This window comes from Haliotis cracherodii, unplaced genomic scaffold (genome assembly GCF_022045235.1).
Source record: "Haliotis cracherodii isolate W230 unplaced genomic scaffold, xgHalCrac1.p SCAF_5, whole genome shotgun sequence".
Lineage (NCBI taxonomy): Eukaryota > Metazoa > Mollusca > Gastropoda > Lepetellida > Haliotidae > Haliotis > Haliotis cracherodii.
Genome location: NW_027266308.1, coordinates 51,434,278 through 51,859,236, shown reverse-complemented (window position 1 = coordinate 51,859,236; position 424,959 = coordinate 51,434,278). Strand labels below are relative to the sequence as shown.

The 424,959-nt window shown below is 40.3% G+C and overlaps 8 protein-coding genes and 1 pseudogene across 12 annotated transcripts; 8 read left to right on the top strand and 1 right to left on the bottom strand.

Moving 5' to 3' along the window:
* Positions 1–30,162: 30,162 nt before the first annotated feature.
* Positions 30,163–50,708, bottom strand: LOC139443735 (nucleolar and spindle-associated protein 1-like). Its single transcript, XM_071224663.1, has 14 exons — positions 50,538–50,708; positions 47,625–47,729; positions 44,760–44,870; positions 43,606–43,824; positions 43,012–43,234; positions 41,726–41,845; positions 40,315–40,508; positions 39,771–40,032; positions 39,089–39,290; positions 38,392–38,474; positions 33,761–33,954; positions 33,213–33,474; positions 32,454–32,655; positions 30,163–31,825 (listed from the first exon to the last, which is right to left on the bottom strand). Exons 1-14 carry the CDS (start codon positions 50,625–50,627, stop codon positions 31,741–31,743), a joined length of 2,352 nt encoding a protein of 783 aa, XP_071080764.1. The 5' UTR covers positions 50,628–50,708; the 3' UTR covers positions 30,163–31,740.
* A 1,730-nt stretch (positions 50,709–52,438) lies between these two features.
* On the top strand, positions 52,439–125,706 carry LOC139444212 (uncharacterized). 3 transcript variants are annotated; one of them, XM_071225123.1, is made up of 29 exons: positions 52,439–52,833; positions 65,766–65,851; positions 84,952–85,115; positions 87,230–87,306; positions 88,804–88,932; positions 89,482–89,588; positions 90,008–90,145; positions 90,489–90,616; positions 91,927–92,024; positions 92,309–92,430; positions 92,836–92,942; positions 93,500–93,583; positions 94,633–94,722; positions 95,492–95,627; positions 96,521–96,600; positions 100,855–100,896; positions 104,540–104,591; positions 105,235–105,297; positions 106,674–106,813; positions 107,540–107,626; positions 108,268–108,351; positions 110,989–111,057; positions 112,122–112,390; positions 113,281–113,333; positions 113,733–113,759; positions 117,512–117,620; positions 118,755–118,857; positions 119,450–119,561; positions 120,999–125,706. In XM_071225123.1, exons 1-29 carry the CDS (start codon positions 52,511–52,513, stop codon positions 121,145–121,147), a joined length of 3,228 nt encoding a protein of 1,075 aa, XP_071081224.1. In that variant the 5' UTR covers positions 52,439–52,510; the 3' UTR covers positions 121,148–125,706. The 3 variants fall into 3 exon arrangements, with proteins under 3 accessions (XP_071081224.1, XP_071081226.1, XP_071081225.1); XM_071225125.1 differs by lacking the exon at positions 110,989–111,057; XM_071225124.1 differs by lacking the exon at positions 113,733–113,759.
* Positions 125,707–136,983: 11,277 nt separating this feature from the next.
* LOC139442648 (BTB/POZ domain-containing protein 7-like) lies at positions 136,984–170,792 on the top strand. The gene is made up of 8 exons (XM_071223505.1): positions 136,984–137,072; positions 159,930–161,121; positions 165,745–165,953; positions 166,361–166,436; positions 166,867–167,174; positions 168,011–168,185; positions 168,811–169,115; positions 169,647–170,792. Exons 2-8 carry the CDS (start codon positions 159,975–159,977, stop codon positions 169,791–169,793), a joined length of 2,367 nt encoding a protein of 788 aa, XP_071079606.1. The 5' UTR covers positions 136,984–137,072; positions 159,930–159,974; the 3' UTR covers positions 169,794–170,792.
* A 14,113-nt stretch (positions 170,793–184,905) lies between these two features.
* Positions 184,906–216,006, top strand: LOC139442932 (glutamate receptor 3-like). Of its 3 annotated transcripts, none has more exons than XM_071223854.1 (6): positions 184,906–185,218; positions 205,711–205,740; positions 206,613–206,813; positions 207,192–207,546; positions 208,849–209,585; positions 213,988–216,006. In XM_071223854.1, the coding sequence occupies exons 1-6, from the start codon at positions 185,150–185,152 to the stop codon at positions 214,030–214,032; spliced, it is 1,437 nt and encodes a 478-aa protein (XP_071079955.1). In that variant the 5' UTR covers positions 184,906–185,149; the 3' UTR covers positions 214,033–216,006. The 3 variants fall into 3 exon arrangements, with proteins under 3 accessions (XP_071079955.1, XP_071079954.1, XP_071079956.1); XM_071223853.1 differs by having other exon boundaries at positions 184,908–185,218; positions 211,389–216,006; XM_071223855.1 differs by lacking the exon at positions 184,906–185,218 and adding an exon at positions 198,967–198,995 and having other exon boundaries at positions 211,389–216,006.
* Positions 216,007–221,414: 5,408 nt separating this feature from the next.
* LOC139444130 (macrophage mannose receptor 1-like) lies at positions 221,415–227,087 on the top strand. Its single transcript, XM_071225032.1, has 5 exons — positions 221,415–221,501; positions 224,031–224,181; positions 225,055–225,263; positions 226,253–226,345; positions 226,871–227,087. Exons 1-5 carry the CDS (start codon positions 221,444–221,446, stop codon positions 227,050–227,052), a joined length of 693 nt encoding a protein of 230 aa, XP_071081133.1. The 5' UTR covers positions 221,415–221,443; the 3' UTR covers positions 227,053–227,087.
* Positions 227,088–230,591: 3,504 nt separating this feature from the next.
* Positions 230,592–236,966, top strand: LOC139444129 (macrophage mannose receptor 1-like). The gene is made up of 5 exons (XM_071225031.1): positions 230,592–230,660; positions 231,037–231,187; positions 232,360–232,565; positions 234,269–234,361; positions 236,386–236,966. The coding sequence occupies exons 1-5, from the start codon at positions 230,603–230,605 to the stop codon at positions 236,565–236,567; spliced, it is 690 nt and encodes a 229-aa protein (XP_071081132.1). The 5' UTR covers positions 230,592–230,602; the 3' UTR covers positions 236,568–236,966.
* A 1,186-nt stretch (positions 236,967–238,152) lies between these two features.
* On the top strand, positions 238,153–320,569 carry LOC139443184 (protein cappuccino-like). Its single transcript, XM_071224144.1, has 21 exons — positions 238,153–238,175; positions 241,506–243,579; positions 243,918–244,087; positions 269,978–270,122; positions 274,416–274,477; positions 283,095–283,764; positions 286,547–286,640; positions 288,161–288,302; positions 288,601–288,688; positions 289,049–289,110; positions 289,375–289,454; positions 290,478–290,607; positions 291,027–291,099; positions 291,880–291,953; positions 293,466–293,649; positions 295,051–295,146; positions 295,563–295,614; positions 296,169–296,318; positions 296,566–296,656; positions 301,079–301,122; positions 320,511–320,569. Exons 2-20 carry the CDS (start codon positions 241,653–241,655, stop codon positions 301,112–301,114), a joined length of 4,326 nt encoding a protein of 1,441 aa, XP_071080245.1. The 5' UTR covers positions 238,153–238,175; positions 241,506–241,652; the 3' UTR covers positions 301,115–301,122; positions 320,511–320,569.
* On the top strand, positions 311,926–312,660 carry LOC139443734 (uncharacterized). The gene has a single exon (XM_071224662.1). It carries the CDS (start codon positions 311,926–311,928, stop codon positions 312,658–312,660), a length of 735 nt encoding a protein of 244 aa, XP_071080763.1.
* A 49,397-nt stretch (positions 320,570–369,966) lies between the features above and the next one.
* Positions 369,967–385,023, top strand: LOC139443733 (octapeptide-repeat protein T2-like; annotated as a pseudogene).
* Positions 385,024–424,959: the final 39,936 nt, after the last annotated feature.

The window sequence follows — 424,959 nt, the reverse complement described above, 5'->3', positions numbered from 1 at the left end:
GTAGTCAGTCAACCTAGCTCTTGACTATTAGCTAAACATTAAACTGCATTTGTGTCAAATTTAACTTTAGAATGTTATAGAATCAGATCTTTTGTTATTCAATAACTGTTACTTCACAGTATGAAATTTGATAGCTATGTACTGGAATTCAAGAAGAAAGTTTACATATCATTACAAGACAAAGTTTTACCTTTAAAATTTTTTTTTATCTTTTTTAAATTCAAATTTCAGTAATAGGTCTGATACAAACTGATTTTGCATCTTGTTTGAGGTAATATTATACTTGATCATGATCCGCAAAATAATCCTTGCACTACAGTGATCGTAGATCTATGTTAAAAGTAAAGCTGTTATGGTCATTATGGTCTGTCTTACAGACCCTGATACAAATATATATCAAATACAGCCCATGCAAGTCTATAATGTTTGGCAAGTCTAGATTACTGCAGTATCAGGAGAGTCACTGGGCTCCCTTTTATTATATTTTTATTAAGATAACTGAACAACTGTTTTTTCTGTACTATATGTTCATTTCAGAGACTAGATGTTAGTCTATGGTCGTCATAGCGCTATGATTGCTTCGTGCAACAGGGCCCTAGTGAGTAGGTTGAATGACTGCCAATCGCTGATCCACAGAGCCAAATGTACTAGTATGGTTTGTGGAAGAGGGAGCCTTAGACTGAGGCTGCTGTCTCTCTGTCTCCATCACCCAGACACCCAGGAGACTACCAGGCCAAAACTTTCATACACCAGATTGTTGTATCATGACTTATGTGCTTAAAATAAACATGTATAAAATCTCCTGCAGAAAATAAATCTGTGATATATATCATGTTTTGTATGTTATACTTTCTTAGTACACTTTGTATATCACTATGAGGGGCCCAGTCGTCTAAGGCGCCGCAAAGTTGTGCAGAGTTGCGTCCGTTGGGCACGCCAGAAACCTATAATTGTGGGTTTGAATCCCGTTTAGCCCCGATTATGTTTCTAGATTTGTCAGCACCATACCCGTGCTCACCATACGTGGATCGATGCTCATGATGTCAATCACTGGATTATGTCTGGTCCAGACTCGATTATTTACATACTGCCGACATATAGCTGGAATACTGCTGAGTGCAGCGTTAATCAACAAACAAACAAACAAACTGGGGGAAAAAGTAACTGTGCTTCATATTAATGTTAGGTTCTTGAACGTAATACATGTTTTTGCTCAATTTGTTCAATGTTTTATCATAAATTCATTGACAAAACCCATACTTGCTAACAGGACAGTGCACCACGACCAATCAACCAAGGGAGACCACTCATGCCAGACTATTTCTCCCCGTGTATTAATGGAGATGCCTGTCCTTCCGCAGTAATAAGTGCACCAGTCCCGGCAACCCTAAAGACAACCGCGTGCTACACACCAGCAAACAGTTTTCAGTTAAGACGAACGGTCCTTATATGTACTAGCAAACGGCTTCATAATTTAGCTAGTATACTCAGGGACAAAACAGACTCAACCGACCCTTCTTTTCATCACCGACGGAAACCGCAGCAACGGAAGCCACATCATTACCTGGTACCTCTCGTTTAGTCAATTACTTATAAACTATCCTAAAACGGGAGCTGTAGACTTAGTCTTTTCATGACTGCATAAATACGTGTTGATTCATCTTTCTTATTAGTACTAATATTAACAGCGCTTTAGCGAGTGTTTTTTTTCGTTACTTCACACTTGCCCACTTTTGTTCCCTTCGCGCTCACTTATAAACGATTGCCTTTTTTAAAATAGCTGCATGACACCACTCCGCCATTAACATGCTAACATTCAGTCAGAATATCTGTCTTGTACCGTCATAGCATATGTAACCTGTGTATCCCTCCGACTTTCTTCTGTACATTCCTCTAAGTATTTCGCCCAACTGACCCTTCTTTCAATAAAATATTTTGTGAACAGGATGGTCAAATCAAACACTTTATAAGTTATAAGATTTTCTTCAAAGCCAAAATTAATAAATTCTGCTGAAAGATATAGATTATGAATGTGTCCACATTTGTCATTTTTCCAGCTCATAAACTGTTACCGGAAATTCTGCACAATATCACACTCCCACAATGAGATGGACGATCGTTTCTCTATCATCACTGCAAAAAGCACATTGATCACTGTCCACATTCTTGATATAAAATAGAAAAGAGTTGGTTGTAAGTATCCTATGAATTATCCTGAACTGAAACCACCGAAGCTTTGTATCTTTGGTTATTTTGAAAGGTTTTATAAAAATGGATTTCCAACAACTTAATTCTCCAAAAATAAATTCCCATTTCTGTCTGGCTTTCCAACTAACAAAAGGTCCGAAAAGTGTATAATAGAGATGGTTTTTTTTAATGTGTGTTTGGTAGTAAGTTTATATTTGCTAGAAGATGTGTTTTGCATGTGTGTTTGGCTCCAGGTAAGTCTGCATGTGTGAGAGGATGTGTTTTGGAAGTGTGTTTGTGTCAGAGGATGTGGTAATAAAGCATTTCTCCCCTTGGACTGTTTTGGCTATACCTTTTCGATTCGTTTTTGGACACACCCTTTCGATATTTTCAAATTTGTTTTGGCTCATCCTTTGGCTAATACATGAAATGGAACGTGGGCCTTAGACGTGCTGAGACAATACCTTAACCCATCAGCTACACCCCGCTCCCTTATGTCATCTATGTTTGTTTGTTTGTTGTTTAACGCCGCACTCAGCAATAGTCCAGCTATATGACGGCGGTCTGTAAATAATCGAGTCTGGACCAGACAATCGATTGACATCATGAGCATCGATCCACGCAATTGAGATACGATAACATGCATCAGCCAAGTCAGCGAGCCCTGACCATCCGATCCCGTTAGTCGCTTTTTACGATAAGAAAGGGTTGCTGAAGACCTGTTCTACCCCGCGGATCTACACGTATACTTGTACAAATACTCTCTACTGCTACACGAACGTTCACCTTCATACAGAATGACCAGAAACCTATGATTGTGGGTTCGAATCCCGGTTCGTCCCGATTATGTTCCTATGTTTGTCAGCACCATACCCGTGCTCGTGGGTTTCACCGAAGTGGTAAACGTCTGAGACCTGCGTCACTGTAATACTGTTAAAAGCGGCGTTAAACCCAACTAACTCATACAGAATGATGTGCATGCACATTTATCTGAATGATCATTAACTTTCATATAGATGTTGATATTGAACGGATCCTAATAAACTGACTGACTGAGTATGGTTTTACGCCGCTTTTAGCAATATTCCAGCAATATCACGGCGGGGGACACCAGAAATGGACTTCACACATTGTACCTATGTCGGGAACCGAACCCGGGTCTCCGGCGTGACGAGCGAACGCTTTAACCACTAGGCTACCCGACCGCCCCCCTAATATACGTATATTATAGTGTACCGGCTTATTCTGGTCCTGTCGTAGGCGTCGTTCAATCCAAGACATGTTCTATGGGGGACAGGTCTTAAGAAATTAGCTGGTCATGGCAGTACAGCATTGTTATGCTGCCGCAAAAACATCTGTTACAACCACAGAAAGTTAACTGCTTGATTGTACCAGGGAGTCTTATTCTTTGTATAATCTCCCTGACTGTATCGTTCCTCTTCTTCTTTTTAAGGTATAATCAGATGCCAAAGCACGGGTCGAAACCTGATTATACAATGATGAGTTGTGTTCTCCCATGCCACCCCATGCCATTACACTTCCACCCCAAACTGACGACGTTGACGTCGCTAAAACGTTCTCCAGGACAAGTGGACCATTGCATGACCATCATAGCTGTCCAGATGAAACCCGGACTCATCTGTGAACAGTATGTTGTCCCTGTCTTGTCTTCTGATGCTGTCTACGTCAAGCTAGACATGGAAGCAAAATTGAACGTGTCGCTGGATGTCGGGGTCGATTGTTGTGCGCCCTCAACCGGTTGCGCCTCTGCCACTAATTTGTCTGAACCCAGGAATTGTCCGAGATATCAATGTGGCAGTTACGCGTTTGGTATCGATTCGGTAGATGCACCAACCGAATACGGTCGTCTTGCTGACGTGACGTCACCGGTGGACGATCGACCCGTGGCAAGTTATGAGTGTTGCCCTAGCTGCTGTAGATATTGTCTTCAAAGTGATGATATTGTGTTTTGATGAAAATTAAAATGTCTGGCAACTTCGTTTTGCGCCATTCCTGGCACGGCGTGTATAGACGTTGATCTTCAGCAAGCCGTTTGTGGCATTCCGTCAGCAATATTTACGGTTATATAAAGGAGTTTTTTTGAGCACCTGATAGCTAAACAAATATGTGTGCTGTTCACATACACAAGGCACGTGTGTGAGTATCATGTTCCCCGCAAACATGCAAATTGTGCGCCGTGCATGAACATGCACGACCATATTGTGAAATAGACCTTAAAGACAAGGAGATGTCTTTTTGGACATGTTTTGAATTATGCATTATTCAATTTCAGAATACATGTATTTTTATTGAACTGTATATGAATCAGTTACCTTTTCCCCGTTTGTATATTAAATCTTTTCGATGCGATAAGTCTGTGACTGAAGCAAACCGTTTGAGGGATTGTTAGAAACGTGTCACAGTACAAAGAAAGGTCAATACTCAAAGTATGGCAAATAAAAGACCGTAACTGTTTAACCGTTTCATAATACACATATATAAATACGTAATTTTCCAACACTGTTCGTCTGTGCCATGGTCATTCGGGACCTCTTGGGACAAATGTTGGTGGTATTATTGTTTGAAATATGCCTTAGAAATGCGAGATCACTGTTCCTATGGTTGACCATAACACCCAGAACCAATTTGTCTGATGACCAAGTCGTCTAGGGCCCAGGAAATCGATGTGCAGAGTTGAGTCCCTCGGGCGTGCGAGGAACTTGTGATCGGGTTTCTCATCCCATTTTGCCCCGATTATGTCAGCATGTAGATTAACACTTTGTCCCAGCAATATAGCTGTTTTATTTTAAAATATTTATCTTTAAAATATAAACAATAAAATCCAAATGGAGTCCAGAACAATGCTTAATTTCAGAGCTGAGGCTATCTAGACTATAGTTGGACTCCTTTTTCAATTTATTCTCCAGGGTCTGGGAGACCGGCGAGTCAGCATCATAGCCCTGCTGGTGGGTTAGACTGCCACAGTAAACGTCTGAGCAAGATCGTAGTTAGCTTTTTTGACAGGGGAGGCAAACATTTGTACAAGTATCACTTGACCCCAACATGATTAAATCTAGGGGGGCAACTGCTGGCTACGGCACTGCTGAGGACTGCATCACGTCGGTAGTTCCTCCCTCCACTCTCTGGCCCAGGATGGGATTATTTAGTCTGTCTTACAGACCCTGATACAAATATATATCAAATACAGCCCATGCAAGTCTATAATGTTTGGCAAGTCTAGATCACTGCAGTATCAGGAGAAAATGAAGAGAGTCACTGGGCTCCTTTTTATTATATTTCTATTAAGATAACTGAACAACTGTTTTTTTATGTACGATATGTTCATTTCAGAGACTAGATGTTAGTCTAGGGATTATTTACAGGCCGCCTTTATACAACTGGAATATTGCTGACTACGACAAACAAGCTAGACTAACACATATATACGAGGGGTGTTCATTAAAGATTTCCCCTAAAGCACTTAGGGTTATCTTATTTGGTTGAAATTTCACATGTGTAATGATACATGTATCTATGGGTTATGTCTGAATTTGCGGCACCGAACTATTAATCTTACCACTTTTACAGGTGTTATGCTCGAGTAGGGTGTGACCATGGAGCCAGTAGAATACCGAGCAGTGATTAGGTTTTTATATTTGAAAGGTTGCACACCAAAAGAAACTTTCGATGAAATGAAAGCAACTTATGGGGAAGATGCCCCATCATATGACGTTGTTAAACACTGGCATCGCCAGTTCAAGTGTGGTCGGACTTCTGTGGAAACAGCTGCCATTCCTGGTCGCCCCCATTCAGCCATTGATGAGGACACTATCCATCAAGTGGAGACCGCCATTTTGGCAGACCGACGTATAACTGTTAGCACAAAATGTCAAGATCAGTGTAGGGTCTGTGGAAAAAATCATCCATAACAATTTGAACATGCATAAGGTGTCTGCACGATGGATTCCCAGGTTGCTCACACCTTTCCAAAAGCAGGAACGAGTCAATTGCTCAAAGGATCTTTTGGACATGTGCCAAAAAAAACAGGCAAACTTTTTTGACAGACTTATCACACTGGATGAAACATGGGTCCATCACTATGATCCTGAGACTAAAGTTCAGTCGATGCAAAGGAAGCATGTGGAGTCACCACCCCCAAAGAAGGCACGTGTCCAACCCTCTGCAGGAAAGGTCATGCTCACGGTGTTTTGTGACCAGCACGGAGTAGTGATGATGGATTTCTTGGCAAAGGGTGACACAATTACAGGAGCTTATTATGCTTCACTGCTGTGGAAATTGCGGGACGCTATCAAGCTTAAGAGGCGTGGCATGCTGACCAAGGGTGTCCGTCTCCTGCAAGACAATGCTCCAGTACACAACCCTCATGTTGCCTAGACAGAAGCGCGGTCCTGTGGCTATGAAATCCTTCCACATCCTCCTTACTCTCCTGACCTTGCACCATCTGACTTCCACCTCTTTCCAACCTTGCATGAAGTCATTTTTGAAGGGAAAACGTTTCACAGATGATGAAACACTGATTTCTGAAGTCAAGTCCTGGTTTGAGACGCAAAATGAGGGCTTTTACAAGCGAGGTCTCCATAGTTGCATAGAACGATGGGAGAAGTGTGTAACTCTTGGTGGTTCCTTTGTGGAGAAAGACTAATAGCTATGCCAAGTTTCATTCCACTAGGTCCATCGGAAGTGGGTCAGGGGAAATCTTTAATGAACACCCCCGTACCTGGAGGTTTTGCACATACACGCGTATATTTCATTTACATAAACAACAGGAGCTATATGGAATAGCATTACCTGACTTCATGGTTTGGGGACCATACATCACTATTATAGTATGTGTTTAGTGACGAAATACTGTATCTATCTCCAAATATAGAATACATATCTCACTCAGTGAAATAACACTTCATGCCGGAACTACTTTCAGTCTACCTCAACGACACTAAGAATTTGACAGCAAGATCACAATACATCAAGCATGGAAATACTTAATAACTGGTTGACTGGCATTTGAGAAGTTGTCGAGTAAATAAAAAACATACAACTTTTTGGATCACAATCTCTGGTTAATTATTGCATGTTGCGACATTTCGATGAAGATTCTTACACCGTTGTCAAGCTGGAGTGATACATAATAAATAAAACATATGTTCTTTTCTTGTCAAATATCATTTAGTGACCTGCTAACTCGTCGCTAATGAAAATATCAACCTTCCAGGTCACACGGTGAACTAAACATGTTATTTGACAAAAAAAGAACTGTCCCATTTTTAATCAAAGCAACTATAACAGCTGTTGCCATTGGACAAAAGGTCACTGTTACATAAATATATTCCAGAGTTTATATATCATCGATGATCCGGTGTCGTCGGTACGATATGACATGGTCACTCAAAATGTACAAATCAGGTTTCATCGATGAACAAATTATTTGAAGCACCCCACAAATACTTTCCAATAGCAGAAGAAGAAGAATCTTTATTGCACAAAACACCCACAGGGGGCAGGGTAGAAAACATGAACATGACTAATTAAAACATTGACATACAATACAATGACCTGGTAAATTGGCAACGTGCTTTAATGCGCTCGTGCTTCTGTTTTCGTCCTCAGGTTAAAAAATTGGGTCGTAAGTTCATTTAGAAATAAATCACATGATAAACTGAAATACAATTCTTTCACCGTTCTTATGGTAGAGCTAGAAGTATGCGTATATTGTTTAACGCCGCACTGTGGAGTCTGGAACAGACGGTCGGACGCTGAAGAAGATGCGAGTACTTCAAAAGAGAACTTATCTCACAATTCTTGTATTTCACAATTTCAGTTTCTTCTGTTTGTTGTTTTGTGTCTTCAATGAAAACACGGGAGCTGGATCAAAGTTATCCTGTTAAAATACTTTATTATATATTGATTGAGAGCAGAAGACAGAAATACATGTACATGGAAAAATCATCAGTCATATCATAGATTCATTAAAAGACAGTATATGAACACATATATATACTAGTAATTCTTTAGAATCATTATCATAATCAAACAAAAATAGCATATATCTATGGTATACTTGTAACGCATCTAGCAACTGCTCTCGCGAACATATTTAAAGTGGTTCTGAACAACTTTCCTAGACACCAAAATCCTGACACCACTTATTCCCCTTTGTGTACAATCTGAGTCATAAAGTATTCGTACTTTATCAGCAACTGTTCATGGCCGATTGGTCACATGACCTAGCTGGAGCCATTCTAACGAAACATCGCGCGTCCTGGGATAGCATTTGTCGCTTTCTGTAAGTAGCCGTTATAGACTTGCCACATACTATAGATAGACACACATTCTAGTATGAATTTTCACGCTAGATTGGTGTTTAGAAGGTGAAGGATGCCCTCCCGAGTTCATTGATAGCCAGGTTCAACCACAGTGCCGACTCGACTGTTTCCACTCGTGCAATAACTAGCTTGAGTTAGTATACTACACGACATGTCCACAATGAAGCCGTGTATATTTAGGCTACAGTTACCTCTGTGAAACTGTCTCCGTTGGACGTGTAATAACTGCATGTTCAATTTGAACGACATAGTCCAACATTGTACTATTTCAAGTGAATCTGTGTTATAAATTCTATATTTCACGTCACTCAAAGTTCTACATGGTCTGATTATTGATGTATTCACGGCTGAATAACAGGAAAATGACTGTTTATCTGATAATATGTCAAAGTAGTTAAAAATCAATACTGTTCAGTATTTTAACAATGTTTAAACCAGTTTACAAATTTTGTAACATTTTAAAGGGAGACTTTGTTCTTTGGAATATTGTACCTCTGTCGGTTATCTAAATATCTGTGGCCCTACATATCTGTGAAATGGAGACCCAGATACCTGGTTGTTGCCGGTTTGAGCTGGAGTCATGATGTGGTGTACATGGTGTATGAATAGGGAAATCCCAACATTGTTGTGTTCTAAAAATAGAGTATTGGATGCGTCAGTTATGCTTATTTGTTGTTTAATGTCACCCCCAGAAATATTCCAGCAATGTAACAGCAGTCTATCAATAATTGAGTCGGGACCACACAATCCAGTGATTGACATCATGAGATTCAATCTACGCAATTGGGATACAAAGACATGCATCAAACAAAGTCTGGAAGCCTAACCATTCGATCCTGTTAGTATCACGCTTTACCCACGTATCGGAAGTACCGGTACTGTGCTGTCTTAGCAATGTTACTAGTAGATGAAAAGTCATTTGAATAGACTAATATCAGTGGCATGTAATAAAAATCCTGTCTGATTAACTGGATATATCCAAGAATTTGACAAGTCATTGTCAATTTTGACTGGTGAAGATCCAGGGTAGAATAAGTGTTCTGCAACCAATGCTTTTCGTAGATGGCCACTATGCTTGTCATAAGAGGCGACCTCACAGGATTGGGTGGTCAGGCTGTTTGATGCATGTCATTGTATCCCAATTGCATAGATCGATGCTCATGATGTCAGTCAGTGGGTTGTCTGGTCCAGACTCGATTATTTAAACCGCTGTCATATAGCTGCAGTGTTAAACAACAAACAAACAAAACAAACATTATTATTTTTATCTGGCCACAGACTGACTAGATCATGTAGACAGCACAGGTGTCACAATCTGAAGTCCAGGCATCACTTCTGGATGCAACTTTGTGCCTTACACATACTAAATTATGAAGTGGTGCACCATACGCACACTGAAACACAAAGTGGTGCATTCACATAAGCAACACGCCCTGAATCGCAGATGACGCAATACATGTTATAATCAGGGCCTTCAAACTATCTAAATTGTACTTGGTTTGCTTATTTAGATTGGGGTCATGTCACTGAGTGTTTACATGAGAAGTGGCTTCAGTTATCTGCTCTTTAAAGTCGAGAAGAAACAAAAGCACTCTAGTGTTGTTTTCTCTATGTTATATAGATGAGGAAATAGCTCAAACTTGTCCACCCCGAAAGACAATCGCTTCTGGTTAGGTAATGTGCTCAACACACATGCCGTATGTCCCCAAAGAAAGTTATCATGTGGGAAAATCATGTTCATTTTAAAAATGTAATGACGAATCTGGTCATACTGTAGCCAAGAAATTCAAAGGAAATAGCTGAGTAGCAACCACTGGTTTTGATTCTGATGATGCTAAGGACAAGATGTTTTTATAAATTTCCACTGGGTAGTCCTGCACCATGACTGTGGAATATGTGTATTTGATGAAAACAAAACCAATCTTGCATTTCCATAAAAGTAAGTCTAGAAATCAGCATCAGGAAAATTATTTGTTATAATTGAGGAGAGAAATGTATTGTGTAATGAAAGATTTCATAGACTATGTGTTACTCACTGGGTAGTAGAAGTATTTACAACCAGGAGGAATTTCCTGACGTGAATCACTTGTCCATGTGGGCTCTCACTCGTCCTGTTCACAGCAGACTGTGAGCCTGCATCAGCTCACAGAACCTACAAAGATTGACTTTATCGAGTCCCTCACAGAGTGGAGGAATGCGAAAACTAGAGGTGATTTCATGAATCCTGAGAATATAGCTCCTGTTTAAAGATTGCCCAACTGACTTGATGAGTTGCTGGTTTAAACTTCATTTCTGACACTTCATGAATTATTTAATAATTATGGTTCTGCAAACTTTTCATGAAATATGTTTATGATAAATTATGACTGTCCTTAAAAAGAATGATTAAATCTTTATAAAAACTATTTTCATGAAAACCCTCAGATGCCACCAAGTATCACTTATAAATGCAAATGGGAAAGCATATGGGAAAGCATGACAACTTTGTTGTTGGGTGGGACCTCTGTTCTTGGTCCTGATGAGAAGATAATGGGACATTGAAAGTTAACAACAGGGGACCAAGGCTCATTTACATTATTTTCTAAAGTTCCATAGACATTTATTATTTGTGCCTAGACATTATTCATCTTTACTATGCAAATCATTACACCATTTAGATATGAAATGCCACATGTGGAACAATTAAATAATCCTATCACCATGATAAATGGATAAATTACAACATGCAAGCTGTGTATCTACAAACTCGATAGAGCTGCTGATGCTGAGTGCTGCTTTATCCTGCGGGGGCAGTGAGTCATGCATCACATCAACATCAATAACACCAGGTCAACTCAGAGAATGTGTTACACCATACACGGACATTAACCATTTTGTTGTGCATTCTCTCAAGTTTACTGAGGGGCGGTCTGGTAGCCTAGTGGTTAAAGCGTTCGCTCGTCACGCCGAAGACCCAGGTTCAATTCCCAACATGGGTACAATGTGTGAAGCCCATTTCTGGTGTCCCCCGCCGTGATATTGCTGGAATATTGCTAACAGCGGCGTAAAACCAAACTCACTCACTCACTCACTCAAGTTTACTGGCATTGGTACAATTCCCCCAAATCCTTTGCAAAGTTACCAGACCAGATAAAATGTTGCCAGTCCACAATTTTCTTGACAAAGGAACAAAAGTAACAACAGGGTAAACATAAGATAGTACTGTTCAATGTTTGAGTTCAGAAAACAACAATACGCAGGTGGATTGTCAACTTATACCCCGTTCACATGCACAACATTTACTAACGTAAGTAATTTTGCACGTGTGTAACTATGCATACGTGTGTATGTGTAAATTTACAATGCGTTCACTTAGGTGTGTAAATAAGGTATGTAAATTGTGTAAGGCGCACATATTTGTCGGTCAGTTCACGACTTTCAACACAAAACAGGTTGTTTTCCAATCAAAGTTGAATGAGAAGAGAGTTACTTCACAGAAAATTTTCGTGTGAAGCAACATGCGTTTGATTTAGTTTGTACACAAAGTTTTGACTCCTTGAAACCAAAAGAAAACACAGTCCGCTCAACTCTGTATATACGCATAAAAGTTGGCAACTGTTGACACTTTGTTTGGTGTTGGACAGATATTAGTTAGATCATCCTCTTACGTTAACATAAACGTTCACATTGCAACATATACACACGGTGCAAATTTACATTCACATTTGCACCTGGTGTAAATATGCACACATGAGTAAACACGTTCACATGACAAGCATACTCACGTATGTATTTCTACACACGTATGCACATATACACACATATGTAAAGAGGCGCATGTGACGGTGTATTAGTAACTTAAACGCCTGATTTTTGGGAGTGCAACTTGTCACAACTGACTGTCCCTCAGCAAAATAGACCATCTCTGACTGTAAGGGTGGGTATTTTAAACACTGATACTGGCCATTTTCGATCAAAAGGATTCATGAAACTTGTAAAGCACAATACCAGATACAGGGCTCCATGGCTGAACATTTCTGAATAAACCTGTGTGCATGGTCCCAACACAGCTGGGATCAAAATCCTTATTGGCCTCCTCAAACCTCCCACCCCTCACCTCACATAATCTAGTACAGTTTCATTTGGTCCTTGATAAAACGTGTACGTAAACGCCCAATTCAGTCATGTTCTTTCTCCTGGAATGAAATTGAAAATAATATGTTTTTTTTCCTTCATGCTCTAATAATTTTAATATATAATTTGTTCCAGCATTACTGCTGGCACATTTAACCTAGTCTGTCTCCTAGACCCTAGACAATAAATTAATAAAAGAGTTCAACTCGAGTCTAGCATGATTTGGCAAGTCTAGATTGCTCAGAAATTTAGGATTGTTGTGGGCTCTATTTGGAAATTATTTATTTTGTAGGTACATATTTTTGTATAAGATCATTTTATTCCTGGGACTAAATGTCAGTCTATATTAAGCCTTATGTTGAACTGTACAAACGTTTGTGATCAGAAAATAATTCAACCATATTTCCATGATAAGGATCAAAGATTTGTCTGAGGAGTCATTACCTCAGTTCGTAATCTGTTGGAAAACGGTTGATGAGGTAGCCTGGTGGTTAAAGCATCAGCTCATCGCACCAAAGAACTGGGTTTGATTCCCCACATAGTTACAATGTGTGAAGCACATTTCTGGTGTCCCCTGCATGATATTGCTGGAATATTGCTAAGAGCGGCATAAGACCATACTCGCTCTCTCTTGTGGGATAGATAATTCAAGCATGTTGTCGCACTTAGATTAACATTTATTCCCAGAAATATATTTATCTTATCATGCTCATGTACATGATGTACTAATATATATCTACAAAATAAGTAAAATCATGCTTTAATTCCTACAGCTGAAGCAATCTGGATCATTCTAGACTTGGGTTGGATTAAAATTTAATTCTCTAGGTCTGGGAGACTGGCTCTTTACTCACTATAAAGCATAAAGCATGACTGGATTGTGTGGGTTGTCGCTGATACAGCTGTTGACCTACAGAGGAAGAGATCCTCCACAATCAGCTGACATTACTCCAGGACTGAGCATTGTGACCCAGGGTCTGTCCTCAGTCAAATATTACACTCCACCCTGTGATGCTCATGACATTGTGTGCATAGTCTTGAGTTTTTGTGTCAGCAATGCTGTTTACTGTGTGATGGAGCTTGTGCCATCCTGGCCTACATTTATAGCGTCCGTAACTGTTTTGCTGTTGATACTTATCCTAGTTGTGTCTGGTAATACCATTACAATGGTGAGCAGCAATAAAAACAATTCTTCTTATACTGGGTTTATAAACAAAACTATGATCATGATGATATACTTGTTGCTATACTGTTAATCAATGACAGATTTTTATATGCTATTATAAATGTAAGTCATAGTCTAGTCACAACATGGCTGAAATATTGCTGATTTGACGATTAATTTTTTAAGTTACACACTCATGCACTCACCCGTGAGTTAGAATAGGTCTTCAGCAACCCACGCTTGCCATAAATGGCGACTCTGCTTGTCATAATAGGTGACTAACAGGATCAGGTGGTCAGGTGTTGATTGATGCTCATGATGTCAATCACTGGATTTTCTGGCCCAGACTCGATTATTTACAGACCGCCATCATGTAGCTGGAATATTGCTGTGTGCAGCGTTAGACAACAAACAAACAAACACTCACTCAGAAACATAACTGTTTCGTCACTGGTCCTTCTACTGGTGTCTTGTCCAAATGTCTGTTATTTCTGCCAGTCCTGTGGGATAATACATTCCTCAAGAAAAACTATGAAATTGTGCCAGTTTCTATTCAAGCTAATGCTGGGTTATGACAATAATTTATCTTTACATCTTTATGATATGCTAATGAGAGATCCATGGGCGGTGTTTTGTCTTTCCCGAAATTGATCTAATGCATGTTCCGTAGAATACGAAAGTTTATTTAGAATTTCACTTGGTGGATCATTGATTTCTGATATAAATTAGCTATGAAGAATGCTACTGAATCTAAAATGTACACTGCTGGCCTGTTTGAGAATATAAACTGTCATTGATTTTAGCTGTATGTTCATACTTATTCTTGCTGGGGAGAATTCAATAAAACATTTCGTATTTGCATTTAGCATGAATATAAACTATTCAGCCAAATATTTGTGATTACAAGAAATTGTTTCCTAGGAGTTATGGCATAGTAAAAATCCTCAACATAAATGCTTTTTCTTTTGTTTTTGGTGAATATTTTCAAAGAGAACTAAAACTTGTTAGGCATGTTCAGACTTACATCGCCATCCCTCATGGAAATTCCAGGTGAGAGGTGATGGTTGTGGTTACTTATATCGCCATCCCTCATGGAAATTCCAGGTGAGAGGTGATGGTTGTGATCCCTCATGGAAATTCCAGGTGAGAGGTGCTGGTTGTGGTGACTTACATCACCATCCCTCATGGAAATTCCAGGTGAGAGGTGCTGGTTGTGGTTACTTATATCACCATCCCTCATGGAAATTCCAGGTGAGAGGTGTTGGTTGTGGTGACTTACATCACCATCCCTCATGGAAATTCCAGGTGAGAGGTGATGGTTGTGGTGACTTACATCACCATCCCTCATGGAAATTCCAGGTGAGAGGTGATGGTTGTGGTGACTTACATCACCATCCCTCATGGAAATTCCAGGTGAGAGGTGCTGGTTGTGGTGACTTACATCACCATCCCTCATGGAAATTCCAGGTGAGAGGTGATGGTTGTGGTGACTTACATCACCATCCCTCATGGAAATTCCAGGTGAGAGGTGCTGGTTGTGGTGACTTACATCGCCATCCCTCATGGAAATTCCAGGTGAGAGGTGCTGGTTGTGGTTACTTATATCGCCATCCCTCATGGAAATTCCAGGTGAGAGGTGATGGTTGTGGTGACTTACATCACCATCCCTCATGGAAATTCCAGGTGAGAGGTGCTGGTTGTGGTTACTTATATCGCCATCCCTCATGGAAATTCCAGGTGAGAGGTGCTTGTGGTGGTGACTTATATGGCCATCCCTCATGGAAATTCCAGGTGAGAGGTGATGGTTGTGGTTACTTATATGGCCATCCCTCATGGAAATTCCAGGTGAGAGGTGATGGTTGTGGTTACTTATATGGCCATCCCTCATGGAAATTCCAGGTGAGAGGTGCTGGTTGTGGTTACTTATATGGCCATCCCTCATGGAAATTCCAGGTGAGAGGTGATGGTTGTGGTTACTTATATCGCCATCCCTCATGGAAATTCCAGGTGAGAGGTGATGGTTGTGGTTACTTACATCGCCATCCCTCATGGAAATTCCAGGTGAGAGGTGATGGTTGTGGTTACTTACATCGCCATCCCTCATGGAAATTCCAGGTGAGAGAGGTGCTGGTGGTGGGGTGACTAAATGAACCAGGGTTCAGGGTGCAGGACCTGGTTGATTCCGTGTCATCATACCTGAGAGCATGGGACATTGCTCATAATATACAGCATCCGTGGTAGAGCAAACCTTCTAATGTATTTATCATCCAAACCTGGCTCCCACAGGAGATATCGCTTGGGTGAGATCAAGCGATATCTACACTGTAGATATCGCTGCAATGAAATTGCATCACAATGCTTTGCAGACCATTGTGACATCATTGGTTACCATGATGTCACAATCAAATGACATCACTAATGGCACTGCTACTGAAGCTGTTAGCAGTACTTTTTACACATAAGACACTGCTTATTACTGTCTGCAAACTGAAAAAGTTGGAAGAATGATGTTGGATGATAAATAAAATCTCACCCTTGTGTCTTTTGATATCAAATATATCAACACTCGTTGATAAAAGTGGAAAAAATCCTCGGCAAGCCTCAGAGTTTTTGCACTTTTATCAACTCGTGTTGATATATTTGATATCAAAAGACACTCTGGTGAGATTCTCTATTTATACAAATCATAAGACTTTTATGAACAACTTTTAAGCAGAAGATGTTTCCTGAGTTCTAAGACAGGGAAGGAAGTCTTTATGCTAGATGTTCCGGTTGTATGTGCCGAGTACTGGGAATATTGCTGTTTGTTTAAATCATGAAAGAAAAGTGTCATTTGATTGGATATCTATTGTAAGTGTCATGTCATTCAACCTGGCCTCAAACCGAAGCTTTGTTGGCAGATGGGTTCAGTGTATGTGTGATTAACACCTTCCTGAAGGAAGGGAGTATACAACTATACAAGTCCAGTTTCCACCCTTGCCGAAACTTGGCTGGAATTATGGAGTTAAATTTTGGCTGGACTAACGAGTTAATGCATAGTCCAATCAAAATTGACATCCGGTTCATCAACTTCCCTGCACATATCAGTCGATTGCAGGATTTGTAAAGCATGTGTACCACCAACTTGGTGTCCACAGATATTTTCCAAATCCTTTCATGTTTCTAATCAAGTTGCTGACTTGATTTGATGCACTTCACAAAGTAATACCCGTTTTATTACAGTATAGATCTTCATTTTTTATTTGATCATCTTGACTGGGCGCAGCCATTTTGTTTGAAGCAAATGCAAGTGATATCAGAGGTGGAATCTGATTGGTCTTGAGGGGGAACATAGAAGGGACTTAACTCATAATACTTAGTGGTGGCGCTGTGATTGAGCCCAGAAATTTCAAACTAGTTCAGCAAGGGTGGATGGTATCATAATAGAATGGCACTACATGTATCTTTAACTTGTTTTCACACCAAAATATGCTGAAAGAAAGAAATGACTCAAGTGATTATTGAAGTATGCTTGGTCCGAAAATAACAAATTCGTTTTGGGTTAGCAGTACACTGGAGTAGTTTATGTGGATTGAAGATAATATGTGAACTAGATCAAAGGCGTGTCAAGATTATGCTATTGTACGTTCTCACCGTTCAGTGACTTGTAGACGTACATGTCTTCCTGACTTTTCCATCGAGAGCTGTCACCAGTTATGCACATCTTTATAATGCATGAGTCAGTCGGCTAGCCTAGTGGGTAAAGCGTATTTGGTCCCACCGAAAACCAAGGTTCAACTCCCCACATGGGAATATACAGCAATGTGAACCTATCTATGGTGTCCACTGTCACCAAATTGCTGGAATATTGCTGATGGCGTCAAAAATTGACTCACTGTCATGAAACTAGTTTCATATGTATGTCATTCAGATTACAATGGTGTGCGATTCTGGAACATTTTTTATTTAATAAATTCTATTGACAACTTGTAGATACACTTTGACTGTAAACATGTCATTTATGTAAGACTTGACAAAGGTAGGTGTGACTTTTGCATGAATTATTTTCAAAAATTCTTATGACGGGGACTGTGATTAATGTGACTGTTAGACTGGTGCTGGATGTTATTGGACATTACTGCCCGTCTGTGTGTATCACGTGTGGTATAGACTCATATGTCACAGACTGGCAAGCACAAATGCATAATTATTGGTGAAATATTGATTGATAATGGCGTTTCTAGACTGTGATGTTCATGTATGGGGTGTAATTATCATTTGTGAATGGTCTAGAAGCACTTATATTTCCGGGTCAGGTTGAACTTATGTTATATTGAAATGAAACTTTGACATGTAACATTCTTTATTATCTCAAAATATGTAAACAATAATTTAAGGTACTTTAAGTTTGTGGTTCGTTGTATACAAAATTGTAGTGTGGACAGTTGATCAGTCTTTTAGTTCAGACATACATGTACAGTCCATGTACTCCCATCAGTCTAGTCTTAATTTATTTGTCATCTTCCCAAGGCAACGAAGTTAACTTACTTTATAAGTCCAGTTTCCACCCTTGCCAAACTAGGCTGGAATTCAGTGACTCGATTGTAGCGCCACCAGTGGCTATTACAAGTTATGTCCCTTCTATGTCCTCCTGTTGACCAATCAGATTCCACCTATGATATTACTTGCATTTGCTTCAAACAAAATGGTGGCACCCAGTCAAGGTGATCTGATCGATAATAAAATATCGATACTGTTATTAAATGGGTCTTGCCTCGCAAATTGCATCAAATTACTTTAGCACTCTGATTTAAAACATGAAAAGATTTGGAAAATATCTGTAGATGCACAGCTGATGATACACAAATCCTACAATCAACCTAAATCTGCATGGCAGTTTACGAATGTGATGTCAATTTCATTATTCTAATTTTATTGGACTATGCATACCGGTAGACTCGTTAATCCAGCTAAAACATAACTCCTAATTTCCTGCCTAGTTTGGCAAGGGTGGAAACTGGACTTTTAAAGAAAGTTAATTTCCTTGCCTCAGGAGGATATAATTTCATATAAACACAATTATTTTTGCATGTTAAAAAAAATAATTTCCTTTTACTTTCTGTGGTTTTCAACTTAAGAGTAACAAGTCACTCTACAAAGTCTTAACATGAGTCACAGGAAAACTTTTGATGCATCAACACACCGGCAAACTCTTTGTTCATCAAATTATGTTCACAGTAATATAATTTCCCCAAAATAAAAACAGGCATGTTTAAATAATGAACAATATTGTTTTTTAATTCATTTCTTGTTTTACATCTTGAACCACGTTTGTGACTGCTATGCAATTACCTCACTTACATCATCGTAATCAGATAAGCAGTATGTGAGTGAACAAGCCGACTCGGGCCAAAATTGGGTCAAGCTGCATTCTGCTTGTGATGAAGCAGCACTGTCTCCCTCTCATTACTGCGGCAAACTTCCCAACAAATGTCATGCATTTCAGGGTTTAAATAAAACTTAAACTGAACAGGGGTTTTACGTGACACACAAAGTACACACAAATGTAGAGAATAGATGCATAAAAAATATATACTGTATCCCCGAGGGACGCACAATAACATTCATTGTACCACAACGCACCAAGAGCAGTTATGGGTGTCTGTTATTTCATACATCAATCATGACGACCACCCACGTGAGGCACCAGGTAATTTTCCCAATGTACAGGACCCGTGATGATTCCAGGGTAGAATAGGTCTTCAGCAACCCATGCTAGCCGTAAAAGGTGACTATGCTTGTCGTAAAAGGCGACTAACGGGATCGGGTGGTCAGGCACGCTGACTTGGTTGATGCATGTCATCGATCCCAATTGCGTGGATCGATGCTCATGATATTAATTACTAGATTGACTGGTCCAGACTCGATTTTTTACAGACCGCCGTCATATAGCTGGAATATTGCTGAGTGCGGCGTAAAACAAACAAACCAACCAACCCAATGTACAGTACACTATACCATTTCATTACTATACAGGACCCTCATATTGCCTGCAAGGATTCTAAAAATTAATTATTGGTGGCCTCCAGAACCCCCACTCTTGTAAGTCAAGGTAAACCCCTGAAACAGCTTACAAAGTATCAACTACAAGACCACATTGTGTGACATGTTATAAACAATTGTTTAGACAAATAGAAATGCATGTACTTTCTATTCAATTTCCCATAAGGCCATATTTCATTTACCATATGTCCCTGAAATTTTTCAGAAAGCTATTACAAATAGACAAAAATATTCAGAATGTTATATCAACAGAGACACAATTAGAAAAAGAAAATAATATTCATACAAATGTTTTATTCATTCGCTAGTTCCACTGTTATATGTTTCAATATTCAGACTGTCAAGTTGCGACCAATTTGGTCTTATTTGCGACCTAAATTACCATGTTGCAACCTGCATTTATTGCTAGGTTGCAAGTTGGCTTCCATTAATAAAATTAGTTTGGCAAACATATATTTTCGCATTTTTAAAGAAACTGCAGCCCAACATAGCTTGTCTGTCGACATCATGACTTCCTTGTTTATAGGGTGGAGTGTAACTCCTTACAGCAAATCTTGCTTCGGATGCTATCTATGTTCAAATCATAGAAGAATATATCAACATGATTTCAAGAGCCATCTCAAGTCAAACTGTCCATCATAGAATGGTGCCATGAATGACAAAACTATGGCTATTACTGCCAGCAGTCCTAAAAGATGGTTACCGTATATGACCGTAGATAAGCCAATCTCATAGATAAGCCCAGGTATTAACTTGGTCCTTGAAATCTGTATCTAAATGTTATGAGCCGTAGATAAGCTGGACTGCCAACCAAAAATTTTGTCATCGGAAATAGAAATCAATAATATTTCCTGGCTTAGTTTACGAGACAGTACACATGGTAATCTTTATCTCTGCATATGAAACAATGCCTCGCATAACAAGAAATACAATCAAAATGGTAAATCATCATGTCTAGTGATGTTTAATCACAAATTTCACATTTTCATTGACAAAGTTTGTTATATTGTTGCTCATTCACCTGAAGCAATGCAATGTAGTTTTTTTTTTACCAACCGAAAAAGAGGTTGATGAAAGTGTACCCATCGGACCATCATTCAGGCGATGTTTCGGACAGATCACGATTTGAAAAATACTATGATGAAAGTGTATCCTGTGGATAAGCCGACCCCTTTCTACGGAATATTTTTTCTGGTTCTCAAAATTTGTCTTTTCTAAGGTCATATATAGTATTAGATGCAGATGTGGGTGGACATAGCAGAATCAGAGAATTCAGCGATCGGATGTTAGACAACTGAGATTACTTCTGCTATGAATGTGTCTGATAGTAATAAATGAATCGGAAATGTAAGTGAATGCATAAAACAAACATTAGAATAAAGTGAAAGGCAGCAGTAGTATTGTTTCAGGTAATTGACTCAGCGAAGTCCAGTGATGGTCTATCTACATGTGTGGTTGTTCAGTGACCTGTCTTTATTTCAGCAAGTTTTCAAAGTTTGTTGTTCAGACACATTTGTAACAATTGGAATGTTTTCAATCTTGACTTCTTTAATTATTTGATTTCTAAAATATTAATTTGTTTGTAAGCCTATCAGTGTGGCTCCTTTAATTTTAATGTGGTTCCTTAAAGTTTGAAATGGCTCCCAGCAAAATATCTGAGCTCGGTGTGCTGTTTTTGTTTTGCCTCGTATATGGTTACCTCCTGTACTTAGCAAATCTATGAACTCTGTTGGAACTTTGTAAACTTTGTGGTGCAGGTCCCGTTCCACAAGGCGATCGATCGTATTGTAGCGCAGCGACAGTCATCGCAAGTTCCTGTTAAAGTACCGTATGTGAGTTACGATAACCCCGTGGAATAACCGCAGTAGACTATTCAGGTCATGGGTGACCCTTTCAGTATTGTGATAAACACATTTCTAACATATTTTATGAATTTAGGGGTTTCGTTAAAATAAAACTGAACAACTAACAACATAAAGAGAATGTGTAAAAGACGTACCATAATAAATTGTCACAGACAATTGTATATTAGAAATGCATGAATTTACTATACAATTACCCATAAACCCCCATTTCCCTACAGACTTTTACAGAGCTATTATAAATAGATACATATATTTATTACTTGCCCGTGAAGACATCACCTGTTTAATAAACACATTGTGTAATACCGACGCGTGTGCTTATGTACTGCGGCAACAAGTTATACGAACAAACATTGAAAGCTCTCAGCATCTCTTGGCTTATTCAACGACATTGCATGAGAAGATGATAGATCACTGACAGGAGCTTATGGACGCTCAATGACCCCAGCAACCCCGTTGCTAGGCTGACGTCACATGACATCACTATCCCTACCCAATGACGTCACCTAACATGGGAGTGAGAATGGCCCATCATTAAGCAATATCCGGGCATTGTGGATCGTGTTGGTGTCTGCCTATTCATACACGACAGCGAAATTCTAAAAAAAAGTTATAAATGGCAAGTAATAAATAAAATACAAAACTCGCTCCGTGTAATACCAATTTTATGAAACTCGTGAATAGATCTGGTATCTGACTCCCTTTAGCTTGTAAAATACCAGAACTATTCACTTGTTTCATAAAATTGGTATACCTCGGGAGCTTGTTTAGTATTCTATATACATGCATGGATAACACTGGTGCAGAACGCTTCTTCCAAGTAGTGTAAAACGTTCTCCAAAGCATAATGTTTGCCAGAAAGCTCTTCCAATAAATGTGGAAAAGGTGGAAATCGGTGCCACACCTGGCGAATGGCATGTTGAGCTGTCTTCCTGGTCTTGGCTCTCCTTTGCCCTCTTGAACCCCGCCGCCCACCTCTTAACACTGGCAACGGAAGGGGCATCATCCCCTAAAATTGACACATCCCTGATTGCTGTTGGGGTTTTATAGTTGATGACAGAGTGGTAGCCAAGTTTGTCCATGCTCAGCAGCAGATAATACCAAGTCACTTTGATGCTTGCAGAAACATTCTGCCTGGTTGAGTACATGGTTTAAGTGCAGCCAGTAAACTTGGAAAGTATTGTATTGTAAGGGTGTACTATACATCCTTTCGTCTTCAGGCTCAATACCTTTCAGCCTCATATGCCTAGAGTATAAACTCCTGGAAATAGTAAATTCTGGGGAAAAGTAATTGTTCTTTTAAGTGAGTATTGTTTTACGCCGCGTTTAGCAATATTCCAGCAATATCATGGTGGGGAACAACAGAAATAGGCCCTTACACCCATGTGGGGAATTGAACCCAGGCCGTGTGGAGTGAATGCTTTAACCACTTGGCTACCCACCCGCCCCTGTTCTTTTAACCAGGCATCAAAACAAAACAAAACAAACAAACAATAAGTAAGTAAGTAAGTAAGTAAGTTAATTAATTAATTAATTAATTAATTAATTAATTAATTAATTAATTAATACAATTTGTACTGGGATGCCATGTCAGATAAATGAGGTAGGCCTACAAATTGTTTTACCTATTTAGATTCATAGATAAGAGCCTCTTATCATGCCTCAACTGACAAGGACTGAACCTTTATCTTTAATCAAACATTTAAATGTCAGACGGAATGTGTTTATAGTCAGAATTTTTTTACTGCATGGGAACTTACATAGTGACTTCTGTAATCATAGAGGAAATTTCCTTTTCCATTGTTAAAATTTACTGATTTATTATTCAATATATCACTTGACTAAACATGGGTAGGGACAGTCCTGTTGGTATCCAGGTCTACTCAGGACACACCCGGGTCGGGTGCTAGAGTTACCTTTCAGCCCTAGTGTCAGGGCCCGATGACACACAGTCTGCTGGGTCATAGAGTAACAGCTGAAATATCTGGTCTATCTTCGTGATCAACAACCCTATTCATAGCTGGAATATTGCTGAGTGCGATGTTAAACAACAAACAAACAAACTCCATCCAAATATGTCACAGCTTTTAAATATAGTATATATATAGCCTTCATGGACATGACTATTGTTCATATCTTCCTTGTTAATAAGCAATAATTGTTATACCACACCCCTTCATGCATGTCCTGCTACTTAGTGTAACATTGTGGTAGTTGGGCGATGACTGATGAATGCAGGGTCAGTAGTCTCTGTGCCACTTGTTGACATGGCTGATAATATAGCATCTGTATACAACTGTAGCTCATTATTCGATAAGCATGACTTAAGTCGGTGACTCTCCTTAGAAGTATTGGAGTATAGGTATGCAAGGATGGGACAAGCTACCCCCATTGGTTTTCATGACATTTGAAACCATCCCAGGGTTTTACACAAGGGGAAATGTTTTATCTTCCTTACAAACCAAATGAAAAATCTGAAACAACATCTATAAGATTTTATGTTTCAAACATATTTTCTGTGAATGTTAGGACACGGACATAGATATCTATTGCTGGCATACGTTGCCTTGGGTCAGGGGGTCAATGTGTGTCTGTGTGGATTGTGTTTAAATGCAAAGTAAATCTCTGCAGGGTTTGCCCTGATGCAGAAGACCTGAGTATTTCACACAATCTAAGTAGAAAATACGCAATATGATTTCTCCATTGCAACAGTCATGACGCAGATCATTCAGACTTTCAAAATCAATTAATTGCACTATACTGCCAGAACGTTGAAATTTGAAATGCACATATACCTTGATAATAAAATACAACTGATATCAGCTTGTTCTAATGTGGGGAAAACCTAGTGTAAAAAAATCAAACAGCCTGACTCTCGGTGGAAGCCAATCAGAATTGAGTTTCAATACTTGCCTTGTCGGGTGCTTGTATTTGCTAGAATTCCCTGTCAAGATTCAGTTACTCCACATTTTGAAAAGTCATCGTATTATGGCCTTTAAAAAACAAGGTGGTCTTTCACCCTTTTTCCAACAAGTTGGCAGTGGTACATCTGTTGATTCGACAGCAGTCTCAAATGATTCTGACAAAAGTACCAGCGACTGTTCAAATGAAGCACAATCATTAATACCGTGGGCTTTTCGGGAAATTCAAGCAAAACATGGTTGTTGTTTTTTACTGTAAGAATCAGCATGTGCATAGTACCTCGAAGTGCGACATAACATTTTCATGTAAAGAATTATTACATTATATAGCAGTTGCCTTATCAGCCTATATCAGTCTGTTATCTGCAAATATTATACCAAATATTGGATGATACGATTTAATTAGATTAACAATTGAGTAAAGAGTAGATAAATATCTAAAACAAGATTTAAGCAGCAGGATTAGAGATACAAGATAATATTTATGGGATTAAAAATTGAATTTATTTCAAAATCTCATGAAAGGCCTATGATTCCCTTTAGTACATCTAAGGGATCAAAATGACCCCTAGCTTTAAGAGGCCAGGGCAAACCCTGTCTTTGGTACAAGGACTTGCGATAGAATATCCATAGGTTAGTGGGACTTTATGGAGGATATCCCTGGGACAGAGGGATATTCTGTAGAACATCCCTGCTTAGAACAAAAGGATGACATCACTAGAGGTTTTTCAAAGATATAAGTAGGATAATGGGATGACACCACTAGAGGATCACTTTAAAAGGACAAATATTGCTAGCAGTAGAAGAGCATCAGCTTCCATTGGGTGTATAAGATATGTTATCATATACCTATCAATGACATGAAGCATTTTGTATGTGCTACAGAGCCAGTATAGAGACAGTCATATCACAGGGGGTGTAATAACCAGACTTGTATTATACTCTCTGCCAGGCTGATATGGCTTTTCATTGCATTTTGAATGGATGATTAATATCAGCCCGGGTGGTAAAAAGGTGGAGTTGTGTCCCTTAGTGTGTCGTCTGCTCGTCTGCCCCGCTAGCTTTCCTGAATATAGTCTACTTTCATTTGATTCAGTAAACACTGGTAAATATCAGAAATAAATTTTAAATGTTTCGCAGAAGTGCGTAAAATGAATTGATGATACCTTTTCTGTACTTACAGGTGAATTACCTCCCTTGATCAAAGATGGCTAATTGTGGGTGGCTGTGGAGTTTCATCTGGTTCATTATCCTGATCGTCTTTGGTTGGCCAATCGGATTCTTCTGTGCCGTCTTCTACGTTCTGCTTAGTCCCTGTGCAGCCTGCTGTTCTGGATGTGTAGAACTTATAAATTTATTAGAGAGGGGTGTTAAACTGCCCCTCACATGCGCACAGAACATGGTCAGTGGGAAGTCCATGTGTTGAGCTGGATCACCAGGGCATAATGTGGCAATTCGTAGAAGGATGCTCACGTCGGTAGTCAAATGACTTTCTTCAACCAAGCAAGACAGCTACAAACACAACACCCAACACCATTGACCACTCCAATCACCAATGACATCATCATTAGCATGTTGAAGCGATGAAGGAAGGAATTGCAATTTGACCGGAGGGACCACCCAACTACAGCCTTAGTGAATATTAGTTATCAGTGTAGTCAAAGGTCCAGTGTACCCATATGGATCGCTGTTACTGTTGTAGCTCCTGTTGGTTATATATGCATGTCCTGCAAGTAGAGCGGTAGTGTAGTGGGCTGATTTCAGGATTCTGAGGGATTGGACTGTTATCTAATGTTTATATTATATTTTATTAAGAAATTTTAACTCTTTCAAGTTTGAATCCATGGAAGGAGATTATTGGGAATTAAGTATGTCTTATATTCTGATATGTCTTCCTATGTCGTTATGATGATGCCTGTAAAAAACAGATAAATATTAAAATTTTTACATTAGGTCATTTTTTGGGATAGAGCATTTTCGGCTTTTATCCAATCAGGGTGATTCATTACGTTCTGTCATCCATAAGTAATTGATATTAAGTGTTATACACTATCATGTAGTCAGGCACAGCTTGATTAATCACTAATAATCAGTAGCTTTTCTTAGATTGAACAGCTGTTATTATGTACAGTGTATTTTCTTTATGCAAATATGAGCCTGTTTGCAATATTTTTATATATCTGTGCCTTTTAAAATGAATAAGGATTGTTTTAGCCAAACATTTATGCATTTAATAACTTGTACTAGTTTTGATATTAATGGTGCTAAGTATGCTGCCGGTATGTTACTGATTCATTGTTACAGATCTATTTCAATAATTAACAAGTCTTTCAAATCTTAAATATGTTTCCTCGATTCGATGGAAACACTTTACCTCAGCCATTGTTGCATAAAACTAGTAGTTGATGTTTATTGTTAGTGTAAAGCATGTGCATTGCTAATGTGATTATAGTACTTAGGGGTGCAACATTAGTGAAGACCATTGTTTAGTATGTATGCATATGTCCCGGCTCACAATATGATCCGTATACGCTGGGAACAAAAAATTATACATCACAAATCTTAAACCCACTTTAGAGACTCCCTTTGAAGTGGTCAAAGTTTTGCCATGAAATTGCTGGCCTATTTATGATTGGCTATTTGAACAGCATGATGTAGTCTGTTATCCAATGAAACAGCATGTTAGATAAAGCTGAGCTGATGAATTTATGAATTGACAGCTGCAATGAGGAACAATCTGCTGGATGACTGTTTGTTGGCACTGTATCATGACATGTCGTGAGTCGAGGATCATTGCAATTGTGACCCATTCCACCACTCATACTTTTACACAAGCATGTATTTTAAATTGCCTACTGAAGTAGTTTTACACATTTCGATTGCTGTAGTTTAGATAAAAGTATGTTACCCCGACATAATTGGTGATCATGTGTGATTGTACATTTGACATCATTTATTGACTCCAGTGTATTTTGTTTTCAACTGTAATGTAATGCCGGTTGATATATTTCACTGCTTTATGTGTTCTGGTTAGTTGCTCAATGTGCATTTAGATGAAGATATCTAGAACCTTTCAACAAATTGGGATGTGGAATTTACATAAACGTGTAAAGAGCTAATTTCAAGATACTGTTTACATTCAACATCTAAATTGTTTTTATTCAAATTTCAGGGTGCCAAATATGTTTGTTATCAGCTTGGTTCATTTCCACTGAAAAGGGGTGATGGGGTGTCCTTGTGGTTTAAGCCTCCGCTTGTCACACAAACCTGGGTTCTATTCCCCGCATGTGAAGCCCATTTCTGGTGTCCCCCGATGTGATGTTGCTAGAATATTGCTAAAAGCGGCGTAAAAACATACCCCCCCTCCCCTGAAAATACCAATCTGTATGTGTACACCCTTCATACTCAAGTTGAAGTGTATTTCCTCACCTGGTATTGGGCATTCTTGTCTAGCTCTTCAACGTGTTGACAGACGTAAATCTGATTGTGAAGGATGATGTCTTGTAGTGTTGATTGCTCAGTGACAATGCACTACCTTTCTATATGCTGCACTTACTCAAGCATGTCTTGTTCTTTGTGGCTTGCTGGGTTTTTTTAATATTGATCCGGGGGGTAATCGTTTGAGTTCAGACCAGTGAAGATTCAGGTAGAGAATAGGTCTTCAGCAACCCATGCTTGCCGTAAAAGGCGACTAAGCTTGTCGTAAGAGGCGACTAATGGGATCGGGTGGTCAGGCTCGCTGACTTGGTTGATGCATGTCATCATATCCCAATTGTTTGGATCAATGCTTGTGATGTCAGTCACTGGATTGTCTGGTCCAGACTCAATTATTTACAGACCACCATCATGTCGCTTGAATATTGCTGAATACAGCATTAAACAACAAACAAAACATTTGAGTTCAACTGTTATACAGACTGCTGGAGATAAAACAGAATTACTTGTATTCAGGTATACTTGTCTTGTATCACTCTTGAAATGATATATACCCCAGATTGGTTGATATTCATCTGTTGGACTTCCTTGTCCCAAACAGCCACAGGAAAGCAAATATTGAATAATATGCACTCCCTCCCCTGTCATGTATATATTCTCTTTAGCTGTCCACTATTCGCTACAGAGTTGATCAGGCTGAAGATACTTGCACTCCAGTGACACCCTTGCTCCAGATATTGCTGCTATCCGCTCAGCTTGTTTTAAATGTGAAATCTCACCAGAAAACTCTTGTTTGTTTTCTGTATGTTATGTGATGATTTTAACCGATTTGTCCAGTGATTGCTTTTACACATCTTTTTTTTTAAAAATTGATATTGTGTAATCTGTCTACATGTTTATACTGCTTCAAATAAAATCATTTATCTGATTCCGTTTTTGCGTTTTTGTATTTTGGTGGGGTTAACCGATTTCCAGATCAGCATACCACTGTATGGTCAGGAGTAAAGATGGCCGACACTCATGTTGGGAGAGGGGACATGGGTGGCTCTTGTCAAATATGCCACAATTCTCTCGGCAGAATTTGACTTGCATCTCTTATACACCATCACACAAACTGACAGGCTGTGATTAAACTTAAATATTGTTCCAAGCAGTGTTAAAACCAAACTCCCTCAAACTGGGAGACAAAACTAAACGTACAACTGATGCCTTTGTGAATGTCTTATGACCATTCATTTGTCCAGCAAGAGTTATTCCCCTTACATATTTCATCAATAACCTGTGAGGTGTGAAATGGGGGTTATTGTCATGTCCAAGATTATTGCACTCACATAGCGACGTGCATGCATGTGTGTGTGTGTGTGGCTGCTTGTACTAGTCTGGACTAATGCCGATTTTATAGTACTAGCCCACTGACATACCATGCCGCAGTTTAACATGAACACCCGACTCAGACACAGTATACTGACTCTGAGCCAACCAGTCCTTGTTTTATCCCTCAATGCAAAGCGCCAGATAGGGTAACAAGTACCATCTCTTAACGGTTGAGGGTCAAACCAGTTAAAAGTATATGTCAAAGGAAGACGAGACAAAAAAATAGGATCAGAATAGGATATTTTATTTCCTCCCAGAACTTAAAATGTTTCCGTTTTAAAAGTTTCTGGAATGACAAACTATTACATTACTACACATAAAATCTCAACAAACAATGACATTAAGTCTGCAACAAATTTTGGCATGTACAAAACATACATAATAAACAGTAGTTGAGGTCAAGATGTTTTTTTCTTTCTTTTTAAAGCAATTAGTTAAAATGATGTCAGTATCTTTCGAAAACTTACATAAATGTAAAGCTTAACAACATTGAACTGGATGGAGTGAATGTTTCACCTCCACTTCAAGAATGATTGTTTCCACCTATGTTTCCCCGGTATTCATATCCTGACATAATATGCTAGAAAGAAGTTAAGGACCCTTTTCATATTACTATCTGTTGTAGTATGAATGAGTAACAATACTAATATGAAAGAATAGGGTGGTCCTTAACTTCTTTTGAGTATAAACACAAATGGGCATCAATTGTCGAATTTTGTAGATAGGTTTCTTTTCACTTGTTTCACCCAAATATAATTCTTGAAAGGTGGTTATCCTATGCATCCTGTGAAGTGAGCTGGGCGCTCTGGGCGCTCTATAAAGTGTCCAAGCAAGTACTTTGTCTTAAAGTCAGCAATCAGTTTTTTGGAATGATGAGATGGGTAAAAACATATTTGGAGTTGTTGATAATATATAGTAGCAGTAGGGGCCAAAATCTGAAGATACTAAGACTTGACATTAGCTACAAATGATGTACACATTACTTTACTTCTTTCATTACATTACTTTACTTAGGATGAATAGATGTGAAGTGTTGAATTCCAACAGTGTCTTCTTTCTGTATGATGGCTTTTAGAAAAACGTTCACTACATGTATAACAAAAGAAACTATTGCACAATGAAGTAGAATAATATGTGTCAGGGAAGAAATATTTAACATAATTCAGCAATTCATTTCATTAGCTTCAGTATGCTAACTACATATCCTTACAATTTCCCACCGATTTCAGACTAGCAGACCCTGGCCATGCCTGTCGAGGAGCCTGGGGTTCTTGGGAGGAGAACTGTGAACCTCTTCCGGTTTAAACCGAACCAGAGCAGTTCTGTCTTTGAAATAATGACAATGACTTATCACAAACAGACTTGCACCAAAGATTAACGAAAAAGTTATGGACATGTTTGACAGAACACAAATACTTTGAAGAAGTATATTTGAAAGAATCAGGTGGTCCTAAATGTTTTTGAGTAGTAGTCAAACACTGTTGTGTCGAACTTTCGGCTGTCTCGAGGTAAAAGCTTGGTCCCTGCATATTCCTTCTTCATTCGTAATCTTTTGAGTGTGTCGAACCTCGGATAACTTCAACACAACAGTGTTTGACTGTATAATGTAGTGAGGCACAGAGAAAAGACCTGTATATGGCAAGAACTAGTCTGCCAGAAGATGTCAATTGTCATGCTGCATAAGATGTAGAAAATGCTTCCGTCACAGCAGTCACACTTGAGACAATATCGAGGACTAAAACATGAAAGTGCCTATATACAAGGCAGCGAATACATGCCTATATTACACCATGCTTCTGATCTACAGATTCAGATATAGATAGGAATGGAGCTGAATATGATGTGATAAGATAGTTATGTCACAGAGTGTCCTGTATGCAGAGGCTAAGTATATACATAGAGATGTATGACTGGGTGTACAGAGATAATGTATGTTGAATGAATGTTAAGACATGTTAGGCTGTTATGAGAGTATGAAGGTGAATGTCTACCACACAAAAGAAGTTAAGAACACCCACTTTTTTCATATGACTAAAGTTAATCAGTCATGGCAGATTAACTATAGTCATATGAAAACATGGGGGGTTCTTAACTTCCCTTGAGTAGTATATATGTACGATATGGATGCCTGACATAGATGTGATGATGAAGAGCTCGAGAGGATGTGCTTGTGACAGACAGAAGATGATCTATGTTAGCACTTGTGAGGGAAACCGCTCAAGTTGCCCTCTGACCAGCCAGCTGACATTGTATGGTGACTTGATGTTCGTGATGGATGAGTTGAGATCCTGTACTTAGGTGTTGATTCCCCGTCTATGCATCTGGCTACTGAACTTCTTGTTGGCTCTGTGTTGTGCCATGGCTGCTCGTCTGTCGTCTCTAGCAGAAGAGATAGAGGTTACAATTTGTTACTTATGGAATAAAGCTAAACATTCTAAATATCTCTAACACATACATTAGATTATATAAGAAAAACAAATTCAAACACTATAAGTTGAAGCAGTATCATGAGACTCTCCGGCTCGTATATAGCCTATGAGCCTCTCTGGCTCGTATATAGCCTTACGAGGGACATGAGCCTCGCTGGCTCGTATATAGCCTATGAGCCTCTCTGGCTCGTATATAGCCTAACGAAGGATATGAGCCTCTCTGGCTTGTATATAGCCTAACGTAGGATTTAGCCTCTCTGGCTCGTATATAGCCTAACAAGGGACACATAAAAACTACATATACTCCTCATGATACTGCTACATCAAATTTATCCAACCAGCATGTTTCAAAATGCCATTGTAAAAGAATTAAAACAAATTGAAAAATAATAATAAAAGAAAACAGAGGTTAAAAACCAACTCATTCCCTCACTCTTTACATACAATGCTACACTTGGCACACACACTTGACACCTCCCTGTATATAGACTAATTACATACAATGTAACAAGGGTGTCACAGGGTATCCTGTTTCACCTCCATCTTGTGTTGCCAATATCACTGCCTGATGTACCAACCTAGAGGCAACTTTTGGAGCTTTCATCCCTGAATTGAGTTGTCCGGCGTAGGAAGTATCCCCTACTGGCTTCAGCTTGCCCTTGTGGGCCCTCCATGTCACGGGCCTGGCTAGACTGGCTTTCAAATCAAAGCTGGCCTTCTTGGACGACTTGCCATCAGGCATGGTGGTGTTCAGAGAACCAGTGAACTTGAAAGGAGTGACTGAAGACAAAATGTAGTGATTTAAGAATGAGAAAGAAGGTGTTTGGGCATCTTGTATCAGCAGGATCACAGCAGGTGAGATGAAGGAGAGGCCTAAACAATGTCTTGTAGCCATCCTTGGGAATAGAACCTGTTCTGGATCGGACACTGACTTGCACCTTGGCTCTTCTAATATATTTGGGGATAAGTTGTGAAAGTTTGATTAAATATCATCTTATTTGTGATGCAGATTGTAGACTTGCACTGTTATTGAACCATCAACCAAGGAATAGAATCATAGTGAATCATGGATTCAAACCCATGACCAAGGAACACTGAAATGGGTGCAACAGAGCTGCGACTCCCTGGACCACTGGGCCACCCATCCCCACTTTAAACAGTTAGTGTTACTGAATTACACTGAGACAATGTCCAAGTTTCACACATAGCATAGACCTGGACTGGAATGGAGCAGTCCTATAGATTGTCAGATCTTAAAAAGATGTCTCTTTAATTCATTCTGAGTCTGACTGGGCAGATATCCTGTTGTATCTTGTATATATCTAAATCTATCTCACCTCCAGTTGTCTTCTTGGTGGACACGACTCCCAGTGACTTTCTCTCAGGCTTCCTCTCAACCGTGCCTCCTGCTTTAGGTGTCGTCTTCTTGCCAGCCCCCTGTGTGACTGGAGTCTTAGCTCCTGGGTTGGAGTTTGGTGTCTTGGCACCAAAATTGGTATTAATGTTTTTGGTCTTAAACACAGTCGGCTTGAAAGGAGTAGGTCCCGATGGGGACTTGAACAGATTGGTCTTGGCATCTGTCTTTGGTTTGGGCTTCAACTGAAAACAGACAAACAAATAACCCTACACTACAAGAAAATCTTTTTACATAATTAGAAGTTCCAACTTTCATCACTGATCACTGGTTCCATGTGACTGTAATACTGAAATATCCAATGGCTGGTTAATGCTGGCCATGTAGAAAGTTTGGCTCCAATGTTTGAGGAAATCATTTCTACCCAATCCCTCAACCAGTGATCATGTTTCTGAAGGTGCTGCAGAAAGACTCTGTTAACTTGAAAATAAATGTTTGAGAAAAGCTGTCATCTTCCCTGCGCTTGCTCACCCTGTTTTCATTGTTTGGAGTCTTCTGGTTTCTCAGACTGTTGATGGTCTTCTTGGACTCCTCCAGAATCTGGTTGACCTTGGTAACAGACTTTGTGATAGACTTTGTTCTCTGTCTCTTCTTCTCTAAGTACACATCAATAGAGTCAAATCTGTCGAACTCCTTCTGGTGGACTCGTGTCCAATCCTTGTTACCTGTAAACAATATCCTGTGTATTTAAGAAATAAAAGACGAGTGGGAGTTGTTTATCGTACAATAAAACACTGCAGGGAGAGTGAGTGAGTGAGTTTGATTTTACGCCGCTTTTAGCAATATTCCAGCAATATCACGGCGGGGGACACCAGAAATGGGCTTCACACATTGTACCCATGTCGGGAATCGAACCCGGGTCTTCGGCGTGACGAGCGAACGCTTTAACCACTAGGCTACCCAACCGCCCCCACTGCAGGGAGAATAAACCATGAGTACCCATATTTAATTAATGATGACTCCCTCAATAGAATCCAACATCGGCAATGTTGGACAAGTCCATTTCATGCACAGGTGGGTATTTCCCGCATATTCTCACAATCCTCACTTTCCTGTATCTTTTCTCCCAATACCGATTGTCATATCTCTCCTGGTTTGGGATGCGATCGTTCGTCCATCCCATTCATTTGTGTTGCCCAGCTACATCTATGGGGAACAACTCACTAGACACTCTCCCCTCAAAAATAACGATGTCAAACATATGACGTCGATCATGTTCGAATCTCCAGAAATGATGTCATGATCGAACAATGTTTTATCGTGAAATAAACCACGCTTCGTTCTTCATTGTTCTTTGCAACTTATCGCGTAGCTATCTTATATTAACTAACACATGTTTGTTAAGTAGTAGCTTACAGGTTTTCCCTCTTTCAAACTGACATGGGGTAATTCAGTGCAAGAGTTAGGTTTTACACAGCTTAACAATATTCCTGCAATACACGGTGGACACCAGAAATAGGCCTCACGGTGTACACATGTTGGGTAATGAACAGAGGCCTTCGACATGGCAAGCAAGGGCTTTAACCATTAGGTTACCCAACTGCCAAACAGATGGGAGCAATTGAGCGTTGGAGACAAAATGTATTTTCTTAGCTCTTTTAAGCAGGTAGCAATTGATATGTTTACTCAAAATTGGAGGTCGTCACTAGATAACAGTACACGCTACGACATTTATAAAACCTTTAAATATTGTCTAACACCAGAGGTTTACCTGCATACTATAACAGAGAGAAAAATTAGAGACACATTTATTAAACTTAGGCTAGGGTTAAATGATCTGATGTGCAACAGGGGTCGCTTCTCCTCTATTCCTAAGGATATGCGTTTTTGTCCATTCTGCGAAAACCATATTGAAAATGAATTACACTTTTTGTTTATATGTCCAATTTACGACTGCTGGAGATTAAACAGAATTACTTGTATTCAGGTATACTTGTCTTGTATCACTCTTGAAATGATATGTACCCCAGATTGGTTGATATTCATCTGTTGGACTTCCTTGTCCCAAACAGCCACAGGAACATGAGGAAAGCAAATATTGAATAATATGCACTCCCTCCCCTGTCATGTATATATTCTCTTTTGCTGTCCACTATTCGCTACAGAGCTGATCAGGCTGAAGATACATGCACTCCAGTGACACCCTTGCTCCAGATATTGCTGCTATCCGCTCAGCTTGTTTTAAATGTGAAATCTCACCAGAAAACTTTGTTTTCTATATGTTATGTGATGATTTTAACCGATTTGTCCAGTGATTGCTTTTACACATCTTTTTTTTTTTTTTAAATTGATATTGTGTAATCTGTCTACATGTTTATACTGCTTCAAATAAAATCATTTATCTGATTCCGTTTTTGCGTTTTTGTATTTTGGTGGGGTTAAACGATTTCCAGATCGGCATCCCACTGTATGGTCAGGAGTAAAGATAGCCGACACTCATGCTGGGAGAGGGGACATGGGTGGCTCTTGTCAAATATGCCACAATTCTCTCGGCAGAATTTGACCGGCATCTCTTATACACCATCACACAAACTGACAGGCTGTGATTAAACTTAAATATTGTTCCAAGCAGTGTTAAAACCAAACTCCCTCAAACTGGGAGACAAAACTAAACATACAACTGATGCCTTTGTGAATGTTTTATGACCATTCATTTGTCCAGCAAGAGTTATTCCCCTTACATATTTCATCAAGTACCTGTGAGGTGTTGTGAAATGGGGTTTAATGTCAAAGATTATTGCACTCACATTGCGACGTGCATGCACGTGTGTGTGTGTGTTTGTGTGGCTGCTTGTACTAGTCTGGACTAATGCCGATTTTATAGTACTAGCCCACTGACATACCATGCCGCAGTTTAACATGAAAACTCGACTCAGACACAGTATACTGACTCAGAGCCAACCAGTCCTTGTTTTATCCCTCAATGCAAAGCGCCAGACAGGGTAACAAGTACCATCTCTTAACGGCTGAGGTTCAAACCAGTTAAAAGTATATGTCAAAGGAAGACGAGACAAAAAAATAGGATCAGAATAGGATATTTTATTTCCTCCCAGAACTTAAAATGTTTCCGTTTTAAAAGTTTCTGGAATGACAAACTATTACATTACTACACATAAAATCTCAACAAACAATGACATTAAGTCTGCAACAAATTTTGGCATGTACAAAACATACATAATAAACAGTAGTTGAGGTCAAGATGTTTTTTTCTTTCTTTTTAAAGCAATTAGTTAAAATGATGTCAGTATCTTTCGAAAACTTACATAAATGTAAAGCTTAACAACATTGAACTGGATGGAGTGAATGTTTCACCTCCACTTCAAGAATGATTGTTTCCACCTATGAATCCCCGGTATTCATATCCTGACATAATATGCTAAAAAGAAGTTAAGGACCCCTTTCATATTACTATCTGTTGTAGTATGAATGAGTAACAATACTAATATGAAAGAATAGGGTGGTCCTTAACTTCTTTTGAGTATAAACACAAATGGGCATCAATTGTCGGCTACTGTGCAGAGTTTTGTAGATAGGTTTCTTTTCACTTGTTTCACCCAAATATAATTCTTGAAAGGTGGTTATCCTATGCATCCTGTGAAGTGAGCTGGGCGCTCTGGGCGCTCTATAAAGTGTCCAAGCAAGTACTTTGTCTTAAAGTCAGCAATCAGTTTTTTGGAATGATGAGATGGGTAAAAACGTATTTGGAGTTGTTGATAATATATAGTAGCAGTAGGGGCCAAAATCTGAAGATACTAAGACTTGACATTAGCTACAAATGATGTACACATTACTTTACTTCTTTCATTACATTACTTTACTTAGGATGAATAGATGTGAAGTGTTGAATTCCAACAGTGTCTTCTTTCTGTATGATGGCTTTTAGAAAAACGTTCACTACATGTATAACAAAAGAAACTATTGCACAATGAAGTAGAATAATGTGTCAGGGAAGAAATATTTAACATAATTCAGCAATTCATTTCATTAGCTTCAGTATGCTAACTACATATCCTTACAATTTCCCACCGATTTCAGACTAGAAGACCCTGACCATGCCTGTTGAGGAGCCTGGGGTTCTTGGAAGGAGAACTGTGAACCTCTTCCGGTTTAAACCGAACCAGAGCAGTTCTGTCTTTGAAATAATGACAATGACTTATCACAAACAGACTTGCACCAAAGATTAACGAAAAAGTTATGGACATGTTTGACAGAACACAAATACTTTGAAGAAGTATATTTGAAAGAATCAGGTGGTCCTAAATGTTTTTGAGTAGTAGTCAAACACTGTTGTGTCGAACTTTCGGCTGTCTCGAGGTAAAAGCTCGGTCCCTGCATATTCCTTCTTCATTTGTAATCTTTTGAGTGTGTCGAACCTCGGATGACTTCAACACAACAGTGTTTGACTGTATAATGTAGTGAGGCACAGAGAAAAGACCTGTATATGGCAAGAACTAGTCTGCCAGAAGATGTCAATTGTCATGCTGCATAAGATGTAGAAAACGCTTCTGTTACAGCAGTCACACTTGAGACAATATCGAGGACTAAAACATGAAAGTGCCTATATACAAGGCAGCGAATACATGCCTATATTACACCATGCTTCTGATCTACAGATTCAGATATAGATAGGAATGGAGATGAATATGATGTGATAAGATAGTTATGTCACAGAGTGTCCTGTATGCAGAGGTTAAGTATATACATAGAGATGTATGACTGGGTGTACAGAGATAATGTAAGTTGCATGAATGTTAAGACATGTTAGGCTGTTATGAGAGTATGAAGGTGTATGTCTACCACTCAAAAGAAGTTAAGAACACCCACTTTTTTCATATGACTATAGTTAATCAGTCATGGCAGATTAACTATAGTCATATGAAAACATGGGGGGTTCTTAACTTCCCTTGAGTAGTATATATGTATGATGTGCATGCCTGACATAGATGTGACGATGAAGAGCTCGAGAGGATGTGCTTGTGACAGACAGGAGATGATCTATGTTAGCACTTGTGAGGGAAACCGCTCAAGTTGCCCTCTGACCAGCCAGCTGACATTGTATGGTGACTTGATGTTCGTGATGGATGAGTTGAGATCCTGTACTTAGGTGTTGATCCCTCGTCTATGCATCTGGCTACTGAACTTCTTGTTGGCTCTGTGTTGTGCCATGGCTGCTCGTCTGTCGTCTCTAGCAGAAGAGATAGAGGTTACAATTTGTTACTTATGGAATAAAGCTAAACATTCTAAATATCAAATAAACCATTCTTTTACAGTCTCTAACACATACATTAGATAATATAAGAAAAACAAATTCAAACACTATAAGTTGAAGCAGTATCATGAGACTCTCCGGCTCGTATATAGCCTATGAGCCTTTCTGGCTCGTATATAGCCTTATGAGGGACATGAGCCTCGCTGGCTCGTATATAGCCTATGAGCCTCTCTGGCTTGTATATAGCCTAACGAAGGATATGAGCCTCTCTGGCTTGTATATAGCCTAACAAGGGACACATAAAAACTACATATACTCCTCACGATACTGCTACATCAAATTTATCCAACCAGCATGTTTCAATCTGCCATTGTAAAAGAATTAAAACAAATTGAAAAATAATAATAAAAGAAAACAGAGGTTAAAAACCAACTCATTCCCTCACTCTTTACATACAATGCTACACTTGGCACACACACTTGACACCTCCCTGTATATAGACTAATTACATACAATGTAACAAGGGTGTCACAGGGTATCCTGTGTCACACCCCTCATGTGTTGGCAATATCACTGCCTGATGTACCAACCTAGAGGCAACTTTTGGAGCTTTCATCCCTGAATTGAGTTGTCCAGCGTAGGAAGTATCCCCTACTGGCTTCAGCTTGCCCTTGTGGGCCCTCCATGTCACGGGCCTGGCTAGACTGGCTTTCAAATCAAAGCTGGCCTTCTTGGACGACTTGCCATCAGGCATGGTGGTGTTCAGAGAACCAGTGAACTTGAAAGGAGTGACTGAAGACAAAATGTTGTGATTTAAGAATGAGAAAGAAGGTGTTTGGGCATCTTGTATCAGCAGGATATAATAATATATTTGGGGATAAGTTGTGAAAGTTTGATTAAATATCATCTTAGTTGTGATGCAGATTGTAGACTTGCACTGTTATTGAACCATCAACCAAGGAATAGAATCATAGTGAATCATGGATTCAAACCCATGACCAAGGAACACTGAAACAGTAAATGGGTGCAACAGAGCTGCGACTCCCTGGACCACTGGGCCACCCATCCCCACTTTAAACAGTTAGTGTTACTGAATTACACTGAGACAATGTCCAAGTTTCACACATACTACTAATTACATAGCATAGACCTGGACTGGAATGGAGCAGTCCTATAGATTGTCAGATCTTAAAACGATGTCTCTTTAATTCATTCTGAGTCTGACTGGGCAGATATCCTGTTGTATCTTGTATATATCTAAATCTATCTCACCTCCAGTTGTCTTCTTGGTGGACACGACTCCCAGTGACTTTCTCTCAGGCTTCCTCTCAACCGTGCCTCCTGCTTTAGGTGTCGTCTTCTTGCCAGTCCCCTGTGTGACTGGAGTCTTACCTCCTGGGTTGGAGTTCGGTGTCTTGGCACCAAAATTGGTATTAATGTTTTTGGTCTTAAACACAGTCGGCTTGAAAGGAGTAGGCCCCGATGGGGACTTGAACAGATTGGTCTTGGCATCTGTCTTTGGTTTGGGCTTCAACTGAAAACAGACAAACAAATAACCCTACACTACAAGAAAATCTTTTAACATAATTATAAGTTCAGACTTTCATCACTGATCACTGGTTCCATGTGACTGTAATACTGAAATATCCGACGGCTGGTTAATGCTGGCCATGTTGAAAGTTTTGCTCCAATGTTTGAGGAAATCATTTCTACCCAATCCCTCAACCAGTGATCATGTACCTGAAGATGCTGAAGAGAAAGACTGTTAACTGTTAAATGTTTGAGAAAAGCTGTCATCTTCCCTGCGCTTGCTCACCCTGTTTTCATTATTTGGAGTCTTCTGGTTTCTCAGACTGTTGATGGTCCTCTTGGACTCCTCCAGAATCTGGTTGACCTTGGTAACAGACTTTGTGATAGACTTTGTTCTCTGTCTCTTCTTCTCTAAGTACACATCAATAGAGTCGAATCTGTCGAACTCCTTCTGGTGGACTCGTGTCCAATCCTTGTTACCTGGATACAACGAAGAAGAGAGTGACAAAGTAACTACACAGAAACAATATCCTGTGTATATAAGAAATAAACGACGAGTGGGAGTTGTTTATCATACAATAAAACACTGCAGGGAGAATAAACCATGAGTACCCATATTTAATTAATGATGACTCCCTCAATAGAATCCAACCTCGGCAATGTCGGACAAGTCCATTTCATGCACAGGTGGGTATTTCCCGCATATTCTCACAATCCTCACTTTCCTGTATCTTTCTCCCAATACCGATTGTCATATCTCTCTCAGTTTGGGATGCGATCGATCGTCCATCCCATTCATCTGTGTTGCCCAGCTACATCTATGGGGAACAACTCACTAGACACTGCCCTCTCAAAAACAATGATGTCAAACATATGACATCGATCATGTTCGAATCTCCAGAAATGATTTCATGATAGAACAATGTTTTATCGTGAAATAAACCAGGCTTCGTTCTTCATTGTTCTTTGCAACTTATCGCGTAGCTATCTTATATTAACTAACACATGTTTGTTAAGTAGTAGCTTACAGGTTTTCCCTCTTTCAAACTGACATGGGGTAATTCAGTGCAAGAGTTAGGTTTTACACAGCTTAACAATATTCCTGCAATACACGGTGGACACCAGAAATAGGCCTCACGGTGTACACATGTTGGGTAATGAACAGAGGCCTTCGACATGGCAAGCAAGGGCTTTAACCATTAGGTTACCCAACTGCCAAACAGATGGGAGCAATTGATTACATCCAGTGTATATGATATTCACAAGTTCAGGTAATATATTGTAGCAGTCTAGTGCTGGTAATCGCCCTGAATATTTTTCATCACAATCCTGGCTCAATTGGCAGTCATGACACGTCATTTGTTTCCAATTCATTATAAACATGACGCAGGGCTTCACACATGGTGCTACTTATGACACATAGAAGACAGTCTTGTGACATCATTATTTCATTTATTTTCAAGGACGTATGTTTAGTTCAAAAGTGTACCTTCGGTTTAAGATGATTTTTCTTGTTGACAAATCGAAGTACTAATTACTTGTGAATAATACGCACTTGTGTAAAATACGCACCCCTAATTATGGGCAATTTAATCCAGGAAAATTAATCTCTTGTGTATAATACACACTGACTGGGCCTCAAGACAAGTATCTGTAAGCATGGAAAGGTCTGTGGGGCAGGCAGTGTCCAGACTTACCAGGAGTTATGGCCTTCTGAGATTCCTGCTTCTTCTTGGCCAGGAATGCAGCAAACCTTGGGATCTGTGTACTGCTAGGTGGCTTCTCATCACCTCGAGTAGGGGTGCCAGTTTTCTTGGCTGTGTGAATATAAACCATGAGATAACTGTAATTTAGAACATAGAATAAACGATATATTGTAACTAGGATCACTGGTTTAATCAGGGCTGGAGTGAGTGGCTTACATGGAATCTTTCTCTCTTTTCTTTTATTGTTGTTTAATGCCACACTGCGAGTCTGTAAATAATCAAGACCAGACCAGACAATCCAGTGACTGATATCATGAGCATTGATCCACGCAATTGGGATACGATGACATGCATTAACCAAGTCAGCCAGCCTGATCACCCAATCCCGTCAGAAGCTTCTTACGACAAGCATAGTCGCCTTTTAATGCAAGCATGGGTTTCTGAAGACCTATTCTGTCTTATATTGAATCAGCAACACAGAAAAACTCATGGTAAGTAAGGGTGAGTGAGTGAGCGAGTGTTGTTTTAAGGCCACTGACGGCAATAATCTAGCCACATCAGCTGTACCTAGCAGCTTGTCAATAATCGAACACACTATCACGATAACCCACAATTGATCGCAAAGGATGAGACAAAATACTGATAATTTGTACATACTGTGAGCAACAATTTGTTCTGTTAAAGTAACATAAGGTAAAGGGTTGCAGGGGTAGAAACTAACTATTTAGTTCACTTGTCCTTCTAATAACATATAGCAAAACCCTAAAAAATGGCAAATTTCTACTAGTCCTTATGATACCTTAACTATTGGGCAGTTTGGCAAGGACTACAGGACTAGTGCTAATTTCTAACGCTGGGGTTGCATTCCTTGAGAGCCATGCATCAATCACTATTGATTCCAAACAACCATCATGACTAGTAAATGAAAAGTGTAGACTGCTCTTGCCATGAATGTAAAAGTGAGCTACAAATTTATGTAATGAGAATATTCTGACCATAAAGCTGACCATAACAGAATGTGATACTGTGGAGAGAGGACCAACCAGGATACAAAACGGTCCGCTGAATACATATGTCTGCCATGGAAGAATTCACATGACAAAGCAGGAGGCTGCTTATGAGGATACCAAGCTAGCTAGTTCAGTCCAGTTTGATATTCCAAAAGGAAATTCCAAATGCTGTGAAAGCGGATGGTTCACCTTAACCATTTAACATGTATGTGCATTGAAGCTGACATGGAAAGGGCTTGCCCGCACATCTGGTTTTGAGTTACTTACCTTTTTGCACCTTCTCGTCTAGTGCCTGGAGTAAAGTAGCCTTCCGCTCAGCACTGTTCATCTCCGGCTTCATCACCCCAAGGATGGCCTTCACGCCTGGACTGGTGTCCTTCACCCCCTGGGATGATGGGGTCAAGTTCATGTCATCCTTCTTCTCAAATGTGCTTCTGCGAATTCTCTTGTTGCTATGCTCAGCTACAGGTGTAGATGGTTTACGGTCAGCCTAAAAAAATGTATGAGAATGTTTTTTTCAAATAAATACAACCAATGAAAGTTCGCTGGGGTTTGAGGGACTATATTATTAAGGTGTACATTATAATGGCATGTGTCACAAAAGTGACCCATGACGTAACTAAATCTGGGGGATAATAAACTTTTTGAATAAAACATTCAGATCAGATTTCTGTGACATTTTGGGGGACATTGCTGTGAGCATCAGTATTGTTGCTGAGGAGATTGCTGAAATGCTAAAGTCATAATACTCATAGAATGAAAGAATGATAGATGGATGGACAACACAGACTATAATTCCAGTTCAAGTGAGCTAAGAAATGGACACAGTCATCTAAGTAGACAGTGACAGTGATATATTACCTGTGGTTTGGGCAAAGACCCTGACCGTTTCCTTTTCTGCGACATAGGTGTTTTGGTCTGCTTGAGGTTCGTGACAGCCTTCATCTGAGGAGTCATGGGTGATGGCCTGACCTGAGCCTCTACCTTGGGGGGTTCCGGGGTACGAGGTGTTGTCTTCCTGGACCCTGCCTTGACTGCAGCTACAGGAGTTGCACACAGCTTGACTTCAGGCTTGGGGTCCTGGAACAGTGGCAGGAGTCAGATTGTGCACAGGGAGAGTTAGTGAGTGGGTTTAATGCCGCTTTTAACAGTATTTCAGTCATCATGTCTACATGTAGGAGAAGACCCTGAAGTTATCCAAGTCTTGGACACTTACGACTTTTTTGAAGACCACGAGCCTGGAAATACTAAGGACCATTATCAGAGCTGGCTTTTGAAACCATGACCATAGGAATAAAGATCCTGACATGCATAAGGGACACAACTCTGTACATTAAATTTCATCGCCTTAGACAAATTAGACGACTGCACACTTCCATGTTCGCAATTATCAACAAATTTAAAACAGGGGCAAACATGAATGTAGGATTTAGAAATTTGTCTACAAGTACCAAGTGGGAAGTATGAACCCATATACACTCACACTGCAATGAAATCTGCAGCAGTTGGAGGATGGACCGTCAGGGCACCGTTTCACAAAGCGATCTTAGAGCTACGATTGTCGTAAGCCAGTATTAAAGTATAGGTGTTGCGATCACCTTAGCGCTAAGATGGCTTTGTGGAACGGGGCCCTGACACTTACTTCATGTGCCGAACTTACTGAATTTGGAGATGACAGATGATGCACAAATTAGGAGTAAGGAGGTAACCCATCACTGCATCAGTGTGCATGGTGTATCAGGCCACTGGTTTCTCCACTACACATGAACACTCATCAACTATTTGGATGATTAGGATTCCAATAAAAACCTATTGTGAAAGCCTGCTAATAGTGTACTATGTTTATATGAATACTTGCCACATGACAAATACCTTATTGTGTGAGAGAACAGGTATTATGAGTATCACTAAATGCTGACTGGTTACACTCCTTGTCAAACTACAGCACACACTGTGATAAACCCTGTCTGTTACACAACTTGCTACTTTAGATCATCGGTCAAAAGGGCCACTACCTCCTCTACAGTCTTCTTGGCTGCCTTCTTCCCCCTCCCTCGTCTCTTGGCCTTCTTGGTGACACGCCCGGCCTGCTTCGTCTCCACTTCATCTGTGTCCATACTGTCACTCTGAAACAATGGGACACAGCATTTAGGACACAATATCCCCATGACAGGAAATTATCTTGGATTCTAAAATAAGTGCCCTCGGTAGGCAATTTGGAAAAAAAATAAAATAATACCCTTAACCATGTTAACCATGGACCTAAATTATTTAGGATCAAGTGTAGCTTATATAGCTTTTCAACACATCTATGTGCATTTATGGTGATTTTCAATGCTGATTGTTTATTTGAACTTGTTAAAGCAATATGATGTCCTGCCCTCTGAGTCCTTTTCATTGGAAAGCCAAGTAGCTCCTAACCTTCGTTTATAGGAGCCAAACCTTCGTTTATAGGAGCCAACCTTTTATTCCAAGGAGCCTGACTGAGAATCTGAGATAGGACATATATTCACCCAAGTTTCATTTGAGGTAGGACATATGTTCACCCAGGTTTCATTTGAGATAGGACATATATTCACCCAAGTTTCATTTGAGGTAGGACATATATTCACCCAAGTTTCATTAGAGGTAGGACATATGTTCACCCGGGTTTCATTTGAGATAGGACATATATTCACCCAAGTTTCATTTGAGGTAGGACATATGTTTGCAGGGGCTTCAATGCGTGAAATCTAAAGATGGGTATTCTATTGTTATAGACATAAATAATAATGTAAATTGCATTTCCTTTTGGTACAATATCACTTGTGTCCATGTCTATGTAACAGGGTACAAAATATCCTAGCTATTAATGAAACACCTCTAATTGCATTAACTATAAATAAACAAGACGAAAAGTGAGCTGGGCTCACTAATGCCCCCTACTTTGATTCCAACATATTTATAAGTACAAAACACAAAAAAAGAAATGTTTCTCAGAAAATCTGCTTATCAAAATAAAACTTTACACTGCACCTCTCCTATTGGTAAAGTAATTGTACCCCCCAATTGGAAGAGAATCCATGAAGTAGTTTTTTTAAGTTATAGGTCACACAAATGTTCAAGTAAAAAAAATATTCTGAGTTAAAAACATGAAAAACATCATTTCCCCCCCAGAAAATACACATATCAAAATTAAACTTTGCACTGAAGCTCTTCTATTAGTATGGAAAACTATTCCTTAAATTTGAAAAGAATCCATGAAGCAGTTTTCTAGTTAAAGGTCACACAAATGTTTCAGTAAAAAAATCTAAGTGAAACATACCTGTATTTGTTCAGAAAATCCTACCATTGAAAACAAACTTAGCATTGCACCTCTCCTATTGGTATAAATACTGTACCCCCAATTGGAAAAGAATCCATGAAGTAGTTTTCAAATGATAGATTGCTCAAATGTTCAAGTAAAAAAAAGAAAGAAAAAAACCTAACTTTTTTAAAAGCTGTATTTTTCGAGAAGATCCAAATATTGCAAACAAACTTCACACTGCACCTCTCCTATAGGTACAAAAAGTGTTCCCTAAGTTTGAAAAGAATCTATGCACCAGTTTTCACTTTATAGGCAACACAAAAAAAATGTCCTTGCGGACGGAATTACCTCCGCCCTATTAAGGTCGGGGTATCTTCATGATAAAAAAAATCATGAAATGACACATTTATAATTATTATGTGTATGACACTGGCCTTGCAAACATGAGTTAGTTAACATGATCTGGAGTTACTATCTATTCATAGTTTAAATAGATATTGTTGCCAGTTATGTTTACTTTTAGGAAGGCAAGTGGCAAGCAGAAGATAAATTTAAGTCGCCAATAATACATTTAAGTCGAATTGGAAACCAAAATGGTCACTACTTCGGGGGATGATGTCACATGTCTCCTTTGTTGTTGAGAACAGTATTTCACATCTTCCCAAGGCAAGGGAGTTAACTGACTGTAAAAGGTAAGACCCCTTTATTATAATGTAGATCTTGATCATCGATCAGATCATCTTGACTTGGTGTTTGAAGCAAATGCAAGTGTTATGGGAAGGTGGAATCTGATTGGTGAATAGGAGGGCAAAGAAGGGACAACTCAAAATAACTACTGGTGGTGCCAGGAGTTAGATTAGAAATTCCAGAAAGGGTGGAAACTGGACTTTTAGAGTTAACTCCCTTGCTTCGATAAGATGAGTACATGATTGTTGCCATCACAAATTTATAACACTGCACATTCCGACTGTCACTTTCATGATCTGGTAAGCAACGCTCTGATTGGTTGGATGAAAGGTCGTTCTGACGTGACCCTTAATGGGCTGTCCTCAGATCTTTGTTTAGCAATAGAGAGAACTAAGAACTAAGATCTGATTTTAATGAGACTGGTTGCCATCACAAATTTATAACACGGCCATGATTGCATCATGAATCCGAATAATAGGTATCCCATCAGGGTTGACATGTCATACATTTTTCTTAATTTTCTTTCTTAAAATGACAATGAGTAAGATGCTGAATAGCCTACTCAGAATTATAGATCACCCTTCACCTGTTAACAAAGTACCTTGCCAAAGGCTCAGGGCTTATGCCATATTCATCTGCAATTCCACATAGATCATTGGTAGTCTGTGGAAGAACACTACCTGGTATGTCAGGAGATTAAGGATTAGTTGGTGGATAACAAAAATCAGGGAAATATGTATCTTTAATGTTAACACGTTAAAATCTTTAACCATGTGTTAACATTTTTGACAGTGTTTTAACAGACACAACCAAAGACATAAGAGAACAATCAACAATGATCAAGAAAATCCAGCAATGCATGTTGCAGTGAAATGTATATTGAGGAGTCCGTTCTTATCATGCTTACAGTTACACTTTCTTCTTGTCTCTGTTGATCATTTTTGGTCTTGGCGTCTCCAGGTTCAGCTTGCTGAGTGTAGTATTCTCTTAAAGCCTTCTGGAGCTTGTCAATCTGAAACACAGCAATCATGAACTGAATAGAACTGCACACAGTTGTCATTCCTTGGCTGTACTCTATGCATGAGTCAACTGTTAAAACATGAAGACATAAGTACTATGTTTCTATGGTTGAAATTCTAGGCTGTGTCGTGACTATGTACACCAGTGTTTACTTTTTTCCAGGTCTTCCATGCTTAACATGTCATAACCGGAATGTTAAAAATAAAGGTGAGGTGGGGTGAAATTGGGTTTAACGTCGCGTCCAAGATTATTGCACTTATATAGCAATGTGCGTGCATACACTAGTCCGATTTATAGCGCTGGCTCACTGAGATACCATGCCACAGTTTAACATGAATATCCTAATCAGACACAGTATACTGACTCGGAGCCGACCAGTCCTTGTTTTAGCCCCTTAATGCCGAGCGCCAGACAGGGTAACAACAAATACCATCTTGTAACGTCTTTTGGTATGATGTGGCCGGGGGCAATAGATTCAGATACTACAAAATCCTAGGATCCACTCTTAATCCTAACCCACTACACTGTTATGTCCAGAAGTACTTATGTGTCATCATTGTCATGGGTTGTAGTCAAAACAGCCTCATGTCAGAACGCCTCAAAACTCAAAACGGCCATAAAAAGTCAAAACGGCCACAACAAAAATAATGGCCAGAAAAAAGTCAAATTGTCCAGGATAATAATAAATGAATATCTAATGTGAGCAGGATGTGTACAGAGTATACATGTTAGATGTTGTTTACAATGTAATATCTTCCAGTAGAGTTCATGTGTTGTTTTTACCAATCTCATCACTTTGCTTTGATCTCTGTACTGTGTTCAAGAGTTCAGAACAGCCCCTTGGCAACAAGAACAAATCTTTGCGGCCTGCAGATTGTACAAGTGAGGCGACATAACACCATCTGAGCTGCTTAACATAAGCGCTTCAAACCATGGACTAAGGGTTTAGGGGATAGGGATGTGTGATATGTGATGTTTAGTGCTGAGTTATTGCTGAATTAACATCTGTGTGTATATCATGCACATTGTGTTATCAACTGTTATACAATGTATATAATACACAATACTTGAGTTTTGTCTTCTTTATTTTCTGTGTGGCGTTATGATTTTTTGTGTGTGGCCGCTATGACTTTTTATGGTGGCCATTTTGACATTGGATGGTGGCCGTTTCGACTTTACCTTTTGAGGCAGTTCTGACATGAGGCCGTTTTCACCTGCTCCCAATTGTCATGACAACTATCTGCACTGAACAAGATGAATACAAAACAGTATCTAAATCATTCCTATTGGTCTGCAAACATTAAAAGTACTAAGCCTAAGGAAGGATAAACCAGAATACTAGGGCTGGCTATCGGTACTGATCATAGAGAGAGATAATCATCATTACATATTGATCAATTATCAATAAATATCAGTGAGGTAAGTTTGAGCAAATTTGCAAAACAGTCTGAAAGAAATCAGCACACTTCATGACACTGGTGAGTGGTAACACATTCATGGTTTATGCATGGATTACTCGTGGTTTATGTGAGATATTATTGATGACAAATTTTATATCGATAATCATTAATATTTCTTCCCATCAATGATACTTGCAATTATTGATTGTTTTCAGCCAGCTCTACAGTATACTACTTGCTATTGAGGATATAGTGTACATAATGCAGGTTGGCCATAACAGCAGGGTAAACACAAAAATAACATGCATATAATCAGTCTGACTGAGACTAAATGTGTAAGTTTACTCCAAAAATGAACATAGGGCCTCTACATAATATATTCATTTGCAATCACTGGAAATTGATCAATTATTTACTCTTGGGAGTTGTGTACATGGTCGTAGTTGATTCTACCCCCATATAAGGTAATACTGTTCGATATCAAGGTTAGGTTATCAAGTGATCAAGGGAGGGACCATGAAGTAGATGTCAACAGTCATTATCATGATTATCAATGATTATGTAATGCAATATTTGGATTGATTTGGGAAAATTGCTTTGGACGCTTGTATTTGGAGTGATCAGGGTTCAAAATTAGTCTGAGCCTAGATAACTTCAGGTAAACTGGTGACATTTCCTTGTGGAGGCATCTGGACAACCATTCTGCCATTGGCAGATGACAACTCTGTAGCAAATCCTGTTGCTGAATAGTTAAAATATGCTCATGCAATCTATTGTTTATTGTTAACATGGTAAATAGGTGTCCAAACAATTCGCACACATATAATTCTCCATACCAAACAATATTTTGCTTTTAATGTCACCTTATTGTAAGAGTACTTCAATAAAAAACAGATTATGTTTCTAGTAAATTATCGGAGTAAATTGGCTTTGGAATGGATTAGGAAGGCTTACTATTGTTAAAACAAATGTTCATAAACAGGAATCTTGAGGGATCTCATCTCTAAAACCTTCTCGTACTATTATCAATGGACTTATTTGTTTGTTTTGAATATATGTTTAAATCAATGAAAATAAAATATAATAAAATAAAATAATAATGTTTTATGTTATTTGGCTACCTCTTGTTGTATGTTGTAGGCCTAGGCCTCATACAGAAAATATTGGAGAGAATAGGCCTACATCTGGGGAATTGTCTGTGCGGGTTTGTGTGCTGAACTTGTTGACGATTTAACTTTATCATCATATTTACTCCACGAGATTTTCGAAAGTCTTGATATCACGATATATTTGAAATCCAACAAACGTCAGTCGGAATTTACATACGAAGCCATTTCATCAAACATCGCAAACTCTCATCAGCTGACATTTCAATTTCAAGGACAACAAAATATACAAACCTTTACATTGGCTTTTATGCCAACACCTTTAGCTATCTTTTGCAATTCACTATATTTCATATCATCTATATTCTTCAACATTTGTTCCATTTTGTTAGATTATATTAATCCTGTCCCGAAGCGGAAATCACACACATCAACACTGGCAACATCCACATTCGAAAACTGTGTCGCTTCTTTTGATTGGTCAGGAGAAACGTTGTCAACCACGTTATTTATTACCTCCCCTTGTGTTGAGTATTTTGTGTTCCTACTTACAAAAAGTGTTCATCGTTCACGCTTCAAATTAAGTATTCTCTAAAAAGCATTCCAATTTGATATCACAACATTATGTGACTCTTCGAAGTTGAGTAATATGAATATCCACTTAACAGTGTTTGAAACTGAAACTTGTACGATGTACGTTTCAAGTTTGTTACCTTTTGTTCAGAGGGTAACATATATCATTACACCGGTATTACCGAAGTCATTGAAACGCGTGAATGATAGAGCTGACGCAAAAGTTGTACCAGATGCACTGACAGCTAAATATCGACTCTGCCTTAAGGTTTTGGTCATGCGTATATGTAACAAGGATACTGTGGACATAATATTTCGTGAAGCTTGTGGCGCGAGATGGAAATAAACAAACTCTATTGTCAAATTCTGCTTTCCACGAAACCTATTATATTCAAATATATTAGCGTGAGCTTCAAACGGGTGCGATACGTACAATTTATTATTGACTCAGTTATGCCTTCTGCGTGATATGAATTTTGTTTATGATATTTATGAGTCAACGGAAAGTGTCATTTTCCCTCCATAATTTCCAAACCTTTTGACACTGTTCCTACCTGGCAATCATAAATATTTTGAATGAGGTCAATGAAGCAGCACTTCATTGTTCATGACCATACTATATTCATAAGCGTTTGACACATAAGTATAAAAAAATGGAAAAGTAACATCTCATTCAAGTTATGGACCATTGTTGTCTTTAGAAAATGACTTATTATCCAGCACAATACATGCATGCCTTTACATATAAATCAACCCGGGACAAATACGTTTCTTGGCTTTGATATGTGTGTATATTGTTTCGCCGCACTCATCAGGCGGTGGTCAATTTATTGTTTTCATATATTTATGAGAAACGATCCAAACCGTTTGTGTACGATGACAAGCGTTCAACCAATTTAGTCACCCGATCAGTAGAATCGCCACTTAGGCTCCGTGGTCTAGTGGATAGAGCATCTACCCGGTGTGTGGAAGGTCGGTGGTTCGAACCCCTAGCCGTGTCATACGAAAAATAGACGGTACTTGTTGTTGCCCTGCCTGGCGCTCGTCATTAAGGCAATGAAGCAAGAACCCACGGGCTCAAAGTCTGTATATTGTGTCTCAGTGGGTTAAACTGCAGCATGGTATCGCAGTTGGCTAGCACTATAAAACCTGCAGAAGATTAGCCCCGACTTACCCTTAGTTAGTCATGCGCTCGCATGTGTGTAATATTGATTTTACGAAACTCGTGTAAGCTCTCTCGTTTTGTCTATTTCATGCATAATATCTCGTAATTCCTTTATGGATGTATGTATATTTTATGTGTTGAGTATCTTGAATGTTATATGAAAATTGTACTGTACACACATTGTTCTTAGACACCTGTTTGTCTATATGTCTGTTGACTTGCGACGATCGCCACGCCCTTTTTAAAGTCATTAGCCCATTGGTCAGTAAAGTAATAGTCACACTTAGTGTTGGTATCTCCATAAGTGTTGGGTCCGCGTTAGATTTAGAAAGAGTAATTCCCCCTGTGAAAACCCCGTAACCATGCACCAAGCTATGCTCCAGTAGACGACTCAAATAAGTCTTAACATGTTAACAAGTCGTTGCGAAAATACTTTATCGCTGTGAGGTCAAATGTTAGTCAGGAACCGATTGGACATGTCAACATGGTACACTAGACGGTGGTAACCGTAGTAAGCGGTAAATTCAGGATGGCGACGAAAGTTGCAAATGGTGATGTAAAAAATGTGGACATAAAAGCAGCCAGGGATGGACAGAAAGAGGCTGTGACAAGCCTCACTGGAATGTATATTCTGGTTGCAGCCTTGGTTGCTATTGCATGGGGGCTCGGCTGCTATGGATGTTCATTCCTGTGGGTATTCTTTCTAGTTTCTTGTTTATTTGTGATATGGAGAGCTAAGATCAGTCGGATTATCAAAAGACACTTGGATTTTGAAGAGGCTACTTTACACAGAAAAAGAGCATTGCGACAGAGCGAGACTGTGGAATGGCTTAACTTTCTGCTGAATAGATGGTAAGTTCATGTTTTGTCTTAACAGGTGTGAGTTCGGACGCGTGGCGTTAGCATTCGATGTCAACATTGGATATTGACAGGTGGGATTTGCAATGTGACAGCTTCATTAGAACTCAGTAAAAAGCATCAGTTAACATATCATGAAATATCTAACACTCTTGGTTGATCTATGACACTTTTATTGTTTTTGTCATGTATTGTTCGACTATGAAATCAATATTTGTCTTTTTGTATCACACTGATAGACAAATTTAGACTTCTAAAAGAATTGTCAGGCTCCCCAAAGTGCATGTAGCCTGCAGAAGCAGCTTGTGTTTCCTGCTTGAACAGTTGCCCTTGATATTCGTCCCAGCATGAACTGCTGAAATGTACACGCTTGACTGCTTAGCCAGCAGAGCGTCACTTATTGACATACAGTGAAGGCGAATATCTCTGTGAACAGTATATTCCCACCTGTAATCCGGTCAGCATATTACCTTGATGCAGCACAGCTGACAATGAGAACTGACATTATTCCTCTGCACCTTTGTTGATCTCACATGTGAACGAATAAATTTTCAGTGCAATGACAAGTCAAAGAGTGTTAGTTCTACTTGAGTCTTAATTAGGTATTAATAGAGCAGGAAACGAGACCAGAAAGTGATGATCATTTTGCCCCGGGAAGAGGTATAGTCATATTATATATCAAATGAAAGCTTGAAACATATGGATTACAAAAATGCATGTCGTAATAAAAACGATGTGGACAGTTTTTTTTTATCAGGCATTTGAATGTAGGTAAATTTCAGTCAATTTTCTATGCTATTCCGAAATAAAATGACGGCAATACATACTTCATTGCTTGTAAATTATTTCATAGCGAGTCATTATGACTTGATGGCCACAGAATCTTTAAAGATATAGATTCTGAAGAACAGCTTGTACAATAAGTCATCCAAATAGGTATTGTACTTATATTGTACTTAAGTATCAGTGTAATCCTGTGCGAAGACAGTTAAAAGTGAATAATTCCTTAACTACTAACATGGCTTTATCCATGAAGCTATAGCTACTACCCTTTATGGTATGTTACATTGTTAGACAATTTCGCGCAGTATAAACAAATATTTTAACAGTTTCAACGAGATACCTTCACAGCGTTCACAGCGTTCGCAGCGTTCACAACAATCACAACGTCGTTCACAGCGTTCACACAAGTCCATCAGCATTGTTTTTGCATTTCTCCTGAGCCCCACAAGAACATAATTCAACATATGTCAAATTATTTTGTCTGCATGTGCATCTGGTGTGACAGATACCACGTACACAGTGGCACACAAGGCTCTCAAGCAGCTCTGATGCAGATTGCCCTTCAAAGAAGTTCGGTACAAGCGACATGTTCACAGTTTTTGTCCACCCAAAGTCTAAAGGACTTCCAAGGTCAGACAGTGCTTCATGTGACTTCATCCAAATTTGGGGGCGGCCGTGTAACCTAGTGGTTAAGGCGTTCACTCGTCATGCTGAAGACCCGGGTTCGAATCCCGACATGGGTACAATGTGTGAAGCCCATTTATGGTGTCTCCCGCCGTGATATTGCTGGAATATTGCTAAAAGCGGCGTAAAACCAAACTCACTCACTCACTCACTCCAAATTTGTGTTTGCCCCATGCACGTTTTACGTGCTGTTCAAACCCGGACTCACAAGGAGGAGGGAAAGAGAGGTCTGTATTTCTTCTCATGCACATCCTAGCTCTCGTGAGGTTGAGGTCATGGTGAATGGGTTTCATGCTTTCTTTGGGGTCATACAAATATGCAGTAAGCCGTCTTGCAGCATTAGCTGCGTGGATTACATCAGCCAGAGTTATGGAACTGCTGGGTAACATGTTTGGTGACCCCTTGCCAGCAATACTCCACACTGATATTCTGTCGCCGAAAAAAGACAGAGTCTCGTTTTAAGTTTGTCACTTTTGTAGTTGCTGTTGTTTGAGGACTGATTTGTTATGAGTTCATTATATCTTGTGGTGAATTTTGCCATTGATAGAGCTTTTCCTTCTGTGAAAAGATCGATTTCTATCTCCTCCACTAGTTGCAAATGCCTCATCATACACAGATTTCTCAGAAATCGTGTGATCATCGTCATTGTCATTCATATGTTGTACTTGATTGGCTGCTCTCAGAAATCGTCTCATACAAGTCTCATGATATAAACCTTCTCGCCGTGATATTGCTGGAATATTGCTAAAAGCGGCTTAAAACCATACTCACTCACTCACTTCACCTTTTATCCTCCCAATTACACCCATGTCCCCCAATCCTATTGCTGCTGCATTTAGGTCAACAGCTCGTTCAAAAGACTGAATTGTGAGTAGTTTGTTGTAACCACGATGCTTTTTGAAGCCAGAGATTAAACAAGACGACCACTTTATTGATTTGACAGATCTAGGTATGATAATGTCAGTGAATCATCATGCTTGACGTTTATGATGCGACTCAATACTTCATCTTGACGACTGTGTGCAGCTGAGACTACACATTTTGAACCATGGATTGTTCCTAATGTGATGTCCCCGTCCTGTCGCCCACAAATCAGACACTGTTCGTGTACATCATTAAAAGAGAACTTTATTTTTTCTTACTGGTTCCGGCTTTAGAGGGCTGGGGTCGCTTGAATTGCAAGGTTCCTTCATTAATCTGTAAATAAATCTTTGCTTGTGTTTTTCTTACAGAAAATATTCAACTTGCTTTCTTTGTGTTTTCTAGTATTAGAACGTGTAAACCGACAGACGCCTTTGTAATCATTATTAGCGGGGAGGAAAGCAGTATTAACCTTTGGCAGTGCGGCACGGTGTAGCCATGTCTAGGCCTAACTCATACCACTAGCACTTTTGTTTTTGGTCTTATTAAATAAGAAAAATATATATATTACACAACGTTTGTCGTCATTACGATCATTTAGCCAAAATATTTAATTTATCCTACTAGTATAATAAAGATACACATGGCAAGTGGCACGCTGCTAACAATGAAATGTGTGGGTCGGCATTTCCCGAAGCATATTCACTGTATATTTTGATAAATCTTTATAATTTGAATTTATATTCGCTACAATACCAACTTTAACTGTGTGATATGTCTTGCATGAGCAGTATTTATCTCATTAACTATTTCCTGTGACCATTGTGCGTTTGTGTTTACGTTTAGTGACAACAAGGGAGATCACTCCCAGCTGAGGATGTATGGACAACTACTTTTATATATACAGACATGTCGGTGTTTCCGATGCATATTTTGTTCCAAATTTCTAGATTAACGTCCATGTGAAATCCATTACGACAAATTTATTTTGATTCTACATCATTAAACTTTATCAAAATGCATACAAAAGGTATACCTCTTTCAGGGGCATAATAATATACGTTTCAATGGGAAATCCGGGAACGTTTGCTCGGCTATAACAATATTCCACCTAGGTCGAGGTTTGCAGCTCTGCTTTCTCAAGGGAGTCACTGTGACATTGCTTGTATAAAATGATTTTGTGAAGATATATATCTAGCGTATCTGGTTAAATCCTTTTGTGCTCTGTGTGCAATCCAAAATGGACAGTTATTTTAAGGGCCATGCATATTATACATCAAACCACAATGAATCATTTGATACCCCATAATATCATTTGGCTCTTGGTACAAACTACAAGATTACTAAAGTTAGTAACACCCATGCAAAGTAGCTGGATACATAAACCAGATTAAAATGGGCAAATACCGTATTCGACGTAATAAGCGCCCAGGGCGCTCTAAAAATTAGAAATAGGGGGCTCTTAGAAATTATTTTGGTGAAAAAACTAGAGTTGAAAGACAAATTTCGTGATTTATGACAGCTGAAATGTTTATGTACAACAGATTTATTTTTTCCAGAATTTAATTGCCATTAACATGATTAATTAAGGGTGCATATAACTAACGAGTGTGTATTGTACACGCATAAATAAGTCTTGTGTACATTGATCAATCGGAAGGGGTGCTAATTGGGATTGTCCATTAGCCAATATATTAGCAAATATCGCCATGTGAGCTTATTAGAGCGGGGCGCTTATCACGTTGAATACGGTATGCTATAAGAAAGCTTAAGGATAGCTAAGGATGTTTTTATTATAAAAATGTTGAAAAAACCTGGTAATATCAGGTAGACAGATCTAAGGAGAACCAAGATGACAAAAGGAGTATCAGGATGGGACTCATACAATTTCTGATGATGAAAAAAATGCTCTTTTATTTGTTCAGATGTGTTTCTACATTTTCATATGCCTACATGCCCTTGTGATGTCGGTGGTAAAGTTTTCCAACTGAGATGGCTGTCAAGCCTGTCATGGGTTTATCTTCAGTTTACAGATCACAAGTTGTGTATGTGTGTGTGTATATATATATATATAATAAAATAATAAAGTCCACGTTAGTCCATCATCTTCTTTATATCAGTTTCATATACATAGTACTTTCGCTGTCTCATGACAGCTCTTCAGTGAATTTGTAACACTGAAGAGCTGTCATGAGACAGCGAAAGTACTATGTATATGAAACTGATATAAAGAAGATGATGGACTAACGTGGACTTTATTATTTTATTATATATTACATGTACACCGAGTGAACATTTACCTCATTTTTGTATATATATATATATATATATATATATATATATATATATATATATATATATATATATACAAATTGCTCTCATCATCAGTCAGTGTCTGGCAGACGTCTCGAAATATCTTCATCAGCTTTTTGCACCTTGCAAGACAGGTTATTTGAACATTTTGCATGATCAGTTTCTAACAGTGGCTGCACATGCACACAGTAAATATTTGCGTAGGAAATATGATATATTCTTAAACAGGATGTTTGTTGTAGCTCCAGCTTGTTAAACGGGTGTTGGTTTCTTAAGGTATATTATTTGGTACATGTTAAAGCTGAAAATTAATATTGCAGAAGAAAGTTTACGTGTGTTTTCAATAAAAATGCTTCTTAAGCATGGTATGTTGATATTTGGTATGTCACCTCTTTGCTAAAACATGGTGGTAATCTTAAAAGGATTAATTGGACATAATTTTGTACTTTGACAAAAATTGTTCCACATATGTTTGTCCCTCTATATCCTTCAATAAGTAGAGTTTAATATCAACTTTTTTGTTGTTGTTGTTCGTTTCTTGTTTAACGTCGCACTGACCAATATTCCGGCTATATGACAGCAGTCTGTAAATAATCAAGTCTGGACCAGACCGTCCAGTGATTGACATCATGAGCATCGATCCATGCAATTGAGAAACGATGACATGCATAAACCATGTCAGCGAGCCTGACTACCCGATCCCGTTAGTCGCCTTTTAAGACAAGCATAGTCGCCTTTCACGGCAAGCATGGGTTGCTGAAGACCTGTTCTACCCAGGATCTTCACGGTTGATATCCAGCTGTAACTCTGTGAATATGTTAGTCACTAGTCCTTTTAGCATGTTCAGTGAAACTGTTGACTCAGCAGGGTTTGAACTTAGGCCTGAAAGTCAAGTGGGTCTTTGTCATTACCATGGTTACCCCTAATGTTTAAAGTATAACTTAAGGGGGTCTATTACTTCAAATGGTCCAGTACTTTAGCAGTTGACCTCAAGGACCAGGATCCTTCATGTGGGTCACTGCATTGGGTAATCTTTCAAAAAAACATGATTTCAATTTGTTTTTGATATGGATTGCTTGACAACTGAACATGCTGTTTTAGTTACATGAGGCTATAGTGCTCTTTACCGAGCATGTATCCATGATATAATATATTAAAATGTTCATTTAGTAAAAAGTTGTCCACTTTTGTGCAGAAACACTCAAACGTTTGTTGCTATTATAACAGAAGCCTAAATCAAGCACATTTGAATAGGATAAAAATTGCCTTAACATCTGTTACATATTGTAACGGTAGTTGTCAATGACATGAAGGTTGACTGTTTTGAATGAATAGTCATCACAATGTATTTGGAAAATACATCTATATTAGTTATTGACTGAACCGCTCTGTTGTTTTGTTTTTGCAAAGAATATATTTTGGGTGCAAAATGGTACAGAGAAAAAATGCCAGTTTTAAGTCATGAGTGTAGCATAATACACAGTTATGCTTATTTCAGTTTTCTCTTTCACAATTCAGTCGGTCGGGTAGCCTAGTGGTTAAAGCGTTCGCTCATCACGCCGAAGACCCAGGTTCGATTCCCAACATGGCTACAATGTGTGAAGCCCATTTCTGGTGTCCCCCGCCGTGATATTGCTGGAATATTGCTAAAAGTGGCGTAAAACCATACTCACTCACTCACTCACTCTTTCACAATTCAGGTGGGAAGTCCATTGTCCAGTTGTATTGAAGCATTGACAGATTCTGAAGATGATAGCAATGTTTAGGTGGCCTAGTGGTTAAAGCGTTCACTTGTTATGCCAAAGTTGGGGTTTGATTCCTCACATGGGTAAAATATGTGAAGCCTATTTCTGGTGTCCCCTTGCTAAGATATTGTTGAAAGCAGGATAAAACTATACTCACTCACACTGTCAAGACAGGACAATACTCTCAGGAAAGCATGAACTGAAATACTGCCGAAGCAGGTGGACACTTAACATGTCCATCAGTTGTAGGCGTTTTTTTTCAAATTGTATATTTAAAATAATTCTCAAACAATGTGGTCTGTAGGGCTTGGACAGGTAACTCAGGTGCTCGTGTCCGGTGGGTACTGAGTGGGTACCCACAGGACTACCCGGACCCGTGGTTAGTCATGTGATATATTGATATTGTTTAATGACAAAAATTAACTGGAACTTGATTGTTACACTACAAGTCACCAATGTTCGCATTATATTCTGACTGTGCACTCATTCCTTCTGAAATTTATATGTTTGAATAAAGATAAAACTTCAGTAAACTTCAGTGTATGCATTGCCAGATTGTTTTATACGTGTATCTAATACATTTTTCCATGGCGATGGTCAAAGAATTCCCAATCAGTACCCAACTCTTGAGACCTACAGTGGATACCCAGGTATGGTCGGGTAATCGTGGTAATAGAGAGTAGGTCCTCTGGTAGTATATTTGGACCTGTCCCAGCCCTAGAGGTCTGTGATGCTGAAAGGTTGATTGTTTTTTTAAAGCTATATTGCTCTGAAAGCTGTCAACAGACTTCAGGTCCCATTTTAGACAGGGCATCCATAGCAGCCATATTGAAAATGTAATTTTTGCCATGTGCTAAGGCATTTTTAGAATTATCATGAAATGAAATTTGAAATGCAGTAAGATTGTGGTATGCAACATAGCATATAATATGATTTATACTATGGCATATGATTAAATATTCATACATTTTTGTTGCTGGCATATTCTTGTTTGCCCCCTTTTAAGTATGACCTTTAACATCTTCGAATATTGTGTTGCAAATATTCCAGTAAAATTCAGGTGAGCTGAAGAGCCATCTTTCTCAATCTTTGTGGAGATCAAATCCAGGTGTTTACTGGAAATGAATAAAGAAAACTAAACAGCTAAATGTACACATACTATATATATTCACTTTCAGGCATCTTATGTTACTATGAACTCACAATGCCATTTAGAAAGTGGGATTCGAACCCACACTGCCAGAATAAGGCACCTAATCGCCAGCACACAAAGTCAGCTTTTGGCCAATGGGAGCCGTGCCAATTTACACTTGTTGGTTGTTTGTTGTTTGTTTGTCGTTTAGAGCCGCACTCAGCAATATTCCAGCTATATGACGGCAGTCTGTAAATATTCGAGTCTGGACCAGGCAATCCATTGATTGACATCATGAGCATCAATCAACGCTATTTGATTTACGCTTGTTAGAGGGGTACACAAAGTACATGATCCAGACTACCGGTTGTCAGACTTTCATTTTGTGGAAGCCTTGGTGGCTGAGTGCATTAGATCGCTGACTTTGTGTGTTGGCGATTAGGTGCTTCACTCTGGCAGTGAGGGTTTAAATCCTGCATGGGACTCGACCCCTCCCCCACCAAAAAAAAAAGTTCGAGAATCTGTACTTTACTGGGAAAGTGATATCCCAAATATAACATTTGTTAGCATATGTTACTGTTCAGGCTGAAAAACACACCCAGGATCACCTGAACTTTGTATGGGAATTGTGAATTATTTGTAACCCAATTGCACTTGCATGCCGCTGAGGGATTGTGAGTACTGTGTCATTGTGCGATGAGGTGTGTCAGGACAGAAGTTGTGAGTGGTGTGCTCGGTGGTGTGTGACATGTCTATCACATAGGGCAGGCAGGGCTGCTTCACATTCCTGTCTTGCTGCCTTTGGCTAGTTCATCACTGAAAATATGGTGATGGCATCACTTGGCAAGCTATGTTGTTGTTTGTCACTCAAAATATGGTGATGGCATCACTTTGCAAGCTATGTTGTTGTTTGTCACTGCAAATATGGTGATGGCATCACTTTGCAAGCTATGTTGTTGTTTGTCACTGAAAGTATGGTGATGGCATCACTTTGCAAGCTATGTTGTTGTTTGTCACTGCAAATATGGTGATGGCATCACTTGGCAAGCTATGTTGTTGTTTGTCACTGAAAGTATGGTGATGGCATCACTTTTCAAGCTAAATGATTTTGTATCATGTTGTATAGCAGATTTAATGTGTACTGGTGTTTAGCTGGGTTGACCTCATGTATTTTCTAAAAATTTAGAATTTGAACAAATTCAAATTCTTTCTTGCAATTTAGTTTGCACTTTCTCCAAGTTATGGTGAAATGACTGTGGTATTGTCATTTTCATTGGTACAGCATTTTGAAAGAGAAAGAAATTTTGAGACACATAGCATTAGTACATTCTCAGTACACTTTTGACAGGACGGTCTTCGATGTCATTCCCAAATTGGAAAATAATCTTTATGATGTTGTGGATGACAGTCTTGATGTCCTAGAAAATCAACCAATCTGAAACCCTGGGACTCTTTTCATTTGGACTACATCAAGCTACCCTATTGATCAAGGACGATCAATCTGGTAAACCATAGACACCCGTGACTACATCATCATTACTTGTTTCACCCGTGAAGATCCGGGGTAGAATAGGTCTTCAGCAACCCATGCTTGTCTCCCCCCGTGAAGATCCGGAGGAGAATAGGTCTTCAGCAACCCATGCTTGTCTCCCCCCGTGAAGATCCGGAGTAGAATAGGTCTTCAGCATCCAATGCTTGTCTCCCCCTGTGAAGACCCAGGTAGAATAGGTCTTCAGCATCCCATGCTTGTCTCCCCCTGTGAAGACCCGGGTAGAATAGGTCTTCAGCATCCCATGCTTGTCTCCCCCTGTGAAGACCCGGGTAGAATAGGTCTTCAGCATCCCATGCTTGTCTTCCCCCGTGAAGATCTGGGGTAGAATAGGTCTTCAGCAACCCATACTTGTCATAACAGGCAACTTTGTTTGTCGTAAGAGGCGACTAACAGGATCGGGTGGTAAGGCTCGCGGAGATGGTTGATGCATGTCATTGTATCCCAGTTTTTGAAAATCGATGATCAATTACTGAATTGTCTAGGCCAGACTTGATTGTTTACAGACCGCTGTATATATAGCTGGAATATTGCTGAGAGTGGCATTAAACAAACAGACAAACATTATTTGTTTGTTATTAGTAAACACCTATGGTAGGTTCTTTTTTTTTTAAATTTCAAAGATCATCCAGGTCATGTAGATGGCATGTCTAGTTACTGTAAACGTCCAAAAACTGGAGTGAATATTTTAGTTTAAGTAAAACAAAGACAGCTGAAGACACATGATTGCCATGGTTGCTTGGTTTGCAAGAAGACGCTATTCACCCTTAACCTCTGGAATAAGTGATCTTATCTTTAATGCTGGTGTTAATTATTCATGGAGATAAATATTTGATGACAACTCTGATCACATTAAACAGTAAAGGAATAATGATTGGCCTTCAGCTGTCGAAGATACAACATTTTTCTTGATTATCGTCAAAATTAGCCTCCTACACCTGGTTTGGTAGATTGTACCCACACTCCTATCTGAGGCTAGACCTAGATTGGTAGATGGTATATCCTTTGAGATATATTGACATGATCACATCGACCTAAGAACATATTTGCAGGACTGCAAGTATTATATCTTTTATACATATGGTAGGTGCTATTGTACATGATATAAATACTAAAATGATATGAATATCAAAAACAATAGGAAGACAATATAAAACATTCCTAAATAATGCATGCAGTTGAACACTGATTATGTGGTTTGAATGAGACAAGAGTTTCCCAGTGCATGGGGTGTTTTCTCAGTGTGTTTAGTTGGATGGGATCCCCACTGAGAAGTTTTCAAGTGTTTGAGTTAGCCGTGTTCCCGCGTTGCTTCAACACAAAGGTGCGTCAGTCTGGATGTGCAGTTGAATGCATTGAAGCACATTTCAGCTTTATTGCTTGTGTTAGAAAGTGAAGGATCTGCTCCTGCTGGTACTGTGTGGTGGGTTATTGACGGCTGTGATCGCCCACAATGGCTTCTATAGTTAACCGCAGTATTGTATGAAGATACATTGAATACATTGTACGTCACATGCTGTATACCAGAGCTTGTCTCTAGAGCACCCTAAAATGGGTCCCCTGTGCCCCATGCTTGTCTCAAGAGCACCCTAAAATGGATCCACAGTGCCCTGTGCTTGTCTCTAGAGCACCTTAAAATGGATCCCCTGTGCCCCATGCTTGTCTGAAGAGCTCCCTATAATGGGTCCCCAGTGTCCGATGCTTGTCTCAAGAGCACCTTAAAATGGGTCCCTGGTGCCACATGCTTGTCTCAAGTCCCCTAAAATGGGTCCCTGGTGCCCCATGCTTGTCTGTCTGAAGAGCTCCCTAAAATGGGTCCCTGGTGCCCCATGCTTGTCTGTCTGAAGAGCTCCTTATAATGGGTCCCTGGTGCCCCATACTTGTCTGAAGAGCTCCCTTTTATGGGTCCCTGTTGCCCCATACTTGTCTGAAGAGCTCCCTTTTATGGGTCCCTGTTGCCCCATACTTGTCTGAAGAGCTCCCTTTAATGGGTCCCTGGTGCCCCATGCTTGTCTGAAGAGCTCCCTTTAATGGGTCCCTGTTGCCCCATGCTTGTCTGTCAGAAGAGCATCCTAAAATTGGTTTTCTGGGTTCCACACTTGTCTTAAGGACACCCTAAAATAGGTCTCCAGTGCCCCATTCTTGTCTATGGAACACTCTAAAATGAGTCCCCAGTGTCCCATGCTTTTCTCAAGAGGACCCTAAAAGGGGATCGGTTGGTCATACACTATGATGTAGCCGTTTGTGTGTCACTGTACATACCCCAGTGGCTTGGATTGTTGCTCAAGCTCTGTTGGTGTCATGCTGTGGTATATACATGGAAATTTACAGGTCACAGTGATATGGCTGGAATATTGCTGACTGAGAAGTTCAATAATATTCATTCCCCTACTTCTGTCCATGAAACCCCTCAGAACCCCCACGTATATGCAAGTTCCACAGCACTTTCATGGGAAATGATAAAGTGCATGGTCCCAAGCTACATATGCTTATTGTAAGAGGCGATGATATGGATCTGGTGGTCAGGCTCGGTGACTTGGTTCATAGTCACTGTATCCCAATGGCATGGATCAATTAATGTCCATGATGTCAATTACTGGATTGCATGGCCCAGACACACTTGTCATAAGCTGGAATATTGCTGAGTGCTGCGTTAAACACCGAACAATCAATCAGACAATGACACCAAGAAACCAAGACTCATGCTGGGTGCTTCTCTCCTTATACTGAACAAAAAAAACTGGGGGATCATGAATGATTTTGGGAATATTTTTTGTAGTGAAGACTGCGCACACAATTTCATAAAACTGCTCATATCCCAAAAGATATTCATGATCCCTAACTTTTTTGTTCAGTATATATGCAGGAATAGAAATTAATTTATATTTTTATTAGTTCGTAAAAATGATCTGCATGAGTTGCATCTTTGATTAAGTGAGAGTGGTTGTCCTCAAGGAAATGTCACTAGTCCTTCCTGAATTTTACTAGTCTCCGACTAGTGGACATATACCATGGAGCATATATATCTGATCTTTCAGTTGAGAGGGACGAACTGTTGGCCATGTGTGCCATGGTGTCAAGGATGATTGGGCTTGTGAGGTAGTTCAGTGACTGGTGTATGTGGTCAATATTCGGAATATCTTGGTTTGATTCTCGAACAGTTAAGACATACATTTGCCGTACTTGATGACCATGACTGAAATACAGCCCCGAGAGAGATGTGAGGCCTAAGTGCTCTCTTGCCATGCTTGCTGGCCCCTCCTCAAAACTGTCATTCCTGTTTCTGGAAATGCTTCAAAAGTCTGTGTATTTATGAACCAAGGTAAAAGGTTATCTTGGGTTAAGGATAGACTATTTCTATTTCCTTTTCAGGTTGGCACGAGGAATGTTTGTTTGGGACAGATCAATTTCACGTTAACACATGTAGACTATTTTAGCAACTGTAAGTGACAATTTTACCCATTATACACTTATAATCCCTGCTTTCCTCTTGCTGCTTATTATTCTCAGGGTGGGGCTGAATAAATTTCTTTATTTTTTCTCAATGCATATTTTGGTTCAAACAAATGTCATAAGAGCACCACAGATGATGACATTGTTGACCCCTTATCTATATTAAGGTCAAGGTCATTGAGGTGAGATGTTTCTTGGTGTTTGTAGAAGAGCTTTATAAAGTCTGAAAAACCTCTCATGGGCAGATCCATGTCTATGATACGCCCACCTACCTTCACTTTCCATGAAACATTATACAAGCAGAGGCACTAATACATTTGGAGGAAAAATGGGCCCTATGTCGTCTTATCCATCTTATTCTTTATCCAAACATCAGGCTGTATGTCGCTCAATTTATATATTTCAGGTGGGTGTTTAGCTCCTCGACAATAGAAGATTTAGTCAAGAAGAGGTTGGATGACCGACTGCTTGCCATCAAACCTACATTTTTAGGTGAGTTGACGGCCTTGCAGCTTGTACCATGTTGTCCTTGAATATGTGGTAAACTGGATACATGCATACATACAGCCCACTTGCTCTACTTTTACAACACTTAGTGAATATACACAGGTTTTAGTTATACACAGCTGCAAACCTGCTTATGTAGTTTCTCATACAATCCCTGAAACGAATATCCGAAAACTCCAAGTCTATATTTCTTCAGTCTGAAAATGAAGAGCTTTTTCTGGCTCTATTTTTATTGTATATACTACTCCAAAAAGCTAAGGAACACTCAATTCTTACAGAATTCGTGTGTTCTTAACTTATTTTGAGTAGTACTGTATTTGATCTATTAAACGTCCTGCTCCAATATGTACCTCCTGACGAACTTTTAGACTAATCTGTAAGTAATCTTTATAAGCACCCCCTACTAAGACTGAAACATTACATGACTGAGTATATTTACTTGTGTATAATAAGGATTTGTTTTCATAAAACAGAAGAGCATATAGGGCTATATAATTGCCTTGTTACTATTATTGATAAGTTTTACTTACATCAACGTTTGAACAAAGTTTTTTAACTATCGTTCAAACTCTGAAAACTTAACATTGCCTTGCAGTCACTTACTGCAGTTCAAGCATTCAGTGTTTCTTGAATCTGCATCGTAACCATGGTGATGAGGATGAACAAACATTTCAGCCCAGGTCTATCAGCATGTAAACCTGTAGTCACTCCAACATGTATGTAATGTTGATAGCAGCTGACCCAGGCTGTTGCTGGTGGTGGCAGAAGACCACTTGAGAGGTTATCTCCAGATACACACAAACATGGTGGTGCTGATACTACGAGTCTGTGTCAGAGTGACCCGAGAGGGGGAGAGCAGCACATGTGTATGTCATTCACTTTATTGGGATACAAGTGTGCCACAGTTACATTATAAAGCAGGTCCTTGAGGTATACTCCTACAGGAATCTTGGGACCCTCTCAATTCCTTACATTAGAGTGAAGGTCTGATGTTTTATATTTGCTATTCAGGGGGTAGGGAGGAAGAGCCTGAGATTATTGAAGAAAAAACATGTCCTGGAAAATACTGTTGGAAATTTAGTTTTCCACAAGTTATTCCAGAAAAAATACATTGTTCGCTGGAAAAGCTGGATGTCTTGAATAGAAATGTTTTGTGAAGCCAAAATGTTAACTTCTTCTTTTGGAGAGAAAACAGTTATATTTCTTGGAGCAGTGGCCAAACACATACTCTGTCACAACCAACATCCCACGTAACATGTCTTTTTTCATATATACATGGACCCTTTCTCATCGATACATTTTCCTTACCGCTTGGCTTTATTCAAGATCATGATCTGAACTCCAGAGCGTTGCAATGCACCAGTATTCTACAAGCAATCCTCTATACTCAGTTTAGATGGAGGAGGAGGTTTGCTGTCATTGGGGAACTGTAATTTGTTTGAAGAGAAAATGTTTATTTGAGAATATTATGAAGGATTATTCCAAATGTTGCTTGTGAGCAGTACTGAAGAACTGTTGGCAGTGTAAGGTTTTACATACACAGGGGATATAATTTAAACAGGAAATACAGCAGGGTTGTGAATGCTAAGTAGACATTTATTCATTAAGTTGATACAAAAATTCAATTGTCTCTCCAATTGTGTTGGTGGCATCACCAGCTGATTGCTTGGTTTGTTTTTGGAGAAAACAGCACAAGTTAATTCCTTCTTGTATAACAGATCAAGTCACCAACATTTACAAACTCAGAGGAAAATTATTTGTATATGGCATGTGTATTAAACTATGTATAATCTTGCTTTCAAATATTGATCGAGATAAGTTGTATGCAAGCAGTACATACTGGAAGGTATGATAAGCATATTGTCTTTGAAGTGGACCATATATTTATCACTGACATAGTAGGTGGACATATTCAAGTGGAGAATCATTCTTGGTTGAAAGTGTGCTGTCTTAAAACTGACAACAGAGATTAAGTTGAAAGTGAAGTGCAGATATGACTGCAGTCACATAAACTTGGAGATATCCGTTACCTATATGAATGTGTAGAGCTGTCAGATTACTTGATAAGACATGCTTCCAAAGAACATATGTTCATGAATAGTGAATGTTTACATGGCTCTTCAGTTATATTTCTTAGTACTGTCAACCCTTGTTAAGCAGATTCTACTGATCTAGAAAAATTGCTCTCAAGGTACAAAAAGAACTCATTAGTTTGGATCCTGCTAGTCTGGAAACTGCCCTTTGGAGATTTCAAGATAGGTCTGGTCCCCAGTAGTTGACTACCAGTAGTTAAAGGGTCTGGTGGTCGGGCTTGGTGAAGTTTTCAGAATGTGTCATTGTACCCTTACCACATGTGATGATGCTTATAATATAACGACTGGTTGTCAAGAGCTAGACAAGAGTTATGACGGGTAGATAAGAAGGACCCATGTCACAGTGCCTGATCCGGACTCAGGTACCAAATTTCATCTGTAATCAGCCACACAATCAACATTTTGTCTTTTTGTCTCAGCATCATCTTTGTTCAAATATAACCAGATACTAGTGGTGTAACGATACAGCGATACAGTATTGTATCCCGATGCACAGCCCACGATACGATGCATCGATTTGGAAAGCATGTATCGCGATACATACGATATTTTCATACCACAGTTTTACTTACCGTATTTTCTTGAGTATAGTGAGCACTTTTTAAAAAAAAACACAGCTGTGTGGAAGGGGGTGTGCATTATACAAGAATTAATGAGTTTTGATGTTTTTTCCCCCCATGGAAAGACATTACCATTACCGTGTGCAAGTAACACCGGAAATACCATGTCAACAAATCCATACTGAAGTTCGCAAATTATTTATGTAATTACACTGTCTGGCTATAAAAAGTGTTCTTTGTATATCTGGACTTATGTTTGTAACTTATTTCTATAATTTTATTCAAAATTCCTTTTAATATTGTTTTAATTAATTTCGGCGAAATCATGTGTGAAGCGATCGGAAGATCGCACAACTCACCGTTATTAACAGCAACCACGGTCAGATTACTGCTATTGACGCCTTGAAACGAGTGAGTGAGTGAGTATGGTTTTACGCCGCTTTTAGCAATATTCCAGCAATATCACGGCGGGGGACACCAGAAATGGGCTTCACACATTGTACCCATGTCGGGAATCGAACCCGGGTCTTAGGCGTGAAGAGCGAACGCTTAAACCACTAGGCTACCCGACCGCCCCTCCTTGAAACGAACTTTAGTTGACAGAGAATGGATACATGTAACATAAATGCCATACTTTGATTTGTTAAAAGTCATATTTGTTTTTGTTGGACGATTCTATGTCAACACGTAATTCTCGCGATCACGCGATCACGTGCAAGGGAGCCTTGACGGTGACTGGTCAGACTGGTTCCATGTAAAAATTAAAACCCGGCAAGAGCGATCAGCTGCTTCGCTTAGGGTTATTATTATTTTAAATATGTTTAGTAAAATCTGCATATAGATTAACAAGATATTGGAATATATTATTCCTGATAAAAGAATAGTTTCAGATACAACTTTTGCTGATCCTTGCATTAAAATCCTGTAAAGTTATATCATTGGGTGTGTCTTGACCGAATCACCAGTAGATTCCAAGAAAACGTGTGTACAGCTGATTGCTGTGTCCGGCTTAGTTTACGAGAAAATACACAAGGTAATCTTAATCCCTGGATATAAAACAATGCCTAGATGAACAAAAAATACAATTTAAACGGTAAATCAACATGTCTGGTGATTTTTTATCTCAAATTTCGAATTTGTACTGACAAAGTTTCTCATCACCCGTTCGTTTGCCGGATTTCGCTGAAGGGGTATGGTGTAATTTTTTTCTGCGCATAATATTCAAATTTCTTTTTTTCCAAAATATTGAACCCGCTAGAGGGGGGTGAGCTTTATACATGGGTGCGCACTATACTCAAGAAAATACAGTACTTTTAAACATGAAATACGTTTAACAGTTTCAAAGCCAGTTTGTTGTTTCAGTAAAACATACTGTATTGCTGACAATTTGCTATAACAGTAAAAAAACACCTTATATCTTCTTCAACTGTACTTGTCACATCTCTTAGAGAGCAGAAAGACATCAACTTGGTTTAGCTTGTACCAGTAAACACTGTATCGTGATAAGTATCGTATCGCAACCCTCCTGTATCGTTACACCTCTACCAGATACTGTACTGTTTGTCTTTGTCTGAAATTGAAGAGAACTGAAGATGTGAGTTACCTCCCCTGGTAAGGTATTCAAGTCCTTGACATTGGGCTCAATTCCATCTCAGCCTTACCCCGCTCTCATACTCAAGTTTCTGTCTGAGCCCAATTAAAGACCTGGTTATAGTCTGTGAGCCAGATTAGTGGACATATGTCCATCTTTGCATGGTGTTAAATGATACTGCTTCAGATTTGCTGTGCAGCTTTCAACAACCCCAACTCTTGAACAATATGTACATCTAGATAAACTATCCTTACGGAATGTAGTGCTTATTGTTTACCATGGTCAGATTTTGAGAACTTGTATTAAAGGTGTATCCAGAATGTCAATCACACTGTTTTATGTCAAGTTAATTGTATGGATTTGCACGATATATATCACTTATCAACTCAAACCCATAGGCCACTTCACAAGTAACTTTATGCCAAAGGAGTTCCCTTATTGACAAAAGGTAACTAATAAGTGTCATGTCTCATGACTATATTGAATGACCCTTCAGAGCAGGGGCAGTGGGGCTTGATAGTAACGTAGTGACACGCCTGGGGACAGACAGCGATGTTGAATAGTCTATAGAAACATGTCCTGTGTAGCTGATACTGTGTAGCCACAGACTGCAAAACCACACAATATGGCGACCTAGACCATTTGTCTAGACTGATTTGTAGAACTGAAGCTTTTATGGATAACAACTTCTTTATTGTTGAAAAAGTTGATATCTTGATGTTCTCCAAACTTTTATTTTATTTGAAAAGATAAGGGAGTATTCAGAGAATTTCAGAAGATGTTTCCTGTTGTGTTTTATTATAAGTACTGCATATTAATACAACAAGGCACATTGTGAAATAACAGTACTGTAAACACATGATATCTACATCATGTACATGCAGCATATTGTCACAAATAAATATTTGTTCTGGTATTGTTCCTAATATTTACATGTACGATTACTCTCTTCACATAAATTAGAAAAAGTTAAAACTTCTGTTTTTGCATGCAGCAGTATTTCAGCTATTGGACATCGGCCTTCTAATAATTTAGTCTGGAGCAAACAATCCAGTGTTTGATAAAGTAAACAACAATGATAATGATAATATGCAATCACACTAAGTCACCAAGACTGACCACCCAATCCATTTGGTCGCCATTTACCAAAGCATAGGTTGGGACCTATTCTAATCTGGAATCCCAATGCAGTCATCATCCACCATGACAAGTTGGTAAGGATGTACAAACATCTTTCTTTGTCTATCCTTGAGTGCCTTGGTTATGTTGTGTTTCGGGATCACACTCAGCAACATTTAACTTGCCTGCAGGGTTGATGTTTGAAGGTAGATAATATATATGGATGTTTTTCTGGAAAATGTACAGAAAAATTACATACTTTTGAAAAAGAAATCTCACCGAACCTGTCTCTAGGTCATGATTAGCATGTGAACCTTGTGTTGTATTTCAGTAGAGATCAAACTGTTCCGATCATAAACCTCAAGGTTGTCACATTGGACCAATGCAGTGCTAGCAGATTTATGAGAACATTCACTCCAGCCTCAATCTCATCTGTAGAGAACAAAAAATACAATACCAGGTTTAGTGGCCTGATACAGGGCTGTTAATGTTGCATTATGGTTTTTCTCAGGCATAAGGTGAGATTTGTTGTCAGTTCGTGCACCATTTGCCTGTCTGGCTTTGACCTGGCTTTCATGAGCTGTCAGACAGATTTCAACATGGTCGCCAGGACTTGCATCAGAACATAATTAGAACGAATTAATTGTGTATTGGGTTCAACTGATTTTCTAGTCAAGAATAGAACAATAAAGCCTCAAGCCATCTGGATAATGTTATGTACTGGATCACATTACCCTGGTGTGCAATCGGTTGATTCCTATCTTTAATCTTATGATTCATGGACATGCTCCTTCTGTGCTGTTGGGATGACAACTGTCTATCATGAAATATTGAGTTATTTCTTTAGCTTTGTCCACAATTTCTATTTGAAATGACAATTAATTGCTGTATGTTTTTAACATGTTTAAGGCAGATTTAGTTTAAAATAAATACTTCCATATTTTGTGTTTTTATGTAGGAATAAACGTAAAAACCTGTGTGCATACTGTGTAAATCTGTTTAGCGTAGTAGATTTACGCAAAGTGTGCACACATATTGAAGTCGTTATTGTTAAATCCTGCAATGATATAGGTGGTATTTTGATTATTGTGGAGTAAAACTACATTCTATCCCCCGAAAAGAAATCTTGAAACATGTTAAAATGGTCTCTATGTAAGGTTTAGAAAAGATTGGTTGAATGACTATGTTTGACTGTTTTTCTAATTCCCTAAGGGGGAAGAAATGTTAAACCTTTGTATATTGTTTTTGTGGAACTTTGTGTATCAGGATATATTGTATTGATTCATGAACAATGCACAGCCTATGTGTTGTGATAATGAACCAAAGTACATGTTAGTGGTGGCAGCAACTTGAGCATACATTGACTAAACAGGCACTAGTTGTTTGGGATGGTGGGCTGGACTGGTGGTGAAAGCATTTGCTTGTCATGTTGAAAATAAGGGTTCAATTCCGTGTGGGTATCATGTGATCGCGTGAAGCCCATTTCTGGTGTCCCCCACCGTGATATTGCTGGAATATTGCGAAAAAGCAGGGTAAAACCATCCTCACACTAGTAGTTTGATTATGTTTGGATTATAATTGTACCAGGTGTTTGGACATTTGTAACAGTAATGGTAGCTCAGCGACAGATGGTCAGTTACAAACTTGATACATCATTAAATTCAGTAAAAGTTTGTGATTGTAGACCAAGTTGGATTTCTGCCTTGTGTTGTTTGATGCTGGATCTCTGCCTAGATCAGGCTGGTTTGTGAGGACAAACCCCACTTGTAACGTGGCTGTTTGTGTCAGTTTTGTCTGTTCATTTATATAAATATTTTCCTGAGTTTATGCATGGCATGTGTGGGCAACACTAAACACATTTCACCAACATTACTGTATAGATTTATCTGTTTTATGTTAACCTAAATTGGCTTTCAAATATTCATTGCCCCTTAGTGAAAACTTAAAAGGGTGCAATATTGCCATGAGCTCTGTGTAGGTCCCAACGTGGTGCTGTTACAGCTTAAAATTATATAGTGGATGATGATGGTGATGTTGGTGATGACGATGTTGCTATGAGCTCTGCATAGGTCCCAACATGGTGCTATTACAGTATATAATTATATAGTGAATGATGATCGATGATGGTGATGATGATGATGTCGGCGATGACGATGTTTGCCATGAGCTCTGCGTAGGTCCCTACAGTATATACTTATATAGTGGATGATGATGATGATGATGATGATGATGATGATGATTTTTCTTATATTCAAGATGTATACCTGCTCACTTTCGGGTGTGTATGTACAATAACATTACCTTAATTTCTTTTTAAACAAAAAAATGAGAAGCTTTTAAATGTTGTGAGGGAGCCAAAGAAGAATTGAATTAAGAATTAATTGTAAGTAAGGTGTAAATTATGCTTTAGCATCACAGTAAGGTCCTGCTGTCGACAACATGAATGTACTTAATATGTGATGTTCGTGTGGTCTGGGTCCCTAAGGCCACACTACATGCCAACTAACCCTCCATCCATGTATACCGCCGCCATGGTCTAGTGGTAGAGCATCTGCCCGGAGAGTGGAAGGAGTTGGGAACTCATTTCAGTATTTTAGTAGGTGACAAAAGGCAAGTATTGAAAGTCTTGCAGGCAGTTTATTTGAAGTAAGGTATTCTGGTAAACATGGTATAGGGCCAGAATAATTGAGCTTCTTGTGTTTGTATTGGTTAAGATATCAAGAGAAAGGGTGCAAAATATATTCAAACATGTTGTCACGTTTAATTTGTAATATAATTTAACCAAAATACAAAGAATGTTGCAGAAAATCCAATTTTTTACTCTAATGCAATTTATTAATATTTTTAAATCTGTGAAACAAGAAAGTAAGATGGGCAGATCTGAGGAATGCCAAGACTTTCCTGTCAGATTATTGCCACAAACCAAAGAGGAACCAACTGTAAGACTACAGGCACTACCAGTGGCTGCAATGGCTAACACATGTTATATTACTCTGTCTTACACAGGGCCAGGGTTTATGGCTGCAAGTGTGATACGTTACGCCTGTGCTATACAGGGTTAGGACACGCTGCTAATGTGGTGTAAACATGTCCCACCTCAGCACAAATAATGTGTATTATCCAGTGATGTTGACACAAAAAATGCTGTTTACGATTTGCTGTGGAATGTTATTCCTGAAGTCAGTGTGGGCAAAGTTAGTCTGGTATGGAAACAAGACCGAAACAATATATTCATGAACTGTGATGCATTAAAGTGTTTACCAACCTGGATGCAGATGCTATTCTGAGAGTTTGATAATCATGGGGATTGGAGTGAGTGATTTAGTGAGGATGGTTTAACACAGACTTTAGCAATATACCAGCAATATCGAGGTTGGGGACACCAGAAATGAGTTCATGCATTGTGCCCATGTGGGGAATTGAACCTGGGTCTTCAGTGTGAGGGGAGGTCGGGTAGTCTAGTGGTTAAAGTGTTCGCTCATCACGCCGAAAACCCGGGTTCGATTCCCGACATGGGTACAGTGTGTGAAGCCCATTTCTGGTGATCCCCGCCATGATATTGCTGGAATATTGCTAAAAGCGGCGTAAAACCATACTCACTCACTCACTCTTCAGTGTGATGAGTGAATGCTTTATCCTCTGGGCAGACCCACTGCCCCCTCATGAGGATTTGAACCTTAACCACTAGATCTGTAGGCAATAGAATAAACTGGGTATCAGTAATGCCGTTGTGTTGTGATCTACATGTGGAAACTTAGACCTGTGTAGTACCCTAGGATACAGCAAATATAAGTGGAGACAAGAGTTGGAATATATTGTGTCGGAGTGGCTGTGATTTAAATAATTTAAATGCCATGTGTTGGAACATTTATCTGTAGTGTGACATACCGGAGATGAAGGTAGAGTGTAACATCTGCAGCAGACCAGGTAACTGTAGCGTGACCAGATAACTGTAGCGTGACCTACCAGAGATGAAGGTAGAGCGTAACACCTGCAGCAGACCAGGTAACTGTAGCATGAGATACCAGAGATGAAGGTAGAGCGTAACACCTGAAGCAGACCAGGTATCTGTAGCGTGACCAGATAACTGTAGCATGACCTACCAGAGATGAACGTAGGGTGGAAGACCTGTAGCAGACCAGGTAACTGTACCGTGACCAGATAACTGAAGATGACCTACCAGAGATGAAGGTAGAGCGTAACACCTGAAGCAGACCAGGTATCTGTAGCATGACCAGGTAACTGTAGCATGACCTACCAGAGATGAAGGTAGACTGTAACTCCTGTAGCAGACCAGGTAACTGTAGCGTGACCTACCAGATATGAAGATAAGGTGTAACATCTGTAGCGGACCAGGTATCTATAGCGTGACCTACCAGAGATGAAGGTAGAGCGTAACACCTGTAGCGTGACCAGGTATCTGTAGCGTGACATACCAGAGATGAAGGTAGAGTGTAACACCTGTAGCAGACCAGGTATCTGTAGCATGACATACCAGAGATGAAGGTAGGGTGTAACACCTGTAGCAGACCAGGTATCTGTAGCGTGACCTACCAGAGATGAAGGTAGAGCATAACACCTGTAGCAGACCAGGTATCTGTAGCGTGACCTACCAGAGATGAAGGTAGAATGTAACACCTGTAGCAGACCAGGTATCTGTAGCGTGACATACCAGAGATGAAGGTAGGGTGTAACACCTGTAGCAGACCAGGTATCTGTAGCGTGACCTACCAGAGATGAAGGTAGAGCATAACACCTGTAACAGACCAGGTATCTGTAGCGTGACCTACCAGAGATGAAGGTAGAATGTAACACCTGTAGCAGACCAGGTATCTGTAGCGTGACCTACCAGAGATGAAGGTAGGGTGTAACACCTGTAGCAGACCAGGTATCTGTAGCGTGACCTACCAGAGATGAAGGTAGAGCATAACACCTGTAGCAGACCAGGTATCTGTAGCGTGACCTACCAGAGATGAAGGTAGAGCATAACACCTGTAGCAGACCAGGTATCTGTAGCGTGACCTACCAGAGATGAAGGTAGAGCATAACACCTGTAGCAGACCAGGTATCTGTAGCGTGACATACCGGCAAGTCTGACAGGTAGTTTGCTGATGGATATCTTCAACATATCTGCTGTGTGTTGAGCTGTGAAAGTGTAGGAAGTGTTCCCTACTGTGTCAAGGATAAATACTCCTGGAGGCATATGGACTAATGTATGGATCCCAAACACTGAACACAACATTGTTTCTTGATATATTGGATATACGATTCCGTCAGTTCTGAATGATCAGTTGTCTACAAAGCCTTTTTGTGAGCTGAACTTACCAATACTGTTCTAACACTCATAACATGTATCTGGTGAAGCATGCAGATCTAGTGTATATTATCTCTATATTACCATGAGAGAATATCATCGTTGCTTGTGTTTGTTACTCAATGATAGGGGGCAGTTGTCTTAATAATATATTATATTCTACTCCACTTTTGAAAAAAGTTCCTTTTACTCCAGCGTGGCCAGTCGAGACAGTGACAGTTCCACTTTTATGACACTGTGTGTATATGACTCATTATGAAGCTTAATGTAGCCGAACATTTTTTTAAGATTTGCAAGTCTGACTTTAAGAGTTATGATCGCGACATGAACCTGTGAAGTACAGTAAAAGCGTGTGAGGACTTACAAAGCTTGTTTGACTAGTAATTTAGAAAAAAAGACAATAAATCAGTCACTGCATGCTTTTTTATGGTGTCTTTCTTTGAACTTTGGAACGTATTATTTTGTCCATGTGAAAAAGCCTCTCACTTTTTTTTTTTTGTTATTACTGTTTGTGGTTGATTATGTTGATACTAACAAAATTGTTTTCCAGTCGAGATTTGATATGCACTTCCTGCTGGAAAGAACTAGATTCAAGCAAAATAGTAATACCATATTCGACGTAATAAGAGCCCGCTCACGGCAATATTTGCTAATATATTGGCTAGTGAACAATCCCAATTAGCACACCTTCCGATTTATCAACGTACACAAGACTTATTTAATGGCGTATATTATACACACTTGTATGTTATATGCACCCTTAATTATGGTCAGTTAAATTCTGGAAAAATATATCTGTCATATATAAACAATTCAGGCTGTCAGCATAAACCACGAAATTTATCTTTCAACTCTGTCTGTTTCACCAAAATAATATTCTAATAAGAGCCCCCTATTTCTAATTTTGAGAGTTCCCAGGGTGCTTATTATGTCGAATACGGTAATTCTCATTTAGGAAAAGAAGCTTTAGTGGTGATTGGGTCCAGTGCATTTTTCACATAATGGTACATCTTAGACCAGTTGTTTATTCGCTATCTGCTAGTTATTAAAACTGTCAACACATGCTTTTGTCTTTTGGTTTAAGAATGTCCATAAATAATTTGTCCTAAATAAAAAAAATAAGACCTATGAGTTGGCATGTCGTTCCATACCTCTACCACTGTTGTAAGAGGTTGCGAAATACTGGTCATGTACTAGGTTTGATTTTGGTAAATCAAGGCACGAAGTATTTTATATCTCTGTAAAAAGGTCAGGTTATAGTGCTGTAAGTAAACACATCCACACTCGGTATATGTATTGGTTAGCAAAGTGGGTCACCCCGAGGTGGCAGTTGGTATATGGAGTATGTGCCTTTTGCCTCATGGGCTGTGCTGATTGTCCCACTGTTGCAATAGTAGGCTTGTCTCAGTGTGATGACGGCCAAATGCGGGGGATCACTGTGAGTGTGGGTGTTTGTTGCAGGTAGTGCTGATATGTTAGGGGCCCCCTGAGGTAAAATGATCACCCTCTGCAATAATGATAACATACTGGCAAACAGGAAAATATTTAAGGATAGCTGTCACATTTGTTTGAGTGAGCTTGCAAGTACAGTAAACTATGTTTATAGTGAACACATTTATAACGAACTGACGGATATAACAAACTAGATTTTTGTCTCCTCAATTTGCTGTGTAGATGCTGTATATATGGTTATAATGAACAACGGTTATATTATAACAAACTGAAATTAGTGGTCCCTCTGAGTTCGTTATAACCATAGTTTACTGTAGTTTATTGTGGCAGATAATTTTGTTATAAAACCATCAGAATAAAGTCCATGTTTCTGAATTTGTTTCATTATATCTGCCTTCCTTATGCAGTCTTTGGCTTGATGCATGGTACGCAAAATTATTGCTCTAGTTAATTTATGATGGAAAGTAATGGGGAACCCTTATTAACCTATTAAATATTTCATGCGCAAACTGTTTCTTATTCTTTGTTCAACTTTTAGGACACATCAATTAGGATTGATTGATTTTCTTGACGGAGTTCGGAAAACAAAGTACCTGTCATTAGCGAGTCAAGGGCAGACAATAATAATAGTGTAGCGCCATGAGCATCTACTTGGTGAATGGAATCAGGCGCATTATAAATGCACTTATTATTGTTACTGACTTGCGTTATCACTATTTTGTGGTGTGATATGTGTGGATTATGTGGTTTACATCACTTCCTGTTTTGGATCATGCATAATCAGTATGCCTACGACTTAGCTTGGGCCAAGGAACATTGTCCAAACAAATGGGCTCTTTTCTGACCATTTACGAATGGAGGTAGAGGTAATTCCTCTTATAAAAAACTTTCCAGAAACTATCATTTAAAGTTAACGTGTATAGTTACAAGAAGCCGTGACATACCGCAAGGAGTCCTGTATTCAATCAAATGATGAAATATCGTGCTTAGATAGTGAAAGCTCAGGGTATGTGGATTTTGAGATTTATCGATACAGTGATTATATAGAGCCTGCGATAATAGAGTCATACTATACACTAGTCCGAAATCTGATTAGGTCAGCTCATAACGATGCATGTTTACTTAAAATGAGGGGCGGTCGGGTAGCCTAGTGGTCAGAGTGTTCACTCGTCACGCCAAAGATCGGTATTCGATTCCCGACATGGGTACAATGTGTGAAGTCCATTTCTGGTGAAATATTGCTAGAATATTTCTAAAAGCGGCGTAAAACCATACTCACTCACTCACTCACTCACTTAAAATGATATCCAAAGAACAGCTGGGATGAGAAGATTCAAAAGACCACTAAATTAATGTTGTTAACCATTGGCAGGAATGTTTAGCATAAGGTAAGAAAGTAGAATTAGTTGTGTTAAAAGACAGGTAAAAGTTGAGGTAAAAAGTAATTTAATTTTTTGAATGAGTAGTTACTGTTGTTCATGGATAAATGTTCAAAATTAATGGTATGACCAGGTGACTTTTATCATGGTTTTTCCTTTGTATGCAGTTTGAATCTATAGAAGAAAGTGAAGAAAACAGTGATTTAAATATACAGAGCCACTCAGCATAAAGCCACAGCCTAGTACAGTTCTTACTGTCCATACATTAACATTCAAGCCTATGAAGATGTTGCATATGGACAAGTTGAGCTAGTCAACTCAACAGAGTGACCACCTCCTTTATCACATCTTTGTATAAGGTTAATGTCCTTCCAGGTCAAATTATGAAACATGGATCAAATTAAACAACATTTCGGATTAATTCAAATATACACGTTTCCCAATTATTGGGGAGAGCTGGAGTAGATACATGAAATGTTGAAAGTAGGACAGTATTGCACATGATGGATACTAATGGCTGCCTTGAATACAGCTGACATGCTAGTTTCCTGAAACAACTATTAATAGTACTATGTTGCAGCATACATCAGCTGTTCTGTACCTGCACATTCTATTCAGCCTTGTGTGGCTGCATCAATTGAAAATGATTATATAATACCTTCATTGTCACATCTTGACAGCATATGGGCTATTGTTCCATTTTCCATTTGGCAATTTAGTTGTGATGTTTTCTCTGTATCTGATATCATCAATCATTTGATGTAATTTGCTGTAGACGTATTGATTGAATGAGTGAACACAGTTTGACAATGAGTGAATGAGAGTGGGTTGTTCTACATTGCAGTAAGCAATATTCCAGCATTGTCATGATAACTCCAACATTTCAGATACAACTACTGGTGCACATGGTCAGTGTTCCAAATAAGCGCCTACTGTAGGGTTGTGGCAGGTACATCTTGTGTTAAGCTTGTAGTTTCAAATTTGTATGTGTAGGATAAAGTACGATTGAGTGTTTTTATCATATTGAAAACCCACATCTGTGGGTTAAAGTTTTTAAATAACATAAATACCCAAGGAAAAATGTTTTATCTAACTTATAAACCGAAAAAACCCAACTTAAAACAATATTTATCCAAATTTTTATGTTTCAAACATACTTTCCACAAATATTAGAAAACAGACATAAAATATCTGTTGCTGGCATGCGGTACTATCCTCGGGAATATTTAGAAAACATTTGTCATTTGATTCTACATTTCATTACATTGTGTTCAAATTCAAAATAAGTTTCCAACGAGAAACATTCTTATGTTACAATCTAAACGGAAGTTGTATTATATAAAATCCCAAGGATATTATAACAAATCCTGGGGATATTATAACATCCCTGTTTGTGAGATATAACCCGACTAGAACAATAGGCTGATGTCACATGAGGTTTATAAGGTTCCTTATCACCGGCAGTAAGTTTATGTGTTGATTTATTTGTCACAGTAAGCTGCAGTGTTTCGAATGAGGGCCTAAAGAACTTAGTTTGGGCCTGCAGCTTCTAAAGTCTGTGGGTCCAGATGGCAGCATGGCATTTTCTTTTATATCCAACACTATATAGTATAGGTTGTAGAAAGTCAGGTGTATACTTTTATCTGTGTAAGCAGTCTGTGCCAAAATCTTTTAATCTACTTGTGCAAACATGGCTCATAACATCATTTGCTGTAGACTTTAGTGTTATTATATGAACTATTATTAGCTCAGCTTGCTAGACTGATCTGACTTTTACTAGACTCAGGCTTCGTACTAGTGGATTCATCTTGTGCGTTTTGTGTAAAATGTAAAATAAATGTAAAAAGTTATATAAATCCATGTGCATGTGTTAAAGTAGTTGGTTCCTGATTCATATACATGTGTATATAAATATATATATATATATAGTGATATATATAGTGTATATATAGTGATGGATATTTTAATTTATGGATTATTAATCATGTTAATCATGAAAGAATTTCAGTCAGCCAAATTGGTCAATATGAATGAGCTGAGAGGTCACATGAAAGTTATTAAAACTTTTTAGAAGTTTTAAAAACAATATCTATGACAAATGTTAATGGATTTCTGCCATCCACGCCAGAAACCTATGATTGTGGGTTAGAATCCCAGTTCGCCCCGATTATGTTTCTAGGTTGTCAGCACCATACCTGTGTTTGTGGGTTTCAATGAAGTGGTAAGCATCGGGGACCTGCATCTCTTCGGGCTTTCCTTCCACGTCAAGCTGATACACTATGATATGACTGGAATACTGTTAAAAGTGGTATTAAACCCAACTCACTCACTCAAATAATTTGTTATTCTTATTAAGCAGGTCCCTGTACCGCCGCTGCAATTGGTTTCCTTAACTGTGAGCTAGTGATGGATGTTACATTACATGCCTGAAATACCTCTCATATACCCCTGGGGAATTCTGATTTTACGACATTGAAGGTCAAGGTCACGAGTGACAAAAATAGACATTGTAAAAGCATGTGGACCCGAGAATGTGTGTATTTATGAATGGAATTTAATGAAATTTGGTAATCATGATTTCTCAGGCAGGTTCTTGATCCCCTTTTAGTGACATATGTGTGAGGTCAAGGTCACCAGGATTCGGGGTAGAATAGGGCTTCCAGAACCCATGCTTCTCGTAAGAGGCGACTAACTAATCTGTACATTTTCCAATCATTTATGACAGACTATCAATATGAACTCCATGCCTGTAATATGTCATGGTTGTGTCAAATGTAAAGGTCACTTTGAAGGTCAATCACTCATGAAATTACCTTTAAATTGTTTTATTCAGAAAGTTTTATCAGTGTGGTATAGAGACTTTATATTTGTAATACAATCTAAGTGTGCAACAAGTTATGTTTTTGCATGTGATTAGATGGCATTTAAGGTCAAGGTCACTTAGTGTGAACTGGCGATTATTAAAAAAGTATGATTGGCTTTTGATCAGGTGTGGTCTGAATTGTATCAAAGTTTTGGTAATTTTTTACATAAGGTCATTGTTACTAGAGGTCAGATTTTAAAACATGGTTTAAAATACATGGATTTTTAACCAGACAACCAGGAAGGGCTTATAATTTTGTTGTTAATTAACTGCTGATTACAGTGGGGTGTTGCATCTGTTTTTGCATCTAGTGCTATCACTGTTCCAGCTCTCTATATATTAGCTACTTGCCTATCACTTTGATGTTTATAAATATGGTTTAAAATATCTGTTGACATACTGGAAGGGTTTGATGGGGTATTTTAGACAACACAGTTATGTCAACACAAAGTCAGCTGTTTTTGTGTGCGGTCTGGGTTTGCTTTGACAATTTTATCACATGTGTTATGGTAGTGCAGTTGGACATGGATAATTGTCCTTTGGGGATTCTGGGGCAGAATAACTTCCTGGTGTCCACTCCAGGTGTCCACTCCCCAGTGTCCCATGCATGAAGTCGGAACTGTCTTGCTGGCATTTGGTAGCTGAGATAATGTGCAATGCTTGTGAAATCAACCAATGGTTTGCCTCGCCCAGATTTGATTATTTACAGGCCATCTTATTATGACTGAAATATTGATGACTAATGCGTTAATTCTCTGAAATATTGTTGACTAATGCATTAATTCTCTCATCAGGTGACTATGCTTGTCGTAATAGGCGACTAATGGGATTGGGTGGTCAGGCTCGCTGCCTTGGTTGATGCATGCCATCGATCCAAATTGCGTGGATCGATGCTCTTGATATCAATCACTGGATTGTCTTGTCCAGATTCGATTATTTTACAGACCGCCATCATATAGCTGGAATATTGCTTAGGGCGGCGTTAAACCCAGTGATTGATATCATGAGCATCTATGCAATTGGGATACGATGTCATATATCAACCAAGTCAGCAAGCCTGAACACCTGATCCCGTTAGTCGCCTCTTACGACAAGCATAGTCCCCTTTTACGACAAGCATAGTCCCCTTTTATGGCAAGCATGGGTTGCTGAAGACCTATTCTACCCATAACATTAATCATGTAAGGAATGCTGATTATGCTAACAGACTGCAGAAACTGTTCACATGTAACAGGGAGGAGTATAGTTAGTTTGGTCTGTTCAGTTCATGTCATTCCACTGTCATATCAAGGGTAATGCAGCAATGGCTTCTTCTTCAGCTGTCACAACATGTCTGCACACAGCAAGACTCAAACCAAATGAACTATACACAATGCAACACCCCACATAGTTTGGGCATTCCTTAGATGTTGACGGATGACAAAGAAGACACAATTTATGGAGAACACTTCTTTAATGTACACCATAATTCCTTGCTTGACAAGGGCATAAGGGTCCATACCGAAATGTATAGTACATTAAAGAAAGAAATTGTTATCCATCAGTTGTGTCTACTTTGTCACCACCTAGTGCATATGGATGACTTTAACACATACAATGAGTGAGTGAGTGACAGAAAGATTATTGCACATCTTGTAATGAATTGAGAGCCTGAGCTATAATACATGTAATCGGTGATTGACGGCAACCATCCAGGCCTCACAATGTATTTTAGTGGATTACAGCTAATATTTGAATTACATGCTGATTTGTTTGGTTTGTTTGTCACCATGGTTACGATCTATACCAAAATATCGTGTGCAGAGTTGGGTCCTTTGGTTTTGCGTGTATCATGGGTTTGATTTCACATTCGCCCTGATTATGATCCTAGGTTTGTCAGCACCATACTTTAGCTCAGTGGGGTTGTCTACGATCAGCGTCACTTCAGGCTTTCCTCAATCAATAGCTGTCATGCCATGATAGTACTGAAATCCTGTTCAGAGTGGAGGAACACTCAACTGTTATATCTATAGATGATGAGTGAGTGAATGACGGAAAGTTGTTTGTAGTCACCATTATTACAGTTGCGTAATGTATGGGTGGCCATTTGGTAAAAAAATAGAAAGTTGAAATAAGGGACAGAAGTATGCAATACAATAGTCAAATGTTAAGTAAAGACATCATATGAAAAGAAAGAACAATGTGTACTAAAGAACGTCGGTGCGCACCAAAGGACACTAAACTTCTAAACCTATGATTGTGGGTTTGAGTCCTGGTTCGCCCCAATTATGTTCCTAGGTTTATCAGCACCATACCCGGGCTCGTGGGTTTCACCGAAGTGGTAAACGTCTGAGACCTGCATCACTTCAGGCTTTCCTCCCACACTAAGTTGACATGCCGTGATATAAATGGAATACTGTTATATGTGGCTTTAACCCAACTCACTCACTCACTCACTCACTCACTCACTCACTCACTATGTTAGAGTTATGGCAGTTGTAGCACTAGGATTGGATTGCGGAATGAGGCCATGGACCAAACAAACCTTGGGAAACTACAGAATCAGTCAGCAACACATTGTAAACACAGTGTTTTAGTGGACTTTAATGACAAACCTGGGCACTTTGGTTCCTCTCTGCGCCAGTAAATTCATGTTTGGTATTGAGCAACTAAACATGAGTAATATCAGTACTTGTTGTCTGCAGTGATGTCATGCCTGTATGCTTGTGTTTCAGAAAGCCTTGCCTTAACAACCTTTAACGTGGGCGAGCAGACACCGCACATCCGCAATGTCCGAGTGTTTGAGTTTTCGGAGGGAGTCCCTGGAGGGCACAAGCCTTGTACCTGGTTCAACGTCAACCAACCACCCAAAGGACTGGACAATATGTCCACCTACCAGGTCAGTGGGCATTAAGTCTAGTGGAGAGAAGCTCAGCGGAGAGTGGCAGGAACAAGTGTCTACCGTGGGATACTCGAGAATCTCACGCAAGTGTCTTCCGAGATCAAATATATCATGATGAGTTGGTAGAATATCTGAAGCTGCCTGAGGATATTGTTACTTTTTATCAACAAGTCTTCGTATATTTGAGCTTGTAATATATGAGGGTGAGATTCTATTTATCATCCAAAATCATTTTCCAGCTGTTTCGGTTTGTAAACTGTAGTATCCTGTGTCTTGAGTGTAACTAGTCCAGCCAACTAGTTTCAGTAGCAGAGAGATTAGTGGTGTCATTTGATTGTGACATCATGATAATGATGATGTCACAATGGTTTGCAAAGCATTGTGATGCAATTTCATTGTTGCCATATCTCTTTGGAGATATTGCTTTATCATATAATAAATAGTTTTCTTAGCAGGATAAAGCCAATGGATAAAAACTATATCAATATGGGTTATATAGGATAAAGATTTCATGTTGTGAAAGGTCATGTAGGTACTACTTTCAAGCAAAATGGTGTTGCCCTTGTCAACTGGCCATGGAGTCAGAATTAACCATCAGGAATCTGGAGAAACTACTGGGATAATAATAATTGTTATCAAAACAATAGTCCAAAATACTGAAAATCAGTGTCTAAGTGGCACGCGGCTGAGGCATTTAACAAGATTTGGCAACTTTAGAGATATGTATTTTGAAATATTTCTGAACTGTTACCTTGCTTCATTTTGTCACTGTGTGTACATCTTCGTAACGTTATGACAGACCAGGCAGATTCTAAACCAACATGATTTCTCATAGCCTAAGGTTAGAGTAGATTCCCTTTGATAAAAGGCAGTTACTCTTTCCGACGGGCGTTGAATTACTTTTTAGATCTCATCCAGATATTTAGAAAATGTGAGACAGCCTGAGCATGAGTATAAATATTTTTTTATGATATGATTGTTTTTTAAAAAAAGGGAATCTGAGTACGTTAACTGTGAATGATGTGATTCACGTGATCCACCTATGAATCTTAGGATGATTGTTTAAATATGTATTTTGTATAAGATATTTTTGTGAATAAGAATATTCCCGTTTCCTCTTCCAAGAGTCATAAATTACTTTAAGTGCTCATGAAGTTAATCCATTGATGAGGTTATTAATACTTGCAGTGATAATTTGAAGAAAACCTATTAAGGTGTGTTACAGGGACATGCAGTTCATGTCTTTCTTTGTTGGAGGAGCCGTAGATCAGTGGTATTTCTAGACCTGTTCAAATGTGTTCCCATAGCACACCTCACTGCAGCTGTATGGGGGTCGTGATGGGCGTCAGTGATAAACACCTAACAAACTAAGTATAGTGTTTTTCTGCTTGGGATCATATGTCATGTCATGAGTTGTGTTGTGAGTCTCGAGTGTAAGTGATGGATAAGGTTTTAGCACACATGCAGTGGTGCAGTTGACTGATGAAGGCTTATGGTTGGGACATTATTCAGTGACTTTGCTTGTCGTAAGAGGCGACTTATGGGATCGGGTCGTTAGGCTTGCTGACTTGGTTGATGCTTGTCATCGTATCCCAATCGTGTAGATTGATGCTCATGATGTCAATCACTGGATTGTCTGGCCCAGATTCGATTATTTACAGACCACCATCATATGGCTGGAATATTGCTGAGTGTGGTGTTAAACAGCAAACAAACAAACAAACAGTGAGCAAAGACTCGCCCACATTAACAACATATCCTGTTATATTCTCTGTTTCTTATGGAAAACTAAATGCTCATCATAACTTTGCCAGAATCAGAGCCCTGTTCCACTAGGGTATCGGAGTTACGATACATCTTTATGCTAGGCTCATGCAGTACAACAGCCTTCGAGTCCATCAGAATCATCAAAATTTTGTTGGAAAACAGCACTTAAGAAAGTGCTAGCCCGAGACAGTGGGTCCTAGAATGTTTACAATATCTGCTTAGAGGTGGATGCAAGTATTGTATTGGTCCTGACTCGTTTGAATTCTCTTTTTCTGTACTTAAAGTTCAATTTATGCAATATTGAGAAAAGCAGTGGAATAGCAGTTTGTGTTTGTGATCCTCAGGTCGTGGTTGAGTCTGACGTGACGATGCATTGTGAGGACTTCAAGATGATCTTTCGTGGACGTGTAGGCAGCAAGAGGTAAGGTCAAGGTTACATGGAGCCAAGGTCGCCTGTGAATCTTCGCAATTAACAAACCATATTATTAATCTTTATAATTTACAAGTTGATGCAAGCTTATCTTTACAAGTCATCATATCTTTAGTGTACATTATCTTTGTACAAAAATTCATTATATTTGCATTTATGACATCTTGCTTATTGGAACTATTTTCAAAATACAATTATTATTTCTATAATTTCCATAATTGTTTATCAATATCAGTCATTTGTTTAAAAAAAATTATTAGCTTTCATGAATTCAAAAGATAAGGCAAAAATTCAAATTAGATTTCTGTTATTGTTAATGTAGATGTTATTGCTTAGATTAGTAGGGGTTTATGGTAAGTGGTGAGGCTATCAGTATCTGGAGCTCATGAGTTTACTGGGAGCTTAATTGCTGATCCATTTTGTCCTCTATCACATTGGCTGTACATCCTGCTCATGTGATAAATGGTCACATCGTGACCTGTTACAGATATTGATTGTTGTCCCCGGCAACTGCTGATGCATACTGATTCTCTGGGATATAACACAGGATGTTCCACATCGCTGCATTGACTGATTTACATACAGGGATGCTATAGCTTGTTTACCATCCACATCTGTGCAATACACCTGGGAGGAAGCCTGCACAGTAGGGACAAAACATTCAGTATAGTCAGCTGAATAAGTACTTAGCTGATAAAGATAAAGAAGAAGCAGTAAATATGTTTAGCATGGTCAGTTGAATATGTCAATACTGAGTGAGTGAGTGAGTATGGTTTTACCCTGAATTTAGCAATATTCCAGCAATATCACGGCAGGGGACACCAGAAATGGGTTTCACGCATTGTACCCATGTCGGGAATCGAACCCGGGTCTTTGGCATGACGAGTGAACGCTTTAACCACTAGGCTCAGATTGTGATGAAAGTGATACTCATGCATAATATGAAACCCTGGTGTGAAATTATTAGCTTGAACATGCATCTAGTCTAAATTTGGAGGGCTGCATTAAAAATAGAAGCAAAATTATGTTTAGGCCATCCAATCACCAATATTTGTTTCCATGGAAAGCCCTTTTATCAAAGGCGATGCAATTTACTGTGAAGAGTTGTGCCCCTTGGCCCATATGATTGTGGGTTTAAATCCCAGATTTGCCCTGATTATGATTTTGGGTTTGTCAGCACCATACCATTGTTGTTGGGTTTCACTAAAACAGTGAATGTCTAAGACCTGCAACACTTTCGGCTTTCCTCAAACATTAAACTGACTTGCTGTGATATTACTAAAGTACTGTTCAAAGTGATGGTAAATTCTACTTGCTAACTCAAGGGGTATCCTGATATATGTTATCACTATTCGGGCTAGTAAATGATTTAGGTAAATTTGCACTGCTGTGAACATGAGCTCATATTGCAGGAATATCCCTCCATGACAGGGTGAAAACTCTAATACTTAGCTCCAGGACTGTATACAGTGTTTCTCTCCATGGCAGGGTGAATGTTGGCTTTGACATGGTCATACAGGAACTGGTTCTGTCTGGCACGGTGCAGGCCATCATCCAGTTCTCTATGGACGTCCCCTTCCCTCACATCGCCAAGGCAACCGTCTGCTTCACAGACAAGTAAGGAACTATGTTTTATTTTAGCAAAGAAAGGGACTGTTAATAACTGCCCATTGAATCTTGCTTTACCTGCAGACTTAATATGTGGTAAGAGTTTCATTTATGCAAATGTATTCAAGAATTATGAAGTGAATTATTAATTTTGTTGTTATCATGCTTATAGAATGATAGATGATAAAGGTTGCATTTGTGACACCCTAGCTCACCATAGTAGATAGAAGATGCACCTTTGTCTCATACATTGTGCTGACCTTTCATGATTATTTATAGCCTAAAATACCACATTGCTACAATTAACTACAAGTGTTTTCATCGGTCACAGGTTGTTTAAGGGTATTGAATCAAACTTGTTAGAGCTGCCAAATGGCCTGGGCCTACTTGCACAAAGCAATCTTAGCGTTAAGATGATCGTAACTGCCATACTGTTACATAGGCTGACGATAGTCTTAAGCTAAGACTGCTTTGTGCAAGTGGGCTCTGATCTTAGTCCCTTCAGATGACTGTATTGTATCCACAGCATGAGTGTCATTTCTATCCTCCATATTGTAGACCTGATGTGACCTTCAACATCAGCCTGCTGCGTGCAATACAGATGATGGAGGTGCCGTTACTGAAGAGCTGGATACACACCAACGTCATGGAGAGCTTGACCAAAGGTACCTAAGTGTGTAGGGAGGTGGGAGGCCCTGGTGGGTTGGGTTGAGGCAGGCAGGCAGGCAGGTATGTTCTTACTGACGATCTGCAGAAAGGCTGGTACCTTGATGGGATGACACCCGTGAAGATCCCGGGTAGAATAGGTCTTCAGCAACTCATGCTTGCAGTAAGAGGCGACTAACGGGATCAAGTGGTCAGACTCGCTGACTTGGTTGATGCATGTCATCGTATCCCAGCTGCGTGGATTGATGCTCATGATGTCAATCACTGGATTGTCTGGTCCAGATTTGATTATTTAATGATTATGTCCATCATATAGCTGGAATATTCCTGAGTGCAGTGTTAAACAACAAATATGATGGAATGAGCATTAGTGGTTTGTATCTGAGCCTGTGTGGTGACGCTTGTGTTTGTGTTCCAGCTCTGGTGGACCCTGCGTCAGTGGATATCCACTTTGCCAAGATCGGACCAATCCAGATCAACCGTGGCAAGCCCAAGAAGAACGCAGCAGAGGGTGTACTTACAATACAGTTGAAGGGGGTGCCTGTCAAGGGTGCTGGTATGTATAGGTAGACTCACTTTGCAGACAGAGGTCCTTGGGTGTAACGATTAATTGTGTGATGTCACTGTCAAGATCAACTTCACTCACCAGATAGCACAGTGCAACAATGTTCTCTTGAATGCTTGAAACATGTTGTTAGCTGATGATTACTCTTTATTTCCCAATCATCGTGTGATGTTTCCATAGGCTATTTGTGGTTTACGTGTCAGGTCCGGCTGCCAATGTGAGGAATTATTTGTGAAACTCCTTTTGAAGTAATGATGTGATAATAAGTGGTGTAATCTTGCTAAAACATAGAAAAACTTGCTCTGTCACGCAGTCCCATGTTTGTGTATTCCAGCATCCGATGAGATCCGATACAGCGTACTTCGTGTGGGTGAAAACAAACGTGAGACATTGGAGGTTCCAGCATCAGAGGAGTGGGAGGATGTCTGCTCTTTCTTCATCTACAGCCTCTCCAATGAGAAGGTATTGTCTACTGCAGCAGACGGCAAACACATCTGTTATATATGTACTTCAGTCTGTAGTCAGTGACATCTAAGGCTAGGATAATATTGTGTTGCCTAGCAACTGCTTGAGTGAGAAGTACATGGACATATCCAAATTACAAAAATATATGCGATTCTGCCTATCAGTACAAATGCACTTAATAGCTAAAGAGCTGCTCCAGGTTGTTGATTATGACCCCCGACACACATTGTTTTATTCTCAGACTTAAATTAAAATACCGTATATCGCTGTGTATAAGGCGAGTTTTTTGTACCTAAAATGAGGGGGTTAAGAAGGGGGGTCGTCTTAAACACGGAGTCGAAGATCTCACATTTTTTTCCACTGGCGATGTCAACCCGCGTCCGATAGCCAGCCCAGCATTTGACAATAAAACTTCGCATTTCGTCCTAAATAACTGTTCCAATAACTATTTCCATACATAAACATGATTTGTATCTCTTTTTCTTGAATAAAGTTTAATAATTTCTACAAATAAAGTTGAAATGACCCTCGCCTCGATGCAGATTGTCAAACCAGCTGACATGGTAAAACAATCACCATCCGTGAGTAGAGAGCCGGAAGTACTGGTAAGCATTTGCATATTGCACATGTGACCTAACATGTGATAACCGGTGAAGCTGAAATCAATTCCCGCTGTTTTTACAGTTGTATTAACAACTGTTGGAGACAGTGTGAATAAGTGATTGTGGAATAAACACGCTGAATGTGAAGCAGATATAAGCCTAGTTAGTTACAAAATAGTTAATTGGCGATTAAATTACTCACCATTGTCTCTTATATGTTATTACTTCATAAATGAATTTTATTTTACGGGCACCAATTTGTAAACACAAAATGGCAACATGTGCTGGAGTTACACACGCGACCATTCATCGTAGAAAAAACAACACAAGATAAACAAATTTTTATTGCATATATAAGGTTTGTGTGCGCACTTGTGATGTGCTTCATTCCAGGTCATCTTATACACGGAGTATAGGATTTTGGGCTGATATTGAAGGCGTGTACAGGGGGGTCGTCTTATACGTGGGGTCGCCTTATACACAGCGATATACGGTACTGCTCAGAGCTGCTCAAACCCTTGCTCACTATGACACAGAACAAAGACAATGCCAGGGTGTAGCATTAATGATCTTTTCAGAGATTTGTGAAAGCACTGTGCCCCTGTGATGTTTAAATGTTGGGTTTGGTGGATGTAATATTGAAGAGTGAAGTATTTGATGTGTAACCTGGTAATTTTTGCTTCATGACCTTGACCTTGATTGCAGCTCCAGATCAAGAACAAGTGTAAGCGTCTGCTGACATCCACGGTTCTGGAGAAACATGAATGCTACCTGTCTTCATTCCCCTTCAAAGTGCGAGAATTGTAAGTCTTGTAGATAGTTATTTCATGAGATACATCCAATTTAGGCCCTATTCTTGTTATGTTTTTGTTTTTTTGTCAAAGAAATATGATTCATCCTTTGTAAGCTAGGTACTGGTGCTTGAGTCATGTTGGTGAAAAGCATTTTGATATGACACATATAGTGGAAGAACATACTTTACCCTTTTACAAGTATCTATACTCTAAGGAACTTTCCTCTAGGGTGTCGGGGGCGGTGGGGTAGCCCTTTGAATGTTGCTGGATTAACACACTTTCCCTGTTTCCAGTGCGGACAAGGAGATCAAGAACAAGGACGGGTCCCTGCTGTCCATGAAGATGCAGTACACCGCCCTCCCTGCCCTCAACCTGGAGACTCTCCTGGAATCAAAGAGAGACAAAGTCACAGAAAGTGAGACCATAATCAATATCTGTACAGGAAGTGTTGCCAGAAACTGGTCCTATAGTCCCAAACAGAACTCAAAATGGTAGAGCAATAACTTTTGAAGAAATTGCTGACATCTCAGTGGTTATATTTGTTACTTAGATCTGCCACTTAACCACTGCAGCTTGATAGTGAAAATATGAATGATTATTCCATGCCCCTTTATTTCTAAGGACACCAGATTCTACATACTGAAACCTATATCTATCAATTAACAGAACAAAAGTTATCCAGACGTTGGTCATCTGAAATCACTTGGCCATCGGAGATTATCACTTAGATTATCACTTTATTGTACAACCTTTGCTTAATGTTAGCATATATCTGTTATTCATACTAAAGTTCCCTGACCTTGACCTCCTGACCTTGCAGCTGCTGGGGTGATGTACATCTGTATCCATGGTGCTGTGAATGTGTTGGTGGCAGACAAGACTGGAGCGTCAGATCCGTACTGTGTCCTCTTCTGTGACAGGCGCAGGGTAAGGCCATTGAGAGATGCATTGAACATATTACCACCATTATATTATACAAATATTTACTCTTGATGAGGTCAGTGTGCAAAATTAAGGACCTGAAGAACCGACCCCTGAGGTGGTCTGACCAGACTGAGGTTGCATATTGACCATATTAAAAACAATGCACAAAAAAAATTTGAAAGTGGAAACAAAAACGAAATGTGCAGTGAACTTTATGATGATGTGGGCAGTGCCTGAGAACCATGACTATTAGTTATTTTAGCCTAATAGAGGTGTAACAAACTGTGTTAATGACACATGTCAGTAAGCCTGTTCTAGCACATTTATAAGCCTGTTCTAGCAAATATTTCTTACACGTTCCTCTCCTTTCTGCTGATTGTGCAGTTCTCCTATTCCTATGCTCCTGTGTGTGACACTAAAACAACCAGACACAGTGTTATTGAGTCACATTTTGAAGTGTTTATCTCAAAATTGAACATGTGCTATTGATGTGAAGTCCTTACGTTGCCTTTAAAGACGTTATCAATGATACTTTGATGACACGTCCTGTGTTTGTTCAGGTGCTGACCACACCCTACATTCCACACACTCGGAACCCACGCTGGGAATCTTCCGTGGAGTTTTTTGTGTCGGACTACACCAAGGTTTGTATAATGTCACCACTTATATATTAAAATATAATTCAATTTTGTGTATGTTCATTGTAACTCCAAGAAGCTGAGGCAGAATGGGTCAATTTCTGTAATTTAATTTCCTAATGAATTAAAACAAATGTGTTGCACCATAGAGACGGACTGAATTTACCGTAATGGAACGTTGGGGAATCCCAATATAAGTTCAGGGATTCCCCTGCCTCCTTCTTCCTGGGCCAAAATGTACAGCTGGTCTGGATGAACCTTAGTATCTAAAATCATTTTTGTGCCTTAACATCCTTGACAAGAGAGGGTCTGTTTGAAGTAAACAGTCTGCTTTACCTTCAAATACGTCATTCATTTTGTTAAACTTTGCGATTCTAAACGATAAACGAACAAAGCATCATAGGTTTCAGGTCAGAAATATTGTTAATTGTGATAGTGATCCAGATGACTGACAACATGCCTTTAATATGAAATGTGGGAAGGATAAAGCTATTGTCTGCAGTGTTTATGACCTTTCTTATAACGCAGGGGCAGCTAATCTTAGTCCATACTGTAGAAGAGAGTTGTTTGCCTTTGTATATGACTTGCCTGACAGGCTTTATGTGTTTGACTGGCAAATGACTTGGGAGTCATACCCATTTATGTCAATGAATTAAGCAGTCACCTGATTCATGTTACACCACAAACTGTAATCCTAAGCCAGAAATGTTTATCTATAGCATAATGTGTACCTGTTTTGATTTATGTGATTGTTTGTTGTTAAACTATTTTTGAGAACATGTCCTTTTGTCGTGAAATTTAATTGTAAGGTTTGACTGTGTATTATTTGGGTTCACTGAGGTATGAATCAGAAAACCGACATGCAAACTTTTGTAAAAATCCGAAACAAATACAGAGTCAGTCCTTAAGTTAAAATATTAAATGTGTACAGTAAAACGCTACCATGGACATTAACAAAGTTTCACTGTAGTAAAACAGGAATATCAAACAAAATGTATGTTTTTATCATGTTAATAGTTAATGGTGTCATAGAAATTACGCTCCTTTTTTTTCAGAGTTCTTTGTCATTTTTTGTGTTTGACTGGGACGGAACAAACGTCATTGATGATGATTTCCTGGGTTCAACTCATCTGCAGCTGTCCACGGTAATGTGAAAAAGGAAAACATTATTTTATATCTGCAATTATATTTATGTCAATTCCATTGGTTGATGTTTCTCTTTTAGCAGTGAATGATTAAATATAAATTCAATGCAAGGTTTTGATAGTGTTATGCTCATTAAAGTGCTGTAACTGCCGTTCTATATATACTCTGAATAAGTTTTTATTTTGTATTAAAAATAACTGTGGACTAAAATGTGAGAGTACTTAAAAGATTATTTTGTAAAGGAATAGTTTCCTAAATATACATGCTTATCATGGAGGTTACCAAAATGGAGATCTGGTGGTCCAGTGGACCCATTACCTACACAAAGGCCCAGCATCAGATATATGGGGCCAGGATAACATTTTAGTCAGAAATAGGGGGGACATTTGTTGTTTGTTTATTTTGGGGGGGTGTTCGGGGTCGGGGTGTGGTGAGGGGGGTGGTTGGCCTGGCGGCTCTGGACCTGAAACTCTTTCGAGGACCATCATTCTGATGTGACCAGCTGGTTATCCAGTTCCAGGTGGGATGATAGTGTTTAAACAATTATGATGATGTCCCGCTATTGTTGTGGCAGTTGATTCTGAGCCGGGACTTCTCTGGCCATTTTGGATGTGCATTTTATGCCAGTAAAACTGATGGAAGTAGAATCTACTTCTGGAAACAACAGATTCTCATGCTTTCATGATTACGGAAAGTTTGATAAAGCTAGAAGTCAGTTGCCTTATTAGTCTGGTTCACTCACTCACTCTGGTTCCTTCCTCTACACAGGAGGAAACATGTATTGTGAAGAAGACTCTGACGCTGGGCTACAACAAGCCGTCCGAGGGATATGTTGTTGACAAGTCCTGTGGAATGATCACTGTCTCAGTGGTCTTCCGACCTGTCTCATCGGTGGCAAAGTCAGGTAGGTAGTCCCATGTCACATCCTTACCATGTCAAAAGTTTATTGAAAAGAAGGTGATGAAATGCTGTTGTGCTTGTTCCTTCAATAGTATGTGCTGTTTAGAAATGCTGTTGTGCTTGTTCCTTCAATAATATGTGCTGTTTAGAAATGCTGTTGTGCTTGTTCCTTCAATAATATGTGCTGTTTAGAAATGCTGTTGTGCTTGTTCCTTCAATAGTATGTGCTGTTTAGAAATGCTGTTGTGCTTGTTCCTTCAATAGTATGCGCTGTTTAGAAATACTGTTGTGCTTGTTCCTTCAATAGTATGTGCTGTTTAGAAATACTGTTGTGCTTGTTCCTTCAATAGTATGTGCTGTTTAGAAATACTGTTGTGCTTGTTACTTCAATAATATGTGCTGTTTAGAAATACTGTTGTGCTTGTTCCTTCAATAGTTTGTGCTGTTTTAGTTTTGTAGAGGTAAGGAACTCATTTCCCAAACAAAATACCATTCATCTAGAGCACAACAATTAGCTGTGCAGAGTGGGGTCCCTTGTGCATGCCAGAATCCTGTGATCTTAGGTTTGAATCCCAGATACACCCTGATTAAGATTGTAGATTTGTCAGCACCATACTCATCTCTAAGGGTTTCATCATAGTGGTCAATGTCTAAGATCTACATCACTTTGGGATTTCCATCTATTACTGAAATTCTTTTCAAAGCAGCATTGAACACAACTTATTTGGATTTCAAACATTTCCATCAGCATGTGTATTATATATTGTTTTTTCTGTAAGCATTAACATTTCCAGAACAGTTCCTGTCTTATCCATTTAACATTTTGTATTTGCTGAGTGTCCAGTTACAGTCTCAATAGCTGTTCAGGAAGTTGAATGAAACCAATGGATATTTCAGAGAAGTTTCGGCAGCTGACTGAGAGCATCAACAATACAGACTTCCTGTACAATGAAGACATGGTGTCCCCTGCATCTGTGGTGAGTAGACATGAAGCTAGATCCACAGTTGTATATCTGTCTCTGCTGCTAGACATCATATCAAATCTGCTGTCTCTTACATTCTTTAATATGTGTAGACAAGCCAGAATGTCTGTTTCAGTTCGCCACCATATTTAGAGTTATCCCCCCTGCCTTCACATGATGCATACTTTCAAGCTTCTTAAAAGTTCATTTATTTTAATTTTTTCATTACATGTTAAATTTTGTTAAGTTAATTCATCATGTTCACCTTTATCATAGCCAATGATGAATATTTGTCTCTTGTATAAACCTTTATAGCTCCTGGCACTAATGAATTATGGAAGCAATTGCCATTGGACACCTTAGGACATAGGACTTCTATAAGGAACAACTGTCTTTGTCATTTCTCTTTGTTTTTAATAACATTCGTCAATGGCCTAATATAATTAATTATGCAATTGAAATGTTGGTCACATTTATTGAGTACGGATTTGAATCACTTGACAAAGATTCTACCGTAGATGCTCTAGGTCAGAAGGATGTATTTTTTTTGTTTTCGTACATGTTTTTGTGCCTAATAAATAAAGAGATATGTAAGTGTTCTTAGATGTTTGGATAAAAGATAATTTGTGCTCTTAACAGAAATGGAAACAATAATGTTGTTCCAGCTTTTCTAGTAAAGGGCCCATGTAATTGATGTTTGTGTGTTTTGTTTTAGCTACAGGTAAGATGATAGTATCACTGTCATTCCCAGCTAAGTATCATCTTCATCATTATCTTGCAGCCATTCATAGTCTTGTATGTCTATTGTGCTTCTAGATGTAGAATCTCCCCTAGCTGTAGGTGTATCATAGAAGGAGTTAAAAAATGTAAAGACTTCTTTATGAAATATTTTGACTGTCTTTATGTTTTGAAACTTATTGCATAATACAATATTCACTGCTTTCTTAAATTAATTATTACAAGGTTATATTTGACATATCGGCTATTGTATAATATGCTGACTAAGTAGTTTTGAGTTCAATGGCCTTGAAATGTTACAAGGAAATATCGGATAATGTGTTACAATGAGTTTCTTTTCAATAATTAAAGACTTTTTGTATGTTTTTTTAAATGAATGAATTATTCACTCAAAGCCTGCTTTACACAAACATACAAAATTAACTTTAGTTAATTGTATGCCTAATTACCACAAAAGTTATTTCTTGTTATTCCTTTCTTTTTAGTATGTTTCAGTTGGTAATATATTTCATATTCTTGCAAAATTATTTGATTTCTTTGTACGTTTTAAAAGTTTCACTTGTGTAATAAACAAGTCACTCTGTTTTTATGGAAGAAACTCTCCTATTGCTCCGGTCTAACTCGGCATGCACTAATACTGATACCGGCATGTATATATGTTATCCAATATTTATACTCTGAGCTTTAACTTGAATTGAACATAAGAAAGATTTCTTTATATATATACTAACATAGTTCAGTAGATGTTTGATACAGTGTTTCTCTAGATAACTGATACATTGTATTTGCTTTCAGAAATATAAGTATTCAAACGAGACATGAATGAACAATATTTCTTGATTTTTGTCTGAAATTAAAACAAGTTTAGGAAGTTCTGTACAAAAAAGGAAATAAAAACCTTCTTGATGACATAAAGCTAAATATTTTGGTGTAAGAATATTTATTGCCCTTGTTTGCCAAGTGGCCACTCCTGATATCTGTAGAGTATGTGTTCATAAGACCTACTGGGGGCACAGGTGGTCCTGTGGGGAGTTGCATCCCTTAGGCATGCCAGGAACCTATGATCATGGGTTTTAATCACAGAATGACCCTTATAATGTTTTTCAAGTTGTAAGCCTCATACTGTTATTTATGGTATTTACTGGGGTAATAAGCATCTAAGACCATCGCTTCTCACTGACATACTGTGACATAACTAAAACAGTGTTCAAAGCCGCTTGAAACCAAATACACTCACTCACTCACTCATCAGACCTACTAATGTTGCATTATGTGTTAAGGGCTGTTCTACAGTAATCCGTTTGGGCCTCACTATTTCTTGGTTTACAGATCCGGAAACCCTAAAATTTGGAAAATAATATTTAGGTTCATGCTACCCTGTTAAATGGAAAATAAGAATATAATAATTACAATTGGGTTTTTTTATGAGGTGATGGTGTGTCATCATACACCAACACTGCAGCATTGCTCATGATATCAACCACTGGTTTGTCTGGTCCAGATTGAACCATTGAAAGGCTGTCATGCAGCTGTAATATTGCTGAATGCAGTGTATAGCACAATTCACTGTTATTGATAAGAACAAGCTGTTTGTCGAACTATATTCTATCCATACAACAGAATGTTAGTCAGCACCGCCTCCTTGGTCTAGTCTTAGAGCGTCCGCCTGGAGAGCGGAAGGTCCGGGGTTGGATTTCCGGCCGCGTCATAGCAAAAGACGTTAAAAGATGGTACTTGTTGTTACCCAGTCTATCGCTCGGCATTAAAGGGCTAAAACAAGGACTGGTCGGCTCGGAGTCAGTATACTGTGTCTGAGTGGGGTATCCATGTTAAACTATATCCATGATATCTCAGTGAGCTAGCACTATAAATTGGCATCTGTCCGGACTAGTATAAGCAGCCACACACACATGTGCATACACGTCGCTATATAAGTGCAATAATCTTGGACACGATGTTAAACCCAATTTCACCTCACCTCACCAATGTTAGTCAGCTAGTACTAGCATATTTTAAAAGTACAGTATTCCATGATTTGGAGCAGGTTGCTTAAAATGTTTAATGTGGTAATGTTGTAATACCAGCCCTCTTCTGCATGAGAATATGTGAGCAAATGATGAATCATATAACAATAGCCTAATTTGCCGGTCTATATTTATTGCTATCACTGTTTATACCCCATGAAGATCCAGGTTAATATTGGTCCTTCAGCAGTCTATACTTGTCGTAAAAGGATCGGGTAGTTACGCTCCCAGACTTGGTTGATTGCATGTCATCATGTCCCAGTTGTGTAGACTGATGCTCATGATGTATGTCACTGGATCTTCTGGTCCAGACTTGCTTGATAGCATGTCACCCTACCCTGACAACATGGATTGATGCTTACAATTTCAACCACAGGATTGTCCGGTCCAGACTAGATTATTTAGAGACTGCTTTCGTATAGCTGGAATATTGCTGAGTACAGCGTTAAACAAACAAATTTTATCAAATGATACAAAGATCATGTGTCATCTATGAATCAACAGGACTTTTTGTGAGGTCCCTCAAGCATGAACATGTCTATGCATCAGTTTCTGTCACTTCATGTATTGCACGGCAAAGAAACTCTCAGTTATGGTAGATATTGAGTAATTTGGTTTGTTATGTGTACTTTCTGTTTCCTGTAAGAATGTTTTATCATATTTGTCTTTGAACATAAGGAACATTTTTCATATATATCTTCAAACATTGCAGGTCACAAATCTATCTATCTATCTATCTATCTATCTATCTATCTATCTATCTATCCATTCATCCATCCATCCATCCATCCATCCATCCATTCATCCATCCATCCATCCATCCATCCATCCATCCATCCATCTGAGCTCCACTAACTTTGTTCATGGCCAGCCGCTTGGGTTACCCACAGTGGCCCTGGCTGTATCAGTATCTGTTCACACTCCAATGAATCACCGACTGTCAGATGTAGTCTAACTGCTCCCAACTCTACTCCCTCTCGCCCGCTCTGACTGTGAGCGTAGTCACATGCTTCATCTGTTCCTCACATTCACAACTGTAATCACCCACATCCACCCATGTCCTTAATCAACCATTTTTCATATCATATACTATATACATAACAGTGTTTGGTCTTATATGATACCATTTCCTTGTGTTTTTTGTTTCTTTTGTAGATCTTGAATTTGTAAGAATATATTTTACTCTATGGATATGGTATCATGAATAAATATACATATACATTGAAAACAAAGTCTTGGATCAGCAGTGTACAAATTCATAAAATATGAGAAATTTGTTTTGAAGTTGTAATCATATTATTTTTGTCAAGATGGTCATCGTCTGATCGAAGACTGTTGTGTTTAGTGTTATGAACTAGACTTCAGTTTTAGATCGACCTCAGTGTGTTTTCTCCATATTTCTCTTAACTAATACATGTTCTCTTCCAGATTAGAAGACTTAACATGCCCTATGATTTCTTAATAAGTAGTTGTTGATCTTTCTGTTTTACTGAATTCTTTATCCCAGAACATGGCATATCTCCGCCTACCTAAACGAGAAGATGACCAGGTACAATATCCGCCATTTTGTTGTCGTCTGCTAGTCTCTGGCTTCTAGTCACTTGCATGATTGTACTGCCTTCGTTAGGTAGTGGCGGCTCAAGGGTCAAGCATACAACTAACACTGTACATGCACCTAGACACAACCAATTATATACTGGATCAATAGATTTCCCCAAACAGTCAATTAAATGTTTACCATTAATCCTCGATCAAGAGCTAATATATTATCTTTCCAGTTTTGGGATGAAGAAGGAGCCTGCATTATAAAATATCAATATATTTTCAGGACAAAAAACTAATTATGGAAGTTTGGCCCTGGGCAACCTAATGTAAAATTCCCTTACCTTACTTGATTCAAACAACATTTGCAATTAAGAATACTTAAAAAAGCGATGATATGAAAATCTTACAATTCATTTTTGTGACCTTATCATTGGCATTGTGGGGCCTGGCCTCTGTATTGTCCTATCTCCAATTGATACTTATTCTCTTTTTGAGGATTAATGGTACTAACGGTATGGAAACTTCAATACTGAAGTTAAAATTTTCACACTACATGGCATATATGTTTGTTTTTTTCAATCTGCTATTAATGCTACTTGATACATGAGCTCACTTTGACCCTTTGGACAACTGTAACAACTAATCTTGATGACATGTATGGCTAACACATAACATATGTCTATGGGATTGGGCCTTGTAATAGATATAGTTTTACTTGGGGGTCTTGTTCAAATTGAAATGAAGCAAAAATAAGTAATTTGATTTAATTTCTGTTGTGCCACCACTTTAAGATGAAGTTTCAGATACATTGGAAAGCACCGACTACGTGCTAACTCAAGGATGTGGTTAACATAGCATCCATAGCAGGACTACACAATATTCATTTGTTCTTAAAAAATCAAGCAAACATAATTACAAGTTTTGAATTGTCGTACACAGCACATTTCTGTGACTTGAATTCAATGTAAATAATAAAACTTAATTGTCTTACACCACAGCTACAATCAGACAAAATAACTTTCCATTTTGCATTTTAGCTTCATCATTCTTTTGACAAGACCCATTACATGTAGCTGTAGAAGAATCTAACATGAACTTACATTACCGACGCCAAGAAGATCCCTACTTTTTGCTTCGATCAATATTATTGATGAATGGACCGAATAACATCTATGTGAAATGAAAAGAGTTCATTCATCAATGTTCATGAAAAACGGTATATACTGAGTCGTATTACTGACCTAGTAGTCCCATGTATCTGTATTACCTATTATGAGTCCAGTATGTTATACCACCAGTTGGGGTGAGATACGAACAGATAATCCAGTCAGGGTAACTGTAATCACTGATGCTATTGCTGACTGACCCAGTAGTCCCATGTATCTGTATTACCTATTATGAGTCCAGCATGTTATACCACCAGTTGGGGTGAGATACGGACAGATAATCCAGTCAGGGTAACTGTAATCATTGGTGCTAGTGCTGACTGACCCAGTAGTCCCATGTATCTGTATTACCTATTATGAGTCCAGCATGTTATACCACCAGTTGGGGTGAGATACGGACAGATAATCCAGTCAGGGTAACTGTAATCATTGGTGCTAGTGCTGACTGACCCAGTAGGCCCATGTATCTGTATATCGTAGATGGAAGTAAAATATATCATTCTTTATGGTTCCCAAGTCACATTTTATTGGCTCTCCTTTCTCCTTGTAAACTGAATGAATTTCTTTCTCTCTGAGTCATCATGTCTGAGAGACTTCATGCTGAGTGGGGTGTTTTTGTTTCTGGGACCAGGTGTATAGTTTGTGCCAAGACTTTCTCTTTTGTAAGAGTATAGGATCTCTATCTGACATCTTTCTGAGGAAATAGATCTCTGTTTCCATCTATCACTATCTCACTTCCTTCCAGAGTGTTTGTCCGTGTCTAGAGAGGAGGTTCTTTCTTTCCTTTATTTGACATGACACTGTATAGAACTTCCCAATTAACACTGTCCCAGAATAGTGCAGTACTCCATGTAGACCATGCTCCTCCATATATTCTGTACTCGACACTGTCACCCTCGAGCTACCATGTATTCCTTTCATTAAAAAGACACCAGTGGTCAAAGGTGCTGTGATTCCCTATGCTGGAACCACTGGTTTGGGTGTTTGAATCCCAAATTCTCCCCGCTTGTGATCTCCTCCTTGCCTTGTCAGTGCCAAACCCACCCTAGTTGGTTTCACCATTTCAACATTTCAACATCCTCTCTTGTTAATCTGACATGCTGAGCTATGATTGAAATACTCACAAAGAAACATTCAGTTCCAATTGAAATGGTTTCCATGAGTGCCAACACCAAAAATCAGAATTTGTGTATTATCAATTGTCAGGGTATGGTTTTTGCTTGAGTCATCATAGCCTTGACTAATGTACTACTTGAGGTGTCAGGGACATCACACAGAAAATATTCAATTCATTTACATTGTATTATTTTTTAAATCTTGTGGGAAAAAGTTATGAATTCTATTTCTTGTTTTTGACATAATGATAAAAAAAATAATTCTCTCTACAGTCATGGAAAGCATGTTGTTATTTGTTCATGCCCTGTACAACCCAACATTTGAAGAGGGGAAATATGAGAGAATTCTGGATATTGTGTACAATAAATAAATATCTATTACCTTTTGTTTTTTTAAATAAAAAATGAAGTTTAGCTGGAAAGATGATATTTTAGAATTCCAAATAATGACCCGAACTCAGTTGCCTATGGGGTTTCCAGGGCAGGATAGATTGCTCAGCTACTTACATGTTACTGTGATAAGCTGTAATATTGCTCACTGTAGTTTCAAACAATATTATTGCTTATACCAACTCTGATCCCCTCCAACCTCTGATGTCAGGGGTGACTTAAGCCTACCTAAGGCCTGCTTGTGGCTAATGTCAAATGCAGTAATACTCAAGAGTTATGTCCCTTTATATTTGTGCCGTCTGCTCCTGTCTCATATTTCGAACTTGACGTAAAAAAAACCCTTCCTTGGATCTATGTTGTTAACCTGAGTGCTGTGTGAAATAAAGCAACTCTGTGAAATCAGAGCGGAGTAATAGCCTCAAGCTTTTTTAAGTCACTCTCACACATTCATGTCATACTCCCATTCGTGCATTTACATCTTTCATTCACAAAATGCCATTTTCATCCTGGCATTAATAATTCGTATTCATAAAGTCTGTCACCTATACTTCACTGATGTTGCATGGGTAATTAATGTACATGTGATTTTATTTTGTAGCTGTTTAGCGTATGTATTGTTGCATGATTTGTATTAAGTTTATCATTCAGATGTTGCCTGATGTTATTTTAATCCCAACAGGAAAAAATGTGAATAGCGTAAAGTGATGTTGTTTTCATTGATTAAGGCTGTTCAGTGACAGTTTATTTGGTTTTATGTACATGCATTTTTATTCAGATCGACTAGAAATGTGCTCATTCATATTTTGGTTGCAGGCATTTTTAGATTTCTGTGATGCATTTTCAGATAATTTTTAGTCTTTAGTAGTTACAGATCATACTGCTTTAATGAAAAGAAAAGTGTTGCAGTGGCATTAGAAATCAAGACACCTGAAGATGTTCTGTAATAATTGTGGTCAATGATGTTGTTTTGTGATAGGCTGCCAGAGCTTCAACAAGTGCTTCGGCTTACATTGAGGAATACCTAGAAGGTATGTTGTCATGGAAACACTAAAAAAACAATTTTTTCAAGATATAATTTATTTAAAATATTTTTTGTTTTGAAAACATGAAGTACCCTTTTGATCTGGACAGTATCATTTACAGAGCAATGTCCGGATTATCAAATCTCTTCATAAGAAAAAAAGAAATGTTATTTCCTTTATATATATGTAGATGTTTTGAACTGTAATTGTCTGAAAGCAGGTTTTTTTTGATTGGGTTATAGTGTATTTGCTGCTAGTAAAGGGAACAGTAATTTTATTTGACTTTACAATAAATCTACTTTAAATCTTTTAAGTCCTCATGTGTCTTCCGAGTTAGAATAGGTACCTGCTAGCATATGCTTGTCATAAGAGACAACCAGGTTGGTGAGGTGGTCAGGGTTGGTGACTTGGTTGATTGTGGGAGACGTGTGATGATGCCCACTCTATCAACCACTGGTTGTTCTAGCCCAGACTCGGTTGTCAACAGGTTGCTGGAATATTGGCTGGAATATTGCTGAAAGTGGTATTAGACATCATTCTGGAAGGGTTTACTCAGTGAAGCATTGTGTTTGGATCAAGTATAGTGGTGGTTAGAGACATTTATAATCCTGATAAAGATTCCAGTGTGATCTCCTTGTGTTTGTTTCAGGGAAGACAATTGTAGAGCTGACGCTTCTACAGGCCAAGGATCTGGTTGCTATGGACAGAAATGGTATGTCTCAGTTGACAACGACTTATAACTATGACAGTGTGTAGGACATGGTTCATTCTACCTTGGCAAATGGCTAGGGAATGGTTTTGGTATATGGTAAAATAAAGTGAATATAAATTACTCTAAATTACGGAGGATGGCATTTAAGGGGTGAATTCATCTCTCAAAAGTCTTGTGCTTGCAAATCCCTATGTGGATATGACCAGCCTGAGATTTTAGCCACTAGTCCAAAGGCTGAGTCAGGTAAAATTCTGTTCGGTCAAGTAAACTCAGCTATTTATAGTCCATATAATAACACTAAAATCTATATAAAATGATGTTAAGAGCCATATTCTGTCTGGTAGACTCATAGGTTTTTGGCTCAGACAATAATGTATGACATGTGGTGCCTATAAAATAGAGGCCATAAAATTTCCGAGTCCCGTGATGGGATTCGAACCACAGACCTTCTGATCAGAGGTCGGACGCCTTGTCCACATGACCAAAGAGGTTAACCCCATCAGCAAGCTGACAAGGTAAGGATGTCATCTGTGGGAAGACTCCACGCCCTGCTACATCTGCATCCCACAAATGGCATTTCAGGCCCAGGTGGCGATGGTTCTTCAGCTTACTGGACAGAGTTACTCCCCCTTGGCCTACCAGAACCAGTTTTATCATTCTATTTCCATGCTTTTTGCCTTCACCAAAACCAAAAGTGATAAACGCCTACTGCCTGTATGATTTCGAAATTACCAACACTACACAGCTTACTGATCATGAAGTTGTTTATGCAAATTTAAGGGTTGGGCTAGGGCTCGCAGATGGGCCTATATTCTAGACTCTACGGTAATCTGACAAATCTTGATACAACTAATATGTTGTTCAAAGCAATGTTAAACCCAAATAACTATGGTATGACAACAGTTTTCCTGAAGTACCAAAATATCACTCAATCATAAGAAATTAAGATCTGGACTTAATCAGTGAGCACAGAGGATTAATATATGGGCTGTCTGGAACATCAACAGTGTATTGACCCAGTAATGGCTTGAGGAAGGCGCAGTGGGGTAGCCTAATGGTTAAAGTGCTCGCTCGTCATGTCAGAGACCCAGGTTCTATTCCCCGGAAGGTTACAATGTGTGAAGGTCATTTCTAGTGTCTCTCACTGTGATATTGCTGGAATATTTCTGAAAGCGGCTTAAAACTTGCCAAACTGCCCAATATTAAAGGTATCATAAGGACTAGTAGAAATTTGCCATTTTTAAGGGTTTTGCTATATGTTATCATTAGAAGGACTAGTGGACTAAAAATATTAGTGTCTACCGCTGGTAAAACCATACTTGCTCACTAATCACTGACTCACTGATTAAGGGGATATTTATGTGTTTCTGTTGTAGGTTACAGTGACCCATTCTGTGTTGTGCTGAAGAATGGGAAGAAAGTGTTCACCACAGGTGTGAAGAAGAAGACATTGTTCCCTAAGTGGAACGAGACGGTGACAGTGGAACTCGAGGGAGATGATGCCATGCTTACCATTGTGAGTTGAACAGGAACAGGAGCAGGGAGATTACTGCTGGAGATATTAAATACTTTTGGAACAGAACAACAATGTTTAGTGTTTTAGGAACAGGGGAAGAGGACAAGAATGTTTAGTGTTTTAGGAATAGGGACAAGAATGTTTAGCATTTTAGGACATGTGACCTAAACTATTATTTATTTTACAACTGTACTAAGGGCTGTGTGGCCTGAATTACGAAATGAACTTGATCATAGTGTTTTAGGAACAGGGACAAGAATGTTTCTTTTTTAGGAGCAGGGACAAGAATGTTTAGTGTTTTAGGAACAGGACAGGAATGTTCAGTGTTTTAGGAGCAGGAACAAGAATGTTTAGTGTTTTAGGAACAGGACAGGAATGTTCAGTGTTTTAGGAGCAGGGACAAGAATGTTTAGTGTTTTAGGAACAGGACAGGAATGTTCAGTGTTTTAGGAGCAGGAACAAGAATGTTTCATGTTATAGGAGCAGGGACAAGTGAGTTTAGTGTTTTAGGAACAGGACAGGAATGTTCAGTGTTTTAGGAACAGGGTAGTAGAGTTTAGTGCTATTGTTTTGCGGTAGTTTATGTTGGTCAGTATAACTATAATAAACCTGAGAATATTTTGCATGATATTGTTACAGCCTCATTGTCCAATACCATGTACATTTGCTGTATGTTTCGAAGGAAAGGTGTGTAAATATTATGAAGCAAATGTGGTTTCATTACAGGAAATGTATGACAATGATATGATCGGAAAGGACTTCATGGGCAAGATACCGCTGACTGTAGAGAAACTCAAGGAACTGTCTGTCAAGGTAATATCTGGTGGCTTCTGGCTTGTTGAGGCCAGATCATTCCTGCTAAACGTGCAACGTCAGATTTGTTATGTTCTGATTTGAGAATAGAAATGCCTAAATATAGTATTTATTATCAACCTATTATCAGATGATAAGCATTAAGTGAAATTGTAATCCCAACATGGCCTTCACCTAAAACTAGATTTGTCAGAAAAGATCACAGTGATAATCTGTCTTCACACAAGGAGATGAGTACAGAATACAGGAACCAGTCTATGTGGGAAGGGCTTTTAGTCCTGGCCATTTGCTGTATATATGCTGTATATATTCTTATAGCGAACTACGGTTACAGTGAACTAAAATTGGAGTTCCTTTTAGTTCGTATTAACCATAGTTTACTGTATATGTCTGATATTGCACCTAGTGATTTAAGGATATCAAATCAAAGTAGTAATTGCAGCAATAAAGTTCAAGTTTAATGATTACACAATTTCTCATTGTATGTGTATGAAACTGCAATACAATTGTTAATTCACACCTGGATTACATGTACTTTACATGCCACTGTAGATGATGGTATCTTCCTGACAACTCCTTTCTTCGTATGTATTCTCATGGGTTGGATTCTCAACAACTTATTTTCTGTCTGACCACCTCAGGGCACTGCAGACTGGTTCCCTCTACAGAGGACGAAGAGCGGGAAGCTACAGCTGAAATGTCAGGTCACCTGCAAAGATAATATGGTATGTTGTAAGGAGACACCTATTTGCCAGTTGTTTGGTTGGTCTGCATGCTATGTATGTTGTACAGTGTAGTGCTGGAGGGTGGTAGTTTCTGAGGAACAAGTAGGAACATGGTGTACAAGTAGTAGTCTGGACCCTGTTCCTCAACGTGAATGTAGCGCTAGGATGATCGTAACTCCCATACTTTAACATAGCTTTATGACAGTCATGGTGCTGCAGTCACTTTGTGGAACGGAGCCCAAGAGTTGAGATTTCTCTGAGGAGTGGTACCTATTTTGCACTATCCTGAACTATCCTAATCAGTTAGATGCAGGGGTCCGGAAACCGTCATATGCGCCGGACATGTCCTATTGGGAATCTCAAATGTCCGGTTTAAAATATTGCTTACCGGACATTTAAATTTTTCTGTCCGGACATTTTAAAGAGTATTGTCCGGACATTCTTAAATTTTGACCGGACATGATCAACAGTTAGGACTAAGCAATTTCTGTCTGCAATTGTAACACAATGAAAATTATCTACACTGACAAGCTTTGTTTGTTTTGATTGCTTTAAATACATCGTACCTAGAATGATAGTCCAATCGGTCAATCACTGTAATAGGCAATAAACTGAGTTGACACTGACTTAGATGATTCATGTAGAATCACTGTATTTGGAATGAGTTCTTACAAAGTACCAGTGATCACCTTGCCAGGAAATGTGTTCATTTCCATTAAAGATTTCAGATAATGTATTGCCTGTTAAGTTTCATTTTCAAACAATGAACCCTTTTTTTGCTGCTTGAATGTAGATTTTTGATAATGAATATTTTTATCATGTTACACAATCCTTGTTTACAGTTTATGACTTCTGATACACCGTATTCGACGTAATAAACGCCCCACTCTAAAAGGCACTCTCAGCAAATATTTGCTAATTTTTGGGCAAGTGAACAATCCAAATAAGTGCCCCTTCAGATTGATAAATGTACACAAAATGTATTTATTTGTGTATAGTACGCACTCGTGTGTTACACGCACCCTTAATTAAGGGCAATTAATTTTTGGAAAAAGATATCTCTCGTAAATAATACGCACAGACTTCTTATACTATCATTTCAGGCTGGCGTATATATAAACTATGACTGTCATGTTCCATCATCGTAAATAGAAAATCAACAAATCTGTATTTAATTAAGCAGGTTAACCCTTTTGTTCCACTGTCTGAGTGTTCATTGTATATCTGGACTTATGTTTGTAATCTTTTTTATTAATTTTTATTCAAAATTTCATTCAATAATGTTTACATTATAACTTTGGTGAAATGGTGTCCCTATGCTACTTACAACTTTCGTTAACCCCATTCCATTTGTCATGGTTAACTTTCATTGAGAAAACATCTCAAAATGTGAAAAACTATTTCCATTTGTATAGTTTTGATTTAAGTACTACACGTGCTGTCATCAAAGACAGAGAGGTAGCGATATGAGTGGCAAATAATTATGCAAAACAATATGTAAAGTGTCAGTCTGTTCTGATTTGTTTAAAAACGAGAGAAAAGTTTGGTCATGTGATATGCAAATTGGCAGTGCTGTTATGCAAAGTTGTGTCACTTCTGAAAACAATGATTAATTAAAAACTAGATGTACTTTTAAGGATATTTGAAAATGTTTATGAATTATTCTCAGGTAGGTGGTTTTAGTATTTTCATTCACAAAGCTAGATATATCAATTGTTGAACTGGTGACCTGTCATGGCCAGCATCATAGCCGACACAACACGTTTTGACAAAAAATATTTAAGTTAATATTACAAATGAGTCGCTGAAACAAAGAAGTGGTTATAAACTTTAAATCCGTCATCATTATCACTGAAAAATATAGGTAAGTAATATTTGAAAATCACAAACACTAAGCAGATGTTTATAGTCTATTTTTCAACTTTACCTGCTGATTACCGTTACTTCCTGTTTAGAACAGTGGGCGTCGACGATCATTTTTACTCATTGTTACTGTAGAGTTGCGTTTCACTAATATGTAGATATGTAAGTTAATAAGTGCAAGCATGCACATTGTATTATTTGTAAGAGACATATACATCTAAAGGTTTAAAATACTCTGAGCGATTGTTTCTGCGTTCACAAAACCACGAAATTTACGATCTCAATTCTTTTCTTTTTTTCCACCAAAATGATATTCTAATAAGCAACCCTATTTCTAATTTGAGAATGCCCTGGGCATTTATTATGTCGCATTCGGTATGTGCCTGCATGTTAAGTTGTAGTTTTGTTCTAGATATGTGTATTTTATTTACGTTTTTATTGTGCTGCTTCCAAACATGGCTTCTAAACTACTTCATTACCAGCATTTCACTCCCATTTTTTGAACTCATACAAAACACAGAGTAATTACTAGAGGACTAGTGTCTGTGTACTTCCAATTTGAGACAAGTAGAAAATTAAGTGTACTAGTTGTCGTGCAAAATATCACGCTTTAGTTTGTTGTGGCTGAGTCGTATTTTGTACGTCTACCCCAAAGGGTAGTGATGATGTAATTGGGAGGTGTTAGGGCAGTAGTATAGGTGTGTGTGATGATTTGGCAGCCATGTTGTTTTTTGTTGCTGTTTCCCATGATGCCTTGCTTGTTTCCCTGCACAGAAGAACAAAGACACAACCGACTCATTAAAGAATGATGTGTTTGACTCTCCTCCTGAGTCTCCTGTCAAGGTAAAAGTGCTGACTCGGACACTCTTGTGTAGTATTGGTGTTTTGACATTTACCTTGTGTGCTTCTTTTTCATTGGATACTGTTAGTTTATGAATTGATGACTTTGTGTTATAACTTTATTGTTTTATGCTATACTTGTATAACCAATATTATGTTGGTATATTTCCTGAACTCCATAGGCATTCCAGATAAGGATAGGTCACCAGCAACCTATGCTGGTTGTATAAGGTGATGAAATCGATCAGTCGGTGAGACTTGGTAAAGTAGATTGCTTGTCATCATACCATGCTGTGGATGTTGCTCATAGTATTATCAATCACTGGTTTGTCTGGCCCACACTTGATTATTTTCAGACTGATGGAATATGGGTAGAATATTGTTGATGCAATTGTTAAACAACCAACAAACCTGGGCTAAATAAGATGTAGTGAGTGTTTAACTTCTATTTGAATTGCTGTAACATTGGTGATTAGGATAATGTAACCCAAAATATCTTTTGCTTATTTTACGGGAAAAAAATGATTAAATGTTGAAGAGAATGATCATGATATAGCATTGTTTGAAAATGTTTTTTATCCTTACTGCCTGATTATGAAGTAATTGTTGTTGTTGTTTTTTGTTTTTTGTTGTTGTTTTTGTTTGTTTTTTGTTGTTTTTTTGCGGGGGGGGGGGGAGGAGAGAAGGAGAAGGGAGGGAAATGTATGACTTAATTGAAGACGTATTGCCAGTCACAATATGGGTTACCAATTTCATGTTACACTGTCTCATTAAAATGGCACATTGAATTAATATGTTTGATTTTTCTATGTTCAAAGCAATTTGGCATTGTATTTTAACATTTCATTCAATTTAATGATGTAAACAAAAACAATAAATCCTGTTGTCAGTAACTACAAGTCATATACAAAAACGTTACTATAATAGCATGAATTGGGAAGTATATTTATTCCAATTTAGGAATTTTAACTGACATTTGCTTCAGACTTGGGGCCGCATATCGGCATCTAAGTAGGTGTAGATAAATCCTTGAACTGTGTCCCTAATATTGACTACTGTGTCCACAGCCAGTGCTACCAGACATGGTGGTGGATGACACATACCTCAACTCGGTCCACCTCCCCTCCAACACCCTGATGGCCTCCTCTCCACAGCAGGGACCCATCAAACGACTGTCGGCCACAATGCCAGCTGCACAGATACGGAGGTCCAACTCCGACCTAACCAACAGCACTAACAGCAACCGACTGCAGGGGCGCCGTGGGACCCAGAGCTTCAACATGTACCGCAAAGACAGTCTGACATTACAGCCTCCGGGAATGAGGCCGTCTGAGTCGTGAGTGTTCATGGTTGAGGGGGTCTGCTTAAATTGGAATATGGTTTCAGGTATTTAGTATGATGTGGCGAAAATAGGCTATAATTAAGCAGCCCGCTGTAATAATTGTAATGATTAACTGAATACCTGTCATATAGCATGGTTGTGTCAAATGTCAAGGTCACTTTGAAGGTCATTCACTAATACAATGACTTTCACAGCAGAGATTTGATGATGTTTGATATCGAGGTGCATTTTCAAATTCAAGCAGTGTGATATGTTTTTCTATAGTGATTGTGAAGAGGCAGTTTGCAAATTTTCTTAACTTTCATATGTTACTTCAGTTTAATAATAGTCTTATCAAATTGTTTCAATTATTTCAGATTCAGTAGAGATACAAGAATCAAACTTAGAATTTGTAAATCATTTCCTTTATTGTGTTGGAATATTCTCAGTAATTTTTGGTAAAGTATATTATATCATGTATAATTCTTGCGAATATTCTACCTCTATGACATCACTGCCATTAATCCTGTATTTTGACTGTCATCACACTATGAAAGCTTCCGGTTTTCAACAGAAGTCCTCTTTACTGTCAACTATCCATAAACAGTTGTACTGGAAATAGTATCCTACTGTATTTCTATCTACTTCTATTTATAATGAAGAAGACAATGAAATATTATGTCAGTTTACATTACTGCTTACCTTTCCAGCTACATTGAGTTCAATGTTAGTAAGATAGTTAGGACAAGTTTCAAAATCTCTGTGACAGTCATTTTGCTTTTGTGTCATACTGCTATGATTTGACATGTTAGTCATCTGATTTGTTGTGAACCTATGAATACATATAGCTTGGTGCTATGCTGTGTTGAATTCTTGAAAAGTGCTTATATGTTTATGTTTAACAGCATCAACTCTTTAGCTGTGCTACCGAAGTCACCAGGAGACAATGTGTCCCTCAGTAAGTAACATCGTCAGTAATGACAGCATCGCCTCCGCTGAATGCAGATCATGACATGTTGCTTTGTACAGATATATAGTTTGGCAGCATCATGTTACAATATGGCTGCCACAGCTTGGTCACTATGCACATCTTTCACAGGAAAAGCTGATATCACCAACATAGATCTTCATCTTTTTAGGAATAAAGAATTCTTTCTCTTTGAACAAAACAATTTCCCATGGTAGTATTAGCCTAACAACTGTTAACATGAAAACGATTATCATCAAGTCTATATGTGTTTTCTATGATGTGCATAGTTTTCTGATTTCCCTCTTCACCTATCCGATGGCCATGACAATTATCTGCCATCTCTCATCCTATCACAGTTCATTATTTTGCGTGTTTTCCGTTATTTAGCATCGTCAGCTCATGACACCACCCTTGGTAAGCTGTCTTGGACTGTCCACTGTCCTCTGCCTCTAGCTAAATCCTCAGTCTCAGTAAAATCTGATCTTAGTGCTCGCTACCGCTAAACGAAAATCTTAGGATGTCCTGTTATAAGTTAGGTCAGAACGACCTTACATCCTACCAATCACAGCAATGCTTACCAGATAGGGAAAGTGACAATCGGAATGTGTTTTCTGATTATGCAGCCTTGAAAGGTTTTAACATGGGTTATTCCGAATGACAGTTACTGGCTGTATGATTGATTCCGTCAAAATCATCGTCTCTTTCTTGCTTCAATGATATAAACGTTGGAAACAAAGGAGACTTTCCATAGCCAGTGGGAAGTACAGCCATACAATCTTGGTTGTCTATTTGACGTTCTAGAATTTCATTTGTTCATTTTTCGAACTTTGTCAAATTTTTCAAAGTGTAGTCTGGGAAGGAAGTCACTAGTTTGAAACTAATGCCATTAAGTTTGAGAAAGCTGGTTTCTGATTGGCTAATGTAGACGTGTAGTTAGTCTTGTCATTGTTCAGTCACAAAAGGTCGTTCTGACATGACCTGTTATGGGATGTCCTCAGATCTTTATGTTGTGTTAGCAAGCACTTAGATCTGATTCTAATGAGATTATCTAAACTCTTATTGCCAAGCAAGGGTTGTCTCCTTTGACAATTGATATATTTTGTTATAGGCTTAGGAAACATTTTAGACATATTAACCACAATACTTATCATTCTCAGACATTGTTCTACCTTTATGTATTTCATTTTGCTGTTAATTTGACATTATAGCTTTGGTTTCATTTTTTGTATTCTTACATCATCCTCTTTGCACGCTACTATAGATGACCAATTAGTTCTCTGATATATTTTTTTCTGATATTTATATCTATTCAAATATAGTTTTACATTGTGTAATATCAACTTAACATTTTGTTTAATTGTTCATATGATAATTGGAGAAATAAGTCCCCTTTTCAAACAACCCTTGACTGGCAAATGTGTGATAAAGTTAACTAGTGTTTGCTATGTGTTTGTGTGAAGTCTTTGAAGTGTTGTGGCATGGCAATCAAACTACGCTATATCCAAGGTCTATCCCTGAACTATATCATATACAGTCATATCTAAATTCACAATTACGAATTCTTCCATTTTCTGAGCTTTTGTCAACTTCCTTTGAATAATTCACTGGGGCGGAAGAGCCCTGGTGAGCTTTTGTCAAGGCGTGTTGTCCTCTGTTGTAGCATGACTTGTTGTAACACAGACAGTCTGTGATGTAATCCTTGATATCCGATAAGGTATCCAGTCCCCATGATCACAACAGGATATTGGCTAAAAAATGTATGGGCCTCTGCTAACTTATCAGGCAATAGGTTAGCCTGGTGGTTAAAGTGTCCCCTCGTCCTGCTGACGTACTGGGTTCTATTAAGGTCACACAGGCTTGAACAGACCTTAATTTTGAAAGTCAGGACTTGACAAGACCTTAACATGTCTTAAAATACCTTGAAAAGGCATGAATTTGTCACAGTTAGGACTAGTACATTTGTGAGTTTTAGAGTCTGTTCTGTCATGTATCTAAATACATGACATATAAATCAAATATGTCAAAATAAATGAAGATGCATACATCAGTGAAAATAGCTGACTTTTCATGTTATTCCTGGTCTGTTCTGTCATATAAATAAACCAAGTATCACAGGATGATGATTTGGATGCATATTGAATGCAGATCACAGATTTTTCATATTATTTTATATGCATATATACGATTAGCCTTTCAACAAAAATATGTAAACAGAGGGTTAAGATATTTTTATGTCTAATCATAATCACTGTGAGGAGAGGTCCGAGAAATAAGATGAGGGGAAATATCTGGTGAAATGTAGCCAGTGTGTAAACCACATTGGCAGGTGAGCTGCAGAACCTCATCTCTTGCTGTCGAACATATTGTCCTCTCTCTCCATCATTTTCTGTCCTGTCACGTACCATGTATATCTGTAGCCGGTGTAAGGGCATGTGTTGCAGCTGTAAATGTAACCTTGTTGACAATAGTCTGGTTTTGAAATCCATTTGATTAAAATACAGATTAAGTTTGAAATTACTTGTATGTATCAATTCTAATGGGTAAGTAGCAGTGGAAGCATCAGATTACCTGCTATCTGTATGAACAAGACACAGACAGTTATTATATTCAGCAGGATCGGGTGGTCAGATTGCTGACTTGGTTGATGCATGTCATCGTATCCCAATTGCATTGACCAATGCTCGTGATATCAATGACTAGATTGTCTGGCCCAGACTTGATTATTTACAGACCACAATCACATATCTGGAATATTACTGAGTGCAGAGTTAAACAACAAACAAATATTATTTTTATTATGTGAACAGAGATGAGAGGGAGCGTGTAGTGTAGTGGCAGCAGGGGCAGTTGTTAATGGAGGCATGTTAGTAACACCGATTACGGTATGTGAAATATACAGTTGTCACGTAGGCCATGTTGCTAGTGTGTCTGTCATGAAGCTTCTACCTTGCTGTCGCTACCATTGAGTGCTATGATCCCAGAGGGGCGGTCGGGTAGTCTAGTGGTTAAAGCGTTCGCTCGTCATGCCAAAGACCCGGGTTCGATTCCTGACATGGGTACAATGTGTGAAGCCCATTTCTGGTGTCGCCCGCCGTGATATTGCTGGAATATTGCTAAAAGTGGCGTAAAACCATACTCACCCACTCACTCACTATGATCCCAGAGGTGGAGTCCTGTATGGGGCTGGGTTTGCTCAGGTTTACTCAAATTTCACATTTTCTCAAACTGGTTGAAACCAATAAAAATTTCACAGCATACAATATGCATCCCATCCCTCAATTAATAGTTTCTGATGATGACCACCAGCATGTTTTGATGGATAATTAACAAATCTGGATTGGGGTCAGACACACAATGTCAACATGACACAACCTGCCAAACTGGTTGATATAAAATGTGTCAAAGGTCACATAAATTGGTGTTTGACATACATAAATGAATTTCAACTCCATTCAGGGAAAGTCAGTTTGTAGACACGTTAGACAAAACAACTCAGTAGCGCCTGTATGGACATTCTCTTGAATGAGTTGAAAGAGTTGGTAGGAAAATAGCATAATTTTGAATTTATTAATTAATACATTAGAATTTAAGGAATCCCTTGTACTCTTTGCTTTAAGTTAGTTATATTTGGACTTCGATTTATTTATACATTAATGTTTGATATTCTTGGCATTATTTTGTCAATATGTACAAACGATAGTATATACTTAGTGTAGAAATGTGCATGATTCACTCCTATGTATATAAATAATTTCATCACTGTATTAAATAAACAAACACTGACATTGCATCCATTAAACCAGCATGCCATAGTTAGAAGTAGTTACAGTTCTAACTCAAGAGAAGATACACCGAGAGACAGAATCAAACTGGATATTTGTAAAACTTTCACATAATCATAATGAATATGATATATTTGCCGAATATTTGTAGACTTAAGGGACAAGTGATTGTTGTTAGGTGGGGTGCAACAAGAAGTCAAAGCTTTGTTGCTTCAGAGAAAGTAAAGCTGTTAAAACATCTTTGTAATGATTTATCTTTATAAAGATATGAACTAATATACTGAACTTCTAAACTAGCTCCTTCTTGCTGGGCTTTGACTGCTGCCTGTTACAGCTTGTGTCAGGTTCCTGTTGTGAGATTTCTGTTGTGTTTCTTGTTTCCAGACAGTTCTATTTGTGGAGATAAGCTGTACAGTGTCAAGGGGAGGGTGATGCAGGCCCGAGGACTGGACAGGGTGGACGGAGACTTCTACTGCAAAGTCAGGCTGGAACAGTGAGTATAACACTAAACAAACTAACCTTGAAACCTGGAGTACGAGGGTGGGAGAGTTGGGTTTAACACTGCTTTAAACAGTATTCCAGTTATATCTTGCTGTGTCAGCTTCATGTGGGAGGAAAGCCTGAAGTGATGCAGGTCTCAGACGTTTACCACCTTGTCAAACCCGCTGGCATGTTTCTGGCATGTCCAAGGGACACAACTCTGCACAGCTAGTTAGACAGCTGGGCCACCTGTATCCCCTGAAACCCTGGAAGTTCAACACCATGAGTTACACTTCAAAAAGCAAGCCATGACACCCTATTACTTTCTATGTTACTAAACCTCAGCAGTGTTCCAAAATATGATTGATCTTGGCATCTTTTTCGTTTACTCCTGTGTTTGAGTCTGTGACATGACAAGGACCATTTGACTTTCATTCTTAATTTTCATCACTACTTAAAGTGTGGCATTGTGAATTTTCATGACTATTATTGTGCCAGTTTTGCTGGAAAATGCATAAAAGTTTCTATGTTATTTTTAATAGGGATGGTTATTGGAGGTTTAAAGTGTTGCACAATATAATGCGATGCACAAGGCTGTATTGCAATACATATATCGCAATATATTGTATAATTCTAAATTTTGAATTCAGAAGCAATTTGAAACACCAGTGTATGAATTGAAGTTCATAAATTGAACAAAACAAGATGTAGGTAACATTAAACACATGATAAAAATCACTGTTTGAAATCACCCGACATATTGAGCATGATATAATTATATTGTGTACCTCAATTTACTGATATACCGATAATACCTCACACCCTTATTTATTAATATTATGATAGAAATGGTATGGAAATTCAGAAACAGAAGCCACACAGTACTGCACTGTCATGTGACACGCACAGGCAGACAAAGTGTGGTCAGTTTAGTAGTGATGACATTTAGGTAATATAAAAAGTTGATTATATACGTTGATGTAAAAACGCTTCAATATCTAGTGTACATCTCTGTTCTTTTATAATTAATAAATAAATTAGACTAGAAAAATAAACATTAGTCAAAGAAACAAATCCACTTGTGAGATTTAATTGTGACACTAATGTCTCCAGTACTGTGTGCTGATGTTCTAGTGGTCTGTTGTAGCCAAAGCCGCAGTAGTCGCCTCAAGCTGTTCTCCAACACCCGCGTGATCGCCAAGTCCCCCATGATCAGGTCCTCCCACCCAGACATCAACCTGACATTCGAGGTAAGGAACACGCCTATACCAGCAGGGACACCTCGTACTGCCTTTGTCAATATAGCAGGCTGTATCCCTGTGTTACGACGCTTAAGAAACATTTTTAATTTTCTTGTTAATCACAAGAACAACTGTAAAACATCTCACTCACTTACAAAAGACGACTTTATCTTAAAAACAGGTCATCATGCCAGTATTTTCAATGTCTGGGTGACACCACAACCCATGTTATAGCGCGAGTAATTGAGATAATCAAAGCTGTCCGAAAACGTATGATCCGACGCTTCTATGTATGGAACTTCTTTTATGCATTTTTGTCAAGAAATAAACTAAATTAACTTACTCATTCACGAATGTTTGTATTAAAAAAATCATGCAAGCAACATTACCAATCCTTATGCACATACATATATGTGTACTTGATTGGGCTTGACTTACAGGGCATATTCGATTCATTTATCAAAATGTTGGCAGTGGTCTGTCCCAGAAGTTAAAAGACAATCAGTTCTCACTTTCTTACAAACAAGTATAGTTTTATATATAGTATAGTTTGATCTATGAACTTTAAATACACCTGACCCCTTTTTGTCACATGCTGCAGGTTGATCGAGGGCATGGTGTATCTAGTGAGGACCTCCTCATATTTGATGTGAAGCAGTCCAGTAAAGATCATTTGGCAACGAAAGGTTTTCCTCTCAAGGACCTCCTAGCAGGTAAGACATCTGAGTCAAATAAAGGGCATCATCAAGCATTGACTAAAAACTTCCAGAGTAACATAGAAGATAACAATGTTACAAATTTGTATATGGCATCTTTGTGTAATAACGACTAAAGGCTGTTACTGCTGACAAAGAGGTTTGTTGCATAAAGCCCCAACTATGCAACATCATCTGTATTAAACAAGTCTATAAAATGGTGTTTTTCCTTTTTCACAGATAGGTTTCACATTTCTGGCTTATGTCAAACTTAATGTATTTAGGCGATTATCAGCTTGGTGCAATAAAAAGAATAAACTACACACAATGCTAAAAATAGCACAGAAAGCAGGTGCCCCTTCAGATCACTGGCACCTTGAGAGCCTCCATATTTTCTATACTGGAAGTAGATTCATTACAGAAAATACAGGTCATATATGCTACAGACAAAAAATAAGGGACATGATAGTGAAGGTGTCTGTAAAATTAGTTTCAGGCATGTAGATCAATATATGGTGTGTCCACCGTGTTGGACGATACATGCATGACACCCTGGTGGCATACTGTTGATGAACTTGTGTATGGTTGCCCTTGGTATTGCCTTCCATTTTAGCTGAATACTCACCCCAAGTTAGGCCATGTTGTGCCATGTTGGCGGGTGCTGGGTCTCTGGCGTACACTCTCCACCCAATAACATCCCACACAAACTCTATTGGGACATGTCAGGGGACTTGGCGGACCACTCAAAGACGACCTGACTGTCATGCAGTTAAACATTTCTGCTGGTTATTCTAGAAACTGGAACAACGACCGGACGCAAAATGTCGTCAACATACTGCTGGCCAGTCAAATGTCTATTGACAATAACTAATCAGACACCTGTCATGTGTGATACCGCCCCACACCAGGACACTACCACTCCATACTGATCATGGTAAAAAATAGTTGCCCAGGCATACAGCTCGCTGCTATGTTGCGAACTTCTTCTACCATCTGTCAATTGGAGGCAAAACCTTTATTCATCTGTAAACATGACGCCGCCTATGGTTGGCGTTGGGCGCACACCTTTCACAGTACGCCTTGCTTTCTGGCGGGCTGCATATAGGCATTTTTTATGGTAGATGTTGAAATTCGTCTTTCTGTTATTGTATGGAATTCTCTATTGATAACAGGAGCAGATTTGAATTGTTTGCATTGTGCAATTAATGTAATGAGATGATCTTGTCTTGGTGTTGATTTGTTTAAGGCCTGCCACGCCCAGGTCTCATTACAACCCCACCTGTTTGGAGATACTTGTCCCATAGTTGTGAAATTACACTTTTTCATTTGCCAAACAATCGGGCAACTTGGGATATTGACTGGGATATAATTAGTTCCCTGATACTGCATACTTACGTTATGTGTATGAGGATAATATTTTGTCATGTTTGGACTCTTATTTCTTCTGTGTTGTAGACTGTGATGCCAGTGGTGTTGTCACATGGCTCAAGTTGGAGAATGGTATCGATGTCGAGATTTCACTGTCGTCAGGCGCACCCAGTCCAACCCATCAGCGGCGGTCAGCTCGAATCCTCAAATCACTGTCATTTAGAAGAGACAAGTAACCTGCATAACACTGTCTCTAGAGAACTGCAGCATCGACAAGTGCTCACGTCAAGGGTGAAGCTCACATTTCACTTGTAGGATATGTATGGCAGTTGCACCAAACAATGATGTTCTTGGTTTCAATGTGAAATGAATTTAGAAAACATTGATATGAAGTGCCATTTGTAATTATGGTTAATTTTGGCTATTGTTGTGCAATTTGTTGATAAGAAAGAATCATTTTATTCATCTCACTTACTTAAAAATGTAAAAAAAATATTTTTATTGTTTTTAATATGAAATTGTTACCAAAGCACAAAATGATCAAAGATGAAATGTGTTTTTTTGTTTTTTTTTCAGCCATCTTCTTATGAAATATGTAACGTGTATTAATTTTTAATCTTAAACTGTCAAGACGTTTCAAAGTGCATTTGTTGTACTGACCATCTGATACAACAGGGGAGATAATGTCGAACAAATACTTTAGCCAGACTCCATATTCCGATCGGTGTATGATTTCTGCTTTAGCTACACACCAGTCAAGCGTAGAGTTAAACATTCACAATGACCCAGCTGGTTTTCCAATAAGCGGAATTCTTCAAATTGGCTGACAATTGTTCAGTGACTTGTTCGATATGATTTGAGGAAAATGTACATGTCAAGATAATTCCTTATATTTTGGACCTGATATATGTCAAAGTGGCTTTCTGCTCTTGTTTCATTGTAAATATCCTAGGTCATAACAAATTTTACTATCATCCAATGTCAGGTGTTTCTGATTTATGTAATGTTGATGTTGTGAACTTGAGGCTAATAGAAAATATTCTTGGTTCTTGCATTGTTTAACCATTTTTTTCAAATTCTGTAGCCTTAGACCCAATTGGGTTTCTTATTTGGCCTAATAATAGTCATGTAGAATCTCGCATTAATTTTGTTAGCGCAACTGTATTAAGCTAAGTCAGTATTGCTATAGAAAACAATTTTTTGTAATGTACATGTAGACTGCATGTATTACTTATCAACAGAATAGTATGTTGTGTTTGTTATAACTGTATGTAGTATGATGGAATGCATGAGTTCAGTGTTTACATGTTTACATATATGAGAGAGACTGAATAATTCATGAGTATACACAAGTCACCTAGACCTTCAGTACATGGGAGTTGCCATATCATCAGGTTAACCCAACACCCCACATTACAACTACAGGACTTGCAGCACAAGAAAAATCATCTTTGTAGTGCTTACTATAATCTTAAAGGGATACCAAAAATCATTGACAAATTTTCGTTCATTTATTCTATTCTTAAATTTTATATTTTTTTTTGTATTTGATGCCATTCCAAACAGAACTTGCAGAAAGTGATAGATTTACAAAACAACTATATTTATCACTCTGGAATAATAACATAAATCAGACTATTAAAATAAGAAATATAAATTTGTTATTTTGATAGTCTCATTTTTGTTATTATTCAAGTAAAATATATGGCACTTTTGCAATAGAATTACACTGCATTGAAAGGTATCCTTCATATAATTGTCCTAGGGATACCTTTCAATGCTGTATTGCTATTGTGTTATTTTGGGAACAACTAATTGTGTGTAATTGCCAGAGAAGAGGACGTCTGTTGAAAATCTGAAAATTTAGTTAGTGTGGCTGAAGCCAAAATACAGGATTCATGGTAAAGGATGTAATAGAGGTAGAGGAATAGCAAGAATTATTATCCTTGGATAGACATATTGATGAGTCAGCTTATGTTAAGGGTTTTCCACCTGCAGTCAGTCAGACTGCTTTCAATGCAGTGGTGCACCAGGTATTGTGTGACAGGCTGTGTAAATGGTGTGGAGGTGTTTCAAGTGGTTATAAAAGTTCTACAGGATGTATGCTACATATTGTTGAAGTTCATATTGTGTGTCATGTTTGTAAGTTTTGATTTTCCTCAACAGGGTTTAGTCAGATGTGTGTAATGTGTAAAGGTGTTATAATCTTGACCTCTCTTCTAGTGTTGTGTGTATTTCAGTTGGAAGATATGTCAGATTATCCCTGCATGGATCGATGTAGCAGGGGCTGTCTGCATGGTACAGTCCTGGGACGGGGTCCAGTGCAGGTCTTTCATGGCTGAACTTTATTGCTTTAAGCCTCCTTCTTGTCTTACTGGGATTTGGGATACTGCATATTAATAAAAATGGCACCAATTTATTTACAAGACCCTACAAACACAAATAACATTCCATCAGACTGTTTTGTCAAACCTTTACACTGTTAGCAGGAGTTGCAAAAACCTGGCTTACGACCTGGGTTAACTCAGACAGCAGAAGTCATAGAAAAAAAGTTGAAAAATGTCAAAGTTAGGAAGCACATATTTCAAGTTATAAAAAATATTTGCCTCATGCAGTTTATGTAGGCCTATATACCCAGTGTCATGGGGTCCTTACTCCTTATCATACCCTACTGGGAGGAGGTAAAGATCAAGGTGGTCCCGTGTCACTATAGGAGGAGACCTGAAGGACTGCAGAACCCACTTCTAACACTGGATACCAACCACTGTGGTTGTTGTAGTTACAATTGTAGTCACTGTAGTTGTATAGCAATGCAGAGACCAAACATATCATTCCTTGTTCTTTTGTTACGACTTTAAGGGGGCATGGGTGGCCCAGTTGTCTAAGGCGCCATGATTCGCTGTGCAGAGTTGCGTCCCATGGGCACATCAGAAACCTATGATTGTGTGTTCGAAATCCTGGTTCGCCCAGATTTTGTTTCTAGGTTTGTCAGCACCATACCCGTGCTTGTGGGTTTCACCGAAGTTGTAAATGTCTGAGACCTGCATCACTTCGGACTTTCCTCCCACATTAAGTCCCACATTAAGCTGACACGCCGCGATATGACTGGAATACTGTTAAAAGTGGCGTTAAACCCAACTCACTCACCTGCTCACTGTTACACCTATAAAGTGGCCGCTGTCATCACTATGTACAGATGTCAGGGCATACAGAAGATACCTTCTGTGATTTCTTGAAATATTTTTAAACACAGGAAAGATCAACAGTGGTTTGGGGTCCATTACATGACTTTGTAACATATGCCTGTATTATAATGCAAGTTTCAATTTCAGTTTTCATTGTTGTTTTTTAATTCTGTGATTTGCTATGGATCCTTTCATCTTGCCATTCATAATAATCCTCCTCTGCTAGAGTGGATACCAGAAGACAGATACCAGGTGTCCCCAGACGGGTTTGATGTAACTACAACTGGAGCACCAGTAGATCTTGAAATTGGTTAAAGGTGTCCTCAGATGTTTTGTATTCATATTTGTAAGTTCAATTAATTCAAGCTGAACTGAAAATAATTTCATCTATTTCAAAATTGAAACAATTGTGAATCTGTAGTTAGGAGAATATCATAATTTCACATTCATAAGGTTGTGATATCAATCTGAAATTGTATCTACAATCCTTGGGCTTTGTTTCTTGTCTGTATCTATGCAAATTTCTCAGGAATGTATGCTTGATGTTGGCTCCCTGTAATGTAGCGCGACATGAATGTTGTTTTCTGTATAATAACATGCTGTTACTTAATCTTGACTATATTTATTATCTATACGATTATTTTCGGTTACTTTGTGAATAAGGATGTCATGAAATACTTTAACTGGCTGTGTTTTAATTTTGACTATGTTTGTTTTGTTATATTTTGTCTGTTAAACAAAAGGTGCTTCAGGTGTGGGTTTGACTACCAGTATATGAACAATACTTAAATCATAGTGCAGTGTTCCTTGTTCTGACATAACAACCAATCAAGTGCATTGTCCTTATTTCAGTAAGCTCATCACTTAGTACCTTCTTAAATTTGATCAGGTTAAATACTAATTATTTTTTCTTTCCAGTAATTCTATATAATTTTGTTATCATAATGCAGAATATCAATAAACTATTGGTAAATATAACACTCTTCTATTGATGGGGATATTGTGAGTGTTCATGTGGGGACAGAATGTCACTGAATGCTTGGAGATGTTGTCATGCAAATAGTATTGGATACCGCCATGAAAGAACACACATGGTCGAGTTATTAACTTAATAAGAAATATAAGTATGTGCATATTTCCACAATTGCGTCATCTTTTATCCAGTGTACTATTTCTCCATTCTATTATAAGTACCTTAGACTCGTATGTCACAATAACTTCGTTTTGAGGCAGTTCGAATGACATGATGCTAAAAGTGCAATTCAAATTAATACTGTTCTTTCAAGATCGAAACAAGTGGTGATAGGACCAGTACTTGCCTTGCCTTGATATGTACAATCTCAAATACAGGGGAACATTTGGTCATATAAGGACGCCCATCTTTTCCAGCTACAAGTTGTCACACTTCTGATTTCCTAATATATAAAGGGCTCGCTTGTAGTAAAATGCAATTCTAAATGTAGATCTATACTGAACTCGGGTTTCAAAGAGTCATTATAATGGTTGTTGAATTCAAGCTAATGAGGGGCAAAGGGATAGCCTGGTGGTTAAAGCGTTTGCTTGTCACGCCGAAAACCCAAGTTCGATTTCCCACATGGATACTATGCGTAAAAACTTACCCACTCGCTCAAGTCAGTGAGCCAGGAAATTCTTTCCAAGTTAGTCACCAGGTATATTGTCAGATGGGTTCATGGGACTTATCCCAATAGAATGGACATACAATACTCTGGATAACTGAGGATGCCATGACTGTTGTCCTGAATGAAATACTACATTAGTTCAGTGTAATCAAAGCACCTGCATCACAAATTTGAACCAGTTTTCATATCATCTGTTGCTATTCATTCAGGAAATTTGGCAGCACATTTAACATGTTAAACTGTCCAACTGTCAACTGACCAACTCCAAGGGTACTCCTGTGATCTGAAGGGACCACAGCATGTAATTTCTCACAACTATGATAAGACATTTCATCCATACTTCTCGGAGCTCTTCATCTCAATAACATAGCCAAACAACTTGTATCACAGGAAATTAAGGTTGATCATATCTTTCGACTTTGATGCAAGGTATGTGCAGTCAACTTCCATACAAACACCTAGTTGCTTTAAGATCTGCAGCATTCAGTTGACACATTCTTCTGTGATGACTAAGGCATTATCTTTTCATTCCTTGGTTTATGGAGCAACCTACCCAAACCTCAGCAATATGGTACATACAAAATGTCCTTCCCACCACAAATGTTGATAAGTATGACAATGAAAATAATAACAGCTATAAAGAAATGAATAGGGGAAGAGAGGCAACTGTTCGAGTTAATTTTCATCCAAAGAAAAAAAACAAGAATTGGTTTCTTTCACTTGTTTATTTTTATGTCAACCAATGAAGCCAATGTTCTTGAAAAATAAATCTGCCAACCAAATAATACAGAAAAACAAACCTAATAATATTTAGTTGATTGGGACCTAACATTGACCAGCATGTGTGATGATCAAGTGTGTATACTGGGTAGGTGAGGAGTGGTTGCAACTTGGAATGTAACGCTCTTACTCCAATGTCCCCTGTCTTAATGTTCATTTTCCATCTTGCAACTATTTCAGCTATCATATAAAATGTCATTATTAAGGTTTCAAGTTTCTACATTGCGATTGTTCGGCTTTAGACACTATATTCTAGCTAAATAGATTGCTTGTCTTAGTTTTACCGAGATCATTTCACAAATCATGTGACAGTGTTAACAATGTTGAAATTCCTGTTCTATGGCAGACATATATACATAAACTGTTATCTATATTTGTTACCAAATATTACACACCATGAAGGAAACCACTTCGTTTATGGAATATTTGCTGTACCCATGACATGGCAGTGTATGATCAATAGATATTCTAAATAAACTTTTATCTATTTGTTGTTTGTTTTAAAGAATTTTTTAAAATTCATCACTGTGATCATGAGTGAGTTTGATTTTATGCTGTTTCACCAGTTTCTCAGCAATGTGACATCTATCAGTCGGCATCACACATTGTACTTTTGTGGGATTCAAACCTGGTTCTTTTGCATGGGGAAATGCTTCAACCACAAGCTGAGGTGAGGTGAAATGGGGTCTAACGTCGCGTCCAAGATTATTGCACTTATAAAGTGACATGCATGCACGTGGCCGTGTGTGCTGTGTGTACTAGTCCAGACTAATGCTGATTTATAGTGCTAGCCCACTGAAATACCATGCCACAGTTTAACATGAATAGCCCACTCAAACTATGCTGACTCTGGGCCGACCAGTCCTTGTTTTAGCCCCTTAATGACGAGCGCCAGACAAGGTAACAAGAAGTATCTTTTTTAACGTCTTTTGGTAAGAGGCGTCCAGCTATCGAACCCCGGACCTTCTGCTCTCACCCCATCACCCCTGCTATGAGTGTAGTAAACCCCTGCTACAGCACTGTAACTCGCCTGCAATTTAAAATGTCCACAGAGACAGGCATTGTAACTATAATTGTTATTGAAATATTTTCTGCATAAATTCGGAGGAATAACTCCCACTAAAATCTAATGATTTGAACAAGAAATGTGTCATAAGGAGAAACACACATTCCAAAATTTAGCTCCCTCAGTATGGCGTGTTATGAGAACATGAAAAATTGGAACATGTTGAATTTGAGAAGTTTCTGGAAAGTGACACAGTCACTGTTGCTTATTCCTATTTACATTGTAATACTCACACCTCACACACACACATCATATTATATGAAGCATACTCTTTACAAAAAGAAACACAATATGGATATTTTGGCCATAAAAGCAAAATTAGCAGACCAAGAGGAGCAAAATGAAGTGACAAATTTCCCGGATCAAAATGATCACAACCAGGGCATGCAAACCATTAGTTGGGGGAAATGTACGATTCGGGAAAACGCACCCAGTCCATTAACAAAAGGGCCATGGAGCTGCAAGTCCTGCATATAAGTGCATGAATGATATTATGAAAGTGCAGGATATTTTATTGCCTGGCATCTGCATCAATCAAACAGTGACAGTTCAACAGCATGCCAAGATTAACAGATGTGCAAAGAAACTTCATAGGCCGCTTGCAGGCGGAGGAATCCCAATAAGCTGTAGCAAGGGTTTCCAATGTAGCGGCCAGCACCATCACAAAGTTATGGGATTGGTTTCAACAGCATGGGTCAACATGTGATCAGCCAAGGTTCGTGACGACCAAGAATAACCACCACCAACGATTGCTACATCTGACTGCGCCACCTACGTGTAAGAACCACCAGTCACCTCAACCGCATCCCAAATACCCGGACTGTGCAGAATCTCGGACCAGACCATACGATACCATTTAAGAGCAGCAGGTCTATGAGCAAGACGTCCTGTACAACACATTATATTGAGTCGACAACATCGTCAACAACGACTGCATTTGTGTCATCAACACAGGGTGCGGCCTCAACTGCAATGGAGAGATGTCTGGTTCGTTGATGAATCAAGATTTCTCCCCCGTCAAGGGGATGGACGAGCATGGGTCAGATGTCAGGGAGAATGTTACACCGGAAACTGCATACAGGAAGTGGACAAGTTTGGTGGGGGTAGCGTTATGATGTGGGCGGATATCTCTCATCATGGCAGGACAGGTTTGGTCCATATCCAGGGCAATCTTACTGCTCTTACTGACTACAATCTTACGATACATCAACGAAATTCTCCTACCAATTGCAGCCAACGGCAACGGTGTCTTCCAGCAGGACAACGCTTGACCACATACAACATGGATCACAAGAGCCTGTCTACACAACAACAACATTGATGTTCTCCTCTGGCCCTCCAGATCCCCTTATTTGAACCTGATAGAGCACCTGTTGGATGAATTGGATAGATGGATAGACCTGTGCCCCCATTGACGTCAACCACAACCCCAATTGGGCTACCATTCCTCAGGATGTGATTCGCATCTCTTCCATGGTTGGTTGGTTGGTTTGTTTGTTGTTTAAGACCGCACTCAGCAATATTACAGCTATATGACCGCGGTCTGTAAATAATCGATTCTGGACCAGACTATCCAATGATTAATATCATGAGCATCGATTTTTTTTTCCACTTCCATGGGCAGATGTCAGGCTACTTATGATTCCAATGGGGGACATATGCGTTATTGATGGTAGCTGACCTTCACCTTGGAACTTTCCTATGTAACGATAACTGAGATGACTACAATCACCAAGTGTTCTCTCCACAGCATTTTGGCTCAACCTCTTGTCTGGTTCCTCTTATAAAAATGTATTTTCCCACCTCACACAGATCTGGCTTTGTGTTTCTTTTTTTGAAGAGTATATTGACAAAATTAATTTACTGATATCTCAACAACCATTTGTTGAAGTACGAAGCGGTGGGTAATGGCTGACTTAGACCTTAGTTTCAGAGGCCATATGGAACAAAACAAATTTTGTAAATAACTTTTTGTCACTTTTGTAAAGCACATAGACCATCACACTAAAAATTATCTGAACATTTGAAAGTGGCAATTTACCCAACTCACTCACACTCGGACACTTACATGGGATTTGTTACACATAGCCATTGAGGGTTCTTTAGGTACAGGTCATGAGGCCCAAGTTAAAGAAAACTATGTTTATCTACACTTTCTTAAATGTGTTCTGCTCTTTATCATCAAAGTAGTACCGTATTCGACGTAATATGCACCCTGCATTAATAAGCGCCCACGGCGATATTTGCTAATATATTGGCTAGTGAATGATCCCAAACCAGTGACCGATATCGTGAGCAGCTTCCCACACAATGAGGGGCCTGATGAGGGTGTCACAAATCAGACTAGTCAGTACATGTAGTCTGTACATGTTGTGAACCGGCTTTCCGCATCATATTTTGTCAATACAATTGCCAAAAAACCTAAAATCTAAAATGCAAAATCATCTCCATGCCAACTTTTCATTACTGCAACCTGTGTTTTTCAAATACCTCAAACACTGATCGATTGGTTTTGTTGTTTCATTAGATCTAGCTATATGTGGCTTTTATGAGATCTTAGCTCGATTACGATAAACAGTAAAGTTTTAATTTACACTAAGCAGATGTTGATTTACCTTTTTTAAACATTGTTTTTAGCTGTTTTACACTATACAGTATATCCCCATCAGGACGCTCAGCATTAGGGTAGTGACACACAGCCAGGTAATGTCCACCAAGTCACGGAGTCTGACCACCAAATATATACTACTCAAAAGAAGTTAAAGAACAACCGGGTCCTTCATATTACTATAGTTAATGGCATGACAGATTAAAAAAAAGTAACGAAAGAATCAGTGTTCTGTCACTTCTTTTGAGTAGTATATGAAGTCGCCCTTTATCACAACATGCGTAAATAATCACTAGTCTTGGGACATGCTTTGAAATAGTTCTTGTCAGCCTGTAAGGCACTGTTAACACTACAGGCATGAAGTTTGAGTGAGTTCGATTTTATGCCACTTTTAGCAATATTGCAGCAATATCACGGCTGGGGGACACCAGAAATGGGCTTCACACATTGTACCCATGTCGGGAATCGAACCCGGGTCTTCGGCGTGACGAGCGAACACTTCAACCACTAGGATACCCGACCATCCCTGCATAATTTGTTTGTTTGTTTGTTGTTTAACGCCGCACTCAGCAATATTACAGCTATATAACGGCGGTTTGTAAATTATCAAGTCTGGACCAGACAATCCAGTCATTGATATCATGAGCATCGATCCACACAATTGGGATTGATAACACGCATCAACCAAGTCAGCGAGCCTGACCACCCGATCCCATTAGTAGCCTCTTACAAGCAAAGTCACCTTTTAGGGCAAGCATGGGTTGCCTTTTAGGGCAAGCATGGGTTGCTGAAGACCTTTTCTACCCTGGATCTTCACATGCATGAAGTTTGATTTTTACATGTATAACTAACCCTGTATGAAATGTCAGTGTTATGTCAAAGGCAGATGATATTAAGAGCTGGTTAAGGTCACTTTGGAAAGTCATTTATACAATCGTAAGTTGAAGCTTAATGAGTCGTATGCATTAAAGTCATGGTCACCTGCCATGATTACAACTCATAAAAATATTCATACTGTGTTTTGCATGTAGTGATATAGTTTCTTGCCAACACCAGAAGACCAACTTATCATCCCAGCATATGATTATGTAATGTGTCCCACATGCAATTGTTCATGTTGTTTTGAAACAGGAAGTGACCATCAAACCAGATGTGCCTATAACTTCTTTAAATAGATTTAATGCATGGGACTATCTAGTTCTAAGTCCTGCATTCACCATACATTTCCCCCAGCAGGAAGTGACATCACATTAGAAATGCATACAACTTCCTTTTAAGCTAGACAGAGGCATTGGACTAAACTTGTACCACCAAAACCGGATATGGTGTCATTTTACCAGATGTACATTTCCCCTCCCTGTCAATTTCCTTAAGTGAGTACATACAGCAACATAACTGGTACAATCAAAACCTTTTGTGTCAGCTTATGACAGTTATATATCCCTGTATGAATCATTGTTCTGCCACTTAGCAATATATCCCAGCAGTTCCTTCCAGTGCATCTCTAGTCTCCTCTACAGGAACAAACAACAAAAGCATACTTCAGTGAGGATATTTTAAATAACCATGACATACATATCTAACCACAGGAGAATACAACATCTGGTCTCAAACTTGATTATCCATCATTCTCATTTCAAACAATGCCAATTATATCGGTCCATATTTCACATATGGTGGCTACCATTTTCAGTACTTTGTCAAGAGTTCCATTGTGTGCCTGATGGCTGGAGACTGTCAAGATACTTTCTGAGGTATTCTCCTTGCATAACACACAAACACACAATGTCCTAGATGATGGTGACATTATTCATCCCCCGGTCTCTTCTTGTACTCTTGAAGGTTCATCAGAATCCAGGCTGCTGGCGAAATTACGCACAATATCATCACACCACCCAGGCCAACTTTCTCCTGAAATCAAACAAACAAGGGCATGTATTACGCTTTATATAAGCTGTGAGCAAATAGGGTTTTACGTCACCTTTTCAGTGCCCAGTCTACTGCCACTTGACTGGATTTGTCTTGCAGTGTCATTCAGTTGACATAGGTAAACATAGGGACCAAAACTTACTGACCCGTGAAGATCCGGGGTAGAATAGGTCTTCAGCAACCCATGCTTGCCATAAAAGGCGACTATGCTTGTTGTAAGAGGCAACTAATGGGATCAGGTGGTCAGGCTCGCTGACTTGGTTGATGCATGTCATCATATCCCAATTGTTTGGATCAATGCTTGTGATGTCAATCACTGGATTGTCTGGTCCAGACTTGTTTATTTACAGACCTCTGTCAAATAGCTGGAATATTGATGAGTGCAGCGTAAAAAGACAAACCAACCAACCAAAGCTTACTAGACAAATAATCTATTTACTACACACAGACTTTGGATTACTGGCTGATTTTGCATTCTGTTTATATGGAACTACTGCACCAGTATGATGGTGGGAAACATGCAGGAGTGGCTTGCTTCACAAGTTGTACCTATATCATGTATTTGGGAACGGAGGCATAGATTGTAATATCACTTTTCCATGCCGGTTGAAATGCTAGACTTTCCAGGAAAGTTTCTGCCGTCTACTCAATCTTTCAAACAATGAGTGAAAAATGTTTAAGCTGTAGTAAGCAATATTCCAGGTAACTTTTCCTACCCAGAAGTATTCAAGACTTGACCTGACAAACTAATGGTAAACACTATAAATTTTCAGTGGGTTTAGTTTCGCTTCATTATGAAAACAGGAAGAATACCCTGTTCAGGCTTGCATTCAGTTCATCTTGCACTAGTTTTCTACATTGAAGATAGTTCTACCCGGCTAGGAAAAGCACATTGACAACAAACACAAATACAATTACAAACAGTATCCTCCACTTTTGTGTTCAAATTGAGATAATTCAGGATTTGACCATCTTCAAACTTACCCACAAATAACAGTTTTGCTAACAGTGGTGGTGACCATGGTGCAAGTGTTCTACAGAGCAGGGTGAGAGCACACATGCTTTTCCTTAATAATGGATTGGGTATCAATTTAGAAAATACATAACTTCCATGAGTTTGAATGCAACCAGCACAGATTGCCTATTCGAAACATCACTTAAGAAGTCCAATGTGAAAAAATAAAAAATAAAAAGAATGGTTGCGTAATTACGAATCAGATTAATTTCTTTTTCTAGCAAACAAAACTTTAGTGAGTGAATGTTGTTATACTCTGTAGATCACATTCCAGCAAAATCCCTGTGGCCTTGTTTATCAGGAAATGAAGATTAACAGGTTTCAGGTCCTACCTAAATCACATACTATTTGTACAACATAATATCCTAACAACCTGTCAGATTCATCCCTCACCTGGACATTCAGAATATCAAATGTAGAGGAGCATTTGACAAACAATAAATTATAGACTATAATACAACCATCAGGGTATAATGACACATGATTATCAACCAGGTCATAAAATAACCAGATCTTCATAAGTTGCCGCTTTCAACAAGCATTGGGTACTGTACCCCATCCTGTCTCAGGAATCTCCAATGGAAAGCCAGAATCGGTTTGGGTACAGCGTTTCTTGATAGTGGGATATGTGACGTGCTATTTATAGATTAGAACTTCCTTGTAGCGACAACTAAGGTAGTACAGCCTAGGAAGCAGCTTTTGATCATTCAAAATCAACTCGGTCAAACTAGGACATGTATGACACAGGGAAACTGTTTCTGTAACATGGAACATTGTTCAAGCACCGAAATATCAAATAAGAAGTTAAAATTGTACATGTTGTATGAACCAAAGAATGGTTTTAACCTGCAATCATGTACTACTGGACCCTGATAGATTTTTGTCAGTGTGACATGGACTGTAAAAAGGAGTGAGAGAATAGGTTTCCATATCAGTCAAGCAATGTTCCAGCAATGTCACAGGACACAGCCTCATTCATATCAACAGGACAGCCAGGTCACAGAGAGTTGGACTTCCCTGCCCGTACCCCTTTCTGACTAGACACTGCCGTGAGTATGCATTCACTGTGTACAACCATCTCATCTACAATATATTTGCTCCCAGTATTCTTATCATAAGCAGGAAGCAGTAAAATAAAATGCCTCAGATATGCATCTGAGGAACGAGACAGCTGTACAACAGTACCATCCAAGAAGTACAGCCGAAAGTGATTTTGAAGACCTTAAAAACTTATTACTTCAACACTGGTTTACAGGATGCTATATCTTTACACTTGGGATATTAGAAAATATATTCAGGAGGTCTGTTCCCACCCCCATCATGATTATCCAGCATGCTGTCAACAGGCTTACACAACCAGCCAAGGGCATTTGTTGCAGGCTTCTTTGTTAAAACTGTTCTGATTGGTCAATATTTACTGCATATTAAATGAAGGGAAGTACACGATACTGCAAATTTGCACTGATTGGGTAATGTTATGAATGGTATTTGATAAAAATTGTTTTTACATTTCCTTGTTTATGGAGTTTTGCTAACATCTTAAGCATGTTATTTTAATTTAAGACTTAAGTTCTAGCATGTCTAGTGATGGCACATATTGAACCAATAAAACTATCGGGGACTATCAGTAAACAGATAGAGTTCATTAAGTTCACAATCAGTATTGATCAGTGTACTCAAATATCAGTCACACTCTTATCAGCCTTCCGACAGTCTTAAAAAAAATGTTTACTCATAAAAAAACAAATAAGGCCGTAAATCTGTATTACCTAAACCAAGTTAACCATTGTGAGTGAGTGAGTGAGTGAGTGAGTGAGTGAGTGAGTGAGTGGTTTTACGCCAATATTCAAGCAATATCACGACGGGGGACACCAGAAATGGGCTTCACCCATTCGGCGTGATGACCAAATGCTTTAACCACTAGACTACCCGATCGCCCCTCTTTAATTCTGACAATTGTGCATGGTTTAAGATAACAAAACAGTATCACAGAAAATGGAAACAGGGACAAATATTAGCAATCTATGCTGGTCAAATCCTTCAACTGTCTGGTTAGGCTCAATGACAGTGTCATATTAACCCTAGCGACCTGGACCATTGCATCTTCCTGAGGCAAGGGAGTTAACTGACTATAAAAGTCCAGCTTGCACCCTTGCCGAGCTAGGCTGGAAATTCTTGGCTCGATCGTAGCACCACCAGTGGCTATTATGAGTTTTGTCCCTCCTATGTCCCCCCGATTGACCAATCAGATTCAAACGTCTGATATCACTTAACTTCAAACAAAATAGCGGCACCCAGTCAAGACGATCTGATCAATTATCAAGATATATATTGTTAAAAAACAGTTCTTACTTCATTAAGTGTATCAAATCTAGTGAGCACCTTGATTAAAAACATGAACAGATTTGGAAAATTTCTGTTGACGTGGGGGTGGTGGCGCAGATGCTTTGCAAATCCTGAAATTGCCTGAAATCTGCATGACAGTTTACGAACCAGATGTTGATTTTGATTGGACTATGCATAGACTCGTTAGTCCAGCTAAAATATAACTCCATAACTCAAGCCTAGTTTGGAAAGGGTGGAAACTGATCATCTGGTCCATCCTTGATTCTTTCCTGACCGCCATAGTTTAGCTGGAATACTGGAGAGTGAAGTGTTAAACAACAATTGAAACCTACTCATAGTGCTACTACATTCAAAGTACAACTGATAATGCTTAAGCGGATAATGATATTATGATACTCATACTCGTTCAATACACTTGTTGTGGTCTTGAGACACGATAAAGTTATGTATCAGTATTCATATCATGTAATTCATTTGAATGCCTACTGAATAGTGTATTGGCACTGCAGTTACTGAACTAACAACAAACAAAATCTTCCCCATAGCAAACCTATTTCATACCAAAGGGGACCAACAAAAGCCAACAGGAACCTAGACCGGGTGTTTTTACATGCTTTATTGGATAACCATCGTTGGATCTTCTACAGATGACATGGCTATGAAAAGAAGGGGTATGGGTTATTTTTTAACGATACATTGACCTTGAGGCTTTGAAGTGTTTACACATCAACAAAAAATTTCCGCGGTCATATGTTAATACGCGTCAACACGGAATTCTACGTGAACATGTGCACGTTCAACATTTATTCGTACAATAAATAACACGACAAGCTATTGTCGTGGTTGTAGCGGATGTCCTTCAAAGATATCAAAAGGGTCACAGTCCATAGATTATCACAAGTTTATCACACAGGTACAGACACTTACGACCATTGGTACTTTAAATTTGGGTGGGCCCGATATAACGGTGGCTTTCTGCATTACGTTTGCCTTAACATTCGGCACAGCCTTGCTGATAACTCCTCTCAAAACAGCAGACATTTTCTCGAAAAAAGTGTTACACACAGATCTCACGCACCAAACCAACTAGCTTAGAGGCGAATGATTGGCTTAAAACTAATTCCAGAATTGGCGGTTCAAGTAGTTTTTAATGATACTTGATGGCTTTGCCGGCTTTAATTAGGATGACTTGATTCACAAAATTAGTAAAATTATTTTGTAATATGTTAAACTGTCTGTTATATTCTTAAACAGAAAGATGACCGAATGATATTCATCACGCTTGTACAGATATGTTATTTGTTGTAGTACAAGTATCCTATTCCGAATAGATCCGCACATATTATCCACTTTCACACGATATTCAAAAAATAAATATTTAATACAAGCATGAAGAGTGATCATACATATACAGAACATCAACACTGCAGTTAGTTGTGTCGTATGTATACAATGTTTTGTGTTCCTAAGTTGTTTTCTGCGGAGCCCTGTACTTGATGAAAGTGTCATGGCGGATATGTCAAGAAAAGTTGATTTGTGATTGGAATGTGTCTTGATTTCGACACGAATCAGATCTCGATGTGAAAATATAGGTAAGCAATCTGTTTAACCACATTCAGTTGTTGTTATACGCGTTCGGGACGTTAAAGTGTTTATTGTGAGTGACGTTACTAACAATTCTGTTTTTGTATTGACAGTAGAATTTAGACTAAAAACACAACATTTACGTCACCTCGAAATCATATTTTTGTAAATCATTTTCAAGATCAAATTTGCTGGTATGCATGAACAGAAATACAGTTGTAGGAAATAGGAAATGATGAAACACGTCTTATTATTATGAAGAATACGATCCTGGACTGTGTGAAGACAGATGCCTGTCGTTTAAAGTTTAGGAATCTCCAGTCATCATTCAGAAAGGGTCATATTCATGATGTTATAAAAAAGGTCTATGTGTATTTAGTCCGTCGAATGTAATATAATGGGGCCTATTTAATGGTTATTGAGATACGAAGTCGCATACATCATGTATATAGCCTATGTGTTTTTCATCCGAGTAACTCAGCTGATATTGACACATAATATTGACAACTGACCATGCTGACCATGATGTCACATTTGATAAGCCTATAGCGTACACAAATTTATTGGGATTGAAATGAGGATTTGTCAGCAATGGTGAAAAAACGTCATAATAAGTTTTGTTAGGTCCAACATATTTTGAGGTCAGCACTCAGCAATAACAGATCACTGTTTTACTATGTAAACATACTGTTTGTTTCATCATGGCACTAACTTTCTATAGATATCAGCTTAAATGTTTCTGTGGACAATTTGTAGTAACATTTCCCCAGTGAACCACATCACAAAGCAACAATGTTACACAATTAGGTATTAGGTGCCCAAAATGTGCCTTAACCTGTATGCCACAGGGACATGATATGTCACTCCTCTTCAATCCTCACTTTGAAGTTGATTAGAACACAGAATACATCATGCACACACATACACTTCACAGTTTTGAATTCTTCAGGAAATTCTCTGGTCTGTGACATCTGCGGTAATTATTAATGCGAAACAAAATTACTGAAAGCAACCTCTGAACATCCTGAAAAATAGGTTCATCGTAACATGTTAATTACTATTACTTTTGACATTTTACTAACTCACCTGTATACCGTGTATGTTTTTAAATCTAAATATCAAATATTTACTTAAGTCACAAAAATAGCACATTAGTGATTTATCACCAATGATCACCAATAATCATTCTGAAACATCACCAATAACCCTAGAATTGTTTTTAGAAAATATGCAAGCAAGAACTCCAAAGTGAACTTTGTCATCTTAGATAGTGTGTTTACAAAATCACATATGCCGGTTATGAGACGTCTATTACATGTGTGGCTTAGACAGAATTCCCCATCAGTTTGTCATCAAATGACATGTTGTCTTTATCACTAAGAGTAATATTGATGGCCCAGATAGAATTAAGTGAAATAAATAAGATGTGATAATGTTGTGCTCAGGAAATTGTACTTGCTTGAAAATATAACTAACGCAAAATTCAGACTTTACACCATATTGCTTGTTTTATTTTGAGAGATTGATTTGTCTGTTTGTTCCATATATCGGTCAACATGTGTTAGAAAAGTAGAGACATTATAATGTTTTGGTAAATTTGACCGAAATTGTCAAAATCTCCCATTCCATATTTTTTATCTATAAATCAAGATTTTTCAAACTATGAACTAAAATATAGTGAGTTATATCTCTCTATTTTTATGAATATAACAATGTCTTCTTTCTGTTATGTTGTCAAAGACCAATGACATGAAACACAAAGGTATCATGATTTCTGTAATCATGGTAATACAGTACATTTAGTGAAAAGTCTGGTACTCCATTAATAATTTGGCAAAATAAGTCAAATTATGGACCATACTTGTCCAATGTATCCCATGTGTCCCTGTCATCATGGTTATACGGATGGAATATTGCTAATAGTGGTGTTAAACCATACATTCTAATCTTACACCATGTTCATGAAAATACACTAATTTACTTTGGGATTTACCTTGTTTTCCTTGATGTATTTATGAGTGAGTGAGTGAGTATGGTTCTACACCACTTTTAGTAATACTCCAGCAATATCCAGGTGGGGGAACACCAGAAATGGGCTTCACAAATTGTACCCATGTCGGGAATCGAACCCAGGTGTGATGAGTGAACGCTTTAACCACTAGGCTACCCAACCGCCGCGATGTATTTATGAGGTTTGGAGACTAAGGGCAATAAGTTTTGGGGTCCCAGGCTATTAGGTTAGTGGTTCCAAGGTGACCACTGTACCAAATAAAATACAAGGTATATGTGGGGCCTTCCCCATGCTCCTGTAGATTGGGCACTGAGTGGACAAACTTTGACATTGACAGTCTGAACAGAGATTGTATTTCTTATCATGCTTATCAGAACAGAAATACAGTAGAACACGGATATAAAAAACTACAAGGGACCAGAGAAATCAGTTCGTTATATCCGTTGTTCGTTATACACATTTTCACTCGGAAACGTCCGCCATCTTGGATGAGACAAACACACAATACATGTAATTGCAGCATTGACTTGTATTAGCAGTGTATATGTTTAATGTTTGTTACATTACATGTACAGGTAAGATTAACACAATGCAAATTTATCAAGGTTGATCCGTCCCCGCTGATTGTATTGATTCGCCGCTTATTGCATACAGCCAATTGTCAGTGACTTGCTGAGTGAGAATTCTCAGTTCGCTATACACATCACAAATTAGTGATACATGTAGATGGGCTGTATCAGTTCGCTGTATCCGTAGAGAGTTTGTTATACAGTGTTATATACGTAAATTTTATATGATATTATATAGGTGATAAATCGGGGATTTTTTTAACAGTTTGTTGTATCCGTTTGTTCGCTATATCCGTGTTCGTTATATCCATGTTCTACTGTATTGTCATATATACATCGTTCAACAGGGTTAGAAATTGGCACTAGTCTTTTAGTCTTTGCAAAACTGCCCAATAGTTAAGGTATCATAAGGACTAGTAGACATTTGCCATTTTGAAGGGTTTTGCTTTATGTTATTGTTACAAGGTGGTCTAAAACTGTTAGTTTCTTTTGCTGTTCAATTAAAATTGGTTCAATCATGCCATACATCATACTCTATCGCATCCAGTGTTACTAGCAGTGGATATTATTTGTGTCCATTCTAATTACTGGGAGTATACATGGTATAGGGTGCAATATTTTGCATCCAGTTACTGAGTTAAACCATGTGAATATCATAATGTGATGTGCAACCCACATCATCATAAACATGACCAATCTCATGATTGGCATCATGAACCATTGAGCCTTAGCAGTGACAGAAATAGGTATGTGGACTTGGGCTGCAACGAATACACTATGAGGTGAATATAGGGTTACGGACATTAATTCACAAATACAATAACAAGTCAGCAGTGAATGTATTATTTGTAATATTCAGTGAATAACAACATAAACTATTCGACATGGCTTGTTCATTATTACTATATTATACATTTATATGCTGCACTTATCCAGGTACTAGTATCTGCTCAAATGTGACAATGACCAGTGACCACAGTAGTGTCAAATGAAATATTATAAGAGTGTTTTCTTTGATGAAATCTATGTATATAATATGTTCTTATGGATATATTTAGGTACTGGGCATGTAAATGCACATGATTGCATATTCATACATATTCAATTCTAGAGGCCATGAATAACAAATTCAATTCATGAATGGATGGATATGGTTCAATTCACTGAATACGGGAGTGAATCGTAATGGCCCTAATGTGGACATAGTAGTGGCTTCTTTAATCAGTATGATTGATGTCTAGTTGATGGACCTTTGAGGTGGATAAGTCAATCAGGATTCCTTAAGATCAAGCTTGTATTGCAGTTTTCAAGATTATGATTAAAGTCAAAGGGTCCTTCCTATTGCTAATCCTATTCCTGAAAGATTTAAGGTTAGGCTAAAATACTGTTGACAAAAAGCTGAAGGACTCCCTGGGACACACTTTTTCATTTTCTAACACTGCTTACAACTATAACTCATCATTAGTATCAATGAAGCAGTGGGGAAGCATAGCTTCTAAAGTGTCAGCTCTTTATCATGTTTGTTCCGAAGGCATCCTGGGTTTGATTTTCCTCATGGGTACAATGTGTGGAGCCCATTTCTGGTGTCCCCACCATGATATCGTTGGAATTTTGTTTAAAGGGGCGTAAAACTATATTCACTCACTCACTGGTACCAGTTGCTCATAGGTGGTGTAAATAATTTTTTTTAAAGTGGATATCTGAGACTACTTTAAGAAAATATGCTGAATGCAAGCAGGTATGACCAATGATTGCAAAGTAGGCAGCGTTAGAAATTGGCACTAGTCCGGTAGTCCTTGCCAAACTGCCCAATAGTTAAGGTATCATGAGGACTAGTAGAAATTTGCCCTTTTTAAGGGTTTTGCTATATGTCATCAATATAAGGACTAGTGGACTAAAACTGTTAGTTTCTGTCGCTGGTAGGTTGAATCACATAAATTATATCAAATGACCTGACATAAAACTTTAGACATGGTTGTTGGATACTTTTAACTAACAAGTAGGATGGAAAAGTTTTTTGCTCACCATTGGATATAATATACTATATATAATATATATGTACTACTCAAAAGAAGTTAAGGACCACCGATCCTTTCGTATTACTACAGTTAATCTGTCATACTCAACTTCTTTGAAATATACAAAAACTGGACTGTTATATTGAAATCGACTTCAGTCATGTTAAATCATAGAAAAACTTCAAGGCCTTAGGTGTATTCTTAATCAAAACGGAACTAATAAAACGCATCTAAAAACACTATAATCCACCAAATCAAAATTACATAAACACACAAACATCCACCATACTCAGCTCCCTTAGTTCTCCTCCCCTACCCCATCGGCATCTATTCCAAATCTCAAAATTCCCAAATTCTATATAAGCAACCCCTAAAGTCCCTCTTGGGTTGCACACACCACTTTCGCCCCTTTCGGAAACACATTAAATGGCCTGGCCGGGCCCGTGTGCGAAATACGCATCAGTCGGAAAGCGCACGTTAAATCTCCAAAGTAAGTAAGTTTAAATCATGTCTAGTTCTAGTTAGAAGTCAGCGTGTATGTATAGTGTGGTTGAAGCTATAAATTAAAGTCATGTGGTATTGAATGTAACCCAAAGGTTTAAGTATTAAGATTTAAGGGTCTCATATTAAGTTAATATGTTTGTACTGTACCTGAAAATATTGTTTAAAGTTCATTGGTGTCCAGGGATCGTTTTACATGTATAAGTTTGCTCCAAGCTGTTAGCATAGGACCGCCTAAATCCTAAATTTTGTACATTTGGGTTACGTCAATGACTGGAATTTATCCCTTCCAAGCATACATTTTGAAGTGAGAAGACCTTTGAGGCCACAAGACCTCCCTTAAATGGTGGTATAGTGTACTGTGTTCTATACTGTTGAGGATAATTATTTAGTGTTTGTGTGTAATACAGTGTCTTCCAGGGTCTATGCTCGGGAGAGGTCTTGAGTGGAGAGAATGATCCTACAGAGCTAGTTGTCTGTCATGTATAATTGCGACTGTGTCAATAAGTTGTATGAATGGCCGTCAGTGCCATGTGCTGGCCGTAATCACACATGGAGTAATTATGTGCGACTAGAATGTCAGAGTGTGAGTGACTGTCCAGGGTATCACGTATCATGTCAGCCCCATGGACAGGGTGATAGCACATACTGTGCCCTCTATGCTAGCAAACATAGTCATGTTGCTTGTGTTAAGTTATTAGTAATGTGCTGTGAACTCCTTATGTCTTTAGGATTTATATGCCATTGCTGATTCTGCCACTGTGAGCAAAGGTGAGTGTGATCAAAAGATAATTACTGTCAATGTATTTCAGGATGAGTATTATCAGTAATTATCATGATAATCATCATGATAATCAGAATGATGTACCAGACTGATAACAAAAACTCTAATAATGATTTTGTTTCTGGAAAAGAAGATCACTTCAGAATCTTTAGCTTGTTTAAGATTGTTTCTGGAAAAGAAAGATCACTTTAGCATCTTTAGCTTGTTTAACATTAGGATGTTTGCTTTTTGTTTGTATGGTGTTTAACGATGCACTCAGCAATATTCCAGCTATATGACACTGTTCTGTAAATAATTGAGTCTGAAATAGATAGTCCACTGATTGATTTTTTGATCATTGATTTACCCATTTGGGATACAGTGGCATTGAATCATCCAAGTCACTGATAGCCTGATAGCCTGATAGCCTGATCCATTTAGTTGTCTTTACAGCAAGCTTTGGTTGGTGGGGACATATATATTTACCCAGAATCCCTGAAGGAGGAGGATAGGATTATGATTAGTTTAACGTATAAATATATCTAAGTAATCATGTGATGATTGTGATCAAATTATCTTGGCGTGATATAGGCTTTAATCATGTTATGTGTTAACCATGTTAATGCACACAAGTAACCATGGCAACCATGTTAATATTACCCATATGGGCATGGAAATTATTGGACATTATTATAATAATTTGACTAACTCATCCATTCAGTAACTGGGCTAATGTCTCCACTTGATCATTGTTGATATCAGGAAGCCACATTTTCTCAGAAGAATGTACAGTAGGTTAAGGTAATATAGAATAACCTACAGAGATTTATGGATTACCTGTTCCTTGTGCATTCTAATGCTGGCAGTTCTTGCAATATTAATTCACTCAGTACAGATAATCCCTAGCTTGTAGGTTATTTTCTATATATATATATATCTGATATTAATGTCATTGTTTATTCTACTACTATGGGACAATCTTAAAATAAACCTGAATATCATATCAGGTCACAGTAAAAATTATCAGTGAACACAATCACTATTATAGTTTGCAACTAAATGTAACATGAGCTTATTGTTCTTGCGAATTTTGCACATTTGGTGATAACCTGTTCTGTCTGTGTCACAACTGCTCCTTGTGGTCTGTAGTGGACTAAATATGTCTGTCAGCATCATTGTACACAGACCTGATCAATGTGGGCATTGTCACCTATTATCTAAGGTTATGTCAACTTGAGCATGTGGAATGGAGCATAATCCTAGCTCAGAATTCATATTGATGAAGGCAGATTTTAGGCTGAGGCTGTGTGCTGAAGTAAACAAATGGTAAAGCAGTGCTGGGCAGGTCTGAGGTCAGTGCAGGGTTGAGGACAGGTTGTTTGGTTTGTGAGTCAGGTCAACTGAATATGCCACAAGCCCTTGTCTGCCAGTCTTTGGCGCTGGCCAGGAGTCCCTAAAGCAGGGATCTCCTCTCCACCTTGCCCACTGGATCAACATGCTTGGTATTGATCTTGTGGCATGGCTGCTAGGTCCACATAGAATAATGAGTGTGCTTGTAACAGGCCATTGCATGTTTGCTCACATTAAACATAATTGTAATGAAAAGTTTGGAAATCATTACATCATGATGCTCAGGATGGAATCTATTTGCTTATTATACTGTTAACTTTGGAAAATTCATATTATCTTGGTCAATAAACAACCTTTGATTGTCATGCTCACATTACAAACTATAGCAATTTGAGAAGTTGTTGCTGAGAATGACGGAGGATGGCCCTGATGGCTTATACTTGCTGCATCAATGCTTTGTGAGACACCTGTGATGCTCATCAGGATGGCCAACAGAACATGCAATGTGGTGCCAATGTTTTCCATGTTGTGGGCAAAGTTTTGGATCAAACAAGGTAGAGTGAATTGTGAATGTGATTGGTGACAACTTTTTGTTCAAATCGTCTTGATAAATCTTATTGTCTTCTGTAAATGCTGTTACATATTCTCTCATGAGTAACATGGTTCACACATAGGGGTGTCATTGATTGGGAATGTTAGTATTGATATATAGAAGTATCGTGATATATCAATATGTCGATTAATAATAAGGTTAATTGTTCTGTATGTGTATCTATGTAGGCCTCTAATTGATCAATTTAATGCTAAATATGAACTAAGCTCTTACATTAAATTTTATAGACTGAATTGTCTGCCTTCTTATTGCCATCTTGACCAAGGTCATCATAATGAATGTATGCATTCCCATGGCTGTGAATTGTTAATTTACTATTGATATTCATCAATTTATTTTGATAGAGCATTGAGTCCATTGACACAAAAACTTACTGATACATCGATATCGTGATATACAATGACATCCCTATTTACAGATGATGGTAAATAGTGTAAGGTTTGACGTTGATCATTTAGTCAGAACCATCATGCATAATGATGAAGGTGTCAATACATGCTATTAGCATAGGATTAGCAGGGTTAGAAACTAACAGTTTTTGTCCACTAGTCCTTATAATGATAACATAAAGCAAAATCCTTAAAATGGTCCAATTTCTACTAGTCCTTAGGATACCTTTACTATTGGGCAGTTTAGTAAGGACTACAGGACTAGTGCCAATTTCTAACGCTGATTAGTAGAAACAATACAATTTGAAATGATTCCTGTGGACACAATAGATCACTATAGCAAGATAAGTGACTAAGATGGGTTAGTTTCTACCCATGAACATAAGAGCAATTCAGTTGTCAATTCTAGTATACCATCAATACATTCAGGATTAAGGATGCATGACAGGCTAGGACTAACTCCACAAATATATCATATTCGACGTAATAAGCGCCCACGGCGATATTTGCTAATATATTGGCAAGTGAACAATCCCAATTAGAATCCCTTCTGATTGATCAATGTACACAAGACTTATTTATTCATGTATAATACGCACTCGTGTGTTATATGCACCCTTAATTATGGGCAATTAAATTCTGGAAAAAATATATCTGTCATATATAAATAGTTCAGACCGTCAGCATAAACCATGAAATTTATCTTTTTTCCACCAAAATAATATTCTAATAAGTGCCCCCTATTTCTAATTTTGAGAGCGCCCTGGGCGCTTATTACGTCAAATACGGTACATTTTTTGGGATCAATTGTGACTTGCGGGTGCTACCAGTAATGGCTACCCTTTTCGCAAATGACTGGTGTGATCACTGATTTTCAGTAATCCTTTCATATAATTTTACTGATTTGCATCTTACGCCCAGGGGAATCTGTTTTGCTGGAAAATCTAGACTGGTTAATTGCTGGTATTTATGTTTTGTATTTCCATTTTGATATATCTTTGATGACCTGGGCCCCGTTCCACAAAGCGCTAAGATGATCGTAACTCCCATACTTTAACATAGGCTTACGACAATCATAGCACTAAGATTGCTTTGTGGAATGGGCCCCTGATCATTATATCTGTTAGTCATATGGATCTTTCACTGGGCGTACATTAGTTCGGTATCCAGTGGTATGTTTAACCTTGGGATATTGGAATGATAATATTCCTTGTATATTATTATGGTGTGTTTAGCGAGATTGACATCCTTGTATACATGGTATGTGATAGGCTTGAGTTACGGTAAGACATAAGTAAGGGGTGACACTGCATTTGTCATGCTTGAAGTGTCTCTATCATGTCTAATGTAGCCCCTGCAAGGGTGAGGCATACTCACATGGTAATAAGCACCTGTTTGTGGAGGATGACAGCATGAGACTGTTCACATTTACCCACCACCCCGTGCCCATGTCAGGTGGAAAAGGTTATAGTGTATGTAGATTTTCACCCGCCCCCAAGTACATACCTTTATAGGCTTGGGGGATATTTACATAAATCTCATGTATTTAGTAAAGTTACCTGCTTACATGCATGTACAGTTCGCATAGATTTGGAGCTTGAAATTTTGTGAGGAAAATTATAGGGGTTGACTTTTTCTCCATTGTGTGAGTGTTTCTGCATTAGACTAGGCCTATGTTCACGGTCTGGTGGTTTCTGCTCTGCGTACAGGTAAACCATTTTGTTTGTGTGCTGTGCAACTCCATTATACTTGTACATGTATTATTTTGGTTGTTCTTTGTTTAAATCTAATGCTGGAAGTATTATACAAATTCAATTCAAATACCCCTATCAGTCTGTTCTGTCTATCATCTGTTCAGAATGCCGGCTCAGAACACAGCTTTTTCACAAATATCAAGAGCTGCTTCTGATGACTAAATCTGATACGGTACATAGAATGAAGAATGGATTTTTCAAACTCATGAATTTGACTGAGTTTATTGTCTCATTGGTTTTAAAAATGCTTTGTGTCTTTGAAGGTAGAAGTTTGCCGGATGGAGTTTATGCATTCTGTATCAGGCTGGGACAAAGCCATCAGCCTGCATGTCTGTGAAAATGTGAATCAATAACTGAATTACCATGATAACAAGAGAGTAATCATGGTAATTCATTGGCTTTGTCGCATATTTACGATGTTGAAAGAAGACTAAGAAAATGCTTTCCAATGGTATAAGAGGCATGTTTTGAAAAATAATATATGCATGAAAGGGACAGCTGATGTCTGTATGCTTGCTTGAAAGAGGAATTTTCATTTAGTTTGTTGGTTTGTAAGTTTAAAAGAAATAAGAAAGATTCATTTATCTCTATTAGCAAGACGAGTGATCATACGTTTCATATTTGTACACACATATGCTGTGAAGGTTAACCAGGACAATAAGTACCTCATTGTAACAGGCATGGCCCTGGTGGGATTATTCTGGAAGCAACATTCCTATTAGCATCTTTAGCAGATTGATGTGAGGTGTGTTATGTGATGGACATGATGAGACCTACACTTGGCCAAGGCTGTCACAGGTTCATGTGGCAGCTCGTAACACTGTAACAAGCCATTGTCACCTGACTAGGTGAAGATGTTTCCTTGTAACCCTGATGATGATAGAGACACAAAAACAGTCTGAAAACACAGGTAGATATCAACAGACTTGCTTTTTAAATATATTATTTGTTAAACTGTTTACATTATATTGTATGAACATGGAATTTGTTTATTTTGTGGCTATTGTTTTAGTGTTCAGTTTCAAATTGTGATCTGTTCCTGTTCAGTTGATTTGTTCTGATTTTTAAATTCTGGTTGACTGATTGAGTTACTTCATCAGTGTTCACAATTAAGGGGGTTGTTACTGCTATGCTATTTTAATGTATGGACTCCGAAATTTCTACAGGGGGCACGGGTAGCCCAATCGTCTTTGTCGTCGGAGTTGTGTCCCTTATTATGTTTTGAGGTTTATTAGCACCATACCCATGATACCCATGTTCACGGGTTTCACCAAAGTGGTAAACGTCGGAGACATGCATCACTTCGGGCTTTCCTCCAACTTCAAGCTGACAAGCAGCAATATAAATGTTACTGGTATACTGTTAAAAGCAGCACTAAACCCAACTCACCAAATCTTTAGATTTGAACAAAAAAGCAGTGACAAGGACCCCTTGACTTGAATTTGAAACTGCGTTGTCATGTGAGACATGATACATGACTTACAGTCTGCTAACCTGTGAGAATTACTAGCATGTCTTCAACAGCTGCTCACTGTTTGGTGCTTCTAACATGCTGCAGTGGTGTGAAACAATATTTTTACAGATGTCAATCTTTCCATAAATTGTTCCATGCAATATTGCACTATGAATGAGTATCTATATGTAGTGATAGGTGTTGTACTGTGAAAAAAAGCAATGCAATATGTGTTGTAACCTTATCTACTGTCAGTGTTTGAAATTAAAAAGATTACCTGGGCTTCAAGCCCTTAGCTTATTGTGACAAATAAATCAACACGCAATTGTACTGCAGGCCATAAACAACCATACAAATTTGAAACAAAGGGCCCGATATGAGATCTACCTGCCATGGGCCTACGGCCAGGCGCTGATTTTGAACTCTGTCTATCATGTCTATTATTAAGGCATAGGTTCTTTTTGAGAGTGCAGTATTCCATTGCAGGGTTCACTCAAGGATTTTTCTGACATGGGCCCTTTATGTGATAATTTCAAATATTCCAGAGGCACACCAACACTTGCCCATAAAGCACAACGTTAAAATACCCCATTGTACTTGAAAATGTGGGCCTTATTTTCAAATTTAGGGGCTAAAAAGCAAAAGTCCCCACCCTAGAATTACTGCTGCCATTTCATCCAAACAGCTGCGTTGCGGAATTGTTAATGAAATGTTTTACATATGACATGAACATGATGTATGATTCATTCATAATTTAGCATGTTTAGCGAGTCGAAGAAGTCATAACATGGAAAAGCAATATTTGCACATTGAAATTTTCTGTTATTGTTACATGGTGACAAACTGTAAACAGCATGGAAATCTCGCTCGCACACTCATAGTGGGACGATGTATCGTGGATCATGATGTTTGCTTATTGGTACAATTATCGTTCACAGTCGCGTTTTCAATAAAAAATGTTGATTCTGTCACATCAAACACTAATTGGTTGTGACTGTTAGTAGTGAAGACATGTATATATTTTGCGACATTGTGCCATACTTGACACTGTCAACTGTAAATAGTCAGTGTGCAAGATACTTGGCCATCTTGTCTGTGAAAAAGATGGCGACTGCATCACAAATAATAGAATTATTGATTCGTATCAGATCATGAGCAAGGTATCGTGATACGTATTGGATCCCTATCAATCACCCAGGGTGCTTATTATGGCAAATGCAGTACCAAAGAAGCTGTTTGCTTCCACTCACCATTGCTAACTCATATTATTTTGTTACCATGGTGAATTTTTGTTAAGTATTTTACAAAATGGCATGATTCTTGCTTTTCAATAACTTTTGATGATCATTGACGAAAATTATGAAAAAATATTTTTGTTGCCGCAAACCTGACAAAATGCAAAAATATTTCCATTGTGATAATATTTCCCTAGTTCTAATCAATAATAGACCGTGGTGAAAGCCAGCAGACGGGGACTACACAAAATCATTTTCGACAGTATTAATTCAGATATTGAATCATGCGCTAAGGTCCTTCAGTATGCTGATAAAGTAATTTATCACAGAGCAATGTAGAGTGAATTCCTTTGTATACAAAAGTATCGGAGTATAATCATGACAGCGATTGTCCCAGCTGCTGTAATGGAGATGATTCACTGATGATACAGGGATGTAGGCAGTGAGTAGGGCTTCACTCTCGTCTCACCGCTACTTTACTCATGTAGGACTGGTGCACAGTGACAAATTCAGGTTGGTTGCATTAATAACTTATTTCAGGAAATAGAAACATGCTTGAATGAAAGGATTTTATGGATGTGGTTTTCCATTCAGAATTGTTAGTATCTCTACTAGGATACTGTAATGGTGGATATTCAGATTTGCATACGCTGTGTAGTATGTTATATGAACATGATGAAGAGAAAAGGTTAGTTTGTTTTTCTTGTTTCAAGAATAGAAATATGAACTCAACATTAGAAATTGGCACTAGTCCTGTAGCCCTTGACAAACTGTCCAGTAGTAAAGGTATCATAAGGACTAGTAGACATTTGCCCTTTTTAAGGGTTTTGCTATATGTTATCATTATAAGGACTTGTGGACGAAAACAGTTTCTACCACTGGAACTTATTGATATGCTTTACAGTTAGTATTGTGTATAAATAATTCTGTCAATAGACCATACTTATCTTTTAGCTTCATTTTCAAGAGAGACTTGTGTGTATGTTTATATATGCTTGTGTCAGGCTTGAAGCTCATGGATTTGTTTGGAGGAGCAGCTGTGCTACTGTGTGCTGTTTTCTTTCTCTGCTCTCCTTTAAAAATAAACTGTTGTGATATTACTGACATGATGTCAAGTAAGGTTTTGGAGCCCAGCCCAGCATTAAACGTGATTATAACTGGCACTAGTTCTGTAGTCAGAAACAAAATTCTCAATGGTTATGTTATCCATGGCCATGATAGCACTTTAAATTACTAAGAATTTGAAGGCTTTTCTTTGTATATAAGGACTTGTGACCCAAATGCGTTGTTTCTATCACTGCCGTAACTCAAGTCACCATGTTGACCATGCTTCATTGCTTGATGCTGGAGCTTCATGTCTTAGCTGTATTAGCATGATTGAGTTGGGTGGATGCCATAGATTTTCTGTTGGATGTGTGATGTTTGTTTCCTCTCTGTATGTTAGGTATATAATATAACAGCATTCAAAATTAAGGGTTGTGAAAAGGACCCTTTGACTCTCAGACTTAAAGTTTGAGCCTTGCAGGACTATCCCTTGTTACTATAATACATGTCTATTATTACATGCTAATCATAAGTACCGGTACTTCAAGTATTGTCTATCCATAGAATTCAAAGGAAACTTTCATCTGCATTCCCAGCAGTAGAAACCAACATTTTTAGTTCACTAGTCCTTGTAATGATAACAGATAGCAAGACACTTAAAAATAGCAAATTTCAACTCGTCCTTATGATACCTTAACTATTGGGCAGTTTGAGAAGGACTACAGGACTAGTGCCAATTTCTAACGCTGATACCATGTTAAAACATAGCTACTATACATTGCTAAGATAAGACATTTAAAAGGTAGACATTGTGTACATGCATTGTTGCAAGTTCAGTAAACTACGGCTATAAGGAACTCTTAGGGGCCACTAATTTTAGCTCGTTGTAACTGTTGTTCATTATAAGCATATACAGAATATATACAGCAAATGGCTGGAAGCAAAAAATATGTTCTTTATATCTGTCAGTTTGTTGTAAATGTGTTCATAATAAGCATATTTTACTGTAATAAGTCAACTGGTGATGCCGAAAAAGAAAAAAAAGCTTGATCAGTTTATTATTAATTTTACAGTAACCATGTAACTTCTGTCAGATAAATGTTTGTTGGTCTTTTTATTAGTTGCAAGAGACCATGCATTTGATTGTATTTAGTTTAATAACAAAAGTTGTTTTTTACACAAATTTATTTTTTTGTAATCTATCAGAACTAGAGTGTATTAGTGAACTGAAATTAATGTTATGGTTTTTCATACATACTTTTATGTCTTTTGTCTAGGGGAAGTTAATCTGTAAACTGAAAATACAACATTAGCTTCACGTGGCTTAGGGTATCTGAGATTTCTACCTAGAAGATATTCCCTTTTCCTTTTTTCCAGTCTGTCTGTTAACCAAATTATGTCCCATAAAAAATGGTGTTGCCAGACCTACAAGACACTGGAACAGCCATGTTATCAGTAAGTATCACAGTCTGTTAGCAGGCTGTGTTTGTGTAGCAGTGCCACGGCTGACTGGAGCCCACTCAATTGGAATCTGGCCTTGCCAGCATGGCGTTAATATAAAGACAGACACAAGGTACTTCCCTGGCTTCCTGGGGACATAAACATGGAGTTTAACTTTTATCTGAGTGATGTGAAGTGTAAGTGATGGAGATGAATGGGAGAGAAGGGAGGAGGAGGAGGAAGAGTTGCGTACAAGGGAGGAAAAAGTCTGCAGTGAAAAAATGTAAAGTGGAAAGAGTTTTTTGGCGTTTTCAATGATGCATGTGTGACAACGTCAACGCGCTTATTTAGGCATGTAGTACCTTGGCATTAGGTAATGGCTTGTCTTAACCTTTGTGGCATTTGTAACATTATACAAGTGAAACGTTATTGTGTTAAAACTAAAATGTTTGAGAGACGATATTATCATGCTTTTATATGAACATGCAGAATATTCACACCTCTTTTTCATTTTTTTGTTGCCATGCATATAAGGTTATGACAGTTTACCATTAGCCTGTGTTTGGTTAGGCTATATTTCAAAACCAATTTCCTATTTATGAACCAGATTACCATGGTGTAGGCACTAGGCAGTGTTTACCCTTGAAATTATCGGAAAGGGTGAAAATCTGACAAGGCTTGCTAAATGCAATGTTTATTCTTAATACAGGATATTTCCCATCCCTAAACACAGTCATGTGATAACCCTCTAGGTTATTGATTTTGTAAAGTAATTTAACAACATATTGATAAAATGTTATTGGATATCCGTTTGTGATATGATATGTATTGTGATACACAAAAATGCTATGCATACGCAATTAAGCATAGTGATCTGGTGATGTTATTTGCATATGATGCAATACTATCATTTATTAATAGTTTTACTGTCTAATATTCAGTTTGTTATGTACAATATTTTAAACTAAATATTATGAGAAATGAAACTCAAGAATGTGATTTCAACAAACAAATCAAACCTTTCATGGTACAAAGCAAAAATAGTCACTGCATTTCATCATGTTCAATCGTGCTGAATGTATGTTGATGCGATATCTGTGACAACTATGCAAGAATATCGTCAAATTGCAGCCTGTCATTCCTGTAAGTTTGAAATGTATATTATTTTATATTAACTTATGGTGTTTGTAAAATAATGTTTATTTATCCAATACTAGCCATTACTGTATCAGTATACTGTATCACCATACTGTATTGGCATCAAGAACCGATGTCTACCGGTCTACCGGTCTACCGCTCTACCGGTCTGTCGGTGTATTGATCCAGGCCTAATACCAGCAGACATCCTAACACCAGTGAAAGTTTACCAGCTGTTTACAGTTAATCAATCCCACTTTTTTTGCAGAAATGTTACTTCCCTGTAACCATTATTGAATATTTACAGAAGATAAATTAAATAGTGTTATTAAAGTTGAACACAGATGTTTTAATTCAGACAAGCATTTATGTCCTTACTTGACATATTTTCTTACTTACACAAACACTAACTACAAGACTCAAGACTTCCTTCCTTCCTCCTTTCATCTAATGAAATATAAGATTTGTTTCCATGGAAACCATATGTCAATGAATTGATGCTCAGTCTCAAGCAGCATCTCTCTCAAACCTCACTTTCGGGACCTCTCCCATCCTCTGAACCCTACAGAGTAAACATTGTACATAGGAAAATTGTAAACACTTGGTTTTTGAGCTTTAAGTCCGTTTTGACTTACGCATTGCAAGGGTAAGGCTTTCGGCTCTTCCATCTACTGATAAGGAAAATATTTAGAGTCAGTTGATATCAGATAAAAGGTAAACTGCTGCAGTCCAAGAATTTTAATCTGGAGAGTTACATTTCTGGACTTGATACAGATCTGCCGGTACAGGAACATCTGGGTTGGCAGTTCCTGTAGCTGCAAAGGCATGTCATGGTGTTGATATGGATGTATATTTGGTGCAGCAGTTCCTGCTTAGGTATACATGTATGTCATCCTGTCATCTTCGGGGGCATGGGTGGCCCAGTCGTCTAAGACGCCGCAATTCACTGTGCAGAGTTGTATCCCTTGGGCACACCAGAAACCTATGATTGTGGGTCGCAACCCATTTCACTCCTATTATGTTTCTAGGTTTGTCAGCATGGGTGGATCCAGAGGTTTGGGTCCAAGGGATCCGAATCCCCCCCTTTTGAAAACCAAATGTAGCATGTTGTAGGCAGTAAAATTATCTGAGAGAGGATTTTGATATTTTGGACCCCTCCTGTTAAAAATGCTGGATCCGCCCTTCGTCAGGACCATGTCCCTGTCTGTGAGTTGGTAAAGTGGTAAATGCCTCATGCCTGCATCACTTCGGGCTTTCCTCCCACAGTAAGCTGAGTCGCCATGATAACTGGAATACTGTTCGAAGCAGCATTAAACCCAGCTCACTCACTCATATGCTGAATTTGGTACTTTTCGGTGGCTTGGTAAGTTATGTTTCATTTAAAAATAATTTGTTGATTTTATTTAAGCATTTGGTTTTATGACAATACTTACTAAGATCATGTTACTATTACTAGACAGTATCAAATGGTCCAATACATATTCTGTTTGTGGGGATTCCAGAGTATAATAGGTCCCCAGCAACTAATGCTTATCATAAGAGGTGAGTAAACAGACTGGGTTGTCACTGGTCAGGCTGGGTGACTTATTTGCACGTCATTGTATCACAGCGGACATTGTTCAAAAAATCAATCATTGTATATTCTTTTGCTGTGAGGTGTTGAAAATCAAACAAAGCATATACATTTTCAGTTTGGTTCATAAAAGACCTTGTAAGCAATATACTCACTATACATGTAATGATAAAGAAAAAATGTGTTTTAAATAATGCAAGGAGACAACTTAAGTGAAATATTTTTTGGTTAGGCTGTATTTTTAAAGGAATGATCAAAGAAAGATTTTTTTTGTTTTATATATTTAACAGACACTCCCAATTGATCACTCCATGGATGAAATGTTGTCAGAATGGCGAAGGGAACGACTTTGAGTTGTTTCACTGATAACATTGCAGCGTTACTAATGTCCTACATGATCTATAACAGGAGAATATTTGTTGTACAGTGATCACACGAGGAAATGCAGTTGAAAAGGTCTTACTTGTTGAGGCTTGTTGGTGCTCTTGTGGACCTGGTAAGGTTTCAAATCTAATGTAGGAATAAGGTAACACTGATAACTGGTAATGCTATGGGTAATAGGTAGAGCTGTTACAATTATTATATATTCGGTGAATCGAACCGTATCCATTCATTAATTGAATTCGTTATTCGTGGCCACTAGAATTGAATATTTATGAATATGGAGTCATGTGCATTTACATACCCTTTACCTAAAAATATCCATAAGAACATATTATATGCATAGATGTCTTCAAAAGACAACAGTCTCGTAATATTTAATTTGACAGTATTGTGGTCACTGGTCATTGTTGCATTTGAGCAGATACTACTACTAGTTTCTGGATAAGTGAAGTATATAAATGTATAATATATTAATAATTAACGAACCATGTCAAATAATTTATGTTGTTATTGTTTCACTGATCACAACAAATAATACATCAACTGCTGACTTGTTATTGTATTCGTGAATTGCTATTCGAATTCGTTACCCTATATTCGTGATACGAATCGTATTCGTCTCATAGTGTATTTGTTGCAGCCCTAGTGATAGGTGAGCATGTTGTTTTGGGGAGTATCAAGTTGGGTTGCAATTGGCCACTTAGTTCTTGTGTATCACAATGTAACTAACTTGAGCAAGTCTGTATTTAAGTGTTGTACATGCAGTGCAGATCAAGTGATGATCAGTAAACACCATTGTCCCATAGTGTGCGCAATGGACTGTTTAGACCCGTGAAGATTCCGGGGTAGTATAGGTCTTCAGCAACCCATGCTTGCTGTAAATGGTGACTATGCTTGTCGGGATCTGGTGGTCAGGCTTGCTGATTTGGTTGATACATGTCATCGATCCCAACTGCGTGGATCGATGATCATGATATCAATCACTTGATTGTCTGGTCCAGACTCGATTGTTTACAGACGCCGTCATTTAGCTGGAATATTGCTGAGTGCGGCGGTAAACAACCAACCAACCAACCAACCAACCAATGGACCGTTTGCATGTCTATCAATAGCAGTAGCTGTATAGACATGAGACAATGATCACCATGTAGATGGTTGGCACAAGTCAATGAGGCCAGATCAGGATGGCTTTGAAACTTAATATTATTTCTTACATATCTAATTAGACTATTGATCATGTTAATATTTAATCAATGTTTCTCTCTTTTTGTGCTTTGTAACGATATGCTGGCATGATGTATGTTAATATCTGATGTATGTGATATACGTAAAGGTAAATTCAGATAATAACCTTCCCTGTGATATTGACTGGACGGACAAATTGTTATGTGGAGACAGCAGGCGAAATAACAGGTACTCATGAATATTATCGGCTTTTTGAAAAATGTTATGAAGGCATCCGATGATGCACGTACTGAAAATTATACATCATCAGATAAAAGAAAAAATGGAAAAAAATATTATTGAAATAACTAAGGTCAAATTTGACACTTTACTGTTGAAGTTAGGACAAATACTGTTGACTGGCTTATTAGCATGAATTCTTTCAATAAATGCTGGAGCAGGTACATTGTATAATATTGACCTGGTCAATACACAATGGCGGCATGAGGCTGAGCTGGTCAATGAGTTGTCTAACCTTTGGGACTGCCACGCCAATGCCTATACCATTGTTAACCCTTTCACTGTCCTTACCAACAGTTAGAACTTAGCCAGCAGTGATTATCATGTGGATACCTCGACAGCAGTTTGAAGAGGCTTGTATTTTATTTATTTAGTAGACCCTGTGGGGAGTCCCTGAGGCAACTGGATAAGGTGATCAGGCTTGGTGACTTGATTGAGTAGGTGTAATCATTACCTGATGGTATGGATCATTGATCATACTATCAATCACTGGATTATCTGCTCCAGATTCGATTATTTACAGGCTGCCGTTATATGATATAGGTCTTTGAATATTATGGTTAATCTTGAATATATGCCACAAACAACAGACGATAACATCTTGCAGGTAAGGAGTGGGCCATCAAGTTCCACGTTAGAATTGATGCATAGATTGATGCTGATGATATCAATCACTGGATTGTCTGGTCCAGACTTGATTATTTACAGACCGCTGTCATATGGCTAGAATGTTGCTGGTGTTAAACATGTCAAACAACAAACGAACAATTGTAAAGGAGTGTGGGGTAGACTACTGGTTAAAGCTTTCCCTTTTCATGTTGAGTCCCTGGTTTGATTGTTATTCCTTGTCTGATCATGATGATATGACTGTTATTTTCACCTTAGTAATTATTACCAGTCTGTCATTAGTTTTGAGGGAACATGTAACGAAATAGCTCGGTGTCACATCTTAAGCCTTATAAGTCATGAAATTACAAGGAAATATTTAGACCCAATGCTTCCTAGTCAGGATTAATGCTGACACTCTACATGCTGTATGGCTTGCTTTGTTTGACAAATTAACAGTAGAAGCATGCAGGGTTCCCATGGAGCTGGAAGTCTTGGAAACATGCTGTAGGTAAAAATGGAATTTTAACCAGTGAATTATTTACTATCAGTTTGTGACTTTTTATAAAACAACCAGTATTAGAAATATAATGAACGATGAAGTGTTTGAAATTAAGCATGCAACTCACAGGGTCCTTGTCATAACTATAATGTGAACATTGGATAAGAATGAAATGATTTAGGTGGTCTCCAGATTCACATAAGTAGGAGAAGAACCTCTTTTATTTCGCACATTGATTTCCATTATAAACAGTAGCTGAGATTTTTCTTGCTCTGTTAAACATGTCAAAAGTTCATGATTTTTATGAGCTGATTTTGTTCAATTTCTTTGAAATTTCAAAAGTTATTATATTAATCTGAAAATTATTATAAGAGGCTCCCCCGGAAATGGCCAGAAATTATTATGAAACAAGGGGAAGGTTTGGATGTCTGAAAATGCAAGTGCTGCATCCTTGTGGAGATGGCGTGTTCCTGGTGCATTACTGGTGCATGGAGGGTTAAGTATTGTGATTGTTCATGTTCCTGTTGTCAGTGTTATTGGTGGAGGAAGCAGGGGATCTGCATTGAGCAGTGTTTGAGTGTCTACAGGTGATGTTGACATGAGACCATCATCAAACATGTGTTAGCTGAGGCATGCACCGAGTACACGCCATCCCCCCCCTGCCCAACCACACTGTTGTTATCATACAGACAGCGGCAGGAATTTATTGGGTTGGGAAATTTAGACCGACTTGTCAAATTTCTGCAGGAAACTGCAAAGCATTACAAGAATAAACTTTTATTTGGTGAACATCTGGTTTGAGACGATGGTTGTGGTAAATGATGGGCTAGATTGATGGGAATTTAAGTTTTGTTAATTGTGCTATTCTAAAATTTATTTGGTTACGTTTTGAGAAGAATATGGAATTAAACTTCTACAGATGTTGAACTAATAATTACTGGTGATCTTATTTCAAAACCATTCCACATACCTGTGGGATCGTGTCTGTTATGTTGATGTATAAGCTTCATATGACATCCAAAAGATTATTTTTATCATTTGTTGTGTCAATCTAGTCCTACACCATGACACAGCGTTAGAAACAGGCACTGGTCCTATAGTCCTTGCCAAACTGCCCAATAGTTAAGGTATCATAAGGACTAGTAGCAATTGGCCATTTTAAGGGTTTTGCTATATGTTATCAATATATGGAGTAGTGGACTAAAAATGTTAGTTTCTACCGCTGTGACTGTGTTTTATTTTCATAATATATTCCACAATCTAGAAACGTATACAAAAGCAAGTCTAGCCAGCTCTAGCTAGCTCTATTCCACATGAAATCAGCATCAGGAAAATTATTCGAGTCGAATAGGGTTTTGTGTAATATAAGATTTCATAGACTAAATGTTAGTCTAGTGTCATACATACTTTGTTAAATATTGTGATATTGATGCATAGTATTACTTATCATTCTCAATCTCATACCATTGATACCTTTTAGGAGTGTAGCGATACATCAAACTATTGTTATTTATATGCCATACTACTTTGTACTATATTAATGGGAATTAAAAAATGACAATAGTATCATCAATAGTATGCATAACTGTCGATAGTTTCAATAGTTACAATTAATTATGAAGAACACATATATTATGTGAATTTCAAACCTGCCTTTGTGGTTTGTTATTGTTAGCAAGGATTACAACAACTTCAGATGAGAGGTACTCTCCTTGGGTTTGAGTAGCAACAGGGGAAAATGGCTGTTTTTGAGATTGTCAGCAATATTTTATTCATTTCTATTATTATCAAGCCTTAAAGTTGGTTTACTTCTATTGCAATACTATTGCAATAGTTGACAACTATCGCAATACTATAACAATAGTGTGGGCTACTATTACAATGCATTCCCAATAGTGAAAATAGTCCCAATAGCCACCCTTTATACCTACAGTATTTATGTGTGCTAGATTCGGAGGCAAGAATAACTGACAAGACTTTGAACAGACTCGGGAAGATGTGATTATGATAAATAGATGTTGGGTAATACTTGGTTTCATTTTCTGTTTCGTTGTTTCAGGTGTTGACGATGGAAGTGAGCTGTGACCGGCACCAACTGTAGACAATGGGAGCTAACTCCTCCCTGCCTGAGAGGACACAGGCAACAGCAAGGTCTGCCTTTGCCCGCCTCTCTCAGGCCTATGTTGTGTCCGACAGTGAACTTAGTGCACGCGACAAAAAGAAAAAAGCATCCAAATTTGCAACACTTCGTAAAAAGCTGATACGAGCAAGACGGCACAGTCGATCGTTGGATTATGGCAAAGCTTTACGAGAATTAATCTCCACATGGCATGTTCGTGATGTAAGTGCTTTGGTTCATGAGTATGAGGCTCTTGCAGCATTGAAGGAGTTGGCCGCAGCAGCAAGTCTTGCTCGACCCATTGCCCATACTCTGCGCCAGGACCTAGCAACTCTCTATGAATATAAATTCTGCACTGATGTGGATTTGATATATCGTGGAGCCTGTTTTCCAGCTCACAGATCAATCCTGTCATTAAGAAGTCCATTTTTCAGGAACCTGTTGTCTCATCATCCAGACTATGGTGCATCAATACTGGTCAAGTTGAAAACACCGCGAGTGGATATTCACCTGTTTTCAGCCTTGTTACGGTATCTCTACACAGACGAGCTGAACACACAAGAACTGAGTATAGAGACAAATGAGATCCTGCCACAACTTGCAGAAGAGTTCGGGATCCCAAATCAGCTGGAACATGATCTAAAGGTGCTGCTGGACAACAGTGAAAACAGTGATGCTGTGTTAGTCTTTTCCTCTGAGAATGACCAGGCTGAAATGCTTGGAGCCAGTCTGGCTGAGGCCTCTCAATCTATGCATTGTTCAAACCGGACGTCAAAGTTGGAGTTCCCTTGCCACAAAGCCATCTTGGCAGCAAGGTCTCCATTTTTCAGGAACTTGATCATCAGACGAGCTCGATCTGGTGAGGAACTGACAGAACGAGCGCTGCATACCCCATCTAGGATAGTATTAGATGAGTCTGTGATCTCGCGGAGGTATGCGAGGGTTCTGCTTAACGCAGTGTACCAGGACACAGTGGATTTGTCATGTATTGTGCGGGGCAGCTCCAGCATGTGCAGTCTCAGTGAGGTCCAGGCCATGGTGTCCAGTGGGCGATGTCAGATGACCATTGTAGACGAAGCAATGGAGATCTATCAGATAGGACAGTTCCTCGACTTCCCCATTCTATCTCAGGGTGAGTACAACCATGATAACATCCTTGAGTTAGGAAGATGTAACCATGTTAATGTGCTGAAAGAGAAATTATGCTCTACAGTCTTTACCATCTTAATGGTTACCACACTAGGTATTGATGTTATAATTAGTGTCACAGGCATTGGTTCTGTATATCTAGGTGATCATCATCAGATTTTGACAGGGTTTGAAATTAGCATTAGTCCACTAAAGTGAGACAAGTGAACTTTCGGGAGAATAAGTGGCATTTCTTTGTGGATTACCACATTTACCATTAATTGATGTCAACTCTGTAGAACTTCACTTTTGCAAACTTGTGAAAATAGAAATTAATTTCTAACCCTGTCATATGGTCATGAACATTACTTCCACATCCTATACATTGATGCACATTATAACATGCGAGTAGTCAAACAATGTGGTGTTTGAATCAAACCTCCCTGAACTACCACCTGACCTGAACATCCCAACCCTCCCTTGACATGTTTAGGTGAAGGCATGAGGCATGAGGAGTTGAACATTGTAATGTAAAGAGGTGGGGTATGTTTAAAGCATTGAATGAACATGATAAAATGAGTACAGCTAGAGTCAGGTAATTTAACAGATTATTTCCAACACCAGTAGAAAAATTGAAAGGCATGTTGCTCTATTTGTGTTTGATCATGCTTGAGTTTGGTCACTTCAGTACATTAGCAATAGCAAAAGTATGATGAGTTGCGTCTTCCCGAGGCAAGCATATCCTCTAGCCTGTATCAAAGCCTTGATTCTATTTTAGCAACGTCTAAACAAACTTTCTAATTGGGCCAAAACATTCCTCTTGAAGAAGGGACAGTTTGTTTCCCAGGAACTGTATTCAAAAGCATAATCATGATAATGCTTCAACAAGAAAGCGATTTATTTATACGTCAGTTTTATACGATATACAGTAAGCAGGAGATAAGAACAGGAAAGATCCTTACGCGAGTAAAGTGAGGGCTAATTAGTTAACCTAGACTGGCTGGAGAACCTTGGATGATAGTGGTTATCTGGTTGACCAGATAAGGTACGGTTTCTGTACTTTTGTGCAGTTATTAAGATTATGAAATGTCTAAATCAGTAAAAGATTGTTTAAAATGTAACTGTATGAAGTATCATCTATGATGCAGTTAAAAATTGATTTAAGGAAGTTAAAAATGCTTAACTTGATCTTGAATGTCAGAAATGTTTGAAACCACAATATGGCCTAAGCTGAAGTACATGCAGTAGCCTTGAGCATGGTGAGAAGCTGTGTGGTGTGTAAATCACCTCCACAAACACAAGCAATGAGAAAGTCAACACTTCTCTTGAAGCTGACAGGGCCTCACAAGGAAAGGGGAGCGAGTGTTGTCCTTCCGACAGCCTCTGCTCTAGCATTTTATCAAACCAGGGGAGGTAACCACAGCACTTTTTGTAGCCTCGTCACCTTGATGCTGTGTACGTTCAACAGCCTAAACCTTGCTGCAAGTTACTTTGGGTTCTCAACAAACAGCATGCAATGTTTTCATAGAATTGTCAGGGCTTGAAACATTCCTAAAGCACAGTTGCCATTAGGGGATTTTTAAATGAGTTCGTTTGGCCGACATTTTGTTTTTTGATTATTTGTGTGTGTGTAAAAGTATGAAATCTAAAGAGTTTGAAGGTTAGAGGTAAAAATGTCCAGGAACCATTTCATAATTGATCTTTCAAGGCTGGTTGTAAGACATTTTTTTATCTGAACATGGTGAAGGATACCTTTGTCATCTTGGCAGATTTTCTCATTGGGGATGTTACTTCACATTATCAAATATGGTAGTTCAGGAACGAAGATTCACAAAATCATTTTATGTAAAGTCATTCATTTCCATGTAACATGTACATGCCATATCTGTTCACCTGTTTACTGCAGAAGGATACGAGGCCTCTTTAACATGTTTAATCAGTAATCACATAAATTATTTTTATTGACCATGGTTAGCCACTTGGCATGCTTAGAGTGCAGTTTGCAAAATGAGCTGTCATTTGTTATGTTGTTTGAAAACACTGTGTAGCCAAAAATGCATAATGGTTAACATTAACTGATTAATATTAATCTTTATGTCATGATTGTATTTCAACAATGTTTAGTCCCCTATATGACATGATATCATGGTTTCACCATACTGATGCCAACTGACATCCCTTTGCACTGTGACTTACATTCCTTTGCACTGTGACTGACATTCCTTTGCACTGTGACTGACATTCCTTTGCACCGTGACTGACATTCCTTTGTAGTTTTTCTTTGCATCTTGTCACAGACATTCGTTTTCTTCTTGTCACTGACATTCGTTTGCTTCTTGTCACTGACATTCGTTTGCTTCTTGTCACTGACATTCGTTTGCTTCTTGTCACTGACATTCGTTTGCTTCTTGTCACTGACATTCGTTTGCTTCTTGTCACTGACATTCGTTTGCTTCTTGTCACTGACATTCGTTTGCTTCTTGTCACTGACATTCGTTTGCTTCTTGTCACAGACATTCGTTTGCTTCTTGTCACTGACATTCGTTTGCTTCTTGTCACAGACATTCGTTTGCTTCTTGTCACTGACATTCGTTTGCTTCTTGTCACTGACATTCCTTTACACTGTGACTGACATTCCTTTGTAGGTTTTGACTGACATTCCTTTACACTGTGACTGACATTCCTTTGTAGGTTTTGACTGACATTCCTTTGCACCTTGTCACTGACATTCCTTTCCACATTGACTGACATTCCTTTACAATGTGACTGACATTCCTTTTGCACTGTGTGACTAACATTCCTTTGTAGTTTTTGACCGACATTCCTTTGTAGTTTTTGACCGACATTCCTTTGTAGTTTTTGGACGACATTCCTTTTGCACCTTGTGGCTAACATTCGTTTCGCATTGTGACTGACATTCCTTTGCACTGTGTGACTGACATTCCTTTGTAGTTTTTGTCTGACTTCCCGTTGCATCTTGTGACTGACATCCCTTTGCACTGTGACCGACATCCCTTTGTAGTTTTTGACCGACATTCCTTTGCATCTTGTGAGAGACATTCCTTTGCACTGTGACTGACATCCCTTTGCACTGTGACTGACATTCCTTTGTAGTTTTTGTCCGACATTCCTTTGTAGTTTTTGTCTGACTTCCTGTTGCATCTTGTGACTGACATCCCTTTGCACTGTGACCGACATTCCTTTGTAGTTTTTGACCAACATTCCTTTGTAGTTTTTGACCGACATTCCTTTGCATCTTGTGAGAGACATTCCTTTACACTGTGATTGACATTCCTTTGTAGTTTTTGACCGACATTCCTTTGCATCTTGTGAGAGACATTCCTTTGCACTGTGACTGACATTCCTTTACACTGTGATTGACATTCCTTTGTAGTTTTTGCCAACATTCCTTTGCACTGTGACTGAAATTCCTTTGCACTGTGTGACTGACATTCCTTTGCATCTTGTGAGAGACATTCCTTTGCACTGTGACTGACATTCCTTTACACTGTGATTGACATTCCTTTGTAGTTTTTGCCAACATTCCTTTGCACTGTTACCGACATTCCTTTGCACTGTGACTGACATTCCTTTGCACTGTGATCGACATTCCTTTGCACTGTGACCGACATTCCTTTGCACTGTGACTGACATTCCTTTACACTGTGATTGACATTCCTTTGTAGTTTTTGCCAACATTCCTTTGCACTGTGACCAACATTTCTTTGCACTGTGACTGACATTCCTTTGCACTGTGACCTACATTCCTTTGCACTGTGACTGACATTTCTTTACACTGTGATTGACATTCCTTTGTAGTTTTTGACCGACATTCCTTTGCACCGTGTGACTGACATTCCTTTGCACTGTGACTGACATTCCTTTGCACCGTGACTGACATTCCTTTGCACTGTGACTGACATTCCTTTGCACTGTGACCGACATTCCTTTGCACCGTGACTGACATTCCTTTGCACTGTGACTGACATCCCTTTGCATCGTGTGACTGACATTCCTTTGCACTGTGACTGACATTCCTTTGCACTGTGACCGACATTCCTTTGCACCGTGACTGACATTCCTTTGCACTGTGACTGACATTCCTTTGCACTGTGACTGACATTCCTTTGCATTGTGACTGACATTCCTTTGCACCATGTAACTGACATTCCTTTGCACTGTGACTGACATTCCTTTGCACTGTGACCGACATTCCTTTGCACTGTGACTGACATTCCTTTGCACCATGACTGACATTCCTTTGCACTGTGACTGACATTCCTTTGCACTGTGACCGACATTCGTTGCATCATGACTGACATTCCTTTGCACTGTGACCGACATTCCTTTGCATCATGACTGACATTCCTTTGCACCATGACTGACATTCCTTTGCACTGTGACTGACATTCCTTTGCACTGTGACTGACATTCCTTTGCACCATGTAACTGACATTCCTTTGCACTGTGACTGACATTCCTTTGCACTGTGACCGACATTCCTTTGCACCATGACTGACATTCCTTTGCACTGTGACTGACATTCCTTTGCACTGTGACTGACATTCCTTTGCACTGTGACCGACATTCTTTGCATCATGTGACTGACATTCCTTGTCATTGGCAGGTTGTGAGGACATCATCGTGGACAGCCTGTCACTAGACAACCTGACGGCAGTGTTGAACTGGAGTTCGGAGCCCCACGGGTCGCGCTGGGTCCACCGCCAAGCCATGCACTTCCTGACAGAGGAGTTCCTGCAGTTGGCCCACTCCCCGGGCCTGGTGGACCTCAACAAGGAGTACCTCCTGGAGGCCCTGCGCTCCGACTTCCTACAGGTAATGTTGTGTACAGCTATCCCACAGCTCTGATGCAAGACTAGTCCAAAGGTGGGATTCCAGCTTAGAATTAGACGCTAGAAACCTTTGCTAGTCGTACAAAGCGACTTCATTGATCAGTGGTCAGACTTGGTGACTTGGTTGATTTTGTGTCATACTTTGATGACATGGATCGTTGCTCATAATTTAACTGGATTGTCTGTTTTGGTATTAAGCTGAAATGTAGCTGGAATATTTTCAAGTGCATAGACTTCATCACATGACAAAACCATCTCCTGTGGTGTGACCAGGCCATTGTTCACTTTATTGAGCATCTAGTCTAGGCCAGTCTGTGAGGTACATGAGACTGGAGATAGCACTGGAATATGTGGATGTTCTGATTGTACTCATTGTTCTGGTGACTGCAGGTTGGGGAGCTGGATGTCCTGACGTCTGTGTTGAAGTGGGGAGAACATCAACTTGTTCGGCGGATTGAGGAAAGAGGTAGGCTGACATTTTATGCATCTAAAGATGCTCCAGAAATCATTGAAATACTGTATTAAAGAACAAGTTTCTCTCATTCAAAATATGTTTGCCAAATGCTGACACACTTACGAAAACTTCTAAGATATGTTAGAAAAGATAGAAATATGAACATTGTTTGTCAGGTTGGCACTCCAAGAAACAAATTAGATGATATCGAGTTCTCACACAATTATTAGCTATTATCTGTTATTATCATGGCTAATGCCTGTTACAGAACTTTGGAGGGAAATCTAAACTAGCATTTAACTTGCAAGTAACGAATATGCACATACATGTTTAACAAACCAATTTCAACAGCCCCTTGGAGTTTGTTGTGTGTAGGACTTCATGACAATGTCTTCAAACACTGTTATATGTACGTCATTCCCAATCTTTGTCCCTTTTCCAGAACCCAATCTCCTGAGTCACACAGCGCACAGTGTCACAAAGAAAGGTGTCAAGAAACGGGACTTAAATGATGTCGAGTTGAGAGACATTTTAGCAGAAATGCTGCCATTGGTCCGAATGGATCACGTGATACCTTATAACAATGACACTTTAAACAATGCTATCAAGCGTGGCCTTGTGAGCACCCCTCCTTCCCACATGATCGGGGATGAGTCAACAGGGCAGAGAATGTGTGCCTGGGTGCGGGGCAAGAACAATGGCGTGTTTGTCCGACCACGGTTATTTACTCCATACTATGAGGAGGCTAAGGTGAGTCCTAGGATGGACCAGCAGTTCTACTGTGTGCAGTTTATATCTCATTACAACTGGCAATTATTAAGTGTAAATAAATTGTTGTCTCCATTATCACCTTGCAATATACACCAGCTAGGGCTAGGACGATACACCAACTGTGCGATGTGATACGTATCACGATACCTTGCTCACGATCTGATACATATTGCGATACTTGCATGTGCACTTATCTGTGCGCTTATCTGTGCGCTTATCTGTGGTGCGTAAGCCATCTTTTTCATAGACAGGATTGCCAAATACCTGGCACACTAATGATTAACAGTTTGCAGTGTCGGGTAACGATGTTTCGTCCCACCACCAAGACTGAAGCAGTCTAGTACATTATGTTCAGCTCAGCTAATAATTGTCACTATGATAACAATAAAATCTCAAAAAGATGTTTTTGCAAGTAGACTCAATAGTGTCTTGCACAGGCTGCATTGGAGGGGTTGGGTTGGACGATGCTCAAGGGAGGTAATGCTAGTAGAGTCAAATACTTGTAATTTGTGACAAGTAGGTCATTTTAATTATTTCTTGCAGTATAATAGGTTTCAAAATTAGAATTTATTTTTCTTATAGTATTAGCACAGTAAGATTTTCATTCCTGGGTTTATAATACAATGCTAATAAGATAAATTATTTAAATAAATATAATTAGGTAACCATAATACAATGATAATTATTGGTTGGGCAAAGTTCATGGTGAACAATTACATGTTCTGTAATATATTTGATTAATCTGGGTATGTTTGTTTGAAGTTTCCTTGTGTATTTGTGGTAACACTTGGAGTAATGTGTCACTCTTGTTACAGTCCATCCTTGAGGAGCAGTTGTCTCAGGCCCATGAGCAGGATGCAGGCCGGGTTCGGATGCTCAACATCTCATCCATCCCCGACACACTTTACATGGTAGAAGACAGACACTATGCCATGCCCTATGCCCTGGCCCCTGCTTCTACTGTCGATATCATAGCAGGGACAATACCAGGTTAGTAACATGCCCTATGCTCTGGCCCCTGCTTCTACTGTCCATATCATAGCAGGGACTATACCAGGTTAGTAACATGCCCTATGCTCTGGCCCCTGCTTCTACTGTCCATATCATAGCAGGGACTATACCAGGTTAGTAACATGCCCTATGCTCTGGCCCCTGCTTCTTCTGTCGATATCATAGCAGGGACAATACCAGGTTAGTAACATGCCCTATGCTCTGGCCCCTGCTTCTACTGTCCATATCATAGCAGGGACTATACCAGGTTAGTAACATGCCCTATGCTCTGGCCCCTGCTTCTACTGTCCATATCATAGCAGGGACTATACCAGGTTAGTAACATGCCCTATGCTCTGGCCCCTGCTTCTACTGTCCATATCATAGCAGGGACTATACCAGGTTAGTAACATGCCCTATGCTCTGGCCCCTGCTTCTACTGTCGATATCATAGCAGGGACTATACCAGGTTAGTAACATGCCCTATGCCCTGGCCCCTGCTTCTACTGTTGATATCATCGCAGGGACTCGACCAGGTTAGTAACATGCCCTATGCTCTGGTTCCTCCCTTTTTGTGCTGGTCTGTACCTGAACGTAAGTCAAAACGTGTTTTCTATTTGTGCAGTGCCTGACCGAAATACATATGTGACGATGCTTCAACGCGAGGCAGAGCTACAGAGATCAAAAGTTGCTCAACGTGCGTACTCCCTGCCCTGTTCCGACAAGCGGGCGGTGAGCTTCCAGATACAACTGCGTGTGGTGCGGGAGTTTGGCATGCCCGACAGCACGACGGAGGTGATGACCAACAGTCAATACTACTACACAGAGGACACCCACTATGCCGAGAGGCGGTACATCGCATCCCCCACACGGCAGAAGCACAGTCCAGCAGTCTCTCTGTCTCCCCCTGGATCCTACAGCCCAGTAGAGGTAAGGGAGGCAACCCTGCTTGGACACACTTGTTGTTCCTATCAAATAACATAGTGAGGGATCATACGTTTTGTGGACAGCCATGTTTATCGTGATTACTCGCACTATTATTGGGGTGTAGCATCTCACAGACATTGTAAATACTCAGATAATTGCTTGTCTTTAAGAGAAAGTTGTCTTTTAGAAATGAATGAGGTGTTTTACAGTTTTTCATATAATTAGAGAGAAAACTATGACTGTTTCTTGGCATCTGAAAACCCATAACAGGTGGATAATGGTATTATTTTTTTCAATTTGAAAACTCGATTTAATTCTGTTTTGGTCCATTTTTGCAAGTTTGAAGTAATCAGTGATAATATTGTTGTGATGCCAATGGATGGTAGGAATGATATTTGATGAACATGTTTCATACACTTATACTGATAAGATATATATTGTGACGTTGGTAGCAGTGTTCTTTGAAAGTAATGAAAAGTCATCCTATGATCATTACTGTTATTTACATAGATATTTTCTCTTGTGTTTGTTCAGAATGAGGCCAGCAGTGACAGTGTTCTCAGTGACATGATGCCAGACATTGCCATGGCAACTTCCTCTATGAGTCAGATGCACATGCACGAAGACTTTGAGCTAGACATTGGTGATGGAGGCAGCCGGCATGGCACTCTGTACATCTGACAGAGTTGCTTCCCTTTCTGTAGGTGGTGGCCAACGCCTTAGTCACAGACGGACAGATCAACCAGAAGGGGAGTGCCCACACCAAATCATGATCTGTTAGGAAAGTCAACTTCATACGCGCTACAAGGCACTGATTGGATTATTAACAAAATGTGACAGTTACTGTGGTCACTTTGTTGCAATCTGCAGTGGGATGGAATTTCTGCAGATGATGGGTATCTTGCTAATGGAAGAACAACTGGAAGCGAACATTTTTGCCTAAGGATGCTGAACCAATGGATGCCATGGCTCAATATCAAGCACAGAAGAGTCCAATATTTCATGATTGATTTATGTGATTACAGGGGGTTTGTTTGGGGGATTTTTCTTCAAGGTTAACATGCCATTTCCAAATGTAGGTGTCTAGTGTGTCCTCGTCATCTCGCGACCCCTTTGGGTGAAATATTAGACATTTTAGAGAGCAACATTATCAAGATTTAGGTTAATTGAAGTCATAGTTAACATTGCATTGGCAATATGCGACAAGGGGATTTCCAAGACATGGAGTGTAAAATGCAATATTGTGAAAGCATGGGCATTAACAGAGTTTCTCGGTAGAAGCTAATGAAGGTGTGTTAAATCTGGTATAGTTTTTGTAAGGGATAATTGTAAGAAGATAAGATAAGTTGACATACTTTTGAAATGAAACCCGTATCAGAAATAAGTGCTAAATTTGTCTGTAGGCAAGATGAGGGCAGAACATCAACCTGTAATTGAGTATATCACATGGAAATGATGTGTGACCTTTAACCCCTTAAAATGTTTTACACCATTAAGTCATCTGATCGGTTCATGCATTTGACAAAGGTGAGGACATATTCATCCCACATTTGAGTCCGGCATACGTTTCAATTGGAGATTTAAAATGGCTTGTATGTTTTCATACAGAAATCCTTATTTGTTATTTATTTTATCTTACGTTTTTCACGAAAAAGAAAGCATTTTCAGTGTTGAAAAAATATGTGTTTCTTAAGTTACACAGACACCATGATGGTTTCTTTTGTTTTGATAATTGATGTTGTTGAGGGATTTTCTGCGGGAGAGCTTTATATTTCCATTTGTACATTGTGAATTGTGTAGGACTGTACAGCGATCAATTGTACATACACCACCACCCACCGAATGCTATGTTTCACATGTAGGAACATTCTGGCCTCAAGGCCTTTCGAAGTGCAATTGTATATGATGGAATGTTTGTATTTCTCAATGCAATAGGACACCTGATCGGATGTAATTATTTCTGAACAAACCAAGCGGCAGCAATGGTGTGTTGTCCACGATGTTCCTGTTGTAGCCACCAACATGAGTTGTGGCAGATACCGCGTAACCTTGCAATTATTGCCAACTTACCGCCTTCACTGTCAGACTGTTTCCACGACTATTTCATGAACACAATTGGAGTTGAATATTTTTCAATTTGAGCACAGTTTTTACACCGTTGCACCAATTTCAAGGATTCGAAATCCAAGTTTAGGATGATTATGATGAAAAGTGTCATGCCGATGATAAGGACTGTCAGCATTTCTTATACCTGGTGCCTTCTTTTAATATCAACCACATGTGCAAACTGAGACTTTGGGTCTGCAACCTTTGTGAGGTCCTACAACATTACGTTTGATGGTGTATATGGCAAATAACTAGAGCTTCTGTAACTTTAGAAACATGAATGTACTGTCAGCTAGAAATCCGCTTTCATTTGTAGATGCTGAGTATTGTATGAGTCGTATTGGAGATAGCTGGTGTCACTGTGACTTGGAATCAGATCTGGAGAATAATCAACGAGCGACAAGGAATTATTGATTATCTGTCCCAAGGGAATGGGAGGGTTATGTTCTTCATGTGGTGTGAGGCTTAACACAATTCATCTGAGAGGGACAGATAATTTGTAAATCCAAGTTTCCAGTAGGTTATTCTGTTTATTATCGGTTATCATGGTTAAGAAGAGACTGAAGGAAACTGTTTGAAATATTAACCCATGCAAAGAGACTTCACTGAAGTCAGCCTGTTGTGTTGATGGAGCAAGTCTCAGTTAACATAGATGATCAACAGGAGTCTGTCATCCTGTTGCCTCAGCCTTAGAGCAGCTTCTAAATTGCTAGCAGTCAGGAAGTTACTACTATTGATCCTTTATTCCTCATGGGTAATATATACTACTCCAAAGAAGTCCCAAGTACACTCAATTCTTTCATGTTTCTATAGAAAATGATTTTGTGTAGTCCAGATCTGCGGGCTTTCACCACGGTCTATTATTGATTAGAACTAGGGAAATATCTTTGCATTTTGTCATGTTTGTGGTAACAAAAATATTTTTTCATAATTTTCGTCAATGATCATCAAAAGTTATTGAAATGCAAAAACCATGCCATTTTGTAATATTCTTATCAAAGAATCACCATGGTAACAAAATAATAAGATTGTATTAATTTCCATCATATGAGTTAAACATGCTAAATTATGTATGCATCATACATCATGAACATGTCATATGTAAAACACTTAATTAACAATTCTGCATCGCAGCTGTTTGGATGCACTGGCAGCGATAATTCTAGGGTGGTGCCTTGTGCTTTTAGCCCCTGGATTTGAAAAAAAGGGCCACATTTTCAAATACAATGGGACATTTTAACTTTGTGCTGTATGGGCGTACATCAGGAAAATTTGAAATTTTCAAATAAAGGGCCCATGTCAGAAAATATCTAGAGTGAACTCTGTGTCATGACAGATCAGCTATGGTAATATGAAAGAGTTGTGTGTTCTTTTACGTCTTTGGAGTAGTGTACATGTTGAGTTCTTGTATCAATGAAATGTATGTAGTTGATATCTGTCTGTTATGCTTTGACCAACCTTTGATGTGCATGCTTCAGCTGTGCTTGTTCAAGAAATCAAGAACGGATCCAGATGTATGCCAATTATGTTTGAGATTGCTTGGCATGACTAGTGGGCCATGCCTCAATTCTTGAGATGAAAGACAAATCATTTGATGTCAGAGAGATTTATTTGCTTTGAAATATCAGATATTTACAGCTTAGAGAGAAAAAACATTTCATTTGATCATACTAATTGAAATTTGGAGTTAAACAACAACTAGTTTTCAGTTTTTTTAGTAATAGTATGTTTGTGGCATTCAAGTCAAAGGTTGATCTTAAGCTTTAAATCTTATGAAATAGTTAATAAGTGAAAAATTACCTGAAGCCCCATACAAATTATTATTTGTCACCTGTATCACTACCACTTTTTTAAGGAAGAAAACCAACTATTGATGTTCTTTCCAGGAAGACATTATAATGTTCATCTATAAAAATCTCTAAAATGGAGGAGCAGACTAAGCCTTCTGGTAATGTAAAATCTAAAATTATTCCATCATTTGATGTGATAATATCATATGCTAAGAGAAAATGTTTCAATTTAATAACCCAAATAATTTTGTCTTTTTGAAAATTTCTGAGAAGAAAGAATGACAACTTCTGTATATTCACTTAAAAGAGATAAATCCTAAATAACAAAATATTGTTTGTGGCCTGAGAATTTTTTCACCTGTTTTAAATCAGTCTTTGACTACCATTGTACCTTCAGATACTCAAAGGGTACCTGTGCTTTTGGGGCATATAGTTAGTTGACAATCTGTATTCCTTAATGTATGACAGTAGTAATGTGACAGACGGAACATTTTGGCTGATGACAAGCCTCCATGTTGATATGTAAATGTTTGTGTGTGTGATATCATCTGAAGATGGAAGATCCCAAGACGGTAACAATACCTAGTATTGATATGATGTAATTATATTCCTCCATATTTATCCATTTGAAGACACGTTTCCTGTATTTCCATGAGTTGATGTATTTACAGTGTCTAACACTCTGTCAATGTTAGCTGCTGCTGCTGCTGCTGCTGCTGCTGCTGTGTGTCATGGCTGTAGGTGATCAGGGTGTAGGCTTCAACAGCACGTGGTCTCACTGTCTTCACGGCCATGCACAACCCCCCTGTCTCTACCATCATGAAAACCACATGCTATATCTAGCCACATCGCCTTCACTACAACCACATGCTATATCGAGCCACATCACCTGCACTACAACTACATGCTATATCGAGCCACATCGCCTTCACTACAACCACATGCTATATCGAGCCACATCACCTGCACTACAACCACATGCTATATCGAGCCACATCACCTGCACTACAACCACATGCTATATCGAGCCACATCACCTGCACTACAACCACATGCTATATCGAGCCACATCACCTGCACTACAACCACATGCTATATCGAGCCACATCACCTGCACTACAACCACATGCTATATCGAGCAACATCACCTGCACTAGAACCACATGCTATATCGATCCACATCACCTGGGTGCCATTGTACAAGACAACCTTAGTGGTACGATGATCGTAAGTCTATGTTAAGTATAGGAGTTGCGATCACCTTAGCGCTAAGATCCCTTTGTACAACGGCACCCTGCACTACAAGTACTTGCTATATATAGCCACATCACCTGCACCACAACCACATGCAAGGGTCTTCAGAGTCTTCAGTCAGTAGTTTGGCCTTGTTGCCATAGTACTAATACCATTGATAGATGATAGTGGGTGATCTGATAAGAGGTTGCTGTACTAGACGTGTAGGGATTTAACAGTATTGACTCTGATGTTAAGTATGGCATAACTGTCATTGATGCCCTGTCTTCCAAATCTTCTGACTTCTGAGATTATTGGGGCAAGCCAGAAACTTATGATTGTGGGTTCGAATCCTGATTCGTCCTGATTATGTTTCTAGGTTTGTCAGCACCATACCCATGCTCGTGGGTTTCACCGAAGTGGTAAACATCTAAGACTTGCATCACTTTGGGCTTTCCTCCCACATCATGCTGTGATATAACTGGAATACTGTTAAAAGCAGAGTAAAACCCAACTCACTCAGTCAGTCACTCACTCACTCACTCTGAGATTATTGGAGTACCTTCAACACAATACAAGTGTAACCAATATGTTCAACACTTAACATTCACACTACAGAATGTACTCAGTACCAAGTCGGGCATGGGGTAGCCTAGTGGTTAAAGCGTTCGCTCGTCATGCCGAAGACCTGGGTTAGATTCCCCAGATGGGTACACTGTGTGAAGCCCATTTCTGGTGATATTGCTGGAACACTGCAAAAAGAGCTGTAAAACCATACCCTCACACACTCATTACCAAGTCAACACATGTACCATTACTGATCACCCTTCTATCTCCATGGCCAGATGATGATGAAGAAAGGACGACACCAACTACCTGGTTCTCCATCACCCCCTGTACATATGTTGAGCCTATACCCTGATCCAGCTCCCACTGAGTGGATGTCGAGTGGACTGCTGCAGTGTATATAGTACCTAGTGTGTAGCAGTCCCTTGTGTGCGAGGGCCCAGCTGATCACAAGTCCCCCAACCAAAGTTATGTCAGCTGCCAAAATACATTATTAGATACATCTGACCAAAGATAATTACATGTTAATGTCAAGTGAACTTCATGATGTAGTTTAACATATTGCTGTTGCTATCTGTCGTAACCAGGTCCTTCCACTTAGAAATCTTAGTGCTGAGACTAGCATCCTTTGACAGAGTTGCTACAGTAACACTATGATGCCTTTGTCAAGGTCTCGTGCTCTTGTGTATCAGTCTGGGCCATTACGTGTATGTAGAAAGACAAACTGATGGTTGTATTACCGTCATACTGATGTACCCTCAACATGAACAAATTGTACATAGCTGTTTTCCAGGGGATGGTATGGGATTTGGACACAAGGATACTAATTGGGCACATGAAGGTCTGAATCTTGCACTTCTGTTATAAGGAAAGACAGAACCCTGCCTGGACAATGTTGTAATGCTGGGTTGAATTTTAAGTTAATTTGACAGTATTATTTGCTTTTGTCGTAAACCAATAGAGTTAATTATTATCCCATTTTTGTATTGGGTTACGTTGTATGTCACGTCAGTTGAAGAAGAGGTTTTTGCAGAGGTTCTGTTCACAAATCTTTTGATCACTTTTACTTTGTCATTTTAAGCTTACATTGGGTTTTTGTCTGCTGTCTATCTGTATTCCCCTCCATACATGAGGATTGCTCGTCAGTATGTTTTCTCTCTACAAACCTGGGCATATCAATATCATTATTTAAGAAAGTCAATATGACCAGTGCCACAAGTATTTAATTTTGGTTAGATAAACATTTTTCATGCTGGACTTTTTCTTAACCCTTTGAAAAGTTGTTTTGTTGTTATCAGGTGCCTTGTCAATAATGATGAAAGATATCATGTTGGAAAAGAGCAAGTCTGGTCAGCTTCATGTTGTTACAACACATACAGATTCAAACAGAAAAGATCTGATTTGTGTTTGCGATCCATGCTTTTAGAACTAACAATACAGATCATGATATTAAAACATTTGAAAGCCAGAACAGGATTTACTCTTTCCAGGGGGAATTTTCCCATTGAAGTTGACCTTCTGTACCAATGGTTCTCTGGTTTCAATAGAATCGGAAGTAAGGTTACGGCTTAAGCTGTAAATCAAGCCTAATCATGTATTCGCATAGTTCCTTGGTGTTTAACTCCTATATTGCCCCCTGCCTATGTGATTACATAGTGAGGACAAAATCTCTATTATGCAATGACTTGTGTGTGGTAAGTGTGCGTGTGTGTGTTAGGTGGTGTATGCCCGATGGAGGATATCAGAGAGCAGATTAGGTTAACTGTTTCAACCCTGCAATGTCGGCTTTTGCTTTCAGAGCATTATGAAGGAATAATTTTCACAAGATGTCAAATGAACTCATTTTTTGCCAACCAGAAATGTGTTGCTTCCCATTTTGTTCACCCAATCTGTAATATTTGAGATATCACCAGTCATTGTCCATAAGCATTATCATTGTGTCCGGACATGGTGGGTTCAGTCTGTTGTACCATGTAGGGGTGTCAGGATATTGTAGAAGTAAGTGTTTGGTGCAGGAAGAGTCCATTTCACTTGTTAACAATGCATCCATGTATGACTGTGCTCTTGCTGTTGTATGTCTATGGAGAAGCTTTCCTGGATCTGGCTGGGTTGACCATACAGACAATTCCCGTCACACTGAAATTATTGTAGCGTATGAAACAGGAATGATTACCAGATATTTCACAATCCTGTTCATATGGTGAACATACTGTAGAATTGTTAATTTGACCTCTATTACCTTCGTTTGTCAGCTCCATATCCATGCTCATGGGATTCACCAGTGTGGTAATCATCCAAGATCTGCATCACTTTGGGATTTCCATCCACATCATTATATAACTGAAATATTGTTCAAATCAATGTTAAACCCAAATCACTCACTCATTACCTGGGAATATCATGTTAGTCCAATCATGGTCGTGGAAGAATCCTTACTGACATTCAGCTCGGCTCATGATTTGGATAACTTGGCATATAAAACTATCTCCATTTTGTATGATAATTCCATTGTACAGAACCATAGGAATAGGCCTGTATGATGGTCTCAGTTCATAGGCAGACATGCAAAATTCTCCCATTCTGTGACCGGAATATCCATATGGATCAACTCCAGTTTCATCCAGGATGTCATAAGCTGACTGAACAGAGTGGTATCATATTATATAGTCCAATGCAGTATAAATAACATATATGGTGTATAAATATTGTCCAATGCAATCTCTCTGCCAAACTCTGCCTTGACCAGTTGCGATGTTGTGTGTATCTCTATGTGTATGGCTGGATGTGAGTGTCTGTAAACAATACAGTATGTAGCATTGTATCTGCAACTAAAACTACTAATTCCTACAGTAATATATTCAACTAAAACCAGATTAGACTTACAAAGTTATATTTTGTCATTTTATGTTCTCTACAAACAACTGAGACATTTTGAACAATATTGACACAGGATCAGCCCCTCCCCTTTTCTATATAGTGGTTTAGATAGCTACCTATTCATTGAACTATTGGCATGGGTAAATGTGTTTTATCTCTCAGTTTTTTTAAAGAACAAAGCCTATAACTTACTGTTCAGTCTGTCAAAACCACTAGCCTGCTGCCCAAGTCTTCATATAGGGCAAGGAAATAGCTGATATATGCCATATATAAAGTAGTCAGTAGATGAGATTTTCTCTTTTGTACAGATTGAAGTTAAAAACACTAATTGGGTAATTTTTCCATGTTTTTTTTATAATTTAACCATAGAATAAATGTTGACCCACGAGTTGAATTTTCCATAACAATGATAAGTTGATTTTTTTCTGATTGATTCTTTGCTGTTCGAAATGCCTCAGTAGTTTGAATAGCTGTATACTGTATGGCCTACCTACTGATCTAGCACTGTTGCGGTAGCCTGATGACACGTGACAGTCATGTGACCACAACACGATTTGTACAGACACGGTCAGACTTTGTGTGTATGTGTGATATTTTTGTACATTTAAGTTAATAAATTTGAAGGCACATTAAGATAACTCCTATTTGTTGTTTGTTGCAGCTGTTAGCCTCAGTGATAACCTCAGAATAATTAATTGAAAATTTTACACTATTTTCCACTCAACTGTTAAGTCCACCCATCACTGAAATACTTGCAGACAGGAAACGTAAGGTAATTTTGGTTTGCGACAAAAATTTGGAAACTTTCAGCTATGTTTTATTGTTCCCAAAGCAAGTTGGAAATGGAAAATCAAAATCAGCATAGAAAAATTCCTTTGCATAGAAAGTCACAATACGGCTGAAATATTGCCGATGTGATTATTAATATTAACTCACTTACTCACCTTTGTACTAAAAAGTCTTGGTAGTCGCGTCTTTGATTCCCGAAGTGCTTTCAGAGGTGACGAATCATTCGTAAAATCTCCCCGGTGGACCTTTTTGTCTTAGGTGAAGCCGATTTCATTCTCATTTAAGTCGGATCTTTTATACTCTTTGAAGTCTTCTTCCATAAAATGTATGCTATGCATTCACTCTGGACACCCTAACTTCCGTTCTAGTATGAGTTGAGTTAAACTCAAGGGTTAGAAAAGGTCCCTCGTGACCGATGTTTGTCGTAACTGCAGAGTGAACGATCGCATGGTCAGGCTGAGAGACATGGTTGACTGTGTGTCAATGTACAACGACAGCGTGAAACATTGATGAAAATATCGATCACATGTTTGTCTGGTCCAGACTCAATTATATAAAAACCGCCGTCATGTAACTGGGACATTGCTGACTGGTGTTACAGAACAAATGTATGGAATAGAAGCTGGACCAAACAAACCAGGTGTTCTTATTCTGACTGACCACCCACGCGCGTAGGATACGAATACACGCAATCTGCCCGGCTACACTTTAAAGAACCGCCTCCGTGGTCTAATGGTAGAGCGTCCGCCCGGAGAGCGGAAAGTCCGGGGTTCGATCCCCAGCCGCGTCATACCAAAAGACGTTAAAAGATGGTACTTGTTGTTACTATGTCTGGCGCTCGGCATAAAGGGGCTAAAATAAGGACTGGTCGGCTCGGAGTCAGTATACTGTGTCTGAGTGGGGTATTCATGTCAAACTGCGGCATGGTATCTCAGTGTGCTAGCACTATAAATCGGAATCAGTCCGGACTAGTACAAGCAGACACACACACACACATACACGTGCATGCACGTCGCTATATAAGTGCAATAATCTTGGACGCGACGTTAAACCCCATCTCACCTCACCTACACTTTAAAGATGGTATTTTTTACCCATCTTACTTAAGCTCCGCAGCCATTGTTACTATCCGATCCACTTTGAAGTCGGCTCTTACGACAGACATGGGCTACGTAAGATATAATCTACGTTGGCATGAAGAATCTATATAGGTTGCCATCCGTGCATTATGTGCATCAACCCACTTTCGCATATAGTTCAATATGGTCTGGGGCTTCTTTGGTATTTGTACCAAAACAGTGGGGCACGGGTGGCCCAGTCGTCTAAGGCGCCGCGATTCGCTGTGCAGAGTTGCGTCCCTTGGGTACGCTAGAAACCTATGATCGTGGTTTCGAATCCCAGTACGCCCCGATTATGTTTCTTGGTTTGTCAGCACCATACCCGGGCTCGTGGGTTAAACGATGTCTGAGACCTGCATCACTTCGAGTTTTCCTCCCACATTAAGCTGACACGCCTTGATATAACTGGAATACTGTTCAAAGCGACATTAAACATACCTCACTCACTCATTGCTACACATTCGTGGTAGTCCCTTCCAATATTTGAAGGAATGTTGCTAAAGCGACGTCGTATTATTTATACTGTAAAGTTCTAATAAATATAAAAGATTTTCATAAATTACGCTAACTCATATGTGTCCAAAACATGTCCTGCAATAACAGCCTACACCAATACACTTATACTCAATTTACAACACATCTTTTCACCTAAACCTCGTTGACTTGGTTGATGCATGTCATCGATCCCAATTGCGTGGATCGATGCTCATGATATTTATCACTGAATTGTCTGGTTCAGACTCGATTATTTACAGACCACCGTCATATAGCTGGGATATTGCTGAGTGCGGCGTTAAACAACAAAACAAACAAACCAATCTTTCCGCCTAATCACACCCAAAGTCGTTAGAGTGAGTGAGTGAGTATGGTTTTACGCCGTTTTTTTAGCAATATTCCAGCAATATCACGGCGGGGGTCACCAGAAATGGGCTTCACACATTGTACCCATGTCGGGAATCGAACCCGGGTCTTCGGCGTGACGAGCGAACGCTTTAACCACTAGGCTACCCGACCCCCCCAAAGTCGTTAGAAGCATGATCGCCGATCACCCATGACGAAACCGTTCATTGATTAGAATGCTTGAAATACTTTTGAAATTTTACTTGGTAAATTTGATAATATATTTTTGTTCACTTGTCCCTATCGTCTCTACATATCTGTACATATACTTGTAACACTATACCCGCTATTATGTCCCCTTGTTTATCTGTGTGCACGTGTGCGCTATCAATGTGATAGTGACACAGATTCCCGCCATTCCTGTGTTATCACGTGATAGAGCTTCCACGGGCAGCTGGTTTACATCCTCTGGAACACCTTGGCCTCTCCTTCTGTACCTTCTCACTTACTGTCGGCAGTAAGCGACTTACAGTGTGAGGCCGTGAATGTTACAATAGTCAACAAACTGCATCCTGACAACGGACAGATAATAGGGTTTGTAGACACAACGTTCTTCACTACAGAGGGAAGTAGTGCATACAAAACCTGGGAAGTATTGGCGATGACAGCATGTTGGGACCTGGAGAAACAGGTGTTTTTAGCTCGCCTGATCCAAAACGTCTACACACGTTTAGGCCTTGAGACTTCGTCAACATATCCCGTTTCCAACTTCTCCAGAATGTCCCGATATATTAAACATAATGTCTAATTTCCAACCCTTAAAAGTGATCACATTTTGTCATAAAAAATACTCGAGATTCAATATGGCCGCCAGTCCGCCATCTTTGATATTCGAAATAATCTTCTCGGTCGTAGTGAGAGTGAGTGAATAGAGTTTTACTGTACGCTCCTTTTAGCAATATTCCAGCCATATCGAATCTAAACCGGTTCTCTGGTGTACTATGCCAAAGATTTACCCATTACAGGCTATTCCACCACCTATTTCAATGTGGTGTCAAATGTCAACGGTATATTCATTTACTCATTATCATTTAGCAATATTCCAGGTATATCAAGGTGTCCTTTAACATTCGGCAAGCCAGTAATATGATGAACAACATCCCACGACGTCATGACGTCACGACGACACGCAATCTACCAAGTCACCGAGTCTGACCACCCGATTTAATTGGTCGTCTATAAAAGCATAAGTTACAAATCCGACAAATCCGAACCCGGAATCCCAACTTGGGCGATAATGGACAATATTTGAAAATAATCATAACGTAGGCGTTTCCCTGAACCAATTCCAACAGTGTTGACAAGAACAAATGCTTATTGCTTACATCGAGGTAAAAAGTGGAATAACGTTACCCAAAAATGCTGTTGCGGTAATTACTGCTTTTGCTTGTTTTACAGTCTACATACTGCTATGGAGTTGGGCCCGACAAGGGATACGTGTATTGTGTGAGAGCTAGTGCACGTAGACACGATGGTGATATAGCGCTGAGTTTGCGGTCAGTCTGCCATATGCACGACACAGGAATATAATCACAGCTGTTTACCAATCTTAGCTGCCAACATCATCTCATCAATATACCCACACGACGTGATTACACATTCAGTGTGTGGTAGCCTATGAGAAGAAGCGAGAGGTATTCAGAACGATTTAAAACAGCGTAAAAATCCCAGTGCCAAATGCAAAAATATTGCAATTATTTTTTTCTGAATGTCGCTTCGTTGGGATTTAGAAGTTCTCTACGTACTTATCTACGATGCTAAGACACACACACACACACACACACACACACACACACAGAGGAACTCCGAGACAGACTTTGTGCGAGGCGTCTGAAATCATCCAGGGAGCTCCAGTGTGGCTGATTGTTTGTCAGCGGTCGCCGGGGGCGCGTTCGTTGTTCATGCAATCTACCACCGGTTTGTTTAGTCCTGACATACATACTGCTACATACACCACCCCTACCCCACCCCACACCCCATCTTTTGATATGACTGAGATTCCGGGGTAGAATAGGTCTTCAGCAACCAATGCTTGCCGTAAAAGGTGACTATGCTTGTCGTAGAAGGCGACTAACGGGATCGGGTGGTCAGGCTCGCTGACTTGGTTGATGTATGTCATCGATCCCGATTGCGTGGATCGATGCTCATGATATCAATCACTGGATTGTCAGGTCCAGACTCGATTATTTCCCGACCACCGTCATATAGCTAGAATATTGCTGAGTGCGGCGTTAAACAACAAACCAACCAACCAACCAATGATATGACTGAGCTAGGGTCATCGTGAACCTATTGCTCCAACTGTCACCCAATGTACCATCCCTAGGAAGTATTCTCCAAGAGTAAGAATCCGACCGGAGCTATATATTTAGCTTACTCTCGATCTTGTCACCTCCCTATTTGTCAACAGTCACCATTTATTGCTACCTGAGTTAGTAATGTTCTAATAAGGCCTTTGACCACGAAGTTCCGTGCTAAAGTGGAGAGAGAGGAAATGTATATTTACATCTGTTCTGTTAGTCGGTATTCGGAATGAAACGGAATATTGTACAGCCGCGAGTAGGCATTGAAACTCCCATTCAATACCTCTCCCTGAGTAAAATATTCACTGACATTGGAAAACAAACTTAACGGACACATTCGACAAGCGTGAGGGAGTGAGTGATTTTGGGTTTTTCTTTTATCAGCATTCACGCAGCGAAAGTGAGTTTGGAAGCAAGTGAGTGAGTGAGTGAGTGAGTGAATATAATTTCTTATTTTAACGATATTCTAGCGGCGAAAGTGAGTTTGGAAGCGAGGAAGTGAGTAAGTGAGTGAGTATAAATTCTAATTTTAACAACATTCTAGCGGCGAATGACACCATGAATGAGTGTCACACATTTTACCCATAATTTATGAAAATCAAAACCAGAGTTACGGCGTTACTTACTATCCAATGCCATTCCTACCAATGAAAAACCTACCTGGCACAATGCAACGCCAACAGTCCCAAATGAATCAACAGTGACTGACGCTGATCACATTCAGCCCAACTGATGAAGTCACACTGATGCAAATTCTTTCTCTGGCAAACTGGCTCTGCACGCTATTTGTTGCAGCGAGTCCCAAGCCCTGGTACAGTGCGAGTACCATAAGATAACACATGCACCCAGATTGTCCTACCTGCTTCTGGAGCATGATTTAACTCTTTGCCTTCAACATATGTATATGTACCACTCAAAACCGGTTCCAAATACAAACAATTTGTGCATCTGACGGTTTAAAAGAAAGTATACTCTTTGAAAATTTGAGTTGACCGAGTTTTGAATTACAACGTTGCTAAATGTTACTAGGCTGAAAACAGTCGCGGAAACACTGCAAACCTAAGGTCCAAAACGCAACTGTGATACCAGTATAAAGTACAGTAAACTACGGTTATAACGAACACGCTTATAACGAACTGACCGATATAACGAACTTATTTTTGAGTCCCGGCCTTTCGTTGTATGTATGCTGTATATCTGTTTATAACGAACTACGGTTATAACGAACTAAATTTAGTGGTCCCTTTGAGTTCGTTATAACCGTAGTTACTGTATATCAACATCGAATAACCATTTCTTGTTTGTTTAATTTGTCACAATCCAACATGGCTCTATTGCCCGTCAGTTTGTGTTTTAATGCAGAACGTGCCCTATATATCCAGAATTCATTTCTGTCTGCAAGGGATGTATTCATGTGTATTCTCATTATAAGTGGACAGAAACTATACTATGCAATATGATCAGTTATAACTGAGACCCGTGAAGATCCGGTGTAGAATAGGTCTTCAGCAATCCATTCTTGTAAAAATGTGACTATGCTTGTCGTATATTGTAAGAGGCGACTAACGGGATCAGGTGGTCAGGCTCGCTGACTTGGTTGATGCATGTCATCGTATCCTAATTGCGTGGATCGTTGCTCATGATTTCAATCACTGGATTGTCAGGTCCAGACTCGATTATTTCCAGACCGTCGTCGTATAGCTAGAATATTGCTGAGTGCAGCGTTAAACAACAAACAAACAAACAAGTTATAACTGAAAAAAATATATATAACATTTGTTTAGTCTTATCGTTAGTCTGATTAATGTTTTCGTTTTCATTCTTCTCTTTGTAACCTATCCAAAATAGAGCGGAATGACAAATACGCATACTTTCAAATCCTTTTTATGTAGTTTTTGGTAGCGCTGATCGCTAATCGAAAAATTACTCCCAGTATTTTCAACCACAATTCTCCAACTGCCACTTGTTGATTGATACCATGACGGTTCTTGCAGTAATGGCCGATCAATAAAGTTGACAAACGACAATAGGCAGTTAGCAACGAGAATAGGAAGACGGGTCCACATTGGGGCCGAAGCAGACCGAGGCAGTGACCAACAGAGCCGAGCATTACCCTGACCAATTAATTGGTGGCACAGTTACGCGCGTTGACGCCGCTCGGAGTGCAAGTAGCAGACGATAACAGCAGACGTGAAGCTGCTTTAAAACGGGGGCGAGGAGCGCAGTAAATGGAGTGTAACTCTCTCCCCAGTAACAGGATCCCTACCAAATCTGGCTGATGGCACACAACCTGGTACACTAGTCGCTTCCCGATCTCCTCTCACTTGCACTTTGGTAACAATAGTTGAAGGAAAATGTTGAAGGGGATACAGTATGGATACAGTTTACTCTGGATTACCAGTGTCCTGTTGCCGGCCTGTGAGGTAAGTGGAATCAAGGAACACCATTGCGTAAACCCGTTGTAATATAACTCAGAAAAAAGCTGGCGTTGTGTTTACAGGAAGCAGAGATGTTCATGAACACAAATTGGACAGCCCTGTGCCCCCTGCCTCTGGCGTATTGAGTTGAAAGTCATATTTTATTGATTATAAATATTTTGAGTCCAAACACTGGTGTTTTTAGGGTATCGCTCGGGGAGTGATGGGTTTTACAGGACTCGTGTACTATACAATAGTGAAATTAATGGTTGTGTTGTTTCCAAGCTGTTGATGGGGGAATTAGTGCGCACCAAAGTAAATCATTCCTTTCCATCACTGTCGCTGTCGCCATAGTGTTGTAGCCTGGAGCCATCGACTAACCTGGTAGCTGGGATGTAATAGGAGATGAGGATGCAGGTGTAATGGATTTCTGGCGTCAGCGGTGCTGTGTCCTTGGTTTGATGTGCCCATCGCCGTTATACCATTGTCTTAGGAGTGATGCTAGACTAAAGCTTAGTCTGTAAGAATATATAATTGTGATAGAAACATACAACTCCATTTAAACTGGAAAGAACCCCTAGTGAGATGGGATATTCAGATCCTATGGTAAATCTAGACTTACTACATTTAGAGCTAAAGCATTACAGTAAGGTCTGGTGGAAGGGAACTGTGAGAAAGGCTACGGTGTTGCATGTTTTTTAATTATAAAATAATGTTATAGGGACAGAAGAATGATAAAAAAAGGAAATCCGTTAATTCGAAGTCATCTGGAAACGGAGACGATATCGAGTTACCTGTACATCCACACAAGCGGAGTGTCGATGTTAGAACGTACTGTTGAGGAAACTACCGGTATCATAAATGTGCAGTCTTTGTATGAACGAACTATGCAGTTGATAGACGGGTAAATGAGGTTTTATTGCAGTCAAACACTCACTTGAAGAACGCATAGGCACCATCATAGTGTCTCAAAGACCTTAGAGAATATATTAAAAAAGGAATCTATCTCAAGTCTAGAATGATTTGGCTGCTGAAATTAAGCCACGTTCTGTGCTCAATTTGAATTTTACTTTTATATTGTGGACATCTATTTTTAAATGAGATATTTTTAGTTTAGTTTTGGTACTGAATGTTAGCCTAATACCATAATGTGAACGTTAACTCCAGCCGAATGTATGTTTAAAAAGTGTCGTTTTCAAACTAAGCTCTACCTTCGATGTTTATACCGCTCCAATACAGATGGCAATTGTTGGACTGGAGATCGAGGATTGTGAGCAGAGAAGTTCGGCCAGATCAGCTCGGCTTCGCTATATAGCGATGTGTAACGTATGAGGCATTGAATGGCGCGCTAAACACGTCAACTACCACTGTTACAGATTCCTGGCATAGCCACTAAAAGGTCACCCCCCAGGGGTTCAATCAGATTTAGGCTACAGACGGGACCCCAAGGGGCGAGAGGGCTTTTGATGCTTGGCGGTCTCATATGTATATAATGACTTAGTCTTACCTCAGACCATTGCTTTTTTTAAAACTAGCGTACAGTCAAGTCCCGTTAATCCGACATTGTTGGTTGCAAATGATTATGTCGGATTAACGAGTATGTCGGATAAACGAAATTAGGCAGTATAAACGTTCGTGATCGAAAATTGGACAAGTACACGAGAGTTAACGATACGAACACGTATGAAAATGAAAAATGAAATATTCATATTGTTGTGTTACATTGTCAGCGGAATATGTTTTCTAATCATGCAACCACTAAAGTTTAACAGAAAACTACTGTTACGGACTGTGTGAATGATTCCAAATTGACTGATTTTAAAGCATAGTCTGGAACGGAAGTCGCTTATTGAAAACTTGTGCTACAATGCTTAAGAAAGCTGATTTCTTAGTGGCTAATGTCGACTTCCTGTTAGTAATTTCATTATTACCTAGACTGGGATAGTCTCTACTTCAAGAAACATGTATAAACACGAGTTTATACGTATCGATTTTCAAATTTCATTCAGTTTGTTCTCTGTGTATATTTTGGAATAGAGTAGCGCGTCCCTTTACCCAATTAATCAATGTAATGTTGGTTTTCCTCAAGAATATAGTATATAATACCGTTTTACACGGAAACTGACCAAGCCTCAATACCGTGGGGGAGACGAAGCCGCTGTAATCTATCACTCATACGAGGGGCGTTCAATAAGTTTTGCAACTTCAATATAAGATCAAGTCGCAGAATATCTTTTGCACTTTCATTTTTCAATATAATCTCCATTCGCCTCAATACATTATTCCATTTGTCCTTCCAGCTTTTAATACCACTTTTATGGAAAACCGCAGTTTGGCCCTCTAACCACGCCTCTGTGGAAGCCTTTAGGTCCTCGTCATCCTAGAAGCGTCTTCCACGTAGGGCAGATTTCATTTGCCGGAACAGGAAATAGTCACCGGGGGCTACGTCTGGGCTGGAGGGTGGGTGATTTAACTGTACAGCCTAGACTTAGCCCCCAGTGACTTATTGAACGCCCCTCGTAGGCCTTGGATAGAGTATGTGTGTGCGTTTTCCGTATTCAGCAGTATTCCAGCTATTCCGGCCAAGAAATAATCAAATCTGGCCCAAACAATCCAGTGATTGATATTGTGAACAACGATCCACGACGTCGGGGTACGATGACACGCCATCAACCAAGTGACTGTGCTGACCACCAGTGTGCTGACCACCAGATCTATTAACTAGCCTCTGACGACCGGTATAGGTTGAGGGGACCTTGGTTAGAAGTTATCGGATCAAGAGGGGTACTTATAAGTTGGTTAGTTAATTGGATCAAAGATGCAACAAGTCTTTGAAAAGAACCCCCAAACCCCCCATCAAAGGACTCGCTGGTGATGCTTTAAAGTCAGGAAATGAAAATGGCCTCGAACGACTTCCTTCGTAGGCAGAGTTACCGTGACCTTCCTCGGTAGTCAAACACAGCCACTATGACCTTCCTCGGTAGTCATACACAGACACTATGACCTTCCTCGGTAGTCACACACAGACACTATGACCTTCCTCGGTAGTCACACACATACACTATGACCTTCCTCGGCAGTCACACACAGACACTATGACCTCCCAGTGTATGTATACAGTAGGAATATACAGACACTATGACCTTCCACAGTGGGAATATACAGACAATATGACCTTCCACAGTGGGAATATACAGACACTATGACCTTCCACCGTAGGAATATACAGACACTATGACCCTCCACAGTAGGAATATACAGACACTATGACCCTTACCACATTAGCCGGTGAAACATACCTTGGACTTACGTCTGATCTGAAGGAACTAATTAGACGTTCTTGGAACATCTCTTTACTCAGGTCATCCTCTGGTGTTCAGGCCGGTCATGCTGCGGGAGGATTATTAAGCCTGTTTGTGAATGAACATTCCCCTCGTCGTTACCACAATCAAACACCACCATCTTGTGCACTTAGTGCCACTAATTATCTTGAGATATCGGAATTCCGCTGAATCCTTGCCATACTTTGTTCTTCCAAGATGTTCTAAAAACTTATTAAAACCGTGTTTCTAATAAGACCGTCTCCCCATGAAAGGGCGATAATGCTGGTTTTGCAGACCATTTCCAGTCGACGTCTGGATGTTGTAATTAGTGCCACACCTGAAACTGAGGCATTGCCCCTGTGCATCATAGGTCATAATTAACTGCTTAACTGATATGAATCATTCAATCAGACAAAACAGTTTTGGAACAAATTAAACCAAGCTTGCCAATGTACTCAAGTTGCCTCTAAATGAGTTTACTTCATAAGGAAAAAAACACTATCGACAAAACCCTTTCCATAGCAACACGCTATCTCTGCGAAAAGCCGAGCCGATTGTACGATTCCGACTGTATAAGGAGCATGTGTTTATGAATCACTGTCAAATCGTGATGGTACCAGGTGTTCGCGAAAAGTTGAGCGTATCCTGCCCCTAACCCGTCACAAACACATGCAAAGTCAATCAGTTGAAAAAAAACCACACGGAATATATGACATTGTACAAGTCAAAGTAGAGAATTGCATTGAACATCATTTGTGTCACTGATGCGTCCAGAGCTCCAGATAAGCTTTTGGTGTATTGGGTATGGGTATTTTATCCATGCATTTTAAAATCATTGGGTATCAGTAATTCTAACTGGGTATTCAAATTTCTGTTACCCACTAGTTTTTACACATGTGGGTATTTAAGTTTGGCAAGGTTGACGGAATGCCCGTTTATAATTACCAAATAAGTTGCTGATTTGCTAATCGAATACGCAGGGTTACTTCACAATATTTTCATGATACGCACAAGTTTTATTTTTGTAGCGTATCTGTAATGTTCGTTGCGTATTTGATATGCTTGGATATTATTTTACTGCGTATTTCTGCATTTCTGATGCGTATTTTACGCAGATACGCAGCTTATCTGGAGCTCTGTGCGTCAAATGTGGAAAACTTCAACACATGTCTACCATAAAACGTTTTGAAAGCTTTGCTGAGACCTTGAATGTTGTAACCCGATTCATTGCTGGTAATGTTGACTTGATGGTGCCTGAAAATAATAATGTGCTTCTTTGAATGTCATTTAGTCTTTGAAATTATAGTAAAAAACGTTGACATCGAAGCGTAGTGGATTCACATGACGAGAAGAACGTTTATTGGGGAGTAGCGATTTTTTCAACCACCCTTAATCTATGTCTCATCCCGCATGTCCATGCAGACTAAATGGCGGCCATTGTATCATAGTTCTCCTTGGTGTTTAATATAAAATCAAGCGGATCCTTCGTCAAGGATCGGAGTCAAGGTAAAAGACACTGCAGCTTTGCCTAGTTGCGTCCCTTTGTCGTACCGTAATCCGCTAATTGTGGGTTAGAATCCCGGATTTTTTCTGTTTTATCATCACCATCCCTTGCTCGTGAATGTTAGTAAAGAAAGATTCATCCAAGTCTTAGTGAATGCTTGAGGTGCTTTCTGTATTCAAATGGTATTCAATGGCAGGGAAGTTCATAGTCTCAACGTTCTCCTTAATTCCCCACCAGAAAAAGACGCCATTTGCATGCAGTTCAAAGGAAGGGACTATGGTCACTTTGAATTGGTAATGATAATCTCTTCCACATTCAACCGGATGAGAGGAAGGGGGAGCATTATACCAGCCAGAAGTCGATATACTGGGCTGGAATGACCTCTCAGTTCTTCTCCACAAGCAAACAGATTACGTACCAGCCGCAAAATCTGCAAGGGAATGCATCATGGATTGAATAACAATCGTCCTTGGTATGCACTTTATGCATGCCGAAGCTCTTGGCAATATGTGTTATGAGTCGCTTGACAGAAATGGGTTTACGCTCACATAAGCACTGAATCTGGCATCAGTTTGTGCGAGGATGTGACCCCATTCTATCAGAGCCACTGAGATCCCTCTATCCCGATCGATCGGTGTCTGACTTCGCTTCGCGGCTGCCCTCTCGCCGATCCCAGGGAATATACAACTCTGTTTAACTCTTTGTTTGACTGCAGTAATTGAAGGATAAGAGAAATTAATCTTCTGAGTGATGCCCTTCAATGTTCTTCCTAAATACCGAGAGCAGTGACGACCCGTCTTTCATTGTCTCAACAATAGACCCGTCTCGTTGTCTTCGTGTTGATCACATTTAATAAACCCTCAATACAGCCAAAATACTCCCTCTATATCGAAGGTAATCCATGACCCAGGTAGAAATACAGTCATGATACTCCCTCTATCTCGAAGTGTATCCATGGCCCCTACATCAATAGTCATAATACTCTTTCTATATCGAAGGGAATCCATGACCCAGGTAGAAATACAGTCATGATACTCCCTCTATCTTGAAGTGTATCCATGGCCCCTACATCAATAGTCAAAATACTCCCTCTATATCGAAGGTAATCCATGACCCAGGTAGAAATACAGTCATGATACTCCCTCTATCTCGAAGTGTATCCATGGCCCCTACATTAATAGTCTTAATACTCTTTCTATATCGAAGGTAATCCATGACCTAGGCAGAAATACGGTCATGATACTCCCTCTATCTCGAAGTGTATCCATAGCCCCTACATCAATAGTCATAATACTCTTTCTAATTCGAAGTTAATCCATGACCCAGGCAGAAATACAGTCATGATACTCCCTCTATCTCGAAGTGTATCCATGGCCCCTACATCAATAGTAATAATACTCTTTCTAATTCGAAGTTAATCCATGGTCCCGGAAGCAAAAGTCATAGTACTCCCTCTATCTCGAAGTTCTTCCTCCTTCCCCGACTACATGTGAATACTGCTATATTCCAATATGTCTACCTTACTTTAAAGTGAAACAATTAGGAATCGGATGATACGTAAGACATCAGAGCGTCCAATACTTGAGAAACACCGCCATTTTTTTCACCATCTGGCTCACCATCATGTATTGTCTTGGCTTCACACATTGTACCCATGTCGAGAATCGAGACCGGGTCTTCGGCGTGACGCGCGAACCCTTAATCACTAGGCTACCCGACCGCCCGTCTTGGCATAGGGATGGTTTGGCAACCTATATGTAAAAGCGTTGGCTGGTCACGCTGAAGACCCATGAGGTTAGAATGCATGAGGTCAATTCTTGGTTTCCAGCGCCCTGATCTTGATTTACTATTGCAGCATCATCAGACTTATTCTTATTGTGCAGAGGATGAGAGATGTGTTGAACAGGGTTGAGTGGTTGATTCAAACTAGCAATCACATTGCAGATGAAAGATTGGATTTGTCTGACGCCACCTGAGGTGGAAGGGCCATGTTGAATAATTCCCATGACCATTCCTGCCCACGTCCTGCTGAGGTGAGAACCGTATGACGTGAGTTGTGACGATATATTGACGAGAAACCTGGTTTATGCTGTAATCGAGAGTGGATCGTGTTGCGATTACTCCTACATCAATACGTCTTAGTTGGTGTAGTTCTGTCATGCTAATGGTTTGTCCTTTGGCTCTGATATGTCTCATCCACATAATGCACCTCTGTAGAGTTGCCCGATAAAATCCTATTCAGTGATGATGGATTTAACGTCGCTTGCGACAACATATACTTCATACCCCTACATCAATAGTCATAATCCTCTTTCTATATCGAAGGTAGTCCATGGCCCAGGCAGAAATACAGTCACAATACTCCCTCTATCTCGAAGTGTATCCATGGCCCCTGCATCAATAGTCATGATACTCTTTCTATATCGAAGTTAATCCATGGTCACGGAAGCAAAAGTCATAATACTCCCTCTATCTCGAAGTTCTTCCTCCTTCCCCGAGTACATGTGAATACTGCTATATTCCAATATGTGCTGACATTCACAGGGCAAACCTCGATGTTTGTGATCCACATTCCTGAAAAGGAATGCGTCCTTGGGTTGTGAGAATACACATACTGCCTGTAACAGTTTCAGAGAGGAGAGACAGTAATACCGCCCCGATTATAAGAAAAATTGCATTTCCTTTGAACATCTGGCAAGGAATTTGCAATGGGTGGTATAAGATCAAAGAAGAGCACCCGTTCTGTGAAATACCACTTCTTGAAAACCGTACTCTTGAGTAAGAACTCAGTGTAGTGGTTCTTGCCTGTAACAGTTTCACGTGCCCAACGGAATGGTTGCTCTTTGAGTGAGTGAGTGAGTACAGTTTTACGCCGCTTTTAGCAATATTCCAGCAATATCACGGCGGGGGACACCAGAAATGGGCTTCACACATTGTACCCATGTCGGGAATCGAACCCGGGTCTTCGGCGTGACGAGCGAACGCTTTAACCACCGCCCGGTTGCTCTTTGAAAGAGTGACAACATATACCTGGCACCAAAGTACTGCCTGAAGAAACCTCCTGCAAAATGTTATACCCACACATATTAATTGTTTGTTTGTTGGTTGGTTAACGACGCACAGAGCAATATTCCAGCTATATGAAGGCGGATCACAAATAATCGAGTCTGGATCAGACAATCTAGTGATTGACATCATGAGCATCGATCCACGCGATTGGGATACAATGACATGCATCAACCAAGTCAGCGAGCCTGACCACTCGCCTCTTACGACAAGCATAGTCGCCTTTTACAGCAAGCATGGGTTGCTGAAGACCTATTCTACCCCGGATCTTTACGAGCCCCTACACACATAAAACAACACGACCTAAAACATGTTCAAGTGCGGTCCCTGATGGCATCAATGCTTCTTTTGATTGTACTCTACAATAAGACAATCGGACAGATACTCGAACGTACTGATAGACTGCATGTGTGAGAGTGCAATGGTAGGACTAATAGCTATCCGGGATTTTTATATGGAGCGGTATGTTACCCTCGATGTTACACCGGCGTTAACCACGTTGCCATTATATATAGCCTGGATTCCATAACTACGGTCGGAGCCTGACTAAAACACTAGGGGAACTATGTACGCCAGCACTGAAATAAAACACTTAAGTTACGCCAGAGCCAGCAGCTGACATGAGAAATTGGTATTTTGTCTTGCTGTGACAATAACACAAGGATTTTGTTTGCCACACTCAGCAATGTTCCAGCTATATGATAGCGGTCTGTCAATAATCGAGTGATTGACATCATGTGCACCGATCTACGCAATTGTGATACGGTGACTGCATCATTTAAGTCAGTGATCTGACCACACGATCCCTTTAGTCGCCTTTTACGACATCTAGTCGCATCTAAAGACAAGAATGGGTTCCAGACTATGTTGTTATTCCTTCAGCCTATCTCTGGGCCTGGCCAATACATGGCACGACTGACAGTGAGTGAGTGAGTATGGTTTTACGCCGCTTTTAGTAATATTCCAGCAATATCACGGCGGGGGTCACCAGAAATGGGCTTCACACATTGTACCCATGTCGGGAATCGAACCCGGGTCTTCGGCGTGACGAGCGAACACTTTAACCACTAGGCTACCCGACCACCCCCACGACTGACAGCAATTGGCAGACCTTAGATAAGACTTGATGGAATAAGCAGGACTAATGCCAGGACCAGTACAGCAGTTGAACCAGGTCTCGGAAATTATTGTCTTTTTTAAGACTTCCATAAAATTAAAGCGGCAAAACCCTCACCATATTCACAAGACAGCAGTAGATTGTGCGATTCCGACTATATCATGAGCATGTGTTTATGAATCACTATCAAATAGTGATAATACCATGTTTTCGCGAAAAGGTGAGCTTACCCTAACCCACTGGTGGCATCCGTCACAAACACATCTCATGATGTGACAGATGATTGATAACACATTTTCAGTTGGAACTATCAACGCAGAAACCGAGTGTCTCTATTACAGACTCCAGAGCATATTTTGAATAAAACAGTCACCCCATTCCAGTCTCGCTATCTTCTTCGCTCTAGCAGCCTATACTCATCCCCTTCTCATCCGCAGCAGCCTCTAGTCATCCCTTCCTCAGCTGTAGCAGCCTATACTCACCCCCACCCCCCACCCCACAAGCTCTAGCAGCCTATACTCATCCCCTTCTCCGTGTAGCAGCCTATACTCATCCCCAGCAGCCTATACTCATCCCTTCCTCAGCTGTAGCAGCCTATACTCACCCCCCCGCAAGCTCTAGCAGCCTATACTCATCCCCTTCTCCGTGTAGCAGCCTATACTCATCCCCAGCAGCCTCTAGTCATCCCTTCCTCAGCTGTAGCAGCCTATACTCACCCCCCACAAGCTCTAGCAGCCTATACTCATCCCCTTCTCCGTGTAGCAGCCTATACTCATCCCCAGCAGCCTATACTCATCCCTTCCTCAGCTGTAGCAGCCTATACTCACCCCCCCACAAGCTCTAGCAGCCTATACTCATCCCCTTCTCCGTGTAGCAGCCTATACTCATCCCTTCCTCAGCTGTAGCAGCCTATACTCACCCCTCCCCCCCCCCCACAAGCTCTAGCAGCCTATACTCATCCCCTTCTCCGTGTAGCAGCCTATACTCATCCCCAGCAGCCTATACTCATCCCTTCCTCAGCTGTAGCAGCCTATACTCACCCCCCCCCCCCCCCCCCCCCCCACAAGCTCTAGCAGCCTATACTTATCCCCTTCTCCGTGTAGCAGCCTATGCTCATCCCTTCCTCAGCTGTAGCAGCCTATACTCAACCCACCCCCCACCCCCCACCCCCAGGTCTAGCATCCTATACTCATCCCCTTCTCCGTGTGGCAGACTAAGCTCATCCCTTCTTCAGCTGTAGCAACCTATACTGTTGATGTTGATGATGCGTGCCCGTGTCTTTGTGTCTAATGTTAATAAGTAACTGTTTCATACACCAGCGACATAGTTAATGACTGCATGGACGGCAGAACTTCCATTCTAAGTGTGGACCTCATTATTTCAAGATGAGCTCCGGTAGCCCTGGATGATCCAGTGTTTTCACCATCCCACCGTCACAGATATGACCTGGATTCTATTCCACATATGGCTACACTTTGTGAAAAACATTCGTTGCGATCTATGATGTTGTGGCAGTGTTGTATTAGGTATTAAATATTAAACGTCAACGCCAGAGGGTAACCAGTCTCGTTTATCCGATTCCTCAGAAGTTCCTTCGACAGATGAGAAACCTATATTTTGAAAAAAATAAAAGTCCGGAATAACTGTGTTTGGCATCAGATGCACAAATGAGAAGACATCTCGAGGCAGTTATGAAAAGAACTGAAACCCAAAATGTATTATTCTCGGTGTAGCAGTCAGCTACCAAGCGGGATGTCCAATTCGCTGAACGATGGCGGAATTCCCAGTCTCAATTTTCGTTCAGACCGCTATACAATCAAGTTGACCGGGCTAGAAATTGAAAGTTTGTTCAAGATCAATGAAAGAACAAACATAGTTGGAAATACCGTAAATCATCGATTACACGCCAATTTTGATAAAGGAAAACACACCGAAAGACCTGATCTGAATAACCACCAGACTAAGTGCAAGTAAAAAGAGAGCATATTTTAGAGATTCATGCTAATGTAATGGTCAGTTTAATAATGTCAGGAAGTGTCTAGAAGATGCGCGTACAAGAACCCTAAGATTTACGGTAAAGCAGTTTAATTGTTGCACAGCATGAGGGCATTTAATAGAGCTGTAGAGCAATTGTCACTTAGCAGCCTCGCTGAAAGCACAATCGATTATATATTACATCGGATTTCACGCAAGGTTTCAAACCGCTCTATTAGAACCTATCTCCGTGAAAGCAATCCTGCAAACTAAGAGGGAAATGACTTTTGGCAGTCGGCCACATAGGCAATGACAACCGACTGGTTCTAATTTGATCGAAAAGTGAAAACTCAAAATACATCTGTACAGACCGTTATATGCTACAACGAGGCCGTTATGCGCGTTAGAGATAAACTGTTTGTGTTGGGCTTGATGAGTGGTACCGTGACTCGTACATAAACCAGCGAGTGCATTTCTTCAGTGTGCTGGCGGGCTTCGTCAGGCGATCCTGGCGAAGACCTGAACATTAAAAGTATAATGTGGTGCTGCAAACTGCCGATTTTCCTGTAAACGGTATTTTTTACACACAGAAGCTTTCATATGAAACCTCTAAGCTGAAAGTGATGTGACGATATCAGAGAATCACACGCAATCAATGTTCTATGGGTTTCGTGAGAGGTTAGCGCCGCCTGTACCTTGATGTTGTCATGTCTTGTTTTTGTTACATAATGTAACACTTTGGTAGTAAATTATAAGGATAAGTACAGCTTGGTGTCTTGCTTTGTGATGTATGGGTAATACAGAGTTTGGACAAGCCTGGTTTGTCCAGGTCATGTTGGGCACCGATGGCCCAAATGTCGAAGGTGCTGTTATGCGCTGTGTAGAGTTTCCTCCCTTTCCTATGCCAGGAACCGCTTCTGTAAAAAATCTGATTTCAATGAGATGGATTTTCCTGGCACAATAAGCTGAGATACTGTGCATCCCAACTCACTCACTCACTCAATGTCCATGTTTAATATAAGCCAGGAGCCAGGATTGTACAGTGTTGTCATGCCAACAGGTTAATTCTTCAATCGAAGGCTGCTGATATAGTTTTGGTCACATACGCCATCCTTTTCAAGAGTTGAGGGTAGGTGAAATTGGGTTTTGACGCAGAGCTAAAGATTATTGCACTTTTATAGCGACGTGCATGCACGTGTGTGCGTTTTCGTGCGAGTGTATGTCTGTTTGTACTTTTTACGGACAAATGCTAGTTTTATAGTGATAGCTCCCTGAGATTCGATGTTGCCGTTTAACATGGTTTCGTCAGTCACAGTATACTGACAGTCCTTGCTTTATCCCCGTCTGGCCGCGCCCGGGCAGGGTAACAACAAGTACCATCTGTTGGTATAATGTAGCCGGTGATCGAACCACCGACCTTCGCCTCTCAGTGCCGACGCTCTATCCACTAGACCACGGAGGCGGTCTCCCTTTCCAGAGAATGTATGAACTCAACAAATACCTAATCATACCTCGCGGCCATTCCAAGTCGACGTATAAGAGGTAATGGTATGATATCGATGATTCATACCAAGTGTCATTGAGGCAGAAGAGCGATGCCACTACCGTCGGCAACGTCTACACATAGGTCTTGTCATCCTCCTCTTTGCAGTTTGTCCAGTACTAGCGTAAGGAACTGATGGCAATGTTCCGACACAACGCTAATACCCATACTCCAAGCCTAACAGGACCCTGTGATATGGATGGAACGTTATTGACCATTGCCTGAAGATCCCAGCCAATGGGTATTTGTGAAGGACCCTTCCTATGTACTCCCTGTTGTAGCATAATGTACAGGATTTCAGGAAATGACAAAATAAACAGAATATGTTTATAGCACGTGTATGGTTTTTTATCATCTCAAGTGCTGTAATGTCTGAGGCATTGAATCCCACTGGTTAAACAGGCCTATCCTGTTCCACGTTCCCGGTGAGGAATGTAAAAGGTAGTTTGCCGATAGATATGGAATTCTATGCCAACAATCTAGCTGGGCTTAAAATAGTACTAGTAAGATCGGTAATAAAACTGGTGCAGTTACGACAATGATCACACAACTGTCTAAAACCAGTAGACAGTCACTTGTTTAGTTAAAAGTGAGCGACTTCAATGTAAAATCCCCTTTGAACAGATGTTCATGTATATTAATGTGTGGTAGCTTTATGCACGAGAGGCCTACTTGTCGCATTTCGCTCTGCAGAGTTCCGTCCCTTAGGTGTGCCAGGAACACCTGATCGTTGATTCGAGTCCCGGATTCGCCCAGAAAGGTTTCCAGGTTTGTCGGCACCACGCTGCTGTCGTTGGCCTCGGCAACATCGTACACGTCTAAGACCAAAACCACTTCTAGCCTTCCTCTGACATCAAGCTGACACGCCGTGATATAACTGAAATAATGTACCAGTCGCGTAAACCAAACAAATGTTGGTGGAAAGTGACGCAGGTTCGTGTTTACCCCTTTGGTAAAACTCACAAGTGCTGACAAACCAAAGATCAGGGTGTATCTGGGATCCGATCAAACTCCCCTGTCACGGCTACACCGTTGAGCCGTCCCTGTCCTCAACTCATTAAGAGATATAGTAAACACGGACGTGCGATATTCAGCTGGTACCAAGGCGCGTACGTTTCCGACAAACAGGTATGTAAACAAAAAACTATTGATAGGCAGTCAGCGCGGTGCACTTCCTGTCAGATGGGCCAGCCTCGTTCTGATATTTTCCAGCCACCTGGTAGCGTTCTCAATCCTGGCAGGAAGTATGACATCAGGTGAACAATGGCGTGATGGTGGCATCTGCGTGGTGCATGGTGGGATATCTGAAAATAATTAGATTAACAATGTGTTGTCTTCTTACACAGCCAGACTTCCCCCAAGAGCATGACATTTTATTAGTCTGGTCAACGGAATAACGTGCACTTAGACTACATTCTCAACTCCCTGGGGAGTAGTTTTTTAATTAAGACTTGACACTGATGTTATATGCCGGTAGTGGTTGTCGTATAACCAGTCATGGAACTGTCTTGAGACACCTTTAAACATGATGCAATATCAGCACTTGAAAATAGAACAGGTTCCATTCAACCACGCGCGGAAAACGCGACTTCAGATAAAATGCCTTGACATATCTACGATAGCTGTCCAATAGACACCATGTTAGTGACTTGGGCTTATGGCACAGTTTAGAACTGCGCAGTACCCGCAGTGCATCACGGCTTCAGCTTGATGGGGGTGTAAAGTTGTGAATGTCAAAGACGAGAACTTGTCTGGTGCTGACCGACCAAAAAAATAATTGGGCCGAATCTTGGACGCAAACCAACGATCAATGGAATTCTTATTCATGTGCTGCCCGAATACCTCTTTCGAGACCACGTGTAAGTCGTAATTTGACATAAGGCGGCTTTTATCTACTTGGCTATGAGTCTACAGCCATACTCTGGAGATTACTAACAAATGTCTTTGGCTGTGCACATGGGGATAACCTTGTGCCACACTCAGTCTAAGGAAAGTAGCTAATCCTTTCTTTCAGAAATGACGCGCTATTGGTGACGTTTTGGTGCAACCAACAGTCCAATGTATAAAGTCCAATATATTAAGTTCCTTATCAGCCAAGCCACATATCTCTACAATATATATTATGCTTAAAGTCTTGCACACTCATCTATGAATATACTGAGGGAAACAAAAAAGGAAACACATCAATTAACAAGTATTCCTTTGTTCTTTTCCAGGTTTCTCCGCAGAGCTTTATGTTGCATTGTGGGTGAAAATCTGAATGAATATAGGAACGTTGCGATGAAGTGTGTGCTCTTTTATTGATAACCGTCAGTGCACCAATCTCACTTTTACAATCCAGTTAATAAACACAATCTTACGGCAATGTAGCACCGCGGGGAAAAGCAAGTCTCACAGCGTTCTCGTGCATGCCAAGTCTCGCGAGTCTTGACCTTTGCAATAGGGCTGAGCGTCTGAAGGTGATGAACTCCATACCTTCTCGTGAATCGCTTATGTTCTTTCTATATGTCAGATTAGGATGAGCCAATTTGCGAGTGATGTGTTTACCACTGATGCCTACATTTTGTTCCAAGGTTTGGAGAGGATCAAATTGTTTCGAAGTGTCTACAGGGCCATTTGGGCTGTTGCTTGTGAATGAGTTATTGTATTTATATCATAATGCATTCTTCTGATAACAAAAGCATCGGCGGTGTAATCAGATCAAGGTTTCGGCTGGCTTACATCTTATAGTTTAAGTTGCATTACTAGTGTGAAACCTTAAATTCATGTCATTTTTTTTAATATCAGTGATGCACTTGTACCTTTGCTTTCAAAGAGCGTCATACGACTCCAACTCAAAAGTTGTTGTTTTTTATCAAGGTTACACCATTCAAGGCCTCAGTAAAGCTTTCAAGGGGTTTTACGGTCGACATATGGGGGGACATTTTCAACGATCATTTACCTGTGCATGTGTTTGTGACGGGTGCCACCGGTGGGGCAGGATACTTTGATCTTTTCACGAACACCTGGTAACATCATTATTTGAGTGATTCATAAACACATGTTTACGATACGGTCGGAAAAGTACACTCGATTTCTTATGGAAAGAGTTTGGTCTTTATATATCAATTTTGAAAAGGTTTTCCTTCCACTGTTGGGGCGGTCGGGTAGCCTAGTGGTTAAAGCGTTCGCTCGTCACGCCGAAGACCCGGTTCGATTCCCGACATGGGTACAATGTGTGAAGCCCATTTGCGGTGTCCCCCGCCGTGATTTTGCTGGAATATTGCTTAAAGCGGCGTAAAACCTCACTCACTCACACACTCCTTCCACTGTTGAATCCCCCGTTACTCTACTTTACACGGGATCTTTTCTTGGCTACTGGGGCCCAGACGACTTTCTTCTGATATGGAAGGTCCGGGGTTCGATCCTCGGTCGCGTCATACCAAAAGACGTTTAAAGATGGTACTTGTTGTTACCCAGTCTGGTGCTCGGCATTAAGGGGCTAAAACAAGGACTGGTCGGCTCGGAGTCAGTATACTGTGTCTGAGTGGGATATTCATGTTAAACTGCGGCATGGTATCTCAGTGAGCTAGCACTATAAATCGGCATCAGTCCCGACTAGTAAACAGCCACACAAACACACACACGTACATGCACGTCGCTATATGAGTGCAACAATCTCGGACGCGACGTTAAACCTCATTTCACCTCACCTCAACTCACCACCTTGACTGTAGGGCCCACATGTCTTGTTTTATAAACCCCCCACGGCTCCTAGTTATCTCGCAATTCATTATGTTATGCGATACGAAGAACTATATTTCGACAAATCTCGGTTTCAAAGTTATTCACACATGGTATAAAACCCGATCCGATGCCCACACAGAGCACACGTGTGTTTGGACTAGACATTTTGACCTGTCTCTCAAACTATTCCTGGCACGCCGACACAAACTGGCACCTGTGGTAAAGGAACAGCGGCCTCCTGACTGCGAGCTACGCTTCCATACCGTTCATGAAAAAATATCGCTGCTAGGAGCTCACTGAAAATACTTTTTTTTCCAGACAACTGGTATGTTTTTTTAGGCGCTGGTGTTGAAGAGGTAAAACGACACTAGCACCCATCTGCCGGCTAAAGTAGTCTGCAGAAACACGAGCATAAACATGCACACTACATTAGTAGACCATTAGTTGATGGAGATGAAAGTCAGAAGGTTCCGGTGACTTACCACTCCCAGCATCGCATTTCCAAAACACAATTATTACCAATTTACAAAGACCATAAAACATATTTACAGAAAATACAGCGGACTTGTTCCAAGTACTTGCATTATTTGGCCGTCATTGTAGATGTTGTCGATGCAAATGTGGACGTAAACCTGTACTCGCTTAATTATTAGGAAAGTAACTCTTATTATATCATGATACAATGATTCTTATTTTGACGCAATTATGAATATTGGTCGGTCGTCACCTTCCCCGCGCACGTATATAACCACAGCTTTGGTGATGCGGGGTATTGAGGTGGTATGCCTCAAAATATAAATGAATTAAGTTTTTTATCCGACATCGTACTTTTGAACTGGTCCCTATATGACTACATCCTGCGACACTCAGACTGGTTTCCCTAGGTAAGCTGCGCTTGCGCTAGTAAATGGTTTTCACAAAGCCTCAATAAATACTTATTTTCACTAAGCCTCAATAAATCCTTATTTTCACGATGTCTCAATAAATCCTTGTTTTCACAATGCGTCAATAAATCCTTGATTTCACATTGCCTCAATAAATCCTTTTTCTCACAATGTCTCAATAAATCCTTATTCTTAAAATGTCGCAATATATCCTTTTCTCAAACCGTCTTAATAAATCCTTATTTTCACGATGCCTCAATAAATCCTTATTTTCACGATACCTCAATAAATTCTTGTTTTCACATTGCCTCAATAAATCCTTATTTTCACGATGCCTCAGTAAATCCTTATTTTCACAATGCCTCAATAAATCCCCATTCTCAAAACGTCTCAATAGATCCTTATTCCCACAATGTCTCAATAAATCCTTATTCTCACAATGTCTCAATAAATCCTTATTCCCACAATGTCTCAATAAATCCTTGTTTTCACAATGTTTCAATAAATCCTTATTCTCACAATGTCTCAATATATCCTTATTCTCACAATGTCTCAATAGATCCTTATTCCCACAATGTCTCAATAAATCCTAATTCTCACAGTGCCTCAATAAATCCTTATTCTCACAATGTCTCAATAAATCCTTATTCCCACAATGTCTCAATAAATCCTTATTCTCACAATGTCTCAATAAATCCTAATTCTCACAGTGCCTCAATAAATCCTTATTTTCACAATGTCTCAATAAATCCTTATTCCCACAATGTCTCAATAAATCCTTGTTTTCAAAATGTTTCAATAAATCCTTATTCTCACAATGTCTCAATATATCCTTATTCTCACAATGTCTCAATAAATCCTTATTCTCACAATGTCTCAATAAATCCTTATTCTCACAATGTCTCAATATATCCTTATTCTCACAATGTCTGAATAAATCCTTATTCTCACAGTGCCTCAATAAATCCTTATTCTCTCAATGTCTGAATAAATCCTTGTTTTCACATGGCCTCATTAAATGTTCATTCTCACAACGTCTCAATAAATCCTTATTCTCACAATATCTCAATAAATCCTTATTCTCACAATGTCTCAATAAATCCTTATTCTCACAATGCCTCATTAAATACTCTTTGACAATGCCTCTCCCTCTAGTTTAGTGAACCAGCATTAATTAAAGTAAAAAGTAATTAAATTACATTAACATTGCGAACATGATTCAGTTTGTATTACTTAATGAATTCGTTCGTTACCCATGGATACCCACTCAATCTCACCTTTCCTCATCTTCCCGAGGAAAGGGAATAACTGACTTTAAAAGTGTCAGTTTCCACCCTTGCCGAACTAGGCTGGAATTTCGGAGTTCTGTTTTGACTGGGCTATCTTTCGTAAAAACTGCCGTGCAGATTTCGGTCGACTGTAGGATTTGCAAAATATGTATAACGTCAACTGCGCGTCGACAGGTATTTTCCAAATCTGTTCATGTTTTCAATCAAGGCGCTAAAGTAATTTGATGCTCTTCGCTAGATAAGTCCCGTTTTGTAACAATATAGGTCTTGATTGTCGAGCAGACCGTTTTGACTGGTCGCCGCCATTTTGTTTGAAGCAAATGTAGGGGTGTTTGTTTGTTTGTTTGTTGTTTAACGCCGCAATCAGCAGTATTCCAGCTATATGACGGCGGTCTGTAAATAATGAAGTCTGGACCAGACAATCCAGTGATTGACAACATGAGCATCGATCCACGCCATTGGGATCAATGACATGCATCAACCAAGTCAGCGAGCCAAACCACCCGATCCCGTTCGTCATGTTAGTCGCCGCTTACGACAAGCATAGTCGCCTTTTACAGCAAGCATGGGTTGCTGAAGACCTATTCTACCCCGGATCTTCACGGGCCGCAAATGTAGGTAATATGATAGTTGGAATCTGATCAGTAAGAGGGACATAGACGGGAAATAACTCGAAATAGCCACAGGTGTCGCTACTGCCGAGCCATGAAATTCCAGTCTAGTTCGGCAAGATGACCTTGCCAATAACATTTTTTATTACATTTAGCATAGCTGGTAAACAATATTTGAATTACCGAGAAACAAATGAAACTGAAATGTAACATTTGAGCAAAAAACCCCCCAAAAAACGCATTATGAAATTCGACCAATAAAAACAAAAAAAACGATGCTTATAAAGAAATGAATTTAGATTGGTTTGGCAAATAAGTGTGTGTGTGATGGACGGGATAGGTGACTTGAATAGAGGCTCGCCTGAAATATTACTTGGCAGCTTTTTCGAGCACTGATGACAGCACTGGAACATATGCCAATCTCCGCATCACCTGTTTCAACTCTAGTAGCGCCTCTTGCTCAAAGAAACGGCAGCGCCACGTCTATCGTAGCCCTGAGATCCCTTCGGGAAACGTCCCTGGCATCTTCATCAACACACTATCTTCTGCTTGATCATGTCATTATAAAGGAAAATCAATTTGTTTAACATGGAATGAGCAAAGATTTAGCATATGTCTCTGGAGGATTTAGGCCTTAGACCGCCTGTTAACTTCAGCGACGGCCTCCAGCACACTACAGACAGGGACATTATATAACATAATCTATTATACTTTCAGTGTATGTGAAGCCAGGTGTTGCGCGAAGTAATTAATACAGCAAAGCCCGTCTCTACACACAGTCTGGCTGCTACAGTCATTCTTGTATAATTAGTGAGCAATGGTTTACACTGTGGAATTGCAGCTATTTATGTCGGTTCTCCCAAACTGAGGTTTGAAATAGCAGGAATCTGATATGGTTTCCCTATCCTTTCTGGGAGGTTTCATGGCATTGAATGGATTATCGCGTGTTTAAAATAGAAATAGTTTTTAAGCAAACTGTACTTTACCTATATCCATGCGTGGCCAATGAACCATTCTTGACGTATATTCATGCATTATCAAGAAACTGTTGTTGACGTATTATATATCCATGCGTTGCCAGGAAGCTGTTCTTGACGACCATCTGTGGGTTGCCAGGAAGCTGTTCTTGACGACCATCTGTGGGTTGCCAGGAAGCTGTTCTTGACGAACACCTATGCATTGTCACTACATTCACTATCAGCAAGCTTACATTCACGTCCATTCTTGAAAATCAAAACCTTTCTTACAATGATAACACTGTAAAGGTGATAACGAGAATCGCATGGGTGTATTATTCTGTGGGGGTGTAGCCCAGTGGTTAACTCGTTGGTTCGTCCCGCCGAAGACCCGGGTTCGATTCTCCACATTAGTACCTGTGATGCCCCCTAGTCAAGCGCAGCGTAAAACACAAGAAATGAACCTCCGATCTACCCATTAGTAATTATGCTGTTTTCATTTCAGGGCTTGAGCCTAAACATCTCGTCTATTCTGGTAAGTTTTCACACAATATATTCCCACTACACCATATCTGATAGTATTGAACCTCTGTCAACGATCTGTCACTTTGGGCGTTCCTCAGACATCAATATGACATTCAAATCTTTTTTTTATGGCCATAGACCCAATACACGAAGTGTATATTGTACAGTGCTGGATCATTTTATAAATAGATTCACGTTTAAACACATTTCTGCTCTTGGAGGCATACTTGAAATATAACATGACTTATTTTAAATCTTGATAACTTGCGATTGCCATTAGGCGAATAAATTGTATGACTGAAGGCCAAAATATATATTTATTTGGTATGTATTGTTTTCGAATGTCCGTTATGATGGTGGACATATGAATATGCTGTGATAAAATTGAAATACTGTTCAAAACGTGTTAAAGTTACCATTCACACCTTTACTTCTTTTGTTGTAAGATTACGTGGTGGAGCTGTACAGAGGAAAATATTTCTGTTTAGTTTAGACGCTTAGACAACGAATCCCACATGACAAGGGGCGGTCGGGTAGCCTAGTGGTTAAAGCGTTCGCTCGTCACGCCGAAGACCCGGGTTCGATTCCCGACTATGGGTACAATGTGTGAAGCCCATTTCTGGTGTCTACCGCCGTGATATTGCTGGGATATTGCTAAAAGCGGCGTAAAACCATACTCACTCACTCACTCACTTACTCATGACAAATAATCTTCACGATGATGTTGATTTTATAGTCACAGTTGACAGTTTTGTTATGTATCATCGAATCAGAAGTATTCAGTATCATTTTCTCTAATGCTACAGATTTTCTCATGAACCGCTTATGCCCTCTTGCGTCGATTTCGCAGTATATATTTTTTAAATTTCTGTTTTCTCACAGGTGCCGCCATACCTGCGACAGGTGGGCGGGGAGGCCGGATCCACTGACCCCAGAGACTATGAAGGGTTCATGAAGGATATCCTGGACGAGATGGGGAAACTCGTGCCTTTCGACTACACGCTGCACATCCAAGGCCACGGGGTGTTCGGGACTCGACGGAATGGAACGTGGGACGGCATCGTCGGTGAAGTCCTGTATAATGTGCGTGCACTAAAACTAACAATACATTTCCGTATCAAAATACTAGTAAAATTTTGATTCGCATATATGTGCTTATAACAATTCATGATATATTTCATGGTCACCTACATACATAAGACGCTTATTCTTGATTGTTCTCAAACGTTAAAACCGTGTTTAACCAACTTTCAGGAATTTATTTTCATTTCAATGAATTATGTTTTCATTTTTGCCGAAGCATATTTTTTTAAAGGTTTTGGAATGGCGCCCTCCCCTGTGCCTACACCATGTACGTGTTTAGCAATCAATAATCGGGTTATTTCTTATGAATCAGTGATGATTCTTAACTACGTATATGGAGGACTATACTCTATTTGTGATCTTCGATTGTTTCACCAGAAAGTTGACATGGCAGCTGCCCCGCTCACCGTCACTTCCAACAGGAGGGATGCTGTGGACTTCTCAATACCCATCCAAAACTTTGGCCCCGTCATCGTCATGAAAAAGCCAACGTCTTATCAACCGAGTTTGGGGGACCGCTTGTCGCGTGTCTTCACCCCGCTTGACCAGAGCGTGTGGCTCCTGTCCATACTCGCCTACCTCGCCGTCAGCACCATCGTGTACGTCATCTGCCACTGCAACCCCTACGAGTGGCGGCGGATGGCTAAGGACGGCGAGGCAACTATACGGGAGGCAGAGTCGTTCACGTGCTACAACTCGTTCTGGTTCGTTCTCAGTGCATGGGCCTGGCAAGGTGGGTATCATCATCATCATCTCCCCCCCCCCCCCCCCCCCACACACACACACACCAACATCATCATCATTATTATTATCATTGATATCTAAGCTTGGCACGTCTTAAGTGAATTCATTCGCAGACTTCTGATTAAAGAAATATCATGACATTGGCGCGTCTTCTAACTTTTATTTTTTAGAAGCGTATTTTTCGTTTCCGTCATCTTAATCCGTTCCCTATACCTTCATTTTTCGATTTCAGTCCTCCCTTACTTATCAGTTTGAAAACATAAATGTCCGAGAAATGAATTGTATGCTGTATTAGTTAATAAACATCGCAGCGCTCGCTCGTGACGCCCAAGACCCTGGTTCGATTCCCCTCGTAGGTACAATGTGTGAAGCCCATTTCTTGTGTCCCCCGACGTGATATTGATGGAATACTGATATTGTACTCACTCACTCACTCACTCACTAAGGTCGCTGATGTCCTCTATCAACAAAACAGTTTTGTAATCTGCTATCCCTACTGTAATACCTACTCTGACCACTATTGATGTAACGTGCAGTTTTTTAGGACGGGACTGCCAGATCCATCCATAGTATTTTTGCCAGCTCATGCAAATTATGGACGGCAAATTTATTTCAGTGACAGCCTTTTAGGTTTTAGACATAATTAAACAATGAAGGCTTAGGCTGGAATTTGCATTTACCATGTCCCATTGCTGGGCCAACTTGTTCTAATAATTATTATGATGATGATGACGATGATTATCTTCTGATATATTTGGATAACCCTTCATAATGCATTACAACCAAGTGGTAGTTGGTTAGCCTAGGTGCAGTGGGGAGCCTTGTGGATAAAGCATTCGCTCGTCACGCCGAAGACCCGGGTTCGATTCCCCACATAAGTAAATGTGTGAAGCCCATTTTCCGGTGTCCTCGTCGTGATATTGCTGGAATATTGCTCAAAGCGGCGTGGAACCATACTCACTCAATCACTCACTAGGGGAAAATCATTCAGAAGGATTCGATTCACTTAAACATAGCCATGGTGATATAAATAGCTCGTCACATTGCGTCACACTCACGCTCTAGTGTTTGAGTTAGTGAGTGAATGAGTTTATGATTCTGGGCATGACAAGTGTCGCAGAGTCGGCTTCATAAAAAATACCCATTTTGGGGGAATGGAACCCCTTGTCTTCAGTGTGGCGAGCGAACGCTATAACCACTATGCTACCCAACGGAGCATACTATTGTGTTATTTCACGAGCGGCGAAACACGGAGCCATGACTGAATCGGATTTATTTTATTTTCTGACAGGTTACATCCGGTCGCCTCGGTCTTTAGGGGGGCGAATCGTCGTGATGTCGTGGTGGGTGTATATCATGATGTTTGTGTTGACGTTCACGGCCAGTCTCACCAACATGTTGAGGATGGGTCCGACCCCAGAAGACGTCAGGGAGTTCACAAGAATTCGTAGCCTCGACGACCTCACTGAACAATCAAATATCGACTTCGGCATGCTCAAACATGGATCCACATACCAGTATTTTGAGAACGCCAAAGTTCCAAATTTAAAACGTCTACACAAAATTGTTGATAAAAAACCCGAACTTCTTGAAAAAACTATAGAAGATGGGATAAAACGTGTGAGGACGTCTTGGCGGAAAGACTATGCCTTCATCATGGAATCTGCCATGGCGAAGTACTATAGCAAGCAGGAACCTTGTGACTTATTTTACGTGGGAGATTTTACAGCTTCCAGTTCATACTCATTTGCATATCGGAAAGGTTGGGCGCACACGAAAGAGCTTGATATAGCAATTCTTCTTCTGCGCGAGAATGGAATCCTGCATTTGATCGAGGAGAAGTGGTTTGCTGGCAAATGTCAGGGCTTCATGATCAACCGCTCTCAGGACGACGTCTTCAACCTCCCTCCCTACTACACCGTGGACCTTGGGTCGTTCTCAGGGGCACTCATACTGCTTCTCATCGGCGTCCTGCTGGGGGCTGTCGTAACTGTCGCCGAAGTCATCATATACAGGAAGGTGGAGCTGGTGAGTTGACCGTCACAGAGAGTTTACCCGTGTCACCTGAGTTTATCAATGTTACCTTATTTATTGTAATGTCCGCCTCCCCACAGGGCGGAATGTCCGGGGTTCGATCCGGCTCCCGATCCCGATGTGGATAATCCTGCTCTGAAGGTGCTCATCAAATTTGTACAACTGCGTTACAAGAGTTGTGCCCCTTTAATGAGAATCTGATATTTTCGTTTCTTGAAAGGAAAAGGAAATCTCATTTATGTTCTTTGTCACAGTGCGCTGGCAATGGCGGATCCAGCATGGGAGGGGTCCAAAATATCAAAATCAGTCAGTTTTTGTCAAGACCCCTCCTCTGGATCCGCCTATGGCTGAGATTGATTTTTTATGGTTCATTAAACAATGAACCAAGCTGGTGAGTTTTCCATCTTCCAATCTTATTGTAATAAGATCTTCTGTGGTCTGGTTTTAATGAGATCGTATCTAATGGCAACCAGACAATCGAGAGTAAATAAAAGCGGCAAAACCATTTCCATAATCAAATAAAAAATCTACTGAAAGTCCACGATTCCGACAATAGCACGGGCATGTGTTCATGAATCACTATCAAATAGGGGTGGTACCAGGTGGTCGCGAAAAGCTGAGCCTATACCTTCACAATGGCAAGTCAGTTGCTGTCTTTACGCTAGTTAATATTCTAGTGTTAAGTTGATAATTTAATACTCGGCTATCTTCCAGTCATTGTCATCAGTGGTATTAGAGCACTCTCCTACCCAGAGCTCCATGCGGCCAGCATAGTACCTCTGCCACAGGCCAGCGCCATGTGACCATTCGTCGCATCTTACACAGTCCATTCAAGATATTGCATATATTTTTCATCTGTTTCATTTTTGACAAGTCTACACATCTAGATAAACATATGTCATAGAATGGTTAACTGTCATTGAGAAAATATCCTAAATCGTGAAAAAGTGTTTCCATTTGCGTAGTTATCCTATGTTTACATTGGTTGTACGGCTCCACGTGCTGTCATCGAAGCCCTACTAAGAGTTAGCGATACGGTCACTTTGATGTGTAAATATGTATTGTCATGCAACTCTTTGTCGCAGTTGTAGTAGCATATCTATATAATTATGCAAAACAATATGTAAAGCTCAACCAAATACTTGCATTAGTCTGTTCTATTCTGATTTCTGTAAAAGCGCGTTTGTTTACAAACAAGAGAAAAGTCCGGTCACATGATATGCAAATTAGCCTGTGGCAGTGGTGTTATGCTAAGTCACCACTGCGCCGGAGTGTGGCATTAGAGATGTTTCTATTTCAGGCGCTTTACCACCAGATTCTCGTCGTAGTTCTTATCTAGAATAAGTGTTGGGAGAGTCTGATTAAAACAGGTTTGAACAGTATTTCATTCATGATCGTGCTAATCTGCTAAATATATTAGTTACGGACGCAGATCAGAAGCGTTAACTAATTTGGTTACCTCACGAGCGTGGTCGTAGTGCTTTCAAGCAAGGGTTTCCAAATCAGTTTTCTTAATATGGTTCCTGTAGGATATTGTGAATGAGGGGAACGCTCTGGTCTGTATTGACGTGTGACGACACAACGTCCTCTGTAACCCCGCAGAAATATAATCGATGTTCGTACTATCGACCACCCGGCCTCGGTTGAAGGCTTGATTGCACTGTCCAGTCTCAGATAGTGCTGATTAAGGGGTAAATGATCATTCATGCTATCACTCACTGTGTACACTCTGACACCATACATCTAAGCGGCAAAGGTGAAGACCTGGAAATAATGTATGACCACCTTCACTTTCAGCCAAAGACAGAGGCACGAAAAGGACAGCTGGTGGCCGACAATGCCGAACCCACGCCCTTAACCCAGGCAGCACAGACAAAAGTTTGAATCAAAGTCCAAAAAACAACCCCTTTAACATAATACAAAAAACGATACCCGTAACAGCAAACTGGTGTAGACTCTTATGTTAGGAAAGACCTCAATCAATGGTTGTTACGGGTATTTCTACCCGCTCCCAGTATTATAACCTGAAACTGTCCCCTGTATTTTCAAACCTGAAAATCAAAAGTTATTTACCTACCCGGTTATCGGGTTTTGTTGCCCTTTTTGACTTAAAAAATAAGAAATGAGGTTGTTTTTTTTTTCGTTTCTTTTACCGCCCAACGTGTATTTTTGTACGAATTTTTCTCTCCTTTCTTTTCACACTTAAATCATTTTTGATACTTTTAAATGTCAGATAACCTTCCGCCCTGCTTATATTTTTGATGTGGACCGTCCACATTGTCACAGCAAGTTAAGCACAGGTCAGATAACCAGCTTACAGGACGTGTACAGAGTACTACGATTATTGAGTCATTACTGAGACGGTTTTGTCATCAAAAGATTCAAGGAGTCTTTGTATGCGAATGTTTAGTTTGATGTAGATATTTGATAAGACGCTCTAGTCACCTTCAGACACCCGGCTTGATCATGCTTACATGCCTACATATATAGAACTACGGATGGACCTTTGACCATTTAGTGTGCTTCCCATTAACATCTTCAGCCTCTTTCTTGCTTTGTCAGCGCCACTGCAGTGTATTCTCAGTCCAAATCTTATTCCTTCTTTACGTGAAAGAAGGCAAGTACGACCACTGAACCTTTGTGTTTTTCCATGCTCATAGTGTTCTGGGAGGAACATTCACACCCGAGACAGTGACGGTAGTTACAGCGATCTGCATGATCGTTGTCATATTCAAGAAAATGAAAAGTAAGGTCACAACTAATTAATTATTTGTTCTTTAGTGTGACCTCATCCTTTTTATACCTAAGTGTAAAATATTGTAGAAAATGTTTTTTGAACATGTAATTAAACATAAGTATAAATGGCGACAAAAACCTTTACTAACACTCTGAAGAAGCAAACAATCAAAATTCTAAAACTTTGGATTTCCTTCTATGACATACAGACATGTGGCGCAAATATCCATAGATGGGCGAAAAAATCCTAAGATCCAGGAATCATTTGTTTGTGGCTTAATTATTTTTTAAGGTTCAATATTCTTCAGTATACGAGTTGGACCGGACACCATGCAGTGGCGCACATTTGACTTCTCCGCTTCTAGTCCTTTAAGCGCTTGTAGATCCTGGGGTATCTGCTCTAATCACTAATCCTCCTCTTGTTTCCAGACATCTCTAATCACCAATTCTCTCTCTCTCTCAGCATGCACCATTTTAGTGCTGATCAGTTGTCCACTAATCATGACATCGTCTGACCCTTGATTGACATTTCACATGATGCTCGTGAATAATGAAGGTTGTCACAACCTACTGACCCTTCCCATAATAACTGTTTGATTGAGATTCTAGAAGTTGGCACAATAAGTGATAACAACGTCCCACCTTGTGGATATAAACTTCTGGTTTATTGCATATAGCGGCGTTTCGATGTAGATTCGTATACGGTTTCTCACTCCAGCTTGATAGCGGCGTAAGATTCTACATGGAAACGTCGCTATATATGCAATAAACCAGAAGTTGTTATCCATAAAGTTGTACGTTTTTCTTACCTTCCCACGATGCTTGTGAAAAAAGTGAAGGTTCTCACCAACCATTGTATAGGACACCAGCACGTTCTAGTTTCCAAGCGTCGATGATCCTGTCGTGTAGTAAAATCATACCAAGCACCACGTAAAATATAGGAGAAATAGATGAGACCGACCATTTGATATGAAATGGTTCCCCAAGCATGACGAGGTTATCCAGATAGTCGCACTTTTGACCAATTCTGTAGATTTTTTTCAGACCCAAGGTCATGGCAACACAGATGATAAACTATAAAACATAATTGGTTAAATTGAACTTGGTTAAATGGAACACAGCTTATGTTGGGGTAGGATGTGATGCGGCGATGAGCTAAAATATGGGTGATTCGGAATTATGGAACACAGCTTATGTTGAGGGAGGATGTGATGCGGCGATGAGCTAACATATGGGTGATTCGGAATTATGGAACACAGCTTATGTTGAGGGAGGATGCGATGCGGCGATGAGCTAACATATGGGTGAATCGGAATTATGGAACACAGCTTATGTCGAGGGAGGATGCGATGCGGCGATGAGCTAACATATGGGTGATTCGGAATTATGGAACACAGCTTATGTTGAGGGAGGATATGATGCGGCGATGAGCTAACATATGGGTGATTCGGAATTATGGAACACAGCTTATGTTGAGGGAGGATGCGATGCGGCGATGAGCTAACATATGGGTGATTCGGAATTATGGAACACAGCTTATGTCGAGGGAGGATGCGATGCGGCGATGAGCTAACATATGGGTGATTCGGAATTTGAAAAATGTTTGGATATGAAGTTAAGTTTTCTTTGTAAAAGATAAATTCCCAATTTATTTCTTCAGGAATACTCTAGTGACGGGAGCGAGATGGAACGCCAGAACTCATAAAACGCACCATCGGGGTCCTGAAAGACCAGTCATGCATGGATTCCCTCCCTTCAGTCATTTCCCCCCAAAACCCCTCTTTCATACTAAAATGTCTGATATTTTGCATCTGTTTGCCTTATCATGTATGTGCATGAAAATGAATTTTCATAATTTTTCATATTCATATCGATGAAGCATAGAATAACATGTCGAGTTTTTCATGTACTCGCGCCATCGCAGAATCACATGCCTTGTGTGAAATGTACTCTATTGTTGTCATGGTAACCAATCTGCATATACATTGCGTCTACCACCATCATCTGTACTTTGTGAACCAAAGGCAGCAGTTGTCAACATAGTTAGAAATAACATCAATTATCGAAGATGAACTTGAAGTGTTCAATTTTTAACAACTTGGGTAGTCAATACTACTATTATTGGTTTTTGTTCTCCTACTATTTTGGTGTTTAAGAATTTCATTCAGTATGTATGTTTGTTTGTTTGTTGTTTAACGCCGCAAACTCAGCAATATTCCAGCTATATAATGGCGGTCTGTTAAAAATCGAGTCTGGACCAGACAATCCAGTGATTGCCATCATGAGCATCAATCTACGCGCACTTGGGATACGATGACATGTATCAACCAAGTCAAAGAACCTAACCACCCGATCTTGTTAGTCGCCTCTTACGACAAGCATAGTCGCCAGTTACGGCAAGCACGGGATCTGAAGACCTATTCTTACCCGGATCTTCACGGAACAGTACTTGAATATGTTGTTGGATATTCTTCTCGAACGAACTCTCGATTCATTCCACCGTATATTCCTTTGCACTACCTACTTATATCTTATTTGTGGAAGGGGGAAATAGGAAAGAAGCACAATATGTTTTGGCCTTAACTAATTAAAAGCAAAAGCTAAACTGTTCCAATAGTTACCCCATAGAGTTGGACGAACTAAACTGCCGAGCAAAAGAAAGTAGACACCTATGTTTGATAAAAATGAAACAAACAAGAAATGTTTTTTTGATGGTGATGTATTTCATATGGGCATCTTAGTTTTGTTTTTAACCTTAAGTTTGCAGTGTTTCGGCGACTGTTCAGACTAGCAAGTTTTGATAACGTTTGTTTGGTCTAATCTAATTTTCAAGCCTTTGTTTCCTTTTGGTCGGCTGTTCAGATCCCGTGGAGATTGGCCCCCAGTAACCTATACTTGTGAAAAACCGACTAAATGGATCGAAATATGTTTATTTTATATTGTGCAACCCTTATGTCCATGGTATCGTGAGTGAATGTTAATATCTCATGTCTCAACAACAGTAAGCCAACTGTTTGATTACAAATGGTTACGAGGGGTTGATGGTGTTAGCTGCTATTTATCTGGGCCCCGTTCCACAAAACGATCTTAGCTCCAAGGTGATCGTAACTCACATACATAGACTTAAGTTAGTTTTAGTACAAAGATCTTTTTATGGAACCGGGCCCTAAAAAACAGCAGCATGTTGGATGTCTTTGGAACCTAATTATTGTATCTACGAGCATATGTTACCCTTTGTTCTGGGATTCCGATGACGCTCTGAACAATGGCTAAATGAGGTGGTCATCTGTCTTTGTCGTCTTCATTTCAGATAAGGCCCAAGAAATTGATTATATGTTCCTGGTAATCGCCTCCTTGTTATAATTTATTATTTAATTTTTCATTAAATGTACTGTTAGTACATTTCGAGAGCGAGAATCCGTATGAATCAAAATTAGGAAAGACTGTTCAATTCTATTTTTTATGAAGGGTTTTGTCATGTCATTGACATTGTGTAAATATCTCCGCCGATTCGCCACTATATAATCAATTTGTTATGGCCAATGTTTGTACATACTGTGAGAGATCATATCCTGATGAAAGGGAGTGAGATCATTTGTTGTATTTATTTATGACCATATCTTGTTTATGCCTTTAACAACTCTACTGATATTTGTGGTGGTTTGTCGTACCCTTTGGAAATAAAATGTTTGAAAGGCGTTGTCTTTCAGTTCTGTTCATTGGGGGGAACCGTTTGAAATCGGCGGCAGTTTTCTTTTCGAAAAACGACAACTCGGCTCCAAACCTAGGATCGGTTGGAAACTTTCATACCACTGCTTGATATCCGGCTCAACAGTACTTGTGTATCCGTTTTCTAAGCCACTTACACAAGAATCAACAATATAACATAAAAGCGACAAAACCATTTCCATAATCTTAAAAACTAAGAGTCCATTTTGCGATTACAACTATATCATGAACATGTGTATCCATACCAAATAGTGTCGTTAGCAGGTGTTCGCGAAAATAAAATGGCGAGCGTACCCTACCTCATCTGTGAGATCCGTCACACAATGATGAAAAGGCAAGTCAAATGTTCACCCAAATGAAAAAAACAAACCACGGGAACATTTGGTACTGGTCAAAATAAGGAATTGCAGCGGACATCAGTTTTGTCGCTGATGCTTCAAATTTGGAAATGTCCTCCACACGTTTTCCGCAACAAGGGCGGTCGGGTAGCCTAGTGGTTAAAGCGTTAGCTCGTCACGCCGAAGACCCGGGTTCGATTCCTGACATGTGTACAACGTGTGAAGCCTATTTCTGGTGTCCCCCGCTGTGATATTGCTGGAATATTGCTAAAAGCGGCGTAAAACCATACTCACTCACTCACTCGTCCACAACAGCTTCTGAAAGCTTTACTAAGGTCTTGAATGTTGTAACCTTGAAAAAACAACTTTTGACCAAGCGTCATATGACGCTCTTTGAAATCTTCGTAGAAAGAGCATGCTCGATCTACCTCTAAATTCGTGAAATGTAGACACCAAAGGTTGGGGCTGCTGGAATATTGCTCCACGTAAAAAGAGAGTTGACTATTGGAACGTTTAAGTCATCCCTGTTTTTTAATCTTGTGGAGAGTTTTTGTCACTCTGAATATTTATGCATAGATCAAAATATGAAACAGATGAGGCGGTTTCACTTGTCTCTTTCATTTCTAGCTCAGACGGGTAAATCAATGGAAAGGAATTAGCTCTTTGACCATTATTGAACGATATAAAATCTGGATACACCTTAAGCTGAAGTTAACATCGTGTCACCTTGCGTGATAGATATTATTAGGATATATATTAATACTTTCAGAATTACATACTGTGATAAAAATATGTGCTTTGTTATGTTGTTCCACAATGTTACTTGACATTATATGTTAAAACCTGCTCCATACTACAAACTGTAATAGGGTAACGTTTGTATTATCTGCAACACGGGTTACCGTTCCTATTCATGTATTTCCGGATATTGTAACGCTTGTATCACAGACACTTGTCCATATCTCTCCTAGCCATTTCTCCTGCTTCCTTGTCTCCCTCTGCAGCCTGAAGAACTTGCATGACTTGCCAGTAGGCAGCAGGGGCTCTACCTTGCAAATTATGTCAACCTTAGCGAGTGTAATTTAAGTGGTAATAATACGAACACACAATGCCATTTAGAAAGTGGTCAAATGTAACCCATGTTATATTTGTGATAACCACTTTCTAAATGGCATTGTGGTTCATAGCTTTCGGCCATGGGAGCCGTGCCAATTTACGCTTGTCAGAGGGGTACACAAAATACGTGATCTAGACTACAAGTGGCTGAGTGGGTTAGATCACTTACTTTGTGTGCTGGCGATTAGGTGCCTCACTCTGGCTGTGTGGGTCCGAGAATCTGTACTTGACTCAGAAAGTGTTATCCCAAATATAACATGCTAATAATACCCTAGAATGTCGTACAATAAACAAACAAATGTTTCAAAATTCACAATTGAAAGATCATTAAAACCAGATATTTTTTTACAATTCCTGCAAATATAAATTTAAATTCACAAACTCCTTAAACACAAGGTGACGTAATATTATGTATCCCTGATTTCATACAACTCAAATAGGTGAAAAGAAGCACGAAACATTCAACACGAGAATAACTGATAAGCCGTACATCTGAAGTCGTTACAACATACGAGACTACTATTAACGACTCTGGATATCGTGTCTAGTCGGACATTGGAGACAGTTTTTCTTAATGAACCTCCATCAAAGCTTTACACCTTGAACATAATTCAAGACAACACATATTATAACAGCGCTGTATCATTTTTGAGCTTATTGAACATGTTTCCCTGCGAAACATGTTAAACAAGAAAAACAGCGTTATCACTATTCCCCGCCATGGGGCACATTCAAATTTTGTTTGTTCATATAGTAGTAGTGAATATAAACTATAGAAAACGAGTCCTATACAAAGATAGGCATTTAGGAGGCTTTATGGCATTACATGATGAAGTCTTAAATTAATACACACAGAGGCCCCTTCTCCGGGGTATCAAGTATTTCTTATTCAAGCTAACTTCAGTAGTTTCTGAGAAAACTTGTCCCCATTGCACCAAGTACAATAACATGGATCAAGGGCTGTAATTATGTAAAAAAAACCACATTAACAGACCAATCTTGGCAAGTATCTTATAGGTAATCATACATGTAACTTTATTCATTCTTTCATTCATGTAAATTTAGTAGTTTCCGAGAAAACTGGTCCCCATTTCACACAGTATGCACTAAGTTGTAAAGCACGGAACAAGGGCCATAACTCTGTAAAACAATATTTGACAGGACCAATTTTCAAACTCAGGCTTGACAAGTATCTCTAAGATATTCATACATGTAACTTTATTCATTCTTTCATTCATGTAAATTTAGTAGTTTCCGAGAAAACTGGTCCCCATTTCACGCAGTATGAGTTATAAGCACGGAAGAAGGGCCGAACCCATTTGAGATCTATCGATCTATCTTGATGTGTGCCAAACACAATTCATTGAAAAACATTTAAGTATGCGTAAATATATCACCATTTTCCTTTGTCCATGTGCGACGTCAAATGTTTCGATTCTACCTATCGAACAAAAGTACCTTTTAGAACTAATATTTCATATATAATTATAAGTACATGTATGACAGAAATCAATAATCTTATACAGATAATTTCAGGAGTGTTCGCAGTGTTTAGAATATCCACAGAAGAAGATCAAAATTGTCGATTGTGTTTGAGTGTCCTTGGACCTCTTCATAAAGTATTCAAAGATCTCATTGCATCAACATTAGATAGGAATCCGGAGTGCACTGAAGACGGGATTGATGTAACCATAGAAACGCTTATAAATAAAACGTTTTAAAAATCACAATGGATTATCTAAACACATAATACTACCGTTTTTTTTCCTGATGTAAATCAAAGGATCGATTAGAGTAATCAATAATGTATTAAAAAACAAAGACTGTTACATCAAATGGGTCGTATTTTACCTTGATCGAATTTTATAAGGATACCCCGGGCACCCGAGACGCTGCACGCCCTGTGCAGTGGGAAATAGACCAACTATTGGCATACAGCTACTCGATATACAGACTGTCACGTGATAAAGAATCTTTATTTGAAGGTGTCGATGAAAATTGTACTTTACAAGGACTACTACTGTCGCTGCTGTTGCTACTGATACTACTACTACTACTACTACTGCTGCTACTACTACTACTTCTACTTCTACTGTTACTTCTTATACTACTATTACAACTACAATTCCTTTGCGACTACTACTACTACAACCACAACGTCTACTACTACAACTACTACAACTTCTACTGCTACTACTACTGTCACTGCTACTTCTACTGCTACTGCTGCGAATACTACTCCTACTGCTTCTACTACTACCACTACTAATACTACTACTTCAACTCTTCTACTACTGCCGCTCCTGCTGCTACTACTTCTACTACTACCACTACTAATACTACTACTTCAACTCTTCTACTACTGCCGCTCCTGCTGCTACTACTTCTACTACTACAACTACTACTACTACTACTACTGCCACTGCTGCGACTACCGTTGCTGCTACTACTTCTATTTCTACCACTACTACGACTGCTACTACTACTTTCACTGCTACTTCTACTGCTTCTGCTGAGACTACTGCTGCTGCTACTACTACTTCTGCTATTACCACTACAACTACAAATCTATTGCGCCTACTACTACTACTATTCTACTACTACTACTACTACTACTACCACAACTACAATTCTAGAGCGCCTACTACTACTTCTTCTTCTACTTCTACTACTACTACTATTATTATTACCACCACCACTACTACTACTACTACTACTTCTACAACAACAACAACTACTACTACTACTGCAACTTCTACTACTACAACTTCTACTACTACTACTGTCACTGCTACTGCTGCTAATACTAATCCTACTACTTCTTCTACTACTACTACAACTACTACTTCTACTCTTGCCGCTGCTGCTGCTACTACTACAACTTCTGCTACTACTACTACTGCCACTGCTGCTACTTCTACTGCTACTGTTGCGACTGCTGCTTTTACTACTTCTACTACTACTATTACAACTACAATTCTATTTCGCCTACTACCACTACCACTACTTCTACTACTGCTACTTCTACCACTTCTACTACTAGTACTACTACTATTCTATAACTACTACCACTACTACAGTTCTATAGCGACTACTACTACTACTACTACTACTACTACTACAAATTCTATAGCGCCTACTACTGCTACTACGACTTCTGCTACAAGTACTTTTACTCCTACTCTTACCACCACCACCACCACTAATACTACTACTACAATTCTATAGCGCCTAGTCTCCACCTACTGGCTTTTCAGTGGCACTCAAACATGCTAGTAAATATCAATGCCCAAGAAGAAAACACATTAAAGGCACATGGTATCAACTCTGCGTAATTGTGCTGTACTGCTTTCTTCACAAAATATCTGTACTGTCACAAATACATATATAATGAAGTGTTATTAAGATCTGTCACATAAAATTGTATACAACAACTATTCCAAAAGATATTATATACCATGGGCCCGTGGCCTTCTGTATGGAAATAAACTATACTACTACATAAAGGCCGTTCCTGTAACTTATGTTGATGTCTGTTTTCAATTAATACAGTATGTTAAAAAAAAACTGTGGTCATATTTTGGCATTTGATAGGCATTTAAAATATGCAGACACAGGACTCGCTGTAACTAAAACAAAACAAAAGATCGTCCCCAACAACTGGTGCTGGCGTGTCTTGTTGCCATGATTAAATCCCTTTTCTGTGATATATTGATCAGTTATGCTTGGCGCCTAATGCCCATGACAGACTCATCACGACCACCACAAAATCATTACCCGATGAAGAAGAGCAATGTTTGATTAAGGACGGGTATATTGGAAGATTAAATTGTTTACATAGGTAATTCCAGCAGTAAAGTACCGCCAATTATGCAGTATTACTCAGAGCATAGGGTGCTAACAAGGTCATTCTTCTGATATGAGCATTTCAGAATGGCCACTTTCTTCATCGGACTGTTCTTGTATATCGCCAACAACCTTCTGACACAAGGTAATATCATTCCGATATATTTTTATAATTTAAAATGCTTGTTGTAATTTAGATACTTTCAATTATTATTATTCTGTGGTGACTTTTACCGTTTGGTCAAATACTGGGCATTCTCCATTATTTTGGCTGAAAATTCAAATAGATATTAACATATTTGTAAAAGGGAAAGTCAACTCCATTTACCAACGTTGCAAATTTTAATAATTTATGGCATACTTAATCACTAATGCGTGACAAAAATTGGATTTGAAAAACGGATGTTGCAGACGATAACAGACGATGAAAACGGACAGGAGAAATCGTCCAACATACGAAAAATTCCGCCCTTACAGGGACCTTTGAAGATCCGGGGTAGAATGGGTCTTCATCAACCCATGCTTGCTGTAAAAGACGACTATGCTTGTCGTAAGAGGCAACTAACGGGATCGGGTCGTTAGGCTCGCTGACTTGTTTGTTATCGTATCCCAATTGCGTGGATCGAGGCTAATGATGTCAATCACTGGACTGTCTGGTCCAGACTCGATTATTTACAGACCGCCGTCATATAGCTGGAATATTTCTGAGTGCGGCGTAAAACAACAAATAAACAATCTTACTAGGGTTAAAACGGGTTCCCGGTGTTCTCGCAATTTCAACGATCGGGCAGGTGCCAAGTCTGCCTGGTGGCTTATTGTGGGTCCTTCACCTATTGTTATGGATACAACTTCACCTAAGCGTGTGTCACATATGACACAACTAATTGATGAATATCTTACAAAATATAATGACACCACTAATTGGTGAACTATAGTTACGTACGCTGTACTGAGTGAAAACATAAAGATATACATCAATGGGCGAGTGAAGATATAAACTGAGGGCCAAAAGAAACGTTGCCAACATTAACTGATTTGGCACTTTGAAACAAAGAAGCCAACCAAAAACAGTAAAGAACACATCTCACGAATACAGCCTTCATGTTCTCTGTCGTTCTTTGCACGTGCTTTGCGGATTTTGGGAGATATTGGTGTTTGTCAGCAACTTTTTAAAACATTCTTTCCAAAATTATCGTGCAATTTCCGGATATAAATTACGCACAGATCTGTTCCCTATCATTTGTTGCGATGATTAACACCAACGAACATGCCAAGACTGACCGCTGTCCCTGTCCAGAGGGAGAGAGCCATAGGTAAGCTGCAGATGGGAGCGACACAGAGAGCAGTTGCCATTAACATGAACTGCTCCAAGATGACCATTACCAGACTTGTCGCACGTCTCCGACAGACTGGCAGAACCGCAGACAGACCACGGAGTGCCCGACCAAAGGTCCCGACCCCGCTTTTTACGGGTACCTCATCTGAGGAACAGATTTCTTACTGTGACGTCATCAGCTGCCAACAGCTTAGGACATCCGTTTAGCAGATAAACAGTGACCAGACGACTACGACATTATGGTCTCCGGGCTTATCGCCCTTTCAAGGGCATGACCTTGACCCGTCAACATCGACGTTCCAGATTGACGTGGTGCAGGCAAACTCAGCGATGGCAACAAAGGGAATGGCGGCGAGTGCTGTTTAGTGACCAGAGCAGGTTCCAACTCTTCAAACCTGATGGGCGGACGCGAGTTTATCGACGACGTGGTGAACGTACGGCTCCTTGTTGTGTCCAGGAGGTGGAACCTTACGGGGGCGGAAGTGTGTCGGTCTGGGGCGGGGACGAGAAGACGGAACTTGTCATCATCGAAGGCAATCTGACAGCACAACGCTACATTGACAATATCTTACGGCCAGTGGTTCTTCCTTTCATCCAGCGTCAACAACAGACGGTGTTCCAACAAGATAACACCACACCCCATAAAGCCCATATTACTAGATACTTCCTCAACGCCAACAACGTGACTGTCCTGCCGTGGCCAGTTCGTTCACCAGATCTGTCACACATAGAACATCTCTGGGACCAGCTGGGGCGTCGTCTTCGGAAACGTCAACATCCTCCCTTCACGAAACACGCGTTGATCGTTGCCCTCCGTGAGGAATGGAATCGGATACATGCAGTCGATGTGAGGACGCTTGTCTACTCAGTTCGACGCCGCATTCGGAGATGCATTGCCGCTCATGGAGGTAATATCCCGTATTGAACGGTCTGGGCCGTCGTCACCTTAAAGTTGTAACCAATGTTGTTGATCGAACACTGGACGAATGATCCCTTGTCAAGAAATGTCCCTGTTGGAGGTCAAGGACTTTGTTGTTGAATTAGTAAATTCGCATTTTACTGTTCTGAATGATGAATTTCTACAATACAATTGTTATTGCTGCGTCAAATTGTGTTGGTAATATTTTATCCTAGAAATATCGTTGGTAACGTTTCTTTTGGCGGTCAGTTTATATCACTTGGTATGATTTGGGCTATAAATGTAATTGCAGAGAAGAGGAAGTGAGGAAGACCAGGATTCATGATGATGGAATCCAAGCTGAATTCCTAAAATCTGCATTTCATTTGTGCATGCCATGTTGTTATAGTATGTTGAACATCAAACTGTTCTCCTTCAAGGTCAAGGGCAGTATCTGTTTATCGAGAAGCCATGGCTGACTTGGGCTGATGCACGTGACTGCTGCCAGTATCATGGTCTTCAGTTGGCCAAAATAGAGAATAAACAGGAGAATGATCGCATCTATAATCTGGTTCAGAAGGTCACTTCGAAGTAAGTTTAATAATGTTAAAATACATATTTGTTTGTTTTTTAACGCCACACTCATCCTCAAATATTGGGCATAAGTTTTACAATATTAAAATGCACATAAACACTAACTAAACTAGCATTAAGTCAGGCAGAAGGTCTGGATTACACAAAGAAACGAAACGTACGATTGGTTGGTTGGTTTGTTTTTTAACGCCGCACTCGGCAATATTCCACCTATATGACGGCGGTCTGTAAATAATCGAGTCTGGACCAGACAATCCAGTGATTGACATCATGAACATCGATCCACGCAATTGGGATACCATGACATACATCAACCAAGTCAGCGACATGGAATCTGAAATATATATATAATCTCTGATTACAGAATACAACCATTAGAGAAAGTCAACTCTATATTCGGAACATACATTTTTTGTGAACACTGAGTTTGGAGATGATGGATGGTCGATGGGATTACACTTAAAGTGACGGTTAAGAACACGCGTGAAGTCGCTAGCTCGTACTCTGCAGTGATATTGTTAGAAAAACGCTCCAAAAGGACTAAAATCCCTGCGAATCGCTCTCAAAATTAAAACACTAACTTAAGGACATTTTTACATTCAGATGGGCGGTGGGGGTAGCCCAGGGTTAAAACGTTCGCTCGTCACGCCGAAGACCCGGGTTCAATTCCCCACATGGGTACAATGTGTGAAGCCCATTTCTGGTGTCCCCCACCATGATATTGCTGGAATGTTGCTAAAAGCGGCGTAAAACCATACTCATTCACCTCATTTTACATTCAGAAAGTCCAATCACCAGAACACATTTTGTTACAAAGAACATTTGTTGGATCTACTTGTTTATATTTTCAAAGCATCTTCATCTTTTCAGTAACGGTTACTACCTGTGGTTTGGAGCCAGCTATAACACAACCCAAGGCACCTTCACCTGGTCGGACAACGCGCTGGTCACATGGTACCAATGGGGTGGGTCGGAACCGGATGTCAACGCCTGCGTGAGCGGACAGTTTATTCCAGACAGGATGGTTTGGAATGCCCACACATGTTCAACTGCCTACTCCTACGTATGCAGTGTTACAGGTACGTGTGTGCTCGTCCAGGTGTGTGCGCATGCTTTTAATTTCATCGTCACTCATGTATCGGGCCTTATTTGTGAGTGAATCCTTTATATGTATAAAGCGGAAAAGACACGTGAAGATCTGGGTCAGAATTGGTCTTCAGCAACCCATGCTTGTCGTAAGAGGCGACTAACGGGATCAGGTGGTCAGGCTCGCTGACTTTGTTGATGCATGTCATTGTATTCAAACTACGTTGATGTCATGATGTCAATCACTAGATTGTTTGATCTAGACTCGATTATTTACAGACAGTCGTCATATAGGTAGAATATTGCTGAGTGCGGCGTTAAATAACAAACAAGTAAAAGAGTGCTAAAATCTGTACTTTACTAAGAAAGTATTGTCCAATATATAACTTTTGTTAAATAAAAGAAGTGGCAAATTTCATGGTATGATGGTCATTCCGGGTACAATTATGACAGAGACGATCAAAACACTCTTTCCTCTTTTGATGCTATATGCATCACATATATGAAATGATCATAAACTGCTGGTACAACAACTAATATATTATATAGATATTATATATATATATATGTCGATGCTCACACTATCGCTGATCACTTGCTTGTCCAATTTATGTTCAGGGACGAAATATTAGGGAGCAATCGTTTGATTTTCAGGGGCGTGGGGCGGAGAAGTTGTTTGAGATGCGCATATCAGTTTGAAATTATTTTTTTTCCAACAAAAACAGGTGCTAATTTATTTTAAACAAATATAAACAAAGAACTGTATTTTTGGACGCTTGTCCGCAAGATAAGGAGACGATATATATTTTCCTGAAATGCGAGCCATATGTAATTATTTTCCATTACTAAAGACTCCTTTAAAATGAAACGATTGCTCCCTGAGTGATGTTGGGGTGACATACATTGCTAGGCATATATTTAGGGCGTATTATTTGAATACTTATTGTTACGTAACATCTGGTGGTTTTATTGCTCGAAACAGAAACTCCGAACATACAACTCACCGCAAGGCCAAGCGGATGTCCGGAGTCCATCCAGGATTATGTGTTGTCCGAGTCGACGGTCGGGTCTGATGGTAGGTATGATGATCGCTGATTTAGGGGCACATCCGATTTGCCCCGATTGTTTCCATACCCGTGCTCGTGGATTTCACCACCATGATAAACGTAGAAGACCTGCGTCGTAACATAACTGAAATTCTGTTCCAGTGGTGTACTCTCACATTAATTTGGGGCACGTCTAAGGCGCCGAGATCCGCTGTGCAGAGTTGGGAGTCCCTCTACATTATTCCAGTTATATCGCGGCGTGTCAGCTTAATGTGGGAGGAAAGCCCGAAGTGATCCAGGTCTCAGACGTTTACCGCATCGTTGAAACCCACGAGCACGGGTATGGTGCTCACAAACCTAGAAACATAATCGAGGCGAAACGAGATTCGAAGCCACAATCATTGGTCTCTGGCTTGCCCAAGGGATGCAACTCTGCACAGCGAATCGCGGCGCCTTAGACGACTGGGCCACGCGTGCCACCGTATCGGTCCAAGAGCTGATCTTAATGACATTCAATGTGGAACATGACTAATATCAGCCTTGCATATTTTCAGGAAACCGCCAGTACACCTTCAGTCATGGCAAGTTCGCTTTCTCCAACACTACATCTTATCTTGGCTCTCGTGTTGTCTCGCAAATTGAAGACTGCATGCTCACGTGCCTCGAGTTTCCCGGATGTAACCACGTGACCTATTACAATCACTTCACGTGTATGTTAATGATTGGCAAATTTTGAAGCAAAAAAAAAAGACTCGGAACCTGACGTGACCACAACGGAACCGCATGTTTTCAAGATTGGAACCACTTTTTCCAGTGCTAGCCTCTGAGTTAGGATCATTGTCAAAATGTTAGCATGTGCATCTCAACACTGTATATAAATAATGGACAAAGTACATGTTTAAATAGCTTCTGCTTTGGTATGTTTCTTTATTTGTTTGTTGTTTAACGCCGCACTCAGCAATATTCCAGCTATATGACGGCGGTCTGTAAATAATTGTTGTTACCCTGTCTGGCGCTCGGCTTTAAGGGGCTGAAACAAGGACTGGTCGGCTCGGTGTCAGTATACTGTGTCTGGGTGGGGTATTCATGTTAAACTGCGGCATGGTATCTCAGTGGGCTAGCACTATAAATCGTCATCAGTCCGGACTAGAACAAGCAGCCACACACACACACACACACACACACACACACATTTCACCTCACCTTATTGTCTCATACATGCAACATCAAACAGAGTACCGCATAAACTGAAGCTCACCTTTATGTATAATGCTTTATTTATGTTATGCCTTAACATTTGAGGGTTAAAAAACAACAATTTTGGGGTGCCAAAATAGTCATTTTATCAAAGAGCCATACTGCCCGACGCTTGAATATACTGGTTTGTCATGAAATATGAATACCAAGCATTGGAACAAAGATAGGTGTTGACGACAAACAACCCATGCAAGAACGTTTCTGACTGTAAAACTTAACGACAAAACACATCCTATAGTCTGCAGGCAGTAGCGCCAAACACGTGCGTAGTGCGTCATTCCTGACTTTGACACTTTCAAGAAAGGTCCGTTAATCTCTGTGGACCATTATTTCTATCAGTGTTGTGATTTTGTTGATTTCATTCATTGTTTGTGTGTAAATTAGAAATACGGTGTCTGCAACGCGCGGGGCGTGTACGGGCTATTGACATGCTTGAACTTGCTGCAGTTCAGTTTTTCAGAGTCTGTGATTAGCAGACTATGGAACAGGTAAAAAAAAAGAGTTGACGATCGACCCCGTTCAGGACGGTCAGGAAGGTCAATGTTTGTTGTTTGTTTGTTTGTTGTTTAACGCCGCACTCAGCAATATTCCAGCTATATGACGGCGGTATGTAAATAATCGAGTATGGACCAGACAATCCAGTGATTGACATCATGAGCATCGATCCGCGCAATCAACCAAGTCAGCGAGCCTGACAACCCGATCCCGTTAGTCGCCTTTTACGACAAGCATAGTCGCCTTTTACGGCAAGAATGGGTTGCTGAAGACCCCGGAATCTTCACGGGTCCAAAGGTCAATGACAAAGAGTACATGATCGATTGATCCGAAACCACTGCAGGCTCTACGAAATCGAGCTCAAACGGCGAATCAAATTGCTGCAAACTTTCATCAGGCTCCTGGAGTACGATTAGAAATCGTCTACATGCAACTCGACCGCCAATGGTGTACACAACGTCGAAACAGGGGTAATCGTCGCTGGTCACGTGTCATGTTTTCAGATGAGTCCCGATTCACTTGAGACTTCTTTGAGACGCGTGGTCAACAAGGAGTTCTCCAAGGGTCCCCCTTTCTATTACCCTTCCCATGCATCGAACTCTCACACTCATCTTTGACACGGCCAAGGCCAAGGCCAGTGTAACTTGGAATTCAGAATTATTTTATAGGCGCTTCAAATACCATGTAAGGACGACGACACAAATTCAAATAGGATTTCGACGATAAATTGTTGATTTTGTGTGGAATAAAAACATTCGTTCTCATCGTATTTTATCGTTTGTTATATGGTGAATTGATGAGGTATTGTGGGAGCGAGGTCAGATTTGCAAGCATGCGAATGATACTCGTATTGTTATTTTACTGTTAGTTTTTCGTTTACAGTAACTATGGTAAGGACAAAAGAAAACTTCCTACATTTGACGGAAAAATATATTTCAATATATCTGATAATCAGAATAAAAACAAACAAACAAGCAAAACATAACACGCAGGATCACTCGGGGTATGTGGGGTTTTATGTGGGACGCATAAAACCCCATGTTTGTTTGTTTGTTTGTTGTTTAACGCCGAACTCAGCAATAATCCAGCTATATGACGGCGGTCTGTAAACAATCGAGTCTGGACCAGACAATCCAGTGATTAATATCATGAGCATCGATCCACGCAATTGGGATCGATGACATGCATCAACCAAGTCAGCGAGCCTGACCACCCGATCCCGTTAGTCGCCTTTTACGACAAGCAGAGTCACCTTTTACGGCAAGCATGGGTTGCTGAAGACCTATTCTCCCATTAGTGAGACATCCCATTAGTGAGACACCCATTGTAAGACAGTGGAGTAGGTGGGATTAATTAGCTAACACAGCCAATCTACCCACTTAACAATGGTCACAGCCCATGGTTAGCGGATATCTCCACTACAAGAACAAAGTAAGACAAACTGGTACTCATTGGCGATGTGCCGTTAAGACCTGCATTGGCAAATGTACAACAGTTGAAAATTTTGTTAGAAATTTCACTGTACACAACCACCCACCAGAAGACACCAGCAGAATCAAGTTCCTTGGCAGCTTAAGAAAGAGAGCAAGAGAAGAACCAACCACTCCTATGTTGTTTTAAGGTGTCTCACAACTGGGCTGTCTTACTAATGGGAGGAGACCCCTGCTACAACGAATTCATCTTACCGATATTTTTTTTATATGAAAATGTAAAATAATTCAAACAAATTCTAAATTGCGCTTGCGCTATGTCGCGTTTCTTCCATTGACTCGGAAAAAGCGTGCAGCCTGACTTGCTCGTGTCGGGGTAGAAATGTATTCCCCTCCAAGGCGGGATACAAAGTATTCTATCAAGATCACGTGGGCCAATGAGATCTCATCATTCTGACATGGAGGTATGATAAATCAATTGATAGCTACATGTACAACAGCACCAAGAACATAGTCAAATGTGTTCATTTTTTTCAATTTGTAATCACGACAAAAATCAATTTCAACATCTCCCTGAGGAAATATGGCGGCGGAGGACAATGGCGGATCACAGCTTGTAGTTGGGTATACATTACAAACGTGACGTTTGTCAGGCGGAAAAGGAACACATGGGTCATAACTAATACTGTTCACCATCTGAACAAAACGAAAATGATAAATCTAGAAATTCAAAGTTTAATTGTTTTTATTGTTAATATTCTTTCTCAAACCTCAGTTTCAAAACGAGTCACTGTTATCACCTCTGTGATTTCCTGTAATAAACAATACAAAAAAATCTAATGACGAAAACTGTCATTGAATAGTTTATCCCCTAGCTGAATGTATTGTGTTTGAGGTGATTGGGAGATTCCATGCACCTGCATTAAGATATATGGATGAGCAGAATAACGGATTATAGAAACACACAGTTACAAATCAAGGTGAGACTATTCCATTTTTTGTCTGTGAATGTTTTGCACACGTATTCAGAGACCGTTACTTTGAAGCCATATCAGCTACATTATATACTCTCGTACAAGAGCTTCATTGGACAGGGACGGTGCCATGGCTAACGTCAGTCGTTTAATTTTCGGGTTTGTGATCATCAGTGTCTGTCTGAAAGGTAACGCTGTAATATGTATTGAAATCAACACCAAATCATCTTTCAGAACAAAAATATACTCTAAAAAATATTACTTAATAACGGTGCATTCTCTGATAATTTTACATTTCAATGTATACAGTTGCGTTCTTCATCAAATGTAAAGAAATCAAAGACACAAGTATACCCCTAAAGACACGTAAAAGACTATAGGTGTTATTATTATTATTTATATTGTGTAATTATTGGTCATGTATATGTCGTATGATACATTTAAAACTAATACTGTTATGGTTGTATGTAGTTTTACGATAAAGCAGCGAATCTGTATCATATGATACATAGTATTTGATAAATAATCAGATTCATGACTCAATAGAAATCTATACGGTTCAAGGTGAAGGACAATACTTGTTTCTGGCCAAACCCTGGTACCCATGGACCCATGCACGTGCATGCTGTCAGTTTCACAACATGGAGTTGGTCAAGATCGAAACCCCCCAGGAGAACCAATGGATCTATGACATGGTACGGAAAATCGCTTTAAAGTAAGTGCAAGAGTATGTCAAATAGTTTGATAGATGTCGTTAGATTGGTCACCGTGGTGTAGGAATGGGTGAGTATGGTTTTTCGCTGCTTTCAGCAATATTACGGCAATAGTACGTCAGAATGGGCTCCGTTTCCAATTGTGGAATCGACCCCGGCTCGTCAGCGAGACGAACCAGCATCACTTAAATTCAACCGTCCTCCCCGCGAGGGATTCTGGGAAACTTTCAAAGAGTTTGAAGCTCCATTTGTCCATATACTAAACATGATCAGTGCATTCTCATAATCTATTCGCCATTGGATGGGTGCTTTATCTTAGAATACAGAATGATGGTTCGGATTACCATACAGAAAATATAACAACAACAACAACAAACAGACTATACAAGTTTAACTGTTTTAAACGTCGGTAGCATCATCATTACATATACTCTATGCATATATAGTCGATTAATCATGGGATATCATCACAGGAATTAACTGTCAATGTCAAATGGTTACTGCTTACAATTCTACGTCCCAGGCTAGTCCCCAAATTATATTCTCTTACAGTTTGGGGGGCACGGGTGGCCCAGTCGTCTAAGGCGCCGCGATTGGCCGTGCCAAGTTGTGTCCCTTTGGCACGTCAGAAACCTATGATTGTGGGTTCGAATCCCGGTTCGCCCAAATTGTGTTTCTAGGTTTGTCAGCACCATACCCGTGCTCGTGGGTTTCACCGAAGTGGTAAACGTCTGAGACCTGAATCACTTCGGGCTTTCCACCCACATTAAGCTGACACGCCGCGATATAACTGGAATACTGTTAAAAGCGGCGTTAAACCCAACTCACTCACTCTCTTACAGTTTGTCTGTATTGAATATCAATGTTTTTACAAGACGCAAAATCTGTTATTTAAGACACACTTCCTTTCTTGAATTGCATGATAATTATTTTTTAATATGAAACATATATACTGCAAGTGAGTATGGTCTTACGGACCGTTACCAATATTCCAGCAATATGTCGATGGTAGAGACCAGAAAGGGTCTTCGCCCATTGTACCCATGTGGGAATCGAACCGGGGACTTCGTTGAGACGAGCCAACGCTTTAACCACTTGGCTACCCTACAGCCCCTGAAATATAAGAAGGCGTAATGAGTCATTTTGTACTTCCATGTGCATGCTTGTCTTTTAGCGGCGGGTATTTCATTTGGCATGGTGCGCGCCACAATTCTGAGAGCACGGTCACATGGTATGACGACACGCCGGTCACGTGGTCAATATGGGCGCCCAACGAACCAAGTTCCCAGTCATGCGTGAGCGGCCGCTTCGTGCCAGGCGAGATGCAGTGGGATGCCCACGGATGTATGACCGCTTATCCTTATGTGTGTGAGATTCAAGGTACAAATTTTTTTTTCGTTATCTTTTCGATTCGAAATTTTAAACATGGCCGACAATTTATGAAATGACAGTTTGTGATGTTTCATGATTGTCCGACAGTAGTAAATTTAGAAACTTCTTTTCTATTTGAAAATGCTGAAAATTGCGTATGAATTGAGATACACTATTATCATCCAAAACTGGCTCCCACAGGAGATATCGCTTGGGTGAGATATATGTTGTTTATAATACACACAGTAGTAAGGGCATTATATCTGAACTCGAAATCGAAACTTCGACTCCTGTGGAACGATTTCAGACACTTGTGCCATGACTCCAATGATGAATGGCAGTATGATTACATATTAATCAAATCCTAATTATAAATAAATACCAGTAAATTCATGAGGTGACAAAGGCCAAACAATCAATGTCTGATCTACAGAGCCTTAATAACCGTTGGAGGCATTTTGTGTCTATAAACATTTCGAGAACGTGGCGCACATTGTCTCGTGCTAATTATCTCAAATACATGTATACAGCTACGAGACATCTTTTCTTGTTATAAATTTATAAATTCTGATATATAAACATCAGGCAAAGACACAGATGGCATATGGAGGGAATGAACACCCAAAAGGGATAGAGGAAAAACAAGAGTAGAGTAGTAATATTAATGAAATAGAAATTTGAGAAATGCACCACACTTCATATTCTAGTATACAGATTACTAAACCAGACCCTGTTAGATACCATATTACAACGAGTGTATTTCAAAACGTGTCTCCTAAGCGGAAGCGAGTTAGATAATCCTAATGTGATGTGAACCAGTGAAGAGTTGCATTTAACACATGAAAAGAAAACAAGAGCCTATAAAAGAAAGTGATCTATTTGTGTCTTTGTTTGTGGAATGTGAGTATTATTATGATTATATATCGGACTGATTACTGAAACTCCAATAATGGTTTTGGTCCTGGAAAAGAATGATCACTTCAACACCTTATAATGTTTCGGATTAAGATGGGTGTTTTTGTTTAGCGCTAAAGAAAATGAAAGTGTAAATACAAGTAAATATGTAGTAGCGATAGTCATTAAAAGTCGGCCAACAAAAGCAGTTTTTCATACTTATATATTTGTGTCGATTGCCCTTGTTGAATGTATGTTGAAGTAATGCAGAAATTTCTTTCATGACGAGGGGGCACGGGTAGCCAAGTCATCTAAGGCGCCTCAATTCGCTGTGTAGAGTTGCGTCCCCGAGGCACGTGTGTTCGAATCTCAGTTCGACCTGATTATGTTTCTAGGTTTGCCAGCACCATACGACCAGGTGAAGATCCGGGTTGAGAATAGATCTTCAATAATCTGGCACGTTGTGATGTAACTGGAATATTGTAACTAATGTTATATTTGGGATAACCCTTTCTTAGTAAAGTACAGATTCTAGTACTTTTTTGGGTTGAGTCCCGTCACCCTGGCAGGTGTGGGTTCGAATCACGGACGGGACTCAACCCAAAAAAGTACTAGAATCTGTACTTTACTAAGAAAGGGTTATCCCAAATATAACATTAGTTACATTTGACCACTTTCTAAATGGCATTGTGTATTCATAACTGGAATATTGTTTAAAGCGGCGTTAAACGCAACTCACTCACTCACTCACTCACATTCATGACGATGAGCCTTAAAGCACCCTCCTTCATAACAACCACTGTTCCTTCTGCACACAGACACCCCGACCGCCCAGACCATCATCCCTGCGGGAGACTGTCCAAAGACAATCCAAGATCTTGCCTTATCGGACACCAAAGTTGGCCCTGGAGGTAGATAGACCTTTAAACTACATCAACATCTGCATGGACCGTCCTCCATTCGGTTGATAGGCTGGCTGCAGAATTCTCCGACACGTGGCTGTGTGTACATGGTTCCGTCACAATAAACAGCAGCATTACTCTGACTGCGCCATACTCTCGCAACATTTGATGCAATTTTGTTGCTGTTTAACGCTGCACTCAGCAATATTACAGCAGCAATCTGACCACAGGTGACGTTGGGTGAAATGGGGTTTATCGTCGCACTTACATAGCGACGTGCATGAACAGGTTGGTATGGCTATTTGTACTGGTCAGGACTAGTTCTAATGCCGGTTTTATAGTCCACTGAGACACCACGCTGCAGTCTGACATGGATACCCTTTATGACACAGTATACGGACTCCCAGCCGACCAATTCTTGTTTTATCCCATACAAGGAAACAACAAGTACCGCCTTTGCACGTCGTTTTGGTATGACGCGGTCGGGGATCGAACAACTGACCTTCTGCTCTGCTCCTATCCACTAGACCACCAATAATGGCCTCGTAATGTAAGTCGCTATTGGCAATTGATATAAGCTAACCAAAAGAAGTGAAATGCACCTTATTCTTTATCGGGTGTTTTTTAACTTCTTTTGAAAAGTATATTACATGTGTGACGACGAATACATGCACGTGATCTGAAACACTATAAATGTTTCAAGCGCAGTATAGTATGGGCGACCATACTTTCCGTAAGGGGCTACTAACGGGATCGGGTGGTCAGGCTCGCTGACTTGGTTGATACATGTCATCGATCCCAATTGCGTTGATCGATGCTCATGCTGTCAATCACTGGATTGTCTGGACCAGACTCGATTATTTACAGACCGCCGTCATATAGCTGGAATATTGCTGAGTGCGGCGTTAAACAACAAACCAACCGACAGTACGGGCGACCAAGTGCTTGACGTAAGAGCCGACTATAACTAGATTAGGGTACCAATTGTGACATGGCTGATTACGTCATGGTGTTCAAGCTATCAACGACTATATGCCTTGTCAAGACATACATGCTGCAATGACATACTTGAATATAGATGTTTGTGGCGTAGAAAAAACGTTCATTCATTTATTCATGCAAATTACGTGATATGTGAATATAATGTGCAGGGAAGAAATTATACCGATAATTTCATCCACAGTGCATTTCCATGCCATGTACCATGTGATGTACCATGTGACTGACACAAAACAGAAGCGAGGAGTCAAGCCGAAATACCGAGGGCGAATCGTCCATAACTTGAAGCGCTCGTAAAATCTTTAATAGTCGATTGCTTCTTGAATGCGTGAGCCTCCGTCAGCAAAACTCAATGTATCAAGGCGGAATGTAAATAATAAAGTCTGGACGAAAGAAAAACTGTGTCTGAAGACATGAGCAATTAACGATTGGCCACGTTTACTCACAATCAATCACGTCATTACTCACAATCAATCACGTCATTACTCACAATCAATCAGGTCATAGAGTCTGACCACCCGTCCTCTCCAGTCGGCTTTCAGACAATCGGGAGATACTGGGGTCACTATGCAATACCCGAGAATACCCACGGAGTATTTAACCAATTGACGTGCAGTAGTCCAGCAGAAACGGTGAATGTGATCTCATCATTCATTGTTTATGTGAGGTGAAATGGGGTTAAACGTCGCGTTCTAGATTAGTGTGCATTCACGTATGTCTGCTTGTACTAGTTCGGACCAATGCCGATTTTATAGTGCTAGCCCACTGAGATACCATGCCGTAGTTTAACATGAATACCCTACTCAGACACAGTACACTGACTTCGAGCCGACCAGTCCTTGTTTTAACCCCTTAATGCCGAGTGCAAGACAGGGTAACAACAAGTACCATCTTTTGACGTCTTTTGGTATGACGCGACCGGGGATCGAACCCCGTACCGTCCGCTTTCAGGGCGGACGCTCTACCACTAGACCACAGAGGCGGTATCATTGTTTTTTTTGTGGTTATCATTGCGTGTTTTGTTTTGTTTTCAGGAAAGCTTCAGTACGACTTCACTGATGGCATGTACACTTTTCCCAACACCACGAACTGGACTTACTTTGGAGAAATAAAGCTCTCACCCATTGAAGACTGCACACTCATGTGCCTGGAAACGCCCGGATGTAATCACGTGACCTACTTCGATGACTTCACTTGTCGTCTGTACGGCCTGTAACCCACTACGACGACCATCTGTTATACAGTGACCGAACTTGGCTACATTTCTGATATACCTGTCCTTGACCTTTGCTGACGTCATTTCTGGCTTTACAGCGTTGACCTTCGACGGCATCGCTTTGGCTTCCGTCGGTTATACAATGATTGATCTTCGATTATTTTACACGCCGGCAATACTGCACTTGACCAACGATGGCTTTGCACGTGGGCAATACAGTTTTTGATCTTCGATGACTTCACACGTAGTTATAAATTATGCTCATAATAAAAAATAGTTGTACACCGTTATGACCCCAGCTGTATGTTACATTTGATAAAAGCAAAGCAATGTTAATATATTTTTGTTGATGCTCAATTTATTTGTCGATAAAGTCAAAAAATCGATTTAAAAATATACTTCTACTCCTAATCTTTACATATTCTTAGAGCATGTTTTAAATGTTTTTATCGGATCAATGTGTATTTATGTTTTGTACCAATAAACATTTTCTTATAACTTGACAAGACTTTGACTTGAACTTGGTTTAGATTATGTGTTAAGTTCTCCAGCGTTGTCGCTTTTGTTTCTGTCCAAGTCACATAATTGGTAATTAATTTTAAATATACAGTGCCAGTATGTAAAATGTATGCTTCACCTCAAGCTGTGTATACTTACCTTCCTTCATGGTGTACTTCTTCATTTAAGTCAGTGGTTTCTTAATATTATAATAAGTGCAACATATCAAGCATTATGTAGTCGGTTGGCTGGTTGTTTAACGCCGCACTCAGCAATATTCCAACTATATGACGGCGGTATGTAAATAATCGAGTCTGGACAAGACAATCCAGTGATTGATATCATGAGCATCGATCCACGCATGCTTTAACAAAGTCAGCGAGCCTGACCACCTGATCCCGTTAGTCGCCCCTTACGACAAGCGCAGTCGCCTTTTACAGCAAGCATGGGTTGATGAAAACCTATTCTACCCCGGATCTTCACGGGTCTCAAGCATTATGTAAGTAACGATGTCATAATATATTCAAAGTTAAATGCTAAGAAAAGTATCAGCATTTCCTCTATAATAGTTCTATTTCAAGTTTGAATAGCAAACAAAACTGCACTTACCGGTATCATTTATTGACATATTTTGTTTTAAGAATTGTATATGTTCGGACACCAAGTTACATAATTAAAGTTGTGTGGTTTTGTACCTTAAACCTCACACAAGACCCTTTTTAGGTGTATTGTATTGCAATGTTAACACGGTATTAAAAGAATATTAGCCAACCACTTAAAATTGCAAGTATAAGTCGCGTTCCTGCTCCAAACATTGAATACTTACTTGATATACTTTATGTTCATCTATATGATTGGATAAAATCAGTTTACGCATCCACATACTAATTTGTTGGATTGAGATTATTGAAATGAAAAGTAGAAAGACAACTAACTGATTTCCTAACCAAAAATAAAACTAACATTCTGACTGTAATATAAAAACAACACGAGACTAATGTAGTGATTTTGTCCAAGGGAGATAAGCACAGCTTTTACAACGATAATATATTAGAGTTACGCGCCCTTTGTTTGCAGTCGCAAAACATGGCGGATTACTAATAAAAACAGGTATTTGATTCGATGGGCGTGGGAAAATGAATGTCTGCTTAAAGTACCAGTTTTCGTGGAATGTGTACGAAACAAAATACCAATATGGTCAAAATAACTAATTTATATGGTAAAAATGGGACGGTTGTTGACACGAATAATTGATAAATGACATTTGACAGCTCGGCAGAGACGCTTATATTTTGATCATGGAATCCCATGATTAAATGATTAAGGTGCACACTGATATCAACTCTCTGTTGAAAAGTAAAACCTATTTGTAGATTAAGGTGGTTGCAGATGATTGATATCTAATCTTTTTTACGCAAAGTTTGGATATCTTAACTCAGAAATTCTTATCCCAGATTTCCTATTTCCTGAAAGGTTCATTCATCTGTAAGAACTGGGGCCCTAGATGCGTTGATTTGTTTGTTCCTGATGAAATTCGCACAAGAAGTGTTTACACAGATGTTGAAATTAATGTTTTGATGGTTTGTTGTTCTCCATGAACAGGTGGTGAAACCTTGAATGATACTTACTGTTGAACAGTTCATCATTTTCATTGTCAAAATGTCCAACAACCAATTTACAAATCTACCAAGGTTTATTAACATATTCTCTTGTATTAATTCAGAATATATAGCACAGAACCAAATAATAAATACAGGTGCAAGTGAAGGAAATGCTTCTTACTGATTAAAAATATGTGATGAAAAGTTGTCACTTTTACATTGAAAATGTTGACTTGAACACTGTTGTATGAAGCAATCAGTTTGTTAGTCATGGCTATTGGAGCGTTATTTAGAGGCAGCGAAATGCTGATTTAATATTGATATTCTTCTTCATTTTGTCCTTGGCAGGCATGTAGATAAGAGAGCAAATGTTGCATAGACATGATAGACTTATGTAGTTGGCTGCAATTAGAACATGAGAACGTACCATGTACACATTGACAAAATCAGGGATGTTTGCACCGTTTTGCACAGTCTTGGACTCAAATATATCTGAGTTTTGGGCAGCTTCCTCTTATCCTTGTTATCATGCTGCTAGCAGTTATGATTAATATTCCATTTGCAAAATAGGAAGTTTTCTGTTATCTACAATGATCTATGGTTATGGATAATGTGTTGAGAAATGCATCTCTTACATTGACTAACATCTCAAGGCCTATGCGTTTTTGTAAAAGGTATACCATTTACGTTAATAACTTTTAAAGTATTGATGATTTGCAGTAACGATATACTGAACATTCTGCGCTGCAATTTTTTTTTATGAACATGATAAAAGGGTGATATTTCAGTTGTTTGTAAATGTAGTTGAATGTGTCATATACATGCAGTACAAGTAGCATGGTTATTTGCAAAAATAATATAAATGTAAATGCAATATGCACTGTTTTTTTGTGTAGAAATGCATGAAAATATTGAAACACTCATAAAATACTCTCCAGTTTTCCACCTGTGACCAAACTGACTATGTCTCACATTGCTCAGACACATCCTGCTAGAGTTTAGGATTCAGAGACTGTGTCATACTGAGCATCAAACACACAGTAACTCCAACCCACCAGCTTCACCAAGGGCAGACAATTTGTAACAAATGCAAAACTGTATTTGTAATTTTGTTTGCACAAATTATGAAGATGTCACGATGCATCAAATAGTTTAATTAAAGTTTTTTCTGACATATTATTGTGATTATGTATAAAATAATATGATGTAGTAAGAAATATAGGGTATAAATATAGATATATTAAAACTGTAAGGACCTGTTACCGGGTATGTAATGTGTTAGGAAAATCCTAATTATGATGACAGGATGTTTTTGATGTGACAGATAATATCATCTGAAAACTGATTCCCATGTCTGACAATGACATATAATTTTGAAGTGTACCCGACATCATGTACATGCTCTATGTTATTATGGATAATGACCTGAAGTACAGTGTAATGAAAGTTTATGGTAACCAAACAAGACCCCATCCCCTCTAAGTCTGTGATATCTAATTACAGATCATTACCATGGTGATATAGGCCATACACTTGCATCGGTTTGTAAAGCAATGATTATTAGTTTTAATCATAATTCCTCGATTATATAAATAGTAAGAACAAGTCACTACAAAAGTCTGGCATTTTTATACTGTCCGCTTATATAGTGAGTGAGTGAGTGAGTGAGCCTGGTTTTACACCGCTTTTAGCAATATTCAAGCAATATCACTGCACCGGAAATGGGCTTCACACATTGTATCCATGTTGGGAATCAAACCCGGGTCTTAGGCATGACGAGCGAGGTTACCCGACCACCCCTCCGCTTATATAGTCTTGCCTATTATAAAGACAGAATTTCTATACATCCATGGACTTATCATTCAGTGCAGACTTTGAGGCAATCATTATTCGTTGAAATCATAATTCCTAAATTACAAACAGGCAATTATTATTCGTTGAAATCATAATTCCTAAATTACAAACATAATAGGAACAAGTCTCAATAAAAAGATGGCATCTTTATTATGCACTGATCATGAGGAAGCATGATAATTTAAATGAGCAGAGTTTGACACCATGTGCTGTCCGCTTATCAAGCCTTGCCTATTAGTTATCAGTATTACAGTCGTGCCCCGCTTATACGGACTTCAGATATCTGGAAACCTCGGTTCCCGGACGATTTTCATTCAAAACGAAATAATTACTATATAAATTTACCCGTATATACGGAAATTCAGTTTCCGGAACCGGACGGTCATTTTCATACACAAAACACTGAAATGCACACAAAATTGTCTCACTTATCCGGACAATACACTTCCGCTGGTGGTAATCCTTCCGCTGGTGGTAATCCTTTGATTCGTGAGAAGTCAATTAACCAAGTGACACATTATTGTTTAAAATTCAAACCTCAAAATGTGGTAAAGTTCAAACTTCCATGACAGACTTTTTGAAACGTGTATGAATAAAGATTGAGTGGATGTATCTGTTTGTTCTGTCATCTGTCATGAGTTGCATAATTGAAGGGAAGTAACTCTTCCAGTAAGAAGCTGGTTTCAGTTATACGGAAATTCGTTTATACGGACGAATTGTGAAATGACGCAAGTGTCCGTATAAACGAGGCACGACTGTATAAGGATATAATTACTAAACATACTTAGATTTATCATTCAATACAGAGTTGGAGGAAGGCTGTGTAAGCCAATATAGTTTTTACATGACAGTTGATCACATGTTGATCATGTTGATGGAGAAATAAATTTTTGCCTTATAACGATGCTAATATATGTTATTGATCATTGGTTATGATCTTGTTAATCATGTTTATCATTAATCAGGATTGTTTTTTATATTTCAGTATCTGCTGGAAGAGGGTGGACCCAGTCTCAAACATAGAGATTGGTGGCAAGAAAGAATGATTTGACCACCAAGTTTGTCCTTCATTCTACATATCATGTTTTACTGTGATAATTAATCATATCATATATCTATATCATATCCTCTCATGATGGAGGAGGACAAAGACAAAACAGAATCTACCAGAACGCGTAGGAGGCGATTAAGTGAAGAATCCCAGCCTAAAATCCACAGTTCATCGAGGTCCAGGATCAGGGATATAACATTTAATGATGCTGTACCTAATGAACCAATACTCCTTTCGGACAAGACTCCTACAGGAGCCAGTGCTTCAAGAGAGTCTCGCTGGCGTTCAGCTAGGAAAGAAATTCCTGGTGATCCTGATGTGCCCCCTGTTCTACCTTCAGATCCTCCTCCACCAATGCCTGCTGAGACGAGTCCTAGATCCAAACCATCAGAGCCAAGTTCAGGGTCCAGATCTCAGCGCTGGAGATCAAGGATTACAGATCAGTCCAAATCCTCCTCAGATAAATGTGAAACCTCTGATTCCCACCCTCCTGGTCTGCCTTCAGAACCCCCTCCACATCTCCCGCATGAATCTACATCTCAGTTTCCTAGAAGAAGATCTCGCCATGAGGATGCAGCAACAACTCCTGTACACTCAACAACCACCCCCCTGTCCCGATCAACAAGTGTTCCAACCACTGCTGATGGTCCTGATGAACCACCATCAAGAATCTCTCGGAGAAGGCCACCACAGATTGAACATGCATCCCGAAGTTTAACTGAGGATGCTCTGAAAGCTCTTCTCTCTCAGCCAATTAGTATCCCATCTCATCCACTGCCTCCACCTGTTTCATTTGATTTTAATGCCCCAATTTCACCCAGGAGGAAATCTATGGATAAGGAAATGATAACTGAAACACCAACAGACTCCATTGTAGGACTTCCTGCTGCCCGTGCAGTGTCTGCAAGTTCTGGACCTAGGAGACAAAGACCAGCTGCAAGGGCTTTACAAACACAGAAACCTTTGGATAAAGAACCGGAAAATAGTTTGCCAAAGACTGTTAAGGAAGATGTTCCAGAGGAGAAATCATCATCTACAGAAGATACTGATCCTGCTGATTACATTATTTCTCAATTTCAGAGTCTTTCTATTACAAATTTGGAAAACAAGCAAGACTCACCCCCAAAGACTTCCAAGTCTGACTCTTCTCAAATGTCCAGTTCAGCAGAAACTGAATCATCTGATTTGTCCTTTAAGAGTTTATCCAATACGGCACTTGATCAGCCAGAACAGAAACCAGACAAACCTTCTGACAAAGCTCCTACTCCCATACTATCTGAAGCTAAATTGATCAGCTCAGCTAAGACTATATCTGAGCAACCGTCAAGAAGATCATCAAAGACTTTGTCAACTAGTGATGTTGCCATTGTAGAACGGTCTCAGCATTCTCCTAGATCCTTGACCCAACCTTCTGATAAATCCTCGACAAGATCAGTCTCTCCCAGAACCTCCAGAACCATGTCTACAAGTGATATTCCTCTGGATGATGAAGAAATAGATGGTGATTATGGTGGAACACCTCCACGAAGTCTGTCCCTGAGTGGAGAACAGATATTGTTGCATCAAAAGCAATCATCCAAGTTGAGCCACTCCCTTGACATGACATACTCGTCCTCAAGGCGGCAGATCCGGGGTCCAAGGGGACCAGTGGCCACTGACCTTGACCAAGCTGCCCGAGATCTTGATGAACAGAGACTGCGAGCCTGGTTTAAAACACCATCAAAGAAAGATGAGATTTCTCCGAAAGCAAAACCTGTACCTCATTCTGAAATGGAAACAGACATTGATGATGAACCAGGTGAGAGGAAGTTCATCACTAACATCCACGTGGCGGGTGTGTCTGGAGAGTCTACTACAGACTCTGACAAGTCCAGCCCCAAGAGAACAACTCCACCTAAACAAAGCTCCAAAGGAGACGCTTACAAGCCAGTCAATTTTGATGAAGCAGTGAAGTACCCAAGAACTATCCCTGGCAAATTGGATTTCTCACAAATGGAGGTTTTTGAAGGTATGTTTTGATGACAGAATATAATAGTGAATGGGGGAGCTTTTCTTTTTGAAAAAAACCCCAACTTGTGCCATTTTTGTACTTGTGAATTTTGTATCCAATAATAAACACATTAGAAAAGAATAAGCCAACACACTAGGAACACTACATCAAACAGTCATAGTCCTACATCATCATGAAGCATATTCACCATGTGTCTACTTGTCTGAAGCAATCTGGCCTCCTTTGTATGAGGAATGTTGCAGACAAATAATATTTTTTAGTAAAGGTGTAGATGAGCATCTCCTTGTACTTTATAATTATAGTACTACTACTGGTTTTCCTCCTCACTATTCCAGGCCAGATGCTGACGCAGTGGCTGACATCGTGGTTTGACGACACCCACTACCTACACACATTCCTGACGAAGCATGACCTGAGGGTGCTGGTGTATCAGTTCTGTACCCATCTGCTGGCAGCGGGGGTCATGAAGTCTCAAGAGGTGCAGGCCATGGAGACAGTCTTCAAGGTAGGAGGACCTGCGCAGAAAGATTTTCATCACAATCAAAGGCCAGATCACATACAACCTTGAAATTTGTCACATTTTCAAGAAAAAAATTACATTCTATGAGATATAGTACCTACCTACCAACAGGGATCTGTTTACAGTATATTTTGAACCTAACCTCTAATCTTTTACATTTCATGTATATAATTCCAATACACTTCTAGGTTCAAATTTCAGATGGGGGAACTTTATAAAGATATTCCACCACGATTGAAAATCCACCATCTTGTATTGTAGACAAGTAATTGCAATAAATAATATCTATCATTTGAGTATGTCTATGTCACCTCGTGACTTTTCATGCTTTTAAGACGAACCATTTTCAACCATTGACTACTGTGAATTGTCAACTAAACAGATATTATTTATCCAAAAATATCATAAATGTTATCAAAACACTCCACATTGCAAGCATCTTAAGTATATGTAAAGTGGTTTAAGTGTAAAAATGGTCATGCCTTTCATTTGTTCCAAAATATCACAAATAGCTCCTATGCCTTTTCAAGCAGGATCAGGGGGCACAGGTGGCCCAGTCGTCTAAGGCGCTGCGATTCGCTGTGCAGAGTTGTGTCCCTTGGGCATGCCAGAAACCTATGATTGTGGGTTCGAATCCCGGTTTGCCCCGATTATGTTTCTAGGTTTGTTAGAACCATACCTGTGCTCATGGGTTTCACCGAAGTGGTAAACGTCCGAGACCTGCATCACTTCAAGCTTTCTCCCACATTAAGCTGACACGCCGCGATATAACTGGAATATTGTTAAAAGCGGCGTTAAACCCAACTCACTCACTCACTCAAGCAGGATCAACTGGGCCTCTCCAGAAAGAAAACTAGAGTGTGATTAACTTTACATAATGATGTTGGCCAAACACCCGTAGAGCTGTTTTCAGCTGGATGCTAATCTTGCTGAACATCACACCTACTGTTCTCCATGCAAACATTACAACCCAGTGTCATCACTCTCACTGTCTGACTGGGGGCTGTCATCAAGGTCAGCATGCTCAGGGAGGCTACTTCATGTAGATCAGTGTTCGACATTATGGGGGATCCTGGGTCTTGGAAGTTTGCCCCTATGGTACTTGAAGCTAGGGTCCCCCTACATCAGTGTAAATGAGGGTAGTGACAAGGACAGCTTTATTTTCATCCTTAGTTTCTAACTCTGTACATGCACGAATATAGGGTAACGAATATGAATATTTATTCACGATTACAGTTCTAGGTCATCAGTTATGTATTATTTATTATATTCAGTGAAAGAATAACAAATTAAATTTTTTGACATGGTTTGGCCATGTTGACAGTGGTAATGATTGTTATTATATTATACATTTATATGCTGCACTTATCCAGGTACTAGTATCTGCTAAAATGCGAGTGACAAGTGACCACATTACTGTCAAATTAAATATATAAGCGTGTTGTCTTTGAAAAAAATCTATGTATGCTTATAATTAGTTCTTATGCATATTTTTAGCTAAAAAATTATTATTATTTTTCCCGTAAATATTCGATTCTTGTGTCTGGGAATAACAAAGTCAATGAACATATACGGTTCGATTCACCGAATACACGAGTGATTCATAACAGCCCTAGTGTCATGGGATTATTTAGACCAGTGTTGAGATATGTTTTGTTGACGTTAAAGCTGTCTAAACATGCTAAAGACATTTGGTGTTAACCACAGTTAACATGGTTAAGTATGGGTGACTAGGTGACTGAGTCTTTTCTATCATGACTATTTGCCCGGACCAATGGTTGATAGTGTGAGCTCTGATGCATGCCATTAGCAAGGATTAGGATACAGTGACAGCCAGATCACAGCTGAGTGATGATCTGCCTAGTTGATTGCTCACTCAACATTCCCAGTACTTCCTACTATCTGTTGCCACAAGACCTTGTCATCGCCACAGCATGGATGTAGCAAGGCGTGGAGTCATCCTACAGATGACATCCTTACCTTGTCAGCTTGCTGATGGGGTTAACCTCTTTGGTCATATGGACAAGGCGTCCGACCTCTGATCAGAAGGTCCATGGTTCGAATACCATCTCAGGACTCGCAAATTTTATGGCTGCTACATTGGCACCCAACGTGGGGCTGAGCATGTTCATATAAAATTTGAGCAAAATAAGCCTCAGTTCCCTACCATGTGGCCCGGGATGTGCCTTCTGTTGACAGGGGAGTATGTAGCAGGGCGTGGAGTCATCCTACAGATGACATCCTTACCTTGTCAGATTGCTGACAGGGTTAGCCTCTTTGGGCATATGGACAAGGCGTCCGACCTCTGATCAGAAGGTCCGTGGTTCGAGTCCCGTCTTGGGACTCGGAAATTTTATGGCCGCTACATGGGCATGGTGATAAAACCACAGTTGAGACATGTTTAGATATTGCAGGCTCTGGAATCAACCTGTGCTTGCTGTAAGACATGACTAAATTGGTTTAGTTGGTCAGACGTGTGACTTGGTTCATTGCATTGTACAGTGTCGGACACTGTTCATAATATCAATCAATGATTTGTCTGATCAAGATTTGATTTCTGCTGGTCACTGTCTCATTGCTTGAATGTAACTGATTGTGTCATTAAACAACCAACCAACAAACTTGACCAATGTCTACTGGAGTCTCTAGCTTGTCTAGTAAATACTGTTTCAAGTCATTCAAGTGACTGTTGACATGGTTGATGTAGGTATACTACTCAAGAGAAATTAAGGACCATCCAGTTCTTTTAAATTAATATAGTTAATCTGTCATCTGGGGTCCTTAACTTCTTTTGAGTAGTATATAAAGCTAAGATCAGCATTATCAGTATGCAAGTAGTTCACTTAACACCTTAAGGAATCTGTAGAGGGACGTCACCCTGACACAAAATGGCTCTTGACTGCATGTAGTCTATGACCAGTATCTCACAGTTGACAGGTATATTATTTGGCTCTCATGAGGACATAATGGAGATAGGCAACACCAGCGTGTATAAATGCTTGACCCTGTGTAGTCTATGACTGTGATCCCTCAGTTGACTGTTCTATATTATCCTGAAGGTGACATATTGGAGATAGGCAACACCAGTCTATTGGTGCTTGACCCTGGATAGGCGTATTGTGTCTAACGTGATGGATCATTCAGTGTATAGCATGGTATATAAACAAGTTATACACCACCATAGTGGAGGTAAACATGCTTGTCCAGGTGAATGATGCTTCTCCTGGTAGAGGGAAGTAAGTTTTCAGTAGTCATGATTGTGGGAAGTTAGTGAGAGTCAGTTGTTGACTTCTATAATAAAAGACAATACATTTTATGTGTCTTGCTACTTGGCATGGTTAGTGAGTAGTGTTCATTCGAATATTCTAAAAGGTGGGGGGCACCTTTGGGAATTTCAGTGAACAAAAAAGTGATAAGTAATAAGCCAGGGAAACAAAGTCAACACTCCTTGAACAAACGGTCAGTCGGAGACAATATGCTGCCATTTGTTGTTCAGAACCATTAATGGAAGATCATGATTTGACTATTCTGTTGGCAAATTATGCTTAATCGAATCAACACATGCATTGGTTCCATATTTGGAAACAAAATGTGCAAAGAAACTTTATCTACATTAATACATGTTGTTAAAAACCATGAGGTTAGACTGCTTTACCAATATTAGTTTTATTAAGCCAATGTTTCTGAGTGCTGAGAGCCAATCAAAGACCCTGTTTCAGGTGTCAGATACTGCTATCAGTTCATCCACTTCAAAGCTTTACAAGAAAGCTACTAACAGTGGTACATCGTTCTCTGTCATCTAACCTGGGATGGTCAGAAAGTGTCATACAATGAGATGGAGCTTGCTCAGTAACATGTTGTATACACACTGATAATTTCTGATGGAAACGGAAAGGAGAGCATGTTAACAAATGTTTTTATTGCAATTGCTTGTGAGTCATAATTGATATAGACGGAGCAGTCTAGTGATGCTGTGTTCTAGTATGAACACTGAGTAAGTGAATATTGTTTCATGGTCGTGAGTAAATGAGTTTGGGACAGTAGTTTCCACCCTTGCCGAACTCACTGGAATTTCTTGGCTCGATCGTAGCCAGTGGCTATGATGAGGTATGTCCCGTCCATGTCCCTCCTATTGACCAATCAGGTTCAACCTCTCACATAACTTGCATTTGCTTTAAAAAAAAATGGCGGCGCCCAGTCAAGACGATCTGATTGAAAATCAAGATCTATATTGTAATAAAATGGATCTTACCTTGCAAAGTGCAGCAAATCATTTGAGCACCTTGAATAAAAACATGAACAGATTTGTTCCAAATCTGTCAATGTCCAGTTGGTCGGAATCTGCATGTTAAAATCCATGTTGTTTAGGAACCGGATGTCTAGCCTGTTGTGCAATTTTGATTGGACTATGCATAGACTCGTTAGTCCAGCCTAAATGTAACCCCCAAATTCCAGCACTGTTAGGTAAGGGTGGAAACTGGACTTTTACAGTCAGTTAACTCCCTTGCTTCTGGAAGATGAGTAGTTGATGGCATGAACAGTGGTCAATACCATAGATCAATCAGCCAGGGCACACCATGTAACCACCTGGGGGGGGATTCTGGGTTAGAACTGGTACCCAACCTTTGCTGGCCATGAGAGGTGACCAAATGGATCTTGTGGTCAGTGACTTGGTTGATTGCATGTCATCGTAACCTGAAGGCATGGATTTTTGCTAGCAATATCAATCAGTAGTCACTGGATTGATTATTTACAGGCTGCCATCATATACCTGGAATATTGCTGAATGCAGCGTTAAACAACAGATAAACAAAACAAATCCTCTTTATCCAGTTCTCGGAAAATGCATGGGCTACTGAGGTCCTATTCTACACCAGAACCCCCAAAGGGTTGCAACAATGGAAGCATCACTTAGAAAATTCTCTGTTTGATAATTTCAATAAACTGCTGATTAGAACTGAAAAGTTTGTATCTTAGTTGAGTTAATATACAGTCACAGCATATCCTAAGGCTGAATAGGTCTGCAGCACAGATGCTGGTTGCCAGAGTCATTCATCATCACAATCACATGGTCATCGTGACTTGCTGCATATGATTGAGATTGGTCCTTGATTAAAAAATCACCAGGACTCTTAGTTAAATACAAGGGTAAATGTACTTCCAAGGACCCTTGACAATAGACCATAGTCAAGCCTGGTCAAGATAACCCAGGAGATGAAAGAGCAATGGTCCTCGGAAGCACAATTACCCTTTCATCTCCTGTGTTGTCTTGGCCAGGATAGACTGCTTACCAATGTTTACAGGTCACCATGACATAACTGTTACATGACACAAGTGTTGTGTTCGTAGTAACCATGGTAACCGGACATTTTCACTTTTTCTTGCTATGTGACCTTGATTGCCGGCATTTTAGTGGATAAATTAACATTTGAAGCTTCAAAATTTGGGTTCAAAATTTTGGCACTATCTTGTCTACTGGTTCGCAAGCTCTACATTGAACACACAGCACGTTTGCCTCCTAATTGCCTTCCCCATCCTTCACCATGTTCACTTGCCTCAACCAAAAAGCCCACTCACACTTTGCAGCCTTTACCTTGTTTACACTTCATGTACAGGGATGTTGTTTAATGTCAGATGTAAAATAGGACGTGGAAACTAGTGTGCAGCCTTGTATAAGAGAGTGAATGTTGTTCAATAAAACATTCAGCAATATTTGGCCTTGCAGCTTGATCATGATCATGTCAGCCTGTATATATTTGGGGGCGGTCGGGTAGCCTAGTGGTTAAAGCGTTCGCTCGTCACGGTGAAGACCCGGGTTCAATTCCCCACATGGTACAATTTCTGAAGCCCATTTCTGTTGTCCCCGGCTGTGATATTGCCGGAATATTGCTAAAAGGAGCGTAAAATATTTGAATTTTGACCTGGTAACCATTGTAACTCAGTGATTGATGGCATGGGGAGCAATCTTTCAGGTTGCACGTTGTAAACACCCCACCCTCTTTGGATCAGCTCTAATAACATGCTTGGGTCCAACCTGTGGACTGAGGATCTACTCCTCCACTGGATCCCCAGGGGTGCAGAGTTTTACATCAGAACGTGTGTTGATGCCTGTGTATGTGAATAGTTTAACTTGTAGCACTACTGATGTAGAAATATTTGAAACATCCTTCCCCTTTGTTATTATATTTACAGGAAGGTAGTCCTGCATGAAGACTGCGTAATGTCAAACCCAGCCTAGTTAACACACATGATACAAATAGGCAAGTCTATGAACTCATCATTGAGAATATTTTATCGTTTTATAAACCTGGGGGGATATAAATTGTGTAAATATTATATTTCATAGACTATGGATTAGTCTAGCAGGAAGTGTGCATCAGTTTACTTGGTCACTGTTAGTTTGAGCATGTAAGTCCAGGGTTCCTAGTCATAACCCTAATATTAAAAGTTGAAGATTATGAGTTCCCTAGATTCAATTAATATTGGAGCAAACCTCAAGTGTCCCAAAACTTGATTAATTTTGAACACTGATAATCATGATAATCTGCAGTGTGTCTGGTACAACAAAACAGTTAACACACATAAATCTGGATTAATATCCTTTCAGATATACACGATATACATAATATGTGACAGATCTGTTTCTGTGGCATTCAGAACAAAATATAAAGACAAGCACATGCCACCTTGAATACTGTTTCTAATGTCAATCAAGCCCAGTTAGGTGATGTCATCGTCCCACTTCACTTGCTTACACACAAGGTCCTCCACTACACAGCACACTGTGTCTTGGTCGGGTAACCATTGATTCCTTGTAATCAATGAATTCCTGGTAGTCAATTAAGTAATCATTCCCCACTTACCTGACAATATGCAGCTCCATGTCCACTATATAGGGCAGTATGACCACTGCCCGAGGGTGGATCTGACTCTCACTGATGCAAATACCTTGCTCCGATAGCATCGCCAAGCAGGGTCGGCTCGGGTCACCTGCAGTCTAATTAAAGCAGCGTGGGCTAGCCTACCTGTCATAGCAGAGAGGGAGGATCTAGAACGCAGGGATGTTTTCTTATTGGCCTGAGGCTTTTGGATGTTGAGATGAAAGATGATTACCTATGTAAACACCCATTTGATGAGGTTAATGGCACTGGCCAGGGAGGAGCGTGATGCGGTGTGGGTGTAAGGCGAGATTCGGGGTGACAATTTGATACAGCTTCACAGGACTTTCTGTCTACACAGGACTACACAGGAATTTCATTCTGAAGGACTATGTATTGTCTCCAGGAGTTAGGGTAGATGTGTGACTGGATTAGTCTCACAGAGAAGATACTGTCTTTTGGGATCTTTGTTGTTCTTGGAAGTGTTTGGACAATGCTCAGACCTTGACTTACATGTGAAATATTAACAGGAATTATTGATCTGATGTCCTTTTTGATGACATTCCAAGGTAGATATAGCCTGAAGATGAACAGATCAGTTGTCCTGGTCTGCAAGAGGAATGTGTAACAGTTGAAATTGATATGGTTTGTCATTTCAAGACTCACGTTTATAGACATGGATGATTATTTTGATTGATACTGTAAGCCCAGATTTTATACCAATCTGTGTGACTGTTGGAGCATGGGTTCCTTTTGATGTGCCTTTCTTTATCATGTATATGGATTACTGTAACTTTGACTGTTGGTGAAAGACATCGTGATTTTCGCAGACCAGCTATGAATGACAAGTGAGTACTATGCTTTTGTAAATTGGGCAAGACAGACTTTTGAGGAAGTTGTAAAAGCAAGTTTGTTTGGAGCATGTATTGAGATCATTTATTTTGTAAATTCCAAATATTTCGAAATAATGGGTACATGCACATTGTGATAATATTATTTAAAGAGGAAATTCATTGACACCTCATTAATAAAATTCAAAGAATGTGGTGTGTAGGGGACTGGGTGTGGGGGTGGAGTGTGTAGGGGAATGTTTTTTTTGTGGTTGTGGTAGTGGACCCAGCTGATCCCCCTCTCTTGGCCCACCATGAAATTGTAGTTGTGAAAATACTTGGTAATTGCAAAAAGTAGTCATGAATGCCAAGAGATTAACATTCTTCAGTTTCTTTGTCATGTTTTTGTTGACAAATTATTGATCAGCTACATCATTGATTGTGGCAACAAGCAGCTGATGTTATTGGGCATTTAGGTGCATGCAACTTTATGTGAATTGGGGTATAAATAGTTCATGATTCAAACCAGGAAGCATGCTTTCTCAAGGAAATACAGGCAAACAGTTGTTATTATGATTATTGACAATCTAATGGAATAAGTTCACATAGAACTGAAGTCACTCTGTATTAACTTAATCTGACAGTCACCCAAATTGCGATCATAGTCTGTTAGCATTGTACAAATTTTTGCGATTCTCCAAAGTGGTACATTTCAAAGGTTTTTTCACTTGAGCTTATTTGTGGCGTGATATAACAACATATAGACCAGTTCACTATTGCAGTGAGTTCTCATGGATCTTAATTTATTTGAAACCCTCCCTATGGTATACGGGGGCATGGGTGGACCAGTCGTCTAAGGCGCAGCAATTAGCTGTGCAGACCTATGATTGTGGGTTCAAATCCCGGTTCGCCGATTATGTTTCTAGGTTTGTCAGCACCATACCCGTGCTGGTGGGTTTCACCAAAGTGGTAAACGTCCGAGACCTGCATCACTTCGGGCTTTCCTTCCACATTAAGCTGACACGCTGTGATAAAACCGGAATACTGTTAAAAGCGGCGTTAAACCCAACTCACTCACTCACTCACACCTTTGCTAAATCTTTGCTAAAATATAACATGGAATTCTTCAACAAAGAATAAAATAACAAAAAGATTTGAACCTACATCCAGTGGACCCTGGCATGGCTAAGCATGCTACAAAATGCTGTTCATTACTACTGAGTCACAGGAACACCTTCGTCCACTGGGTTATCCTTGCTGTCATTGGACATTTTAGTTCATAATTAATGAATGTAGTAAGCTGAGGACCATGAAGCTATGCCCCTTTATATAGAACCATTCTGAAGGCCCACATCATGATGCCATGTCCTTAAAATTGCTTAATTTAGGTGATGCCACCAGCATGAACACCACAGAGAGCCCCTTTAAGTAATTCCATTCTGAAGGCCCACATGACATGTCATTTCCTGACAATTAGTTACATTAGCCAATGCTACCAGCATGAACACCACAGAGAGCCCCTTTAAGTAATTCCATTCTGAAGGCCCACATGACATGTCATGTCCTGACAATTGCTAACATTAGCCAATGCCACCAGCATGAACACCACAGAGAGCCCCTTTAATTAATTCCATTCTGAAGGCCCACATGACATGTCATGTCCTGACAATTACTTACATTAGCCAATGCCACCAGCATGAACATTACATAGATCCCCTTTAAGTAATTCCATTCTGATGGCCCACATGATGACATGTCATGCTCTCATGACAGGTTTATCCATCTAGATTATAAAAGAATTCAGACCCCAAGCCTGTAATCCCCTTTAATGGGTAGATGATAGCGATATGTTGATATGATCCCAGTGTTTACAGATGACTATCGGACGCTGCTTTGTCAGTCAGCCAGTGTGGCTATAATGTTGATTGAAATACCTTTGTGGAAATTGTTTAAGCACATTGAACACGTGATTTGAGTCCATGAACAACTAACTGAAAGATGTACAAAGTCAAATTTTGAAATGTAGAAAATTTGAAATTTATTTGCAAATGAAGAATCAACAAATGACACTGAAATAGACAACATAAAATGGGGAATGAGGACTGTGCTGGTAACCATGGCAACATTGTCAGAAGGAATTCATAATATGTCAAACTGTCATCTTGAAGATTAATTAATATAGAGATATTATACATGTTTCGCCAAGAATATCTGAAAGCATAATTATTGTGTCACAGAGGAAGCATTGTTTTCTATCCGGATTTTTGCAGTATCTTTAATTTATTTTAGAAATGATTGTAGGATTCATGATGTTCAAGGAAGGATTCTACTTACAGTTTATTAGCAATCTGCAACACAATTATGTGTTTGAATCCGCATACCCTAACATAACATCTACTTACCGTGTAATATGTGTTTTAGTTTATTTTTTGGGTTTACGGGTCTGAAGAACTTAGATTTCACAAATGTGCAATGTAATTAAAATTTTAAGAACTGTTTTCGTTGTGCTTGCTGAATCTGTTACCTTATTTCTGTAATAAGAAAAAGACTTTGAATTTGTCCTATTTTGGGAATGAAATAAGCTTTTGACTTTTTTCCAAACACATTTTTATTTCACCTGACTGACAGTTCTTGTCAGAATTCACTTAATGTTTTAGTAATTTTTATTTCAACCATCAACTCAATGGTCAATTATTTTGGAAAAAATTACTTGCAAGCAATGCAATTAGAAATAATAGGTCAAATTAATCCTGTCCTAGGAAAAGGAATCCATTGCTATATTTCATAGAACAGCCAAGTTGTCCACAATGTCCACATGTCTGTTATAATATTATAATGGTTTTAGATTATCATCCTACTTTGCATCATGTTTTGAATGAGACTGATCATACTGATGTTGATACTGAACATGCTGAAAAGAAAACTTGTAGTGTGGAAATCATGATTTGAAATTGGATGCGAAAGCAGGGTCCTTGTCATAACCATGATAAGGGGCGGTCGGGTAGCCTTGTGGTTAAAGCATTTGCTCGTCACGCTGAAGACCTGGGTTCGATTCCCGACATGGGTACAATGTGTGAAGCCCATTTCTGGTGTCCCCCGCTGTGATATTGCTGGAATGTGGCTAAAAATGGCGTAAAACCATACTCACTCACTCACTCACTCACTCATAACCATGATAAGCTGATAACCCTAATGTTGAATGTTAGACATTTAGGGGGTCCCAGCATTCAAGTACTACAGGAGCAGACCTCAAGGACTCACGGAGGACCCACCTTATTTTGAAAACAATATAAAATTCAGAATTGATCATCACTCTGCAGCACATAGATGATCAATCTTGGTTTTGTCTTCTTGCTGTTTGTCACCTAGAATTGTTTTCACCATTGTCACAATCAACAATGCAAACTACCTTTCTCACTCAGTAAGTATAGTCAAACATGATTGATCTTCGGAAATACCGATTGGTTATTGATCTTGGAGGTCTGTAGCAATTGGCTAAACATTAAATTGTTTGATAGGAGTTTCTTAAAAGTTGACGAACGACAAAGTAGACAAAAGTTTATGGATAAAAACTGTTTAATTATACAGTATAGCAACGTTTCAGTATAGATCCTTACACCGTTGTCAAGCAAAGACCTACACCAAAAAGAAGAAAAAAACATGTTCATACATATTCTTTCCACATGGTAGAATGTTTTCCCCAGTAGCTGGGCTTGACATGAGAATCAACTGAAATGTAATGAGTGGTCAGATTCTGAAACTTGGATGATAGTGTGTCATTGTGCCACAATGGTGCAGATCGTTGCTCATGGTTTTAGCCAGTGTTTTTTTCTGGGCCTGACTTGACATATACTGTCTACGGTGGTATAGTTGGAATATTGCTGACTGTGGTGTTAAACAACATTCATTCAATGACAAATATATTCTGTAAATATGAATCAAGGGAAAAGATTGATCTAGTCTAAAGGTTCTTGATGAGGGAATGCTACTGATATTTAAATATCTTGTAAAAACCATGTTATTATTTGATGTTGTAGATTTTGTCAAAACAATGAACATGATGACTAAACAAAAGTAGATTGTCACATAACTGTAAATCACTTCTCTGTCAACCATGTCTTTATGAATGGAGATTAATTTTCTCCTGCAAATATTATCTTTCAATTAAAAGTCTGTAGGCTTGTAGGACCAGGTGGCAAGACAGTGTGATAGCTCAACAAGTGGTTCATAACAACTTTATAACAGTCCGTGAAGGGATGACACAGCTCTGAATCATCTTCTTCTTATGAATGTCCACCTATCTGGCTGGTATCCAGGAACTGCCTTTGTTTACTTATGTATGTTTTATTTACAAAGAGTTTATGCCTGTACATTGGGTCCTACGTATGCCATTTTTTCCCTGACTGCCTCCAAGTTCTAGTGGTAGAGTGTCCGCCTGGAGAGCAGAACGTCAAGTGTTCGATCCCCGCCTGCGTCATACCAAGACGTAAAAAATTGTACTTGTTGTTACCCTTCCTGGCGCCCAGCATTAAGAGGCTAAAACAAGGACTGGTCAGCTCGGAGTCAGTATACTGTGTCTGAGTAGGGTATTCATGTTAAACTGTGGCATGCTATCTCAGTGGGCTAGCACTATTAAATCGGCATATGTCCGGACTAGTACAAGCAGCCATACTCACACGTGTATGCACGTCGATATATAAGTGCACTAATCTTGGACGCAACTTTAAACCCCATTTCGCTCCACCTCACTTTTTCCCTGAATGCTGTCCTAATGATTGATTATGTCAACTTTGATTGATTACATTGTTGAAATTAGGAATGAAAGTTAAAGGGTCCTGACCATGATAACCTCAATGTTGATAATTAGGGCCTCTAGATTCAGATTGTATGTCAATAAACGTCAAGGGTACCAGAGCCTTCTTAGATTCTAACATTGGCTTATCATGTATGGTATCAGTGCTAATGCAGAAAACAGTGCAGTGGCCGAATAGTGTGCATAATTAAGTGTTGAACAAAGTGCAAGTAATATTCAATATTCATTTTGGATTTTCAATCATTCATTAAATCTATGATCAATTAAACATTAATGCACTCCATCTTAGAAGATAGCACATCAGACATTTTATGTATACAGATTGAAGACATGCTAAAACGGCTGTTTGACCAATGTTGACATGCTGAAAAATAAGCATAATATTAACTTGACTAATTAACTTGACAAACTACCTGACTAATGAGTGATTAATTGAGTCAAACAGATCACAAGCAAGGGTCATCAGTGAAGTTCTTACAGCCTCCTGACACTGGTTGAACACCAAGTTGAATATCATTCAGTTTGTATAGTTCTGTACAGCATGTTACATTAATACCTATGGGTCACTGAATGGTCAGATTGTTGGTCTTCCATTTAACTGATGTCTGCATGTGATCACTTATAAGAGGTACTAAACCCAAACCTTTACTGCCTGGAGTTAGTGAGTGAACTTGTCACCATTATGTGGAATAAAACTGACAAAACCCTTTCCATAGTCAATAGAAATCTCTTGTTGATTGTACGATTCCGACTATATCATGAGCATGTGTTTATGAATCACTATCAAATAGTGATGATACCAGGTGTTTGCGAAAAGGTTAGTATCCCGCCCCACTGCTGGCACCCATCACAAACACATGCAAAGGCAAGTCAATAGTTCACCTGAAAAGACACAGGAGTATCTGTTCCAAGTCAAAATAGGGAATTGCATTAGACATCATTTTTGTCACTGATGCATCAAATTTGGAAACGTCCTGCACATTTCTGCCAAGAAACATTTTGAAAAAAAAAAAAAAAATGATGTAGGTCATAAACATTTATGACTTGCATGAAAAACACAAGCTTTGGTATGGTGCTGAAAGAGCAAGAATTGTAATCAGGGTGAATTTGGATTTGAATTAGCAGCTCCTGGCATGATTTGAGGAGCAAACTCGTGACAGCATAATGTTTGTGGTGCCATGTCCGTTTAGTCCCTCCATGCTGCCTGCTTCAAGGAAGTACCAGTGTATGTTTTGTTTGTCTGTTTGTTGTTTAACGCCACACTCAGCAATATTCCAGCTATATGACAGCGGTCTGTAAATAATCGAGTCTGAACCAGACAATCCAGTGATTGACATTATGAGCATCGATCCACGCAATTTAATTACAATAACATGAATCAACCAAGTCAGCAAGCCTGACTACCCGATCCCATTAGTCGCCTCGTAGGTGAGCATAGTCGCCTTTTGCGTCAAGAATGGGTTCCTGAAGACCAATTCTACCCTGAATCTTCTCCGGTCACCAATGTATGTGCTCTGGGGCACTACCAACGAGGTGTTCCAGGACACCATCATCATGTTAATGTGCTGACCTGGCACCAATGTATGTGCTCTGGGGCACCACCATCAACAAGGTGTTCCAGGACACAGTCTTCGTTATAATGTGCTGACCTGGCACCAATGTATGTGCTCTGGGGCACCACCATCAACAAGGTGTTCCAGGACACAGTCATCGTTATAATGTGCTGACCTGGCACCAATGTATGTGCTCTGGGGCACCACCATCAACAAGGTGTTCCAGGACACCGTCATCATATTAATGTGCTGACCTGGCACCAATGTATGTGCAAGGTCAGCACATTAACATGAAGACAGTGTCCTGGAACACCTTGGTGATGGTGGTGCCCCAGAACATCTAACCTCACCCTAGCTAAGCTAAGGATGAGAACTTCTCTCTGGTCTCTGGACCAAGTGTTTTGTCATGTACTGTCAAGGATTAAATATGAACAATGTTATTGATCAAGAGTGACATTGTTGTACCGTTTGTTTGGGATGGCTGACAGTGAATGTATAATACATGTGGGAGGAGGATTAACATGGCATCTCATCTAGGGAGTAGATAAAGTGAATGAAGCGTAACTTATGTTCCAGACATATGCATGGCCTCTGATGGCATGGCTACAGGTTGTGTTACCTTTTGAAATAAATGTTAGTTCTGACAATGGTTGACCGTATCTCTATGACAGTAGTTATAGTGGTGTATGCACAAGGTACACTAGACTAACACATAGTCGATGAAAATATGTCTTTAAAATAACTGAATTTTTTTTTCAAAAGAGCCTTTCCTCTTCTGCTGTGGAATCAAGGAAATTAGACTTGGTTTAGTTTCATCTTGACTTGCCTAGGCTGTTAATAAACATATACAGTAAACTTATACACGCTTATAACGAACTGGTGGGTATAACGAACAACGGTTATAACGAAGTAAAATTGGTGGTCCCTTTGAGTGAAGAATTGACTTTCACTTTGTGTGAGGTCATTGGAGTATGAACCTTCATAGAGTGAGGGCCAAACATTGTATGAACTTCGGGGCTTGCGACGATGTTCATACAATGTTTGGCCCTCACTCTATGAAGGTTCATACTCCAATGAACTGACACAAAGTGAAAGTCAATTATGATAATTTTTTATCACAATTTCGTACCTCAAAGGGTGTAGGCCAAGATCTAAACACAATTTTATTTAGTACGTGTGACTTCATGTTTACACTGACAGCCATACAACAACCAGCTATATCGCAGAGTAAAATAGTTCCTCAAAAAGAGAGGTGACATGGGCGTATGGATGCACAACTTGCTCTTCAGAAACATCTTACGCAGCACATATGTTCAAATCATATCCTCATTAGATGAGAAAGGTCTGTAAAGAACTACCTCAGTAAGTCAGTCACAATGACAGCGCGTCGTAATACATTTACATCAAGTACAAGACGTCAAAATAGCCGACACGATAAACGGGACGGGAGAGATTTCCGAAGTTGGTAATGAATCTGTGGCGGTTACATCATGTACATGTGTTAGTCATCACTGATCAACTGGCCGATCATTGAAAGGTGAATAAAGATGCGTCAAACAGACACAAAGGTAAATACATGGATTGCTGGAGACGGTCAATGTCAGCCTAGGCACGGATCAAGTCGATACTAAGATAGTTTAGATGTGCAATTCTTCGTTTGTTCATTAGGATGGGCTGTAAGGAGGATATTCGTGAACAATCATGCAGTCACGCTTTCCGCATTTCTCAATGTATACTGAAACGCTGAGACCAAGTATAAAGGTTCTAAATGATCAGAAAGAACGCTTATGCATGTTTTCGTGCTAGGGAATTCCCAGGGGTTTCCCCAGGAATGTGGAAGTAGTCCATCAGTGTTTACGTCATTTCAAGAATACGGTCTCGTGAAAAACGTATGAACATCAAATTGTGTTTTTCATACACTTGAACGTCAATTTTGCGGTCATGTGACCGACCTCTCGCCTAATGGAAAAGCCGTATATCGTGTAAACTTCAAATTAAACAATTATTTCCTTATAACCGTAGTTTACTGTATATATATATATATATATGTTCCACAGTCATGGTGCAGGACTAAAGGTACACAAGCCATTAAGAGTCACTGTTTCTTTTTACCAAATCCATATTTTCAGGTTATGAATGAATACAAGACCTGGACTGTGTTTATGGACTGCAGGCAGAATTGTTAATGCCCACCTCTTTAGGGCTTTTAGTCCAGGGAAAGTGCTTTTACTGTTACCCTCACTCAGCCTTGCCTATGTTGTTATAACGGAGAGGAGGGGGAAGGGACAAAGGTAGAGTCGGGGTAAACGTGAGGCAGGGGGTGGACAGGGGATCTTGAATCAATGAATATTTTAGGGGGTATTAAGGGGGCAACTCTAGAAGAAGGGGTTGGATTGGAGGTGATGAATTGTACCCCATAATGGTTTCTTATTATCAAGGGGGAAACTGGGCAGGAAAGGAGGAGGTGGTGTGAACTAGATTAAGGGAGGGGCTGCATATAGGGAGGGAATGGTGGGGGGATTCCGGTAGGGGAAATACCTTATCTAGGAGGCTGGGGTAAAGGTGTGAATGTTTGTATCGAATATCAGCCTGAATTAATTAGGGTGAGGAAATTGTGGATTTTAGGGTGGACGAAAAGAGTGCAAGGGTTGAGTCAAGGTGCAAATGGCTGTATCAAATATCAGCTTGTGTTAATTAAGCTGCAAGAAGGCTTGGAGGGAGGTGTCAGAGATAAGTTGTTCCACAAGGTCGGCCTGTGTGTCTCCTCTCAGTTAATTATAAGTTTACTTATAACACAGGGACACACACTAGTTGGGATGCCTGGCATGTTTGGGTAGACCACTCTGTCACTTTGATGCTTGCAAATGGGGTTGAGAGAAGGGCTTCTTGACCTTAAACATTTGAAAAGAAGACATTACATGTGAAAACCTTGCTGGAATTAGTGTGTATAGGCATGATGTGAAGTCTTTGAAAAAGGCTTTTTGTTACCATTTTATTTTAAAATTTTATTCAAGTAAGAATCTGTCTTGTATAAAGTGCCTTGTTCATAAACATTTGTACATGCAGGTTGAAGGTCTTACATAGGAAAAACCTGTTGTATTTCTTAGTATAAACTTTTCAGACACACTTAGCACACCAAGCATGACAGTTTTCCCTAATCATGTTTTCTTTCCTAATGAACATTAAAAAAATTTACGACCCGTGAAGATCCGGGATAGAATAGGTCTTCAGCAACCCATGCTTGCCATAAAAGGCGACTAACGGGATCGTGTGGTTAGACACGCTGGCTTGGTTGATGCATGTCATCGTATCCCAATTGCGTAGATCTATGCTCATGATGTCAATCACTGGATTGTCTGGTCCAGACATTAAACAACAAACAAAGTATTATTACCATCAGAACTAGGATTTATCACAAAGACATGAAACCTTTTAGGGATAACAAGATCATTACAAAGAATAAAGAAGTTGTCATCCATAAAAAAGTTTTATATCATCAAGATCTTCCAACTTCTAAGGGGCGGTCGGGTAGCCCAGTGGTTAAAGTGTTCGCTTGTCATGCCGAAGACCAGTGTTCAATTCCCGGCATGGGTACAATGTGTGAAGCCCATTTCTGGTGTCCCCCGCCGTGATATTGCTGTAATATTGATAAAAGCTCCAACTTCTCCAACTTCTCCAACTTCTAAATGCCTATCAAATACTTGACTAGGATTTGTCATTTGTGACCAACAGGAGGATCTAATAAAGATTGTTGTTTCATCTGTGGTATCATCAACATCAACTGTGGATGGATCGGTTGAAATTGTTGTTCATTTTGTTTGTTCAAAAGATGAATCTATTTGAGAATGTGTTTCATTGCCATTACCTTCAATAGAGGATCTACTACAACATGCATTGGCCTGTGATCATCATCATAAGATATGAGATCACAGTAATGTGATAGTGAAAATACAAGCATTTATGTCAATGTGTATGAATGGGTCAGATGTCGTAGGACCAGCTTTGGAACATCTCTTGTAGCCTCATGATAAGAAATAGAAAAAGGGTTAGAAAATTCAATGTTCACTATCATTATTATTTTTGGAAGATGGAAGGCACCATTAATTTTCAAATACACCAATTTCTGTAAGGCTGAACTTATTTTAGTATTAGCATGTGTATTAAGAGTTTCAGAGCAATATATTTCAAACACAGGTGTGTTATAAGTTTCAGAGCAATATGTTCCAAGCACAGGATTATTCATTATGACCTAGTGACAATATTGAGTTACATAGAGATGTATCATCCTCTCTGATAGGTCAGATTATCAGGCTTTAGATTGTCAGCTTGACATTTGGAGGGAGACAGTGATCTTTTCAAGTGGTGTTTGGCCAACATTGGAATTGAGGTGTGTACACAGTTTGACATAGACTTGCTGTACACATGACATACATACACTGGCTGATGGGGGCTTGCAGGGGGAGACTGGGCTCTCATTATGACAGGTTAGTGCAGTGGTAATGTAGATATACTGCATATGCTGATAGGGCCATGGCAAAATGATGACCTGTATTTTCTTGTCGGAGTATGTCATCAAAAGTTAGCAGTTTGCAGATATTTTGAGCTTTCTGATTTGTTTTAATTGACAACATCCTAAATAGGATATTTAGAAGTTTGAGTTTCTCTTGGGTGATGTACCCTGTGAAGATCCCGGTTAGAATTGGTGTTCAACAACCCATGCTTGTCATACAATGATAAGAGGCAACTAACGGGATAGGTTGGTCAGGCTTGCTGACATGGTTGATTGTGTGTCATCATACCATGACGGCATGGATGATTGCTCACACTATCATTCACTGGATTGTCTGGGACAGACTCGATCATTGACAGACCACCGTCATTTGGCTGGAATATTGTTCAATACAGTGTTAAACAACAAACCAACAAAAATATTGGTTGAAGTATTGTTCCTGACTGGCAATCGCAAGAAATAGATACGAGCATGCTTCATGTTGTAACATGCTGAGGGATGATTTTGTCCTCAAACATATAATGAAAATGTTACTTTGAGAAAAGGAATATCAGAAAACAATAACAATAGTGTGTGGTTCGCATTTCTCCTGACCGAACATTTGTTTCAAGTAGTCACCCTACTTTGAAACTCATGGGACAATTTGTTATTGTTAAGGGAACTAGTTTTGTGTGGTGAGTTCTTTATTGCTTTTGTCAGAAATGATACACATACATTCATATACAGTTTGTCATTTGGACAGCTAATGTTGTGTAATTTGAGTCCGTTGACATTTGTCTTGGCGTGACTTCTGGCATGAGTTCTTGTAGGTTGTGCTAGGTCATGCGGCTCTGATATCACTGACTGACACTCACATAACTGTACTGTTGTGGTCATGTGACAGTACCTGTGATCATGTGACTCTCCCGGGAATGTTGTACTGATTGTTGGAAAAATACAATATTTCATGCTTCACTTCACAGGAAACAAGACAAGAATTTCACAGTGTTTTGTTTACTGAGGGCATAGAGAGCTATTGTTTGATGGACATAAAGTCATCCAAGCATGGAATATTATTCAGCAAACTGTTTTTCCTTTTATGTCCATGCATGCAGGGATAATGATTTATTGTGATGAAATAAAAAACAGTTATTGATTTATAAAGGGAAAATATTGTTGGATGTTGAAGCAAATATGTGGGTATTCAAATGAATGCTGCATATCATTTTGATGAAATATTTCACATTATTGGGAGATAGAAATGATAGATATCCCATGGTATAGAGCAACAAATAAAACTGTTTTTGTGTGATCATATTAAGTGTAATGCATTTACTAGTATATGTAATTAAAATTTAGATATTGCATTTGAATTTTTTGGTTCCCTTTATTTTAAAAAAAATTAAATTTCATGTTCTCCAAATATCATTTCTGATGACTTGAGCCTGAGTCAACATGGGTTCTCTAGTGACGTTCCCTGGGAGAATCCTGGTCAGCATGGGTCCCCAGTACTGCATACTTTTTTGTAAAAGTCAACCACGGAGTATTAAAGTCAACCACGGAGTGTTGGTTACAATGTTTGATCTGGCTGATTGTGTGTCATTGTACCCTGACAGAATTGATCATTGTTCATATTTTCAACCACTGGATTGTCTGGCCCAGACTTACAGGACACCGTGATATACAGGGATGAGAATTTTCTGCAGATCCACAAATTTTAGTGACCACAAATTTGTTAAATCCGATTGCTTCCCCCAAAAGCTCCCAAATTATGGACCACGCTCCATTGCAAAAAAGTTTCAGCTGAGGAAAATATCCATATCCAGGATATAACTGGAATATTATGATTACATTCAATCACTTGCCCAATCTATTTTGTCCAATCTTGCAAATAGTAGATGCTTGTTTCTTATCATATCTAAATACTTATCAGTTCCAACATTGGTGCCCAGTCCAGTTCAAATATTTCCTTGATGACTGTCACTTGCGATCAATCAGTCAGACTCAATGTGAACCTTGTTGTGACCTGACATGGCCTTTCTCCATGTGGGGTGCATTGTGTGTACTGTGCTCAGTCAGGTCAAGTGCAGCAACACCACATGTGGTCACTGCATGGAAGCCACATGGGTATTGATTCCTAGGGAAGTTGGGCCACATGTCAGTAAAATCATTATCTTCATCATATATTTGCCATTCGGCATGTTCAGAGGACTATTTTAATAGTTTTTGTTCCTATAGATTAGGTCACATATTTTCAAAGTGGTAAATAGTTTATAATATTTTGAGGTTGGAGTGGGTATGGGTTACTTATAAAAATACTTTAAAATATATGGTTACATTAGCTTATCATATCTTCCAGAATTACATATTGCTTTTCAAAGGTTGAAATGATTTTACTTTTGGGAATAAAAAGTTATAAACATGAATATCAGAGTATTTTTGTGTCTGATACTCCATTGACGAATCCTCTGAAATGGACTAAAGTAATTGATGAATAAGTGTTCTGTTATAAGTAATAGATGGAGTCATCAAGAAATAGTCTGTTCATCTTGTGTTATACCTCTGAGGAAATAATGAAAGTGTGTGGATGAAGCTATGCTGAAAGGGAGCCAAGTTGATAAAGTGTCACTGTTACCTTGTCACCCTGAATGTGTAGGTTTGACTATCACATGGGCACAACGTGTGAAACCTGTTACTGATGTGTGAGTGGTTTGGCTTTTGTGACTCTTTAAACAATATTCCAGTTTTACATCACCGCTGGTCAGCTTATTGTGGGAGGAAAGCCCGAAGTGATGCAGGACGTTTACCACTTTGGTGAAACCCTTGAGTATGGGTATGGTGTAGACAAACCTAGAAACATAATTGGTATGATCTGGTATTTAAACCCAAGATCATAGGTTTCTGGTATGCACATGAGATGCGATTCTGCACATTGAATTGTGCAGTGCCTTTGATGACCGGGCCCCCCATTCCTGATGCCTTCAGTTTTGATTCTGTCACATTCCTGTTAAACGCTATCTTTCTCTCCATCCCTTACGAAATATGGCTACAGTACTGTGGTCTGTAAAACTATGCTGGAAATCGTGTGTGCATGTTTAGAGTAGTAGTCTGTTGAAGCATATTTTGTAGTTTTGTAGTCTCCCAGACCCTTGAGAATAAATGAGAATAGATAGATTTGGAAAGTCTAGATTGCCTCAGTTCTTCAGGAACTTTTCTGGGCTCCTTTTGGATTTTATCATTTTTATTTTGTATTTATATATTAAATTTATTTCTGGGACTAAATGACAGGCTAGGATTTCTGTTGCTTCTAAATCTACATTTCAGTGTTGGAACAGACAGCTGACCTGCCTGTCCATAGGATGTCAGTCTGGGTCCTGATCCACAAAGTGTTCATAATGTTAAGAGATATGCTGCAAATATCATAGTGCTACGAATGCTTTGTTGATCGGACCCCTGGTTATCCTTCTCTTCTTGTCTCTGCCAGCGTTTCTGTCTGCCTCAGTAGCTTCCGACTGTCATGTCACATATGTAGTTCTAAACTGATATACCAATCATCAAACTAAATCTCTCACACAAATTGAACTGACATACCTGTCAAACTTGAGATGATTTGATGGGCATGAAATGAATGTGCCCACCCATGCACCATTGCCAGTGAGTTCCTTCACGTCATCAGGGCTGGCTGTGTGGAATGAAGCCATTTAGCATCAGTTAGCGACAGCTTGTATATTACAGCCTACAGTGGAAGTGACAATTATAGCATGAACCTGCTGCTGTTTGATGAAGGATAAGGGATGGTCTTCATGTTTTTTATTAGTTGGAGTTTCAGCTTACAGTACTAAAGTAGATATCATGACACTGGGCTAGGTTTATATGTCAGAGTGGCACAAATTTGATATGACCCACATAGGTAGTCCATATAATCCATTTATGGTTACCTCTGGTTACCTCTGCCATGATACGGGGCGGTCGGGTAGCCTAGTGGTTAAAGCGTTCGTTCGTCACGCTGAAGACCCGGGTTCGAATCACGACATGGGTACAATGTGTGAAGCCAATTTCTGGTGTCCTCCGCAGTGATATTGCTGGAATATTGCTAAAAGCGGCGTAAAACCAAACTCACTCACTCACTCACTCTGCCATGATACTGCTCTACTATGTTTAATAACAAAACTAACTTGTAAAGTTTATTTGCAGCCTGACATATAAGATATTGATCCAGAAAGCCTGCTTTGAAAATAGAACAAAAGAAAAATTTAGAAAAAAAGAATTAGAGTGAGATTGTGAACCAACATGATCAAGCTATCACAGAACATTCGAAAGCATAGCTTAATGTTTCACAATGCTAGCTTATTAATGTATGACATTCTGTGACATATTGTTGATGCTAATATGTTATTGGCTGCGAAGAAAAAAATTGATACATGTATCACCATAGTTGTTACTTGGCACTAAGTAGCCATGTCAGTAGTATAATGATAGGCAAGTGTTGCAGGATGCCTGGTTCATACATTCATATTTTAGTAATTGAAATAACTCTCTTTGTATGCTTAGAGACATTGATTTATATAGTTTGACCAGAAATTATTGCAAACTTTTCATACCTTTTTGGCCATCAATATTTACCATATCAAAGATACTTGTTCTGACTTTGATTTAAGGGAGACAACTCAGCATTTCATATTTTTAAAGTTGTCTCCCTTGGTAAACAAGCTAGCAGACGGCTACTGTGGAAATTGCAGCTTTGGAAAAAAGAATGATATTTCTGAATTGTACAATGTAGGAATCAGATCAGATTACAGAGAGAACAGACATTCCCCTATCAACTGTGTATGTGTTTTGAAAAATATTGATAGTGGAGATGGAATTGAGCACAAAAAGGGAGAGGTAGGCCAAAGAAATTGACTATTGGTGACAGAAGGCGACGTGGTATATGAAAACAGACGCATAAGCATAGAAAATATTAGGCAATTAGGATGCATTTGCATGCAGTATATTGCAGAAATCAAAACAAATTCCATCACCACTCCTAAAACCTGAACAGCAAGAATGACATATTAACTGGTGTTTAGAGCATAGAAATTTCAATTGGGACAATGTTATGTTCTCGGATGAAAGTTCAGTGTGGCTATATCCAAACTGCATAAACTGTGGACCAAAGGTACGGAAAAAACAATTTACCAGCGTCAAAAATACGGTCCTAAATTTCATGTGTGGGTTGGGGTGTCTGTGTTGGGTACCTCTCCATTATGTGTATTTGAAGGTAACATAACTTGGGCAGTGTACACTGACATTCTACGGGACATCTCCTTCCAACAACACAAGTTTTCAACGGTAGAAACTAACATTTTTAGTCCACTAGTCCTGATAATAATAACATATAGCAAAACCCTTAAAATTGGCAAATTTCTTCTAGTCCTTATGTACTGTAACTATTGGGCAGTTTGGCAAGGACTATAGGACAAGAGCCTATTTTTAACTCTGGTTTTGTATGGTGGTGGTTGGGTAGGTGGGTATTCCTGCAAGACAATGATCCAAAACATAGAGCGAAGCATTTTAAGGAATGGTTTAACGAGCAAAATCTTACACTCCTGGAATGGCCCAGCTAAGGTCCAGACCCGAACCGAATTGAAAATATTTGGGGAATCATGAAGGACAATATCAATAAAAACTATCTAAAAAATGTTTGTGACATGAAAGCAGAGGTGGTGAGATATTCGGACAGTATGACTCATGATTTTCTAACTTTCTTGAAAGGCAGTATGCCTCGCCACAATAAAACATGTCAGATAAGCAGTGTTTCTTTGACCATGTTGACAAACTTATCTCTTAGTCTATGACTTTATAAGTCTATAATGTTCTCACTCTAAATAATGTCTGGTCAAACTATACAACTGCTCTTAACCTTGCTTTATACAACTGCTATTGCATATCGCTTCCATGCTTGACTTTAATACACATAAGCCCAGTGATGAATGTGAGTTGAATTGGTCCCAGTACCACATGCTTGACTTTAAAACACATAAGCCCAGTGAGGAATGTGAGGTGAATTGTGGTCCCAGTACCACATGCTTGACTTTAAAACACATAAGCCCAGTGAGGAATGTGAGGTGAACTGGTCCCAGTACCACATGCTTGACTTTAAAACATAAACCCAGTGAGGAATGTGAGGTGCATTCGTCCCAGTACCACATGCTTGACTTTAAAACACATAAGCCCAGCGAGGAATGTGAGGTGAACTGGTCCCAGTACCACATGCCTGACTTTAAAACACATAAACCCAGTGAGGAATGTGAGTTGAACTGGTCCCAGTACCACATGCCTGACTTTAAAACACAGAAGCCCAGTGAGGAATGTGAGTTGAATTGGTCCCAGTACCACATGCTTGACTTTAAAACACATAAGCCCAGTGAGGAATGTGAGGTGAATTCATCCCAGTACCACATGCTTGACTTTAAAACACATAAGCCCAGTGAGGAATTTGAGTTGAACTGGTCCCAGTACCACATGCTTGACTTTAAAACACATAAGCCCAGCGAGGAATGTGATGTGAACTGGTCCCAGTACCACATGCCTGACTTTAAAACACATAAGCCCAGTGAGGAATGTGAGTTCAATTCATCCCAGTACCACATGCTTAACTTTAAAACACATAAGCCCAGCGAGGAATGTGATGTGAACTGGTCCCAGTACCACATGCCTGACTTAAAAACACATAAGCCCAGTGAGGAATGTAAGGTGAACTAGTCCCAGTACCACATGCTTGACTTAAAAACACATAAGCCCAGTGAGGAATGTGAGTTGAATTCATCCCAGTACCACATGCTTGACTTTAAAACACATAAGCCCAGTGAGGAGTTTGAGGTGAACCGGTCCCAGTACCTCATGCCTGTCATAAGAGCTGAGGATTGCTATTGATTGAATTGCAAGGTTCAGTGGCTTGGCTCATTGTGTCTGATGACAGGGATTGATGCTTATGCTTTCAGCCACTGGTTTGTCTGGTCAAACTGTATGTACAAGACACACCTTTAGCCCCATATAACTAGTGAGGCATCCCTGAATCTAGTCAAAATGTATGAACAACTAGACACACCCTTGGCTCCATCCAGCCAGTGAGACGTCCCCTGACTCTAGTCAAACGGTATGTACAACTAGAGACTCATCTGCTATTCATACTAGTTAGACCTTACCTTACTTAATTCATTCTGATTCTAGCTACTGTACTACTGGACACTCATGGAGCTTCCATCCTCTCTTAGTCCCCTCTGTAGTGTACATGTGATATACTTTAATTCATTCTTTCTTCTGATTCTAGCCTCTATGTATGTACTACTGGACACACCTGGAGGCCCCGCCCCCCAGCCAGACTGACTCGCCAGGGAAGTTGATGCCCATGTGGCCACCACAGGCAGACGACAGTGACCACGACACAAGGCCATCCCTCAAATACACCGAGCCAGGTGAGTAATGCCATCAATGACAGCCTCCTGTTCTCTTTGGAAGCCTTAGTGGAAGGGATATTACATCTGAAACACTGTACCTCCAAGGAGGATAGAGTGCTTTGTCTTGAACATGTCCAGCCAGAGTTCAGATCATTTCATTGGCAACGTGATTGGTAGTCCATGGTATGGCTGTTAAGTAACTTTAAAACTTACCCCATTTATCCACTGCAGGACTACTGAAGAAATTAAACTTCCAGATTGATCATGAAAGATGTAGCCACCATTATTTGATTGTTTTATTGAGCTGCTGACACAAGATGAAATGCCATTGGATAGTTGCTGTGGTTTGAGGTAATCATGGTAATAGGTAGTGGCAGGTTTAAGGGCAGTTGGTGATTCCTCTGGGTTTGGGTCATGGGTAGAGGCGTGTTTGTGGACAGTGGGTGGTTCAACTTGGTTTGGGTTATGGGTGCTGTCAGTTTTAAGGGCAATTTGTGGTTCCTGTTGTTTGGGAGAAGGGTTGTAGCAGGTTTAAGTGCAATGGGTGGTTCCTGTTGGTTTGGGGAGGGGTGGTGGTAGGTTGAAGGGCAATGGGTGGTTCCTGATGTTTGGGAGAAGGGTTGTAGCAGGTTTAAGCACAATGGGTGGTTCCTGTTGGTTTGGGTTATGGGTAGTGGCAGGTTTAAGGGCAATGGGTGGTTCCTGTTATTTGGGGTTATAGGTAGTGAGAGGTTTAAGGGCAATTGGTGGTTCCTGTTGGTTGGGGTTATGGATGGTGACAGGTTTAAGGGCAATGGGTGGTTCCTGTTGGTTGGGGTTATGGGTAGTGGCAGGTTTAAGGGCAATGGGTGGTTCCTGTTGATCGGGGTTATGGGTGGTGAGAGGTTTAGGGGCAATGGGTGGTTCCTGTTGGTTGGGGGAGGGGTAGTAGCAGGTTTAAGGGCAATGGGTGGTTCCTGTTGGTTGGGGGAGGGGTAGTAGCAGGTTTAAGGGCAATGGGTGGTTCCTGTTGGTTGGGGTTATAGGTAGTAGCAGGTGTATGGGCAAAAGGGTGGTTCCTGTTGGTTGGGGGAGGGGTAGTAGCAGGTTTAAGGGCAATGGGTGGTTCCTGTAGGTTGGAGGAGGGGTAGTAGCAGGTTTAAGGGCAATGGGTGGTTCCTGTAGGTTGGAGGAGGGGTAGTAGCAGGTTTAAGGGCAATGGGTGGTTCCTGTTGGTTGGGGTTATAGGTAGTAGCAGGTGTATGGGCAAAAGGGTGGTTCCTGTTGGTTGGGGGAGGGGTAGTAGCAGGTTTAAGGGAAATGGGTGGTTCCTGTAGGTTGGAGTTATGAATAGAGTCAGGTTTAAAGGGCAATGGGTGGGCATTATTAGTGTTTGGAAGATTTGAATATGATGTATTGTGTCTGTTGTTTACAGTCATTGACATGATTGGTGGTGTACATTTAAAGGAAGCATGTAGTTTCTGTGGGTAGAGGGTGGATGTTTAGCTCTAGGTACAAAGCAGAATTCAACGCACAATTGATGTCCCTGTATTGATTTGCAACAGTGACTGTCCATCAGAATATCTTCATAAATGCATCATGAAGTGCTCTAAATACATGAAAGCAATGCATTGTTGGATCAATCAGCATTTGGTGGAGACTCCCTTGTTGAATAAAATACTGATAAATGGGTCTTATGTAAATGTCATTCTGTAGTTCTGTAGAGGATATTTCTATGACAATGAAAAGTGCCATCTTATCTGATCTCATGACTTGTGCATTCTTGCTCTTGGTTTTCAACTAAGTTATAAACCTCTAATCTCTGCTACCTTCAGGCTTTCCTCCCACATTAGTGAATATGTCAGTACAGCAATATTCCAGCAATATCACGGCGTGAGACACCAGAAAAGGGCTTCAGACATTTTACACATGTGGGGAATCAAACCCGGGTCTTTCACATTATGATTACGAACAAATGCTTTAACCACTAAGCTACCCCACTACCCCCTCCCACATGCTGAGATGCAGTGATATTTTTGAAATACTGTCAAAAGTGGTTAAACCCAACTCACACTCACTCACTCACTTACTCATGGATTGTCCCAAGGCCCAGCCAATACACAAAAAGACTCTTTTGACATGGACATAAAGTTTTCATTCTTTTCTTATCATAAAGATAAAGTGAATGAAACGAATAGTGATTTTTCAGTGTGTCACACGTGTGGAATTACTGTTAGGGTTTACTTTATTTCAATCATCGAAGTGTAACAATTAGCCAGAGGCCCTTAAAGATACAGTCATCCTACAATCATGATGCACAAGGATGGTAAAGCAATAAAGGGCATATCACAGTGATATATCACACAGTGGTGGGAGAGTGTATCTGAAGGGTAGTTGACCCATTTCATAGGCTGTCTGTAACAGTGCTTACAACTCCATGATTCAACAGTGTAACTGTGCTCTTCAAGGGACAAATTGCACATAATCAGCAGTAATTTACCTAATCATAGAAGGTTGGGTAGGATTTGTCTGTAGCACATGGCTGTCATGGCGGGGGAGTTGATCCTGAACGGGAAGTTGTTTGGAAGTTTACGATTACGGAGATGTGCTGTTCGTGTTTGAGTGATACATGCAAGGCAGGCTATGCGATATAGGATTTATACACCAGGGAAGCTGCCAACAGGAATCAATAGGATCGTACAAGGAACCATTCACTTAACAGTGGAACTTTGTGTTTTTTGTAACAAGTTTGTTTGACTTTGTTGATTGTTCATATGTCAGAAAGCTGGCAGAAAGTTCTTGGATTTATTCTTTGATTGTCTTTCTGATGTCTATGAAATGACATCTGTGGATCTGTGGACTTTATAACAGAATGGAGAATTTATATATGTGAGGATTCCTGTGAATTTGGTTTTTAAGTTGTAGTTGTGTAATTGATGATGTGTCTATGTGTCAGATCTCCTGGACACTGGGATGAGATCTGTGCCCACGATAACAAAGAGATGTGACTTTGAGAGATGTAGGAGCAGAGATGCAGCCACAGCATTTCATTAGATGATTATTGTCAACAAAATCTGGTGTCATTTAGAATTCTGAATAGGACCCTAGTGACTCGGGTCAGATATGGATCTAATATTGCCCTATTGTTATCTCCTGATTTCATACTGTTAAAGCAAAGGAAACTTTTACATAGGAATATGAGGAAGTGGTAACTGTAGTTTGTTTGGATTTGCCTATCTACAACCTGGAGCATTGACCTAGAAAATGTTTTCCTGGGAAAAGTGTGAACCAAAGAGGAAGTGTTGATTGTTTGAGGTTGCTTGGATACATTGTCATACCTTTAAATGATCAAATGACCAAATTGATACAGAGCATCAGAACAATGTATTCAGTACGTGACTTTCTATGAGTCCTCCGCCAATGGTGAACCAGGCCACGGTGTCAGGGTGTCCAGGAGAGGTCAAGATGACCAACCAGGTGGTAGTAGAGACTCTAGTGAGGAACATCAACTGGACGCAGTCCGTGAGTGAGGTGGTGCGTGAGGTTGCAGCTGCAGAGCCTCCAGACCCTCCAGACCCACCAGGTAGTCCCGAACTTCTACTGCAGTCATCACTGATGTATTGTAACAAGCTGCTTCTCACGATTATCTGACAGGGCAAGGTGACCAAGTGGTGTAAGGCACTTCACCCTACCCTGCAGTGTTATGTCCCTTTGTTACCAGGATCTGCAGGTGCTGATTGTGGGTGTCTGATCAATGATTCTTCAAGAGCTTGTGGGTCTAATCAAAGGTTTAAACATCTACGACCAGCATCTGAGTGTAATTTCCGCCATCATTAAATGCTAATGCTGTGATTGAACCGAAATACTGTTGAAACAGCATTGAACCCCATGTCACTCACTCACTCATAGTCTGACCCTTTCTGAGAATCCAGTTTTGGATGGGTGGATTGTTGTTCACTCTGTCAACCACTGGTCTGCTTGGCATAAATTACCGGCTGACGTGATATAGGTTGAATATGACTGACTGCAGCATAGCACATTCTGTCACACACCCCTTGGGTATTCCGGGGTTAAAATAGGTCCCCAAACATAAAACATTGTTCTATCATGAGGTCATTTCTGGAGAATCAAATATGCTTTCACAACTTGATGATGTCATACATTGGATGACGTTATTTTTGAGAGGGAAGAGCTGTACCCCTCTTGGTTTATTCTCCCTGCAGTGTTTTATTGTATGATAAACAACGACCACGAGTCGTATATTTCTTAAACAAACACGCCTTCCTGTGCACATGTGGTGTGTCCTGTCCTTACCATGTGTTTGTGTTCCAGAACACCAGGCAGCCATGGTCCAGATGCGCCATGACTACAAAGAAGACATCGAACTGGTCAAGGTAAGTTTCCATGTAATACTCTTGTCAACATGATGTCCACATTATGATAAAATATGCACAGCTGATAGTACAGACTAGATGGTGCCACAGGTTGGTTGGTGGCCATGGTAAGTTGATGCACCATCACCATGTCTACCAGCTGATATGGATCTATAATTGCTAATGTATAACACAATCTCGTCATCTAGCTTCCTTTTATTTTAAGACATGATTTGAAATCAATTACAAGTTATGTCTCTTCTGTGCCCCTCCTATGGACCGATCAGATTCCACCTCTCATATGGCTTGCAATTGCTTCAAACAAAATGGCGGCGCCCAGGTCAAGACGTTCTGACAGATGATCAAGATCTATATTGTAATGAAACGGGCCTTACCTCTTGAAATTCATCAAATCACGTAAGCGCCTTGATTAAAAACATGAAAATATTTGGAACATATCTGTCGACGCCCAGTTGGCAGTACATATCCTTTGCAAAACCTGCAGTCGACTAAAATCTGCATTTTGAAATCCATGTTGTTTATGAACCTGATGTAGATTTTGTTAGACGATTTTGATTGGATTGTGCATTGACTTGTTGGTCCAGCGAAAATAAAACTCCATAATTCCAACCTAGTTTGGCAAGGGTGGAAACTGGAATTATAGAGTCAGTTAACCCCCTTGCCTCAGAATACAGATGTGGTATTTATCTAAAACTTCCTATTCCGAATCTCCGGAAATCTTACAATATAAATATGATTGAAGAAACAGATGTTCCGAAAACCTATGTGTGTCAATTTTATAGTAAAGGAAACTTGAATTGTTTTAATGTCAGGAGTGTTCCTGTACAGTAGGCTAAAATTAAGTCCCAGAAATAAAGTTATTCACATTGAAAAACATGTCTTCAAAATGAAAAATATAATTCAAATGAAGCCCAGAACAATGCATAATGTCATCCTAGGGCTGAGGAAATCTAGACTTGCCAAAACATTTTGAACATGAGTTGGATTCCGTGTTTAACTTCTTCTCTGGGAGACAGACTACCTGTACAGGGAAACTGGGATTTATTGTTTGTCTGCCTCAGGTGAATAACTGTTTTAATTTCAACATTCATTTGTGAGGGACAGACAATCTGTTATGTTGAGTTGGGAGTAGTATATTGTTCTGTATATTCGTCTCCATTCTGGTCAAATGTAGAAAATGGTGCCATCTCGGTTACAAGTAGAGATATTGGCTCTGTCTGTGATGTCATGAACAATGGAGTCATCTTCAGTTATGGGTTGATATGACATCACATTTTATGGGCCACTTTACTATCTGAGAAAACAAAGGAACAATTAATATGAAGTAGCCAATCAGCATGAGGCAAAAAATATTATGCTTAGTGAGAATTACGGAAAATAATTTCATCGATAGTTATGCCCCTATTGGTGTTCCTGGTAAAAGTAAAATAAATAATATTTAGTGTTGTTGGAAATGGACAAATTAATTGCATTTCTGTATGGGAGTGGAATGTTCCATCGCCTTGGGTACATGTTAGTTTAATTAGGTCTAGAAATCATGTGACTTAATGAATGTAATTCTGTAGGTCAAACCTGCGTGATTCATAATGCACACATTGTATATTGGTCTGTAGGACATTAATAACTCCCATTATGCCAATTATCTCATTGAGTTTGCATATTTCCTTGGTGCTTGGAGTCGCTACTGTCATTTATTGCACTGGCACCGAAGGTTGGGAGGAATAATTTGAAGGAACGTTCTTTTGGATCAAACATTAGCTGGGACTCAATTTGGATTGCATTGGGAATATGTGGAAGTTTGCATTGTTTATGTGATCTTTGTCTCTGAAACAGTAGCTTTGTTGTGTTTTGTAATGTTGATGATTATTAATCACTAGTGTTATCAGTTCATGTGTTACGAGATAGATCCTCTTTCTGCAGTGTAATGATGGGTTCTTCCAGGTAGGTTCTCATAGGTAGTATTTTTGTATTTTTTTGGGTCTGTTCAGTTCTGTTCAGTTCTGTTGTTTCCGTGTTATTGATTTATTATGAGGCAGATTTATGACACATACAGTTGACTCACATTATCTGGAACTGAAGACACCAGAGCCACATTCAAATGAATATTCTTGGTTCTTAAATGTATATAGCCAAGTGGTTAAAGTGTTCATCACACCGAAGACATATGTACAATGTTTGAATCCCATTTCTGGTGTCCTCTGCCATGATATTGCTGGAATATTGCTAAAAGCGGCGTAAAACAATACTCACTCTTAAACTTATATGTTTTAATATGGAAGTTGTGCTTGCAATTTCTTTGTCAGCTTGTTGCATGTCAACATGTACACTATCAACCCTTACATTCACTGTTCAAAAAGAAATCGAAAATTAATGACTTGGAAGAAAAAGCCTGAAGTTGTAAGAGTTGATAAGGAGACTATTGAACTAACTATTGGCTGCATTCTTTGTAGAGTGATTTCTTTGATTGATGTTGGCTCGACAAAATGGCAGTTTTTAGTATGAATATAAAAATAATTGTACACCAAACAGTGATCCCTTAGAAGTGTGGTTGGTAAAATGATATGAATGAGATGAGAGAGAAAGATGCTGATGGGACTGTACTTGGAAGACAATGAGTTATCACCCTTCCCAGTTTGGTCTTCTTTAGTGTTTATGTTTGTTTTCTAAATATGAGTGAGTGAGTGAGTTTTGGTTTTACGCCGCTTCTAGGAATATTCCAGCAATATCACGGCGGGGGACACCAGAAATGGGCTTCACCCATTGTACCCATGTCGGGAATTGAACCCGGGTCTTTGGCATGACGAGCGAACGCTTTAACCACGAGGCTACCCAAACGGCTTTCTAAATATGAAAACAAACATGACATGATTTGGTCAAAATTGTATTTCTTTCACAGTTGTGAAATATTCAGTTGATCCACTAACCAAATTATTCATATTAATGAATTTGAATTAGAAAGTTAAGCCAGTTGTATCATGCAATGTCAAGCCATGTATTTTAGGCTAGTCCATTTCGATCATTAAACTTTTAGTATTTTCTTTCATCAAATATTCTTTTAAACTGATCAAGTTTCATTGATGTATTGAGATATTTTACAGGCTGTTTTATGACCTGCAGGTTTTCCTTCAGTGTACCATGTGTTCTTTGACAAAGAATATTGTAATTACCAAAGTTGCTCAATAGTTTGCCATCATACGAAAATAATGACATCAGTTTGGGCGATATCCCCTGTCAATATAAAAAGTAATCAAGTTCGAGATAACAAGAGTCAACTGTATAAATGTGCACAAATACAGATGGAAAATATGTGGTTTAGCTGTGTAAGGGTTAATCTGAGGCGGCAGAACACCTGTTGCCTGCCACCTGATGTGGTTAATGACAGCTACCATCGATACCTCAGACAGTTCTGTGTCCTCAGGGTTGGACTTTCATTGTTGAGGGCCACTGGTTCAATTCCTTTTTTTCAATACATGAACCTGGTTTAGGATTAACATGGGATTACTTAACAGTAAACTGCTCCAGATACAGGTATGTGGCCATGTTTCCATCAATGTGCGCAATAGTAATAGTGTATGTTATCATGGATATGTATGGTGGTTCGGTCACTGTGACAAGTGAATGATTCACTGTATTGTCTGTGTTGGTATGTCATCATTTTATGTTTCTGTAAACATAGTATTGATGATGAAGGACTGGGTTTTTTTGTAATTTTTTAAGAGATTTCTGTATGAAATATTTTGAATTCAAGTTTGTTTACTTCATTTGACTTTTTGTTTTTCTTACTTGTTTATGGATCTGTTGGTCCTAACTTTCGTTAACGTGGATCATTATTAAAATTTTGAGACAAGAATTTTTGCCCTTTTGGTCAATGAGGACGAAATCCGTTTAATTGGGTGAGTAGGTACCCCTGTAGATCCGGGTGCAGGTTAGAATATATCTTTAACCCCATATCGCCTCACCTGCTCTTCAGCAACCCATGCTTGTCGTAAGAGGCGACTAACATGATCTGGTGATCAGGCTTGGTTTGATGTCATTCACTGGATTGTCTGGTCCAGACTTGTTTGTTTACAGACCGCCGTTATATAGCTGGGATATTGCTGAGTGCAGCGTTAAACAACAACAAACAAACAAACAAAAGATAAGAAGGATTGAGATGCAAAGAGAATTAACTTTTTGTCCTGTCTTCAACCTGTAAACAATACTTCTGAAAGATGATTTAAATACCAACCCTATTCATTTAGCAAGGAAATTACAAAAAGTAGGCATTAATTTAATATCAGCATTAGAAATTGGCACTAGTACTGTACTCCTTGCCAAGCTGCCAATTACCATGAATAGTTAAGGTATCATTAGGACCAGTGGAAATTTGCCATTTTTAAGAGTTTTGTTATCATTGTAAGGACTAGTGGACTGAAACTGTTAGTTTCTACCACTGAATATGGTAACATATTTGCCATTTTGATTTCTGAAACATGCTAACATATCTTGAGGATTGAGGATTCATGGATACAAAATGTTCTTTTTTTTTATCCATCATATATTTATTGTTTCATCAATTTGATCAATTTAGTGTACATATTAGCACAACCACTTCTTTATCATGCTCATGAGAATACCCATAATTAAATTCATTTCATTGTCAAGATTAGGTTACAAATGTATGTTGGTTGGCATCATGTGCAGTAAGTGGGGTATGCTTGTAGCATCATTATTGACTTTGTTGATCAATGGCTTGTCTGCCGTTGGTGCCAGTGGGAGGAGTAGACTATTCCTGAATTACTCAGCAGTTGTAGGATTATCTCTTTGTACAATACTGCCTGGAACTGTGTTAAATTGTCTTCAGACAGTCAGCAGACAGCTTGCAGGCAGTAGGGTCAGGTTGTTCCATTGGTTGCAGTTATGAAGCAGATCTCTAGAGGAGGGTATCAGGAGAATATGGAACGACATGGGCTGTGACATAGCTTTTTAGATGATCTTTAATTTAGGCTGGAATCGGTAAAGAGATTACAAGAAACCCTGGCGTCCCGTGAAGCAGTTCTTTGATTGCGCCTTGAGTCTACTCCCACACAGCCAACATGGGCTTGACTTGTGGGAAGGGAAAGGCTGTACAGGTTTGTGTTGGTTGTGCATGTTAGTCACAGCATGCAGGGAGGATTTATGACTTTCATCTTCACTGATGGAACTGGGGAAAAGTTTTTTGTAAATTTAGGTGACATTTCTGTGGATCAGTTTTGTCTGTAACTTTCATGGGGTTTTGGAGATGGATGGATTTGACAGATATAGTTGACATTTTAAAATTGCTGTTGTGTTTTCACAGTGCTAGATGGTGATCACCATAGCTGGTGGGACAGGTTATTGGAGGCTTTGGTCTGGTGTGGGGGCATGGGTGGCTCATAGGTCTAATGTCAATGTTGAAGAGTTGCATCCGTTAGCATTGCCAGGATCTGCTGATGGCGAGTTAAAATCCAAGATTGGGCCTCATTATTGTATACCGTATTGTTGCTTGTGAACTTTACCAAACAAGATAAACATTGAGCTGTTTAAAGGAATGTAAACTCAGTCACTCAGTTGTTAATATTGTGTCCAGTTGTTTGTTTGTTTATTTCTTGTTTAATGCCACACTCAGCAATATTCCAGCTGTATGACGGGGGGGTGTAAATAATCGAGTCTGGACCAGGCAATCCAGTGAATGACATCATGAGCATAGATCCACGCAATTTGGATACGATGACATGCATCAACCAATTCACCGAGCCTGACCACTCGATCCCGTTTGTCGCCTCTTACGACAAGCATAGTCACCTTTTATGGCAAGCATGGGTTGCTGAAGACATATTCTACCCCTGATATTCACGGGTCGTGTCCAGATGTCATACTGGAGATCCGTACTGAACATGCTGAAAGTGTTGTTAGAGGTTATTAAAGACTATATCATTTCCTGTACAATTTAGAATTATCCTTAGACATGTTAGACTTTGAGTGAATACTGGTAGACTCCATGTAATACCTTATGAAGTCATGTTCTGTTCAATGTCAGGACCGCTGCGTTATTTTAACACTGCTTATTTCAGTGTTTAACGTTAATTCTGCCATTCGCATGACATGTTTTTTGTTTTATTGACTGTATATGTAAGTACTATTGCCTCTATACTGAATAAATTGTCTGATGTACAAATAATATTCTGCTTGTATTAATAAGCTTCATTCAGCTGCTAGGCTTTTACTTCTAGTATTTTTGTCATGAAATTAATGAAACCATATATATCCCTCGTTGCTGTGTCTCTGTGGGTCTCTAAATAGTATTTTATCATTGAAATACTACTTGATCTGGTCAATCTTCAACTTTTTCGTTTTGGAACTGAAAGTGCTGTTGAAAGTAATGCAAAATTCCAGTTTTAAACTATTTTCTAAGTTAGTTCTAGTATTCAAGTATTCTAGTATTATCAAGTTAGTTTTAGTACAATACCGAGCCCCCATGAAGAACTGGGCTCGAATTGGTCTTCAGTACACGCCTCTGTGGTCTAGTGGTAGAGCATCCTCTGGGAGAGTGGAAGCTCAAGGGTTCGATTCCTCGGCACCAAAAGACATTAAAAGATGGTACTTGTTGTTACCTTGCCAGGCAATCGGCATGAAGGGGATAAAACAAGGACTGGTCGGCTCGGAGTATACTGTGTATACAATGTCTGATTGGGGTGTTCATGTTAAACTGTGGCAGTATATGTCAGTTGGTTAATTGCATGTCGTCGTAGCCAGATGGCATGGATTGTTGCTCACAATATCAATCACTGGACTGTCTGATCTAGACTTGAATATTTACAAGCTATCGTCATAGCTTAGATATCGCTGAGTGCATCTTTAAACAACACACAAACTAAACCAAATCTCTGTCTAGCTATATTGGCATTTATACAAAATATGTTCCTCTTTATTAGTACTGTATATTTATCAAGTTGAATGAAAGTGAGTTTACAGCAGTAAGTGCCCACTGCCTGCAGTGTACAAATTGTATCAGGCAGCACAGCATGCCAGCAGCTGGGACAGGGCTGAAACTGTCCTGTATTGATTTGTGGGATGTTACAGATTTAGAAAGTGACAACTCTGCAGTTTATTCATTTAGTGAGTCTTTGTTCACAGTTTGTTATGTTTAGATACCGTGACTGTGCAGATACTGATTCCGTTTTGTGCTGTGGGATTTCTGGCCTGTATGTTGACATGTCATTAATAGTTTATTTGTGCAACCATTCACCAGGAAACAATCAGTTGAAATTACTGTTTACAGAAGGCCCTGAAAATGGCCCTGAAAATTACTTACCGTATTCGATGTTTTAAGCGCCCAGGGTGCTCTCAAAATTAGAAATAGGGGACTCTTATTAGAATATAGTTTCAGTGAGAAAAAAACAGAATTTAAAGATCATAAATTTCGTGGTTTATGCTGACAGCCCGAAATGATACAAAAGAAAAGTCTGTGCGTATAATACACGACAGATATATTTTCCAGAATATAATTGCCCATAATTAAGGGTGCATTTATCACACGAGTGCGTATTATCAGGGTTAGAAACTAACAGTTTTTGTCCACTAGTCCTTATAATGATAACATATAGCAAAACTCTTAAAATGGGCCAATTTCTACTAGTCCTTATGATATCTTAACTATTGGGCAGTTTGGTAAGGACTACAGGACTAGTGCCAATTTCTAACGCTGGTATTATACACAAATAAATAAGTCTTGTGTACATTGATCAATCCGAAGGGGTGCTAATTGGGATTGGGAACTTATTACGTTGAATACGGTATGTAGGTTTCACTGTTTCTGTCACTCATTTTTGTTTTATCATTCTTACTTTTAGTACTGCTTTACATGTCTATACAGCTCAGATATATTTAGTCTATGATGATCATTTACATGTCTAATGCTTTACATTACATGTCATGGTTAGAGAAGTTGCAGATACTTTTAACGTGGATTTATGACAGCAATATCTGGGGCTGGGATGGGTAATTCGGGTACTCGGGTTGGGTGGGTCTGAGTAGGACCCGGGTACCTACATGACTACCCGGACCCGTGGTTAGTCATGTTATATACTGTTTAATGACATTAACAATAGAACTCAATAGTTACGCTACAAGCATAACTAATGTTCACATTTCTTTCTCACTATACAGGCATTCGTTCTGACTTTTATATGTTCGAGTAAGGATAAAGCGTCTATCAACTGCAGAGTATACATGATCAGATCGTTTTACACATGTATCTAAATAGTTTTTGCCAGGGCTGCAGTAAAACAATTCCCATTTGGATATTTTGTACCCAACTCTTTAGACCTATAGCGGGTATCCGGATAGGGCCTGGTAATAGGGTGTCAGGTACCAGGGTAGTAAATTTAAATCCCAGCCCAAGTAGTATCTCTAAGATATGTTTTGTGGTATGAGGCCTAAGGTATTGTTCCATATTTGACCTTAGTACTACAACTGTTTTTATACCATAACCCTACAAAAGTTGTAGGTCAAATATCAATTTGGTACTGATGCTGTGGTCTTATAACATGTACATGTTGCTCTTCTTGATGTACATCATCCGACACTCATCTGTCCTACCATTGCGCTCTGTCTGCAGAAGGAGCACCAAGTGGAACTGGAGAGGTGTAGACATGACTATGAACATCAGATTCAGGAGTGCCACACAAAAATTCTGCATCTTCAGCAGGAGGTGGAGAAATATCAAGTCCTTGCAGGAATTGAAGAACTTACGCAGGCTGCTCTCACCGATGCCGAGGCTGCTAGGAAGGAAGCAGGTTTGGGGGACAGGGTGAGCCTGCATCTCACCAATGGCTTCCTGACGCCAGAAGATGGTATGGGTGAGAGGATCATTGCTGTGACTGCAACCCCCCAACAGACACCTTCCACGTATCACACCCCTGCAGCTACACCCGAGTGCCTTGGGAAGGATCAGCAAGTGCAGTATTTGTCAGAAGCATCTCCTGAGAACAACCAACCCTTACACCCCCCTTCAGAACTTGTGCCTTCACCCCAGGGGGTTGGGCTTGATGAGGTCACTCCTCCCAGACTCCCTCATCCTGCAGAGATGTCTGCTGCTCCTGGGGGTCCTCCTCCTCCCCCTCCTCCACCACCACCTCCTCCACCCCCAGGACAAGGTGGACCACCCCCACCTCCTCCTCCGCCTCCACCACCTGGTGGGGGTCCGCCTCCCCCTCCCCCACCCCCTCCTGATCAAGGGATGGGACCTCCACCACCACCTCCGCCTCCTGGAATGGCTATCAAGAAAGGTGAGTACACAGAAAGTGTGAAACTCTCTTCTTGCAAATCATGCTTTTGAAACGTTCAACAGCTAATGTTTTGACTCAAAGCACAGGGTATGATAAGGGCACTTATTCACTGGAAATGTCAAATTTCAGGGAAAACTTTTGTCATAATGCCTCATAACGGTATGAAACTTATCAGACATGTCTTACACTTGCAATTTTTTTCTGGCATCTTAAGGTGACAATTTTTTTATTTCTTGGTTTACGGATGCGCCGCTCTGTCAAAGTCCAAATGTTAAAAAAAACAAAACACGAAAATTACCCTTTTTTTTATTACTGCCGATCTTTTCGACAAAAAGTTCAAACAAAAAAAAGATTTCATTTCCTCGTTGAGAGTAAAGCAAAGGGAAGTCACTCTGATATTTCTTGCTGGGATCCTTCTCTAATACCATCAAAGCTTGTCAACGCAAAGCGCAGTGGTGACCAGTTTAACTATTTCAACACTGTTGGCCGTTCAAAGCCACAAGTCACACCACACGGTAGACCGTCCAAGTCACGTCAAAATAGTTTATAATTATATTAACCTACTTGTCATATCATTCATTTATTAAATCTATCACATTTCACAATGTCTGAAATATGTATTCCATTTGATTTTATCATTTCTTTATCTATAGATCAAAAATATATTCACTAGACACTATTTCCCACAATGTTATTGAAAATAAAATTCTCGGACACACTTCGACAACGGGTCCTCATCGAACATGTCAAACAACAAAATAAAGACGTTCCACGTGCTGAAACGTCTTTATTTATAAAGTAATAAAATCATCAAAAATATATCTATAAAAGTTGCCAAACTGACGTCTTAGTTATTATTTCCAACTTTTCGTGCGATCGCATGTAATCGTCAGTCAAATGACATCTCACCTTTCGTCGCCTCGATTTCTCGGCTCGGACACGATGTCTTAATGCCAAAATATATGCATAAGAAATCTTTGTCACAGCTCGTAACCTAGCTCTATGCATCCATAAAGTTCCATATTTTTAATATAGATCGCGATTTCATGCTTAAACGTTCAGAATAACATGATTTAACCCAAACCTTTTGCCAAAGTCTGAAAATTACCGTTGTTGTAATTTGATTGGCTGCCTTAGGTCACGTGCTTAAATTTGACCAATCACGAACCTTGTAACAGATTTTGTCGGTGAAACAATATAAGTTTTTTTAATGTATACTGCTATGGCAGCCTTCGACGTATGTTTTATTCATACGAAGTTTTGAAAACGGAGGTATTTCCTCATGTTAGTGAGCGGACAGCCACTATCATCGGGAAATTGGTGATGACAGATATTATTTGTAATTTATTTTTAATATAACGTTCCAACAACGTAAACAAATGAAAATAAAAAAGAAGTGGGTAAGTGGATTTTATGAATTCTTATATTTGCCGAAAAAATCGTTAAATTTGCGCTTCATTGGTCCTTAATCTGGACGTTATGAATGTTTTAGCTTACATTATTTTTATTTAAAACGAACTTTATTTAGTTGTTAATGAATTATTTAAATAATGTAATACACATAACTTTCATATTTATAAACAATAGGATTAATTAGACCTTTCAAATAGTGTATGGCCAAACATGTAGTAGCAAAGATGTTAATTTCAGCAGATAATTTCCTTGATAAATGTTGGTTTCATCTATCACACAACAGTCTCTGGGAACTTGGTGTCACAGCAGTAATCTTCTGGTTGGCTGGTGTTGAAAGAGTTAAACGTTGCCCATGCTGCCAAATTAGCAGCGTCTTTCATGCATTTCCATCCATGACATGAATATTGTTATGTTGCCATTTGTGCACAAGCTGAATGCCAGGGATATAATAAAATGTTCTTGAAAAATTGAGTTATTTTACTTTTGTTACGCCAGGATATTTTTTCTCATACCTACCTAACTTTTTAGGACAAAATTCAAGTAAAAAAAATGTGAGAGGCTTTTTTTTTTTTTTTTAAATTGGCCTGCCTCACTTTTGAAAGTAAATTAGAATGACTAAAATGAGAGAAAGAGGAGAATGTATTCCAACTTCAAGAAAAGATGTAACTATGAGCAACACTTTATCTACATCACCTAAGAAAGTAAACTTGGGTCAAATATTTTAAAAAAATATTTAAAAAAAATATCTTTAATCAGCATTTTCGATCAGCGTTTTTCAGCAAGGTTTAGCTTACATTAGAGTCCAAAACATACACATGTTGAAATTAACAGTCTAGCTTTCATTCATATGAACTTTAATAACAGTTCCTAAAAGTTTTGCCCTTTGCATAAATTATGCAGATCTTGTGGGCCGAAAAGGACCCTTATCATACATTGTCCTTTGATTATCCAGTCATATAGCTGTACCGTAGGGGACACGCTGGTAACTGTCCATTTGTCATATATTATGCCAATATCTGGCAGCCATGATTGTCTACCACTCTAAGCATTTTAGGAACATTTGTGATTAGTTTATTGACAAAGAAGGCATTGCATCAATGAATCAAACTTGAAAGTAGTTCCTTCTAGGCAACCTCATTTGCATATTTATCGGATAGTGATGCCAAGTTTATCGGATTGGCTTATCACATTAACAACACTAGACATTATATGATAAACAGCGATATCCTGGGACACTTTGGCTTTTCCTCTCTCATTAAGCCCACTCCATTACTGACTTTCTTATAGTGTCTATGGCTGTAATACTATTTAACTTTCACAACTCAGTCTAAACGTTTGCCTCCATGTCTTATAATTCCCACCTTGCCAGGTCCAATGAAGCCAGTTGTCAGCCCCAAGTCACCAATGAAACCCCTGTTCTGGCAGCGACTACAGGTCCATGACATCAAGAACAAACACAAGGAGTAAGTACCAGTGTTTAGGATAATAGGGAAATATGATCAGTTATCACAACCAGTCATTATAACATCAGGACACAAACACAAGGAGTAAGTATTGGTGTTAAGGATAACGGGGAAAAACCAAGGGGCCAAAGCCCCTGCAGTTTTTCCCGACCCCCAGGGCATGCTCTGTCTACCAAACCCGAGGGAAAGTGTTTTTCCGTGCTTATAAACCGAAAAAAAGAAACTTAAAACAACATTTATCAACATTTTTATGTTTCGAACTTACTTTCCTTACTGAACCTTAGGAAAAGTGCGTAAAATATCTGTTGCTGGCGTACAGATCTTGAAAAGGATATTCTAAAAACCAGTGAGGCTTATCAACACCTCTGTAGCCTCGTGGTACACTCACTGGGCTACAGATATGAAGGATCCTCGGGAATATAAAAAAACCATTTGTCATTTGATTTTACATTTCATTACATGTTACAATCTGAACGGAAGTTATATTGATAAAATATCCAGGACATTATATAAAATCCCTGGGATAGTATATAAAATCCCAGGGACATTACAACGACCCTGTTTATGAGATTTAACCCAACTGGAAAGTAAAACCTCACAATAGGTTTGAATGCCTATAGAAAGATCTCTTACTTAATAGCGATCCCAATGAATAGGTTTATAAAACTAGTAATTGTAACATCAGGACACAAACACAAGGAGTAAGTATTGGTGTTAAGGATAACAGGGAAATATGATCAGTTATTACAACTAGTAATTGTAACATCAGGACACAAACACAAGGAGTAAGTATTGGTGTTAAGGATAACAGGGAAATATGATCAGTTATTACAACCAGTTATTATAACATCAGGACACAAACACAAGGAGTAAGTATTGGTGTAAGGATTACATGAAATTATGACCAGTTCATTGCAACTAGTCATTTTGATATCAGGAACAATGATAACAAATATGTACTGGTGTTATGGTTTACATGAAACCATCTATCAGTATTGATTGGTTTTATAGTTTGAAGGGATTCTTGAGCATCTGAAAAAAGTCTTAGTGATAAAAAATGCAGTCTTTCTCTCTTTGACAAATTACAGAATTAGGAATTGCTTCTATTTAATATTGTGTAAAGGTAGTGCTTAATACGAGCAGAATAACAAATGTTTTATTTGTAGTCAGGCCTTGTCTCATTTGTTTTTAGTCTGCACTGTTGTTAATGGAATTGGGTGATCAGGCTCGTTGACTTGGTTGATCATGTTGGTTGATACATGTCATCGTATCCCAGTTTCGTAGATCGATGCTCATGATGTCAATCACTGGATTGTCTGGTCCAGACTCTATAATTTCAAGACTATAGGACCCTCTTAACTTCAATTCACAATATATTATGATACTTGTAGTATTTCTTCAGTGGTAGTTTAGTAGTGGTAGTATTTTTATGATGTGCCACAAATTGAAAGTTCCAGTTGTGCAAAACACTGATCAGCCACTAAGTGGAGATATTTCACTCATTCAAACCTGTCATGTAGGTTGAAGGATAGCAATCTGTTCTGGGAGACAGTCAAGGAACCTGTCGTGGACTTTGATGAGTTTGATGACATGTTTGCCAAGAAGCCATTGGAACCTAAGAAGAAGGCAGCATCCAAGCCAAAGGAAAAGACAAAGAAAGAGGTCAGATCCAGTTTTAGATGAGAACCATTTGGTTGTGATTTGAGCATGATGAGCGTATGCTGTGCCTGATGGGAACTGGGATGTCACTGGTGGGTCAGGATGTGCCTGGTCACCTTCTTAGCAACTTCCTGGTAACATCACTATTTGATAGTGATTCTTAAACATATGCTCATGATGTAGTCGGAATCGTACAATGGACTCTGCTTTAAGCAGAGAATTCTGATGATTATGGAAAGGCCTTTGTCACTTTTATTTCTTAATAATTGTTATTCAGTTGTATGCGCTGTGATGTCTTCAGGTGGTGAAGCTGCTGGATTCCAAGAGGTCACAGGCAGTCGGCATCTTCCTGTCCAGTCTCAGACTAGAGATGCAGGATATAGAAAACGGTCAGTTTCTTATCATAAATTGATTTGTCATCTTCATACAGTGACTGTTCCGAATTTCGAGAAGGAAACAAGTTAGTCCAGGTCCTGTCCCTGTCTTTTGAAATCTTGAAGTTGCTCTATTGTCATGTACTTTGCTGCAGATATTGGATGTTGAAGTTTCTTCATGTAATCTACTCCTCCAGGAAGTCGTGTGTTTTCAGATATTTCCTCTTTGAATATTTTTTGAAATTTGATCAATCCCGATTGCGAGAAACATGATAAAGAATTCATTTTAGCATTTCATGTAACAAAGTAGAGGACATGTAATTAAGACAGAATCTATATTGTATATGTTGACTTACAAAACTTTCTGCTTTACAGCTATTTTGAATCTTGACACTTCGGTGCTGGACCAAGACAAACTCAAAGCAATATATGATAGTGTAAGTAGAACACTGCTCGATGTATCTTCCCTCCAGTAGTGATAAATATGTGTGTTTCGTTTGTAACTGTGATTCATGTGTACGAACCAGTAACACTAGGCATCTTGCTGACATAGTCCAGTGGCCTACAGACCATTGTGGCTCTAGTTTCTATCTGCTACCAAAGGATTTGCCTTAACTGTTTATTGTGTCTCCCAAAGAGAGGAATGAAGCTGAAGCTCTGTACTGCGATCCTTTATGCAGCCATTAAACCTCTCCTTTCAGCGACCTGACGATGATGAGTTAAAGAAGATCAAGAAGCATTTTGACAAGAACCCTGATGCAACCCTAGACAAACCAGAACAGTGAGTGGAGCGTTGCCTCAGTCTGTAGATATAGTATGATCTGGGATGAATCTGGGTCGGTCTGTCTGTTTGTGAATCCTGGGTAATGTGGAGGTCCAAGGCATAAAAATAGGAATTCAAATTAACCATGGGGATCTACTTGATGTTTACAGGCATATGACTATCTATTTGTGAATCCTGGGTAATGAGGAGGTCCAAGGCATAAAAATGGGAATTCAATTTAACCATGGTGATTTAATTGATGTTTACAGGCTTATGACGTGAGGCACTCTTGACTGTTGTCACAACACTGCATGTGCTGAAGGCCTGCGCTAGTTGATAATTATTTTCCAGTTTGAAATGAATCTTGGTGCTATTGAGTAAATCGGAAGTGGAAAGTCTGAGCTTTGATTGTGTTTCTTATCAGAATGGAAATGCTACAATTGAATTAGTTTGTAGGACACAGTGCATATTATTTGTGTTTTTTCTCAACTGTGTTGGATAGTATGACAATGTTTGGCATCCCGTAAAATACTGGTAGGATGCTGATTTTTTGTTCAGTGCAGAATATCACGAACTTGTCAATGATTCTACATAGCAGATGTCACCAACATGAGCTTTGATAGTCTCTTTGAAATATGCCATGAGAGGCGAAGAAAGTTATATATACTACTCAAAAGAAGTTAAGGACCATCTGATTTTTTTCATATTAGTATAGTTAATCTGTCATGTCACCACCCAATTCTTTGATATTACTACAGTTTATCTGTCATGGTATGAATGGTTAACTATAATAATATGAAAGAATTGGTTGTTCCTCAACTTTTGAGTAGCATATTAACAGGCCCTGTTCACACAAATTTCAAGCTGATTAGCATATACATGAGAATGAGTATACAGCACAAGCATACTGGTACATTACCAGCCGGTCTGCTCTACCAGGCAGCCTGTCGCTGTATGATGAAGACATATACTTCACTGCAGCCCCTTGCCTCACAAGACATTCCATGACTGTGAACCTTGATTGCATTCGTTTCCTTTCAGATTTTTCCATGATCTGACGCAGATCCCTGACTACGACAGTCGGATCTTCTGCTTCATCTTCCAGTCTTCCTTTGAGGAGAGCATGTCTGTGATAGATTCCAAGCTGAACAACCTCAAGATGACCTGCAAGGTGAAACCCTGAAGATAATTATGGCTAATTAATATTTGACCTATAAACAATATAGAAGCTTTAGTGTTCAGATGAACTACCTTCGCTTCTTCAGGGCAAGTTTATGTTCAGTGTTACAAGTTGATAATAAGATTGATATCTTGAAAATACAATAAATTTTAAGTTATTGAAGGTAGATATGTAAAGGAAACTTTTTAGAATTCTTTTTTGACCTAAGGCCCTGCTTATTCTGTTGATCCTGAAAAGGTCAGGTCACAGTAAAGGTGTTGAAATAAAAGCAGTTGTAATAGATTTAAAGATGTTGTGATCTTTCGAACATGGTGTTTGTTGGTAGCATATGATTGTAATATGCCATGAGAGTGTTACTCTATGCTCTGAATGTCAAGGTCACAAAGTTACACAATGTCCTTGTATTTCAGACTCTTGTATCGGACGATAATATCAACCGGATATTTGGCATCATTCTTGCCTTAGGGAACTATATGAATGGAGGTATGTCTGTGTGTGGAATCATTGGACTTCCACACATCACGATTAAGTATTTAATATGCAGTTGAGATCATGAGTGAAGATTTACAATAAATAATGTCTGTCATAACCAGCTTCAAGTTGATGAAAGCCAAATGTATATATCAATACACACCCATTTCAAATGGTCATTATATTGTCTGTGGAAAGCTTTAATCAAATTTATGTCCCAGTTTATCCATGCATTCGTGTTTGGGGAGTTGTTGAGAGGTTGTTTGGGAGTTTTTATTGTTAGGGGTTGTTTGGGAGTTGTTCTCATTCGGTTGTTGTTCAGGGAATTGTGTGGGAATTTTTATTGTTAATAATTTGCATAATGACAGAATATCTTGGTGAACCATGCTAACAGAAACTTTGACAGTAAGATAAACAAATAATCTCAGTTGAAAGTATTTCCGAGTGATTTAAAGAAAAATGTATTATGTTTGGAAAAATGAATTTAGTTTGATGAATATTGAGCTTGTTTTTATTTATCAGGTGTAGTTAAGGTGTTGTTTGGAAGTTGTTAAGGTGTTATTTAGGAGTTAGTCTTAAGGGGTTGTTGATAAGTTTTTTTTCTGAGTTCTTGTCTAGGGGTAATTGGGAAGTTGTTGTTAGTTTTTTTGGGAGGTGTTGTTAAGGAGTTGTTTGGGAGTCATTCAAGCACTGTGTTACAAGCCCTAATATCAAACATATTGGTTGGTATTGTTTCCCTACACTCCGTGTAATTCTGATCATTTCACAAGATTTCCTATACACTTGTTTCAGGCAGTAGAACACGAGGCCAGGCTGATGGTTTTGGCCTGGAGATTTTGCCTAAGCTCCGGGATGTCAAGGGAAAGGTAAAACATACTACTTAATCTTGAAACCATCGCTATTCATTTTCTGTTTATAACTTGCGCAGTTTCATTATTGTTTACATATGCATGCATCCTCATAGTTTTTGCATCCTGGAGCATGTTTTAGGACACCTTCAGTTTGAAGGATATGCGTTAAGTACTGTAAATCTGGAAATTAATGCGTCTCCAAATTTATACGACTGCTAACCCCTAGCAAAAAATGCGACTCAATGTCAATGACTCCACCTAACCTTCCCCAGTGGAATGATACATATCCTTACCTTAATCCAATCAAACGGCAAATACCATCACTTATTAGCACTGAGTAAAAACAATAAACAGTATTTTCCTAAAAGCAACACACTGTTTATATGTCTACTCTGTTGACTAGCATTAAGGAATTTCAAAGGCAATAAAATAATTGAACCAACAACAGTTCACTGATAGGAATGTGAGAAGGTGTCAAAAAGTTTGACACATGCAAGTGGGCAGAACTCTTGACCCCAGCAGTGATAACTCACCGGATGCCCATTGTGTAATTCCTATTCTTTGAATGATATTGTTATATACTTGTTAGAAGTGCTGCTCAATCAACCGTGTTTGTGTTTATAATCAAGTTGGTATTTCCGCTATCCAAAGTGTACAGTGAGGCCGTCTTAATGTTGATAAAAATGCGAGCAAAAACCACTCGCATTTTACGCATTTAATTCACGCTTGTGTTAATTTCAAGATTTACAGTAACCAAAACAACCTGGAAGAACGACTCTGGATGTGTGGAGTTGCATCCCTTAGCCATGCAAGGATCAGCTGTGCATGGGTTTTGCTCTGATTATGATTCTTAGTCTGTTTGCACCCTGTCTGTGGACACAGGTATCACCATACTGGTAAACATCGAAGGCCTGTGTCCCACATTTAGCTGACATGATGTGACATGACAAAAATGTTACAGCCATTCTAGCATGTTGTGATACCTCCCCAGCAACCTGTACTGATTGTAGGAGTTGACTTAGTAAATTAGGTAGTCAGACTTGGTGATGTGGATTGTTGCTCGTAATATAAATCACTGGATTGTCTAGTCCAGACACAATCATATACAGTCTGACATCCTATAACTAGAACAATGTTGTTAACAGCAAAAAAGTTGGGAAGTTCTTTAGAACAATTGAGTTTAACATTTTTTTTGTCGTCTGGTTTGTGATTTCTATACCCCTCATTCTAGATATTATTTTCTTGTGAGTTCCAGGGCGGTTGGGTAGCCTAGTGGTTAAAGCGTTCGCTCGTCACGCCGAAAACCCGGGTTCGATTCCCGACATGGGTACAATGTGTGAAGCCCTTTTCTGGTGTCCCCCGCCGTGATATTGCTGGAATATTGCTAAAAGCGGCGTAAAACCATACTCACTCACTCTTGTGAGTTCCTCGTTGTAATCAGAATGTTTCAAGTGGAGATGTGTTAGGTCTACTGAGGTAACAAACAAGCAGACAAACAAACAAAGCTCTCTCTCTCCCTCTCTCCAGGACAACCGGACCAGCCTGCTGCAGTACGTTGTCGTGCAATATGTGAAGACTGTGGAAGGGGAGCGGGCCGGCACTGACCAAGCCAAGCTCCCTATCCCTGACCCCAGTGATATCAACCAGGCAGCCCTTGTTAACTTTGATGAACTGCAGAAAGAAGTCAAGAGAATTAAAAAAGACTTTGATTGTAAGTATTACTTATGATACCAATATTCACCTGATTGGCAGTATTCAAATGAAAGGGGTCCTTGAGGGGTTTCTGTGGTATTTCAAACTAGGGACCCTCAAATCTTTAACTGTTAACATGGTGTCTCCCCATTTGTCAGACACCCAAAATGTCAGACATCTGATAATTACACAGGTCATGGTTGAGTGGATTACTACTGCATCGGCTGATACCTATCCTATTTGATGGACTAGCCCCAAACAAGATTAACATGACATATTCTTACATCCTCAAATTGTGTAAATAAGTAGATCTTGTTCTCTATTTTCATTGACATTTTCTCTATGACATTTTCATCATGATATTGTGAATATTCTCAATTGCAAAAAGTCTTTGAAGAACATAGTATGTTGTGTTTAGCTTCATATTTTTGTATGATGGATTTCCAGATGTACGAATGGTGTAAGTGTGTGCATTATTTATGACTTGATTTAGTAATAGTGAGCGAGTTGTGTTTAACGCTACTCTCAACAATATTCCAGTTATATCACAGCTTATCAGCTTAAATATAGGAGGAAGTGATGGAGGTCTCAGATGTTTACCACTTTCTTGGAACCCACAAGCACGGGTATGGTGCTGACAAACCAAGAAATATTTGGGTTTTCGAAAGGACAATCATAGGTTTCTGCCATGCCCAAGGGACGCAACTCTGCATAGTTAATTGTATGTTATGTATAGTCTGGTATGCATGTTTGATTGATTTTATGTCATATAAATGTGTGAAAGGAATAGATATGTGCGGTTATATTATAATTTAGTTTAAGAGTTGTGTTATGTCATTCTACCTGCTGTTTTATGATATTTTGCTGTAGTATTTTAATGAGAACTGAGCCCGAGGCCGGGTGCTGCCCACCTACTTCAATGACATAAGGGTTATGACAAGGGCCCCTTAACTTCCATGCTTACTTCAAACACTACACTGATAATGGAGGAGTAAAGCAGAGGGACTATGTATAAGATGGATGAAGATTTCAATAATGCTGTTAGTTTCTTGAGAAATGGAGCTCCATATAAGCTGATTTTGGTTTCTGGCAGATTTGATGTCCTACCATCCACTGATGCTTTTTAACAGAAATTGTGACATGGATAAAGTACCCTAGAATATTGTAATTGTTTTTCAACCACTATGATTAGCATGATTAATTAGATTAAACTACAAATTTAATACCATTACTGTATTAGCATCCTACTTGTCTAACATTGTAAATTATTAATTACCAATTCTTCTGTGATGACATGGAAGAATGGTTGTACCCTCATCATGAGTGCGAGATTTGACAGATAAAGGAACATCCTAGAGTGTATGGAACGCCAAATTGTTGATTATGTTCAGTGACTTTCAATAAAGTGTTTTGTTTTCAGCTGCAGAGTCAAGATTTCAGAAAGTGTTAAAATCTCAAGCCTCTGCAAACTACCAACAACCATTTAAAGATATCATGACAGAGTTCTTTGTGAAAGGTTAGTTGAAGACTTCAATGTAATAAAGTTGTAATATGTTGAAAGATATAAATCAACTATTATGACATTCTGCACTGCAGATGTAATACTAATATTGTTTGTTTGTTTGTTGTTTAACACAGCACTCAGCAATATTCAAGCTGTATGAGGGCAGTCTGTAAATAATCGAGTCTCAGCCAGATAATCCAGTGATTGACATCATGAGCATCGATCCACACAAAATGGATACAATGACATGCATCAACCAAGTCGGCGAGCCTGACCACCTAATCCCGTTACAACAAGCGTAGTAGCCTTTTATGGCAAGCATGGGTTTCCGAAAACCTATTCTACCCCAGATCTTGATGGGTCTAATGTTAATAAAAAACAATGATGATCTACACAACTGAGGATTGAACATTCTGATTGTTTTATAGGTCAACAAGACTTTGTGGATCAACAGGAGAACCTCTCTGAGTGCCAAGAGAAGTGAGTGCTAATTTATTGCCATCGTAAGCTGAGTGATAGCATTTTTGTGCCATCTTCTTAAAAGATCTTTGTCGTCCAATATCAGATTTGTAAATATTGTTTCAATTTTTCAAATTTGTAATGACATTCATGTACCGGTAGGTGGTTTTATGTCATATTATGAAATTTGTAAGTGTATACATTCTGATCTTTGGGTTTTATATGGAAATTGTTACTATTGCTTTAAAAATACCAGATAATATTTGGATTGGTCCATCATTGGTGAATTGAAAGTTCATGATTTAAATGTTTTCACATTTTTTAACTTACAGTTTAAGATACCTTCAGTTTGTCATACAATGATAATGTTAAATTGTTTCGTTTTGTGTTGGTTCTCTTTCCTCTGATTTCAGGAAGTTATATTGGGACATTTATTAATTTTGTCATTCATTGACACATTTTTCAACTGATTTAATTTGAAATCAACATGTATCCCTTGTCACTAGGTGAAATAATTATAAAATGGAGATTTTTTTATTATAATATGTATTAAGTTGGATTTTTGTTCTTTTCAGGTTTAAAGAAATGGTCCGATTTTTCTGTGTTAAGCCCAAGGGAGGCGACTCTGCAGTTTCCCCTGACTACCTGTTCTCGTTCTGGTTGGGATTCAGTAAGGAATTCAAGGATCTTTGGAAGAAAGAGCAACAACGTATTGTCAAACAGAGGTGAGGACTCCAACACTGTGTGGGGTTAACAGAAATTAAGCAGTAATTATTCATGCTTCTATTGCAAAGTAAATAACTGAAATTCAATGGTAGAACCGTATAGTCATTCAGGTTGTACAGTTTAAGGAAATACGTGTTTTTGTCAAGGAATGGTTCAGCAGATTGCAGCAATATGAGATACTGTCTGATAGTTTAGCACAACGTATTGGCACAGATGATGGCTACGTGTTGGGTGTGGTTGTTTCAGGATAAAGGATAGTGAGAACAAGGTGCAGCGGATCAGAGGCAACAAGACTGCTGCTGCTCCACCCAAGATGGCTCGAAAAGCAGGGGGACTGGTGAGGACACTTATATATGATATACAGACTGGAATAGGTCCCCAGTACACTACGTCAAAGGTTCCCACTACTCAGTGCTTGTAACCCCTCTGGTGAGGACACGGATACATGACTTGTAAAGCAGGGGGACTGGTGAGGACACTTATATATCATATACAGACTGGAATAGGTCCCCAGTACACTACGTTATAGGTTCCCACTACTCAGTGCTTGTAACCCCCCTGGTGAGGACACGGATACATGACTTGTAAACCAGGGGGACTGGTGAGGACACTTATATATCATATACAGACTAGAATAGGTCCCCAGTACACTACGTTCTAGGTTCCCACTACCCAGTGCTTGTAACCCCTCTGGTGAGGACACGGATACATGACTTGTAAAGCAGGGGGACTGGTGAAGTCACTTATATATATATATGATATACAGACTGGAATAGGTCCCCAGTACACTACGTCAAAGGTTCCCACTACTCAGTGCTTGTAACCCCTCTGGTGAGGACACGGATACATGACTTGTAAAGCAGGGAGACTGGTGAAGTCACTTATATATATATATGATATACAGACTGGAATAGGTCCCCAGTACACTACATCAAAGGTTCCCACTACTCAGTGCTTGTAACCCCTCTGGTGAGGACACTGATGCAAAGAGATCATCATCATCCGTTTTCCATATCATACCCCGCATCATCCCGAGACACCCATTTCTGACCGAGACTGTTAGACCGAGGTCAGATATTGGTCAAGGGATGATATTTGTACCACGTAATACTAACCGGAAAATGTCATAAAATTATGCATTATAGAGATCAAGAATTTTCCTAACGATTTCCAAAATTTTCCACTCCTCGCCTGCCATCAATCAGTCTTCGTGTTTTTCATACCATTCACCTATTTGAAGTTATTGCGATTTTCTTCCTTTCCTATTAAAGAGTTCAGTTCTATAGTTGTTGAGGACAGGGAAGCATGTATGCATTCACTTGACAATGTAGATCAAATGTGTCACCAAGAACAACATCGAGTAAATGACATCTTCTATTGTGACGTCATAAACATTTTATGAGATTGCGTACAGAACTCCACTGATTGATAAGGGTTATCAGGCCTGCGGCAAGATGTTGCTTATCAGGCCCTAGGCTTGATATTGATAGTGACGTTTCGCTATTATTGGGGTGACATAGTACATATCAAGACTGATACATGAAGACCCGTGAAGATCCGGGGTAGAATAGGTCTTCAGCAACCGATGCTTGCCGTAAAAGGCGACCATGCTTGTCGTAAGAAGCGACTAACGGGATCATGTGGTCAGGTTCGCTGACTTGGTTGAAGCACGTCATCGATCCCAATTGCATGGATCGATGCTCATGATATCAATCACTGGATTATCTTGTCCAGAGTCGATTATTTACAGACTGTCGTCATATAGCTGGAATATTGCTGAGTGCGGCGTAAAACAACAAATCAACCAACCAACATTGTGTATTAAGTGATAATACCAAATATACAGACTACAGCAGGTGCTCAGTAAACTATATTTGTCTCCCCTTTGTGGGTTTTTATTTGCGATATTGTCCCCATTGGCATTCGAGGGCTGAATTCATCCCCAATACCCGATGTGAGGCCACTGATATTACAACATGTAAACCATTTACAGTGTTTGAAATTAGGCATGAGAGTTAATGGGTCCTCTTCATAACCCTGTTGTTATGAGTTTAAAGATTAGGGTGTCACTTAATTCAAATACAATAGAAACAAACCTCATGGATCCTCGCACCCATTAATTTGAACACTGCAGTTTCTCATGAGGCAGAATAGAGCAGATTCTATGGCAGAGTAGGTCCTCAGTACACCATGGTTGTCTCTATATGGGGATTCTATGACAAGATAGGTCCCCAGTACACCATGTTTGTCTGTATGTGGGGATTCTATGACAAGATAGGTCCCCACTACGCCATACACGTCCCTATGGATTTCTTGGGCAGATAAGGTCTTCAATACCAGATTTGTGACTCCCCATTGACATTCAAGGGATGGCTAGGACCCCAGTATCTACTGTTTGTAACCCTTGGAGTTTCAAGGTCAGAATAGGTCTCCATTACCTCATGCTTGTCTCACCTGTTTTTTTTATGTCAATTTCTGCATAATCCACATTAAGTGATTAATTGTTACCATAGAGATTGGTGTGAAACAAAGTGAGACACAATGCTATTCTCAAAGTTCTCCAAGGTCGATGTCAAATCTGTTTTGATGTAGGAAGTAATATTCCCTTCAGAGTTGTCTCCCTTGGTCATATAGACGGTTTGGGGCATTTCTCAGCTGAATATAGATCATTGGTCTATTATGAGCTGAATTATGGAAATCACAGCTTTTATGGATGTGACAAAGTTATTTATTATGAAGCACAGGACCGACCCTATTACCAAATCTATGTAAAGCATCAAGTTGTATTAAAAAACATGATTATAATTTTCCAAAGTATTTGATATGAATCATGTCAAACTGTATGCTATGATCCACACATAGTGAATTTTACTTTCTTCCATAACATTCAGTCCCAGAAATACTTATCCTATTTGAAAACGTCTATCTGCAAAATATGATAAAATGAAATCCAAATGGAGCCCTGAACAATGCTTAATGAGGACTTGCCCAATCATTGTATGAGCTGGATGCCTTTCTTAATTTATTCTCTTGAGTCTGGGAGACAGACTTAAGGACCATTGAATGTTAATGTTAAATGTTGATTAATACCAGCGTCTCCCTGGTTATGATCTTGATCTGTCAGCACCATCAGGGGCAAAGCTGAAGCCGTTTACAGGTGTAGGCAACATGGCAAAAGCAAAGCAATTTGGTGAGGGTGAGCAGCTCCTGAGAACGCTTGTGGGCCACTTGCTATATCTGTGCTTGTAAACATCTTGGTGGTTTCCCCCAATTTACAACAGTTACTTTGTTTCATTTTGTTGCTCACTGCATTAGTAACGTCATGACGATGTAATGTAGCTTCCCATTAAGAAAGGGCAATTACTGGCGTGGTCCTACTGATTCATTACCATTAATTTTGAAAAATTATGTGTAGGCAATTGCCTTGTGCCTATACGGTAGTTACATACATGTAACTGACAATACTAATGTTTGCCTTGAGCTTCCTCCCATGACACACTGTTGTTCAGTGTGCGACTCCAGCCCTTTCAATCAGTCACTTCAATGGTAAATAGTTACGCTAACAAAGGGCAGGGATCAGTCTAAATTTGGTATGAATCAAGACTCATGTGCCTCAAAATGGGACTCGGAACACTTGGAGATAAAGTGCTGTAGTTTCAAGTCTGTGAACTTTATGCTGGAGGAAAGCCCAAACTGATGTGGGTCTTAGAGCATGGGTATGGTGAAGACAAATCAGTAATAATAATAATAATTATATTTCTTATGCAGTGGTCCCTCGCTACAACGCTACCTATGGGGTCCAAATAATTAGTGGGCGTTATAGACGATGAGCCGTTTAACCGAGGCTGAGGCGGGGAAGCGCGCTCGGGCAATCTCCAATCTTCGCCTTGTCTTGCACATTGCAATGATACAAGTTGTTTACTGTTCATAGTGTAAAAATATATATCCATTATGTTTTCGCCGTTTGTTATTATTTACAAGCCTTAACTGTCACATTCAATGTGAATGTAGTCTACTTACATGAAAATATCGATCGATAATGGTAGTAACAGACGCTATGAGTGAAGAGCCAATCACAATTCATTACACAAGTACAGAGTGTTTCAGTGGCATTGATTGGTCATGTTGCTTAAAATACGGAAGAGGAGAGTTTTTACCAGCGCTATGCGCATTCATACGCATGTATGTTGCTAAACTCCATACTTGCGTATGCTGACCCGCGAAGATCCGGGGTAGAATAGGTCTTCAGCAACCCATGCTTGTCGTAAAAGGCGACTAACGGGATCGGGTGATCAGGTTCGCTGACTTGGTTGATACATGTCATCAGTGCCAATTGCTTGGATCGATGTTCATGATGTCAATCACTGGATTGTCTAGTCCAGACTCGATTATTTACAGACCGGCTTCATATAGCTGGAATATTGCTGAGTGCGGCGTTAAACAACAAACCAACAAACTTCCGTATGCTCAAGATGCGAAGCCATTATTACCCCACTCAAAGGATCGATGTGCACTTGATCTATGCAAATTTGAAATCATCAGTGAATCCTGGCTCACCTAAGGGGTGAAACTCTGCAGAGTGAATTCAGGCGCTTTAGCCAAGGGGTCACATGTACGCATTCCAAATGCTTGTGGATGAAATGATTTTGTAACACATCTATCGACAGTAGTATCAATGGATTGTATCAGTGAATGATTTTCTGGTGTCTGTTCCAGCAACAACCTTCTCCTAACAATATGTCATACTTTATGTTTGCAGAAAGACAGACTAGCACAAAAAGGATTGCTGGGTTGAAATTCATGGTAAGATCTTCACTCAATATTTTATATGAAATGCTTGTTTAGATGTATGTTGCAGAGTTTTTAGAAATTCTGGTTACTTCACATAATATCCTAACCTGTATTGATAAAATGTTATGAAAATATCACAGCGGATGTGCCACAGATTTAATATAAATGGATAATAAGAAACAAGGTGCACACGTTTTGATTTGCTCACAACACTCCAGCCATGTTGAAAGGGTAATTCATCTGATGGTTTGGTTGTGTTATTTGTGTTTTTAATTTTAGGAATTCCCCATATTAGAAAACATTAAGTATGATACAGAGCCTAGTGTCTTTAACTTTATTTCATACCATTTGCTTTTTGTCATGTACTTGGTATGGATCGGGGGAGATCATTATTCAGGGGAGACAACTGTTGTTGCTTTGCTGACACTATCACTGTGTTCACAGGCCTACAAACACAAAGCTGTAATATGTGAGCTAATACTATAGGATGGGTCTTCAGCAACCCATGCTTGTTGTAAGAGGCAACTAGTTGACTGTGCTTGTTGTAAGAGACAAACAAGATTGGGTGGTCAGGCTCGTATCCCACTTGTGTAGATCAATGCTCATGATGTCAAACACTGGATTATCTGGTCCAGACTCAATTATTTACAGACTGCCATCGCATACCTGGACTATTGCTGAGTGTAATGTTAAACAACTATCATGTATACATGGCTTTAACAGTTAATGGAATGATAAGGAATTGAAGGTACATAGACGAGTTAATAGATTATTGGATTAATGAGTGGATTGATGAATTAATTATTTGATTGATGGGTATATTGATGAATGGATTGATGGGTGTGTAGATGGGTGGATTTATGATTGAATTGATGGGCGTGTAAATGGGTGGGTTAATTATTTAACCTGAAGGGTGGATTAATTATTTAATTGATGGGTAGATTAAGGATTTGATTGATGGGTGGATAAACGATTTGATGGGTAGATTAAGGATTTGATTGATGGACGGATAAATGATTTGATTGATTGGTGGATAAATGACTTGATTGATGGGTGGATAAATGATTTGATTGATGGGTGGATAAATGATTTGATTGAAGGGTAGATTAATGATTTGATTGATGGACGGATAAATGATTTGATTGATGGGTGGATAAATGATTTGATTGATGGGTGGGTAAATGATTTGATTGATGGGTGGATAAATGATTTGATTGATGGGTAGATTAATGATTTGATTGATGGACGGTTAAATGATTTGATTGATGGGTGGATAAATGATTTGATTGATGGGTGGGTAAATGATTTGATTGATGGGATGGGTAAATGATTTGATTGATGGGTGGATAAATGATTTGATTGATGGGTAGATTAATGATTTAACCTGAAGGGTGGATTAATGATTTGATTGATGGGTGGATTTATGATTCAATTGATGGGCGTGTAAATGGGTGGGTTAATTATTTAACCTGAAGGGTGGATTAATTATTTAATTGATGGGTAGATTAAGGATTTGATTGATGGACGGATAAATGATTTGATTGATGGGTGGATAAATGATTTGATTGATGGGTGGATAAATGATTTGATTGATGGGTGGATAAATGATTTGATTGAAGGGTGTTTAGATGGGTGGATGTAGGATTTAGTTGATGGGTGTGTAGATGGGTGGATAATGTTTTGAATAGATGAATAGATTGATGGATGGATCACATATTTGATTGCTAGGTGTGTAATGGGAAGGTATATAGATTGATGAATGGATTACATATTTGATTGATGGATGTGTAAGGGAAGGCATATAGATGAATAGATTGATGGATGGATTACATATTTGATTGATGAGTGTGTAATGGAAAGGTATATAGATGAATAGATTGATGAATGGATTACATATTTGATAGCTGGGCATGTAATGGGAAGGTATATAGATTAATAGATTGACGAAAGAATGGCTGGATGGATAAAAAATTTGATAGATGGTTCATGCGTGTGTAGATATGGAGATTGATGGGTAGATATAGTCATAGTGGATTGATGGCTTGACAAACTGATGGCTTGGTACATGGATGTTGAAGGCCAATATGAAAAAGTTGAACATTTCCACCCATATCATATGACAGGTCAATTCTTCATACAAATATCCATGTTGTGAATTGTGTCAGTTATCGCCAAATAAAAAATACAAGATAGTTTTTTGTTTAAATCCGAATAAGAAGATGATTGGGGAAATGGTGGATGTCATATGTAAAATAGACTACGTTGAATCTCGGCCAACAAGTAAATCCTTAAAATGGCTGTTAGCACATCGAGTACAGTTAAACTGAGGAGATAACATTGCTGTGTTAATCACCTGCACTTAACCCAGATCTACATCCTACGTCCACAGAGTAGACATACTTACTTACATTATTACTTATCTGTATTGGAAGATGTCAGTGGGGACAATACTCTGGCAGGGAGAGGGCTTTGTATATGGGGAATGTCATGACTGCTTGGAGGAACACATTAAGTGTGCACCTAGTGAACTCTCAGTTTGACTCCACTCATTTCTGTCAGTCCTGAGAAACCAGAGGATAAATTGCATGTGTCAGTAGCATCTAAATCAGAGCAGTTGTTGTTGATCTGCTAATTTGTTCTGTCCCAAGAATATGTGGACATGTGTGACTGATTTTGATTTCCAGGGAATTCTAGTTCTAGTTAGTTCTAGTTAGATAATACATAGGAGTATGAATATAAATATTCGGGGGGATTTTCAATATTGAAATATTTCCTTAAATAGCTAAGAGCCTTGGAACACTTGATCCCTCCCAAAGTACTTCCAGCACCCTGTTTATCCTTAACCCCTATCCTATTACCTACATCATGCAGTCTGTCCCTACCCCTATATGCTACATCATGAACCTGCCCCTACCCCCTATCCCTGTCCCTGTCCCCTACATCTAGGACCTGTCCCTACCCTCTACCCTTGTCCCCTACATCTAGTACCTGCCCCTACCCTCTACCCTTGTCCCCTACATCTAGGACCTGTCCCTACCCTCTACCCTTGTCCCCTACATCTAGGACCTGTCCCTACCCTCTACCCCTGTCCCCTACATCTAGGACCTGTCCCTACCCTCTACCCCTGTCCCCTACATCTAGTACCTGCCCCTACCCTCTACCCTTGTCCCCTACATCTAGGACCTGTCCCTACCCTCTACCCCTGTCCCCTACATCTAGTACCTGCCCCTACCCTCTACCCTTGTCCCCTACATCTAGGACCTGTCCCTACCCTCTACCCCTGTCCCCTACATCTAGGACCTGTCCCTACCCTCTACCCCTGTCCCCTACATCTAGTACCTGCCCCTACCCTCTACCCTTGTCCCCTACATCTAGGACCTGTCCCTACCCTCTACCCCTGTCCCCTACATCTAGGACCTGTCCCTACCCCCTATCCCTGTCCCCTACATCTAGTACCTGCCCCTACCCTCTACCCTTGTCCCCTACATCTAGGACCTGTCCCTACTCCTTTCCCCTACATCTAGGACCTGTCCCTACGCCTGTCCCCTACATCTAGGACATGTCCCTACCCCATTTCCCTACATTTAGGACCTGTCCCTACCCTCTACCCCTGTCCCCTACATCTACGACCTGTCCCTACCCTGTCCCCTACATCTATGACATGTCGCTATACCCTACCTCTGTCCCCTACATTTAGGACCTGTCCCTACTCCCTACCTGTCCCCTACTTTTAGACCTGTCCCTACCCCCTACTCCTGTCCCCTACATCTAGGACCTGTCCCTACCCCCTACCTGTCCCCTCCATCTAGGACCTGTCCCTAACCCCTCCCCTTTCCCATACATCTAGGACCTGTGACAACCACCACCTGTCCCCTACATCTAGGACTTGCCCCTACCCCCTACCCCTTCCCTACATCTAGGACCTGTCCCTACCCCTACCCCTTTCCCCTACATTTAGGACCTGTCCCTACCCCCAAACCCTCCCCTACATCTAGGCTCTGTCCCTAACCCCTCCCCTTTCCCAGACATCTAGGACCTGTGACAACCCCCACCTGTCCCCTACATCTAGGACTTGTCCCTACCCCTCCCCTACATCTAGGACCTGTCCATACCTCTGTCCCATACATCTATGACATGTCGCTACCCAATACCCTACCTCCAGGACCCAGTCCCTATCCTATTACCTATATGCAGCATCCTGTCCCTGTCCCTTTGCCTTCATTTATAAGCCAATAGTGACATCATCCTATTGTTAACTTTTCTTCAAATAGTGGGAAGCCCACAACTCAGTTTATACTGTCCCTGCCCAGGGTATTCCAAGAGAATGCCCTGGGTATTCTCTGAGAAAGTCCTCAACTTTCTAATTTAATCGAAGAATGTTACGGTACCAAAGATTTATAAACATCCTTTTAATATGAACCTGCATCCTCACATATCATGTTTAGTATTGTAACCATCTGTTTTCACACTGAGCCAGTGGGGCAGGTAATGATAGGGTGTTCAATTTTACATGTCACTGTCTTCAGTTGTCTACCCTCTCCTCCCTATTCTCACAGTAATACCTATCTCGTATTCCTTACCCTCACGCTCACTACCCTCCCCTCCTCCCTACCCTCCCTCCTGCCTACCCTACCCTACCACCCAACACCCTCCTCATCCTGCCTGCCCTCGCCTTCATACCCCGCCTTCATACCCCCTCCTCCCCACTCCTACTGACTGGCTGTAGTGACAGAAGGAACAATTCCATGTGTCAGTACCAGATAGTTACCTCCCTTTCTGCCCGCCACTGACCTCCATTGTAGCAGGTGTGATCAGTCAGTGTCTAGGGGGTGGGAGCATATCGGGAGAAGTATTGCTCCTGATACATCAAAGATAGACTAATTAGCTCTCAGTTGAGTGCACTCCCATTCATAAACATCACCTAATGTGGGAGTCTTCACACAGAGACAAATCATTCTCACATGGGGCAGAGGTCCTTGAGCAGCGGTTTGATAACATGAGAGAACTGATGGGGTGTCAGGGTCATGTCTTCATCAGCCAAAGGGCTGTGAGGCAAACTTGCATTCTTTCTGCCTCCAACTATACATCAGTCTGAACAATTCTATTATTAAGAGTTCCTCTGACAGCAGGTTTAGAGACCTAGGGAGATGGAGTTAACTGTGGCTAACATGGTCCTCATCTGTCATTTGTACACGTGTCTTCACAGTTACATGTTTGCCTAGAAGATGCATGTATGAGATGACTGTGTGCACTTTCTAATGATTGGTAAACTATGACCTGGATTATTTCTGATCAACCAAAAAACCAACTGCCCACACTGAGGTTTTTCTCAACTATTCAATAAATTCAGGTGATGTATATTTGCCTTGAGGATATAACACCTTACTTTCGAACAGTTACCTGTTGCTGTTAGAGCCAAACTAGTGAATATTCAAACGAAAAATGTTGTATTGTCTACATATGAGGGGGGTTGAAAAGTTCTGAGCCTAGGTATGACGGATGCGATGATGGAGTTTGTTGCTAATTGTGTTTCTACATAAACCGATCCGAGGTCCAAACACTTCTGCTGACGATGCTGGAGTGCCTGGATCCCACTGGTGTAGAAGGCTTCCTTCGGATGGTGTAAAATGTCTCCGCAGCAGAAAGATTTTATCATCATTTGCATAATGCTTGCCAGACAGTTCTTTCTTTTGATTCTTTCTTATTTGTTATGTAATGACCTTGGTGATTTTTTTGTATTTAAAAAATTACAATTTCTAACAATAATGTTAAAATGTTTAAAAAGCCAGGTGAGCTACAGAGCCTTATGTTTTATATGAAACACCCTTCACAATACCATCAGCTTGAAACTTGACAATACTGTTTACAATGCTGTTGTTTCATATAAGCTATCTTGTTTGAATGTAAGTGCATTTTAGTTTGTGTGAGTGAATGTTGTTTAAAGGCATCATCAGCAATATTCCAGCTCTATAGTAATGTCATGTTCAATAATCGACTTGGAGCAAGACAATGATGTACACTGTCTCATCCTTCCAGGTCACCCTTTCAACAAGCATGGGTACTGAAAACCTATGTGTTTACACCTAGTCTGTTTAAACTGGTAGTCATCATGACTCAAGGAATATTTTTTTTTAAAAGTCATGATCTTTTGTCATGAGTCGTTGATGAGTAAGGGCGGTCAGGTAGACCTGTGGTTACAGCATTCTCTCGATAGGCAAAAACCCCAGTTCGATTCCAGACATGGGTACAATGTGTGAAGCCCATTTCTGGTGTGCGTCCCCTGTGGTGATGTTGCCGGAATATTTCTAAAAGTGGCTAAAACCATATTCACTCACTCACTCATCGATGAGTTGTACTTTAAATAGACAAGACACTGCACTAACAAATCATGACTTGATTAACACTCTTTTCATTGAAACATGATGGAGAGTATAATTATGATTTACTGAAAATACAGTTAGTATTTTGGATGAAAATTGCATTAAGTATGCATGACTGCATCATGCGAAACCCTGCCCAATTCTGCCATGGAGTTCTCAGAGCTAATGCCTTCAAAAGGCTGTTGTTCCATCTTCATTAAACTGATGCAGATCTGACCAAAAGTTGTGTAATTTGTCATTGTCATTGTGTACGTCTTGAACGATTTTGATCAATCGATTGGAGTTAACATAGAAATAGATGTCAACTGATTTATCTGTTAGCCCATGTGACAGTATGTGAAGAACGTTTCGTCCTTAAAGAAAAATTAATTAGATGACCCAGGGGAGGCACAACCCCCTGGCTCTGTCTCCCCACAATCAGCAAGATTAATGTCATCATCGTCTGAAAGAAGCCTCTGTCTACTAGGAACCATTCTTAACATCTCTAAAAACTTATCTTTTTTAAAAAAAAATCCTAATATTAACAAAATTCCTTAAAATGACCTTGCCATTGTGTTGAACTGTTTGAAGTATGTGTATTTTTCTCAGGGTAAATTAGCTGTTCATGCCTCCATTTTGGACATTTATTTTATTTGAAAACAGGACAATTATTTAAACTGTCTAATCTGATCTTCCTTTTGATGGTGAATTTGACATTTATTGATCATGCACTTAAAAAATAAATTGTCCGACATCCATGTCTAAATTTTCATTACAGACATGTAATCTATTCAAAATATCGTAATAGCTAAGGGAACAGCCCTATCTAAGTTTTCAAAGAGACAGGATTTGTATAATGTACTATTTACAAAGAGATGATCTTTGTTTTTATAATAAGTTAAAGAAAGACATTAGAGTGTACTGTATGAAGTAGACAAGCTCCTCCAAATGCCGACTGGAGCCATGAGACCTATTAGCCGATTACTGTAGATGTAAAGTTGTCATGTAGAGGTGGTTATAAAGTAAAACATCCCAACCTGAGACAGCCGTCATATACTGGAGCCTCCATCGTGGCTGCATTTGTTTATAGAGCTGGGCTATCTTGATAATCCTTCTTGTGCAATCTTGTTGAATGTTATCACTGGAGATTAGCTTTGTCAAACTATTCTGCAATTGTGGTTTGTGGTAAAATTGTGTGTGTCGGTTACAGGAAGGGAATGTCCTTGTGTTACTGGGAAATGGTAAGGAATGTTTGTATATGTTGTAAGGGGGTAGTGATAAGGACAGTGAGTGAGTAGGGTTTAGTATTGCTGAAGCGCTGGTGCTTCCATGTCATGGAGTGGGGGCACCTGAAATGGCCTCCACACCTTGTACCATTATGGGAGTGTGTGTAACATGGCACAAGAATATTATATGGTATATACTCTGGTAAACCAAACTTGTTTTCTGGTAGATTGTAAGAACCGGTATGCCTACATTTAATCTTGTATTGTTTCACTGCCACCATGGGCTTCTTGGCAGAATACAGAGTAGTCCCCACCAGTTGCTTAATGTAAAAGCTGATTTACATCCCAGTTGGCATGCTACTAACTTCTCTTTTACCATGACATGTTTTCTATGACAAGATATGCCATGTACATACCTACAAATGAACAGCTCTTCAGGGTAACAAGCTGCACCTCTGTAGTACTAGATACTGTGACACCCTCAGCCCAAATATAGGCTGTGAAGTGCAGACTGAGGGCTGTTCAAGGACAGGCCTTTGTATTTTCTCAGTTAACTGATCAACTGGCCTGAGCCACCAACAAAATTCCATAAAAGTAATTAAAATTCATTCTGATTTGCACATCTGGTCTGTTTTTAAGGATTAGAAAGGGAGAAGGTAACCTTCAAGATGCAACGAAAACAACTGTTTTTCCCAGTCAAATGACTGTGAACCCGTGAAGATCTGGGGTACTTCTGCAACCCATACATGCCCTAAAAAGCATCTATGCTTGTTGTAAGAGGCGACTAATGGGATAGGGTGGTCAAGCTCACTGACATGGTTGATGCATGTCATCGTATCCAAATTGCGTGGATCGATGCTCATGATGTCGTTTCAATCACTGTATCGTCTGGTCCAGACTCGATTATGTACAGACCGCCATCATATAACTGGAAATATGTGCAGTGTTAAACAAAAAATAAACAAACAAACAAATCAAGTATGTGTGTGTTGTACAAAACAAATGTCACGCTGTTTTTGGCCATGGCCTATGGAAATAAAATTCTAAAGTCTCCAACCACTGCAAACTCAGGATATATAGATGGAACCTTTCCTTCTCCAATAAAAATGAATAAATAAATTTAACATATTGCCTACTGGACTGACTGACTGACACAATGCTATGCCAAACGTATTTAGATCCACAAATTCACATATTCATTTAACCAATCCAAGTAAATATATTTATGTGTAGTTTAGAACATGTTTATGACAACCTGCTATATTCTATGCTACTTACAAGTAATGATAATAACAATGTTTTAATAGCATTGCTCTTAAAAGGGGAGTTGTGTGTTTGAAAATGTTTCATCAAACGTTTATATATCAACCATGAAAAGAGGTAGTTAAACCGTACAGTTTATCAACCTTAGTCATCAAATACTAATCCCCATGTGACTTATTACGCATCTTCTTCAAATGACTCAGTTATCAAAATTGCCCCATTTGTGCGAAATACCTCTCATCAGTCAATAAAATATTGTGCTAACGAACTGTATCCATGACACATGTTATCTTGTGACGTAATGTAGTTATGCTGGGGATAAATTGCAATCTCATGTACACTCCTTAAGTATACTTAAAACTGCATTTATTATGTTTTGGGGATGACATATACCAGGGTGTCCCCATCAGTGTATATATTTTCCCTCCATTCTGTATCTCAATAGCAAAATCAGATTATCCTAACATTAATCAATCTTAGGAGTAATTTCACTCAACAACCCCATCCAGCCATCAGTCTCACCATTACCTAGATCCCTATCTTAACCCTCACCACTCTGTGACCTCTCCCTACAGCACTGGTCCCACCTAGATCCCTATCTTGACCCTCACCACTCTGTGACCTCTCCCTACAGCACTGGTCCCACCTAGATCCCTATCTTGACCCTCACCACTCTGTGACCTCTCCCTACAGCACTGGTCCCACCTAGATCCCTATCTTGACCCACACCACTCTGTGACCTCTCCCTACAGCACTGGTCCCACCTAGATCCCTATCTTGACCTACACCACTCTGTGACCTCTCCCTACAGCACTGGTCCCACCTAGATCCCTATCTTGACCCCAACCCCTCTGTGACCTCCACCTACAGTGCTGGTCCCACCTACATCCCTATCTTGACCCCAACCCCTCTGTGACCTCCACCTACAGTGCTGGTTCCACCTACATCCCTATCTTGACCCTCACCACTCTGTGACCTCCACCTACAGTGCTGGTCCCACTTAGATCCCTATCTTGACCCCAACCACTCTGTGACCTCTACCTACAGTACTGGTCCTAACAAGATCCGTATCTTGACCCCCACTACTCTATGACCTCTACCTACAGTACTTGTCCCACCTAGATCCCTATCTTGACCCCCACCACTCTCTGACCTCTTCCTATAACCTATATACCCTGCAATATCAAGTTTTGCTGTTCTCATGACTAGTCTTTTTGAGTTAAACTAAACAGTCTCAATAGGTCATCAGGAATAAGAACAGTTACTTTTGCCCTTGCCCTTGCCCTTGCCCTTTTGCCCTCCAGAGAGCATCAGTGAGAGTTCTCAGTTTGTGAGCACCCCCTTCAAGCATGCATGCTATCAAGAAATTTCGCATGGATGGAGCTTGCTGGTTTGATATCTACTTAACTTAGGTGTGTTACAAAATATGTTAGAATAAAAACAGCAGTATGAGTACATATTCCTTAAAAATGCTGCTTTTTATCAAAACACATTGCATGCAGGATACTTTTTATCTTAATTCAACTCATTGTAGACGTTAAACTTATATACTGACACCAGTTGTATTTCCCATATTGTAGTTAAGAAAGAAACGTGTCAGGGAGACATATTATGAACCATGTGCAAGGAGATATAGGTTTATCTGTTTCTTTCAGTTCCAAATGGTTTATGTTTGTCTCCCCTAGATAATGAAACAGGAAGAACATTTTGCTCTTACTGTTATCAGTCAGCTTGGTGTAGGTTCACATTCTAGCTACATTCATCATCACTTCAACCACAACCCCTCTCTGTATGAGCAGGAATAGCCATTTGGATGGACATAGCACGTCCTCGTCACTCATGCAAGCTTTAGTACCAAACTCTTTGCAAGTCTTTCCATTTTGGATTTGGTTGAGCTGTATGACATATGTGTTGTCTAACTATAATGTTTTGTGAATGTTTTGAGATGGAGATACCCTTTATCTCCCATGTCTGATCCCACCCCCAGTTCCCCCATCCACCCTGCCCCCTGCCCACCACCACACCCCTCAACCCCCCCCACCCTCTTTCCCCATCCACCCTGCCCACCTGCCCACCACCACACCCCTCAACCCCCACCCTCATTCCCCATCCACCCTGCCAACCACCACAACCCTCAACCCCCACCCTCATTCCCCATCCACCACACCCCACAACCCCCACCCTCATCCACCCTGCCCACCTGCCCACCACCACACCCCTCAACCCCCACCCTCATTCCCCATCCACCCTGCCCCCCTGCCCACTACCACATCCCTCAACCCCACCCCCAGTTCCCCCATCCACCCTGCCCCCCTGCCCACCACCACACCCCTCAACCCTCACCCCCAGTTCCAACATCCACTCTGCCCCCCTGCCCACCACCACAACCCTCAACCCCCACCCCCAGTTCCCCCATCCACCCTGCCCCCTGCCCACCACCACATCCCTCAACCCTCCACCCTCAACCCCCCACCCTCATTTCCCATCCACCCTGCCCACCACCATACCCCTCCACCCTCCACCCTCAACCCCCACCCTCATTCACCATCCACTCTGTCCCCCTGCCCACCACCACACCCCTCAACCCTCCACCCTCAACCCCCACCCTCATTCCCCATCCACCCTGCCCACCACCACACCCCTCAACCCCCCACCCTCATTTCCCATCCACCCTGCCTACCACTACACCCCTCAACCCCTAACCCTCATTCCCCATCCACCCTGCCCACCTGCCCACCACCACACCCCTCAACCCTCCACCACACCCCTCAACCCTCCACCCTCATTTCCCATCCTCATACAATCTCTAATTTATGATATTGATAATGTTCAGTAAGAACCTAGCTGTAATCAAATAAGGAATCATTATTGTCTTAATATGATTAGGTAGCCTCCTTGACTTGTGGTAACCCCTATAAAAGTAACCACCCTTGCAAAGCCCAAGGCCTTAATACTCAAAAGATGTGGAAAGTCCCTACCAAGCAGTTTAAATCCGACTTCATATATTGTTCAATAACTTCACATAATGATAAAATGAATGTTTGTTTTTTTTAATTAAAGACTTGTTTGTGTTGAATTTGATCATCAGCTTTGATAAGTTCCCGCAACCAATCATTGACAAATTTTCTCTCCGTTGTAATATTACCATTAACATGATTACTTCTGCAAATGATTTCATCCTTGTGAGCCTGGAAGTGCCTACCTGTCTTAATTGCTGAGTGAGTAGCGTCCCACCTGTTGTGCCCCGCCACCCTATTACACAGGAGGAGATGGGACCCCCCACATGCATCCACATGTAAACAACAGCATATGTAGACAGGAGCCTGATCACAGGGAGGGAGAGGAAGGTGTATTGTGCAAGCCTTGTGGGTGGGGATTATCTAAGGCTGACATGTTACTGGTAAGGAAACCTTGGCCAAGACTGGTTTATGTCATAACTGTTATGGAAAACTTGTCATAACTGTTATGGAAAACTTACCCATCTCAGTTGTCAATATGGATGCTGACTCACATATATTTTTTACTCGTGGACATAAATTGCTTTGGCTGTTAAGAGTTAATTAGGATGTTTGAAGTTTACGAAAAAACGATTTTAGGAAGTTGCAGATAAACAATAAGGGTGTCATCTTTCTCAGTGTAATTTGCCACAGAACTTGAAAGTCATATTGTCAACATCTTAAGAAAGTCATAAAAGAGGTTAAATTTGTAAAACTGTGAGAACTGTACCGGCTTCCCTCCTTGAGCATTTGGCAATGATATCCTCATATCATGATCTGGGAGGCTGCGGCCACCATTACCTGGAGGTGCTACGGGAAATGAGACAGTTGTATTTGTTTGTAGTTCTGGTGGTATATTTACCAACTGAGGATCATACACCTAGGAAAACAAGTTGAGCACATCATTACTTTGAGGTTCCAATTTAAAAGCTCGGATTGAATTTAGGTCTAGAAGTTCACAATAGGGGGTTGTTAGCGGCCATCTTGGAAATTCTTTTTTTCTTTTTTTTCGTTGGTAATATTGAAAGTTTGGAAGGTCGATAACAGGTCGTGTTATCCAGGTTTCTGTAAATTGTCTAGAAATCTCACCTTGGTCTTTGTTGTAATGATTAACACCAGACTTTGTTTGGTATTCTGGGTGTGTGGTAGAGATATTACTGCATTGCTGCACGCCCACCATGACACTTGCTCTGCTTACTGGGATATGCTTCATAAGCAGCCCTATACCGTGGTTATCTCAATGTTACTTCAATCCTTTCATAAAATTTTCACTGCTGTTTTGCCTTTTATGCTCAATGAAATTTATTTTGACGTATAATTGAGACTGGTTATTCTCTGGTATTGAAGTTTATGTTTGGAATTTACCAGGGATTGATGTTCCTTCACTTTACTAACATTGATGGTATGGTATCATTATTGGTCAGTTTTAAGCTCAAATGTTACCGGGTGAGGACTCTCAAATCCTCACCACATTGATGAATGTACTCTCACTTACTCATCCACCTCCTTGGTGCCTTGTGCGGAATAATCTCAGAGCCTATTGCTGAACATTGCAGAGCCTATTGCTAAACATTACAGAGCCTATTGCTGAACATTGCAGAGCCTATTGCTGAACATTGCAGAGCCTATTGCTGAACATTGTAGAGCCTATTGCTAAACATTGCAGAGCCTGTTGCTGAACATTGCAGAGCCTATTGCTGAACATTGCAGAGCCTATTGCTGAACATTGTAGAGCCTATTGCTGAACATTGTAGAGCCTCTTAATGGATACCAAGAGTGTTGACCCTTTTAACAAGTTGGGAGTTTACTTACGGGGAGGTCGGGTAGCCTAGTGGTTAAAGCGTTCACTCGTCTTGCTGAAGACCCGAGTTCGATTCCTGACATGGGTACAATGTGTGAAGCCCATTTCTGGTGTTCCCTTTTGTGATATTACTGGAATATTGCTAAAAGCAGTGTAAAACCACACTCAGTCACTCACTCACTCACTTATGCGATGTGGTGAGTTAGCCAAGTAGGTAAAGCGTTCACTCACCACTCTAAAGACCTGGGTTCTATTTGCAGAATGGGTACAATATGTGAAGCCCATTTGTTAAAATTGAAGTTGCCAAGTGTGATTGAGTATGGTTTTATGCCGCTTTTAGCAATATTCCAGCAATATAGATCAATCTACAGAAAGTTCCCATATTATTACTCAAACTTCCTCCAACCATGAGCCTCATTGCTATTGCTGCGAATAGTTCAAACTCTGTTTGTTTTATTTTGTTTTGATTGTTGTTTAATGCTGCACTCTGCACCAACTGCCTGTAAACAATCAGATGTTCAACAGACAAACCAGTGATGGATATTAAAAGCAACCATTCACAGTATAGGGAAACAAACGCTATGAACCAAGTCAGCGAGCCTGACCATCCAATCCATTTAGTCGTCTCTTACCACCAACTTCGGTTGCATAGGACCTATCCTAACCCGGGATCCCCATGGGGCTAAGAGACACTAACACCTGCATCTTGATATTGAATTTTTGTTTTGCTGTCAACAAAGTGGGAACAAAATAACACTGTTTACTTTTCTGCATGATCATTAATTATCCTATGAAAGATACTTAAAAATCACTTCCTTATTATGTTAATTGAAGTCAATTCTTTCAGTTGCTGGCCTTGCATATATTAACCGGATTAGTTTGATAAAATCTACAAACAAACATATTTTACATTCAAACAATTTGGTTTTGTTAGCCAAGCACTTTGGGTAATTGCTCATCATATAATTAGTCCTAGGTTTGAATCTGGCAATGGTACAATTTCTACACATTTTAGGTGGCCTTTACCAAGATTGCTCAGTTATATACCTACAGATCTTAAAAAACCCAAATGTTAAGGGTCCCTTCCTGTCAAAGATCTTTCTATGACTTTTTAATATGTGTGGATGTCCTGTTGGATAATTTCTGGTTTTTAATCGTAAATTACGAATGCCTACATGCACTGTTATGTTGAAACTGTTAATTCTGTGTCTTATGTTAATTTGCCGGGTAAAAATAATCAATGATCATGGCAGTAACGTCCTCTAATTAAGAAAGGGATTCTTACTTTTGTCCTCTTAATTGCATGGACATGAAGGAGAGTTAAGATGCATTATATTTATTCATGCACACATGTAATGCCATTTGTGTTCAGTTCAATCTCTTGGAGGGAGGAAATAATTGGCATTTTGTCATGTTTATAGCTTTAAGCTAGTGCTGTGAAAATTAATGAGGCCAATACACCATGTATTTAATGTAAAGAATTTATTTCAAGATATGTCAGTGACTTGCCTTCTTGTATACTGGTTGATGAGAAACACTGATAATCCCCCACACTTGTGTTTAACCTGAGGGCAGTCTAACACCTCCTTCATCACACTCCATGGCAGCTAGCTACACACTCATCAGTATAGAGAGGTACCAGAGGACAGGAATCCCATGGTGTGGGATATTACCATATCAAACATCCTTCCCTGGCTGCCCAGCCACTAGGGGTAGTATGTCCACATCAACTCATTGCGCTGGCTGTCTTGGGTATTGTGTCATAATCACCTTGTCCAAATCAACTCATTACGCAAGCTATCTAAGAAAGTCATGAGTATTGTGTCAGAGTTTATGCTTTACACGGTCATGGGAAGTCATAGTTATTTTGTCGAGTTGATTCATTTCACCGTCGAGGATAGTCATGGGTACTTTGTGTGAGTTGACTCATTACACCGTCAAGTGAAGTCGTGGGTATTCTGTCTGGGTTGACTCATAAACCGTCAAGGGAAGTAATGGGTTCTGTGTCTGAGTTGACTCGTACACCATCAAGGGAAGTCATGGGTTCTGTGTCAGAGTTGACTCGGACACCGTCAAGGGAAGTCATTGGTATTCTGTCTGGGTTGACTCGTACACCGTCAAGGAAAGTCATGGGTTCTGTGTCAGTGTTGACTCGTACACCATCAAGGGAAGTCATGGGTTCTGTGTCAGAGTTGACTCGGACACCGTCAAGGGAAGTCATGGGTATTCTGTCTGGGTTGACTCGTACACCATCAAGGGAAGTCATGGGTCCTGTGTCAGAGTTGACTCGTATACCGTCAAGGGAAGTCATGGGTATTCTGTCTGCGTTGACTCGTACACCGTCAAGGGAAGTCATGGGTTCTGTGTCAGAGATGACTCTTTACACCGTCAAGGGAAGTCATGGGTTCTGTGTCAGAGTTGACTTGTATACCGTCAAGGGAAGTCATGGGTATTCTGTCTGCATTGACTCGTACACCGTCAAGGGAAGTCATGGGTTCTGTGTCAGAGTTGACTCTTTACACCGTCAAGGGAAGTCATGGGTTCTGTGTCAGAGTTGACTGGGACACCGTCAAGGGAAGTCATGGGTTCTGTGTCAGATTTGACTCGTATACCGTCAAGGGAAGTCATGGGTATTCTGTCCGGGTTGACTCGTACACCGTCAAGGGAAGTAATGGGTTCTGTGTCAGAGTTGACTCGTACACCGTCAAGGGAAGTCATGGGTATTCTGTCCGGGTTGACTCGTACACCGTCAAGGGAAGTAATGGGTTCTGTGTCAGAGTTGACTCGTATACCGTCAAGGGAAGTCATGGGTATTCTGTCTGGGTTGACTCGTACACCATCAAGGGAAGTCATGGGTTCTGTGTCAGAGTTGACTCGGACCTCGTCAAGGGAAGTCATGGGTATTCTGTCTGGGTTGACTCGTGCACCGTCAAGGGAAGTAATGGGTATTCTGTCTGGGTTGACTCGTACACCATCAAGGGAAGTCATGGGTTCTGTATCAGAGTTGACTTGTACATCGTCAAGGGAAGTCATGGGTTCTGTGTCAGAGTTGACTCGTACACCATCAAGGGAAGAAATGGGTATTCTGTCTGGGTTGACTCGTACACCGTCAAGGGAAGTCATGGGTATTCTGTCTGGGTTGACTTGTACACCGTCAAGGGAAGTCATGGGTTCTGTGTCAGAGTTGACTCGTACACCGTCAAGGGAAGTCATGGGTATTCTGTCTGGGTTGACTCGTACACCGTCAAGGGAAGTCATTGGTATTCTTTCTGGGTTGACTCGTACACCATCAAGGGAAGTCATGGGTATTCTGTCTGGGTTGACTCGTACACCGTCAAGGGAAGTCATGGGTATTCTGTCTGGGTTGACTCGTACACCGTCAAGGGAAGTCAACTGAGGTATCCTTGACCTGGCAGAATGCACTGGCATGTTTCTACAACTGGGGATAATTTCTCTCTCCCCAGTTAACTTTCTCATGAACTCTACCTTGTGTAGAAACTTTTGTATCTCTATGACAGATGTAAACAAACTTTATGTCTGTCAAAAGATAACTCAGACTATATCTGTGCAAAAAAAGTATGTTTGGAGTATATTCTTGTAGTTTTTTGTGATTATGTTCTTTGCATCTAAACATGGCACAGGTCAGATAAACTTGACAGACACATTCTTTCAGTTGATTAGAGGACTCAAATTGATTCAAAGAAACCAGGCTTCTCTTCGATGAGAATATGTAGTACTGCGTGTTCACATGAACACATGCTTAAATTGAGCAGTGACAGTTAATTAGTATTGAGTAACAAGGGATTTGGATTGTTTATAGGAAATTCTGGTATTGATTACAGTAAACTACGGTTATAAAGAACACGCTTATAACCACTGGTTTTTAGGTCCCTGCCATTTGCTGTATCTCGGCTGTACATTTGCTTATAACGAATTATGGTTATAACAAACTAGAACTTGTGGTCCCTTTGAGTTCGCTATAACCGTAGTTTAATGTAGCTTTTATAAATAATAAGCCTTGGACATTTATACTGTTTACTTAGGGGCCATTGACAAGTATGTACTAATACCAGTCATGTTTTTCTGCCCAGCGTAATTTGCTGTTAATGCACGGCATAGTCTAATTTAATCCATATGTTAGGTGATGAGGTACTCAAAGAAGGTGTGGTGCAGTCGGGTAGCCTAGTGGTTAAAGTGTTCGCTCGTCATGCCGAAGACCCGGGTTCGATTCCCGATACAGGTACAATGTGTGAAGCCCATTTCTGGTATCCCCCTACTGTGATATTGCTGGAATATTGCTAAAAGTGGTGTAAAACCATACACACTCACTCAAAGAAGGTGAGGTGGCACAGTGGTCAAAGCCACTGCAGTTTGCTGTGCAGCTGCATGATGCGCCTGCACATCACAGCAGTGCCAGGGTCCTTGTCATAACCCCATTGTTTTAACATAGCGAACACAGTGACAAAACGGGAATACTGTTCACTCACTCAGGTATAGGGGGGGGCCAGTCGTCTAAGGCTCTGCAATTCGCTGTGCAGAGTTACGTCCCTTGGGCATGCCAGAAACCTATGTTTGTGGGTTCGAATCCTGGTTCGCCCCAATTATGTTTAGGTTTGTCAGCACCATACCCGTGCTCGTGGGTTTCATCGAAGTGGTAAACGTCTGAGACCTGCATCACTTTAGGCTTTCCTCCCACATTAAGCTGACACGCCGCGATATAACTGGAATACTGTTAACAGCGGCGTTAAACCAAACTCACTCACTCACACAGGTATAGGGGTCCCCAGATTTAAAATACCATTGGAAAAGACCTCAAGGACCTGAGAAACCCCCATAATGTGAACACTGCTCTATTTGTCAGTGATCTGTGCCAAGCCTTTTTCGCCTTCTAGCCTAAGCTTGTCTCATCATTTTCATTTTCAGTACATTTTAGTGTTAATATATGAAGTGTCATTGGCTGAGCTACCTTGACCAAAAGAAACTTTATTAGACTTAGGCTGAAGAGGTAGTGGTTATAGTTTGTGTCAGCACAGTACCTTTCCTCTCATATAAGACCTGGAATTTTGATAGAAACAAGCAACCACATTTAACAAGTGAGATGGGAGTTTCAGAATCTGTGGAAAATCTAGACTTGCTTCGTGTAGAGCTATAGCATAACAGTTAGGGCTGGGCAGGAAGGGAAAACAATTTGGTTCGAGGCCTCCAAGATACAAACAGACTTGAACCCAACTCACTCACTCATTAGAAGACTGCAGGTAATGAGAGCTGATCCACTAGACACTATTACCCCAGCAGAGTACCGTCGCTTCATGCATTACCTCGACTGCACTGCATGAGGAGGAGTTAATTTGATTCTTGACTGTTACGCACTAGGAAAGGGAGACAGCAAGCTGGGCTCTAGCTAGCTCTGTATTATTACCAATACAGACAATTACTTCCATTTTGTTTTAGAAATGATGATCCTAACATGTGATAGTGTTGAACATGCGTGTCATATTAGTAAATTAATACCATGTATCAATCACGCTGTGCCCCTAGAACATGAGATGGGATTTCTTGATTACGCAGAAGTAGGGACTGGTTTTTAAGGCAGACCGTCTGATTATTGTTATTTGCTTCTCCTTGCCAAATTTATCTACGGGACAGAGCAGAGTGGAGCCGCTCACAGCTTGTGTGTACCGTTAATTGTACCTGGCCTACCTAGCTGGTCCTCATTAACTTGTTGAAAGTCACTGATCTATATTCTCTTTCACAGATGATTGCCGGGGCTCCAGTGAGGAGGAGAGAGTGTGGAGGGTGTGAAGAGGATGATGGGCAGGGGGGGTGACGATGGGGAGAGGGGGGAGGAGTGCACGACGAGGGGGACGATGATCTGAGGAGTGCAAGAAGATGGCTAGGGGTTGATGACAAAAATCAGGTGACAACAATTGATAAGATAGCAACATGGATTTTGAACAAGGGGATAGATTGTTGGTAACTAGGAAAGACTGATTAAGATTGAAGATGTCCATTGGCTTGACCTGACTGGTGCAGAGAGGAGAGTCTTGAAGAGGAAGGGAGGAGGTATTACCTGTGGAGGAAGAGGATGAAGGGTGATGGATGGTGTCATCCTCAACATGGAGATTGAAGAGGCTGGAATAGTGTTGAGTTATCATACAATATTGGTTATGCTTTGAGTTGTTTATAGAACTTCCTTGAATTCACAGGATTTCAGTTGTTCAACTTTGACACATGGGTACTGAATTCAATGTAAGCCCTCATCACAAACTATAGAGCAACATTTAGCCATGTAGAGTTTCATTGTCATTTTACCAAGCATGGTGGTAGAGTGTAAGGTCTAAAGATATACTTACTGTGATCTGTAGGAGATTCATCCAGATAGGAAGGGATCTCAGAAACCTTTGATACATGTGTTGGAAATGCTTCAGGTAGAAGATTAAAGTTAATACAAAAAATGAGGTTTGTAGTGGAAACAGAGGAACAGTAGGCTGGAAGAGTGTCAAGAGGGTCAGTGAGAAAATGGTGAAAGTTGAAGAAATGGTTGAAGAAAAGAAGACTTCTAAAAGGAGGAAACATGTGACATAGTTAAAACTTTGAGAAAGAGTAGGAGAGAATGCTTTACAAGAGCAGATGAAAGGGGAACTTTGTAGAGGAAATGGAGGGTTGTGTCAGAAATGAAAGTGGGTGGTATGAAAAATGGAAGGGTATGATAAATTAAGGGGTATGTTTAATGGAGTGAGTTGTTATGAGATATGGAGGGTGAGTGGAGAAATGGGGGCTAATGATAGGAGAAATGGAGGGGGTGGTAGGGGAAGTTGAGGGGGGTGCGACTAGGTGAGAGGGCATCTCGCCAGCATCAGCAAGTCGTGGCTCCAGCAAGTCAAGGGTGGGATGTTGGCAAACAAAGCCTAACGAGCCCCCACCGCCAGTGCTGATCACCTCACAACTGATCACCCTCTCAAACACACGGCTGTCTAGGCAGACTCTCTATTGTAAAGGAGTGCCCTTTAATTTGCTGCTTGTCTTGTTTTGTTTTTGCATCAAATGAAGGGGGACCAGATAGCATGGGCTGGTCGGGCGACTGGATGGAGGCAATACGGGATTATGTTTTCCTGTTTGTAAATAAATAACGCAGACAGTTTTATCGGGAGTCTGATCTGGAGGCAGAAGGAGACTGGAGGATGATATTTACAGCTGAGATTGTGTGCTGAGAGGATCAGATAGAATGCTTTGATTTATCTGTAAAATAAGATTGTACAAACAACTTTTGTAGAGATTGTTAACAGTTGTGTATGAAAGTGTATATTTTGTATTAATGATACTTTAGCTGTGGCTGTGTACTGATAGAGGAATATGATAGCCTGGAACATGTTCACTTCTATCTTCTATGCCTGTGCTCTCTGGCTAATGCTAACATGTGCTAGACTTGCGATTGTGTTTGTACTTGAGTTAATCAAACTTTATACTTAGTTTGAAGAGAGTTTGAATTTAGGGAAACATTTTGAACCAAACCTTGATATTTTGGGGTAAATTTTCACTTACATTTCTTTGGAATATTTATCAGTATCAGCTGTTATTTTCTTCTTTTTTTAAGTTCCTTGTTGAAAGGAATCTGTAGGTAAACTAGAAATTTACAGATAAGTACTCACATAGTGGAGTGATTGACCCTTTTGAAGTGTTACCAAGATTCTACTCATGTTTCTAAAAGAAATGATATAATAGTAGGGTGTTGAGTTTCCTTAATCGTTGTGATGTATGAAAAGAATCTTACCAACTTGCGTGCTGTGTTGGGATGCTGCCTTTGTTAAAAGTGTTTTTTCTGGACAGGCAGAGAGAATCCTATTCATCCTTAATTGGACACACTTCATATTCAGTGTTCGTCAAAGTGGTCAGATGGCATAAAAGTTTTGATCAAAGTCCCATCTCATCAGTTTTATCTGATAGTTTTGCAGCTAACCCTCAGGCATTTCTATAATTATGTGATCAACAGCTTAAGAACATCACACAGATCTACATTCAATCTGTTCTGAACCAAAGAATGTCTGGCCAATTATCTAGGAATGTTTGCTTTGTGTTTTTTCCAGTAATGTGCCTACTGTGTAGATTTTTTTGTTTTGATTGATTTTTCTTATAGATATTTTAGTTTCAAAATCACTTTAGGAAGATGATAGTAGTTTTTTTTAGAAGTATCTAACTAGGAAGAGTTTTATTTTGCCAGATGTTACCTTCAACCTGATACCAGGTGCCTTGCATCTTAGAAGTAAATATGACAAATTCATTTTCAGTTTTAAAAACATGTAGTAGTTCCCTTTTTGGAAAGACATTCTGTCTAAATGACTATAACATATCTATGTAATTAGAAAAAAACCACCAAAAAATATGAATTTAAATTTTCTAATCTTAATTTAAGATAAGATGTGATTAGGGTCTGAATGTTTGTCCAGTAGCTGAGAGCAGTCAGCAAATCTACTGAATCTGAAAGATGTCAGGGTTGGGAGAGAGGGAGGGTGTGGGAGAGAGGAAAGGGGTGAGTGGAGAGAGAACGAGGGTGAGTGGAGAGAGAATGGGGGTCCTGCTGTAAGACTTTCCCTCTCACAAAACCTTTTGACTGCAGTATGGATTCATGCACTGATTGATCGAAGAAGGAGAAAAGTACAAATTACACTGTTGTAGCGTGCTAATTTGTTGTAATTACAGAGCTTGTTGGGTCGACATTTTGTCAGGGGATGGAGACTGTGTGTCGGACTGGTGGTGAAGGCTTCAAATACTCCGCTCCCTGATGTTTACCCGCCTGTATTTACACGAGAACGGCTCAATGCCACTGATATAGTCACTTCATCCCATCTTTGACCATCTGGATGAATCATTCAGATAAGCGGCTTTGTTCTTGCTAAACTGTCCTACCGTATCCTTCCCAATAGGTGCTCACATTGCAAATATAGTGAGATGTGAGCTCAACTCCCATGGTGATGTACCTGGTACTGTATTCTACCTAACAGATGTCCCCTTTACAAATGTAGAGGGACAATTAGCTTCTCTTCCTTAGTGTTGACTCCTAGTATGATACTCGACCCAATAGGTGCCCCTGCCCCCCCCCAATACAAATGTGGAGAGCCATGAGCTTCCATCCTTTAATTATTCCTAGTACTGTGTGTGTTCTACACAACAGGTGCCCTCATTATGTATAGAATATATCTCTTACTTACATACAGGGTGACCAGCATCCAAGACAGTCTTAGCTTGATTGAAGTCATGCAAAACACAGTTTGTCTGCAAACTGAAGCTTTATGATGTTTATCAATCTAGCCATAAATAGCCACCCCAATTACACGGAAACCATTACTCAATTTATCCTGTCACTAACTACAACATCTAGGTTGAGAGTGGAGAGCATACTCCCCTTTAATAATCTGAAGAGGTTTTACGGTATGACAGTTTCATGGTCATCCACAGTTTGTCCATCCACTTATGTCTGGAACAACATTTCAGCTGATATGAACTTTTCTAAAGATCCTTGTCAATAGTAGAGACAATCTAGCAGAAAGGACTCTGAAAAGATGCTGATCAACATATCTCTGATCCCTTTTCTTCCTTGAATGTTTTTTTTCTCACGTTTCGGGACGAGGATTTGTGAAGTCTCTCTTTGTGGTGTCTCCACCTCCATATTTAGTTCTGTTAATGTCTTATGAGCTATGCCTCATAACTTTGATGCAGCTTAGATTCCAATGAAACTTCTAAGGAGCACACCCATAAAACTTGCCTTCTGTGAGTGTTTTCAAGAACAAATTATCTTCGCTCTTTGATTATTGTCACAAAACAATGTATTTGAGTGAGACCACCCGGAAAGTTCCCACATTATGAGAGTGAGAGTGAGAAAGTGCCCTGTAGAGACAGTTTAGCCTAGGTTTAGTAGACACCCATCGGAATCAAGGAACTAATTCACCTGTATTAAAAACTGGAGGATAAATGGGAGAATGGTGTTATTGACTAGTTGTGGTGTCAAACTTCAAAAGGAAAATATTTTTTTATAGGTTATTATTATAGTTTTTTTGTATTAATTTGATTTTTTAATCTTTTGTGGACAGAAATAATTGTTTTATGAATGGACGTGATGCTGTTATGTTTTAAGTTGAATTAGACGGAAACAACTTAACATACATTGTGTATTAGTGCTCATTTTCTTGCTTGAGTAGAAGACATTGTTGAACAGTGTTAATTTAGGATTTTAATGTGTATTATACCATAGGCTGCTATTGCCTGTAAATGCATCACCTTGCCCTCTTCCAAAAAAGCCTCCCTAGTGCTATGAGAATCGTAAGGGACCGATCATTTCATAATCTGGTAAGGGGACTGGGATTTTGTTAGACTAACATCTAGTCTCTGTAATGAACATATTGTACAGAAAAAAATAGTTGTTCAATTATCTTAATAAGAATATAATAAAAGGGAGCCCAGAGACTCACAGTAATCTATCTAGACTTGCCAAACATTACAGACTTGCATGGGCTGTATTTGATATATTTGTATCAGGGTCTGTAAGACAGACTAGGATTTTGTATCCACATTAGATATTTTTTCAGCTTCAGCTGCAAACCAGATATTTTTTTTGTTTGAAACTTTGAGCCTGAATGTTAGTTTAAAGAAAAACACCTTGCGACAATGTATCTTTTGCAGCAGGAAAGGTCTGAAGCATAATTATTGTTTTAAAGAAATTTTCGGGACAGTTTATTTGTTTCAGTAAAATCAAATTGTTGGTCCCTAACTCTGACTTGATGTAGTCGGAGCTCTGAGATCTTGTTGCAAATCAGGACCTCTGCAACATCACCGTAGTAAATATGTTTCCTAAGAAACTGTGTGTAAGAGATTTATTTAAGGGGATGGAGAGAGAATCAAGGAGTTAGTTATTCAGATATCATAATATGGAGGACCAGAATTGTGTTGGGTCAACATTTAGTATAGGTAAATAGATGGGAAGGTTATCCTTTAGAGTACGCTCAAAGTTAGAAACTCAGTTCCGAGTTCTCCTTGTAATACAATATTTGACTGCTGCCTTATCAGATGATAACAAAACATAGTTGCTTAGCAATATTATGCCACTTGATGTTTAGTCCAAGGCTGTAGTAATAGTTGAAATAGCATGTATAGTCATCAGGAAGATGTTTTCCCATGGCTTTTCTCATTTTCCTTATTTCAAGACAGATTAATATTCTTATTGTTGTGTTTTTGTCAGTCAGTTCCAGTCTGGTATTATATATCCCAATATCATTCCATATAAAAGATGAAATGTTTGTGTTCAAGATTATTGGTACTGTTTATTCTGCCCTGTTCTACAGCTGGCAAACAATTCCCCTGTTGTGCAAGATGTGTTGCCCTACTTACACAGTCATTCCATACGTTGTAACAGATGGTCACATTCTAAGGAGTAAAAGGTATCAAATTATATATGTATATATGTTGACGTTGTTTGTTATAATTTTATTGTTAATTACAGCCTGGTTTAGTGTATTAGGTTTAATTTTTTCTATATTACTTGTAAAAACTATATGTCAAGAAGAATGAAACAGTAGGATATTGCTGTGATTCATGAACAGAAACCTAAACTAATTTCACCGATCTGAGCAAAATGCAAAGAGAGGAAACTTTGTAGATTACAACTTCTTCATTTTGTATCCTAAACGTTTCCTGCCATCTTCTAAATGCCAAGAGGAGAAGGGTAGCCTAGTGGTTAAAGCATTTGCCTGAGACGCTGAAAACCTGGGTTTGATTCCCCACATGACTACAATGTGTGAAGCCCATTTCTGGTGTTCCCGCTGTGATATTGCTAAAAGTAGCGTAACACCATACTCACTACTAATTCTCTCTAAATGCCAATCAAAGCCTCATAAGCAAAACCTCAATCAATTTAGGATTGAATGCACCTATGTGTGCGGAATTGTTTTGTTTCTGTTTATGTGTAAATTACATTGGTTGTGCTTTATTTACAAACTATGTATACACATATTTATTACTTTTTGTTGTATGTTTTTCTTACGGAATGCTTTCATCCAAACCCGCTAAACAAAGATATTATCAGCATGGAATTTTGCATGCACAAGTTGTCAATAATGAATATGGGAGTATTTACTCCAACTGGTGTTGTTGGTAGAATAGTGTAGAATATGTTATTTTCTTACGGTTGTGTGTAAATATGTGTATAGTCACTCTGTATATAGTCAGACTGCCTTATGTTTGTATTGAAATGGCAGAGTTGAGAAAAGGTTTTGAAAATGTTGTTGATTGTATCTGAGCACATTGATCAAGCAAGGAAACCTACAATGTATTGATTGATCACTGCGTGATTGCAAATGAGCAAAATGATCAACGAATGACAGCTTTTTTTCATTGACAGATCTGAAATATTGCCGACAAATGGATTGTTCTTTTTTAGGTTGTGTTTGTTTTTGTTTATAAGTAATCTCACCTAAGTTCGAAAACATTCACGTTTAATCATAAGTATGCACATTATCACATGTTAACACTCGACTGGTGGGATTTTCAATAATTTCATAACATGTTTACCAGTATGCTTTGAAAGGGTAAATGAATCTCACAATGGGTAAATCCTATGATGAAAATGCTTGTCAAAAAGTAAACACATGTTACGATTGTATTTGTGGAGTTATAATTCAGATATCTTACCTTTATAATGTACAATATTTATTCAAAACGATTACATCTTCACATAGAAATAAATATCAGTGTGCTGATTTGCAATAAATGCATCACTGATTGTCTAGGAAGGGGTAGCCTAATGGTGATGTGATTCTCAACATGAGTACAGTGTTTGAATCTGATACTTGGTTTTCCTCAAGCCAATATGCCTGAAATATTATTAATAACAGCATCAAACCTCACTAACTCACTCACTCACTCACTCACAAGACAATTGATCTGATTGCTGCTGCTGAAGCTGCTCCTGTGAGATGTAGGGCTCACACTAACAATCCCCCTGCTACAGTGTCTGGATGCTTTCTGTCATGCTTTCATCGTTGCTTCCAGGTCCTGCCTTCTCTCATGACTGGCACAGATTAATGTGGTTCATATCTTGGGGTGCAGAGGGGGCACAGGTGGCCCAGTTGTCTAAGGCGCCACGATTCGATGTGCAGAGTTGCGTCCCTTGGGCACGCCAGAAACCTATGATTGTGGGTTCGAATCCTGGTTTGCCCCGATTATGTTTCTAGGTTTGTCAGTGCCATGCCCGTGCTCGTGGGTTTCACCGAAGTGGTAAACGTCTGAGACCTGGGCCTTTCCTCCCACATTAAGCTGACACGCCGTGATATAACTGGAATACTGTTAAAAGCGGCGTTAAACCAAACTCACTCACTCTTGGGGTGCAGATATGAGACTACTCAGTGAACTGATTCAGTATATGTTGTATTTAGGAGGTTTGGTTCAGTGAAGAGGTGATGACTGACAGTTGTAATGACAACTTGTATGCCAGCTGTTACTAGAGAAGAGAATTGATGGACCTCAACTTCTATATTATGAGGGACACAACATTCCGGAGTATGCTCATACTGTTAAAACAGGTGAAACATTGTGTTCCTCAAAATACAGAAGTTGACATCCATAAATTCTCTTCCTTACGTGTATCTCTTCTAAATGCCATATAAAGACTTCAGCTGTTATTGTTAAGAGAGTGCACTATGACTCATTAATTCAGCAAGATAGACGTGTGTGTCACACTTTAGATCCAGGATCGACCAGTTAGGTCAAAGGTGCACATACAGTTGCAACAAACTGACACAGAATTGGAAATCTTGCCCTTTTTGTTTCTTGTACTGGATGCTGCTCACTAGTGTGTGTGGAAGAGGGCTGAGACACTGCACTGATGTCACAATTCATACCTTGTCCATCAGACCATACATATCACTATATACTTTGCCATAGTCAAATTGTGGTCATTTATGTTTATTTTAAAAAACAAAAGCCGATTTTTCCAAAAACATCTTAACCATCATGTGATCTGTCCCATCTAACATGAGAGGTACTATGGACCTATTGCTGATGTAGTTTTGTTTGGGAAGTGACATTGCCATCTTACTTCATCTTGTCAGTGACTTCCAGAAGAACTTCTTTCATACCTGTGTAATTTCATTGGACAGCATTTTAGCATTGTGACATTTGAATCAGACTTCAAACCAAGTTATTGTAGCAAATAGGCCCAGGGTACTCGTCATGATATTTATGTGATAAATCCTTACTTTCCATCAGTGCAATCTAATGGGATTTAATTGAAATAATTTGGAAGAGGTTATACAGAACAAAACACAGGATGTTTTAAAATTTGATCTTTGGCATCAATGGATTGTTTCAGTCTTACTTGGACTCAATATCCAGGCTCTGTGACTGTCAATACTTGTCTGTGAGTGGTATAGTGATGCAGTGTTAATGCCCCCCACAACTAGAGCATGTGTGTCTCTTGCTTGTTACATGCATACCCTCTGTTCTATTTCTGTAAACATTGTTGCATGATTTTCTGAATATGAAACAGCAAATGACATTTGTTTCATCACAGTGTTTAATTTTTTAAGAGCAAAATATTGTTTGCACAATGTGAAAAGGGCAAGTAATGAAAGTTTATGATAAACTGAAACTCAGTAGCGTTGTAAAAATAATCTGATAGATACTTTCCTCACAGGTTATTAATGTCATTGTCAGTAGTCAGCTACTGATTTATAGTGAAAGGGATTAGTGGAAAATGGTGTGTTAGAGATGTACGTCTTCCTATCCACATGTTTTATCTATCTTGCCTTGAAGTCCTACATTCAACTGAAGGTGCTATTCCATGGTGGTTGTTCAGAGCTGAGCAGGACGGTTTCCTGCTGTAGTGTCCCCCATCAGCTTGTTATATCAAGATGTCTTACTTACAGTAGGTATCATTTGCCTCAGATTCAGTTATGTTGAGGACCTTGTAAAGGACACATTTGCATTCTCTGCTAGTTTTGTGTAAAGCATGAGAACGGTTTGTTATTGTACCTACACCATTACTGCAGGCCTGTTGTCAGGATACTCCTGAAGGCCTTGGACCAGGTGAGCTATTGCAACACTCAAATCAGGTTGAACCGTAACACCAGTCCAACCAGGTGTGCCATGGCAATACTTCTGCCAGGTGAGCTATGACTGCATTCCAGCCAGGTGAGCTATAGCATCAGTCCAACCAGGTGTGCCATAGGAACACTTCTGCCAGGTGAGCTATGACCGCATTCCAGCCAGGTGAGCTATAGCAACAGTCTGGCCAGGTGTGCCATAGGAACACTTCTGCCAGGTGAGCTACATCTGCATTCCAGGCAAGTGAGCTATAGCAATACTCCATCCAGGTGAGCTAGAGCATCATTTACCCTGTCTTAGGTTTAGGGAGGTTTATTCTGCTGAGTAGGTAAAGTACAGTCATGTGATTAAAATTAATGTTCATAAAAAGCAGACTTTAGATGCAAATAGGTTGAATATAGAAGTAATGCCTATATATACTGCCCTGCAATGGTAATGATATACGAAACCTATGTTAAAAAGAATCCATTTGACTTTGGTATGTTCGAGTTGAGTGTATCATTGTATGCATGTTGCATTTACTATCAAGGACATTTTAGAACTACACTAGTTTGTTGTTGGTTAGTGTTTTGTATATTCACGAATAACAGCTGACCCCGAGTGCTACATTTATGACAGTACTAAGAGCTGTAGCTACCTTGCTGAATTACTTATATTAAGTTTGTTATGTATTTATTATGCTGCAGAAGGCACTGTAGATATGCGACCCAGTATCTGAGGCAATGGTGAGAAAATAAACAATGTCATAACTTACCTTTGTTCTTTGTCTTATTCATGTCTTGATGACGGTCGCGTCTTTGTGTCGTAGGGGGCACGGGTGCCCCAGTCGTCTAAGGTGCCGCTGTGCAGAGTTGCGTCCCTTGGGCACGCCAGAAACCTGTGATTGTGGGCTCGAATCCCGTTTCCCCCCGATTATGTTTCTAGGTTTGTGAGCACCATACCCGTGCTCGTGGGTTTCACCGAAGTGGTAAACGTCTGAGACCTGCATCACTTCGGGCTTTCCTCCCACATTAAGCTGACATGCCGTGATATAAAAGCGGCGTTAAACCCAACTCACTGACTCTTTTTGTTGTAAGAGGCGACTAACGGGATCGGGTGGTCAGGCTCACTGACTTGGTTGATGCATGTCATCGATCCCAATTGGATGGATCGATGCTCATGATATTAATCACTGGATTGTCTGGTCCAGACTCGATTATTTACAGACCGCCGTCATATAGCTTGAATATTGGTGTGTGCGGCGTTAAACAAAAAACGAACTAACCAACCAATCATATCTAAAGACTTTAAAAGACGGTACTTGTTGTTACCCTGCCTGGTGTTCGGAATTAAGGGGATGAACAAGAACTCAGTATACTGTGTCATAGTGGGGTATCGATATATGCGACGTGATACCTTAGTAGTCTAGAACTATACAGGTATCAGTCCGGACTGGTAGTACAAGCGGCCACACACACAAGTCTATCTAACAAGTCGCTATATAACTGTAATGATCTTGAACGCGACGTTAAGCCCCATTTCACCTCACCTCACCTCACCAAGATAAAGTTTGTTTCTTGTTCAACGCAGCAAAGACGTTTACCACTTTGGTTAATCAAACGAGCACTGGTACGGTGCTGACAAACGTAGAAAGATAATCGTGGATAACCGAGATTCGAATCCACGATAATTGGTTCCTGGCGTGCCCAAGGGACACAACTGCACAGCGAATTGTGGCACTTTAGACGGTGCCCCCACTGCAAATACTATTATGAATGGTGGTGGCTTGATTGGCATGAAGGTTGGTGTGGTTGTCGATTTCTTGAAATATGAATATACAATAAGGGCAATAGCGTTGAGTTTACCGTACGAATGAACCTTCGGCGCTGAAAAACCTAGAAACATAATCCAAGCGAATCTGGGATTCGAACCCACGATCCCGGTAGTGTGGCTCACAATGTCTGTAGTTTGCCCTCTCCGACCCGATATCAGCGTACTTTTGCTTGATGTTGAAACCGTTGGATGCACTGTGAACGAACGAAGACAATGATATATGGGTCGGATATTGATAACGCTGTTACTCCACCCATTCTCTTAATCAGCTGGTGTTCATGCCAACTGTCTTGCGTCATATCTCGAACCCCTCTCTATTCTGTGGAACGTTGATATTCTGAGTTAATTGTTACCTACATCTATGAGAGGGTTAGAAACATGCTACAATTTGTAGTGGCATTAATCACGACATATTTACGACGGAACAAACCAACTGAAGCAGATACATCAACTTCTTCTACGCTGACTTGAGTTATACGTACTTCAAGCGCATACAGGTTACCAAATACTGATCTGCGTGATCCAAACCCTTGAGAGACAAAATAATTAAAGTTATTTCCGGTTATGCGAAGGCATCTTTCCCTTCATTGAAACGGACGGATTTGTTAAAATTATCTGGTAGACTTCATAGCGCAAGCAGTTCTTTTGTGGGAGCCATGTCGACTTTCAAAGCGTGTCAAGGTTGTATTGTCAGTTCGGGATACCAAAGTTAATCTTCAGATTGTTCACACATATGTATGACTGCGTGTAGCATATTTATGATTGTGTGTAGCATATTTATGATTTGTACAACTCGCATAAATGGACATAAATGTCTCTTAACTTACTGACAGTTACTTAGCAACTTCACACCATCCCGTGATCTTGACCTCTGACGGATACCAATCAAGCTTTCTATAACCTATGACGGTTAAATACCATTTATGTGAATATCTTTTGAGATTGTAATGAACTATTTGTTCATGAACAGTGACCCCTCGTGTCCTTGACCTTCAGTGAGTCTGAAGGCTCCGACGTCAATACACATGAACTCAGGTTCATACTTACATGAATTCACTCATTGAAAGTCAACCCAATAATTTCAAATTCCCTAAAGGTGGCGCAGGATAGACGACAATGATAAATCGAGGGATGTGATCAAATCATGCCAAACATAAAGAAGATTTTTCCGTATGTCGTTTAATATGGCTACAAAAAGTTATATTTTAACTCACTCGTATAAGTGAGTATTGTTTTGCCCCGCAGCCGTATATATTTGAGCTGCATCAAGGCGAGCTGTAAATACTCAGGTGGCACGAGGGACAAGTCGTCTAAGGCGTCGCAATTTTAAAAAAAATTTTTTAAGGCGCTGCAATTTGATGTACAGAGATGCATCGACTCTGCGTGTATAAAACCTGTGATCGAACATCCAGCCAACAACAGTGACTGCAAGAAGCATCCCTGGCCTTCGACGAATATCTTCACAAACCGTACGTCGCCGCCTCAGACGCACAAAACTGTGATCGTGGGTTGTAAATCCCAGATTCGTCCTTATTATATTTCTATATGTCTGCACTATATCTGTGATCGTGGGTTTCACCAAAGAGGTAAACTTCGGCCTTCCTTCCACACCAAGCTGGCACGGATAAAACTAATTACCGTGCAAAGCGGCTTTAACTAAACTCACCAACAACAGTCAAGCCGTGGCCAAGCAAACCAGTGGTTGATAACATGACCAACGAGACCCACCGTCGGGGCACGAGTACAGTCTGCCATTGGGCCGACCCAGTTCTCGGCCATTTGAAACATGGACCTGGGATAACACTGATGCCCTATTCCCTAGGGGCATCTTCCTACGAAGACCAATACGCTTAAAACGCTGAACATATACTGCCCTGCAATGGGAAGTAGACACATGAAAATTGATTCGACCAACAAATGACAACTGTTATCGAAACGTGGCTGAAAACAGTCGCCGAAACACTGCAAACTTAAGGTCCAAAACACAACTGTGATACGAGTATAAAATACATCACCACCGAATACCTATTTCCTGTTTTAGTCCCATCAAAGGTAGGTGTATACTTTCAGAAGTTTGTACTTCATAAGAACTTGCTATTAGGGGCTTGTCGATGTGAAGGCTTCATTCTTTAACAGTCACAGTGACATAAATGTATCCTTGGAATTACAAGAACAAGAACAAGAACACCTGACAACTGATATAATGTGGATTTACTCGAGCAAAGTACATACAGGGTCCAACTAACCTGCATCGGCGTGTCAGCTAAATATATTCATCCATACGAACTTTCAAGGTTCATCAGTCTTTCCCATAACTTTAAAACAAAGTATGATGCTACCTGATTAATGACATTCGGTCTTTAGCGAAGTATTTAAACTCTCGTCATAAAGTATTTCCCGTCAAAGGCAAGTGCTTCAGACAATAATTACACTGTAATAAAATACATTGACAAAAAGGGAAATGCTCGAATTAGTTATAAGTGTACTTTTGCTAACCCCTCTCCCTTAATAAATTCAGTCTAATACTTGTGTGTTTGTTGATGTACATTGATAGATTCCCACAAGGATGGTCTAAGGAAAGCATTTTGGTACTTTTTTAAAAGCATTGACATAGTTCAGGTTTTAAATTTGATACAAACATCCACACAACCCTGATTATTCCGAACCGTATTGACCCGTAAACATCTCATTTTAAACAATCTAAGTTGGAGGCAAATTACGTCACCGGTATTTTCCAGTTAAAAAAATAATCCGGACAAATGGTTATCCGGAAGATTTTAACCAAGCAAAACCCAGCCGGATAAACGCGATTGTGCGAAGTTGCATGCGATGTTAGGAGTTGGTGTTCGGAGAGTGTTCACGTGATCTTACGTCTAGGGCTGTGTGGAGCAGGAATGTGGGCTGGGGTCGGCCGGCGGGTGTGACCCGTGGTTTATAGTATCAGAGGTGCCGGTCAGATACAACAAGTCCACTGCATCGGCCATTACAACGGGTTATTTCTCATTACGAAGGAAGACGGGCTAGTTTTTGTTTTGACTAGGTTTAGCAAGTTATCTGGCTAATCTAAATACAGATGTAGTTTTGTTCCTATTCTCAGTTCAGAGGCGAGTGGATATTAGAAACAATTTGGCCTGTTTTACCTTCAGACCCAAGACCTGGCCGCGGGGTGCATTCGTCATCACTCGCTCCTCTCCGTAACTTGTCCCGGAATGCCACGAATGATCACGAATGCTCGGGGTGGTGGAGAAGACAGTTGTTTCTGTATTTGTTTGTTCCGCATATGGACCGGGTTCGATTCAGAGGATAACTCTGTGCTATGGCTGCAGAAGTAAGTGTGTGGGCAGTTTTTCATTTACATCACATCTTGTCAGCTAAACCCAAAGTGATGTAGTATACTTTTTACCACTCTGATGGCATTTCGAGCACTGCTGACGAGTGAGTGAATGAGTATGGTTTTACGCCGCATTTAGCAATTTTCCAGCAATGTCACGGTGGGGGACACCAGAAATGGGCTTCACACTTTGTACCCATCAGTGTCAATCAGTGACAATCAAAGAAATTCAATTGGTTGCTAACAAAAAATATACCTTTTATGTAGAAATATCCTGTTTCATAACTTTCGGGATATAAAAGAACAAACGAGTGAGTGAGTGAGTGAGTATGGTTTTACGCCGCTTTTAGCAATATTCCAGCAATATCACGGTGGGGAACACCAGGCTTCACGCTTTGTACCCATGTCGGGAATCGAACCCGGGTCTTCGACGTGACTTGTTGTTACCCTGCCTGGCGTTCTGCATTAGGGGATAAAACAAGGAGTGGTTGGCTCGGAGTCTATACTTACTACATCTGAATGGGGTATTCATGTTAAACTGCGGCATGGTATCTCAGTGGGCTTACGCTATAAAATCGGCATTAGTCCGGACTAGTTTCAGCACGCACGCACGCACGCATGCACGCACGCATGCACGCACGCACACACACGGGGAGCTACGATCTGTTACCAACGTATGTCTGCAAGTCTTCTGGTCTGAAATTGCTCCCAATGGAAAAATTGAACATGAGCTGTCGATGAGGCCGTGAGTAATAGCCAGTGCTAATTAACGAACTGGAGACCAGTGACGCCAGGATAAATGAGTCATTTCATGGCCCCTGATAGTTGCCGTTCACCCGACCATGTAATTAACATTTCAGTGTCTTACTTCATTTGACTTACAACTCCACGGAGTGACACAACTCACGAGGGTTTGGTATGCAACGGGTTTCACTGTACGAATCTGTACGCTTTGTGTGGACACGCCGTTCAGTAATGGTTGTGAAGCATATGTTGAATCCACAATCGCGATCTCCGGCATTGAAATTTCTCATCTGGCATCAAATTCAAAGGTGGTTAATTGGACTTTAATATACTGAACAACAAAAGTTCCTGTGATATTGAATAAGATTTAATGCAAAGTTATGTTTTTTACCAAATCTGAAACAATTTCGGTTTGAAACAGATAAAAGACTCCTGTAAGTGTTCAAATGGTGTAATTTGCCATACTGACTTCAGAAAGTGCGTGATTTCATAAAAAAACACATGAACATGCCAAAATGACAATTTACAAATCAATAGCGTGTGTGTCCACCTCTGGTTGCAATACAAGCAACACATCTTCGCCTCATCGAATGGACCAGGCGTCGCACAAAGTCCTGTGGGATATCTGTCCATATCTGCTGGAGCATGTTTCGAAGTTCCTGGAGTGTCTGTGAAACACGTGGTTGACGACGCCATCCTACATGGTGAGAGATCAGGGGAACGGGCGGCCAGGGGATGACATACACGTTGTTTTGTTGAAGAGAATCCTGAACAAGTCGAGCAATATTTGGCCGGGCGTTGTCATGTTGAAAGGTAATGCCTGGATGATCTCGTCGCGGTAGCGCTGTCCATTGAGATTTCCCTCTAGCACTATCAAACGGGTTCTCTGTCTTGCTGTAATCCAACCCCATACCATAACGCTGCCGCCCCCGAACCGATCTTCTTCCATGTCACAATGATTGACGTAACGTTCACCTCGACGTTGGTACACTCGAATCCGTCCATGCTGTGGCCGAGGTGAAACGAGACTCGTCAGTGAATAGAACTTGTCCCCACTGCATGGCCATACCCATTCTTGGGGAGTGAAATGCATGGGGCTTGCATAAAAGTAAACTTTTGCATGGAATGCATACTTTTCTGTAGCAGTTGCGTTTTTGTGACTTGATTCCATACATGTGCTACAATACTGAAAAACAAACTTTACTTGTTTGAAAAATACACTAAAGTATTGGTGTCACAGGAATTTTTGTTGCTGAGTATAGATAACCATGTATTCGTCAATTGGAGGAGAATTAGTATACTACTTATGTTACACAAAATGTATGTATGTGTGTATGTGTGTGCGTGTGTGAGTGAGAGAGAGTGCTGTGTGTGTGTGTGTATGTACGTTTGTGTGTCGTGTGTATGTATGTTTGTGTGTCGTGTTTGTGTGTCTCGTGTGTGTGTGTGTGTGTGTGTGTGTGTGTGTGAGAGAGAGAGAGAGAGATAGATAGAGTGCTGTGTGTGAAAGCGTAGCCACTTTAAACGGTAAGTTTGCGTTGTCATCCATGGGTTCACAGATTAGAATTAGAAAACGAACCCAGGTTATACCCGAGCGCAAGCTGAAAATAAACACACTGCATATACAAGGATACATGATTTGTTTGTTTGTTTGTTGTTTAACGCCGCACTCAAGAATATATCAGCTATATGACGGTGGTCTGTAAATAATCGAGTCTGGACCAGACAATCCAGTGATTAATATCATGAGCATCGATCCCCGTAATTGGGATCAATGACATGCATCAACCAAGTCAGCGAGTTTGACCACCCGATCCCGTTCGTCGCCTTTTACGACAAGCATAGTCGCCTTTTACTGCAAGTATGGGTTGCTGAAGACCTATTCTACCTCGGAATCTTCACGGGTCCAAGAATAAATGAAGTCTGTAAAGTATCACGTGACGTGTAATGGTAGACAGTCTTCGGTATTTGCTGTGAAAACGTCATGGAAGAGAACCGGGAGAATAAAGAATTGAAAAAAGCATTGATCGCATGTTTTGAATCTGTATCTCGAATTGTGATATCTCGAACCGGAAGAGTTGGTTCCTTCAGGTAATCAGGTAATCAGTCACGTGAAAACATCACCGAGCAACCCAATAATATAAAATCTATTGTTTGTAAATGGCATTGCGTTTCTTTATTGTGTCAGTATATAACCAGTTGACCCTGTTGAAAGCTTAGCCATCAGCTGTCTCAAAGTCACATCTCTACCCCCTTCTTGATAAACACCTTTAGTGATTATAGTCGAATGTACGTATATTTCTGTACAGATTGAGACGTGTCCAGGAACGCCCAGGGTTTCCATGTCAAGACGCTGCTGTGACTGTTGATTTGTTGTTACGACAGTAGTACTTGAGTCGCATTATCACGCCTTGGGTTAAACCGCTTGACACTGTAAGTGTACATTGTATGGAGTCACCGCCTCCCACGGCAGTGCGCATGTCACACCCTACATTGTGGGTATTCGTCAGTTCGGTAACCACCTCTTCAACCAGTGAGTGTAGTTATAGCTTGTCGTTATGGGAAAACACCAAGACTGGGCCCCTGTCTACAATATTTGTATGCAAAGTGTGTCTACCCGGCCACGTATTCCAGTAGTGGCACCAGTTAGCATTACAAGTAGCCTCTTTCTGACTGATTTGGTCGTGTATTTGAAGGTTTGCTCGATTTCGTCCAGATGTGAAGAACTAAATTGCAACCTGGCAATCTTTTATGAACGGTCGCGACATTGCCCTGGACTGACTTGGGTGACACGATGCGTATGCTGAAATGAGACGAGTGACAACATTCCTGGGAGATTCGGCCAGTCTCCATTCAGCTTGTCCCGGAATGACATTAGTGATGACGAATGAATGGCAATCCTATTCGAAGGTTTGTCCCGAGACACCACTCGGCTTGTCCCGGAAAATCAAAAGTGGCCTCGTTGCTCGAACGTTTGTTCCGGAATGACACGAAGCTTAGCCGGAGATGGGGCATTATACTCGGTCTTATTCGTTACCACTCGCCCCTTTCCGTAACTTGCAAAAGACTCGTCCCCCTATCGATGAGTGTATGTGCGAAAATACGACAAACCAATCAAAATGCGCGAATGATTTCAAGTTGTTAATCAAAGAATCCCTCAATGATAATTTTTGATTTTACATATGTCTTGCATCTAAAAATATACCCAAGACACAGTTAAATGTGTTCAATCATACTGTAAAATTTCCGCATGTCCAGATGTGCTTTTAATTGCATCTGAAATATATATATTATATGGGGAAATATATGTGAACCATTACGCAACAAATTGACAATTGTTTTAGGTATGCCCGTTTGCGCTAAGACGGAACCCGGTCGCAAAAATGGCCATGAGAGGGCCACGAGTCGCTATTCGGCTTGTCCCGGAATAATACGAGTTGGTCACGAATGACTCGGTCTCTCAAACTACAATAATTAAGTAGGAACTTTTGTATCGTCAAAGTCTGCTCCAACATGTGGTGCCTATTCTAGTCTGGTTCTCGACGTTGGTAGTAAGCGTCCTGTCATTAAACCAATAATTAATTGTTAGACTTATGTTCATTATACATGTAAAAATGGCAAAATTTGATTGACCTAAATAACTTACTAGGAACGTCAATTGGCACGTACGATTCTAGTTTCTCATTAAAATTCTTATAAGGTACTGCTGACATGCCAAAGTATACCTGTCAGAAACGTTTAGTCCGATTTAGCCCGGCTCTGTTTTTGTAATACTTCAAACACGTCTTTGTAAAGTTCTTTGAAACATAGCTCCACATGGGAGGGACCATTGTATGTCATGCATTTGACAGACGTCCTCTTCAAATTTGGGGGAGTCAATATGTACAACGTGTGTATGCAGATTTCATTTCAAGAAATCTCTTTTCTGAGTGGCTCATTTCGGTCGTTAGTTCTAGTCTGGTTCGTTAGGACATACATTATCCCATGACAGAACGTCATTTCCTTTGAGAGTTTCTAAGCAGAAGCACTAGACACCTAAAAACAGTGTACCGGACAAGGATGTCTGCAGATAGAGATTCATCTTCCCAGTGACAGCCCTTGTGTGTGTGAATGGGGTTCCTGTGTTCCAGAGTCTTCACTAAAGAGATCATTAGCGTTCGCTGCTCATCCCCTCTAAACTTCATGTCCAGTATGCCCAATGATCATCACTGGACTGGAGGTGGGGTGTGGTGAAATTGGGTTTAACGTCGCGTCCAAGATGATTGCACTTATATAGCGAAGTGAACACCTCTGCGTGCAACAACTCAATCACAATCCGTTGCACATAAATATATCATTTTTTTCATTTCAAGAAAATACAGTTATTAAAAACTAAAGTAGAAAAATAACAAAAACTAATCCTTCTTCCGCCACTGCAAAGAAACATCATTCTGCGCATGTACTAGTATCTATTCAGTACAAACACCTGCATATTCTCTCTCTCTCTCTCTCTTTGCTCCCCTACTTTTCAAAATGTTTACAATTGCTTACAAATGCTTAATGCATTGATACTCTCTCTCCCTCTCTCTCTCCTCCCAATCACCACCAACACACGCACGCACGCACACGCGCGCGCGCTCACAGATGGAAATCAAATAGATGCATCCTACATTTACAATGCCTCACGAGTTCCTTTGAATATTTAGCTCCTTTTTGATGTCTTCGAGAACGACTTGACTGTTGAATACCTCATCGAAATTCGGAATTCGTGAAAAAATATTTTTTTAATTATCGCTTCTATAGCATTGCGGTTTTGACAGACAGTTGTTTCATATGATTCTTTGAGCTGTGTGATCTCTTCTTGTGTTTTCTTTGAAACGGTTTCGCTGTGGGTACTCAGTACTGTGCGTTCCCTATGGCTTGTGTTTTCGATGCAGGTTCTTTGGTCTATGGGCTCTGTCGTAGGTTGATATTTCCTCACGAAACACTACAAGAAATCAGAAGTAATTTAAAGTATCGCTAAGTTCGCTGGGTTCTTTGAGATGTGGGTGTTCTATTCTACGCGTTCTTTTTTGTCCATGCTTTCCTCGTGGGACGTCGGTCCTCTGTTCAAGGGTTATCTATATGTTCTTTGTGGGCTGTGTTCTTTGAAGTGTACGCTCTCTCCACAAAGTGTTGCTTGTCGGCTTGATTCATCTAGATGCGTATTATCTGTGCTTGGGGTCCTTTCCTGGACAGCTTCGTTAGGGGTTGGGCTCGTTCTACTGTGGTGTGGGTTCCTCGTGGGATTTGTTATTTCAGATGCAGTTTTTTTGCCGCGGATTCTTTGTAGGTCTTGTTAGATGATGTTATACAACGATATTAGAGGTACATACGCCACGACCCGTGAAGATCCTGGGTAGAAAAGGTCTTCAGCAACCCATGCTTGCTGTAATAGGCGACTATGCTTGTCGTAAGAGGCGACTAACGGGACAGGGCGGTCAGGCTCGCTGACTTGGTTGATGCATGTCATCGTATCCCAACTGCGTGGATCGATGCTTATAATGTCAATCAATGGATTGTTTGGTCCAGACTTGATTATTTACAGAACCCCGTAATATAGGTGGAATATTGCTGAATGCGGCGTTAAACAACAAACAAATACACAAACAACCAATCGCAAAGTGGAATGCTTCCTGATGGAGCACATATATTTGAGGCGAGTTCAAAATTCAACTCCATGCAACGTTTTTTTGTGGGTCGGCTCTAGAAGATGAGTCCCTTTAGAACAATATATTTAGGTTGTGGTCGTAAAGGATGTCTAAATTACATAGGGCTCTTCTTGGAGAAGCTATGAGGTGTAGGAATTATCTGCTGGATGGTCTCAATGCGGGATGAGTCCTCTACTGGAACGAGGATTTTTAAGTAAAGTTTATTTCAAGGTATTGGTGAATTGATATAGGTTTTTCTTTTGACCTGGATATTTGTTATAGGCGAGAGTGCAGGCAAGGATGACCGGCGATCTTGAGACGAAATCGGCCTTGGGCGTACATTGAAAGGCACCCTGTGGATTGTGACGGATCTCTCCTATTAGTCATAGAGGAAAGAGAGAAAAAGAAATATTAACCGAGGTAATCAAGTTCAGTGATGTGAGTGACGTATGTGGAACGGTTCCACCAAAATATACTGGCCACTTACATTTTGAAACTAACCACATAACTATTAACGACTTTCAATCTTGTCCATTTCAGCATTGAGATTCTAAAAACCGGTTACTCGCCCACAAACTCCACGTAGACGTGCTACTTGTGCACTGCAACCTGCTTCCGCATCTAACACATCTTGACATGTCACCCTTGCATGAAGTTCGTCAGCCTGTAAACTGAGAGAAAGCTGTAGACAGGCTGTGTATGACTGCAATGCATTCTGATGAAACATGAATACATGATGTGCACATCACCACACGTGGGCCTGGCACGAAATGAGCTCGTTGACGTCTGTTCCAGTCTGGCTTGTAGACATAAGTCGCCAACCTCATGGTGCTGGCACTATCCTTGCTGATCACAGTTTCGTGAGTCACTTCGATTTAACGCTCATCTGAGTAAGTGAGTTTTGTTTTTTGCACCGCTTTTAGAAATATTACAGCAATATCACGTCGGAGGACACCAGAAATGGGGTTCATACATTGTACCATTGGATAATCGAACCCGGTTCTTAGACGTTACGTGCGAACGCTATAACCACAAGGCTACACCGCCATCCGCTATGATTTGAATAGCAAATTTCACTCAAGGCAGACACAATTTTATGGATACCCACTTTTTTAATACTGTAAAAAGCGACATTTCGCTATAGATCCTTATACCGTTGTCTGAAATGGACAGTCTTGCTTGACAACGGTATAAGGATCTAAACTGAAACCGAAAAGTTGTTATCCATAAAATTGTGTCTACCTTGTCATCCGTCAACTTCTAAGTAATGCCTATCAAAAAATTCAAATTTCACTCGTCTCAACTAAATATGGAAGGAAAGGCCAATGTGTCGGAGGTCGTAGATACCCAACGATTGTGTTGCCGACCGACGAAACATAATAATCAGGTCGAACCTTTGACTATCGGATCCATCCGTGCGTCCCTAACTCACCACAGCGCATTGCAACGCCTCACAGACTACTCGGCCGTAATCGGGTCGAACCTGTGAATATCGGATCCCTAACTCACCACAGCGCACTGCAACGCCTCACAGACTACTCGGCCGTAATCGGGTCGAACCTCTGACTATCGGATCCATCCGTGTGTCCCTAACTCTCCACAGCGCATTGCAACGCCTCACAGACTACTCGGCCGTAATCGGGTCGAACCTGTGAATATCGGATCCATCTGTGCGTCCCTAACTCTCCACAGCGCATTGCAATGTCTAACAGACTACTCGGCCGTAATCGGGTCGAACCTTTGACTATCGGATCCATCCATGCGTCCCTAACTCCCCACAGCGCATTGCAATGTCTCACAGACTACTCGGCCGTAATCGGGTCGAACCTGTGAATATCGGATCCTGATATGCGTCCCTCTCTCCACAGCGTCAAAACGTCTCACTGACCACTGATCCATCTAGACTACCGCCAAGTCTCTGAAAATATAACTTTGATAGAAACAAACAACTACGCTTCAAATGAAAAGGAGCCCAAGTGAGATGATTCAGAACCTGGGGAAATCTAGACTTGCTTTATTTAAGACTATATCATTACAGTAAGGGCTGGGTGAAAGGGAAAATAATAACTGAGTGACTGTGAGGAAGACTATGGGCCACCCGTTTGAACATGCATACACAAACATGATTAAAGCTTGTGAACATATTTGTAACGGAATAGTGAGTGTGTGAGTATTGTTTTACGCCGTTTTTAGCAATATGCCAGCAATATCACAGCGGGGGACACCAGAAATGGGCTTCACACATTGTACCCATGTCGGGAATCGAACCCGGGTCTTCGGCGTGACGAGCGAACGCTTTAACCACTAGGCTACCCGACCGCCCCTGTAACGGAATAACATTAACGGGTTTAAATATTAACCCGTTTGGTATCGTTTTGCTTCGTTTAGGGGCGAATTTAATATCTTCTGGTAATGAGAAACGAGCGTGTATTTACTAACATTCGCCATAGGCCGCACCGGCTGGATTAATCTCATAACCCATCCTCATTATATGATGAGCGTTCCGACATTTTATGTACACATAACCGACTCCGATAGCTGATTACATGATCATGGATTTAGATACAGACAGATAGAATGGTGTGGCAAGCCTCGTTTATCCGTTGAGTAATGCTAACATTCACCTGTTTGACTAATCTTTCCTGGGCAGTCGAGACTTGCACATTCTTGCCGAACCATCTGAATGTAGACCGGTGGTATTAAAAACACACAACAATTGTACTTACGATACAGTCTGACATAGGAGTCGAGATCCGTGAAGATCCGGGGTAGAATAGGTCTTCAGCAACCCATGCTTGCCGTAAAAGGCGACTATGCTTGTCGTAACAGGCGACTACTGGATCGGGTGCTCAGGCTCGCTGACTTGTTTGATGCATGTCATTGTATCCCAATTGCGATTCTCATGATATCAATCACTGATTTATCTGATCCAGACTCAATTATTTACAGACCGCCGTCATATAGCTGGAATAGTGCTGAGTGCGGCGTTAAACAACATAGAAACAAACAAAAACAAACAAACGTAGGAGTCGAGGTATCGGTCCTCCATTCCTGCTATTTTTTACCCATCTCCTTCCTCCTGCATGTTCTAGGTTTTACCACTGTTGTTTGTTCTCCTGTCTTGGTGTACGTTCGGATCCGTCTAGACCAACCCAGGGGGTGATGTTGTGAGCAAGGGTCCACAGGGACGCGGTGACTGACTATACGATCCATCAGGTCGCCGTTTAAGTTATTGGGGACCCCCTCTACCCCAATACTCACTACCCCAGTATCATTTTTTGTTTTACCATATTTGTGAATGTATACTAATATTATTTCTATAGTTTGCACCGTTGCATTATTTTGCTGTGACGATATAACTGTTTCTAAATGGAATGTTTTAATGGAGTTGATGGATCTAATGTTATGTAAATGGGATGACAGTACCCCTATCACATATTGACCGCCTCGGTGGTGCAGTGGATGGAGCGTTTGACCGGAGAGTGGAAGGCTTTTGGTTCCATCCCCTGTTGCGTCATGCCAAAAAACGTTAAAAGATGGTACTTATTGTTACCCTGCCTGGTGCTCCACATTTAGGGGCTAAAACAAGGACTGGTCGGTTCGGAGTGTCGGAGTCGAGTATCCATGCTCAAACTGCGGCATGGTATGTGAGTGGGTTATAAAATTGGCAAAGGGCCGAACTAGTACAAGCAGCCACACACACACACACATGCAAGCACGTGGCTATATAAGTGCAATGATCTTGAACGCGAGATTCAACTCCTTTTCACCTCACCTCACCACACCTCACCTGTCACACATTGAGTGATATATATTTTTAACCTTAACAAAACTGTACGTATAGGTATAGGTGTACATACTACAACCTTCCACTCTTGTAGAATGATATCGATAATGATATATCGATAATAGAGGGTGAGAATAATTCACTTGTCAAAAGGAATCTTTTGGATATCGAGAACACAATGTCAACCACTGAACACACATCGTCGAAGACAAATTGTCTGGAATTATTTAGACCATTCATTGATGAGATTGACATCTGAAATATGATCAAAGCGAGAGAAATAGACTATGCTTTAACTCAACATTTCTCTTGTTGAGTCGTGTAGGTACTGGGACGTTTATCGGACTTGATCTTTTCAAGTGAACTGCTTCCATTGTTCATGTCGCCATACTGCCATTGTAAGCTGACATCCGAGTCCCCGCAATAAGGACAAGATATTGTCATTTGCATTGTCTACGTTCAAAGAAGTAAGGTAAACACTGTGTTTTGTCTATACTAGATCGTTGCTTGAGGGGATGAGGGGGGTGGGTCGCCAGCATGCCCCGAGTCAGGGGAGGGGGTCACAGCGTCACATGATACTACCCCCGGGAATTGGTATGCGGCGATGTGGGGACATATTTGTACAGCTATCAAAGAGGCCCCCCTCATATGAGAGTGGCTCCACCGTACTTTGTCACACTTAAAGGAGTATTTCCAGTAAATACAACCAGCCAGCAATGAATCACAAAGATCTATATTTCAGTTTGGAAGATATCTCGAAAAGTCCAAGTGAGGAAGGGAGGGAGTTTTAGTTCTTGTAATCCTTGGATGGTCGCAGGAGTGTGATAATGTGAATTTGATATTCAAGTCATATCTTAGCTTGGGGGGCATCGAGAATAATTTTCTTCCTATTGCACCCATTTCGAAATCGAATCAAGCACATGTAAGCACATGTAAGCATATGTAAGAGACAGACAGATTTTCAGGGATAATTTATAATCCCAGACCCAGCCATGAGAGAGAGAGAGAGAGAGAGAGAGAGAGAGAGAGAGAGAGAGAGAGAGAGAGAGAATACATATTGAAACATTGGGAAGCAAAATTAAAGCACGTGAAAGCATATGTTAGTATACCGTAGCATGTGGAAGCACGTATAAACACATGTAAGCAGGATTGAGCACAGATAAGCGCTGGTAGTTACCAGCGCCCAGTGTTTTACAGACTCCTACACTGCCAAGTGACGAGCTGTGGGAGTTCCAGAATAATTATCTGGTAATGCTCTTAGTTTATGTTTGGACTGTGAGTATCATTGCAGGATATAATGTTAATGAGATAAGTCGTATAGGATGCTGTGTTAGTGATACTTTACAGCTATATTGACATTACGAAAGATTAGTATCGGCTAAATGTTATTTGTCAGAGTGCTTGGCGCGACAAAGGCTCCATTGCGAGCAGGTATTCCCTGGAAGTCTGAAAACCCGTAACAACGAAGCTGATAAAATAATAATTGTGCTTCAGATATGACCTACAGGGCTGACGGCCGCTGGAGTGGCCCAGTAGCCTAAGGTGCGGTATCTCGTTGCTCAGGGTTGCATCCCTTAGCCGTGCCTGGATCCGCTGGTTCTGGGTTCGAATCCTAATTGTGATTTTGCTTTTGTCACTACCATTCTCGATTCAAGTCGAGTCGTCGATTCAAGAAACTTGTCAACTTCTACGACCACAGTTACCTTCGATTGTCATCTTAAAATGTAACGGCGTAAATACTGTGCAGAGTTGCGTCCCTTCGGTACGCCAGGAACCTATGAATCCCGGTTCGCCCTGATTATGTTTCTAGATTTGTCAGCACCATGTGTGTGCTCGTTGGTTTCACCAAAGTGATAAACGGCTGAGACCTGCATCATTTCACCTTAAGCTGTCACGCCGTGATACAACCCGAATACTGTTCAAACGCACGTTAAACCCAACTCACTCACTCACACTGCAAGACGTCACTGCACCTTTAAGAATCCCGTCACTTCCAACACGACTGAGCAGCAGGGCAGGGGAGATACAGTCCTATGTTACAAGGTAACAGTTAGTCGCGTGTCGGTGAAGTATTTGCTGTAATATCTGATTATTCCTTGAGATATCAAGTTAATCACTTGATAGAGCGCCGAGGTCAATATTAATCCAAGCGGGGTGTGATTGCCAGCCGACCGCCATTGTTCCGCGACCTCCTCGGGTGCGGAGAAAGACCTCTCGAAGAGATCGCCTACCATTGCTATATATCTCGGTGCAGCTAAAATAAGCTCATTTACTGACATGGGGGGTTCGCTGAAAAAGAACGCTAGTGTCAATAAGATAATCGGTGAGTATTTGTTGAGAAATTTGTCACGAATATGTCGGGGTTCTTAAATAAGTATCGCGTGATTAAACGTAGAACAGTCGAGTTCTTAGACACCTACGCGAGGTATATGACACCTGTTGACGAGTTAATTGACGTATGTTCGACAAGGGGGCGAGCTTTCTACTAAACTGTTATATGTATTCTTACGAACCAGAATTTGGGTGTCTGCAGCTTTCACTAATCCTGGTTTGCTTCAGGTTACTTTGAATCGGCTATCACAGACACACCTTTACAACGGTGGGCGTGCATATTGTTGAAGACTGTAGGACGTATACATGATTGCTTTTTACTTTTAAAGCCTCTCCACTGTGATGAATACCATTGCTGTATGTTTCACATACAATTAGACGTATCCGTTTTATACCATAGGACGTGATAGGTCAGACGCCATTCGACGTCACAAACGTTACTACCACATCAAAGTTTATAGTGAGTGAGTGAGTTGGGTTTAACGCCGCTTTTAACAGTATTCCAGTTATATTGCGGCGTGTCAGCTTAATGTGCGAGGAAAGCCCGAAGTGATGCAGGTCTCAGACGTTTACCACTTCGATGAAACCCACGAGCACGGGTATGGTGCTGACAGACCTAGAAACATAATTGGGGCGAACCGGGATTCGAATATATAAGTGACGTTAGACCCCATTTCACATTGCCGCCCTGCATTCATTCGTTTCAAACAATTGAACGTTACATGTCACATACCACTGGACTTCGTATATCACGCACGTATATGCGTTACATACCATTGGATGTCACGTGTCATGTGTTACATACTTACATTCGATTGGATGTAATGAGGTGGCGATGTCGTCTAAGGCGCCGCGTTTCGCTGTGAGGAATTGCGTCCCTTGGGCACACCAGAAACCTATGATTGTGGGTTCGAATCCCGGTTCGACCCAATTATGTTTCTAGGTTTGTCAGCATCATACCCGTGCTCGTGGGTTTCACCGAAGTGGTAAACGTCTGAGACATGCAACACTTCGTGCTTTCCTCCCACATTAACTGGAATACTGTTAAAAGCGGCGTTAAACCAAATTCACTCACTCACTCATAGTAATTGAACTGGCAGCTTCAGGCCGTCATTCAGAGTAAATGAGAGCTACATATATATCCTTTCGTATTTACAGATGGACAAAGATCGAGCCTCGAACAACGGACATCTTTCTATATAATTATGTCCATCAAAACTGACATGTCCTGAACAAAACAAAAGTTATCGATCATGAATACTTTTATGCATTTTTTGTAGTGAAGTCTGAGCACACAATTTCATAAAAAATATTCCCCAAATATTCATGATCCCCTGCCTTTTTGTTCGGTATATATCGCAAGGTTCATAGATCATACTCTACACTCTGCTCGATTGTATATATAATGTACTCCGTGAAGATTCGGAGTAGAATAGGCCTTCAGCAACCCATGCTTGCCGTAAAAGGCGACTATATGCTTGTCGTAAGACGGAATAACGGGATCGGGTGGTCAGGCTCGCTGACCTGTTTGATGCATGTCATCGATCCCAATCGCATGGATCGATGCTCGTGTTGTCAATCACTGGATTGTCTGGTCCAGACTCGATTATTTACAGACCGCCGTCATATAGCTGGAATTTTGCTGAGTGCGGCGTTTTACAACAAACAAACAAACAAACAAACAAAGTATATATAATGTTTGCATTAGATCTGTGTTAAGATGTTCGAATGCATAGCGAATTGAAGTGTGAGGTGTGCCTGTTATATTTTGATAAAGTGTATAAATCTTGAAGAAGATGTGAATGGTGATTATGTGTACTTCCTACGCATTAATATGTAATGCATGTTTGTGCCAAATATAGATTACTTGTACTGTGCTTCTACCTTGTCCAACGAGGACGTTCTGCACAACCTACTTTTACTCTATTCTAAGTAGTCCCGTGATTTGTTTATGAATGAAAAAAGTTCCAGCATGACCCATCATGGTTGACCTTAGCGAGGTTACGATTATCAAATCAAAACGATTAAAACAAGGTCAACCTTGTGCTACACACGAGTGGCGTATGGATTAAGTATCTCACAGCCTGCCTCTTCTTCCTATGGGTTTGAAAACAAGTTTGTTCTATAAATAGGTTGCTTTGCCCACACTCGATTTTTTACTGGCCTCCGTGACACAGGTGGAATATTGCTGACTGCGGCGTTAAACTACAGTCACTCACTACACTCATTTCTAAATGAGACCCGTGCAGATCCGTGGTAGAATAGGTCACCAGCAACCCATGCTTGCCGTAAAAGGCGACTGCGCTTGTCGTAAGAGGCGACTAACAGGATCGGGTGGTCAGGTTCGCTGACTTGGTTGATGCATGTCATCGTATCCCATTTGCGTAGATCGATGCTCATAAAGTCAATCACTGGATAGTCTGGTCCAGACTCGATTATTTACAGACCGACGTCATATAGCTGGAATATTGCTGGCAGCGAGTGCGGCGTTAAACAACAAACAAACAAACCTTTCTAAATGACCCTCATTCATGTACGCGCGCCATCGCAGTTTATAGGTACATAATCTTTAATCCTTACCGAAAGTTCCACGAGATACAGACATGTTCGAGGCTGTCAGTGCGCTGAGACAGCTTTATGATATATAGACGAAGAAAAAACAAAACAACATCATAAATCAAGGCATGTGGGGGTACATTGACAGCGCCCTCGCGGGTCAGGATTAAAACCTGCCCCCGTTGTTCGCGATTCTCGGCAGGGTATGGTAGGGGAGATTCTAGAACCTGTAAGACCCCAGCGATCAGAGCAGGTGCGCGGTGGGGGGCAGGGGTAATTGGAATGACGAAATGAAAATGAGATGATTATCAAGCTAATCACCGTTTCATGTGCACGGTAGTAGGATTCTTTGAACGTCCAACTATGTACCGACCCTGTGTCCCACGACCGCAGAGGCCGACTACCGTTGCGTTGGGATAGTAATGATTTAATGACTACCTGTTTCTGATATTAGTGGCGACATCGCTATCTGGTAATGAATGATCGCCAGTCAATGGCAGCTGAGATTGTTGGGAATGTTTCGCTGGTATATTACTCTCTGTCTCGCCCCCCCCCCCCCCCCCCCCCCCCCCCCCCCCTCTCTCTCTCTCTCTTTTTTATCTCCCTTCCTCAGTACCTCCCTGGGGCACGGGTGGCCCAGTCGTCTAAGACGCCGCGATTCGCTGTGCAGAGTTGCGTCCCTTGGGCACGCCAGAAACCTATGATTGTTGGCTTGAATCCCGGTTCGTCACGATTATGTTTCTAGGTTTGTCAGCACCATACCCATGCTCGTGGGTTTCACCGAAGTGGTAAACGTCTGAGACTTGCATCACTTCGGGCTTTCCTCCCCATTTAGCTGACACGCCGTGATATAACTGGAATACTGTTAAAAGCGGCGTTAAACCCAACTCACTCACTCAGTACCTCCCTCTGTTTCGCTCCTCCCTCATCTCTCTCTCCCTCATCTCTCTCTCTCTCACACACACTCTCCCCTCCCTTCCTCTGTCTGTCTGTCTGTCTCTCTTTCTCTCTCTCTCTCTCTCTCTCTCTCTCTCTCTCACACACACACACTCTCCCCTCCCTTCCTCTGTCTGTCTGTCTGTCTCTCTTTCTCTCTCTCTCTCTCTCTCTCTCTCTCACACACACACACACTTCGTATTCAAACATTTGTTCAAAACAAGAATAAACTGTTATATTACATATCGGTAGCTAATGTGTTAGAGGAGAGCCAGTGGAATTGTACAATCTTCCGCCGGTTGTACTTAAACAATCTCAAGATCTACGCTCTGTTTTAGCTCAGGTAGTTGAGATATCATTTTCCTAAATGGGGAACAAGACTGCCTATTACCAGTGTCGGTATAAACGTTATATTTCGTGCCGTGGGTGAAGTTGAGACATTACCTCTAAGTAAGTAAGGTAATCTATACAGCGATTATATCTTTTAGCTTGATCTGGACCGCAAAACCCGAGTTTGCAGACGAGTAACATGTTGCTTCAAATACACAAGGGCTGTCAAACTGTGTACAAAGTTTGCAATGGGAAAACTTGACATTTAAAACATACATTATTATATTCTAACATTGATAATATATTTAGATCTATTAATTACTATGACAATAGATATATATTGCCAAGCGATGGGTTCATTCTTTTATCATAAAAAATATAATATACTGAGGAGCAAAAGAAACTATACCTATTTTATCATATGTTTGATTTTCAGCTGAAAACATCTTTAGTTTGCGATATTATATAAAGAATGAGCTGTACTGGCGCTTAGTGAGCACTAAAAAAACATGGTTTTATTTTTTATTTGATTTAAACTTTTAAACATTAAAAAAATAATTTTCGCGTAATACACATCTGGGCCCCGTTCCACAAAGCGATCTTAGCACTAAGGTGATCGTAAGTCCCATACTTTAACATAGGTTTACGATCATCGTAGCGCTAAGATCGCTTTGAAGAACGGGGCCCTGTATCTAAGATGTATCATCTTTGAAAATCAATAAATTGGCTTCTTGCGGCATAAATTTACAACATTTCAAACATTGAAGAGGTCATGTAGCTGCAAGTTCATTTCTTAGTCCAGAACCATCATTATCTATACTACTTCATTGAGCCAATTTGTTTTCACACAAAATTACAGAGCCACAGACGACATTCTTACAAACTGTTGCCGGAATGTGAATTATGACATTACAATTCTATTGCAGAGTGAGACATTCATTTTCATGTCATAACAGATATGTGATTATTATAACATAATATAATATGTGTGTGGTTGAACCTATACCATTCAGAGAAATCTCTTCGGGAAACCACTGGCCTTTGAACATGCAATTCAAAGTAAAGTTCTTTATCTGTTGACCCTGATTTTTTCCCACTGCACGAAATAGACAATTTGTGGTAAATCTAGTAGTGTTCCGCAAGGTCTGACACGAAAAGAGAAACCTGAAGTAGGGGCGACAGACTAATTAGTAGCATACTTGCATATTTTGACAAAACCTGCTTCTCGTGTTTGCTAGATAACGACAGCTGAGTACCTGTTCACCTTTTCCCGCTACAACGAGTTGTCGTCTGCTCGCAGTTGACAGAGGGGTGGAGGGTTGTTAGTGGGGGGTCGCGACGTCCGTGGGCGCGTGTCGGTGTATTCTCTGTGGTCAGAAGATCAAAGCGGCACAGCCACCTCTTATCTTCTACAAGCTGATATATTGTCGAGACACGCGCCACATTTGCTGGTGATGACAGCTTAAACTCATAGACTTGCTGGGGCCACTACCTCACCCTAGTTCGCTTTCGTCTGTATTGGATTTTTTTAGTTTTGTCCTTTCTTTTGTATTATTTGTTTTGAAACAAAAAGGACTTAAGGAACAGGATTCATGGATGTCAACTTCTTTATTATGAGGAACACGTTTTGGAGTATATACTTTCTGCCATTAGGCAGAGAACATATGTACCCGTAAGAAACAACAAAAGTAATAAGATAACAAAGGTGGAAACCTAACAAGAGAAGACAACAGATAATTATGTGTATCACCTCTAAAAGCCTTTCAAATATTCTGGGTGGTCGAAATAAAAACAATAGACGCCTGAATGTATTTTTGCTGTTTTTGTAAAATAATACGGTCGGTAGGAAGAGAAGAAAATGTATTTCAAATTCCATATTTTTTATTGGACATTTTTGTGAAATGTGAATATAAAAACTGTTTAGCGTTTACTTGGGAACAAAGTCACACACTGCCAGGCGTATCGGTGAAGCCGTAGATATTATGTGATGAACATCATTGAATATGTACCACTTGTCGCGGTTCACGGAGACAATTTAAGCATCTTAATGGTGATACTTCTTGTGCTGGACAGTCAATCTGGCGAATCAGGCCTGGTGTGGTGACAATCAAGTGGATATGTGTCAGGTCAGTCGCACAGCTTGCGTTCGATGTCAAAACCCTGGACGACCAAGAGGAACTCGTGTTGACAAGGTATAACCCTAGTTAACCTTGGTTGACCAATGTCAACACATGAAGTATCCCATACCTACCGAACATCTAGGCGGTACAGGGTACACGGGTGGCCCAGTCGTCTAAGGCGCCGCGATTCGCTGTGCAGAGTTGCGTCCCTTGGGCACGTCAGAAACCCTTGATTGTGGTTTCGTTTACCGGTTCGCCCCGATTATGTTTCAAGGTTTGTCAGCACCATAACCGTGCTCGTGGGTTTCACCGAAGTGGTAATTAGAAACGTCTGAGACCTGCATCAGTTCGGGCTTTCCTCCCACATTAAGCTGACACGCCGTGATATAACTGGAATACTGTTAAAAGCGGCGTAAAACCCAACCCACTCCCTAACTCTCTCTAGGCGGTACTTAGTTTCATTTATTGATTCAATCATGGACAACTAATAATTACTACTACTGTTGATAATATATATGTATTCTAAAATGCGTCAAGGATGCTGATGATGCTGATGCTTTAGAATCAATAATGCAACTTTGATGATGATGTTGCATCTCTGTTTGACGATCAAGGCCTTACTTTGAACTTTCTTGTCGTTTTACAGGCATTAAGTAGAAAAGGTACAATGGTAGATTTGTCAGACAACAATCTCATTAAAATTATATCTTAGTTCTCGCTACCACTAAACAAAGATCTGAGGACATCCCATTAGGGGTCATGTCAGAACGACCTTTCATCCGACCAATCAGAGCGTCGCTTACCAGATCATGAAAGTGACAGTCGGAATGTGATTTCTAATCATGCAGCCTCGAAAACGTTAAAACGGGGTATTCTGAACGATAGTTACGGTCTCAACGACTAAATCTATACAATCTAGACCATATGCTAGCCATTCTAGAACGTTCTTTTGTTCAGGATTCCAATTTGTAAGCGAGACTTTGTCAAAATATGTTTCGAAGCGTAGTCGCCAATTTGAAATTAGTGCCGTAAAGCACGAGAATGCTGCCTCCTGATTGGCTAATGTCGACTTCTTGTCAGTAATTCCATTGGTCGGTCAGAGTTTGCGAAAGGTCGGTCTGACGTGACCCGTAATCGGATGTCCTCAGATCTTTGTTTAGCGGCAGCGAGATCTGATTTTAATGAGATTGGTCAGACAATGTAATACGTGTTACCTCTCATAATTGCGCCCAATAGCAAGATGGCTGTTATGTTACTCCTGGCAGCCATTTTGTATTATATCTAAGGTTGTATTTAATTCGTTATAATTTGGGTAACGTCCTAAGTTACCCTTGAATAACACTGGTTAATTCGGGTTAAATCTAGTCAACACTGGTTGCCAGAAATGTGGTAAAGTGTAATAATCTGACACACGTACCTGTTGAGGGAAAGGATCCTGAACTTTTAGCACTCTCCGATAGTGCATCTACTCAGGTTCATACCTCATGCACTAGACATGTTTAATTAAGTGCATATCATTTGGATGTGCTTTGGACAGGTTCCATTTGACTTTGGAAAAACATTCCCACTATTGTTTCGAGTGTGATAAATATATTCCCTAATCCATGTGAAGTAGCAAGGAGGATCTGAAATAAAATCAGGATAATATGAAAGATGGACATGACAGGAAGTCTAAAGAAAAGAACATTGGTGTTACTACCAATTACTGTCTATCCTTTATGAGCTAGATACATCACACTAAAGTATAATTATAAGAGAGGTCAAAATAAATGTTCAGCATCGATCTCCACTAGTTCATTTATTAAAGAACAACGTGAACTAAATGTGATGATTTAATTATTTACCGCGTTTATAAACGGTTTTTAAAAACTTTATTTAGAAAAATAGGTCAATTGCCAAAATATCAGATCAACTATCAATTTCTTTTAAATATGCTCACTTGTTGATGAATATTACAGGTCGTGTTGAAGCTACTATTTTAGGTAAGACACATTCGGATATTTTGTCAAACGTTGATCGGAAATCGGGTCATTTGGCACAAGATCAGCTATCATTTTTAATGTTTGAGTTCGCCCACTTGTTTATGGGAGTAGCTGGTCATGTCGACTTGATGCATCGTTATTTAATGCAGAGGATGCTAGTTCAGTCTCTGTCAAACTCTAAAATGAAGTCAAGTATATGTAGGACAATGATACGAATGAACAAATGACGGTATGAAGAACTCCGGGGGAGAATAAAGGTTACAAGCAAACTATGTCTGTCGTAAGAGGCGAATAAAGGTATTATCAGGATTGCTGTCTTGGTTGAGTGTACGTCATCTATGCCAATTTGCGTGGATTGATGCTCATGATGTGAACCATTGGATTGTCTGGTCCTGACTCGGTTATTTACAGACTTCCGCCATATAGCTGGATTATTGCAGAATGTGGCGTTCAACAACAAACAAAAAAGGGGAGCTGCACTTGTATCGAGGTGCACCATCCCAAAGGTGTGTCAGATCGTCGCTGCTGTACACCCAAGAAATGTGGAGATCTTCTGGCGAAAACGAACCAGGGCCCCGTTCAAAAAAGCCATCTTAGCGCTAAGTTGATGGTTACTCCCACTGTAACACTGGCTTACGATAGTCGTAGTGCTAAGACCGCTTTGCGGAACGAGGCCCAGACCTTCCACCAAGCGACCAGAACTCTCATGTTTTGATATAGACTTACGACAGTCACCGCGTTAATACCTCTAAGTGGAACTTTGTCCTCCTGAAGTAATGGGTGTACTTTGTTTGTACAGTTCTAACTTCTTTAAGAGGCATTTAGAAGTTGGAGTACTAAATAAGGATGAGATATATTGATGAACAACTTCTTTATTACAATTAGGAGCGACGTTTCGTGTAGGGTCTTGCAAACACTTGCTTGATAACGGTGTTAGAATCTATACCGAATCGAAACGTCGCTCCTAACTGTAATAAAGAAGTTGTTCATCCATATATCTTACACTTACTTTGTACAGTTTGTTTAAAAAATAAAACAGACTGTGAATATTTTGGGGTAATTGATAACGATAGCATATGTCCTATTACACAAATGTATAGTTTGAAAGAATTTTCACTGTTAATGTCTTAATGTAACAATTTGAAACATAATTGATTATGTTCATGTGAACAGTTTGGTAAAGTTCATGTTTTACGATAGTAAGTTCTTTACAACTAATCGTTTGTTGACTTGCAGTTAATTACATGTTCAGTTATAATTCAAAATCAGTTCAGTAATAAACTAATATAGTTGGTATGTTCCGGAAGTATGTAGATTAGTTAATGATTTGGAGCAGCCTTATGTACCTGGAATTAAGCTGATAATTGTTGAACTTTCTGGAATGTTGTGAAGATTATATAAGCGGCAAGATATATATTGAAACTATATCCTACCTCAGCCTGGAGTGAGTGAGTGAGTTGTGTTTAACGCCGTTTTTAACAGTATTCCAGTTATATCACTTCGTGTCAGTTAAATGTGGGTAGAAAGCCCGAAGTTATGCAGGTGTCAGACGTTTGGCACTTCGGTGAAACCCACGAGCACTTCGGTGAAACCCACGAGCACTTCGGTGAAACCCACGAGCACTTCGGTGAAACCCACGAGCACACAGCCAAGGGGACTGAATGACATGAGTTTAAGGTCGCTTTGCACAGTATTGCAGTTATGCCACGACGTGTCAGCTTGATGTAGAAGAAAAGTCCGAGATCATAGGTTCCCGGAGTGCCCAAGGGACGCAACTCTGCACAACAAATTACGGCGCTTTAGACGCCTGTATCAACTGGGCAGCTATTATAAATAATATTCTTGTATTATCATTCACTTTGCAATGCGGAAGAAATTACTCTTTTGAATTTACACTTTAGAGTTTGAATTCCTTTTTATTTGTTTCTTAATACAGTATAAGTACATCAAAACGAATATTCTCGTTTAAATACCTGTTTTAACCTTAGAATTTTTGTTTAGAAGAAATAAATTAATATTTGCACTCCGTACACCTCACGTAATGTACGTATTTTCTGGTACAAGGGGATACTATTTGGATAGTAAATATATATGAATAATAAATAATACTTCATATGATACATAATATATCCAGCCAAACAGTACAAAGGTAAATAAAAAGCGACACAGAATAACCTGGCTCGATTATTCGACGGAACAGATTCCATTTGGCGTAAAAGGCAAAATAACATTAAAAAAATCTTCTAACTATCAGGTCAACAATTCCTAGCCTGGGGTTAAAAGCGAAAAATAAACACGGACATAGCAGGGAATTAATGGAAACACGGTTAAAGCGGTGACTGCAGAAATGTGGAAGTCTTACGCGTGAATAATGAGAGAATTGTTTGTGAGATAACAGACCTATCCCCCTACTCACACATACACATACACGAGCAGGCTTCTGTCATACTGTACATACTTCAGGCTAAGGGCTGGCGTCGACCTAAATGTTATTAATTACATATTTCATTAAGCTGCAGACTGATATGATTACACACGATCACGCCTCCAGGATCTTGGATCGTTCTGTCAGCGCTAGTCCTCACTTGAAGTGATGATGAGAAGCTGGAATCCGCTTCTGGCGTTACGTCATCAGCATGCTGTGAGCCTGCCGTGGTTGCAGCAGCAGCATCGTGCAGGTAGTCATAGGTACTTGATGCATTGGTATTCCTGTGATACAACTAATCACAGGATGGTCAGGGCTGCAAGGGACCATTTTGTAATCATGAAGAAATGACTAGTAAGTGAGTCAGTTGTGTTTAACGCTGCTTTGAACAGTATTTTGTTACATCACGGCGTGTCAGATTAATGGGGAGGAGGGCGTCCTGTAAAGCGGATCGTAGATATTTACCACTTTCGTGAAACCCCCGAGGATGGATATGGTATAGACTTGCACAAGTCCCTAGGGCAATAATTATTAGTTTAAATCTTATTTATGATAATCAGGATGATGTAAATAATAAAAACAAGTCCCTATGCGAGACTGGAGGACTGTCCACATATCTAGACTTGCCTATTAGGAGTATAGAATTACTACACGTCCATGGACTTTTCTTTGAGTACAGTCTTGGAGCATGGCTAGGTAATCTGAAAGTTGATAGTCAGGGTGAATGTGAGAGTCGAACCCACCACAACGACTAGGGGACACAACTCTGCACACCGAATTGTGGCAGCAATGGATCACACGTATGCCCAAGCGTTAATATAGCATATCACACATTTATTATATAGTGCCAAACAGAGTGTTCTTGTATGGTAGGTTGAGGATTTTGAGAGAAGAAATTTGATTTGATGAAACAAATAAATACATGTATATTAACATATTTAACAAAACAAGATACAGAGCGAAGTTTCACTTATATTTGATATTTTGTTTGTTTGTTTTTAACGCGGCACTCAGCAGCATCCCAGCTATATGGCAGCGGTCTATAAACAATCGAAAGTGGACCAGACAAACCAGTGATTGATAGTATGAACCTTCGGGGTATGATGACTTGCAATCAACCAAGTCACCGAATCTGACAAGCATAGGTTGTTGAGATCTTGTTTGACTCTATGTGCCCACGGCGTGCGAATTAAATACTATGATCTGATGGATGCAAACGGGATTTCACATAAAACAATAGTTTCTCTATGTACACGTTTCCTGCAATCTTCCCATCACTTTATACAAGCACGTCTTGACTTCATCCGGATCATCAAGTCAGTAGGGAGAGGCAACCTTGCCAAAACCACAAAGTATTTCTGCTATGCTGCCAGAAACACTGGCTTGTGGAGGTCTGGGTGAAGGTGTGTGTCATACATCGGTACAGGCATGACAACACACGGACTATGATGCCGGCCTCATGAGTGAATAACTTTTTATGCCGTATTAACAATGCTCCATCTATGTCGCGAAGGGACACCAGAAATCGGCTTGACATATAAGTGAGTGTGTGAGTATGGTTTTATGCCGCTTTTAGCAAAATTCCAGCAATATCACGGTGGGGGACGCCAGAAATGGACTTCACACATTGTACCCATATCCAGAATCGAACCCGGGTCTTCGGCGTGACGAGCGAGCGCTTTAACCACTAGGCTACCCGACCGCCCCCTTGACATATAAATCCAAGATTATTGCACTTAAATAGCGACGTGTATGCATTTGTGTGTGTGTTGATGCTTGTACTAGTCCAGACTGATGTGACTTAATTGTGCTAGCTCACTGAGATACCTTGCCGCAGTTTAACATGAATAACCCACTTAGACACAGTAAACTGACTCCGAGCCGACCAGTCCCTTAATGAAGCCCCTTAATGCCGAGCGCAAGACAGGGTAACAACAAGAACCATATTTTATCGTCTTTTGGTATGAGGCGGCCAGGGATCGAACCCCGGACTTTCCGCTCTCCGGGCGGACGCTCTACCGCTAGACCACGGATGCGGTCTGATCTCTGTGCGTAAGTGAGTGTCATGTAATTCTCGTTTGTAACTGTTTGTCGAATGGTTCGCCGAAACTAAGCTAATAATATTTCTCCACTTCATTGCACACCCTGCACCCCCCCCCCCCCCCCACCCCACCCCACCCCAACCCACCCCACCCCTGGAACATACTTAACATTTAGCACATGACACTGTGTAAATATAACGATGAGAAACATAGTGTAAAATTGTAAAATACAAATTTGGTTTCCCCTGCGGTTTTGTAACTCCAGAACCGCGATCTTGTTCACTCACGCAAAACCACTAAAGTCGCAGTATTATCTTATAAACAGTGCTCCCCGCCAAGGCGTAGTAATACACTAAAATGTCAAAGCGGACCAGTCTGGCGGTGAAGCGTTCTTACAGACGATAAGACTCCTAAGTCTCGACCGTGAATAGCCTTCGTCCCGCCCCTAGACATTATGACCCCACGTGGGCGCCGGGTCACTCCACGCTAACGCCAGTTGACCGCCATCTTGGCGGAATGTCTGCCACAAGGACTGTGAACGCCACGACTGACCAACCGTCAAGGTAGCCAGGTGTTTAACTTGGTCCTCGGGACAAGCAGTAAATCTGATTGGGAGCGTAACGAGATAGTTTTGTTGTGAGCACCACTTGTTGAAAGCGAATAAAGAAATATATGGATTATGGGTCAAGGTCGGTCAGGAATCAGAAAATATTAGCTTAACACGTTTATATCTGCGATCTGGTTGAGTTCTTACTGATTAATATTGTGATCGATATCCTTATGCCTCTTTGTATACATATGTCAAGGTAGATTTATAAGGTTAAGTAACACATGAGATCATATTTAGCCATCAAAACTAACAGACCAAAACATGTAGATAATGTTGCATTTGGATTTGTGGATAAGGATGTTTGTTGTCAGCAAAAACAAAAAGCACGAGAAATATATTTCGTATTTGGCACAATAAGCATACACACCACCTCCACCATTACAATCTCTCTGACGCTGCCACTAAACACCACCTCCACCATTACCATCTCTCTGACGCTGCCACTAAACACCACCTCCACAATTACCATCTCTCTGACGCAGCCACTAAACACCACCTCCACCATTACCATCTCTCTGACGCTGCCACTAAACACCACCTCCACCATTACAATCTCTCTGACGCTGCCACAAACCACCACCTCCACCATTACCATCTCTCTGATGCTGCCACTAAACACCACCTCCACCATTACCATCTTTCTGACACTGCCACTAAACACCACCTCCACCATCTCTCTGACGCTGCCACTAACCACCACCTCCACCATTACCATCTCTCTGACGCTGCCACTAAACACCACCTCCACCATTACCATCTCTCTGACGCTGTCACTAAACACCACCTCCACCATTACCATCTCTCTGACATTACAACTAAACACCACCTCTACCATTACCATCTCTCTGACATTACAACTAAACGCCACCTCTACCATTACCATCTCTCTGACATTACAACTAAACACCACCTCCACCATTACCATCTTTTTGACACTACCTCTAAACACTATCTCCCATACAACACCATGACCATTACCATCTCTCTGACGCTGCCATTAACCACCACCTCCACCATTACCATCTTTCTGACACTGCCACTAAACACCACCTCCACCATTACCATCTCTCTGACGCTGCCACTTAACACCACCTCCACCATTACCATCTCTCTGACGCTGCCACTAACCACCACCTCCACCATTACCATCTTTCTGACGCTGCCACTAAACACCATCTCCACCATTACCATCTCTCTGACATTACAACTAAACACCACCTCCACCATTACCATCTCTCCGACATTACAACTAAACACCACTTCCACCATTACCATCTCTCTGACACTACTTCTAAACACCATCTCCCATACACCACCATGACCATTACCATCTCTCTGACGCTGCCACTAAACACCACCTCCACCATTACCATCTCTCTGACATTACAACTAAACACCACTTCCACCAATACCATCTCTCTGACACTACCTCTAAACACCATCTCCCATACACCACCATCACCATTACCATCTCTCTGACGCTGCCACTAAACACCACCTCCACCATTACCATCTCTCTGACGCTGCCACTAACCACCACCTCCACCATTACCATCTCTCTGACATTACAACTAACCACCACCTCCACCATTACCATCTCTCTGACGCTGCCACTAAACACCACCTCCACCATTACCATCTCCCTTGCTCCACCTTCCACCACCCACCACCATCTCCCTTGCTCCACCTTCCAGCACCCACCACCATCTCCCTTGCTCCATCCACCACCATCTCCCTTGCTCCACCCACCACCACCCACCACCATCTCCCTTGCTCCACCTTCCACCACCCACCACCATCTCCCTTGCTCCACCCACCACCACCAGCCACCATCTCCCTTGCTCCACCCACCACCATCTCCCTTGCTCCACCTTCCACCACCCACCACCATCTCCCTTGCTCCACCTTCCACCCACCACCATCTCCCTTGCTCCACCTTCCACCACCCACCACCATCTCCCTTGCTCCACCTTCCACCCACCACCATCTCCCTTGCTCCACCCACCACCCACCACCATCTCCCTTGCTCCACCTTCCACCACCCACCACCATCTCCCTTGCTCCACCTTCCACCCACCACCATCTCCCTTGCTCCACCCACAACCACCCACCACCATCTCCCTTGCTCCACCTTCCACCACCCACCATCTCCCTTGCTCCACCCACCACCATCTCCCTTGCTCCACCCACAACCACCCACCACCATCTCCCTTCCACCACCAACCACCATCTCCCTTGCTCCACCTTCCACCACCCACCACCATCTCCCTTGCTCCACCCACCACCACCCACCACCATCTCCCTTGCTCCACCTTCCACCACCCACCACCATCTCCCTTGCTCCACCTTCCACCCACCACCATCTCCCTTGCTCCACCCACCACCATCTCCCTTGCTCCACCCACAACCACCCACCACCATCTCCCTTCCACCACCAACCACCATCTCCCTTGCTCCACCTTCCACCACCCACCACCATCTCCCTTGCTCCACCCACAACCACCCACCACCATCTCCCTTCCACCACCAACCACCATCTCCCTTGCTCCACCTTCCACCACCAACCACCATCTCCCTTGCTCCACCTTCCACCACCCACCACCATCTCCCTTGCTCCACCCACAACCACCAACCACCATCTCCCTTGCTCCACCTTCCACCACCCACCACCATCTCCCTTTCTCCACCTTCCACCACCCACCACCATCTCCCTTGCTCCACCCACCACCCACCACCATCTCCCTTGCTCCACCTTCCACCCACCACCATCTCCCTTGCTCCACCTTCCACCCACCACCATCTCCCTTGCTCCATCCACCACCATCTCCCTTGCTCCACCCACAACCACCCACCACCATCTCCCTTCCACCACCACCCACCATCTCCCTTGCTCCACCTTCCACCACCCACCACCATCTCCCTTGCTCCACCTTCCACCCACCACCATCTCCCTTGCTCCACCTTCCACCACCCACCACCATCTCCCTTGCTCCACCTTCCACCACCCACCACCATCTCCCTTGCTCCACCCACCACCATCTCCCTTGCTCCACCTTCCACCACCCACCACCATCTCCCTTGCTCCACCTTCCACCCACCACCATCTCCCTTGCTCCACCCACAACCACCCACCACCATCTCCCTTGCTCCACCTTCCACCACCCACCATCTCCCTTGCTCCACCTTCCACCATCTCCCTTGCTCCACCCACAACCACCCACCACCATCTCCCTTGCTCCACCTTCCACCACCCACCATCTCCCTTGCTCCACCCACCACCATCTCCCTTGCTCCACCCACAACCACCCACCACCATCTCCCTTGCTCCACCTTCCACCACCCACCATCTCCCTTGCTCCACCCACCACCATCTCCCTTGCTCCACCCACAACCACCCACCACCATCTCCCTTGCTCCACCTTCCACCACCCACCATCTCCCCTGCTCCACCCACCACCATCTCCCTTGCTCCACCCACAACCACCCACCACCATCTCCCTTCCACCACCACCCACCATCTCCCTTGCTCCACCTTCCACCACCCACCACCATCTCCCTTGCTCCACCTTCCACCACCCACCACCATCTCCCTTTCTCCACCTTCCACCACCCACCACCATCTCCCTTGCTCCACCCACAACCACCCACCACCATCTCCCTTGCTCCACCTTCCACCACCCACCATCTCCCCTGCTCCACCCACCACCATCTCCCTTGCTCCACCCACAACCACCCACCACCATCTCCCTTCCACCACCACCCACCATCTCCCTTGCTCCACCTTCCACCACCCACCACCATCTCCCTTGCTCCACCTTCCACCACCCACCACCATCTCCCTTTCTCCACCTTCCACCACCCACCACCATCTCCCTTGCTCCACCCACAACCACCCACCACCATCTCCCTTGCTCCACCCACCACCATCTCCCTTGCTCCACCTTCCACCACCCACCACCATCTCCCTTGCAGCACTATGGCCACCACCAATACATACGACCGCGCCACCAGAACGAGCTAACATTCCCTATCAACCTTTAGAACTGTTATTCACACGTGACTCCAAATTCTAAAGGGTTCATACTAATCCCTGTGCATACATATAAGAATCTTTAAAGTAAATTCAAACCTGCATTAAACACTGCACATATAATGCCAACACAAAACATCAACGATCTAGCTGGTCTTGAATTGATCAGGGATTAGGAATCAGTCATTCTGAAAACAGAACAACACAATAACACGGCTACGTTTCGAATATGCCAACATGACATCAAATATTGGGGTAAATCCTCAAGGTCGAACTTCGGGTTACCCAGTCATTGCCAACTCAAATAATTACACTAATATAGGTTTAAATGAATTAATCTGTCGGTGAGTGTTTGCGGTTGGTCGTCGACTAGTTGTTATCGTCTGCTGTCTCCCAATATGACGTGACGTGTCGGCTGTTCCGGTGTCTCAAATAGTCGACAAACACAACTATAAACCTCGCAGATGAGACAGAGAGACTGAGTGACCAGGGTTCTTAATGGCCGGGAGAGGTGATTGTTCAAATAAGACATACATTTGGATGTTCGGTTGAGACTGTGTTTGACTATGGCCGCCAGTCGGTAGGCGCAGACGACTTTCCCCTCTCGGCTATCACAGCGAAGAGGCTCAATGGGCACCTCGGCAAGTTTACAGCCGAGTTATGTCCGCGCAGGCTCCGGTTGAGAACATACGCATATTATAACACAAATTAATGAGTAATTCTTACAATCCCTGTCAGACAAACCCTCATTTGATCAAGTCTATGAACGTCCGCGTTAATCGTCAGTTTGTACTTAGCGTGCTGGGGAGACGCGCGGACACTGTCCTTAGCAATTATTTAACATTTCATTATCAGTAAAGAGACTTTTTTGTAAAGCTTTCAAGTTTCGATGCGTTAATAAATGTTGCCGTTATGAAATTAATGGTATTTCCCGATATTTAAGTGGCAAGGCAGACATCCATGCGACTCGCTAAATGTAGACACTGTTCCACTTAGGCTGGTTAGATACATTTGTTAAATGTAAATTGAAAAAAAGGTATTTTCTTAAACAGATGATTATGCATCACCGCCCCAGGGTTTACCTCATTCCATAACGAATTTCCACACAGAGTAATAAGATCGATTTTATAATTGCGTAAGACCTCCGAGGTTAAAACTTGCAGTGACCGCCAGACGTTTGATTAAACCGAACAAAGTTGTGAACTTTTGAAATGAAAAAAAACTGCTATGTGAATTCCGAAGTGAATCGACCGTTTATACATTCATTGTTCGCTTCTTTGCTAATTCTGTGGGTTGCACCTTAATTTCAGAAATGTGAATAATTCTAGTCCATTGGCATAGAAACGTTCTTTCTCCCAAGTGTATAATTGTCATTAAGTCCATCCCTTGTTGTACTGGCAGATTTCGAAGGTGGATGCTAAGCTGTGTAGTGGGAGAGACGCACTCGTGGGATTAATGGTGCTTTAAGACGTGAGTTGTTCAGAAGATGCTGACTGCTGTGAGGGGGTGGGAGGGAGGGAAAGGCGGTGACGTAACGAGGGGGATCGGGTGTTCTCACTTGCACGTGTGGAATTGTCACGATGTCGAACGTGAAGCGATTGCCGTTTGACATGTACTTTACAAAAGGAATAGTTCCCGATGTTTGCCCGCGTAACCCCCTCTAAGACGTCTTGATTGAATACTTCACGATGGGGTCGCGTTGGAATCGACTTGAACCACGAGACCACATGTCACTGAATCTGTTGTCCGCGAACTGGTTGTGCTGTAGTGCAACCCTTTACAAATACAAGACATTCCACGTCATTTATGATATATTTCAGGAGTGGACATCAGAAATTACTTATTGACTGTAATAAATGTTAATATGATATCTTAGAGGACGGTACGACATTCTGACTGCTCAACATGCGGATTCGGGGTTTTCAAATAAATGGGTGCACACGTTGCATCACTCATGGTATAAACAGGCCTCATGCATCACTCATGATATATACATGCCTCATGCATCACTCGTGGTATAAACACGCCTCATGCATCACTCATGATATATACGGGCCTCATTCTTCACTCATGATATATACGGGCCTCATTCTTCACTCATGATATATACGGGCCTCATTCTTCACTTATGATATATACGGGCCTCATTCTTCACTCATGGTATATACAGGCCTCATGCATCACTTATTATATATTCAGGCCTCATGCATCACTCATGATATATACGGGCCTCATGCATCACTCATGATATATACAGGCCTCATGCATCACTCATGGTATATACAGGCCTCATGCATCACTCATGATATATACAGGCCTCATGCATCACTCATGATATATACGGGCCTCATGCATCACTCATGATATATACAGGCCTCGTGCATCACTCATGATGTATACAGGCCTTATGCATCACACATGATATATACAGGCCTCATGCATCACTCATGATATATACAGGCCTCATGCATCACTCATGATATATACGGGCCTCATGCATCACTCATGATATATACAGGCCTCATGCATCACTCATGATATATACAGGCCTCATGCATCACTCATGATATATACGGGCCTCATGTATCACTCATGGTATAAACAGGCCTCATGCATCACTCATGATATATACAGGCCTCATGCATCACTCATGATATATACAGGCCTCATGCATCACTCATGATATATACGGGCCTCATGTATCACTCATGGTATAAACAGGCCTCATGCATCACTCGTGGTATCTAAGGGATTCATGCATCGCTCATGATATATACAGGCTTCATGCATCACTCATAATATATACGGGCCTCATACATCACTCATGGTATATACATGCCTCATGCATCACTCGTGGTATCTAAGGGATTCATGCATCGCTCATGCTATATACGGGCCTCATGCATCACTCATAATATATACGGGCCTCATACATCACTCAGGATATATACGGGCCTCATGCATCACTCATGATGCATCACATCAGTGACTACTACGAGTTAGGCCTCTTCAAACAAAACCGCGGCGCCCGGGCAAAATAATCTGATCGATGATCAAGATCTATATTGTAATAAAGTGCATCACTTGAGCACCTTGATGAAAAACATGAAAGATTTGCAAAATATCTGTCGACGTCCAGTTGACGGTACGCATGCTTTGCAAATCCTGCAGTCGACCGAAATCTGCACCTTGAAATCTATGTTGTTTACGAAACGGATGTCTAGTCCCTTACGCGATTTTGATTGGACTATACATCGACCCGTTAGTCCAGCATAAATGTAACCCCAGAATCCCAGCCTAGTTCGACAAGGGTCGAAAGTGGACTCTTCAAGTCAGTTAACTCCCTTACCTCGGGAAGATGGACGAAAACGTGTATCTTGTATGAAGCATGACGTTTACTTGTATCTTGTACTAAACATGACGTATTCGTGTCTCCCGTGCCAAGCATGACGTATACGTGTCTCTTGTGCCAAACCTAGGCGTGTCACCATGTACACGTGTCTCATGCATCACTCACCATGTACACGTATCTTATGCATCACTCACAATGTACACGTGTCTCATGTCTCACTCGCCATGTATACGTGTCTCATGCATCACTCACCGCGTACACGTGTATCATGCATCACTCACCATGTACACGTGTCTCATGTCTCACTCACCATGTACACGTGTCTCATGCATCACTCGCCATGTACACGTGTCTCATGTCTCACTCGCCATGTACACGTGTCTCATGTCTCACTCGCCGTGTAGACGTGTATCATGCATCACTCGCCGTGTACACGTGTCTCATGTCTCACTCGCCGTGTACACGTGTCTCATGCATCACTCGCCATGTACACGTGTCTCATGTCTCACTCGCCATGTACACGTGTCTCATGCATCACTCGCCATGTACACATGTCTCCTGTCTCACTCGCCGTGTACACGTGTCTCATGTCTCACTCGCCATGTACACGTGTCTCATGCATCACTCGCCATGTACACGTGTCTCATGTCTCACTCGCCATGTACACGTGTATCATGCAACACTCGCCATGTACACGTGTCTCATGTCTCACTCGCCGTGTACACGTGTTTCATGTCTCACTCACCATGTACACGTGTCTCATGTCTCACTCGCCATGTACACATGTCTCATGCATCTCTCACCATGTACACGTGTCTCATGTCTCACTCGCCAAGTACACGTATATCATGCATCACTCACCATGTACACGTGTCTCATGTCTCACTCGCCGTGTACACGTGTCTCATGTCTCACTAGCCATGTATACGTGTCTCATGCATCACTCGCCATGTACACGTGTCTCATGTCTCACACGCCAAGAACACGTGTATCATGCATCACTCACCATGTACACGTGTCTCATGTCTCACTCGCCGTGTACACGTGTCTCATGTCTCACTCGCCATGTATACGTGTCTCATGCATCATCACCATGTACACGTGTCTCATGTCTCACTCACCATGTACACGTGTCTCATTCACCATGTACACGTGTCTTATACATCACTCACCATGTACACGTGTCTCATGCATCACTCACCACGTAAATGTGTCTCATGTCTCACTCACCATGTACATGCATCGTATGTCTCAATCACCATGAGTTGCGTCCCTTAGTCGTGTCAGGATCCGTTGATTATGGTACCGATTAAGGCCTTTGTCATTTAAGCATTCATTCCCCCCTCGTTTAATCAGATTTGGCTTTCCTCCCATATTATTAAAACACCGTCATACAAGTGAAAACTCACTTATCATGTTCATACGTCATATATCACGTACAATGTACATGGATATAATGAATCAGTCTTCAAGGAGATGAAGACACCCCACGTACTGTCCAACAGGTAGACTGCAGTTAGTCCCGGGAATAAAGTTATCGTGTTTAAAAAATGATTAAAAAATTTAAAAAAGGGAGCCCGAAACAACCCACTCACTCACTCACTCACTCACTCACTCACTCATTCACTCACTCACTAGCCCACCCACCCACTCACTCACTCACTCACTCACCCACCCACCCACCCACCCAACCACCCACCCACTCACTCACTCACTCACTCACTAACTCACTCACTTTATTTCGAGAATTGTATTTCGTATCTTCAATTAACAATAGGAGACGCTGTGATAGCCAGAGTGTGCTCGATCGGCTTGCATACGTCCCGGGTTCGATTCCCTACACTGTTTACGTGGTATCCGTACCATGATACGCCAGCCTTCAATTAACGACAGATACTGTACTACCAACTTTGATAGTATATGTAACGTTGATGCAACATATTTTGCATAGACCTACTGGCTCTTAACTCAACGCTCCGCCCGAGTGCTTGGCAGTTATACACACGTTTGGATGAGGGATTCTCAATCATTAACCTGCAGGTGCAGATACACATTTGCGTTAAGATGATACACCTGTCAGACAGTGACTTCCGTAACGCGCGAGACTTCAACGAGAGTAGCATGCACCTGCTGACCGTGGAGTTTGCACACACAGACTATCAGTGTATAGTATCTGTTCATTCACAGTGAATGAGTGAGTGAGTATGGTTTTACGCCGCTTTTAGCAATATTCCAGCAATATCACGGCGGGGGACACCAGAAATGGGCTTCACACATTGTACCCATGTCGGGAATCGAACCCGGGTCTTCGGCGTGACGAGCGAACGCTTTAACCACTAGGCTACCCGACCGCCCCCTGGTCATTCACATGCGTGGTAGCCTGTCACTCTGTATGATAATATCGGATAAATAAAGTGAATGTGACTGTACTGAACGTCTTAGAATAGTCTTGAGAGACATAGAGATTTACTCTCATTAAGTAAGGGGGTTGGTTCATAGCGTTAACGGCGCGTTGGTCACATATCTTTATTTGCCTGATCCTGGCATGTCGTGCTAAGTCAAGAGAGGAATGAGTGTGTGTTGTTTTAAGGAACCGAGTCCAGTCCAGTCAAACCAGTGATCGATAGCAATGTTTCACGCAATTACGTTAAGATATGTACCAGATCATCCAAGTCACGCATTGTAACAACTCGATCCCCATTTTAGCCTGCTCGTTACACAAACGTGTCGTATACAGTGCACTGACACCGAGCATACCAGTCCTTGTTTTTATCACCTTCCGAGCGCCAGGCAAGGTAACAAAAAGTACCATCTTTTAACGTCTTTTGGCATTTCGCGACCGGGGATGGATTCCCTGACCTTCCACTGTCAGGGCAGATGTTCTATCCACTTAACCACGGAGGCGGTCTTCAAGAAATTATTTTTTAACTTCACCAATGTAGGGAAAACGAACCTTAGCCTAGATTGTGACAAGAAAATAGGTCAACCATTAACTGTCTCTGCAGTTGTTGAATGGGTTTGAATCCCAGATTCGCACTGGTTGGGGTACTTCGTTTGTCAGCACCATGGCCGAGCTCGTGGGTTTCACCAAAGTGGTAAACGTCTGAGACCATTAGCCTTTCCTCGCACATCTGCTTTACACGCCTTGATATAACTGAAATACTGTTCAAAAATAGCTGACAAAAGTCCACAATTGGACATTGAAACCTTCCAGGTCGTGTCTGATACATTTAACATTCATGTCAGCTGTATTGTATTCACACTTTAAGGACAATTTGGACTGGTGGAGTCACCCGTGAAGATCCGGGGTAAAATAGGTCTTCAGCGAACCAGCGACTATGCTTGTCGTAAGAGGCGACTAACGGGACCAGGTGGTCAGGCTCGCTGACTTGGTTGATGCATGTCAGCGATCCCAGTTGCGTTGATCGATGCTCATGATATCAATCAATCACAACCAGAGGGGGTCCAGCAGATCATAAAACCAATCACATCCCTCCTTACCCACACCATAAATGTGTTGCTACCATTTGCCCCTGTGTCCCAGAAACTGTTCTATTCAAAAGAAGAACACCCGATTCTTTCATAGTAATAGAGTTGCAAAACAGATTAACCAAAGTAATACGAAAGAACCGGGTGTTCCTTAACTTCTCGAGTAATATGTAGACAGCTGCTGAAGACAAACGGTAGAGAAGTATTGTGTTATAAGTTCAGTTGTTGAAATGAAAAGATTCAATTGTTTATGTCTATTTTCAGAGAGTGGCTTACACTGCAGGATGCCGTTGTACAAAGCGATCATGGCGCTAAGGTGATCGTAACTCCCATACCTTAACATAGACTTACGACAGTCGTAGCGCTGAGGTTGTTTTGTAGAACGGCGCCCAGAGAGATCCCAAAGCACAGAGGGCGTTCGGATATACCCCAGTGGTCAAAATGTTTCCGATCGTCACAAGTAACAAACGGGTTCGATTTCCACAGGTGAGAAGCCCGTGAGTCCTCCGCCGTGTTATGTTTGTAACATTGGGGCGTAAAACCCTACTCACTTGCTGACGGACGCGTGGGACATTACAGGTCGGACTACCTGTGGCCCAAACGTCCGTGCCCCTTGATTACCAGGCTGTGTTTCTAGAATGACCTCGTGTGTGACCTCTCGTCACAGAACCATCACCATATGGGTTTTACCAAAGAGGTAAAGGTCGATGACCTGCGTCCCTTTGGACTTTCGTGTTCAATACTTACATGTATGTAGAAAGTTGGTGTTAAACCATAATCATTCACTTACTTTAGACTCTTCTCTGTCATAAATTTATCAAGTTGATGGCCGCAGTGTGCGTCACTTACGACACGTCTAATCCGTGCTCATGAATGCCATATCTACGACTTGCGTCGCTTTTGGCATTCTCCACAGATCGTTGTACAGAGTTACGTCCCTTAACCCAGCCAGAATCGTGTCGTGGTTCGAATCCCTCATTATGATCCTTGGGATGTCACTATCATACCCATACTGGTTCGTTTCACCAATGTGATAAATATCTTCGTGTCACTTCCGGACTTGTTCAAGCAGCCACACATATGTGGATGCACGTCGTATATAAGTGCACTAATCTTAAAGCAATGGTTGGCCTGGTCCGCACTCGATTCTCCCAATGTGGTCGTGATATAACTGATATTTAGGGAGAAGGCGGTAATAAGTGTTGCACTTGTGCCCAAACCCGTAAACTTTTTGGACAATAAAATATCTGTTTAATAATAACTGGAATATTACATGAACCCATTCAACCCCCCACCCCACCCCCACTCGTGCAGCTTAATAATAGTATAAGCTAATACAATGAGAACACTATATACAATCTTCCACATAATCAGGAAATTTATTCCATTCCCTGAAGACAAGAAACATAAACAACATTTGAGACAGTATATATATTCAAATCGACATAAATACCATATTACATCATTAAGATTAATATATACAAATGTACACCATCCTGATCCCATGGTCCAAGGAGAGATTGCACAACAGCGATATAGTATATCACAGTCTCACATAGCGTTCAGCACCTCATGACGTCACGCAAACCGCAAACCACGTTACAAAAAAACGTGACATTTGGCGCCAATTCCTTAATCCCATACAACATGCACTGTCATTGAGAGTTAATAATTTAAGCATTTCGGGTCAACAGATCAACAAGTATGTCATTTTCGGTTTGAATAATGATATCTAGGCCTGTTGAAAAAGTTGAGCACCTGTTCTTGAAAACTGGAACAGGTTAGCAGTCTGTAAAATTTTGCTCAAACACATTGTCTGAAGAGATTATCAGTGCTTGTAAAATGCATATTATGGCTTTGAATCTAAATGCAATGCTACCAACACGGTATGTAAGCCCTGGGATCTCAAAGCCTGTCATCTTACGTGGATACTCTCAAGTCAAGACCTCTGCCACCGGAGGACAGCACTAATATGTCTCTGGTTGGTCCATGGATATCATGGACATTCGTATTCTTTTCAGTTTCCTTTACCTGCCTCCGTGCAAAGCTACCGTCCCCGAGCAGACGACAATAGCCCGCTCTTCTTGCTGCCCCACAGTGTCTTAGACCTGTATTGTGAAAGTCGAGTGTGGTTATTGAAGAAGCTTCTCAAATGTACTCATATATCGGGGAGATCCAATCCGTACTTGACTCCCCCTTCTGTGGCACTTGAGAGTCGGGCTTCGCGACCCTGATACAGAACAGTTTGGCGCCAAAAACGCTGCAGACGATTCAACGTTCACTCGGTAATCCTATGAAGCGACGACACTGAGATAGCGCTAACCCGCATTGTACTACACTAGGGGATTTCTCGGCTCAATGTTTTCAGGTAGCGCCAATGTTTCTCCAAAGTATCTTAGTAGCACTATAGCTCGTCTGTGCACTCACACGAGTAGCCGTGCACAGGAGCAGAGTGTTTCGTCTGTGTTACAGACGTTACTTTTCTGTTGCCCTGAGATTCACAAACGTTGGGTATTCATACCCCACCGTCACACAGTCTCATCAAAGTCCTTTCTGGTTTATCTTCAGGGAAAACTGACATCCTGGGCCATACAGCGACACTTCTTGATCCCCTGGATTCTTTTCCTCTTGAAGCGCATGCCCTTCTTTCCAGGGCAGCGGAGGGTTACAAGAATTGTCCGAAAGTGACGCGGTTTGCAAAAACCACATGACATAAATGCTGCCGGTCCTTGATCTTTCTTGTCGGATTTTGGAACAAAGAAAGAATTGCACTGGCCATAGCAGAAATTGTTTAACACAGTCGTTCTCAAACAACCCTTTTCCCGTATTACCTGCTTTAGAGGCTGCGTTTTACACCATTCCTTTCTCAAATATGTCTTTTTCGTCACCACAACTGCCTTTCTGCTTCCTTTTATTGCGCTTTTGTGTCTATCAGGAACTAGTTTGGTCATGAAAGGGCCTCGGGATGGTATGGTTGTGAATGTCTCTGTCGCGTTAAGTGGGAACCGATCTCTGTGGCGTCTTTTGTGGGTTCGTCTACAGTCGACTTGCGTTAAAACGAGGCAGCCAACCGCAAGCACGGCCAACACGTGTACCACCGGAACTCGCATTCTGAAACATAAAACCCCAATGACTATTTCGTTTAAATAAAATCTTGAGCGAAAATTTTGACAATTCTCGATCTAATTCTACGACTTACAGCATTTATGCATTAACTCAACATGTGGTTCCTGACAGGAAGAAAAAAATCACTTCCGGAAAGTGTGCTTATTAAACACGTCTTTAGCAAACAATTTCACCTGTGAATGGACCCGTTATCGTTTTACCTGAAGATTCCCGTATAGTGGCTAGTGTTCTAGCAGGCCCATCTCAGCATGGGATCTGTGCGAGTGTTCATTATATAGGATTTCCAGTGCGCTGAAACAACAGGTGTGCCGGAGGTAGTCACCCAGTCGGACTGACGAACCGCACTGGCGGTCATTCATTGAATCTATACTTTAGGTAAGACGGACCGCATATCATCGGAGGTATACAAATGTACTCCGTGAAGCTGTTAAGTAAGTCATAAATCTACCGGGACGAAGGGATAGGGAGCTGAAGTGAGTAACCAAATAGATTTCAGTGGGTCTTTTTGGCGCCAAGAGTTGGGTTTGGGAACGAGGGCGGCTGGCGATCGGCCAGCGTTGAGATAGTCGTGGGGAGGGGAGATTTCACACACGGGGGGATGGACACGGCCGAGTGAAAAGTAGACACTGCTTTTATCATCTTCAGCGCGAGGCTTTCAATGATTGTTTGTGCGTGATTAGACGCGGCATTGATGACTGGATAACTGTGAGTGGCGTGCGCCTCGCCAGACTTTTCACTGCTAGGCGTCGCTTTGCTGACAGCTTTAACACCCTAGTCTACTAATTTGCCGAACTGCGATAACCGAATAGGCTAACTAATAGCATTGCCTATATACCTGTCTCTCTAATCCTTACCATGTGCCCGTGACTATGACCTAGCCATTATGCCCCTCAATTAGCCTCGCCTGTACCCGTCTCGGACACCCGTGTCCAAACCTTTCGTCTCTGTATGGCATTCCTAGAACGTTCGCTTCAATATTTGAGAAATGATTGTGAAAAGGACGCGTAAGTGTCTCACTTTTGCCTAATTATGTTGTAACGTGTTTCAGTCTCAATATTTGAGAAATGATTGTGAAAAGGACGCGTAAGTGTCTCACTTTTGCCTAATTATGTTGTAACGTGTTTCAGTCTCAATATTTGAGAAATGATTGTGAAAAGGACGCGTAAGTGTCTCACTTTTGCCTAATTATGTTGTAACGTGTTTCAGTCTCAATATTTGAGAAATGATTGTGAAAAGGACGCGTAAGTGTCTCACTTTTGCCTAATAATGTTGTAACGTGTTTCAGTCTCAATATTTGAGAAATGATTGTGAAAAGGACGCGTAAGTGTCTCACTTTTGCCTAATTATGTTGTAACGTGTTTCAGTCTCAATATTTGAGAAATGATTGTGAAAAGGACGCGTAAGTGTCTCACTTTTGCCTAATTATGTTGTAACGTGTTTCAGTCTCAATATTTGAGAAATGATTGTGAAAAGGACGCGTAAGTGTCTCACTTTTGCCTAATTATGTCGTAACGTGTTTAACGATAACCCGTCTCCTTGTAAACCTGTGTATAAACCCGGCTAATGTCCGGTAATCCAACCTGCGTACACTTGTCTGTTACCGAGCTAATAACCCACCCGGAATACCCGTCCATCTATCGACATGTATCTATAGCCTTACTAGCTTCCTGCATATACACCCGTCTTCATATCTCTATGCATATACCCGCCTTATTGATAATGAAAATGTGTGTGTCTTTATGATCATGCATATGTACTCGTCTTTATAACATTGCATATATACCCGTCCTTATAGCCCTACGCATATACCCACCTTAATAATAATACAAATATCCGCGTCTTATGATCATGCATACGTACTCGTTGTTATAAAATTGCATATATACCCGCCTTTATAGCACTGCATATATACTCGTCTTTATTACCTGTTTTACACCAGTCTTTATAACTGCCTCTCCTACCTCGCGCATATAGTTGTCTTTATACTATGTCTAAAATCCTGTTTCCTTTAGGAACTATTTGCTCATAATAACAGTCACTGGTTTGACTAGTCCATTCACGATTACCTCCAGGCCGCACAATAGTTGTGCGGCGTAAAACAAAAAACAAAGCCTATACATGTAGACACATTCATAACCAACCATTATACTCATTTTTACAACCTACACGTATACCCGTCCTTGCAGCCTACACGTATACCCGCTTTACGTCCTACACGTATACCCGTCTTTACAACCTATACGTATACCGTCTTTACAACCTACACGTATACCCACCCTTGCAGCCTACACGTATACCCGCCCTTACAACCTACACGTATACCCGCTTTACGTCCTACACGTGTACCCTCCTTACAACCTACACGTATACCCGTCTTTACAACCTTCACGTATACCGTCTTGTCATCCTACACGTATACCGTCTTATGGCCCTACACGTATACCGTCTGTACAACACGTCAACAATACCAGCCTCTATATCACTACATGAATCCCGCCTGGAACAACTATAAACTCGTCCATCTTTGTGTATAACGATACAATGTAAGCGTGGGTGATCTCCCCGCGGTCCTGAACGTCGGGCGTCCCACCCAGACCCCCCAAGGGCTGTCTCTCACCCCCCGGACAGAGCGGTTTGTACGGACTACTTGAAACGTCCACAACTTGAAAACAAATGAGATGAGTGTCTATTCAGCAAGGCATCTGATCGTGAGGGTGTATAGACTTCCAGCATGAACGGATACTATCACCCGACATTTAATAATCCTATTAAGACTCCCACACGGCAGTTCAGTCAAACTTGCGCCAGGTTGCTTCTTGATAACGCCTTTACAAGTACTGATGTCACTGGGGGCACGGGTGGCCCAGTCGTCTAAGGCGCCGCGATTCGCTGTGCAGAGTTGCGTCCCTTTGGCACGCCAGAAACCTATGATTGTGGGTTCGAATCCCGGTTCGCCCGATTATGTTTCTAGGTTTGTCAGCACCATACCCGTGCTCATGGTTTTCACCGAAGTTGTAAACGTCTGAGACCTGCATTACTTCGGGCTTTCCTCCCACATTAAGCTGACACGCCTCGATATAACCTACTACTGTTAAAAGCGGCGTTAAACCCAACTCACTCACTCACTGATGTCACAGAAAACCACAAACACTGCCCTTTAACCCGCGGCTTATGTCAACAAAGTCCGTTTTTATTTTGTCCGTTATTAAAAACATATACAAATATCAATGTGATAGTAATGATATCTTGTCATTGGAAAATGTCACCAGTATTAATTTGACGGGGTGGTATTGTCACGTTCCCAAATCTACATTTCCAACATATTACGTAAAAGAATGTCAAAATCATGAAGCAGTGTGTGATTAATGTAAAGTTCAGGTAACCGGCTAACAAAGATATGTTTAACAGTCCCAAATTAGCTAAATGTCGTATTATTTTTACATCACCGTAATACCCCCTATACAAGGCATTTAAACGTATGGGTGATTTGTCTTTGGCGCTCATAAAAACCCCGGGGTTGATTCCTATTAACGCCCCAACGTAAAATTAAACCATAGACGTAAACTAGTAATATATCTCCGTTGCGCCGCCGCTGGACTATCAACACCACGCGCTGAATTCTTTTGATATATGAAATATGTTTATCTACTATAGGCATAGGCCCATTACCAAATAATTTACAAAGTTTCATTTAGTATGTGGTACCTCCAAACGCCCATTAAACGGTAGCAAACCACTTCTGTCACCGTTTTATGGCGCGTCCCATGAGAGCTAACCGCCGTACGAAGGTTTACACGCAGAGTTGTAAAAGGTTTTAATTGAGCATCAAGATAGTCCTAGTTGATAATTACGCCGGGAGCGGAAATAAACCTGAACTGTTCCTACAAACAGATAGTATACTGCTAGTAAATTTGTGAAGCTAGTAAAAACACGAATAAAGATGCTTTATTATCGAAATCGGCGAGACATGAGCATAAAACGACAAGCATGGTCTGATTTGCTATCACCGCAGTTTCAACGGGAAGACCGAACGCGCGCGATGAATGAAGTGATGGGAATGTGTGTGTGCAGCGAGCGTCTGCCTCCATACCGATGCCATGCTTTTTTTAGCGTTCTACCACATCATTTACAAACAGTATCACAGACTCCAATCGAAAAGCGATATTGTTTAATATTGACGTAAGTTTTTGTTGTTTTAACCCCAAACGTTAATCTATCCTGATTTCGTTTACCGACTTCTTATCTTAGCGAACGTGACACTGATTTCTTGTTTAAGATGAAGATTGAGCGAATCTTTTGCTTTTTTAACATTTAATTAAAATGCCGTGTAATTGGTATATTTGCAAGCCCGTACGCAAGGACATTCTAGGATATAGACACATATAGGTGATTTCTATATATAATCGTTATCATGCCCAACAAAGTAATGTGTTTATAACCATGTGTACGCGCGCTGCCAAAGTGGCGTTAAGTTTGAACGATTGCGTTTTATCATTCAATGTCTTCTCTAAACAGGCGAGTAGAATCTCGATGTTATTGAGTGCGTGAGTTGGGTTTGACGTCGATTGTGGACGTATTGTAAGCACTCTTCTGTTCTGTACACGGAAGTGTTTATAATACGTATGTATAGGTTTATACATAATGAGATTTAGCGCTATTATTTGTAAACATCTGCGTATAACACGCTTGTCTGAATGCATGTTATTCAAGACATATAACTAATTCCTGCTAATGTTGACATTTTGTTTCCCAGCTAATGTTATTTTGTATATTGACTAACATCATACAGCATAGAACATAACTTATTCTCCGCGGCGGGTAACCCTTTCCTCAACATTTCAATAAAACATTATCATCTAAGCCTTTGAATCAAAATGCTTCATGAATTGCAACGTTATTCGAAAAAAACATCTAACACATGTTTCTATTCGAGAGATTACTATGCCAAAAAAATCCATGTTAAAAATCCTTGTAATCTTAATTTGATCAATAAGCTAAAAACCCATTACGTTTAAGTTAATGTGCACTTTTACACCCGTTGCCTTCGTTTAGCTCCAAAAGTCAAACCAAATTTGATAAAACGTAATAAAAATCTTACCTGTTAAGTAATAATTCGATGTTATATCACATTGATGACAACAAGGGTCCGCTATCTTACAACCATTTCACACAATTCGTAATCCTCTCTGAAACTTTCTTTATAAAATCTCTCCCAAGTTGATCATGAACACCGAGCACTGCGAAGTCCCTCCTTCGTGTAGCGAACGTTGTTGCCGTCAGCTTGGCTCCAGGTGAGCAATCAGTCGACAGTCAGGCTTATACCTACTCGCAGTCACGCTCCTCGGAGGTCTGAATGAAACGGTCCGCCAATAACGCCCATATGTTTAGTCAGTGTGATCGCTGGCGTCTCACTCCCGTGTTTTATCAATGCGCGGTCTATTGCCTTGCAACCTGTTAACTCCACGTAGGGGCGGGGACAAGCTCCGCTCGCCCCGCGCTGACCATGAGTGATGTCATTTGAGACAGATTTTTGGTAATGTCAATTTCGTTGTCTTGCAAAAAGAGGTAGTTTATTCGTCTGTGTGGTGTTTTGGAGTTTTTACCCCGTGTTTACAATTCGTTTAGTTTCATGATTATGAGAAGCGCTGGCGATACGTTAAACAACTAGTTGATGAATGAACTTGAACGGAATAGACTCAGTGCTGGATTGTCGGTTGATTGTGTTAACGTCGCTTCGCGTCTGTGGGTTAGACTGCATGTTTGTTTCTATACTTGCAGCGTTAGCCAGCCTGCCATGTTGTATCATTCTCTTGTGTGGTATGCATCGAACTCGGGCACTGGAATATTTATATAATGAAAGGGCCCTTATTTTAATGTTTATGATGAATGCTATATTATAACTGTATATAAGCTTGACTTTCAAACACTTTCCATGAAAATATTATGAAAATTAATTCCGTTAAATAATGATCGAAACTATTCTTTCTCAAAAAGATCATTATGATTACATTATGCACGAACAGTCATACGGCGCATGCGCGTGAAGGTGCAGTTTTAGTCACCATTTCATATAATCGCTGAAACTTAACCTGTTCCGGTATGTTGTGGTATATCTTCAGCGGGCAGGGGTGGCGCAGGCGTATATAATAATAATAATAATAATAATAATAATAATAATAATAATAATAATAATAATAAGTGCATTTATAATGCGCCAGATTCCATTCACCGAGTGGATGCTCATAGCGCTACACTATTATTACTCCGGTCAATGGATCAGTGAGCACTCGATTTTCATTCTCAGCTCCCTGGGGAGTATACAACCCAAGCTGCCTGTGAGGCGCTAGGTTATAAAGCGCCTGCATCAGAGTGCAGTGTCGTTTTTAAGGCACGTCACCGACCTATGATCTTGGGTTCGAATCCCGGGTCCCCCTGATTATGTTTCGAGGTTTGTCAGCATCATACCCATGATAGACACAATTTATGGATAACAACTTCTTTAATAACTGTAAAGGCGTCGTTGTGCTTGACAATGGTATAAGGATCTATACCGAAGCGTCGCCTTAACAGTAATTAAAGAAGTTGTTATCCATAAATTGTGTCTACTTTGTCATCCGTAAACTTCTAAGTAATGCCTGTCAAACAAGGCATCATACCCGTGCTCGTGGGTTTCACCAAAGTGGTAAACATCAAAGACCTGCATCACTTCAGGCTTTCCTTCCACATTAAGCTGACACGCTGTGATATAACTGAAATATTATTCCAAGCGGCGTTAAACAAGCTTCCCTCACTCAATATTAACATATTCATGGATAAGCGGAATGGGATGGAGATGCGCTTTCCTCCTCTACTCAAACTGTAATACTGTTCAAGGCCACATCAACTCACTGTGATTTGCGACCTTCTAAGTCACTATGCTGTTTGTTTGTTCGTTTGTTGTTTAACGCCGCATTCAGAAATATTCCAGCTATATGACGGTGGTCTGTAAATAATCGAGTCTAGACCAGACAATCCAGTGATTGACATCATGATCATCGATCTACGCAACTGGGATACGATGACATGCATCAACCAAGTCAGCGAGCCTGACCACCTGATCCCGTTAGTCGCCTCTTACGACAAGCATGGGTTGTTCTAGACCAATACTAACCCGGAATCTTCACGGGACTATGTCACTTTGTCCGCGAAAGGGTCGGGGTAGCCTAGTGATTACAGCGTTCGCTCGTCATGCTGAAAGCCCGGGTTCGATTCCCCACATAGGTAAAATGTGTGTTAAAAATTACTTGTGTCCCCTACTGTGATCTTGTTTGAATATTTGCGGCGTAAAACCTTACTCACGCACACATCTCACAAGACATGGGAAGCGATAGGATATACATGTGATTCTATTGCTTGTTTATTGTTTCATCTTAACCACGGCAGCCTGTAAATAAATGACCTGGCAGCATGGTCAAGACATGTGACAGAGACTGACCACACGTTCCCCGTCCCCCATTTGAGGGGGAGTTCTGACCCCGGGGTGGTGACTATAGGGGACAATACTATACTGAACCGCAAAAGAAACGTCGCTTCAGGAAAACAATTCATGAAATTTTCCCATCCATTGAAATATCAATGCATCTTTGGGAGATATATCGTTTTTGACGTTAGTCTCTACCCAAATTTAATGTTAACGGCCAAAAGGTAACACAGATATCGATATAATGGGTTGCTATGTTTTGAAGCGCAGCTTAACAAACGACTGTGGTACAAAGTCCCGAATGCTTTCCATAAAAATCAGAATTCACTTGTGTTTCCTTGTGCCTTTTCTGATAAACGGCACCCCAAAACGTTGATCCAACATTCTTGTATCGATACTAGCGCCATGCCAAGACTTATTAAGAATCAGAGAAACCAGGCTTAATGACGACTGGATGGTGTTGGTGACTAGGGCCCACTTGCACAAAGCGATCTTAGCTAGCGCGAAGACTATTGTAAGTCAATGTTAAAGTATGGGAGCTACGATCATCTTAGCACTAAGACCGCTTCGAGCAAGTGGGCCCAGGTATCGTTGGACATAAAAAGCGTGGGAAGCCATTTCGTGCAGCCTGGCTATCATGCAGTCGTCATAAAGCCTGGTTGCTCTCATTTTTGTAAAATAACAGAAATTGAGTGACACAAATATTACATTGTTGCAAAGTGTTTTTCTCACAAACATTCATTGCTCATAGTTTTAATATAGATATAAAAAAAATCTGGTTTTGTAGCTGTAGTTAAGAAAATAATTAATGTCGTTACAAAATCCCAGTTTCTCTGTTTACATATCCCAGAGAATATAAAAAGGTTGAGAGAACTTTAAAACTCGTTGTTTCATATCCAAGAGTTTTAAAATATGGTTTTGAGATGACACTCTCTCGAGGGCTTTATATCACCCAATCAAGGTGAGCTCCTGGATCTCTGATACACGAGTTTATATACCACCGAGGTAGCCTAGTTGTTTAAACCTTCAGTCGTCACACCAAAAGCTGGGCTCGATTCTCTAAATTGGTAAAATGTGTGAAATCTGTTTCTGATAAGTGTATACAACCGTGACATTGCTGGAATATAGTTAATCACAATGTCATGTTTATGCTAATTGTGCCTTGTAGGCATATAGTTAATGCTTTGGTTGAAAGAAAAGTACTTTATTATTGATAATAAAAATATTGATTTGTATTTGTGTTTTCTTATAGCTGAAAGAGCCGTTGTCGTACATGCACTACATATGTATGTACCCCGGGTATGTACACTGACATGGAGCCGTTTATTGTAAATATAAAACGTCAACGAACAGTGAATACCCGGTCTCGATCATCTGCAAAAACAGATTCCATTGGGAGTACAAGGCCAAATAGTGGTGAACATTACATGAATGGATCATTGAAAATCAGTAATGACACCATGTGTTCACGAAAAGGGTAAGCATGTCCTGATAGCACCTAGCAGACACACCGTGATATAACTGAAATAAATTGACATACTAGTACTGTTGAAAGTGACAGTAAACCAAAAGGTCATCCAGGAAAGAGATCTACCAATAGAGGAGATTCGGGAATGGTGACAAGTAATAGGGGGGAGCAAGGAAAGAAGACAAGCAATAGGGGAGAGTCAGGAAAGAAGACAAGCAATAGGGGAGAGACAGGAAAGAAGACAAGCAATAGGGGAGAGACAGGAAAGAAGACAAGCAATAGGGGAGAGACAGGAAAGAAGTCAAGCAATAGGAGAGAGGAGAAGCAAGAGGGGAGAGACAGGAAAGAAGACAAGCAATAGGGGAGAGACAGGAAAGAAGACAAGCAATAGGGGAGAGACAGGAAAGAAGACAAGCAATAGGGGAGAGACAGGAAAGAAGACAAGCAATAGGGTAGAGTCAGGAAAGAAGTCAAGCAATAGGGGAGAGACAGGAGAGAAGACAAGCAATAGGAGAGAGGACAAGCAAGAGGGGAGAGTCAGGAAAGAAGAAAAGCAATAGGGTAGAGTCAGGAAAGAAGTCAAGCAATAGGAGAGAGGACAAGCAAGAGGGGAGAGACAGGAAAGAAGACAAGCAATAGGGTAGAGTCAGGAAAGAAGTCAAACAATAGGGGAGAGACAGGAAAGAAGACAAGCAATAAGAGAGAGGACAAGCAAGAGGGGAGAGACAGGAAAGAAGACAAGCAATAGGGGAGAGACAGGAAAGAAGTCAGGCAATAGGGGAGAATCAGGAAAGAAGTCAAGCAATAGGGGAGAGACAGGAAAGAAGACAAGCAATAGGGTAGAGTCAGGAAAGAAGTCAAGCAATAGGGGAGAGACAGGAAAGAAGACAAGCAATAGGAGAGAGGAGAAGCAAGAGGGGAGAGACAGGAAAGAAGACAAGCAATAGGGGAGAGACAGGAAAGAAGACAAGCAATAGGGGAGAGACAGGAAAGAAGACAAGCAATAGGAGAGAGGAGAAGCAATAGGGTAGAGTCAGGAAAGAAGTCAAGCAATAGGGGAGAGACAGGAAAGAAGACAAGCAATAGGAGAGAGGAGAAGCAAGAGGGGAGAGACAGGAAAGAAGACAAGCAATAGGGGAGAGACAGGAAAGAAGACAAGCAATAGGGGAGAGACAGGAAAGAAGACAAGCAATAGAAGAGAGACAGGAAAGAAGACAAGCAATAGGAGAGAGGAGAAGCAAGAGGGGAGAGACAGGAAAGAAGACAAGCAATAGGGGAGAGGCAGGAAAGAAGACAAGCAATAGGGGAGAGACAGGAAAGAAGACAAGCAATAGGGGAGAGACAGGAAAGAAGACAAGCAATAGGGGAGAGACAGGAAAGAAGACAAGCAATAGGGGAGAGACAGGAAAGAAGACAAGCAATAGGGGAGAGACAGGAAAGAAGACAATCAATAGAGGAGAGACAGGAAAGAAGACAAGCAATAGGAGAGAGGACAAGCAAGAGGGGGAGTCAGGAAAGAGGACGAGCTTTAGGGGAAAGTCAGGAAAGAGGACGAGCAGTAGAGAACATTCACAAATGAAGAAAACAATAGAGGACCTCTCGAAAGGGGTCAAACAATAGAGGACATTCGGGAATGAGGATAACTATTAGGGGACATTCAACGCTTCAAGAGGCAGTCATAGTTTCAAACGATCACTTACATGCCATTACGTATCATAAAATTCAAACTTCTCGACATCAAGTTTTCATTTTTTCAGATTTAATACATCAAGTAGTCATGTACGTCACCACAGACATCTTGAAATGTCTCGGCCCGCAACAGCGGCTCCAGTATGGTATTGGGGAGGATGGTTTACTTTGAGTTAGAATTGTTTTCAGGGTTTGCATAGCCATGTCACTTCAATGGCACCGGTTTCCTGCATGACCCGACAAGCCTGAAGTTCATCTCCTCTCCACATGAGCCTTGACAATCAGGATCAGTATTTCCCCTTTATCTCTTCCTGGGTAATAGCTTGTATTTCTCCCGTTTCTTCAGCCACTACTGCCTCCAGCCGATGAGTGAGGGTCGCCACGGCGAGACCCCTACTATCAGACCCTCAGCGTCGACTCGAGCGTTAAATATCTAATTAAGTGGACACACTGATGTTCTCTTAGATATATAGCGGAGATGTGTTGTATACATGGTGCAGTCGCGTCACAGCCGTCAGTGTTCTTGACATCCTTCCTCCCCTAATCCCAGATACGCTTACTGCGACGCAGATAGTGGAATCTGCCGTGTTTAAAAATATTTGGGGTAAATGGTAAATTTCAAGGTTCAGTGAGAACCCTCTAAAAAGCACTCAGGTACTTTAAGTTCAAATACATTGACAATGCTCTGAAACGGAGGACTGTGCGTCGTCATGGCAAATATAGGCTTCGTGCCAAGAGTGTCGAACTACGGATTATAGAGTTAGTGTGCAGAGTGTCGAACAACGGATTATATAGAGTGAGTGTCAAGAGTGTCGAACAACATATTATACAGTTAGTGTGCAGAGTGTCGAACAACGGATTATAGAGTTAGTGTGCAGAGTGTCGAACAACGGATTATATAGAGTGAGTGTCAAGAGTGTCGAACAACATATTATACAGTTAGTGTGCAGAGCGTCGAACAACGGATTATATAGAGTTAGTGTGCAGAGCATCGAACTACAGATTATATAGAGTTAGTGTGCAGAGTGTCGAACTACGGATTAAATAGAGTGAGTGTCCAGAGTGTCGAACAACATATTATATAGTTAGTGTCCAGAGTGTCGAACTACAGATAAAATAGAGTTAATGTGCAGAGTGTCGAACTGCGGATTATATAGAGTAAGTGTGCAGAGCGTCAAACTACAGATAATATAGACTTAGTGTGCAGAGCGTCGAACTACTTATTATATAGAGTCAGTGTCCAGAGTGTTGAACAACGGATCTTACAGAGTGAGTGTCCAGAGTGACGAACTACAGATTATATAGAGTGAGTGTCCAGAGCGTCGAACTACAGATTATATAGAGCGGGTGTCCAGAGTGTCGAACTACAGATTATATAGAGCGGGTGTCCAGAGTGTCGAACTACAGATTATGTAAGCGGGTGTCCAGAGCGTCAAACTATAGATTATATAGAGTGGGTGTCCAGAGTGTCCAACTACAGATTATATAGAGTGGGTGTCCAGAGTGTCGAACTACAGATTATATAGAGTGGGTGTCCAGAGCGTCGAACTACAGATTATATAGAGTTGGTGTCCAGTGTGTCGAACTACAGATTATATAGAGTGGGTGTCCAAAGTGTCGAATTACAGATTATATAGAGTGGGTGTCCAGAGCGTCGAACTACAGATTATATAGAGTGGGTGTCCAGAGAGTCGAACTACAGATTATATAGAGTGGGTGTCCAGAGCGTCGAACTACAGATTATGTAAGCGGGTGTCCAGAGCGTCAAACTATAGATTATATAGAGTGGGTGTCCAGAGTGTCCAACTACAGATTATATAGAGTTGGTGTCCAGAGGGTCGAACTACAGATTATATGGAGTGGGTGTCCAGAGTGTCGAACTACAGATTATATAGAGTTGGTGTCCAGAGCGTCGAACTACAGATTATATAGAGTTGGTGTCCAGAGTGTCGAACTACAGTTTATATAGAGTGGGTGTCCAGAGCGTCGACTACAGATTATATAGAGTGGGTGTCCAGATCGTCGAACTACAGATTATATAGAGTTGGTGTCCAGAGCGTCGAACTACAGATTATATAGAGTGGGTGTCCAGTGTGTCGAACTACAGATTATATAGAGTGGGTGTCCAAAGTGTCGAACTACAGATTATATAGAGTGAGTGTCCAGAGCGTCGAACTACAGATTATATAGAGTGGATGTCCAGAGAGTCGAACTACAGATTATATAGAGTGGGTGTCCAGAGCGTCGAACTACAGATTATATAGAGTGGGTGTCCAGAGTGTCGAACTACAGATTATATAGAGTGGGTGTCCAGAGCGTCGAACTACAGATTATATAGAGTGGGTGTCCAGTGTGTCGAACTACGTATTATATAGAGTGAGTGTCCAGAGTGTTGAACAACGGATCTTACAGAGTGAGTGTCCAGAGTGACTAACTACAGATTATATAGAGTGAGTGTCCAGAGTGTCGAACTACAGATTATATAGAGTGAGTGTCCAGAGTGACTAACTACAGATTATATAGAGTGAGTGTCCAGAGTGTCGAACTACAGATTATGTAAGCGGGTGTCCAGAGCGTCAAACTATAGATTATATAGAGTGGGTGTCCAGAGTGTCGAACTACAGATTATATAGAGCTGGTGTCCAGAGTGTCGAACTACAGATTATATAGAGTGGGTGTCCAGAGCGTCGAACTACAGATTATATAGAGTGGGTGTCCAGAGAGTCGAACTACAGATTATATAGAGTGGGTGTCCAGAGCGTCGAACTACAGATTATATAGAGTGGGTGTCCAGAGTGTCGAACTACAGATTATATAGAGCGGGTGTCCAGAGTGTCGAACTACAGATTATATAGAGTGGGTGTCCAGATCGTCGAACTACAGATTATATAGAGTTGGTGTCCAGAGTGTCGAACTACAGATTATATAGAGTGGGTGTCCAGTGTGTCGAACTACAGATTATATAGAGTGGGTGTCCAGAGTGTCGAACTACAGATTATATAGAGTGGGTGTCCAGAGCGTCGAACTACGGATTATATAGAGTTGGTGTCCAGAGTGTCGAACTACAGATTATATAGAGTGGGTGTCCAGTGTGTCGAACTACAGATTATATAGAGTGGGTGTCCAGAGTGTCGAACTACAGATTATATAGAGTGGGTGTCCAGAGCGTCGAACTACAGATTATATAGAGTGGGTGTCCAAAGTGTCGAACTACAGATTATATAGAGTGGGTGTCCAGAGCGTCGAACTACAGATTATATAGAGTGGGTGGCCAGTGTGTCGAACTACAGATTATATAGAGTTGGTGTCCAGAGCGTCGAACTACAGATTATATAGAGTGGGTGTCCAGAGCGTCGAACTACAGATTATATAGAGTTGGTGTCCAGAGCGTCGAACTACAGATTATATAGAGTTGGTGTCCAGAGTGTCGAACTACAGTTTATATAGAGTGGGTGTCCAGAGCGTCGACTACAGATTATATAGAGTGGGTGTCCAGATCGTCGAACTACAGATTATATAGAGTTGGTGTCCAGAGCGTCGAACTACAGATTATATAGAGTGGGTGTCCAGTGTGTCGAACTACAGATTATATAGAGTGGGTGTCCAAAGTGTCGAACTACAGATTATATAGAGTGGGTGTCCAGAGCGTCGAACTACAGATTATATAGAGTGGATGTCCAGAGAGTCGAACTACAGATTATATAGAGTGGGTGTCCAGAGCGTCGAACTACAGATTATATAGAGTGGGTGTCCAGAGTGTCGAACTACAGATTATATAGAGTGGGTGTCCAGAGCGTCGAACTACAGATTATATAGAGTGGGTGTCCAGTGTGTCGAACTACGTATTATATAGAGTGAGTGTCCAGAGTGTTGAACAACGGATCTTACAGAGTGAGTGTCCAGAGTGACTAACTACAGATTATATAGAGTGAGTGTCCAGAGTGTCGAACTACAGATTATATAGAGTGAGTGTCCAGAGTGACTAACTACAGATTATATAGAGTGAGTGTCCAGAGTGTCGAACTACAGATTATGTAAGCGGGTGTCCAGAGCGTCAAACTATAGATTATATAGAGTGGGTGTCCAGAGTGTCGAACTACAGATTATATAGAGCTGGTGTCCAGAGTGTCGAACTACAGATTATATAGAGTGGGTGTCCAGAGCGTCGAACTACAGATTATATAGAGTGGGTGTCCAGAGAGTCGAACTACAGATTATATAGAGTGGGTGTCCAGAGCGTCGAACTACAGATTATATAGAGTGGGTGTCCAGAGTGTCGAACTACAGATTATATAGAGCGGGTGTCCAGAGTGTCGAACTACAGATTATATAGAGTGGGTGTCCAGATCGTCGAACTACAGATTATATAGAGTTGGTGTCCAGAGTGTCGAACTACAGATTATATAGAGTGGGTGTCCAGTGTGTCGAACTACAGATTATATAGAGTGGGTGTCCAGAGTGTCGAACTACAGATTATATAGAGTGGGTGTCCAGAGCGTCGAACTACAGATTATATAGAGTTGGTGTCCAGAGTGTCGAACTACAGATTATATAGAGTGGGTGTCCAGTGTGTCGAACTACAGATTATATAGAGTGGGTGTCCAGAGTGTCGAACTACAGATTATATAGAGTGGGTGTCCAGAGCGTCGAACTACAGATTATATAGAGTGGGTGTCCAAAGTGTCGAACTACAGATTATATAGAGTGGGTGTCCAGAGCGTCGAACTACAGATTATATAGAGTGGGTGGCCAGTGTGTCGAACTACAGATTATATAGAGTTGGTGTCCAGAGCGTCGAACTACAGATTATATAGAGTGGGTGTCCAGAGCGTCGAACTACAGATTATATAGAGTGGGTGGCCAGAGCGTCGAATTACAGATTATATAGAGTGGGTGTCCAGAGTGTCGAACTACAGATTATATAGAGTGGGTGGCCAGAGTGTCGAACTACAGATTATATAGAGTGGGTGTCCAGAGCGTCGAACTACAGATTATATAGAGCGGGTGTCCAGAGTGTCGAACTACAGATTATATAGAGCTGGTGTCCAGAGTGTCGAACTACAGATTATATGGAGTGGGTGTCCAGAGCTAGTGGGTGTCCAGTGTATAGAGTTAGTATCCAGAGTGACGAAACATGTAGTATAATATAAATTATAGAGTTGGTATCCAGTGTGCTGGCCTGGAAGTATATAGTGTTAGTGTCCAGGAAGTGTTTAGAGGATGTATCCAGAGTGACGAACCAGCAAGTATATAGAGTTAGTATCCAGAGTGACGAACCAGGAAGTACATAGAGTTCGTATTCAGAGGAACCATGAGGTATATATAAATGTAGAGTCAGTGCAGGTTCAGTGTGAAGAACAACGCAGCATATAGAGTGACAGTCCGCAGTAACGAATTTTATGACGTTTCAACCATATTGTGACACACATCTGCAGTGAGAAAAGTTGATGTAATAGATTCGAGCGAAAAAATGAAAAATAGTACATGTTTGCAACATCGGTAACAATAACGAGGTAAGGTACAAATCATAATGCCTTGAACAAACCGGAATTGTTATATAGTCATTATCAAAGTCTTAAGGTTAAAATAAAACCATCATCATTTAAACAAAGTAAGATGTTATCATAAGAAGGAACATGCATGCCAAAATTCAGCTTCATCAGTCAAGAAGTATAAGCGTGTTGATGATTCTCTCACTCCATTGACCTAGAATGCATTGATGTATAAGGTCATATAAAAAGAGACATACATTCCTTTGAAATGACAATATCTGCTTCTGTTGCCTGAAACAGGATGAAGTCTTTTTCTTGTTTTGATTTAATGCATACCGTCCTTGCGAAGAATTATTCAACCTGAATCAAATATACCTCATTGATGAGATACGAGTGCCTGATGTCATCACTATTTGAAAGTGATTCATGAACACAAACTAATGATAAAGCCGGGTTCGTACAATGGATAATGGACAATGGATATTTCTTGTGATTATGGAAAGGTGTGAGTGTGTGAGTTGGGTTTAACGCCGCTTTTAACAGTATTCCAGTTATATCGCGGCGTGTAGGCTTAATGTGGGAGGAAAGCCCGAAGTGATGCAGGTCTCAGACGTTTACCACTTCGGTGAAACCCACGAGCACGGGTATGGTGCTGACTAACCTAGAAACATAATTGGGGCGAACCGGGATTCGAACCCACAATCATAGGTTTCTGGCGTGCCCAAGGGACGCAACTCTGCACAGCGAATCGCGGCGCCTTAGACGACTGGGCCACCCGTGCCCCCCGATTATGGAAAGGGTTTGTGTCGCTTTTGTGTATATGAAACAACGAGAATTTCATGTATTTAATGAAGGGTTGTTTCAAATATTCTGTTTATCAGGAAGCCCATTCGTAGCCTGAATTAAAAAGTATTCACAGAGAAAGCGTATTAGGCACCACAAGCAAAGAATATTAACAAGCATGGGCAAGAGAATAACTGTTCCCCAAATACAAGGATACAGAAACCACGGAATTGCCAAACGAAGCTATTGACGTTGATGATGAAGCAGACATCCATGCGGACGGAGCTTGAGGGATCTCCCGATCGACACAGCTAAATGACCAATCAATTGATCGCTAGATCAATGGCGACAACGAAGACGAGGATGTTTGTCATGCAGAGATGGACATGGCGGCGTCAAGGGAAGAACGATTTAGGATGGTTGAAGACTATCATGCAAATAGGTCTGATCACTGCCTCCCAAACTAGAACAAACACGCATTTTCACTAATTAAATAACCGTGTCTACGCCTAAAGTTGCATGACTTGTAAAGGGATTAAATGACTTCACATCCACAACAACATCCGGGTCACGACCTTTGACAAATCACGTCATCGTGCCTATTCAAGATGGCGACATGGTTCTGCGTCTGCTTGGTGTTGTTCTTGCTGTCTGCATGCTTCTATTGACGACTTATTCTCTGCCTATGGGAGGTAGCGAGCCGGGAGAGGCGCACACTAAACACCGGCCATAAGAACCAGGCTATGGAGCCACGATGGCGCGAATTGCTATGGCGCGGTGCGGCCTGGGCTGATCCCGTGATGAAAACCCACGCTAGCTTCACACATTGCAAATTGGCGCAAATCGACTCTTTATCCCTCATTGACTTTGCAAGATAAGAAAAAGGGCTATCAGACAGAAATGAGGATTTATGATGGTGTTTATTCATCTACATCCATGTGTCATTAAGTATGAAATTCCCTTTCCAGTCAATTCCGCCAGGCCCGCTTGGAACACCGGTGGCCTGTCTTTTCTAAAGTGAGACGTGTGGGTTTGGTCACGTGATCCGGCTCTCTGCGTGAGGCACGAAATGCGACGCTATTTGCACAACTGCAATTAGTCTCACTTATACATACACAATCAAGAAAAAAATATAAAAAATATATAAAATATCTAAAAATATCTATGTTGTCATAATTCAGTGGAACATCCAAAGTCAACTTTATATGTGAGCTAGCCATGTGCTCTGTGAGTAGAATCTTAAAAAAAATATAGGTTTATTGTTTTGGCAACTATAACGGTAAAAATAACTATAACTGCAAATTTTCTGACAAAGACATAATGCTTTGCAGCTCACTTGAGTTTTAGTATAATGTTTGTAACGCTAATAAGACCATGAACATTTTGACTTTATTGTTTCAGAGATTGAAAAGTTTACAATCAATAGATGCAACGGCGAAAAGGTCAAGGTAACCATAACTAACGTTGCCCCACAATAGAAAATTTCAATGTATATAGGAATGTAGGTTGATAGGAAAGAAGAGGCTTAATTGGTAAATTAAAACCTTATGACAGCGATGTTATTCATATATATCTATTATATATTGCTTCAGAAGAAATTATGTGGGATGTTAACGTCAGATGACCGAAATTTGTAAAGGTATTGTATTTGTATTGTATTGTATTTGTATTTGTATTTGTATTTGTATCTTCATATTACGTATTGATACCAAGATTATGCCCCTGCCCAGCTACCCTGTGTAACATATGGATACCGTCTCCGTGGCCTAGTGGATTGAGAGTCTGAATTGAGTGGAGCGCGAAAAGCCGGTGGTTCGGTCCCCGAACCGCGTCACCCAATTGACGTTAAAGGGTGGTACTTTTTGTCACCCTGCCTGGCGCTCGGCGTTAAGGGGATAAAACAAGAACTGGTCGGTTGGTGAGTGAGTGAGTGAGTTTGGTTTTACGCCGCTTTTAGCAATATTCCAGCAATATCACGGCGGGGGACACCAGAAATGGGCTTCACACCTTGTACCCATGTCGGGAATCGAACCCGGGTCTTCGGCGTGACGAGCGAACGCTTTAACCACTAGGCTACCCGACCGCCCCACTGGTCGGTTGGATTAGTACAAACAGCTAGCTGTTTTAACGCAATATCTTGCACTGTTCTTGTCAAATGTCCCTGGCCTACACACTACAATGTAAGACGTGTGCTCTGTTATATCAATTTTTTTGCCTTGTAAGTACACAGTAAGAGACTACAGTATCGACTACAGAGTTTAGTTCTTGATACTGCTTTGAAACATTGGGCCAAACCAGAAACTCCACTATATTAGGCAAAGATTGCAAGTTCTTGAATTTGAAATTTGCAGACAAGGGAATTGATGCCTTAAAGGTAAGCAACATTCTTAGTAAAAAAAATCAGTTTCCCTATATGTCCCAACAGATTTCAAATTTCAGGAACCACCAACAATTTCATTTTCTTATACGAACACCATTTCATCCAGTTTGTTCAATTTTAGGGACGTGTCGTAGAACGTGGACTTGGCAGCTTATGATGAAAATCACAGATGACTTCTCTATTACTGACAACCTTCCTTGACAATCTAATAACAATCTTCATGACAACTTAAGGAAAATCTTCATTCCTTGATCCATGGGGCTTTTGTTACAAAACGTGGTGGCCATGGAAACAATTTGTCAAAAATGAAAGCAAATGCCATCTGAAGTTTACAGAGAAAACAATTTGTGAAATTACTTCCTCGTTGATAAACATCTATGTACAGTTTTGGGGAAAGACATTTAGGCAAGAACTAGGCACCCCAATGGGCACCAATTGTGCCCCCCTTCTTGCGGATCTGTTTCTTAATGGAGATGAATCGGAATTTCGGCGCGGATTTGCAAAGTTAAAACAAGGTAATTTGGTCAGGTATATCAATGATCTGATATCGTTCAACAACCATCAAACAGCCAATTCCCTTCCACTGATTTACCCACCTGAACTAGAAATAAAGGAGACCAGTTAGACCACTTCATCTGTTTCTATGCATAGATCTCTGCATAAAAATAAAGAGTAGCACTAATCTATCCGAAAGACTGTATGACAAGAGGGATGACTTCAACTTTCCAATAGTCAACTTTCCGTTTATGCCGAGCAATATTCCAGCAGCTACAGCCTTTGGTGTTTACATTTCACAACCTTTGAGACACAATCGAGCATGCTCTTTCCACCAAGAGTTTAAAGAGCGTCATACGACTCTTGCTCAGAAGTTGCTTGATTAAGGTTACAGCATTCAAGGCATTAGTAAATTTCCAAATATGACGCATCAGTGACAAAAAACGATGTCCCATGCAATTCCCCATGTTAACTTTTACCATATGTTACCGTGATATTTTCAGGTGAAAAATAATATGATTGACTTGATAGGATACGGTCAGGTTTTTCGCGAAGACCTGGTATCATCACTATATGATTGTTGGTTGGTTGGTTGATTTGTTGTTTTACGCCGCACTCAGCAATATTCCAGCTATATGACGGCGGTCTGTGAAATAATCGAGTCTGGACCAGACAATCCAGTGATTGACATCATGAGTATCGATCCACGCAATTGAGATCGATGACAAGCATCAAACCAAGTCAGCGAGCCTGACCACCCGATCCCGTTAGTCGCCTTTTACGACAAGCATAGTCGCCTATTACGGGAAGCATGGGTTGCTGAAGACCTATTCTACCCTGGAATCTTCACGGGTACTATTTGATTGTGATTAATAAACGCATGATCGTGATTTAGTCGGAATCTTACAATGGACTCTTTTAGCAGACTCCTTGTGGATACTGTGGTATGTAGATACCACAATGTAAGCTATATGCTCTATTTTCACGCAATATCTTCACAATTCATACCAAATGCTTACATACTAAAATGTAAGAACTATGCTCTACCCTTTAACGCGTTGCCTTGCGCCGTACATACCAAATGTCCCTAGCCTTGACACTACAATGTAAGCCATATGCTCTATTCTAAAGCAATGCCTTGCACTATACCAATGTCCTTGGCCTAGATACTACAAAGTAAAGCATATCGCTATACATGTACTTTCACTGGTATAAGCATGCACGTTCAAGGCCATACAGAAGTGCCCCTCCCTTGTTATCAGCGCGTGCGTCGGTAACACCTATGCTCCTCCTTCTGTTATCTCCGTGTTATCTCAAATAACGAGGCGAAAACTAGATCCAGGTCTCACCTCTGCACATTCACAGTGAGGTATCTGGAAACCAACCGAGGCGAAGGCTTCACACTATAACGCTAGCCCTATCCAAAACATCCGAACAAACATAATTGTTTTCCATAGTAACATGTTTTTGTGTCGCATTACGTTGAAAATAATTACTTAAATTATTTAATTATTAGAGTGTGTGATACAGAGTTTTGAATATACGGTAGGCAATGTTGATTGTAACTCAATATGGCAACGTGTTCTGTTGAAAGTTGGCTGATGACGTTACAGAGCCAATGACAGATTAAGACAGAATTTGCAAAACATGAACGGAACTGCAAGGTTTTCGTATTTTTTTCTTTACATATGACGCGATATCCAAGATGGTTCAATGACCGATAAGAAGCGTAAAGTACCAGGTGGATAAATGTCGGTTAAAGTTGGCGTTAACTGTCCGGCTTCTGAGGATCTTAGTAAGTATTTCTTTACTTCCAGTTTGTTAAAACTTAAATATGCAGTCTGTGAAGTTGTTATTGTATTATCTATACGATTATCACAGTATACGGTTGTTGTTTTTACATCCGTAATCGCAAAATCATAATGAAGTCAATTCTTAATTATATATATGGTTTAAGCTAACTAACTATACACACGAAGCACACGTACATACGGATTTAACGCGCTCTACATGGCCTGACCACCAGATCCCGTTAGTCGCCTCTTGTCGTAAAAGGCGACTAAAGGGATCGGGTGGTCAGGTTCGCTAACTTGGTTGATGCATGTCATCGCATCCCAATTGCGTGGATCGATGCTCATTATATCAATCACTGGAATGTCTGGTCCAGACTCCATTAATTAGACTGCTGTCATATAGCTGGAATATTGCTGAATACTGTTGCACAGGCGGTATTCAAAACCATTATTGGTGTCTCGTCAAGTAGGTAAGTAGGTGTCTTAGCTAGATAATGACAGCGTTCACCAAGGGGTGAGGTGAAATTGGGTTTAACGTCGCGTCCAAGATTAGCGACGTGCATGCACGTGTGTGTGTGTGTGTGTGTGTGTGTGTGTGTGTGTGTGTGTGTGTGCTTGTGCATGTCCGGACTGATGCCGATTTATAGTGCTAGCCCACTGAGATACCATGCCGCAGTTTAACATGAATACCCCAATCAGACACAGTATACTCACTCCGTGTCGACCAGGCCTTGTTTCAGCCCCTTAATGCCGAGCGCCAGACAGGGTAATAACAAGTACCATTTTTTAACGTCTTTTGGTATGACACGGCCGGGGATCGAACCCCGGACCTTCCGCACTCCGGTCGGACGCTCTACCACAAGACCACGGTGGCGGTCGAGTACACTAAGAATACCAATACGTAGGATAGGAATCGAACTCGATTCTTCGACATGATAGGACGACGCTGTAACCACTGGACTACCCCCACAGCGCCAAGTGTGAGTCTATGTTGTTGCTGTACTCTATACTACGGGTTAGAAAATGTATGGAAATCGGTATACAAAGAAAAGTTTACGATTGAAACAGAATTGCAATAGTTAAAAACATTGCCGCCATACCATTTCAACAAAGTTTCAGCTATTGTATCATTACTGACCGATCTAAACTATACGGTCATTTGTCTGATGTTGAAGCAATGTGTAGAGCAGGCGGCGCAAGGCTATGGCACCTGCGGCACGAGAAATATTGCCGTTTGTGTGATGTTATCTGAGCGCTCATTGGTCAAAGCACTCGCTGACTTCCCTCTTGCTGGGAGCAGGCCTGGTTTTGATTCGCTGGTTAAAAATAGCGACTACACTGAAAGCGACCGTGTGTATTCACGGGTGATGTAGGAACGTAGTGTATAGAAAACCTGTGAAATATTGACAATGACGTTCGCTAATTCCTAGATTCGACAAATTCCTTGTTAGTTTGTTAAGAAGTAAGGGAGGTAATGTGATATTGTTTCTGGCATGAAGACGTGGGTATGGCTTTTACCAATGTTCCAGCAATATCACGAAGGGGACACCTGAAATGAGTTTCACACATTGTACCCGTTTGCGGAATCGAACCCGACCTTCTGGAAGACGACCGGATGCTTCAACCACTCCACCTCCAACTCCACCTCCCCCGAAATTATGAAAACTTTCTGAATGGATACCTATGGTTTCTCCAAGTAGTTGTAAACGAGTTTGAAATTAAATGCTTATCCTTTGTTATTTATTGATGGTAATAAAGTCGGTAATATCTGATTATCACCGTACAGGCAAAGGCCCCATAGCGCTAGCATTGCCGCGTCCTATGTTTTCTTACACTCATTCTTCAGGTTTATACCTGATAATCACCCGTACGTATGCGAGCGCCATTGCACCGATTCCCTTCCCTTATGTGTTTTTCTCTAGACATCTTAACCTGATCTCTCATTTGTAGAAATAAGTTGCAATAACGTGCAAAAATAGACAGTACCATTCTGAAATACTCTCGTCCCGCTTTCAGTCTCTATCATCCACCTGTCTGATTAGTTTTACCGTTAAATATTTCCGTTCACATGCCTCACATCCAAGAGTGTCTCCACAAAACAATCCATTTTTCGTTTTATAAAAAAAATAATCACACTGATTACATAAGGGAATTGAAATAAGTAGACGTAGTAGTAGATATATAAGCAGAAAAACAATTTCATTCACATAATAAATAAATAAAAACTAAAAAAAAAAGTTTCGATTTTTCATAAATGTATTTTTGGATGCCAGCTACCTTGACCCGCGAGATAGGGCTATCGTGTACTCAGTGGCATGGGTGGCGTCCGTGTAAACAGTGGAACAAATATTATTTTGCTTTCTGTTACTTGGTTGAGGAAGTCACTTCTGATTGACTCATTAGCGTAATCAGAACCCCCGCTCCCACCTCCCAGGATGTGTGTGAATGCAAAGGAATGGGAGGACTCTATCTTTGTCATATAAACATCTTCAATGTGGGGTGGGTATAAATGGACATACGATAGTAGTTGTATGAAAATAGTTGATAACGAGATCAGCGTCCCACTGCGCATGCGCGTGTTTCAGACAACAATCATGTAGGGGCTGCTTGGGAAATTTTTGTAGCTCACCTGAATCGATGTGAGCAAAAGTCATGACGCGTTTTCAAACGTTTGTCAATTAATTGCGTTGTAAACCTTTTACAAACGGTCGAGTGTGCTTCCTAGGCCGCTGTTACTACTTTGAGAACATAAAGTGATAAAACTCGATCCCTGACTTTTACAGTTTCGTTATTTTTGAGAAAGTCATTTCCAACAGAAATATTTGGTGTTCTGGTTTCAAAACCAGCGTTAAATTAAACCAATTCTGTGGAGGAATTCCGAGCAATGAAATAGATACAGTAAACCATGGTTATAATGAACTCAAAGGGACTACTAATTTTAGTTCGTTATAACCGTAGTTCGTTATAAGCACATATACAGCATAACTACAGCAAGAAGTCGGGGCCAAAAAAGTAAGTTCGTTATAGCTAGACTTTTTATTTAAAGTTAAAACAAAGAACGTGTCTATGTCCATATTGCAAAGTCCTTCTGCCGTCTGAACTCTGTCGTCTCTCAAACGCCGTATGTTTTGGTTAAATAAACAACCCTTCAATCCACACGGTATCCAGTCAAAGCGATTAAAATGCTGTATTGACCATCATGTATAATAATTTGACAATACACCAACAAACTGTATTATTTAGGTTAGGTCTGTGATATGCAGGGATTGATCAGTGAACAAATGTAAATACAGTCGAACCTCGTTTTGTCGAACTCGTGGGGACCTGGAAAAAAGTTCGAGTTATCCGGGGTTCGAGACATCAGGGGAATTCATTCTTCATTTGGATACTTGGGGCACCCAAATGAGTTCGAGAAAAACAGGCGCTCAAGTTTGACACAACTAGGTTCGACTGTATATTTAATACGGTACTACTCCAAAGAGCAAATGATAAAATTCAGCAGTCGTCATTAGAAATGTTCAAAATAGTCAAAGTAAAGCGCTCATTCGTGACCAACTCGTGTTATTCAGGGACAAGCCGGTTACGGAAAGGGGCGAGTGTTGACGAATGGTAAACTGCCGTGCAATACGAAATGCATGTTTACACTTGAACATTGGATTTGACAAAAATTTAAAACGCTATCAAAACGTTGCTGGGCTGAAAACAGTCACCGACACACTGCAAACTTTAGGTCCGAAACTCGATTATGGTATCCGTATCAAATACATCACCAACGAATAGCCATTTCTTGTTAGTTTCATTTTGAGCCACGGCAAGCATGGGTGTTTACTTTCTTTTGCCCGGCAGTTTACATACACTTATTCTTTAATTAAACAACAGTTTCTGTGTCGAGATGCTGAACATTTGCCTTGCACTTGCTCAGTTTAGATCTGGATCTGGTTTTGTCAATATATATTTCACAAGCCTTATATGTTACGTACATCATCATGTAACCAAAACGCTACAGAAAATGAATATCACGTTATACTTGTACTTAAATAGCAAATAGGAACAAATATATACCAAAGAAATATACATGTATGCCGGATATCAACCTGTTTTGTGTGTTAATGTTAACAAGAGATTTGTGAATTTCCACAATGTTCTTTTTTTATATACCATGCATTGGTTGGAAGAAAATACCGCATTCATACCTTCGGAATACCTTGTACATTTAACAAGTACGAATATACTTTATCCGTACAGTTTTTCTGTAAAAGAAACCCAACTGACTGGCAGATGTCGGAGAGTAAAGATGCCACAGTAAATAGTTACGATATCGCAACTACCGTATATCTGGCAGTGGCCTCGGGCTATGTACAGCCATAAGGTTATTTGGACCTGTAAATGGGCCAGTTCCGTGTTAATTACAACTATTGACTTACATGTCGTGTGTAGTGTACGTATTGACATATATTACGTTTTATTATTGGGTTTTAGTATAAACATCACTAGGGCATTTGACCTTCGCATGTACTGTTGCTGCTGAAAATTGCATTTTCCCGTAAATTATTTACCTAGTCGTGCTATGACCTTTGACTTAATACGTTTACTGATCGTGCTGTGTCCTTTGACTTCATACGACTCCTTGTCGAGCTATGTCCTTTGACTTCACAAATTCCTGGTCGGACTGTGACCATTGACATCATACGTCTTCTGGTCGTGCTGTGTCCTTTGACTTCACAAATTCCTGGTCGGACTGTGACCTTTGACATTATACGTCTTCTGGTCGTGCTGTGACATTTGACTTCACACATTCCTGGTCGTGCTATGACCTTCGACTTCATACGTCTTCTGGTCGTGCTGTGTCCTTTGACTTCACAAATGCCTGGTCGAGCTATGTTCTTTGACTTCACAAATTCCTGGTGGGGCTATGACCTTTGACTTCATACGTCTTCTGGTCGTGCTGTGACATTTGACTTCACAAATTCCTGGTCGAGCTATGTTCTTTGACTTCACAAATTCCTGGTCGGGCTATGACCTTTGGCTCAATACGTTTCCTGGTCGAGCTGTGTCCTTTGACTTCATACGTCTCTTGGTCGACCTATGTTCTTTGACTTCACACATTCCTGGTTGAACTGTGTCCTTTGACTTAATACGTCTTCTGGTCGTGATTTGTCCTTTGACTTCACACATTCCTGATCGTGCTGTGTCCTTTTACTTCATAAATTCCTGGTCGTGTTGTGACATTTGACTTCACACATTCCTGGTCGAGCTATGTTCTTTGACTTCATATGTCTTCTTGTCGTGCTGTGACCTTTGACTTCACACATTCCTGATCGTGCTGTGTCCTTTGACTTCACAAATTCCTAGTGGGGCTATGACCTTTGACTTCATACGTCTTCTGGTGCGTGCTGTGACATTTGACTTCACAAATTCCTGGTCGTGCTGTGTCCTTTGACTTCACAAATTCCTGGTCGTGCTGTGTCCTTTGACTTCATTCGTCGTCTGGTCGTGCTGTGGCCTTTGACATCACACTTTTGCAACCTCCGTATAACCCTGGAATTTAATGCCACTGCAATATTGATATCTTCACTGAAATAACAATCGTCATGCAAATTGAAGGTGGTCAAACCAGTTGCATCCTTACAATTGCTCTGTATCCTACACTGTGCCACAAGAATGCCCTTCTACTACTCAGACGGTTATCAACGTACCAGTGTAGTACAACACACTGTGACAATGTCGGATGGGTAAATGTAATGTTACTTTTTAGGCATATTTGTACATGGATCGGATGATCAGACTGTGAGACTTGGTTGACTGCATGTCATCACAACCGTCGGCGTGGTGCGTTGGTATTATTATTTATTTAAAAAAAAAATTAAAATATTTCTTGCTGCCAGTCACTATATTTTCTATAAAAACATGACGCCATTTAAATGTATTGAAATGTACTGTGTCCTCAGATAGGAGGGGCGGTCGGGTAGCCTAGTGGTTAAAGCGTTCGCTCATCACGCCGAAGACCCGGGTTCGATTCCCGACATGGGTACAATGTGTGAAGCCCATTTCTGGTGTCCCCCGCCGTGATATTGCTGGAATATTGCAAAAAGCGGTGTAAAACCATACTCAGTCAGTCAGTCCTCAGATAGGAGAATAAAAAAATTAACAAAACGAAAACATTTCAAACAAACAAAACATTATCATATTTCAGAACACTCAGGTGAGCTACAGTCTCGTGGCTTTAAGTTGTTATATGGTAGACGACATTAAAACGGTTATTCAGTTATTTGCAAAAACACGTAAAAAATAAAACTTGTAAACATTTGGTCATAAAAAAAGGAGTTTTATTTGTTGTTTCTAACCGGAACCACATGCTGCCGACTTACGTAATCGCTGCGAGGAGCGGCACCGGTAATAAGGAAAGTATTAGTGTTTGGGGGTGGGGATCTGATGGGTTGGGGGTGTCATGGGGTCGGGATTAAAATGGTGATCCGATTCTCTTTAACGGAACGGACCTACTTTCAACATTTGCTCTGCTCATTGTCTCGAACACGTAACGTTTGCTTCACAAGAACCAACCAGCGCGGCATATTCGTGCACGAATGACGTCAGTATATGTTTTTGTATGTTGCCAAATTTGCTTCTGTAATTTAAATATCGTCGATGATCTATATTATGATTTGTAAATCTAGATTACAAAATTCGTTTAAAACGTGTATTACATCCTGAGTTCATTCAAAACAGCTTTTAACCCCCCACACATGCCTGACAAACATCGGGAAACATTAACGTCGGTTTTACATAGCATACCACCGGTGAAGATCCGGGATAGAATAGGTCTTCAGTAACCCATGCTTGCCGTAAAAGGCGACTATGCTTGTCGTAAAAGGCGACTAACGGAATCGGGTTGCCAGGCTAGCTGACTTGGTTGATGCATGTCACCGTGTCCCAATTGCGTGGATCGATTTTCATGATGTCAATCATTGGATTGTTTGGTCCAGACTCGATTATTTACAGACCGCCATCATATAGCTGGAAGTTACAGTGCGGCGTTAAAACAACAAACACAGCATAATTACCGTGGAGCAACAACGAGACAGTGCTTGATACCTTAAACCTCTCCATGGAATAATAGAACTCTTCATCTGCTAGGGTTCGGTGTTCGGTTCACTTTACTCAAGCCTTTATGTTGTTTTTTTGTAGATTGATGCAGAATATTGTCCTCAATAATACCAGTCACTCACTCACCCACTCACTCACTCACTCATCCACTCACTCACTCACCCTATTACTCACTCACTCACCCTATCACTCACTCACACACTCACTCACTCACCCTATCACACACTCACTCACTCACCCTATCACTCACTCACCCTATCACTCACTCACTCACCCTATCAATCACTCACTCACCCTATCACTCACTCACTAACTCACTCACTCACTCACCCTATCACTCACTCACTCACAATGTGTCACCTCATGGAGATTCCGGCTTACAATACGTCCCCCGAAATTCATGCTGGTCGTAAAAGGCGATCAATTGTACCGGATTGTCAAACACGGTAACTTGGTTGACAACATGGATCGTTGTTCACAACATCAATCACTGTATTGTGTGGTCAAGACTCAATTATTTACAGGCCACCGTCGTATAACCTTAATTTGGCTGAGTGCGGTGGTGAACACAGAAGATATGACACTCTGGACCCATTCCCTCACCATAGCTTCGTTTTGAGATGCGACCCAACCAGTGTCATATTAATCGCATGGGAGATACATCCTAGCTAAGGTACTGATAAGAGATAGAAGTTTTCGTAAAGAGTGAGTGAATGAGTTGTGTTAAACGCCGCTTTGAACAGTATTCCAGTTAAATCACGATGTGTCAGCTTGATGTGACGCAGGTCTCAGACGTTTACCACTTCAGTGAAACCCACGGGCACGAGTATGGTGATGACAAACCCAGAAACATAATCTGTGCCCACAATCATAGGTTTCTTGAGTGCCAAAGGGGCGCAACTCTGCAACTCTGCAAAGCCAATTGCGTCGCCTTAGACGACAGGGCCACCTGTGCCCCTTTCGTAACGAATGGGACCAGGGTATTTAATACAACAAAGTGGATATATAATGCACTTGATACTCGAGGATGAAACATGATTTGGCCAGGTCACACAGCGATCTACCCGTTTTCATTAGCGAACTCATACGACAAGGATGGATATCTATACTGTACCAGAGTGAGTGAGTGACTGAGTATGATTGTTATCAATAGCCGCTTTTATCAATATTCCATAATATCACGGCGGGGGGCACCAGAAATGGGCTTCACTCATTGTTACTTTGTTGGGAATCGAACCCGGGCCTTCGGCGCGACGAGCGAATGATTTAGCCTGGGATACACCACCGCCATACTGTTCCAGAATATTCACGGTTAAGGTCATCATTGTCGATAAATAACATAAACACCCGGTGTCATTTTAAAGTTATATAAAAATAAGAATCGTATTTACATTATCCTGCCGGGTACCCGTTCAATGCTGGGTTGACACATGCTTCCGGAAGGAGTGGTGTTTACCCACAGCGTTACAATCTCAAGACTGGATCCAAGTTCATTGTGGTTCCTTTCCAAGTCCTTGAGACTCTCAGGAGCCACACTGATAAGGCCACATATTGGCTTTCAGGTTGGAACTTTTTTATTTCGCCTAATTGTTACAGCTCTGAACGTTAAGGCAATACATGGAGAATATCAATGATGTGTAGCCATGTTTATCTCATCGTGGGAATTGGCAAAGATCATATTTTCAGGAGTTGAATTGAGTCAGTGCTGAATCTCTAGAACTCTTCTCATTGTGTGTGGCCTCCCTGATCATCCACACCTGTAGTTCACCTCATCGTGGAATTAACAATGTTCTCAAGACCAGAGGTGAATTGCATTCAGTGATAAGCACCGCCAATGGCCCTTGGGCGTCTGTAGGCGCCTACAGCAGAACGCCCTGGTCTCATCTTGCATAAGGTCAACGTCTTCGTAAGGTCAACGTCTTCGTAAAGAAAGGAAGTTCGTCTAAACTATATGACGGAACTATATCAACTGGTTACACCAAGATCCTGGAGACTTTTTTGAATGGCCAGGAACTTCTTCACTACGACATCTGATGGTGCTGTTGACCCTGAGCGGTTGTTCTACGTCGGTGTTAGCAATTTATAAGCCAGCTTTTGGCAAACAATCAGCATTAATCTCGCGTTGTTACATAAAACACAAGAGATTTTTCCTCATTGGAAAGCCTGAAGTGATGCATGTCTTAGACGTTTACCACTTTGGTGAAATCCACGGGTAGGGGTATGGTCCTGTCAAATTTAGAAACACAATATGATTCAAACCCATGATCAATGGTTTCGGGCGCGCCTAAGCGATGCATTAGGAGATGGGGGACATTGATGTCCCCTATCGTATTGTGGTGGCACGTGGTCCTGTGCACAGCGCACAGGTCACAAATCAGGCGAAGTTAAGCGGAGAGGCCTTGGATGGCTGACCGCGTTTTGACAGCTTGGCTCGTGAGAGTTTCAAGGTCTTCGTCCTGCCTTACACACTGAAGCACATGAAACACACGTGGCGTCTCCTCCGGAAAGGGACTCTCTCCACCCAGCAGTGAATGGGTACCCGGCTTGATGGCTTGAGTGGTTGTTAACCTTCTAGCGCCTAACAGGCAGCTTGGGGTGTATACTCCCCAGGGAGCTGAGAATGATTCTTGAGTGCACATTGATCCTCTGACGGGGGTAGTAATAATAGCGCTTTGAACATGCCCCTGAGTTGTGTTAAAATAATATAAATAAATGATGATGATGATGATGATGATGATGATGATGATTATGATTATTATTATTATTGTTGTTGTTGTTGTGTACCCATTATGCAGGATCTGCTGATCACAATTTCAAATTCAGGTCAGCTTTGCCCCGATGTTTATCTTTTGTTTGTCAGTATCAAACCCATCCTCGTAAAATTCTTCAAAGTGATCATCGGTGACCTGTGTAATACTGTCATTCTGTCGGCCACACCCCACACATCCAACCACGCACTCCTTTACTCACTCACTCACTCATTCACCCACTCACTCACTCACTGTAACGGTACGACGACACGAAGAACGGATTGTACCCGCGATGATGTTTGCATGTTTCCATCACCATTCTCATGCATGGTTTAGACAACTATCTTCCACAACGCTTGTGTTACGTGATTCATTTCAGAATCGCCATTCCTCTATTAAGACGGGCAGACAAGCCACAATACGTGTGTATCTTCTGTAGAGGGCGCTGCTTGTGTATTACGTAACGTAAGATCCGCGTCACTGTCTAGCCAACCCTATCAGTAGCCGACGTCTTCAAACGAACGCCGGTGACGCGGTACGTCCGGCTGCATAGATCAGTGTCATCGACGCGCGCACATCAATGCTTGTGAATGGGCTTGTGCGATAGCGGCAGGTTTATCCACCCAGCCGTCTGCATGGACGGCGCCGCCACGTGGCTACAGCGACGTCATGACGACATTTGTGATGCAACCGTGATAAGACCAGCGCAGAGTCGCTGGTAGTTTGATAAAAGGGATTTGGGCTTTAGATTTATTTCCATTGTGTAACTTCTATGTCCAGGTACAGTGACGCTATGACCTGGTCCTAGCTTAGCTGTCTGGCAGTCCCTGAACCATGTTGTTTTCCTTTCCGCCTGGTCTGTCTGACAGTCCCTGAACCATGATGCTTTCCCTTCCACCCAGCCCTAACTGTAATGCTGTAGCCCTAAATGAAGCAAGTCTAGATCTCCCACAGGTTCAGCAACCTCACAGGGGCTCTTCTCCTATTTAAATGAAGCTGTTTGTTTCAATCAAATTAATATATTTTCAAAAGCTGTGCGGGTGACCTTTTTGTAAGGGAACTGAGCTCAAGTAAGTTGAATGTCGTGGCAAGACTGAGAACTTTATATAAGTTGACTTTATATGATCTTTTATCAAAATAGTTAATAAATAACATACATATTGCACAGAGACGTGTACAGTTAGTTTGAAACATATTTCAAGGTGTAGATCCATACTTGGAACAAATTTCAAAGTGTACTTCTATATTTTGAACACATTCAACACGTAGATCTATATTGAAACTCATTCAACATGTAGATGTAACACATTTCAACGTGTACTTCTATATTTGGAACACATTAAAACGTGCACTTCCATATTTGGAACACATTTCCACCTGTACTTCTATATTTGGAACACATTTAACATGTAGATCTATATTTGGAACACATTCAACATGTAGATCTATATTGAAACTCATTCAACATGTAGATGTAACACATTTCAACGTGTACTTCTATATTTGGAACACATTACAACGTGTACTTCTATATTTGGAACACATTGTGACGTGCACTTCTATATATGGAACACATTTCAACGTACACTTCTATATTTGGAAAACATTCAACATGTAGATCTATATTTGAACACATTTCAACCTGTACTTCTATATTTGGAAAACATTCAACTTGTAGATCTATATTGAAACTCATTCAACATGTAGATCTATATTTGAACACATTTCAACCTGTACTTCTATATTTGGAAAAAAATTCAACATGTAGATCTATATTGAAACTCATTCAACATGTAGATCTATATTGATACTCATTCAACATGTAGATGTAACACATTTCAACGTGTACTTCTATATTTGAAACACATTACAACGTGCACTTCTATATTTGGAACACATTACAACGTGCACTTCTATATTTGGAACACATTGTAACGTGCACTTCTTTATTTGGAACACATTCAACATGTAGATCTATATTTGGAACACATTACAACGTGCACTTCTATATTTGGAACACATTTCAACCTGTACTTCTATATTTGGAAAACATTCAACATGTAGATCTATATTTGGAACACATTACAACGTGCACTTCTTTATTTGGAACACATTACAACGTGCACTTCTATATTTGGAACACATTACAACGTTTACTTCTATATTTGGAACACATTGTAACGTGCACTTTTTTATTTGGAAAACATTCAACATGTAGATCTATATTTGAAACACATTACAACGTGCACTTCTATCCTTGGAACGTAGAAGTGTAGATCGATATTTGGAATAGGCAACAGGCAGTGAAGTTCGCCTATCCGTCAACAGTCCACTTCTCTGAAACTGAAAATGAGTTACATTCCTTCTGGTCCACGTTGTAAGAGAGGCCGGGTTTAAACCAGAAGGCAAAGTTGGGTTCGTCAATATTGATCATTACTGCTTTAAATATTTTATTCCGTAGTTCTTATCCGTTTTTGGTCACCTATTCAAATGATACAAGTTGAGACAAACGAGCTCCAAGCTAAGACTAGTTTATTTATTTTATCCGGTATTTCTAGACACTGGGTTCAGTCGTGTATTTTGTCGCTGTGAATGAGTACCCGGTAGAGTGAGTGAGTGAGTGAGTGAGTATGGTTTTACGCCGCTTTTAGCAATATTCCAGCAATATCACGGCGGGGGACACCTGAAATGGGCTTCACACATTGTACCCATGTCGGGAATCGAACCCGAGTACCCGGTAGAACTATACGGGTATCAGTGTCGAGGTAGAAGTATGAATACATATGCACCATATCGCAGTAACTATTGGAAAGCTAGCAGGAGCTCCGAAGTAAACTGTCAGGCAAAAGACAATATACACCCATATTTTCATCTTCCCGAGGCAAGGGCGTTAACTAACTGTAAACGTCCTGTTTCCACCCTTGCCGAACTAGGCTGGAATTTCTGGGCTCAATCGTAGCGCCATCAGTGGCTATTACGAGTTCCCTTCTATGTCCCTCATACTGACCAATCAGATTCCACCCCTCATATCACTTGCATTTGCTTCAAACAAAATGGCAGCGCCCAGTCAAGACGATCTGATCGATAATCAAGATCATTTGTGTTATAAAACGGGTAATACTTCGCGAAGTGCATGAAATCACGTGAACACCATGATTAAAGACATGAAATGATTTGGAACGCTAAACTGACGGTACACATGCTTTGCAAATCCTGCAATCGACCGAAATGTCGATTTCGTCGCCTGATTTTGATTGGACTATGCATAGGCTCGTTAGACCAGCCAAAATATAACTCCATAATTGCAGCCCAGTTCGGCAAGGGTTGAAACTAGATTTTTATAGTCAGTTTACTCCCTTGCCTCGGGAAGATGCCATGTTTAATGTTTGAAACAAATAAGAAATAGTTAGTAGCGATGCGTTTACTAGTTGTATTATGGGCTGAAAGTTTGCAGCGTTTCGGCGACTGTTTTCAGCCTAGTAAGATTTTGATAACGTTTGTAATTATTTTGGTCAAATCCAGTTTTCAAGTGTATACTTTCATTAGCCCGGCAGTTCAGAAAGGTGATTAAGGTTTAACATTGTGTTCAGCGCCCTAGTTTATCCTCTTTAATACCGGGCGCCAGACAGGGTAACAACAAGTACCATCAATTAACGTATTTGGGTATAAGGCAGCCGGGATTCGAACCACCGACATTCCGCTCTATCCACTAAAGCAATGAGGCGATCTGGTCGGGGATAACATTCAGAGAAAATGAAATATAAAAATATTCACTTTATTGTGGTTAAACTAAACGGCATCACCAAACAACGAATTCGTTCGCAAGAAGTGACATAGCAGTTATCTGAATGTCTTTTGATGTGTAGCGTAGACGAAAGATAATATATTCCCATTCTTTTTTCACAAATCCACTTGAAAATTAATTAAAGATAATAGAGTCCCTAAGATATTTTATCTTTATAACCAACAACTTCTCCAACCGACTGAAACCAGGGTTAAATGAAAGAGTATATCTTTAAGGCATATTGACAGATGTCCGTTATCTTCTAAGCATCTGGCAGTATTATCACGCTACTTCTCGTTATTTCTCGCTCAGATTGGAAAACTGTATCAAGGATTAGTGTCACTGAAAAAGGAAAAGTAGTTACATTTTGAGTGGGTGTATGTTTAGTGTTGTTATCTCATGTCTACTTAAATGCCAAATTACTTACATACATCAAAACAAATTGTGTGATAGGTAATGTAGTTCTACCGAGCCAAATCTAATGGAGGGGGCGGGACTGCCATGCCGTGATGTGTGCTATCTGCTCTATTGATAACTGACAATGTAGCAGTATGAACATACTAGGAACGGTTTCATGGTCGAAAGACTAATATTTCAAGTGGTTACACGGATATGTATTCCAAATTACATTTCTAGTAATTTCCAACGATTCGTAAACTGGTTCTGTTACTTATCTCTCAACCGGAAGCTGAGGAAAGACGGAACCTAGTCTGATATCAATACCTACCAGCCGTGCCTCATCATCTACTGTAGCAAGTAGAACATGATGAGGTTTTAGTCAACAACTATCAGGTGCCCAGAGCCCGCCAGTCTGGCATCAGAGGTCGAAGATCGATTCTCTTATCTTCAGATCCTCTTGTGACAAGTGGCGGTTCCTCCTCCGAGCCTCCCGAAGATAAGTCCCCCCATCTCACCGTCAGGCGTCCGACGTCGGGCCAGTCCAGTCAAGCATTTAGGCAAACAGGTAGATTTGATAATTCTGAAGTCAATCGAATGTGTAAATAAACGTACAAGTGTAAATATGGATCCCAGTGCAGGTCTTTAGAGAGCAAGTGTGGACGTTTCGGATATCAGTTCAGGAAACCAAGCATCTTATACTATTAAAGTTAGATTTAGTGTGGACATGTGTGCTGGTCTTTTGTGGGTGTTTGCATATAATTCAGAAGAAATCCATTCCAGATTCCACTCTCCACCAGCTTAGATATTCCTGTCAGATTTGCTAAGTAATGTTTATGTGAGGAGATAGAATAGTGCCATCTTAAGAAGAAAATAAAAATTGTGTTCGGTGTATTCTAGGTTATCAAGTTGTATGTTTTATAAGAAAACGACGATCCTGTTTTTCAAGAAAACGTCCCAGTGTGGTGTGACTGTTACCAGTGTACTTTCCCTTCAAACAGCCACCTTCTCCGTGGCATGATAACCCGTTTATCATATCCGAGCTTTGATTCCAGTGTCAAATAGCTTCTTGTTTCTACTTCCCTAGGGTCTAATGAGCTATCCCATCGTACATCCTTCGCCCTTGCTCTATCTCAGCCGATTCCTGGCAAAATTCCTGGACTGTATTCAATAATCGAAATCCACTTAACCCCACATTCCCATACTCAATCCGATGGTTACTGAGCCATGTGATCAAGCACCAACCATTTTTATATTCTGCCCTCACCCTGATCTCCGAGAACATTCATTAGCCGGTCTCTTAAACATCCTCTACCACCTCCACTTTAACCATTCGCCTCAACGAGCCCTACCCTCACAAGTTTTCCTCACCATCAGCCTAATTCTCGACCTGACCCCCACCCCGACTTTAGCCATCCCTTCCCGGGAAAAAGCCTTACCCTAAGTCTGTCTCACAGTCACTGAACCATATTATTTTATTTTCCGCCCAGCCCTTACTGTAATGTATAACCCTACATAAAGGAAGTCTAGATTTTCCCCAGGTTCTGGTACCATGTCACTGGGGATCCTTTAATTTTTATGTAGTAGTTACTATCAAAATTATATATTTTCAGAGACTAAGTGTTAGTCTACCTGACCCCACACGCAATTCTCCCCACCCAGCCTAGTTCGCCGCCTGACCCCATCGTTTGGCAGGCACCTGGCATGCGATCTGGCCCACCTGCGGCTGATGGGACATACAACAAACTCGAGGCGTCAGAGAGTCGGCCAACTCTAAAAATACGGTTTTATCCAAGACTCCGGCATCAAAAAAGCAAGGTGTGTAAATTTATTCGCTATTCTTTCCCGTCTATCTGCGATGTTGATCAGTTATTTTCCACTTTAATGCGTAGTAACTGAGAGGGGAAAAAACGGGAAATATTTCAGTCGCATATACATCAGCTTGCAGACGAAACCTGTATCTCGACTAATATCGGTACAAATATAAAAATCCCCGATGAAAAGGAAATCCATCGTCGTATTTCAAGTATAGCGCTAAAGAGCTTGGATTAAACTCTGGCTTAGCAACATTCAATGACGGATCACTGAACGTTTATTAGCTCTGTTATCAAACATTCCGCTTTCACAGATTAGAAAAAGGTTTGAATAACAACATCAACGGTTAATTTAAACATTAGTCCAGCGTTCCTGTCTGAGTGGACTTTCTTATAACTATAGACTGTAATGCAGTCTGACTTTCAATGATTCCAGCTATGTGTTTCGTGAAAAAACAGCATTGTCTCGACGGATTCCACGGTGTTTTCTGTGACCTGAATATCGGGCTAGACCAAACATATCATTTGTGTACCCTTTTTGTTCAATCGGAATACGGAGTTCAGTTAGGTTCTTCTTAAAGGTGTAGGGGCGATCGGGTAGCATATTGGTTAAAGTGTTCGTTCGTCACGCCGAAGACCCGGGTTCGATTCCCGACATGGGTACAAACCCATTTCTGTTGTCCCCCGCCTTGACATTGCTGGTATATTGCTAAAAGCGGCGTAAAACCCTACTCACTCACTCTTGAAGATGTATTGTCTACACAAACATGTATTAGATATGTAGAAACGTGTATCCCTGATTATTCAATAATTATTCAAATTCAAATTTTAATTGTATGAAGGCCAAAGGCTCAAATACATGAAGTGCTCACAATACAGTACAGGATCAATTTACAAGTAGATTCACGTGTTTCATTGCCGTACATTTCTAGTCCAAAGAAGTATGGGGCCGACCATTAGATATTCTGGGAAGGGAAGGGTGGGGCTGGAATTATCGAAAAAAATTAATTGTCCCTGAAAATAAAGAAATTGCCTTCCTAAAAAAAACTTGCAAGGTGTTTTTCTTTTAAGAGATCAGACTCATACTTTTAGATTAAAACATATCTGGTTTTGTAGCTGCCATGCTACGGCTAGACGGTGAAACAGGAGAATCGCAGTCGGCTGGAGTTAGGGTATTCATTGTGTCTCTAGACGTTGGCATCGTGTCCGACCCAAGTAGGCCGACCCCGTGTTACAACATACGACTTCGTCATTTGCAGCAAAGGTGTACAGTAGCATCTACAAACAACATCGCTGTGATCCAAAGATTGCGAGGGTATCAAGGAGTGAGTGAGTGTGAATTTACGCCGCTTTTAGCAATATTCCAGCAATATCACTGCGGGGGACACCAGAAATTGGCTTGACACATTGTACCCATGTGGGGAATCGAAACCTGGGTCTTCCGCTTGACGAACGAACGATTTAACCACGCCCGCCTGGATATGAAGGATGTCAATCAGCAGAGTATGACCTAATCAACAATGTTTACTTCATCGACGAGCTGATGGAAATGTGTCGACGTCGCCATGAACGTGTTGTTCCCAACTGCATATGGGAGGTCGACTGTGGCAGCGTAATGATGAGGGGCGGTAATATCTCACACTGGTAAAAAAAAGCTGTTGAAACTGCAAAGGATCTTAACAACCCAACGCTATTGTGAAGAAACATTCCAGCTTCGCGTTGTTCACATTATGAACCATGCCATTGTCATCTGTTCATCACTATAATGCAAGACCCATGAAGATCCGGAATAGAATAGGTCTTCAGCAACCCATGCTGGCCCTAAAAGGCAACTATGCTTGTCGTAAGAGGCGACTAATGGGATCGGGTGGTCAGGCTTGCTTACTTGGTTGATGCATGTCATTGTGTCCCAATTGCGTGGATCGATGCTCATGGTGTTAGTCTCTGGATTGTCTGGTCCAGACTCAATTATTTACAGACCGCTGTCATATAGCTGAAATATTGGTGACTATGACGTTCAAAAACCAACAAACCAACCTACACGATCCTTGCGTGGCTCTTTAACTCGCCAGATTTGAACTTGATAGATCATCGAGTGGTGCCTAGTTGGATCGCCACGTACTCTAGCGTCATCGTGAAGTACTAGACACTGCAACAGTCCGCACAAGCAAATGGGCTATCATTCCCAAACGAGAGACCCGTACTCTCAGTTCTTCCTCGTCGCCAGTGCTTAATGCTAATGGTGGACTCACCCGTTCGAGTTTTCGTGTTCGGAAGAGCATCAACATACATGATTGTTGACCTAACCGGTCTCATTTAAATATATGCCTGGCTGGCATTTTCCGCTATTAATTACACAGAAGTGTGAGATCAGTATGATTGTCAGAAATGTAAACGCTATTCTTCAAAGAAAATTAATCTTGACAGTCGTATTTACTTTCAATCCTTATCAAATGTAACTGTTTAAGCTATTTGATAGTTATGTAAACGGAATTTAGAAACGCATTCTCAGCCTCTTTTCACCCAACTTTATTGTACCCCGGAATATATGATATAAGCCATTCTCAGTATCAACATACACTGCCGAGCAAAATAAAGAATACACCCTTGTTTGATGGAGGCTAAACATGAAACAAACAAGAAACGGTTATTCGATGGTAATGTATTTGATACGTTACCATAGTTGTGTTTTGCTGTGTTTCGACGACTGTTTTCAGCCTCGTAACGTGTATAATTTGTTTGCCATATCAAATTTTCAAGTGTATACTCTTTTATTGCCCGACAGTTTATGTGGTACTCACATTGCTTATTAATGAGAAAAACCCACCGGACACGTGGGGTTGTGCGTGAAAACTTAATCCGGATTAAAGAGGGTCAATTACATGAAAAGTGGTGCTTTCTCCAACAAATTCAGTCCGAGATCCAGAGGTAAGGATATACTTGATAAATGAACGTAATATATTCGGCAGCGTAAATATTGTCCGGTATTGACAGAGACCTCTATTAGTCTTGTTTAGACAGATTCTACTGTACATAGTCATGTTCTGCTCTCTCATGACAGGCTGGTGCTCGTTTGAAGGATTAGAGTTAGGCATTTTCCCGAGGCAAGGGAGTTTACTGACTGTAAAGGTCAAGTTTCCACCCTTGCCGAACTAGGCTGGAATTATGGAGTTATATTTTGGCAGGACTACTGAGTCTATGCATAGGCCAATCAAAATCGCGCACCGAAATCGACATCCGGGTCGTAAACAACATGGATTTCAACGTGCAGATTCCGGTCGACTGCAGGATTTACAAAATATGTGTACCATCAACTGGGCGTCGACAGATATTTTCCAAATCTCACTTGATTTGACGCACTTTGCGAGGGAAGACCCGTTTTATGACAAAATAGATCTTGATCCTCGATGAGATTGTCTTGACTGGGCGACGCCATTTTGTTTGAAGCAAATGCAAGTGATATGAGAGGTAAAATCTGATTGGTCAATAGGAGGGACATAGAAGGGGCATCACTTGTATTAGCCACTGGCGGCGCTACGATTGAGCCAAGAAATTCCAGCATTGTTCGGCAAGGGTGGAAGCTGGACTTTTTCAGTCAGTTAACTCCCTTGCCTGGGGAAGTTGAGAGTTTTAGTTAAATGGGGGCGTGTTTGAGGATTCAGCCTCAAATGATGTAGGTCGTAGACGGTGTCACAGGATTGTTACTTATTTCTGCTACAAAATTACCACATTTGAGTCAGTGAGTGAGTCTGGTTTTTCGCCGCTTATAGCAATATTCCAGCAATATCACGGCAAGGCACAACAGAAATGGGCTTCACACATTGTAACCATGTGGTGAAGTGAACCCGGGTCTTGGGCGTGACGAGCGAACGCTTTAACCACTAGGCTACCCGACAGCCCGACATTTGAGAGAAGTAAAGAGATACAAAGTAATACCAACGCGGTTGTAGTGTGGAAACACAGTTTGTCATATTGTATTGCCTCCGTGTCCCATCAGGTATACAAACGTGAGATTTGTTATTATGTCATAAACGCCTTTGCAGTTATTGCTAATCTGCGTATAATTCGAATCTGCTCACTCAGTTTCATATAGTATACGTTGCGTTTCTGATTTATACGCAGTGTTTCATATTGTATACGAAGTGTTTCATGTTGTATAAGCAGTATTTCATGTTGTATAAGCTGTGTTTCATGTTGTATAAGCAGTGTTTCATGTTGTATAAGCAGTGTTTCGTGTTGTATACGCAGTGTTTAATGTTGTATAAGAAGTTTTTAATGTTGTATACAGTGTTTTATGTTGTATACGCAGTGTTTAATGTTGTATAAGAAGTGTTTAATGTTGTATACAGTGTTTCATGTTGTATACAGTGTTTCATGTTGTATACGCAGTGTTTAATGTTGTATACAGTGTTTCATGTTGTATACAGTGTTTCATGTTGTATACGCAGTGTTTAATGTTGTATAAGCAGTGTTTAATGTTGTATACAGTGTTTCATGTTGTATACAGTGTTTCATGTTGTATACGCAGTGTTTAATGTTGTATAAGCAGTGTTTAATGTTGTATACAGTGTTTCATGTTGTATACAGTGTTTCATGTTGTATACGCAGTGTTTAATGTTGTATAAGCAGTGTTTAATGTTGTATACAGTGTTTCATGTTGTATACAGTGTTTCATGTTGTATACGCAGTGTTTAATGTTGTATAAGCAGTGTTTCATGTTGTATACAGTGTTTCATGATGAATGAGCAGTGTTTAATGTTGTATAAGCAGTGTTTAATGTTGTATACAGTGTTTCATGTTGTATACAGTGTTTCATGTTGTATACGCAGTGTTTAATGTTGTATAAGCAGTGTTTCATGTTGTATAAGCAGTGTTTCGTGTTGTATACAGTGTTTCATGTTGTATACGCAGTGTTTCATGATGAATAAGCAGTGTTTCATGTTGTATAAGCAGTGTTTCATGATGAATGAGCAGTGTTTCATGTTGTATAAGCAGTGTTTCATGTTGTATACACAGTGTTTCATGTTGTGCACAGTGTTTCATGATGTATGCGTAGTGTTTTATGTTGTATACGCATTGTTTCACGTTGTATACGAATTTCTTCATGTTGTACAAGCAGTGTTTCATATTGAATACGCACTGTTTCATATTGCATCCGTCGTCGTGTCTTATATTGTATGCGTCGTGTTTCATTTTGTATGTTCGCTGACTTATAACTGCCTCATATCCGATCATTCAAGCCATAGTGTATGATGTTGTAGATCGGCACTTGATGTTTAGTACATACATTAATATCAAGTGCCAATCTACAGCCAACGATTCTCGAATGTGACCTTTTTTGATCAGGTCGCGTGAGCGGCGCGTGTCCCACACAAAGGCAGCCTCCACACATGACCCCCTCATGCAATCACGTGACATAAAGCGCTCTTCCACCTTTACCCCCCACCCTTCACATACAATAAGACGGTGCAGTAAGTATATCTATCTTTGACAACTTGGATAGGTTTCTATCTCGATTAGGCAACAGATAATACATTAACACGCAACCGAATCGATAGGCCGTGATAGGAATCTAATTTCTGACAAAACATACATCAGTCAAATCATAGCATGCATGGACATTAATTACAAACACCTGTATTGATAGTATCGCACTTTGAACTTTTATCAATGGCCCAATAAAGATGTGCATTCCACGTTTGAAAAGTATTTATAGCTTCATGTAAGTATGATATTAATTATTTTAGGTCATAACTGAGGATGTTACAAATGGGACTCGTGGTCTCGTGGTAGAGCGTTCGCCGGGAGAGCGGAAGGTTCGATCCCCGACCGCGTCATACCAAAAGACGTTAAATGATGATACTTGTTGTTACCCTGTCTGGCGCTCGGCATTATGGGGCTAAAACAAGGACTGGTCGGCTCGGAGTCAGTATACTGTGTCTGAGTGGGGTATTCATGTTAAACCGCGGCATGGTATCTCAGTGAGCTAGCACTGTAAATCGGCATCAGTCCGGACTTGTACAAGCAACCACACACATACGTGCATGCGCGTCGCTATATAATTGGCATTATCTGTCATAACAGACGACTAACGCTGACTTGGTTGATGCATGTCATCGTATCCCAATTGCGTAGACCGATGTTCATGATGTCAATCACTGGATTGTCTGGTCCAGACTCGATATTTACAGACCGATGTCATTTGGCTGGACTACTACTGAATGCAGTACTAAACAATAAACACACAAACAAGCAAACTAAAAAACTTTGAAATGTGTACGACCTTGACAATCAACGTAAACACCCGGTAGGTTATACTGATGCTCTAGTTAGCGGACCAAGTAGAAGGTGTAAGGTGAGGTGAAATTTGGTTTAACGTCGTTCCAAGATTTTTGCACTTATATAGCGACGTGCATGGACGTGTGTATGTGTGGCTGCTTGAACTAGTCCGGACTGATGCCGATTTATAGTGCTAGCACACTGAGATACCATGCAGCAGTTTGATATGGATACCCCACTCAGATACAGTATACTGACTCCGAGCCGACCAGTCCTTGTTTTAGCCCTTTAATGCCGAGTGCCAGACTGGGTAACAACAAGTACCATCTTTTAACGTCTATTGGTATGACGCGGCCGGGGATCGAACCCCGGACCTTCCGCTCTCCGGGCGGACGCTCTACCACTAGACCACGGAGGCGGTTAGAAGGTGTAAGGTCTGTCTATGTCTGTTGCATCACCAATAGCACACTTGGTTTTCAAACGATAGAACTGAAGTATATTGATTGTTTTGGAATTGTTATAATTTGGCTTATGAAAAATCCCTTCCAAAAGATAAGTCGAAAAAACACACATATTGAATTAGTCAAAAAGTTACCATGGATGCAACAAAGAATATGATTGACTAAGATCGCATACAGTTTTCGGATAAGGATGTAAACATGGGTCAAGGTCGATAGCATAATGAACTCATGTGTCGCCAAGATAAACGGTTGTAATTAACATATTATATCGTCTTTGAAGTGCCGACGCATCTCAACTGGATGCTTAGCATTATTTAGCCCATCTCTTGTGTTTCCGCCTATGTGTACAAATTGCCTGACTGACTATTTAATATCTTGACATTCAATCCGCGTACATCAAAGCCTTAAGCCGCGGCGTCAGGAGCTCTTACACCTGTAGAAGGTGTACGGCATATTAAACATATCATTCTTCACCAGGATATATCTCCTGTGAACAGGGAAGTAATCTGTCGAGGCTTCAAGCTACGTTTTTTGACGTAAGTTGGGCCTCAACCCCGCCCAATCTCTCTCCTCATCTCAAACACACAGCAATTACCACCTCCTTCCGGGTCACGTGACTTGCTATCTCCCATCATGCCTGTGACGAGCGGTGTCATGGCGTCATCGGTCCTTCCCGAGGGCGGGAATTTCATTGGTGCATTCCCTTTTGCGCTGAAATCAGTATCATAGTATGATACTAGCTATATATAAATAGGGTTCCATATCCCACATATTGTTCGAACAAAACCACTTAATGGACCAAGGAACATTACATTAAATCTATTTGATGTTTTGAAGTAAATTGACACTGTGTTACTCTCTTCAAAATATGAAATTCTCATCAATTTAGGGGCGTTAGTTGGTACCGTTGGTAATGCTGTCTCACGAAGGAGTGTCGAGTTTAAAATACATGCCGTATTACCAATACATTTGTGAAACTATTTTGAATCCTTGTCCAAATATATACAATATTCACTCGCTCACTCACTTACTGTAATGTCATGGAGAAATCCCTTCCCTATTCGCAGATACCTCTCCCTAAGAAATAAATAGGAAATATTTAAATGAAATTGAAAGTGCAATGTAATGAAACGCTTAGCAAATCTGAGCAGGAAGAGAAAATATGAAACTTAAGTCCTAAACACGTTTACTTTTTAGATGTTTCTCAGTCTCCTTAATAGTGTCATTTCAAACTTCACAGAACAGACCGTAAAAGGCGACTATCCTTGCCGTAAGAGGCGACTAACTGGATCGGGTGGTCAGGCTCGCTGACTTTGTTAATGCATGTCATTGTATCCAAGTTGCGTGAATCGATGCTCATGATGTCAATCACTGGATTGTCTGGCAAAGACTCGACTATTTACAGACCGCCTTCATATAGTTGGAATATTGCTGAGTGCGGCGTTTAACAACAAATATATAAATAAACAAACAAATCACACAACAAACACCAGGGACACCATCAACAAAGCTTTCGTAGCGTTACGACAGTCGTAAGTCTATGCTAAACTTCAGACTTATGGTGGTCGTACCGCTACGAACGCTTTGTCGATCGGGCTCGGTAGCCATATTGTACTTCGACATACAGCATTGGTTGATCGTGAACTTTAGATTTTTAACGATTCCAAAGTAAAGGACTATGAACATTATCTATACAACTGAGCCTTGCTTACACAACACCATACTGATTTGCCGATTTTGTGTATGGTGGCTAATATCTGATGTTATCACTGATTTTCATATATTTCTCACCGCTTTTTACCTTTTACGTACAATGGAATCTGTTCGTCTGATAATGAAGACTGGTTATTCTCTGGTGTTGCGGTGCTATATTTATATTTAGAAAGCAGTAAACGACTATTAACGTGGTCAATCGTAATACACATCACTTTGTTTTTTGTCTTTGCATCTTGTATCTTTGCATCCCTAACCCCTTGCGGACAGCATCAGCATCTAAGTTAGAAAAGCGTGGAAGTACAAGTTGAATTTATGTGATGTGTGCATGATATTCAATGTGTTGCAAACATATCAAGTTGGCTACATAATCTCGTGGCTTCATTTTGTGATTATCTTCTCGAAACGGAGATGATTCTGTTGCGTAAGTCGAGGGATTCACGATGCAATCAGTTCGCTGTTTACGCAACAACCAACGTAGTTAACCCATGTGATGATTGAGACATGGGGAGTGTGTCGCAGAGACTGTGTAGGAAAGAGGATAGGAGAAGATAGGACTCGGCTATACGTTATAGGCTGCTGTAATACAGATATATGGCGGCCTGTACGTAAGCAAATGGTCAGTAGCGGAAACAACGACATGTGTCTTCAGGGTACGATGGGGAGCACGGGTGGCCTAGTTGTCTGGGGCGCCGCGATTTGCGATGCGGAGTTGCGTCCCTTGGGCACGTCAGAAACCTAGTATGATTGTGGGTTCGAATCCCGGTTCGCCCCGATTATATTTCTAGGTTTGTCAGCACCATACCCGTGCTCGTGGGTTTCACTGAAGCAGTAAACGTCTGAGACCTGCATCACTTCGGGCTTTCGTCCCACATTAAGCTGACACGCCGTGATATAACTGGAATACTGTTAAAAGCAGCGTTAAACCTAACTCACTCACTCACTCAGGGCACGATGACACACATTCGACATAGTGGTCCGCCATCGCCAGGAGTGAAGATGTAGGCGTCATTCGATGACAACCAACTTGTGCTCCGCCATTCTCAGGACAGACGACGCAGACGTCAGCAGATGACACACTTTCAACACCGTGGTCTGACATCGTCAGAAGAGAACATCCAGACGTCAGTGGATGACACTCTCTCCAGCAAGTGGTCCGCCATCGTCAGAAGAGAACATCTTACGTCAACAGATGACACACTTTCCAGCTAGTGGTCCGCCAGCCCCAGGAGAGAATGTCCAGACGGCAATCGCCTCTGGCTAGGGGACTTGAACATGGAATTACTGCACACTTCATATTACTTTCTAAAACGATATATAAAGCAACACAGGAACGCCTGTCCCAGAGAAGATACCGGTTTGGTTGGCACAACATAGTAATATATAACACAGATGACTGTATAAAGTAATACAAGAGGTGATTGTGTACTTTTGAAGTTTTGTTTCTACTAATGTAATGAAAGTAAATATAGAATCTGATGATGAACTACTTTTGTAGTGTCATTTGTTCTATTTGTTTACAAAATGCTTACCATTCGTTCATTTCGACCTCAGGCAAAAATAGAGTATCATTTAATGGACAGTGTTATTGATGCGATAAACCACTCTAGGTATCACCATCTAACAGATATGCAAATGAGGTCACCTAGCAAGAACTACGTTTAGTAAGCGGTCACCTAGCAAGAACTACGTTTAGTAAGCACTCAATATCGGACTGGTGTTTCTGTCAAAACCTAAATCATTTCATAATGACCCCCAACATCATTAGATAGTGTTTTCCCAATGTGCGAGTGCCTATGTCATAAATAAACATAGATGGAAATCAATTGGAACTACATTATAAACAGGGCGCTTCACCCAGGCATTTTATTCCTACGCGTTTTTACAACGACCAGGAATATGTCTTCAACTTCGATTATTTCAAGGACAACAGTATATGATAAAAAAGATAATTGCCTTTGTATGTCATAGTTTCGTAAATATATATTAGGGATAGAAAATATGTATTACGCTCGCAAATGGCTCGCACAATAAAATACGTATTCCTAATGTGATATTTACGATACGACATCAGACTCAATTGATAATCTCCTCGTATCAGAATGTTGTGCACCCAAACAGTGACCTCCCGTGGGTATCTTATCGGACGAGAAGCGTGGAGACTTGGATCCCAGAATCATGCTACATGCCGACTTGACCCCTGCCAGTTCTCAGCACTGTCTCTTCCAAGTTTCTATAACGGATTAATTTCACTCAGGCACCATGTCCGTTTTTCTCCTTTTCATCTGGCGCAGACATGCGCATGAAAGCAATATTTCTTTTTAGTCATAATTTGAAACAATTACCAGCCCTCGAGTAAAGTAGGGAGAAAATAAACATCCTGTTTACGTTTTTTTAAATGAATTACGATGTAAACATGCATGACCTCGTTATGAATATATGTCATGGCAGATGTAGTATGCTTTTACGACCACTATAAATGTATGCACATATCAAAAATGATATCATTATTTCAAAGATCAAGAGAATACGAAAATTTAATGTCTTCTCTCAATTTCACGTACATCCAAAATATTATTAATGATGATCCATTTTTAGAGATTAAATTGCATAAAGGAAAATATAACTAATATGTTAGTACCAATTTGGACAGTATTTTATTTTTGCCACTGCATGTCTTAATTTTAGAGAAAATCTCATGGTGAAGTGCGTGCTGATTAAAGTTGACCTCACAAGGATAGAATCAGTAGAAAATGATAGTTCATATCAAGTGATGGTGCTTGAAACAGTGTACGGGAGCCGTAAAATTTATTAAAAAATATTCCGTGCCTTATTTTGCAAATTGCAAATAGCTTTCACCATGTTCACCAGTTTGGTCAAACTCACGAGCATTGACTTTGTCCGGTTGACTAAGGATGAAAATCATTGAGTTTTGATCACGTGGTTACAATCCGGGCAATCATCGATGGTTAGGTAACTGCGAGCGGTCATATTTAGCAGTGACCTTGATAAATAGAGGTTTAAATACTACATCTGCATGTACTTTTCTTTTAGTTCGTGCAGGTAATGTACGTACGCTGCACGCGCTACTAAATGTAGTCGCACGCAGTCTGCTGGCTGCCGAACGTAAATAAAGCAACAAAACCCTTTCCATATCCAATAGAAATTTCTGTATCAAGCAGAGTCGATTGTATGATTTCGACTATATCATGAGCATGACTACAGGCCATTGAGATGTAGCTTTGATGTTGCTGGCTATTATTTATCTGCCATTTTTCTGACTACAGGTTTACATTGTAAAGGTGTCATATTGCTCACTACAGGTCGCCATTAAACAGCTGCCATGTTGCTGACTACAGGTTTCCATTAAACAGCTGCCATGTTGCTGACTACAGGTTTCCATTAAACAGCTGCCATGTTGCTGACTACAGGTTTCCATTAAACAGCTGCCATGTTGCTGACTACAGGTCGCCATTAAACAGCTGCCATGTTGCTGACTACAGGTCGCCATTGAACAGCTGTCATGTTGCTGACTACAGGCTTCTGTAATATAGCTGATTGGTTGGTTTGTTGTTCAACGCCGTTCTGTGATATAGACACAATGTTGCTGACTGCGTGTAACCATGACAACTGAAAAAAACGACTACTCTCTCGAATCATAGAAAAACAAACATAATGACACCAGGTGCCCGCCAAACTGACCAGGATGTCCTATTCCACAGGTAGAACCCGTCGCACGTGAAGGTAGAGCCATACAAGTTTTCACTGGAGCAATTCGCGGATCACGCCAGTGTTAGCAATGTGGCAAGACAAGCTGAAAAACTACTTGTTGAATGACGCTGCCTGTTCACAGCCATTGCCACAGCTTGCCCTTGTGACACGAGGCAGACAGAGGAACCGTTCCAATTGACCTTCCATAGACAGGAGCAACGCTAAAACTTAGATACATCGTAAATTGATGGAACCAAGGAGCTTGTTGCCCTACAGGGATGCCATACTTTGTACGTGGCTGGTTCAGAGACTCTTGTATTGTGAGCACTCTCGGAGTAGCCAGCCACTGTCACACGGCCGACATGCTTAAGATTTATCTACGCCTTGTAAGAAGCTAAAGAGAGCGGTGATTAAATTACTAATATAAATGTCCTGTTAATTACTAGCCACGTCAAGGAGGAGGTTCTGTGTCTTTGTTAGAGGTGATGATGGCTCCGGTGATCTCAGATTTTCTCAGCCATGCACTGTGCCCCTGATTTTGTACCTGGACGCGTTTTGGTGTGATGTTTCCGCGACACAGACAGCGATATGAAACATGAAACGCGGTGTGCAAGAACATGGGTCATATGAAGCGAAACCTACTTAACTCGAATCATTGGGACCGTCAAGTGCATGTCGACCGCAGTTCGAGATACATGGACTGCCGATATTCGATCTATAAGGAGTGTCTAGGGAACCACGACGTTTTATCAAGATAACGGATTTCGAGATAAGTTTGTTTGTTTGGTTGTTTGTCGTTCAACGCCGCACTGTTCCAGCTATATGAAGGCGGTGTGTAATCGAGTCTGGACCAGACAATCCAGTGATTGAC

Bases quoted from the DNA above. Each gene is read 5' to 3' on its own strand.
- LOC139443735 (XM_071224663.1), bottom strand. From the start codon at position 50,627: ATGGAACAAATGTTGAAGAATATAGATGATATGAAATATAGTGAATTG. The intron at 43,825-44,759 runs GTAGTGGCCCTT...CCACTGTTCCAG, and splicing joins CCAAGAAGACTGTAGAGGAG to GACCCCAAGCCTGAAGTCAA. The intron at 32,656-33,212 runs GTGAGATAGATT...TTTTGTCTTCAG, and splicing joins CACCAAGAAGACAACTGGAG to TCACTCCTTTCAAGTTCACT.
- LOC139444212 (XM_071225123.1), top strand. From the start codon at position 52,511: ATGGCGACGAAAGTTGCAAATGGTGATGTAAAAAATGTGGACATAAAA. The intron at 85,116-87,229 runs GTCAGTGGGCAT...TGTGATCCTCAG, and splicing joins ACAATATGTCCACCTACCAG to GTCGTGGTTGAGTCTGACGT. The intron at 95,628-96,520 runs GTAGGTAGTCCC...TGGATATTTCAG, and splicing joins CTCATCGGTGGCAAAGTCAG to AGAAGTTTCGGCAGCTGACT.
- LOC139442648 (XM_071223505.1), top strand. From the start codon at position 159,975: ATGGGAGCTAACTCCTCCCTGCCTGAGAGGACACAGGCAACAGCAAGG. The intron at 166,437-166,866 runs GTAGGCTGACAT...TCCCTTTTCCAG, and splicing joins TCGGCGGATTGAGGAAAGAG to AACCCAATCTCCTGAGTCAC. The intron at 169,116-169,646 runs GTAAGGGAGGCA...GTGTTTGTTCAG, and splicing joins GATCCTACAGCCCAGTAGAG to AATGAGGCCAGCAGTGACAG.
- LOC139442932 (XM_071223853.1), top strand. From the start codon at position 185,150: ATGTTGAAGGGGATACAGTATGGATACAGTTTACTCTGGATTACCAGT. The intron at 206,814-207,191 runs GTGCGTGCACTA...TTGTTTCACCAG, and splicing joins TCGGTGAAGTCCTGTATAAT to AAAGTTGACATGGCAGCTGC. The intron at 207,547-208,848 runs GTGGGTATCATC...ATTTTCTGACAG, and splicing joins CAGTGCATGGGCCTGGCAAG to GTTACATCCGGTCGCCTCGG.
- LOC139444130 (XM_071225032.1), top strand. From the start codon at position 221,444: ATGGCCACTTTCTTCATCGGACTGTTCTTGTATATCGCCAACAACCTT. The intron at 221,502-224,030 runs GTAATATCATTC...TTCTCCTTCAAG, and splicing joins CAACAACCTTCTGACACAAG to GTCAAGGGCAGTATCTGTTT. The intron at 226,346-226,870 runs GTAGGTATGATG...GCATATTTTCAG, and splicing joins GTCGACGGTCGGGTCTGATG to GAAACCGCCAGTACACCTTC.
- LOC139444129 (XM_071225031.1), top strand. From the start codon at position 230,603: ATGGCTAACGTCAGTCGTTTAATTTTCGGGTTTGTGATCATCAGTGTC. The intron at 230,661-231,036 runs GTAACGCTGTAA...ATACGGTTCAAG, and splicing joins CATCAGTGTCTGTCTGAAAG to GTGAAGGACAATACTTGTTT. The intron at 234,362-236,385 runs GTAGATAGACCT...TTTTGTTTTCAG, and splicing joins CACCAAAGTTGGCCCTGGAG to GAAAGCTTCAGTACGACTTC.
- LOC139443184 (XM_071224144.1), top strand. From the start codon at position 241,653: ATGATGGAGGAGGACAAAGACAAAACAGAATCTACCAGAACGCGTAGG. The intron at 286,641-288,160 runs GTAAGTACCAGT...CCTGTCATGTAG, and splicing joins ATCAAGAACAAACACAAGGA to GTTGAAGGATAGCAATCTGT. The intron at 289,455-290,477 runs GTGAGTGGAGCG...GTTTCCTTTCAG, and splicing joins ACCCTAGACAAACCAGAACA to ATTTTTCCATGATCTGACGC.
- LOC139443734 (XM_071224662.1), top strand. From the start codon at position 311,926: ATGTCTGATCCCACCCCCAGTTCCCCCATCCACCCTGCCCCCTGCCCA.